Source organism: Panthera tigris, chromosome A1 (assembly GCF_018350195.1).
Source record: "Panthera tigris isolate Pti1 chromosome A1, P.tigris_Pti1_mat1.1, whole genome shotgun sequence".
Lineage (NCBI taxonomy): Eukaryota > Metazoa > Chordata > Mammalia > Carnivora > Felidae > Panthera > Panthera tigris.
Genome location: NC_056660.1, coordinates 232245001 through 232821716, shown reverse-complemented (window position 1 = coordinate 232821716; position 576716 = coordinate 232245001). Strand labels below are relative to the sequence as shown.

Sequence of the window (576716 nt, the reverse complement as noted above, 5' to 3'; positions counted from 1 at the left end):
CACGAAATTGGGAAGAACGGTGATGGGGTGTCTCAGCCAGCACCCACCACACAAGCCCGGGCGCAACTGTCCTCGACCCCATGCACCATCGTCACCTCCCCTCCCCGGGCTGCCTGCTTCCTGCTGCCACAAGTCACCGCTTTCCCCACGGTCTCTCCTGCTGGCTTCCCGACTTCCTCCATCATCGACCTGCCCATCTCCTGAGCGAAATTCCTGCTGTTGTACACGTTTAGGGTGGTTCTCATTTTCCGGGGCGGACCCTGACAAACACAGCAAAAATAATTCCCCAAGGGAAAGAAGAAACAACGGGACTGACAATGGGCTCTAAGGAATGCACTTCTTGACAGGCTGTATCATTTCTCCCATTTTAAAAACGAGGAAAGATCCTAATGGAAGTATGTGACTTGTCCAAAGTCACATGAGCGGGGAGTGATGGGGCAGGCGACGGAGCACGGGGTTTCCTTTTTTCAGTAATGGAGAAAATGTTTCGAGATCCATGCATGGGGGCAGGGGGAAGAGACGGAAGTGTGGCAAGAAAACGACAGGAAATTAGGGTGCCTGGGTGGCTTAGCTGGTTAAGCGTCTGACTCTTGGTTTCGGCTCAGGTCATGATCTCACGGTCTTGTGAGTTCAAGTCCCGCATCGGGCTCTGCTCTGGGAGCACAAAGCCTACTTGGGATTCTCTGTCTCCCTCTCTCTCTGCCCCTCCCTCTCTTGCACTGTCTCTGTCTCAAAATAAATAAATAAAGGTATTAAAAATTTTTTAAGAACAACAACAGGAAATGGGAAGGAAAGGGAAATAATAATCGAGGGCAGAGTTTAATCATGCTTCAGATCTCACTCTTTCTGCTGATACAACCTGGCACCTACCTACAACCTACCTGGAGGTAGGCGCCACTTGTAGAGATGAACAGAGACAGCGGTTCTCCTGCCCAAAGCCACACAGCTGCCATGTGACTGAGCTAGCAGGGAGGTTGGCTCTTCCCTGATTCCCGTCACAGCCTGGATTCTGCCCTTCATGCAGATTCGTCTCTCTGACTTGTAGACCCGTTGAAATACAGACTTACGTGTAAGAAGGTTTCCCTGCAGCAACTTTTGTTTCTCATCCGTGTGGCCATTGGGACTTTCTGTGGGGCCCTGTAGCAATTCGCCCCTGCCATGGGGCTATATGCGTTCTTTAACTCATCTGGTGACTCTATCTTGAATGCACTGAACTGGTCTTGGAACACCGCAGCGAACAAGGCAGCTCAAGTCCGAAGTCTCCCTGGGTTCAACGATCTTAGACTAATGTCAGATGCTGGATGCCAAGGGTCACTTGGGATCTTCAATGCCATCATACTTGTTTGCTGGCACATTGTTTAGCAAAAAAATGCTACTTCACTGGCTTGATTAAATTCGATCAAGAATTTTCTTATTTATTTGTTCCTTTGTGGTGCATAAGGCAGAAAGCCATGACCTTCATACTGTGGGTTTTTGAAGCCGTGTGTATCAGGTGTAATTGCTGAGTGCAAAGCTGTGCCTATTTACTGTATACAACTCAGTCAGTTTGGGGATAGGTGTAGGCCCGTGAAGCCATCACCGCCATCGGGGCCACAAATATATCCATCGCCTCCCCACGCTTCCTCCCACCCTCCTTGTTCAAATATTTTTAGTGCGTGGTAAGAAGCATTACCTCTACCGTCTGAGAAAACTTTAAGGGTGTAATACAGCAGTGTTATCTAAAGGCACCACGCTGTATGGTAGTTGGTCACAGAATATGTGATATAAAGGAATTCTAGGGGCGCCTGGGCGGCTCAGTCGGTTAAGCATCTGACTTCTGTTCAGGTCATGATATCCCAGTTCGTTGGTTCGAACCCTGCACTGGGTTCTGTGCTGACAGCTTGTTTGGAACCTGGAGCCTGCATCCAATTCTGTGTCTCCCTCTCTCTCTGCCCCTCCCCTGCCTGTGCTCTGTCTCTCTCTCTCTCTTTCTCTGTCTCTGTCTCTCTCAAAAATGAATAAAAACATTAAAAAAAATTTTTTTAAAGAGTTAAGCAGAACCCCTCCCCCATTCTGCTTCATTTTGTGATTTCAACAAGAAACTGATTTTGTTGATATTCTTTTATATTTTTATTGCACATCAAGTAAAAAAGAAGCAATGTTTGGACATGAGATGAAGCAGAAAACACAGATGAAACAGTGAATGATCCAGGCGATGGATAAGGGCACAACTATTATTCCAGATCAAACAAATCCGCAAGAACACACACCCATGGAGAGGTTAATTGATAAGATCAATGAAAAGCTCCGCAGGCATAAGAAACAATGAACCATGGAGAGCATTACAATGGCATTGCCGTAGACGTTTCTTTTGAAACATCCACGCAATTTTTGAAGGAACAGAATTCATCTGCCTTTTTACATGCTGGGATAGAAGAAAGATGACTGTGGGAAGTCTAGAAATATCAGCTCAAATGGTATGTACTGGGGAGAATCTTTGTCTACCCAAGTCCCTGCAGACCTTTGTCTCTTAAGATTTCTAGTTAGAAACGGCAAAGCAGGAGGAACCCCTCTTCCTCGGACAGATAGACTCCCACAGCCGTGTGCCTGCGAATACAGAATTGTAACACTGCGTGTGTGAGCTGAAGGAATGTAATTTGTAATTGTTACCATCGTGATTTATTGCAACACCGTCTGTTAACTTACCTAAGATGAAAGATGTGGAACTAACTGAACTGTACGATGTCACCTAAATTTGTGAGACTCGGTCATTTTCAGATTAGGCGCATGGTGGTGGCAAGTAAAGGAAACTTCCAGAACTCCAGTCAGGATGGCCTCCTTTTAGAACAGGGCCGGGGGCAGAAGTCACTCCCAGCTGTCCGCAGGTCAGGTCTGACTTCCAAACACGTTTCACTTTCGTTTATCCCAGTTGGTTGTTATAGAACATATGTGCTAACAAATATCAGTAGTATTCCCACAAAAAATCTGGGTATTTATCTCCTTTTGGAAAACAAGATCTGACCTCGGGTGTTCTCACCTTTCTATGTGATTGTCACTGGCTTAAGCCCAACAGGGTCATTCTGCTGTGGTCCCCAAACTGTCCCTTTGTTAGTCACTCCACCGCCTGCTCCTGTACGAACAAGTTTGTGATCGTTTGTGTGGAGATGGGATGTCAGCTCCACACGTTCAAAAACTTCAGCAAAATTCATAAAAGGCTGGATCAAGCATCACACGCCCATATCTCAGTATCCAAAGAGCCTACCGGGTAAATAAAATGCCTGTTTGTTAACTTACCATGGGAAGTACTGACCAAATTGTTTTTATCAAGGGATCTGTGTGTTCTCTCCCGAGCACACGTGTCCGTAAGAGAATCAAGCTGATGATGTTTGGGGAGCCCGAAATTGAGGCAAATAAGAGGTTGGATCATCTTAAAGACACGCTGTCATACAAGCGATGACAGCTGCCTCCTGGTGCCATATGCTCAGGAAGTGGATTTCAGGATGCCTGAGCACCACCAAGATCTATGAAGATGGCTCTTAAAGGGTGGGTGGGCCACTGCCCTTCTGTCCCCAACCACCACTGTCACCAACACACATCCACACTTTAATGAGAGCACCTCTTTGTTTGGACAGATCATCCCATTTGAGCAGGGTGTCTGTGTGCGGGGCGGGGGTCCACGTCTAACCCCCCTATCGATCATTCTCTCCCAAACTGCATCCGGCTCTATTGCTGTGTCAATGAAGGGGACCTCTGGAAACAGAAGTACTTGGGCCGTCCAAAAGACGCCCCTGGAGCTGCCCTCAAAATTGAAAAATTGCTCAGAAAATGCCGACTCTAGCATATGACATGACGAGCCCTGCTTCCATAGGAGTTCCTGGGAACTATATCCTACATCATTTAAATCCCTCAGTATCTCTTATTCTATACTACCATAAGTTAATTGAGCACTTTACTCACTTTATTTCAAATGAGTTTTGAAAATTAATATGAATTAGAAAAGTAGATGTTGAATGTTTTGCTTAAGATTTCTTTTAATTTTTTAAAATTTTTTAAATGTTTATTTATTTTTGAGAGAGAGAGAGAGAGACAGAATGTGAGTGGGGGAGGAGCAGAGAGAGAGGGAAACACAGAATCCAAAGCAGGTTCCAGGCCCTGAGCTGCCAGCACAGACCCCGATGCGGGTTTTGAACCCACGAACCGTGAGATCGTGACCTGAGCCACCCAGGTGCCCCTTAAGATTTCTTTTCTAATGAAAGCGTCTTTTTATTGTCCCGCTTTTTAGAAAGAGGAAACAGATTACCTTTTGAGGTCAAACTGAGAACTCTTATCCCAAACATACATGGTATCCAAAATATAAGTGACTGAAAAGAAGATATCCCCTTACATTTCACCAGGGAATGTCAAGTAAGAGCCAAAGAACACGTGGTTGAAAAAACACCAGAAACAGCAGGGTTTCCAACAGCTACATGTTTCTTCACCAGTGGGACTTGGAAATTGGAGGAAAAATGCAACAGCGTATCTCCAACTGCCTTCTCTGGTTTCTTCCTGGCCATTATTTTGGTTTATTTAACATTGCTTTAAAAAAAACAAAAAACTTCCAGGAACAGAGACGTGGAGGCTGTCTGTTCTAAAAGCCATCCTCTTTTCAGCTGCTATGCTCCAGACATGTATTTTCCTTAAGGGTATCCTTAGCATTTTTGCTAAAATTCCAAGAGATGCCGAGAAAAGCAACATGTACTTTAAGTAAGCATGCTGAAAACTATTTGTTCACCTAAGAGTCAGTTTAAGCAAATGATCTGTGTTACTATTAGAAACTGCATTCTATTCTGCCACTCTATGCATTTGCACATACGGATTCTTCCAGACGTGTTTAAAGTGAAGCACATCTTACGGAAACCCTTTGTGAAGCTGGTGTTTTACTTAGAGATGTTCATAAATCAACACCTAGAATCATCGGCTGGATCAAGTGCTTTGGGTTTTTTTTTTTTTTAATTTTTTTTAAAATTTTTTAAAACATTTTATTTATTTTTGAGACAGGGAGAGATAGAGCATGAACAGGGGAGGGTCAGAGAGAGGGAGACACAGAATCTGAAACAGGCTCCAGGCTCTGAGCTGTCAGCACAGAGCCCGACGCGGGGCTCGAACTCACAGACCGCGAGATCATGACCTGAGCTGAAGTCGGCCGCCCAACCGACTGAGCCACCCAGGTGCCCCTGCTTTGGCTTTTTAGAAAAAGACTTGCGGTGATACAAGTTAGGGATTCCATCCTGCTGTGTCTGCATGTGATAGAATCGGGGGGGCCTTAGGCTTTGAGTAAATTTCCAACTTTGGGTTATCGTTCAATAAGACTGAGGAATGTCTGAATTATTTCGTGCATTCAGAAAACAAAGTATGTTAAGCATGTCAGCTACTGCTGGGATTGAGGAAGGTAATTCTCTATAAGTATTGGATCTCAACGAAATATATACCAGACATGGATGTCGATAAGATGAGTTTGGTTTTCAGGTTGAAACCCCTGCTATCGGAAATTCCCTGCTATCCGCCCCTACTTTGTCCTATACAGCGATGCCTGTACTACGGTTCAGCTTAGTATATAAGGTGAAACTTCCATTTGAGCTCATTTCAATCCATTTCTAAAGTGATCCACCAACTACTCTGTCACTTCTAAAGGGGGGGGGGGTGGGGATGCCCTGGGAGTGTCAGGATAAAGTGGGTCTATCGAGGGAAAGGAGAAGAAGTGTGTTTTCTCTCTGAGAGTGCAAATAAGCCAGGTGAGCCTGAGCAACAGAGGAGGGTCCTTGGGTGGAGACAGAACCACATCCCCCTTCTTCTTTCTGTTAACCTTGCACATCACTGCCGGAGCAAAGGGGCATCTGTGGTCATCTGAGAGATCAGTCATGTGTGTAGACCCCTGGCGTGTGCATAGCCTCATATGGTAGGAGAGCAGCACCCAGAGAACGGCTGGGAGCAATCCCCAATGTCCCCGTGGCCAAGACATATGATGGGGTTGAGTGGGAGAGAACTGGGAAGTGGCCAATAGATGACAGCTGTCTCCAGAGGGATGTACAAGGTGGGAAACGGGGGACGTTGTCACTGGATTTTAACTTATATAATCCCCCCTTCTCACATCAACCATGGGTGGGAAGTCAGTCACTCTGCCGTCTTCTTGGGGGACATTCATGGATTTGATCTTGAGGAGATAATATGACATACCCAAGAGGGAAGTGGGAGTATGATGGTTCACGCAGTGGGACCAGCAGGAACTGGGAGAAGTACCTGACCTGCTGTCACTGCGTGGGTTCTTTCCATCGTGTCTTTCTTCATTTTCTCTTTCCTTCTCATGTCTTGTCTTCCTTCCACTAACGACAACCAAGAAAAAAAAAAAGCTAACAACTTTATACATATATAATTCAGGATTTTTTTTTGAAAAAATAGATAATTAGAAACACAGACTTTGTCACCAAGAAAATCAGTGATAATTATCTTTAAGTTACTGATTTTTATCATAGTTAAGAGTTTGGGGTTTGCAGAGGGGCGCCTGGGTGGCTCAGTCGGTTAAGCATCCGACTTTTGATCTCGGCTCAGGTCACGATCTCACGTTTGTGAAATGGAGCCCTGCGTTGGGCTCTGCACTCACAGCGCAGAGCCTGCTTGGGATTCTCTCTCTCTCAGGGTCTCTCTGCTCTCTCTCTCAAAATAAATAAATAAGCATTTCAATAAAAAAGAGGATGGGGCATGGACTCAGAAAGATTTGAGTGTGATTCTTAACTCCGTCATGCACAGACTAAGACCACAGAAAAATCACTCCTCCTCCTCTCCTTCGTTTCCCTCTCCCCCGTCCTCCACCCCTCCTCCTCCTTCTGGTGAGAACACTTTACTTCCATCTTTTAGCAAATCTCGATTATATAGTGTTATCAACTCTAGTCATTGTTAGTGGAAACATATTGTTAGTGGAAATGTAGAACCATATAGCCTTTTGGAAAATAGTCTGGTCGTGTCTTAAGAAGTTAAATATAAATTTACCATGTGACCTAGTACTTTGACTCCTAGTGACCCACCCAAAAGTGATGAAAACATTATGTCCACACAAAGACTTCCATGATAATGTTTATAGCAACATCATTTATAATAAGCAAAATGTAGGCAAACCCCAAAGTTCATTAACTAGGGAATGGATAAATAAAATTCATCCATGCAATTGAATAATATTCAGTAATAAAAGGAAACAAAAATACTTACACATGCTGCGACATGGATGAACCTTACAAACACGACACCGAATAAAGGAAGCCAGGCACAAAAGACCACATATTGTATGAATATTTGTTTTCTTTTTTTCTTTTTAAAACTTTTTATTTTTTTAATTTTTTTTTTGCTTTTTTTAAAATAGAATTTATTGTCAAATTGGTTTCCATACAACACCCAGTGCTCATCCCAACAAGTGCCCTCCTCAATGCCCATCACCCACTTTCCCCTCTCCCCCACCCCTATCTACCCTCCGTTTGTTCTCAATATTTAAGAGTCTCGTATGGTTTGCCTCCCTCCCTCTGTGTAACTTTTTTTCCCCTTCCCCTCTCCCATGGTCTTCTGTTAGGTTTCTCAAGCTCCACACTAGAGTCAAAACATATGGTATCTGTCTTTCTCTGACTGACTTATTTCACTTAGCATAATACCCTCCAGTTCCACCCACGTTGCTGCAAATGGCCAGATTTCATTCTTTCTCATTGCCAAGTAGTACTCCATTATATATAGAAACCACATCTTCTTTACCCATTCATCAGTTGCTGGACATTTAGGCTCTTTCTATAATTTGGCTGTTGTTGAAAGCGCTGTTATAAACATTGGGGTACAAGTGCCCTTATACATCAGCACTCTTGCATCCCTCGGGTAAATTCCAGGGGCGCCTGGGTGGCTCAGTCAGTTAAGCATCTGACTCTGGATTTCGGCACAGGTCATGATCTCATGGTCGTGAGTTATAGCCCTGCACTGGGCTCTGTGCTGATAACACAGATCCCGCTTGGGATTCTCTCATTCTCTCTGCCCGTCCCCTGCATGCGCTCTCTCTGCCTCTCAAAATAAATAAATAAAAACTTGTTAAAATATATTTAAAAAGTTAAAAAGTCAATGAAATATCCAGAAAAGGAAAATCTACAGGGACAGAAAGTGCTTTGTTGATTGCCAAAGGTGGGAGGCAGGAATGGAGGTTAACTACAAACACACGCGAGGGAGCTAGTCAGAGGGATGAGAATTTTCTAAAACTGGCTTATGCTCCCAGTTGTACACCTTGGCAAATTTGCTGAAAGTCATGAACTATATATTAAAAGCAGGTGACTTTTATGGTCTGTAAATTACAACTCGATAGAACTGTTTTAAAAAGTCCATGCAGTCAGTTGAGACTTAAATCCTATGAGCAAATTCAGTGCAAAGATTAAAAGACTGAAAATCAAAATTTTAAAGTTCATTTATTTATTTTGAGAGAGACAGCATGAGTGGGGGAGGGGCAGAGAGAGAGGGAGACAGAATCCCAAGCAGGCTCCGCCCCGTCAGCATAGAGCCCGAACCCATGATACCGTGAGATGGTGACCTGAGCTGAAACCAAGAGTCGGATGCTTAGCCGACTGAGCCACCCAGGTGCCCCTAAAAATCAAGTTTTTTTAATAAGCCAGTAAAGACCAATTAGAACATTTAGTGGAGAAAAAAGGCGCCAATCTCAAGAGCAACATGTGCTCTCTGCTTTAGTCTCCTCACCTACAAATGGAGATGATAGTGTCAGCCTCTTACAGACGTGAGGATTAAATTAAGTAAAATTTTCAAAGCGTGAAGAACAATGTCTGCCTGTAATGTTATTAAGTGTTCGTATTCATGCACTATATATATATACACATATATATGTGTATTTATTATAACATTCTTTTAAGTGAAAAATTAGAAATAACATTTCTTAATTTAAGAATTATTATATAAGTAATGCCATTACTGTGAGTACTATATAGTTTTTTTAAATGAACGACGTAGATCCGTACACTTTACCCTGAGAAAGAGCTCCAAAATCCGCTATTAATCGAAAACGAATTACGAAACAATAAAAATAGGATGGTTTCATTTAAGTTAAAAACATATTGCGTGTGAAACAAAGAAAAAAAGCACCAAACCAAGAAACAGACTCTTCACTACAGAGAACGCACTCATGGTCACCAGAGGGGAGGTCGGCGGGGGGAGGGGTGCGACAGGCGACGGGGATTGCGTGCACTTACCTTGAGGAGCACTGGGTGGTGTATAGAATTGTTGAATCAGGGGTGCCTGGGTGGCTCCGTCAGTTAGGCGTCCAACTTCAGCTCAGGTCGTGATCTCACCGTTCGTGAGTTCGAGCCCCGCGTCCGCCTTTGTGCTGACAACTCAGAGCCTGGAGCCTGCTTGGGATTCTGTGTCTCCCTCTCTCTCGGCCCCTCCCCCACTCACACTCTGTCTCTCTCTCCTTCAAAAATAAATAAGCATTAAAAAAAAAAATTTTAGAATTGCTGAGTCATTATAGTGTACACCTGAAACTCATATAACACTATATGTTAGCCATACTGGAATTTTAAAAAAACATGCGGCATGGGTACACATGGGTATAAAGCAGTGAAATAATAGGTTCTGAAATGATATGAACTAATCTGGATTGTTGGGGAAGAGCGGGAGGGGGGGCTCTAACTTTTTGTTTTGCATGTCTGTGTTGAGTGACTCTTTCAACCTAAGAATATCTTCAACAGCTTGCATATGATCCGACTAGAGATTGAAACAAACGGGCCATCCCACCCATCTCAATGAGGAGAATGCCACGGCCCAATGGGCCTTTCATAAAGCACCACACAGCACAGCATAAGGGCCTCACATCAGATGTGTCCAGTAGGTGAACACATCTTTTAAAAATGTTTTGAGTGATTGCTTGTGCACTTCCAGGAGTTGACAAAGGGACGTGCTAAGAAGTCTTGCCTCACAGATCAACTTCAGAGCCACAAAGAACAGATGTAAAACGTATAAGAGGAAACCTTAAGGTACAGAGGTGTTTGTCGTTTTTGTACTACCCAAATTGTGTCAAAGCATTCGTTCCCGATGCTGTCATGAAGATGACTTTTGTTCAGAAATCGGAATGTGCGATTCATACTGGGAGAACATGGCCATCAATAACTTGTTTTCCATACAGCGTTGTCCAGAGTTAAAATAGAATCTTCTCGCTCATATACTGGGTGGTCTGGAGAAAGGAAACTCTAAGAGATACGCAGATATAAACAAAAGCTCAGCTTCCATTTCTCTGGCCATGATCTAATTTGAAATGTTCAGAGTGGTAGAACTCCCATTCCTCCTGCTGAGAGCCTTTCTATTAATCAAATATTTCCTATAATCAGGAAACATTTCCTGAAACCCAGTCTGAATTTTTATCTTTCCTATGGCATTACGTAATTTGGTTAACTGTATTATCCTGTTAGCAGATCAAAAACGATATTTATCTGGTTACCCGTTTTGCTGTTGTGGCACAGTGAGCATGTGGACCTGTGGCGAATGGGGAACGAAGTGGCCATCATTTTCTTTTATTTCCTAGATAGAAACAGAGAATCAGATCAATAGAGAGCACAGCGCGGCGTGATGATGCATCACAGCACAACTGTCACCATCAAGATCTATGCATGAAGGGGAAACACATCTGCCTACAAAGATTCCACCTCAACACGCAAACTATTTTGGCTATTTACTCCCGTTTGCCTGACTTCCTCCTGCCGGCTGTTAGCAGCTGCTCTCAGGGAAGAACCAAGAGGGAGAATTGTTAAGAATCGGTCTTAGGATTCTGCAATTAATACCAAAAATTAGTCATCCCCTATTGCTTTCATATAATACTAATCTGAAGTTTGCTCAGACAGGAGTGAAATGTTTGCCTCTGGAAAGGCAGAGATAAGCTACAGTTCTCGTTATGGTACAGGAAAGCCAAAGGCCCACGATCAGGAGGCACATGGGCTGTTTCTGTGACAGGTGCCCGCAGCAACTATTTTCCAATGGATGGATGATAGAAATGGGAGATGGGAAAATCAATACTTTGGGCCAATACTGATCACAGTTCATTAAGAACGCAAGCTTGGGACAAGGGAAGGGGAAATCTGCCTTGCCCCTAAAGTCTCCGCATCAAGATCTCCCTCAGCTCCTACCTTCTCTCCCGAGTCACTGAGTCTCCATGCCCGTGACACATCAATAACTGGAAAGGTAGCATCACGTAATGTGCGTCCGGGCATATTTCTCTTGATGAAACGAAGTCAAACTGAGAAATCTTAAAAACCCAAGGTGCTCCGCAAGGCCGCAAGGACACTGCTATTTCACACCCACCGTCCACCTTACTTCTCCACATTGAGACAAGCCTCTTTTCTTGAAATAGGAATCACTAAGGGACAAAGATTTGTTTTAAAATACTCATAGTAGGATTTAGTGGGAATACATTGATTTCAGTCTACCCATCATCTTGAATGTTAAGGGCTAGGTGAGTGTCATAAGAATAATGTTGAGTGCATTTCATGAAAATCGCATTGAGTGCATTTTTAAAACTAGTTGAATACGTGTTCTTTTTATCTTATTGATTCACAAATGCAGAGAACATGACTTAGCTCATGGTATGAGAGGAGTCAAAAACAAGGCTAACCGTAGGGTGGGCAGAACTCTATCAGAATCCATTTCTGAGTTCCGAGGGGGGGGAAATAGAGAATCCGGGATTGCGGTATCATCGAGAGTGTTGTTTGTAAAAACCAAAGGTCGGCAGTCCCAGCGGATGATGCAGTAGAGAGTTTTGCTGACCTGTTAAAGGAGTGTTAATAGTTGCATCAGAGATTTTGTCTGCTAAAGGCTAAATCTTAAAAGGAAAGCCCAGGGCAATTTTGTATTTCCCTTTGTAATCAGCATTAAAGGCATTTTAAAGTATTAAGTCTGGGGAGCTTCAGTTAAAGCTCAAGTCCCTCTAATCTCCTCCCCGCCCACCTCCCAATGTCTTCTTCCAGTAGTAAGGATAATTCCTTTTAAATTAATTTTTCCCTGGGTACCATTTCCTTCCCTGATAACGATGCATGCTGCTCAGTGGGCTCTTAGACTTCGGAACATTTTAATCTAAGAAAGGTAAAAGGTAAAACCAGCTCCGCCCAATGGGGAAATCTGATCATGCAGTGCGGGGAAGACAGCTCTCTTGAGTTATGCTCTAGGGCCAAACTCACCAATGTGGACCCTTCTTCCACATCTAGCCAGGGTATTTCTGGAACCCTGAGAGGTGTGACCCCACTTTGGGGAAGACTGAGGGTCTGCTCCAGTGGAACTTCCCTGGGAGAGCCACTCAGCACCAGGTGACACATCGATCCCGGAGCCACCAGGGGGTTCTCCAGAATGGTCAGGGTGCCTAAGGGAACAGAACAACACCCTTTGAGGGATCCCAGCCCTGGGTTTGGAGGAACCGCCCTCTCAGAGCTCTCAGGTGGCTCATAGGGCGATGTGCCCAAGTCCTGTCTCCCGTGGTCTAATTTCCCCTCTGTGACACTTTTCCTGGGGTCCTAGAATCTTAAATGAAATCTTTTCAGCCAGGAAATCATATAGGCCGTGCAGTACCTTTTCAGAGCAGATATTTCTAAATCTTTTCTCCACAGCATATAAGCCTTCCATCTTCCAGGGATTATTCCTGGGGTTTCTAGTTCTCTGATCTCTTGGTGTCATCTATAACCAGTGAAGCATTTTCTAAAGTCATCTTGCCCAACCCAATTTTTAATTTTTCTTAGGAAAGAAATCAGGATCACCTGATCAGACAAATGGAAGTTTCATCCATGTCTTACGAAGAAAGGGTGTCAACCTTTTAAAAGAAAACGTTGAAGACCCTACCAACAAAGACCAACACTGTGCCTTACAAAAGCCGGCCAGAATCACTGTCTCTCTAGGCATGAACAACTTTGTGTAGTTAGACATTCTCTTTTTCTCCTGGTCATTGCCCCCTGGATCTTCTATCTGCTGCCCATCCAACCTTTCGACTCCTTTCAGGTGGTAGCAAAAGTCAGCTGTGTTCACAAAAATACGACACACGTCTCCACCAAAATCATTTCTAACTTAGCCATCACAGCTCTCAGAACACTCCGAACGTGACAAAGCCTAGCCCAACCTGATGATTTTGGAAAACCCAATTAAAAAATAAACTGTTCTAGAGAAATAGGAAATGTACTCAGTGAAAACAAATTCAGTTCTTTTGCTGGTAAAAATAAAAAGATTCGTGGCATATCAAAATACCACTTGTTCCCGAGATTGTTATGTCTGCGTGGTCGAATATTGGGCTGACACCTTCTGCAAAGTGTAATTGCCTCCACACTTTCTATTTGGTATCGGGTTTCCTGTTTGTCTTATCAAGGCAGTAAAGTACACCATGTATTCTCCTCCCCAGGCATATCTCATTTCACCAGCTAATTGTCAAGATTTGGGAAAAGGTCAACCGAGCTTATCTAAACACCAACTAGAAATAAAAATTATTTGAATGATTTCTTTTCTGAAAGATAACATTAAATCAAAATACATTCTAATTATAAAATATCTTAGTCTGCCCAATAATCTTGCCCAAGGAATTCACATTTCAACAATAATATTAATGTACTCATGATGTTTTTATTAATGTTTTACAGATTAGAAAGTATGTGTATATACGGGATCTTACTTACTTTTAAAACAGCATTTTAAAACTAGCATTTGGAGATCGGTAATATTATTGTTCTTGTTTTCGTACAGATGACAGAATTGTGGTTCAATGTACATAGTTGAGTCACAGACATAGAGCTAACGTGGTGAAACAAAGTTTCTGTTCTACCACATTGCCCATCCTGAGTTCTTAGACTGAAGAATGATAGTTCATGGACTTATTATTAGGGGTAAACACAAGAGAAACAGATGGGCTTTCGATCTTGTATCTGAAGCTGGACCGCTCCCTTTTCTTTCCAGACTGAAGCAGGATTACATCATGACCTACGCATCAGGAGCTGATGCACAGCACTGAATGATGACCCAAGTACACGGGAAGCCCGGAGGTGCCATCCTCCCTCTGTATAGTTTCATGGCACACACCAGACCAAGAAGCCAACCAGTGGTACACGCGATCTCTAGGGGACAAGGGAGATTCTTAACTTTGTCTTCGTTGCTGAAGGTTTAACAGATACAGAATTTGGAGGAATTCAACGCTGAGATTAGAGACAGTCATCTTTATACATTTTCCGAACAACGTGATTCTTCTGCTCATGAAGCTGCATGTGGCAGAGGGCAAGATATTCCGATCGGACCTGGGGTTGGTAAGCCAGGGCACAGGGCTTCCACCTTGGTTCAATCACAAAAGGACATGGCTTGTTCACACTTGGTCCCAGTTCCAGGTACATGTTGGCCTGATCCTGGGGATAAAAACAGCAATCTCTCCTTAGAGTTTAAGTTCTATGAGTTCAGGGATTTCTTTTTTCCATTTTGTTCACTGCTGTTTCCTTATTGAATATAAAAGCACCTGGTATAAGACAGGGGCTGAGTCTGCAGGATTTGGTTGGAGTAAATATATATATATATATATATATATATATATATACACACGCATATACATATACAAAATCTTGCCTAAGGAATTCGCATCTCAACAATAATGTTAATGTACTCACGACATTCTTATTAATGTATATCTATACATTATAATAATATAATAATCATAAAATAATCATGTGTTTATTATAATAATAAATTGTATTAATTATAGTAATAATTATGTCAATGATTATTAATTATAGTAAATAATAAATATATAAAGTATAATATATATTTATATATATACCAGTTAATATTTGCTAAGATCTGGTGATCCTAATTTTATTTATTTATTTGTAATATTTACTTTTGAGAGAGAGACAGGGAGAGATAGAGCACGAGTGGGGGAGGGGCAGAGAGAGAGGGAGACACAGAATCCGAAGCAGGCTTCAGGCTCTGAGCTGTCAGCACAGAGCCTGACGTGGGGCTCGTACTCATGAGCTGTGAGATCATGACCTGAGCCAAAGTCAGACAACCGACTGAGCCACCCAGGCGCCCCTGACCACCCTAATTGTACGGGGCTTGTGTGGTAGAGATTTATCATTGCCATTCGTACTAATTCTCCCCATTCCTCCCTGATAATAAAACCCTTCAGTGTTATCTGGGTGCGTGGCTATTTAGAAGAAAGACTGCATTTCTCCCTTTCCCTGGTAGCTAGGCATGGCCATGCGGCCAGGTTCTGAATAGTGGGCAGAAGGGGAATGTCCTGTCCAAGTCCAGGCAGGTACAGCTTCCTCCTTCCTGCTGACCAGGATGTGTGTGAGACGGCTGGCATGCCAGAGGCCATGGCGGAGAGCTGCAGGTTGGGGAGAGAAGAGCAGGTCCACACATGGAGTCTGGGGTCCTGACAACCAAAGGGCTACACCAGCCCCAGTATGCTTACCTCTGAGTTCTTTTACACCATAAGTAAATAAGCCGATCTTGAATAAGCTGCTGTTTTATTCTGTTTTTAAGTTTTATGTATTTATTTGGAAGGAGAGAGGAGGAGGGGCAGAGAGAGAGGGAGAGAGAACATCCCAAGCAGGCTCTGAGCTGTCAGCACAGAGCCTGACGCGGGGCTCGAACCTACAAACTGTGAGATCACGACTTGAGCCAAAATCAAGAGTGGGATGCTTAACTGACTGAGCCACCCAGGCACCCCCTATTTTGGGGTTTTAGCACTCACAGTCAAAAGGAATCCTAGTGGATCCAGATGGATTGCATTACGTATTAGCGATAGAGAAATAAACACGTCTTTCCAAAATACATTTATAAAGTTATCTAACAGGTGGGTTAACACAGCATTTTATTTTGTTGATATATTGTCAGTTTTGCGTTTCCTGAAAATAAACCATATGACGTGTTGCTCATGCTTGTCATCAATGTCCATGTGTCCCTAAGAAACCCGGTCGCTCAACTATGTTGCATGGTGGAGAGCATCAGCAGAACGCTTCTGTGCATTTTCTTCTTCTTGTCCTTCTCAATCTGATTTCTGCATCAGAGCTTTACTCTTTGAAGTATATTCAGAAAACCAGCTTGATGCATTTTCAGAGGCAGGGCCAAAGCATCAGGCCAAAGCTACAGGGTAATTATTTTTCCATTAACCTGATGTGCTTCCTATGAGCCAACTAAACCCTACCCACAACTGCAAGTACCACCCCGACCCTAGTGATCCCCTATTCTTCTGTTTCTCACCTTTTTTTTAAGTTGATTTATTTATTTTGAGAGAGAGAGAGAGAGAACATGAGCATGAGCAGGGGAAGGGCAGAGAGACAGAGGAAGAGAGAGAATCCGTGCTGTCTGTGCCGAGCCTGACGCGGGGCTCGACCCCACAAACCATGAGATCATGACCTGAGCCAACATCAAGAATCAGACGCTCAGCCAACTGAGCCACCCAGGCGCCCCCCTCACCCTTTTGCTAAACAATGCTTACTCTATCTACTTTATGATAATTCTTAAGGCCAATATTGTAATTGAAATTAATTTCATTTTATTTAAGAAAAAATTCCGCAAAAAATACAGTTTTCACGATTAGTGCCAATCTTGATATGTTTCCTCCAATCCCAATGGGGTTGGTTGCCGTCACCACCTTTCGTTGAGAACGACCACTCTCTTCTTGATATGTTCCATTGTATCTTGGACAGACTGTAGGTTTTTCAAGCTCAGCATTTTCCCAATTTGAAGCCATCACCTTCATCCTCCCCATCCTCCCCGTGCTACACTGGCCCCTCCTCCTCTTTTCCTCACGCAATGAATCTAATAGTCTCAGTGACCTGAGTCAGAAACATGGGAGTTTTTCAAGACTCTCTGCTCCACATTCCCTTGGTCACCAGCTCATCAATGCCAATTCGCCTGGCTCATTTTCCATTCTTTCAGCGACTTCCTTATTTAATTCCGGAACACTTTTCGCCTCAACTCTGCTTCCGATCTCAGCCCACTTCAGGTTATTCTCCAGGCTGCCGTCACAGACTTCTGTCTCCAGTGGAAGCCTGGAGAGATCACCCACTCTGAAGTCCCGTGCTGAGCAAGTCTGAGCAGAGGACCTGGCCACTGCCTGGTTCTTTGGCGGCATTTACCTTCCTTGTACATCCTACACTTCTGTCTTATGGCAGTGTGCAGCTGGGGCCATCTGAAGCATGGGCCTCTAGCTTGTAGCTGCATTCATATGCTTGTTTGTATGTGGACAGCCTTCAGAACTCAGCAGAATAGCAAAGTCCACAACATTCTCTTGACCCCGAACCCTGGCTAACTGTCAAGCATTAACCCGTGGAATCTATTCAGCCAGTGTGCGAGCCGAGACTACCCTTTCTCTCCATGTCCAGCATCAAGTATGGAAAGTCACATCCGGCGGGTTCTTACAAGTTAGTTGCTTGAGCGAGTGTGTAAACCTCCATTTGAACCATCCATGCTCCTCAAGAGAGAGCCATGGGCGATAAGAATAGGTTTTGTTTCTCTCCGTTCTCTACTTATTTTTCCTCCTAGTGGTCAGTGCAGGTAGACTAACTCATTTCTGGAGAGTATCTTCCTTTCTTAAACAGATAGTTCCTTCAAGTTCTACCTGACCTTTTTTTCCTCCAAAACGTGGAACAAAGGCAACGCCACCTCTAAATCATGTTCTTTTACATCTTGATTTTATTTTATTTTTAGAGCTTCTGGCTTTGTGTACTCACACACAATTCACAGATGGTTAAAAATGGAACATGACAGAATTTCTCTCTTATGGGCCAACCATGCTTGCATGGCACAAATTATTTTAACAGTTGATCGAGTACTTAAAGGGAAAAATAGAGCATGACTAACGCTGTATTGACAAGAAAGTTAACGGGAATAAGACAGGAGTTTATACTACAGATTTACTGTGTGTGAGACACCGTGTGGGGTTCACAAATGTTGAATTCAATATTCATAGACAACCTGTGAAGTAGTTATTATTACTATAGCCTGACAACCAAACACAAAAAGATTCAGAGAGATATACGACCATGAAAACAAGCTCACTCTTTCCAGGAATATCCCAGACCAAGCGTACCATCAGAACCTGTGGGAATCCCTCACATTAAGCCTTAGTGCGTGCTTGAGATCGTAAATGTTTGTGAACATGTTTTTCTTTAACTTCACTAGCGAATTCACTTGGTTACATTTAATCACATAGCCTTTTTAAAAATAAACTTTAGGGTTGCCTGGGTGGCTCAGGCCGGTTAAGCATTCAAACTTCGGCCCAGGTCATGATCTCGCGGTTTGTGAGTTCGAGCCCCGTGTTGGGCTCTGTGCTGACAGCTCGGAGCCTGAAGCCTGCTTTGGATTCTGTGTCTCCCTCTCTCTCTCTATTCCTCCCCCTCTCATGGTCTCTCTCTGTCTCTCAAAAATAAATAAAAGTTAAAATAAATTTTTAAATAAAAATAAACTTTTTATTTCAAAAGAGTTTTAGATTTACAACAGAATTATGAGGGTACAGAGGAGAATTCTCATATACCCTACACGGCATTTCCTTTAGTATTAACATCTTACCTTAGTGAGGTACACGCGTCACAATGAACATTGATACGTTCTCATTAACTGAAGTCCATACTTTATTTGTATTTATTCATATTTCCTTAGTTTTCACCTGATGTGCCTTTTCCATCTGGGATGCATTCCGGGATCCCACATTACGTGGGTCGTCGTGTCTGCTTAGGCTCCTCTCCGTCATGACCGTTTCTTAGACTTCCCTTGACTTGATGACCGTGACTGTCCTGGTCCAGTATTTTGTAGAATGTTCCTCAGTTGGTATTTGATGTTTTTCCGTGGCTTTTCCATCAGTGAGACACAAGGATGGAACCGAGCATGAGATGGGCATCTCGGATATCCCCAGTGCCCGTGCTCTCCTATACTGAGGGGGTTACGTGGACTCTTCCAGAAAGGCATACAGAACATAATGAGAGACACGTACTGTACCAGGGACTGTTGTAGCTCCCATTAGTGGAGACACGTTTCAGGTAGAGCCTGAGCAAGGGGTGCAGACAGACACCAGCCTTTTCCTTTCAGATACGTTAAGACAACAAGACACGCCCGGCAATCAACGCGGTAACTCCTCCCAGCTCTTATCAATCCAAACGTGCCCTCAGACTTTTAAGAACTTTCTTTTCCCATTGCTTGCTGCATGCCTTTAATGCTATTGAACTTCAGTGGCTGGTTACTGAGGCAGAGAACTCTTTGAACGTTTCCACTGTTCTCAGCGTTAGGCGCTTCACGATGTTTAAGCGCTGACGATCGCCTTTCAGATTTGGGATCTTCAGAGATGAGTGCTGCTAAGGATAAAGCTGAACTAAATGTTAAGAGACTCTGGCAGTGAGCTTAGGACGCCCTGCCTGACCTGAGGGTTCGTGGGGCTCTATGAATTAAATGCTAGAACTCAAGGAAGAAGTAGACAGGTGTCGCACGTGCTAACAAAACAAACGCTAACCTGCTAAATGATACAGAGCTGGCTTTCAGCAAAGGGTTGCTGACGGAGTTGGACAAAAAGGGAAGAGACGCTGCAGTGGCAATATGATGACAACAATAGTAACTAATAAGGAGAAGGCGAACACCTATTGAAAATGTGCCATGCCCCAGGTTCTGGGCCAAGCGCTTTCCAAGCGTGCTGTTATTTGATCCTCATGAACATGGCGTGTGGCAGGCACATAATTGTTCCTGTTTTAAGGTGGGGAAGTGAAGGCTCACAGATGTGACTTGCCAGAGGTCACACAGACTGTAATGAGTGAAGCTGAGAGTTGCTTTCCTTCCCAGAACAACATTGCTTACTTTCCTGACAAGAGCAGGACACTTCTTCAGAGAGGCTAGGGGCAAGATATGGTCCTTGGGAGACCTCACAGCGCAGAGGTGAACACTTCCTTCCAGCTCCAAATGTAGGGGCCGCACAGTTAGCCAAAAGTGGCTCCAAGATTTTGTTCAGGTTCCAACATCACCATCCCAAGACCCAACTGACCTGCCTTACACAGATCGCGTGCGTCCCACCCCCAAATCCTGGAGGATTCTCTGCATGCAGAGTTTTGGAATTTAACTGTTCTCGATTTTTGTGAAAGACAAACACAACTTCTCCTAGCACTCCATCCTTAGCTGAGTGTCTGTCGTCCGGCCCATTTTAAAGTCTGATGTAAGATGATCAGATGTCTGGCAGGTCAGCCCGAGGCTTTGAAGGATCAGAATCCTTCATGTCTGAGACTATAACACAACCCACAATTGCTCGTCACCCAGAACACTGTATTTGCCGCTTCCTGCTTGCTTAGCATAAACTGTTGGCTAGTTTCCACTTCCCGCTAGGGTTGATAATATTATTAATCTTGCTGCTCTGTCTTATGTGGAATATAAGTGGTGGTAATTCTTACTACTATCAAAACACTAAATTGATGAGCTGGTTGACTAAAGGCAGCCCCCACCCCACATAACTCAGATAGCTGTGACAGGTGGGCTATGAGATACACACACACACACGCACGCACGCACACGTCTGTGATGTCCCCAAGCACACTTAAAAACATTATGCAAATTTTAATAGCCAGTGCAATGATTTGTAATAAATTTGGCAAAACAAGACGCTTTTTGTGCATCTAAAACCTGGCATCAACACAAGAGGAAAGTTTGCTCTCTTGAGATTCAGTAGAGAGATTCAATGTCACAAAATCATTCCAGAAATTTTAAAATGATTTCTTTTTATACGATGCCAAAAAGTACCACCCTTTAAAATCTTATAAGGACGCCTGGGTGGCTCAGGCGGTTAAGCATCCAACTTGAGCTCAGGTCTTACAGTTTGTGGGTTCAAGCCACGCATCGGGCTCTGTGTTGACATCTCAGAGCCTGGAGCCTGCTTCGGATTCTGTGTCTTGTCTCCCTCTCTCTCTGCCCCTCCCCTGCTCTCTCTCTCTCTGTCTCAAAAATAAATCCTTCCTATAAAGTTTCATCCTGATATTCCTATACATTGTTTTAAATGTCACAGACATTTATTGTCTGGACAATAGTTGGAGCCTGAAATTATGTTTCTTTTGAGGCACCACCTGATCACCTTTGGCGTTCTTTAGATCTCCTTCATGTGCACATTTTGGCCATGTTTTACTATCCTTAAGAGGCTGATGTAAGTTGGTGCTTAGTTTTACAATTCTGGGTTCGTAAAGATTGAACCTGGGCTTCCTTTCTCAGAACATAGATCAGCTAGTTTGGTCTTTTTCTTTCTGGCCTCATCCACCCTCTTAACGCCCTGGCCCTCCAGAGAAGCCCTATGATGGACGTGGACGTGGGATGATATACCATAAGCCAGCGTGAGGTGTGTGCTCTATTCCTACGGTAGCTGCACACACACACACGCGCGTGCGCACGCTTGAATCAACCTGCATTAAATGATTTAAAATCCAAAATTGTATTGGATTTAACTACACATATTTCTCTTTTTCTGTGCTTCTGAGTATAATCAGATACAGTGATCTGTTAAAGGTGGAAACCCTTGACAAAGTGGAGGGAGAGGGAGAAAAACAAGTAACAGCAAAGCCAGCGTTGTAAAGTCAGCAGAGGCAGAGGGGTCCAGGGTGCGAGTAGAGGGTGGCCCTACGCAGAAGCAGGGGGGAAAGAAGAACACGGACTGCCTTCAGGGAGTTCAGCTTATCTGGTGATGGGAGATGGAGATCTCTCCTTTTATTCTGTTTTCTCAGTGAGATAAGAAACGGCCATCAGCTGAGAGGAAGCAGAGAAGTTGGCATCGAGGCCTGAGCCAATGTCTCTGGGAGTGTGAAAACAATTTGCAAAGGAAATACTGTGTGACTTCTGGGCAGCACTAAGGCTCTATTTACAATTCATGGTCATAAATTAAAAAGCAAGAGCAGTTTTTCTCAATCCACAACCAGGTCTTCAGGCGCAGACACAAAGTACACGGAGAATTGGATTTAACCAGTGTTGGGGCCCCGGCAGGCAAACATGGGAGGAATGACAAGGAGGTACCGTGGGATCCAAGTCCTGGGAGGAGGATGCAGAAATGCGGACCCCCAAAAAGGTCAAACCAAAGCCGGAGGACCCAGTGCTGTCAGAGCCTGTTAGAATTGGGTCCAATGTAGGGTTGCCAGGTTTAGCACATGAGAATACAGGATGCAAGTTAATTTGAATTTCAGAATAAAATGCATGATATTTTAGTATGATTGTCCCGGCAAATGTTGTACGGACGCATTTGTTTTTAACAGTCATCTGAAGTTGCGTGTCTAACATTCAAATTTAACTGGGAATCCTCTATTGGATCTGAAGACCCTCGTCCAAGAGAGAGGGAGCGCGGAGGTCACTGTGTGAGACCGGAAGGCTTTATGGAGAGCATACGCAGTGATGTGAGGACAGGCTCTCAAGGGGAAGGGACAGGGGATGGCGTGGCCATGGGGGAGAGGCTTAGGAGGGTGCTGGCAGCTGCCAAGGAACTGGAAGTCCACGGCTGGGAATTCATGGAGAGGAAGACTGAGAGGACTCAAAAAAGAGTCACTGCTTATTATTTGTTCTTTAAAAGCAACGGTTATGGGGCACCTGGGTGGCTCCGTCAGTTAATCGACTTCGGCTCAGGTCATGATCTCGAGGACCGTGAGTTCGAGCCCCGCGTGGGGCTCTGTGCTGACTGCTCAGAACCTGGAGCCTGCCTCGGATTCTGTGTCTCCCTCTCTCTCTGCCCTCCCCCCCCCCCCCCCGCTCATGCTTTGTCTCTCTCTGTCTCAAAAATAAATCAAAACATTAAAAAAAATTTTTTTAAAGCACCGGTTATGATTAAACAGCTTTTATAACATATTGTTGCTGTAGATAGTTTTGTTTTCTGGTACCTTAGATGCCATGCTGTCACAGACAGCAATCAGGGTTTATGTTCTTTTTGTTTGTTTAAGTTTACTTATTTACTTTGACAGAGAGAGCTGGGGAGGGGAGTTCTAAGCAGGTATCACCATCAGGCAGTTTGCTCAGAAGAAACTCATGTTTCACTATTCCTGGCCCCTTGGCTTTAATTAAACAAAAGCATTTAGGATTCAACCCCTATAATAGGTACAGAAGTCCCTGCGGCCACTGCCCCCATGGAGCTCAAAGCTCCAATTTGGGATACAGACATAACCACAGAAGAGGCACCTGTGACCCTGGGTGGGGTGTGGTTATAGTCATTTCAATGTTGGTGATTATTGGGTTGAATAACCACTTAGGAAAATAAATGGAAACCTCATGCGATCTAATGAGGGGAGGAGGGCCTCTGGTCTTGAGGAGGCGGGTCTCTGGTCTTGAAGGGGCGGGTCTCTGGTCTTGAGGGGGAGGGCCTCTGGTCTTGAGGGGGAGGGCCTCTGGTCTTGAGGGGGCGGGTCTCTGGTCTTGAGGGGGAGGGCCTCTGGTCTTGAGGGGGCGGGTCTCTGGTCTTGAGGGGGAGGGCCTCCGGCCCTCAGTGTCCTTTGCTAACCTGAAATTGTCGCCACTGGCAGACGCTTTGTGGATGAAAGCTGAGAATTCCAATCTCTCCTTTTATCTCGTCAGTAGCTGGATCTGACTTTCAGGCGAGGTTCTGCCCAGAAGCCTGACCCAAAACGCACGGGGGAAACACAAGTCTTTGTCCCGCAGCCCCTGCACGCGCAGCACGTGTCACTGGTCTTCAGGGCAGCCTGGGGCATCAGGAAGCATCCGTGTTCCCAGGTAGACGAGAATCGGCAGCTTCAAGCGGTACCGTTCCCCCAGGCCACACAGGGATTTCGGCTCAGGTCTCTCTGGATCAGAATCCAGCGTGAAGAGTGGGTCTTGGCCCCGCAGCCGCTCACCGCCCTCTGCGCCCAGCTCTCCGACGCTGCGCGCACCGCCAGCCCACCCCTGGGAGTCGTCTCGGGGCCTCGTCCCAGGCCCTGCATCCGTCTGCCTAGCTGATGGAGACACAGGGGCCAGCCCAGGACAAGGGTCGGACTTGATCCCTCTGCAGCGGTCCCGGGGGCGGGGTTCTTGCGCACCCCTCCCTCCCCAGACGCAGATGGAACCTCACTAGGGCCACGGATCCTCGGATCCTCGACCCTGGGAGGACAGGACGGCTCAGAGCCCCACTCCCCCAAGTTTTTCTCATCAGAGAACAGAGGAAGCATGCTTTTTAGGGCAAAACAGCGAGATTTATTGGAGTAAATGCCTGAAAGACAGCAGGGAGGGAAAAGGGGGAATGAAAAACAAAACGGCCAAAGCCAGGTCCCTCTCCCCAGCCCTATTTTAGATCCGAGTTACTTATTAAGGAGCCCTGTTCCTGTAAGCGGGGGTCCTGCCCACCTCGTTGGCTCTTTGCTCCCTGGGCCTCAGACCTGGGGTGGGGTGGGGGGGGGGGGTCTGACCGTGGCTGACAGACCTCCCAGGAGCCTGCCCGGCTTCCTGTTCCAGATGGGATTTCTGGGACTAAGTGTCCTTTTCCTGACAAACACTAAGTTATTTGATCTTCACTCTCTGCATGGAACTGCCATTTCTGAAGCAAAATAAATCACTTGAAATTGGCTTTGACCAGTAAGCTGGAACCAAGCTGTGGTTCTGTCTTCCCTCTTTGGAGCCGAAGTGCACTATAATTAAGGCCATTATCAGCCACTTGGGTTGGGGTGGGGGGCACATTTAACAAGTGGTGAGTGAAGTGGCTGAAATTTCAGAACTGCTCCCCCAGCAGAGGGAAGCTGGGCAAGTCAGCACCTTTTCAAAGGATGTTTTATTAACCCTTTCCTCCAGAACATTCAAGACAAGTTTTGTTCCCCCCTCTTCTCCCCCCCCCCCCCCGGGAACCATAGTTGGCTTTCATTGATTTTAGAAGTTGTGAATACATCCACTTTCCAAAATCAGCACTTAGGCTTTACTGAATTTTACACAGAAATCGTCTGGAAATCAAGTACCAAGTTTCCATTTTTAATAGAAGTGATAGTTATGACAAGAGAATGTGACTTGGCCTCTGGTGACAGGGCATAGGTCCATCCGCAGGACATACGCCCCGGTCACCGTTGTCTCTGCGCAGCTACAGTCGATGTTTTCAGTAAGGTTGAGTGGGCAGGGTCAGTTAACACTGCTCAATTCCACACACTGCAGAGATTCAGGAACTTGACCATGGTGTTCGGAAATCACAAGAAATGAAACACAGATGCAAGGGGCTGGGGAAAAAAGGCAGCCCCAGGGCCACCCGATCTGTGGAGCTGGAGGAATGACTTATCTTGGCAGGTCGGCTACCACTTACTAAACGCGATCAAGACCATAAAATTCCCCTTTCCTTTTCTTTAGTTTTTTTTTTTTTTTTTAATTTAATGTTTATTTATTTTTGAGAGACGGAGCACGAGTGGGGAGGGGCAGAGAGAGAGGGAGACACAGAATCCGAAGGCTCCAGGCTCCGAGCTGTCAGCGCAGAGCCCGACCTGGGGCTCAAACTCACCCATCACGAGATCATGACCTGAGCCAAGTCAGACGCTTAACCGACTGAACCACCCAGGTGCCCCCCACTTTCCTTTTCGATAATGGGCCCGAGATTTACCATTTGGAAAGATAATCATATTTCATCCTAGTTTTCTAGTACTCTGATTGCGTTAGGCAATCACATGGGAGGGAAATTTGTTCCATATTTAGATACGCATTTCCCTGGCAAAGTTTTGAGTGGCTGTCTGTGGTATAAAATGAGCCGTGTACTGGAGAGCCTGGGTGGCTCAGTCAGTTGGGCCTCCGGCTTTGGTTGTGATCTCACGGCTTGTGAGTTTGAGCCCCGCGTCGGGCTCTGTGCCGACAGCTCAGAGCCCAGAGCCTGCTTCGGATTCTGTGTCACCCTCTCTCTCTGTCCCTCCTGTGCTTGCACTCTGTCTCTCTCTCTCTCTCTCTCTCTCAAAAATAAATAAAAATTAAAAAAAATTAAAAGAAAAAAAGCGAGCCATGCATTGAAAGGGGCAGCCCAGGACCATGCACATGTGATTGTGACACACAGGCGTCAGTTTCCAGGAAACCCAGGAAATGCACGACGGAGTCACAGACCTGGCCCATTTGAACTCGGAGGGTGCAGAGGCGCCCCTCGAATTTTTCTGCCCGACAGGGAGGGTGGTAGTAAACGAGGGGTTTGTGTCTGTGTCACTTGCCCTCCGTATCACACTGCGAAGCTGGAAGGAAATTGTGTTCAGCCCGTGCTCTTCCAGAGCCGGGTCACCGGAGTGGTGATCCCCGGAAGCGCGGTGCAGATCTAAACAGGAGCATTTTCTAAACAGAGCTCCTCGGCCGCTGTCAACATGTCAGCATACGGTTCCATTTTCTACGTGCACCCACCTCGCACAGACTGACCACCCCCCAGAGATCGCGTTTGGGACTCCAGCTGCCTCCAGGGTCCCCTGCGACTCTTATGTCTAAGGCAACGAGCTTTAGAGCCCGGGGCTCCAGCCCGGCATGAATGACCGCTGTGTCAATCAACCACCACCTCCTCCCTCGAGTGACTGCCTGTCCGTCCCTCCTGGGAAAGCTGAATCGCCTCCCTCCACTCTCCCTGGCTTTAGGTATTGGACTGGGCCCTCTGCTCCTCTTCGTGGCAATAGTAGGAAAAACGGGAGCTTTTTCTTGGTCTGATTTCCAACCTCATCCACTGCTGCCCAGCTGTATGATCATAAACAAATCTCTCAGCTTCTCTGGGACTCAGTTACTCATTTTGTGAGATGGACGTAATAATAGTGACCTCCTAGGGAACCGTAAGAACTCAGTGGGATAACATACGCAAAGTGCACGGTCGCGGGAGGACGCGGGTGCCCGTAAGCTCCCTTCCCCAGTTTCTATTCCCGTGTCCAGATCGGCTGCTGGGGCTGCTGTAACAAATTGCCACCATCCCGGTGGCTCGGAACAACACAAACTGATTCTCTCTCGGTGTTGATGCTGTAAGTCCAAAGGCAAGGTGTTCACAGAGCCATGCCCTCCCTGGAGACCCCAGGGAAGAATCCCTCCTTGCTCTTTGAGCTTCTGGCCTCACCCGACCTGTGGCTGCGTCCCTCCAACCCACCCCTGCCTCCGCCTCCACCGACCTTCCCTGTGTCTATCTATTGTCTTCCCCATCTTTTTAGAAGGCCACCAGCCGTCAGATTTGGGACCCCAACCAGTGCGGCAGAACCTCACCTTAATTTCACGAATTACCTCTTCAAAGACCTCATGTCCAAATAAGATCACATCCTGAGGTCCCGGCTAGGAATGAATCTTGGGGAAGACGCTGTGCAAACCACTGTAACACTGTAAATTTCTACAAGTGTTTTCGAAGGATAAGACTTTAACTTTCCTTGAAATTTCCCAAACACGTTCAAAGCAGGTGTATTTTATAAACACCTACCAAAATGCTTGATTTTTTGTTTTTGCGAAACTTAAGACGTATTCAATTTGACATTTTCATTATTATTAAGGTGCAGTGGCCCAGTGTCGTTTTTGATGGCACACAACGTGTTTTCACGATTTCTGCAGTCCAGCTGCCTTGTTGGACAGGTTTCCACGGAGTGCGGATGCCGTTGTCAGGTTACAAATCTGCAGGGAGGTTTTTGAGACAATTCAAGCCCTGTGATCTCCTAGATGCTACCATCACTTTCAAAAAATACGTCGTGTTCAAACTGTGTTCCAGGAACAAAAGATCAAAAGTTTGTCGTTCCTGGGTTTTACTACAAGATCTACTCCTTAAAAATAAAATTCTGGAAAAAATTCAGCGGCTAAACCACTATTTCAATAACTAAGCAAATTCAGTATGTGTCACTATCTTTATAAAATGTTTAAAACTCTTAATAAGAAGGTTAGAGTGGGAGAGAGCCAAAGCATAAGAGACTCTTAAAAACTGAGAACAAACTAAGGGCTGATGGGGGGTGGGAGGGAGGGGAGGGTGGGTGATGGGTATTGAGGAGGGCACCTGTTGGGATGAGCACTGGGTGTTGTATGGAAACCAATTTGACAATAAATTTCATATATTTAAAAAATAAATAAAATAAATAAAACCCTTAATAAGAAGTATTAAATATCAGAGTCCTAGAATCTTAAGAATCAAGGGATCCCAGCGATATTGACTCCCACCTTCTCAGCTTATACTTGAGAAAACTGATGTTCTGAAGGATTAAGTGGTGAGTCTCACAAGGACATACAGCTAGTTAGTTGCAGAAGCCACATTAGGGTTCGACCTTCATGGGTGAGCTCCTCCCTCCATACCAATATCAGATCTGTAGGTGGGATTTTTAGAGACTCCTTCTAGATGGTATCATTGTCTCGGAAGGCTCTCCCAGCTGCGGGTGAGCGGGCCAGGTTTCCTGCTTTCATTGTCACTTGGTGGCTCCAATTTTTAACAGATACACTTGGATATAAAAATTTTCAGAAACCGTTTGGCTTATTTAATGACGATTTTTGTGTAGTCATAACACAGATCCATGCAGCACCATCAAGAGAGACTTAATACCATATTAAAATATTTCTTGAGCCCTGCTCTAGGATGGAAATTCTGATATTTGTTGGAAAAACAAAGATGAAAAAGATCTAGAATACTCCCTCCAAGATTCATAGTCATGGCTTATAAGCTAGTCATTAAAACACTGTATACTGAATTTAATAAGATAAGCAGGAACTTTTATAATGTTAGCAGACAGGGGAAATGTCAAGAAAGGCTTCACGTATTATCAGAGGAAGACACGTAATTGTGGGAAGTATGAAAATAAATGTTAGATTATGAAAGCAGCAGGCACGCTGAGTTCCCAGAAGGCTTCCCTTGTCCACAGCTCATTAAACGGATTCATTCAAAAGGCTTTGTTTGGCTCTTATTCCGGTCTAGGCACCGTGCGACACAAGGCATAAGACAAATGAGTCATCGTGTCTGCCATCAGATGGAGTGGATTATTCTATCCTAAGACTTAGAATTTGATTGGCTTCAAAGAATTTATAATCCAACTCCACTCATTAGCCAGCCAGAATGAAGAGATCGCCACCCGAGTTTCCATTTGGGGCCTGTCCACGGGATAGGGGGCCCATGGGAAGTAAATCTGTCGTACGGGTGAGTGAGCCTTTGAAAGGGGTCTCTGGGCACATGATTCAGGAGACCAAGACCCTTGCCATATTTGCAAGCTGATGACTTTGGAAACACCGATTTTTCTTAAATTTGCTCCAGGGCTAATGGAGACATACAAAGACCCAAATCCTAAAGAGTTATTTAAGAGCAGAGACTAAAATGAGGTGTAGTAGATAAACCATTGTCCAGTTCACCAATGCACTGGTCTTCTATTGCTGTACAAGCACACGCTTAGTAGCCCCAAACAGCACACATTTATTAACTTTTTTCCTTTGGCGGAAACAATAGGGAAATTACCTAGTGACTTGTTCTAAGGGACAGATGTCTGCCAAACGTGTGCCAGCATCGACACAATTCAATTACCCACAGCAATGACACTGAATATACACAGAACCACTCTCCTAGCCCATAATTCAAGTTCATTAACTTGCTTAATATTCTAGATATTCACTGCACAATACAATGCCTATAGTTAGCAATGCTTCTGTGGTGCCCTTAAAAATTTTTAACAGGATAGTTTCCATGTGAACTGTTCACACACACACACACACACACACCACAAAGGGACACAAGGAAACTTTTGGAGGCGATACATGTTTATTACCTTGGTTGTGGTGATGCTATCACAGGTGTATGCATTTGCCCAAACTCATCAAATTGCATATTTTAAATAGGTGCAGTTTTTGTATGTAAATTAGAACTCGGTAAAGTTGTTTCTTAAGAAGCTTGCCATTCTTATAATTCTAAGCTCGTTTAACTTCTGCTATCGAATATGCTTATGTTTTGATCTTTTCTTCGGCACCATCCTCTCTAATCTATGCTTTCATCTGTTTGGCTGCAGTGACATCTCAGTAACGCCTTCCACACCTTCCTTCCCCAAAAGGTTAGAAACCTCACTCATTTCCATGTGGTTTTGCACATGAGCATTTCTTCCGAGAAAACCACCAATGTGAATTCAAATGAGAAGAAACTAAGACGCTCACTGGGGTCCACTAAAGCCTGTTTCAAGCCTCTCCAACACCTTGATGATTTCTGATGGGATACCGAAATTGGCTGTCATGAGATGTAGCTGTACCATAAAGCTCTTATCCACTCTGGCCCCAGAGTCCTTGTGTTCAAATCCTGCCCCACCAGAGACCAGCTGTGTGACTTCAAGTTACCCACACTCCCAGGCTGAGCACATGACAAACCCAGGTTGGTGCCATCATTTCTTCTGCAGCTGTAACAACAAAGGATGCGTGAGGTGGTAAGGCAAATGTAGTTACCTTTCTGGAAGCAAAGGCGTTTTCAACGGTACTACTGGAGGTATTCTCAGCTTCAAAAACACATCACATCTAGGAGCCTGTGTTCTTTAGTACTTTGGGGATAACGGATTACTCTTCTCTTTCTTCAGATCATGGCTTCAAAGTCTTGATTGGCTCTGGGGGCCATTTATAGACACACTGAGAGGACGATCACAAGTTACCGCTGAAGATTACTGACATGAGAAAAGAGAAGACACAAAGTAGCTCCTGTAAAACCCAGGTGTGGAGCTCATGTCACTCTTTTCATCTGTATAATGGGATGAGAAAACAGTACTTACCTTATAGAATGCTCGTGAGGATCAAGTGATCAAGAAACGTCGAACTCACACCTCGACTCAGAGTATCTGCTCTTGAAATGTTAGCTCTGTTATTGTCAACATCCTCATCCTCAGCGTCATCCTTATGCTTATGGTGCCATCATCACCACCACCTTCACCCTCATCACCAACATCATCACAACCCTCACCATCACCTCATCATCATGACCACCACCACCACCATCATCACGATCTCCTCTAGCCTTTGTCAGGCTTTCTTTCTGACTCCAAACGTGTTCTCCTTTTTTCCAGGGAGCCCCACCTTTACCCTTCTTCTCTACGACACCACACAATTCCCACCCCTCTGACTGCTGTTCAGAGCCCCTCCACCAGCACCTCTGGCATCGCCTCTGCATGGTGATCACCCAGAAGAGTCATTTTGGCCTTTTGTCCTCCTGTTTCTTCTCATTCTTTCTCTAACAATTGTATTCATCATAAAATTCCCATGAGCTCATTTATTAAGAGTATATATTTTCAACCTGTTCCCTTTTTCACTTTCCAGTAGGAGATTCACTTTGGATATCCTGCATATAGAAAAACATATTTCAGATAGACTTTGGTATTATTTCTCCAAACTAAAGTTTTCAGCTGGATTCACTGATTTCTTTTCATCAAGAAATATAAGACGTAAGGTAAGTGGTCACAGTGGAAAGGAACCAGACAATTCTGGGAAGCCTTGTCAGGAAGCTATAGACCCATCCCTACCACTGAGGACTGTTGTCTTATCCCATGGAGGAGGTGATGTGATGGGAGAAGACAGAATCCCTGAGTCAAACAAGACTCATGGGGCTAGTGGAGCAGACTAGGGTTTATGATCCTATCCCGGAGCCATGCCTCTTTAAGGCTGGCAACAGGGGTACCAGCAGACGAACTTTGTAAAGACTGGGAGTGGGTTGAGAGACGGAAGGCTGATGTTTCGTCTCCTCTTGGTCTGCAGTTCAGTGGTGGTGGACCAGACGGCACCCCCAACTCTTGGCTGACACAGGCGTGATTGGGTTTCCCTTGGGTCAGGTGGACCTGGGGGGAAACGGACCGCCTTAGACTGTCTTTCCGGTACTCCAGCAAGAGGACCATTTGTAGGAGGTCAGTGAAACCAGAACCAGGGGTCACCGGAAGAAGGCCAGTCAATGTCCCACATCAGGGAAGTGTAGAGCGGGGCCTCTTGTCGTCTCTGGAAACAAATCACACCATGCCACAGGAGGGCAAGCAGGCAGATGCTGGCATAAAGATGGCCTCAGTGGCAGTCTGGGTTTCCCAGAGAAGCAGCGAGCCCAGGAGAACACCACTTCCCTGTCTTCCCTCCCTCTTTTTAGTCTCAGCCTGGGGAAGGAGGAGGAGGGATCATCCCACATGACATCCTTTCACCCTAAGCTTCTGGTGTTTGGAATGTAGCACAGATAATGGTCTGCTCGGGCTGTTAGCACAACGTACCACAGACTGAAATTTATGTCCCATTGTCTGCAGGCTGGAAGTGCAGGCTCAGGCTGCCAGAGGGGTCAGTTTCTCCAGAGTCCTCTCTCCTTGGCTTGCAGATGGCCGCTTTCTCACTATGCCTTTTCTCTGTGCAGGAGCATCCCTGGTGCCTCTTCCCCTTCTTATAAGGCCACGAGTCCTACCGGATTGAGACTCCACCTTTCTGACCTCAGTTGACCGTAATTATCTCTTTAAAGACCCTGCCTCCAAATACAGTCATATTGAGGGTTAGGATGCCAATATATGACTTTGGGGGGGGACACAATTCAGCCCATCGCATCACCTAAAGACCCATCATAGGTTCATGGAGAGTCTTTAGAGGAATCGTGATAACACTGACTAATGGCAGGGCGTCGGGAAGGGGCCTCATCCCAACTCCCAGACCTAAGTCCCAGCACTGTTGTCAACTAGCGTCATGTTCCCCTTCCTCTAACTCATCCAAAAATATTCTGAACTTCTTTCCATTTATTTTCTTTGCGTGAGGATGGGACTGTGCCCGCCGATTTTGTTCAATCGGGAGCAAGCTTCAGAGGGGTGGGTGTGGCCATGGGCAATGGCAGGGGGTTGGAACAGGTGCTGGGGATGTCATTAGTGGTCACGTGATTTGCCTGAATACATAATATCCCCCATGCCCTGTTTCCTCCCTAAGCTGATGTGTGGATATGTTTCATTGTCTAATCAGATATGAGAGGGCATTGTGGTGTTCCTTTTTTTTCTGTAACTGATAAGCTCTTGAATCTGTCTATAAAGCCTACCGGTTTCCTGTTTTTAACTTGTCCATTTTTGCCCAGAAGGAAGAGGTATCTAAAACTCTTGGGAAAGGATCCCTCTGTATTCAAGGAGTTAAATATTCTCTCTTCAAATAAAATCTCTGCAAGAGAAAGTGATGCTAGTACAGCAGTGAGCCTTTCAAGTTGTGACGCCCACAAGAAAGGACCAAGGCAAGGCCGCTGGGCTCTGTGAATGCCATGGAGTCTTGGAAAGACCCCAAGGGAGCCCTGGAGCCCACAAATCGGTGAACTTTGTTTGCCGCTGTTCCCTACACTTTATGTATGATGCATCTCAGGGAGAGGAGTGTGGCATTGTAACGTGAGGCTGACAAACCCAAAGAGATGAAGGCAGATGACTATAAAAGTCGAATCTCTCTCTGGCAGTACCCCTGCCACAACTAGGACTACAACGCTCTCTAACGCCATGACCCTTGTGTCCTGCAGGATGTGACGCTGTCTCTGGGCCCTCATGCAGGTCTTTTCTGCAGCCCAGATCCACCATTCTGGTCCTAAAGAGCTGTGGGCACATGTTCTGCCTTATCCTTCCGTGCTCTGGCCATTTCCTTAACCTGAAGCGTTTTCGTGCCCCTTCCTCGCCATCACTTGTTTCCTCCACGACCTCAGAGACCTGTTCCAGATGGCCTCCCCATCCCCGCTGACTGAGGTGGAAACCTTCCCTCCTGCTCCGACGGCCGCTCTTCTCTCCCCGCAGCTGACACCCCCTGGCTGACTTGTCTGTGATCTCTCGTGAGCTGAGAGCTGTCACAGGCAGGGCATGTCACGCCCGTACATCCTCAGCACCTGGCAGAACCTTGGGCCTATGGAGAGCACTCAGTTAGTGGCCAGGAGACCATGTATCAGAGAGGCATCCTTGGAATTTAATGACTAAACTCGTCCTTCGTCATACGGAAGAAGTAAGATCTATAACCTGGTTTACGCTGAGCTGGACAATGAGAGCATTTGTGACATAATCTGCTCTTCATACGTCGAAACCCCCTCAAGGAAGTCACTTTGCTCATTCTCCTGGACGGGAGCAGACATCAAGTGACAGGAGGTGTGTCAAGGATGCAAAGGAGAGCAAAGTGTCCCTTGGCCGGGTCGTGGTAGGTCCACCGGTGAGCAATTAGGAGAGAGCTCACTGAAGTGCGATACTCTGTGGGAATGAGCTTTATATCCATGAACACATCCTGGCTTCTTCTATTTTACAGCTGCACATGCTACTGAGACTGGGTGTCATTGTTTCCTCTAATTATAGAATTTCTATATAAATAGAGCTCAGCTGGTAGTTCAATTTGAGTTATAATGCTGGAATTTTTAACATGACTGTAGGAGTCTGGTACCAAAAAAATGTTTAGACTATTTCAGTGGAAATGCAGATATCAGAGGGATAAGTTCGTATTAAAATATTGACAAGTGGCTTTCTTGTCTAAGTGCAATCTTCTCAGGGAAAGGACAAAAGATGTCCGGGGTGTCTTTTTGTTGTCTTACCTGCATGTGTTCTAAGCTTCAGGACACGCTAATGTATCACTGGGAAGGATGATATCTGGCCTTGTCCCCTCCGTAATTGACCATCCAAATACACACGGGTCCAGCATAGCAAGAAGACCAACACCGGGAGACAGAAGCCACGGTCTCTTCATTGTTGGCTTACACGAGGGAACTGGCCCTAGCCCCCATCTAAAAAGTAGGATAATTTAATTAGGAACAATCTTTTTTAACTCTCAGATTTGAGTTCTCTCTCTTTATTTGGCTGGGACCAGACATTTCCTTCTCATGCATATGCTGGTGTTCACTTGCACAAAACAGATACTTAAAAAAAAAAAAAAAAGCAAACCTAATTTTGAAAGCCAGAGTTGGAACACCCTCAAAACTGCCGCAGCGCACCAAAATGAAAGCAGAGCTCCCCACGGCCTGGTTCCGGAAGTCACCGGCTGAAGCCCCCTCCAGCGGATCTTCTGGCAAGCTAGCCACCATGCTGTTGCGGGGGATCTTTGACTTTTATTTTTAAATTGTGAACTGTTTCAAGTATGAAACATAAAAGGCACCTACACACCCAAGCACTCAGGTTTCATAGGTCTTAAAGTTTGCAAGGTCTTAAAGTTTACAACGTTACTGGTAGAGCCCTATGAGTTTTCGTAGAAGAAATAAATTGATAAAGATCCATTAATAATCCTGTGCTTCCAAACGACATGCATTTCTCTCTAGAGGTTGACATATATCATCTCCGCATATTTTTATCATATAGTCTATGAGTAATATATATTATATATGAACATATATATATAGGCCTGCATTTATATCTATGATAATACTTGCGATTATATACACAAGTCTTCTATAATCTTGTCTTTCATCAACTGGATACTTTTTTTTGAAGTATAATTAACATACAATAAATATTATATTAGTTTTAAGTGTACAACATTGATTCAACAATATGAGTTTGATACTCTTGAAGAGCAATGGTCAGTTTTGTTTTTAGAGAGCTTCCTTTGATTTGATTTGATTTGTTTGTTTCAGAAATGCTCACCAATTTGGTCAGAAACCAAATTACTAACTGGTGTGAAGTATTTGATTTTCTCTTTTTTTCCTGGTTTCTTAAGGTGGAAGCTTAAGATTTGGGACCTTCCTTCCTTTCTAATATGAATAGTTTTTACTACCAATCTCCCTGTAAGCTCTGCTTTAGCTGCATCCTACAAATTTTGAGATATGATGTGTTCATAATTTTTATTACATTTGAAATATTTTTACTCTGCATTTCCTCTTTGATTCATGGTTTATGAGGTATGCTATTTAATTTCCAAATATTTACAGATTCTCCAGATAGCTTTCTGTTATTAATTTCTTTTCTTTTTTCTTTTCTTTTTTTTTTTTTTTTTACTTAAGAAGACACTTCGTGTGCTTTTGTTCTTTTAAATTTGTTAAAACTTACTTATGGCCCAGAGTGCAGTTATCTTGATAAATGATCCATGTGCACTTAAAAACATAAAATTTCTTCAGCTGTTGTGTGAGGAAACATCAATTTAGCGAAGTCGTTCGTTTGGGTCTCCTGTATCTTCACTGATTGAGTGCCGGTTTTTTCTCTTCAGTACAGAGAGGGGAGTATTAACGACCTCAGCTCTAATTATAGATCTATTTCTCCAGTTCCATCAGTTTTGTTTCATATATTTTGAAATCCTTTTGTTAGGCGCATACACATTTATTGTTGTCATCCTCTTCTTAGGGAATCAATCCCTTTACCATAGTGTAATGTCCTCTTTAACCCCAATAATAGTCTTTGTTTGGAAATTTACTTTGTATTAAATAAATATAGCTACTCCAGCTTTTTGTTTGTATGGCACATCTTTTCCCATACGGTTACTTTTTCTCTAGCTTTATATTTACAGTTAGTTTCTTGTATACAGCACATAGATGGGTCTGATTTTTACCCAATCTCACAGTATTTTCACTTTGTGTGTTTAGACCATGCACATGAATGTAAGGATTGGTATTTTGGATTTAAACACACCATGTTGTTAGTAGTTTTCTACTCAGTTCATCTTTTCTTTGTGCCCTTATTCATCTTTTCCTGTCTTCTCCTGGATTATTTCCATTTTGATTCCATTTTGATTTCTATTTCTGATTATATAAACCTCTTTAAAAAATTCTCTGGAAACAACAGACATTGGCGAGGATTTAGGGAAAGGGGAACCGTTTTTGCACTGCTGCTGGGAAAGCAAACTCGTGCGGCCACTCTGGAAAACAGGATGGAGTTTCCCTAAAAAAATTAAAAATAGAACTACCTTATGACCCAGCAATTGCACTACTAGGTATTTATCCAGAGGATACAAATATGCTGATTCAATGTGGCACATGCACCCCAGTTTATAGTAACACTATTAACAATAACCAAATTTTGGAAAGAATCCAAATGTCCACCGACTGATGAATGGATCAAGAAGATGTGGTGTATGTAGACGATGGAATATTACTCAGCGATCAAAAAGAATAAAATCTTGCCATTTGCAACAAGGTGGATGGGACTGGAGGGCATTGTGCTAAATGATGTAAGTCAGTCAGAGAAAGATAAATACATGATTTCACTCATATATGGGATTTAAGATACACAACAAATGAACATAGGGGAAGGGAAGGAAAAATAAGATAACAGAGATAAGATAAAAACAGAGAGGAAGGAAAACCCTAAAACACTCTTAAAGACAGAGAACAAACTGAGGGTTGCTGGTGGCGGGGAGGTGGGTGGGGGGATGGGCTAGATGGGGGATGGACATTAAGGAGGGCACTTGTTGGGGTGAGCACTGGGTGTCGTATGTAAGAGATGAATCACTGGGTTCTATTCTTGAAACCAATACTACACAGTATATTAACTAACTTGAATTTAAATAAATAGCTTTTTTAAAGGTAGCCATAGGGAGAAAAACAATAAAATCAGATCTCTATCTCACACAATCATGACAAAAACAAATTCTAGATGGAAAAAAAGATCTAATTGTAACTATGACACGAAAAATGTGAGAGCTCTGATTCCTACCTGGAGATGTAAAAAGCTGGAAAAAAATGTCACTCATATTTTTACAATGTAAACTTCACGTTGAGTTGTACCCGTCAGAGAGCGAAGGTCACAGAGCAGGCAAATAACCCCAAATTTGCAGAAAGACCAGTGCCTAGGGGAAGAGATGAGACTCTGCTATTTGTTGATATGGGGCAGAAGCAGCTGGACCCTGGTAAGCAGAATTCTGCTAGAATTTTCCATAAATTGGTGAAGGCCCAGTGTAGGCAGCCCGAGGGAAGCAGATGATTGAGGTAGGAGGGGTTTTTTTAATCACACACCCCTACCAGCTGCTAGGGGAGAACTGAGGAGTCCCCAGAAAGCTCATCAGAAACTCCATCCACCCCCTTCAGGTCTCAAGCATCAGTTAGAAGTACTCATGAAAGGGGCGCCTGGGTGGCTCAGTCGGCTAAGTGTCCAACTTTGGCTCAGGTCATAATCTCGCCGTTTAGAGTTCCAGCCCTACGTCGGGCTCTGTGCCGACAGCTCGGAGCCCGGAGCCTGCTTCGGATTCTGTGTCTCCCTCTCTCTCTCTCTGCCCCTCCCCTGCTCTCTCTCTCCCTCTCTCTCAAAAATAAACATTAAAAAAAAGTACTTATGAAATATTGCGGAGAAAGATCCAAGAGATTCTGCCAGAGAAAAGGAAGAGTGAAAGCTGAATATGGGTCAGACATGAGGAGAAACCTCTATAAAACCAGCCCCCCATCCAAAACACAAGGTATTGCTACAAGAATTTGAAGCCTGCGGTTCCCTGAAGGTAATGATCATAACGACCTCAAACCCACTCAACTCCTAAGAAAACCAAGGGTCAAACAACCTGAGACCTGGGTCACTGAGCCATGGCGCACAAGCCAGGTCCAGCCCACTGCCCACTTGGTGAAGGAAACTTCTGGGGACACAGCCACACCCACTTGTTTCCTTATCCTTGGGGGCTGCGTTCAAGCCACAATGGCAGAGTTGCAGAGAACTTGTGGCTCATGAGTCTTAATATACTTGTCACTTGGCCCTTTACATAGAATGTTTCCTGACCTTTTGACTAGATTAACCCAAAACCGCACCAGAAAGAAGGAGCAAAGGGAAAGACGTGCCCATGTCGGAGCCTAAAACTATTTCCTCGTTTCTACTGTGGGAATCTTCCACCAAAATCTACAAGGTATAAACAACAGAGAGGGAGGGAGAGAGGGAGAGAGAGAGAGAGAGGGAGAGAGGGAGAGAGGAGAGAACAACACGTTCTCAAGAAACAAAACAATAAACAAAACTCAGCTGTGATCCACATGTTGTGCCTGATGGGGAACCTACGATAACAATTCGCAGCAGGTCGATGTTGGAGTCTCTGATGGAAAAGGTGTAGGACACGAAAGCAGTATCCGCAGAGAGATGGAAACTGTAGGAAAAAGTCAGATAGAAATGTTAGAAATGAAAAATTCGGTAGTGGAAATGCAGGGTGCTCTCGTGGGCTCATCGTGTAGCCGAGGAAAGGAGCAGAGTCCTTGACAATGTACCGCGCAGAGTCACCTGGCGGAAATGCAAAGGAGAGACTGCAGGATAAAAAGATATTCTGACACCTGGGAAAAAATATCAAATAGGGGCGCCTGGGTGGCTCAGTCACTTCAGCGTCTGGCTCTTGAGCTTGGCCCAGGTCATGATCTCATGGTTTGTGAGATGTAGCCCTGTGTCGGGCTCTTCACTGACAGCACAGAGCCTGCTTGGAATTCTCTCTCTCTCGTGCTCTCGCTCTCTCTGTCCCTCCCCCACTTGCTCTCTCTGTCTCTCTCAAAATAAATCAATGTACTTAAAAAGAAAATTTAAAAATATATTAAATAGTTGAGCATATGTGTTGTTGGAATCCCCAAAGAAGAGAAAAAAGTGCACCACAAAATTCTATGAAATAATGACAGCATTTTCCAAAAGGATTTGCAAATCCCCAACCCCAGATCAATGAAACCCAAAAACATTAAGCAAAATGTATACTAAAAACAAAAACAAACGAACACAAAACAGAGACGAATTTTATTCTGACTGTCAAAAACAAAAGACAAAAAAACAATCATGAGGTGAGCCAGATTAAAAAAAAAGGCATTTAATAAAGGGGAACAATGGTAATAATTTTAGTAGAATTCCAATCAGACTCCATGCAAGTAAAAACATAATGCACTGACAAATTTAAAATTCTGAAAAAAAAAAAGAAAATCTGTCAATTCAGCGTTTAATACTCTGAAATATAAAATACTCAGAAATATAAAATAAATAAAAGCTTTTTCAGACAAATGAAAACTGAGGGGATTCATGGTCAGCAGACGTACTCTACAAGAAATGTTAAAATTGGGGCACCTGGCTGGCTCAGTTGGTAGAACACGTGACACTCAATCTCAAGGTCATGAGTTCTAGCGAGCCCCAATGGGTGTAGAGATTACTTAGAAATAAAATCTTAAAAAAAAAAAAAAGAAAGAAATGTGAAAGCATTCTCTTGAAGGCAAAAGGAATATAATACCAGCCAGAAACTTGAGTCTACAAAATGAAAAAGAGAGTGAAAAAAATGTAATAAATAAAAGTAACTTAAAGCTCATTGTCTTAATCTTTTAAATCACTCTGCATGATAATTAACTGTGTGAAACAAAATATCGTAACGCTTCGTAGTCTGTTTATGTAAAATTCGACTGTATGGCAATAACATTGCAAATAAGAGGGATGAATTTGACATACACAATTGTAAGGTTCTGACATATGAAGAGGTATAATATGAATTGCATATAAGTTCTGATTCAGTGACCATCTACATTTTAAACCTCGGACAATCACCAGGAAAATTTTCTTAGCTTTGTTTACTCCAGTATAGTTAACACACAGTGTTATATTAGTTTCAGGAGTACAATATCATAATTCAACAATTGCATACGTCACCCAGTGATCATGACAAGGGCACGCCTTAATCCCCATCACCTAATACCCCCATCCCCCAGCTCCACTCCCTCCCTCCCATAACCATCAGTTTGTTCTCTATAGTTAAGAGTCTGTTTCTTGGTTTCTCTCTCCCTCTTTATTTTTCTTTGCTCGTTTGTTTTCTTTCTTAAATTTCACATATGAGTGAAATCATATGATAGTTGTCTTGCTCTGACTGACTAATTTCACTTAGCATAACACACTCTAGTTCCATCCACATTGGTGCAGGTGGCAAGATTTCATTCTTTTTGATTGCCGAGTAATATTCCATTGTATATATACCATATCTTCTTTATTCATCAGTCGATGGAAATTTGGGCTCTTTCCATGATTTGGCTATTGTTGAAAGTGCTGCTATAAACATTGGGGTACAAGTGCCCCTCTGCATCAGCACTCCTGGATCCCTTGGGTAAATTCCTAGCAGTGCTATTGCTGGGTCATAGGGTAGTTCTATTTTTAATTTTTGAGGAACCTCCACATTGTTTTCCAGAACGGCTGCACCAGTGTGCATTCCCACCAACGGTGCCAGAGGGATCCCCTTTCTCTGCATCCTCTCCAACATCTGTTGTTTCCTGAGGTGTTAATTTTAGTCATTCTGACAGGTGTGATGTGATATTTCATCGTGGTTTTGATTTGTATTTCCCTGATGATGACTGATATTGAGCATCTTTTCATGGGTCTTTCTGCCATCTGGAGGTCTTCTTTGGATAAGTGTCTATTGTTAACTTTTTTTAGCACAGTTTTTTCTTTTTTAAAAAAAATTGGGTCTTTTTAATGGTTTTTATAACGTACCGTCACCTTCTTAATGACTTGAAGCCTATTTACCTAAAAATGTTTCAATTTGGTATTTTGCATGTCAGGTCCCCCTGGTGTGTTCACCTGGGTGTATTTTCCAGAGGATTTTCATAGAGGTGTTTGCCGTGTGTGTTTCTAAATTTTGAAATGGTACCGATTCTGCACGTCAATCCACAAATCCTCAATGGGGAAAGAAACCCTCCATTTACTTTTGGCATTCCATTTGATTCTTCCAGATGGCTCAGCAGGATCACTGGCCTAGGACCAATTTTTATATTAATCCCTGTAATTAGATTTTCCCTCACCTCATGTGTACGGTAAATCTGGACTCCGCAGCGAGGCAAATTCTGGTCCGGAGGTTTCTTTGCTCTTAGAAGACATTTCCCAGAGGCAAGGCAGGCCTGAGCATCCCCCATCTGGGCAGACAGGACGCGCCATCCCTCCGCCTCGGGCCAACAGCTCCCCTGCATCGCTGGGTTCATGCCTGGGCTTTCAACCCGCTTCCCCCCACTCCCTGGGCCCCGGGCACCAGGACCGCTGCCCAGCCAGCCTCTCAGCCACACGAGGTACCCGGCACTCTATGTCGGCAGCTCTTTTTTGGAGACTCAACCTCGTTTAAAAACCAGAAATGCACAAATGTATTACTTTGGTAAATCTTAAAAAAAAGAAAAAATAGTATCTCTAAAATGTTTCTGCCCCGACTCGGTGATACTAGGGACACCCCCTGGGAGACTATTCACCACGTCTTCAGCCTCTGTCTGTCTCCCCATCAACCCGCCGAGGGCACTTCTGACCCCTGAGAATCTTCTGGACCCATGAGCACGCGCCACAGCTTCACAGGCCGCTCCCCTCCCTGTAGCCTGGCGCACGCGCCTGGGCATGTATGAAGTTGGAGTGCGAATCTGAAGTTATGTCGCCCCCCTCCCCGCGCCCCGGTGCACACTCAGTACATCCCTGCTTCCTCAGCTCTCGTCCCAACAAAGTAGGATTTACATGTCTCCCCATACGGATAAAGATATGTTTCCAAGGCAACTCTCTGCCCGAGACGGGGTTTTCTGGGGGACCCTCTTCCCCCCTCTTACCCAGCCCCCCATATTCTGGCTGCACTGCACCCCCATCCCGCCTGAGGCTGGCTGGTCTTGGGGAGCACGCAGCATTACTGCAGGAAGACTGCAACCCCAGAGCGACAGTTAGGAGATGCGAGTTCCAGTCCTGCCGTCTCAGTAAGTCACAGCGCAACCTTACACAGCCCCCGGGTAACTCTTGGCTTCTGCCAAAACCCCTCACCCACAAACTCACACTGTAATCCTCTGTTCATGAGCCATCCTTGTGCATTGTGGAAAGAATTCAACGTTGTACCTGGAGCCAACAGGACAGGGCTCAAACTGGTGCTTCCAGACTGGAACCCATGTGACTCTGACAGGCCAGGTCCAGTGAGTATAGGACTAAACAGAGGCGGGTTTCAAGGTGGGGTGTGTGGGGGAGAAGCAAGGGGCTATCTCTGAGATGTCTGGGAACCTCCAGAATGACACATACCCATTCCAGGAGGAGAAGCCCTGGAGAAGGTGGTGCCCAGGTGTGGTCTTGGTGGGTGAGGCATCCACGGAGTCAGGTATGAGCCAAGCTGGAACAACAGAGGGAACACACATCCCAAATCTGTCTAGGACAGAAATTGCCTGCTGGGAGCTCACTTTTGCATTAAACCTGTAGATCAGTTTTGGGATCTGAGAACTGAAGTCTTTCTTATGTGCAATGTCTCAATCCATGAACACAATGGATCTCTATTTCCTTAAGCTTTCTTCGATTTCCTTCATCAGCACTTTGCAGATTTAAGCATGAAGATCCTGTATGTAAGTGTCTCTTATTAATTCCTTTTTTTTAAGTAGGTTTCACATCCAGCACAGAGCCCAACGTGGGGCTTGAACTCATGACCCTCACGTCAAGACCCGAGCTGAGCTGCACAATCAGAGGCTTAACTGACTGAGCCACCCAGGCTCCCCATTAATTACTTTTTTGGGGAAACAAAATCGGCCGCTTCTTGGAAACAGTCATCCCAGTTCTATCAATTCTAAAATTATTAAATCAAAGCTGTAACAAGATATCAAAGCATCGATTCTCTAGCTTGAATGTTCACAGTGATTAGTACTTGTCCTAGGTGCTAGCCCTTAGGCTGTACGATCAGAAAATTTTGAGCTATGAGTCCTACAACTGTATGTCTGTCTGTCTACCTGCCTGCTTTCATCCATCACCTACTTGCCAATCCATCGTCTCTGCATACCATTGCCATCCCTCCACCATACATCTACCTATCCATTTATTGATCTATCCATTTCCCCGTCATCTATCGATCTTTAACTTCCATCTTCAAGGCGCTTTACTCAGCAGCTCGGGATGAAGGAAGGTATAATTTGCCTTTCATTTATTTGTCTTCTCTCTTATTATTCTGCTTTCCTCACCCTTTAGGCCTCATCTGAATTATTAGTATGCACGTTCTTCAAAAAATACACACTTGGCTGGAAACTAAAGGTCATTCACCTCCACATTTTGACAGCAGGGACCTTAGCGAAGTCAGTGTTTGTGCTCTTTGAGTTCCTAGGAAGACCTGTCCAGTGACTGAACACTTCTACCGTGCTCAAGATTAATGAACACAGTAGAAATGACATTTTAATTCAAATATTTAGACATTCACAGGGCCTTCATTTCATAAGTGACCCACTCAGATGAGATACTATTATCTTAAGCAACATAAGATTAATTGGAAATAAGAGAGACTGACTATAATTCAGGATTAAAAAATATTCATGTGATTCCAATGATTTCTTTTATAATTCACGCTAATGCAAATTCCAGAAGATAAATGTATCTATAACCCTTGTTGTGGCCAGTAGTGGACAGGATATGACTTTTAAGATCTAAAATAAATTTAAATTTAAAATGAATTAAGTTTCTATTATCACAGCCACCTCTCTTAAGCCTCCTGATACTTTAGGAAACGGACTGAATTCTGGAAGAAAAAAAAAGCAGTTGCTCAAGATACATTTTGTGTGTGTGTGTGTGTGTGTGTGTGTGTTCAGGCTAAAAGCTAGACTACCTTTAACTGAGAGATATACAGAGCCTTATTTTCCCAGAGAAGTCAGATCTATTTTGATGCCTTCTAATTTGAAAATAGGATGTTATAATATATTATAAACCAGTAACTTCATTATTCAGACATTGCACACACTCTTCTAGATTTCTTAATTACAAACTTATGACCACGTATCAACCAAGCACTCACAGTATGAGATGACCCTTTTCAGTAAAGAAACTTACCCTAGAGCTGTATCCACCCTAGAGCACAAGCTTTGGAATGGAACCAAGAGAGAATATGGGTAGGAAGAGTAGGGAGGACCGTTTCTATGGGCTGACATCGTGATTCCCAGTGGAACCAAGAGAGAATATGGGTAGGAAGAGTAGGGAGGACCGTTTCTATGGGCTGACATCGTGATTCCCAGTGGAACCAAGAGAGAATATGGGTAGGAAGAGTAGGGAGGACCGTTTCTATGGGCTGACATCGTGATTCCCAGTGGAACCAAGAGAGAATATGGGTAGGAAGAGTAGGGAGGACCGTTTCTATGGGCTGACATCGTGATTCCCAGTGGAACCAAGAGAGAATATGGGTAGGAAGAGTAGGGAGGACCGTTTCTATGGGCTGACATCGTGATTCCCTTAGGGCCAGTATGGTGCCATTAACTTCGGCTAGCCAACCTCCAGCATCAGTTGTACACCTGATGGAAGGTACTAAATTCATGTCTGTTGAGCAGAGCGAGCCTGGATGGGTGGAAAAAAGCAGTCATTAGGGTCAGGCGGACATACACAAATGTCTGTACAAACAAAACAGAAGTCGCCAGGTACCAAAAGACAAGGAGATGAAAATGGCAGAGTATTCGTGGAAGGCAGAAACAACAAACGATCAATGATGGTTAGGAAGAGGTGGATGAAAGGAGTTTCATTCTTATCTAATTTTGAATGTGTTCTGGAAGATAAAACAATAGGCCCTGGGAACCTTGGATGGAAGGAGTAAGAAAAAGAAAGCTTTCCAGTGACTCTGGCTGAGATGAAGTCATCCGAGGGCCAAGAGCCAGGAGAACCAAGCCATGAAGAGAGACAGTAAGGAAAGGCACCGGGATTCGGCAACTCAGAGATGTAATCTCCAGAGAGAAGTGATGGACAAAATTAATCTGCCAGCAGAAGTTATCTGTATTTACCTCGGTGTGTGTTTCTTGAACACCACTGCATGCCAATGCCTGGGTGGAGAAAGGAAGCATTGTGTTCTGCCTACTGGGTTCCTGGGTCACACAGGTTGGTGGGAGAGGTAGCATAGCACATGACTAAGAAAGAACCAGAAGCCACAGAAGGTGACAATGGGGGGCTCTCAATAGGGTCACATAAAGTTGCTGAATTCTTTGCAGGTGGGAGTGGTGAGATGTAATGTATACTTTTAAACATTCACCACAATGGATCGGGGAAGGGTAAGAATGGAAAGGGTTACCCAGGATGCTCATGGCAATTTGGGCAGGACAGGAAAGAGGGGTAGACAATAAGAATCTTGGTACAGAAGGTGTATTCTGGAGATAACCAGCAGGTCTTAGTAAAGTATGGGAGAAGATAGGGGTGGCTTTTGAGTGTGGAGCCTGAGAAGCTAGGGGTGCCATTTGCAGAGGAGGAAAAGTCTAGAAAAGGAGCAATGTGGGGCAAGAGAAAAGAGCAACATGAACAGTTAAGACCTGAAGTCAGGACTGTTTCGAGTCCTTGACATGTGTCTTCTTCCCACAACTTCACTGCCATTTCCATTCTACAAAAGAGAAAATGGAGGTCAAACGTGGATAAGCGATTTGCCCAAGATCACGCTGCCGGTGAACATCAGAGTCAGGGGCCAACCCAGAAAGTCTGACTGTGTCTCAGGAGATGATGGCTTGGAGGTGTATGTGGAACACGGCTGTGGAGAGGTCAACTCAGCACTCAGATATGGGTCCGGAGCTCAGAAATTATCTTCAGGGGAGGTAGGCAATTGGAATCTCTCATATATGGCGAGTATTTGTTAAGGAATGAATGAGAGCTGAGTCCCTACGGTAGGTGTTGTTGAGACTTCTTTCCATAAGCAAAAGAAATGAAATATAAGATGCATCTCCAGGGTTTCAGGGAAGGCGTTTAAGGGCAATTCGCAGCAACAGTACCCCTGGCCAGATGCAGGGTGTTATGGAGCCTGAACCCATAGGCTGCAGAGCACGGGGGTGGACGGGGCTCCCTGGCTCTGGGGGTGAGGCCGAAGGAGAGACGGTGGGCCCTGTTGGGCATCAGCCAGCACAGTTAGGGGATGCAGGAACATCCTGTCACAGAGGCCTGATGGGGCATCTCCAATAGAGTGGCCACTCTACAAACACAAGCACAGGCCAGACAGTCATAAATAAACATGAGGAACATCTCACCTTACATTGTGAGTAAGACATGTGAGGGCATAAGTAAGAGACATGGTGCATCGCATCAAAGCTGCTTCCTGTTTTCAGAGGATGGACCCAGTGCTCACGTTCTCTCTCTCTCTCTCTCTCTCTCTCTCCCTCCGCCTCCATCACACACTGTTATCACCGGCAGAAAGAAGCAGGATGTAAGTCACAATCTCCCTTTATCAGGCACTTCACATTATTCAAATACTGACTTCATGACAGAATTTTGTGACAATCTTTATTCATTGGCAGATTGCTTAGAAATGTCCGCCCACAGGATAGGAAAAAAAAAAAAATGGAATAAAGTGAAAGACTGGAGACCCTTTGGTTCATGTCAGGGGTGTTTCTCCTTTATTTAGATTTCTTTTGAGGATCTGGTCAAACTCCATAAATAGCCTCCATTGAAAAGTGCCTGTGCACACACATGTACACACACACACACACACACACACACACACACACACCATCCCCCTGGAGTCACAAACCCATTGGAAATCCACTCACGGACGTCCTAGGGGCCCATACGCTCAGAGAAGGATCCTGGATGAGTTCCCCATCAATATGTAGGTGGAGATGTTATGGGAGGTTACAAAAGATTACCTGGTGTCATTAGAATAGCATTCAGGGGCGCCTGGGTGGCGCAGTCGGTTAAGCGTCCGACTTCAGCCAGGTCACGATCTCGCGGTCCGTGAGTTCGAGCCCCGCGTCAGGCTCTGGGCTGATGGCTTAGAGCCTGGAGCCTGTTTCCAATTCTGTGTCTCCCTCTCTCTCTGCCCCTCCCCCGTTCATGCTCTGTCTCTCTCTGTCCCAAAAATAAATTTAAAAAAAGTTGAAAAAAAAATTAAAAAAAAAAAAAAAAAAGAATAGCATTCAGATGATTCCTAGCATTTGTGCTGGGTTACGTTTATAATACATTTAGAAATATACTTACGAGAGGAGGCATACTCACTTTATGGAGGTTCAGTGAAAAAATCCAGACTTATTCACCTCCCATGTCACTGAAGAAACATGAAAACGTAGTCAATCTTGGAATTTGTTGTATTTTAACTATCAATTCAAATGCAACATCTGATAAAATGATAAAATACATCAAATACCGTGACACATAAGGAAGCCTATCATTTTCTGTAAAACTAGGTGTGGTCAGTCTTTCTACAGTGAAATCCTTGTTATGAATTCTTCATTTCAAGTACAAAATGTTCTCTGACATATTTCAGATTATGCATGTATGATTCTTATTTGTCTGTTATTCTCGTCAAGTAAGATTATATAAGTTAAATCAGTCAGTGTTCATTTGTTGTTGTGGTTACAAGGAATAGCAACCTGATTTACTCTGATGAGAACAAAAAATAAAGTGAAGACAAACAAAAAAATGAAGTCAAGGAGCTGAATTGTCAGGTGCCAGCCTGGGCAGATCTGGGCCTCCCACACCTCCCTCAGAGCCTGGCCACTTTGTGTGTTAGCCCTAGGTTCTCAGACCCACATGTGGGCTCCTAGAAGCTACAAGTTGATGACTTTATGTCATTGTTTCTTCTTGCCATCCCAGCAGAAAAATAGAGACTGTTTTCTAGAAAGTTCCACAAAAGTCTAGAAGGAGGCTCTTTTCTTGAGTAGAACCTCATTCATTTGGCACAACTGGCTAGGGGAACGTGCTGCTTGGATTGGTCAACCCAAATATCAAGTCCACCCTTTCCTGAGTCACCTCCAAATCTCAGAGTTAAAAGGTGGTCCCACCTTGACCTCGTGGAATGAGCTTGAAGATGCCTGGCAGGTACCAACAGCAGCCTTTCCCCTGACTTGGGGGCTAGCCCAAGCCTCCATGACCATAGCCACTGCTTCCTGTTAATGGGCGTCTACCAGCCCTTCGACTGCTCTCTGCCCTGCCCGGGGTTTCCAGTCTGCCAGAGGCGACAGATGTGAGCAGATTATCAAACAAGGTCGAAGGTGCCACAGGGGCATATGCACACTTAGAGATGTGCCCACGCACGAGCCCCTCGCAAAGACCTGTCTGGGCGGGGACTCAGGATGAGCAGAGGAACTTTGCCCCTCACTGCTCCCCTCACGCTGCCTCGTCGCCCCAGTCTTGCCAGCTGAGCCCTGTCTTCTGTGTCTTCACATGAGGTGACCTTGCAGACTCCTAAGGCTTTGAAGGCACCAGGAGCCTATTTATATGATATATTTACACAAACAGGAAACACTTTTATATTATCAAACTTAAGAGCATTCAAACAAATTCAATCTGAAATTCCATTTCAAAGTGTACTTAAGACGTTCTGACAATTGTTTTTAAAAGCTACAACTATTCTTGATGGAAACTTCTACTGGGGCAAGACACAAATGCTAACTTATCGTCATGTCCCCACAGAAGAAGAGGAAAATCAGTTGCTCGCAGACTTAATTACAGCAGAGTGGAGGAGAAGGGATGTTTTTTGAAATACTGGGAATAAAAAAAAATACCTAACAGAATACCTTATTCTCTTGCAGAGGTACCTGGGGGGTCCTGCATAGGTGGCCCTGTGTCCCGAAGGAAGACTGGGATCGAGCTGTATGTTAGGTATGGCAGGTTAATAATGAGTTTTCTCTCCCCCACCAGCACGGGCACTGGGCCACAGCGACCACCTGGGCACTGCACTGTGGAGCCCCCAGGGCTGTGCTCTGTAATGCCCCCCCCCCCCGGCTCACCATCTCTTGCCCTGCAGGTGCTGAGGTCCCACATCCTCCTCTTGAGCTGACAGGTGACACTCGCTCTCAGCCTCCCCGGCAGCTCAGCCTCAGCTAAGTGGGATCGGCTCTGGCCACCAGAATCTCCCTGGAACTAACGGAATCCGATTTTAGGGGTGACCACAGCCTCGTCCGTGCCCCGCAGTCTTTTTTCTCTCTCTCACTGTTTGCATGGCCGGAAGTCACGAAATCCACAATTACAAGGAGCGGCGTTGGCCAGTTGGCTGAATTATGGTAGATGAGGCTGCCTGACCCGGGCCGACCGCGGCAGGAGCAAAGTTGTGCCACACTCTGGAGCCTTGGATTGTTTTTCCCCTGCAACATTGCCCATCCTATCATGACCAAGGCAACGGTAGGGTGATGCTTCCAACGTCCCCCTGTGAGCCTCTGCTACAGTCTTCAATGTATTAGGGCATCCCCGCTGTTACATTTCCCTGCGGTGGCAGGTCTTAGTCACGCCCGTGTTGTCATATGGCAACATTGTATTATCCCATCAGCAGATACCAAGCACTGATTACACTGTCCTATGATAAGATGTCACAGTACGTAACTAGCACCCAGCGCAATCTTCAGTAGCTCTGTGCTGCTCCTCTGGTTTGTGATTCTAAAAATACCTGAAGAAGTTCCTTTAATTCTTACCACCAAAAGCTGCTGAAAGAGGGAAGCCAATAAAACTGCTGGCAGAATCATCAATAATATTCATTCACCCATTCGTTCACTCAACAAACATTTGAGCTTCCATCAGACGCATATCAAGAGCCCAGATAAAAAGTATGCCAACAACACAGGCACATTGTCTGCCCTGAAGGAATCCAGGTAGCTTCGTGGGGATGACCGCCACTTAAAATGATCATCAGCGTGAAATAAAATAGCAGTGCCAGCTATAAGTCATTTGGGGGAAGGCAGAGAAGTATTGTAGTCAGGAGGGGGCGGATGCAGGAGCGTAAGAGAGTTTCTTGGAGGACACGTTCTGAGCTGACAGTCTTTGGCCAGGGTGGGTAAGCGCGACCAGGCAAATGAGGGGCATCTCAGGAAAGGGGAGCGGAAGGAGGTCCACCGAGTTGGCAGGAGTTTGGGACAGACAGACAGACGGGTGCAAACCGGAAGGTGTTGAACGTGCTGGGTTGTAAAGTTCCTGCGAGGGAGACAAGGTGTGGCTGGGAAGGTAACCCAGGGTCAGATCAAAGAGAAGGTGGGTCAGGAGTCTGATAATTTCTGTCCTCCAAGCAAAATGAAGGGAGGGTTTTCCAGATGTTACACAGACTGCTTTGCCAGCGCTGAAGGCAGGGAGGCAGGCGTGGGGCCGAGCATCTAGGGCCAGGGGGCTGGAGAGCAGGCAGGTTGGAAAATGCCAGGGGAGGGACATCTGCAGGAATTGTAGCTCAAAGGAGGCGAGGAGGGTTGTGTGCCTCCCAGCGCTCTTGATACAAAAGATTAATTGTTTTCTGCTAATAAAAGGAGTACGAACTTATCACACAGAATCCGGAAAGTAACGAAGTACAAAGGAGAGCAGAAAAGTCATGGAGGGGCACAGTGTCACTAGAGCCACCACAAAGAGCAGGCAGTGATTGCTTCAAACATCCGTGAGCACAGGGGTCGCCCCTGGGGTGATCTGCAATAACCTGTGCAACCGTCCTCCACCAACGGTTACTGTCTGTTCCTAACCGTGCGTCCCCTTAGCTCAACAGCCTGAGCCCTAACAACCTCCCAGCTGCTGGTGGGTAAGACCCCGAGCGCTTTTAGCAGGACCTGCTCTTTAGCAAACGATCTTTAATAATAAGCCAGGTCGAGGGATATCCTACAAAGTATTTTATTTTATTGAGGTACAAGATTCAGACTCTGCTGTGTGCCGCCACCAGCCTGAGAATTATCGCTCACTGTTAATTATTCCTCTTATTGCATCTCAGACGCAAAAAATTGTCGAAGTGACTTACGGTTTATAATTAGAAGCTCTAACATCCCCCTGGGGCCCTCTCCTCAACGTGGAATTATTCCTATAACAGTGTCAGTGGGTGGTTATGTTGGCCTTCTCTCTGGAAACTACTTTTCCACTTACAGAACCATGCAGATTTAATGGGAAGAATCCCCAAAGACCGGGCTCTGTTAATTAAATGAAATGAAACCATCTTATACCAGGACTGGTGGGCATTCACTCACAGACTGTTTGAGGGAGACAAGAATGAGAAGAATCGGCAATCGGCTGCATTTTCAAATCTAAAATTAAAAGGATTAGAAAAAATACGTTTTAATGCCCCTAATGTAAGTCTTGGGGATTTTTCTGAAGTTGTACTTGTCGAAAACAAAAATTAGCTTGCGGTACTAGAAGTGACCGCTCCCTACGTGTTATAAAAATGTGTATTTCTAGTTTAAAAAATGGGCACAGACCAAGGCGACACTGTATTAGCGCGTGGCCGATTTCCCCAAAACAGGAAAGAAAAATGGCATCTCAGAAAGCAGTGCCGTCTTGTGACAGACCTCAAAGGGGAGAGAGTGGTTCACCTGTCAGAATGAAGGTAATGAAGAAGCCACAGCTCAGAGAAAATTATGCCCATTCACACTAGTATGTGTTTGATCTGTTTCCTTAGTCCTGTGACACTTGACATTTTCACTTGTCAGTATTCGGACTTTGACAAACAACCTCATGAAGCAAATTCTGTGAAGAATGGAATTTTTGTGCTTATAAAACCCGGAAAAGAATGGCGTTCGTGTCATTTTCTTTTACTTGGCTTCAGATTTCAAAATGAAGTCTTTTTTTTTTTTATTTTTATTTTTAATGTTTATTTATTTTTGAGACAGAGAGAGACAGAGCACGAATGGGGGAGGGGCAGAGAGAGAGGGAGACACAGAATCGAAGCAGGCTCCAGGCTCTGAGCCGTCAGCCCAGAGCCTGACACGGGGCTCGAGCTCACGAACCGTGAGATCGTGACCTGAGCTGAAGTCGGACGCTCAACCGACTGAGCCGCCCAGGCGCCCCCAAAAATGAAGTCTTTTTAAAAGGCTTTACTGCTTAGAATTTGGTCTCCTTCGGCACTTGGGTCAAGAGACCCATCCTTGTCTGTCCGGAGCTCCTCCCAACAAGTAGGAGGGCTTAATTTTTTCAAGTCTTCTGGCATAGGTTAGAACTATATCAGAGGGTATGTCCTAGCAAACATAGTGGGAATTTTTTTAATGCGTATTTATTTATTTGAGAGAGAGAGAGAGAGAGAGCGGAAGAGGGGCAGAGAGACAGGGAGAGAGAGAATCCCAAGCGGATACGGCCTTGGTAGTGTACAGCCTAACACGGGGCTCGATTTCACAAACCGTGAGATCCTGACCTGAGTCGAAAGCAAGCGTTAGATGCTTACCCGACTGAGCCACCCAAGTGCCCCAAACACAGTGTTTTCAATAATTAGAATAATAACAATAATACAAGTTAAAGGGAGGTCTATGAAACCCACAATATTCTGCCTCTAAAAATGTAAGCTATTTGATTTTTACCAGTTCAGTTTGAATCTTCCAAGTTATTGAGCAAAGACTTGTGGCTGCTTAATTTTTGTTTCACATGAAGCAGGCCCGACTTCGAGACGTCTGCTCAAATCCCACTTTCACAGAAGAAATAACAAAGATTACAGAAGCCATCTGGATCCATGAACCAGGATAGAGGATTACAACCCATCTTCCAGGAAGGTTAATTCTCAACATGATAAAAGGCTTTGTGGAACATATTAACGTAAGAAGCCTAGTTTCTCTCTGTATCTGGGGTAAAATAAGAGGAAAATGGGAGTGAAAGCATGGTTTGTGGCAGATGATGATTTAATTTCAGCAGATGAGAGGAGGGAAGGTAGAACTATGTAGCAACCAGCGGCCGTATCTCCTCATCTTTTCCATCAAGGAGCACAACAGAACAGGGCAAATAAGGCTAAGGGGCAAGAAGTCCTGGGGCAGGAGGAAAGAAGTTACCTCCCTTCTCTGCATGACTGAAAGATACGCATGTGAACTCAGAAGCTCCCATTCTTCAGAAACCACAGGGAATGTGGAGTTCTGCAGTGCTGGAGAGGAGGAAGTACGGTCCCACAATTTAGTGGAGAAAAATCCCAGACTCCTGCCAACTAGGAACCAGAAACAAGATTTCCCACAATCAATTCCAGAAGGTTTAATTAAAATGACAAAACTTGGCATGGCACCTTAAAAGGGCTCATGACAAAGAAATCCCATGTTTTCTTGGAAGAGTCATCCTGCTGACATGAAAGGTAGATGCCACAGGCATCACTTACCTGGATTTTCTGAGAGTGTGGACAAGATCCAGAAGTAGACACAGGTTCAAAGCTCATGGCAAGTGTGATGAAATCAGGAAGAAGACACTGTTGATTCACACGTACAAAGACGCTTGGGTTCTGTGCTTCCCACCCCCGCTCTCCTCCCACACCCCCACCCCCAGCAAAGAAAAATAGTAAGAAATAAACACGAAACTAAGATGTGAACTTCCTTCCCCCTCTTGGGTAAGGCTGCATGGTCCCCACTAGCCAATAAGGTTGATGGGGCCCTTGAAATATGCCTGGTCCAAACTGAGATGTGCTGTGTGTAAAATCCACGCCAGACTTCAGAGACTTAGTGTGAAGAAAGCAACTGATACCCTATTCATTTTAAAATTTTGATTGTATGTGGATATGGTAATATTTTAGATGTATTGGGCCAAAAATATATTATTGGTATTAATTTTACTGATTCTTTTGTTTCCGAATGTGGTTACTAGAAAATGTGAAATTACAACCACGGTTCATGTTTTCTTCCCAATGGGCACACTGGTTGAAGAGTTCCTGAGACTTTTTTTAAATTTCTTTTTTAATGTTTATTTATTTTTGAGAGACAGAGCATGAGCAGGAGAGGAGCAGAGAGAGAGGGAGACACAATCCAAAGCAGGCCCTAGGCTCTGAACTGCCAGCACAGAGCCTGATGCAGGGCTTGAACCCACGAACTGTGAGATCACGACCTGAGCCAAAGTCGAAAGCTTAACCGACTGAGCCCCCCAGATGCCCCAAAGAGTTTCTGACACTTTTAGGGAAGAGAGGTCAGCCTCTGCCCACCCTGCAGTGACCTCTTCATTGTGTTAAAAGTGTCCGATTGGCTATGGTTATAAATTGTATTTTACTTTGAAGATCTGTTTGTTCAACAAATTTTTGTTGTTTTTATACAATTCCGGATTTTAAAAAATATCTCCAAATTAAAAAAAAATTATTTTGTAAAGTTTTCGTGAGACATGAATGACCTCCACAGGACACTGTAACTTTGAGGATGAAGAAATTTGGCACTTTTTCAATGCCATACTCCCGAAGGTAACTGCCATTCTGACTTCTGTAAACACCAATTCTCTCTGAGTTTTTGTCTTGCATTGATTTTGTTTGCTTTGTTTTGCTTTTGCTTCATATAAATGGAATCGTTGAGTATGCGATGTTATACATGTGATTTTTTTCACTCAAGTAATATATTTGAGAAATTTCCATATTTTTCACTTACCAGTAGTTAATATTTTTTCATTATGTAATATTCCATTGTGGATTAATTTTTTCCACTCTCCTGTTGGGGAATTATGTCAGGTTTTTCCATTTTTTGACTGATATGTAAGAGCCGCCATGAACATTTCAGTAAATGTCTTTTAGAATATACTTACATTCATATATATATTTAAGAGTAGAATTTCTAGGTCAATGAATGTTAATATCATTATTAATGGAAACTGCCAGATGGGGTTTTCCAAAGAGCTTGGGTATTTCCCACTTCCAAGGGCATTAGTGGGACTCATGTCTGCGAGATCCTTGCCAACGCTTATCTTTGCGATCGTGGCCTTCTGGGGTGTGGGGTTGTGACCCTGTGACTTGAGTTTGCATTTCCCTACTGAGTATTGAAGCCAAACACTTTTTTTTCTTTATTGATTTATTCCATCACGTATGTTGATATCCTTTATTCTGTGGTTTAGATCTGGCAAATTTTTGTTAAAATTAAGCTTTTGAATTTTTGGATACTGCTGAAAATATTGTCTGATGTTTAAAATATTTATATTTTGGGGGGCACCTGGGTGGCTCAGTCGGTTGAGTGACCAAATCTTGATTTCAGCTCAGGTCATGATCTCATGGTTGGGGGATTGAGCCATGCATCGGGCTACATGCTGAGCACGGCACCTGCTTGGGATTCTCTCTCTCTCTCTCTCTCTCTCTGTCTCTCTCTCTCTGTCTCTCTTCCTTTTTTTATGAGAGCTTTTATTATAATTAGATATTAAATTCCATCAACTTATTTTTCTATATCTATTGAGATTAATTTACAGATCATCTCCCTTATCTGTCCATGGGGTGAATTACACTGATTAGATTTCAAATGTGAAACCAACCTGCTATTCATAGAATAAACCCTGCTTGATCTTGAAGTGTTACCCATTTAATTTATCCTTAGATTTGGTTTGTTAACATTTTATTAAAAATTTTTGCATCTGTTCCCAAGATATTGATCTATAATGTTCTTTACTTGTAATGTTCTTGTCAGATTTGACGAGGAAGGTTAATTTTGCATTACGAAATAAGTTGGGAATTGGTTCATATTTTCTTTCTAAACGTTTTTTAAATTAAAGAAGCAGTGTGGACATAGGAATATACAATTTTACATTCTTTTCATGATGGTTTTGAAGAAAGACTATAAACCAACTAGACGTAATTAATTTCCATAGAACAATAAGAACACAACAGAATACACACTCTTCTCAATTGAACATGAGAACTTAAAAAGGTAGGCCATATTACTGACTATAAATCAAGTCTCAATAAATTTTATAAGATCAAAGTCACATAAAATATGTTCTTTGACCACAACAGAAATAAATTAATAACATAAGGATTGATGGACATTTTTTGAACATATTTAAAATCCCAATAACATATTCTAAGGTAGTTCAAAGAAGTCAAAAGGGAAATTGGAATGTATTTTAGTCTGAATGAAAAGAAAAATGTAATATGCCAAAATCTGTGAGATGCCACTAAAGTAGCATTAGAAGAAAATAAATAAGGTCGCGAATCAATAATCTCAGCTTCCACCTTAAGAAAGTAGAAGAACAAATTGAATGTGAGCTAGCTGACTAATGTAGATGGAAGTGAAAATCAATGAAATGGGGGAAAAAATCCAGAAAAAAATCAAATGAAACCAAAGGTGGTTCTTTGAAAAGATTAATAAAGTTGATCAACCTCTACCCAGACAGATGAGGAGGAGGAGAGAAAAGGAAAGAGACAGAGAGAATGCAAAAACAAATGACCAATATCAGAAACCAGGAAGTTGACATCATAACAGGTTCTACAGACATGGAAAACGAAAGAATGAACACCTTAAGCTTATAACTTCATCAACTTAGATAAAATAAGCAAATTTCTTGGAAGATAAACTTCAGAAATTTACTTGAGAAGAAAAAGTACTCTGAACAGCTTTATATCTTTTGAAGAAATCGAATTTGTCTTTGAAACCATGCCCCCCCCCCCCAAATCCTAACCCTGATGGCTTCACAAGTGAAATCTACCTAACATTTAGAAAGTGTGGAAAATCTTATGGAAGCTACAGGTAAAGTTACTAGAACTACTATGTGAATTCAGCAAGGCAGCAGACTAGAAAACAATGAATGCACAAAAAACAATAGTATTTCTATATACTAGCAACAAAAAATAGAAATTAAATTAAAAATACCATTTACAGTTGTGTCACAAGTACAAAATGCCTGGGCATAAATCTGAGAAAAGTAGTTTAAGACTAGTCCTGTGAAGACTACCATGTGTTGTTGACAGAAGGTAAGGAAATTCTAAGTAGGAGGAGAGATCCAGCTCAGGCAGGAGGGCATTCTGCTGGGGTTCCCAGAGCTGAGGAAGGAAAAGCAAGTGACCGTGGCAGGCAATAACACACAGCAAGTGTGTTTTTTTACTGTGCCCTGCCGGGCAGGGCTGCATGGAGCCATCCTCAGGCTTAATGTCGCAAGGACCACCATCCAGATGGGGCGGGACATCAGCCTGGAGGATAAGGGACCAGCTTACTCCTCTAGATGATGTCACCCAGCAACACAGTAGGGATGTGTTGGGTCAGAGAGCTCTGGGTCAGAGAGCTCAGAAGGGTCCTAGTTGCTCGGGGTCTGACAAGCAGGAGACTCTTCTCCTCAATGGCCAACAGATGCTGGCGAGGTTTTATTCCATATGCAAAGCAGACAGGCTCTAAGTGGCTTCTTTGCCATTTGGGTCTCTTTTTAAACAATAGGCTGTGTAAACTTTTGAGTTTGGTGCTGGCGGGCTTTTGAGCTAACAGGTCTCAGCCTGCAGCGAAGAAAATAAACAACCTAGAGGCTTGCTTGGGCTATTTTAAAAATAATAGGCTGTGTGAAATTTTGAGTTTGGTGCCGGAGGGTTTTTGAGCTAACAGGTCTCAGCCTGCAGGGAAGAAATAAACAACCCAGGGGCCCGTACCCAGAGGTCATTTTTTGCTCGTTTATGTAACAGACTCACCGTGATGAAGATGTCTCTTCTCCACAGTTATTCTGTAGATTTGTCACAATCCCTATCAAACTTCCAAAAGGTTTATTGTGGAAAATGTCAAGCTGACTAGAAAACCCATATGGAAATACAAGCACTTAGTAAAGTTGTAACTAACGCGGAGAAAAGAAGAAAATTACAGGACTTGAACCTCCAGGCTTCAAGTAATTAATTAATGTTGGTAATCAATAAAGGTTTTTTTTCAGCTTTTGTTTTTAAAAATGCTTAATGTCTATGCTATTTTTGACAGTGGGGAGGAGCAGAGAGAGAAAGACAGGGAGAGAGAGAATCCCAAGCAGGTTCTGCGCTGTCAGCACAGAGCCTGACACAGGGCTTAATCTCCCAAACCATGAGATCATGACCTGAGCTGGAATCAAGAGTCAGAAGCTTAACCGACTGAGCCACCCAGGTGCCCCCTTTGTATTGTTATTTTAGTGGATACCTTAGAGGTGACAATATTCACCCTTAACTCCTCCTGTCTTCCTTTTTTCTTTGTCTTTTTCCAAATGCTTTTGAGTGTAATTGACATACAATGTTATATTAGTTTCAGGCGTACAATGTAGTGACTGTACATCATCATGACTTTAGTGAGCTACTATTTTATCTTTCAATGACAATGGAAAGACCTCACAGCAATTTAAATAACGTCTCATGCACTTAGGATAAGCAGTGTTATATATATATGATTTTTACGTGTGTTTTAAATCTCAGAGTCATACTGTTGTGATTTTAGCTGTAATACATTTTCTTACTTTTATGGAGACGTGTTTACATGTTCTTGTGTTCCTTGTTCCTTTCTGAGATCCTGGGCTTCTGTATCGTGCATGGTGCTAGGAGGATCTCTTTTACTGTTCCTTACAGGGTCAGCCTGCTGGTGACCACGTCTCTCAGCTTTGACGTCTCTGGTGGTGTCTTTACTTCGCCTTCACGTCTGAGGATACTTGCTCAAGGGACAGAAGCGTAGAGGCCTTTTTCTTAAGCTTTAAAGCTGCTTTCTGATTTCCACAGTCTCCTATGTAGAAAAGGTATCCATCCTTCTGATTCTTGTTTCCTTGGGAGTGATGTGGATGCTCCTCTAACTCCTTTTAAGGTTTTCCCTTTAGTTTTGCCTTTTATCTGCTTGTCCAGAATGTGCCTTGCGGAAGTTTCCCCCGCATTCACTTTCCCTGGGTTTTTCTGAGATCCTCAAATACAGGCATTGAAGCCTTTCAACAGTTTTATATAACTCTCGTCTTTATCTCTTCAAAGACCACTTCGGCCCCACTCTTCCTGTTCTCTTTTTCTGGGATTCCAATCCTGTAAGTGTCCTTAAGATGTGGTTATAGGACATTGGAAATGTATGTGTTTTCTTTCAACCATGGTGGGAAAAATGGCCAGTCACAATATCATACTCTCTAGCCAAAAATAGAAACCCTTTCACATAAAACTGAAATAGGCTGTTATCTTACTGACTTCTGCAATACCTTAGCTGAGCAGAGCAGATTAGCTAATCTCTTTCAAATGCCAACCTTTAGGGTTTTTTAATGGCACTTTGAGAAAATTTCTGTTTCTATCAGCAGAATGATATCTATCTATTCTGGAATGTATTGGAAGAAACCAGAAGTAAACCTCTTCGGGCATATTTAGAATTTTTGCACTGCTCAAACCATTGCAAAAAGACGTCAAAATTCTCAGAAGAAAACACAATATTGTTAATTATAAGTGTCATGGTCATGGGATTGGTGTGATAGTAATGTATTTTAATAGCATAAACTTATCAAACAATAGGATATATTTTTGATGCAACTTGAATGCTGTAAAATGAGAACAAACATCTCAAATAAGCTCTGCTTATGTTATTTTTAGAGATATCATGGTGTCTCTTTTCTTTGTAGCAAATAGTCCATTTTGTCATTGTTATTGAACGTCCTTAGACAAAACCTCGTCTGTAAACAGAACATTCAAGCAACACTATCAAAGCAGGAAAATAATATATATTGCAAAATACCATTGTCTGGAAATAATACTGTCAAGACTTGTCCATTTCTCTCTGTATTTTAATGCGTCTTTCCCTGTAATTATCAGTTGCTTTCATAGGCAGGGAAAATAGCCAGGTTTTTTTTCCTGGTCAATTTAGTAGTTGTTTTTCCCCTTAATCATATATAAAGATGGTAGTTCTATGATATAAAAGCTAAGACTCAAAAGTTCTCTTTACTTTAAATTATTACTTTTGTGGAGTACCTGGGTGGCTCAGTCAGTGAAGCCTCTGACTCTTGATTTTGGCTCAGGTCACGATCTCATCGTTGGTGAGTTCAAGCCCATGTCGAGTTTAGCACTGACAGTGTGGAGCCTGCTTGGGATTCTCTCTCTCTCTCTCTCTCTCTCTCTCTGCCCCTCCCCCACTCTCTGTCTGTCTCTAAATAAACTTAAAAAAAGAATTTTAAAATTATTACTTTTGAGTTATTGGTATGATTAGGTTGTTGTGTGTCTTTACCACAGTGAAAACCCTTTCAACTGTGCAGGTCAAATATAGTTTGTAGGAATAGTGGTGATTTCAGTCATATGATTTCAGAAGTAGATATTGAATACCAGATAAGAAAGTTCTACAAATGTGATAACTTTAAAGAACAACATTTATGATTTGCTTCTTCTTTCATTACTAATGCAATATACTTTTAAAAATTTTTAATAACGATTTCAGGAATAGAATTTAGTGACTCATCACTTACATACAACACCCAGTGCTCATCCTAACAAGTGCCCTCCTCATTGCCCATCACCCATTTAACCCATCCCCCCAGCCAACACCCCACCAGCAACCCTCAGTTTGTTCTCTGTATTTAAGCTTCTAATGCAAGAAAGTCGGAGAACATAGAGAAATATAAAGAAAAAATATATATAATATAAAGGAAATATAAAATATAAATATAAGGGTGCCTGGGTGGCTCCATGGGTTAAGCGTTTGACTTTGGCTCAGGTCGTGATCTCAAGGTTTGTGAGTTCGAGCCCCGTGTTGGGCTCTGTGCTGACAGCTCAGAGCCTGGAGCCTGCTTTGGATTCTGTGTCTCCCTCTCTCTGCCCCTCCCCTGCTCACACTCTGTCTCTCTCTCAAAAATAAATAAAGATTAAAAAAAATTTAAATATAAATATAAAACAGAAATCCTATGTAATGCCACCATCCAAAGATAATCTCTCTTAACATTGTGGTATGCAGCTTTGGACAGGATACAAGCTGTGGACACAAATGAACACACTTTCTTGAATCTCTAAAAGAAGGAAAGACGGGACAGCTGTCTCTACCTCTTTGAGGGGGAAGAAAGCGTTCCGGAGAATGAACAGGTTTTACGGGGTTATATACTTTTTTTTGCATCTTGTAAAAGATCAAGAGATCATAGATTAACACACAGGGCAGAATCATGAGTTTTAACATCAAGGAACACAGGGAGTAGAGCACTGATAGGTATCTTCAGGACAGAATTATTTTCCTTCAGGCTACTCATTCACAAAGCAGATGTACAAGCGCGTGCATGGTGAGCTGTAAATCAGGGTTTTGGTTTAAATGAAGCTTATGTACAGGCAGGCTGACTTAAGAAGAAATCTAAGATGGCTTCCCTTGTATATCAGGCCTTTAGAGAGGTTTTTTTTTCTCATCAAAGCACAGTTACAAACATGTTTTTGAGGTCAAACTCTACAAGCTACCTTGTAGTTGCTGTTTCCTCAGTTTGCAATTTATTGGGAGTATTTTCCCACATCAACGAGTCTTTTCCTTATAATATTTGCAATGACTATTTTGAAATTTGTCTTATGTGCGTAGCCCATTGGTTTAACCAAATTTCTTATTTAGGGACCTCAAATTTTTCTTATGATGGTATCACACATTTGACATTTATCCTCTGTTTACATCCCGAAGCTAAAACAGTCGATGAGAGAAAGTTCATAGTACATTTTGAACAATTGAACATAACACAGTCTCCTTTTTCAAAATTCTTAACAGCAATCATAACAAAGACTGAAAAAAAAAAACTAATAAAAATCCAGTTTTAACATCTAAACCGGTGGTTCTCATCAGGGACAATTTCGATTTCCAGGGGGCCTTTGGCAAGGATGGAGACCACTTCTGATTGTCACAAGAACGAGGAGGCTAACGCATCTGGGAGAGAGAGGCCACGGATGCTTCTAACCATCCACAATGCACAGGACAGACCCCCACAGCCCAGGACGATTTCATCCGGAATGCCAATAGGCTGGGAGACCAAACCTTGTCCACATCCACACAGAGCCGTTTACAACCTCACGGTGGCATGGAACTTCTGTCACAGCTGTGCATGAGAAGTCCCAGCTGCTGGAAACCCCCCACCGATCTCTTCTGCCCAGATCGGCATGAGTTGGGGGAGGGGGAGGGTAGTTCATGGGGGTGGTGAAGGGGCTGGATTCCTGAAAGGGAAGATATGCCCAGGGAAGCAGCTTATCAAACCGGGGCGAGAGACCCACTTCCTGCAGGAGCTTCCCCTGAGTAGATACCGTGGGAGCCAAGTCCTTCCCCAGCACCACACCCGCAAGGAAAATGAGATTAAAAAAAAAACAAACCAAAGTCCATCTTCTTTCAACTGTGGTTGTGACTGAGGCCCAGCAAGATTCCATTACCACGGCTCTTGAACTTGCCGTGCAGTTACAATCTCCGTCACATAGCACCGTATCTGCTCAAAACAGCCCGGATTCCCCAAGTGGAGGTATCCTAACCAAGACTTTAAAGACCGCAATTTCATGCAAATGCTCCCGCTTTCTTCCCCCCGGCTCGCTGGCTCTCCAACACGTTTCATTTTATTCTCAACATTCACATTTTCTCAGCTGCAAGGATTTTTGGAGCAGCTAATAACTTCCCGTTATTGCTTCCCTTCCAGTTTAAGGCTCCACACGGAACCAGAATAATCACTTTCAGATGCAAATGAGATCTTCTCTCTTAGGCTTAAAACACACAGACTGCTCCTGTGGAATAACAACCGAGAATCTGTGCGTGGCCTGCCAGCCCCTGGTGGCCCTGCTCTCTGCACCCCTCCCGCCCCCCATCCTCGGGTGGGGTCCTGCTGTTTTCCCTGCAGACTTCCGCCGCTCAGGTCCTCCGGCACCTCCTCTAAAGGTCGTGCCGCCCTTTCCTGCCCCAGGACGTCCACACACATTACTGGTCCCAATACGTTTGCTTCGCCACTCACTTAAGTCCTGCCCTTCCTTCTTCAGAGAAGGTGTCCCTGACACGCTGTCCACCCGGTTATGGATCTTTGTCACGACGCTCACACGGCAGATTTCATTTCCGCGGGGCAGAGACCTGTATTTGCAGGACACACATATCAGAATGATGAGAAGCGTTCATGCAGTTTGTAACGCGAAGGCCTCTCGGCTGGTTCCGGATAAAATGATCTGCAAAACCCACAGCTGTCCACCAAGAATTTGTCTGCGTTCTCAGCACGCTAGAGCGGTTAATTTTGAACTGGTATTTTGTAGCTTTTCAAATTTTTTTAATATTTTTAGCAAAAGTATAACTAAGCAAAAAAAAAAAGTTATAATAGTCTTAATTAATAATTTAATTTAATTAATAATTGAATAATATAATAATTGATTTAAAAGAATTAAACAGGGAGTACATATCACGGAGAACCACCAAATGTCAACACCTTCAGGTTGTTCGGCTTTATTCCTGTATTGATTTAGAGAATCAGAAAATAATCTATTTAGATTCATTAAATACCAGCTTAGTAACAACACCTCACACGTTGTACTTTAATATTGTTCTTGTGACGTTTTGAGTTTGGCACCAGAGGGCTTTTGGGCTAACTGGTCCCAGTCTATCATGAAGAAGTAAACAATACAGGGACAATATATAGAAGCTGTCTTATCTCATTTATTTACAAAAGCTGTAAATACGTCTGTGCTCTGTTTTCTTGCCTTAGCGTCTTTAAAAGAGAGAAAATTATATATAGTAGTAATTATAATAATGTACCGTCAGGCTTATAATACCTACAGATGTAATATATTTACTACTAACAGCACACAGAAAAAGGGAAGAAGATATTTGTGTGTGTGTGCACGTATATACACGTTAGTATAAACTTATAAATTAGTATAAATCTGAAACAGGTTCTGATAAGTAAGTCTTAGAGCAATTACCAAGAAAATAATTCAAAAAAATATAGTAAAAAAAATCATGAAAGAAATTAAATTATTGCCCTAAAAATATTCACTTAACTCAAAAGAAAGCAGTAAAGGAGGAACAGAGAAACAATAGCAACAAAGCCTTGACATAGAGAAAACAAAAAGAAAATGGCAAACATAAACCAACAATATTAATAACATTAAGTGTGAAAGTACAAAACAATCCAAGCAAAAGGCAGAGATTGTCATCTTATACCGGATTAAAAATTAAGGCTCTAGGGTGCCTGGGAGGCTCCGTCAGTTAAGCATCCAACCTCAGCTCAGGTCATGATCTCGCAGTTCATGGGTTGGAGCCCCACATCGGGCTCTGTGCTGACAGCTCGGAGCCTGGAGCCTGCTTCAGATTCTGTGTCTCCCTCTCTCTGTCTGCTCTCCCCCACTCACACTCTGTCTCTCCCAAAAATAAATAGACATAAAATTTTTTTTTTTTTAATAAAGCCCAGCTAACTGTATGCTGTCTATAGGAGATACACTTTCATTCAAAGATGCCAATAGGCTTAAAAAAAATGAATAAAGATATCTTATGCAAATAGCAACCATAAAAAATCCAGAGTATCAAAAAAAATAAACATTAAAGCAAAAAAAAAAAGTTGCTAGAGATAAAGAAGGAAATTTTATAGTAATAAATGAATCAAATCCATCAGTAAGATATAACCATGGTAAACAGGTGCACATAACAGCAAAGCTGCCCGAATACATAAAGCAAAATATGGCAAATTTGAGGGGAGAAATAGACAATTCAACAATAAGAGTTGGAAGCTTTAATATCTCACTTTTAATGATGGGCAGAAAAATCCACTGTAAATCAAATGAATCTAACCAACATGTCTAGAACATTCCACCTAAGCACAGAAAAATACACATTTCCTCAAAGGCACATGAAAAATTCTCCAGGATAGACCATTTTTAAACCATAGGGCAAATTAAATAAAGTTACGTGATTAATGTCATCCAAAGTGTATTCTCCAACCAATAACAGAAAAATATTGGGGAAATTTATATTTACATGGAAATTTAAACAACACACAATTAAATAACCAATAGATCAAAGAAAAAAATTACAGGATAAATTAGGAAATATTGTCATAGGAATGAAGCAAAGACACCACCCACCAAAGGCATGGAGTGCGGCTAATGCAGGGCTTAGAGAGAAATTTACAGCTGGAAACCTCTATATTTTAGAAAAGAAGAAAGACCTCAAATCAAGTACAAATATTCCACTTTAGGACACCAGAAAAAGAAGAGAAATTATACCTGAGAAAGCAACAGGAAGGAAATCTTAAAGATTAGACTGCAAATGAGTGAAATAGAGAAAGTAACGATAAACAAAATCGAGAAAAGAAAAAGTCGGTTCTTTGAAAAGCATCAACAAATGGATAAGCCTTTAGTTAGACGGACCAGGAAAAAAAGAGAGAGAGAAGACTCCAATGTTAAACTCAGGAATGAAAAAATGAAGAAGGGGCAATCTTTTCTGACTTGCAGCAAAAAAAAAGATTTGGAAGGAAACAGGCAGGTTACTGGAAACACACAAAGTACCAAAACTGACCGGGTTTTGAGTGTAGGTAGATCTACAGAAAGAGGTTGAGGTAACAATTCTCTAGCACCATGTTTTCCAAAGCTCGGTCACTCGCTTCCGGTGCCTCTTTTTTACTTCATTGTTTTGGTTTTGAAATTGAATCTCTTGCTTCCTTAACTGTAGGTTTCAATGAACTGTTACGTCACAACACAAAACAGAAAGCCGATATCATCTGTCACCTATAGACAGTGCATGTAAAAATAAGTACAACAGAAGTCAGATTAAATTCTTTCAAATGCCCTTGCCTGCTGGAGACAGAGCCCACCCCTCTCAGCGCCAAAGGGGAAGGATCTGGACTCACCAGCTTTCCTTGACAATCTGTTCCAGCCAGTTTCTGGGACCTGCGGGTTGGGGTCTGTCAAGATAATATGGCTGCTTCCTTTTCAACCACACAACTTGAAGAAAAGAGCTCAGGTGAGACAGGGCTCTTCCCTGAAAGGTTAGACATGATTGGAAGGTAAATCCGATGATGTCCATTGGAAAAACCAAACATCCTACAGATAAAACATTGAGCCATGATCGTTCTTCGTTCGGTCATCCCTCTGCTTCTTTGTGGTGTCCCCACCTCCATAAATTCTGAGTCTAGACATAGGTAGCTCAGTCATGGCGGTTGCTGTTTGACTTGGCAGATTTAAAGCAATTAAAAAATTTTTTTAATGTTTATTTTTGAAGAGGAGAAAGACAGAGCATGAGCGGGGCAGGGGCAGGGAGACAGGGAGACACAGAATCCGAAGCAGGTTCCGGGCTCTGAGCTGTCAGCACAGAACCCGACGTGGGGTTCATACCCACAGACCGCGAGATCATGACCTGAGCCGAAGTCAGATGCTCAACCGACTGAGCCACCCGGGCGCCCCAATTGACTTGGCAGATTTAAAGGCAGAGGCTGCTCTTGCTGGGTAGCTGAGAACAGAACTGGTCGGTCCCAGCTGAGCCAAAAGCCGAAGATCTTGTCTGTCTCCTACTGATGCAATTAGATATGAATAATGAAGGCAGGAAGAAAGGCGTAGAGGAAAAGAGATGTGCTTTGTGTATTCGTCTCGTAAAATCACATTCATTGATAACTCAAAGTAGCGCGTTAGTGAGGACACTCTAAAAGAATAGTAGGCCAATCTGATGGCAAAGTAGGAGCCAAAGCGAAGACTGAAGTTCCTCCTGAGCTTCACAGGCAGCTTCCTCTAAGGCAGCCTTATTTTCTGTCCAGCTGATGGGTTCCAAGTCACCGGGTGGTACCTATGCAAGGTAAAAAAGCCTCTGCTACATTTCTAACAGTTCTACATGGTTAAAAGCTGAGTTCCCTTCGTTCATATTCTGGTATGGGTTGACCTGTGTCTCCGCAAAAGATATGTTGATTTCCTAATCTCTGGAATATGATGAATACGGCCACGTTTGGAAACAGGGTCTTTGTCGACGAAAGCAAGTTAAGATGATGGTCCATTCAGGTGGACTCCTAACCAAAATGATTGATGGTCTTAGAAGAAGAGGGGAATTTAGACACACACACACACACACACACATGCACGCACACACACACACATACAGGAAAATACCATGTGAAGACACACATACACGCACAGGGAAGACAGCCTTGGAAAGACGCCAGGAGAGACTGGGGGATGTCGTCACAAGCCAAGGAAGCCTTGATACCAGAACCAGAAAAGGTAAGGGATGATCGTCCCCGGGAGCCTCCAAAGGGAACCAGCCCCTTCGCAATACCTTGACATTGCATTTCTTGCCTCCAGAAGTGAGAGAGGGTAACTTTCTATTTTAAGAATCATCTGAAAAAACTGTTCTAAACTGCCCAATTTGTGATATGTCTTCTTCCATCTTTTTGCTTTCAACCTATTTATATCTTTCCAGAAGTTTGCTAGTCATTTCAAGTACAAAATTCTAAATCTTCTTTGGCCGATCTTAATCTTTTTTTTTTTTTTTCATGTGAAGGACAAGTATGTCCTAAAAGTCAAAATATCTAAATGTAAGTAAGGTCAAAGTATGTACTCCCCAAGTTTCTGCTTATCCCTTATCTCTTTTACTCGCTAAAATTCCCTTAGAAGGCAGAAACAGACAGAAGAATGAAACTGGACCTCTTTCTTACACCATACACAAAATTAAATTCAAAATGGATGAAAGACTTAAATGTAAGACAGGAAGCCATCAAAATCTTGAGGAGAAAAAGAGAGTAGCCTCTTTGACATCAGCTGTAGCCACTTCTTACTAGATACATCTCCTAAGGTAAGGGAAACAAAAGCAAAACTAAACTTTTGGGATATCATCAAAGCACAAACCTTCTGTGCAGTGAAGGAAGCAATCAACAAAATTAAAAGCCAACCTTCGGAATGGGAGTTATCTGCAAATAATATATCTGATAAAGAGTTAGCATCCAAAATATGTAGAGAACTTATAAAACTCAACACCAAAAAAACAAGTAATCTAATTCAAAATGGGCAGAAGACTTAAGTAGACATTTCTCCAAGGAAGACACACAGATGGCTAATAGGACATAGGAAAAGATGCTCAACATCACTTACCTTCAGGGAAATACAAATCAAAACTACAATGAGCGATCACCTGTCAGAGTGGCTCAAATTGACAACTGGGGAAACAACAGACTTTGGCGAGGGCGCAGAGAAAGAGAAACGCTCTCGCTCTGTCGGTGGGAATGCAGACTGGTGCAGCTACTCTGGAAAAACGGTATGGAGGTTCCTCAAAAAGTTAAAAATAGAACTACTCTATGATCCAGCAATCGCACTACTAGATATTTATCCAAAGGATACAAAAATACTGATTCGAAGGGGCACATGCACCCCAGTGTTTATAGCAGTGCTATCAACAATAGCCAAACTGTGGAGAGAGCCCACATGTCCACCAACTGATGGATAGATAAGGAAGACATGGTATATATATGCAATGGAATGTTACTAAGCCATAAAAAAGAATAATATCTTGCCATTTGCAACAGCATGGGTGGAGCTCGAAAGTATTATGCTAAGGGAAGTAAGTCAATCAGAGAAAGACAAATACCACACGATTTCCCTCATATGTAGAATTAAGGAAGCGAAACAGATGAACACGGGGTGGGGGAAGAGAGAGGCAAACCAAAAAAACAGATTCTTAAATATAGAGAAGAGACTGATGGCTGTCCATCATCAGAGGGAAGGTGGGCAGGGGATGGGCCAAAGGCATGATGGGTATTAAAGACAGCACTTGGTGTGATGAACACTGAGTGTTGTATGTAAGTGATGAATCACCAAATTTTACTCCTGAAACCAATATTACAGTGTATGTTCACTAACTGGAATTTAAATAAAAACCTGAAAAAAGGGAAAAAAAAAGACACAAAGAAAGGGGCTTTCCACACCAAGATGGAGTTTCTCCTACTCCAGGTTTTAAAGAAATGATTGCATTTTTTAAAAATCCCAAACTACGATGGAACACAAGAAAGGATCCACTGCCTCTAAAAACTATGAAAGCTCCTTGAAAGGTATAAAACAGACATGAATTGTTTTGAAATATTGACGACTCCTTTGTGTATATTACCTCCTCAAGACTCTGAGGAGGTAGTAAGAGTAGCCTTCAAATTCCTCCCCTGAGATCGGTCAGATATTTTCAATGCAGCCTTCATTTATGTCAGTTTTTCTTATCTCAGAAACACGTTATTCTGTATACCCACACATGTCACTTGACTCTACAGCTGGCCTCACCAAGTGGGATGTGCATTGACATAATTGCTTTCCCTGTTAAGTCACGTTTTCTTTTCTCTCCCGTTCACTGCCTGGAGACCCGGGTCAAAGACAAATGGTAGGTTTCTGCACATTCAAAGACTCGATCTAGGGAGGCTTCCCACCAGCTCCAGGGAAAAGTTGGCATTTATTGACTCCCAAACTTTCAAAACAATAGACAGGGTTTAGAAGATCTATAAAGAAAAAAAATTAAAATTCCAACCTTTAGGGGCACCTAGGTAGCTCAGAAGGTTGACCTTCTGACTCTTGATTTCAGCTCAGGTCATGATCCTAGGGTGGTGAGGGAGAACTCTGAGTCAGGCTCTGCACTGAGTGTGGAGTCTGCTTAAAACTGTCTCTGTCTCTGTCCCTCTCCCCCCGCCTCCACTTCTCCCCCACGGGCACGTATGTGTGTATTTGTGCTCTCCCTCTCTCAAAACAAAACAAAACAAACAAACAAAAACCCCAACTTTTAATGAATAGAAAACAAAAATTATCTTCATAGCTTTCTCTCATATCAGTGACTTGGGAATAAATCCTATTCTGTATCTGTAGACAATTTTTAATTGAACAAGAATATCTAATTGCCCCTGATTTCAGGAATAACTAAAAAAAAAAAAAAAAAAGATTTTCCAGGTGGGGTAAAACAAGTGAAACCAAAAAAAAAATGATTCAAAAACTCTTGGAAAGATAATTAATTTGTTTATATTCCTAACATTATATTCCTCTAATTGTATCTATGCTGTATTTACAATTCATTGCTACCCTATTATAGAGATTTTTCCCCCTTGTGATGTGTTTTCACTTGCATCTCAATTGTTAAAATGTAGACTATTTTTTCTGGATTAGCCCTCTTTTTTTGACCTTATGATTGTTCTTGTGAAGGGTTTGTTCAGCACAGAAAGAGACTTTGTTCTCAAACAGGTGAAAATTGAAGCTTGAAATCTACACATCATTAGTAACTTCACATCCCATAAAACTGTTCTTTGCACCAATATACCGATGAATGGTTCAGCTCACGTTAATTGCAGGATAGTGCTAAAAGAGCCCAGTAAAATCAGGGAATTTTCTGGAGGAGACGGGAAGGTAGGTTTACCCGCAGAGAAGTCATAGTTCGCAGGCAATTATTTGCTGGGGGAATAAGGCTACAAGAAAGTATTGCAAAGACCAAGGTGTCATGGCTGATAGGCTAAAAGGGCAGACGAGATGTCACAATGCACCTGCAGTTTCCCCAGAGCGCATGTAATCGCCGATCGGTCATCAACGTGACGCGCTTTGCAGAACCCGTGCAGACTGAAGAGCGTGGCAGCCGTCTGAAGAGTGTACGTTTTGGAGGCGGAAGGAGATGCATCTCTGTATACTCTCCTTCGCTCCCTTTGCCCTAATTTCTCACACTCTGGTGAGCACGCTCTACTGGCACTGGCACAGGAAATGGGCCTGTAGACACTTGACGGACTCAGGGAACTGAGGCTGCTAAAGGGGGGTTCGTTTTCCTTCCCTCTCTGAACGTGGGGAGGCGATATCCGTGCGCCTCCGTGTTGGGACTAATAGAGAAGATGGGCTCTTCCCGTCGCACGCCAGATCGTCAGGCCTGCAGGATGTTCCCCAACAACTGATTTCGGAGAACTTGCTTTTCTCCTGCAATTAGTTGAGGTGTTTTGCACCAAAGGAGCATTCTTGCTATTGATTTTTTTTTTTTTAATTTCAAAAAAGGAGCCAAGAAGAATGGTGGGTAGGCAGTTATTTGTCCCAGTTGAGCCAAAGTAGGTAGGAAGGAAAGCTTGTTCTTGTTTATAGACAATTTTATTGACTTGTTCTAATAGAAGGAATGTATAACCAGAGAAGTATAGGTTCACAGAGAGAGAGAAAGGGTAGCAAAGGGTCATACCAGCTGTTCTGTTATCTCAGGACATATCCACATTTACGCCAAACGGATGGGAGTTCACCCTATTTTTAAAGACACTGATGGAAAGGAAAAGATTCTACCATTTTCCATTTTAATGTATTAATGTAGTATCTGGTCACTCTCAAATACATTTCTATCCCCCCAACCTTGATATACAGATATATATATATGTATATGTATCTGTGTGTGTATACACACACACACACACACACACACAGATACATATACAGGTATATATATACACACAGATATATAATATGAATAAAATAAATATATAAATATATAGTATATATGTACTGTATCTGATGTACATATATATGTACAGATAGATATATTTATATATAATATTAATAAAATAAATATATAAATATATTTGGTATACATATATATTGTGCATATGAAGTATATCATATATATCAGATAGATAATAGACACATGGATAGATAGATACAGATGAGAGAGAGGGAGAGAGATAATGTACTAAGTGCACATCACTATTCCCACAGTCTTTTCTTCTTAAGGCTAAATTATTCCCTTCTCCCGGAATCTGCCTTTTCCCCCCTAGTTCCCCCCCCATTAGGGGGGAAACTAATCCATGAATAGTTTTTAGATTTCTTCACCAAAATCTTTCCAGTCCTTCTTGTCTTTCTTAAGTTGCAAAATACCGATTCACTTCCACGTCTCAAAATCTGAGTACATAGATATGATCCTATGACTCCATAATAGTAACGCGAGAATAGCGTTTGGAATATATTCTGTACATGTGACTCCACAACAGTAATGTGAGAATAGTATTTGGAATATATTCTGTATTGTCATGAGGAAAGCTCATTGTGGTTTCCATTCCCGAAGGCCCTGTTTGTGGCTAGCCTGATCCTGATCTCTCTTTTCAAAAGTACTGCCTTACTCCCAGGCATTTGTCTGCTCTCTTCATGCCAAATCATTTCTTTCTGTGCTTAAATGAGTCCATACCCATAAAGTCCTTGTGAGAGGGAGGGCATGTGATGAGTGGATGTAGATTCTATAAATCATCATTGTGTTTGGGTATAGTAATCTCACCACATTTCAGTATGTGGTTTTCATTCTTATTTTATCCTTCAGTGACTTAGTCCTTGATGGCCAATCTCTATTATCCCCCCTCCATGCACAAGGGAACTCACAAAATAGGTAAGTTACTTGCATTATTTATAATATATCTTCAGGAAGCATCCAAGTTAAAGATCCCTAGAAATCTCATTAAATTTCTTACACAACTCTTCAACCAACTGTACATTTATCCAGTTTTGTTGTTATCGCTGTATTAGAGTTTAGAACATTCTGTGTTGTGGAAATAGAGGCACTGATTCCAAACTATGCATGATTAGTTTTTGATAACAGAATATACATTATTCATGAAATATTTTGCTTAAAATTATAGACACCTCAAAGAAAATAAAATTAATATTTAATAACCGAATTGATTTTCAAATAAACGTGGTACATTTGTGACATTTCACTTGACAATTTTTTAATTTCGGAGGAAGTCTTAGAGCTATTCATTGGAGGAGACTTAATTGCTAATTTACTCTTGGCTACTCAATCACCTTTGCTTTATAATTGGATATTTTTAATATCATTTATGCAAGAATGAGGGCTTAATATATATTTATCCACCAGTTACTTTCTGAATGCACTAACTGGAAGCTTTTTTCTTCTCTTAGGAATAAAATATTTTTTTTATATAAACACAATTTATAATGTTGATAGAGTACCAGACATAATTTCCTCAACTATTTTTAACTAATCGAAACCAATCGTGCTGAGTCATTAATACAATTTCGGTTGCTTCTGAAGATATTTGTCACTTCAATTCACATATCACTCATACACTAACAAGTTCAGTTATATTGGTGGAGAGAATGCCTACCGCTGTTATTATCATCTTGCAAGCTTTCTTTGGATGCACGTCATCTAACACAGCACAGATTCTGAGGACGTCACTGTAGCAAGTCTATGAAATGAGGGGTATTTCTCCAGCCACAGTGAGCTCAAGGTGAGCCCTACTCTTCACTGTAACTGCTGGAAGTCTCTCCAAGGTCCTGTGACCCCAGCTCCCATTTGTGCAGCCTGGGAGAATCAGAGCAGGGCAGAGTTTCTTGTAAGTGGCTTCCGAATGACGAGGGACAGTCTTGTGACAGATACTCAAACTCAGAACTTTTTTCTCTACTAGGTCTACTAGAATTGGCAGTGCTAATTACTCAGTGGCAATGAGAACTGGTGTGCGCTAAATACTAGCAGAGCCAACTGCTTATTTTAAGTCTGAAAAGAGCATAATTTGAGACTGGATGGTGAAGAATGCAGCCCAGTGACTGTGCACCTGCCCTATCACGTCGAAATGGACACCCTGGTGCAACGTGGGGTGACACACCTGTCGGTGAGAAGTTCGGGTGAGCGATGGCAGAATAAGAGGAGCACTGAGACGCGGGAAAGTCTACTCTGTGACAGGTGACACAGAAGCACGGTGTTGGCAGAGCGCAAAGACAACAGTACAGGAGGACCGTCAAGGCAAAACGAAGGGCTGGGCAGGGTCATCAGATGGAAAGTAGCCAGCACTGTCCAGGGTCATCACAGTCCAAGGGGTAGAAAGTGCCATCATAGGTGCCCCGTATGAGTCACAATTGGTGATGAGACAGAAAAAGGCCAACCACCAAGAATGGGACCAGGCCCAGCTTTGCAGAAACTGAAACACTAGCAAGAAATCCTATGCTGGCCATTTGGCAATTTTCCTCCAATTAACGATTGTTCATCAAGCCTGCTTCATGGCCTCAGAATGTCGGTTGTCTTCTGAAAAGGGCACCGAAAAAGTTTCTGTCTGTGGCCCTAAAGATAATACTGGGAAAGAAAGAGTGAATATGGTCCCGAGTGGTCCCCCACATAATTACACAGCTCATCCTCACCACCTATTTGGGAAACAGGAAACAGTATTATTCACAGGTCACAGTTGAGGAAACGGAGGCACAGGAAGCACAAGTAACTCACCTGCATTTACACACAGAGCCGAGTGCAAGAACCCATGTGGATTTGGATTCAACTGGTAAGACCACTGGCTTTCCCTCAGGTGAAGAGTGATTTATCCGCTCAGCAACAGTCACTCAGGCCCTTCTAGGCTCTGCTGCCCAGAGACCCAGTGACGAACAAGACAAACCCAACCCCTTTCCAGGCTCTCATTCTGATAGAACAGTCAGGCAAGTGCCAGACCCACTCTGTTGCCAGGGCTGGATGGTTATATTTGTGCTTAAGGCTATGGTCATTCAATTAGCATTAGTTCATTGCATGTTGTAAATTCAGTTGCTCAAATGTGATTCTTGATATTGGCATTATTGCACACACTCAAGAACCCCTTAAGAAGTTAAGAAGGAGTTCCTGAAGGAATGAGCCTAATTAGCTGCAGTCAAGACAGCGGTGCGGAGATCTGGCAAGTCAGGTGAGCAGGTAGCAGCCAGTCCCTGACCGAGTGATGTAGACTGTGACGCACAAAATTAGTTTCCATTGCACGTGTCCCGTGCTACTAAAGCTTTCGCACGGAGGGGGCTGCTTTACTCCTCTTCGATCTTGAATCTCTGTGTTTGCAGCAGCTGCCTACGGTCATACAGAAGTCTGTGCATGCTCGGGTGCTCACGTGGGAAAAAACCTGAGACACTGTAGACGTGACGCTGGCTGGCATGACTTTGTGAGCACTACTCTTTATGTGAGACAGGGAGGGTGGTGATGGAAATACCGCTGGGGGGAAGGCAGCCAGTAACACAGAAAGGCAACCAGAATCCAAAAGCAGAGGTTTCTATGATGTTGACAGCCGGCTTCAAAAAAGCAGCTTGTCTCCTAGAAGATACCATCATTATTAAAGGTAGCCCTGCACGGACTTTAGACTCCATTGTGTTTCTCTCCTTGTTGACCTCTGACATCGTCATCGGTACGTCCCTTGGATGCAAAGAAAAGATGAATGAATTGATCAGTCTGACAGTTGCATTTCCACCTGCCATCGTGCACATCAGAAAAGATCCTTTGCTCCTCGTAGATAGAAACTGACAGTAAATAATGGCCGTGATAAAACAAATTAATCATGTTGGGATGATCTGCGGAGGAAAACAGAAAGACTAGGGCAGAAGTGGAGTGCACAGGTCGGGCTCTGATGCCCCTTTAAAGAGGGTGTGAGGGAGCGTGGTTTGAGAAGGTGGTATTTGAGCAAAGACCGGAAGGAAGCGTGGGAGGGAGCCAGGTGGATGTCTGGGAAGCGAAGGACAGGACAAGGGAATGGTCTGTGCCAACATCTGAGAGAACGTGGGCCTGATTTGAGAGATCGGCGAGAAGCCAGTGAGGCTGGTGTGGAGTGAGGCAGGGGGGAATGGGTGGAGCCAGATTGCTGTAGGTGGTCCCACCACACGGGGGCCACCCCATCCCTCAGGGGTCACTCCATCCCTCTGGGGGACATTCTAAGGGCTTAGCTGCTGTTCCCAATGGCCCGTGAAACTATTGGTGGGACGTCGGGGAGGAGCGAGGTCTGACACATCTTATACAAGGATCCCAGAGTGTGTCGAAAACAGAATTGGGGCGGGGGAGGGAGGGTGATGTGGGAAGACTAGTTAGGAGACAATTTCAACTGGAAATTTCCAGGTCACTGAAAAACGTTACCATTATTAAGCACTCTCGTAGAATTCGGTGTTCCAAATTTATGTATTCAAATACTAAACAAAACCTGAATAGCGCACCAATGAGAGTTACCCGGTGATTTCAGAACTGTGTCTATCCTACCGGCGCCCACCCCCTGCGCAGAACCTTCCCTGACCTCCCTGGAATTGATGCTTCAGTCCCACAAAAGGTAGGTCTCGATACCTCATTGCATGTGTAATGACCCTCAGCCTCGGAGGCTTTCAGCCTCTCCTTCTCCAAATCCCTTCTTTCAATATGATTTTCTTTCCCCAGGTCTTTGATCCTCATCCCCCCTGACAATCTGTTGTTTGCAATCCCGCTGATAGATCATGGAAAGAATATAGTGAGAAACCTTTACAAGAGGGAGGAAGAGTTTGCTCTAGTGTCCTGACTGACATAACTGTCAAACTCCCAGCCTGTGATGGGGTGGATTAGGGCTGCAGTGATCTTCCCTAAGAACTATAGCAGCCATTGAGCTGGGCTGGAGAAGGTCATTTAAATCCACTCATCTCCACCCGCTCATTTTTGCAAAACAAAAATTCTGACTGTGAATCTGGAAATCTAATCAGTCTCCCCAGACTAACAGCGTAAAATAGGTTCTTGATGAAAGATTTAATAGGCTATTTAAAAACCTACGAGTCCTGTTCATTCCTATATTTGTCTTTCTTTCCCTTCGGAAGCATTTCTTGTTGTTCTTCTGCTTTATTGAATGTGTACTAAAGTGATCTTAACCTCAAATCTCTTAAAACCTAAATAAGCTGTGATTTTACTATTATAAATGATTATTCATAGCTTTTACCTACTCTGCCTAGATTGTATGCCTGACCACGTGTACACAATTCTCCTTTGGCCATTAAGAAACGTTTCAAATGAGTTCAAACAATTCATCTGGTCAAAGACTTGGAAGGTTGATGTGATGAACAATCAACCTCTATACGTCTTCCCTGGAAATAAAATGCAGATGTTCTGCCATGAAACCTCCTTAATGGATGAGATACTTCTGGAAAAAAGAACATTAAACTGAATTCAAGAGGTGGACTACTAATCTGAGCGTTTGTCCATTGGGTCGTCTTCCCCTCCCTACTTGACATTTGGAAATGTGCCAGGGTAGCACTGGAAAACACTAGAAGTGGGTGAGTGGATTTTGGTCCCCTGGATCATCAGATGTTGAATGCCCTGCACAATAAACCATCTCGCTCAAAGTGCACTGAGATGGCCTCCATTCTGCTGAGGACCAGGGACAGCTAGAGTAGTAGTCAATCTGTTTTCAGTAGGAGATTGGATTTGTACTCTCATTACTAGTCATTAGTTGTTCAATTATGAGAATTCCTTGTGACTTTTATCATCACTGGTTATGAGCGATAATTTGGGAAAAATTCCCAAGCTCTACAGAAGACATCTTTTATTCTATTCCAGTGTGATGTTTTATACCTCTATTACTGCAACATCTGTTTCCATTTTCACTCTTTCAATCCATCTGGTATATGTCCTAATGATCTTTGGATTCTGTAATTTTTATAGTACTCTCTAGCTTAAAAACCTTGATGGCTACCTGTTTCAGAGCCAAATTTCTTTGCCTGGCTTTCAAAGCATTCAAGAAAATAGATCCTCCCACCCAGCCTCATATTCATTGTATACTCTTCCCAAAGATGAATCAGCCACTCAGCCGAAGCAGACTCCTTGCTAGCTTATAAATATCCCTCTCTTCCTGATCTCTTGCCTTGATGATGCCTCTTTCCCTATTATGTGAACTATCCTTTCTCTCTCCCTGCTTTTCAAATTATGCCACTCTTTCATGAGCTAATTCTATTCTTCCTCTTTAAGTCAGTATGTGAAATGCTTCAGAGCCTGACCTGTGAAAACAGACGATCTGAGATAAAATCTAAGCCTTACCTCTTGCTGCAAATTACTTAATCTTTTTGAGGCTCGGTTTTTTTATCTGTAACATGGAGGTAATATTTCTATCTCACAATACCATTAAGGTCATTAAATGAAATGCCTACAAGTTATTTAGCATAGTACCTGGTATGCGGTGTGTTCCTAGACCACAACTCGGTGAGCATCCATCTGGGATAATTAATATTAATTAATAACTGCTAGTTCATTGGTCTCCTTTAGAATTTATAATTTCTGTCTAACAAATTGGTAAATGATTGTATATCACTGATACCGTTGTTCAATCTACCAGTGGGGTAACCCAACTAGACAATGACCCTTTGAGGGGAAAGAAAATGTTTATACCTCTCCTGTATCTCCATAGATCTGGGATGATGGTCACGCTGATGAGGCTAAATAAATAGAAATTCGTCACTTCATTATTCAGTCAGCCAACTGCACCAGCCACTTTTCCAACATTGGGAGAAGACTGATGAGTAAATGCATTCCCTACCCTCAGGAGCTCACGGAGAATAGAGGAAACAGACATATAACGCACGGGTATAAAAGAAAGGGACAGTGTGGTGACAGAGATAGTTATTTCTTGAGTATTTCTCTAAATAAATAATGTTAAGTCTTATAAGCATATTTTATTCATATTAGAGCCAAATGGATGACTCCTTATGTCAATGGTGTGCTGGTAAATGATTAACAACCGGCCCTTGGGGGAAACAAAAAATAGCTTTGGTTTGTAGTATTGGCCAATTTCTATGCTGTAAATACTCCGCCATTGCCAGTTTCAAGCAACCATCATGATATTGCTGACCGTGGAGTTGCAAAGAGATGCACAGCATCATATATAGCATATGCATATACACGTAGTATCTATGGCCACTATATATATATATATATATATATATATATATATATATATCTACAGAGAGTAGATGCAAATAACCTCAAGAGGGTAGAAATAGGAAAATACAGTAAAATAATTAAGGGGTAATGAGTTTTGAATATTTATTTTCAGTATATGCATTACAGTTGATTAACTCATGCACAGTTTACTCGTGTGATTGATTAAATTATGTCTATATAATTTAATTTTAATAATGGCTGTGTTTAACGATTGAAAATTTTAATCACCAATTCTCGTGAACTTCTATGAGCTGGCATACCACTGTTTATATTCCATTTCCAACTCTTAAAGCTAGGGGGAAAGTTAGCATTTTGTTATTGGCTAGGAAGTTGAATTTTCACAAAGTCCATTTTATTTTTTAATTTTTTTTTCCAATATATGAAATTTATTGTCAAATTGGTTTCCATACAACACCCAGTGCTCATCCCAAACAAAGTCCATTTTAGACTACACTTGGACGCCCAAATATCTGTTTTCAGTGGCTTTTATAAATATGGAACAGGTTTGAGGATAGAGAGTTCTATTTTTCTTCTCAATTGCTGGTGAACATTTCCAAACATACACATAAAATTGGGTAATAAACCTCCACGTTTCTGTCACCCACCTGAACTATTTCAGGTCATTTTAGGATCATCTGTGTGGTCTCCATGTATGACTCCCTCACCACCACATTATGCCATTTTTGCATTTATGTTCCCCCTACAGTATTCCCCATCCCTGCAATAATTTGAAGAAAATGTATCAGTTCGTGTCTAAATAGGTCAGAATGTACCTAAGATTTATGGACTTCTTCTCTTTAACATGAGTACTGTATTCATATAGTAGTCATTTAAAAAAATGACACTTAAAAAATTGCAAATTGCAATGTTTTGATATCATCAAGGTTCTTTAGTCAATACTCAAAACTCTATGTCATAAATGTCACAAATCTTCTTTACATTTTTTACCATTTGTTTGAATTTGGGTGCAACCACACGTTACAATTGTTGATAAAATCTCTTATGTCTCTTTTAACAAGTGGGGTTTTCTCTGCAGACCATTTTTCCCTTATAGCATATTTGCGAAAGAAGTAAGATCGGTTGGTCCTGTAGAGGTTTCCACGGACTGAATTTTACTGCTTGCATCCACATGGTGTTATTTTCATGTTATGCTGTGCTCTGTGTGTCATTCACACAGATAATGGAATCTAGATGAACTTGATCAGATCTGAGTTCAATTTTTAAGGCAAGAGTGGTGTCGTGGACCTCTGTGTGGAGGCTCATGGGATCTGATTCTCTCCTCCTGTGATGTTAGCTGCTGTCGATGCTCACTGACTAGATTCACTTCCTGGGGACTACAAAATGGCTGTATTTTAATTTCTATCATACCTTATTTATATATTAACTGGAATACTTCTATAAATAAAAACTTCTCTTTGTCCACTATTTGGTAAGCCAATGGTACCATTGACCCAGGAAAAAAGAGTGAATGTTTGTTTTGTTTGTTTCTTCCCCTTAACTTACCTGTTTTCAGAAGACATTGGTCACTAGCATCTCAGTAGCTACCAATTCCTACTAAGGAAAGACTTCTACAACTTTCCACCGAGATTTGCACAGTGGCAAAATCATTTAGCTCAATACGTATTCATACACCTACCTCAGCATAGAGACCAGCAGTCCTTTCTAAATGACATGACGGGGGCACATTTTAGAAAATCTTTTCTGCTTTATAGGCTGATCGTCCCCATGACATTACTGTTTCCAGCATGATGAACAGCACAGAATTTTATCAGATGTGGCCTTGGAGATTACCTCATCCATATGCCTCATTCATTGTAAACTCAGAAAGATAAGCCAATTGAAACTGAGCCACCTGCCCAGAATGACCCTAACAATTGGTACCAGGCCTGATTCCAGAATTCTTGTTTCCTATTCCAGGAATCTGCCTGAGAGGATGGTTCTATCAGGAATGTGGTTGAAATCACTAGTAAGTACAAGGAAACAAATCTGACTATCACAGATTGTCCTCACATTAAAAATAAGGCATCATTCAAAAGCTCATTCCAAATCAGACATCTTGGAACTCAAAGCATTTTCCCAAAGTAGCTCAGATTTCACTGCTGTTTACAACCCAGACTAGACTGGCAAATGGTACTTAACTGTAATTTAATACAAATACAGAGCCCTGCGTGTGCAGCACCATTAACAACTGCTCCCTTATAGAAATCGATGAATACAGAAACATTATTTAAAATCTTCTACCATGCTGTAGGCACTTTCTACGTGTGTCTTCATTTGGTTTCCACAATAATCCCGAGAGATAGGTCATGTCAGTCCCATCCTGTGGAAGACAATTTGAGGGTCAGAAAAACAAGCTCAAAGATGCACAGTAAGAGGTGGAGTTTGGTTTGGAGACCAGGGGACCAGTAGCGGGATGTTTCCCGGCCACCTAGGGCTTCCGAATTAAGAGCCATCTGCTTGGCTACCATCTCAGTGGTAGGAAGGAGGAGTCTCCCTCACTGCCAAGTCACTGATAGTAATTCCACTGAATCATTGGATGTTTTGACAAAGATTGGTGGGGGCGAGAAGGGGCTTTTGACTCAAAACTGACTCGGGACTCGTTGACAAAGCTGCACGTGATCCAACTGAGAAAAAGGTCCCAAGCTACGGAAGGTGGTTATCAGCAAAGCAAGGGAGGGTTCGGATTCTCATTTCACAGGAAGCTGATTGCCGACTGTGGTGGGAAGAGTTTGATGGCTCCCAGTGGTCCTGGCCTCCTTGCCTCCTTGCCTCCTGATGCCCATGCACTGGAGTGACGCCCGCCCAGTGAAGGTGAGCAGGTCATACTGGCTCACTTCTTATGGCAGGACGATGGGATAACATTTCCAAAATCAGATTATAAAAAGCATGTGGTTTCTGGGGGCCTGGGTAGCTCAGTCGGTTGAGCGTCAGACTTTGACTCAGGTCATGATCTCATTTCGTGAGTTTAAGCCCTCCATGGGGCTCTCTGCTGTGAGCACAGAGCCAGATTCAGATCCTCTGTCCCCCTCTGTCTCTCCCCCTCCCCTGCTGGCCCTCTCTCAAAAATAAATGAACAGAAAAAAAAATTTTTTTTAAAGCATGAGGCTTCTATATCTGATGTGGTTTCGCTCATTCTCAGATCACCCATGCTGGATGAAACTGACACCATGTCATAAGAGCAGCCTGTGAAGAAGCCAACAGAGGTGATGAAGTACAGAGGACTCAGTCCACAGCCTGGGAGAAGCTAAAGTTTGTTCACACCCACGTGAGTGTCTTAGAAGACGGTCCTTCAGCCCTAGTCAGGTCTTGAGACGACTGGAGCTTTGGCTGACATCTTAACTCCAACCTAATGAGAGACTTGAGAAACAGAACTACCCACCTGGCTACGCTACCCCTTGAATTCCCGGTCACAGAAACTGAGATAATAAATGCTTGTTTAAGTTGCTAACTTCTGGAGTAATTTGTAAACAGCAACACACAACTAATTCAGTGTCAATCTTAAACCAAGGAATGTCTGTTTTTTATTAACACATTTTGGGTATATGTTTGTAGTCATTTTATTTAGAAATGTTACTGGCTTTTTGTTGTTGTTTGTTTTACACCTTAAATAAGTTGAGAGCCTTTTTTTTTTTTCTAGTTACAACCTTTTATCCCTGAAAAATATCAAAGTCAAAAACAGCGTATAAAAGGGCGCCTGGGTGGCTCATTTGGTTAAGCGTCCGACTCTTTATTTCTGCTCAGGTCATGATCTCACGGGTGTGGGACTGAGCCCTGTGTCGGGCTCTGCACCGGGTGTGGAGCCTGCTTGGGATTCTCTCTCTCCCTCTCCCTCTGCCCCTCCCCTGCTCCCACTTTCTCTCTCTCTCTCTCTCAAAAAAAAAAAAAAGCATATATAAAAAAAATATCTCTGTGGTTGTCAACTGGGGAAGATTTTTGTCCCTCAAGAGACATTGGGCAATGACCTCTCTGGAGACACTGTTGGAGCTTGTTACTAGAATCTAGTGGGTAGAGGGTAGGGAGGCTACTAAACATCCTGCAGTCTACAGCATAGCCACTCACGCCAAAGAATTACCCAACCGAAAATGCCAACAGATGTTGAGAAATCTTAATATGTAACCACTGAGATACATCTATTCAGAAAATGATTACGTTTACAAAATTGAAGCTTTATGATAGTACGTTGAAACCATAGGAGATTAATATGTATTTCCTACAATTTTTTCATTTCTTCCCTCCCTATTAGCAGTTTTTGTCAAACTAAAATTAAAATCTTTTAGTTCCATAAAAGGAATCTTCTTTCCACGAACATAAATGACATTGGTTTTAATATGTAAAACAGTGGATAATATTTTGGTACATTCAAGTTGTTAATTGTTCGTGTTATCAGGAACATGTAGGCTGTTGTTTTGGAAAAGTCGTTGTTTGCCATTAAACCCGGAACATCACGGATCACAAAACTCAACACTGACTGATAAAAATAACACTCGGTACCCTCAGTGTGTGGGTGACTCTAGAGTAAATTGAGAACAGATATTTATAGGGAGCCTACAGATGAGACACATTTATAATCGGTAAATGGCTCCCATCATCCTTTCCTAAATGATGGATTGCCCTCAAGGATCAAGGATGCAGTCAGAGCAGGAGGAAGGTGGAGAATTTGCGCATTTCCTCATGACTCTTACAACCGTGAAACACATCCTCACAAATGCCGGGTGAACGAGGCTGTTGGGGTAAAAGCCCTGTGAAATCCATGGTGGAGGGGTTTACTCCCTTAGGAAGAGGCTTTCAGAGATCTAAGCAAGTCGAATACGGAGAACAGATTATCTTAGAAAAATAAATGAATACGGTACCGTTATCGAAACAGACAGGCATCTCAGATCCCAGGAAGAGCTGAAAGTAACAAAATTAAAAACACTATTTCTATCTGAGGTGTGATTTCCTGCAAGCATACCGAATTTTCCTTTGCCTGAAGCAGTGGCAACATCACAGAGCATCTGTAATGTCCCAGATAAGGATGTGGAGGGGACCGGTGGTGATCTACCGTAAAGAAAAGGGTAGCATAGGGCAGGGCTTGTGTTGGCAAACTACAGATCTGAGTTTAAGTCTTAGCTCTGGCTCACCTAGCTGGTGAAATTAGGTTGAAAGTGAAGATTAAATTAGAGACAGCGTTACAAGGGAGTGCTCAAGCATAGGAGAAGTTCAAAATCTATTAGCTATTATTATTACAAATTTAAAAATCCAATGGGGGCACCCGGGTGGCTCAGTGGGTTGAGCGGCTGACTTCGGCTCAGGTCATGATCTCATGGTTTGTGAGTTTGAGCCCCATATCAAACCCCACATCAGGCTCTGCTTGGGATCCTCTGTCCCCGTCTCTCTCTGCCCCTCCCCTGCAGGCCCTCTCTCTCTCTCTCTCTCTCAAAAATAAAATAAACCATTTTAAAAATAATTAAAAAAATAAACATCTGACGCATAATCTCATAGTCATTCCCTTAATAGCCTCCCCCATTGAAACAGCCACTATCCCACACGCAGCCCACAGCAATTTGGTGCATCCTGGATTCTGTTCCTGGGGTTGGACTGGTGTCAGCCTTGAAGTAGGCGGAGGTCATGACGAGCTCAGACCCAGTGATGGAAGTCTGCTGAAGGACACTCGGCCTCTTTGCTGAATGTAATGTGATGACCGCACCAGCACCCCTACAGGCCCACAAACAGATTCACTCTCCCTTTTTCACAGCGTGGCTTTTCTAAGATGATGTTTTTTACCAAAAAATATATGTGCATCCTTTTTAATACTGTAAGTCACACTATATATACATATGCAAAGATATTAGAGTCTACAGCTTATCTCACATACCAATGCCATTTTATACGAAAAATCAAAAAAGATTAGAAAGAAGATAATAAGGATACTGTGGCATGTGATATCTGAACATATTAAATACAAAAATAAACTACGTCAACTCTCCAGCTACAGACAGATAATAAATGTATGAAAGGGAAAAAAGCTACAATTTATTTTTAATTAAAGGGAGAATTCTTATTCCATTATTGCTCTTGCCTTGCACAGACATCACGCATATAACCACCCGACACTATCACTACAGGGGAAAGAAAGCTCTGTATTATTTTGTCCTCTTCCATTTCCTGCCTTGTTTTCAAAGGACGTTTCATAACAGAGGAACTAACCAACAAAGCCAAAGTGAGTGGGGAAAAATATGTGTTTGCGTATCGTGTGTTATACGAGATGATGCTTTTGGATGGTACAAACTAAAACCTGTGACATCACACCTACGCCTTGGGTATTTGTGCTTAGATTTCTAAGGTGTGAGCTTACACTAACAGCCTAGACCGGATCGTTCGCCTTTGGTTTAGCTGGGTTCACCAGTCTTTTATTTCTGCCTCCTGTAATTAATTGTATGCTTATGCTGATGGACCCTATGGTCACAGGAAAGCGCTTGGATTATTTGCTAAACAATGGTGGCACATTTTCTATGACAAAAAAGTGTCTTGAAAATCTGAAATGAAATCTAAGCCATCTTCACATCAGTGCTCTAGATTTTTCCCAGAAATAGAAGGGGTTTAGCAAAGAATGAGCTGCTCTGAGATTTAAATTCTGCCCTCCAATATTTTACATGAGTTATTATTGGCTTTCTTGTCTTTATATTTGGCTCTCTTTTCTATGTAAGCCTTTATTTTTCTAAAAGCTTACACGCAAAGCAGTATTCGTGGACATGACCATGTTGTGTGTCATAAAACTATTACCGTTCTAGTTATCCTGAATAACGGACAAAACATTAGGCATGTTATTTTCGCCATTACGTTCCTCTCTGAAGTTTGATCAGAACACTAGGGGAAACAATTGAGTAAGAAAGCTTGAGAAAACAGTAGAAATCGTCCCATTACAGACAACAGCACTGTGGTGTCGAGTGGCCAATAAACTTCCACCGCTGGCAACAAATACTTTCCTATACAAGAGGAAGGCTGTTGAAGTAATCGGGCTGGGTTGGAAATTTTTAAAGGTGCATGAGAAAAATGTCACCATCTTTTCATGGATGAAGTATAAAATATTGCAGGCATTTAGTGAACCTTTATTGAGTAGGTCAGTTACTTTTCCGTGTCAATAGTGAGAGTGATACCAATTCCGGGCGTTCGATTTTGGGGACCAGATTTAACTGCAAGATTATCACACTCGTTGCGGATAACCCAGATTCCGAAACATAATTAGGGTCGATGTGTATTTGCACGAGGATAGGTCGTGTATCTGCACATAAATGAACCCGATCTCATTCCGTGTCCTGGGATTAGAGCAACTGCATTGGATCCAAGGTGTGAACGTGAGGTGGCTGAGTTTCCAAGCACAAATCATCAGATTATCTGTGCCTCTGAGTAGAGGCTGGCCGAGCAGTTGTCACAGAGAACACAGGTTTTCTGATTTTGCTCCATTTTTATTCTCTGCGGAATTCTTATTTTCTTGCCAACCCTGTGGTTCAATCTGAACCACTTTTTTAATAAGATTTTTATGTATTTATTTTGAGACAGAGAGGGAGAGAGAGAGAGCATGAGTAGGAGAGGGGCACAGAGAGAGGGAGAGAGAGAAACCCAAGCAAATTCCGTGCTCAGCATGGAACCTGACGCAGGGCTCGATCTCCTGACTGTGAGATCATGACCTGAGCTGAGATCAGGAGTCAGACTCTTATCCGACTGAGCCCCCCTGGTGCCCCTAAGAGACTTTTTTCGTAAAATACCTAGACCAGTGGGAGACTGAGACTGAGGAAGAGCCACGTGTCAGCATCTGAAGCCAGAGAGATGGTGAGACTCATGGAGTCCTCTTAATACTCAGCATAGTGCCCAGGGAAAAAGCGCGGGGGGCTAGGGCTGAGGAAGCCTCAACACCTCCTGAGCGATCCAGTGCTGTGTAGGGGTTACTGTATGAATACACCAAAGATGGCCCCGGCATTGTTTACCTCACAGCAGGCTACAACCATTAGCTCGCAGCCCACTGGCACCAAAGTCAAATTTCACACATCCAATTGCTTTCAAGAGACCCCAGATAGGCAGATTTGTAGCTATTTAGAGCCTGGTTGCTTTGCAAACCCCGTGAAACTGCACCCAACATCTACCACCTGTAGATGAGATGAGTCCTGTGGCTATAAGAGACCCAAACCAACATTTCCCTCAGAGCTCCCTGACCCAGAGACACCCCCCCCACCGCCCCGACCTAGCTGCTGCCAGCATCATCTGGACATCAAACGCCCACTCTCCATGTCCCCTCTGCCCCCGGAAGTTCCTCATCCTCTGTCTTTTCCGGCCAGTGGCCTGTGCAGCTGTCTCTGGAAGTTTTCCAGCTGGGAGGACTTCTGTCACGCAGTCCTATCCAAATGGCCCTCAGTCACGCTGGTCGTGCAATATTGTCATCTCGTGGTCCTGCATTTTCTTTTCCTCGGTCAGCCCTGAAATTCTCAGAGTCACCACAGGGACCAATAAAATATGCAGCCAAGAGAGGAGCAGAGCTTGATCTAGAAATATGGCGCACGTGGCAGGACCTCGCCATTGGACCAAAGTCCAGCCACCAGGGAGCAGGCGCGGAAGCAGACCCTCCCGGGCATGCTGGTGTGGAGGACAAACAGTCCTCCGAGCGCACCCAGAAAAGCCCATGCTGGGAGGTGATGACCCAATCCTATGCTGGGAGGCGATGACCTCCACCCTACGCCGGCACCTATCAAACCACCCCCCTCACCACGCCGGGGTCTAGACAGACTTGTGTGAAGTGCTGGGGAGGTGAAATGCCTGCATTTGTCCACACTTGGTCCACTAAGATGAAGTTGTGACTGTTGCTGGAAGAGAAGGCTCAGGTAAAAATTAATCCAGTTATAATAAATTACGTACAGAAAGGCGTTATGTCGTTTGCTCAGCTGAGTTGATGACGAGGTAAAATTTTACGTACTAGATCTGCCGCATAGTTTGATCTAATTAAAAAGAACTTTTGGGCCGTCGGGGTGGCTCAGTTGGTTAAGCGTCTGTCTCCTGATACCACCTCAGGTCACGATCTCACGGTTCATGAGTTCACGTCCTGAGTCAGGTTCCACACTGTGAGGGCGGGGCCTGCTGGGGATTCTCTCTCTCTCTCTCTCTCTCTCTCTCTGCCCATCCCCCACTTGCACTCTCTCTTTCTCCCTCTCTCTCTCTTAAAATAAATAAAGAAGCCTAAAAACTTTTTTTGTTGCCTCCCCACATGCTGGGCTGAGGCAACCTGTAGACCATCGCTTCCAACGGACTTCCATCTCTTGGCCCAACAGACCCTTCCGTATGAGTAATGGTTACCATTTTTCTTGTGTAGAGAATTGGGCTAAAAATATCAAAGATTCAATAAAATAAGTTGACAATAAGTTATTTTAATAAAACCCATTGGCTGAATTCATCTCTATTAAAGATTTCCCAAAATATTCACTGTCGTTCAAAAAATAATAAGTAAAACAGCACGAGAGAGAGGAACCCATCATGAAGTTTACGAACCTTTGAATTCACGGCCCTCACTCGCAAAGGCCTCATTCAAATATCTGGGATGGACCCTAGCAATTTCACACTAACAATCTCATGCTCTTTATCTTAAGGAAAAAGATCCTTTTTTCCAACCCCCCCAAACTTGTATGTTCCCCAAATGGCATATTGCCACCGACGTTGGGATATTATCAGGTGGAGCTGTGGTTCTACATCATGTAAGACTGATTTTAGAAGAAATGGCCCCAGGTAGCCACTTCTGTGTTTGGTGTCCAGAAGCCTCAGAAGGCTTGGAACCTGAGACCATACTAGACTTGGAGGATGGAGAGACCAGACGACACCCAGGACTCCTTCAAGCTAAGATAAAATGATGGCTGAAAATCCTGCGCTGTTTGGAAAGCTAGAGTACTTACCTGGCTTCTTTGGGTTAACGTATTAGTTGTATATGCTACATGTGTGCAGGGGAGTCAGCGTATAACGATGGCCTTCCAAATCTACTCAAAATTTAGCTGCATGTGGGCAATCACTCAACTTTCGAGCTTTAAGTTTTTCATCTAAGAAACAGGGATAGTAAGAATCTCCATCCTAAAGCTGCAGTAAGGATTAAAGGAGACAGCATATGCACATAGCCTAGAGTCGACCTTGTGCCCCCATCCAGTGGAACATGCCTCAGGAATAAAAAGGGACAAACTACTCATCACACAACCACGTGGCTGAATCTCAGTTGCATCACGTTAGGTGAAGAGAGTCGCAATCAGAAAGCTCCATACTGGATGATTTCATTTCTATGACGTGCTGGAACAACATAGAGGGAGAAGCTAGGTCGGCTGCTGCCTACACAGGGGGCCCTCGTGGGGTGAAAGAACTATTCTATATCTTAAACATGGTGGTAGTTACACGATTGCAAGCTTTTCTTAAAAATTCATGAGATTGTACACCTAAAGGAGTGAATTTTATTCCATGCACTACGTATTAGGTATAGTTATGCAAATCATACTTCAAAGAACCTCACCCAAACAAAGAAACAAAAAAAAACACAAGCAAACAAACAAACAAAAGAAACCTGTTGGAATGCACTAGAGAGGAGGCCAGGCAGAGACGGCCTGAGGCATCTCTGTTCCCACAGCTCTGTTCCCTACAGCACAGCTGGGTCCTGCCACGCCCTGCCCCGGAGCTCCTGCTTAGAAGCTGCCAGAACCCCCTGATCTGCTTCGGTGGGATGGGGTCTGAGAGTAGCCCATCCAAGTATCATAATCCTCCTGGTGGGAACATGGGGCTGGGGAGAGTTTCAAGGTCACTTACCATGATGTGTCACCTCCCTGACCATTTCCCTGACTTCAGCCACATGAGGGAAGAGAGCATTCTCAGGTCCATGGTGCCATGCCTAGCCGCAGGCACAAAGTCTACACTCAAGTAATTGTTAAAGTGAAAGATTCCACGAGACCTATTGTCCTGAGGGTCAGATAGTGGCCAGGAGATCACGAATGAGGCGCACCTCTTAGTGTGAATGGGGACATCCCTCGCCTGGCTAGCTATTGATTTGGAAGAGGTGCTTTTAATTCTAAGGGATATTTAAAAGAAGGTCATGCCCCTCTTTGGGGGGATGACGACGTGTCAATGTAGTTCATCTTTGGTACAATAGGCACCGACCTAGTGAGGGACTTGATAACGGGGGAGGCTCTGGGCGAGGAGGTGGTGGTGGGAAATCTCTGCGCCTCCCTCTCAATTTTGTTGTACATCTAAAATTGCTCTAAAAAAATAAAGTCTCGGGGTGCCTGGTTGGCTCGATCGATAGAACATGTGACTCTTGATCTCAGAGCTGTGAGTTCAAGCCCCACATTGGGTGTGGAGCCTACTTGAAAAAAAAGAAAATGGAACAAAAACGAAGCCTTAATTTTTTAAAAAAAAAAGGACATAGTGATCCAAGTCTCTAGAAGGAGTTAGCTCTGATCTGCGACTTGCTTCCTCACAGGTCTGATTTTAAGGGAGGGTTCTTCCTCATCCAAAGAGCTGCAGGCACCCGTGTCTGGTCTGTATTTGTCTCGACAACGTGCCGTGTGTAGAATCCTTACGAAGAGACTCAGAGCATGTATCTTACGCAGCAGCTCTTGAGAACTGTTCTTAGTGAGCTGGAGTCATATGAATGGAGAAAAAACACACTTCAGTGAAAGAGACAGGAAGTCATCTACAAAATTAAGCTTCACTTGTTTGGCAGAATTGTGCATGTTTCCAAAGCAGCCATGGTTTTGTGGTGGGTTCATCACTCACTAAGAATGATGTCAGGCACCTGATATGCGTGCAGCAGGGGCTGAACAAGGCTACGTACGAATTTCCTTCTTTTGGTGCAAGAATTGGATTAATCATCATTTTTGCCTCATGACTCACTCTCATCATTAGCCATACATGGTTTGCTTTTTTTCCTCTGTTTAGTTAATGAACATATATTTGGTTAGTTTAGCGATGCGATCAACACCCACAATTCAACACCCCCCCCAAAGAAGCTAAGACTTTAACTATAATCTTTATTTAACATCCACAGACCCCCCAGTTTTCCCCACACAGGATAACTGCACCCTGAATCCTGTGTTTAATCTCCCCTTGATTACCTTATAGTAGTTTTATTGCTATTTTACATATTCCTAATGTGTCTCTCTCTATATATTTAATTTTAGCTCTTTTTCTCTTTTTCCCTCTTCCCAAAAAGGTATGCTTTGTGTAACCTTTGGGTCCTTCCTTTTTTTTTTTTTTAATTCTATATCATGTGGCGAACATTCTTTGATATTGTTGCAAGCAGCTGTGGCTCATTCATTCTGACGCATGAATTGTTCCATGAACCGTGATGTGTCCCACTGTGAACAGTTTCTCCGTCCATTCTTCTGTTGACATTTTCATGCATATCTTGTCTTGTACATGTGCCTGGTGTTCCTGTGGGCAATGGAATTGCGTGTGCTGGGATATCCGGTATGTGACTATTCCACTTCAGAGATAATGCCGTGCTATTTTCCGAAACATTTACACCAAGATACACCTTGCACCCTCAGTGGGTGAGAGATCTTATAGATCCACATTCCCCTCAGCACTTGGTATTTCCAGATTTTAAAATTATTGCCAACCAAATGGAGGTAAAATGGCATCCTACTATGGTCTTGATTTGCATTTTCCTGGCCATTCATGACGTTTAACCTCTCTTCATCTGTTTCTTCCTCTATCGGTTGATTTCCTTCCCTCCTTCCCTCCCTCCTTCCTTTGTTCCTTCCTTCCATCCTTCCCTCCCTCCTTCTTTCTCTTCTGTCCTCTCCTCTCCTCCCCTCCCTTCCCCTCCACTCCCTCCCCTCCCCTCCTCTTCTCTCCTCTTCTTTCCTTTTCCATGGATTTGCTTCTTTATGTATTTTTGGCACTAAGCTTTGTCAATCGTTGGTCGCAAATTTCCTCCCCCTACGTGTAACTTGTATTTCCCCTTCCTTTAAGATGTTTTCTCATTAATAAACTTGATTAATTTCAATACTGCCCATACACGTTACGTTTATTCAGCACAACAAGATATCGTGATCGTGATTCATTTAAAAAGACTTGAAGAATTGACGTAACCTGCCCAAGGTCACATAGCCAGTTCATCGAAGAGCTAGGTTTTGAGCTCAGGTCTGACTCCAGAGACAGTGCTTTTTACTACAAGATCAATTTTTTCCATACTGATGAGGTTATGTTTTTTTCCCATCCAAGAGGTCAAAACTTTTAGAAGCATATTTAGAAAGCCAAGAGTTTTTAAATGTATACATGTAACAAATCTCAGAGCTTTACAGGTGAAAGGGGTCTTGTAGCTTTAGCACGTCACACAGGTTCCAAGTAGAAATACCGAGACCTACACAGGCGAACAACTGTCCCAAGACCACGCGTCTAATTAGAGTCAGAACCATAACTGGAGCCTGGTGCCTTCACCCCCCTCCCCACTTCCCCTATCTCACAATACATGAGGCTATTGGCACAGCCCTAGATATTTAAAATTTCTGTGTCCTTTGTGTACAGCTGCCCCCAGCAGGCTCCAAGCCAAGGTGGGTGATGGTCCGGTGAGGCCAGAGCAAAGACCTGGAGACAGCGATCGAGCCGCACGTTTACTGGGTACAGAGAGTCCAAGAGCCGCCGGCCGGACAGAGCCTCCACCGCTGGGATCCAGGTACAGGGAGCTTTTATAGCACAGCAGGCTAGCCTGGGAACTCTCAGTGGCCCTTCCCCTCCTCGTGCGACCAGTGTTCCAAGGACATCAAGTCCTGCCACCCGGACAGCCTTCGATACTAAAGAGACACTCCCGTTGCCCACCCCCCCCTACCCAGGAGCCCCTGGCCTTGAACACCCAACAACATGTTCTTCTGCACATTCTGCTTAACGGGAGTGTAGAGGGAGGACCGGATCGTCACATTCTCAAGAAGGGGATTAACAGGGGCATTCGGGGTGTGTTTGCACAAACCAGCTTTCCAGCCTGTACCGTATGCTTTGAAATCGATCTCCATGCCAAAAAAAAGTTACATTAAACCATTTGCATGAGACCGCTTCAGCTAGCTGCACTCACCATCATTAACGAGTCTCCTGTGTGGAAAAGTGACCAGAAGTACTCTGGCTTCCTAGAAGTTAGAAAGTGCATTCTATCAAGAGGGCATTCCTGGGGCACCTGCATGGCTCAATCGGTTGGGCATCCGACTCTTGATTTCAGCTCGGGTGGTGGGATCGAGTCCTGCGGCAGGAATGTGAACCGGCTTAAGATTCTCCCTCTCTCTCTCTGCCCCTTCCCCCCATCTCTGTCTCTCTCTAGAAAATAAATAAATAAATAAATAAATAAATAAATAAAAGTAAAAAACTTAAGGGGTACCTCGGTGGATCCATCAGTTAGACGTCCTACTCTTGATTTTGGCTCGGATCATGGGATCGAGCCCCACATCGGGCTCTGCACTGAGTGCAGACTGAGTCCCTCTTGTGCTCTCTCTCCAAATAAATAAACATTTAGAAAACTAAATCAATAAAAACTTAATTTAAAAAAAAATTAGGAAAATTAAAAAAAAGAGGGCATTCCTGACTTTGAGCAGCCCTCATAGCAGGAAGCATTAAATTGGCCATGAGTTTATTTATGAAGAGCTTCCTGTTGACAGCTCCGTAGACAACTTCTAGGAGAAATACCCCAGCATCTTTAAACCAGCCTCTTGTCATCTGCCAAGACCCCCGCCCAAGGTCAGCACATCGACAGGAGCACTCCTCCCTCTGGGGACCTGCTGAGTCTGTGGCGAGCCTTCTAAAGAAAGGTTGGTGTGCCTGTCTTCCACCAAGCTATTCGTGGAGAGGCCTGGAGATGCCCATCCTCATTCAGCTGTAACGATAACTACTTACGTTTCGCCACAGGTGCACGAATGAATGTGCCCCGGTGCCTTCACGCAAGGCCCGTGCTTCTCTGGATCGGCCTTCTCTGTGCAAAGAAGTACGCGTGTGCACCAAGAATGACACAGCTTTCAGTCTTCTGGAAGTCACTGCTGAGCAGCTCTCTGCTTGTGCTCTGGTTAGCGTCTGGTTGCCGACAGTACTACCCCCTCTGATGGGGTGAAGTCAAAGGGATGGAATACAGGGAAGGGCGCGCTGACAAAATCATCAGGGAGGCGGGAGAAGCAGCTCCTCGTGGGGGCTCCCGGAGGCGCCTCTTGGGCACCACACTGTCCTCTTCTGGAGTCAATCAAGGAATAGTTTGCATTGCTGCCCATTGAAGAACTTCACTGCTTCCGCTCAAATCGGGATCACTCCTGTTCCCGCTGCTGCAGCATCTGGAAGCCCCAGAAGCCACCTGCAGACCCCGGCAGTACAGCTGGATTTCCAGGCCACAGGTCCGTGTGTCACCTGTCACCATCTAACCCCTACGGGCAGGGAGCCAGCACCCTGCCTTCCCCCACAGAACTCAGTTCCAGTTTGAAGTCTCCCACCAGGGCATCAAACGGGCAGAACTGAAGAACAAAGTCACCAAGAAAATGGAGTCCTGAGTGCAGGTTTCAGTGTTACTCTGGACGGGCGCCGAAAACCGGTCCTCAGCATCCAGACCAGCTGTGACCCACGTGGTTGGAAACACCCCCAGCTGCACTTGGGGATTTCTTCTCTAAGGACGCGGGGTCCTGTTCCAAGGGGTGAAAGGCACACACGTGACTTCTGACCACCTTGCCCTTGACTCTCCTGAAGTACTCCTGTTCATGCAAATGTAGAATATATTTGGGGCGCCTGGCTGGCTCAGTGGGTGAAGCATCCGACTTTGGCTCAGGCCAAGATCTCACGGGTCGTGAGTTTGAGCCCCGTGTCTGGCTCAGCACCGACAGCTCGGAGCCTGGAGTCCGCTTCGGATTCTGTGTGTGCGTGTGTCTCTCTCTGCTCCTCCCCTGCTTGCTCTCTCTCTCTCTCTCTCTCAAAAATAAATAAAGTTACAGAGGGAGGGAGCCAAACCATAAGAGACTCTTAAAAACTGAGAACAAACTGAGGGTGGATGGGGGGTGGGAGGGAGGGGAGGGTGGATGATGGGCACTGAGGGGGGCAACTTTTGGGATGAGCACTGGGTGTTGTATGGAAACCAATTGGACAATAAATTTTATACAAAAAATAATAATAATAAAAATAAATAAATAAACATTAAAAGTGTTTGGAATATATGCAAATAAAGCAACCTTTCCACTAAATCATTATAATGGATATGATTTTAAATCATTCCATTTGAATCCTCTCTGCCTCCTGCCCCCTCATTCTCTTAACTGTATTTTACTTTGCTGAGGTCACTATACTTTTGTGGCAGAAAGCACCATAATTTTACACATGTGTATTTTACTTGCACGTTGTCCATAAAAGTAAAAGCTGTAACATGTAGCTTATTTCTGTTCCAATTTTCCAGAATGGAAAATGTTTTCTGCTTCTACTTGTCTTAAAAGCTTTCTTTACTCTTTCCTCCACTGCCTCCGGTTGCGATCCTAGGTCTTTCCATACAAAAGGTTTTTTTGTGTGTGTTATTTTACTGTAGAGAATATTTTTCAGACTCCCATTCCTCTGAAAGTTTCACATTTAGTTTGAATCTGAGACTTGGTGGTGTTTCATTCTGTCCCTTATAAGCCCAATATGCGGTCTTGGGATTTATTGCCTTTTCTTTGGTGGGAGAAACAAGAGGCAATTTGCTCACTGTTTGAAGCCATTTTTCTTCATTTCTGCAGGGGAGCTCACAGCCCAGTGCGCGCCCTCTCTGCTGGGCTGCAGGGTTCCCAACCCCTTTGCGGCCGGCAGTCTCTGGGCGGCCCCGCCCTGGACTCGGGTTGCCCTGGAATGAGTTACCGCTGATGGGGCAAAAGCACCTTGAGATTATGGGGCTGATAAATCTCGATGGCCTCATTACGAAGCACCATGTGGGCTCATCTTCAAAGTTACTGAGCCTGGTTTCCTGCAGGCTTCACGTGCTTCTTCGAAAGCTGGACGGAGAACGGGCCCAGAGCATTGTTGCACCTTATTTCGAGGTTCTCTACCTGGGGGGTTAATCAGATAGCACCGGGGGAGGTGGAAGACTGAGGAGATCAAGGCAGGTGCCGGGTGGGGAGGGGGCGGGGGACGGGACTGAGAATCTAGGAGTTGGAATTGCGTAATTCTTGCTGCCACTGATTTTGTAGGACTTTGCGTGAATTGTCTGATGTGCGTTCATGCTCAGGCTAAATGTATAGAATATAGTATTAAATATAGCTTTAACCCATTAACATTCTATTAACTCTGTCACACCCCGTCTGTTCCTGTCTTCCTCTCTGCCTCCTGCCCCCTCATTCTCTGAACTAAATTTCACTTTCCAATCCATGTTTTTTTTTCTTTTTTTTACTTTTAGCCTCAGATGCTGAGTTCACCTCCTGCGTCCTGGGAGAACGAAGGACACTCTTTTTCAAATTGACCGTAACCCGTGGCATTCAGTTTGATTAAAATGCATTCAGTCCGATTAGCCATTCTCTCGGACACATTTACCGCCTGAAATCTCTCTTGGCAGAGCTGAGTTTGTGTGTTTCCCCTTGTTTCTTCTGGCTTTTGGCCAGAGGCTTGTCCTGCCTTTCCTCCTCAGCCTGCAAATGTCTTCAGAGAGGTGACCTGTTTCCTTTCTCTATGAGACCCTAAGCAGGGAGCGGGACCCAGTGCTTCATCGACACTAGGCACTTAATAACTGCTGGCAGGATCAATTCTTGCAGTCATGGGTGACGAGGAGTTGTGTCTGGCAGAGCACAGGGTTCGGAATCAGCAGCGGCTGGCCCTCACGGTTAGAAGAAAATCTGCTCTCTCTGGCCTGCGGGTCTGCCCGGGCTGGAGCGCCAAGGGCTTCATGGAAAAGTCACCTGATACCCAGTCGCATCAGCTACAGATCCAGATTCGGCTCCCGACTTAGCAAGCCCAGCAGAAAAAGCACTTTCCGCCTCCAGTATCCGTCGAGCAACCATGGGAGAATTCTAACTGGCCCTGGCGAGGTCCTTCACCCCTCTGGATGACGCACCCTTGTCAAGGTGACGGGTTGAAGAGACCGGGAGCCGGGGTTCCAGGCCTCCGGGTAGTCCTCACAGCAGAGCCTGACAAACCTTCAGCTGGACCCCCCAGGTGGGGGATGGGGAGGTCTTCCAGAGGAGTGGAGCTGGGGCCAAACAAACCTCAGCAGCAACCACATTCCTCATTCTAGAACTCCATGCTGTCTGTGGTCTGAAGCCCCCTTTCTTCAGAGCCCCTGACCTGAGCTGTCTGTTCCGATCAGAGGAGTCTCTCCTGGGGGATCCTTCCTCATCAGGCCCCCGTGCTCCCATCACCCCTCCACCCCCGTGCTTTTGCTCATTTGCCCCCCTGCTCAGTATCCAAATCTGACCTGGACCCAAGGCCCCAGTCAAAACACGCCTCTGCCAAGACCCTGTTAGAAGAGCAAACTCTGCTTTCCATGTTGGAAGTTACCAAATGGCCTCTCTTTTGCCAACTTGGTTTGTCACAGTGGAACACGCGGACCTAAAGCACGCGGAAGTGCAACAGCCCTGAAGTCCCAGGTGGAAGGAAAAAACACAACTGAGCCCTGGAGCCATGGGTGTGGCCCTCGCTATACCAGTCAACTGAGCAACTGAGCGTTGGCTTTGAGCCTACTTCCTGGGCCCGAGACCAAAATTCAGAACCGCTTCTGTTTCCAGAAGGACCTAAATTCTTTTATCAAATTAATTTTGATTTTTCTTTTTTGAAAGAGTTGTGGGTTTTTTTACATAATTCGTTCTTTCCTTGATTTATGTCTTTCACTGTTTAGCAAATGTCCACTGGGTAGGTAGCACTAAGTCAGGGATTCTGGCCCCAAATCGGAGAGAGAAAGCCACCGTTTCAATCCTTGAGATGTTAAATTAAGGAAGGGCTAATTAAATAACCTAAATTTTTTAAATTATTATTATTTTTAAAAATCCTACTTTGTACTAAAGCTGGGCAAAGCAGGAAGCTAGTCTCCTGGGGTGCCTGGGTGGCTCAGGTCATGATCTCACTGATCGTGGGTTTGAGCCCCTTGTCGGGCTCTGTGCTGACAGCTCAGAGCCTGGAGCCCGCTTCGGATTCTGTGTCTCCCTCTCTCTTCTCCTCCCCCACTCATGCTCTCTCTCTCTCTCTCTCTCTCAAAAATAAATAAACATTAAAAAAAAATTTGAAGAAACTAGTCTCCTGGCATGTAAAATTATAAGTGGAAACAGAGTGGGAGTAAGCAAAAATATGCTGCAAATCCACACTGATTCAATCTGGTTCGGTGATCAAACCCCGTACAAATAAGCCCCCAAGTCACTGATGGTGCAGTTGTCCCTGGCTGTGATTTCAGGCCAGTGCCGGGAAAGACTGCCAGTGGCCCTACAGCTGCAAAAAGCAAAAAACACCTTTTGTCTTAGCCTCTCAGACACTGGAGCCCTTGTCTGCTAGAGCTCTTCATGATGAGTTGTTGCTTTGGAGAAGGGATAATAAGCTTTGAATGAAATGTTGTATCTTTGGAACATCTTATGCGTGTGACATTTGCTTGTCCTGAAGGCAACACCCAGGTGAGCTGTCTTGTCGTCCTGGAGCCCGCAGACCCATTGGGGCCACTTGCCATCTGTCTTAAAAAATACAGAAAGAGCCAGGAGTGCGTGGAAGGCTGAATGATGGCCTCAAAGATATCCGGGTCTTAAGCCCTGGGTCCTGTGAATGTCACTGTCCATGGCAAACTGGCCTTTGCAGGTATGATCAAGGATCTTGAGATACGAAGATGATTCTGGGCTGTCTAGGTGGGCTGAAAGGCAATCACAAATGTCTTTGTAAAAAGCAGGCAGAAAGATATTTGACTACAGAACAGAAAAAAGCAACGTAGAGACATTGGAAGCCGGGGAAGAAAGGCAGATGATGTGGGGCCATGAGCCAGGGAATGAGAACGGCCTCTGTAAGACAGAAAATGCCAGAAATGGGTGAGCCTGGGTGGCTTAGTCGGTAGGCATCCGACTTCAGCTCAGGTCATGATCTCACAGTTCGTGGGTTCGAGTCCCGCGTCGGGCTCTGTGCTGACAGCTCGGAGCCTGAAGCCTGCTTCAGATTGTGTGTCTCCCTCTCTCTCTGCTCCTCCCCCATTCACACTGTGTTTCTCTCTCAAAAATAAACTAACGTTAAGAAAGAAAGAAAGAAAGAAAGAAAGAAAGAAAGAGAGAGAGAAAGAAAGAAGAAAGAGAGAAAGAAAGAAAGAAAGAAAGAAAAAATGCCAGAAATGGATTCTCCCCTAGAGCCTCCAGAAGGAATCAGCCCAACTGACCCCTTGACTTTAGCCCCATGAGACTCCTTTTGGATTTTGACCTCCAGAGCTTTAAGAGAATAAATGTGTATTGTTTTAAGCCACCAAGTCTGCGGTAATTTGGTATAGCGGCTGTAAGAAACGAATACAGGGAGTTCACATAAGAGGCAGCGACCCCTCCCTCCCCCCACCCCCAGGGAAAGGGGATCAGAAAATATTACCGGAAAATGAGCTTCAACTCATGACAAGGTTTTGGTGGCCAGAGAAATCATTTACAGTTAAGAATCTGTCCTTCTAAGGAGAGAGTTGGTAGGATCTATACCAGGACGGGGCCTTTTTTAAACGAAGATGTCTGCTTTTTCAGTTTCCAGCGTCAGTATCAGGGAAGAATTCTACACTTACAGAGCTAAACATCTCAGAGTCGTTCTGCCATCTGGGATGTCTTTCCACCGTTCCGTGAGACAGGCGTTATAATCATCCAGTAGCAATAACGAAACTGAGGCCACAAATAGGCACAGAACTTCCCGAGGTCACAGGTGTAGTGGACCCAGCTGCCTAGTGCCATCCAGACTCCTCTTTGGCAATGACTTTCCCCAGCTCCTGGGCATACTGCCAAGCAGACAGCTCTCCATCGTTAATCCTCTTTGGGGATTGCCTGGGCTGAAAAAATGCCTCCTGGCAAGGGCAGCCACATCCCTTGAGAGAGCAAATTCATGCCTCTCTCTGCCCAACTCAGGGCAACCTGAAGAATCACCCCATCTTTACAGCCTCCCCCAGGGTCTGCCAAGGACCTTCTCAGGACCACACCACAGCGGAACTTCTCCCTCTGGCCAGTTCTGCCTCCTCCCTGCCCCTCTCACAGATGTCAATACCCAAAACGATCCTTAATGAAAATCCGACGCACAAACTTCCATCTCAGAGTCCTTTCCCAAGAGAACCCAGGCTACCAACGTTTGCTGCGTGAATCATTAACTTGGGACTCTGCTCCAACACCTGTACCCTTTCTGCCTTAATCTAGCGCTCCCTGGTGAAACACAATACATACATCTATGGCCCAGAATCTTCATCTTCTATGCAGAGTGCGAAAGAGAAGCAGGGGACAGAAAGCCTGGGCTGGAGAGGAAATCTGCCAATGAGAGTTCCTCTGGAAAACGGGGACCACATCTTCCAGTTCCCCTCCCTGCTGATGAACGTGTGTTACTTGGACCCAGGCTGTACAGCTTATATTCAAGTAACGCTGAATAGACACCACGTGCTCTCGGGACAGGACCGCTCATCATTCCCGTAACTACTCAATCCACCTGCTGGTGAAGAATGAGATGGGGTACCACAGCTCAGTCACCGGTGGCAGCAACTGATCCAAGAATCATCCATCAGGAAAGAGTGGCCTCTTGGAGCTGACAGCGCATTTTTTTTTAGGAGCTGGAAGATGGCCCCGAAGCCATTTACATGTAAAGACGTGCGGCTTCTAATTCTGGGTTTGGTTGACCAGTGCGCCAAAGGATTGCTTTCAAAGACGCAAAACTTCCACCCAGCACTTAACCAAGCATGACCTATATTAGCAGTATTTTCCAAAAAGCTGGGGCAGGACTTTCTCTTACTCCACTGAAGATGATTAGCTCTCGAAGGACCAGAGTGACCTCATTACAAACCGCCCCAACCTGTATGACTGTTGCGTGGTATAGGGACAGCTGATAACGAAGGTGTCTTGCCTTGGCTTAGCCATAGGAAACGAAATGCGTTCTACATTAAAAAAAAAAACAAAAAAACACAAAAAACACACACTAGAGGGCTGCATGTTGTCTTACTGGAATACCAAGGTGTGCTGGACATTTTTGAACTGGAGTTTCATACATACCTACCTAGCATCTCTCTCTAAACTCCGCCACCACTGCCCCCTCCCCCAATACCTTTAAAGGTACCAGAAAACTAACAACAAGACGAGAAACCTCACAGCACTGATAATGCAGACAGTCTAATGGCCAAATCTTTGGGATGTCGCATTAGCTTCACAGCAGCCTGAGGCTTCGCTCCGTGACGCAGAGAATGCCTTTCTAGGCTTTTCTAACCTTGGAGCCATTTGTCGCTTCTGCCACCTGCACCCACCAGGAGATGTCACAGGCTCTACTCCTTGCAGGCGACTGGAGTGAGCAATCTGGCAGAAGGCGAGGAGGAGAAGCCCAGAGGCAAGGGCAGGGGGCAGGAGTGGTGACAGGAACACAGCTTTTGTGAGCTGATCAGACACAGCCTGTTGGAGCAGGACCCTCAGGCATGACAGCTTTGAGTCGCAAATCACAGTGTCTCTCATGTAGACAGAAAGAAAGGCCAAGTGTACCCTGTCTGTTAGTAAATACTGACTCTTGCCTACAGAATTAAGTGAGGCCCATGAAAAAGTGCCACGTGAAGAAGATTCCCTCTGAAATTGGCACACGGCAGTGTCCAGAAGAACCTCTCAAATAATATCAACCTCCCAAGTAGAAGGTCAAGGTGTAGGTAGCCGGTGATCCCAGAGACAACCGCAAAACAAATGAAATACAGACAATAATGTCAAAGATATAATATGAATCACACCGAGATAAATAACCCAAAGTTTTAAATGGGCAATGAACTTAAATAGACATTTCATATACAAATGACCTGTAAGCACATGAAGATTCTCGGCACGATTAGTCATGGGGGAAATACAAGTCAAAACCACAAGGAGATACCATTACACCCATCAGGATGGCTGTGCTCCAAAAGGCAGCTAATGACAAGTGTTGGCGAGGATGTGGAGAAATGCGAACCCTCACGCCTTGCTTGTAGGAACCTATAAAGGGGCAGCCACTGTGGAAACCAGTCTGGCAGCTCCTCAACATGTGAAACACGGAGTCTCTACACGAGCCGGCATTTCACCCCTAATTCGATGTTCGAGAGAAATGAAAACAGATGCCCGCATAAAAACGTGTACATGAATGTTCAGAGCAATATTATTCACAGGAGCTAAAAAGGAGAAACGAAACCATCCAATGTCCTTGAGCTGATACAGGAATAAGCAAAATATGGAATATCCATAAAGCAAAATCTTATTTGGCGACACAAAGGAACAAAGTACCGATATGCGCCACAGTTTGGATGAACCTTGGGAACACTATCGTAAGCAAAGGACCGGTCACAAAAGTCGGAAAGACTGTACCTATTACAAGAGTCTGTTGATAGGAAATGTCCAGAGCAGACAAATCTGTAGAGACAGGAAGTACATTAGTGGCTTCTTAGGGCTGAGGAGCCGGGGGATGATTGGGGTGGGAACAAGATTTCGTTGGAGTGATAAAAACATGCTCAAATTAGATCATGGTCATGGTTGCACAACTCAGTGAATACGCTAAAGAAAACATCAAATTGTACATTACGAACAGGTGAATTGTGTGGTATGTGAATTACATCTCAACATTCAGTTAACTGTGAGTGGCAGGGGTGGGGGGCAGTAAGAGAGAGAGATTTCTAAACTGGAAAAGGTCGGGGGCGCCTGGGTGGCTCAGTCGGTTGAGCATCCGACTTCAGCTCAGGTCACGATCTCGCGGTCCGTGGGTTCGAGCCCCACGTCGGGCTCTGGGCTGATGGCTCAGAGCCTGAAGCCCGCTTCCGATTCTGTGTCTCCCTCTCTCTCTGCCCCTCCCCCATTCATGCTCTGTCTCTCTCTCTGTCTCAAAAATAAATAAACGTTAAAAAAAAAAAATTTAAACTGGAAAAGGTCTATGTATGCATAAAGGGGACCACAGCATTCCAGAGAAAAACATGAAGAAAAGATATATGTCTTGACAGATTCTGCATTATTCCTTTGGATTATAAAAGATGAAGAAAACACCCTACAAGGGATTTTCCGGGGCTGGGGGAGGGGCGCGGGAGTCACCAGAGTGACCTCAGGTCCTGCCTCTAAAAACTACAATATATAATAAATGTGTTATATGCATTATGTAGCTAGAGAAAAGGGATTGTTAGCATATCTTTTGCATTCTTCTTATTTTACTAAAATTACTTGTTGACTGCTTTCAAGTCAAAGTGTATTTATCTACAACACATGAGTATTTTAGGTTAAAAACTACTGTTTTCATGAAAGCAGTTTGGGTTTATCAGAGGTCAGAAAGCGAAGATAAGCAAACAGGAGAGACCGTCTCTCAAAGATGGAACTGTGTCTCACCCTAGTCCAGCCGAGTGCCTGATATCTTGCCAGAACCTGCTTTATAATTCACAAGGCCCAGAGCAAAATGAAAATGCAGGGACCCTTGCTCAAACTCAAGAGTTTGAAGACAGTGACTGCAGAGCGTTAAATCAAGCATGAGGGCCCTGTGGCCTGCGGACATCACCTAGTAAGCGTTTAATACATACTGGCATGCTGAATCAGTGCTAGATAACTTCTAGAAAAAGTTAATTCACGTATCCTTTATTCCTACTGTCGAAATTAACAGTCACTATAATAAAAGTGTGTTCTATTTAGCTATTTTCTTCCTGTTTCCTCTCTCTCTCTCTCTCTCTCTCTCTCTTTTTTTTTTTTTTTAAGTAGGCTTCATTCACACTCAATGGGGTGCCCAGGGTGGAGCTTGAATTCATGACCCTGAGATTAAGACCTGAGCCGAGATCAAGAGTCAGATGCTCAACTGACCGAGCCATCCAGGCACTCCCCTGTGTCCCCTCTTTTAAAGTAAAACTTTCGTTTAATTAAAAAGTCCAAGGGAGCCTGGGTGGCACAGTCGGTTGAGCGTCCAACCCTTGATCTCGGCTCAGGTCATGATCTCACAGTTCGTGGGTTTGAGCCTTACATCGAGCTTTGTGCTGACGGCATGGAGCCTGCTTGGGATTCTGTCTCTCCTCTCTGCCCCTTCCCCACTTGTTCTCTCCCCCCTCCCCATCAAAATAAATAAACTTAAAAACTAGATTTAGAAAGCCCAAGGTAATTAGAACGAATGATGGCCCAAATTTATCTTCACGCAGATGTTTTTCCTGAATTACCGTTTATTAGGATTCTGATATGCGGGATGACCTAACCGACAGAAGGCGCCATCTGCAACGGTGAGCACTAGATAGGGTGCCTGGCATCCCTCCTAGAACGTAAGCTCCTTGCAGGGGCACCCAACCCCATCTCCTACCTCAAGGTGTCTCTGGGACCAGTAGCCCGCCTGACTCACAGAGAAGCTCGTGTAATACTTACCAGATGAAACACGATTCATCAGCTGCAACATGAAAAGAGCAAACAGATAAACCAAAACGTTTGATGTTACCAGCTGCCACGCGGAAAACCCTAGTTTACGACGTGAGGTCAGATTATGGCGTGAAATGTGGGAAGAGCCCTGGTGCACAGGGAGCCTCACGTGATCAACCATTTATCATCTATTCTACAGTATGAAATGTTCATAACTGTCGAGTCTATAGAGACAGAAAACAAATAACTGGTTGCCTGGGGAAGGAAAGAGAGGGGAGGGAAGGGGAATGGGGGAAACCCAGGTTTCAGACCTGACTTCACCCCAGCTGTCTGCTCGGGCTTCGGTTTTCCTGCCAGTAAACTCAATGTCTAGGGTCATCGCTGACCCACCGATGCTTCCAGGGTCCAGAATCCCCTCTCTCACCCCTTCCCGTGGAAAGCTAGAGTAGATACGTGCCCACTCAAAACAGAATGGCCTAGAAGATGCAGCTTTGCCAAGAGGTCAAGCGCACTCTCTCTCACATAGACAGAACTTTGTTCCATTCTTTGCCTCCTCAATACCAATAATGATGTTGTACAATAGTGTTGACATACAAATGCAGGGGAGGAAAGACTTCCAGCATTGGATTTTTTAAAAAGTAATTACGGTGGACTAATTATACAAATTCTAGTAAGGATCAAAAGTGTTCAATGCCTTAATTCTTCTCTTCTCTGCGTGTGTCGATTGGTACCAGCGATAATTGCATCCAGGTGTTCTGAATGCCACAGTCAAGTGTTGCCCTAGAAGGCAGGCCAAAAACAGATAGGAACACGTCAAAATATGAAGTTGGTCGGGATAGAATCAACTGATCATCTTCTGTTGTTACCGTGTGACACGAGGCTTCCTTCAGTCTGGAGGGTTCTTTAGTGTTAATAAGTAAATACTGTTTTCTTTTCTCAAGGTGGTGTTGAGGTTTCCAAAAAAAATTAGGTTATAATTTTGTGGCTCTTGATAAGAATGCATTGGAGTTAGAAAAAACTAAACTCAGCCAGAACCGGGAGAAAGAGTCACCAGAAAATAGTATTTTCATTTCACAGAGCTAATAGGAAGTCGTTCATTTTGTTTGTAGATTTCTATCCCCTACCTCAGCGGTGACAGGTCTGTAAGCCAAACATTCGGGGTCCCTATTAGTGGCTGAATCGTGTCCCTCAAAAGGATACCTTCAAGACTCAGTGCCAGTACCTGCGAACGTGACAGTTTGGGGGAATAGGGTCTTTGCGGATGTAATCAAATCCAGATGAGGCCATTAGAGTGGCTCGAACCCAATATGACCGGGGTCCTTAGAAGAGGTATTGGAGAGACAGACGCACAGGGGAGAAGTGGGGGCAGAGCCTGGAGCGCGTGGCTACAAGCCAAGGAATCCAGGGTTCGTTGGCAAAGCAGAGCCTGGAGAGAGGTGCGGAATGGAATGTCCCTAGAGCCTTCAGAGACAGCATGACTCCGTTAACACCCAGACTTTGGACTTCCTGCTCCCAGAACTAGAAGCGAATACATTTTTATTATAAGCCACCCACTTGGTGATCCTTTGGTAGAACAGCCCTAGGAAACTAGTATCATTTCTGGTTCCCGTTCAGAGGAAAAAGCAAGTGTGGGGTAAAGTCTAAATAACATTTAGCCGAATCATTTTGGGGGGATTTCAGATGACAACAGTGCCTCCCATTTATTGACCACCTTCTGCCCAGAACTGCATTGTTTCGTGCAACCGTCAAGAAGACAACTAGGTTGTAAAGTAACCAAAAGTGCTTGTCTGGGGCCCTAGGGATTGCAACTGGGAGACACAGAATCTACCAAAATCTAAAGTATGCGCTGAATTGTGAATCGGGATCCTAGTGGTGGGGGGAGGGGGGCAGGCTTATAAAGGCGAAAACCACAAGGTCACAGAAGTTCTTTTGGAAAAATTGTAATGGGTGCTAACACAGCTAAACTCACTAACACACCACGGGCTGTTTAGCTACCAGGTGTTACATTATCTCTGTTTCAGTCCTAAGTAGAAGGATTTGTTCCAGGAGGTGATAGAGTTGCAACAGACGAGTTGCAACAGACAAGTTGCAACTGACCATAGTCAAAAGTTCCTGGTGTTCCGAGAATTGAAACAGAAGTGCAGAGGCCCTACGACCTCAATATCCTCCAGATTTTGAAGGGCTCTCAGCAATGCTTGCTTTATTTTGAAATCTGTCAGTGCGTGTGCAACCCCAGGGGCTTTCAGTGTTACCATGTGTGGAGGGCGTAGGTAGAGGCTGAGACCTGACCTGGCTTGCCTGTGATAATCCTACTCTTAAATGGTGACATCCAGTCCCAGACCAAAACTATATGACCATACAGATCTTCGATTTATGATGGGTTATGTTCTGATGAATCAAAATGCATTCAATATGGACTTCCAGGGACGATGGCAGAGTAGGAGGACCCTCGGCTCACCTCGTCCCACGGTTACAACTGGATTAACACCCACCTCAGTGTAAGTAACCCGGAACGTGATCCAAAGCCTGGCAGAACAGACTCTCCCAGCTCAATGTAGAGAAGAGGCCACATCGACGAAGGTAGGAAGGGTGGAGACGCCATCAGGAGCTAAAGCGACCCTGGGGACATTCCTCAGGAGGGAGGGACGTGGCTGGCATGGGAAGGGGGAGGAACAGACCCCCACACCAGGCACCACAGGCACAGGGGACCCGGAAGGGAAAGACGAATCTCCATAACACTTGGCTTTGAAACCAAGAAGGGCCTACCTTCGTGAGTTCTAGTGGGGCTTAGCGCGTGGAGCTTCAAAAATCAACAGGCTCAGCTCTGGGAGACCCAGGAAGGCGACAGGAAATGGAATCCCCGTCTTTAAAGAGACGCACAGCAAACAGCCTGCTGATCTGAGATACAACATAGACGAAGCGGTTTGAACAATGCCTGGGGTGTACAGGAAGGAGATTTATTTACTAATCTCACAGCAAGTGCTGGAGATACAGGGATCTTTAGGAGACTTCTCCAAGAAGAGAAGAGCAGGGTGCCGCTTCCCTCCCGCCACCCCCAGCGAAACACAGACACGTGCAGGAGCCAGCAGAGGGCCAGCGCTCTCCCCCTAGGGTGCTAAGGGCACACCCCACCCTGTGTTCTTCTGCAGACCTGCCCCCTCCAGTGGGCCGGAGCCCATCCAGAACAAGGCCACGAGCCCGACAGTGATCTCCAAAGTGACCCCTGCCCCAAGGACAGGGAAAGAAACCCACACACATCAGTCTGACTGTGGCTCTGCGGGCTGGGCGCAGACATCCTCTAACACAAAGGCTATTTTACAGCCGAGTGTTGACGATCTCATGTCATCTATCGAAAGTGACAGACAGAATGGTTGTTGACCCTCAAAAATTGTGTGGCCGACCGGGAGCTACGGCCGCTGCCCAGCAACACTAGAGAGGATCAGACCGCGTATCGCTGGCCTGGGGAAAAAAATCCAAATTCCCAAATTTGAGGAGTGGTTTCTACTGGATGCTGTTGCTTCCGCACCATTGTAAAGTCGAAAAATCTTAGGTCGAGCTATCTGACGTTTGGGGACCATCTGTGTAAGTGTTTCCCTTTGAGTAAAATGGCGGTCACTCTTAGAATTTTGTAGGGTGATAAGGTAAGATGGGGGTATGAGTCAGACCTTCTTCCGCAAGCCAGTTTGGTTGAGTTATCACATGTTAGCCCAAAGAGTGGGCTTGGACGAAGTGAGCGCCGTGTAATGACTGGCTACTGATATGACCTGTGCTATCTCATTTTCGTCCTAATTACCCTTCCTACTGCTTCTCTGTGCTCCTAAAGTCACAGTTAAGTGGGCGCCCAAAGCTCTGCTTTAACCCGAAGCCCACCCCTCTGTTTCGGCCCCTCTGGAGGCGGCAGTGGGATGCTCTGTGGTTAAGCTTTACAGCCTAAGAGACAATTAATGAAAATAATAGATTTTCCTTTGTAGCACAACATGACTAACTTCAGTGGGATTTCTATGCCACTGAATACATGGCCGAAAAATAAGGACTCATAAACCTAACTGAAAGTTTATTTCACTTGAAAATAAAATCAACAACGCTTAATGTGACTTGAATTTCAAATGAAGTCATAATTGCTTTTTGCTGAGATTGCTGTAGTCACTTCATGCCCTGCACCAGCACTGAGCAAATAAATCTAAGATTGTAAGCTTTGGGATTAAGAAAGGGCTTTCCTCTGAGCCAGACAATTGTACAAACGATCCATATGATGGCAACCAATGAAACAAAACAGACAGGAGCCCAGGCTCAGGAGCTGGTCTGTCTCAGATCCAAATGTTTACCATTGGGTCTGGGATCTTGGACAATTCACTGACCCTCCCTGGGCATGTTTCCTACTCTCTAAAACGAGGATGATAACAGTAACTCCATTGGGTTGTTGGGCAGATGGGGTGAGTTAATACATTTAAAGTGGTTAGAACAGGGCCTGGCAGGTACTCAGGAGTCAATAAGCGTTGAAACTACTGTTATTATTCAGATTATTAATTTTTTTCCAAATGCCTATTCTTATACACCCATTCTTCCCTGTGTTCTCCATAAGAGAGAGGATTGAGGTATGAACGGGGTCAGTCTCTACGGAGAGCCCAGTTGTCTCTTCAGCTCATCCATACCCACCTGCTCAAGCCTCCAGCCCTTGTGCCCGCATGGGCCAAAGAAGAGAACAGGAGAGGCGTAGACTTCTCCATTCCTACTTTCTCAGGAAAGTACACCTTGTCCAGGGCTGGAGCCACAGAGCTTCTCTGAGCTCTGTGCTGAGTAATTAAATTGAGGGCTCTTAGCACAAAAGTCCAGAACTGGGCAGCCAAAGACAAAGAAGAAGAAGAAGAAGAAGAAGAAGAAGAAGAAGAAGAAGAATGAGGGGGAGGGGGAGGGGGAGGAGGAGGAGGAAGAGAAGGAGAAGAAGAAGAAAAAGAATGAGGGGGAGGAGGATTAGCTGGTGCATCCCTTCAATTAACTACGTAATGCAGAGTCTTTAGGGAAACCTATCCTTAGGTATCCTTAAGGAGTGCTTTTTCCATTTACCAAAAAAGAATATAAAACGTACCCTAGGGGCAGCTGGGTGGCTCAGTCGGTTGAGTGTCTGACTTCAGCTCGAGTCATGATCTCACAGTTGGTGAGTTTGAGCCCCATGTCGGGCTCTGTGCTGACAGCTCAGAGCCTGGAGCCTGCTTCGGATTCTGTGTCTCCCTCTCTCTGCCCCTCCCCCACTCATGCTCTGTCTCTCTCTGTCTCTCAAAAATGAATAAACATAAAAAAAAAATTAAAAAAAAAACGTACACTAAAAGTTCTTCCTCAAATACAAAGTGTTCCCAGTGCCTTTGATGCAGGAGTTAATGAAGCATTCGTTTAGGCGGCGGAGGCACACGCTAAGGAAACAGGTCTAAGGAAGGGGGTCAATCTTTATTGATCACTACCAATGCGGGGCGTTTCATGCAGTTACTCTTACTTGCCTACTCCGTCAACCTAGTATGGTAGGTTTCTTACCCATTTTCAGGGCAGGGCAGGGATGATCAGAGCAGTCAGATAATTTTGGCCCCTACCCCACAGCAAAGCAGAAATGCCGGGTTGCTGTCCCGCTGTCCTGAGTGTGCCTCCGGGACCTGTGGTCTCCGGGAAGCCCTGTCCCACAGGGCTCCTCCCTGCACAGCTGGAGCCCCATCCTCCGGGAGCAGGTCTTTTGCATAATCCTTTTGCGTGTCATTTACCTTACCTCTCTTCAAATTGCATCACATTAACAGCCTTTGAGTCTCTGGAATTCCAAGCAGACCTTTCCTCCAGCAGCTCCTCCGTGTCTGGGGCAGCTCCTGCATCCCTGGAGCCAAGTTTCAACGTCTTTCTCCTACTGTGCGATCAAAATTCTCTGCACATCTTATGAGCCTGTTGAGTCTTCTCGCTGAAGCCTGTGGAGCTGGGAAAGGAGTGGGTAAAGCGAATGTGAGTCTAGCCGGGTTTTCTTCTGAAGCAGTGCGGTGATTGACTCGTCTATTCTGATTTACCCTTAATTGTAGTCCTGCATTGCCTTTTTAAATGTTAGACAAGAAGCAGCTAACACTACCTGCTTTCTTTTTTGGGGGGGGGGGACCTGGGTTCCTTAGAGCCACCTCCTTCCCCACCAAGGAGTCAGATTTCACCCCTCCCTGGGCTGCCTCCCGAAGCTTGGAGGGTGGGCAGGCTGCTTTGCTCTCTGTGCTGATGCTGTATCACGTTAGAAGCTTCATTTTTCCTTTCTGGCATAAGAAGGCCTAAGGGAAAGAATGAAATCTGGCCTTTGGTAGCAACGTGGATGGAACTGGAGAGTGTTAGGCTAAGTGAAATAAGTCAGACAGAGAAAGACAGGTACCATATGTTTTCACTCTTATGTGGAGCCTGAGAAACTTACCAGAAGACCATGGGGGAGGGGAAGGGGGGAAAAAGTTAGAGAGGGAGGGAGCCAAACCATAAGAGACTCTTAAAAACTGAGAATAAACTGAGGGTTGATTGGGGGGGGGGGTGGGTGATGGGCACTGAGGAGGGCACTTGTTGGGATGAGCAGTGGGGGTTGTATGGAAACCAATTTGACAACAAATTTCATATTAAAAAAAAAAAAGAAGGCCTAAGATTGAAACCGAATATCTAATTATGTTGGAGGAGGAAATAGACATTCATTTATTAAATATCTTCCTGCAGACCTCCTGTATACACGTTCTGTTTAATGAAGCAGAGGGCACCCGGGTCCACCGCCATCGTCACAGAGATTATAGAGATAAGATTTCAGGGCCAGCAGGATCAGGAGGCAGCAGTTAGGAAGCAGTTTTGTTCCAGTCTGGTTGCGCTCTGGTGATGTTAGAATAACAATGTCGTTGAGGGCTCACGCCGGCCACTTGCAGACCGGCCCCAGCGAATGCAGCTGGGAGGTTCATCAGAGAAACGGAAGGCCTGAGCGAACTCCACAAAGTAATTGCAAGGCACTAAAGATATTTACAATTTCTACCCCCCTCTGCCCTGCCCCACCTCCAAGTTTTAGGATCAAAGCTGAGGCATCTGCACTTCAGGAAAAGAAGGGCTGGGGTAGGGCCAAGCTGAGGGGGAACGGAAGATTCCAGATGATCATCAGAGCAAAGGAAGGGCTGAGCAGTGAATTGCGGGGTTGTCTTAATTCTGATTTTCTGAATTTGGATTGCACTGGAGGCTGTGATCAGTTAGGAGCTGTTGGCATCTCCTTTAACCGAACCTCAGGCTGCCCTAGTGAGGACAGTTCATTCATTGTTATGTAACGATTCTCAAGGAAAACTCTGCCTGGTTGCTCAGTTAATTGATACCCTTAAAGCCCCGCAGGAACCACCGTGGGCGACCGTGTGGCTGCTTCTAAATGGGAAGAATAGAAAATTACTCAGGGGATTACTTTTTTTGCTTCTCTCTTGTTTATGAGTTAAGAGAAAAGGGGAGTTTTAGGGGTTTTGGAATGCAAGAACTACGTGTAACTAAATAATGTGTTATTTGGGACGGGTTTACTCTGCAGTTGTATTTATTATTGAATGAAATTCTTTCCTGTATGTTTTGAGCCTCGGTGTGTGGGATCAGAGACAAGGATTATTGTTATCATTATCATAAAAGTGTCGAGAATACCCTTGAACTTATCGTGGTTACAAAAGTACTAAAGTACACTCATTCTGGGTGACGTTAATGGGCCTGGGCACTCATTGTGGGCCCTTGAAAACACATTCAAACTTTCATATACTTCTTTCAAGAAACTCGGTGTTAACACCGAAAAGGCACCACCAGGCATTCCAACAGAAACCACCGGCTGGTGAGACATTCAGAGCTTTGCACACGGCCTCAGGTGAGAGAGAAGAGGTCCTTCATGGCATCTATTTTAAGAATCTAGAAGAGCCGTAAACCCATCTATTCACTTGACACGGTGGGTTAGCTTTGAGAAGATGATGTCGTGAAGGCTGGGCTTTGTTAAATTGGTCAGTTACAGTTCATGTGTGACCCACAGCCCATGTACAACTGACCAAAGATTTAGGGCCAGCGTTGAACAAGGGCAACCCTTTTTTTCTACTTTAGTGGGAAGGCAAGCCAAAATGGCACATCTCAAGGAAATCGATGAAAAACAGAGGTGGATTTTTTTTTTCTAGTTGAAATATTTGTTGAGACAATTGTGCATTCAAAGCATCCTGCCTACCCTTTAACATCCAGCTCCCCTAACAATGGTAACATCTTGGAAAACTGTAATGCAATAGCACAACCAGGATATTAACATCAGTACGATCTGCCAGTCTTACTGTGATTTCCCAGTTTTACGTATTTGTCTATGTGTGTGTTTAGCTCTATACAATTTTACCACCTGTATATCCACCACCACAATCTAGATACAGAACAATTCTGGATGCGTCCTCTTTCTCTTTCAAAACCACACTCATCTTTTTGCCAACCCCACCTCAGCCTTCCTTCCACCTCCGTCCCTAAGCCTTGGCAACCACCAATATGCTCTGCATTTGTAAATTTTTATTATTTCAAAAATGGCATGTGAATGGAATCACGGAGTATGTAAGCTTTTGTTTGTTTTTTTCCACTCCATAAAATTCCTTGGAAATTCATCCAAGCTGTTGGGTATATCTGTGGTTTGTTCCTTCCAGTTGCTGAGCGGCGGTCCACAGTATGGATGTACCAGAGTTTGTTTAGCAGTTATCTATCGAGGGACAGCTGGGTTGGTTCCAGTTTGGGGCCATTACGAATAAGGTCATGACGAACATCTGTGTATAGTTTTTGATGTGAATGTAAATTGTCATTTCTTTGGAATACATGCCCACAGGTGCAGTCCCTGGGCTCTATTATATTGGCATGTTTGGTTTCATAAGAAGCTGTTACACTGCTTTCCAGAATGGCTGTACCGTTTTCCGCCCCCACAAGGAATGTGTGAGCGGTCCAGTTTATTTACATTCTTGCCAACGTTTGATGTTGTCTCTGTATTTTCTTTCAGGTGTGCTAATAGTTGTGTAGTGTTAGTTAGCTCTGTGTTGCTTTCATTTGGGTTTTTCTGATGGGCTCATGATGTTGAACATCTTTCTAGGTGCTCATCTGCCTTCTGTATATCCCATTTGGCAGAGGTATACGGCTATCTTACCCATATTCTATTTGGACTGTGTGATTTGTTTTCACTGTTGAGTTTGAGAGTTCTTTATATATTCTGGGTACTAGTCCTTTGTGAGATATGCGGTTTGCAAGTATTTTCTCTGAGTCTGTGGCTTGTCTTTTCACCCTCTTCATATGGTCTTTCTCAGAGAATAAGTTTTTAATTTTGATAAAGTCTAATTTGGCACTTTTTCTTTTTACAGATTGTGTTTTGGCAGTGAGTCTATGAACTTGCCTAGATCCCAAAGTTTTCCTCCTACAGTTTTTGTCCTAAAGTTTTATAGCTTCAGGGTTTCCATTTAAGCCCATGACTCATTTTGAGTTAATTTTGGTATAAGGAGTAAGACTTAGTGAACGTTCCATTTTTGCCCACACCTGTTCAATCTTCTGTCAACATTGGTCAAAAAGGCCAGCTCTCATTTCCCCTTCATTGAATTGTTTACACACTTTGCCGAAGAGTCAGTTGAGCATGTGTGCATGTGTCTCTTTCTGGGTTCTATATTCTGTTCCATCAATCTGTGAAAAGAAAATTTTAAAAATTATTTTAGGGCTTAAAAAATCCACACGGTTTTGTTATTTGTTTTGGACTTTTGAATAAGCAAACTCTGCACTTTTAATTTCTCACAAATAGTACTTGCTATATGAGTTTAAAAATAAAGACACACAGGGGCACCCGGGTGGCTCAGTCAGTTAAGTGTCCGAGTTCAGCTCAGGTCATGATCTCACAGTCTGTGAGTTCGAGCCCCCCGTTGTGCTCTGTGCTGACAGCTCAGAGCCCGGAGCCTGCTTCAGATTCTGTGACTCCTTCTCTCTCTGCCTCTCCGCCTCTGACACTCTGTCTCTCTCTCAAAAATAACTAAACATTAAAAAAAAACATTAAAAAAATAAAGACACACATACATACCTCTCTCTAGATATATACAGACATACATGTAAACACATGTATACTCAGGTAAGTGATATATACAAATAGACCTACATTGTGTGTCTATTTGTATTCTAAATGGATAAAATTCCTAAATTCCTTGGTATAAATTACTGAGAGTAAAAACTCATCCATCATAAGCTATTAATTACAAGTTTATGATTTGCCATGGTTAGAAATAAATTTTCCGACATTATTTTTAGAGTAACAAAATCTAAGTTAGATGTAATTTATTCTACCTGTACACAACATCAATGTCATCAATTTGCTCTGTTGCTATTTTTTTTAAATTATTTTCTACTATCTTAAGATTCATGGTTAGCAGTTTGGGTATAAATCTTCTTAACTATGTAATTATGCATATACGAAACTTAACCAGAGCACCTGTTACTCATATTTTATGTCAAAGGAATAGAGTTTTCTTTTCTTTTTTCAAAATCAAGCTGAACCACACAACCGGATAGCAAGCTGATGCTAAGCAGTGTTGTGCTGAAAATCACGATACTGTTTATGGTAATAAGATATAAGGACCTAGATACACACACACACACACACACACACACACACACAGATACACAATTTCTTTGAAGAAAGAAAATTGTTGGTGCAACATATACTGACACTTCAAAGGCTACAAATAACAGGACAATATTGCCCCTGAGAATTGAATTTGTGACATTAATACGTATGGTGTAGAGATTATCTCAGCACCCAATTCCCTTACACGATGGAATATATTTCAAGTCAAAGTAGAATTCTGAGTAAATTTTTAAACGTGAAGGACAAACATAACCAATTTAACGTCCTTGAGTTATTAGCCTGGGGATTCCAAAAAGTGAATGAAGCTTGTAGCTTATCAGCATTTCCAAAGGAACGAAAACCTAAAAGGCAAACACAAATTATGTGTGTAGATATATAATGTAGACGTATATAGTGTGTAGATATGTATGTGTGTGTGTGTGTGTGTGTGTATCTATACATATGGGGGGAGCAGAGAAGACAGAGAGAGGAAGACAGAGATTAATGCATCAAATGTTTATGGGTTGATGCCACTGGACATTAATTTCATCCGAATAGCATTCCATTTCCTGATGTTCTAACATCATGCTCATGAAACAACTTCCCGTTTCTTTTCATTTCCCCTACTCCGTCTCCATCTGGGAGAGCATGTCCCCACCTGCTAACGTAACTGGAAGTTCGTTGGCCATTTCAGTTCCCACTTTAGTCAGTAGCCTAGGCTTCTGGTCCACATGTCAATCCCTTCTGAAGGCTGTGTAATTATTGGTACTCTCCAACCCTGAGTACATGTGCAAAAATCCATTTCTGCCCCTGCAAAGCTGAGGGTCAGACCCTGGGCTCTGGCCGTGCTCCAAGGTTGGCCACCCGGGGAGACCTGCCCTGACATGAACTCATCTCTGTCCACTGGTGATCATCTCATCTCGTGGATTATAGTCACTGCCACAGGGCATATACTCAGAAGCAGAGGCAAAAAGGAAAGACTGTCACAAGAGCCCAAATTCTCCAGTAGCCTCCAAAGGATGTACAGACTTACGCATTCATACACCTGACCTTTACCTCATGTGGTCCGTTTCATCTTGACTATTTATTTGTTCTTCTGCAAAAAAATAAGATAAAATAAAATAATTAAAAAACCAAAAACCCATCACAGGAAAAGCTGGCAGACTTTTTGGGACTTCTTGGCCCATATCGTTTTGCACTGGTCATACTGCTCGGACTGAATTGAATCCGCTGCACTGATTCCTGCCAAGTAGCTATGTCTTTGACAGATTCCCAACTATTGTACCTTCATCTACAAGTGCTTCTTTACTAAAGTTATATTTGTACTTGATACCGTTTTTTAAAGTTTTCCTTCTTGTCTGACTTGTTAGAGAACGTGGCAGGTCCTTTTCTGGCGTCATTCTTTATTGTTAAAGCGAAGCCCGTGGCTCTGCCATTCAAAGTGTGGTCCACAGATTGCTGGCATCCATGAAGCATCCATACCCCACCCATGAGATAAGTATGGGACGTGAGAGGACGTGTTTGCAAAGTTTTATAGCAATTTGACATTACCGTGGCATCCATGAGCGTGATTTTGTATTTCACAAAAGCATCCGTCTGTGATCAATGGGAAATAAAAATTTCGGCTTTGGCCCACAGATAGTTAAGAAGCATGGTTTTATGAAACTATTTTTAAATTAATTATTTTAAGACTTTCTCAAACAGGTTTGTAATTCTTCTGCACAAAGGTCTAAACATACAAATTAAATGTTAATTTAATTTTCAAAAATTTTTATCCAGTAAAATCCCCTTTGATTTGAACTATCAATATGTAGATGTTTGGATCAAAATGATGATAAAGACACCAGGGGCTTCAAATGAAAAGTCCTCTTTGTCCTGATGGTAGTTAAATGTTACTATATAATACATTCATTTCTTTTCATCAGTACTGCTGAGTAACCACGTTTGGATAGAGGTGTTGTATTACCTTCTAGGAATTGGTTCTCTCCTTGGAGTAGAAGCGGTGAAAGAGACAGGAATATATCTAGTATCTAATACTACATGTTTTCCTAAATACTGTATTTTTTATAAATCATCTTTATTATTTTGTTCATTTTCAGATTAGGACTAAAAAGTCACTAGAGATTTATGTTTGGGAGAGTTGTAAAAGGTTAATAAAATGGGGGTGGCTCAGTCGGTTAAGCATCCGACTTCGGCTCAGCTCATGACCTCATAGTTGGCAAGTTCAGGTTTCGCGTCCGGCTCTGTGCTGACAGCTCGGAGCCTGGAGCCCGCTTCAGATTCTGTCTCCATCTCTCTGTCCCTCCCCTGCTGACACTCTGTCTCTCTCTCTCTCTCTCAAATATAAAAAATAAAACGTAAAAAAGTTTAAAAAAGGTTAATAAAATGTTATTCTTATGTAATGAAAATCAATTCAACGAGAATGCCGTGAACTCCCCAGTGTACCAAAGATTTATACAAATGTTGGGAGAAATTCAAAAGAAATAGATGAGATTATCCTCCTCTGGAAACTTCTTATAAAAGAAGCCAGATGCAAATTAAGGGGCCCACCCAACAATAAAGAAGAACAAGGATATGTTAAGCATAGGCACCAATGTTGAAGGAGTGGCTTTTGGCGAAGGTGGTTCTGAAGGAGCCCGGCTTCAGAAGTCCGCTTAGTCGGAACGTTCAGCCTGGCTTTAAAAGCACCTGCAGGATTTGAGTTGGCAAAGACAGAGCAGTTGACAAGGGTCCAAAATGGATTTTGGAAGCGGGAGATGAGCCGAGGCTGGAGTTTGGAGAGTCGAAGGATGCCTAGTGGAATAAGAGACCAGTCTGATTAGAACGGAAGGTGAATCAAGTCACAAAAGAGAGATTGGATGGTTGTCAGATGTGTTTAATGAATACGTGCACGTCAGGAGTGGAGGCTTGTCACTTTGAGCCAAAAAACCTGGTGGGAAACCCTTTTGGCAGGCGAGCAGCCTAATAAAGGCAGTAAGTAATACACCCTGTGCTTGCCTTTCTCGCTCAGATCTTCAGATGCAGGAGATTTAAATTCTAAAGCTGTTGAGCATGAGTTAGGAGTCACTGTTAAAGTTCCATTTCTAAATTTAAATCACCCTGGGGCAGGATATGAAAATGATCGTCAGAACTCTTGGGACATATTTGATCTCTGGCAAAAGCAGTCAACTCTGTAATTATCATTGCCACATTGTATGATTTAGAGTTAAAGGGATGTATGGTTGACATTAATACCAAAAGAAGAAAAAATCCCAAACAAACAAGAAACGGGAAAGGAATGGAAAGAGAAAATAGTTTGGAAGTGAACAGATACGTCTCATGGAGATATGTCTGGATATGTCTAATGGAGAGTTTCACCCCCAATAGGGATCCTGAGCTGCTTGCCAAAGAATCTGAGCACAGACTTATTGGAGACGACTCAGAATTGTACCGCTCAGATAAGACAGTGTCCAGTGTATGTTCTGTGTCATCTGTTTTTTTTTCTTAATAAGGAATGATGGGGAAAAAGCCCTTGCGTTACTCTAGGAAAGATACCGCAACGATCTCTGATATTTTGCTGCGTATGTTGGTATCATAGATTTCACGTATGAAGTTTTTCATCGTGCTGGCTTTGTTTCCTGTGTAAATTTCATCATGAAGCTAAGATAGGAATTCGTTCACCTTATAGAAAATAGGAAACAAGTTATCATGACAAATATGGGCAACTTTTAAAATAGAAACATTTCGACTCAGACATAAGCGTTAAGGGATTTAGTCTGGGTTCTTAGCAGTTTACTAAAATGTCACTGTGCCGTCCAAAACGTTCACAAATTTCCCAATACCCCTGGGGAGCTATCAGCTGTAGATGTGACTACATTACTTTGTGGATGTAGAAATTATCCTTCAGAGTAAGAATTTATCCACATCATTGAAACCGAAGCTAAGAGAGCTCCCGGGACCAAGACTCTGCCCAGGAGCGGTCACTTCTTTGAAAAGTCATGCGAGGGTATCTGCGGGGAGGAAGAATTGCTTGCTGCTGCTGAATGACACGGAGAGGTCGGGGGACCAGGCACCACTCCAGCCACCGTGTGAGAGAGGAGGCTTGGGGGCAGAGGGCGGCCACTCACCTCATACTTGAAGAAGTAAGAACCCCCGTTTCAACTGTTGATCCATTGCAATGTGTGTTAAAGAGATGGTTGAGCCACCCCAGGTTAATGATCGCTTCTTAAACCATTTTCATCAGAATAAGCATGCACTGCATTTTACTGCATTCTAGAATGCGCACGCCTTTAGCGGTGGAACGCGATGCCTCCTGTAGACAGCTTGGCGTCCTGAGACACTGGCCACAGAGTTGCCCCTGTTACAATACCGCTGTGTATATTCAACCTTTCTGCACAGACTCTGTTCCCTGTGCAACGGAAAAGGGTTTTTAATATCTCTAAGCATCTGTTGGGTGTTTTCTCTAGAAAAAAAGAAAAAGAAAAAGAGCAAATTTCACACTTCCTCCTCAAATTCCTCCTTAAATCATACAGTTTGTCTGCGGAACACTACATAATCCTTGCTATTGCCTTCTACCTGCTTTTAGCCCAGGCAACTTTGAACACGCTGCTTTTGTGCTTGTAGATCCTACTAACGAAGCAGTTTGGGGACAGTGTTAATAAAAGAAGCGGTAAAGGTTAAGTGTATTCACTTCTCCTTTTTTTATGATTATTTTTAATGTTCACTTATTTTTGAGAGACAGAGACAGAGCACAGGCGAAAGAGGGGCAGAAAGAGAGAGGGAGACACAGAATCGGAAGCAGGCTCCAGGCTCTGAGCTGTCAGCACAGGGGCTCATGCGGGGCTCGAACTCATGGACTATGAGATCGTGACCTGAGCCAAAGTCGACGCTCAACTGACGGGGCCACCCGGGTGCCCCTACGTCCCTGCTAATATTTCCCATGTTTGTGGCAAAGATTCTGTATGCTTCAGTTAACGAAAATACTTTCAGTTAGATAACCCCACGGCAAGACCGTCAAGTATAAGGACAACACTGGGGGAGGCTTTGCACTTCCCCTGTCACTGTTTAAATAAGGTTTGTAGGGGCGCCTGGGTGGCTCAGTCGGTTAAACGTGAGACTTCAGCTCAGGTCATGATCTCACTGATCGTGGGTTCGAGCCCCGCGTCGGGCTCTGTGCTGACAGCTCGGAGCCTGGAGCCCGCTTCGGATTCTGCGTCTCCCTCTCTTTGCCCCTCCCCTGCTTGCACTCTGTCTCTCTGTCTCTTGAAAATAAATAAATGTTAAAAAAAAATTAAAAATAAATAAATAAGGTTTGTACTATAGCAAGCTATTCTCTCACTTAATGGGGGCCCGAACAAATCATCAACTGATTAACTACTGTTAAGCCTAGTCTCTTCTGCCTCATGGTAACTACAGTACAACACAAGAGGCAGGAAGAAGGTGCCCTCCGAGGACCCAGCTCATCGTGTAGGCATTTGGGGGGCGCTCCGTCTTTCTCTTCCCTTCCTACCCTCTTCGTACCCTGGCATCTATAGAAGTCCCAGCAGTGGCGTCGTCTAAGACACTTGAAGGTCTCCCACATAAAATAAAGAGAAAACAGCAATGTGCGTCCGTTATCTCAGTAGGGGGCGGGTAGTTTGTGTGTTTGTTTCAATGATGCGAACATGTCATTCTTACTTTATCTGTAAATGTCGAAAAGACATTGTGCTAGGTAAGAAATCAAGGCTAAGCGTCCTTTCTAGTCGGATTTCCTGAAACGGATTCCCAGAAAAGCTTCCAAGAGCAAAAGAAAAGAAAAGCATGAAAAGACGTCATTTGATAGACGTGACACGGTAGTGGTTATTGGGAAATAAAATAAGCATGAAAAAAACCTTCGGCCTGTCATTTCAAAGTCAAGGGTAGGGGCACCTGGGTGACTCAGTCGGTTGAGCATCGACTTCGGCTCAGGCCATGATCCCGTGGTCTGTGAGTTCGAGCCCCGCGTCGGGCTCTGTGCTGACAGCTCAGAGCCCGGAGCCGGCTTCTGATTCTGTGTCTCCCTCTCTCTCTGCCCTTCCCCTGCTCATGCTCTGTCTCTCTGTGTCTCTCAATAATAAATAAACATTAAAAAACATTTTTTTTAATTTCTAAAAAAAGTCAAGGGTAAAGTCAGTGCCTCATAAATCATGCAGATCCACAAGCATGCCTTATTTTGGCAACAAAAGAGTTCTACCAAAAATGAAGGTACTAACAAGTACCACCATCACTGGGGTAGCGACTCTCATACATCTTCTGTTTCTCTATTATTTCTTCCTAGCAACTTACAATCAAACTAAATTCTTCCTATGAACTTGAGTGAGTAGTTTGGCTTGAAGGGAGAAAAGGTATTAAATTGCTTTGTAACACATAGCTTCTGTGGTCAGCCTCTAGCTTAGCAAATTATCATGCACCATAGACTTAAAAGGATGGAAGTCTCAACAGATTTAATACACTTTCTGTTTTCATTCCTATTTGGTAAAATATGCTGGAACTTTTAGAGACCTAACTTGAGTCAGAACCAAGAAAGGTAGTTAAGCTTATGTTTTCAGAGACCTAAAGAGAAAAAAAGATATGAAAATTGGAAGGTAGCCTTCAATAAAAATAAGAATAATGTAGGTGTTGCTAGGATATAGTCATAGGAGAGTAGGTGTATGCATGGAATCCAGGAATCCAGAGCCAGTGGTGACAGGCAGAAAAATGGTTTCTCAAAGATGTCTACGTCCTTGGTCCCATAACCTGGGAATAAGTTAGCTTACTTGGCAAAAGGACTTAGCAGATATGGCTGAGGTAAGCATATTGAGATGGGAACTTTATCCTGAATGGTGTATGTGGATCCAATGTAGCCACAAGGTCTTTTAATAGGGGGCCATGTTGTCAAAATGAGAGGGGGAGATTTCAAGATGATAGGGTGGTGAGGAAGAGCCACGAATCAGGAAAGACAGGTGGTTTCTAAGAGCTGGAATAGATAAGGGAGTGGACTTTCATCCAGAGCCTTCCGAGGGGTGCAGCCTGCGAATGCATTGGTGTCATCCCATGAGACCCGTGTCACACTTCTGACCTCTGGAACTGCAGGATAATATATTTGTGTTGTCTTAAGCTACCCAGTTTGTGGTAATTTGTCACAGCAGCCATGGGAACCCAATACAGCAGTCAATGTCAAAACACACAACGTCTGGAAAACAAATTGTTTGCTTGACTATCTTTGTTGAGAAAATAGGCTTTTCATTAAATAGCCAAAGAAAGGGACTTGTGGAAAAATTCCTGTATGGAATTGTCTCTTGGTGACACGTCCCAAACTTACCTTAGACGGAGAAGAGACCGGTGCAGAATCGTGTGATGAGGGCAGGGAGCCGCCATGTTGCTGCTGAGGGAGCACGCATGGGGCCAAGTGGATGTCAACATCACCCCTGCAGTTACACACAAAAAGGACAGTAGTGAACCTTGGCCTCTGGGAAGAAGACCTTCATGATTTTATGTGCTGAGAGTTCTTCTTCTGCTGATAACACCTGGTTTCTCTCGAGACCACCTCAGTCTCATCTTCCTGTCCATGTGACCCAGACCTGAGACAACTGGCACCTTGCATGGGCCCTGGTCACCATGCCTGGTGCAGGTATGGTGTGGGACCCACCCAGCAGACCATTCAGGCTGATTGCCACACTTTTATTTGTGCCCTTTCCTTGTTGTTGGACCGCTAATAAGACAGTGCAGTGGAGTGAATATTTGTGTCTCCTCAAAAGTGTTATCTTGAAATCCTAATCCCAGTGTAATGGTACTCAGAGGTGGGGCCTTTGGGAGACGATGAGGTCATGAGAGTGGGGCCTTCAGGAATGGGATTTGGCCCTTACGGAAGTGGCTCCAGAGAGCCAGCCTGCCCCCTCCACCATGTGAGGACACAAGGGGGGGGGGTCTGCATCCCGGAAGAGGAACCCCACCCGACCATGCCGGCGGGCCAATCTTGGATTTCCAGCCTCCGGAACTGTGGCAAATACATTTCTGCTGTTTATATAAGCCACCCCGTCTGTGGCACTTTGTTATAGTGGTGCAAGTGGATGAGGACAGGTGGACCGTAGGCCTGGAGCTGGAGGCATCCATCCACCCTTAACGACATCATTAAGGTAGAGGCTGAGCACTTCTGGCAATGAAGCAAGTGCCAGGGAAAGCAGAGCAGGAAGGGAAGAGAGTAAGACTGAGGTGAACCTGGTGATGTCATCTGAGCCTCTGGGCCCCATCCTGGCAGACCCTTGGACTTCACCTCTGTGGGCTAAGACACCTCCTATTCAGGTTTTGCTTGCGACCCATACCCCTCCCCAGGAAGGAAGCCATACGCGTTTTCTGGTTTCCAGTTACGCACACACAACTGCACACACCACTTCGGCCAGAATGGGCACTCGTGCCTGCAAAGGGGCCATTCGAGAAGACGAGATAAAATAAAAGCGCCTAAAAGAGCAAAGATCACCAGCAGCTCTCTAAACAAAGTCATGACGTGACGGCTCTGGTATTAAGAGGATGAGGGTAAACCAAGTGATGAGTTTCGAAGAGATCCAGGCCTACCGTCAACTTCCAAGAAGGCAGAGACACCTCGGCTAAGAGCCTGGCAGTGACGACCGTAGGTGTAACTAAACTCTTACATAACGTCAAGGAACTCTCTTACAGATCCAAGAAGTGGTTTCTGTCTCGTTTCCAATTCTCCGAGGTGCTCCGGATTCTAGAGAGGACAGGGTATCCTTATCCTCATCTGGCAGACGAGGAAGTTGATGTTTGGAGCTGTCGCACGTCCAGGTTATTGATCTGGGGCTGTGGGATCTTTAGCCTTCGTACCTGGACCCTCCTGCCTGACCCCAAACGTCTTTCCCGGACCCAAAGTTGGACTCTAAACAGGTGACGTGGTTTATATCACAACTCATTCCATCTGAGTGATTTTTTGATTTTTGTGATGTAGGTGTTCACTAGGGCTCCTCTGGAAATATTTAGACACTAAAGTTACTCTGAGGAGGAAATGTCTTTGCAATCAATATTTAGAAAGATGCAGTGCAGAAACAAATGAAAGGTCTTCTGTTCAGTGTCTCCTTATTCAATAAGTGCTGAATTGTTAAGTCAATAGGAGACGTGGCTTGTTTCAAAATGGGAAGGAAGGACATTCAGTTTGCTTCATACCTACCTCGCCGGGGACACAGCGCGTGGACCAGACTAAAAGCAAGACCCATCAAAACCATCCTGGCGTTATCCACTGTGGCTCCGGAGTGGGTTGACCTGGCTTCCCCACCTGCTTCCTGCCGGGATTCCTGTGTTGATGGAGGGTTTAAGTACAGAAACTCCTTGCTGACCTGAATACTGACAATGTGGACCATGCAGGCTCTGCAAGACGTGAGGGAAGCTCAATTTAGAAAGGCTTTGGGAAAGGAGGTAAATTTCAGTCGTGTTTGCAACAGACATAAAGCATGACCCAAATTCATTAATGTAACAGTGAATGAGCTTCAATCATGAACTTCAATTATTTTCTCTGGAGAATGGGGGCAATGATGCCTTTCCCATTATCCCCCTCCCAGACGTTTGCTTTGAGTGCACGGTATTTCATAACCTGAAAAGAATTGAGTGAAGTTAGTGCCATCGGTGGTGTTGATATTTTTATGAGATGGTGTATCAAGGCAGCAGAGAGAACCGAATGAGCAAAAATGCCATCTGTCCCCTGCACTGGGGGCACGGTCCTGCACTGGGGGGACAGCACACCTTGTAGGCAGAGGGCATGGCAGTCAAGTATGCATGTAAAGAAACCTTTGTAACAAGAAGAATAAAATGTACGGAAATTGATTAAAGTCTTGGATTATTTTCCTGGCCGGACTTAGAATGATTTATGCATTTTCTGAAGTTTCCCCGTCTGATTATGGTGAGGAGAATAAAGTCATTAAAGCAATTGCCATGTTAATAGACACGAGATTGAAACCTGAAAACGCTGCAGGCTGGAGAAGTCCGTCTTCTGTCACACAGGGTAGTTTTCACTTCTGCCTCTAGGTTTCCAAAGGAATATGAATTGGTAATCAGCACGTTTCATATTCATCATGCAATCAAAATGCATATTTGAACGAAGGCCTCATTTAATAAACCATGAAAATATTCATGACAGTTGTGGTGTAATTAGGGTATGCAGTTTTCATATTTTTATTGAGGTATAATTACTTGTAGCAAAATGCGCGGATCTTAAGTGCGCTCGCTGATGAGTGTTTAAAAATGTACATATCCACGGAGCCGACATCCAATCAAGGCAGAGCGTTGCCTTCACCCTAGAAAGTTTCTTCGTGTCCCTCAACAGTGTGTTCCCCTCCCGCACCCAGAGCTGGGTTATATTCCCGCAGATCAGCCCTTGAACTTTATAACAGTGGGAGCATAGAGAACATACCCATGTCTGGCTTCCTTCGCTAGGCATATTGTTTTTGCTATTCATCCATACGTGTGCATCCGTAGTTCATTTCTTTACAGTGCTGAGTAATATTCCGTTGTATGAATATACTTCTCCTTGTTTACTCATTCTCCTGTTGATGGGCATTTGAGTTGTTCAAATTTCTGGCTACCATGAATTAAAGCTACAGAAAAACACTATGATACAGATGTGTGTGTGGGCATATGTTTTCATTTCTGCTGGAAACTTATCTTCAGGTGGAACTAGTGGATCATAAGGTAGCTGGACACTCAATTTTAGGAGAAACAGCCAGTTTTCCGTACTGGTTGTACCGTGGTCCGTTCCCACCAGGATGCGTGAGATATCTAGTCTCTCTCGGCCTTCTCCAGCATTTGGTGTTGAAAGTCGGGTAAATTTAAACCACTCTAATGATGTCTGGTAGTGTCTTATTCTGGTATTAATTTGCATTTCCCTGATAACTAATGGTGTTAAAAGACATCTTTTCTCGTCTCTTTAGCAATGCTTGTGTCCTCCTTTGTGAGCTATCTACCTAAGTCTTTTGACAAATTTTTTTGACAATTTTTAATTGGGTTGCTTGTCTTTTGTTTTCGATATGTACAAATTCTTTATATAATTTGGGTTCAAGTCTTTGAATATATATATATATATACATATTTATATATACTGTGAATATTTCTCCTAGACTCTAATTTGTCTTTTTCATTTTTAACAGTCTTTTGAAGAGTAGAAATCTTTTATTTTGATGGTCTAGTTTACCTTTTTTTTTTTTTTTTTTTGGCTTCCTGTTAGAGTTCACGCTTTTGCAATCTCTCTAAGAAATATTTCTTACACAGGTCAGAAAGATATCTGCCCCCTTTTCTTGTAGAAGCTTTGTAGTTTCAGCTTTTTGTAATGTTTATTTTTCGAGGGAGAGAGGGAACACAAGCGGGGCAGGGGCAGAGGGAGGGGGACAGAGGATCCAACGTGGGTTCTGCGCTGACAGCAGTGAGCCCAATGTGGGGCTTGAACCCGCGAACTGGGAGATCATGACCTGAGCCGAAGGTGGATGCTCAACCGCCTGAGCCACCCAAGTGCCCCTATAATTTTAGCTTTTAAATTTTGTCTGGAATTCATCAATGCCTGTCAAACTTCATGTTAGATATGGGTCAAGCTTAAGTTTTTTATGAACGGATATATAGTTGCGCTGGCATCATTTGTTACACAGGCCTTCCTTTCTGCATTGAAATACGTTGGTACATTTGTCAAAATTAATTTTGCTGCATATACGCAGATAGGGACTTGATTCAGTTCATTAGATCTGTCCATCCTTACACCCGAATCACACTGTCTTGACCATAGGGTGGCTTATAGGAAGTCTTAAAATAAGGAAAGCATGTCCCCCAAATTTATTCCTCTTTTTCAAGGTTGCCCTGAGTATTCTGAATTCTTTAGCTTTCCACATCAAATTGGTATTTGGTATTATCTCAAAAAAACAAAAAAGCCTGCTGGGATTGTTAAGCGATGCATGTTAAAAGTTCCTCTTCCCTATGCATATATTCCAAGCAGTTACAACAAAGTGGTGGGTTAACCCAGTTCCCCAAGTATGCTAGGGACAGAACTGCCCTCTTACCCCTGCAAAATCTTTGTGATAGGTCGGCAAGGTCAAAACTTTTCTTCTTTCTTTAAAAATTTTTAATGTTTATTATTGATTTTTGAGAGAGAAAGAGAGACAGAGCATGAGCGGGGGAGGGTTAGAGAGAGAGAGGAAGACACAGAATCCGAAGCAGGCTCCAGGCCCTGAGCTGTCAGCACAGAGCCTGATGCGGGGCTTGAACCCACGAACCATGAGATCATGACCCGAGCCGAAGTTGGACTCTCAACCAGCTGAGCCACCCAGGCGCCCCAAGGTCAAAAGTTGTCTTAATTCGAAATTGAAGGGTTAACATCATTAAGATGGTGAGTTAGGTTGCTTCTGACTTCCGCCCCTCACCAGGAGACCAACTAGCATCTATCCAGAAACAAGACACCATTGAGAAAATGCCGGATCCTGGGGGGTGAGGCTGGAGCACCCCTTGGAGCACAGAAACCGAGAAGAACCAATGAAAAGGGTAAGAGCAGCAGGTACATTCTGACCACATCGTCCCTCCCCCGACCAGCACTGCAAGGCACCCAGAGGGCTCCCCAGGCCTATGGTTTCTCCAGAAAGACCATACTGTAAGGTCTCACTTATATCCGGAATCTAACAAAACAGAACTCCTAGAAAATTGACCTTGAAGGAATTTTTTGAGTTTGGGTGCAGTAAGAAAGAAGACTAGGCACAATTATCAAAGAAATCTATTCAGATATCCCTCCCTTTTTCAGCTGAATATCTATATGAGGCCAGGTTTTCTTTGTCTATTTCAACCGAAATGACCTATCCGGATCAGATTGAACACAGAAGCAGATGAAAAACCAACAGATATTCTCATCTGCTTCTCTCTCTGTGACGATAGATTATTATCATGAAATAATTGTTCACTTCTTCCTAAGGAATCTTATTTTTTAATGCATAGAAAACTTGAAAAAAGTAAACCAGCTTGCATGCAGATCGGTTGCCGCGAAATGAATTTCACTCTTACGTACAACGACGGCTCTACCTTTTCATTTGGGATCACCGTCCTGCACAAAATGCTTTCCTGTTTCCAGACTCAGATCTTCAAAGTTCTGTGCTTCATGCATCAAAAAAGCTTTAAAAATGCTCTTCGCATTCCATACAATCCAACTGCAACTTTTTTCTAAAAAGGAAAATCTAAGCTATAATAGTTATTCCCCCGCAAAAATGGTCGTGACCCTCTGGTGTATAAATATATTGTGAGTTCGTGTTCCATGTGCTTTGAAAGGCTGCCATTTTTCAGGACGAACAGGCACCTTCTCACATAATCATGAGTAAGGAAGGCCTGTAACTTTGGACCCAGGACACGGATAAAATGCAATGACATATCTGATGCACCCACCGGAAAACAGTACCAAGAAGAAAGAGACAAACTCGGGAAGGCTCTCCTATAAAACTACCTGTATCAGGATGAGGGCAATGGAATCCCACAGGACTGAGTGGTGAGGACAGGGCCTCAGAATCCCAGGCTCTGGGGGAACCGGTGATGTAGCTGTCACAGGTGGAAATTGTCATCTTGTCCTCAGGTGACGCCCACGGTGATGGGCATCCGCCAGTCCACGAGGCAGCTGGCTCCATAGGTTACAGCTTTCACCGGCAAACTTGACTTCCTGGAACTAACTTTAAATCTCCTTTTCCGCAGCCTCCACTGCCTTTCCCTTACATTAAAAAGGAGCCAAGCAAATGGCATGTTCTAGAGTCCACTTCCTATGAGCTGACCCCGGAGCAAAGCGGGATGCTGCATATGAGAGATCATTCCTGGGTCAGCCACAGTCAAAACGGGAAAAATCCATTAACCTATTTTCAGTGATAATGGACTCAGAATAGTCCTCTTGTCTTTGGAAGAGTAGAAATGTAATGTGTCCTTCTAAATTAGAGTGCTGGCTTCTCAACAAACTAAGAGTTCACGCCCCCTCCCTCTCTGGTTCGGTTGAGGGAGACATTGGAATAAAACCAACAATTCGATCATGCCTACATCAGTCGCATTGGATAATTCCTGCGGCTGCCGGTAGTTTGACCTCAAAAGGAACATTCTTCTGCAGAAGGATGCAGGAAGTGCTTAGAGCTTGCTGGATGTCATTCAGGAGTGGAGATGTTCCTTCCCAACGCCTCAGATCCCCCCCTTACTCACTTATATAATGTTTAGAGATTGCCAGACACGGAAGTAAATATATACGGGCCCAGATGGCCTTCAGGAAGACACAGCGTAGTGAAGCAGGAAGAGAGAGAGATTTACTGGCAGAAACACACTCTGAAAGTCCTCTGGCGCTTACTAAAGAAGCTGTGCTGAATCCCTTACTCTTCCTTCCTTCAAGCACAAGTACATATAAGATGGCTTATGTCACAGGGTCCCTGCTGTTCTCCAACCAATAGTTGTTGGGAGCCAGGGTGTGCCAATTGCTCAGGGAGTCCCAGAGGACAGAGCAGCGGACAAGAATTAGTGAGTACAAATAAATACGATGCCTCACAACACGCGCACAGGGTTTCCAAGGGTGCCAGGCGCTGCTCCAAGCACTTACGAATATTACTCCATTCAATCCTTGCAATTACTCTCGCAGGGACATATTGTGGCAGAGAGAGTCAGGAACATGCCCAGAGCTATACATCCAGTAAGAGACGGAGGCTACAGTCTACGAGAGTGGCCTTTCAAGTTTCTTTTATTTATCTCCAACGCAAAATCAGAAATACTTCGACATCGCAACTCAGCAGACACTCGTGCGTGTGTGTGCGCGCACACACGCACACGCACAGAACAAGGGATGGTTTCACAATACTTACTTTTACCAAGTGTCATGCATTCTTGAACTTTCTGTCCTCTTCCGGTGCCTTCTGATTTTGCTAAAACTTTCTGCCACCATTCACCGAACTGAGTCATGAGTCCCACCCTCCTAGGTCATAGGCTTGCAGCTGAAAATCCGTGGGTTCCTGGCGGGGGCCTGGGAGGATATCAAAGGCACCATCGCAAGGTAATCGTAAGCTTTCCGGTGTGGCGTGGAAACTCCAAGGAGGAAGAGAGGCCCTCTGTCCTGAGGACCACGCGGCCAGAGGTAAAAGCCCGGAAGAGCTTTCTCGGGGGTGTGGAGAGCCTGTGTTCAGGCTCTGGAGCAGGCAGGAACTTGGCCCAGTGAGGAAAGCAGGAGAAGGCTCGTGTGTTGTGAGGCAGGAGACGCCTCACAGCACCTGCTTTGAGGCTATGATGAGGGTGACAGAGGAGACAGAGGCTGTGACAGAGCAAAATCCTGGTAAATGTGTTGGCATCGGTGGGGACAGAAATGCATCGATGGGAGGACCAAGGCAGAAGCCACCCTGAGGGGTGAGCTACAGAAACAAATCACCAGGGAAGGACGTGCAGAAGGGCGAAGATGAGGCACAGAAATGATCTAACTTGACCTTGCACTTCATTCTGTGCGGCATGAGCCATGGTTGGGGAGTCCCGTGGGCCTCAAGTGCTGTGGTGGCTGCCGTTGGGGCCCCTTCCCAGCTGTGATGATGGCTCACAGCCGCCATCATTTCTGCAGTATTGCTCTCAGCAGGATGGGAACTGCCTTGCTCTGAGGTCACACGTCCCTTACCCTGGCAAGTAGCAGCTGTCAGCAGCCTGTGGCCAACTGCCACCATGTATCAAAGGCTGGCCTCCTGGCCTAAAATGGGATAGCTGTGTGGTGTAGTTGATGGACCCAGCTGAATCTACTCCGAGTCGGGATCCCTTCCTTACCTACCTTTCTCTCCTTGTCTTATCCTGCTTTCCCTCACCCCCTCCCCTGAGAGCTCTCTCATTAAATCACTCTCCCAAGAACAACCTGTCTTAGACTTCGCTTCTAGGAAACCGGACTTCAAACATGCATGATAAACAGACACGATTGGTGAGGCTAGACAGGAAAGTGGCCTAACGTTATGGACGGATACCATGTGGAACTTAATTAATATGCAATTTCTTTACCTGAACTTCACGTTGTGGCCAGTACTGACCTTTGAGTTGTTACTGACCTAGGAAATCGCTATGACCATTCTAGGGATGCCAGAAACACCCTCTCTGTTCCCATGTGCCTTCTGCACAAACTCCTTCCCCTCGCCCCGGAATCGGCAATTCGCCATAGCGCAGGGCCTTCCTCGGCACCAATGCCTAGCTGGTTGGTCTCCATCCAACCTGAGGCACGCTGATTTTCTCTCAAGACCTCCCACGAAGGGACTTAGAAATGACACGATGTCATTTCAGGGCTGGGTGGCTAAGTCTGAATCAGGTACAAGTGGATCAGAGGAGGAAGGCCAAATGCACAGCAGAGAGGAAGATGGCCACAGAGATGCAGAGTGAAGCAGGCTTGTGTTGGCAATGACCCCAGAAAGGGAACGATGCAGTGGTTCCTGGTCCCCGACGCATCTGCCAAACTTGCACTTACTCGCCTGCTGGGCTTTAGGGATCTGCTTGGCTTTAACCATCCAAGAGATGAGCTGCCTTTTTTAAACCAATTCTTGAATATGAGTGACAATGAGAATCAAGATAACCGTGATACTTCATTAATAAAGGCAGTATAACGTATACATACAGCTGGCCCCGAACAATGCAGGGGTTGGGGCACTGACCCCCTGCAAGGCTGAAAATCTATATAGAACTTTTAAGTCTCCCACAACTTAACTACCAATAGCCTACTGTTGGCTGGAAGCCTTACCAATAACATGAATGGTTGATTAACACATATTTTGTATGTTAAATGCATTATACACCGTATTCTTACAACAAAAAGTAAGCTAGAGAAAAGAAAATAGTATAAAGAAAATAATAAGGAAGAGAAAATACATCTGCAGGACTGTAATGTATTTAGTTAAAGAAAAACAGAAAGAAAGAAAGAAAGAAATCAACTGTGTATACGTGACCCGTGCCGTTCAAACCTGTGTGAAGGGTAAACCGTGGTCGAAGATTAAATTGATTTAATATATCAGCTCATGTTGAGATAGTTACATGGACATCAACATTGCTTCCTGTATCCAAACTGCAAAAGTCATGGAGTTGACTTACTCAAGAATATATTGTTTAAATATCTACATATTCTCTTGGGGTAAGAGATTAGGGACAATAATCCTATGACTTCTTTATTACCTAACTCAGTGTATTGAAGGGTCAACTATTTGATTCTTAGCTCAACAGGGATGAATGGGGTCAAGCCATGTGATCCGTTACCTTAATCCTAGAATGAATAATCTATTCATCCCGAGTCAGGTTGCTGATACAGTGCAAATACAGTCAAGTGTCCCTACTGCAGCCAAGACTTAATTGACTGCAGAGAAATAGTCAGCGACCACAGGTATTTATAGGTAAAATATTTCTCCCTGCATACTTACAAAGAACAGAGAAAGGGGAAAACTGTCAGAGTGGCAAGGTCTTGCACGATTAAATAAAATTCAAATGTTCAGCCCCTGCTTCTGGAGGAGCTCAGAATAAAGTTATTTGCATCGTATTCCTTGCTGGGTCTTTTTATCCTATATCAAATGGAGGTGCGTCCCCCAGGGGAGAGTCCGACAATTCATCTTGATACGTTTCAGATCCCAGAGGGCTTCGCTGAATTTTTATTTAAAAAAAGGTTTAGAGAACTGAAAGAACATGATTCCTGACTTATTCATTCCCTCCTAGCTGGTGGAGAACAGGTTTAATTTCTGTTGACAGTTGGGGATAAATTACATTCAGAGGTAAGTATTTTATGCAGCACAATCCCCTATCTTTCAGAACTAGAGATGTCCCCAGCAGAGTCGCAAAGGTCTGCTAACAGGCGATGTATGTCCGTAGTTAATTCCTAAACCAAATCTTAATTCCTCGAGAATGGTTATCAGGTGTTTCGTGAGCTATGTCCAAAAATGACCTATTTCTCGTTAATTCACAGTGAACACTTAGAGCGCGGTACCCTGGTATGTCAATGGGATGGCTGTATTTGCAAAAATAATGAGAGTATTCTCATTATTGTTTCTAGTCCTTGACTTAGTTTCAGTTATTTAGTTGTTTTCAGGATTTAAAAAGTCATTATAAAAGGAGTACATAGTCTTTTTAGAAAATGCAGAAGGGAAGGAGGTGCAATGATAAGGAAATAAAAAGTCCTCTGTGATTCTGCCACGCACAGTTTATTGGTGGTAATGTATTTGCTCGTGTATTCACTTTAAAATTTTGGAATAATTCGCTTAAAATTGTAGAATAATTTCCCAATGTTATATTTTGAGTGAAAACATGATCATTAGGGGTGGTATATCTTTTGAGTACCCTATCTCATCTTACCTTTATGGATACTGAATAACCTTGAAATACCGCATTTTTTCCTTTTTTTCTTCCTTCCTTCTTCCCTCCCTCCTTTCTTTCTTTCTTTCTTTCTTTCTTTCTTTCTTTCTTTCTTTCTCTCTTTCTTTCCTTCCTTCCTTCCTTCCTTCCTTCCTTCCTTCCTTCCTTCCTTCCTTCCCTCTCATCCATCCTTCTATCCATCCATCTATCCATCCATCCATCCATCCATGTATCTATCTAAAATCTATTAATAATCTGCTTGTTGTCTTTGGGCTAATAAATAAAATACCATAACAAAATATAACAAAAAATACAATAACAAGATACTATAGGCTGGGGGCTTATAAACAACAGGAATCTGTCTCCCACAGTTATGGAAGCTGGGATATCCGGGATCAAGGCACCCCAGAGTCAGTGTCTAATGAGAACCCGACTTCTGATTCTTAGCTGGCTGTCTTCTCGCTGTGACCTCACACGGTCAAAGAGGTTAGGAAGCGCTCTGGGGTCTTTTACAAGGGCACTAATTCCATTCACGAAGGCCTCACCCTCATGGCCTAATCTCTTCCTAAAGGCCCCACCTCCAGATACCCTCACATTAGGTTTCAACATATGAATAGGGCAGGGGGTGGGGAGCAGCGGGATTTGGGGGCATAGTCTGTAGCATTTAACATAGACTTTGAATATATTTCCTCCAGCTTGTCATTTGCCTTTTAATGTATACTACGATTTTAATGGTACCTATGTTTAAATTTAGAGTTGTTTCATGTCTTCTTTTGTGACTTCTTTCGTTTGGTTTTATACTTTGAAATCACATGAATGATAAAATGTCCATAGATACTTTGATTTGGTTAATATATTTTTTTTTATTTTATTTAAGGAAAGTGATACCAACTAGTGGTAAAAATCTCAAGCACTGTAGACACATGTAGACACGTGTCGCAGGGGAGAGTTAACGTCCTGTCTCCCCCTGCACAACCCTGCCCCGAGCTTTGAACACCCATTCTGCAAACATCACGGCACTCAACAGTTCGTACCCTCCAAGGATTTTCTTTTAGCGTACAGCCTTCTCGTAATCTCATTTTCCTTTCTATTGTGTTTATTGTAAGTTAGCAAGCTTGACTGAAAATGCTAGAATAAGGCAACTGGATCCTACTCTCTCTGTCCAGGAAGCAATCTCAAGCACTCGTAGATTTTCAAAGGTCCTTTAACAATGTCAAGCTTGCGTCAGAAACTTGTCCTGGTTTCCATTTCACCGTAGCTTTGTCTTGTGTTTTAGATCTCCATGAACATGCATTTCCAAATTACCCCGTTATCTAATTCACTTATATTTATGCACTGGTATTATTCTGGTCTTTGAGAGTTCAGTCAAAAAGAAAGCATTTTCACATCTAGTTATTTATACACATGGGATCATACAATACTTCGTGTATACACGGAGTATCATACATGCATGCTTCTCTGCAACTTGCATTTATACTTTGTATCTTTAACATTTCCCTATATAAGTAGATCTGTATTATTCTTTTTAAAGGCCATCCACCATTCCATTAAAAGTAACTATGTTTCATTAGTTAATTCATTAGTTTCCTGTTGGTAGGCATTTAGATTTTCTCTGTTTTTTAATATTGCAAAAGTGCTATTACTAACATCTTTACATGCATGTGTTGATGTATACTCAAATATCTATAGGAAATAGTTTTATAAGTACTACATGTAAATGTTAAATGTTGATAGGTATTATCAAGTTATCCTTCCAAAAAGTTCATTCTGATTCATGATTTTCTGCCAAAAGTTCATGAGAGCTCTTTTTCTCTCTCATTCTCTTTAATGCTGTTTATTATAAACTTAAAATATTTGCACAGGTAATTGCTGAAAAATGGTGCCATAGTATTGCAAGAATTTGTACTTATTTTGAGTAATAACTGTGATATTAAGTGGTAATTAAATATTTTAGCCTCATGTAATGTCCTGCCTTTCTTTATTCTTTGCCCATTTTTATTAGGTACTTTGTCTTTTTGTTGTCAACATGAGAGAGATTTTTTTAATCAGAAATTTCTATTATTATTAGCATTTTATCTCTTTTCTTTTGACTCGGTATATCATGTCTTTTTTTCCCTCATAGAAATGACAAGTTCTTTTTTTTAAAAAAAAGTTAAGTTTATTTATGTGTGTGTGTGCGTGTGTGTGAGAGAGAGAAAGAGACAGGGAGAGAGAGAAAATCCCAACCAGGCTTCATATTGTCAGTGCAGAGCCCGATTCAGGGCTTGAACCCTGAGATCCTGACTTGAGCTGAAATCAAGAGTTGGACGCTTAACAGACTGAGCCACCCAGGTGCCCCAAAATGACAAGTTCTATACAGTCAAAATATCAGTCATTTCCATTAGGGATTGTGGGTTTCTCTTCCTGCCTAGATACGAATGTCGAACACAAACCTTTCAGCTCTTCACATTCTCCCGACCATCTTTTTCCTTCTAGAGGCGTCTCCTGCCTTCACCACCAACTTTGCTGCACTCCCTGAGGCTCCCTGAATCCATGCTAAGGCGCTGAAATGCCACATCGCAAGGCATGGACCCGGCTTTCTGGAGATGGTCCCTGATGGACTAGGTAACACTACCTGGGGGCGTGGGGCATGGGAAAAAGGAGACGGGAGGAAACTTCTCTGAGATTCCCTCAGCACCACTTCCTTCCCTCTGTGGATACCTCTGAGATCTGATTCTTCCTTAGAGCCAGTTCAGGGGCCACATCTGCACAGCTGCCTGCCGTGCCCCCTCCCCGCTCACTGGGAGGCAGTGACATCGGGTAATGCGTGGCCTGCATGACTGCCCTGCCTTCCTCCCCCCTCCTCTCTCTCTCCTGACCCTCTGCACAGCATCCGGCTCTTGGTAGAAAATCCGGGCAAAGGCATTTGACATCAGAGATTGTTCCAGATAATAGCTCCCAGATGTAAGGCGGTTCCCAGACCCAGAGTGCACTGATTGGAGGAGACAAAGTATCTGACGGTGGCACCGGGGCCCATTTGTCTACAATTACAGTGCAATGTCCCACCAGCAAGACACAGAGACTACTGGTGAGCTCTGTGTTGCCATCATCCCTCCGGAGAACCGGCCAAGACTTGTTGGCAGATTGATTACATTAGATCCCTTCTGCCTTGGAGGGAAAATGGTTTCTTCTTGAAACTGTACCGAAGAAGTCTCTTGTTCCGAGGGTACACACCTCCTGGGAAGGCTCTTCTCTCTGTTTGTGGAAAACGTCAATGAAAAACATTGACCAAAGGAGTAGAAAACATTAATACATTAATAGTGTAGTTCATGTGGACAGGAGGTACTAAAAATATAGCTGGTGAGAGGGCCAAATATTTAACGATTCTAAAAAAAAAATATTTAAGGATTCTATACTTCCTTATTTTATAAATATTGTAACAGAGAAATTCATTTTACACAACCAGTAGGATTCTACAGAAGAAAACAGAAAAAGATCAAAATGCTACTTGTTCAAATATCAAAAACTGTGCTGATTTTGAGTAGCTATGTCGTGGTGTGTATATTATGTAATTCAAGGCCAAGGATATCTTCACTGAGCAGAAACAGTAAGTCTTTGCCCCTCCCTTGTCTCCTAGGCTACCTGACCCCAACGTGGCGCATCTGTTCCCAGCAGCCACCGGTTCGGCTCAGGTCATGATCTCAAAGTCCTTGAGTTCGAGCCCCGCGTCGGGCTCTGTGCGGACCGCTTGGAGCCTGGAGCCTGCTTCGGATTCTTTGTCTCCCTCTCTCTCTGCCCTTCCCTCCCTCACACTCTGTCTCTCTCTGTCTCAAAAATAAATTAAAAAACATTAATTAAAAGAAAAAAGAAAGGATTTGGGCTGCCTTTTATGACTAACATGTCAAATTAGAGAGGAATAAACATATTCTGTAAATGTGAGGTGCTAAAAGCATCTTTGGATGCTAGCCTAGGAGACCCCGCTTCTTATCGTAAGTTCTCTCTCTTCAATTCCAGGATGATGCTTTTCCCGCTGGCTGTGAAGACACTGCCCAAGGCCGCGCAGTCACACGGTCAGTAGAAGTCTATGTTTGCTTCACTCCAGAGCCCTTGATCTTCTCCTATCATCCTTCTTCTCCAAGGTAGCGGTACCCGACCTCAGCAAGCTCCCGCTGTCCTCGCCACAGCCTCCATATTGCCCCCCGAGGGACAGCGCGCAGGATTCTCCTTCCCCCGAGCTGCTCACTTGCAGCCCTCCTGCTGGGACCGTTTCTTCCCGTCTCGGCGACACGCTCACCGTTAGTTTTGTCACCTTCGATTTCAGTCCGGCACAGCTCTCCCGGGATATCTGTCCTCCCTCCCTTCCTTTCTCTTTCCCGTTCTTCTTCATGACTGTACTTTTCCGAAAGAGGCAATCAGCCCCAACAGTGACAAACTCTAAGAATGGTGTTACCGATAACACTCTTACGTTGACGATGATTCCCAAACCAGGCTGATGTCCCTGGAGGGCTCTTGTCCAGAGTATCCAGGAAATGCTTCAAACCTCGGGGGAACTTTTCCAGAAGACGAGCTTTGGGGTAAGGCAAGTGACAACAACTTCCTGGGGGGCAGAGAAACAAAGAAGGGAGAAGGAAGGAAAACAAATGCACAGCTGCGAGCTCGTGTCTCTCTTGCACTGTCTCTGCCACACTCTTACTGCTCATTGCCTGACTCCTTTCCTCACCACCACCCCCCCACCTTCCACCAGCCACCATCACCACCTTACATTCTTGCAAAATTTCCTTCTTTCCCCAGCTTTCAGCTGCATGCAAGTTCTCCTCAGCGATAATGGTACGTACATGCACTTCAGACACAAAAACACTAGCCCAGCCATGTTCAGCCACGAAGACCACAGTTCAGCCCTATTGGGAAGGGGAACCCTTCAAATACCTTGCAGAAAATCTAGCTAGCAAAGGGTCACTGATGGTCATTGTTTCTTGGACTGGCATGGCTGCAGTGACTGGATGCCCCATCTGCCCCAGTCACTTTCCCGTCTCACTCATCTCTGTGGTGTCTCCGTCTCTCCTCAGTGGCAACGTTGCAGAAGCCCGTAAGGAATCGTTTTCTTTTCCATCATTCTGGGGCTGACGCAGTCAACAATAACGAAGTGATGGCAGAGCCCCACCGCTGCGGTACCAATTTCACGAAGGCACCGAGAGTGAATCACGATGCACGTTTTGAATCGTATCTGACTGGTGGCTCTGTTATTCCGAGCGCCGTGCTAATAAGGCAGGTTTGGTTTCGATGCGTTCCGTTTTTACATCTTCATAACTTCCTAAGTCCCAAGCAGTCTTGTCAAATATGTATTATCTTTTCATAAAAGGAAAATGAAAAAGTGTTACTGAATTTGCCGTAGAAAGGACAAGTCCCAGTAATGGCACGACCCGTGATGGTTTTGCATATAGAGACGCTGTTCATTTTCCAACATGCAGTGATCTTTTTATTGCCTTACTTGGACGCTCTCGAGGTTTCTCTGTGTTTTTCCTAAGTTAGGTTATAAAATTGGAGACACCCCTCCAGGAAGGTTAATTATGATCGTTTTCGTGGTTGTGGACTATATGCTCACCTTGGAGGTGTCTAAATCATCCAAGTGAACGGAGTGATTATCATGGGCTGTACGTGTATACTCAGATGATTTAGAAAATGCTGTTTAAACACTCATAGCTGGGGCACCGTTGTGGCTCGGTCGGTTAAGCGTCTGACTGGCTCAGGTCATGATCTCACGGTTTGTGAGTTCAAGCCCCGCGTCGGGCTCTGTGCTGTCAGCGCAGAGCACTCTTTGGATCCTTTGTCCCCTCATCTCTCTGCCTGTCTTCTGCTCTCTCTCTCAAAAATAAATAAACATAAAAACATCAAAAAAAAAAAAAACCCCACAGCCGTTATATGATCGATTGGTCCTTCAAATTCCAAACTTTTATCAAATAACAAATCATATTCCTTGAAGACAAAGGTCGGGAATATATTTCCTATACGATTTAGGTTGACATAATCAAATGCATGTGCACATACACACAACAAGAATTATGGCGCAAGGTGCAGGAAGGGTACATAAATCCCAGAATAATTAACGCCCCCGCGCTCACACGGACCTTTCTGGACAGGTCTCTAATGAAAACAACCATCAAAGACTATTTAAAAAACTCATGACAACCCTGTACCTCCTCTCAGGGATGAGTGGGGAAGGTCACTTCCGCACGTGGTTACTCTTCCAAGGAAGTAGCATGAATGGACAGGGCGCTGATCGTTATTCAAGTTTACCCCACGTTTATATTCCACCTGAGAATCAGCGGGCATCTTGGGTCACAGGGGCACACTCAGGCCAGGATGGGTTGCTTCTCGGAGCTAGCTGTGCCTGACGTTCATGTGAAAAGACGTTTTTCCACTCGTCTCTCTCGCTGACGTAGGTTTCTGGAGATTTCAAGGGAAAAAAACTCTGAAAAGAAGACAATCCCTATTTTCAGGAATCTACGATCTTGGGGAGGCCACTTTACTGATTTTAAGAGGTGGGGAACAGGCATGGCAAGAAAAGACAACAAATGAGAAAGTGGGAGAAATAATCTATAGGACTTAGGATTTAATTACTTGAATTACGCACTTCTGAAAGAGACCAATGACTTCATTGTTTAGAAATAAATTTTTTTAATGTTTATTTATTTTTGAGAGAAGGAGAGAGACAGAGTGCCAGTGGGGGAGGGGCAGAGAGAGACGGAGATGCAGAATCCGAAGCAGGCTCCGGGCTCCGAGCTGTCAGCACAGAGTCCAATGCGGGCCTCGAGAACATGACCTGAGCCAAAGTCGGATGCTTAACCACCTGAGAGCCACACAGGTGCCCCGACTTCACTATTTGAATGTACTTATACTTGAGGCCATTACCTAGCTCAACTAAATTAAATATTTACTTTTGCATGAGGTGTGTTGAATGAATATTTAATATCGTAGCGAGTTTATTACTGAAAATTGTTATGATTTTTCATTTTGATCACTGATGTTTCAGTGTCATATATATTACATTTTCCCTCATTTATTTTGGTATCTCTGAATATAAGAAAAAATTTTTTTTTAATTTTCACATGTTGTATATTAAATGAAACATTTTAGAAGTTCCTGTTCTTAACACTGGTTGTATTATTACTTCCCTACCCATTTTATAACTTGACTTCAGATCAGAGTTTTTAACCCAAAGTTAAAATGCCATACTATACCTACCATTCTCAAAGTACAAATATTTATAAAGCATAGGGGGGAGAAAAGTACCGAAAACTTCAAATGAACACATCCCCTAAAATGTGATTTTTTACATTAGATATATATCACTGCAAAATTGAGCAGTCCTTCGAGTAATGTATTAATCACATGTATTTTTTGTTTTGGCATAATTTGATGGGGATCTATTTCTATATAAGTATTCCAACCTACAAAATACTTCTTTTTTTCCACATACAGGTCTGAAGCATGGAATGCAATGAGATTCGATCGATGTACACGCCTATCCAGGCAGAGAACATTTCCATCACCTCCCAAACAGATCTCTTATTAGCGGTTTGACTCCCATCCGGTTAATTCCCATCCCTCTTGGACAACTGCTGTTTTGATTTGGGTCACCAAGACCTTACCCATTCTTCAGCTTCAGTAAATGGAATCATGCAGACTGTACTGTTTCCGTGTCCGGTTTCTTTTGCTCATGGTTCTTGAGATCCATTCATACCATTGTTTGTGCCCGTGATTCCTGTTTGTTTTCGTTAGTTGGAGAATAGTGATTCCATTGTATAAATATACCATGAGCTTTTATTAATTACCCAGTCGACGGACAGATGGGTCTTTTCCAGTGTGTGCTGATTATTGGAAAAGCTATTATAAACATTCTTGTTCAAGGTTGTTTTCAGGGTTTCCTTTTTCTTCGTTAAACTCCTGTGAGTGGGATTGTTGGATCATAAGCTTGGTAGACAGTGAAATTTATCAGGAACTGCTAAACTGTTTTTCCAAAGTAACATTTCACATGGATGAAGGCTTCAGTCGCCCCACGGCGCTCAGGCTTTGGTGTTCGCCTCTGCTTGGAACCATCGGAGCGGTGTGCAATGTCCTCTCATTGTGGATGAAATTTTGATCTCACTGAACATCTTTTCAGGTGCGTAATGGTCATTTTTATATCTTCTTTGTAAAGCAGCTGTTCAGGTCTTTTGCGCATTCTTCTTTGGGTTGTTTTCTCTTTTTATTAAGCTATAAGAATTCTTTGTAAATTCTGGATCTAAGACCTTTCTCAAATGTACATAGTGTATATATTTTATCCTATTCTGTGGTTTGCTTTTTTTTTTTAGTAGTGACTTTCGATGCATAGAACTGTTTTGAAATAATACACAATTTGTCCATGTTTTATTTTTAGTGTTTACTTATTTATTTTTGAGTTGGAGGTGAAGAGAGAGAGCAGAGGAGGGGCATAGAGCTGGAAGAGACAGAATCCCAGGCAGGTTTCACTCTGTCAGTTCATAGCCCAACACACGGCTTGATCTCATGGTGAGATCATGACCTGAGCCAAAATCAAGATTCAGATGCTTAATTAACTGAGCCACCCAGCCACCCCCAATATTTTCTCTTCATGTGGAGTACTTTTGTGACCTAAAAATGGTTGCCTTCACAAAAGTCCTGAATATACGCTCCCGTCTTTTACCCTAACAGGTGTAGGGTACTGATTTCTGTGTGTGATTTGTTACGTGCTCCTGGTGAAATGAATCTTTTAATATTAAAAAATGCCCTTCATCCTTTCTAGTAATACTCCTTAAATTCTACTTTTTGTGATTTTTTTTTTAATGTCTAGTTATTATTGAGAGACAGAGAGACACAGAGCATGAGCGGGGGAGGGGCAGAGAGAGAGGGAGACACAGAATCCGGCACAGAGCCTGAAGCGGGGCTCAAACTCACAAACTGCAAGATCATGACCTGAGCCAAAGTCATTCCCCTAACCACCTGAGCCCCCCAGGCGCCCCTACCTTTTGTGATTTGAATATAATTACACCAGCTTCCTTATTCTTACTTTGGTACATATTTTTGCATCTTTATACATTTCACCTGAGACTTCATATTTAAAGTGAGTTTTCTTTGTTCAATATATAGCTGGATCTTACATTTTTTAATCTGAGCTTCCAATCTCTGCCTTTAAAAGGCAATGGAGTGTTTAATCTGTTTACATTTAAGGCAATTGTTGATATGGTTGTGAATAGTTCTACCGCTTTGAAATGTATTTTTGATTTGTTTCATCTGGTTTTTATTCCAGTGTTCCTCTCTTCCTGTCCTTCTTTACTGTTAGAATTAGAATTACAATCCAATATGTCTACTGGTTTTTTACTTATACTTTGCATTTTTTTGGTAATTATTCTAGGACTTAAAATATACACTGTTATTTATCACTTTCTATTTAAACCTAGTATTTCTTCACATAGAATATTAAAGCTTACAAGGTATAACTTCACCTACCCACTTATTTTTAGTGGTTTCATAATTTATTTTACCCACCTATTTTTTGCTGTTAGTATAAATTTTATGAAGCATCTACAAGCAGACCCTGACAATACTGTGTTATGTATTATCTTTTTATAAAAGGAAAATGAAAAAGTGTTACTGAATTTGCCATAGAAAGGACAAGTCCCAGTAATTGCGTGACTAATGATGAATTTACGTATAGAGACACTGTTCATTTTCCAGTGAACATATTGTGGGTTCAATTCTAGACCGCTGCAATAATAATATAGTGAGTCAAATGAATGTTTTTGTTATAGATATATTTTTAATTAAAATTACATTTATACGATACTGTAGTCTCTTAAATGTGCCATAACATTATCTCTTAAAAGACAATGTACATACCTTAATTTAAAAATAGTTTAGGGGTGCCTGGGTGGCTCAGTCAGTTAAGTGTGTTGACTCTTGATATCCGCTCAGGTCATGATCTCACGGTTTGTGAATTTCAGCCCCGAGTCGGGCTCTGTGCTGACTACACGGAACCTGCTTGGGATTCTCTCTCTCTCAAAATAAATCAATAAACTTTTTTACAAATACCGATAGAATAGTTGATGACTTTATTCCTATAAAACGTTAATCATCACTTGGGCTTGTAGTAAGCTGCCATCTCCCATTGTAGATCACCATAGCAAATATTTTAATGATGAAAAAGCTTGAAATATTGTGAAAAATGAGACCGAGACACGAAATGAGTGACTGCTATTGGAAAAAGGGCTCTGATAGACTTGCTCGAGGCAGGGTGGCACACACCTTCCATTTGTAAAAAACCCAGTATCTGTGAAGCCCAGTTAAGCAGGCACAATTAAGTGAGAAATGCCTGCCCTACAAATCTCATGTTATAGTGTAGCTGCTTTTGCTTTAAATAATTAGGGTTTTTTAGATAAGTTAAGATTTGAATTTCCATCTGATATCACTTTTCTTCAGCCTGAATAATTTCCATTATCAGGTCTCCTGGCAATTAATTTTTTTAGATCTTATGTAATGTAAAAGCATTTCAAGTTTGCATTTTCCTTTGTACAGAGTTCTCAGTTAATATGTGTGTGTGTGTATGTGTCTGTGTCTGTGAGTGTGTGGGTCTGTGTGCATCTGTGTTTGTGTGTCTGTGTGTGCCTATGTGTGTGCCCATGTGTGTGTGTGGGTCTGTGTGCATGTGTGTGTGTGTGCACGTGTGGGTCTGTGCATCTTTGTGTCCCTTTGTGTGTATGTGTGTGTGTGTGTGTGTGTGCGCACGCGCACATGTATTGGGCTGTGTGTGTGTCTGTGTGTGCCTGTATGTGTGCCTGTGCGTGTCTGTGTGTGTATATGTGTGTGCCTGTGCGTGTGTCTGTGTGTGTCTGTGTGTGTGTCTGTGTGCCTGTGTGTGTGTGTTGTTCTACTTTAAAGACATCATCCTATTATCTTCTGACCTCTAATTATTTCTTACAAGAAGTCAATCATAACCCATGCTATTATTTCGCAAGTTATTTATATTGTATTCATTCTTTAAATCTTTTTCCTTTTTTAGTTTGGATCTCTATTGTCCTATCTCAAATTCAGTGACCCTTTTTCTTCCATCTGCAATATAATGTTAAGTCCATTCCATTAATTTTTGTTCAAATGCCTTACTTCTCGGTTCTGGAATTTCCAGTGAATTCTTTTTCATAGTTTCGATTCCTTGCTAAAACTCCCGACTGTTTACTTGTCATGACCACATCTACCTTTATATGTTTGAAGATATTTATAATAGCTATTTTAGAGGCACAGTCTGCTAAATATAACATCTGGAAAATATCAATTTCTATTGGCTGCTTTTTCTCTTGATTATAGGTCACATTTTCTTGTTTTGAACGCCTGCTAATTTTTAAATTTTGGGTTGACTATTTTAAGTGACACATAGTAGATATTGTGGACTGCGTTATCTTCCTCTAATAAGAGTTGATTTTGGGTGGCACCTGGGTGGTTCAGTCGGTTCAGCATCTAACTCTTGCTTTTGGCTCAGGTCATGATCTCCTCCCTGAGCAGGGAGCCTGCTTGGGATTCTCTCTCCCCCTCTCTCCCTGCCCCTCTGCTGATCACGTGGGCATGTGCTGTCTCTCTCCCAAAGTAAATAAATAAACATTTTAAGAAAAAGATTTGACTTTTGTTTCAGGAGGCAGTTATCAGCCAATACCTTTCACAATCAGCAGGCTTTTTTTATGTTTATTTTATTTTTGAGAGATAGAAACATGGTGTGAGTGGCGGGGGGGGGGAGGAGGAGGTGGGGTGGGGGGGGAGGAGGTGGCGGGGGGAAGGAGGTGGCGGGGGGAAGGAGGTGGCGGGGGGAAGGAGGTGGCGGGGGGAAGGAGGTGGCGGGGGGAAGGAGGTGGGGTGGGGGCAGAGAGAGAGGGAGACACCGAATCCGAAGCAGGCTCCGGGCTCCGAGCTGTCAGCACAGAGCCCCAGGCAGGGTTCGAACTCATGAACTGTGAAATCACAGCCTGAGCCGAAGTCAGACGCTTAACCCACTGAGCCACCCAGGCGCCCCTAACAATCAGCAGGCTTTATGTGTTAGCTCCTAAGAGTTTCAGCTTCTACCTTAGTCATAAGGAGAATCCTTTTGACCTTCTACCCTAGAGCAGGGGCCCTTTGGGGGGAGTCCCTCTAGCATGGTGGAACTCACACTCCAAAGTTGATTTTTCCCGAGATGAGCGGCAGTCACATTTTCTGCTCCGCTCTCTCAGTGATTCATGTTGCCTTATGCCGCCTCCATGCGCGGGCAGTGCAGGGTTCAGGGAAGCATCGGTGGATATTTATACGCAGATTTGGGACCTCTGCTTCTCCGGGTCCCTCCTTTTCCGCATCTCGTCCACCTGTCACTGTTCCAGCAGATCCCAAACTCATCTTCTGATGCCTCAAGTCAGTGAGACTGTGGCTTCCCCGTGCCAGTTCCATCTGCCAGAGCACATGCTGTGGGGGCGCCTGCAGGTGAAAACTTGGACCAACATGACCCTGCTCAGTGCGCTTCCTTCTGGGAGGAGATAGGTCAGCTCCCTAGTTCATGCCTGCTGGTCGCTTTCCAGCATGTTCACATGGTTGTGTGTGCTTGTGTGTGTGTGTGTGTGTGCGCACACACATATCTTCTGAGTCGCTCATTACTATCTGCAGAGGCTTGTTGCAACAAAGCCATTCTTCTTTGTAAAAATCAGAACTGTCAGACTACTATTTTAAGACATAATTCAAGATAGTGTCAATGAACCTTTACCGTTTCTTAGATTCGTGTTCAGTACATACCAAGCAGATAGTAAAAACTGATTTAAATGCAATTTTAAAATAAGTATATATTTCAGAGCGCCTGGGTGGTTCAGGCGGTTGAACGACCGACTCTTGGTTTCAGGTCATGATCTCCTGGTCGTGGGTCGAGCCCCTCATCAGGCTCTGCACGGAGCACAGAGTCTGCTTAAGATTCTCTCTCCCCCTCCCTCTGCCCCCTTCCCTGCTTGTGTTGTCTCTCTCTCTCAAGAAAAATTTTAAAAATAAAATAAATGCATATATTTAAAATCATTAAATATTTCCCTGATGATCAGAGATGTTGAGCATCTTTTCATGTGTCTGGAGCTGGAGAGTATCATGCTAAGCAAAATAAGTCATTCAGAGGGACAAATACCATATGATTTTACTCCTATGTGAAATTTAAGAAATAAAACAAACAAGCAAAGGGGAAAATAAAGAGAGAGAGAGACAAACCAAGAAACACACTCTTAACTATAGAGGACAAACTGATGGTGGTGGTGGTGGGGGGGAGATGAATGAAACAGGTGATGGGGATTCAGGAGGGCACTTGTGATGAGCACCGGGTGAGGCGTGGAAGTCTTGAATCACTATATTCTGCTCCTGAAACTCATATGAAACTGCATGTTAACTGTCTGAAATTTAAATAAAAACTTGTAAAAAATTGTTAAATGGATTTAATCACATGGCAATAATTGTTTAAAATTGTTTTAATTAACCTCACACTAAAATTGGTATCCAGGTAATAATTCTTGTCAGTAATGATATTGGCCTAAATTATTATTATTTTTGGAAAACAAGATAATAGGATTTTTTTTTATGAGGATCCAGCCCCCAAATATACTGTAAGTAGTGTTGATTCTTACCCTTTACAATATTCTGTATTTTCATTCAGATTTAGCTCAGGATTTTTTTTTTTTTTAATTCAAGTTAACATACAGCGTAGTCCTGTTTTCGGGAGTAGAACCTGGTGAGTCATCACTTACATACGACACCCAGTGCTCATCCCAACAAGTGATCCTTAATCCTTAGGTTGATTGGGAAGGCTGCCAACAGAGAAAATCTAATTCATGAATAAAAAAATAAACTATTGGTAAGCATCTCATGGTGTCATTAATTTGGTCATAATTGAATCAAATAATTTTCCCCAAGTTTTTGGTGTGTGTGTGTGAGATAAGAGGCAGGGGTGTTTGGCTGGCTCAGTCGGTTAAGTGTCCAACTTCGGCTTAGGTCATGATCTCACGGTTTGTGAGTTCAAGCCCGCATTGGGCTCTGTGCTGACAGCTCAGAGACTGGAGCCTGCTTCGGATTCTGTGTCTCCCTCTCTCTCTGTCCCTCCCCTGTTCTCTCTCTGTCAAAAATAAATAAACTCTAAAGAAAATTTAAAGAAAGAACATGCAAATTTTATGATAGTATAAAATGTGTGTGATCACTAATATTTATCTTTTAAACATCATTTGTGTCTTGATTCTATAAACTTTCAGATAAGGTGAAAACAGATGCCTCACATTCTCTAAAACAATTCTTATCGACGCTTGGAGAGTGTTTACTTTTGAAACAGTTTCACAGTGTTACGTCCATTATACCAAAATAATGAAAAAATACCATGAAAATGCATCAAGTGTTGTTGGTAGCTAAAATGCATGGTAAGATTTAGATATTTGCCATGTGTGAATTTTCTAAGGTAAATGGTAATAAAACTACATCTGCTGTTGTCTTTGACCATTCTGGACTCCAAAGCATAATAGGGCATTAAATGTATGGTATCATACTTACAATTTTAATATAAGTACCACTTTCATAAAATAACGTGATACTTTTATTGTTGACCTATTTGTGGTGCTTGTGCTTATTAGGGAGTGTTTCATGTGATCAAAACATGAAAATCAAGTAATCAGAAGTCATCTTGTTCAACTTATAATAAACCTTCACATACCTTGTGCTGCAAAATTAACCAACTCGCTAAACAATCTGTTACATTTAAAATGACTTGCATATGGGAGAAGTCCTGCCTTATATCAAACCCAAATTTATCTGTCATTAACTTTTGTTTACTGTTTTTAATTTTACCCCATCAAAGTGTCTCAAACATGCTGCTTTCACATATTAGTCCAGAGTTCAGGGTCAGTTCCTAATAGACACTCATTATTTGAATAAATGATAGAATCACAAGCCTGAAAATATTTTTAAATAGCTCTTTAATTTTGTAAATAATAAACCAAGACATTTGTATTCTCAGGCCCCTCCCCAGACCATGTGTCATTGTAGCCTCAGGGGGTGAGGACTAAGAGCAAAGAAGCATTGATTGTTTTCTACTCTTAAAGCTGACCTTCTTTTTTTTTTTTAATATGAAATTTATTGTCATATTGGTTTCCATAAACACCCAGTGCTCATCCCAACAGGTGCCCTCCTCCGTGCCCATCACCCCCCCTCCCCTCCCTCCCACCCCTCATGAACCCTCAGTTTATTCTCAGTTTTTAAGAATCTCTTATGGTTTGGCTCCCTCCCTCTCTAACTTTTTTTTCCCTTCCCCTCCCCCACGGTCTTCTGTGAAGTTTCTCAGAGTCCACATAGGAGTGAAAATATATGGTATCTGTCTTTCTCTGTATGACTTATTTCACTTAGCATAACACGCTCCAGTTCCATCCACGTTGCTACAAAAGGCCATATTTCATTCATTCTCAATGCCAAGTAGTAGTTGACCTTCTTGACTTCTTTAGCAAGGCAGTAATTGTAAAAAGGCAGGCTTTGCCAAAAGAGAAAAGATTGTGTATTTCCCTATGTCCTTTCGCATGGACACAGTAACTTGCCGATTTCTCCAATACTTTGCCCTTCTTCCTTGCCAACTCAACAAACGTTGATTTCATTGGGGCATCTGGTCAGCACACACTTTGAGAAGGTATGCTCCGGGAGTGAATCACAATGGATTTTACCACTGACCCCACTGCTTCCTGCGATTGGTGTGAAAGTAAGTATGTGGCTCTGTTCCTGACAACAATGTAAGGAGAATTCTGCTGGGTCTGCAAGGAACAGATTTCCAACTTATGGAACAGATTTCCAACTCATGGAGCCACCCCCCGACTCCAGACTTCTGAAGGGGTGAGGAAACTATCTTGATGGAAGTAGAAAGCCCAAATCAACAGTACTAGGCAGGTAAGCGAGGGGAGAGCAGGTTCAGCTTTCGAACAACCTCCCAGCCCTCAAGTTACGTGGCAGGGGCGGGACTCCCTGCATGTGTCTGAATGTCAGGGGGCTGAGGGGAGAGCCGGCCATCTGGCATGGGACTACCAGGGTCCCAGGCCAAGTCATCCAGCCAGGGGACATGGAAACGAGTCAGGGAGAGACGACAGAAGTCCTGGTCATTCCGCCATCCCACCAGACCCTACCCGGGCTGACTGCCAGTGACACACTCCATCAGCAAACACTAGTGGAGTGCCCAGGGTGGGCAGGCCTAAGCAGTCACTAGCGTAGTGAACGGGATGACAGAAGTCTTCGCATGGAGCCATGGTCTCTCCTGCCTCTGGCATAATTCACCTCCCCTCGTGCCACTTGACATTTGGGGAAGGGCAGGGCAGGTCCTGAAAATGGGGCTGGTATGTAACAAGTGGTCCTGGGAGCTGGGGTTACACAAAGGGGCCTTCAGCTAAGGAATGAGACAGGTGACTGCCTCACACTCAACAGGCTTGCTCTCCTCTCTGCCCCGCAGGGATAGATCCTGTAAGAAAGCTCCGAGTATTTACAGGAAAACAGAGAAGCGAGATTCTCTGCACAGTTGAGTACAGGGGCAGCAATTGTGTGACTGTGTGTGCCCAGGTGAGGCTTTTCTTTCCAAGCAGCCCCCACAGCCAGGTAGGTAGCATTGTGATTTAGGTACCCTCTGATCCTACTTTCTCAAGGCCACTTCTAAAATTCTGCTTCAAGAGCTAAATAACCACTTACAATAACCAAGTCTAGATTTCCTGTGTGCTCATCAATCATTTAAAATTAGCTAGGGGCTCCTGGATGGCTCAGTCGGTGGAGCATCCGACTTCAGCTCAGGTCATGATCTCACGGTTTGTGGGTTCGAGCCCCGCGTCGGGCTCTGTGCTGACAGCTTGGAGCCTGGAACCTGCTCCGGATTCTGTGCCTTCCTCTCTGCCCCTTCCCTGCTTGCTCTCTGTCTCTGTCTCTCTCAAAAATAACAAACATTAAAAAAAAAAATAGGTAAATAAAATAAAATTAGCTCTATTTTAATTAGTTTTAGCGTTTGTCTCCACTATTATCGAATTGAAATTATATCCCACCTATTTCCAAAAGAGTTGGTATTCACTTTTTCATTAGGCACTATTTGAAATGTAACAACCAGAGGACTGTCACTAATCCCGTAATCCCTCTTGGGAAGTGGGTGGGTTTTCACTCAATCATCCATCAAGAAACAGAAAAGCTTCCAGGTGGTTAAGAGAAAGAGGGCAACTCAAGGAATTACAGGATTACATATGTAATTACTACAGTAAAAAAAAAAAAAAAAAAAAGTAAACAAGATGATGAGTGTGAATCATCCCGCTGTCTGAACAGCTTAAGCACATGTGGTCCCTTCCCTAAAGGTCTTACATTACAAAGTGTGCTCGTGTGAGAATTTGTTTATGAATCCTGGGCCAATGATCAAAAAGAAGATAAACAAACACAAGTAATCATCCTTTGAATGTTTAATAAAAAAATGGTAAACATCCCTACAGTTTATTATCCAACAATCGCGAGGCTAACAGATTGAGTGGAACCAGGAGCCAGTCCCCACATCTGCTTTGGCTTGTGTTGGTGGTATTTGGTGAGAAATACAGCCTCCCGGTGGTTCGGTATTTCCTCATGCAAATCTCTGTGGTGGTTGGCTTTTTTCATACCCAGAGCCCATGCTTAAACTTTGGGCTCTGTAAGGAGTGTGAGTACCAGCTGAAGTCCAAAGATCATTTTATAAGTTCCATTTGGTACTTTTATTTAGGTGTAATTCGCTGAAACACTGAATGGAGCCCCAAAGAAGGAAAATGCTGAAAATTGTTTGGGTAAAGAATACTTCACTCACGGCAAGAATATAAAAGGTAAAGAAGGTAAAGAAGACCAGGGGATATCTTTCTACACCATCAACATAGCATTAGCAAAAGGGATCTATACTTACATTTGTAAACTTTTGTCCAGAACCAACATAATTTAGTGTTTGCAAATTTAGAAAGACCAAATATAGGGGCACCTGGGTGGCTCAGTCGGTGAAGCTTCCGACTTCAGCTCAGGTCATGATCTCACAGTTTGTGGGTCCAAGCCCCTCATCGGGCTCTGTGCTGATGGCTCAGAGCCTGGAGCCTGCTTTGGTTTCTGTGTCTCCTTCTCTCTCTGCCCCTCCCCCACTGTGCTCTGTGTCTCTTTCTCTCTAAGATGAATAAACATTAAAAATTAAAAAAAAAAAAAAAAGAGGGATGCCTAGGTGGCTCAGTTGGTTAACCATCCAACTCTTGATTTTGGTTCAGGTCACGATCTCGCGGTTTGTGGGTTGGAGCCCTGTGTCGGGCTCTGTGCTGACAGCTCAGAGCCTGGAGCCTATTTCAGATTCTGTGTCTCCTTCTCTCTCTCTGCCCCTCCCCCACTCGCACTCTGTGTGTGTGTGTGTGTGTGTGTGTGTGTGTGTGTTTGTGTGTCTCAAAAATAAATAAACATTTAAAAAAATTTTAAATTTAAAAAGACCAAATATAATTTTGCCTCCATGTAAGAAAAACAGGAATACCTAATTGCAAACTGTATGTCTTAAGAATAGACACATTGCACTTTACTGAAACAATATAAAGCAATTTGAATCAACATCGAGCTACCTCCAAGCCTGATATTTATTTTTTATAGTTTAGTCCAGATATTGTAATATTAGTATCCTTAAAATTTCGAAGTATGTTTGTTAAAAAGATGAACCTTCCATTTGTTGTCTCTTGAGGAAAATATATTTAGAAGCAAAGAGCAACTTTACCACAGCAGGGAAGGCAGATTTTTTTTTCATGTATTAGTTATTAGACTGTAATGCAGTAATGAGGGTCTAGGTTTAAGATTGCCTTTTTATTCCTTTAGCCTGCTGAGCATGAAAATGTCTTCAATGCTTCCCAGTAACAATGTAAATACAGCCTGTCCAGATAGAGTTGGCAGGTAAGCTGTATCTGGCCATTTGGAGGTTATTTAATCAAAGGCAATTGGCCCCATGAACCCAGCAACCTCCCCCCTCAATGGCCCAGGGCACCACCTGGCATTGATGTGGAAGCTGACAAAGGAGCATTTCTGGTGACTCCTGTGCAAAAGAAAGCAGATTCTGGGCCCTTCCGCAAGGCTTCACTGGTTCTTCCTTTGAAATATCATTTGTTGCATGACAGTATTTTCTTTATCTAACTAGTTTCGGTATTAAACTGTACTCACTTATCTATGTATTTATATGTGTTATTTACAAAAAACAAAAACAAAAACAAAAACAAAAAAAACAACCACTTCACAGAGCTAGAACAAGCAATTCTAAAATTTGTATGGAACCAGAAAAGACCCCAAATAGCCAAAGCGATCTTGAAAAAGAAAACCAAAGCTGGAGGCATCACAATCCCGACCTCAAGCTGTATTACAAAGCTGTCATCATCAAGACAGTACGGTATTGGCACAAGAACAGACACTCCGATCAATGGAACAGAACAGAGAACCCAGAAACAGACCTACAAACGTATGGCCAACTAATGTCTGACAAAGCAGGAAAGAGTATCCAATGGAATAAAGACTGTCTTTAGCAAATGGTGCTGGGAAAACTGGACAGCGACATGCAGAAGAATGAACCTGGACTATTTTCTTACACCAAACACAAAAACAAACTCAAAATGGATGAAAGACCTAAACATAAGCTAGGAAACCATCAAAATCCTACAGGAGAAAACAGGCAACAACCTCTTTGAGTTTGGCTGCAGCAACTTCTTACTTGATATGTCTCTGGAGGCAAGGGAAACAAAAGTAAAGATGAACTATTACGACCTCGTCAAGATAAAAAGCTTCTGCACAGTGAAGGAAATGGTCGATAAAACCAAAAGGCAACCAACGGAATGGGAGAAGATATTTGCAAATGACATATCGGATAAAGGGTTAGTATCCAAAATCTATAAAGAGCTTCTTAAACTCAACATCCAAAAACAAATAATCCAGTGAAGAAATGGGCAAAAGACATGAATAGACACTTCTCCAAAGAAGACATCCAGATGGCCAACCGACACATGAAAAAATGCTCCACATCACTCATCATCAGGGAAATACAAATCAACACCATAGCGAGATACCACCTCACACCTGTCAGGATGGCTAACACGAACAGGAAACAACAGATGTTGGAGAGGATGCAGAGAAAGGGGAGCCCTCTTGCACTGCTGGTGGGAATGTAAACCGGTGCAGCCACTCTGGAAAACAGTATGGAGGTTCCTCAAAAATTAAAAAAATAAAATAAAATAAATAGAGCTACCCTATGACCCAGCAATTGCACCACTAGGTATGTACCCAAGGGATACAAAAATGTTGATCTGAAGGGGCACAGGCACCATGATGTTTATAGCAGCACTTTCAACAGTAACCAAATTATGGAAAGAACTCAAATATCCGTTAACTGATGAATGGATAAAGAAGAGCTGTTACACACACACACACACACACACACACACACACACACACACACACTGGAATATTACTCAGCAATCAAAAAGATGAAATCTTACCATTTGCAACAATGTGGATGGAACTAGAGTGTATTATGCTAAGTGAAATAGTCAGAGAAAGACAAACATAATATGATTTTACTCATATGTGGCATTTAAGAAACAAAACAGATGAACATAGGGGAAAGGGAGGAAAAATAAAATACAAACAGAGAGGCAAACCATAAAAAGAAACTTAAAAACGTTTCTTTATTTCTTATTTATTTTCTTTATTTCTTTTATTTATTTCTTTATTTATTTCTTATTTCTTATTTCTCTTTCTTTCTTTCTTTCTTTCTTTCTTTCTTTCTTTCTTTCTTCGGGGCAAGGTCTTTATAGAGAAAACGAGGAAGCAGAGCAAAGCAGTGAGTTGATTGGCGGTGGCCTTATTTGGGAAAGCCTGGTTGACTGCGATTGGTGGTTGGAATGTTTCACTGTCTCAGATTCTAGCGCGCAGTGACCCGGGTGTCGGTTTTGGTTTGCTTCGATGGGCCACCAAGTTTGAGAACCACCCCAGTCTCAGGGCCTCCGCATTCAAATACTGCAGAGGGGAGGGGCGCCATTCAGGACCGAAGGAGAAGGGAGAAGTAGGTGGCACCTCCGGGCAGGTCTCTATTTGTACCCTAAATCAGGAGGTCAGCAGAGTTAAGAGTTAAGAGTTCGAGAGTTAAGCAGGGCTGCTGCGAGCAAACCCTGGCATTCTAGGCAGGAGGCGATTTTCTTGCATAGATGGCACAGAGCAGGCCCAATTTCTCCTCCAGGTGGAACGCTTGGGGTATGGATCCGAGCAGCCAACAAGGCAGGCTAGACATTCGGAAGCCCTGAGGCAAGAGAGTGGGGCTGTGGAGAAGGGGGAGGCTCCAGAAAAACGGAGATGAAGTTGCAGGAGGGATGGTTATTTGGACGTGGGCAGGTGACAGAGTCAGGAGTGGATGACAAGTCCGTGTTTCTGTAGCTCCGTCAGATGGCCACGGAGGGAGGGGGTTTGGTGGGCAGGATTTTGAGTTCGGTTTGAGACCTGTCACCTGGGACCAGAGGACCATTTGGGAGGGAAGTGCCTAATGACCTAGACACGAAGATATTTGCACGTGACACATGCCCCCCGTCCCCCCCAACACTCAGGGTCCTGCTTAAAAATATTTACTTGGGGTTCTTTTTGAAATTTTCCACTTAAGAGCAAAACTTCCTTAATTTGTAATAGGGAATCTATAACTTAGTCCACATCATGAGGGTCATAGTATTTGGGGTTAAATTTAGAAGTATTTTTACTTTTTAAAAAATGCTAGCAATAACAAGCAACATCCAACAAGCGAAACAACCCTCTTCTGAGCTGTTAACCTTCATCTTCCTTGGCCCAGTTCTGGCATTCATGCTTGGCTGTTAGAGTGACCACTGGAGATGACCCATTTCACTCTGTCCTACTCTGCCTTCTTGCTATCCAGTTCTCAACCATGGCTGAGGTATAGAAAGGATGAGATTTTAGGTGGACATTTCAGCAGTCCCGTCTTCATTGCCTAGTATTATTTTGCCTCTCACGTGTAACTAGGCACTATACTACTGATTGCCCTTGTCTCTTGAGAAAGCCAACCCCAAATGGTACTTTCTCCAGACACTCTCTTCTCCCGGACGTATTTATTCACTGGTTGTTTCTTCAGTGTTTTATCTCATATATGCTCTTACCCTTTTCTCTATTGGGCAAGTGGAATTGGTAGCAATAGGTGATGCATACTGCTCAGAAATCTTAACCATTTTGGAGTTGAAGACATTGTGAGGTTAAAAAAAAAATGTACAGAGTGCCAATAGCAAACATTTATATACATTTAACCTCTTCAGGGCTTGGGCAACATTTCTATCAACTCAGGTTCTGATTAAAGTAACCTATTTGTAGCATTATTTGTCAACTGTACTCTTTCGAAAAGAATGATCCAGTCAATCATTCATTCATCTAGCACATATTTATTAAGTACTTATTATGTGTTTTGCAAATTTCAGGTAAGGGAGATATAACAGTGAAGAAAAGACACTAAGCCTCCTGCTCTTAATGAATTTACCTTCTCCAGAGGGAAGACAGGTCATATTAATACAGAAAGACTCGTGTCTATCCACTAAATTGCCACGGCACAGCATGGAAATGCTCTCATTCTTGGCTTTCAATCTAAGGAAATAGTACTTGGCTATCAAATGCTTAAGTACCACTTAACTAACCTCTTTTGGGCACAGTTCATTTGTTTTTATTGAATTTAAGTGATTTTTCCACCTTGATGTAAAAAAGTTGATTAAAATCCATCCCATTATCTAGCTCAGGATAGTATAAACATATTAGAAAGATCCTTAGGGTAGTTGCCACACCCTTCTTCCTTTACAGATACATCGACTGAAGCTCAGAGATGTTTATGACTCTTTGAAGATACACAGTTGATGTCAGAGATAAGGCAAAAATCTTGCACCTTGAGAAAGTTATTATAAGAATATTGATGATTATTACAACCGTGTGGGATAACACAAGCAGTGAGTTTGATTTATTTTCAAATTTAAATGTAAAATGGTGAATCCAACAGTAGTAGAGTGGCTTAAAATCTTAAGCTAAGTCATCTCATCTGAATTGAGTGAATTCAGAATTGGGCAAAAAATATTCGTGAACTATTTCATAGCATTTTCATAGACCATTTCTTGTCCCTCAAAGTCATTATCTATCAGTTTTGGAGGACGATTAAATTATCCTTTCGGTGACTATTTTAAGGGACACCTAAAAGGGTATAAAAAGAAAAGTCAATGTATCTAAGTGAGCCACTTAGGCTTGCTAAATATGCGCCCTTTTCCTGTACCTCCCTAGGCAACAAATCCTGAGCACACATCTCCGTGCAGTGAATCATTGCTTTTTAGATCACATTCTCTGAGCAAGAACAGAGAAATCGATATCTCTCACAAGATTATAGACGTGCTGGAAGCTGATTAGTCATTAACCTGTTCTCACTCCTCCCTGTGTTCTTGAAGGGAGTCACAGTGTCTCTCAGGGGATTTTGAAAAAACAAAACAAAACACTGGTAACAAACTTTGGGATGGAAGCAGGAATTTGTGAAGGGTCTGTTCCAAAACACTGGCGCCATCTTCTCATATGTTCAGGGCCGTAAATCCCAATAAATCACCTGAAATCAGATTTTGAAGATGATTCTCTGAAATATTTATTACAATTGTGTCACTTGAGAAATAACTTCTCAAATATGCCAAGGAAGCAGGATCTTCAAAGACCTGTAGAGATCATGCCTCACTCGACGGGCACGAAAATGAATATATTAATGTCACATTCAGCCACTTTGCCGAGGCTCCAAGAACTGAACTGCAAACAAGTTCCTCAGTGAGCTGCAAGAATTAATGAGACTTCCAGGAGCCATAAGCTGGCTTGGGTGGTGTGGTTTCTGTATTCACAGACTCTGGTTCAATAAAAATGTAAATGTTATCTGGGTACACAAAACATATTTCACTGGTGATAATGAATCTGTTGACATACTGTTCCTACTTTATTATATAAATTTTAGTGATGTATTTGCCAGGGAGAAACGAATACACAGGGAAATACTCTGTGCACAGCTCTACAATATGCTCCGGGTTGGCACATGTCTGTGTCTGTCCTTGGCAGTTTGCTCGCCTGCCTCTATTGAATCAATCAGAGCACTGTGACATTGGGCAGAGGACAACGGTGTCCTTATTGACTGAGCTAATCTAAGTGGATTTGGAATAGGGACTAGAAGATGAGTTATTTTTAAAGCAAAAGCCATTGATTCAAAAGCCTGCCATGCAGCCTGATTACTTAACAGATTTATAAAGCTTCAGGTGTGTCCGTGTGGATGTGAAAGATGACCAGACGAGGAGGGGTGGGCGGCCTGCAGTGGCCCAGGCAGAGGATCCTGCCTGCTGGTCTGCAAGCCTGCACCCGGCAGGCAAAGATGGAGGGCCGTTCGGTGTCACCAGCCAGCCAGACCTGCCCCCGGACTTAAAATGAACAGGCGTGACCTCTCCTTCCAAGAATTTCAAGATGGTGACAGCACAACCTTAAAGCAAGTGTGTCCCCCCCCCCCCCCCCACTCCCGTGCAACTGCACACACGCCCTTATAACGCCTGTCCTGCCTGCTGGGTTCCGGGGGTGGAGGGCTGCCCTCTAGCGTTCCAAAAGAGCATTTTTCCTAATGCTGTTTCCTTTTTCACTTCCTCAGCCCCAGTTGGAGCTTGGACAGTTCATTTCTTGGCGCACTTTGTCACGAATAAATGGAGATGGGGTAAATTATGGGAGGACCCTTTACTGTCCATACCTCAGCGGTGGCGTAGCAGCCCTGCTTCCCACAGATGGGAAATGACCCCGAGGACGCCCTGGGATCCTTTTCTTGCCCGAGCCTACCCTTCGTGCTCCTCCCGGCTTTGTGCTAAAGGGCATTTTTCGTTCCGCGCCATCCCTGGCTTACTTTGCTTTCTTCTTTTCTTTCAAACTCGGAACTGTTGCGAACTTTGAAAAAGGCGCTCTTGATGCAATAGGTTCTAAAACACTTAGGGAATAACTAATAATTGTACAGGTTCACATTTTATTTTGTCTTAAATACAAAGCAATGACCGAGGTCGCCATACAAATAAGCACCAAAACAAAACAAAAAAACCTCAGGGAAGTCTCACATACTTTTGGAAGTACATTGGAGATTCCCAGAAGGGATGCAGGAGGGCCCGGTCCTTTTTGTTTTTATTCCCCTTTCTGAACATCTGGCACACGGTAGGCACAAAAATAAATATTTCTTGAATAATTTAATGGAAACAAATGAATGACAAAAACACGGCAGAAGGGTCAAGTGCAAAATCTTCTCCATGCAGAGTCTCTCTGATTATATTTTACCATTGCATTTAGCAAAATCCCCTCAAAGTCTTAGAACAACTCCCCTTTACCATATGGAGAATATACACACGGTGCAGATACTGGTGGTTAAAAATACCCCACTCCCACCCTAGAAGAAAAAAGAAAATAATGGAACAGTTGCTTTTCTCTCATAATCTCTCAGCTCTTTTTGCCCATAAACCTAAATGACAGATTATTTACTTTTTCTTCTTTCTTGAGTGGGTGAAGGAAGATGTTTATCAATACAAGGGGTGAGGAAGCACCAAGAATTGGGGAGGTGAATAATTAGTATGTTGTGCCAACAGCACGAGACTGTTAAGTGCACAACTCTGCCGGACTCGGAGACCTCAGCCCAGAGGGAGGCAAAGAGAATCCACACAACAGAAACTGTGTAACCTGTCCCTCCACCGAGTCTCCTTAGGAGATGTCCGGGTCTGGCTATTTATAACTCCCCTTTTTCAGTACAGTCATTACGACTTGCTCCCAGAACCACCGTAAACCTAAAATTCACCGCCCAAAAGAAAGGATCAAGCCCAGTGGGTGGGTTTGGCTGATACTGGAATTGCCAGGGTTAAGTGGTCTATACAGTCCGGGTGATTTAAAAAAAAAATTTTTTTTTTTAACGTTTATTTATTTTTGGGACAGAGAGAGACAGAGCACGAACGGGGGAGGGGCAGAGAGAGAGAGGGAGACACAGAATCGGAAGCAGGCTCCAGGCTCCGAGCCATCAGCCCAGAGTCTGACGCGGGGCTCGAACTCATGGACCGCGAGATCGTGACCTGAGCTGAAGTCGGGCGCTCAACCGACTGAGCCACCCAGGCGCCCCTTGTCCGGGTGATTTTACAGCGGGGGGGGGGGGGGCAGACAAGGCAGGGTGGGGGCGATAGACAACTAAGTCGACATGGAATAGTTTTATTCTTCCGCTGGGGCGGGAGGATATCAGCCTTGTGACCAACAGGAGACCTTCAGCGGGGACCTTCTCCATCCACGGTCTCCTCCGTTTCTCCTGCTCTCCACGTCTCGGGCAGGAGGGAAGGCCCGGACCAGGTGAAGGCTGGTGGGGCAGGACCCCGGACCGAGGATGGGGCGTTCGGGACACGCCCCTGAGCCCAGCCCCTCTTCTCCGCCCCTCCCCGTCCCCCGCCCCCTCGCCAGCCCAGCCCTGCGGCCGCCGGGGTAGAGCTGAGCTAGTCGCGGCCTTAGCCCCCCCCCCCCCCCCCCCCCCGCCCCGGGCGGAGCGGGCGTGCTGCTAAGAACACGTATTCCCGGCCTCCAGAAGGCTCGCAGCTACCCAGTTCGCCCCGGCCCTGCTGGGGAAGGGGGACGGGACCATGCGGGCGGGCAGCGGGGCAGGGAGGGAAGGTTCCCGAGGGTAGGCGAAGCCAGGTGTCGTCTCCTGGAAGAGACTACGAGCGCTTAGGAATGAGCCCCTCTTCGCTGTTTGCTGGCGGCGTGACCGAGGAGGGTCGCCGTGCCTCGGAATCCTTAGGCTTTGGGAGGAGGTGGGATTTTCGGGTCTTTGCGCCGGACAACACTCGAATAGGAGGAAACCTCCAGAAGGGTGGAATCCTTCGGGGAGCCCCGGGGAGCTCCTCTGTCCTTCGGGGCGAGGGCCAGAGGTCACGACTCCCAGGCGTGCGGGGAGGGTACACGGCTCCCGCCAGCGTCTGCCCCCACGTGGCTCCGGCGCGGTCTCTGGCGCCTCCCCAGGTGGCTGTCCCCGAGGAGGGGGCGATCCCGGAGCGGACCCCGCCCGCGCCAGCGCCCGGCAATCCGGGCGCGCCCTGGCTGCCATCCCCGCCAGGCACAAGGGGCTCGGGGGGGGGGGGGGCGGTGCAGGTCAGAGGGCGCCCCCGGAACCTCCGATAAGGAACCCTTTGGCCCAGTGGGCACCCCCCAAAGTGTGACAAGCCGACCGTGCAGGGCGCAAGTGAGGCTGCCCACCCAAGGACGTGGCGGGGTGCAGCACTCGGTCACACCCGCCTCGCTCCTCCATTGCGCATCTGGGGCAGTTCTCCGCTAAGGGGACTCCTCGCGCCCCAGGCCCTCTCCTCCCCCCCGCCCGGAAGTCCCCTGCCCTCCGCCAGAGGGGGAAGGAGCGTGGGCACCCCACCCTCGCCGCGCGGGGAGCAGGAGGGTGGGAACCCCCTACCCACTAAGGGGGGGAAGGGAGAACCCCTCCTCGGCGCTCCCAGATGGTGAAATGGAGAAGTTCCAGCTGTCCTCGGGGTCGGGGGTACGAAGGGATGGGAGGTGTCCCCCGGCCTCGCGCTGAGCTCGTGCAGAAGAGCGCGGGAGCACCCCCGCCCGCAGCCCACTGGGAGGCCGGGGGGGGGGCCTCCCGCCGCGCCGCGAGCTCGTGGGGGGCGGGGGGAGGTTGGGCGCCCCCGCAGCCTCGGAGCGAGGTGGGACGCGTGTGTGGGGGCGGGCAGCGGGAACCCCGGGCCGCGCTCCGGTAGCGGGGCGGGGGTGGGCCCCGCCGAGGCCGGGCGTGGGCGGGCGGGAGGAGGGGACGTCCCGGCCGGCGCGCGGCCGGCGCCCCCCTCCCCTCCCCCTCGGGCCGCCCCCAGCGCGTGGCTCGGCCGTCGGGGGGCGGCGGCGGTGGGCGGAGGCCGGGCCGCGCGCGCCGCGCGGTTGGTGGGGGGTGGGGGGGGGAGGAGAGGGGCGGGCCGAGGGCCCCGGTCGCACCCGCCCCCTCCCGCGCGGTGGCGGCAGCGGCGGCGCCGGGAGCTGCCCCTGAGGCCGCCGCCCGGCCCCCGCCCGCGCGTCAGCGCCCAGCCCGGGGCGCCGAGCTCCGCCCGCGCCGGAGGCCCCTGCGCGCAGCTCGGAGCGCGGCAGCCGGGCCGGCCGAGGCGGCGCGGGGGTGGGACGCGGGCGGCGCAGCCCCGGCCGGGCGCGCTCGGCGGGCGCCCCGCGAGCCGGCCCGATGTGGCGGGAGGCGATGCGGCGCCGCCGCTACCTGCGGGACCGCGCCGAGGCGGCGGCTGCGGCGGCGGCGGCGGCGGCGGGCGGCGGCGACGGGCTGCAGCGGTCCCGGGACTGGCTGTACGAGTCCTACTACTGCATGAGCCAGCAGCACCCGCTCATCGTCTTCCTGCTGCTCATCGTCATGGGCGCCTGCCTCGCCCTGCTCGCCGTCTTCTTCGCGCTCCGGCTGGTGAGTGGCCTCCCCGCGCGACCTGCCCCGGCGCCGTCCCGGTCCCGGAGCCCGGAGCCCGGAGCCCGGAGGCGGACCCGGCCCGGACGAGCCGCGCGTCCCGCCCGGGGGCTGGCCCCTCGGCCCGCGGCTCCCGGCCCGGCTCGCGGTTGGGGGGGGGGGGTGCCGCGGGCGAGAGAAAAGTTTCCGTGGCAGGTGGGGCCCCAGATAAAGTTGCCGGGGTGCTCCCCGGGGTGGACGGGCAGGGCGTGTGCTCCCCCCCGGCCCCGCGCACCCGCTGGCCCGGCCCGCTGCGCTTTCAGCCGGCGCCGCGGCCGCAACATCTGCCCGAGACGCGACCCCTCCGGCCGCTGCCCGAGGCCGTGCACGGGTCCCCGGAGCCGGCGTTTTAGTTGGGAGTGCACGTTAACTCTCCGAAACCTGCCCTGGGAAAGGGGTTAATGGCGAGGGAAATGGGGGGGGGGGGGAAAGCATAGGATTATGCATCTCTGCCCTTGTATCTATTTAGTCCCATAGACAGAACGAGATGGGGTGTTGACCTGTTGTGAGTCTTCACGCTTTGAGTCTGTAAGTAGCAAGCACCCACGGACCGTTGATTTCCTGTTTCTAGGGAGGTTTTTCATCGTGTCGACTCTTTCGTGCAGGTTTTGAAAGTGGGTTTCATCACCAGGAGCATCGGTGCAACTCAACAGCTGATGTCAGTTTTGCCAATTTATGTTTTTCAGGCAGGAATCCTTGGCTCGCTCCCTGGAGCGGTGAGGGAAAATCTGTAGATGGCGGTAAACTTCCTGTTACCGATCATTCTGGTTGTGTGGTTCAAACTTTTGCACTGCCTGTGATTCTGTATGTATGTGCAGACTGCCAGGCATCGATTATCCAGTGGGGTATTTTGGGTCAGCGGTTGATCTGGAGATGTCTCTACTGAATGACTTTTGTGTGTGTGTGTGTGTAGCTTAGAATAGAAGTATGCACGTGCATTCTGGTCCGCGAGCAAAGAAATAAATGGACGTTTGCCTGTATTTCACCAACTGTGTAAAATAGCTGTCCTTCCTACTTGCCAATTGGTTTCTGATATCCTGAGCCAGATGGCACTCAGTTATTATGCATGGGAAAAACTTGTTATCATCATAGGGTTCTTTTAAAAGTAAAGTTTTCTTTCTCCCCATGTTTCTCGAGAAGTGCTGTCTCCTGATGGAATTCGGTAAGAGTCCGAAATAGAATGTAGGGGATCCGGATGCCCCAGATCACACACTGGTTCTTCTGTCATAAAATCCGAAGCGGAGAGCGCCTTTTGGTTCTGTTTTCTGGGTGTGACTTCAGCGCTGTCCTCATACCCACGGCAGCAGCCCCGGATGCCCCCTGGAATGGGCATGGCATCTCTGTGTCTCTTCACCACTTTCAGGACTGGCACCAGGCTCTCTAAAAGCATCTTTTGTTCATTCCTGCACTTGCAGGGAAGAAAGCACGTCAGCTTTCCTCTGGAAATCTCTTCTGCTAGGACGTCGCTGCTTGTGATTCTGTTGAATCTGTAATTCAAACCCTTCTGGCTCGTTCTCTTCTAAATGGAAAAGGAGGAGCAGGTGATGGCCTATTTATAGCACCATTAATATAGTTAAAGACAAGTGTGAAGTTCATGTCTCCCCTACACACACAGCACTTTGTTTTCTAAGATACAGGTCTCGAATTTCTTAAACCCCACTGATACAGATGTTCTTGCCTGGGCTTTTCTGAGGTTCAGCATCGTCCAGCTGTGACACCCTTCTCTGAGTTGTTTTTGAGCTCTCCGTTAGTCTCTATACACCTCCTTTGTGTTCCATATCACATGGTGCGAGTGGTATCCTTTTCACAGTTTATCCAGGCGTCTTTACCTTTCCTTGGGAAATCCACCATTTCCACACTTTCCTGGCGTTCAGCTAAAGCGTTTAAAGCACAGAGTAAGCACTTCCCGGGCCGTGGCTGTGGCCTAACATGATGCCCAGAGGCAGCGAAATGGACTGTTCCTTGCTGTACCTGGTCTGTGGACTGACTACTGTATGAATCTTTCAAGGTGAAGAGCTCTGCAGAAACGTTCCAGAATCAGGGAGTATGAATGGTTTTGGTGGAAAGGCTCCCTTCAGGTGGGGACTGGGGCTGCAGGGCCCAGCGGGAGGTGGGAACCCCCGCAAGCCATAGGCAGTATCCTTCCATACTAGACGTTAGGGACGACTGGGTCAGTTCTGAGCTCCAGACGGCTCGTTTCTCTTTTGCTTTTAGTAATATCATAAACAGCAGTTCCGCTTTCCGGAGAATGTTCTCTGTTCACACAATGATGGAGCATTGAAAGACAGGCCGGTGTTCACGCAGAGCTGTGTTCACACCGAGTGGGGTGAGTTCATTTCTCAGACTGACCAGAGCTTGGCTGCTGAGCGATCTACCTCTGGGGGATGGAAATAGCCGCCTGGGGCCAGCCCAGGTTTCCACCTTCGAGCGCTTTACAAGAATAGCTGGGCTCTGATGTAATTCAGGAGCTCGGCACATCTATTTTTGCTGCCTGAAATCTTGGACAGATTTCTTCTTTCCCATGAATCTGCCTGATTTTGGTTTCTATTAGACTTTCATCAGTTCTTGTAGTAGAAAAAGTCTGGCAGTCTTCTTCATGCACATCCAGTAGCCTCCTAGAACATTTGGATCACAAAATGATCTTAGCATCATCCAAGTACGTAGTGATGTTTTGCTATATGGACTTGCCTTTGTACGAAGTGATTTGACATGATTCACAAATCAGTTTCACTTAATTTCAACTTATGATCAATCAGTCCATGAAACTGCATGAAGTTAAAGTAGTTCTTGAAGTATTTTTAAACTTTTATTTTTAATGTTTATTCATTTTTGAGAGAGAGAGGGAGGGAGGGAGACACAGAATCAGAAGCGGGCTCCAGGCTCCAAGCTGTCAGCACAGAGCCCGATGCGGGGCTTGAACCCAGGAACCATGAGATCATGACCTGAGCTGAAGTCAGACGCCCAAATGACGGAGCCATCCAGCTGCCCTGAATTTTTATTACATTGTAAAAATAAATTCTGAATTGAAACTTCGCCATCTTGCTTAGTTATTTTCTACATAGGAAGCCATTAAATAGGTTTTATCCCATATTCGCTAGGAATTCTCTAGACATAGAATAAATAGGACGCCTGATAGCATGTCTTGAATTTTAATAATTTGTTTAATAATTTGAAAGATATTTTCTGTTGCTTTTCAAGGGTGTTGTACTGAGAGCACAGGGCATGATGGGCGAAGTAAACTTGACACCTGGCATCGGAAAATAATGGAACTCATGAGATCAGACTTTAAGTTCTGAGTCTTATGATGTCACTTCATTTTCCAGGACTGGCTCTCATTACTACATGCGTGGAACCGACTATCAGAATTAAATCCTCTCTGACTTACCACGTCCAAAATCAGCAAGCTTTTTTTTTTTTTTTTTCGAAATTGGCCTGTCATTGTTAGCAAAGTTGACATAATTTTTTTAGTTTGTCAAAATACCAGCTGGCTGCAACCAGATTTGTTTTAGCTAAAATTCATGATGAGAAATAGTTAATATTTCAACTGGAATGGAAAACTTTTATTCCCATACATTTTAAATAGATATTGCAACAAAATAGATTTTTTTATTTTGCTATGAGATGGAAACCCATGCAGGTATACATGCTTTTATTAAATATGTAATATGCATGATTTCGACTGAGAATATGATCTTCTTCCTTTTTCGTGATTTGGTGAGCTAAATCTTTCAAACAATAACCGTAAGTACTTGCCATTCCAAATCAGTTTTCCAGGGAAAATTGGGTATTTTTTCTAAGGACAGATATATCAGTGTTTTGTTTTTTTTTTCTTTATTTATACAACGGAGAAACACACACAGAAACCCAGTCATTGTACAGGAAGATTGGCTTTATTATTCCAGACGGTATTTCAGCGCCCCCAGTGGGTGGTAGGATGTCAGTGGGGACACACTCAATCCTTCACCCTTGTCTTGGGGGGTGAAGGCTGGAGAAGGCAGATAAATATGTCTGGCCTCTTCTTTCAGGAACAGGAAAAGTATGTACTTCCTCTGGTCCCATAATTCTGGGGGTGCATGGGACTAGAGCTTGTTCTTGGGAATCAGAGTAGAGGTATCTCAAGATATACCTTCCCGTGAATTTCTTTGCATTCAGGAAACTCTTTCTTGGCAGGTGTTTGTAATGGCAACCAGCCTTTCACGAAGTCATTCCCGTTATAACTTAACTGTGGCATCAACAAAAGATGAGGAAAAACCATAATTTTCTGCAGGAAAGGTGGTTGCAATTTAGAAGGCTGACAAGGAAGGATTTGGAAGCATCCTTGGGATCTCAAAAGTGCACGATTCAATATATGCACAGGACCTAGTCTTCTCCTTTTGAAAAAGGGCAGAGAAAGTAAAGTGATGGTTAAGAGCATCTTTCTGCGCGGGCCTTTTGGCTTCGTGCCTTTCCATCTCTATGACCTTCGGCAAATTATTTAACCTCTCTGTGCCTCCGTTTTCTTGTTTGTAAAATAGAACGGTACCTGCCTTCTAAGGCGATGGTCCAAATTAGTGCTTGTGAAGCAGTCAGAGTAATGCCTGGCCCAGAACATGCCCCCCAGGAAGTACTGTCAGGAGAGTCTTCTGTCGTTGCATTTCTATTGTTGCTATGGAGGAACGTGTCACATGGCATTAAAGCTGGAAGGCACTCTTGGAGAATGAGGACAGAGACCCAAAGCAGTGCGCTCGTTTCTTTCAGGTCCCACAGGGGCAGGGCGGGGGCCAGATGCAGGGCATTCGACTCTTCCTGGGGGAGCTTTCCTGGAGGCCACTGCAGATCGGAGATTCCCGGCTCCGGTCCAGACACAATCGCGGGTTTCCTGTTGAAATTTCCTACTGATGTGAATGTCCTCAGCCCTCATTTTCTGGAATGGAGTTACATGTCAATTCTTTTCTCTTTTGATGTTAAAACACATCTTGGTAGAGCTGCTTCCTGACTTTGAGCTCGTTGAGGTGGGCATCATTTATTTTCAGTATGCCCAGTATTCCCAGTGTCTTCCCCATTAAGCCGAGGACCCATTTGTGGCTGTGCTTTTGTTGTCTGAGAAATCTCTGGCATAAATACCGTGGCATGTAGAATCATTCCTGTTGAACTATTTGCGAAGTTTCCTCTTACCGATATTTTTAAATCATTCTATTTAAAAGGTAATAACACTGTGAGAGCTGATATATTACTCTGTTACAGGTGTTTTATGGTGGTATTAATCACTTTGATATGTTGATCAGTAATTGCTAGTGATAGTCTAAACTGGGTGTCTGTGAATAATCCGCTCACACAGCAGTCCTTTCTATAACTTGATATTGGCTTCGGCACAATTTACTGGACTTCACTCATTCTCCTTCCACCTGCAAAGCTCCTGAACTGTGTGAAAGCATTTTCACTACCACATTACTGTCATCTGATGTTCAGCATAGTGTTGTGAGCTTGTCTCGTCTCCTCGACAAATCGGGATGAAACAGAGCTCCGCTTGGGGCATTTCACACAGCCCTGGCCCTGGCCCAGGCGTGTTATTAACACGTGTGTAATTGATGGCGTAGGTCTGCTTTCCTTAGAAGCTGGCCTTTCCATCAGGAGCCTACTGGTTAACACGACAAAACTTTGCTGATAGCCCTGGATCGGGGTCTGTTTTGCCACTTGGTGTGTGCCCCTGAGAAATTAATTTACCTGCCATCGCCTCAGCTACTGTTTCATCTGTGAAATAACACAGATAGCACAACCAGGCTCGGGGAGCTCTGTTGGGAATGAAGAAGGCTAGATCATATGAACATTTAGCACAGCGCCAGGCACATATTGCACCCAAGCCCCACAATGACCTCACTGTTACTCGTATATTTGTGCCACAGAGGGTTTTCCTTGTCAAGGCATCCTGTAGGTGACATGTATTCCCGGCTGGAAACTAAATGGATAATAGGATTTTTAAGTCTGGGCATGAAAGAGCAGGGGATATGTTTCTCTTTATGTGATACATCTTGTGCATAAACTTCGAGTTATTTAAAAAAAGATAGTTGGTGATCCAAAGATAGTTTAGTGAAAAGTCACATTTTGACATAAGTGTTTCATTTTCCAGCCCTAAAATTCATGCCCAATGGACACTCCTGTGGCTTTTCCTATTTCTCGGTTTTGTTAGCTTTGGATAATGGTATATAAAGTAAGATATTTATGATGTGATTTCTTGGTATCATATCAGGAAATTGACAGACCCCTGGAAATTCTGGCTGCAACCACCAGGTGTGTTTGGGAGGAGAGAAAAGGATGGTTGGGTTAGCTCACGTGTGCGTCCATTTGACCAAGTTGAGGTGTGGCTGATGTTGCTTTGATGCTCGCTTTGTATAAGGATACAATAAAAAAAGAATCACAAGGAGAAAACTTCATGGGTCTAGCCGTTCCTAGTAATGTTATAAATAATGTTTTTGTTCCTTCTTTTTACCTGGGCTTACACTTCTGACCCAGAAGCCACATAGTCAGTTGAGAGAGTGATGGAAACGGTAATGGGAACCTTTACCTGAAAAACCATCGTAAGTAACTTTGCCAACTACCTTTCCGACTTTGCTCCAGTTTCCAGAACAATGGTGCCAAGAAAGAGTAGGAATAGAGACCTGGGTCTAGGCTGTTAGGGATACCTAAGGCCAGTTATATCTTAGAGTCCAACCAAATCTCTTAAAAAAAAAACTTGGTGCTTGAAATGGAAATTTTCAATTAACACAATTAAAATATATTGGATGAATAATTTATTGTATTTGAAACATACAGACATAAGGTACGATAGCTTCTTTTTATTTATTTTTATGTTTAAAAAATTTTTTTAACGTTTTATTTATTTTTGAGACAGAGAGAGGCAGAGCATGAATGGGGGAGGGGCAGAGAGAGAGGGAGACACAGAATTGGAAGCAGGCTCCAGGCTCTGGGCCATCAGCCCAGAGCCCGACACAGGGCTTGAACTCACCGACTGCGAGATCATGACCTGAGCTGAAGTCGGACGCCCAACCGACTGAGCCACCCAGGCGCCCCTATTTTTATGTTTTTTAAATGTTTGTTTATTTTTGAGAGAGTGACAGCATGAGTGGGGGAGGGGCAGAGAGCGAGGGAGACACAGAGTCTGAAGCAGGCTCCAGGCTCCGAGCTGTCAGCACAGAGCCCGACGTGGGACTTGAATCCATAAACCACGAGATCATGACCTGAGCCAAAGTCAGACATTTACCCAACTGAGCCACCCAAGTACCCCAATAGCTCCTTTTTAGAACACTGAAATTACTGAGATTTCCCAAGATGGTTATTGCGGGTGAAAATCCTATGAACAAATCAAGTCTCTGTGGCCAGCCACTTAGAGGAGGTTCCTGGTGGAGAATATGGGGGACCAGTACTTTGGAATGGGGGCCTTGATTGCAAGGTCTTAGAAGTAGAACTTCTACCTGTTTCATTAATGTCCTTTACTGTCCCTCAGACATGATGGTGTTGGGACATTACAGCTAGAACGAGCCAGATCTCAAAGGTGCTGGCTCTCATTTCTACGTTCTTATCCCCGAGGCTGACGTGTGTGTGTGTGTGTGTGTGTGTGTGTGTGTGTGTGTTTAATGTATTCTTGAGAGACAGAGACAGAGCATGACCGGGGGAGGGGCAGAGTGAGAAAGGGACACAGAATTGGAAGCAGGCTCCAGGCTCTGAGCTGTCAGCACAGAGCCCGATGTGGGGCTCGAACCCACAAGCTGTGAGATCAGACCTGAGCTGAAGTTGGACACTAACCAACCGAGCCACCCTGGTGTCCCTCGTTTTATTTTAGAGCAGAGGAAGAGAGAGAGACTCTTAAGCAGGCTCCACACGGAGCGGGAGCCCGATGTGGTGCCCTGTTGCATGACCCTGGGATCATGACCTGAGCTGAAATCAAGAGTTGGATGCTCAACCACAGAACCACCCAGTCACCCCTATTTTTTTAAGCTGTAAAAAAATTAAGGGCAAAGTAGGTGAGCCTTCAAGCAACTAGTGATCTGTGGACATTATAAAGGAAACAACATTTTAGACTAGTTCGTTACTAGAACCAGTAATGATGTTAAAAATTCAGAGAATAAAGAGATCAGGTGAGTACAAATGAAAGACACAGTAGTTTCAGACATATGGTGGATCAGATGTCTAATCCTTTCTCATCATTGGCTTGTAGTTAATTCAAGCATTTAACAGCCATGTTCTTCACAGTTAGTCTGTAGGTGCACGGAATGGGATTTATCATTTGACCAATTTGATCAATTTTCGATTTTTAAGCACAGTTCTCATTGATACCTATCTGACTTCCTTATTTACATTGAAGTAAACACTCATGAACCCAGTCGAAACCAGAATAGTCTGTATGGCACTCCTGTCCCAATCCCCTGCTGAGCCTCAAACGTAAACTTTATATTGAACTTTTTGTCATCGTTCTCTTGCTTTTCTTTTTATTCATTTTATCATGTATGTATGTGCATCTGTATATATTATTATAGGCATATGGTGTGAGGTAGTGATTGAGATCAGTTACATTTTTTTTCTTGTGGTGAATGAAATTTTCCTAATCACTTTTAGCTGTTTCTTTCCCCACGTCTGTCTTTCCTACATCAAAATTCCATATGTGAGTGGTTTGTTATGAGTTCTCTATTCTGTTCCACTGGTTGAGTTTTGTTTTGTTTTGTTTTTAGCTTTGTATTCCTGCACGTACACACACCCGCTATAATTGGTAAAGCTTTGTAATAAGTATTTAGATTAAACAGGTAGTAGCATTCAGCTCCTTTAAAAGTTTCTTGACCTTTTTTTTCTTCTCTATAAACTTTATAGTCACCTTATGTCAACCTCATATGGTTGAGTATGAAAAAACTCAACTGAGATTTTGTTAGTGTCATCTTGAATCTCTTGATTCATTGATGAGATATTTTATGATATTAAGCTTTTCTATCCATGAACATTGGAGCATCTCTCCATTCATTTGTGTGCTTTGGTGAAGTGTCACAGTTTTATAGATGTTATTCTGTAACTTGTTGTCTTACTTTGTTAACTAATAACTGAACTGCAGATTCTTTCAGGTTTCCTACGTAGAGAATCCTATCACCTGAAATAATAAGAGTTCTATTTTTCTGTTTTCTAGTATGAAGGTCTTAAATTTCTGTTTCTTATGTTATTGTGCTGGCTAAGAATTCTAATATTATCTTGACAGAATTGGTGATTGTGAGTATTCTTGCCTTTTTCCTAATTTTAAAGAGAGCTCCTTCATAATTTATTTAGGAGGATATTGGTTTTGTAGATTTCCTTTGAGATTCCCTCTTGTTATGCTTTATGCAAAAAGCTTAAATGTGATGGGTGTTGAATTTTACTAAGTGACTACGTATGCTTTTTAAGTTGTTTTTTAGTCTGTCAATGTAATGAATAATAATTATAGGTTTTCTAATATCAAACGATTTTCATATACCTGAGACGAACTCAATTTTCATGGTATCTCTTATCAAATGTTGGATGTCATGTGCTAAGAGTTTGATTAAGAGTTTTACAATATTTTTTTTTTTTTGGTGAAGTGAATTTGAAATATTCTTTTATGAAACTTTGTTTGTTTGTTTGTTTGTTTAAAGTGGGCTCCACACCCAATGTGGGGCTTGAACTCATGACCCCAAGATCAAGAGTCACATGTTCTACCAATGGAGCCAGTCAGGCCCCCCCCACCCCCCCTTTTTTTTAAGTTAAAGAGAGCATGCCTTCCTTTTCAGTTTTCTATAAGATTTTAAGGTTTTTGGAATGTTGGGATGAGTTGGATAGAATTTGTCTGGAAAACCACCCGGGCTTGTCACTTTCTTTATAGGAAAATTTAGAAACTTCCATTTCAGTATCTTGGGTATTAAAAGGATTGTTAGTATTTCTAATTTTATTTCTTGAGTCAGTTTTAATAAGATATTTCAAGGAATTTTTGCCTTTCATCCAAATTCTCACATTTAATGGCACGTAGATAATACTTGTGTCTCATTTTAACACTTTACATGTATTCTGCCTTTGGTTTTTATTTATAGTATTACTGTTCTCTTTGACCTTTTAAAATCTTGTCCGTTGTCTGTTTTGTTTTCACTTTCCCAAGAACTATCTTTTGTCTCTGTTGGGCTTCAAGGGAAGGACAACACAAGCAATGCTAAATCTCCAGGCAGGTGGTTCTAGGGTCTCTGGCCCAGGAGCTGCGAATTGAGTCATCTTTTGACCCAGACTCTTTCCCTGGAAACAGCCCCTTGTCTTCTGTTTTCTGTGACCTCTGAACCTTCTCTTTGGGGTATTCTTCCTTGTCGGTCACCTTCTTGAACACATCTGGGTTGACCGTTTGGGGAATGTTCCCCACATGGGGACTGAGCAGTTTCCTCAGCCTATCTTCCGTCATAGATGGAGAACCCAGAGTTTCCGTTAAGTCTACAACAGCCGTAGTGCAGGCTGGTATTGCTTTTGGAATCCCAGATCTCTCAAAGCTTACTCAACTTCTTACCTATTTAATGTCAGTCATCTGTAGGTGTCTGCGGTCATCATAGTTATTTTGAAGATCGACTCGTTAGATTTGCTGTATGTCTCTGCCTTCTTACCCCATCTCTCTTTCCCTCCCTCTTCTCTCTCTTACTCACTGTCCACTCCTCCTTCTTTCTCTCTCTTTGAGCCTGTTTGAGTAGTGCACTCTGGTCCTCTTTTCCATGAGGCCATTTTGTCCAGTTGAAAGGATTTTCTGGCACCATGCTCCTTGGACTTCACTCTGACACACCTTAATCCATTGTCGAAAGTGGTCTTGCTTTGCCCCCACGAGGCTGAGTTTTAATCCCTTCTCACCCCAGAACCAAGTTGAATCATTTACTGGTTGGGACTGAGAAGCATTTTCCTCTTCCAGTCTGACAGATCCATACAGTTCTGGAATGTGTTGCTTCCGCATTCGTCTTCCTGATAGCCAACCTGTTATCTCCTGATCTTGTGTTTGCCTCATGATACCTTAGTAGATGCAGCCAACAGCAGCAAAGCCATGGTTGTAACATTTCGTTTAATGACCTCTTCGGGAGTAGGGTCAACAAACTCTGGCCCACTGCCTATTTTTTAAATAAAGTTTTATTGAATATAGCCGGACCCTCACTCGCGTATGATCTACAGCTGTGTTGAAGGTACATCAGCAGAGTTAAATAACGTGACTGAGACCGTGTGGCCCAATTAAAGCCTATAAAATACTGATGATCTAGCTCCTTGTGCAGACAGTTCACTGAGCCCTGCTCTGGACTTAGAATTCTGTCAGGGCATCTTTCCCCCTCCAAGATAAATGAGAAGATATTTTGACAAATGGTGGACCTTGGCTAACTTGGTTGCCATTTTCCAGTCTCAATAACTGGGTTCTTCCGTCTCCTGCTGCTTGGCAGCTGTCAGTGCCACACAAGTTAGGTGTTGTCAGACCAGCCCCCTATAGCGTTGTACCAGTTTTTGTTTTCAGTAAAGACGGGATGGGTCGTGATGAGTTAACAAGAAAACCCCAAATGTGGCCTAACATACCAGAGGTTTAGTTCGTGCGCACACATCCTGGCCAGGAGGGAGGTTCTGCTCAGCTTAGTGACTCCGAACGCTCGGCCACAGGTGTCTTCCCCGTGACAGGTGCTTTTGTCGTCATCGTGCCATAGAAGGGGGAAGTGCTGCGGGGCCTCAGACGGGCATTTGCATGGCTCTGCCCAGAGGACAAACCTAGGGTTCTACTCTCGTTTCATTGGCCAAAACATGGTTACTTCTCACTTCAGAGGAGGTCAGAAAGTGCTTCCCAGAAGGAACCCAGAAGAAAGGGTTTCTTTCTTACCTTCCCACCATACCTTCCTTCTGCTTTCTCTGGGTTTCTTTTGTCGTTTGCTTTGTTTTTATAATTTCTGAAGGGGGAAACAAAGTTCATTAGTTTTCAGCCTTTTCTTTAAATGGAAGGCTTGGTCCCCAAAGGGAGCATTAGGGACTCAGCACAGAAGTCGCTAACCAGTTGGAGGTGCAAGGAGATCCAAGGACCTGAGGGCCTGCATCTGTGGAGGAGAGCCTCTCAGGGGGGTTCCCGAGAGCTGTCACCTTCGCCGCCTCTGTGAGTGCACAGCCAGAGAGCTGGTGCGGGGCCGTGGAGAGCCAGGGTGGGCTGGGGCCCGCCAGCTTGTCCCCATGTGTCCCCGCCCACATCTGTCCGGTGCGCCACCCTTCCTGGGGGGCTGCCCTCCTGTGGCCAGCTCTTCCCTGGGAACGTTCGGGAAAGGGGGTTCTGGGAAGGAGCATCCATCAATTGGATGACAGAACAACCCAGCATAGTCGGCTGCTTGTTTCCTGGGTCTTGTGTATACCATGCTCGCTGTTTGACTTCTACATAAAGAAAATAGCACGATCGTGCTTCCGCCTGATGGGATGCAGCCCTTCTTTGTACAACTGAAAACACACCAACGTTCTCCCTCAAGGAGGATCTCAAGGGTTATTTTATCCACCTTAGTGATGTTCATTTGTCAGCTAAGGAGCAGTGTCCTTTAAAAATCACTTTCCTTGCCTACTTGGATATAAAAGCTATTAATACACTCTTAATACATCTCATGTGTCATAGGGAAGAGAAGAAAAAGAGTTACTTCATGTGCACACACGCACAGGCACGAATACATTTACACCAAGCCACGGGAGAAATATTTATAACCGCTGCCATCCCGGGTTCCACAGCAGATCACAGGGATGTCACTGGTATTCTAACGTCCTTCTACCGTCCATTCCATATTCAAGCATCTTCTTATCTGGTCCTAGTTCCTCAGTGGATGGGGTGACACAAATAGTCCCTTTACCTGGTAGTTTGCAAATAGATAATATTTGTTGTTAGAAGTTTCCGTGAACTTTTATCACAGGATACAGGAGCACAAGAGACACCCTACAACCTGCATTGTGTCGGACCCTTCCTTTCCCTGCCTACGTCGTGTATGAGCAACCCAGTTTTTCTTGAGGGCGTCCACCTGTCACCCCAACCAGTACTAAAAGCTCTTCTCTACCCACGGGCCCAGTGCCAACAGTAGCCTGGCGTGGCCGGGTAGCAGTTTGTCTCCGGTGTAATGGAAATATTGTTGAGTTCCTCAGAAGAGGTGTCCTCCTTCGGCAACTGAGCCCTCTGCGTTGGAACAGCCTAAATTTACAGGAATGGAGTTAAGACGTTTTCTTAGAGGGTCATTCATAGGACATCCGCTCCTGTTTCCACCCATTGATTCCCAGACCTGTGGATCTTGGTGGTGGCAGAGCCCGTGCCGTGCTCTGGTGGCTGTTTCAAAGCATGTTTTTGCCCTGGAGGGTATCTCCCAGCCTACAAGGTGGTGCCCCCACGCCGGCACCCTGGGCCTTTAGGAGCTCTTTCCCCCCCTTCAGTCAAGGAAGCTGCTTCTGGGGTGATGAGGAACAGGGTAAGACCAGCGAATTCCAAGAGCATAAGCTCATCGTCACACATCATTTGCTGTAAAATGAATGCTTCTGTCAAAAGCAAGGCTCTGTGAAATACCTTGTGAGTGACCACGGCATTGGGAAAGTCCATATATGGTGGTTTGGGTGGAAGCATGATGGACAGGAAAGCAAAGCCCTAGCCAGAGTAGGTTCAATTCGAGTGAAAACATGCCTTATGTCCGTTGTAATCAACCTGCCACAGACAGCTGGCTCGTACTCCCGAGAATGACACACGTAAGGGGCTCAGTCACAGTGCTTCGATTCTCTCCTTTTCGGTGGCCTTAGTATATTCTGCAGAACCAGACATAATCCAGATGTCTGGATTTTTACTTCCTCTGGCAGTAGGTCTTAGGGAACTCTCTGTGAGGACATGGGTACAGATCGAGAAAGACAGGGTAGGCGGTGTGGGGGGAGCAGAACCTATGAGTACCTGTGACATTTGCTCATGCAACTTGTGTCTTCACGGTCTGTCTGAGCCCTGGCTCATGTGGCTCACCTCCATTTGCTGATGGGATGCCAGCTTCATGCCTGGTGGGTCACACAACAGTCCCATCGGCATGGGCACATTAGATTGCAAGGAGACTTGGTGATGGTCCGTGGTTGGCATTCAGTCCCTTTTGGGGTTGGTAATTAGCGAACCCCTGTTTCTCAAAAAGAGAATACTTATTTGCAGAATCACTAAGAATTCTTCATAAAGCACTGGTTTGTGTGGAGAAGTAGACGCTTTCCGGGAAATACGTGAAGACAAACTTGGCTAGTCATCTAGGGGACCACCAAGATGGAGGAACTCAGTGGAAAGGTTTCTGGGAATCTGTTCCTTCTGCATAGCTACTGCCTCTGTGCTTCTGCGGCCAAGAGTCTGCTGGACCACTGTTCACCAGTGGCCAGAAGTTGCTAGAAGTGCTTTCCGAGCTGTTTACTCTATGGTAAATTCTTGTTTAAAATAAAATAATTTATTTGTAAATGTTTGCATTTTTGCTTTCATTATGAGAAAACACTGCTGGTTTCTTGGCGATGTAAGGTTGACTGTTATTTTTTGCTCAATACCTGTCTTCACTGTCTTGCACTCTTGAAATTTTTGTTCCCGTGTTGTCGTTCTTCGTGGGTGATCCTTCCTTCTCTTTGAACACTGTTAGGACTTTTTCTTTATCTCCGATCTTTTGCATGTTTACCGTCATGCATTTATGTTTGTATTTCTTTGTGCCTAACTGGCTGGACTTGTAGATTCATGGTTTTTCATTAGTACTGGACATCCCTAACTGATCCATCTTTAGAGACTTTATCTCCTCAAGTCTCTTTATTTTGTAACTTGGGAACTCCAGTCAGACATGTTAATGCCTCCTTATTCATCTTATTCTAGTCTGTGTGTCTTAGGTTTTTTAAATCATTTTTATCTCTAACATTATAAAGGAATATTTATATTTTGGTGCATTGCACATAAACTCTTTGGTTAATCTTCCAGTTCACCGATTTTCTTTTTAACTATTTCTTTTTTCTGTTTTTGTTTCCATATTTTTTTCTGTTTCAACTGTTGAGCTTTAATTTTTTTTTTCATGTTTTATTTATTTCTGAGAGAGAGACAGACAGAAAGAGTACGAGTGAGGAGGGGCAGAGAGAGAGGGAAACACAGAATCCACGAAGCAGGCTCCAGGGTCTGAGCTGTCAGCACAGAGCCCGACGCGGGGCTTGAACTCACAAACCGCGAGATCATGACCTGAGCGAACGTCAGACGCTTATCCAACTGAGCCACCCAGGTGCCCTGAACTATTGAGCTTTTATTTACATGATTCTGTTGATCAGTTTTACAAGTGCCATTTTCTGTGTGTTTGCCCCTGATTTCTTTTGTATGATCATCCTTGGAAGCGTATCCCCTGTTCCTTTAAACATGTCATATACAGCTAGTCTGTGTTGTCTGGCTGTCATTTTCCATGTCTGCAGTCCTTGCGAATCTAAACCATTTGTTATTTCTGTGGACCCATGTTATTTAGTGATTGGTCATTTTTGGCGATTTTTGTTTTAAGATGTCGATTGACTTTAATTGGTTGGAATATTGCGGTTGTAAGTGGGGAAGCTTTTCCCTGAGAGCCACTGGCTTCTCTTTCCAAGATCGCTGGAATGTGCCCCAGTTGAGGTTTACTCAGTCTCCCTTTGTCTGCGCTTGTAGTCCTGTGGATCTACACACTGTTGAGGCATCTCAGCCCCTGGGCATCTCCATGCACCTGCTGCCTGCAGGACCAAGCTAGTTTTTGCTCCTTCCAGCTGCCTCTGGCTCCTTGCCTTTGTGGGCTAGGCTTCCTGTCTACGTGCCCCCCTCTGCCGAGGGCTCAACACTCTTGTTTGTTTGTTTGTTTGTTTGTTTGTTTGTTTTTAAATTTTTTTTTCAACGTTTTTTTATTTATTTTTGGGACAGAGAGAGACAGAGCATGAACGGGGGAGGGTCGGAGAGAGAGGGAGACACAGAATCGGAAACAGGCTCCAGGCTCCGAGCCATCAGCCCAGAGCCTGACGCGGGGCTCGAACTCACGGACCGCGAGATCGTGACCTGGCTGAAGTCGGACGCTTAACCGACTGCGCCACCCAGGCGCCCCTGTTTGTTTGTTTTAATAGGGGTGAGTAGGGGAGTGGCCTGGAGACCTTGTCTACTGCTTGTGAGACTAGCGATCCTTCAGGAATACTTTGTACTTGGGGTCTAGTTGTAGAAGGGAAAGTTCTTTAAAGTTTGATGCCTCATGTGGACCGTTGCCCATTAAAATACACTTATCTCATGTCATTTTTTGTTTGTTTTGTTTATTTATTTATTTTGAGAGAGAGAGAGAGAGAGAGAGAGCGCACACACTGGTGGGGGAGGGACAGAGAGAGTGGGAGAGAGAGAATCCTAAGCAGGCTCTGCACCAGCAGTGCAGAGTCTGACATGGGGCTCGATCCCAGGAACTCTGAGACCACAACCTGAACTGAAACCAAGAGTTGGATGCTTAACTGACTTAACTCCTAGGCGCCCCTCATGTATTTATTTCTTAGCATGTGAGTGAGAACACTAGCCTGTGTAATAGGAACTGGGAATAAGTAAATATGGTCAAGCCTTTAGGCTATGTATTTTTGTGTGACTGTAACAAGTCACTTAATTACAAGTAGTGGATGATACATCTTTCTAAGAAGGCGTAAACACCTTTGTCTTATGCATTCTTAATTATTTAAAAACTATTTGTGTGTTATTAATTATTCATCATGACAAATTGATGAAGGTTTGGGTATGGGAAAGCTTCCAGAAGTGTTCAGAATTACTTTTGCATTTTACACTTAGACCTGTGCTATGACCCATTTTGAGTTAATTTTTGTGAGAAGTCTAAAGTATGTGTCTAGATTTTTTTTTTTTTTTTGCATGTGGTTGTCTAGTTCTAAGATGTTTTGCTGACAAGACTGTTGTCGCTCTGTCAAATTGTTTTTGTTCCCTTTGTCCTGATCCTTTGACTATGTTTAGTTGGGTCTGTTCCATTCTGTCAATCTCTCTGTTTATTCTTCTGGCAGTACCACTCCTGCCTTGGTCACTGTAGTTTTACAGCAAGACCGGAAGTCAAGTAGGGTCAGTCCTCCTAATTTTTTCCCGTCCTTCCACATGTGTTGGCCATTCTAGGTGCTGTGCCTGCCCATGTAAGCTTTAGAATCAATGTGTTGATATCTACAAAATAACTTGCTGGGATTTTTATTGGGATTGCATTGACTCTATAGGTTAATTCAGAAAGAATCGACATCTCGGCAATATTGTCTTCCTATCCATGAACATGGAATATCTCTCTGTTTTTTTGAGATCTGCTCTGATTTAGTTCACCATGGTTTTGTAGAATTGTTTAATCAGAATTTTTGTTTATTCCTTTCATACCTCATGATAAAATGGAGTATAACTGTATCTGTGGGAAAGTGAAAAGTATATTTTCTACTATATCGCACGTACGTATATATTTAATACACGAGTGAATGAATGATAGTATGTATCTGCTCACATACACCTGTAGTCAGATATATATCACAGCTAAAAGCAAATTTATTTTTGCCTCATGACCACACTTCAAAGTAATTTTTCATGATAAAATGTTATTTAGAATGTAAAGTGGGCATCACTCCAGTAATGAGCAGTCAGACTAGCCTTGGTGAGAGAGCATTGCGATTTGAAGGAGAAAGGGCATGATGATCATCATGGTAACAATTTTGTTATTTATGGTGCACCTGTATGTACTGAATGCCCCTCAGCCATGCAGTATCCATGTTGCTTTTACGTGGAGAAACAGGTTTAGGGAAGCTCGCGCTCACCTTGAGTCGCACAGAAGTAAGTGGGGATGGGTTCCTACCCTCTGTCTGTTGGACTTCAAAACACTTTTTTTTTTTATAGAAAAGCAGTGTTTTGCATGAGACTGTCCTTTACCATGTGAATGAAAAATAGTACTGTTTAACAAAAAAGTGAAAGATGCGAGAACAAAAACACACATAATCTGTTGCCCTATGGAAAAGCCTCTAAGAGACAAAAGAGCTGTCACATAATACATAAAAGCGATGAGTATTTAATAGACCTCTCAATTAGGAGCCCTCCAAAATTACCAGAAAATGCATTGAAAATGAAAGGATAAAGTGTTAGAAGGGAATGAGCTAGGGGAGCCTATTACCATTACATAGATGATACCATGCTCGAGATCTCCCTATGAAAAGGCATTTTAGTACATTTCATTGTAAGGTACTTTTTAAAATGTTTTAAAAGGCATTTGAGTACGTTTTAGTAGTAATAAGGGCATTTTCATACATTTCATTTAGTTTGTGTTGTGAATTTTTTTTTTACCTATATAAGGCATGTTTTAAAGGCATTTTATTACTAATAAAGGCATTTTCATACATTTCACTTAGTTTGTGTTGTATGGTGAATTTAATTTAGATCGACAGTGTTTTTAATGTTTTAGTTCACTTTATCTTAAGCTAGGTTGTTTGTCTTCTACTCTGCATTTTGAAAACTGAAGTGGCTCTGAAGAAAACAGCCACGGGGTGTGCCTCTGTGACTTTGTTCATCATCCTGTCTGCTGGGAATGGCCCAGGGGAGGGAGGAGAGCCTCGTGGTCCAAGCACTGAGGGCATTTCTGCGTTTCATTTACTTCCCCTCCGAGAGGCCCCTGATGCCAGCAGAGATGCTGGGGAGGAATATAGTCCCTAAACTTATACATCCTTTAATGAAAGCTCTACTGTGTTTTCCTTGATGCCCTGTAAAAGATCCTATTTTGTAGAGAAGTCCATATTAAAGCTTGTTTGGAGTTTGAGTTCAGAAGGCAAGTGCAGAATAATTGCTGACTGTCCCCTTTAGGGAAGAGCAGGATTCTTCCGCGGGCTCAGGTCGGGTGGTGGTTAGGGCCACCGGCCTCATGAGCAGCAACTGGTGGGCCATCAAAAGCTGTTGGCCCACTGGGAGCCCGGCTCACCCAGCTGAGGCTGGGGGATGCCTTATGATGCTGGAGGTCCTCCTCTGCTACGCGGGATCCAGCCGGTCCTGCCGGGCGTGTGCCCACAGGCTCAACACCAGCCCCTTAGGGTCTGGGGCATTTGACTTAGGAGCCTTGGGAATCCCCTTCCTCTCTAAAATGTACTAAAAATTATAGTTTGCAACTGTGTTAGCATGAACATCTATGTAACCTTTGACCCTAAGAGCTTGTGTGTGTGTGTGTGTGTGTGTGTGTGTGTGTGTGTGTGTGTGTTTGTGTGTGTGTGTTTTGATTTTAGAAGAAATTAAAACACATTTGTGGACCCTTAAAAAGTATCATAGGACCGAGGCGCTGCGTCTACTATGCCTAACGGAGAGGTCACCGTGCAGCCCAGACAAGGCACTTCTCAGTGATTGAGACCCTGAAATTAAAAAAAAAGTTAGAGACTCCAACATTTAAAACCCGAAACAGTGTTGAGTCTGACTGTATGTACTGTGCCCACCATGGTAGGATGTTGGGTCTTTGTTTTGTGTACAGTTAGATCTTTCTTTTCTTTTTCTTTTTATATGTTTTATTTAATTTTGAGAGAGAGAAAGCGCACGCAAGTGGGGGAGGGGCAGAGAGAGAGAGAGAGAGAGAGAGACAGAGGATCCAAACAGACTCCATGATGACAGCAGTGAGCCTGACGCAGGGCTCAGACTCATGAATTGTGAGATCATGATCTGAGCCGAAGTAGGACATTCAACCGCCTGGGCCACCCAGGCGGCCCACGGTTGTTCGATCCTTTCAAAGAGAAGTGCAGGGAAGCACAGGTGATGAAGATCTCCCCCCCCCCCCCCCTTCCCGTTCCTCTGTTCCTGTACTTAGTAATTTTCACTTTACCGTCACGCGTATTTTCACATCATCTCCAGTCTTTCTGGAGAAACGAAGCCCATAAAGTCAACGATTATTGCTCCGCTACTGGGTCAATGAAATAACTGAACCGTCATACGAGGCAAACAGCTGTCCTGGTTATTTACAAGTTAGCGTTGTGTCCACAGTTCAGCTCACTGTGGGAGGTTTACAATAAAATAAGTTTTCGTGGCTCCGTGTGTGCAGCGGTCGTAATCTCAAGTTGGGTGTCCTCAGAGGACATGCTGTCGTGTCCATGTGCACATTTATTTGTGGTGTCTGAGCGTGGGGAGCGCCCGCACCTGCGGCACATCTGGTGCCCTTGGCAGTGGTCGGAAAGTGTCTGAGGTTGTGAGTACAGCTCAGGCACTCCATCACGGGCATGAACGGCGACGGAGGGAGAGAATAAGAACGTGCGTCTGATCCTCTTCTGCTAGTTCTCGGGGCCTCATGTTTCTCACCTGTGGAATAGTGCAGACACCATGCCCCAAATAGGGGTGTCGTAAATATTAAAGAGGTTCACGTACGAATGAGCGCTTAGCACAGGAACGTGTATCGATTGGTATTTGTTGTGATTGTTCTTGGTGTTGTCTTGGATCGTGGAACACGAGTAACGGTGGGAGAGAAAGGGAAATGAAGTCAAATGGGGGAGGGCCCAGCGCCCCTTCTTTGCTCTCGATGTTCCTCTGGAGTCTGTGTGTGATTTGGCCCATGTGCTCTGCTTCCCCATGGTTTCACATTGGGATAAGGCCATCTCCGGGGTGACGCCAGAGTCTGCCAACAGGATGGGGTGGACCCCGTGGGGACCAGAAAAGACGAAAGGCTCACCAGGCTCTAGCGTTTGAAAGAACTGTCCCCAAAGTCCCAGGTGTTACTATATACCCTTTACTATTCTGAAGCCTCAGTGAACGTTCTTAGGGTCCTGGCCATGCAGGTTCTTTGATGGAAGGTTCTTTGGGTGCTTTAGGGGCTCAACATGTTTGGATGAGGGTTAAAGACCTTAGCTGGGTTCCAGCCCACAGGGAATGCCGTTCATGGCCATGTTCAGGCAGCGCTTTGCCGAAGCCAACGCCTGAATCGTGCGGCCGTAACCGAAGGAAACACTACGTCTATCACGTTGTGCTGAAATCCTATAGAATGGGAATAGTACGCCTTTCGTGTGTGTGGCTAGAAACACATAGATAGAAAATGAGCATTAGTGTGCAAAAGTGGATTTCAAAAAATGCATTAGGAAGAGGCTAATGCTATATGCTCATTTTCTGTTTGCTACGAGAACGCGAGAGAAGTGGGGCGGGAAGCCTGCAAAATGGCACCTACTTGTAAGTACTTCCTGCTCTCTCATCTGCTATAGTTAGGCCTTTCTGACCCTTTCCTATTAACCTGTGATCCCTTTAAAACATTAATTGCCATGCATTAAAATAAAAGCCCATCACTCTAGAGACTCAGGCAGTTTTTAGATTTTTAAATAAAACATTTCAAACCCATTTGGAAGCCTTCATTTTCTGAGGCCGGGGTATTTCTGATTCTCTGCTTCAGGCAGTGAAGTTGGTTGTCTTATTTTTTATCCTGATAGTAAATATTCTTACATTTACGTTGGCATAAAATCCACTTCTCCATTTATCAGGGAAAATCTAAATGCAACGGCATAGCCGGTTTGCATAATTTACATATACAGTACTGGGTTATTTCTGTAGGGAAACGTCGTTATTGAATGGGAAGTTTAAATTCCTCAGAAGTTCCAACCATTCTGCTTCTGGAATGACTTATTTTTATTTATTTATTTATTTATAATATAATTAATTGTCAAATTGGTTTCCATACAACACCCAGTGCTCATCCCAACAAGTACCCTCCTCAGTGCCCATCAGCCACCTTCCCCTCTCCCCACCTCCCATCAACCCTCGGTTTGTTCTCTGTATTTAAGAGCCTCTTATGGTTTGCCTCCCTCCCTCTCTGTAACTTTTTTTTCCCCCTTTCCCCTCCCCCATGGCCTTCTGTTAAGTTTCTCAAGATCCACATATGAGTGAAAACATATGGTATCTGTCTTTCTCTGACTTACTTCAGTCAGCATAATACCCTCCAGTTCCATCCACATTGCTGCAAATGGCCAGATTTCATTCTTTCTCATTGCCAAGTACTATCCCATTGTATATATAAACCACATCTTTATCCATTCGTTAGTCGATGGACATTTAGGCTCTTTCCATAATTTGGCTATTGTTGAAAGTGCTGCCAGAAACATTGGGGTACAAGTGCCCCTCTGCATCAGCACTCCTGGATCCCTTGGGTAAATTCCTAGCAGTGCCGTTGCTGGGTCGTAGGGTAGTTCTATTTTTAATTTTTTGAAGAGCCTCCACACTGTCTTCCAGAGCAGCTGTAGCAGTTTGCATTCCCATCGACGTGGTGGAGAAGTAGGGGGATCCGTGCTTCCCTGCATCTCTCATACTGAAATCATTTTTAAAACCCGATGTATTTTGACACTGATTAATGCGGACAACATTTGAGGACACGAACCCTTGGCATCCCGGTATTTCTAAACCATACCTTTGCGATGTTTTTCTTCCTCTTAGGAAGTCGAAGACCATGTGGCGTTTTTAATAACAGTCCCAACTGCCCTGGCGATCTTCTTTGCGATATTCATCCTCGTGTGCATCGAGTCCGTGTTTAAGAAGCTGCTACGCCTTTTCTCTTTGGTGATATGGATGTGTCTGGTGGCCATGGGGTACTTGTTCATGTGCTTTGGAGGCACCGTCTCCCCCTGGGACCAGGTAAGCCGTTAAAATATTTTCTGTGTTTTCTTTATATGCTCTGATTGATGACACACGAGTCCTGTAAACTTGGCCCTAAACTGTAAACAGGAGACCCGTGGCTGGGAAGAAAGCCGTTTGAAATAGCCAGTCTTCGTGGTGCCCCGTGGGTGAAGTCACTCAGTGCCCGTTTTGACTTACCAGACCTGCCAGCAGCCAGGGTGCAGGCCTGGGTCTCACCTCATCATTTGTTCTATAGACGGCTGGGTCCGGATTGACTTCTCATACTGCGTTTAGCTGCATAGTCTCCCTGGTCCGTGAGGTTTTTTGTTATTCCAGGATCCCTCTGGGATCGGAGCCTTACCTGAACTCTCCAGCACTGGTTGTTGAAGTTGTACTCTTTCTCAGTTATTAGAGCTTTCTCCTTGCAGACATACTTCTGTGACCCTGATTTTCTATCACCCTGATTCCCTCATATCAGTAGGATTGCTTCATACACCTGTTGGGAAACCCATGGTTTTTCATGTTGACCTTGGGGAGGCTCTTAGTGTAGAAAATGGCTACATCTGAAGGATGTTGGCTCTTTGGGACTTCCCTCCTATTGTGCTGCTGTGTGGGTGTGTCCCCTGGATTGCCTGAGTAAGCGGGATGTTGTCTAGGGTGCAGGGCTGGGCTGCAGAAATGATATATGAGTTGCCAGCTTCAAGCTCGTAATTGAAGCCACGGGGTCCTGTAGCCATCCAGGAAGAGTGTGCATTGAGCACTGAGAGTGCTGTCACAGAGCTGATGGGGACCCAAGACCTGGGGGGCAGGGCGGGAGGAACAAGAACCAGAAACGAATAGAGGAGAAGGCATTAGGAGGCCAGGACCAGTGAGGGAGAATTACAGGAGAGGCCAGAGAAGAGAGATTCGAGACGGCAGCGGACAAGAGCGCTCAAGTGGCGGACCCAGAGACAGTGTTGCTGGTGTGCTGTAGTTGGAGAGAGCCCTGGATGAGCTCCCCAAAGGGGAGGTTTCCAGTGGGTTCCGTCAGGAGGTTTGGTTGTTTCGTGGCCTCTGCCAAGCCACCATCCCCTTTTGGCCTCGGTTTCTCTTGCAAAGGGGAGGCTCTCCGGTCTCTGGTCTCTCTGCTCCAAAGGATGCTATTGTTGTGGACAGCTCCCCTGGCCAGTCTCCCCGTCCCTGTCCCCTTCAGGCTCTTTGCAGGGCTGGGTGTGTAGCCCCAGGCTCCCAGCTCCTTCCCCGCCCCGGGTCCCCCCTCTGTGCACACACCACACTCTGGCCTCACCCCAGCACCTTCCAGGGCACACGCCGTCCCTCCTACCTTCACCGTGCGCACGTGGGACAGGAGGAGGCCACTGGCCAGGCGCACTGCTCATGGGCCTGTGGTACCCACCTGGCGGTCTCTGCCTGCACCATTGTCACCTTGTTTGCAACGTGGCTTTATAAGAGCCTTGCTGTCGGGAAGGGCCTGTCTTTGTTCTCCTGTTCTCCTTTTGTCCAGAATTCTCTGAGCTTACTTTTCCGTATCATGTCCAGGGAAAACTCCAGATGAGATCTGAATTTCAACTATGCAATTTCTTAGTTTTTGCTTTAAATGATGTAAAACATCTAGGAGATAATAAAAGGATATTATTTAAGATCCAGAGGTTTGCTGTTGTGTTGCATTGACTCTTTCCGTGGAATGATGTGGAATGTTCATCCAATAATTACGGTTTTCTTTTATGTCTGAAGACTTTTTTGTTCCTTCATGAAGTCAGTGGTCATTTTATTTAGACTTGTTCTGGGGTGCTTAAATTTTTTTTTGTTTTATAAAAGGGATTTTTTTTCTTCTTTTGTTTTTTTTTTTAGTTTTTTTAAAAGTTTATTTATTTTGAGAGAGACCGAGACCATGTGAGCAGGGGAGGGGCAGAGAGCGAGGGAGAGAGAAAGAATCCCAAGCAGGCTCCATGCTGCCAGTGCAGAGCCTGACACGGGGCTCAGACTCACAAACCTGTGAGATCGTGACCTGAGCCGAAACTAAGAGTTGGATGCTGAACGGACCGAGCCACCCAGGTGCCCCGAAGGGATCTTTTTTTTTTTTTTCTTCTTTCCCTAATTACCTTTTCTATTTGGTTAATGTTGGTGCGTAAGAATACTATTTTTTTTAATGCCTACCTGTATCCAGCAATCTGGGTGAACTCTTATTAGCTCTGTTAGTTTACCTGAAGGTCTCAGTTTGTCTATATAGACAGCGTCACCGTCTGACGATAATTTAAGAAACAATTTTCTCCTTCCTTTCAAGTCCTGAATTCAGTCTATTCACGTGTGCTGTGTTTTCTGATTGTATTAGCCAGGACTTGCCGTGCAGAATAACACTATGCAAGTGGCCTCAAGTCTACGCCCAGCGTAACCGGAACACCTGTAGTGTCAGCGGTGACATAATGTGTGCTTTGTTTTTATTATCAGTTTTCCTAGAACCAGTTAATCAGGACGAGGGCCTCCCACCTGTCGGGAATGCTCCCTCCAGGTGTTGCGTGACCCCTGTGTCACCTTCATTAACCTTGCTGCCCTCAGAGCAGCCGTCCGCAACCTCCGGGGGCCCCCCACGTGCTCCACCCCTCGCTCAGCATGCTGCAGTTTTTCCAGTGCCTCACCGTCCCCCCCCCTTCGAGGATGTAGACTCCTGGCGGGGGGGATGTGTTGTGTCTTCGCGCCTAGGAGAGCCCTCGGCCGAGAGCAGGCTGCTCGCTCGGCTTTCTTGGCGGATTTTTTTTTTTTTTTTTGTAGGCGCTCGTTCTCTTTTTACCTGTCTTTTGGTCTTACAACATTCGTTTCTGTTTCATCGCTACAATCCCTGTTTTGCATGCTTTCCTGCGTGACCTCACTTATCCCCAGGTTGCTCCCTGAGGTGGTCACTGACACATTGCTGTTTTACGAGTGTGGACGTAAGACACGGGGCGAGAAGGACCTCGCTCGCGCCCAGGCGGCCGGTGGATGAAGCAGCACACTAGACCATGGGGGGCCTCGCTCTAGAGGCTGCCTCTATTTCGTGATACCATGCTTCTCTGCTGGGAGCGATCTCACCCCCAGGGGGTGATCGTCCACGTCTACAGACATGTCTGATTGTCCCACCCTGGATGGGGGACGCTGCGGTCCCCTGATGGGTAGAAGCCAGAGATAGAGCTCAACATCCTACAGTATGCACTGCAGCAGCCACCAGAAAAAAAAGATCGGGTCCCAAATGTCCGGGGTGCTGGGGCCGAGAAGCCCTGTATTATAGGATACGGTGCCTCAGTGGTGCTTTTAGAGAACCAGCTCTCAAACCCTCAGGAAGCAGAGTTGTGGCCACGAGTTGTCTGTTTTGATGAGGCACAAAGAGCGATTTTGCAGCGTGTGGGGAAGAACCAGCAGGTAGAAGGGTGGCCAGCTCGGAGGAGGGTCGGGAGCGTGGCCTGGAAGGAATCCCTGGGGAATCGAGGAAACTGGAAAAGAGGCGGGGGGGGGGGTCAGTTTGTGCTCAGCGCCTGGACAGCGCACAGAGCCTCTCTCGGCCTTGGGTATTTGACTCTGGCACCAGCCGGCCCCTCCTGACGTCCCTGTCCACCTGCCAGCACCCCCCCCCGGCCCCCCTGCTGACATTTGTTCCACGCGGCTGCCTCCTGGATGGAAAGGGTTTAAAAGTGATATTTTCTCGATGGTTCCAGCAACTCCGGGTGGAGTCGGTGGTAAATTGCAGAGTTTGGGGCTCTGGCTGCCTAGTGGGACGCTGGCATTTGAGATCGAAGTCCTATCGATGTGCTGCGTCTGTGCCCTGACTGTCCCGTCCATGCGATGACAGAGAGGCCAGGAGACCAGTACTGTTCCTGTTTCCGTTCTTGTTTTCCTGAATGGTTCTAAAAAGATACTTGAACAGCTTTGCAGGGAATGTTCGTAGAGGCTTATCTAAGGTATTTGCTTTCTCTGTTAGGTCAAGTCAGTGGGATAACTTTTATTATTTTTTTTAATAAACCAGTGGCTGTGTGTACGGGATATTGGGTTCCCTCTTCTGCACACGCACATGCAGTGACAGCATAGCAGTGGTGTCTGTGTGAGAGCTTCTAGAGCGCGGGCCCTTCCTGGGAGGGTGAGCCCTACAGGAAGAGGCTTGACGAGGTTCACAAATTGTGTCTCCCAGCTCTGGGGCCAGAGGTCAGAAATCAAGGTCTGGGCAAAGCCGTTCTCCCTCCGAAGGCTCTAGGGGAGGATCCTTCCTGCGCCTTCCAGCTACTTGTGGTTTCTGGCAATCCTTGGCATTCCTTAGCTTGTAGACGTACCACTGCAGTCACACGTCGTTCTCATCTGTGTCTCGTCTCTTCTTGCAAGGACACCCATCATACTGGATTTAGAGCCTGTTCTGATGATCGCATCACATATGCAGAGACTCCATTTCCAAATAAGATCACGTTCACCGGTCCTGGGGGTGAGGGCTTGAACATAGCCTCTTTGAGGGACACGGTTAAACTCACGAGAGCTGTGATTTCACTGGAAGACATACCGTTCCCTAAGTGGATCGCGAGGAGCCACTTGGACCTCCTGTGACATGATGCTCTAACGACCGCTCTCCCTTCTGAGATTTTGATAACTGCTCTTGATGTCGAGCTTCACTTAAACCGCAAATCCACCGTGCAGTTAAATGCGTGCCGTGGAGGTTTTGGCGCTTTTTAAAACCAGACGCATTCCGGAATGTGAACATCCTGTTGAAATAAAATCACACTCATGAATCCAGAGAGAAGATAACCTGATGATTGCACTGCTACGTAGACAGACGCCATCACGAGCGGATGCTGGTGCATAAGGGAACCTCGCCGTGCCTCTGCCGGTCTGAATAACGCGAGTGAATCTTTCGGGCTCCTGCTTTAGTGATGTGACACCCAGGGAGTTTTGCCTGGTACGTTTTTGTAATGCTCTGGGTTACTTGGTGAAGCCCAAGCTTTTAGACGATGTTTTATTTAATGAGTTTCTAGCAACAAGGAATGCATTTCATCTCAGCAGATAGCTCCTGACTTAGGACCCTCTGTCTGAGATGAGAATACTGTTCAGAAGGCGGCAGGCAGGGCAGGACAGCAGTGGTCCCGATGGCTGGCACTTAGCATACGGATGCTGGGTTGGCCAAGTGAAGACAAGAAAGCTGAGATTTCTTTGCATTTGTCTCCAGTTTTCTGCTTCCTTCATACCCGCAGCTCATTGAATAGAGTTGAGGGAACGCTTCCACTCCTGACAACCTCCTTTCACCTTGGCAGGGAGACCACGCTCAAGTTGTCGTATAGGTTTGTTAAGGTACCGCCAAATTGAAAGGCTAGCATTTTGCTCCCGGAAGAAGACACTTCCTTGGTCGCATTACCTGAAAGGATGCCAGACGTTCCCCAAGTGCCTGTATGTTTCCTTACAAAAGTAGGACGTCAGTGTGCAAACATCCTTTTTTTGTTTTTCTGATTGAAAGCAGAAGAAAATGAGAGAAGATAGAGGCTTCTTTCTCATAGGCTGTGAAACGGTACAGCATCAGTCTGCTTTTCCTTTAGGGCAGTCGCCGGGAATGCCGCTACAGAATTTGTTTATCATCGGAAGAACCTAGTGGCCTGTGAATGGAGAGAGAAATCCAGCTTGGAGAGACCGCCCCTCGGTATCCGGGGCACCCGTCTCTAAGCCTTTGTGCACAAGGGGGTTTCTCAAGGGGCATTTTGGGTAACACTTTATGACTGTGAAAAAGGATACACCTGAGAAAAATTAAAAAGCAATGCAGATACTTACTTCATTTAGCAAGAGAGATGAGGGGCGTTTAAACCTTGCATTCTGGCTGCTTTAACGGCAAAGATAATACTGACAAAATGTGAATGTTAAGGAAGCACAGTGCAGCTGGACCCAGCCTGGAGTGTAGTGATTTTGAGACCCTGCCCATTTCTGGCAGTTCAGTGGAGGTGGCCTTTCTGTATTCCCCCTACTGTTAGTTCCCAGCCAGAGCGAGGGGAAAGTCATACTGGCTGTGCAGTGAGCTGGGAATTTACGGCCACCCTTCCGGGGGTTTCCCAGCCCTCACCTTGCCCCAGTAGACAGTCTGCTGGTGTTTCCGGAACAGTCCCTCTCTGCTTCCTCCTCTTTTCCTCCTTCTGTGCGTTTCTGTAGAGGAGCCCAGGCCCTGGCCCTGGGGACGGGCATCTTAATTAAACTCCTGTCTGGGAATGAAACAGGCGCTGCCATACTCACCCCTGCACTTGTGCAGTATCTCCCCCACCCCACACTCATATCGGTGTACATTTTAAAGACCGGGTGGCCTTGGAAACGTCTTTGTTTGCTGGTCGGGTCTTCATGGGTAGTAGAGTTGTCACATACGTAGGGATCACAGTGCAGATACTTGCGGACGTACTGAACGCGTACACGTAAGCGGCCTGTCTGCTGGCCTGCTCCACCATCACGGCGATAGAAAACACGTCTGCTATCCCTGTTCTCCCCTCCGCCAGGCGGTGTTCAGTGACTTTATGTACACAACTTACCTGATCTCTGCTACCCTCTAGGGTATACTTACTTCAGTACTAGTATTCAGTATACTTACACAAGTACCATTATTACTTGGAATTTGCAAGTGAGAAAACGAAAGCCCAGAGAGGTTAAGCCACCTTCCCAAAGTCACACAGCTGGGAAGACAGACGGAATTTGAACACGGCATTCTGGCACCATGATCACCGTGTATCATCTCCACATCATCACCATGTGATTCTTGTCATGGAAAATGTGGGGTGTGACGGGGCGCCTGGGTGGCTTGGTTAAGCGTCCGACTTTGGCTGGGGTCATGATCTCGCGGTTTGTGGGTTTGAGCCCCTGTCAGGCTCTGTGCTGACAGCTCAGAGCCTGGAGCCTGCTTCGGATTCTCTGTCTCCCTCCCTCTCTCTGTCCCTCCCCCACTCACGCTCTGTCTCTCTCTCCTTCAAAAATAAATAAGCATTAAAAATTGAAAAAAAGAAAATGTGGGGTGTTTCCTGTGATGCTTCAGTGAATGACAGATTATTAGGAGGAGGAAGGGACATATTTGGGAATTCTGGATTGTTCTATCTGAGCTGCTTTTAGGTTAGATGTCATTTGGAAAAACTTCAAAGAGAGGGAGCTGTTACTTAAAGATGCCATAAAATTGATCATACCATGGGTTCATATTGTCAGCAGATATTCCCAGTTGAAGGGAATATGATTTTCATTCCTCAGATGAATCCCCAAGAGAAATGGGACATATTTGACTCAAGAAACAAATGTCCATGTATATATTAGTCATTATTGTTTGGGAAATAATGATAGCTTTTTTAAAAGTTTATTTTTTGAGAGAGAGAGAAAATGCAAGCAAGGGAGGGGCAGAGAGAGAGAGGGAGGAGAGAGAATCCCAAGCAGGCTCTGCACTGGGAGCGCAGAGCCAGACGCGAGGTTCAAACCCATGAACTGGGAGATCATGACCTGAGTGGAAGTCAGATGCTTAACCGACTGAGCCACCCAGGCGCCCCATTAATGATTGCTTTTATACTGAAGCTAACATCACTTCCTTACAAATAGATTCCTTTTCATTTCGCTTCTTTCTGCTGGTTTTCTCATCTGGTCCTTTCTTAGCTCCTATACACCTGCAGCAAGGCCGTATCTTTCCCATAGGAAAAACCCACCAGACTCAGAGCGTCCCGGGTGGGCGTTTGCCAGGAGGCCAACTCAGGGCTCAGTGTGCATTCCAGCCGGGTTCAGCCTTTCCCCGCGCTGCCCTGGATCTGGGTGCCACCTGTGACCTTGTTTGTAGGCTGTGTAGGATGGCTCTCGTGTTCCGGGAGGTGGGTGCCGTCACGAGGATGCTGGTGTTTGCAGCCCTCGGGGCATCTGGAGGCACCACCTGGAGAAGCCCACGTGAAGTTGAAGGAAGTCATGACTGCAGTCTGGAATCTGCAGTGTTTTCTTGGAAGAGCTGCAACTTTACAAGGGAGGAAAAATGTTCTGTAGACTTCCAAAACGTCTGTTACGGACTCCGCTTCGGTGGGGACACTTTGGATGGTGGCTGGGCTAGGGCTCACTGCCTTCAGTGCTTGTGAAGGACTTTATGCAAGGTTGTGTTTGTAATGGAATTCTAGCTACTTTGTGCTTGTAATGAAGGGGGGTGCGGTTCTGTCCAAAGAAACGTGGAAGCCGGTGGATAAGACAGCGTCAGGTCGGGACGGTGTGTGTGCGCCCATGCGTGCGTGCAGGGAAGCTGCCGGCGGGAAGGGCGGTGAATTCTAGACCCCAGGCTGGAGCAGCAGCGAGTTCTTGGGAAAAAATAAATGCAGACTTTAAATTATCCCATTAAGAGTTGCTAAGCAACACCTCACTTAGCTTCCCCAGTATCCCGTGTTTCATGTCGCCTTTTCTCAGCAGCAGCTAATATCATCGTCACCCAGCTCAAGGGAAGGAGCAACGTATATATCCCCCCCCAGATCAAATAAGGAGGTTTACACGGAGACTTCACAGTAAACTTTGAGATTTGGGGTAAACAAAAATTGGAGACAACAGGTGAATACTGTATTTTACATCATCACCATGATATTTTTCTTTTCTTTCTGTATTTGCAGAGCTTCATATATATGTTATATATAACATGTATAGTATGATGTTATATATAACGTATATATGTATAACATACATAACATATATATTATATATGTAACATATAATATATATGTATAACATATGTATAACATGTATACGTATAACATATTATGTATAACATATAATATATATGTAACATAATATATATAGCATACATATCCATATATATACACATATATGTATATGTACATATATAGTATATATACATATATAATATGTAACATATAACAATATATTATATATTATATAAATATAATATAAAATGTATTATATATGTAACATATTATATATGTATATATAGCATACATATGCATATATATACACATATACGTATATGTACGTATATATGTATATGTATACATATATAATATGTAACATATATAACAATATAACAATATATATTATATATTATATAAATATAACATATAATATATTATATATCTATATCTGTATCTTTATTATATATAGACACATATATCTCTGTCGAATGTAATTTTCTCATTTGTGCGATGGATTAGGGTATTAACCGATACTCCAAGTTTTAATGAACTCACATATGTCATGTCTGTTGTGCCACCAGCTCCTTCAGGCCGGGCCTTTATGCGTCTCTCTGTGGCCAAGCCCCAGCCCAGTGCACAGAGTGGTGGACACCGAGGGGCAGGCAGGGTACTGATCATGCTGGGAAGGGTCGATCCGGTGTTGGGTGAGGAGCAGGGGGAGAGGAGACGAAGCGGAGGGCCCGGTGCTGCCTAAAGATGGTCCGTTTAACACTCTGTGTGGCCACACGGAGCCTTCCTTCTGGGTACTCTAGTCCACAGGTTTCTGCCCCCGGCTAGGGATTTTAGTAAGAATCAAACATTTCTTGGAGAATATAGGTGTCTCTTGGGTTCGGATCATTTACTTTTTAGACTTTATGGCCCAAGAATGGGGTTTATAATAATTTCTGCCATCTCGGCTTCACCACCACAAAAACAAGCATCTCTCTCTGCTCTTGGGACATGCCCAGACCCCCCAGATGAGACCCAGAGCTGCCTGGACTGCTGTCAGCCTCCAGGAAGCTCCTGGGAGTTGTGGCTCCTTGCGACTGCTGCAAAGCCTGTGACCCGGTGCAACGATAGTGCTGGGAAGTAACAGAGGCGTTTAGGACAGAAGACGTTCACCAGGAAGGGGGCGCTGACTTCGGCTCCCGGGTGAACGTGCGGCTCTGTGGTATTTGCTGCCCGGTGCTGTTACGAGTGTCTAAGGGCCGCCGGACCAAAGTACCTCAGATTGAATGACTGGGGACAATAGAAATGCGCTGCCCCGCAGTTCTAGAGGCCACAGATCCAGAATCGAGGTGTGGCAGGGCCACGCTCCCTCCGCAGTTGTAGGAGAATCCTTCTTTGCCTCTTGCTAGCTTCTCGTGCTGCCCTGGCGATCACTGGCGTCTCGGACTGCAGTTACGTGACCACCCTCTCTGCCTTTGTCCTCCTGTGGTGCTCTCCCTGCATCTGTCCGTCTTCCCATGGCTGCTTTCTTGTGGGGACATCAGTCATACTGGGGGACCGCCTATGCGTGTGTGAGCTATTCTTAACTAATTACAACTGCAGTGACCCTGTTTCCAAATAGGCCCATGTTTGGAGGTATTGGGGTTAGGACTTTCCATATCTGTTTTTTTCCTTTTTCTTCTCTCTCTCTCTCTTTCTCTCTCTGTCTTTGGCACGGGCACACAGTTTAACCCATAATAAGTGTGAGGGAACTGAGAAGATAATAGGAGCTGTAGGAGCCTTATTTCTACTTTCTCATGTACCTGGGCATGTTCAAAGGCCCGGTGGACATAGAACACACATCTGTACCTTGTCGGCACCTGTATCTGCTACACGTTACATGGGCCCTGTACAAACTGCAGTTGTTAAGAATTTCAAAACACTGCTAGGAGTTTACCCAAGGGATCCAGGAGTGCTGATGCATAGAGGCACTTGTACCCCAATGTTTGTAGCAGCACTTTCAACAGTAGCCAAATTATGGAAAGAGCCTAAATGTCCATCAACTGATGAGTGGGTAAAGAAATTGTGGTTTATACACTTTCTTACACCATTCACAAAAATGAACTCAAAAGGGATAAAGGACCTGAATGTGAGACAGGAAACCATCAAAACCCTAGAGGAGAAAGCAGGAAAAAACCTCTCTGACCTCAGCCGCAGCAATTTCTTACTTGACACGTCTCCAAAGGCAAGGGAATTAAAAGCAAGAATGAACTATTGGAACTTCACGAAGATAAAAAACTTCTGCACTGCAAAGGAAACAGTCAGCAAAACTAAAAGGCAACCAATGGAATGGGAAAAGATATTTGCAAATGACATTGGATAAACGGCTAGTATCCAAAACCTATAAAGAACTCACCAAACTCCACACCCGAAAAACAAATAATCCAGTGAAGAAATGGGCAGAAGACATGAACAGACACTTTTCCAAAGAAGACATCCAGGTGGCCAACAGATACATGAAACAATGCTCAACATCACTCCTCGTCAGGGAAATACAAATGAAAACCACACTGAGATACCACCTCACGCCAGTCAGAGTGGCTAAAATGAACAAATCAGGAGACTATAGATGCTGGCGAGGATGTGGAGAAACGGGAACCCTCTCGCACTGCTGGTGGGAATGCAAACTGGTGCAGCCGCTCTGGAAAACAGTGTGGAGGTTCCTCAAAAAATTAAAAATAGATCTACCCTATGACCCAGCAATAGCACTGCTGGGAATTTGCCCAAGGGATACAGGAGTGCTGATGCATAGGGGCACTTGTACCCCAGTGTTTATAGCGGCACTTTCAACAATAGCCAAATTACGGAAAGAGCCTAAATGTCCATCAATTGACGAATGGATAAAGAAGTTGTGGTTTATATATATAATGGAATACTACTTAGCAATGAGAAAGAATGAAATCTGACCTTTTGTAGCAACGTGGATGGAACTGGAGAGTGTGATGCTAAGTGAAATAAGTCATCCAGAGAAAGACAGATACCATATGTTTTCACTCTTATGTGGATCCTGAGAAACTTAACAGAAGACCATGGGGGAGGGGAAGGGAAAAAAAAAGTTAGGGAGGGAGGCAAACTGTAAGAGACTCTTAAAAACTGAGAACAAACTGAGGGTTGATGGGGGGTGGGAGATGCGCATTGAGGAGGGCACCTGTTGGACCATAAATTTCATATTTAAAAAAAAATAAAAATAAGCAAAGAATTTCAAAACAGTGTCACCAGAGCAGCAAATCCAGCGCGGGTCCTGTGTGGCCGCACGGGTGGCCCCAGGCAGCAGCACACGTGTGCCCTCAACCCCCAGGCCAGGGAGCTGGGAGGCGGAGGGAGGGGTAAGGCCCTTTGTTCTTTCCGCACCAAGGCTTTGCTTCAGGGGCGGGGGGGGGGTGAATGCCTGGGGGACAGGAGCATCCACCGAGTGGGGAGTGGTCCACACCCCCGAGCGAGTCAGTGAAGAAAGAAGGTGGGACAAATTAGGAAAGATGTTGGAAGGGTTGCTCGTCTCTGCTGGGGGGAAAATCGCCCCAAACAGAAAACTGTCCTAAGCTGAGGGTGAAGTCTTTTTGCCAACTAAACGTTCCAGCTCTGCCACACATGATTTATGACTGCTCGCGTCTGCTTGTTTAAATTCAGCTTTTAGTTTAACGAGCAGCTTTAGTTCCTGGGCTTCTGTTAACATATACCACTCTCTCAGAGTACAAGTCGTGTTACGTTGATTTCGTAATGAGCTGGTTTTAGCAATTTCGCCGTCTGATAAGTTCAAAGCTGAGATTAACGAGCGTCCTTTAAACATCCTCGGTGTGATAATTCTACTCCAAAGAGGAAGGCATTTCGGATGTCCGCTTCCAAACATGGTGAAGTAAGAGAGACTCGGTTTACCCTCCCACCTTAAAAAACTGCAAAATTGGGACAAAGTAACACGGAACGTCGGCAAAGGGATGCTACAGGGACGTGAACTTTATGGGAAGGGAAACAATGGTGGGGTGGGGGGGGGGTAGTTTCCTATGATTTCTTCAGCTTCCTGCCTCGAGAGAGACTCCAGAGATTTGTAGCTGGTCCTGTGAAGTCTCCACCTGAGCACCAATTAGCACAGTCCATGGGAGGAACCCACAACGTTCAAGAAAGAACCTTCAGGAAAGAGCAGTTGAACTAATTCCTGGTATGGGACCCAGAAGAGCAGGTGGCAGTGACAGAGGAACATTCCTAACGGGAAGAGAGTCACTTCGTCAAGACCTGGTAGCTTCAAATGCCTGTGTACCTGATAAGAGATTGAAAATACACGAGGTGAAAATCCACAGTCTCACTCAAAGATTACAACTCTCTTCAAAACTGATGGGACAGAAGAAAGTCAACAAAGATATAGGAGATTTTAAAAGTGCTGCCAAACCGTTCGATTTGATGGGTGTTTATGGACTACCCCACCCAGCAACGCAGAGCATGTGTTCTTTCAAATGCACGTGGAACATTTCTCAAGGTAGACCATATTCTTGACTGTAAACGTCCCCTTGAACATGAAAGGATTACCCTCATAGAAAATATGTCCTTTGACCCTCATGGACTTTAATTAGGAATCAGTAACCCAAAGAAATCTGGAAAACCAGTCAGTAATTGGAAATTCAACAACACATTTCTAAATAGCCAGGAAGTCCCAGAAAGGGGATCAGACAGTATGCTGAACTGGATGAATGAGGAGTTGGTGCCTACCTCCTGGGGGGGGGGGGTGCATCCTGAATGGGGCTTAGAGAGAATTTATAGCATTGAATAGTTTCTATTAGAAAGACGAAGGGCTCAAACCAGTAACTTAGGCTTCCACCTTCAGAAACTAGAAAAGGTTGTACAGATTAGAAGAAGGAAATTAAACAAAGGAGCAGAAAACATTGACATTGTAAACAGAAAAACTAAATAGAGGACATCAATGAGTCTAAAAGCGGTTCTTTGAGATGGTCAGTAATGTTGAAACTCAGTAGGCAATCAGAAATAATGAAATAAGATGAAATTTCCAATATTAGAATTGCAAGAGGGATAGTTACTATAGGTTCTACAGTCTTTAACAGGTAAAGAAATATGAACAGCTTTATGCCAACAAATCCCACAATCTAGATGAAATGGAAAAATTCCTTGGAAAACAAACTAACAGAGTTCATTTAAGAAGGAATAGGTAGCCTGAATAGTCCTATATGTATAAAATAATTTGAATATGTAATTAAGTATCTTCCCACAAAGAAAACTCAGGTTGAAATGTCCTTCGTGGTGAGTTCTTACCAAAATTTTAGGATAAAGTAATCCCAGTACAACACAAATTGTTCCACCAAATGGAAGAGGGAACATTTCCCAGCTCATGTCATGAGGCCACCATTATTCTGATCCCTAAACCAAAGGCATTACAAGGAGAGAAAAACACGGACCAAAATTGTCAATGAAAAATAAGAATAAAAAAACATAACGTGTTAATATGTTTTCTGTATAAAATATAACATGACCAAATGGAGCTTATCTCAAGAATTCAAAGTTCGTTTTACGTTAAAAAAGTCAGTTGATGTGATTCATCGCATTAACGGATCGTTTCAGTAAACGCACTGTATGTCATCATTTGGGAGACGCGGAGGAGGCATTTGACACAACTCGACACCCCTTCACGTGGAGTGGGGAGGAACCACCTCAAACTGATTAAAGGCAGTTGTGAAAAAGTGTACCGTCGTTCCTGATAGTGAAAGACTGAATGCTGTCCCCCGCGATCCGGAGTGAGGTCGGTTTGATCACAGCCACCATGTCTCTTCCATGCTGTACAGACACCCTCGCTAGTGAAAATGGCAAGATAAGAAACAAAAGACATGCAGACTAAGAAATGAGAGTGGAATGGCTTTGTCTGTCTGTGCACCGCCTACTATGGTAACCACAAGCACAAGTTGCTACGTCAGTATTTTGAATCAAGAGGTACTCCAAATGGAAGCACTTAATTTTTTTTTAATATTTATATATTTATTTTGAGAGAAAGAGAGTGTGAGCAGGGGAGAGGCACAGATCGGGAGAGAGAGAATCCCAAGCAGGCTCCACGATGTCAGCACAGAGCCCCATGTGGGGCTCGATCCCGCAAATCAGGACCTGAGCCAAACACAGAGTCAGACACTTAACCTACTGAGGCGCCCAGGTGGACCTGTACACACTTTTGAAGACGAAGTATGAGGAAGAGAATGTAAACGATTTCATTCGTAATTAAAAAAAATCACTACATGATAAAATAATACGGCCTAGGTACGTTACAATGAAATTTACCTACTTGGAATGTGACTGCTAAAAAATTTAATACTCGCCATGTGACCTGCATTGTATTTGCATGGAATAATACTGGTCTATATCGAAAATCCTATGGAACCTAAAAACACCGCTAGCACTAGGACATGGCTTTAGTGAGGTTACAACTTACAAGAAATACGTTCTATTCCTGTATATTAGAACCTTCCAATCAGCAACTGAAAAAAAAAATACCATTTAATATAGCATCAGAGATACAAAATACTTAGGAATAAACCTGAATAAATGTGTGTAACTTTCACACGGAAAACTGTAAGATGTCGTTGTCAGAAGTTAACAAAACGAATCCTGGGAGAGAGACAGATTCTGTTCGTGAATCCAAACGCTCTATGTTCGGTTGACAGTTCTGCCCAGATTTATCCTCTGTGGATTCAGTGCCGTTTCAACGAAAATCCCGGCAAGCTTTTTTGTAGGGAGTAAGAAATAGATTCTAAAATGTGTATGGACGTGCAAAACACCCAGGGACGCGAAAACAAATTTGAGAAAGCCGAACGTGGCGATGCTATCCCACCGGATTCAGGATTTCTCATGAAATAAAACGACAGTAATCAGCATGGTGTGATGTTCGTATGAAAATAGACACCTAGGCCAGTGGGATTCAACAGACTGTCCAGAAATAGCCCCACACTTATATGGACTGTTTCTTTTTCACTGTGTTCCGGGCCAGTTCATTGGGGGGAAGTATAAGCTTTTGACGGTAGGTGCTGAAAATACCGGATATCCATATGCAAAAAATAAACTTCCACCCTTCGCTCACATAGTCCCCCCAAATTAACTGAAAATAGGTCACGGACTTAAAAGTTAGTTCTAACACTATGACACTAATAGAAATAAAACGTTTCCATGTTTCCATGTCCATGTTTTTATTTCTGGTAGAAATAAAACATTTCCATCTTCCGAAGATCTTGGTACCCTTGGGCTAGAAAGCTGTTTCTTAAGTAGAAAGCACCAAAAATTGTGACCTGTTTAAGGGAAAAACCCATCAGTAGGATTTGGTCAAAATTAAGCTCTCTTACTGTTGAAAGGGACTGTGAAGAAAGTGGAAATTCATGCCGCAGAAAACCAACTATAAGACACAGATACACCTGACAAAGGACCTGTACTTTGGGTGTATAACAGAGTCTTACAACCCAGTTTTACTTCTTTTTTGTTTTTAAAGTAATTCTACACCCAATGTGGGGCTTGAACTCACAACCCTGAGATTCAGAGTCACATGTTCCACCAACTGAGCCAGCCAGGCACCCTGCTAATTTTACCTTAACAAAGGTGTGAAAAGGGTGTGTGAGCTGTTTTATTGATGCAGAGATCTTGTGACTCGCCAAACACATGTAGCAGGTCTGGGATGGAACCCGCTGCTCTTTTCCCGCCTTCCTTCCAGCCTTCCTTCCATTCTGATGTGCTGGCCGTGTCCCCTCCTTGCCTTTATAATGGCAGGAGAAGAAAGTCACTGAGGCGTTCTTAGAGAATGGCAGGCAATATTTCCATTTTTATCAAGTCTAAGGAGGAGGTGATTCCTTGAGCACAAAGATTTATTGCCTCTTAAACTTTTTAAAAGATGGGCAAATCCCTTGCAGAGTCATTTGAAATTCAATTTCTGTTCAGCCTGTTTTTTAAAGGGGTATTTTTCATTGAACATGATACACACTCACGCACTTGCAAAAGGCCTAGATCATAATCTGTATTTTCTGTAATGCTCTTGATATGCAAAAATCACTTTTATTACTCTTTTTACCTCCTGATGGGCGGTGTAGCCAAAGAACCGAATGTTCTGAGAAGCATAAAAACACAGATGCATTACTCTAAAAATTATGAAACAATGAAAAATAATTGCCACTTTTTGTAGACAAACTCATTTTCTTGTAGAAGGGAAGTAAATGGGGGGGGGTGTATTATAATAAAGTAAAAAAAAATAACCAAATCTAACTTTGTCGTATTGGCCCAGGTGTGGGCAAACAGACCAAGGGGACAGAGGGAGAGCTCACAAAGACCCCGTCTTGTGGAGCAGAGGGGAGTTAGCATAGGGTCAGACAGGGTGGACTGTTTGGCAGGTGGAAAACTGCCCGCGTGAAACAGATGAACGAAAGAAAGAAATCAATTACCTTATGGAAAACAACAGATCCTACTGCATTCCATGTAAAAATCGGAATTCTAGGTGGATTAAAATCTCAGTGAGGAAAGCAAATCCTTAAGGTTTTCATAAACACGTAGAGGGAAAGCTCTTTGTAACGTCGTCGTAGAGGGCCCATGCAACCAGCCATGAGAAGCACAAAGCAAACAGACAAAAACCCGGAACACGTTACAAAAGGAGAGGGATGAAGAAACAGAAGGAAAGACCCATCCCCATTACCGTTATTTCTCTGTGGATGAGCTACAGTGAATCCTCTGTGCGTGCACAAGGAGGCGTGTGGGCAAGTCAGTGGGGAACTGGATAAATCCATTACAGGATTGTCCTTCAGTGAAGTGTTAAATAAGAACCAAATGAATAAAACAGATCTACGTATATCAACACCGATAAATCTTGAAAGCGTGGCGTCGAATGAAACAGGAAGTTTTGGGATCACGCTGATAATCTGTGTGTCTGTGTTTTGAATATGCAGAAGTACAGCCCTTAGATGAAAACACAGAGGAGACGGGCGCCTGGGCGGCTCGGTCAGCTGAGCGTCAGACTTCGACTCAGGTCACGATCTCGCGGTTTGTGGGTTCGAGCCCCGCGTCGGGCTCTGGGTTGACGGCTCAGAGCCTGGAGTCTGCTTCAGATTCTGGGTCTCCCTCTCTCTCTACCCCTCCCCAGCTTGCGCTCTGTCTCTCTCTCTCTCTCTCTCTCTCAGTCTCTCTAAAATATAAGTAAACGTTAAAAAAAATAAAAGAAAACATGGAGGACAAAGAGTAACCTACTGATCTTAGCCTCCTGGGATTTTCTGGGGAAGAAGGAAAGAGAATGTGAAAGGGAGATTCTAGGTCTAACGTCCTCAGTGTCTGTGTGCTTGTTACATACGCACGCAAAAGTAGAGCCTCCAAAGCCAGTTGAGAGCACTGTGTGGTGTATGAGGTGCCTTTATGGGGTGGCTGTCCTATTATTTCTTGTACTTTTAAAACTGCTGGTTTTACTGGTTTTGGTGTTTTGTTTTTTACCTTTTATAGTAAACTTTTAAAAGTAAAAAGAAGTCAGATATACTGAATATAACTTTGCCTTTGACCTGCGTTTGCCGGCTAGCTTTTATCTTGCCTCTAGGCTGAGGGCTGCCCCCCCCCACTGTTGCCTCGCCCCACAGCCTCCCTTGTGATGTTGACCATCCTGAAAAATAAGCCCTCCTTCCCCCCACTCCCTGAATTTGTGTTCCTGTTACTCGTTATAATCAGAAGTGTTCTATTACTGAAACTTAAATATATAGCACTCTACAACTGCCAAGGAATGTGATACCGAATGATGGTGGGATTTGGTCCCTGGGATCTGCATTCCCAGTCAGATGTTCAAAGGTTATGATGACTTAGACTAAATAACTAAAAGGTGACATCATTAAATTTACTTGGAATAATTACTTGGGGGATTAATGGCCATAATCCTTAAATCCTATAAAGCAGTTGTTATTATAATTAAATATCAGTTCTTTTTGTTGGATCCCATCTGTTCTAAAACAAATAAGCAATAACCCGAAACCCTAAGCCAAACAAACCAAACTACTGAAAACAATACAATGAGAATGATCAAAATAAAGGCATCTGGGCCTTGAGACTTCACGCAAGCATGCTACGGGATGTGACATGCTGTATTTTTTGACTTTTTTCCTACTGACCCATATGATGGCAATTATATCATTAGCATGGAAAAGTTAAATAAGATAATTGTAGACTGATTAAAATCCTGCCACTCTCTTCCTTTGGTTGTCTTTTTTGCGTGTCTTCTTTTGAAGTATGTGCTCTGTGATAAAAATAATAAAGTATGTGCTATAGTTTAACCACACACACTCGGTGTGGAGCTCAAGGGACTTGGTCAACATGCACGGCTTTGTATTCTGTGTCAGCTTCGTGCCGCACACGTCTTTGAGGAAGATGAAACTCAGAATCTAGACAGGGTAGTTGATAACTTCTTTCCTTGCTGGAAATGCAAAGTCCCCAAAGCTAAGTATGGGATAGAGGGAAGCTGCATGCTTTAAGGGTGTGCACGGGCTCTGAGGGCTGTCTTATCAACTAAAAGTGGAAACATGCTTTTATAATTTGGAGGGCATCTATCTGCTGGCGCCTGGTGTGGCCTCTGTAAGCCTCAGTCTGATCATTTGTGAACTTCACAGTGAGGGGAGAGCACAGAGACCCTGGGCCTCATGGGGTGGAGATAGGGTCCTATAAAATGTAATCAATATTGTGATTGTATAAAGAGCTGATCGTTCCAGCCGAGAGTTCTTGGGTGTCTGTCTCGTGGGAGGTCTGCCTCGTCCAAAATCTCTTCTGTTTCTTTGTAGGATGATCTTGTTATGGGGAATTCACTTTCACCCAAAACGCCAGTTTATGATCTTGTTGTTACTCAGAGAATGTGTCTGTCTGCTAGGCAACGACCTTGTAGGGTGTCGGGTTACCTGGGAACCCTGGTCACTTGTGTATGTGGTGAAGATCAGACCCAGGTGGGTTATGGCTCTCCTTGGGTATTTGCACAATGGGGTCACTGCTTTTGGCAGGTTAGGCTGGGCAAATGTCTTGGGCTCTGCACTGGGAGAGCTTAGGGGATCAGTGTCAACGTCTGGCTAATACTCAAGTGAGCCAGTTTAAGGTCCCCTCCGTAAAATGTGGTCCAGTGAAAAGGATGAACGTTTTTGCAATAAGAGCGTTTCCCCTCCATTGGAGGAAAACTTAGGCTTGCTGCGGCTGCCATCTTTTCTGGATGCCCCTTCGCTCATTATTTCACACATGTCCTAGTGTGGGAAACTGTCTTTTTGTCGCATGACACGATTGGAATCTCCAGCAAGACCCGGAGTCTGGAAGGATGCTCGTGTCTAACCACTGGGAACGGTCCCATTGCAGATAAGCTGTTACTTAATTAAAATTAAGAATAACTTTTCCTCAAGAGTCCAAAAAGATTTCTAGCTGATTCCAGTTGGAAGAAAAAAGAGCCCCAGGAGTAGCTGGAGAATGTGGCACCTGCTAAGGAAACAGCTAAGGTTTCCTTCTCGTTTTTAGTACAGGAGATTGTGCCTGTGTGGTCAGCGGTGGGGACAGTACCTTCCAGAACACGTAGCCAAGCATGGCTCCAGCTTCACTCGTAACGCTGAGGTGCTGATATCCAGCACAGTTAAACAGAGACCTTGGACACCTAGAACAGGTAGATGGGCACAGTATCCTCAGTTTGGCAGGTATTTTTTCCCCCAACAAGTAATAGAGTGGCTTAGTAATGGTGGCTTTCTGTAGATAAAGGCCGCAGTTAAAATTTTAGAAGCTCCTGGAAATCCCTGTGCTTTCTACTGTTCCTCGATTCGGTTCAACAAGTAGTTGTTTGTTGTAGCTTATGCTTGTTGTGGCGGGTGCCTGCTTCTGGACCGCGGAGTTCGAGCGTAGGGTACAGAAGAGACCAGCACGCCTTGCCTCAGGGAGCTTACGGTCCAGAGGCGCAAAGTGTAGGCACAATATGCCGCACATCCCTAAGTTACAGACTTTGTTAGGCATGGCTAATGCGACCTGGAAGGGAGAATGACAGGAGGCGGGGAGCGTGCTGGCGGATTTGCAGGGATCAGCGGGATGGTGAGGGGCCGTCCCCCACGGACGGCCGCCATGGACATGGCCTGAGGGGTCAGCCTGGTGGTTTGATGAGAGCACGCAGGCCGGCAACACCCAGACCCCAAGTCTGGCTTTGCCACTTGCTGGCCGTGAATGGCTTAATTTCTTTGAGCCTCAGTTTCTTCGTGTGCCAAATGGGTATATAGTGACACCTGACAGGTCACTTTCCAGATCTGATGAGTGATGAAGCCTCTAGTGCTGCAGCTAGCTGTCACGGAGGGAGAACCAGTCGAAGGTTCTAGTGGGAGCAGCACTGTGGAGTCTGCAGTATGAGCTCCTGCCCCTGGGGGTGGGGCCTGGCCCCCCCACTCTTCAGCACCACTGGGAGCTCCCAGGTGGGAGAGGGGACTGCAGGCAGCTCCACCGGGGGCAATGGAAGGGGGGTCATGTTTTCATTGTCTCTTTTCCAGCTCCTTCAATGCCACCAAATATACTACTGCCCGGAGACCGTGAGCGTATTTCTCTGTTGTTGGTCCGACCACACGGAGTTGTGAAGAGATCGTGGCCTTTCGGTAGAGTTTCTTGTATATCATGCTTTTTTGTTTGCCTTTTACAAGGAACGGCAGACACTGACTTCAAATGCTCACCTACACACGCGAATCGACATATATATTCTATATCTTGAAACCTCATTAATATGAGATATTCTTGATTAAAAGGCTAATCATTCATTGGACTCCCACAACATTAAATGAAGCAGTTATGTCTGCTATTAACGGGCAGGTGTCACCAGGCACATGAGGTCAGTCTGGTTGTAAGGGAGGCTGCAAGGCGGGGGGGCGGGGGGGCGGTGCGTGGTGCTTCGTGTCCTGGGGACGGGGAGGGGGTGGCGGAGAAGCCAAGACCGGCTGCGGGGTTCTGCACTGGGGCAGACACAAACAGGAAGAACTCAGGAGGGCGCGAAGGAGTGTGGTGCCGTCCAGGTGTCCAGGTGAGATGCCTGAGAGTCAGACGAGACTTTGGAACCAGAGAGAAAGGCAGGCGTCAAGGCAGGGATGTGAGCCTCATCGTGGCAGAACGCAGAGCTGTGGGTAGAATGGCGGGGGGACCCAGAAACAGTGGCCCAGACTGCGACCCCCTCCCAGCGAGGGCCAGAGACGCGAGGGGAATCAGAGTGTGGTGACCTCCGGGTCTCGGATAGAGGAGAACAGAGATGGTGCACAGATGTCCAGAACTGTCAGGATCGAAGCTTTGCACCTTTGAGTGATTCCCCGATCGCACACGGTGAGGCCGTTCCGGAGACGTGGTGCCTGTAGATAACACTACTGAGCGTGCACGTTCCGAAACCGTGTGTTGAGTGTTCCTTGCACAGAAAAGGGGGTGCAGGAGGAGACTTAGAGGCGGTGAACACGTTCATGATCTCGGTTGTGGTGACACTTTCACAGGTGGCTGCGTATCTCCAAATGCACCAAATTGCATGCGTTAAAAATGTCCGGGTTTTTTGGTGTAAATGAATCCAGTTTCTTTTTCTTTCTCTCTTTTTTCTTTTTACGAGAGAAAGGACCGAGGAAAGCCTGCTTAGTGTAGGCTGTGCAAAATTGGAAGCGAAATGGGCAGAGTGTCTGTCTGCCCAGTGAACGTGAGGTTTCTACTGTGTTGCTTTTCTATTTACTGAAAAACAAGCCCCGGTATAGAGATTGCACTACAGTCATTCAGTGAAGGAGGTTCTTGATTTTCCTTCACAGGAAGATAGAGGATTCATTGAAGAAACGTACCTTGTGGGAGCAGCTTTTGTGATTATGCTCCAAAGTGGTTAATTACAGAAGCTTTCTAAGTACTTCTCTTTTCCTAAGGTGCTTTTTAAATCTTTTCATTTAGCTTTTGAGAGTCCACGCAAGGATTTTAAAAGAGGAGTTATTATCGGAGCCCGTTTCAACCTGAACACCTTGGACCTGGTCCTTGCTGTGTGTGCAGATAGCATTCTTGGTGTCCTTGTGTCCTGTCCGGCGTGCCTTCCAAGGCTTGTCCCAGACACCGCGCTGTCGGGGTAAAAGGGGACGTGTCGTCACAACGTGTAGCCTCAGCTCCATCCATGACGAGCGGCGCTTCCCTGAGAGAAATTTCTTAAACGGAGATAGAAAGGAATCTAGGAAGTTAGAGATGTGTTTCCAAGTGTCAAAGCAAAAACAAAACAGAATTTAAGAGGGAAAAAAAATCAACACGTAATAACTAAAATCTGCCAGATGAGCCGGAAAGCCAGAAGTTTTGTCCCAGAAGCCTGGGAAGGAGAGGCGAGCCCGCTCAGGGCTGGGCGTAGAGCCCCCTGGAATTATCACAGCCCTTCCATGGGCAGACGGTGCTGCCACCACGTGACAGATGAGGGGCTAGATCGCAGGGACCCCTCCCGGGGCTGCCTGCTGGGGACGGAGCCTCGGGACCTGGGCAGGGCCCTCTGCTTTTGGAGGCTGTGAGCCCAGCCAGGGTCTGGGTGAGGGTGTGGAGGGCAGGACGTTTCTGGAGGCACAATTCTGTTGGGAGAGGGGGTTCAGATGTCCTGGACAAAGATCAAGTGGCTAAGGCCTACACACACCTTGACTTCTCGCAAGAGCTTCTGGGGCGTGGAGGGGAGGCTTCCAGCGACGTCACTGACAGTGGTTTCGTGGACTGGTGGTTGGGAGACAAGGCAGGGGGCTGAAATCACTGGGCCTTGTTGCTACTTGCTTTCAAATGGCTGAACTTCCTGAATGACCTCAAATAATTGTTTACTTGTACGGACACATACATGTATTCGTATATAATACAGAGCTTTAAAATACCAGCATTAATACTGATTTTATCTGTATATAAAGATCGCTTTTGGTATCCCCCCCCTTTTATGCCTCCAATTGCTTTCTCGTCTGGTCTAACCCATTCGTGACCGTGTTTCATAGTAGCTATAACAATTTGCACCTGGGCCACGTTTCTTACTAAAGTAGGAATGTCTCCAGAGTTTCCTCACTGAGTAAGATCCCAGCATTTGGACTAAGACTTTTATTTACATAATTACATTTAAGGTTAAGTAAGTATCTATCCATTCCTTTTTTTTACTCCATGTTTTTATAAAAAAAAAACAACAACTCATTGTTGACTTGTGTTAAGTGCCTTTTTGACATCTTAAAAAACGGATTCTATAGATCTTTTTTTTTTTTTCAGTTTATATATTTATTTTGAGAGAGAGCCTGGGGGAGGGGCAGAGAGAGGGAGACAGAGAATCCTAAGCAGGTTCTGCGCTCTCAGCAGAGAGCCCGACACGGGGCTTGAACTCAGGTACTGAGAGAGCATGACCTGAGCCGAAATCAAGAGTCAGATGCTTAACTGCCTGAGCCACTTAGGCGCCCTGGATTCTCTAGATCTTTTAATGTAATCACTTACATTTTAGGATTTTGATTGCTCATCGTAGTCTCTGGCATTATACACTGCAGCGTTTGTCTGCTTTTAAATAACTTTTGTCCCAAATTCCACCACGTCTGGCACTGAAATTGTCCCCCAGATTAAATGTACTGCTTTTTCCAGGCATACCTTTTCATAGCCTTTTATTTTTAATCTCTCTGGGATATTTTATGAGTTTCTTTTATATAGAATGGAGCCTTTATGTATCGGTTTCTAGCACGAAATAGCCTATAATAGGTTAGCGCCACCCGCATTGTCGTGTTCAATAGTTTGGGTCTCAGTTCTGCCAAATAGACGCGCACACGTGAACCCAGGGACTTGTGTGTGTGCTGCACGTACACACAGTCTTTCCCAGGTGGTCTGTTTGCCTTTTCTTTCCTTCTCTCTCTCTCTCTCCTTTATCTTTTTATTTTTGGGGGGAGGGGGATGGTTTCTCTAAGCCCTCAATTGATTTTATTTTGCCTTGTTACCTTTTTTTATCTTAAGTTTATTTATTTTGAGAGAGATAGACAGTGCACGTTGGAGGGGCAGAAGGAGAGAGAGAGAATCCCAAGCAGGCTCCATGCTGTCAGCACAGCGCCAGATGCGGGGCTCGAACTCATGAACCCTGGGATCACGCCCTGAGCCGAAACGAAGAGTCAGACGCTTAACCTGAGCCAGGCAAGCGCCCCTGGTGTTTACTTTATGGCGTCCTTTGTTTGCCTTTTCTTCTGCTGGTAGAAATTTCGACTCCAGCAGACCTGCAGCGGAGAGAAGTAGGGGGGCTCACCATCCTGCAGAGCGGGGGCCAGCGTGCCCACCGGAGGAGGCGCAGGGAGTGCGGAGCCCACAGATAAAAGGCTCCCCGTGGCCAAGGTTTAAGGTGCTCTTACGGAACTAGAGCTGGAGCCAAATGTCCTGCACTTACGGTTGACTACAAGGGGTGGCTGCGGGCTCAATAAAGAGCAAAGCGCCCTAGAGGGCCCGGGACAGAGCTGGAGGGCCTGGGAAGGGAGCAGGTGCCAGGCGCAGAATGCCTGCGGCTTCCGAAGTGTTTCTGGAGGGCCTGGGGCTCCCACAGAAGGGAGGTGGGAGGCTGAGGGGCTTTCCTGAGCCCCCACAGATGTGGAGATCAGAGGTGAGCCCCGAAGCGGCCTGTCAGCCCTGCTGGGGGCAGAGGTACCCTCCTGAAGCCCCGCTGCCCACACGGATCCTCTCTTGCACACATCCTCTGTCCTGCCTCGGAATATCTGGAACATCCGAGACCTCTAGGTGCTGAGATAGGGCCAGGGCCTCTGGTCACTGTTGCCCACGGCTGCAGGGCTCAGTCTCCACGGGGATTTAAGAATCGTGTCCTCCCTGCCTCAAAGGCAGTATCATGAGAATAAAGGGAAGATTGGGGGGGCCCCACACGGGCCCCACTCCGGCGGCGATGTCCGTTCTCCCTCCTGGTTCAGGGTTACCAGCACACCTGGTGTCTCCCAGGCTGGACTTCTTCTCCCCCACGTGTGCTTTAGTTTTCTCCAGGGCCTTGACCTGCCTCAGGTCTGGGCGTTGAGCAGATTCATTCATTATTGATTGTCGTCTTCTCAGCTTCAGAAACTCCCCAAACAGATCGGCTTCACGCACGCTTCCGTTCCACAAACATCCAAACTCTCTTTCATTTTAAAATGTTGCCCCACAAGACAGGCTGAGAAACAAAGCCCTCTTTCTTCTTAGAACGAGCACTTAGAACGAGCAGGACTCCAGCAGTGTGGTATTAGAAGCCCCACCAAAAACAGGAACAGCAAACAGGTGCTGGGTCCGCCCAGGCTGTGCTGCTGAACACGAGCAAGCAACACAACGAATAAAAACAAAATGGAAAATCCTTAGCCCCCTGGCGAGATACGTGATAGTTAACTGACTCTAGGAACAGGGAGGCGATCGACTTTCCACTTTGGAAGGAGCCACTGGAGGCAGAGTATTTAGTTTTCAATTCCTGTTAGAAACCAGTTTGCACGTATTTCAAAATCGGTGGGATAAATTTGCCGCTGGTTCCTACTTTGCTGCCTGGTTCCTGTAAGTTTCCATCCATCACTTGCATACATGGCTCAGGTGTCTGTTCGCAGGATCTGGCAGAAGGCTCCTGTCAGACAGGTGTTGAGTCGTGCTGTGCGGGAAAATAGCACCGCATTACCGAAGTTGTGATGGAATAAAAGTGCATTCCCATGCGATGAAAAAAAAGAAATTCACGGCTAAATCCACCTTGAGGAGCTGCCCCCGTGCCTGTGTCAGAAGTTTCTGTTGGACGTTTTCCTCCGCACTGACCTGTTCTTGAGCTCATGTTCTGTCCTTGGTTTGGTAACCTGCCTTTTCCACATGTACTTAAAATTGTTCATCGGCATTAATTTAAACTCCTGCGCGGTTTACCTCTTGTTAGATGTTTGGGCTGCTTGAAATTTTCTCGCTATTATGATCATACTGTGATAACTGCCCCTGGTCCTTATGCAGAGAGCTGTTGCTGTGCTTTTTATAGTCGTTTCTTGGGATAGATTGCAAAATGTGAAAGTCCCGGTCCAAAAGAGTATTTGTAAGGTTCTAGACTATACTTCCAAACAGTTTTGCTGAGAAGATTTAACATGTTATTCCCCACTTGGGAGATAGGGTTCATTCTTTTTTTTTTTAATTTTTTAAAAATTTATTTTAGAGAGAGGACAGGGGAGAGGCGGGGGGAGGGGGGGCAGAGGATCTGAAGTGGGCTCTGTGCTGACAGCAGAGAGCCCTGCATGGGGCTCGAACCCACAAACCATGAGATCATGACCTGAGCCGAAGTCGGACGCTTAACTGACTGAGCCACCCAGGCGCCCCTCTTTTTTTTTTTTTTTTTATTAAACCACAAGAACTTTAACCTTACTTGCCATCTTTCCTAGGCTCTTGTTTGCGCGATGGATAACGTCATGAGTATTCATTTGAGGTTAAGACACATGAGTAAACTTAGTGACTGCAGACGTGTTTACACTGTTATCTCTGCTGACTGCTGACGTTCGGTGGTACTGTTAGCAAAGAGGGGCTCCACCTGTCCCGCCCTGTGTGAGAGAGACCGGGATCCAAAAGTCCATCCGAGAAGTTCATGATTATGTGCTCTTCCACACAGCTGATGGAGAGGTCCTTGCCCTGTGCACGTTCGAGGGAGAAGCCTCCGCTAAATGCGAGGATACCACTCGTTACGTGGGATGAAGATGATATAAATTCCCATTTAATTTAAAAACGTAATCACAAGTCTATGTGATACATACATTTTGTGAGTCATTGCGTTATGGAGATCAGGAGCCGCACTGATACAGTGGCCCCCTTGCTGGTGGATGGACTTCCGTATTGGAAGCCGGAGGGAGCACCTGTGAGGGAGAGAGGAGGGGCTGTCTGTATTCAGTTGGCCCCTTCAGTTTAAACATCATCTAGGATTCTGTGTTTGGGTGTGTACGTATATTCATTTCTGTTTGTTTCTCTTCAGTTCCAGTTGCATGGCCCTTCGTGCACTCCATGATTTGCACTTTTTATTTCCACGTGTGTCCTACATAATGCAACATTAAAGGCCGCCAGGAAAATACTGATGCATCTTTAAAGCTTTACTTTAGTGTCTGTCAGCCATTTTCAAGTGTCTCCCCAAAATGCTTGTTTAAGAGTACCCGCTTACCTTGAGCAATAGATTCATTTGTGCCCTGGGTTAGGATAACCAAAAGCCCATGTAATTTCCTTTTCATCATAAACACCCAAAAGAAAATATATCCAGACACTACTCCAAAAGAATTTGGTAGATTTGATGGCGTGAACACAGCCATTAGTATTAAAGTTTCCCTTTCCTGGGCAGTCTAAGGCTCTGATGTGTTAGATTGTACTTGAAATGGACCCAAGTTCGTTTTTCAAGCTTATGAGAGAAAAGGAAAACACTAGGTAATTTAAAGATTTTTTTTTAATCCTTATTTATTTTTGAGAGAGACAGAGACAGAGTGAGAGCGGGGGGAGGGGCAGAGAGAGGGAGACCCAGAATCTGAAGCAGGCTCCAGGCGCTAAGCTGTCAGCACAAAGCCTGACGCACGGACCGTGAGATCATGACCTGAGCCGAAGTCGGACGCTTAACTGACAGAGCCACCCAGGCACCCCAACACTAGGTAATTTAAGTTTGACTTGTAAAGTATTGGAATTTGTTGAGTGCCTTATAAATCGTCATCGCTTTTCCTCATCTGTATAACTGACCACAAGTGTTTGCTTTTATAAAAGGAAAAAAAAAAAGATTCTTAATAAAGAGAATTGAAAAGCTAATAAAAAAAAAGCTAAAAAATATTACATATAATGTTCTATGTAATATCAAGCATGTTTTATAAAGTATATATAATATATAGTTAACTTGTAAAACTAGCTTTATATAACTACATAAAGCATGTTTTATAAATTAATACATAAATTAAAAAGCATCTATCTTGGATACTGTATTATATAATGTTTGTGTTATATAGAACGTGAATACATATAATTATACAGTAGTATTTATAACGTTTATAATATTATAATTATATACTGTTACATAATTGTATTGCAATAATAGTATGTACATATTATATTTAATATTTAAGTTATATAAATGATTAAGAAAATTTTAGTAGAAGTAAAATTTAAGGTAAATAATACTTCTGTGTGCTACTCCCATCCTCAACAAATGGGGGCTTGAAATAAATAGTTTATAGTTTCTGTGGAAGGAACGGTACCCCCTTGCAGTCACATAGCCTTTGCTTTGAACATACTCTATTTACGGTGTATAAAATAATGAAATTCAGACTTGCCTTGACTGGAGTATTAATCACTAGGTTAAAATTAAAACAATTCAAAAATGTTTATTTTTTTAAGCAAGTCACTTTTCTAACTTGTAAATTCTGATACCGATTTGAATGAAATTAATTTCCCTTGAAGAGTTGTATGTCTTTAGGGATTCACTGTATGCTAATGATCTCTTACATGCATAGATTGAAAGAGGCTGTGTGGAAATGGTTTAATGTGCCTGGAGAAAGTCAGGCATTTTTGCCCGTAAAACTCAGAGCTTCAGAGAATGCAAATATATTTAACTTATTGAAGTAAGACATTCAAAATGAAAGTGCATACACCTCATAAACCATGGATGGCATTGGCAACATGAATAATATCTGAAATATTATTGTAATCAGGCTCAAAGAAATAGTCTGCTTGCTGTGACTTTCAACATTTAAACATTAATATATACGGAAACACAGTTTATTCCTGCTCTAATTTTAGATGTGACTCGTATTCTCACACTGTAGGAAAAAAGCCTTAGCTTTCAATACAACCATAAGTTGTTGCATTGTAGGTAATTGAAGAAATGTCCGTGGTCCTGGGTGGGAGAATCTGTTGTTTTCTCTTCTAATCTTCATTTTGCCCAGCATGTCTAAATAATAAATATAATTCCCTTTCTGTTTATGTTGAAATCTGATGGGACTCCGTAGTCTAATTGGATTTCTAAAAGAGATGTGTTTGTTCTTTTATTTTCTTTAATTTTTTAAATTAAGAGTCCATAATTAGGAGGGTTTTAAAAAAATTTTTTTAATGGTTATTTATTTTTTTTATTTAAAAAAAAATTTTTTTTTTTAACGTTTATTTTTTTTTGAGACAGAGAGAGACAGAGCATGAACAGGGGAGGGGCAGAGAGAGAGGGAGACACAGAATCTGAAACAGGCTCCAGGCTCTGAGCTGTCAGCACAGAGCCTGACGCGGGGCTTGAACTCACGGACCGCGAGATCGTGACCTGAGCCGAAGTCGGCCGCTTAACCGACTGAGCCACCCAGGCGCCCCTAACGGTTATTTATTTTGAGAGAGAGAGACAGAGTGCCACTGGGGGAGGGGCAGAAAGCGAGGGAGACACAGAATCTGAAACAGGCTCCGGTTCTGAGCTGTCAGCACAGAGCCCGACGCGGGGCTCGAACTCACACGCTGTGGGATCGTGACCTGAGCCAGAGTCGGATACTCAACCGACCGAGCCACCCAGGCGCCCCGTGTGTTTATTCTTTTAATTTAGTAATATGAGTGTTCTGAGGGGGAACCTTTTATTTGCAACGTACTTGGTCGTGTGGAACGGTGATCTCATTGTGTGGTACCCACGCCGGAAACATTAGCAAAACCTGGGGACTTGGACAATGCAGATTCTCAACCCCCCCCTCCCAGAACAACTGAACCAGGAGCTCCACGGGGAGCCCCAGCAACCTGTGCTTCACAGGCTCTCCAGGCGGTTCTCCCCCTACAGCTGGAGAACCACGGATGTGGAATTTTTTTCACGGAACGTTCCTACTTGAAATGAACTTTACTCCTCTCCTACATCGAGGCTTCCTAATGTTAGGAAATAGGTGGTACTTGAGGATTTGGATGAAGAGCTGGCATATCGGTTAGCTTTGGTCATGTGACAGACCACCCCAGAATTTAGTGGCCTAAAACAGCCCTATGGTCTCAAGGGGGTCGTTCTTCTGGTCTCGGCTGGGCTCCCTGATGTGTCTGTGGTTGGCTGCTCGTCGGCTGGGGCCTGGGTGTTTTGGGATGCCCTCCACCGTGGTGCCCTACCTGTCCTCTTCACGATCTTCCTTTCTCCAGCAAGCTGCTGTGGGCTCGTTCACAGAGGTCCTCGGGAAAGGGCAGGAGTGTGACCTCAGAGTCAGCTCAACACCCCTTCTACCCTTTGTTCTTGACCACCCAGACCCAAGGCCAGCCATGCTTCGAGGGCTGGAGGAAAAGGCCTCACCTCTTTAGGGAAGAAGATGCGAGGTCACACCCAAAAGGAGAGGAGGCAGGGAGGGAATAACAACATACAGGTATCCCACCCTGCCCCGTGCATCCCCAGGGCTCCGGATCCAGCCAGAAGACACGTTGGCTAAGGAATTGTGCCCCTCCTCCCTGTAGTCCATTCGCATCAAAGCCTTCTGCTTGTTCTCTGAAGCTGCCAAGTAGGACACAGTGGATTATGGAGAACAGAGGCGTTCATGGTCACCTGGTCGTCCCTGTGATCAGTGAGAATAGTGTGCTTGCAAAAGCGAGAACATTTTTGAAAAGCAAAGTAGAAACAAGCACATTTCCTATGTGATTTCTAGAATGGACTTTGCCTGATGACGGCCTGAACGCTCTGACAGTCCCACTGGCCTCACACGTGGCCGATAATGCCCTCAGGCTGACGATGGCGATAGTCACGGGTAGACTTTTAACAACATACAGTGCTCTGGTATTGTTCTGGCGCTGTTTCCGTTTTGAGAGTGTTTGTGCTAAGGAAAAGGGCAGGAAAACAGAGTGTGTGGTGATTAATGGCCTTTGGACCAAAATGTAATATGGTCCTTTATCCCATTGATAATAAGTGAACTAGTTTTGAATAGTTCATGTTGTATTTTACATTATTAATGGTGGTAATAAACTGTCTTGTACATTAATATATAATGAGGAAGGAATATATACTTGCACTTTCAGATCATTTGCTACTGTGGAATTAAAGCAGTGATCAACAAACTATGGTCAGATGTATTTAGGACAGACTTTATATTTTTATTTATTTATTTATTATTATATTTTTTAACGTTTATTTTTCTTTTTGAGACAGAGAGAGACAGAGCATGAACGGGGGAGGGGCAGAGAGAGAGGGAGACACAGAATCGAAGCAGGCTCCAGGCTCTGAGCCGTCAGCCCAGAGCCCGACGCGGGGCTCGAACTCACGAACCGCGAGATCGTGACCTGAGCCGAAGTCAGACGCTTAACTGACTGAGCCACCCAGGCGCCCCAGGACATACTTTATATTTTTAGAGACATACCCCTCTGATCTTTTCCTGTGCATGTGTAGGGAAAAGGAGCCACCCGTTCTGTGGTGTTGCCAACCTGCTTGGCACATCAGCTCTCTCGCTTACAGGCTCCCGTTGATTCCAGCTAGCACATGTTAAATGACTTTTCTGTCTCTGCTGTTGCTCTCTAAAATAACTGTCAGAAAAAGTCGGTGCCCTGAGGGAGCTGGATGAGATACTATGTGGATCATTCTATTATCCGGTAATTACAAAACAATCACAGAACTCTAGGTATTATGGCAAAGACTGGTCACCTAACCCTGGCTGGTCCACAGAGCAGAGAAAATAATAGGTCATCTGGGAAAGAGTTAGGTGGGATTGATTTTGACATAGCCTGGAAAGAGGTGTTCAGATTGAGCGAATTAGGGCAGGCTGAGGGCGGGGCCATGATGATGAGGGTGTGGCCAAAGTAGGACCGCCAGGGGTTGGCCAAAATCGCTTTGAGTAGGTGTCCGTCAGCCATTGCCACGATGATGCTGAAGCACACGTTATCCCAAGCTCAGTGGCTTAAATCATGAAGATGATGTTTTTCCCTCAGGCCTTGGGTTGGCTGGGTTTTGGCTTATGTCAGCCGGCCTGACTCCAGGCTGCAGGTGGGCTCACACCTGCACATACATCTAGAATCTTCATGGATCAGGAGCTGCTCGGCATTTTCTCATGGCAGATCCTCAGAGCACGGGGACCAAGCTAAATATTCAAGCACTCTTAAGGCCACTGCCACCATCATGTCCATTGGCCACAACAAATCATGCGACCAAGTCCAACACCAGTGGGGCCGGAAGTGTCTTCTGCCCACAGCGGAGATGTGACAGAGGCCACGTTGGCCGAACCACAGATCACACTGATCCAAGTAGAGCAGGGAGAATCCGGGGTTCCGGGAAGCTCATGTTTATTCTCATAGATGTACGATGTTCATGCCAAGCTTAATGCCATTTCTCTCTCCAGTTGTTTACTTTAAACCCTCAGCTCGTTGGAGACACGCTTGCCATTTATTTATTTTTTTTCTGGCGATTTATTTATTTTTTTCTTTTTTTCTGGTGTAATTAGCCTCCAAGCAGGTGGTATTTTTTTAGCAACAGCAATTCTGAAATGGCTACATTTTTTTCTAAGAATAGTCTTGGCAACTTCCTAGTTGGGATTACCCCCTGTTCTTGATTTGACCTCCAAATTGAATGGGCTACAGATACTGTTGTATTTACTTGGGAATGTAAATTAAAAATAAATTTGAAACATGGCACATAACATTAACAGCTTCCGTCACTTCAGTGCATTGTCCTTAGCAACTTAAGAGGAAATTGTTTCTTTGCAGAGATGATGGTATAATTCCATTCTATCTGCAGGGCTAAAATTATAATTAGCACAATTGGTAAGAAGGAACCCTTTATATACAGTGCTAACAATGCTGGAAGTATTTACTTGGTCCTTTTACTATAAAATGTAAACCATGTTAACTACAAAACTACAAGAATTTTGTTCTTTTTAGCTTAAAAATACAAACACTTAGCATTATCAAAATTAAGGCTTTTGAGTTACACTCTTTAGAAGTTTATACTTACCAGTGTCCTTCAACCCTGCTATTAATTAAGTAATAACGATTAACATTTTCTTAAGCGCGTCATCAAAATGAAGGTGTCGAGAAGGACAACAGTGAATCTACATATAGATTCACTTGGGGTTGATTTTTTTTTCCTTTTTTTTTTTTTTAATTTTTTAACGTTTATTTATTTTTGAGACAGAGAGAAACAGAGCATGAATGGGGGAGGGGCAGAGAGAGAGGGAGACACAGAATCGGAAGCAGGCTCCAGGCTCTGAGCCATCAGCCCAGAGCCCGACGCGGGGCTCGAACTCACGGACCGCGAGATCGTGACCTGAGCTGAAGTCGGACGCTTAACCGACTGAGCCACCCAGGTGCCCCTTTTTTTTCCTTTTGTACATTAAATGTGTTACTCTCACCCAGATTAAATTTTTTTGTTGTTGTTGTTGCTGTTGTGGACATGGCATCCTATTCATGAGTATGTATTTCTTATGCGATTGTGTAGTAATTATTACAGTGTCCCTCGTCTCTTCTTCCTGAAAAGGGGGATGGAGAGGAGATCCCAGCCAGAAGCAATGCTGGTGGATTCCACATGCATCTGGCATCTGGCGACAGGCGTTTTATGAGTTGTCTCCAGGTCTCCCCTCTGTCAGCGAACATTCGGTTCCACTGCCTTGAGGAGGAGAAACCATCCTGAACAGCAGGTTCCTACAGGTTCCTACAGGTTCCTACAGGAGGGGGTTTGTTTCTGTCACACCTCGGACAAGCCCTCACCTAGGAGTCCGGGGTTGGAAAGGGCCCTTACTGATGCCGAAGGAGATGTGGCTCCTGATTGCCAGCACATTCTCAGGCAGCCACTCCACCCTGGGCCACTGCAGTGCCCCCAGCTGGGACGAAGGTGCCCTTCCTGCTTTGCAGAGAGTCTTGCTGGAGATGAAGGCTTAGCATCCACGCTACCACTCGATAGCCACAGCTGCTCAACGTCACTGATCATCATGGAGATGCGAGTCAGAGCCTCGAGGAGATATCCCCTCCCCCCCATTAGAATGGCCTTCACCAAAAAAAAAAAACAAGAGCTGGCAGGTGCCGGCCTGGGTGTGCAGGAAAGAGGGCCGTCGTGCCCGGCTGGTGGGAATGCAGACAGGTGCGGCCGCCGTGGAAGACAGTAGGGAGGCCCCTGAAGAAGTTAAAAATAAAAATATTACTACTGGATGATCCAATCATTTTACTTCTGGGTATATATCCAGAGGAAACGAAAACGACATCAGGATCTCAAAACCATCTGACTGCCATGTTCATTACAGCATTAATCACAGTAGCCGAGGAAGCAGCTTAGGTGCCCATCTGTGGCTGAATGAATGAAGATGTGATTGTGGGCACACAGAACGTATGTGTGTGGAGTCGTGTACTGCACACCGTGGAGTATTATCAGCCACTGAGAAGGGAGGAAATCCTGCCGTTTGCGACATGGATGGACCTTGAGGGCATTATGCTAAGTGAGATAAGTCAGAGAAGGACACATACTGCGTGGTATCCCTTATGTCTGAATCTAAACAGTCTTTAAGAAAGTCAAATTCTTAGGAACAGAGAGTAGAAAAGTAGTTGTCAGGGCCTGGGAGGTGGTGGGGAAACAGAGAGAGACGTTAAAGGCTACAAACTTTGCGCTCTAAGATGAATAAGGTGGGAGGGTCTCGAGTAAAACAGGAGGACTGTAATTGATAACACCGTAGTGCATAACTGAAATGTACTAAGAGAATAGAACTTAAACTTTCTCATCCAAAAAAAAAAAAAAAAAAAGGTTAAATATGTGAGGTGATGGATTTGTTTATTCACTAGGTGAGGGGAACTCTTTTGCAATGCATACGGACATCAAGTTGCAGTGTGCACTTTAAATATTTTAAATTTAATGTCGGTTTCACCGTAATGAGCCTGGGGAATAAAACAAAACAAGGACACATATTGGGAGAAACCGTATACTTCTGCCTGCCTCTCACTGGCCAAATGACTGATGTACCTAAAAGGAAAGCGGATAATGTAGTCCTCTGGCTGGGTTAGCCAAGAATTGCCCCCGCCCCTGGGTGGCAATACATCAAATAGCAACCTTTTGGTTAACATTCATTGTAGCGTAATAACTCAGCGCAATATTTTGCCTTCCTGTAGCTTTTATTTATCTTATAAGATGCCTTGAAGCCATGATTCTGTTTTTGCATATGTGCTGCCTTTGGCACGTCTTAGGATAAGATGTAGCTTCCAAGCTAATCACATCTTGTTTTTAAAAAGAGCTGGGAATTTAGTCTGAATTATTCGTTTGTGTGTAGCTCTGTGTGGGATAATTACACCTGGGTTTTCCAAAAATTTCCTCTCCGTCTTGGAGTGGGGATTTGCTAGGTAAATCTTGGAGCTGATCTTTGTCGTGCCTTCATGTAAGTAATGAATGCTGGTGATGCTGTCCAAAGGTGGCTTAAAGAATGTTTCAGTGTTGTGTCTGAATTCACACTGGAAACATTATTCGATTGCTAGTAATTAAAAAAAAAGTGATTTCTACAACGGTCTTATAGTTTAGCATCTATGATGTGAGAGCAGAGTAAGTGGAAATCGTTATTCTTCGATATTTGGAGCACTACCAGAATCTCCTGGAGAAGGAAACGCAGGGCATTGCCTACGTAAGGTTTGGACTATGAAGAAGCTGGGATGGATACTTCCACTTCTGCTTGGCGGGTCATGGCTTCTGCACATTTGATGGTAGTTTGTTGCTTCTCTTGTAAATAGAACACGCTAATAGACGGACCGGCAGGGGACTGTCTACAAGATGCTGCCTGAGTATTCGATTAGGGCTAATGTGTTTTAATTAACAGCAGCCTAAGAACTGAACACCGCATCTCAGTGCCTCTAACGTTATTATTTTCAAGCAGCAGTAGTTGAATAACACTTGGAAGAGACTCATGAATCTCTCAGGCTAATTAATGGGAATGTTTAAAAAGTACTGGCAGATGAAAGTAACAAACATGTCAGTCCCCAAATTGTGTTTTTCGGCTCCTGATTGATAGTACGAGATCAGTCGCCAAGTTTTAATTTCTTGATTAAATGGCGTGCCCCGTATTGCTGTTTTAGTCACATTGACGGAAGTTAAGAACTAATGTATTTGACACTTCATGCCTCTCATAGGAAATATTGTCGCTCAATATTAAAAAAAATGCGGGTTGTCAAATGTAGCAAGAAAAACTCAAATTATTTGACATTCCGTTTCAACGGCAACTTATGACTATAATAGTAACTGAAGGCAGTTCTCACCAAGAATACCTAAAAATTATGAAGTGCCTTGAAGCATCAAATTGCTGAAATTATATTCTGGGTGGTTTTAATATTTGCTTTGCTCTCATTTTAGTTGTTTTTAGTGTCAGGGCGGGCCCTTGTGGCGTAAAGGACAGCATTCTCCATTTGACTCCTTAGTGTGGGACGGGGATTAGAACACAGAATGTTAAATGGATGTTTGTGTACCTGTGGCCAGCTCACTGGAGCTTTGGAACCCGCCAAGGGGCTGCTGCAGTGGCCCAGGTGATGGGGGGACAGGGGCAGGTGGGGACTTGCCCTGCGGTGTGCGGTAGGTCTGGGGAGAGAGGTGGGTTGTGGAGGTGTGTCAGAGGGGAGCACAGCACTGGGCTTTGTGACAGCCAGGCAAGGTTGGGATGCCCATGGATTTGAGATGAAAACTCAGTTTTCTTTTGAGTTCGCTTGTGTCTACCTTAAAGTCAGTAAAAGCAGTGTGTTTTAATAACAAAAAAAATATTTGAATAAACATGCTTATGTACTCTGGCTTTTGAAACCCAGTACTTATGTTTATTACCTGCTGCGTGCCAGGTTTTGGTTTCCCCTATCCTATGGACTGCCTAAATCCTTCTTTTTTTTTTTTAAAAAAATTATGTTTTATTTATTGGTTTTGCGAGAGACAGAGACCGCGTGAGTAAGGGAGGGGCAGAGAGAAAGAGAGAGAGGGAGAGAGACAATCCCAAGCAGGCTCTGCAGTGTCAGCACAGAGCCCCATGTGGGGCTCAAACCCACAAAGCCGTGAGATCATGTCCCGAACTGAAACCAAGAGTCAGACGTTTTACCAACTGAGCCACCCACGTGCCCCCCAAAGCCTTCCAAGTCTTGATTCTGTCATCACATCCCCACTCATCCTGTCCCTCCATTCTGTGAGGATTTGTTCAGCGTGTGGTGCATTGCAACGGGGACATTGAGGAGAGCGATTACGCCGTGGGGTGTGTGGTGGGCACCATTCTGCGTGCACGCCTTTGTCCTGTGAAGTGTTTGTTACCACGCCTCCCCCATTTTACGGTTGAGGGGGCTGAGGCCCCAAAAAGGTTGTGTAACATTCCCAGTATCAACGGCTCTTTGTTGATGGGTCCCGTATACAGACCCAAAGCTATATCCGAGTCCGGTCCCAGAACTCTGGGGTTTCAACCTGAAGCTATACCGTCGCCCTCCATCCATCACATGGATGACTGGGAGTTGGGAGCACAATGCAGAAAGAACGCGCACAGCCTGGAAAGGGAATGAGCTAAGCATGTAAACCTCTTTTTTTAGCATAGTAGATAAAGGAAAATTCTTTATACCCTTCCCCCCCACCTCCCCAATCTGCGGGGATTCAAAGGAGGAAGGGACCATATTAGGTTGAAGGACTAAGAATGTTCCGTGGAGACAGTGCTTTCAAAGGCAGGATGGGATTACAGGAAGGAAGGGTCGATGGAGGAAGTGACAGCAACGGCAAAGCTACAGAGAAACACAGAACAGAGGAGGGGGTCCCACATTCTCCATTTTGGCTGCTCTTCTTTGATGTGTCCCACATGACACCAAAATAAATTTGTATTTTACTTGGCAGACAAAGGAAAGCCATTGGAGATTTTAAGTAGAGAAGTGACACGCTGGGACAAGTTTTTAGGAAGTCCCGCCAGATCTCCCTTAATTTTGTTGGATTTTTCTACATGGTGCCGCTGACTTCCTGAAAACGCCCTCTGTATCGTGGTGCTGCTGTCTGCCCCGGGATGAAGCAGGCTGTTGGAGGGCCGAGGCTGGGTCACTGAAGCGTGCCTTCCTCTGCAGCAGGAGGGACCTAGGACAGAGAGGGCCAGGTCACTCAGCAGGGGGCACTGATCGGAGGGGCGGTGGGCTGCTGTGAAGCTGTATATGAGAAGATGTGACTTTGCGTGTGACATGACTGAGTCCCAGTGACCATATCCAAGTGCCCGGAGTAGATGATGTGAGCAGGAGGTGCTGGGTGTAAGAACCGGGGGAGTCTCTAGCTGACGGTACTAATTACATCTGGAATCCCGCATAGCCCTTCAGACGGCCGTAGGGTACCCCCAAGTTGGATTTCCCCTCTTTCCCCTGAGAGGCACCTTCCTTTAGTACAGTCTTCATCTGCCGTGTGACACCCCCCCCCCCCCCCCCCCCCCCCCCCCGCCGCCAGCCGCTGGGATCAGGCGCCTCGGAGTCCGGCCTGCCAGGCCTTTTTCTCTCTCTGCCGCTTCAAGCCAGTCAGCTCCGCATTACAGAATTCCAGAACCCAGCTACTTTGGTATCCAAAGAAGTCACCTTCTCCGGGCCGCCTGCTTCCTTTCTGCTGTCCCCCAAAGCCCTCCTCTTGGCCACTCTCCCAATGTGTCCTTCCTTAGGGCAAGCCACTGGTACAGGCGCTGCAGAAAGGGGACAAATTATGTTGGGGACAAAGTCCGTGAGAATCGGACACCTACGGTTTTTCAGGTGGGAGCTACAGCCATCCCATTTTTAAGAGTCTCATGCTCTACTGACTGAGCTAGCCGGGCAAGGACTGCCATCCCGTTTTTATTAGCACGTTTTTCTTTTTGGTTGAGGTGTAACTCGCATGCTGCAAAGTGCGCGAATGTTAGGACGACAGCTTAACAGGGTCGTGAAATTTTACGCGGGTGTGTATGTAGATACCGATCTGTAGATAACGTACCAATTCAGCATATGGTAGGAAAGCGGCTCTCTCTTCCTCTTAGTTTGGGATGTGTTTGGTGGTGCTGGCCACCAGCTCTTCCCACAGAGTTTCCTTGAAGGGAGGGCATCACGTCTTCATGGCTTTTCTGCCGTGGTTATTGGAAGGACTACCTAATTCTGGGCGAGAAGGTCCTGGGCCCCTGGACAGTCCCCACTGATGCTTCACTGCAGAACATCTTAGCAGTGAAACAGCTATTTTCTAGCCTTGCAAATTGCCCCCAAATATGAGTTTTTGCCTTTTAAAAATAGCTTCTCCGCCTCTGTGAACTAAGAACCTTGTTATGAACAATAGTAGTGGGACATTTTAAGGCGACATTCTTTGTAATTAGTGATATTGGACAAACGTGTAACTGTGACTGCTTTGAGTGTTCATCTCAGCCTGATTTTATTTTTTTCGGAGTAGAGTCATCAAGATAATATGCCTTTGAGGTTTTTGTTTTTGTTTTTCAGATGTAACTTCACGGGGTGGCCTGTATGAGATCATTTTTATTTTTCTTAAAATGATCTTACACTTGTTTGTACAGAGCAAGTAATATTTAGGGAGCATTTTCTACCTGCCCAGTGCCTCCTCAGTCCCTGACATACATTAACTTACTCAGCTCAGCAGCTCTAACGAGAAAGGTTATGTCATCGTCCCCTCTTTACAGGTGAAGCTGGGGCATGGAGTTATTACAGCTTGCCAAGGTCACAGCCAGCAGGTGCCGGAGGCTGCGCCCCTAACCACTGTACTGACCTCTCGTTGCTCAGGGAAAACACCAGCATTGGAGAAAGCTGCAGACTGGCTGCTAGAACCCATCATTTCAGGAGGCTGATGAATATAACTTTAACGCCTGGCGTTTCTCTTAATCCCATGTCCTCGGTGAAGACGGTACATAATAGCGTCCACATCCTGTGGAGCTGAGTCAGGGCCAACCGTGTTTAAGGAATGGAAAATACTAACAACGGGCGGCACCTGCAGGGTGGCATCTGCGTGCCCTCCCCGCCCCGGAGAGCATGTGCGCTCCGCTCCTCCCCACGGCCACCCTGTGGGGCAGGGACTGGTTTGGAGGTGAGGACACTGAGGCAGAGAGAGCTGAAGTAAGTTGTGCACAGGCCAGCCAGTTAGGATTAGCATCCGGCGGCTCACCTAGATAGCGACTTTGAGCTTTGCTCTCAGCTCCTGAGCTGTATTGCCTCAAGAAACAAAACCAAACCAAAGGGGCACCTGAGTGGCTCAGTTAAGCGTCCGACTTCGGCTCAGGACGTGGTCCCACTGTTCGTGAGTTTGAGCCCCGCGTCGGGCTCTGCACCGGTGGCGTGGAGCCTGCTTGGGGGTTTCTCTCTCTCTCTCTCCCTCCCTCTCTCTCCCTCCCTCTTTCTCTCTCTCTGCCCCTTCCCCACTTGTGCTCTCTCTCTCTCTCTCTCTCTGAAAATTATAAATAAACTTTAAAAAATTATAAAAGAAGGCAACAGGCTTTCTGGGAAGCAGAACTCTTAGATCCCAATAACCCTGGAACAGTCCGTCAGCCAGACTTTATTTTTGCCCAGGCCCCCTCGCCTCTACTTCCCGGAAGTCACCTTACCCTGTGTCACTGAGCCGTCAGGAAACTTGGTTGTTACATCTGCCATCGGTGGCCATGGAGAAGCGTCATCACGCTGTCATAGATGGGTGAGCCGTTCTGTGTGTAAATGGAGGTCCCCCTAACTTCGAAGGACTGCGTGGGAGTTTATCCAAACCAGGATCCTCAGACTTCTGCCCTCAGTAGAGAATTCTGTGATTCAGCAGTGTTTCCTGATAAATGAACTTTGTTTCCTCTGGAGAAGAAAGAAATCATTTATGGGCTGTTTCTACCAAAAATATGTTGACTTTCCAAAAGAACAGTTTCATCCTTACATCTTACTGGATTAAAAACTCCTTGAGACAACGGCCTTATTCATCGAGCTTTAATCACTCAGAGAGCTTATGGTTAAATAAGTCGTTCCCTCGTGGGTATCTCCTTAATGATGTTTCCCATGCACATGGGAAGCAGTATTTCTAAAACTTTGTCTTGGGTGGCGCCTGGCTGGCTCAGATGGTTAGCACCTGACTCTTGATTTCGGCTTAGGTCATGATCTCGAGGTTCGTGAGATTGAGCCCTGAGTTGGGCTCCACGCTGAGTAGTTGGGCTCCTCCCTGTCTCGGCCCCTCCCCTACTCATGCTTGTGGACATATGCACTCTCTCTCTCTCTCTCTCTTCAAAAAAAAAAAAGAATAAAACATTGCCTTGATATTATAGGTTAAAGGACAGGGCTAATCATTAATGGATAATAATGAACATGGATTAGCTAAAATACTGCTTCTTTATGAGGATAAAAAAAAAAACCCACTACTGCTGTGTAAACCATAATTCTATAAAAGGAGCAGTTGGATGAACTTCCCATTTCTTAATATATGATGAAAATATCCATGGGTGATCCTTGTGTGGCGGTGATCATTGTAACAATTATGATTGAAATACCATCTCGAGGGGCGCCTGGGGGGCTCAGTCGGTCGAGCGTCCGACTCCGGCTCAGGTCATGATCTCACAGCTCGTGAGTTCAAGCCCCGCGTCGGGCTCTGTGCTGATAGCTCAGAGCCTAGAGCCTGCTTCTGCTTCTGTGTCTCCCTCTCTCTCTGCCCCTAACAGAGAGAGGGCATTCTGTCTCTGTCTCTCTCAAAAATAAATAAACATTAAAAAAAAAAAAAAGAAATAGCATCTCGGTTTCATCAGAGATAGACCTGAACTTAAATACACGCACATCAGTCAGCAGCCTTTTGAACAGTGTACTGGGGAAGGATTGGCTGTTGAGCAGATAGGATGATACCAGGATCAGAAAGGGGGACAGGGCGTGAGAGATTTATGGGAAACAGTGTATGAAGACCCAAATTAACTCCTCCTTGCCAGGCTCCATCTGAGGACAGGGAGGCAGTGGGCACTTGCCAGGTCAGGGCATACTAGAGGACAGGTGCTTTGTAGGAGAAGGAATGCGTTCTTAAATAATTTTGCCAGATTTCATACCAATTTGACAACCAAATGATCGATAAAATATATTCATCTGTATAGCCTTTGCGAGGATGATTTTGCAACTGCTTTTCGGATTGTATGCAGTCTTAGTATTTTTCTTTCTTTGCTGTTATAAAATTTGCCTCTTTTGTAAAATGCCAATAACAAAAGACTGTTCATTGAAGAAAGACGAGGTCAACAGGACGGTAGGTGGAAAGCTGTTGGTCTGAATCTGTGTCCTGTTGCTGAGCTAAAGAGCTGTTTATCTGCCAAATCTAGAACTTTGCATAAAAATCAAGGACCCAGGAGCTATGAATTCAGACTCTGTTGCAGAAACTCTTATTACTGTGTGAGCTAAGGCCAGACATTCAAACTCCTCATGTTTTAAACAAATTCATCTGAAACCCAATGCTTAAATAAATAACACCTTCAAAAGAATGTTTGGACATTTCATGTCCAGGAAAGGTTATGTAAGTTTAAACGGCCTTGTAATTAAGTGTCAGAGCAAAGTCAACCCACAGTATTGGAATATGCCATATGGTCAGAAAGTGTTGAATATGCCGTATTGTCCCCACCACATAAAGGCAGAAACGTGGGCAAACCCGCCTTCTTCTAGGTTTCCCTGTACCAGTCAGACAGGCCCAACGAGTGGTCATTTTTATGACTTAATTTTCATTTTCTGGGAATTTTAATAAGTAGCATTAATTTATTTCTCGATTACAAGAGTAATCTATGACTTTTTTTTTTTTTGCAGAGATATTAGAACCCACACAAAAGACAGAGATTAAAAAAAAAGTTAGCCAACCACCCATTCATAACTGCTGTTAACTTTTGAGATCAAGATTCTAGCTTTATACTTAATACGTGTGCCTGTGCACTTTTTACGCAGAAACAAAGATGTGATCATAACATTCTTATAGCCTTAGCTCTGTTTATAATAGGTGATAGTCTTAAGGATATTCGCTTATCAACAGTGGTTGCTTACTGTTCCTTCCTGGGTGTTCTAACTTACCTTTCCCTTATTGTGGATCCTCGGAAGGGGCCTGGTGTTTTGCTGTCACAACCCTGACGGATCGGGTCGCACAGTGAAACCCTCTAAGTGCTATTTCTAGGAGAAAGAGCGTGTACATAATTTAAGCTTTGACTTCAGTTTCATTTCTCCTACGCAGTTCAAATCCTTTCTCATTATTCTATGCATATGTGTTTTCTTTTCCTGTTCATTTCAGTGTATTCTTCCTGAATCACTTGAGAAGTACTTTGTTCCTGAATTCCTTTATAAGCTTTATTGACATTGCATGACATCTACCCATTCATTTGGGAACAACAGATTCACAATAATAACCATTCTTGCATAAGAACACGATGGGGCTTTTTATTGATTTTGTTCACTTTTACGCTGACCCTTGGTAAGGCTTCACAGTTTTCTCCACATACACCCTGAATATTTACATTCTGTCTATTTCCGGATGCATTTTATTCTTGAAATTTTCATGAGGAAGTTTTACTCAAATTTTCTATATTGTTCTCTCCCTCTCTCTTTCTCTCTGTAAGTGACGGGCCCATTTCATGCTGTTTATTTATTTTTTCAGTATTCGTTTGCCTATTTGGTTGGTGTTCTACACACAAAGATGCTTCTTCGTGTAGTTTCCGATAGTTGTGACTTTTTCATCTCACGGCTTTGGCTACACCTTGGAGAACCGTATAAATAACACAACAGCTTGTGATGTTAGTGCCTTGCGGTAACATTAGTGCACCCACCTCTAGAATTTCATTGACTGCGATGAGGGCGTGGCTGTTGATTGCAGTGACGCGTAGCGATCCTTTGGTGTGTTGTTTTCTCTCTGATGTTGGCTCCCTTTTGGTTTCCGCATGCCCCTCCGTCTCTTACTTTCTGCATCTTGCTCCTTTTCAAAATTGTCATCCATTGTTTCGTAGACCGCATATTTTCACGAATTGTCCTGAAAGCACAAAGCAGGTGTATGGTCTACCATGGCAATACGGCATTTTTCCTTCCTTTTTTTTTTTTTTTTTTTGTTCTTAATTGGCCATCTCAGCATTATTGTGAGAATATTATCAAGGAGAAAGTGATTCTCTGGAAGGAGATCAACCATAATTAGCTATATTTTGGCTTCTGTGGTGTAGAGCCAACTTCATCTTGCATTTCAGAGCGACGGTCTTTAAAGTGCACATCTCCTGGGGCGCCTGGGTGGCTCAGTCAGTTGGGCATCCGACTGCAGCTCAGGTCACGATCTCACAGTTTGTGAGTTCAAGCCCCGTGTTAGGCTCTGTGCTGCAAGCTCAGAGCCCGGAGCCTGCTTTGGATTCTGTGTCTCCTTCTCTCTCTGTCCCTCCCATGTTCACACTCTGTCTCTCTCTGTCTCTCAATAATAAATACACGGTAAAAAATTAAAAAAAATCAAAAAGCGTGCATGTCCTAGGGGCACCTGGATGGCTCAGTTGGTTAAGTATCCAGCTCTTTGCTTCAGCTCAGGTCAGCGATCTCATGGTTCATGAGTTTGAGCCCCGCGTCAAGCTCTGCGCTGACAGTGTGGAGCCTGCTTGGGATTCGCTCTGTCACCCTCTCTCTCTGGCCCTCCCCCACTCACTCGCTGTGTCTCTCTCAAAATAAATAAATAAACTTAAACACAAATAAAATACACACATCCTAAATGTGCTATCGAGTCAATTACTGAGCAAAGTTATTCTCTCAGGTAATTGTATCTTCAGCATGTTCTTGAACTTCTTGTTGACATGTTGCATTACCAAGAGCCAAAAGTATTTGAGGAGATAAATGTGATTTAGTGCTCAGACATTTGCCATATGTCCTCTTAATAATAAGCACGGTGTCGGGGGTGCCTGGCTGGCTCAGTCAGTAGAACGTGCCACTCTTGATCTCAGGGTCGTGAGTTTGAGCCCCACGTTGGGGGCAGGGTTCAGTTAAATTTTTTTTTTAAAGGCGTGTGTGTGTGTGGGGGGGGGTGTGTGTGCATGAGAGAGAGAGAGAGAGAGAGAGAGAATATGGCATTTCTTAACAGTAGGGTCTTCAGTTGGCTGTGTCACCTTTCTCCCTTTATCTTCTGGATAATTTTTACAAGTTACATAATTATTTCTGTATCTTCTATATTTTTGTAACTGACTTCTCGTTTCGTGTTTTTATGATTTAGATTCATTCAAATTTTCGAGGTTTGTTTTATAGACCAGAGCGTGTTCTACGGTGATGATGTTCCGTGAGTTACTGAAAAGAATGCATTTCCCACCTTTGCTGAATGGAATGTCCTATAAAAAATTAGAATATGTTGATTGATGGATTTTTTTTAGATCTTGCCCTCGTTACTGATTTTCTCTCTACTATATTAATTACCAAGAGGGAAGTTGAATTTTTCAGCGACAGTTTGGGTTCAACTGCTTTGATAAAGGTAAATCATTTTTGATTCACATATTTTGAGGCTGTGTTGCTAAGTACATGCATATGACAGTTTATTTCTTAATGTTTATTTTTGAGAGAGAGAGCACATGAGCAGGTGGGGGAGGGGCAGAGACAGAGGGGACAGAGGATTCCAAGCAGGCCTCCACACTGAGAGTGGAGAGCCCAACGTGGGGCTCAAATTCATAACTATGAGATCATGTCCTGAGTTGAAGTTGTTTCCTCAACCGACTGAGCTGCCCAGGTGCCCCTGCATTTTACAGTTTCTTATGCCTTCTTTGTGAATTAATCCATTATCATATGCAGTGTCCTTTCCTAATCTTGGTACTATCCCTCATTCTGAAGTATGCTTTGTCTGCTAAAATAAAACCAGTCTAGATTTTTCCAGTTGGAGTTCATATGGTACCCCTTTTTCTGTTTTTCTCACCTTAAGTCCGTCTGTGTCTTTGTTTTTAACTTGAATTCCTTGTAGACCGAGCAATGTTGGTTATTACTTTGTTATCCAAGATGACTATCTGTTTTTTTAACGGGTGTGTTTAACTGCTTACTTTCTACATAATTATTGATAAGGTCGGATTAAAGACTGCAACCTTGCAAGCTGTTTTCTATTTGTTCCATCTGTTCTTTTGCCATTAAAAATCATTAATCTGCCTGCTTTTTTGCTTGAGTATTTTATTTATACCTTCTCCAATTTTTTTATTTATACCTCCTGTAATTTTTTTAAAAAAATTTTTAATGTTTATTTTTGAGAGAGAGACAGAGTGTGAGCAGGGGAGGAGGGGCAGAGAGAGAGGGAGACACAGAATCCGAAGCAGGCTCCAGGCTCTGAGCCGTCAGCACAGAGCCCGACGCGGGGCTTGAACCCACAAACTATGAGATCATGACCTGAGCCAAAGTCGGTCGCTTAACTAACTGAGCCACCCAGGTGCCCCATATACCTCCTGTATTTTTTTAGTGGGTGTCTTTAATTGAAGTTTACCTTTAAATAATATTATGCCACTTCACATGTACTAAGAGCCCTGTAACAGTTTATTGTTAAGGTCCCTCCCATTTTTCATGCTATTGCTTTCATTTATCGCATTCTTAGCTGCAAATTCAGTCTATTGCTACTCTTTTTCCTTGACATTATATTTTAGAATGATTTTTTTAACAAAGGAAAGAATGGTTTTTACATTTACCTTTATTTTAATCGTTTCTGGAATTTTTGCTCTGTTTGTGTAGATCCAAGTTTCTGTAGTGCAGATCTGTGGGTAATAAGCCCTCTAATTTTAATCTGTTTGAAAAAAAAAAAGGTGTCTATAATTCTTCTTCACTTTTAGAGACATTTTCTCTGAGTATAGATTCCAGTTTGACAGTTTTTATTTCTTTCAACAATTTAAAATGCCAATCCATTGTTTTCTATGTTACATAGTTTCTAGGTAGGCGTTGGCTGTAATTCTTTTCTTTGTTCCTTCCTTTGTAATGTATTTTTACTTTCCTGGGAAGCCTTTCAGATTTTCTCTTTGTTTTTGGATCTCAGCAGTTTGATAATAATATGTCAAGATTTCTTTTTCTTTTTCTTTTTTTTGTATTTATCCTGAGGTCCTTGGATCAGTGGTTTGATATGTTCCTTTAATTGTGGAAAAATCTTCAACCATTATTTCTTACGTCCCATTCTGTCCTCTCCTTTAGGCTCTTATGATACACGTTAGTGGCTGTTTGCTATTGTTTTACCGCTCGGAGATGCGCTAGCCTATTCAGTCCCCACCTTTCTTCTCCTAGTGTTCCCGTTTGGTTAATTTCTACAACCTGTCTTCAGTGTCACTGACACCTACCTAAGTTGTGTTGAGTCCACCAATGACTCCTCCATCTGTCAGAGGCTTCCTTCCTGTCTGTCTTTGTATTTTAATTTCTAGGATTTCCCTTTTACTCTTTCTTACGACGCCTCCCCCACTACTGAAACCCTCTGTGTTCACGTGTGTTGTCTTTCTTGTCCAGTGTTTAATACGTTAATTGCGGCCATTTTAAGCTCCTTTTCTGGATCACGTGTGTATGTGGATTTTTGGCTTGCTTTGTCTCCTGCTGATGCGTTTTCCCGTGGATTGTCACGTGCCCCACAATCTTTGACCGAATGTTAGACTTCTAAGTTGGACAGTAGAAAGGGAGATAGTTACAACTTAGGCCTAGCAATGGGCAGGCCTCTCCTTCCGCTAGACGGTCGGTGTGGAGGGTTGACTCGTTCTTGTCAGGAGTTCTGGGTTTGGGTTTTGGCTTGCGGCCTTCCCGCACCACTGCTTTTCATTCTTTTCCTCATCCTCAGGCTGTGGTCTGGTTTGGTGGAGGGCTTTTTCCAATGTTCTTGTTCTACCCTCAGCTTTAGGCCTTTCCTGTGTGCCCCGTACCCCAGCAGCGTCTCTCGTTTCACGCCTACCCCTCTCCCCGTATGATTAGTTATTACTCAGTACTCAGCCTGATGATGGGATCAGAGGAGAGGAGCTGTGCTGTCCCGGGCCTGCCTCCCTATTAGGCAGGCTCTGTGTCCAGGGCCCTGTGCTTCCCCATGATCAGCAGAGTTCTTGTGATCTGGAATGCATTCATGGCCTCCCCACCCCCGCCAAAGAATAGAGGACTCTTTACAAAAATTTACTTATGCTTCACTTATGCTCTAGGGGTGACAAGAAATGCTGCCTTATCTCCGTGGCTTGAGGCTTTTGTACTGTAGGGAGAAGGGCAGGGCTGGGCTTTCTGCCATTTCAACAGTGGTGGCCCTTCTCTCTTCTGAGCATGCACCGTCGAAGGAGGCTTCTCCCACCTTCCTGCCCCACTCCCAGGCTTTTCCAGGAACGCTTGGGGGAAGCCTCTGGGAAGAGCCGGGGAATGGGCCCACACCCGCCTCGTGTCTCAGCCCCCAGGTTCTGCCCTCTCACACTAGCCCGCACTCGCCCTCAGCAATTCGTCAAATGTTCCAGCTGACCTCTTCTTACCTGCCCACTTGGTGGTCCTGTCTTCATTTGGTCCAGCACGGGTGTGTGAGGGGGTGCCGGCTCCCATCCGTCCACCCCTCAGGGGCACCCATCTTTCCTGCGACGTCAGGCTAGGTCATTGCCATGTGACGTCCACTCCCTGGTGAGCTCAAGGAAGGTCAGGAGTTTCTGCTTTTCTCCAGTGATGGGCTGGGCACGATGCTCTTGACCGATGGCGGCGTGCGAGGCGGAAGCCAGAAGTGCCCACTTGCACTCTGTGAATTTATGCATTCCTCCGCGCATCGAGCAAAGCCTCCCTGAGTACCGCAGGCCAGGCACAGAGCTCCGTGACGAAGGTACCGCAGATGACCAGGACAGACCTAGCTGTCTCCAGGGTCCTCACAACCCAGGAAGGAGGCAGACGATACATATTAGAAAGTAAAGAAATAATGAAATGAAGGAAAACATTGGCAGGCTTGCTATGAATGATTTTAGCAGGATGCTATGATAGGGGTCACAGAGTGGGGTCTGACATAGGGGGACATAGCGGGTGGTGACCTCTTTGAAGAGAGGAAATGGAAGCTGAAACCCCAAGTCAGAAGAGGAGCCAGACTAGTTGAGAGTTTAGTTGGGGCAGGTTGGGGTAGGGGTTTGGGCGAAAGTGTCCGAGGCAGGGAAGTTATCAATGAACCCCGGGGTGGGGAGTACGGCAGGATCCGACAAAAGGGCCCCAAGTCTGCACGGGGAGGCCTCCAGAGGGAGGCGGGAGGCGGGGGTGGCGTTGACCCTACAGGTCACCGCGGGAAGAAGCGGATTGTCCTCTCAGCACCCTGGGGAGCGGCTGGGGGATTGTAAAAGTTGACTGTGCCAACCAGAGTCCCTGCAGAAAACAGATGGGCACACCCACATGGGGTGACTGGGAAGCAGCTAATGAAGGTACTGTTCAGAGGTCTGGGCCAGCATAAGAGAAGCCAGCCTGGGAGGGTGAAGGTCAAGGTCACCTACAACCGGGAGCTGTTACCACCGGAGCCTGAAATGGGAAGGAGGGAGCAGGAGCCCTAGAGCCCGGTCATACGGGTTCCAGGAGAGTCTCTAGGGAGCCCTGGCTTCTACTGGAGGGGGGCTGGCCTTCAGTGACCCAGCGGGGTGTGCTCTCCCACTTCCTGTCTGTGCCTCCAATGGGCAAACACAACAGGAAGCCAAAATATCCACTTCTCAAACACCAGCCTTCCAGGCACGTGGGAGTATGGACAAGGACGGAGAATGGATGTGGAAAAGAGAACACAGTGTGCAGCGGCGAGAGGGATGGGAATGCAGTTTGCCTTTTCCAGAGGTCTCTGCACCTGTGGCGGGGCGTGGAGGAAGGGGCAGATGTGTGGTGAGGGATCAGAGGGGTGAGCACCTCCCAGCGGCTGCAGGAGGGATGTGGGTGTGCGGGCGGTGGTGGCAGAGGAGACCCGGCAGGGTCGGGGTGTGTTTTTCAGTGACGCAGATCGAGGGTGACTTACAGGCTTTTGTAACGGGGTGGAAGCCAGCCCTCTTCCGAAGTGGGCAAGACCGTGGTGGGTCCAGGTTTGTGGGAAGAATCCAGAGTCGTGTTCCGGAGATCTTAAGTCTGAGGCAGCACTGAGACAGCCACATGGAGGGTCACTCGAAGTCCTGAATCTTCTGCTGTGTCTGCGTTCTCCTAACGGATCTTCTGTATGTAGATAACGTGTCTAATGAGAACATACTTTTGAAGTTCGTTATCTTCACTTTTTTTTTTTGAGAAAGAGAGTGTGCACAAGTCGGGGAGGGGCAGAGCAGGCTCCACGCCTGGCATGGAGCCCGACGTGGAGCTCGACCCCATGGCCCTGGGATCATGACTTGACCCAAAATCAAGACTCAGACGCTTAACTGAATGAGCCACCCAGACCCCCATTGCCTTCACTCTTTACTGCCCCCTGGTAACAGCAAAGAGGAGCTGTGCTCTGTGCTGTATGAAAAGAGGAGAAGATATTTGCCAGATAAACCTGGTCAGAGGCTAATACCCCAAATGTACAAGGACTCAGGAACTTCAGTGGCCACAACCCACAAACGATCCCATTCAAAAAGGTGGGCAGAGGAAATGAACAGACATTTTTCTTTTTCTTTTTTTTAAAAAAATTTTTTTTTAAGTTCATTTATTTTTGAGACAGAGAGAGACAGAGCATGAACGGGGGAGGGTCAGAGAGAGAGGGAGACACAGAATCCGAAGCAGGCTCCAGGCTCTGAGCCATCAGCCCAGAGCCCGACGCGGGGCTCGAACTCACGGACCGCGAGATCGTGACCTGAGCCGAAGTCGGACGCTTAACCGACTGAGCCACCCAGGCGCCCCTGAACAGACATTTTTCTAAGAAGACATACAGAAGGCCAACAGGTGCATGAAAAGATGCTCAACGTCACTCCTCATTAGGGAAATGCAAATCAAAACCTAGAGGGTATAATGCTAAATAAAATAACCCAGAGAAAGGCGAATACCATTTGATTTCACTTATATGTGGAATCTAAACCAAAAAAAAAAAAATAAATAAATCTAAACCACACAAAAAAACAGACCCATAAATACAGAGAACACACTGATGGTTGCCAGAGGGGAGGGGTGGGGGGAATGAGTGAAATGGACCAAGAGAAGAGGGAGATACAGGCTGCTTCTGGTTGTGAAATGAATAAATCACGGGGGCAGAAGGCCCATCATAGGAAAGAGCGTAGGCGCACAGTAGGACGGTAGTAGTGTTGGGTGGTGACAGACGGTAACCACACTTGTGGTGAGCACAACATATACACTGGTCACATCACTATGTTGCACACTTGGAACTGATGTAACGTTGTGCCTCACCTCTACTTCCATTAAAACAAAAACAAACACCATGACCTATCATCTTACACCTGTTAGAAAGGCTCTCCTCTAAAAGACAAGAAATCACAAGTGTTGGCGGGGGTGTGGGGAAAAGGGAACCCTCGTGCACCGTGGGTGGGAATGTGAATTGGCGCAGCCTCTGTGGAAAACAGTACGGAGTAGACTCCGAAATTAAAAACACGTACCGTATAAGCCAGCCATCCCACTTCTGGGTCTGTATCCAAAGGAAAGGAAATCGCAATCTCGAAAGATATCTGCCCTCCCATGTTCATTGCAGTGTTAGCCACAATTGTCAAAGCTACGGAAACAACCTGTAAGTGTCCACCTGCGGATGTGTGTGTGTGTGTCACACACACACACACACACACACACACACACACACACACAATGGAATATCATTTAGTCAGTAGAAACAAGGAACTCCTGTCATTTGTGACACTGTGGTTGGATCATGAAGGCATGTGCTAAGGGAGAGAAGCCAGACACAGAAAGACAGATACCATATGATCTTACTTACACGTGGAATCTAAAAAACACCCAGACTCCTAGAGCACAGACTGGTAGTTGCCGGGGGCTGGAGGCAGGGGAAATGGGGAGATGTTGGCCGAAGAGCAGAAACTTGTAGTTACGAGATGAATAAATTCCGGAGATCTGACATACAGCGTGATACACTTAAGAGTGCCGTGTACTCGGTGGGTTGGGGAGTGAATGGATCTTATTTGGTCTCTTGGCTATTGTACGTCCTGTCGCAATAAACACAGAGGCGCATGTATCCAAAAAAAAAAAAATCTTACGTGTTCTCACCCCAGAAAAGACGTCGTAACCACCTGAGGCGACGGGGGTTAGCGAACTCTCCTGGGGCAGTCATCGCCCAGAACAGGAGGGTAACCACACCAACACATACACCTTAAACTTCTACGATGTTATATGGCAAGCGTATCTCAATAAAGCTGGGAAGAAAGAGATTCCATGGCTTCCTTTCTCTTACACTTGAAGTATCACTATGACATCAGGAAATTTAAAATAACTTCGGGGGGCACCTGGGTGGCTCATTCGGTTAAGTGTCCAACTTCGGCTCAGGTCATGAGCTCGCGCTTTGTGGGTTCGAGCCCCGCGTCGGGCTCTGTGCTGACGGCTCGGAGCCTGGAGCCTGCCTCTGATTCTGTGTCTCCTCTCTCTGCCCCTCCCCTGCTCATGCTTGCTCACACTGTCTCTCTCTCTGTCTCATAAATAGACATTAAAAAACAATAAAAAAAATAAAAGATTAAAAAAACACATTAAAAAATTACTTTGTGAAAACCACAAAATTTTAGCTCTGCAAATCATTTCTCCAGATGCAGTTTCTCTGGCAAAGTGTGTTCTGCATTTGACATTATGTCCTGTTCTTAAGTTTATCCCCACTTCTGTCTCCATTTCCTCGAGGATAATGGGTTATAAAAAGCAATAAGATATGTTTGCAGTAAAGGCTATGTTTCTTGCAGAGAAGGCTCCATGAAAAGAGACAGTGAAGCCAGGAGGCATTGGATATTGAGTTGTTTTTTTCAGAAAACTAGAAAGTGGATATCGAATTGTTTTTCAGAAAACTGAAAAGTGATTTGATATCCTTAAACCCAGCCGAATTTCTCCTATGTCATGCCCTCCTGATATGCTTTAGAGTATTAGCCGCATGATTCTGGAACGTTCAGTTTTAAAGAAATAGGTATTTGAAAGGATGCATTTGTTCAGGCCGCTTTTGCTGAATTGTCAGTGTGGAGTGGGAGTATTCTGCAAATAGAGGCTCTCTTCTGTGGTTCTCCTTCTACGTGCTGTAGTTACACCATACAGGTGCCAGAAAATCCTCGTCTTCATGGCAAGATTGTCACCTTGCAGGCAGGAAGGTCATTCCCTGCTTTGACCCAGCAGGTCAGCCTTGTGCGAGTGACAGCGTGGGCTGTGTATAAAGGCACAGGTATTTTCTGTTGATGGAGGTGTTAGAAATTTAATCTGCTCTGATCTCCAGTGTATAGGTTTTGTGTTTTTAGATAAAAGCCCTTTGCCTAAAGCATTGTTTGAGGCCAAGTCGGAACTAAGGGCCTTGTATTGCACAGCCGAACCCGGTCTCTGTGTGGAGCTGACCGGCCTGTATGTAGATGGACCCTGTCGTCTTTACTGTGCTTCTGATCTTCTCTCATGGCTCTTACTGACCTTACAGTGATTTCAGTGACACACCGAAATGGTTTAGTTACATCCGTCATGTGCATGTAGGTCGGCAAGCAGCGATTTGCTTTCTGTGAATGGACCCTGATGTTAATTTCAGGACGTTCACTTTGCCTTAATCAGCCTTTTACCCTGCAAGGCGCATGGGCGATTAAAAATAGCGGAAGGAATTTCGTGACTCACTGATTGAATGAATGAATGAATGAATGTACAATACTGGCTGGTACAAGCGGTGTGATGTGGCCGTACGGGGTTCCTGTAACTTTTTATATGTTGGCTTTCTCGGCATGGCCAGCCCGGGACCTGCCCCTCTCCTCCTGGGAGGGGCTAACCTACTAGTAGTAACGTGTGAGCAGTGAACAGTCGTGAACAGTAGTGAACCTGTGAACGCCTCCAGGTGAGAAAGGCTGTCTTGTTGGTGGGCTCAGTGTCTCAACAGTTGGGCTCACGCAGGCCTGCTTGACTGATGAGGAGACGATTAACAAGGATCCTGTTCTCCCAGAGTAGAGAGCTTTAAACCAACCTATAACTGATACTAACACGGCTATTGGCCGACATGTACAACTGGAGTGGCATCGAGGAAATGGGAGAATATTTCTGCTCTTCCCTTTGGTTTCTTACACGTGCACCCCTACGTGTGTGTGTTTACGCCTATATGCGTGTGTGTATATGATCGTAATGATCACAGAATGTATTTGGACACACTAGGCACTCAAATATTTGTTGAGTGAATGGCACGTCTTTGCTGCTTAATAAATGTTTATTGAACTGTTTTAAAGAAATGGAAGCATTTGATACGGTTTGATTGTTTCGTCATCTAATATTTTACGGTAAGGTAAGGCTAATCTTCGAAGGCAAACAGAGCCACCTCTGTTTGCACAGCATTATCGAACGTAATATGCTCTGATAATGTTATTTTACGGGAGGAATCCCCAGCTTGAAATACATGTCCTTTCAAAAGTATATTTATTTTGCACCGATGACACATTGAATAAACCGAAGGGATAGAAAACGTTGAGTCACGTTGGGGGTTACAGGGAAACACGGGGCTTTCTGTATCACCACAGCTACACACAGGACACTGGGCAACACTCTGCCATCTACTGCAAGAGGGCGGATGGTTTTCCATTTTAACTTGATATTTTAGGGTGTCGTTTATGTAAGTAAGATGCTGCTTGATTTTATGATTGTGTGAGCTTACGGAAATGAGTATTTGCATTTTACTTTGTAGACTAATGTTCCAAAAATATAGAATCGTCAGGATTTGGATGGTTAAAACTTAGCAGGGGGGCACTTGGGTGGCTCAGTCCGTTGAGTGTCCGCCTCTGGATTTGGTTCCTAGTTCACACGATCAAGCCCCGTGTCAGCGTGGGGCCTACTTGGGATTCGCTCTCTCCCTCTCTCACATCAAATAAACAAACACTTGGGGGAAAAAAACCTTAGCAGAAACCACGGTGAAATTTATGATGTGTTTTTGGTAATATCCTTGGAATCTGAAATAGGTCATTATATTGTACGCTTAGTTCATGAATACGTTCCTTGTGTTAATGCTTTTAGGGATCCAAAGTCAGCATGAGGACGTTCGGAGCAAAGGTACACCCTTGTGCAAGGGGGCATACTTGAAAGGGTGACAAGATTTGTAAATAAAGCCTGAGGTCTCGGATACACTGGATTGGCTCGGACTTTCTGGTTTACGATTTTAGCTACACTTCAGGGAACCTGTTCCATCCATAAGATTCAACTTGTTTATTTCTAGGATGGTACAATTACTATAGGAATCTAGTTTTAAGTTAAAAGAGTCATGACTTAAGGGAATTTTTATGGTTCTTCACCTGTCCATATGTATATTTCCCCTTCTGATTTAGAAATGGTATAAGACTTCAACTTTTAAACTGGAGCCTGTGATTGAAGAATGTGTAACTTATTCAGCTGCTCAGATAATACTCTGGCTTTTTGGTGATCGACAACTACAACACATTTCAAGAAAGAATGCGTCCCATCTTAGAAAAACCAATTGCATTTTGTTTTAGGTTATGCTTATTTGGAGTACTGAAAACATTTTGTGTCATGAATGTCATGCAAAAATGGAATAGGGCCTTCCACTATTTAAGGTAATGGGGTTTGAATGCTCCTTTACAGTGGGGAGGTTCTGTAATGCTTCCTACATGACTGCAGTTCTGAGGTATGTGGAGCCCAGGGAGGTGACCCAAGACGGGTGAGGGGGTGTCAGGCAGAAGGTCCCAGAAGGCAGCAGCAAGCAGGTATTTCAGACTTGGCTGCTTCTGCCGGCCCCGCCCGCTACCTCAAGCTCCAACACCAAGGACGCGTCTCCTTGTTCCTTCTCTCCCTCTCCCTCCCTCCTGCTTCGTCTTTAACACGGGGAATCCTGAGCAACATGCAAACCACAATTCAGGCGTCCTTCACTCCGGTAAGCCCCACTGATCTGAAGTGTTCTTACTCTTAGCTAATAATAACAGTTGCCATTTATATATAACCGGACAGCTTACCAGTAGTCTTACACAGAACTTATTGATCATTACGACGTTAGTAGGGCAGATTTTATCTTTCATAAGTGCGGAAACCCAGGTTTTAAAAAGTTGAATGATATTCCTGTAAGGCCTCCTTAGCCACTCTTCACCCATCTGTTCGTGTATGAAATATTCTTCCACTTGACAAGATGTAATTTGAACTCAGTTAAGATTTCCTCGACTTGCAGTCCACGTATATGCTACTGAACTGAAAACATGATGGTCAATAATGCTTTGGGGAGTCTTGCAAGTGACCAGGTGAAAAATAAATATACCGCTTTCAAGGTTTACGTGTGATCTAATAACACCCCCACTTAGAAAATGTAGTAGAGAGAAATAATCCAGTGTGCAAGATCTACAACACTACAGAGTTTTCTTTTTTTTTGTTTTTAATGTGTATTTATTTTTGAAAGAGAGAGAGAGAGACACACAGACAGCACCAGCGAGGAAGGGGCGGGGAGAGAGAGGGAGACAGAGAATCAGAAGCAGGCTCCAGGCTCCGAGCGGTCAGCACAGAGCCCGACGCGGGGCTCGAACTCCTGGATTGCGAGATCGTGAGCTGAGCCAAAGTTGGACACTCAACCCGCTGAGCCACCCAGGCGACCCTACAAAGTTTTCAAAGGAATAAAGTCGCTGACAACCTTTGTTGTGCTGGACCTTTGCCAAGAAAATCATGCAGTTGTTTCCGGATTGACCTCCAGAAGGCACGTGCCTGAAGTACTGTGAATAAATGGAGAGCGGCAGCACCCTGCTGGGGAGGGACTGGGACCCTACACTCCCCCTTGCGCTTCCCGGAAGGTAACTGCTTCAGAGAACTGTTGCAAGCCTTCCCTCTTCTCCGTCCTGATGGTCACTCTGAGCTGATAAACATCTCCTATCCCACTGGCACGTTCTCAGCAATCTGGAGAGCTTCCTCACCATTTCCACCTCTCTACACCCCTGTCCTGGGCCTTCCTGCCCGTCATGGCCTTTAATCTGACAGCAGGTCTGTTGTCTTGGGCCTGCCCTTCCTCCTGGCCAGCTTCCAGGTCTCCCCGCTATCCAAGGGTGTGAATTTCTTCCTTCTCTGCTACCTCCTGACGTCTCTCTCCCTACTGGATCTCCATCAGCACGCCAATGTGCTATTTATTACATCTTACAAAGCAACATTCTTGACCCTATTTTCCATGGGCGACCACCGTGTTCCTCTCTTTCCATTTCTAACAACACTCCTTGAAAGCATTCATTGCCTTTGCTCTCTGATCACAGCTTTCCCTGGACCCCACACTCCTCCAGAGCGGATGAGACTAGGGAACAAGTAAGAGTAGCCAAAGGGGAGCTCAGGTCCCAGGATCAGCCCATTTGGAGGAAACTGTTCTTGTCAAGGTCACCTGGCCAAGGTCACTGTAATGTCCATGTTGCTAAATCCAACTGTTAGTTGTCAGCCTGCTTTTTACCAGTTCTACACACTGGACCCCTTTCTCCCTCTGAATCTTAGTACATGTGGCTACACACACATTCAGAAAGAATTTTTTTTAAGCAGAATCCATGTCTGCCATGGAGACCAATGTGGGGCTTGAGCTCAAGACCCTGAGATAAGACCTGACCTGAGATCAAGAGTCACACACTTAATAGACAGCCACCCAGGCGCCCCTCCAAAGTTTTATAAGTCTAAAAAGCAAGCACAGAGACATGATAAACAATTGTGAAAATGGACTGTTGGTTGAGGAAATACTGGAAACGTACCCGAGAAGCAAAAGACTTACGTTCTTGAAATATAGAGAGCTTTTTCACATCAATAAAAAGAGATCAAAAACCCCAAAGAAGAACCGACAGAGACAGGAATGTAAAATGCACAGCACCAATACAAGTGAAAGAACTAAGCTCCGTCTCACCAATAATAAATACATTCAAACTAGCGTGTCAAGGGTATGACACTTGCCAAGCGGAAAGAATAGCAAACACAAAACAGGTCTCCTTCTGTGCTGCTGCCGGAGTGTAGGCCATGGCTCATCCTTGGAAGGGATTTTTCTCCAAGTCTTACCATGTGCATCTCCTTCAACATATCACCTCCACATCTGATGAACTGTCTGCAAATGTGGAAAAGATGGCACTTGATCTTCACAGAGGCACAAGGAAATCGTAGGTTCAGAAATATCTACTGGTACCGGGCCCTGGGTGCCTCGATCAGTTAAGCGTCCGACTTTGGTTCAGGTCACGGTCTCATGGTTTGTGAGTTCGAGTCCTGCGTCGGGCTGTGTGCTGACAGCTCAGAGCCTGGAGCCTGCTTTGGATTCTGTGTCTCTCTGTCTCTCTCTCTGCCCCTCCTCTGCTCGCACTCTGTCTGTCTCTCTCAAAAATAAATCAACATTAAAAAATTTTTTTTTAAATCTACTGGTACCTAAGTAAAAGTTATGAAATGAAGGTTTATTAATGTCCTAATTGTGATAGGTCATCACAAAATTAAAGTAGAATCCCAATTCTGTTCTTAATTTATCTTAAAAAAAAGATAGAAGGATAAATATCTAGATAATAAATAAAAGGAATGACCAATGGGTATAGAGATACGTACATTGACTTACCCTCGTTTGAATCTTCTGTGTTTGTTTTAATGAGCATCTATTACTATGAATAAAAATGATAAATTTTTAAAAAATATTATTTTGGGGGCACCTGGGTGGCTCAGTCGGTTGAGTGTCCGACTTTGGCTCAGGTCAGGATCTCACGGTCCATGACTTCGAGCCCCACATCCGGCTCTGTGCTGACAGCTCAGAGCCTGGAGCCTGCTTCGGATTCTGTGTCTCCCTCCCTCTCTGCCCCTCCCCCACTCACAGTCTGTCTCTGTCTCTCAAAAATTAATAAAGGTCAAAAAAATTTTTTTTTAATGTAGCATTTTTATTTATGAAAGGAATTATATAATCTATGGTGAAAATAACTGATTTTTTTTTCATGAAGAACACATAAGACTGAGAGAAATCTGATGAGCTACTCTAGCCACGTTGTCTCTGGGAGCAGCTGCACATCAGAGTCTGCACCCCCAGGTGTGTCCATTCATAATGGGGCTTTTATAAATTTTAAAGATTTTTAAATTTAAAAAACTCTAAAGAAATATTGTAAAAGCCTAAGTATATATATGCGTGCGCGCGCACACACACACACACACGTACACATACACGGGTGTACACACTTCTGTGTGATCCCTGGGTCCCCAGTGCCAACCTGGAGAGGGACGTTTAGATGCTAGATACCCAGGATTCTCCCAGGAGGGCAAACTTAAAACATCCTAAATGTGCTGCATTCTTGAGTAGCTTTTGTTCTTTCTGTCCAAGTGGCGTAGGGTAATGTTCACTCTTCGAGACCAGCTGTACAAACCTGAGCTGTTGCCTGGTGACTTAAGACGGGCAGCGGACAGATACAGAGGTGGCCAGGTAGACCGGGAGCATTCGATTGCCCTTCTGTTATCCTTGATTTCGGGGCTTTCTGATTGATCTTTGAAGACAGGCTTAACATTTCATTTAATCGGGGTGGGGGGGTGGTGAATACTTTGAAGAATGGAGTGGTAAAATTTGTCATTCTTAGTGGGAAGGGATATTACTTCCAAGAGAAGGAAAGAGAGAAGGAAATCTGCTACGTGATTGGAGGTTCATTATTACTTTGAGAGTAAGTAGGCGTTCTCATAGACTAGAATACACGTAATTGATAGGAGCTTTCTTCCCCTTACAACAGGTAGGAGTTGTGTGATACGAACAGCTTCTGTGAGAGCTGTCCTTGTATTCTGTTAATGCCACCGTTCACGTCTTTCAGAAGGTCTTTTCTCTGTTATTAGATGGAATTATTTTCAAATGGGAATATGTAACTGTTCACAGTTTACAGCAAGCGGACTTTGGTCTGTCCCCCGCCACACCAGTAGGGTGAATGGGAAGCTGCAAGTAGAGATAGGCATATGTGTACATTTAAAGCATCCTTTTGGGGGTGGGATTGCATGACAAATGGCTAAGTGTCTTAAATCTCTGTGGTCTAAGTTACCTCAAGTAACCATTCCAAAGGCAGACCTGAACAGGTCTGCCGGGGAAGTGCCTTCATATAGATTGACAGAGGGCAGCTGAGGGTTTTCCTCAGTTTATCAACAAATTACATCTCTTTAATAAGTAGAACTCTATAATGTTCAAGATGTATTGTCACATATCCGTGTTCGCTGTGGAAATAATCCAATCCGAAAAGGTATTTTGTATTTTGTTACCTACTCTCTTCCATTTATCCTTGTTTTTGTAGGAAGACCTAGAAACTAATAAAAACAGTAATTACATAAAACTGATGTGTGGTGTATCTCATAAGCGAGCAGATTAGTTCAGTGTTATTTGTACTTTATCGGTTTGGTTCTTCTTCTTTTTGTGCATCATACGCAGAAAAATGTTTCAGTAATTTCGGCATATAGTTTAAAAAATAGCCTATTGATATCTAGGACTAAAACACATATTGAAATCACTGCTTTATATACCCCGATACCCCCAACGGTGTTGTTGACATCCTAACTTTTAAAATTAACTGTCTGTATTAATCATTTTTATCTTTCTGTGATGATTACCGATTGCCATTTGGGATAATTTAGAACGTTCTTTATATAAACACAAACATCATTGTTTTGTTTTCTCCGTCGATCCATTCAGCCCATCTGTGGAGAGCGGTTCCTATGCTTGCACCTGGTGGCCCTCTGCTTCTCTAATGCTCCGGAGGTGATGCTGCTGCCAGTGGGGCTCCAGGGGTCAAGGTCGGTGGGTCAAGCGTGCAGGAAGTTGAGTGGGGTGGCTCCTGAGATTGACACCCATGAGAGAAGGGAAGGAAGCAGGTTGGACTGTGGGAGGTCGACTGTACTGAGGCCGCGGCTCGTCCTGCACGGACCTCGGAGGTCGGAGTGGAGGGTGGGGTGGTCCATTGGAGTCACCCACCTAAGCTGGGCGGTAGGACTGGCCTGATACCAGTGCCAGCCGGCCACTGAGCTGCTCAGCTGCACCTGGGCGGCCCTGGGCAGGCGGCTCTGAAGGGGATCCACGATGGATCGTGGGGATCCACGAAGCCACAGCCCTGAGGGGATCTGGGTTCGTAGTGCGGCAACCAGCGCAGTTGGGGTTCTGCCCTGGACCGGCAGGTTGCGTTTTTTTTCTGTGATCCTGCCGACTTGCTCAGGACGGAGGCCAGAGGTCCTCAAGTCTGTACCCTTGTCCCTTTCTTTTCTGTGACTACCTAAGCTCAGATCCTCTTTATTTCTCCGATGGAAATGCTACCCAGGCTTCCGCCTGTCTTCCGCTCGGCCCCTGCAGCCCAGTTTGCCGGGGCGGGGTGTTCTTTCTAAAGCCACTTGGGATAGTGTCACCCGCCTACTGGGAGCCCCTGATGCAGTCTAGACTTCTGGCCTAAGCGTATGAATCCACAGGTGCTCTCTGTCCCAACCTCACGCTTTCCACCCCTCTGGCCACCCCTCTGTGTTGGGGCTCTTCTCGTAATGTTTTTCCTGCTGTTCAAGACTGAGACAGGTGCCTCTCACACAGGCCTGGATGTCACCGTCGCTAACCCATCCTGGTGAGCAAGTCCTGGATCCCGTGTCCAAGGACTCCTCCAGGCCTGGCGGATGGTGTGGGCTCAGAAGGCAAAGAAAGGTGCGGCGGACAATCTCGATTTCATTTTAGGAATTACCTGAGCACAGAGATGCTATGAGGCTCCGTTGTAAAGTTACAATAAGCACGTGGGAAGCACTTTTATATGTTTCCAGCGAAGTCTGAATTACCTGGAAAGCTACTGAGGCGTCAAGGAGCAGAACTCGACACAGTGTTACAAACAACACAAAGAAAGAAACAGACTTCATTTTGATGAGTTGTATCGGTAGCTTTGACTACATTTTAGGCAGTGAGAGAAGATAATGGATGGACGTGTTGACTCTGTCCTTCAAACCATGCTTTTCAGGGAGAACGCTGGGCCCAGGGCCGTACTGTTGATGCGCACGAGCCGAGCCTTCCTCCAAACCTACGGTGCCATTAATCACTCCTGCGCCGCCTGAGGCTCACGTGCACGCCATTCGGGGAAATGTCTAGCTGGTTCTCTGCTGTCACTTCCTTTTTACTGTTTCTCGCTCAAACCTTCCTACCCCTCAAATATATAAACCTTCCTGCCCCCAAACAAAACTCAGGCAAACCTGTGTTTTATTTTTTGGGTAGACATTTTTAGTCTGGTCTCGTCTGTGAGCTGTATTTAGGCGCATACACATATGTGTGAGTCCCCGTTGCCCTGGCATCACACCTGTATAATGTTAAACAAATGTGCTCTGATTAAAAGGAGTTATGTTGACTTTGTGGGAACGTCTGCCTCTTGTTCATCATGTGCTAGGAAGCTCACATTCTCTTGTTTGGAAAAATCTAGTGTATTTCCATGAACTCTTAAGGTAGGATAAGGTAAGTGTTTTTGGAAATTGATACTATCACAGCCCTTAGTACCTGAAATTCTGTTTTGTCCCTAAGAATTTAGCTAAACACATTGACAAAGGAGGATGGTTACTTTTAAGTGAAAGAGCTTAAACTGGATATATTTATGATTAAAACAAAAAACAAAAAACTCCTAAGTAGGATAATGTCTGTGGGTAATAAAAAGGTTCTTACGTAGTAGTTTGTTTTGAGTACAATTAGTCCCATTTTAAGTAAACCCAGAAAAGTCCTACTGTGCCTTTTCAATATTTCTGGAATCTGAAGATTTTGACAGTCTTACTTAAAAATAGCTCACGAAATAGTTATTACTTCTTCATCTTAGGGATACGCTCAGAGGCTGTTTCAGTGAATTATTTTAACCAGTCACTGGAGAGTTTTCATTCACTCAGAAAAAAAAAAAGCAAAATTGCATAAGAGATGACTGAGCTCATCAGAACAGTTTTCTCTCCAACTCCCAAAAGGTGCGTTCACTCTCTGTTGGGGTAACCCATGGGGAATGCTGGGGGTACTGCAAAGACCGTGAAGGATGCTTGTCGCTCAAAGACAGAATCCAAGGTTAAAGCACAGATGGGATGTTTGAAATCCTAAAATGATAGAACTATCCAGTCTGTCTCACTAGACTTTTTTTTTTTTTTAATTAATTATTTATTTATTTATTTATTTTTGAGAGTGTGCCGGCAGGGAAGGGGCCCCTGTCTCACTAGACTTTTATGACTTTTCATTAAATGTATGATTTCGAGTGCAAACAAAATGCAAAGGAACATGCTTTAAAAAAGAAGAAATAGGGGCACCTGGGCAGGTCAGTTGGTTGTAAGTGTTGGACTATTAATTTCAACTCGGGTCATGATCTCAGAGTCATGGTATTGAGTCCCATGTCAGAGTCCACGCTGAGTGTGGGGTCCGCTTAATATTCTCTCTCTCTCTCTCTCTCTCTCTCTCTCTCTCTCTCCCTCTCTCTTTTTCTTTCTCTCTCTCTGTCTCTTTCTCCCTCTGTCCCTCTCCCCTGCTCTCTCTCTTTCAAATAAATAAAAAATAAAAATAAATTTAAAAAAATTAAATCACTAAACTATAGATGATGATTTAACTTAAAAATAACTTTTTCAGGGGCACCTGGGTGGCTCAGTCAGTTAAGCTTCAGATTTCGGCTCAGGTCATGATCTCGTGGTTCATGCGTTCAAGCCCTGCCTACAGCCCACTTCGGATCATCTGTTCCCCCTCTCTCTCTCTCCGCCCTTCCCTCGCTTGCTCTCTCTCAAAAATAATAAACATTAAATAAAGTTACTTTTTCAGTGCATTTATACACTGATGCACTGAAAAATTGATTGGCCGATCAATGGGGTGGGCGGATGAGGTAGGTGGGTCAGTAGGGAGATGGTGGATATGCAGGCACATTGATGATAGGTGATAGATGACGGCTGGTTTAGTGGGTTGCTCTTACAACCCTGAAGGCAGCACACAACCATAATCCCCACCCCAAATCATCAAGACACGTACAGGACTGAGGAGTGGTCCTGGACACCATATAATCACACCCTTTTTGCCCAGTTGGTTTTCTTTCCGTATTTGTATTTCAGCAGTATGGTTTGACTTGAACTGATGAGATAGCCTGTTTAAAATGGTGAGTAGTGTATGATTACTCCTGCTGATGATTCGTTTAATTTCCTCGGTTTCAAAACTCCCGTCAGAGGTGATGAGGGGGGAGATAGAAAAACTATTTTCCCTCCTTGTCCTCTTTGTAGCCCCTTTAATACCGCCTTTCAGTGCTTAGCAATATGCAAATATTAGGAAATTCAAAGTAGTAGTCTGTGCCCATCTATACTGAAAAATCTTAAAATCTAAGTGAAATCGATGGAGTTTTAATAAAACATATATTTCCTCAATGGAATTAAGGTATCGTCAGATCATCGTTCGAGAAATCTGGAAAAACAGAACGTATTTTTAAGAAGGTGCTAATGTCAAGGCTGTAGTGTGTAGGATTGGATGGTTTCTGTAATGTTTAACGTATTGCAAACTAGGAAAAGAAGAGCTTTCCGATTCATTTTTATGATTTTGGCACCGTCCTCGCATTCTAACCTTAAAGATAACACAAAAATAGTACTACCGACACCTCTCACGGCTGTAGATACAAAATCTTAGGAAAAATACTGGCAAATTGCGTCCAATAGTATGTTAAAATTATCATAATAATAGTGGCTAACACCATTACCTAGATGGTACTGTGTGCCAGGTACTATTTTAAGTTCTTGTGTTATCTTATTAACTAGAACCTAAGCTGATAATGTCTTTTTCTATTTTGCTAATTGGCGTAATCACAGAACCTAGAACTGTGCCTGGCATAAAACAGGAACCCATTAAATTTGTTGAGTAAACGAATTAATAATTTTCACAACGACAATATGCAGTTGGTACTGTCAATAGTCCCTTTCTCTATACAAGGGTATAACGGGCCTATAGAGATGAAGGAATTTGCCAAGGTCACACATTCCATGCACAACTGTTGTTTCTTTTCTCTTTTCTTTTCTTTTCTTTTCTTTTCTTTTCTTTTCTTTTCTTTTGAATCTAAGGAAGGTTTGACATTAGAAAATCTAATAATATTGTTTAATATTTTAACCCATCAACAAAATTTTTGATATTTGTTCAAAAACAATTCAATTCCAATTCTTCGGGGGAGGAACTCTAAGTAAAATGAAAATCAAAAGGAAATTTCCTTAATATTTTATAAAAATAACTGAAGCTCTGCCTCCGGATTCTTATGGGTATAACATTCAGGAATTCCCATTAAGATGAACAACAGGGGCGCCTGGGTGGCTCAGTCGGTAAAGCGGCCGACTTCGGCTCAGGTCATGATCTCGCGGTCTGTGAGTTCGAGCCCCGCGTCAGGCTCTGTGCTGACAGCTCAGAGCCTGGAGCCTGCTTCCGATGCTCTCTCTGACCCTCCCCCGTTCATGCTCTGTCTCTCTCTGTCTCAAAAATAAACAAACATTAAAAAAAAAAAAGATGAACAACGAAGGATTTATGTTGTCAGTTGTGTGGGAAAACATTGTACTTAACCAAGCTTTCACTGAATACGGGAAAAAATTCAAGTATACGTATAGGATAGGATAAAGAAAAGTGATCGTTGTTTGTGTTTTTTTTTAACTTTTTTTCATGTTTATTTATTTTTGAGAGAGAGAGAGACAGAGACAGAGCATGAGTGGGGGAGGGGCAGAGAGAGAGGGAGACACAGAATGTGAAGCAGGCTCCAGGCTCTGAGCTGTCAGCACAGAGCCCGACCCGGGGCTTGGGCCCATGAACCGTGAGATCATGACCTGAGCCGAAGTCGGATCTTAACCAACTGAGCCGCCCCGGTGCCCCTATTTGTGGTTTTTATACATTGACCTCGATATATAATAGGTGAGTGACTGAGGACAGGTTACTCAAATTCTCTATGCTTTAACATTTAATCTCTCAGTTAAGACTGTTAGTGCCACATATTTCACAAATGTGTTGTTAAAGCAAATTGGATAGTGCATGGAAGGTGCCTCTTTTACAGTGACTGGCAAACAGTAAGCACTCAGTACATGTTACTCAGTTTTATTATTACTTCCTGAGAAACCAAAGAGATGCAGTTGAAACCCATTAGCATTAATGGAGAGACTCCATTAGAGGTACAAGTTCATGTGTAAAGCTTGAGTGCTTTCCAATACACAAGTAAAAAAAGTTACCGAATATAATGAGACAACACTATTTACATTAACACTAGTATATCTAGGAATATATTATATTAACGCATTAGCAATAATATGCCTAGGGACAAACATAAGGAGAAATCTCTTGGAAGAAGACTATAAAACTTTAAGGAGTATCATAAGAGAAGATACTAATTCATCAAGAGGTAGCATATTCTCAAATATGAAGATTCAGTGTTCTAAAAGAAAAAAAAATGTCAAGTATCCCTAATCCTTACTCTCACCCCAAATGCACAAATAAGTGTGTAGAAATTAATGGTGTGTCACTGATTTTAATAGGGCCTTTGGGGCACCTGGGTGGCTCAGCTGGTTAAGTGGCCGGCTCTTGATTTCGACTCAGGTCATGATCTTGCGGTTTGTGAGTTTAAGCCCTGTTTTGGGCTCTGGGTTGTCAGTGGGGAGCCTGCTTGGGATTCTCTCTCTCTGCCCCTCCCCTGCTTATGCTCGCGCGCTCTCGCTCTCTCTCTCTCTCTCTCAAAATAGGTAAATAAACTTAACAAATAATTAATATGGTCTTCCATATACAAACAGGAATAACCAGAGAAGTTATATAAAAAGGATCTGGAGATGGTTACTTGAATTTTTGTGATGCTGGAATGTGTGAAAGTTATAATAATTAAAAGATTAAGCCTCTGGAATAAAAATAGACAGATGGATATAACAGAAATAGTCACAAGTATATATGTGTCATTTCACATCAGTGGGAAATGAATTGAGCCTTCAGAAAAAGTGTTAGCTAATCATTTGGGGATGAAAACAGGAAATTACAATTTCTGGTGTCAGTGTTCTCATTTAGAACACTGGCCACATGATCTAAATTTCTCCACATGTCCCTCCCATAATATTCTCATCAATAAGGAGAGCAAATGAAACCATTCATAACGTATCCCAAAAGTGTAAATTTCTCCTACAAACAAAAATTCACAACTGCCTATGTAATTTGTTTGGTGGGACTTTCATATATCAACTACCCGCAGAGACAGGTACGGGAGCCAGGAGGAAAGCAGGAGAGGTTGGTGGCAGCCCAGAGATGGGGGTGGGGGAAATACATACAATCATCCTCAGAGAGAGAAACACTCTCTCATGCCTGGTTTGAACCTTGAGGGATCAAAACACTGACTTGCGGAGAATTTAAAGAGACAATTTGAAAGCTCATAGGAGCAGGGGTAGCATTTATGGAGAGAAGGATGGGGTATTCCTTGGATGCAAAGTGATGGAAGTGAAAAAATGAAAGTAGAAATTAAAGTCCTACAGAAACCAGGGAATGAGAAATCAGAACCCTTTTACTCTGGTAGTGAGAACACTTAAGATCTGTTCTCTTAGCAACTTCCATGTATATAATACGATGTAGTATTGACTGTAGTCACCATGCTGTACAGGAGATGCCCAGATCTTATTCGTCTTAAAAGCCTCTACCCTTTGAGCACCATTTCCCTATCCTCCCCACCAATCCCCTGCCTCTGGTAACCGCCATTCCAGTCTCTGTTTCGATGGGTTTGGCTTTTTTTAGCTTCTCTGAAAAAGTGAGATCATACTGTATCTGTCTTATATGTCATGTATGTCTTATGTTAGGACTTATTTCTTTGGCATATTGCCCTCATGTTGTTGCAAATGGCAGTATTTACTTGTTTCTCATGGCTGAATAATATTCCATTATGCACACGCACACACACGTGCGCACACACACACACACACACACACACTGTTGACAAACACTTAGGTTGTTTCCAGATCTTGGCTATTGTGAATAATGTTACAATGAACATGGGAGTGCAGATATCGCTTCAAAATCCTTTCTTCATTTCTTTTGGATATGTACCCAGAAGGGGGCTTGCTATATCATGTAGTACTTCTATTTTTAGTTTTTTTTGATGAATCTTCATTCTGTTTTCCATAGTGGCTGCACCAATTAACATCCCCACCAACAGTACACAAGAGCTGTAAGTATTAGCTGATGGTATGGTGGTAACCATTTTGTAATATAGAAGTATATCAAATTACCATACTGTACATCGTAAACTTACACAGTGTTATATGGCAATTGTATCTCCATAGAGCTATAAAAAATAAAATACTTTATGAGTTAAAAAAAATAAGAACCCACTCATTTCCCTCCCAAGGAGCCATTGATCAAAGAAAGTGTATTATATCAAAAGAAAAAGGTACCCTTCATTCCTGCCTACATACGTGTGGAGTATTGTTTGCCCAGGGATTTAAAAAACACTTCTAATGAGCAACATCTATACAAAGCTTCTCAAAGAAGTCAGAAAATGAGAATGGAGAACCCCCCCTCCCCAAAACAAACCATAAAACCAAAAAAGGAAAAATGTAACACATCACTTCAAGCTAATTCATATTCTTAAAACACTTACAGATAATTAAAACAATTTCAAATTAGAAATTCAGAAACTCAGAACAAAAATGGATAATAACAGCAGAGAGCTACAAAACGAGAATTGACTTATCCCAGAAAAAAAGAATTTGAAGAAAAGGACAAAGGTTTAGAGGGCATAATAGATTTAATACAAATATAAAGGAGTTGAGAATGGTCATTATCCAAGAGAACCAAGATGAAATGAAGAAATAAAAAAGATTAGAGAGGCCAGGCATAAAATACAGGCAGAAAAGTTGTAACATGCGTATAACTGCAATCCCTAAAGACATAAGCAATGTGATGACATAGACCCGATATTTAAAAACTAAAGAATCTGGGGGAAGTTAATGAAGACATCAGAGGGCCCACCATGTACCTGAGAAAATTGACCTAAATTGGTCAATGCCACTATGTTTCTGAGACGTCTCCTAGATTTTAAAGATCAAAACACAGCCTCAGGGTTTCTGTACAAACATATCCATCACTTATAAAAAAGAAAATTGGATTGACACCAGAATTCACTATGTTGACATACCAAGCAAGACTGCAACGGAGCAGTAATTTATGAAATTCAAGGATATATTTTAAATGAGCTTGTAGTTTTATACCCAGCCAAACTGTCATTCAAGAACCAAAAACCTAAATAATCCTGTACTCATGAATCCTTCCCAAGGAACCGTCTAGAGCAGTACCCCTCTGTGTTGTTTCATGGCGAGGTAAGGAGCCATTCCAGAAAGCAGATCAATGCACCACTTGCTTATGTGAAGAAATCATATTTACAAAACAACAGAAAAAGTTTGGCTGAGCTTAACAAGGTCCTTAGTGAAATAACTTAATTCTGGCACACTTTCTTATTTTATATTGCACTAGTTGCCACTCCCTAGACTATAATTTTCATGGCACTCTGTTAAAGGACAAGATTTATTTAGGAGAGGGTGACTGGGGCACATAGGCAACAGGACTGATGATATGTACTGAGGATGTTGAATTTTGCATAGTAGCCATGACCTCTGGAAGCACAGGTGAACACACACAGTGTTTGCTAGGACATCTGCATTCTGTAAAACAACAATAACAAGACAACTTCATCTGTTCCCAAACTTTATGGATAGTCTGTAGAACTAAGAGTAACCTGAAAGGGAAGACAAATAGGGAACAGCAGTCTACGTAAATGTTGTCTTTTCTGAACAGATACAATACATCTTAAAAGTGGGTTGGATATTGAGCCGATGAAGCTCTCACACTCTCCTTTCGGTGGTGTAACTTGTTTCTACCGCTTGGGAAACAGCAAGTGAGGGTCTCGTACAGTTCAACACATGCATAACTCACTACTCAGCCGTTAGTTCCACTCAGTTTATTTTAGAAAATATATAAACGTATTCATCAGGAGATATGCAGAAGAATGATTTTAACAGCCCTTGGTGGTAATAGCCTAAAACTGGAAGGAAACAACCGTCATGTCCACTAGGAGGAAGAGGATTAGCCAATTACGGTATATTTACACAGTGATCTATCTGCTAGACAACAAGGAGAATTCGGGAACCACAGTGATTATACTCGACAGTATGGATGAATCCTACCAATGTGGTGTTGGCCAGGAAGAGCCAAATATAAAAGGATATATGCAGTAGGAGTCCATTCATATACAGATTAAAGAGAGCCAGAATTAAACTATGGCATTTGGAGTCAAGATCATGGTTAGTTTTGTGGATGCAGTTGCTGGGCGGGGGAGGGGAGACACAAACACAGGTTTCTTGGATGTCTGCCATTCGGTTTCTTGTTCTGGGTTCTGATTATATAACATTGTCTGCTTTGTGAAATCCATTATGCTGTGCAATTAGGAATTTTGCACTCCTGTGTGGATGTCACTCTTTAATGAAAGGTTCACCAATTGGGAAGAAAGAGAAAAAAGGGAAAATAAAATGAATCCTTGATTGTTCCTTAGGTTAATAAAAGAGAATCAAGGGACATAATTTAAAGGTGACAAAGCAAATAACACCTAACCCAGTAAGGAAAAGAAGGACTAGGGCTGTGTGTGTGTGTGTGTGTGTGTGTGTGTGTGTGTGTGTGTGTGTAGCAGCTAGCACTTAAACAAAAATACAAACCTTTGTAAGTACAAAGAAATATAATGAAAAAGCAAAGAAAAATGTCCATATAAATAGAGAACTCCAGTAAATGTAATATACACAGTAAGATTAACATAAACTGTTTGACCACATTATAACCTAGCAGTCATGTCATTGAATACAAATGGGCTTAACCTACTTACATTTTTGAAAAACATTGGCTCACAAAATAAAACACAACTCCGTGCTTTTTACAAGAGACACACTTCCAACAGTTCAGAAGGCTGAAGGCTGAGAGCTCTGTTGCTCTCTCCTGCTGTGTCCCTGTGATGTGCCTGTCACTGTGGGGTATTGTCCTTGTTATGCACTTACTTGCTCCATGAAGAGGTTCAAAGCTTATCCTTATATTTCCTGCCCCAGTGCTAGAATCGGCCATTTCTCCAAACGGCAACAGTTGGAACACCTAAATAGATCAAAGTAGTATTGGATTATAATTTGCAATATAAAGTAAACATACATAAATCCACACTCCTTTAAAACAATGATTTAATGCATAAAGAAATGGGGAAGGGTAGTCACCTCTCCCGTGCAGGTGAATTTCACACCATTTATGTAAATATTCTGCTTTCAAGGAAGAAGAGCCTACTCCTCACCCTTCAGGTGTTAGCTGCCCGAAGTAGTTTCTTGCCAGAGGGCAGTGTGGGGAGGTTGGGGAGGAGAGTGGTTTTGCGGTGGAGAAGCCTGATAGACATGACCTTGGCCACGTGGTCAAGGTCAACATCAACCAGTAAGCCATGTGGATGGCACCTGCCTGTGATATGATGTGATGGGAATGACAGTCCACCTCTGTGGTCTCCTTCCCAACACACATAACCCCAGCAAAATCATGAGAAGACACCAGACAAGTTTCAGCCAAGGGACAGTCTGTAAAATGCCTTATTAGTAGTTGTCAAAACCGTCAAGCTCGTCAGAAACCAGAAAAAGTCTCAGTAACTGCCCCCCGAAAAGGGACATAGGAATGTAATATGGGATCCTGGAACGGAAGGGGGACAGACACTAGGTGAAAACTGAGACAATCTGAGTGAACTCTGAGTTTTAGTTGGCAGTGTTATAAGAATATTGGTCTATTAAGTGGAACAGATGCTTACCAATCTATTATAAGATGCTAATTAGGAGAAACTGGGTGTGAGCTGTATGGGAACTCTGTACTATGTTTTCTGTAAATATAAAACTGTCCTAAAAAAATAGATGATTAAAAAGTTTACAAAGGGAAAGAGGCAGAGGTAACACTAATTAATGGCAAAGAGTGAAAGAGGGAGGGGATGTTATTATGGTAAGAGACCAGATTGGATAAGAAAAGAACCATCTGCATGAAGCAAAAGCTCGTCATTCAGGCAAAGGACACGCAAGGAGACATAGACAAACAGACTTAAAATAAGATCAAACCAGGGGCCGCCCGGGTGGCTCAGTCAGTTGAGCATCCGACTTTGGTTCAGGTCATGATCTCATGGTTGGTGAGATCCAGCCCAGTGTTGGGCTCTGTGCTGACAGCCTGCAGTCTGCTTCGTATTGTCCTCCTCTCTTTCTGCCCCCACGTCTCTCAATCAAAACATGAACAAACATTAAAAAAGTAAAACAATATCCAAACCAAATAATCGGTGAAGTAGATCCTTAGAGTTCTAAATTAAATGCGACCCCCTATAATAGAGATTTATCTTCGTCTGAAGTGGGTTCATCCATGAAAATTCTCTGGGTGTTCCTTTATCTATTGTTTTGAATATTGTTCCTAAAAGTATGTATTCAAAAGTTAACTTAAATTGGAAAGGCAGAAAAAAATCAAACTCTGAAATTAACCTCAGGACATACCATATTGATAGCTACACAGAAAGGCAAATTAATACCAGCACCTTTTTTTTTTAATGTTTATTTTTGTGAGAGAGCGTGAGCAGGGGAGAGGCACAGAGAGAGAAGGACAGAGGATCCAAAGCGGGCTCCGCACTGATGGAGGAGAGCTGACACAGGGCTCGAACTCACGAACCAGGAGATCATGACCTGAGGTGAGGTCGGACGCTTAACTGACTAAGCCTCCCAGGTGCCCCAATACAGTAGCTTCTAAAACAGTTCTACGGCGGTATAATCTTTACAGAAAATTTCTAAGAACAGAAAGACCAGAAATACATCCTGGACCATACTTGGCTTGTTTTTTGGCAATTGTACAGATACAATGATTCTAAAGATTGCGTTAAGAGTATGTATCGAGGGAGGGGAAAAAACATATTGATATGTTAGAGACTAGGGTTACTGCTGGAGAAGGGAGACACACATATGAATTGAGCAGTGAGGAAGGATGATGCGGTCGTGGGTTCAAATTGGAGGGATCCCCATGAACTTGTGACTTATAAGATATATTTACATGTGTATTTCCTAGCTGTGCTTACAGAGAGTGACCAGAAAAAAAATGGATTAATAGTCATAGCTGGTACCCAGTCCCTCATTCCTAAGTACCGTTTCCCTTCAGGAGCCCGAGATCCTTGGAGAAATTCTAGATCCTAGGTCTGAGGTGGAAGGATATTTGAAAATTATCAACACGTGCTTAATTAATAAGTAAATACATTTTTCTGAAGTAAGCAGTCTAAGTTGAGAGAGCTGAGTAGTTGGAATGGTAACATTTAAGAAATTTACTTTTAAGGAATTTTACTTTTAGGTTGTTCTTTTAGAAAACTTTCAACATCTTTTTATAAATTTTTGATTCACATGTAATAGCCCGTTTCAAATAATTTTTTTTTTTTTTAAAGTGAGCGTCTCCATTTTCTTCCCTTATGGGACTTCCTGCTGGGGGTCTTGGTGTGATGTTCTGTTCGGTGCTTGTATCGGCTTCCATGTGAGGAAAGGCATGTACGAGCTAATGTCACAGTTGGCTGGTTCCTTGGAGGTCCTGACCATCCGTACACGCAGAGTGGAAACTCAGTGGAAACACTTAAGCATGTACAACAATCTCAAACAATCAGCAACTCTGGGCTATCAAATGACGCTATTATGCAACAGAAGAAATTCACTCATTGAGGTATCAATGCTTTTTGGTCAGAATCATGGATCTTTTTGAATGTAAGCTAAAATGCTGTGTTTTTCAATAATCTGATCGGGTTTGAGAAGAAATTGAGTAGTGTTGAGGTAGAACAAAAATTCAAGAAAATTCTTAGGAAACAAAGTGGCTGGTGAGAGACTTTGAGGGATGATGGTGATATCCGAGCAGATGTTTACGCCCCCTCATCCAGAGATGATGAGGTCTGTTTCCCTTTCATCCAGGGACAAAACAACTTGATATTCTCCTCCAAAAGAAAAACAAAATGGTACCATCCAAAAGACTGTGGGCCTCGCAGGCAGGCTCTAGATTTCTAGGCCAAGCAAGGTTGAAAGTGGGCTCAAAACAGAACAGGTCCAATCTCAACAGTAGTCTTGGATTGCACCCCTAGCTCTCAGGATTGGTCCTCTGGCTTGAAGATGCCCAGAGCAGGGGAGAGGCATGGGACATCAGTCATAGTGTTGTAACATTTTGACCTCATGCTTACTGATAGCCTAAGCCAGGCACAGAGAGTCCCTTCCTACATTGGGGGGCACCCTTCACTGGGTGGGACACAGCTTCAGCATGGTGGATGCACCCAGGAGAAGAAGCTAGGCATAGCCACACTTGTAACTGTTCCCTGGAGACAGGACCAGGCTGCTGGAGGAACGAAAAGCCCCTCTCTGGTTCCTGATGTACATGTGATCACAGAACAGAGGCTAAATCTACATTTCTTGATGGCCAGCGATGATAATTAGAAGAACTCCCCAAACTGTCATTCATGCTCAGGACCACCCACAGCTCATTGGAGTTGAACTGCCCTCCTTCTTCCTGATCACACTACGCAGTTTACTTTGTGGCCATCCCCAAATTAGTTCCCACCAGAGCTCCAGGGGTGAGGCCAGGCAGAAGCCCCTGCCCAGGGCATTCTTGTCAACCCTCCCTCGGGACAGAGAGGGAAGAACGGACCTATCGTCTCACGCTGCCTCTCGCACCTCAATGACCTAGAGTTCCCACGGCTGCCTGGCCAGGGCACGGGCTTCGGGCAGCCTCCCCTGCATCACTGTCTCTTCTGACTCCGGTCTCATTCTTTGCCCTCCAGGGCTGACGCGGTTCTCAGAAATCAACTGGAGAGGCTAAAGATACAGGAAACTGAGTTTGGAGGCCATGCACGTATACTCTCGTTAGAGACCGTTCAGGGGAGTGCTCGTGTCTTATGGATTCGTAGTTTTACAGTTCCTCTTCCGCTGTGATTCACCCATTCATTTCTCTAGCAGCTTCTTAGAAGCTTTGCAGTAAAAGAGTCAGTGACCCTGGTTTTCAATGGGCTTTTACCAACACGTGGCAATACATTTCGTGCTTGGCACCGTGGAAATGATGCAGCGTATTTGGAGGTCAGTAAGCCGGAATCATTTTATGTGAATAATCTGCGTCATGTCCAGGCTTTGCTCTCATGGCCCTTCTCCCTGGAGGATTCTTCTCCAGGATAAAGCCGTCCTTTTTCTGGGCTTCCTGGCACTCCCTGAGTATCATCTATAAGCACCTGTCCCCGCTGGTCAGGGAAGCCAGTTTATCTGGGGCCTGTGGAGCCAGACTCCACTCTCTTTGCTCTCTGCCGTATCCCCTGCGGAGGACAAAGCCGGACACACAGTAGGTGCTTGGTCAGCATTGCTTAATGAGCGAGTAAATACCATGACACCTGATCCCGTTGGTTCCCTTCTGTACCCAGAGTATTTGTGTTTTGGTTTCCCCTGGGTTCGTGACATTGTCATAAGTGCTTTTCCTTGTTCTTAAAATTCTCCTCCTGAGATTTTAAAAGCATCTGAGAAGTGTGCAGTTAGTTGTGGAATACAGAACTTAGTTACGACAACACGGATGGCTCTTGCGGGCGGTATGCTAAGTGCAGTAGGTCTGACGGAGGAAGGCAAAGACTGTATGATTTCACTCAGATGTGAAATCTAAACAAAACAAACTCTGAAGCACAGAGGACAGCCGGTGGTTGCCAGAGAGGCGGTGGATGGGGTGGGGAGGAGGCGTGAAGTAGGGGAGGGAGATCGAGAGGGACAGACGTCCAGTTATAAAATAAATACGTCACAGAGATGCAAAGTACAACATCAGGAGTACAGTGGGTAATATTGTAATAACGTTGGTGACAGATGGTAGTCACACTTACCTGAGTGATGAACGGAATTGTTGAATCAACACGTCGCACACCTGATACGACATTGTTTGTCAAGGGGCATCTGGGTGGCTCAGTCAGTTGAGCATCTGACCCTTGGTCTCAGCTCAGGTCATGATCGCACTGTTCGTGAACTCGAGCCCTGCGTCGGTCGGGCTCTGCATTGACAGTGCGGAGCCTGCTTGGGATCCCCTCTCTCTCTCCCTCTCTGCCCCTCCCTTGCTCTCTCTCTGTCTCAAAATAAATAAATAAACTTAAAACAAAAAAGCCATTGTATGTCAGTTATACTTCGATATTACCAATTTAAAAATTGCGTGCAAAATAGTAATTAAAATGCGTCGCAAAAGACGCACACATAAGCCAACAAGCGAACAGTCGACAACGAGAAACCAGTCGTTTACATACATACACCTCTTTTAATCTTCCTGGTGGTTGCTAATACATGTGAACTTTAAAGGTTTTAAGTAATCTCTACCTTAAGAAATTCAAAGAGATACTTTTAAGTCTCACAACCCCGAGATCAAGAGTCACATGCTCTACTGACTGAGCCAGCCACGCGCCCCAGTCCACACGAACTTTGAAGCTAGACGGCCTTACTGCTCAAGTCCTATCAATTTAGTGACCACGCGGAAGCTGAAGGCTGAGCTCAGAGGCCAGCGGGGGGAGTGTGGCAGTGCGGGCTGTGGTGCCAGCCCTCCAGCGTTTCACCCCACATGACAGGGTGGACCTGGGAAAGGGGCCGCCTGTCTCCGTGGCCTCGGTTTCCTTCTCCCTTAAACAGCGCTGCGTCATAGGGCTCTCACGAGTTATGTGGTCTCTTTGATGATTATCAACATGCAGACCAAGGGGCAGCATGGTTCCAGCCCCGAGAAGCCCAGCCAAGCAGTGGAAGAAAGACAAACCTTGAAGGTCAGTAGTAAATTGAACCCGTTTAGACAAAGGCGGCGATGGTGTCTCAAGGAGCGAGCACAGCACGAGGGAAACTACAGACATTTTAGAAGAGCAGCGTGAACACGCATTGACTTGGCCCGTGTGTGCCCTTCAAGGGCATTTGTAAACCACGAGAGAGTCCCTGGAAGGCAAGCTGAGCCAAAGTTGGGGCTGTGCCCTTGCCGTAGATGTGCTGTCATGTGATGGTCTGGCTCAGGTCCCTTAGCTCCTGGGCTGGCGAGCACCATCCGGTAGGTTTCTGGAGGCAGTTTCGGCCTCGGCATTCTGACTTCATGCCCTTCACCTCGCCGTGCGTCTTCATGGTGCTCCAGGTGTGCTGTGTGTCTAGGGGCACCTGTTAGACGGAGGGACCCCGCCATTAGGTGACAGCGCTGAAGTCAGTTATGAACCAGCAACGGAAAAATGCAGCTAAAATGGGCCCAAACACGAAGCTCAAATAGGAAATTGCGCAGAATCTAGAATCACGTATCTCTTCTAATTAGAAGCCGTTGCGTGTGTCTTAACATAGGCATGTTCGAAGGGATAGAACCGTGAACACGTGCGGAGTGTGCACGTCCCCATTTTTGTTTACCGAGCGCCGCTCTTGAGACCGTGCTGCCTCTGTGGTTGGGAATTTACATGTACTCATTAATATTTAGGTAGTGATAGTGGGATTAGCACTTTAGAAATAAATATCATACGTACGGTACTTTCTTGCCCTTGCAGTGACGTTAGTGATACGGAGCCTGTGAGGATGTCTGGTTTGCTCCCGGTTTGCATGACAGCGGGGGTGGGATCATGTTTCTTTCAATAGCCTGGTACCTACCGTGAAAGTGTGAGTGCCGTAGGCTCAAAACGTAGTAACCCTGAGGTTTTAAAGGGATACTGAGGAAGACCACATCCTGCGCAAGCCTTAGGGCCCCAGGTAAATGGGACAGGACGGTTGGTACAGTAGAACGGGAGAACACGAGGGACCCGGGTGAGCGTCTTGCTGGTGAGCTGGAATTGGGTACTGTGGCAGGAAGTTGTGTAATCCAAGAACTGAAAGCCCCGCGGAGCCAACGCAAACACTAAAATAATTCATTTTTACAGCTCAAGGAGATGCATTCTTCCTTTTGAGATTTTCCTCTTTGAGAATGAGAAAAAGAAAAAAAAAAAGGGCAGACAAAGGCATTTCGAATTTGGTGGGTCTTTTTGTATTAAGAGCCCATTGTATACCCACACTCCTCCACTGAATGTTGATTTATGTAGATGTTGACTCACAAGTTTAAACCAGAGTCCCCAAACAGTATTTGTTTTTAGATGAATAGTTCACTTATTTTCTCTGCGTGAGTTTTTCTCCTCTGAAGCACTGGCCTTTCAAATGAAATAAATATAATGTTTCAAAAGGATGTAGGCATGAATATTCATAAAGACCAAAACAGTGAACATAAATAAAAGCACTTTTATATAACATCTAAATTTTTTTTTTTTATGAGGACCTTACTTTGTGGAAATTTTTTTTGCACTTCTGAGAGGATATTCAAAGTGATTTTCCAGGACACTGTTTCTTCAACATAGTCTACCTGTTTTCACATAGTTTCATACGTATTTCCCTTTACGTACGTAGAAATCAGGTGGCTCTGGCTTACGGCACAATCCATTCACCATAGAGTCAGCCTCGTATGGTGTTAAGCCTTCAGTAAAATATCTAAGCAACTAGAGGAGTGTCAAAAAATAAAGCAAAATAAGATCAGAGTAAGTACCGGGAAAACATGGCTTGTTCATATGCGGAGTAGGGCTGAATATTCTTAGGTGTTTCTATAGATGTGCCTGTGATTTAAAGGTTAAGAACACATGAGGCGCCTGGGTGGCTCAGTTGGTTAAGCGTCTAACCCTTGATGTCAGCTCAGGTCACGTTCTCACGTTTCTTGGGTTCGAGCCCTGCTTTGGGCTCTGTGCTGACAGCGCGGAGCCTGCTTGGGATTTTCTCTCTCTCTCTCTCTCTCTCTCTCTCTCTGCTCTTCCTCCTCCCTCCCCCCCTTCTCTCTCTCAAAATAAATAAATTTAAAAGAAAAAACACATGGAAAACTTGTGTGATTATATGCTGGGAACCCAAGCAGTGAAGATCTCCTCATCCCACTTCCTTCAGGGATGGAGGTAAGAGTGGAAGAACTGAAAGAAAAAGATAAACACAAATTAAGGCTGCGGTTACTTTTGCCCGAACAGCTCGTTTGAAAGGAGCCGGCGTGCCGTCATATTTGATTGATTAACTCAGTTTCGGGGTTGTCAGGGTATCTTATTTTAAGTGATCCCTGGGATTACTGACAGAAGGCACAGAAGTCTGTGTTACAGCTCTGGCTACCTCGGCCTGTGACTGTCTTTGAACTTGACTGCGGAATAAATGCTGAGTTAATGGCAGCGTACTGTATAATCTAAATGTGAACGGTAATGAGAGTGAAGTTACTATTATCTGAACGGTAATGCGGGATGAGAAGTTCTTCACACGGAGGGTGGGATTGTAGCATTCAGTTTCGCTCAAAGAAGGGGCCGCTGAGAGACGACCGTGTCCTTGGAGTCACTTGTGAAAATCTAAGGTCAGAAAGGAGAAAGCGGTTTATCACATTCAGAAAAAAAAAATAATAATTAAAAAAAAACCCACCAAAGAACATATTATTTTCTCCTAATCGTGTAAGTAGAAAAAAATCAGTGGATGTATTCTAACAAACATTTTGCCTGATTGCTTCCAAATGAACTTGCTGGTTTTTTTCTTTGCATTTGATGAGAGAAATAATTTTTACAAAAAGGGACTCCGGTGTTGGAACAAGCTGTTTTGAGTAGGGCAGATGGATTCTGAAGGTTCTTTTTATTTTGAATAACACGTGCTCCATTAACCTTCAGGGATTATGGTGGAATAATGTTTTTTGTTTTTAGCTTTAGCAGAAGATTATGGCTTGTTTTTATGCTGCTTTAGGACTTTGGGCAAAATACTTAACCCTTCAGCACCTTGATTTTCCTAATTGTAAAATAAGAAAATACCTGTGAATAAATCTCGTCATGTGTATTGAGCTAGGCAACATACCCATTTCAGGTTGGATGATGATCTTTCTGTCTACTCAGAGATATTTCTGGCAAACATCCCCACTTTTTCTCATTTCTTCTGCTCTTTCTAAAGACTTTATCACATGGTTTGGAAACCTTGTGGAACCTGGGCATTTTGGTGAATGGCTCTCTTAGAAGCCATACTTATTTTGCCAACGAGTTACCATTTTGCTGAAACGGCCACAACTCCTGGGAGTCCCAAAGGAAATGACCTGTATCTTAGGTTTTCATTACCGTAGCAAATCACTTCTGATGGCGGATGGCTACATTAGGTTTCTGCTCTGAACGCTGAATAGCAAGCAACCTCTAAATCTAAGTGGCTTATAGAATAATGGCATATTTCCTATTTCATCCTAACCAGTCCGTGGGTTGGCTGACTTTGTCTGGACCCTACCGTGCCAAACAGATAGGATAGATTCTAGACTTTGAGTTGGGTCCAGATCCTGCTCCGTATGTCTTCAGTCCAGACCCATTTGAGAGATGTGTCCTTCTGGACCATGGCCTCCTCATTGTGGAAGACCAAAACACCAAGGGGGCTGGCATAAATGTAAATTGAGGCTTCCTAGAAAGTGGCAGGCTGTCGGCCCATATTCTGTTGCTTAAAGGAAGTCACATGGCCAAGTCCAAAGTCAATCAGATGAGGAGGTATACTGCCGCTGATCTCCATGGCCAGGTCAAGGAGAGAGGAAGAATTGTGGACAGATACTGTATTCTGCCACCTCTGGTATGTTAGGAAACCCTGTCTAACTGAGGAGCATTCAAGAATGCTTTGTGTTCTCATTTTTGTCTTGGCCAAGTAATCATTATCCAAAACAAATCTTTAAAAAATGTGAATAGATGCTCTGGGAAAGAGGAATGTAAGGGGAAACACTACACTATTTTTTTCGGCCCAAGGAGCACAACTTAAATGCTTTCACAATGAAGATGGTAGTCCACATTCATACGTGGTGGTTTGCTGATTGCTGGTGGGAAGTTTACCGATTTTTAACTCTAAACTCACCAGAGTTACAGACGGACTCTGCCGTCACTATGTGACTATGAGGTGGGGAAGGAGATAAGGGAAGTAAATGGATACGTTTGGAAATTGGCCTTCATTCCAAGCCATTTCAAGTGTCTTCTCTGTCATAGCTAATAAAATGCCTTATATATTGTACAGTTAAAAAAAATGCTAGGGGATGCATGAATACGAATGATGAGTGAAGAGGTGAAAATGGCACACAGAGATAGGTGGATACCCAGAACCAGACCAGGAGTCAGGAGGAAGAGAAGGACCGAGGAAAGGAAACCACGTCAGGGTTCCCAACAGACGGAAGGCTGGGCGGACAGTCAGCTGCCTTTGTTCCCTGAGGAGGTAGGGGTTTTTACATCCTACTGTTCTTTTTTTCAAGCTTTTTAAAATTTATGATCTCCCTCCTACTTCCTTTAAATGAAAAGAGGCACAGGGAGAGCTACTGTTTCTCCTCTGGTTCCATCGGTCTCCCTGACTCTGAATAACATTTCAGAGGAATATGAGAGGTATGCGGTGATTCATGATTTCATCATTACTCTCTGCAGCCCCAGCTCTGTCAAAGAACATAGTCTTTTGCCTAATAACATAGGCATTTGAAGAACTGTTTTCGTATTTTATCCTGATGGGGTTGATACTTGGGAAATCTTGGCTGAAGCTAACTGTGGAGGAGGTAGAAACGCTTTTCTATTATTAAGTCATCAAGGTGTCCCCAAGTTTTATTCTGAATTCTGGCCATAAAGGAGGTTTGGGAATAGTATAAAGTTCATTTCCCAGGATTTCTAAGTATGTTTTTCATGGTAAGAAAGATGGGGTTCTACTTGAACTTTTCAAGGGTTGACTGAGAGATACTCTCCGGTGACTCTGGGACAACTCCGTTTTCTCCTGTGACACGAGGGCTTCCCGTCAGCAGAGTGGAGTAGGGACCACACAGGGGAAGGTGTGTGATGTGGATCTGGGCCTTTTTGCTTGTTTAGTGGAAATGACACTGGAAATAAATATATGTATTTTTTAAATCCTGGTCTTCGTTTTAAAATCAAATTGGTATCTGTCTTTATCTGACTTCACTCAGCATAATACCCTCCAGTTCCATCCACGTTGCTGCAGCTGGGCAGATTTCTTTTTTTTTTTTTTTTTTTTTTTTTTTTTTGTTTTCTCTTACCCGCCCCGCCCCCTGCCCGCCCTCGCCCCCCACCCCCCACCCCTCCCCCCCAGATCACTCCAGCTTGCTGCTGCACGTGAAGCAGTTCGTGTCGGACCTGCGGAGCCTGAGCTGTCAGATCGGCGTCCTGCACGGCAACGGTGAGGGGGCGGGGCGCCCGCCGGCTCGCCCGCCCCCCGCCCTCCCCCTCCCCGGGCCCCGCCTCAGCGCCCCCACCCTCCCCTGCGCCGCAGGCTCCTGGGCAGATTTCATTCTTTCTCATTGCCAAGTAGTATTCCGTTGTATATATAAACCGAATGTTCTTTATCCATTCACCAGTTGATGGACATTTAGGCTGTTTCTATAATTTGGCTATTGTTGAAAGCACTTCTATAAACATTGGGGTACAAGTGCCCCTCTGCATCAGCACTCCTGGATCCCTTGGGTAAATTCCTAACAGTGCTATTGCTGGGTCATAGGGTAGTTCTATTTTTAATTTTTTGAGGAACCTCCACACTGTATTTTCACTCATATGTGGATCTTGAGAAACTTAACAGAAGACCATGGGGGAGGGGAAGGGGGGAAGAAAGTTATAAGCAGAGAGGGAGGGAGGCAAACCATAAGAGACTCTTAAGTACAGAGTGCAAACTGAGGGTGGATGGGGGGCTGGGGGAGGGGAAACTGGGGGATGGGCACTGAGGAGGGCACTTGGGATGAGCACTGGGTGTTATGGAAACCAATTTGACAATTAATTCTATTAAAAAAAATAAAATTGGCATGGAGGACTCAAGAAATAAAATCTGGTAACCAGGTCAAAGACAAGAAATTATTCATCGCAGTTCACTGATTTGTTGATTAACTCAGTAGGTGTTTAGCACCAGACTTTGACCATACATTTCCCTTGTCCCATGGGTCTTTCTGGTTCGAATATTGCAAATTCCCTGCAGTGATGGCCACCAGAGGACGAGTGACTGACCATTGAACCCAATGACAGCCTTTCGTGGATCAGCGTGGGTCCCACGCACATCACCCCGGAACAGGATTACAGTAGAGAGTCAAATCCATCCATGCAGGGCGGGGCCCAAGAGCATGTATTTCTGACAAGCTCCCGGGTGAGCTGGGGCCCAGGTGCGAGGCGTACCCGTGGTGTACCAGGCGTAGGAGCTCCACAACGGAAAGGACAGTTCAAGGTCATTGTTGGTCCAGGGAGCACCGGGAAGTGCCGAGGAAGCCTGTGTCCCCTGTGCCGCATGGACCCTGAGCCCACATATCCACCCAGCCAGAGGTCATCAGACACTTACAGGATTGACGGTGGGAAGTGGGTTTCGTTTTTGTTACTTGCTTCGAAGTGGTTTCAATTATTTACAGCTTGTGTGGGTCTTTGAATGAAGAGTATGTGGCCGTGATGTCTGCTAGTCTCCCGTATCTTTGTCACCCGTCAGGGCTGGAGGTGAGCTGGGCCGAAAACCAGAGGTGTCCAGCGACCCGCCAGGTGGCGGTGGGATTGATGCACGTCCGGGGAGTGCCCTTGGGTTAACACCTCCCCGAGCACACGCCTCTCGTCGTCGGTCAGCCGCCTCGGGCTTCCCTGCTCGCAGCTTTCGTGTGTCACTGCACCCGCCGTGTTGCATCCCTTCCTTCTGCAAGTATCTGTGGAGGTCTTTTATGTGACGGGTCTTGTGCTCAGGTGCAGGGAAGCACCCATATGCAGCCCTTGTCCCTGTGAGCCTGCATTTACATGGGGGAGGCGGAAAAGAAGGATTAGAAAACTATCAAAGTAAATGCTCCGATTCCAATAATGATACGAAGAACTGAAAGCGAGGTGATTCGCTAGGGCATGAATGGGGTGATATTGTCAGTAGGGGGATCAGTGGATTCTCTCTGGGGAGGTGGTGTTTGAATTGGGGAGCTGCGAATGACAGGAAGAAGCCAGCCAAGGGAGGGTGGAGGAAGAACACTAGGGGCAGAAGAACAGAACGTGCAAAGGCCCTGAGGTTCAGGGACCAGCGAGAAGGCCAGTGTGGAGGGACTGTGGATGTGGGTGATGGGAGTTGGTGAGAGAGGCTATTGGAGGTGTCAGTCAGGCCAGAACATGAGGAACCCTCGCTGGCATGGATGAGGACTTTGCATGTTTTATATCCTCGGTGTTACAGAAAGCCCGTGGCGGGATAGACACCGAGAGGGAGTGGCGTGGCCGGTCTTAACATGTTAAAAGGTCACTTTGATTACCGTGACATGTTACCTGATGGCTCCATCATAGCCCAGGAGTATCATTCCTGTTTTGTGGGGAAGACACTTAAGGTCTGATTTCGTAGCAACTTGGACGCGCGTGATACTGAGTTGCTGCTTAATCACCATACTGTGCTTTCAATCCCCGAACTTCTAACTGCAAGTTCGTAACCCCTTGAAGATTTCCCCACGGACCTGCCATCCTAACCACTGTTCTACTCTTCCTATGAGGGTGGCTTTTTTAAAATTTTAGATTCTACATCTACGTGGTGCCCTACGTATCAGCAAATCATCAGTGCCCTTCTCTTTCGGACTTATCTCACTTAGCATGATGCCTTCAGGGTCCATCCATGTTGTTGCACAGGGCGGGGTTTCTCTCCTTCTCATGACTGAAAAATACTCCACTGTGTGTATGTATCTCTTACCTTCATGCATGTATCTACTGATGGACGCTCAGATTGTTCCGTCTCTTGGTGTTGTGAATAACGCTGCAGGGAACTCGGGAGTTTTCAACATCCTGTTTTCATTTCATTTGGATATGTACCTAGAAGTGGTAACTGTATTGCAGTGTGTGAAAGTATCGTGTTGTACACCTTAAGCGCACACATCATATGTAAATTGTGTCTCAATTTTAAAAGAAACCCTTGAACTTCTGTGTGGGAAATTCATTCTAGAGGACACTAGTGTAGGCGGATGCTTTTGCAAGAATCCAGAGGTGATCATATGAGTTGGACTAGAGGTGTAGCCCCAGGTGGAAAGGGGTAGGCGGATTCAGGATGTCTTCTAAGGATGAAGAGAACGAGGAAGAGAAAATTATTAACAATAGTTCCTAGGTTGGGGACTAGAAGTTTCATTAAGTGAGATGGGAGAGAATGTGAGGACAAAGGTTGGAGGTTGGACAGATCAAATCTGTGTAATGAGAATTGCTCCCCTGTACTTGAGCCTCTTCTGATGATCTAGAGTCTCTGTAATGCTTTCCTGTAAATAGTATTAATGACGATTTGGCTGTTGTGTTTGTGTAATCTACTGTGGTGCATAAGCATGAAATTCAGAATTAGATCTTAGGACTGAGACAGTGTGCTCAGCCTATAGACCCGTGTAAAGTCTTGTGAGGCCCTGGGAAGCCAGAGTGGTTGAAAAGAGAATGGAACCTGAGACAGTTCCAGAAGCATCTGGAAGCATCCATGACATTGTGTTGAATTCAACCTCAGTCAGAGATCTAGACTTCCTCTGTGGAGCAGACAGTCCTTCCCTTGACTCGTACTTGTGGGAAAGCCTATGTCTCTAAGCGGAGGAGAGGTGGCTTCTTAACTGATACCAGAGCTGAGGTCTGATGGGATTTTAGTGGGGTGGCATATGTGGATTCCCCAAAGTCTGTATATGGATACACATGCACACACACACAGGGATTACATATATGTACGTATATGTGTATGTGTATATGTATATAATGTGCATGTGTTTCTCTGTATGTGTATATGCACACACATATAGAGATATAGGTCCAGATGTGCAAGTGCATACCCTCCCCACCGGGAGGACCTGGGAAGGAAAAAGGGGAAAGGGGAAGAAGATAAACCTAAAAAGAGTAATCATAAAGAGCCACTCACAGAAGCCTGGACATACACTGATGTCTTAGCAGTAAACATTGGTATGACTGAGGGCCCCCAATTAAAGAAAAGGCTGTTTGCACAGTTGTGATATTTGTACTAAGAAATGGAACAGTGACTCCCGTCCTTATAGAAAGTATGATCGATAACAGAAAAGAAAATACTAATCAAAATGAAAAGATAAGTATCATTTTGCATCTCAACAAAAGAGCAAAGGGAGAGAGAGGCAGACCAAGAAACAGACTCTTAACCAGAGGGGAGGTGGGCGGCAGGGGTGGGGGGAGGTGGGTGAGACAGGTGGGGGGGGGATTAAGGAGCGCACTCGTCGTGACGAGCACCGGGTGTTGTATGGAATGTTGAATCACTAAATTCTACACCTAAGACTGATACTAGACTGTATGTTAACTCTACTGGAATTGAAACAAAAACTTAAGAGGAAAGTTAAAGCACACTTCTGGCTAAATATCTTGCTAGTTGTTTCCAGACAAAAATGTAAATTCTCCTAAATAGTAAGTGGCATAGATATTCTCAAAGCCAGCAATCCTTTGAGGTGGAAGGGTACCATTCAGAAAGAAAAGTTTCGTTCATATTTAGAATGTACTTCCAGAATGCTCAGTTAGATCGATACAGTCAAGAATTCCCTCTTTCCCTTGGGAAATTTTGCGAAACTTTGGCATTTGTAGTCGTATTCTAAAACAACAAGCGACCGCGTTAAAAGAACTACAATTCATGCTCCAGTCAAGCAGGTATGATTCCTATGGCTTTTAGTGAAATCTCTGTCTTTGAAAATTAAGCTAGTACTTTCAACACTGTGCTATTTTTGATTTCTCCGAGATTTGTGGGAGAGAACAATTCGAGGAGCTCGTCTTCTGATTATAAAATACGTATGTTCACTGGGATGTTATTTCTCTTAGCACTATTAGCATAAAAGAGTAGAAAATGTTTCTCAGATGGCGTATCCTCAACAGAACCATGGCGATTTACATAAGTAATCCTGATTATCTTCCTGATCGTGCTTGCTTGTGTGTGCTCGGGGAAGGGGGGTTAGACAGCAGAGCTGCGTGAGGACAGTAACGCTGGGGTACCATTTGGATGGAAAAACTGGAAGCTCCATCTTTGAAGCTACTGTTGACACGTCTGGGAACGTTCTGCTTGCCATTGAACTCTGAAACAAATGTGAACCACACTCTGAAAATCCACGGACTTTGCACCAGGGACCTGGGTAGTCAAAGACCAGATCTATGTAGAGTCAGGTTAGGACCATTTCTGTGTCTTTCTAACCGTTGCTTAAGTGGTACCTCAGCTCTTCTCCATGTTTGCAACAATTTTTCCGTTTAAAAAAGTAAAAAAAAATCATTTGTATGAAATGATTTGTGATTCATTCATAAACTGTAAATAACTGTGAAGTTTATTCTTTATCCTCCACGTGGAAATGGCGTATGAGATGTAAAATGGAGGGAAAGGAGTTGAAATCGAAAGTCTGGTCTGATCTACGGCATGATCTTGATACTATGGTTTGAATTGTGTCCCCCAAAAGAGCAGAGATGCTTAAAAGTGTAACAGTGAGCAGAGACCCGAGTGCAGAGAGGAAGTCAGGCAGGGGAGTCATGGGCAGAGCACCCAGGAATGAGCATTCCGGGCAGACCCCAGAAACAGCCCTGGAGGCCAGATGGAGGGAAGGAGTGAGTGGGTGGAGTAAAGGGGAGGTGGCCCCAGGAGGCCACATCTGGGGACTGGTGGCCATTGGCAGGACCTGTACTCTGAACGAGATGGGGGCAGCTGGAGAGTGTGGGTGGAGAGACAATAAAAGTCTGTCCTTGAAGTGGCTCTAGAAAGAGGTGAAAAGCCAGTCTGGGGAGTCTTGACCTCCAGCCCATGTAGTTTCCACTTTCTTCTGTGACCATGAGGGCCCTTGAAGAGAAGAGTTCTGAGCACAGGGGTTAGCCAGAGGAAAGGTTCATCCAAGGAAGGAACTAACTGGACCTGTGTCTTCAGCATCACGAATCTAGCAACTGTATGTTGGCTGGATTAGGGAAAGGAGAATGTTGGAGAAAGGGAGATCCATGAGAATATTACCACAGCAGTTGGATAAGGGGCGCCTAACTTGCCATGAATGATCAGCAGTAAGGAAATGCTAGTGCAAGGAAAATCTGGTGCATCCGTTACTATGGAATATTTTGTAGTTGGTAAAAAGTAAATCATATATTCACATCTCCAGACTTGGAAAGATGCCCATGATGTATAATTCAGTGCTAAAAGCAAATTGCAAAGTAATGCATATAAAGGAATCTAATCTATCCATAAGTAAAACTCGTGTGTGTGTGTGTGTGTGTGTGTGTGTGTGTGTGTGTGTGTGTCTGTGTTGTATGAGCTTGGTGTCAGTCAGGACCACCCAAGCTGTGCTTGGGGTCCCAGGGGCTTACTGCCACAAGGATTATGGCAGGTTCAAATGAACACAGGTCCGTGTGGGTCAGCTGAGGGAATCTGCCCCTCACTTGACACGAAGCTTGGGAGGAGGTCCAACATCATGTTTCCATGATTGCCAGGGAGGGGAGGGGGCTTGGTAAGTTGTGCAGTAATTTCTACCCAAAAGATAACATATGTCTTCTTCCCACACTTTATTTGTCAAAGCAAGTCATATGGCTTCCTCTGACTTAAAAGAAAATGCTCACTGCATTGGTACTATGTTCCCAGAAGGAAGGGAGTTAGAAATATTTGGTGATGAGTCCTAATGATTACCAGAAGCATGGAGAATGGGGTGGGACAGGCAAAAACGAGGAAGGATATGCACTCTGGCTCCCTTGTCGGGGGATGGGGAGGAGGAAGAGAAAAGTATGGAAGCGTATTTAACAGATGGGACGTAAGGGTGGAGAAGCGCAGACAAACAGATGCGAGACTCTGGGGTCCTAAAGTAAGAAGGCATTGTTTTCGAGTGTGGACGTGAAGAATTGTCAACGGCGAGGCTTAAAAGTTTGCACCTGGGTTGTTGGGGACAAAGACGTCGTGGGCAGGATTGCGTTACCCTGCAAGAGGAATAGGTTTAAGAACATAACAAAGAAGCTCTTAACTTGGTTTGAAACTTACAGCGCTTGAGGTTCAAGTAGCCCAGAGAGAAAGATGTGGATGTCTCACAAAAGGCAAATGGCGGCCTAAGGTCAGGGAAACACTTCAGTCGGGTGTTTTTGGGAGGAGTTCCACCTCTTCCGGTGTCACGCTGATCCAGGTGTCTGTGCAGGGTCTCAGTAATCACACCAGTGGCTCCCCTTTCTTCAGCCTCTGGACAGAGATACAGTCAGGGAGGGTCTCAGTCATGGAAATGTCCCCATGGGAACATGGAAACCCCAGTGCTTGCATTCGCCTTTTTGGAGCTTTTAACCCACATGTTCTTTCGATGTGCCAAATCCATTTTGGTTTTACATATGGCCCTAGTTGAAGTTGCTTTGGAAAGAAGGCTGAAAAGAAAAATAGAGCCCTCTGGAAGCAATAGGAAGTGAAGGCTGTTCCCTATGTGGGGCTTGCAGCCACACTTGACTTTCTTCTTCCTCGTCCAGCCTGTGGAAGGCTCCCTGGGCACCTCGTGCTGTTCCTGAAATGCTGCCACTAAAATTCAAAGTTGATTTAATACAACTTGCTTAATTGACCTTTAAAAAAATTCATTTTGTCATCTAAAAATGAACACTTAACAGGAGTAATTGTATTTGGAAAACAATGTCTCTTCTCCATTTGGTTAATGCAGATAAGCTTTCCATGTGCTTCCTTTTCAAAGCTCAAAATGTCTGCTGCACTGTAAAATAATTGAAATAATGTTAGAGTTTTAAAGCTGTCCAAAATTAAGCTGTTCAAAAGTTACGGTAATTTCAAAGAACTGCAGGTTTTTGTATTAGAGGAAAACTGTAGTTGTTTAAGAGAGGCTCTTTTTTGTCATTGTCAATTCTAATACTTGAAATAACCATTTTTTAATGTTTATTTTTGAGAGAGAGAGAGAGAGAAAGAGAGAGAGAGAGAGAAAGCAAGTGTGAGCAGGGGAGGGGGCAGAGAGAGGGAGAGAGAGAAGCCCAAGCAGGTTCTGCACTGCAGCACAGAGCCCGATGCAGGGGCTCAAACCCAAGAACTGTGAGATCATGACTTGAGCTAAAGTCCAACACTCAACTGACTGAGCCACCCAGGTGCCCCTGAAAATAATCATTTAATGCCTCTTGTAGGAAATAGGATTTTTCATTAATGCCGTGTGTAGAAATAAGAGTGTCTGGATTAAAAATAGTTCCTGTAAATTTGGTGGGTAGTAGAGATTCCGAAGTAAATTTAATATTCTCAATAAGCCATGACCATGCACAATTATCTATTTACTTTTGAGAGAGAGAGAGTGAGCACGGGGGAGGGATACACACACACACACACACACACACACACACACACACAGAGAGAGAGAGAGAGAGAGAGAGAGAGAGAGAGAGAGAGAGAGAATCTCAAGCAGGCTCTGCATGTCAGTACAGAGCCTGACATGGGGCTCAAACTCCTGAACTGTGAGATCATGACCTGAGCCAAAGTCAAGAGTTAGACGCTTAACCGACTGAGTCACCCAGGCTCCCCTCTAACTGACAGTTTTGTTAAATGTTCATTGTTGTGTGTTACCATTTATCATAAACCACCCGTCTGTAAACACAAATTGAAAGTTAAGCGTATAGAAATGAAGGAAATATGAGCAAATCTTGAAACATTAGCAATTTCGTAATGATCATTAAAAATCGGTCCTACTTACTGAAAGAGTTCAGCATCTGAGCCAAGATGTCGGGCACTTCCTGTGATTGTCTTCGCAGGAGGGGAAAGAGCTGGTGTCTTTCCACGTCAGACTTGCAAGAATGTCTTGTATGCATGTGTGTCTTCTGTTAGACCTTCAGCTTCATGGGATTTCTATCAGGGGAAAGATAGGGGATTTCTGTCAGGGGAAAGATTTCTATCAGGGGAAAGATTTCTATCAGGGGAAAAATCCCATGAATCCCAGCTTCATGGGATTTCTATCAGGGGAAAGTTTGTCTTGGTCAAACTCTTTACCGAGAACACATAGAAGAATTAAACCCGTGGATTGCTATTTGGGCTTTGACACTGACTGGTTGGGAGATATTGGCCAAGTTCCCCGTTTCTCTGGGTCAGTGATACCCCTTTTGGAAAGCAGGATGCAACTATTGAAGAGTGGAGAAGGCACTTGTACACTGAGTGCTCCTTAAATGCATGTGCTGGTTCTTAGCAGTTTTGAAATCTGATTTGGGGCTCTAAGAAATCACTCTGTATATTCTCTTCTTGGGAAGTGGAGGCAGGGGACTGCCCCAGTCTGCTTGGGTCGATTGGCTCCTAGCTCAGAAAGGTCCCTCCGAAGAAACGCCTGGTTTCTTTCCATTAATGCTAGGTGTTTTGGTACATAAACTGTCTAACATATTTTTTTCCCATTCCATATATGGAATAGAAAGTGTAGAATGCTGTATAATAATACCTGAATGAAAAGCATCTTCACAGTCTTTTTAAGGAGGTAAAATAAAAAAGTATTTACCAGCAAAATAGTATGGCCATGGTGATCCTTTTGCCCATATGTTTTGGCCTGAAGTCCATTATGACTAGACTGAATTAGGAGGAGTGGGCATAGAACAGATGGGCCATACCCAACCAAAGCTCCCTAAGGGGGATTCCTGGATTCGTTTTCACACTCCTGGTAGGATTCTTCTTGGCTGTTATTCTGAGACACTTGAACTTGCAGGATCTTAGGGAAGATGACCCAGGGACTTCACCCCAGTGTCTCGCTGGAGTGGGGCTGGGTACCCCTTCTCTCCGGATACATCAGCTGTAAAGTGACGGCTGATACACGTGACTTTCGAGTGCCTGAGAGCCAGGATTCTGCATCTGTCCTCCACCTCCAGAACCTCAGAGAAGCTTCATACGTGCTTGTCCAATGAGCAGGTGTTTGGGAGAAAAGGGAGGGGCGTGTTTGAGAGGTCCAAATTTCTTTGTAGGTTGCGCCCCTGATCTTCCATATGCCCTTTTGTCTGTGATGCTTGTACCCGTGGAGCTTATACCGCAGACCCCTGGACAGTGAAATGGTGACCATTACTTTTTGATCATGACCTGTGGTGCGGCTCCCCTTGTTCATGCGGGAAGGGGGCCCAGTGTCCTTGCAGCCCTTGCTGTCTTCAGACCCACCGTGAGCAGCGCTGGTGCCCAGGTCCTTCTCGCGAACACACATCCTGACTCCCCGCAGAAGAGCTGGCATGGTGTCTCCCTGTCTTTCCAGCTGTGCTGGGGTTTGGGGTTCCTTATGCAACACGGGTCACTCTGCACGCAGGACGAGCTCTTTCCTTACTTAGCTTCCCTTTTGTTCTTGAGTGAAGAGCTGTGGGGCGGAGCTCTCCCAATGCCTCTCTTCTGCTTCCCTGACCTTGGCTCTTTCCCCCCTTGATTTATCACCTTTTCACTCCCCCTCAGTGTTCTTCTGTCTCTGCCGCTTTTTGACGAAAACAGCCTTTTCGGTTACCTACTAAGCCATTCCCTTTTCCATTCCGAATCTTTCTGTAAGCTCTCCTATGGCTTTTCTTTCTCACTGAGGTGATGTTCACATAACGTCAATTAGCCATTTTAAAAGGAAGAGTTTGGTGGCATTTAGTACATTCACGGTGTTGTGTGACCATCGCCTCCATCCCGTCCCAGAAAGTCTGTCATCACCCCAAAGGGGACCTCTGCGCCTACCAGGTGGTGACTTCCCCTACCCTCTTTTCCAGCCCCTGGTAGCCACCAGTTTGCTGCCTGTCTCTGTTCATTTATCTATTCTAGACAGTCCGTACAAATGGAACCTTACAGTATGTGGGCTTTTGCCTTCGCTGCGTTCTCTTAGCATAATGCTCTTGGGGTTCATCTGTGTTAAAACATGTTATCTCAGTACGTCATTGCTTTTTCTGGCCGACTAGTATCCCGTTGCGTGGATGTGCCACAGGCCGTGTATCCGTTCATCCACTGGGGGACATTTGTGTGGTTTCCACCTTTTGCCTGTTGTGAATCGTGCTATTGCAAACACGTGTGTGCATGTATTTGTTTGAATGCCTGTTTTCAGTTCTTTAAGATACATACTTAAGAACGGGATCACTGGGTCCTAAGGTGGTTCTGGGCTTAACTTTTGGAGAACCTGCCAAGTGGTTTTGATAACAGCTGAACCACCTCCGAGCTGTTTCAATTTGTTACACGTCCACACCACTCGATCCTCTTGCATCAGCAACCCCAGATGAAACCCGACCACCCTCCAGGGATCTCCCGACACAGTTGGAGACATAGCTCAGGAACCCAGATGTGTGTTTGGAAGCACAGATACTAAACCCGACGAGTTTGGGACCAGCTTGCATCCAGATCCAGAGAGTGCTCAGAGTTACCTAATGTCTGCAGTAGTCTGGGGATGAAAGTTGGAAATCTTCAAATCTTGAAAAAGAATAATTTTTTTCTTCCCCCTCACAAGAGTTAGTCCTTTATTGTAATCCATTGGGTTTGTTTGAATGTGCTGTCTTATTTTCTCATAATACTACTCTCTAAATGGGTGCGGTTCGGGGCGCCTGGGTGGCTCAGTCGGTCGAGCATCTGACTTCGGCTCAGGTCCCGATCTCGCGGTTCGTGGGTCCGAGCCCCGCGTCGGGCTCTGTGCTGACAGCTCAGAGCCTGGAAGCTGCTTCGGAGTCTGTGTCTCCCTCTCTCTGTGCCCCTCCCCAACTTGTGCTTAGTCTCTGTCTCTTTCAGAAATAAGTAAATATTAAAGAAGAAAAACACAAAACTACACGGGTGCAGTTCGCGGCGTTTTGTGCAGCCTTTCGTGGGCAAGGGAGAGAAGCACTGGGGCCGGGCGCTCTTGCTGACTCTCCCTGTTCTTCTCCCGTAGGTGTCCTTCTTCCTCTTCATTATCTTCGTGGTATACACCATGCTCCCCTTCAACATGCGAGACGCCATCATCGCCAGCGTGCTCACGGCCTCCTCCCACACCGTCGTGCTGAGCATCTGCCTGTCCGCAACGCCCGGGGCCAAGGAGCACCTGGTCTGGCAGGTGGGTGACCAGTGCCCCCAACCCCCACCTCTGGGTGCCAGGGGTGCCGTGCACCTGTTCGGGGTGCGACTGGGCTACCCGGCAGGTGCCCGAGGTGGCTCTGTGTTGCTAGTGGGGAGCCAGCCACACCCCACCTCCAGCAGCGGCATCAGCACGTAGCAGTCAGCAACAGCGAGCGTTGCGGACGGCCGCTCCATTTTGCTGGTTGCTGGATGGTCGGATGACTGTGGTTGCTTCAAAGCTGTTCCTGCTATGCGTTGGAATTCAGCACCCTGTTTTTAGAGTGAAAATAACTTACACAGTTAAATTCATAGTTCTCCCCCACCTTCATATCCGATAAAGCCCTCTCTTTACAGAGGGGGAAAGATCTCCATTTCCTGATCTTCTGGCAGGTCCGTGGGCATTAAAAAAAAAAAATAATAAATCTTTCAAATGCTACGACAGCAAATTTAGCTTTGCTAGTAAATGGCATTTCGAAGAAGCCGTTGTGTTTAATTAGTTAAAAGCATTTGAAAAGTGACTTGATTTCCTGCTATGCACATCCATAAACATGAGGGTCAGTGGTTTGGAGTTGTCCCTAAGTATCTTGTTTTTACTTGAAACAGGTATGTTCAATTACGCTCTGTTAGAATCAAATTTAAGAAATGCAGCCATGGTGTAAAAACTCAGAGGGTGAGAGAACTGGTTAGGAACAGCACTGCCATTGAAAGTGGGGGGTTTAGACACGGATCACACGAGCCCTGGGGGTCTGAGAAACCCGTTTGTCGTTCACTCGGTGGAATGTTTTATTTGGAAACTTGACATAGAGCTGGAGGCTTATCCTTGGGTGTCTGGAAATCCCGCTTAGCTGGAAAGCTTTCTGGGGATCCCTTTTCTCAACATTCGTCTCCTAGAGCTCCTGTGAAGCCCGGCATTCAGTCGGAGCGGTCTGAAAGACAGCCTTTGCTGGCACCGGGTGAGCGTCAGAACCCTGGCCCCGATTCTGCACGGTGGGCTCCAGGTTCCCGCTGACTGGTTCAGACGTGGAGCAAAGCCACGTGCCCGCACGCATTCCCTGCCACTGGCCCGAGTAGCCGGCACCACCCGAGGCCCAGATGGCGACCCGTCAGTAACGGATCAAAGGAAGGAACGAAGGTGGTGTTTTGTTAAAAGAAGAAACAATGCAGCTGTGCCTGGGAAGAGGCGGGGGAAATGTTCCTTTTTGTACGGGCTCTGCCCCAGCTTTTACTTCCTTGCGCCGCATGTCAGAGCCTCCCTTGAAGATATTTATGGGATGTGTCTCCTCTCTCCCATAAATTCCATTTTTCCAGTCTCCCTGGAGTGGGGCTTGGGGGGGGATGGGTCTGTTTCTGCAGTAGGAACGGGTATGTGATCAGCTGAGCCAGCTGACATTATGACAGTCACTGCGGGAAAGCCCTCATCACACAGACATGGGGGCACTCAAGCCTGTTTTCAGGGCTTACAACACTTTCCTGGTTTTAGGTTACCCTAGAACACATCCGCTGAACATTTTGTACCTATCTCTTTGGCCCCTTCATGAATAAATACAGTGTCTGCTGGGGCAGATGTAATAGAAAAAATATCTTGGAAAGGAGGATTAAGATACATGCCTGTAAGGATCAAATGGGTTTAAAAAAAAAAGCGGGGCGGGGGGGAATAAATGGTTTGTCAAGAATCTGATGTATTCTAGGTCACTACGTACTGTAGTGAGTTTGCTTTTCTTTCAGAGCATTTTTATTTTCTTCTGCAAGTTCAAAAAATTGGGAAAGAATGTAATCTTAAACATTCACTTACTCAATTTTCCAAACACACAAAGAAAAATAATTTTTATCAGTGGACAGCCAGAGATAGGATAATTCTGGAAGAGCAAAAAAGAATAAAAGTTTTTCATTCCAAATGATTCCATGTAAGAGTAACATTGAAAGGAAGCAGAAGAACAGAACGTCAGTTTTCCTTTTCTTCAGAAGTAATTTCACAATGATTCCGAGGGCAGGGAAAGGCAGGATACACTGACAGATTGAAAATGGAAGGTCCGTTGGTAAATGTCAAAGTCATGAGGAAAAGACATTTAAGCACCTTTGGCCACTGCTGGACATGTGACCTACAAATAGCACTGCTTTGTGATGGGAGAAAAACACTTCATTGATAACTGTTTATGAAAAGTGTACATAAATTAGGATGATACACATTAGGTGGTTATACTGCCATGGTATAATTGTTTAATGCAAAATTACTGAAAGGCTGTCAGTTTCATATGAAGAAAGAGGTTGGCTGATGAGTGGTGATCAGTGTCCCCCTACCTTATAAACCGCTGAAGACAGAGTGCGTTTTGTTTAGCGTGGATCCGTATTAATGTTTGTTTGGGGATACCTGGGCGGCTCAGTTGGTTGAGCATCCGACTCTTGATTTTGGCCCAGGTCATGATGTCATGGTTCATGGGAATGAGCCCTGTGTTGGGCTTGGTGCTCCGCATGGAGCCTGCTTGAGATTCTTCCCGCCCCCACCCCACACTTCCTGTGCCCCTCTCCCCCACTCATGCTTTCTCTCTCTCTAAAAAAAATAAAGAAAGAAAAGAAAAGAATGTTTCACTTTATTTTTGGAACATTGGCAATCCACTGATAGCATGTAATGCTTCTCTGTTAACCAAGATGTCGACCTCATAGAAAACCCTATTCCGTTCCACGTTGATTAACAGAGTTCATTGTTCTTGGCACATTTATTTTCCCAGCATTTATCTTAAAGTAGAATTCAGTCTCAGGCTACAATATGTTACCCAACTGAGGGAATTTAGTTAATCACTGAAAGTGATGAATGAGCATTTCTAGTACATTTAAATATAAAGTATAATCCCTAACTTTTTTTTTTAACTTTTATTTTGAAACAATCACAGACCTACCAATAAATTCGAAATCTAATACAGAGAATTTTTTTTCCTAATCCACCAAAAGATAAGTTACCAGTCTGAGGTCTCATTGCTCCTAAATGCTTTATTTATTATTATTATTTTTAATGTTTATTTATTTTGAGAGAGAGAACGAGCCGGGGGCGGGGGGGCAGAGGGAGAGGGAGATACAGAATCCGAAGCAGGTTCCAGGCTCTGAGCTGTCAACACAGAGCCCGACACGGGGCTTGAAATCACGAACCATAAGATCATGGCCTGAGCTCAAGTCGGAGCCGCTAAATGCTTTAGACAGTATCTCGTACGATGCCATTGCACTTAACCATGATGCAACTATCAAAATTGGGAAATTCACATGGCTCTGCTGTTGTGATTCAGATTCATCCGGCTTTCCCAACAACGTCCTTTACGGAAAAGGGCCCAGATCAGAGTTCTGCAACGTTGCCGTGTGTTCTCTAATCTCCTTGGTGTCTTTCAATCTGCAGCAACCCCTTAGTCCTCCCGTGGCTTCCGTGATCTTGACACTTTTGAGGATGGCATGCCAGCTATTTTATCAAATGGTCTTCAGGTTGACTTTGTCTGATGTTTCATCATGAAGGGATTCAGGTGATGCATCTTTGGCAGGAAACACAGAGGTGATGGTGCCTTCTCATCACGGTCTCTCAGGGTCTCATCATTTATGTTGGTCTTTCGTCTGATGGCCGTCTGCCAGGCTTTACCGCTTTGGCATTACTCTTCTCTTCTTTGTAATTAAGGCATATTTTGTGGGGAGGTACTTTGAAACCGGGCAGATATCCTGGTTTATTCACTTATTGATGTCTAGACCGTCTTGTGTTTCCCTGTTCTATACAGAGGGTTATAAGCCCACTTACATGAGCCCACAAGTCTGGGCTCAGACTTGTCCAGTGGGCGCCCCTTCAGGCTGGCTTCTGCACCTTTGGTGATGGTCCCCATCACTCTTTGAGCACTTCGTTGCTTTCTGGCACAACAAGATGTTTCAGGCTCATCTCATGCTTTCCCTGCCCTGGCCCTAAAATCTGCCATCTCTCCAAGGAGCCCTGTTCTTCCTGGTGAAGAGTGGCACTTAGCAAGATCTAGGCTTGTAGGTCTTCTCATTCCCATTGGGTTGTCACTACTCCAAGACAAGGGGCACACGCATTTACATCTACATCAACTTTTATATATACCTACATATTAGACACCATGACTTCACACTGGTCTTTCCAGCCTGCCACGAGTTTCATGCCAGTGTTCTCCCTTTCTCTTATGATTCCATGGCCAATAGTGAAAAAAGTTCAGTTGCAATGATTCTTAACGTATTTACTTACTGAATCAATGCCGGTGTGTAACCAGTCTCCTATCTCAGTCGCCACCCCTACCCCCACACAGGTGTCTTCTCACTTGGCCCAAATTCCCCTCCCCTAACACCTGTCCCCCTCCCCTGGCTCAGGCTATGACACCACGTCCATCTGAGGGTGTCCCCTCCCCCAACCGGGGCTGTGTCCTCTGTGTCGTCCCCATTGTAGAGGCTCCTGGAACCCACCCCAGCTTTATCACCTTAGGCGAATTCAGCTTCCCTGGTCCCCTCTAGATGCAGATGTTCCTTGCTCTGCCTGATGGCTGGGGACTGAGTTATTCAGGAGAGAAGGAGACTGACAAGAAGGGCAGGAGGAGAGAGGATGGGGCAAGGGAATGGAAGAAAAAGAACACTTTTTGAACAGAGTTTATTTGTGGAAGAGGAAGAAGTTTTTTTCCAGCTGCTCTCTGATCCATTTTGTACTGTGCTAGTCGCTCAGCTTTTCCTGTAATTACTTCATCTTTGTTTTCCTAACTGGGTGTCAAAGAGCAGTTTTTCTGATATCTGGGATGACCCTCAAATATCAGGAAACTTAAAAAGCAGTTTTACATTGTTGATGTAAGAAGAATGCATTATTTCATTTTTTTTCTTTTAATGTTTATTTATTTGAGAGAGAGAGAGAGCAGGTGAGGGGCAGAGAGAGAGGGAGACACAGAATCCGAAGCAGGCTCCAGGCTCTGAGCCGTCAGCACAGAGCCTGACACGGGGCTCAAACTACGAACCGTGAGATCATGACCTGTGCCAAAGTCAGATGCTTAACCTACTGAACCACTCAGGTGCCCCAAGGATGAATTATTTTATTTATCTATCAGAAATTTAGTGTGAGCCCCAAAAGTCCTTAGCATTGCATGGTTAACTAGAAAACAAGAAGGTTCCTTGTATCAGTAAGGTAGCACACATTTGAGTAAAAATCCTCTGAGAGCAGCAAGGTAGGTGTCTTCTTTGCTTATGGCTGTATCCAGGCAAAGGGAGACTGAGGTTAGGAAAACAGCATGACACATCACCACTTGTGCTGTGGTGCTGCGTCCTGCTTCTGCCCACGGGTGAGGGTGGCCGGCCTGGGGACAAGATTGGACAGCGGGGCAGGAAGCTTGCCTTCCTGACGGGGGAAGGGAGTCCATCACTCAAGCGTTGGTCCAGCCTACAGCCTGTGTATCTGATTAGATACACTTGTGTTCTCTTCTCTGTTGGCCACACTTCTGTAGGTCAACATCACTGCCGGCAGTCTACCGACCCCCCCCCCCCCGCCAGGAATTGCCAAATAGTCCTGTTTCTATGCCACGATTACATTTTATATTTGAAACTTACTTACTTTTCTTAAATGTTCCTTTCCTTGGTATTCACACCACATTCTGGATTTTCATTTTGTGTATCATTTATTTTCCCAGGAGACAAGGATTAATTGAATACAGATTTACTTACACAAGCCAGTTATTTGGGAACCCATATTTATTAGAGAAGATAAGCGAAGGAGTGGTTATTGGTTTTCTCTTCTAACAGGATTACTCCTGTTTCTGATAAATGGTAGAGGATTCCTGTATGCGGTGGATACTTTGCCGTATTTAAGATACACTTTGAAAAATTTTAGTTTGGACCTAAAGTAGAAGATACAGTCTGTCACGCATGGCAAGAACATAATCGGTAGTCATGAAGATTTGTTACATAACTGATTCTTCTGCAGTATAATTCAGGAACTGTATATTGGAGTCTGGAATTAAATTGCATTTAGGATCTAATCTGAGAAGCTCAAAAGGAAAACAGCAGGTTACCAGCTGCCGGGACTCTGGCTCTGGGGGAGACTAATTGTTGGGAATTTGGACGTCTCTTCCTACTGTCTTGTCTTCGGAGAAGCGCAGGATGTTAGTACTTTCCACAAGAGGGAAGAAAGGACACTGAACCACTGTTCCTTTTGTGTAGCATCTAGCTATTGATGGAGGGGGATCTATATCCTGTTTTAGCAAACTATCAGTTATGGGGTCTAACGACATTATAATTTGGAAGGAATGGGGGTAAGCCTGGAAAAGAGGTAAAAATAGGAAAGTGTCTGATGTGACTGAATCCTAAGGCAGATCTAAGGCACTGCACATGTCTGCTCTCCTCGTTCCTGTTCCTTCCTTGTCCCCCCAGCCCGGCAGGAATCCCCGCCCCACCTTTAAATGGCAGGAGCTCAACACCATCACCCACCAGGGAGACTTTGGTGGAGCAAGTGACCAACAGCAACACTATTAACGCTTTGCTGCAGGGCATCCTATCTACCGCTTGGAGAATGTTCTGGCACTTTCCTACAGTGAAACGGCAAGAATGCTCGACACAGAACTTTCCTGTTGGTAGTTAATCATTTTACTGTCATGGTGGAATGAGACCTCGGTTTATTTTTCAGCATTTGTGAGGCTGTTTAGAAGAGGGGACAGAAGGGACAGAGGTGAAAGGAAGCCCTGTTAGACCATGAGTTTTTGTCTTGGAGATTTGATCAAAGGCGCATGAAACAAAGAGGGTTTCCTGAGAAATGAACAATGCTGATCAGTCACCCTTCATCAGTCTCTATATCCTCTTCTGGGTTCTGTCATCAAAACTGTGTCCCCTCTGTTCATTCAAACCACTGGATTCATATCAAATACGATACATTATAGATCGATTACAGGTTGGCTGAGTGGCACACTCACTGGTTGACATCTGGACACGTGATTGTCCTCACGTGTTCACCTACCCACACAGCCACATTCCACAGTACACCGGGATCTGAGGCTCTGTCCTTTCCAAGTGTTTATTTTTGAGGATAGTTTGTGAAAGATACTGATTCTAATCATATATTAATCCATCCGTAATTGCTCTTTATTCTTTTATATTTATTTTTGAGATAGAGAAACATAGAACATGAGTGAGAGAGGGCCAGAGAGAGAGGGAGACACAGAATCGGAAGCAGGCTCCAGGCTCTGAGCTGTCAGCACAGAGCCCAACCTGGGGCCCAAACCCATGAACCGTGAGATCATGACCTGAGCCGAAGTCGGACACCCAATTGACAGAGCCACCCAGAGCCCCCTGTAATTGCTCCTTAAAATTCCTAGAAGACAATGAGAAAATCAGCCCCCTGATGGGGACACAGGACTTCTAACTTGTACTTGCAGGATGAATAATGAATTTGCTGAATTGTATGAACTTGAGAGAAAAATGTATCTACAGCTTAACTTGAGCAAGAATTTTGCTCTGGTTCTAAGTGACCTCTTTGAAGAGTAGACAGAAACTCAGTGATTTGGTGCAGTAGAGAGAGGATGTGTGCGTAATTACTGGGAGACACTGCAAGGAAAGATGGACCTGGAAATGTGGCTACTTACCCAGTAGTGTGGGAATGGTAATGATAGTTTCTTCCTAGCCACAGACATGGGTAAATGAGATGATAAATGAAAATGACTTACCTGGGCCAGGTGCATGGTTAGCGCCAAGAAACGTCAGGTAATAATAATAATGGCTGCTTGGTATTATACTTAAAACATTTCGTTTTGTTTGTGGAGTGCGTTGGGGACTGGGCAGGCCCCGAACAGAGGGAGGGGATGTACTTTCTGTCTTTACAACAATAATCCCAGCATGCCTTTTGTGAGAATGATGTGCATCAGTTTTTGCCTTTCCTAGGAGATGTGAGATCCTGCTGGCCAGACGCTGGGTTAATCATTTTTGATACCCTTCTCAAGCAGCTCATGAGTGTTTTGACATGGCGGAGTGTGGGATGGTGGACAGAGCAAGGACTTTGGCCTCAGATGGGCTCTGGGTTTGGATTCCATTTCTCCCACTTTCTAGCTGTGTGTGGTAGACATGGGGGTGGACCACCCCTCAGAGAAAGATTTGCTGCCCAGCTCTTGGGGAGTTGTTGGCTCTTAGATTCTTTAAGGCTGCCTCAGCTTCACAGAGCTGCCAGCTCAAGGTTCTGTCTCTTCAAGGATGGCCCACATCCATGGCTGATTGAGGTGGGCCTATAGAGTCTCTCTAGCCTGGTCTGATTCAGGGCAATTCCGGTGGGCCATTGCAGCTCTGGAGTTTCTGTAGGTTTGTCTGAAGTTCTCAGACCTTCATCACAGCTCAGCTTCTCCCTGTGCTTCATCTGGCTTCCTTTCTTCCCCGCGGGCATTGATCCGAAGGGAACTCCCTAGTACCCACTGAACTGTGTCTCAGAATGTGCTTCCTGGAGAACCAGACTGCAACGCTACATGAGCTTGGACTAATTCTTTAGTTTACTCAGTTTTCTCAGCTGTAAAATGGCAGCAGGAACACCTACTTCCCTAGACGGTTGCTGGCCTTGGTGCTGATTCAATGAACTAGTATATATGAAAAACCAGTTATCCGGCAGGGCTGGTCCCTAACCTTCAATGAATAGTGGAAAACAACAGCAGCATTTATTCATTTTGCTGAGTTTAAATGACTTTTACAGAAGCTAAGAGAAAGGGGAAATAAAAATATTTGGGGGAGTATGGCAATAATCACAGTCCCAAATGACCTATGGAGTTTTGAGTAGGGCAGGGGTTGGGTTGCACCTCCTCAGGGCACAGGTCTGGTCTGCTTGACCATCCTGCGGTGTGCCCACCAGACTTGAGGCAGTGAGCTTCATCCTCACGAGGTCCTAGAAGCCCACACTGCACTAGTAACTGGAGTTTAGAAGGTTTGTTAATACCCGAGGATCTGAGCCCCTGTAGGTTAATGGAATGCCTGGTTTTGGAACCCCCTGAGATACAGCTCATCCCTTGTCAACAATGAGAGGGAGAAGTGCAAAAGGAGTCATTTATAGTATTAACTTATAGCAGGACATCTTGAGCTTCTGTGCCATCCTTCTCTGTAATGTCTTGTTCCCTGGAGGAGCCCACTCTTGTTCTCTAACCAACCTCGGGGGCTACAGTTTGCCCCACTCAGTAGCAGCTACATGGTACAAGGTGGATCTGGCCATCCCGTGTATCAGTTTTGTGGTCATAGACACACACACACCTGTACAGGGCTGTCGCTATGTATCACTCCTCCCACTCCCCGCTGAGATACTGTATTGGTTCCCCAGGGCTGCTGTAACAAATTACCACCAACGTGGGTGCTGAAAACAAGAGCACTTTCTAAACTGTGAAATTTATTCTCTCACAGAAATCAAAACCAAGGTGTTGGCAGAGCTGGATCCCTCTGGAGGCTCCGAGGGAGAGTGCGTTCGTGCCTTTCTCCAGCTTCTGCTTGTTGCTGGCACTCCTTGGCATTCTTTGGTGTGGGTGGGGCTTCAAAACTCTATGTGTCTGTCTTTACATGGCCTCCTTCTCTTTGTGTCTTTGCACCTCCTCCCCTTCTGTCCCTTACAGACAGAGACACTGGTCATTGTCTTTAGAGCCCTGCTGTGAAGTCAGGATGATCTCATGCAGCATCCTTAACTTGATTACATCTGCAAAGACCCTTATTTCAAACAGGGTCATATGCTGTGGTTCCCAACAGTGGGGGAGCTTTTGGGGCTTCTCTCGAACTCACTAGAGATACCAGCTCCCACCGTTGGACTGTGGTCCCCTCTCCCATCATGGATTGCTACAGACCCTCCAAGTAGTCTCTGAGCCGGTGTCTGTGGGGTTCCCTTTCTCTTGTCTGCTCAGGTACAAGTAAGCTCTGTGGTGCACAATATAGGAAGATACCTCATTAAAAGATTTTTATGGTGAGGAACCTGGGTGGCGCAGTCAGTTAAGCATCTGACTCAGGTCATGATCTCATGGTTTGTGAGTTAGAGCCCCACGTTGGGCTATTTGCCAACAGCTCAGAGCCTGGAGCCTGCTTTGGATTCTATGTCTCACTCTCTCTCTGTCCCTCCCCTGCTTGCGCTCTGTCTCTCTCACTCTCAAAGTAATAAATATTAAAATTTTTTAAAAAGATATTTATGGTAACACATAGGGAAATAAAGCAGGACTAGGAGAATTTAAAGTGAGGAAACATCAGAGAATTCCACCCTAGTTTAAACAAAACAGAGGGCAATCACCAAGGATTCCTGAGGAATGGTTGCAGGTAGACAAGTCAACATCTGCCATTGGCTCAATGGCCCATTTTTAAAAATAGGTGCTGTGGTCACATTTTTTAAGAGGTTGACAGAAGGGTTTCAAAAGGTTTTCAGTAAATATGCTTCTTCTGATGACTTGTGAATTCTTTCATTGTTTATAGTCACTTTTCACTTGATCTGAGGTTTTTCAGACATATAATCACATCCTTTTCAAGTGAATTTCCATTTTCTGAGTTTTCATTTTCTTTCCAATTGTTTTGCCTAATTGTACTTCCATAAAAAATTCACATTAAGGTGGTGGTAGTAGACATAGTTACCTGTTGTATTTTGTTTTGTTTTGTTTTTATTTAGTAGGATTGATGTTTTTCCTTTAAGCAATATGTTGGCTTTCGGGTTAAGTAGGTTTTATAACTTGAGGGAGGTGACTGTTCCTATTTGGAGAAGTTTTATTTTCTTTTTCTTCTTTGTTTTTCTTTAAAGAATGGATCTTGAATGTATTAAGAGACAGTTTCTGTCACCCGTGGGCAGGATATTATGATTTTTTCCCTTGTGTAATATCGGACATTCTTGAATTTTGGGAATTAACTCAGTAGGTCATATTGTCTTTTTTTTTTTTTAATCTAATTTGATGCTTTATTCCTTTGGCCAATAACTTAGGAAAGATTTTGCATCTGTTTTGACCATAATTAAGAGCAAACAGGCAGCCCTAGCCTCGGGCCACAGACGGTTCTGAGGGCTCCCCTCCATTGTGAGCACCCTTCCATCTCAAATGTTCCTATAGATTAGACCACATTAGGCCAGATACCGTGCCCTTACTTTGCTATGCACATTCTTCTGTTTGATTTACTTTCTCTTGTGGGATTGGTTTCTGTCAGAGATATTTTCTCATAAATGCAGTCTCTTCCATCCAAGGTTTCAGCGATTTTCCGTGTTGGATAATCTCTTTTCATGGTTTCAATTACCTCTGTAATTGTGTTTGTTTCTACTCCTCCCCGGTTACTTTCTTATTCTTGGGACTTGTCCTTTCTCCGTTAATTCCTGATTCATCTAGCTAATGTTTTGTTTATTTTCATTTCTCCAGAGAATGAGTTGTGGATAAATTTATTCGATTAGTTTGGGGGTGTTTTTTAGTTCGGTTTTTTTCTTTATTCATTTCTTCCAGTAGTTTTTATTGGCTTTGTTTTGTTTTTGCTTTTCTTTTTCTTTTCTATTCCTAACTTCTTGTGTTGCCCTCTTGTTTCTTTATGGAAGTGCTCACCTGCTATAAATGTCCCTCTAAAACCTGCTTCAGCTCCATGCCTTCTGTGTGCCATCATCGTTATTTTCTAGATAATCTTGCTGATTGACTTAATTTTTTGACACAGAGAAACTTCAGTGTCCCCCCCCACACCGGGGGATAGAGGGTTTTTCCTTTCTGTTTCTAGTAGTAATTCTGGTTTTGGGGTTTTATTTTGTTGTTTGCTTGTTTGTTTCTGTTTTGGTTTTGGTTTCTTGGGTTTTGTTTGTTTTTGCATTGAGATTAGAGAATTGTTCAGGTTATTTCTGCTTTTTGAAATGTATTGAAGTCACTGTTTGGTAATCTAATGATACTCTGAAGGCTTCTTTTCTTTTCCTTTATAGCAGAAATAATCTTTCTTCCTAGATGCCCACTGGACCCCCTTATTTTTGAAATCTAGCGACTCCACTGTAATTTGAAGTTTTATTGATACTTTCGACTTAGTTTTCCATTTTCCAGATTTCTTTTTTTTTTGAAAAAAATTTTAATGTTTATTTATTTTTGAGAGAGAGAGAGAGAGAGAGCAGGGGAGGGGCAGAGAGAGAGGGAGATTTTCCATTTTCCAGATTTCTTTTTTTTTTTGAAAAAAATTTTAATGTTTATTTATTTTTGAGAGAGACAGAGAGAGAGAAAGCAGGGGAGGGGCAGAGAGAGAGGGAGACAGAGAATCTGAAGCAGGCTCCAGGCTCCAAGCGGTCAGCACAGAGCCCGAAGCAGGGCTCGAACCCACAAACCGTGAGATCATGACCTGAGCCAAAGTCGGATGCTCAACCGACTGAGACACCCAGGCGCCCCCAGAACTCTTTTAATGTGAACGCTGTTATCATGAATGCTGATCGTTCTTGGGGGCACGTGGTGGGCTCAATCAGTAGAGCATGTGACTCTCCCACCTCAGGGTCGTCAGTTCGAGCCCCACGTTGGGTGCAGAGAGTACTTCAAAATACAATCTTACGAAAAGCAAAAAAAGAATGCTGATCGTTGTCATGGCCAACACTAGAAGGCACTGAGCACGGGTCGAGGTGGATCACCGCACGGAGCCTGTGGAGGGAGATGCTGATAGATGCTGATAGAACCCCCACACCTCGAAGCTGGGGTGCCTCCCATAATGTGCCCGGCGGGGCCTGCCTTCTGGAGGCCGGCCTCCTGAACACACCGCGTGCGGGAGGCTCCTGCCAACATTCCCACAGTTGCGAACCAAGGACTTGGCCTTTCCACGTCTGGGCGGGCCCCTCTCTACTTCCCGTCCGGCACCAGCAGCCTCCTCTGTGAGGGGCCCATCGTGGCATCTTTCCTCGGCCTCCTGCCGCTGAGCCCCACTTGCCTGTGGTCGCCCTCACGCCCACATGGAGTCTGGGGGTTCCGTTGATCTTCTGATTTTGTTGAAAATAGAAACTGTACATGCATTTCCCTTGCTTTTTGGTGTCCTGGATAATTTCTAGGAAAGGAAGAAATGTTATCTTTGTGGGTCAAAGTGGAACTATTTAGTGTTCCACCTTTTCTTTGGTTTCTTAAAATTTCACCTTCTATGCCATGTCTGAGCCTTAGATTCTAGATCAAGGTGGTAACCAAAGATAGGAAGGAGAAGAAGCAAAGGAAAGATAAAGAGACTAATGAGAGTTTTATTATCACATAGAATGTTTTTCTAAGATTCCTGGCCATGAGTTGTATTAGTCAGCTCAGGCTGCTCTAACAAAATGCCAAAGACAGTGTGGTTTCAGCAACACATACTTATTTTCTCACAGTTCTGGATGCTGGAAGTCTGAGGTCAGGGGGCCAGTATGTTTGGATTCTGGGAAGAACTCTGTTCCTGGCTTGTGTATAGCTACCTTTTTGCTGTGTTCTCCCATGGGAAGGAGAGGGAGAGAGAGGGAGAGAATGAGAGAGAATGAGGGGGGGAAGAGAGAGAGAGACAGAGAAAGAGGAAGGGAGAGAGATTGAGGAAGACAGGGAGGGAGGGAGAGAGAGGGGGAGGGAGTGGGAATGAGAGAGGGAAGGAGAGAAAGCGGGGGGAGAGAGGGAGAGAGAGATCCAGGAAAGCCTCCTTGTGTGCTACAGGAGCAAAATAGAAGTTAAATGAAGTTAAATTCTTTTGTAAAATACTTTTTGCTGAATCCCCCAGAAGAACAACAACAAAAAAATGCGTTTTGCCTTTTCAAAGACAGCATGTGATGCGTAATGGAAAGAGCTTTAATTTTGGAGTCAGAAGGACTTGAGCTCAAATCCCAGTTGTGCATGAATTGGTTGTAGGAATTTTAGCAAGTGATTTAGCTCCTCTGACCATCTGTTTACTTATCTGTAAAAGAGGGCCAGTGACACAGTGGACTGAGGATTAGGGGTCGGGTGTACGTAATTCCTGAGTGCCTGGCCCACATCAGGTGTCCAGTAAATGGCAGCCATTCATTAGCTGGTGGCTTTCTGGGTCTTTGCTTTCTGTCGCTTATTTTTTGTTAGTTTTCAGTAACGCACATATAATGAACTTCTATTTATTTTATTTTTTTTAATGATTATTTATTTTTGAGAGAGACAGAGACAGAATGTGAGTGGGTTAGGGGCAGAGAGAGAGGGAGACACAGAATCCGAAGCAGGCTCCAGGCTCTGAGCTGTCGGCACAGAGCCCAACGCGGGGCTCAAACTCACGAGCTTTGAGATCATGACCTGAGCTGAAGTCAGACGCTCAACCAACTGAGCCACCCAGGCGCCCCTGCATAATCAACTTTTAAAGTTAGGAGAGAACTTCCCAAGGTGTAAAATTGTGAAAACACTTTACATCCAGCAAAATATGCCATGGTGATTTTCTAGAACAGCTAATGGACGAATCATGTAAACCTTAAGGGGATCCAGGGAAACACTACATCAGTTACTTCAACAGTTACATGTCCCAAACTGTAGAGAATTATGATGTGGTATGGGACGTGCATAGAAAAAGTAGTTTCCAAAACTAATTTCTTTAACAATAATAATAGCTTTAATTAAATGGTATCGTTCTCACCCATCAGGTTATAATTGTAATCTGCTCTTGTCAATTTAGATAACTTACTAAATTCACATCAATTGCAGGTTCGTTGCTCTATCTAGAGACATATTTTGAATAAGTGCCACGTTCCGGGACTTTCTAAGCGCTACCAAAAGGACTCGATTTAAAACAGTAGCAATAAAACAAGCTTCAGGCACCTTAGCATCTATTCGGAGACTTGTAAGTAACACTGACATCCAGAAGCGTGGACTCATAATCATTTACAAAGGGAGACGATTGCTTCCGCTGTTTCTCCACTAAATAGTCCACCACAGTGCGGACATCCACAGTGCCGGGTTGCGCATCGAGAATGTGGAGGGTGCTTTGACGTGATGCCACATCTCGTCAGTCGTTCAACTGTGAGATTGTCAGCGGGGCTTACGGGTGAGACCGTGAGCCCTGAAGAAGGGCTTGGGTTAATCCAGAACAGGGGTTCACGGTCTTCTTCTGGGAAGAACCACAGAGTAAATATTTTCAGATTTTCGGGCCATCTGGTGTCAGTGGCAACGGCTCAACTCTGTTTGCCATAGTGCACGAACTCCTGCGAACAACACGAGCAAATGGATGTGGCTGTGTTCCAATAAAACTTTATTTACAGCACCAGGCACTGGGCCAGACTTGTCCTAGAATAATAACTAGAAATCTAGTTTTCCCTCTAATAATGTATCCCCCCACAAAACCCTTTAATGTCCTCTGTTAAAATTCTTTTAACCGAATGCAACGTGTTATTTCTCAGAAATTTATGCAACTTCCAGAGCGGCCCTTTCTCTTAGAAATACAGCTCCCTTCTTGTTCAGTGAGCCTCAGAAGACACCCCACGGAGAGTCCTTGGTGAATGTGAGGTTAATTTGCATTTAATTGATCTCGGTGTCTCTACTCTAGTGGTAAGACTCAGGATTTTCATCCTTTTCCCATGTCTGATTTCCGCGGTGCCCTGGGTATGCCTCAGCATTGCTGGATTTTAAGCGGATGCTTCAGATTTCCTGTAACGCTGTCACATTTTCCCACACTGTGTAACTGGCTGGGAAATTGAGGCACACGTGCCATTACGTTCTTCGGCTCGTGGGGGACTGCTGCGTCCCAAAGACGACAATGAAAATACTCCAGGACGTGCCAGTCAACACTTCTTGCCCTGGCTGGGACGGTTTTACAAAGACACGGAGCTGTTGGTGAAAGAAGACTGAATATTTTACTAAAGGGTCGTTGATTCCTAACCCTCCTGCTTGCGCTCCTAACTCGAGTTCTCTCTCTTCTGTAGTCCCAGTTGAGGGAGGGATTAAGGGAAGATCAGAACCTTCTTAGGAGAAAAGGCACTTAAGGATGTTCATCCTGTCCGTTGCGGTCCTCCGGGCACTCTGCTTACTCAGCTGTCAGGGTTCACTCTCTTTTTCGAGAATTCCCCCTAACGCTGCATTTTGCGTACGGTTGCCTGTTTGTAGTCAGCTCTCCTGACCAGTGTGCGTGATACAGTTACATAAGCGTCAGTTATGTGATCCTTTTCATTGGCAGCTCTTTTCGTTTCTCTTTGCGTGGACTATCTACCAAGCGATTCTCCGCAATTTCAGCTTCCGGTCTGGTCCACCTCTCGGGGTCTTGGAATGCCTTTGAGATACTTTGTTTAGAACCTCTGAAAACGTAGCCTTACAGGGTTTTCATGGTCTGCCCAAAGCTGGCATCTAAAAATAAAATTTTAGCTGACTGGCAGCATGAGAAGTGCCCAGATCAGCAGATGGTGTGAAATGCAAGAGTCGTAAAATGAAAATATATTCAGGAAAATACAAGACCTTCCCATTTGCCAAAGGTCTGGTGGGAACACGTGCTCTTGGTAGACGCGATGGGCTGTTCGGCTGGGGGATGCTGGAGGCAGAGGTGTCTGTGTCAGCGGGGCTCTTGAGGTCCTGCCTGCTGTCTTCAGGGCAAGAGAGAGAAACGTGGCTGGGAAGGCAGTGCCAGCCGGAGGGGTCGTCCCCGACGGAGCGGGCAGATCCTCTGTGCACAGGATCCTGGGTCCGTGTGAAAGGAAGTCTTCGGATGCACCTCGTCGAGGGCACCGGCTCTCCGTGTCCCGCATTTTAAATCAAAGTCTTGCGTGGTGCAGAGGTGGTGCTGAGGGCGTCCCCACGCAGTGTCGATGACGGGAGTCTACAGGAGGTACTGAATGTGATGCAAGTGGAATGAAAGCCCAGTGCAATCTTGTCCAGTTAGAACATTGGGATTAGATTTACTTTGAATGGATGAAAGGCAAGAGGTGAGCCACGTAAACCCCGACGGAAGCAGCAGGACGTAACAGAGTTCCTCGAAGACTTCTAAGGAGTCTAGTTGGCTGCAGGTCGCATGGAGGCTGTGTCACTAAAGGGGAATTATCTGCTCTCCCAGGCAAGACCATGCGATGCAGATCCACAGAAAGCAAAAGGAGATCAGGAAATCAACAGAACCACCCCCATGTTTACGTCTTTTGTTAAGACATGCATTTCCAGAAAACAGACAAATATGGTATAAATCCCTCCCTTATCCTAAGATTGTTACTTTAAGCTCGGTTAGAAGTGTATCAAATCGATTCATCTTTGCAGAGAACCAGATCTACTGTGTCTTGATTTTCTCTATCATTTTCCTCATTTTTTAAAAGAGGGAAATGTATTTATTTATTTTGAGAGAGACGAAGACAGCACAAGTCGGGGAGGGGCAGAGAGAGAGGGAGACTGAGAATCCCAAGCAGGCTCCGTGCTCCCAGAGCAGAGCCCAGTGTGGGGCTCAGACCCACAAAGCTGTGAGATCATGACCTGAGCTGAAACCAAGAGTCAGATGCTTAACCGACAGAGCCATGCAGGTGCCCCTAATATTTTCCTCATTTTAATCTCAATTTCTGTTTTAATTTTATCTCCTTCCTTCTGCTTGCTTTATGTTGAATTTGCTCTTTTTTTCCTCTCCTTTCCCTAGATGAAAGCTTGTTACTGATATTAGATCTACTTCTTTTCTAAAACAGGCACGTTTGATGCAACCAATTTGCCTCTAAGCACTGCTTTGGCTGCATCTCACAAATTCTGATAGGTGGATTTTTTATTTTCACTTTGTTCAGGATATTTTGCAATTTCCCTTGAGATTTCTTATTTGACCGAAAGGTTATCTCTAAGTATACTGTTTAATTTCCAAATATTTGGGGGCTCTTCCAGCCATTTTCCTGCTACTGATTTCTAGTTTCATTCTTTCATGGCCTGAGAACACACTTTGTATAATTTCTGTTCTTCCAAATTTGTCCAGGTTGGTTTTAGGTCCAGAATGTGGTCTATCATGGCGAATTTTCCATGAATTTTTGAGAAGAGTGTATTCTGATCTTGTGAGATGGAGTGTTGTATAAATGTCAGCTAGGTCAAGTTGATGGATCGTGCTGTTCAGGTCCTTTATACCCTTACTGATTTCCTACCTGCTTAATCTATCAGTTCCTGAGAGAGGAATATGAAGTCACCAACTACAATCATGGATTTGCCTGTTTTATCAGTTCTGTCAATTTTTGCCCATGTATTTTGCCCTCTGTTGTTAGGTGTGTACACATTTAGGATTATTTTCAATTTGTTTTTAATGTTTATTTATTTTTGAGACAGAGAGAGACAGAGCATGAACGGGGGAGGGGCAGAGAGAGAGGGAGACACAGAATCTGAAACAGGCTCCAGGCTCTGAGCGGTCAGCATGGAGCCCGACGCGGGGCTCGAACTCACGGACCGCGAGATCATGACCTGAGCCGAAGTCGGAGGCTTAACCGACTGAGCCACCCAGGCGCCCCTTTCTTCTTTTTTTTTAAAAAAATTTTTTTTTTACACATTTAGGATTATTATGAGTTCTTAGAGAATTGACCTTTTTCCATTATGTAATGTCGCTGTTTATCTTTGATCATGGTCCCTGTTCTGCAGTCTGCTTTATCAAAATTAATATGGCTGTGATGGCCTTTTTTTTTTTTTTTTTTTTGGTGTTAAGAGGTGTTTCAGTCAGCGTCTTCCACGAAAACAGAACTGGCAGTATATGTATTTATATACATTGTGTTCATACCAACAGAGTTACTGAATGCTCTCACACATGTGAGACCTACTAGGTTTTAGGAGAACAGCTCCCTGTTCTCTCAAAACCAACCGAGAGATACACTCGTGACTCTGAACCAGAGACAAAAGTATCTCCATTAGACCTGAGAGCAAAGGAGTTTGCTAGCGCTTTGCTGACCCTTTTCCATATGCCTCACCAGTGTTGACCTTTGTCTATGACCAGGAGCCGCCGTCAACACTCACATTCCCTGTGGCAGGAAGATACTACAGGGCCAGTGAGGACTAGCCAAGGTGAGCAGGCAGCATTGGTTTCCTATGGCTGCTGTACAAGTTACCGCAGCTTTTGTGGCTTAGAATAACACAGATTTGTTCTTATGGGGCCTGAGGCCCAAAGTATGAAATTGGTTTCCTTGGGGGTTAAATCAAGGAATGGCCAGGGTGGTTCCTGTGGAAGGGTCTGTAGGTGAATCCATTTCCTGCCTTCCTTGTTCCTCATCATTCCAGCCTCTTCCTTCCAAAGGCACGTCTCCTATCACTTCTCTGATCCGTCTTCCTTCACCTTATAAAAAGCCCTGCTTGGTGGGTCTACCTCACGGGGTCCATCCAGAGTAGCCTCCCACCCCCAGGTCCTCAACTGAATCAATCTGCAAAGCCCCTTTTACCATGCATTTGCAGCTTCAGATGTCTTGGGTGGGGCATTGTCCAGCCCACCACAGAGGCCTTACCTTCTCCAGTCCCACCGGCCACACTGCTCTGCTCTACAAGAAGGAGTGAGTAAAGTAAGGGGAGAGAGACAGGGAGCGTCCAGAGAAGCCCCTATGCATGGAGACAAGAGAAGAGGTCATCATGCAGAAATGAAAAACAAATGACAACCAGGGGAAACCCAGGTGTCGTGACCTGAGACAGAGTCCCATAGAGAGAACACAGGTGATCCCTGACTGTTTGATGAACACGGGTGATCCCTGACTGTTTGATGCTCTATATCACAGGGACTGACCCAGCAAGAGGTGTCCCAGGCTTTAGAGTCTGGCTGGCTCCAGCTGGGTGCAGGCCACCCTGGCACTTGCAGAAGTTTGGGTGACATAGGAAGAGAGAACCAGTAATACGTTTTCCCTTCTTTGTAACCTCATAGTTGCTTCTCTTCTCTGGTGCCAGCTCCTGATGGACAGGCCCAGTTTGGTTCTGCATAGTAACCTCTAGACTCTGCTAACATGACCTCTACCCCTTTTTCTCCAGCCTGGGGTCAAAGGTTAGGGATGGTGTGCTTCTTCTCTCTCTAATGTGTGGGTTACCTCTGCTTGTCCAACTTTGCCTCTCAGTTTTCCAGCTCGGTGTGTGTAGTAGTTAGCTACAGCTGCATAACAAATTTCCCCAAAACTTAGTGACTCGGAACAACATTTATCACCTGTCTCACAGTTTATGTGGGCCAGGGATCTGGGCACAGGTTAGCTGGACTCTCTGACTCTTCTAGGCTGTGGTTGAGGTGTTGGCTGGGACATTACATCTTAAGGCTTTCCTGGCAATGGACCCAAGCTCACTCAGTGGTCATTGGCACTGTTTAATCCCTTGTAGACTGTCAGTCTGACAGCCTCAGTTTCTCATGAGCTATTGGCTGGTGGCCTCACTCAGTTCCTTGCTACTTGGCTCTTTCCATAGGCAGCTACGATATGGCTGCTAGCTTCTTCAGAGCAAGTGAGGGATAGGGCAACAAAGTACCAGCAACAGAGAAACTAAGAGCAAGACAAAGCCACAGTCTTTGTAACCTCATCCTGGAAGTGCCATCTGACCCATCGCTTTTGCCCGTTGGGTCCAGCTCACACCCAAGGGGGAGGGGGTACCACAGGGGCGTGAGCACCAGCAGGAGGGGAACATTGGGGGCCACCCATGCAGCTGGTTGCCGCAGACACACGCCCCGCCTCTAGGTGTACTGCCACGTGTTTTTCTGAACCATACTCATTTAGCCACCGAGTTCAGGCTCCACTGAAGTTTTCTAGAAACACCTTGGCTGGACCTACCCCTCCCTCAATTCCTTCTGGGTCCTCGGTCTTGGTTTCAGTTGTCACGCCTGGAGAAAACCCGACTCCGCAAGCCAGATAGTCAGTGATTCCGTGTCCTAACCCTCTGACGCCGTTGCCATAGTCTCTATGCACGTTTCCTTTTTCACTTGTTCATTGTCTACTGCCTGCTCAGCCTTGAGCTCCATGGGGTCACGAGGTTGGGGTTTGCTTTTGCACCGTGCAACTTTGGCGCCCTCCCAAGCGGTAGCAAACTTCGGGCTCTGCTGTGGAGAAGCTGCCTGTCAGTGGGAGGCGCTCCCGTGGGAGGGGCTGAGGGTGGCATGCCTGGAGGCGGGTAAAAACAGGACCCAGAGCTGAGGCCCCCCGGCTTCCGTTTTCTCATCAAGTGTGCCTTCCGCCGAGACTTAGGTTAGGAACTCTGCTGGGTCCTCCATGAGTTCGTATTCTAGTGGAGAAGACAGACACCGGGGTGATGGAGGTCCGGTGACTTCTGGGCTATTTGGGCTGAGTGTGGTGCTGGGTGGTAGGAGTGGGGGCGCCCTGACTCCGTGCAGAGGGAGGCCGTGAAGGTTTACCGGGGCAGACTCCGGTTCGGATCCTGTATCGGCATCTCCCCCGTGGGAGGGCGCGTGCCGGCAGGTCCGTGTGCCCAGGGAGAGCCAGAGCCTGCAGGGTGCCCCCGGTTCTACAGCCTCATCAGGAAGCTGTTCCCTAGGATGCTCTGACAGTCCTCCAGAACCCGACAGCATCCCAGCTTGCCTGCGGTTCCCTCATGGTCAGTGGGACCCCTGGCTTCCTCCACCCTGGTCAGCTGGCTCTTCAGCCGTCTCCCTCATAGATGCCACCTAGCATTTTGCACGGAGCAGGTGTGTCAGCTGGTGCTGACCTGCCTTCTGCCTTCAGTTGCCCTTGCTTTTGAAAATTCACTGGCTCCTGTCCTCGCCCTCCCCCAACAGACCCCCCTGCTGGAGGACTGCAGGTGGCATTTCTTATTGAAGGGCCTTTCGGACCCTCACCGGAGTCACTGATGAAGCCCTTGGAAGTGGTGAACTCGTGACCTTTGTGACGGGGACGGCACGAGCAAGCTTCTCCATCTTCCTAACTTCCACGGAGGGAGGTTTCATGAAGTCCAGGCCCCTCCCTGTGGGAGCCGCGTGCGGCTGAAATGAAGCTGGCATCGGTTTGACCGATGCCCGCCTGTCTCCTGGCTGGGAGGGGCAGCAAGGAACAGCATTTGCGGGACCGTTTTCGTCGTCTCGTCGGGCGCCAGGTTCAAACACATACCATACCACCTTCAGCATGCAGCAAGGTAATATTTCTAAGTTAGGAAGACAGTTTTGCCAGGAAAGTTCAAGCATTAGCTACTCAGGTTTTCTAGAAGAATGATTTCTTCATATATTAATTTTTGTGTCAGTATACAGAGAGGAAAAAAACCAGTGTTATCTACTCATAATGAATCTGCTCTGTAAAATATGTTTATATTATATATATTTTAAATTATATACATACATATATATATACACGTATATATATACACATACATATACGTATACATGTATATATACGTATACGTATATATACATGTGCATACGTATATGTATGTGTATATATATATATATATATATATATATATATATATACACACACACACATATATATATATATAAAGGCCAGTAGTTAAAGTTTGGGTGGGAGAATACAATCCCATGTGGAAATAGTTATGGCCAGCACGAGGCGTGGCGGCCGTGGACTTGGTTTAGGAAGCTGGCGGAGCACCTATACCCGGACCCCTATGCCGCTTGAGCTGAGTGTCTGTCTGCATAGACTGCTTTAGCTCTGGTCTTGCACCGGCGGCCCCTGATTATCCTGTGCCTTTAAGAGCACGCTACTAGACTGGTAGTTTTTGCCAGTTTGCTTTAATACTTCTTAATAGCAGCAGCTCTGAAATATTTCTTCAGGCTCAGGCACTTTAATCATTGAAATATGTTGAAAGCGCAGTCAGGTCAACACTGTGCCCAGACTTCAGGCCCTAAAGAAACTTCCTGGCAGCTCGCCTAGAATCCCAGAGCCATCTGTGATTTGCATTTAAATGAGCTTTTGTGAAATTAAAAATAAACATGGGACCATAATATTTACTTGTCCGCCTTTGTTGCCTGCCCTGGGAGGAGAGGGAGCAGGGCTGATTGCATGCATGTGTGCTGGGGGCCTAGGCTGGCGCAGTTCACTCTACATCTGCAGGCAGCAGCCCATAATTACAGGTGGTGGCTTTGTAGGCAAGGATGATAATACTGGGAAAAAAAAAAAAAGAAAATTTCTAAAGGAATTCATAAAGCCCGTGGTGTTACATAACAGCGATGGGCTCTGCCCTCTGGGGATTATTTTGTAATTCCTACAAAGGATCACAAATGTTACGACCCGGTGTGTTAGTCAGGCTAGGTGAGGTTATGCTGTCGTAACAAACGATCCTGAAATCCCGACGACGTCCGGCAGAGTCGGGCTTCTTTGCTCACGTTGCGTTTAGGTCCTGGATGACTGGCTGCACTTCTCTGAGCTTCCTCTTCCTCCGGATCGCAGGCTGAGGGAGCATTCCCACGCGGAACGTTGCCGGGCCCGCAGCAAATGGCGGCGAAGATGGCAGAGTCCTGTATTGGCCCTCCGAGCTTCTGTTCAGAAGTGGCTCACGTCACTTTCCCTGCGAAGTGTTGGGCCAAATTTTACGTTAGTGGCGAGGAGAAATGGAACCTTCATGACAGGAGGGGCATCGCAGATCACAAGACCGAGTTTGAAGACAGTGAAACAAAATGGAAAGCAATTTTCTCACCAGATGGTGCAGTGAATATCTAGAAACAACTGTACGTTCTCCCACACTTGGGTCTCATACCCAGAGGTGTCTGCTTTCCAAAGACGATTCCATTTTTAAGCACACATTCATTTGTTTCTGGATCTTTGCTCCGTCACCTCTGGAATCTGAAACCTGAGCTCTGTCCTTGTGGTTATGACTCTTGACCACATTTGGAGTAGCCTGATTTTTAAGTGACCAGCACTCGTTGCCCCTCCGAAGGCCCTCAGAGCTGCCTGGCTGTTTTGGCTTCACAGTTTTCATTGTGCAGGAGTGTTTGGTAGAGTGGCTGGCAGGAGGCTAGGGCCGTGTAGCCCCGTGACATGCAGAGACCCGTGTCTCTCCAGCTAACTCTGCAGGGTCCCGAACAGACCTGAACTTCCAGTGAGCTCCTGCTTCTCGTACATCTACTTGGAGCCCCTCCAGCTCTCTTTCCTTCATGGATTTCCCCTTTGGGACTTTGAAATGCCCTCATCCAGTGGCAGACCATTGGCTACTATTCCGTTTTCCTGGGACTCTAGAAACTTTTTGCAGGTAGAACCCTAGAGGTCCTGCCTTGACATTCCTGAGTTCCCAAAGCGAGAATGCAGATTAATCCCTACCCACAGTGGTGCTCTCTGAAATTGTATCAGATTGAGTGGTTATCTTTCCTATCTTTCCCTTAAATGGCAACTAAGCACTATTTGACCATTAAAACTATAACCAAACCTTTGTTTCTGAAATTGACCAAGGGTTGATTGCTGTTTAAGTTCGAAAACAACATATCTCAGTTTTCTTACGAAATGCCCTTATTGTTGAGAAAACGAACCACTAACAGTCTGCTGAATCTCAAACTCCCTGTCCCCAGTTGCATCACTCACTAACAAACATGACACTGGTGTGAGTGTGGCTGGGAAACGTTAGATGTGACCCTTGTTCTACAGAAGGTCTCATTGGCAGTGATTTCCATCCACATTTGTGACATTGGAGAGAGAATTGCATTAAATGATCAACTACTTGGAATAAACCTTTCTTCTTTCGACATCTGTCAGCTCGTTGATGACTAAGTCCCTTGGTACGACCGCAGGATGTGTCTGCATCAGTCTTTGCCATCAACCTGATTCCCTTGACTGTCGGCCGTCCTGGAGTGCTGTTGCCCCGAGCCTGGCACCCTCGCATCTGGTCTTCTGCACCCAGGCTCCATACACTCCCCTGCCCCCCACGCCTTGCGTCCCTGTGTCACTTTCCTGAGACAGCACATGCTGCAGCCTTCCCAGACCCATGATTGCCACCTGCACTAGCACTCACATGACACCCCTCTGCCACCGTGATGTGCCCAAAATTTCCCCAGCTTCCTTGCCACTCAGTCCATGGAACGCTATGGTTGATTCTCGACAGTATTCTCTTTTCTCGCTCCCACTGTCCCCTGTGCCCACAGAATTCCTGTTTGTCTTTGACAATTCAGCTCTAGAGTCACCTACTTGGAGATATAGTTCTGGACTCCCCACAGGTAGAATTAGTTGTGTGTTTATTTTTTTCTGAACCTGCAGACACCCTCAATTCCAGAACCTTCTGGAGAGTTCTTCTTCAAGGGTCAGTCTTCACTGTAGCACGTTTTGCTCTCTCAGGGGCTCTAAACATCTTCTTTGGGACTGGGGAAGCAGAGGAAGGAAAACTGCTCTGCGTTCATGGCAGTTACGACGCGGGACCCTTCAACAGACACTCACGGTTCTTCTCCATGCTCCCTGCACTCGCACGATCCTTCTTGCAAAATCAGTATCACTGCCCCTTTGAAGCATTGGCAAACAGATGCAGAGAGTTGCAATGACCGAACTTCACGAACAGGAAGCGTCGGAGTCTGTGTTCTCCACTTGCGTCATGCTGTCTCTTGATAGGTCCAGGCTTCCACATAAAGATGCACAAAGGAAAAATGAAATGAAATGAAATGAAATGAAATGAAATGAAATGAAATGAAATGAAATGAAATGAAAGTAAAATATAAAATAAAATAAAATACTAAAAAATTAAAAATAACAAAAATAAAGATGCAGAAAGCCACGTGTTTGGAGGTAATAATTTCTGGTTTCCCTCTAAGAGGACAGGAATAACAAGGCTTTTTCATGTGTTCTACCACTCAAAGCATTTAAGAAAGCCCGCAGGGTGCCAGGTGTGACGAAACTCCCAGAGGCTCTGTGATCCCGGAGAGTCACCAGCACTGGTGTTTGAACATGGGTACCGTAGGTCTTCTTATCAGCTCTGGAACATCATAGTTTGGGAGGAAACTTATCGCAACAGATGTTGGAAACTGTAGAATGTTCCGTTGCATACCAGTACATGTGTACCTCTGAGGGTTCGGGATGTAATTATTATTTTTTTTTTTTAATTTTTTTTAACGTTTATTTATTTTTTTGAGACAGAGAGAGACAGAGCATGAATGGGGGAGGGTCAGAGAGAGGGAGACACAGAATCTGAAACAGGCTCCGGGCTCTGAGCTGTCAGCACAGGGGCCCGATGCGGGGCTCGAACTCACGGACCGCGAGATCATGACCTGAGCCGAAGTCGGCGCTCAACCGACTGAGCCACCCAGGCGCCCCTCGGGATGTAATTATTATGTAACTACTTAAAAAGAGTTGGGGAGCCCCCCTGGGATCAAGGCATCCCAGATCCCCTGGAAAGCCATTCCCTGGGGGTGCTTTGTCTAAAATTATGCCTGTTATCTTTTTTTTACTTTTCTGGATTAGGTCTGTGAGAGATGCTTTATTGATGTTTTGGTTTCTTTTTAATTGTTTAATTTTTTTAAATTTATTTTTGAGAGAGAGAGAGGCTGTATATGAGCAGGGGAAGGGCAGAGAGAGAGAGAGGGAGACAGAGGATCCAAGTGGGCTCTGTGCCGACAGCAGCAAGCCCGATGTGGGACTTGAGCTCAAGAACTGTGAGATCGTGACCCGAGCCAAAGTCGGACGCTCAGCCGACTGAGTCACCCTGGTGCCCCATCTCTGTACTTAATTGTATTACCTGAGCAATCTGTTGGCCGAAGTAATGAAATCCGTATGGAGCTGGACCATTTAATTAAAGTGTTCCTATCAATGGCTTAGTGAGAATCCTGTAGATTTAATAGAGCTATTGGTTCGAAGAAGCGATACATTTGTGGTAATTGCTTCCATAAGGAGAGCATCCTGTAAGGCTGAGAAGGGGCTATTGTTCATGAAGCCAGCTGAAACGCTGCTATAAACCTCTTCAAATAAACCGACTTGTTAAGGCAGAGAAAAACAAACTTCTCCCCTTAATCCGCATTTTAATTACATTGTTTTTAAAAATCCTTCTGGAAAGAAGAGTCTGGACTCCGAGTCTTTCATCAGTGAAAAGCAGTATTTTGATGGTGACAGACACCCTTCCTACATCCTTGCACGTGCCAGGACTAACAAGCATGCATCTGTATTCGTCGTAAACCTTTGCTTTTTTTTCTTTCGAAGGTAATAAAATCACCCAAATACAACCTTTAAGAATGTTAGCCACAGGTGGATCTGTTCTGTCTCCCCTGCTTGGAATTCTTGGAACATAATACAGTTCAGTCCCCTGAGAAGTATATCTTGAACTTATCTTGTACCTCCTTCCAGTCCCCAGAAATGCCTTTTGGATCTGGTCATTCAGATTAGACGGTGGAAAGGCGCATCCCTGCATGGGTTCTCTTTTATGATATTTTCTCGCTTACCGTCTTGAACTGTACACTTACCGGAAGAGATGAACTTTTAGGAGATCTCAGAAATTAAGACATTTAAAAGAGAAGTTACCGATTTTTCCCTGTAGTAGCTCACTTACACTGAATATTTTTAACCAGTATGTAGTCTTTTTAATTACTTTTATTAAAATAGGTTATCTCTTCTTGTTTTTTAATGGGAGGAGAGACTGTAGTCCAGCTTAACCCTACCCCTGAAGAAAAGGGCCAATATGGTGCTGGTCAAGCCCTGGCCTTTGGCCACTCGATGCCTCCACTTTCTCGGAATCTAGTTAGAAGGCCAGGGTGCCCCAAAGGGTCCTTGTCACAAGGTGAGCAGCCCCTGTAACCTGTGCTCTAAGACTTCAGATGAGCTTTATTGAGGTAAAGCTCACATACAGTAAGAGGCACCATTTCAAATGTATATATTTTGATGAGTTTTGACAAGTCTCTGATCGTACAGAGTGAACACGTGCCCCCAGTGAGTTTCAAAGATGGTGGATCACCCCTGAAATGCAGTCGGGCTCTCTCCTTGCCTTCTGATGGACTGTTCTTTGGGTTTGAGCATCTGTTGTGAAGGCTCAGCTTGCATTAGGAAAGCTCGAGGTCTTACCGTCAGGCTTTCCAGAAAGGAGAAAGGAAGAAAAGGAAGGAAAAAGTGGCCAGACTACAAAACAGTAGCTCATCTGACTTCTTGCCTCTCTCTGGTCTAAAAATAAAACTTAACTCAGTTGAGCCTGGACACATTTCAGGAGGCATTAAAGACACGCAGCACGTGCCTCCAGATAGCCGAGGGCAGCTTGGTGAGCATGAACGCAGAGCCAGGGAGCGCAGAGCGGTCGTTAGCTGTGCTGTAGACAGGCACGTGGTGGGGCCGGCTCCGTGTCGCATGGGCACCTGTGTTGACAATGACCAGTGGATGCGCTTTTCCCGGCCAGCACGTGGCTCGCTCCCCGGACCCGCCGTAGGGTTTCAGAGCGCTGTCACTGACAGTGTTAACTTGCAGAGAACAGACATGGGGACAGCAGTGTGACCCTCCATTTCTTTCTCAAAAGGTGGGGAAAGAAAATGTGGGGAAATAGTAAAAATGGTAAGATGTGACAAATGTTGTCTTCTTGCTGGTGTTCCCATAAGCATGCCTCCAGGGCATAAACCATAAAAAACACGGAGGCCTGGGGCACCTGGGTGGCTCAGTCAGTTAAGTGTCCGACTTAGGCTCAGGTCATGATCTCCCGGTTCGTGGGTTCGAGGCCCCGCGTCGGGCTCTGTGCTGACAGCTCAGAGCCTGGAGCCTGCTTCAAATTCTGTGTCTCCCTCTCTCTCTCTGCCCGTCCCTGGCTTGTGCTCTGTCTGTCTCTCTCTCTCTCTCTCTCTCTCTCAAAAATAAATAAACATTAAAGAGTTTTTAAAAACAAAATATTTTTAAAAAGTTAAAAAAAAAAAAGGAAACATGGAGGCCTTGGAAGTCAGCAAGCAAAAACAAGTCACGTGTATCAGGAAACAAAAAGGATCAGTTTTAATAGTTAGACTTATGTCTAACTTGCTTATTAGTTATTTCAGTGCTAGAACTAATTATGCCAAGGGTATCTATAAAAAAAGAAAATGATTAGTCAAATTTCAAATATGCTTAAATTTACATTTTTCTCTTTAGAATTAAAAATAAATAAAGGGATTTGCCATTTTTTTTTTTTTAGCAAAAGCGTTAATTCATCTGAGCACGTTCGTTCTGCCTGAGAGAACATGAGTTCCAATGGCATTCTGAAGAGGGAACATATTTTTGCATTTTAACTCTAATGAAGGCAATATGCTATTCTTAATAAAGTCATGGTTATTTGGGGATCGGAAATACAGATTTGATTATAATTATAATCACCAAATGTTTACTTTCTGTAAATAAGGATCTGGGTGGGGTTTGCATTTACACATGTGCATTTCCATATTGTGGTTCTTTTGAACAAATCTATGTACGAAGCTCTTCGTGAGCTCAAAGAACCTTCACATTTGATCCTTCAGATGTGTCAGCTGGATAGCCAGACCAACTTCTCTGATCACTGAGTTTTTGAGAGTCCCAGAAAAGAGGGTGTTGGGTCAAACCCACCTTCATTTTGCCACTCAAGGCTTCCTCACGTATCGGACTCTGGCTAGACAGTCACGCCTAATGTGGGTTCATGATCGATTTCCTGGGGTCTAAGGAATCTTCTCAAGTTCTGTGAAGAATTTGAGTTTATATTCAGGTGTTTCAGCAGTTCCTACCAGAGAGGCAAAGGGTTCCCAAAATGCAAAGAGCCCAGGACTATTTCCTGCTGCTTCCCAACCTGGTCCTCTCTGCTTCCCGGGTGTGGTCCTAGTTCTGTGTCCCCCACGCCACTGCGACAGAAGGAGGTGGCCTTTTGTAATCCATTCAGCCTCAGATGGACACCAAAACATGGAAGACAGGAAACACGTGTCCCCAGTACGTGGATGGAAAACCAGGCCCCTCTGAAGGGACATGGGTGTCCACTGTATCTGCCTTTCACCTTTCTGCACTTGTGCTGTTTGAAAAAATACGTCTTCCAAGCTCGTGTCCAACTCATTGCTATGTGATGGCCCCGTTGAATCCTCCTGTGGTCTCTTGAAAGTTTGTCATATAGCGGAGGGCTTACGCGCCTTGGAGTCTGAGCCTTTCAGTTAAGAAATATTTGTTGAATGCCTACTACATATTCCAATGATGGCCTCAAGTGCCTGTTCTATTAAAAGTTATGAAAATTTAAGTAGCACTTGATATTCAGCTTGTTTGTGTTTGGGGGTCGGCGTGCCTTCTTGGCAAATGGTTCAGACCTTTCACTTTTGAGTTGATAAAAGTCGGTTTATTATGTCATTTCATTTCCATATATTCAGATAGAAAACATACAGTATTTGGTACCTGTCGTATATTATGGGGATTCATTTAAACATAATTTTATATATGTACAGACAAACAAGCATTTTGAATTTAAATACATAGGAAGTTAATTTAAAAGATGTTCTTAAAATAGGAGGGTTAGATACTTTCCAAGCGTGCGTAATTTATTTCAGTAACACTATTTCTAGCACTGTAGCCGGCGTTTGTATCTTATAAAAAGCATGTACAATTTTCATATGAGACTTAGTTTTAAATTTTAATTTAATTCAGGAGAATCCTAATCCCCTACTTCTGCACGTGCGCACACACACACACACACACACACACGCACAAACACATAGTTCTTTGATGACCAAATTATTTGGCAACAAAGTTCAAAGTAATGGAACCAATTCTTTGGATTGTGTCAGTGTCATGATTCAGAACTACACTAACACGGTAGCCACAGACCATGTGTGGCTGTTCACAGTTACATATAAGTTACATACAAAAAGCCAGCTCCCCAGCCACATGTGCCACATTTCATGTGTTTAAGAAGCATTTGTAGCTGGTGGTTCCCATCCTGGACAGCTCAGAAAAAGAATGCAATTTATTTAACCAGCTTCCTAAAGCTGTTCCGATAAGTTGCAATATTTTGGTATTATCTATAACGCTACGGTGGACAACTCCATACATACAGTGTTACACATATGTATCCTATCTCTTTCAGGTACAATAATTTGCTCATCAGTAGGTGAGCGATTAGAGACAAGCGATGTGTCTGGAAGTCTTCCAACAGAAATAAATAAAGTAGTTAGAGATCCCCAGCATCACGGGACCTATATTCTAGAAAATCAACAATGAACAAAACAAAAAATGAACGAATGGTTGGAAGAATGAATAATACATTCATGAATCCCTTTGCATTGAAATCATTTTTTTAATAGACACGTATTACTTGAGCTCTTATTATGGTTATAAAGATGTGCTACTGTGTGTCAAGCCTGAATTGTAGCTTGCGAGGACTTCTGTCATACAGGTTTTCACATTCCGTGCTTCAGTGTTTTCTCCAGCTTTATTGAGATATAGTTGACATACGGCATCCTTGTAATCTTAAGTTGTGCGGCATAAGGGTTTGGTTTGCAAATATCGTGAAATGATGACCATGGTAACTTTAGTTTATCTCCATCGTCTCACATAGATCAGAGAAAAAGGAAAGGAGTATTTTTCCCTTGTGATGGGAACTCCTAGCACCTACTCGGTCTCATGGCCGGAAGCTTGTACCTTGTGACCACCTTCCTCCAGTTTCCCCTGCCCCCACCTCCTGTGTCTTCCGACTACAAATCGAATCTCTTTTTCTTTTTTTAAAGTAATTTTTTTTAAACATTTATTTATTTTTGAGACAGAGAGAGACAGAGCACGAACGGGGGAGGGGCAGAGAGAGAGGGAGACACAGGGTCTCCGAAACAGGCTCCAGGCTCTGAGACATCAGCCCAGAGCCCGAAGCGGGGCTTGAACTCACGGACCGCGAGATCATGACCTGAGCTGAAGTCAGACGCTTAACCGACTGAGCCACCCAGGCGCCCCTCGAATCTTTTTTTCTGTGAGTTTTGTTTTGTTTTGTTTTTTTCAGTTATTCTTTTATTTTTAGATGCCACATAGAAGTGAGATCATACAATATTTGTCTTTGTCTGTCTGACTTCTTTCACTTAGCATAACACCCCCTAGGCCCATCCATGTTGTCACAAATGGCAGGATTTTCTTCTTTTTTTTTTTTTTAATGAATGAACAATATTTCTGTGTGTGTGTGTATAATATTTTTTCTAATGCTTACTTTTGAGAGAGAGAGACAGAGACAGAGACAGAAACAGAGTGTGAGTGGAGGAGGGGCAGAGAGAGAGGGAGGCACAGAATCGGAAGCAGGCTCCAGGCTCCGAGCTGTCAGCACAGGGCCCGACGCGGGGCTCGAACCCACTAGCTGTGCGATCATGACCTGAGCTGAAGTTGGATGCTTAACCGACTGAGGCACCCAAGCACCCCTATAATCTTTTTTTAATCTATTTATCATCCATTGACAGGCAGTTGGGTTGATTCCAGTTGTAAATAATGCTGTAGTGATAACGGGGGTGCCGATATCTCTTCGACATAGTGTCTTCATTTCCTTCGGATATGTTCCCAGAAGTGGGATCGCTGGATCATGGGGTAGTTCTATTTTTAATTTTTTGAGGAACCTCTGTTTTCCATAGTGGCTCAACCAACTTACATTCCCACCAGCAGTTATACTACAGTTTTAAATCTTTTCCTTTGTGGCTCATGTTTTTTGTGAGAACTTTAGACCCAAAAAGCGCCAACTAAAAAAGGAAGTTTGACAATTTTAGAACATTAAAATTTTAAATTTCAGTGATGCAAAGACAACTTTAAAAGATGAAGACACAGGACCAGGAGAAGATGTTTGCAATGAATAGAGCTAATAGAAATTCTGTCTCCTGTGGAGCCCCTGGGTGGCTCAGTCAGTTAAGCATCCAACTCTTGATTTCAGTTCAGGTCATGAACTCACGGTTCATGAGTTCGAGCCCTATGTCAGGCTAAGCACTAAGAGCGTGGAGCCTGCTTGGGATTTTCTCCCTTCTTCTCTGTCTGCCCCTCCACTGCTCACGTGCAGTACTCTCTCTCTCTCTCTCTCTCTCAAAATAAATTTAAAGAAAAAAAAAAGAAATTCTGTCTTCTATAAAGCATGAAGTATACATATCCCATACAGAAACAAAGAGATCTGATACTCCGGCTCCCTAGTCATTAGAAGACTGTAGATTATTTCGAGGGGTTTCCATTTTACAGCCATGGGACTGGCAACTATAAGGTGGGCATACCTGAATCGGAATTGTAGAAGGAAGGAGGCCGGCACTCTGCTGCTGGGAGAAAAAAATAGAATAATTACTTTAGGAAGTTATAATCATGCAAACCTTTGAAGCAGAAATGCCACTTTCTTGATCTACCTGGAGAGATTTCAGTGAGTGTTCCCAAGGAGACAGTTTCCAGAATATTCATTTCAGCATCCTTTGTAGTGGTTAACAATTGAAAGCAACTAATAAGTGTCCAAATTAGAAAAATGAATATTTAGCTTATAGTGTATTCAGACAGAAGAATATTTTTTTTTTTTTTGAGAGAGAGAGGGAGACAGAATGAGCAGGGAAGAGAGACAGGGAGAGAGGGAGAGGGAGAATCTTAAGCAGGCTCCATGCTGAGCATGGAACCTGACGTGGGGCTCGATCCCACAACCCAGGGATCATGACGTAAGTCGAAATCAAGAGTTGGATGCTCAACTGACTGAGCCACCCAGGCGCCCCCAGAGAGAATATTAATCAGAAATTAATGAAATGAATTGGATGTAGATGTCCTAGCAGAGGTAGACATCTAAAACATCACACCAAGTGAGAAATAGCACACCGATGAATCCTGGGCATGTGGTAAGATGCAATTTTGTAGGGTTAAAACATGTGGAACAATACTGCGTGTTGTTCAGGGTATTAGATATGGTAAAAGTGTAGAAAAGGACTGGAAGCCAGTTGCTTCTGTGAAGAGAGGAAGGGTCTTTCCTACAGCTGTGGATGGCAGCTCACAGGTATTCACTATGTTATTTTTTTCCGTACTTTTCTGCCTTCGAAATGTTTCCATTTTTCAAAAGCAATCACACACGGCGAACAAACAATTTCTAGTGCAGGGGGAAAAGGCGGTTTTAAAAAGTCTTTCTCTCTTATCCATCCCGACCTAACTGGGTTTCTTTTCATGGTGTCAAGCCTTTAGACACAAGTGTGCCTTTCAAGTGTGTCATTCACATGTAAGTTTCAACGTTACCTTTCGAAACGTATGGCCTTGAGCCTTCTGAAAGCACTTGAATGAAAGTTATTCAAATACGCTTCTCCTGCAGAACAATGGTGGGAAAAAGTTTGCCCGAATTCACTAATGTTTTTCCTAATATTTAACTTCAGCCTTTATTTATTCTGTTTTTAAAAATATATGAGCATTTTGTTTCTATTATCGTTTTTTTGCTCCCGTTGATTTCTAACAGCGCGTAAGGAACAGTCGACATCGAGACTAAACTTGGCCTGAAAACACATACTTGGCCTCCTTCTGAAGTTAGATACTGTGTAGCAATTCTCTTTAGCTTTCCCAACGAGCTGTAACAGACGTATTTGAAGTTACAATATGAATGTCTGAGGTGTAAAGGCAAATAATAAGTATCTCTCTTTCAGAACTGTTGGAATGTATAAAGAATAGAATACCCTGACTTGCTTAATCTTTCCACATGGTTATTGTAACATAATGGGGATGCGGCAGGTTCAGACAGGACACATGCTGTATGTGTGGGAGCCAGCAAAACACAGGGTGCTGTGCTGGGCTCCCCGTGCCCTGTTGGAAGAAACCTGACATGCTGTCGCCGTGACCCCATCACAGCCGCCTTTGCTATCGCCCCTCCGTCCCCACTAGTGACGCAGTTTCTCCAAAATGCCAGTTTTGATTAGGTCTGTGCTGATTTCGATTCTCTGCAACACCAAGCCTGGCACCCAAGAATATCATATTGCACATTTACCAAAATATTTGTGTGATGTTTTCCCTGTACGTAAGATCGTGTTGTTTTGATTACAGAGACCTTGTACATGTCTTGTTAATTTCTGGCTGTTTTGTATAGTTTTAAAGTCTACGAGTGATTTTATAATTTTTAAAAAAATTATACTTTCCAACTAACTATCCCTGGTATAGAGGGAAAACTCTCAGTTTTGGTATTTGTAGCTTCTAACAGGCCAACTATAACTGAACAGACTCACTATATTTTTTTGTTTGTTTTTTTTTTCCATATGGATGATCATGTCTGTGATGAATGATAACTTGTAATTATAATTTTTAATAATTTCAATATTTATCTCTCATCTTATTTTTACTATTATTATTATTTTATTCAATGACATTAAACTCCTGGGAAGGCATTAACTAATGGGGAGGGTGGACATTCTTTGTGTTTTCTTATTTTATTGGACAGGCCTATCCTGCTTACCTTCAGCACGATCCTTGTGGTATTTTATTTACTGCGATAATTCATTGTTTAAGGCTGCTGTTGTGCTCAATGACGAAGAGAAAATTTGTTAGTCTTTTCTGTTTCACTTAATGAGTTTAGATAAGTAATTCCTTTGGCTCAATCCTATGCAGAACGAACACACACACACATGCGCGCGCACACACACACACACACACACACACAAACAAACACACAGCTTTAAATCACAGATAAACAAACTGATTACACTGATGAAAACATGTTTCAAAATAGCAAAGCTGGTTCACTTAAAACCTAAAAATCTCAAGCTTTAAATTTTTATAAAAACGTCCCTTTCCTTACCTTCTATGTATGTTTACGAACTGTCTTCTCCCCTTGTCCTGGAATCCGTCGATAAGCCCTTGGACTTCCTGTTTGTATTTTCCAGAACCACCCTTATGGGGCAACATCAGATTCTCTATCCAGCTAAGAAGAAGGCTGAGCCGTTCTCGTTCAGTATATTGCCTTCTACTTTGATCTTACCTGCTTCAATTCCAGCTCTCAGATTTAAGCAGCTTATTTTGCTGTCCTGCAGATTGTTTTCAATGGACCGTATCGGTCTTACTCTCTTTCCTGACATTTTTAGGGAGAAATTTAACCTTTGATCTTGCCACATTTGAAATTTATTCATAAAAGATGTGATCCGTGATATTTATTTTCAAACAGCAAAGGTTAAATGGAATTAGCAAATCGTACCACTTAAATGAGAACCAGTATGAACTAGATAAATATTGATGAATGCCGTTCCATAAATGTCCTCGGCCTTTATGACTGACGGAAATGAGCCGTCCTCCACAGTTCTCCAGGGGGCAGGGACATAGAACTTCATAGACTGTAAACACAAAATAAAACATGCAGGTGAGACCTAACGATGAGCATGCCCCATAAAAGCGGGTGTCCACTTTTACCCCAGAGCATCCCCGAGTCAGAGGGGAGGCTGCCTTCAAAGCCTTTAGATTCAGGACACTTTCCCATGTGGATCAGTTCCAAAGTCACACATGTTTTTGAAATCTCCTGTTTGATTCTTAAAATCAAAATGTGGAAACTGCCCATGTTGCAATCCTCTTGATGGAATATTCATAGCTGTCTTAATATATGGAGGCTTTCTTAAATCCATAGATATGAAATAGAATGGCTCTTGTATAACTTTATCTAATCCAGACAGAAGGCAACATGTCCCTTGTGAGGGTGCGCCTTGGGTCAGCTGGAAAGCCACAATGCAGGGGCTGTATACATGAGATGGGGAACTTTACAGCTTCTCGAAGAATTCAGTGCTGCCTTCGGGAGTGCCTGGCCTTCATTTCCGTATTATATCTTAAAACATATTGCACATTACTCTCCCCACGTTCTAAGGTTTGGGGGACTGAGGACCCTTGTTTATTCAACTTCGAATCCCCACAGTGCCTTACCCGTTATGACAGTAAGTGTTGATGGGCTGAGTAAATAATCAGGGGGGCAGGGTGTTAGGATAGATTTGGGCAAAGGCTCCTCTTGCTTCTATCACAAGCACCACCCATAGAGAAATAGGGTTTGTTTGCTTTGAAATTGCACATTCAGATGAACTGATCCCATGTGCTGTGTATGGCCATATTCCTATTTGATCTGAGGATGAATTAAACAGATTAATTTTTAAAAGATTAATTCTGCAGAAGATAGTCTTTCTTTGTGAGCATGTTTAAGATGTTCTTTATTGCCTGAAAGTAGTAGCTTTGGTTACTTACCACTTTTTTTTCCAAAAACGGCTTAATAGGGTTATGCCTTGTGCCGTTTCTTCCTGAGTCAAGAACCATGCTAGCAATGCAGCATAAATACACATTTACAGACGAGGTAAAGGAGTTAATGGACTGAAGATTCCCTTCTTATTGTCATGAGACGGTATTATAATAGGAGGAAGATGCCCATAGAGAACTTCCAGGAATATTCACTGTAATTTAAGTGGAAACAACACTGATAGCACACCCACCGGGTTTCCGGCTTGCCTGGCACGGTTGAAGTCCTCTTGATGTTGGCTCGTGTACTCTGCATGGCAGGCCTGGGAGGCACCGAGGGGGTGACCCGATTTGCCCAAGGCCACGCGGCTGGCAGGTGGTGGAGTTGGGAGTCCAGCCTGTGCAGTGTGTTCTGAGTCCGTGGTCTTCATGGCGGCACCGTGCTTCCTCTGCAGCTGTGAGTCACCCTCTGACGTGGGACATTATTTCTGTGCAGTGACGGACGGCTTTCCTGCACCTGACATGTTCACTGAGCCACGATGCCTGCCCAGGGCCTTGGGAAGATACATTCTAAGTCACGTAGGTTGGACTTCTACACACCGCTGCCACCCAGCACAGCTCAGATAATTCAGAGTGGAGAGCATCCCAAAGGAAATGCAGAGTTTCATTCTGTTAGTGAAGACCTACAGAAACAAAGCCTGATCGTATGCAGGACCATTTCGAAGAGATATTGAACTGATATCACAAATGATGGTGAGTTCAGGACGGCGCAGTACTGAATAAAGTCGCCTCTGAATTTTAGGGTGAATTTCCTAGCGGCCATTCCTGTCGGCAAACCACCACTTTATTCACCCCTCCCGGGTGATGAAGATAAACACAGAAGCAGGTGCACGTGAACCGGCTTGTGACACAGCGCACGGAGAATACACATGTGTGTGCATGTTGTGTTCACCTGCATGGCTCACTCGTGGACCAAAAGAAAAGCATCCCCTCGCCTCCTGCCTGGTTCCTCTGTGGCTGGTCTTTGGCATTCGGAAGTTAACTGTGAATTCGCTCGGTATCACTCAGGAGACTTTCAAAGCGCACAGAAATGACACTCCGCGTGACTCATTAAAACGTTTATCAAAAGTGCTTTCAGTTTCTTTACAAAGCTAGAGAAATACACGCAGAACGGAGGAGTTTTCAAAAGACGTGTCTTTCTCGTGTGCTGAAATAGCTACAGAGCCTAGGGCTCTCTGGTAGGATCAATTCCGTGTGGAATTATTTAATATCAACAGGGAAATGCAGAATGCCTGGGTAAAATCTATTCTGAGCTGCTTATTTTCTCCAGCGTAAGTTTGCTTCTCAAGTTTTGAAAAGAGAAACTTCCCTTCCAAAAAACAAAAGTTATGCTCACACAGTTGTTTGAGCTACCAAAAAAATAAATAAATAAAATAAATCAGGATAGTGATCTGCCTTCTTAGCACAGAGTTCAGGGGGCACCTGGATATATGTGTATACACACACACACACACACACACACACACACACAGACATATATATGCCTGGAGATAGATAGATAGATAGATATAGATATATACATAGATATAGATTTATCTATATATATATGTATATCTATATATGTATATCTATATCTGTATGTATATGTATATGTGTATCTATATCTATATATATCTATATCTATATCTGTATCTATATTTATATCCATATGTTTAAAACAACACAGACCAGCGTTTCCCAACTGTCTCTACACACCTGAGTCTTCCAGGATGCTCCCCACAGAAGAATGGTCTTGTGTCCATATGCTTCTGGGGGATGAATACATAGTGTCTATTCACCTGTGAAACCTCGTCACCCATCGACCATTAATGGGTCTACAGCACTGAGTCTGGAGCAGCCCAGATTTTTTTCCCAAATGCATTTAACCACAGAAACTTTTTCCACATAACAAATGCTAACGCCCTAGTTCTCAGAGACATGCTCTGAGGAACCTAACCCAGCTTTCTCCAAATAAGAGAAAAAAATACATCTAGAAAGTTCTTATGTCTCCAAGAATGAGTAGAAAGCATCCTGCAAGGAGGTTTTTCTCCTGGAGTAAGGGAAGCACGTGCCCGAGCGTGAAGGAGAATTTGGGGTCAGCAAGGAAGTCGGCCCGGGTGGGTCAGCACATTCGGCAAGCAGCTGGAAACCAGCAGTACGAGGAGAGGATGCTGCCCAATGAGCCACTGAACACCCCAACCTCCATTTTCTTCTTACTAAGTGACTTTGCAGAAATGAAGTCCACGTTGCAGACGTGACATCTGCAGTGTCCCAGAGCCTCAGTGTGGCATGGGAAGCCTACAGCTGGAGGGACCGGTCTCCCTAATCAGGGGCTAAATGAATCCTGCATCGTGGGACCTCAGACCCCTCGATGGCAAATTGCGAGAATTGTCACTGCACGACCTCATCCAATGTTCTAAAATTTTGCCAGTGGAGTTGCAAAGTATCAACATTTAGACGTTTCCAAGTATAACAGTATTTTTGGTCTTGGAAAAAATACTAAGATGGCGAAGTCTGCAATAACTTTTAATTACGTTTAGTGTGTCAAGAACATGTTGATCAGACTCCTGTTCCTTTTTTTTAAAATTTTTTTTCTTAATGTTTTTATTTTTGAGACAGAGAGAGACAGAGCATGAGTAGGGAAGGGGCAGAGAGAGAGGGAGACACAGAATCGGAAGCAGGCTCCGGTCTCTGAGCCATCAGCACAGAGCCCGACGCGGGGCTCGAACTCACAGACTGTGAGATCATGACCTGAGCCGAAGTCGGACGCTCAACCACCCAGGCGCCCCTCCTGTTACTTTTTTGATACGTTTTGTGTTTAAATAATTTCAGACTCATTGGGGCGCCTGGGTGGCTCAGTTGGTTGAGTGTCCGACTTTGGCTCAGGTCGTGATCTTGTGGTCAGTGAGTTCGAGCCCCACGTCGGGCTCTGTGCTGACAGCTCAGAGCCTGGAGCCTGCTTCGGATTCTGGGTCTCCCTCTCTCTCTCTCTATCCCTCCCCCTTTCATGTTCTGTCTCTCTTTGTCTCAAAAATAAACAAACATTAAAAAAAATAATTTCAGACTCACTAACAATAGTGTGACTTACCATTTATGTTTGTGAGGGTTTTTTCCACCGGGTATCCATTCATCTGTTGCCACGGTGCTGTCCTAGGCATCCCGGTGGTGTGCAGATAAGGGTTTACAGTTGTGTTTTTTATTGCTGCAGCCTTTGATTCTTAAAAGTTTTGCTAGTGTGTTGACTTCTGGGTAGTTAGTGGTTGCTTTTATGTTCCTCTGAATTGTTCCCTTAGAACCAATAGGATTGTCTCACAAAACTCTTCCCTGGGTTCTGTTGCTTCAAGCATGACAAGTTTGTCTGCAGTGGATTTTGGCATTTCCTTACATTTTTTTCCTAAAGTGATAGGAAAAGTGTCTTTGCTCCCTTAATTGCCAAAGAAAAAGATGCTGTCTTCAAAGATTGCCTACTTCTTTATACTCTGTATTGTGTAAATTTGGAACTTCATGCCTTTTAAAGGTGTGGTTTTGTTAATGAGCTTAGTTCTTCATGCCGTTTGGATATTATTCAAACTCCACTGGTCGTGATCTTCTCTGGTGCATCCTAATTCCTTATTAACTCTTCTTTGTACGGAAAGAAGTATTTAATGTTTATGCAATTGCTTCATTTCTATATTAGCCAGTACCCAGTTTCTACTTTGGCGAGAATCTATGAAATATAATTCAGTCTGTCAGATGGCAGAGACATAAAGAAAAATCTGATCTGGACCCGACTCAGAAACCCTGGTTGTGTAAGTTTTTAATAAAGGAGGACCTGTCGTCTTTCTTTTTATCCACCTTACCCATCATAATTGATTCTATTGATTTAAGAGAGAACAATATTCTGGATATTGTTTTTAAGATTTTGTGATCTGTTTTTTTAAACTGTTTCACTTCTTTTTTTTTAAAAAAATTATTTATTTATTTTGGGGGCAGAGAGAGAGAGGGAGACAGAGAATCATAAGCAGGCTCTGTGCTGTCAGTGCAGAGCCTGACAAGGGACTCGATCTCGTGAACTGTGAGATCAGGACCTGAGCCAAAATCAAGAGTCGGATGCTTAATCGACTGAGCCACCCAGGCGCCCCGAAACAATTTCACTTCTCCTACACGTGGCACTTACTGCGGCTTGTGACAGGAGCTCGGGTCCTGGTGATGTTTTCCTGTTTCGGTGTGTGTTCCTCTGGTGCTATCCTTCCATCAGTGATTTGTCCCCAGACCATTCTGGCAGTGTCCCTTTGTAACCCGGCTCTGACCTGTGACCCGCCAGTCTCTCAGTCTCGATGTGGTTTCATCACAACGGAGCCCTTTAACTCTACAGAGTAATTTTTAAAGCAGTGAAAGGGCTATTATCCTTAGGGCTGGGGCAGAGTTGTTGAGTGGGCTTCCTTTTTTCTTTCAGGTTATGGAAAGGATGTCATCTGACTGCCTGGCCTCACTTCCAGAGGGTTCTGTAGGTTTTAGGGGGGATTTCCCTTTGGGAATGGAGACAGGGTCTAAGATGGGTGGTCTTGATTCATGACCATGGTTGTAGCTAGTAAGGGGGGAGAATTCCTCACCAGAACCACCTGTGTTTCATGCTATTGCCAAAGCTGACATTTTTCCCTTCTTGGAAATGAAAGAGGGGACTTTCGGGTTTTCCAGTTATGTCAGAGCACACTCACCAACTCTCTTCCCAGAAAAATTCATGACGTAGGTGGACTTTTACTTAATTCTGTTCAACTTACAACTGTTCTAGAAAATGGTTTTTTCCTGCTGCGTGACTTCTGTGTGTGTGTGTGTGTGTGTGTGTGTGTGTGTGTGTGTAGAGAATATATTTTTCTTTAGTTTGTCAGCCATGATGTAATGGACCAGGATGAGACTCACTTCACATCTGTAGATTTCCCATCCTTTCCAGTGAAATTGGGGTAATAAAACGTGCAGTGTGTATTCACGGGCTGTTTGTCAGCTAGGCTAGTGGTGGTGATAGAGCTTTGACTGTCATGCGCTACTGAAATAGAAGCTATTTTGCATGAAGAGGCTGGGTCTGCTTAGTAGCTGCAGAGAAAAGTGCATCGCTCAGGGGCCACATGGTGGGGGGGGGCAGGCATGGGAACAAAAGACCCCTGTTGGATGTGATGAGGCCGGGTAGCCCTGGAGAGAGAGCTCCTTAATGCTTAGGGTGGGTGGGGAAGGCCCCAAGGAAGAGGGCGTCACAGAACGGAGTGGCCGAGGCGACCCCAGACATCAGCCCAGAGATCTTAGAGTGCAGATACGTTTGGGGGGTCTACACCCCTAGCAGTGGCATGACCTGGCTTGGGGGTTTGGGGAGATCTTACAGAGGGTACTTGTAACGGGCCTGGGCCATGGCATTAAAAACACATATCGTCTATGATAAACTCCTTGGCGTTCACCAGACAGGCACTACAAAGTTGATTAATTTTAAACAATGGAAGGACGCAACCCAAGATTCCTGGAAGACATACCTAAGCGTCTGTCACCCAGACACTCCACAGCTTCCGCCCTGGTGATTCACGAGCTTCTTCAGCTCCTGGGCTACTCCGCTCAGCTGCTTTACGAATACTCTTCCTTTCTTCGGTCACTAAGCTGCTTGGGATAGATGGTTTTGGAAGCTTGGCTTTTTGTATCCTGTTTACCTAACATCCTGCCTAATTACTCCACCAAACTACTGGCTCTAAGGTGGCTTTGCTTTCCCAGATGGGGAGTCCATAGTGGGAATGGTAACGTGCTCAGATTTGGGAAGAAAAGAAAGATGGGCTCAGAAGCAGATTGACACTTACAAAGACCCAAGCAAAGTTACTGAGAATGAAATCTTTTAATTTAGCGGTTTTAGTCCTCTGTTCGTGGAAGTGTAGAAGGGCTCATTGGAAGATGAAGGATTTTCAATAGGCAAAGATCAGTAGACCCACTAATAATCTTACAAGTGTGAGGAGCCATGGATGTGTTCAAAACACACTGTCTTATTGATTTTATAAAAGAGATGAATTAAGTGATTCGCTTAAGGTCATACCACCTTTTTATCCCTCGTAGCTACAAACCATCTGCTTTCTGCTTGAGCAATTCATATAAGCTTTTCCCTAAAGGTCACATTCCAAACCGGATCGAATTTGTGATTCAAGTGAGAGGCTGTGACCAGGATGTCTGGCGGCCATACATTTTTCAGGAACCAAATGAAAACACAGAGAAACAGGGATCAAAACCGGCTCGTTCCTTGACTCTTTGACCGGAACGACTGAACTGTCGTTTACATATCATTGTAAGAACCTCAGATAGACCAGCTAAAATATCTTCACGTTCTGTAATTTTGTTGTAACGAATACACTTTAACATCAGCATTTCTTTGTAGATAACATTTGACGTAACCACGGCAGTTTAGACTTCTGTAAGACGAGACGGAGCCGAGGCTCCCTCCTAATTCGGTATGTCAGGAGCAGGTGAATCAGTGCTTTGTTAGGTTTCATACGTGAGTAGCAACAGTTGAAGGTGAGCCAAAAATGAGGGTGAGATAAACAAGAAATGCCGAAGCAAGAGAAAATAGAGAACCAGCAAATAGCTTTCTTTGCAAGTTAAGGAGAAGCCAAGGCATTAGAGAAAGAAATCTTGTGACCGGGAGTAGAAAATAAAGTCACAAAGGGATATATAAATATTTTTAGTCCCACGCTATAGAATTTTACCGTCTCTTCTAGCATGTAGCTTTCTGGAAACTTCCTTTTAAATTTCAATATATTGGTCATAATTCAAATATTGTATTGTTTCAGCTTAGTTTCAGGGGAATACTGCAGTTAATGTTATTTATTTTATATCTAAAAATTGTGACATAAGAGGACAGTAGACCTCTGTCCTAGACTGTTGTGAGTGTTCTTTCATTATTCAGCCCTTGGTCCTCGTCTCACAGGCCCCAGAAACACTTGCCTTGTCCATGCAATGATTGTTGATTCTACCAGAAATATTCTTAGCTGATATGTCACTGGGGATTTACTGTAAAACTGAGAAGCAGTAAATTGGAATTTGGAAGATCTACTCTACTGTATGAATCATTTTCTTTTATGGAATCTAAATCTTAGGTTTAGTAATTGCTTTGGAAAGTAATTTTGCTCAGCATTTTCTTCACTATAATTAAAACTAATGACTCTTTTTTTTTCTTCTCCCTGGTTTTTTTAACCAAATGAGAACAGATTCCACCCCCTTCCTTTTTTAATTGATCTCTAAATTTTCCGGGAAACACGTGTGCTGTGGGAGCTGCGTGAAGTGGCCATTTGACTTATGGCCAAATTGGTTTCAGCTCACTCAGGAGCCCGCGATGTGAAGAAAATCTATTTCTCGCAATTAGTAAAGGTGGGCATTATAAAAAACCTTTTTAGGTCCGCGTCACTGCCAGCCTTTCACTCGAAAAGTCTCTCCACAAAGGATGTCCTGGAACTTCTCCTGGAAAAGGAGGCCCCGTGCCAGTCTCATGACACCGTGTCAGGAACAGAAAACGGCAGAGGCGAGCGGAGCCCTGGGAGAAGTTCCAGAGGTGGTACTCCTTTGAGAGGAAAAATTTGAAATGGCTCTCTTTTAGACAAGAAAACCAGCAAGTTGAGGTGATTTCAGTGAAAAAGAAAGCGGGACTTGGAGTATTTTTGACAAAACGTTTTTTAAAAGTACAACTAGACTAGCAATTAGAAAAATAAAATTAACCTGAAATTATAAATGCCATTCTGAAGTAAAACATATTAATTATTAGCTTAAACTTCAAACTAAAAAGTTTAACTTCACATTAAAAACGGACTCGGCCGGCTCAGTCGGTAGAGCATGTGACTCTTGACCTTGAGATTCTGAGTTCGAGCCCCACACTGGGTGTAGGGTGTATTTAAAAAAAAAAAAAAAAGTTGAGTCTTACTTAATTATAAAACCTCTCTTTCAGTCTGCCTTAATATCATCTATTTATTTCCCACGACTTCCCATCATTACATTTTTTTCAGAAGTGTTTACCATTACTTCTCCAAGGTTGGTTGTAAGGGCTGTTTTTAAAAGCCTTTGATCATTCTCACATCTGTGACATCATGATTAGTATCTGTCGGTTTTACTTTTACTTGTGAGTTGAGATTTCCCTGAACGTTTTATTTTTATTTAAGATTGTTTTTAATGATCGTTCATTTTTTGAGAGAGAGCCTGCGCATGTGCACCTGAGTGGGGGAGGGGCAGAGAGAGAGGGAGACACAGCATCTGAAGCAGGCTCCAGGCTCCGAGCTGTCAGCACAGAGCCCCATGCGGGACTGAACCCATGAACTGCAGGATCGTGACCCGAGCCAAAGTCGGATGCTTAACCGACTGAACCACCCAGGCACCCCGAGATTTTCCTGAACCTTAATAGACTGAGAAATTTTAGATTGATTCCTAGACATTTAGAGTGTTACATCGTGGGATTCTGGGTCTTGTTTGAATCCTAGGGGAAATATTGATTGCTTGTTTTAACAAACAACTGACCCAGGTAGTTCCAAGCTGTAGGTTTGTAAGTTTTTATGTAGCTTGTTCTCCTGGATTAAGGATTGTATTGATCCGTGTTGTGGGCCGAATTATGCCTTCCCACCCCCAGATTCAGATGGTTAAGTCCTAAGCCCCAGTGCCTCAGTTATGTGACTGTATTCGGAGGTCGGGTCTTTAAAGGGATAATTAAATGAGGCCATACGTGTGAGGCTTAATCCAGTATGACTGGCACGATGGGTGCCCTTATACTAGAAAAAGAGATTAGGATACAGACACACGCAGGAAAGACCATGTGAAGGCACCAGAAGAAGGAGGGCATGTACAAGCCTAAGGAGGAAGAGTCGAGAAGGAACCATCTCCACCAACACTTTGATCTCAGACTTCCATCCTCAAGAACTGAGAGAAACTCAATTTGTTACATAAGCCACCATCTGTAGTAGTTATTATGGCAGCCCGAGCAGACTGATACATTCGGATTGGATTTTATCTTTTTGGTCATTATTTGAAGAGTGAAACTTTTTTTTTTTTTTTTGAAAATCCACCTTATGAAATTAGTAACGTGACATTAAAGAAAGGGATATAATTAACATGCAAACTCATGTTCACATAAGGTACAAGAAAATGTGTAGTGCGTCTTCCGAGGAGGGTGTCAGGAGGTTTGGACTCACGGGAGCGACAAATAATCCCCTCTTTCCCATATTGTAGGGGAAATGGATACAGGGCTCTAAAAAGAGACCTGCAAAGGAAAAGACTTGAATATTTAACTGCATGACTTTTTCATTTCTTTCCATAAAAGTTATCCTAAGCAATAATGTAAATCATGTAGAAAAACTGGGAAAACATTTGCAGCATCTGTGGTTCAGAGTTGATATTTTTTTAATGGATAAAGGAATGTTTTTAAAGGAATTCAAAAAATAGTAATAGGCCAGCGGTGGGGGTGGACCACAGGCTATGGATGCAGAGCAGTTCACACACACACACACACACACACACACACACACACACACTCACACACACACACGCACCCCAGACGTGACTATCATTCACAATGTTAAGTTAAAGCATCCTCGAGCAAAAGGGCAAAGCTTTCAAATACATGTAAAACTTAGGTTGATAGAACCTTCTCAAAGGAGCCTCCTCCTCCATTGCTTGTGACGTTTCAGTAGCTGTTGTATCTAGAGGGCAGTCTGTTCCAATATAGCAACAATGCCCTTTGACCTCTCGGTGACGCTTGTCCTCATGTATTCTAAGGAAATACCAATGAAGTCGTGCCTGGATGGCTCTGTTGGTTAAGCACCTGACTCTTGATTTCGGCTCAGGTCATGTTCCCGGGGTCATGGGATCGAGCCCCGTGTCGGGCCCTGTGCTGACAGCTCGGGGCCTGGAGCCTGCTTCTTGTTCTGTGTCTCCCTCTCTCTGCCCCTTCCCTGCTCATGCTTTGCCCCTCTCTGTCTCTCAAAAATAAGTAAACATTAAAAAAGTGTCAGAATTGTAGGAATAATACAATTCTATTTTTGTAAAAAAAAAAAATGTTAACGCATGAACACAAACCATGAGAGGGATACGTATCCACATACTGAAATGGATTATTTTGGATTATCAGTATTTGGATTATAGGTGATTTTCAATGTTTTTTTTTCTGTATTGTCTTTCCCACATTCTAAAATAAACCTATAATGTTTTTAAAAACTCAGTATAATTTATTTAAACACAAGAAATATGTTCCAGAAACAGTAGTGATATGATTGCTTTGATTTTCCAAAGCTGCAGCATTTTTAAAACATGCAGTGCTTTTGCAGCCAGTTTTTAGTAATGTCTTGCTTTTACTTTGTTGATTTCACTGAAGATTATCTTTTTTTTCAAATATTCCTAAAATTTAGGTCTTCCCAGAGTTAGACTAATACATACTCTGTTGCTATGCATACCCTTGATAAAGCCTTTCATTTTATATTTACTCTTTTGGAATGGGACTAACTTCTATCCAGTTATGGATCAGTTAAGAAAGTTAAATTTCAGCTGTACTTTTGCAATCAAATATGTCCATGGGCCACTTTTACCAAAATAATTCTGTTTTAAAACGAATGCAAAAAAAAATCTATTATATTACAAATAATCAAGTTTATTGGAAAAGAAAATTGATATTTTTAAAATGAGTTATCCTTAAAACAGCATTGTTGTTTATCAAGAATTAAGAAATAGTGAACCTGTTTATGAGAGAGAGAGAGAGAGAGAGAGAGAGTGTGTGTGTGTCTATTTCTGGCAAGTGGAATTATTCTTTTCTACTTACTAAAGCAACAAGGAAGTATTGTTTAGACTGAAATCTGTTGAAATTGATCCTCCGGGTATAGCGTTCTGGGCTTAGACTTCTTTCTCCAGCAATCTGCGGGTCTGAGCACAGACTCACAGACTCAGCCTTCCCTTCCCAGACCCCAGTGGAGGGGACCGAACATGTTTTCTTTCTGGCTCCCTGTGCTGTACAAGGTCCTCCCAGGGGGCGGGGGGCGGTAACAGACCTGTCACAGGGCCACCACGGATGGCACTGGGCAAGCCTGCAGCCCCAGTGGATGCCTCTTGGGGGAGGGGTGGTGGCTGGGGACCATGCCCACGTCACCCCAGAGGCTCTCCCGCGGGTTAAAGTGCAGAGACAGGCCCATCAATTACCCAGGGCAGAGGCCTGCTGTTCTCCCTCTTGCACTGCTTTTCCAGCTTTGCCTTTGGCATCAAGACAGTGACGTGCCGGCTGGTGTAGGTGACACAGGCTCACAGAAAGGAAGGAATCCGCTCAGGATGCCCTGCGTAATTCTTGTAAGACAGGCCACGAACTTTGGAGGTTCTTGGATAAATAAAAACAACACCTCCCAGCGTTGAGCTCCCGCTACCTGCCAGACGCCACAGAAAGCAATGTTATCCAACTTATTACTTTACTTTAAATGCACGAACGGCCGTGTTCCTGTTTTACAGAATATGAAGCGGAGATTCCGATAGTTAAAGCAACTTGCTAAAGGTCGTACAGTTTGTAGACAACACATGGCACCGTTTTATCCCCATGCACGCCCATCGGCCTCATCGTTAAAAGGTGTCTCAACCAGGGCTTCATTCTAAGTACATCCCCAAATATTAAACAAATGTTGCTTAACAAGTAGACTGCAAACCCCTCTGAAGTTGGCAGACGATTTTCAGGAACGTCTGTGTCGCAGGTGTGGTTTACCTGAATAGATTTATCTTTAATGAAAATGTAAACTTTTAGGGGCGCCTGGGTGGCTGAGTCAGTTGAGCGACCGACTGTAGCTCAGGTCATGATCTCGCGATCCGTGAGTTCGAGCCCCGAGTCGGGCTCTGTGCTGACAGCTCGGAGCCTGGAGCCTGTTTCAGATTCTGTGTCTCCCTCTCTCTCTGCCCCTCCCCCACTCGTGCTCTGTCTGTCTGTCTGTCTCTCTCTCTGTCTCTCAAAAGTAAATAAACATTATGGGGTGCCTGGGTGGCTCAATCAGTTAAGCCTCAACTTCGGCTCAGGTCACGATCTCGTGGTCTGTGAGTTCGAGCCCCGCGTCGGGCTCTGTGCTGACAGCTTGGAGCCTGGAGCCTGCTTCGGGTTCTGTGTCTCCCTCTCTCTCTACCCCTCCCCCAGCTCATGCTGTATCTCTCTCTGTCTCAGAAATAAATAAACGTTAAAAAAAATTAAAAAGGAAATGTAAACTTTTAGTATCCCGGCATCCCTGTGTGTGTCTTAATTAAGAGGTTCCCACATTTCTGGAGACCTCATTTCTTTCTCATGAATTTGTGCTGAAAGTTATTCTTTTTTCTCCCGAGTTCGTGATGGGGTGCTGTTACTCTGTTTTTCACAGACTGTCTGATATTCCCGACATAGTCTCTGCCAGCCACCGAAATGGGACTGTTAATGTGTTCCAGGGTGGCCAGGGAAATCCAGTCTAAGCAGGTCACATCTTAAATCTTTTTTTTTATTATTATTTTTATTTTCTATGTTTTTGAGAGAGACAGAGACAGCGCGTGAGTAGGGGAGGGTCAGAGACAGAGGGAGACACAAAATCCCAAGCAGGCTCTAGGCTCTGAGCTTTCAGCACAGAGCCAGATGTAGGGCTCGAACTCGCAAACCACAAGATCATGACCTGAGCTGAAGTCAGACACTTAACCCACTGAGCCACCCAGGCACCCTGTGAAGAGGTCACATCTTAGAGCCCGCCTTTGGGTGAGAGCGATTGCATTACATTAAAGCAAACAGAGCATTTTAGTTATAATTTAGTATCAGGCAGAAGCCCAAAGAATGCAAGATAGTCTTTAAAGCATGTAGAAGACGTTAAAGTGGATTGATCCTGTATTTGGAGTATTTCAACACAGTTTTACCTTCCATCGGACTTGGAAGTAACATGCATCTGTATGGTCTTGATGTGCATGTGCCTGGCACACAGGCGTTTTCTAAAAGGAAGGGGGGTTTGTGATTTGCACTCAAGGAACAAAACAAGGTGGTGATGAATGTGGCTCTGTGGGGTGGAGCCAGCAGCCAGCTGGGAAGTGTTGAGCCCTGCTCCAGTCTCAAAGGACACCCGGAGAAAGTTCTGAGAAGTCATCCTGGGTGTTATAAATACCCTTGAGGAGTGCTGTTTTCCCCTGGACTACTTTCTTATAACTGCAGCATTAAGATCCTCAACTACTACTAGTAAATTAATTGAAACAAAATCCGGAAAATTTAAGGGACAAAATTTGCTCCTAGAACAGAAGGAACAGGGAAGCTTTCAGAATCTTTGACTCCAGTGGACCAGAGAAAAGGAAAGTGTGTAAAGACGTTTGGGAAATGCTGGTGTGTGTGTGTGTGTGTGTGTGTGTGTGTGTGTGTGTGTGTGTGTGTGTGTGTTTGTATGTGTCCAGGTGCCCCCTGAACTCCGTGCTAAGAAAGCAGATCACTGTCATGAGTTATTTATTTATTGATTGATTGATTGATTGTAGCTCAAACCACTGTGTGAGCATACGCTTTTATTTTTTGGAAGGGAAGTTTCTCTCTTCAAAACTTGAGAAGCAAACTTATGCTGGAGAAAACAAGCAGCTCAGAATAGATTTTACCCAGGCATTCTGCATTTCCCTGTTGATATTAAATAAAGTGGGTGCCACACGGAATTGATCCTACCAGAGCGCCCTAGGCTCTGTAGCTATTTCAGCACACGAGAAGGACACGAGTGTCTTTTGAAGACTCCTCCGTTCTGCTCTGCCTGTATTTCTCCAGCTTTGCAAAGAAACTTACATTTTGACTATTGTAACAGGAGTAACAGAGAATTCAAGTCCCGGCTGATCTGGAGAGGGAGGGGGCCAGAGAGAAGTTAGCTGTTACCGCTGGGCAGGGGGTGGGCGGGAGCACAGCACAGGTGTGTGTCTCTTGGCGGAACCTTCCGTGTTCTCGAAAAGCCATTGTACAACGTGTGTTCCCTCCAGCTATCTGCAAAACCTTGCTCTGTGCGTCCTGCGACCCTGGACTGTTTATACCAACATAGTATGCAGCGATCAGAGATGCCGGCAGTGAGAATGCCTGTGGTGCGGACCGGTTGGCATTTTGTTTCTTGGCCCTTGACCTATCTGAGAGCACCCGGAGAAGTTTCTGCGGCGCGAAGCCTCCGAAGTGTTCGCTCGTGTGCTGATGGAGGGCCAGTGGCCACCGTGCAGGAGAATTCTGGGATGAGCCGGGCGCTATGTAGAAAGTTACATAAATACAGCATTGAGGTCTCCCCAGCATAAACACTTGGTTCTTCATCCTCCCCCTTCCCATGCGCCGAAATATCTTTTACCTGCTCCGACTTGCTGCCTGGGTATTTTTTAAAAGAGAAATTCTTCTCTTCGGCACGATTTTTTTTTTTCTTTTTGCTTTGTTGTTGTTTGGTGCTTTTGCAATGAACGTATTGTTTGTTTATGTGATTTCTCGAAAGTAATGGAGTATTTGGGGACCGTGGGCAGCTATGTTATGTTCAGAGCTTGCTTTCACCCGAGTCTGTGGCGTAATTGGTCTTCATGCTGGGGGACTCTCCTTCCTGTCTGGGTTTGCGTTTGAACAGGGAGCCACCCCGGGGCCTGCCCTCCCAGCCTCCCATTTCCTTGCCTCCCCCGTGCTCCAGCAGGGCCGAGCTCCCTGGAAGCGTCCAGCGGAAGGCAGTACACAGCCAGCCACTCTGGGTCCCCATGTGCTCTTCCCTGGTGGACCAGCAGGGGTGTGGAGACACAGGGACACGAGCAAGTCAAGACCCCTCATAGCTGGTACAGACACATTTCCTCTCGAGTTGGGAAAGTCATTGACTTTGGCTCTAAGGATACGCCCTTGGAATGGCAAACCTTAGGAGAGTTAGTTAACCTCTGTGCCTCAGTTTTCCTCACCTTTACAGTGGGCTGTGGAGTTTTACGTTCGTTTATGGCACAGCAGCTCCTCTCAGGCAAATCACCCCCGAGATAACACTACAAAATCTGGATAAAATATAAATCCAAACTACCCGAAAGCATTGGAGAAAGGCTGAAAAGAAGCAGAACCGGATAGGAGTCAGCACTTGGATGAAAAGAACAGCTCCTGGAGGGATTTTCTGCTCTTCTGGATTTGGGGCCCTGGGGGAAAGCCTCAGTCAGCCCCAGGAGGGAGAGATGAATCCAGAAACAAGTCTGCAGTCTTCGTGGACTGGGCCACCAGTAAGAGACTTCAGCCACTCTGCAGTGTTGCCGCAGTACAGCTGCTGGAACAGGAGGAGACAGGTCACAGAGGGGGAGCCCCAGTACTGGAGGTGAACCCCACAGACCTCAGGCAGACCCCTGAACAATACAACGACAGGACAGCGTCCTAGGACACAGCGGAGGACAAGGGACGAAGCAGAGGTGGCCCTGCTGTTCCCCGTGGGGCATTTGGTTCTTAGGGGCCATCAGGTGGAAAAGGTAGGGACGCGTCTTGCAATCTCTAGCAGTCACTCAAGTGGTGATGCACACGGACGGAGCTGAGAAGCCAGTGGATGCGTCTAAACAGAATCAAAAGAACAAAAGACCGAAAACAGTTGACCCAGAGCAAAATGGAAAGGAGGCCAGGAGGAACACAAAAACAGATGAAACGGACGTAAAACATCTAGTAAAGTAGCAGATCTAATCCAGCCACGTCAATAACTACGTTAACATGAATGGGCGATACGATACCGCATGATACATTTGAACGTTGCTGGGAGGGTGGATCTTAAAAATTACCATCACAAGGAGAGTTTTTTGGCAACTACGTGAGGGGAGGGATGGTAACAGCTGACTGTGGTAATCCTTTTGCAGTACACAAATATCAGGTCATTATGTTGTACACAAGACTAATACAGGGCTATATGTCAATCACACCTCAACTGAAAGAAAAGAAAAAGGGAAAAGAAAAGGCAAGGCGAGGCGTAATGGTCAGGCAGCGGCGGGGGCCGTCTCAGTGTCTCCGTCAGCCGCCTCTGGCTCCCTGTGCCGTCTTCGCTCAGCAGTGTGCTCGGGAGCTATGGCTCCCTCTCCAGCTCCAGGTGAACTCTGACCGGTTCCAGACAACCGCCGTGGTCTGTTTTCCTTTCTGGGGGACTGGTCTGGGAATGCGCACAGGACCCAACCCTAGAACCTGAGGAAAGCTTGCAGAGGGGCTTTGTCACTGGCAGAAAAGATTACTAAAGGGATCGTTCATTGTTAATAGAAGTGATTTGAGGGGCGCCTGGGTGACTCAGTGGGTTAAGCGTCCGATTTCAGCACAGGTCATGATCTCGTGGTCCGTGGGTTCGAGCCCCACGGCGGGCTCTGTGCTGACAGCTCGGGGCCTGGAGCCCGCTTTGGGTTCTGTGTCTCCCTCGTTCTCTGTCCCTCCTCACTCAGGCTCTGTTTCTCTCTCTCTCAAAAAAAAAAATAATGATAAGATAATAAACATTAAAAACAATGTGGAAATGATTTGAGATGCTGTAGCCACTTTGGAAGACAGGGGGCAGTGTGTTACAAAGCAACTGTAATCTCACTGCGTAATCCAGTAACTGTGCTCCTGGGCATTTATCCAATGAATTTAAAAACATATCTACATGAAAACCTGTACATGCATGCTTATAGCAGCTTTGTCCATAATTAACAGAAGTTGGAAGCAAGCAAGATACCAGCAACTGAATGGAAAACAGAACTGTGGTACATCCACATGAGGGAATACTATTCGGCGATACAAAAGATGGGCTATCGAGTCATGGAAAGACATGAAGGAACCTTAAAAACAATGATAATAATAAACAAAAATAGAGGACGGGAAAAACCTTTCTAATAAGGGTGACTCAGAGTAGAATTGATGGCCTCCTCAGGTACATGAAAACAAAACTATATGGACTAAATATACTAAGAGGATGTTATTATTGGAATTGATAAAAACCAAGACCCAGGAATATGCTGTTTGCAAGAGATGCACTTTATAGAGAGTGATAGCTGGGCTGAAGATAAAAGGATGTGAGGGATATGCTACACAAACACCCTAAAGTTGCAGTGGCCGCCCCAAGATCCCATTCAGGACCCAGAGAATTACTAGACTTGTCACAATCTGATGGTGCCTTCGTTAGGACAGAACTGTTGTGGATATATATGTGCTACAAATAACTGAAAATGGAACTGATAGAATGAAAAAGAACAAGAGGGGTGCCTGGGTGGCTCTGCCGGCTAAGGGTCCGACTTCGACTCAGGTCTCAGGATCTCGTAGTTTGTGGGTTTGAGCCCCGCGTCGGGCTCTGTGCTGACAGCTCGGAGCCTGGAGCCAGCTTTGGATACTGTGTCTTCCTCTCTGCCCTTCCCCTGCTCATGCTCCCTCTGTCTCTCTCTCAAAACTAAACATTAAAAAAATAATAAAATAAAAAAGAAGAATGAAAAAGAGTAAGAGACAAATCCTCTTTGAACGAATTGGTGGTAATTAGGGGGAAAATGACACCAATCTTACACAAACCATTTAAAAAAATAGAAATGGAAAGAACACCTCTCAATCCATTCTATGAGGCCAGTATAATTCCGGATACCAAAATTTAACAAAGATATTCAAAAGAAGGAAAGTGACTGACCCCTATTCCTAACTAATTTATATGCAAAATCCTTACCAAAATCTTAGCAAATCAAATCCACCAATATATACAAAGGACAGTCTATCTTGACTATATTGTCTTTTCCCAAGAATGTAGGGTCAGTTTCACATGTGTCAATTAATCAATTTATTCCCCCACACTTAGAGAATAAAGGAGAACAACTATATGAATATGGCAGTGAATGGAAAAGCATTCAGTTAAATTGCAACACCTTCTATGATAAAGACTCTCAACAATTTAGAAAAGAAGGAAACACTTTCAGACCAATAAAAGGCTGTATATGAAAAACACTCAGCTAACACCTTATTCAGTGGCCACACGTTAAGCACTTTTCCTCTAAGATCTGGAACAAGGCATTTCTATTCAATTTTTTGTTTTAATTTTTTTAATGTTTATTTATTTTTGAGACAGAGACAGAGCGTGAATAGGGGAGAAGCAGAGAGAGAGGGAGACACAGAATCCGAAACAGGTCCAGGCTCTGAGCTGTAAGCACAGTGCCCGACGCAGGGTTCGAACCCACGAAACATGAGATCATGACATGAGCCAAAGTCAGATGCCCCACCGACCGAGCCCCCCAGGTGCCCCCTTCTATTCAGTATTTTACTGCGGGTCATACAAGTGAGATGAGGCAAGAAAAAGAAATACGAGGCATAAAACATAGAAAGTAGCAAGTAAAACTGTCTCCTTTCACAGAGGACCAATTATTTACACAGAAAACCCTCGGGAATCCCGTAAACAACCACCAGAACTAATAGGCAAGCATAGCAAGTTTGAGGGGTGCAGAGCCTCTCAACAAAAATCGGTGGTATTTTTCTATACTGGGAGGAAAAAAATGAAAAATAAAAGTAAAGGAAAACCAAAGTAAAAATAGAATTCCCTTCACAGCTACATATGCAAACAAAATGTTTCATCCTACATTTAAGAAAGACCGGTGAGATCTCTACATTTAAAATTACACCGTTGCCAGAAGACGTGTCAAAGAGACCAGAGTAAGCGGAGCAGTGTATTGTGTTCATGCGTCAGGAGCCTCAAAATTATTAAGATGTAAATTTTCTCAAGATTGTCGTCTGTATACGGTCAGTCCCGACGACAAACCCAACTGGCTTTCCGTAGAAATTTATCAACTTACTATAAAATTTATACTGAAGCGCAAAAGACTTAGGATATTCCTAAGTCCTCTGGAAAATGATCGTGTAAAAGTAGAACAAAGTTAAGCTGCTCAGTTTGATTGGCTTTAGTCGTCAGGATGGGTGTTGCTGGCCTAAGGATCAAACAGTGGGTCAGTGGGACAGCAGCCCAGAGTTCATAACAGACCCAGCTAACGTGCTCATCGGATTTGGGGGCAGAGATGCGAAAGTAATCTCATTCGTAGATGAAAATCTTCAAAATGATATTGAAACAATCGAATATACGTGAGAAGCCCAAAAGTAAAAGCAAAAGTCCTCTATCTCTGCCTCTTATCATAAAGAAGTTAAATCCAAATGGATCATCTATTCGTAGCTAAATGTAAAAACCAAACTGTAAAACTCCTAGCTGAAAACACGGAAGAACATCTTTGTTGGGGCTAATGCAGACAGTGGGTTTCTCATGCAGGACACAGAAGAGAAGAATCTTAAGAGAAGCAAATTTTGCTCATCAGAAACGCTGGGTAGAACATGAATAAGGTAAGCCACAGATAGGGAAACCTATTTGCCAGACACAAGTCTGACAAAAACCTTTTATCCAGAATATACGAAGAAACTCCTACAGTTCAACAATATGAAGAAAAACAACCCTGTCAAAAATGAGACAAGATCTGAACAGACGTTTCACAAAGGTTGACATATAAATGCCCCGTAAGTACTTAAAAAGGGTCTCCAGTTCAATTAATCAATTAATTAATTAATGAATTAAAACCACAATGAGATGATGAAAAACTGTAACGAGAGCCCACCCACAAACCAAAATCGCTTAATTTAAAAGAATGACACCAGCATTTATTGGCAGGATTGTCCTAGGTGCCCAACATCTACTCTCTGCTATCACTGTGTCTTTTTCCTCTTGTAAGTGGAGTGCACACACATTATTCATTGCATTGTTTCCTAAACACCTTTCAGTCTAGTAGCTGTCGCATAGCGCAATATACGTAAAGACAGGCTTTCTATAGTAAGTGAGGAAATGCGGACCTCGTTTTGAGAGAAAAATACTATATTGATGCTGTGTTAGATGAGAATAAGCTTGTCCCCAGATTCAGACACCTCAGTTTATATGTTTCCTGTTTCAAGACCAATAGATATGATTATGATTATATTTGGAAGGAAAACAATGCATTGGTTTTATTATTTTATTTTATTTTATTTTACTTTATTTTATTTTGTTTTATTTTATTTTAGTGGCAAAACAGCATCATAGATTTGGACTAATCCGTGACAAGGTGATAGAGGCAGTTCAGGGGTCAAGGAAAAAAGTGCCACCAAGTTAGTGATGTGGAAATGCGAACCCGAATTGGAATTTTAAAAAGCAGGCCGTGTCAAAGTGTTCGATGCATGTGCAGACCTGCCCCGGTGCCACCTTCTTTCACACTCACAGTGCTTCCCCACCCTGTCTTCCTGCCCAGGGTCTCCTCAGCACAGGCACATATCTGTGCCAGGCGGTTGTAAGTGTTTTCATGAATTCTGACCAATGTGACAGAAAGAAAATGTACAGTTAATTAAATTTCATCACGTTGGCTATAGGGCTTCCTTTCGGCATAGAATGCAACGAATCAAATGAGCAGGCGACAGGAGCCTTGGGGGCTGTGCTTCCCCGGGGGTATGTTAAGGTGGCTAACTGGCTGTCTTTAATTTGCCCAGACATGTTCGAGATAATCTGTATGTAAGACCGTCAGAGAAAGGCCTGCAGCCAGGTAGCCTCATGGGTCTGCAGGCTGTAGTAGGTGATCTGTTATCATAACGTGCATGTGAATGAAGAGTCATGTTGAAATGAGATGGTGGGCACATGAAAGGAAACGTGATCTGAGCTTATACCTGGATGCGTACAGAGGCTCTGTGTCCATCCAGAGCCACATCCATATCTGCATCCATCTGGCTCTCTGCAGGGAGAGAAGTGATAGATGGATGAATAGCTTGATCAGATAGGAAGGAAGGAAGGAGGGAGGGGAGACAGGGAGGGAGGGGATGGATGGATAGCCCCATGCACACATACATAGACAGAGAGAGGTCCAGATACAGGCCACTTCACCCCTGGGCTTCTGGGTGAAAAGTTGGAGGCTCAGAAGTGAAGGAGCTACCCAGGATTACATAATCCATGGCAGGTGGAATTAGGATCCAAACCCTTGCCTGCAGAGGCACAGAGCCCTCTCTTTCAGCTTCGACATGACATTATTCACATGACTAACTTTATTTCATCCCCTGGGACTCAACTCACCTGCTGCGGGACGTCTCAGCTCGTGCTGCCTCCTGCCCAGGTGGGCGTCCCTGCTCCCAGCGATGGCCCCGTAAATTGCCTGGAACTCAACTTCGGCAACCCTGGGCAGTATCTCGGATTTGATGTCTTCCTGTGGTTTCTTCCCTGCTGTGTTGTGAGGTCCTGAAATGGCACGTACTGGTTTCTTTTTAACTTAATCATTTTAGTCTCGATTTTATTTTGTATTTTCATTTATGTCGAATGTACTTTCATTTATGTCATTTCTTAGAAATGTGATAAACATTCATAGTAACAAACAAAAATAAAAGCTGAAGCAAAGAAAATGAAGAGTCTTTCCCACCCCCACCTCATCTTCTCGTCCAGTGTCCACTGTTAACAGGTTCCCTGCACCTGCCAGGAAAGGGGTGGAGGTCATCTGAGCACCCCTCGAGTCTCACTTTGGGCCAGGTGCCCAGCTGTCAAAAGCCTGCCTGCATGACTGCATGGACGTGGCCTGTCCTCTTGAATTAAGAACAGAATTAGAGTCAGTATTCAGAATGACGACAACCAACTGGAAAATATGATTCCATTATATGTTCTGGACAAGTAGGGGAGAGAAAGGAGAAGAGCACACAAAAGGGAATGTAAGTGTGGGGACCCAGAGGAAGGATGGATTAGGAATTGAACATCCAAGTGCCCGTTGAATCGCTCCCCCCGCCTGTGCCCCACCTGTGCAACGGCCTTGACATACAGCAGTCTTATTAAATTGTTCCGATGATACTGGCCAGTGCAATTAGTCACAGTGATGAAAATAGCCTATAAATTTAGAGAAATTTAGAGAAAAAGTGGAATTTTAAAATTATTCTTCTGTATCTATTATTTATTACAAATAATGCATTGTTACCAGAAAAACCCAAGAGAATCAGGAGAAGTGACTAAAATCAATGCAAAAGCTAATAAGACTTTGCTTATTTCAGTCTGAAAAATGTATTAGAAGTGATTCTATTGGAAAGGTTTAAAAATGTACAATTTCTCCAAATAAAGTCATAAGAAAAATAGGAGACATTTGGAAAAATTAAAATTCATTCCTGAGAGACATAAAAAGTCCATATAAATAGGGCGTGGGGGCATATTTGGGTGGAAACAGTGAATATTACGACAATGCCAATCCCTACCAAATTCATTTATGCTGTTAACACAACAATTGACATCCCAACAGACGCTTTTTGGTAATTGTATAGTGTGTGAGGTTACCACAATACCTCAACCTGGGTGGCTTGAATGACCGCAGTTTAACTTCTCGGAGTCCTGGAGACTAAGAGTCTGCGATCAGGGTTCCAGTCTGGTTGAGCCCTGGAACTTGTCTCCAGGCTACCTCATGGCCTTTCCTTGCACATTGGGAGAGAAGACCAACTTCCTGGCATCTCTTGTTATAGGGGCATCAGACCGGGACTCAGCCTTCTTGATGTCAGTTAAAATTTTCATTACCCGCAAAGGCTCTGTCTTGAAATACCATCATCACTCTGGAGGTTAGAGCATCACCATAGGGATTAAGGGGAGGGGTTACAAGCATTCAGTCCATAACAGGTATTTGTATTTTATGTGGAAAAAGAAACAAGAAATAATACCTAATAAAATTTGCTTCGTCAGTTATGGGTTTAGAATCAGTAGACAGATCAATGGAATATTACCCTTATTGGCAGATCACAGGCCAGACGATACTTATTTTTGGCTCTGTGGGCGAAAGTGGCCATAGATTACATATAAACAAATGAACATGCTTTGCTTCAGTAAAACTTTATGGACACGGAAAATTAAAATTCATATAATTTTATGTATCGCCAGGTATCTTTTTTTTTTTTTTTTCAACGTTTTTTATTTATTTTTGGGACAGAGAGAGACAGAGCATGAACGGGGGAGGGGCAGAGAGAGAGGGAGACACAGAATCGGAAACAGGCTCCAGGCTCCGAGCCATCAGCCCAGAGCCTGACGCGGGGCTCGAACTCACAGACCGCGAGATCGTGACCCGGCTGAAGTCGGACGCTTAACCGACTGCGCCACCCAGGCGCCCCTGTATCGCCAGGTATCTTAACCGCTTGTTCTTGTGTTCATTTTTTCCAATCATTTAAAGATGTAAAAAATCCTTCATAGCTCCAGAGCTATGCGAAAACAAACTGTAGACCTGATTTGGCCTGTGGCCCATAAATTTGCTAATCCCCCTGGAAGAGAAAAAGGGAGCCCTGTAACAGATTCTAACACACATAAAGAATTAAGATGTTACAAAAGCGGCATCACCAACCAGTGAATGAGATAAAGGCTATTCAGTAAATAGTGTGAGAAATTGGCTACACAGCAGAGGGAAAAAAAAACCATGGTTGACCCTCATCCAACAACAACCAGATGAATTACAAATGAAGAATTAAGTGTAAAAAAAAAAGTCATTAACATTAAGGAAAATTTTAAGTGGGTAGTTTTAAGTGAGTGATTTTGTAGTGAGAAATCCTTTCTAAGCCTCAAAGAGGCTCCTCCTGGGAGTCTGTCCTGCCTTCCTTGCTGTTCCCTTTCAGTTGTGTTCCCGAAGCTCGAGCACCTGAGAAAGGTTTTCATCTCGCCCCTCCCGGGGACCGCCGGAAGCTTCCATGATGTCACATAGACATACATGATGTCACATACACATACATGATGTCACAAATACGTTAAAACCATCAAAGGAAGTTTGCACTGGCCCAGCAGGGTTAAATGGGTTCTTTCACAACCGATTCCAGAAGTTTCCTCGGTCATGTAACTGTTCCTCCCTTCCCTACACCTGTGGCGCTCAGACACAGTTGGCTCGCAGACTTTGTGGCCGGCACGGATAAGCCTGGCCGGAATATTTAGACTCCATCGATGAAAATCAAAATCAAAGCTGACCGGAACTGTTGGAAATGAGACGAAAAGGGAATGAGGCATTTTGGGTGGGGGAGGGTCACTGTTTCAGCTAAGTGTGAAGGACAAAAGGGTAATGATGTAAAAGAGAGGCCTGAGAAAGATAAATTGGGGACACTTGCAAAAAATGATAGAAGAGTAGAGATCATTAATTGATACCGGAAGTCTTTGAGTTCTGCCATTTAATTTCCTTTTCTCAGAAAATGATGGTAATGATTCTTGCCAGATGCACCAGGGAATAGTAGCAATTCGGGACATACCGTTGCAAAATCAGGTTGCATTTAATCCGTGGCCATCTTTTTAAAAACTTTTGGATTTAAAAATAGTCGTATAGTTCTGTAAGCCATTCTAGAATCTTTATGTTCTCTTCATTCAAAGGCATACTGAAAAGATTGGGAATTTTGTGTTGGGTTGGATTTGGGAAAACAGCAAGTTCACTCGAGAGTATAGGAAGCAAGATTTTCCTCTCTGAAGATAGTTTACTGGTTCAAGAAAGTGTTGCCTGCCTTCCATCATCAGAAAAAGTGAAATACGGGCACCTGGGTGGCTCAGTCAGTTGAGCACCTGACTTTGGCTCAGGTCATGATCACACAGTTCGTGGGCTCGAGCCCCGCGTCGGGCTCTGTGCTGACAGCTCGGAGCCTGGAGCCTGCTTCGGATTCTGTGTCTCCCTCTCTTTGCCCCTCCCCTGCTTGCACTCTGTCTCTCATGCAAAAATAAATAAACATAAAAAAATTAAAAGTAAAAGGTGAAATACGTAAAGTTATTTGACAGGGCCATAATATAGTTCAATATTACTACCGAAAGTAATGTATGTTACAGTATGGACAGAAGCCCAGAGGAACTTGCAGGATAGACGTGGTGATGTTACTATATATGGAAAAAACTTCGGGGTGTTTTCACTTCTAGGCACTTAAACAGTTTTAATTAATTTTTTTGTTAATTCATCTCAATTAATTTTATGTTCAGTACTCTTATTAGGTTTATTTCTATAATTTCAATATTGATTTTTTTCATATTTTTACACTGGTGATGCAACAAGCATTCACATTGAAAACAAATGGTTGCTGTTTAAATCTGTGGTCCCTTTTTAATTTTAAAGGGAATTCGGTTTTATTGTGGTTTCATTGCCATCTTCAAAAATTACAGGAGGAGGTAAATCTTTTTAGCTTTTGAAGATATTCATGGTTATTGGCCATTTGGATTTCCTCATCTTCGAAGTAGCTTTTTAAATCTTTTTTTCCCTACAGGGTTATTTGTCCTCTTTCTTTTCAATTTGCAAAAGTCGTATCTATAGCAGGGAGATTAAGCTTTTATTTTTTTAGATGAGCTGCAGGTACATTTACCCAAGCCTATCCTTTGTCTTTGTTGATAGTGGCTTTGACTATCCATTTAAAATTGTGGGTTTTCAAACACGACGCTTTTCCATTGTTGCCTCCAGGGCTGAGTCTTGTTTAAAAGGCTTTCTCTGTTCCCAGTATTTTATAAAAGTTTTCACAAATGTTTATTAATATGATTTTGTTTTAATTCAGATACAATTCATCTGGAAATCATTTTAAAAGATTATGAGAAAAGACTCTGGAAAAGTCTGCCAACTGGAAGTTGATGTCTTTTGGGTAAATTAAAAATAAGATCCTATAGTTAAAAAAAAAAAAGATTAAAAATAAGATCCTGTAGTAAAAAAAAAAAAAAGATTTGTCATTAGTAATTGATAAACTAATGGAAGAATAGGGTCACACAGATGTCTCACAAACTATATGAAAATAAGGCATAATTTTACTGAAAGACAGAAAACAAAATCAGAGGAAAGGGGAGGGAGGCAGGACTCTGAGTGGACAGGCTTGGGTTTCCTGCAGTGGCCGCTGTCCCCCCACTTACCATGCAGATGGTGTACTTTTCCTACGCAGGGTCTGTCTCTTCCTGGAACCAGAAAAAATATAATGCAAAAATTTTTTTTAAAAATTTAAAATCTGGAGAGCTTCCAAAAAAAAACCAACCCTATAAAATAAGTAAAATTTTCAGCAAGAACCCACTTACTTGTTTTTGTAACATCTGTGAAGTCTGCGTTGGGATTACACAGAGACCAGCAGATCAGGGAGCTGAATAGAGATTCCCATGGTAAATGCAAAATAGAGGAACATCATGAAGCAAGGGGCCCTGGAATGAAGTAAATTTGAACAGAAATCCTGGGCTTCATCAGGGATCAGGCAACTTCAAGAAAATCCTACCTTAATTACGTACGACGCTGAACTCACCACCACACAAAGGCCCCTCTATAAAATAGTAGCAAAAATATAGCTTATTTTCTTTAGAAAGTTGAACTTAATGAAAAAGAGAGCTCCTCCTGGTGCTTTATGATTTACCATGTTACGTAAGAAAGAATGCATAGCTTGAGGGTTTATTTACACAGATTTCCTGGTTCGATATTTTTGGCCCCAAGCCTTTTCTATCTGGGAGATGATGAATAGGTGAATTGCGACTCATTCGGGGGTAAGTTTGGGGACCAGGAGCAGCGCCCAGAGCGTCAGGGAGAGCTGTGGAGCAGCTGGCCCTGTCCCGCTGGGATGAGTCTGTGCATTCACTTATTACATCCTGGGGCAGCATTCATTTTGAACCTGCCTGTTACTCATAAAACCAAAGGCTTGTAACTCATACACGAGAGAGTCGATTTTATCAGCGATATATCTACTGTCCTTTTCTTAACGTGTGCAGCCCTGTTAACCAAGTCCAGATCTGACGAGGGTTCTGTGGGGCGGGGGAGGGTTGGAATTGAGTTGCCTGGACCATGGACCTGAATATACAGAAGGGAAACCAAGTCCAAGAGGCAGTAATGGCCTGGGAACCTCAAGGCAGAGAGATGCTCTGGGACAGGAAGGCACAAAGCATCCTGGATTCCAGAAACCTGAGCTGCCTGCTGTCAGCGGGGAAATTCCTGAGTTGTATTACTCTGGGGAAGATGCAAAGTTGCATTAAAAACTATGAGGTGGGGCACCTGGGTGGCTCAGTCGGTTGAGCACCCGACTTTGGCTCAGGTCATGATCTCATGGTTCGTGGGTTCGAGCCGCGTGTCGGGCTCTGTGCTGACAGCTCCGAGCCTGGAGCCTGCTTCAGATTCTGTGGCTCCCTCTCTCTCTGCCCCTCCCCCACTCGCGCTCTGTCTCTCTCTCTCTGTGTCCCTCTCAAAAGTAAATAAACATTAAAAAAGTTGAAAAAAAGAAAGATAAAACCTATGAGGTACATCAGTGAAAAATGTGCTTGAGTGTCCAGAACACTCACTGAGAGGTATTAGATTGACGTCTTTTGATACAAAAGTGCCACTCTAAGATTTGGTGTTAGCAATAAAATACTGTGACAGATATTCCACAGACAATGCTCTTTCTGTCAGCAGTTTCTGCCAAGAAGTTTTGGAATATCCTCAGAAGCTACTTTTTATATGTAGAAGTTTCCAATATTGAGCGCTTGAGTATCCAGACCAAAGACGTTTCTTATCTCGTGAGCTCAGTTGAGTGTTACTTCAAGTTAAAGTAGCCCATGAGCGGGGACTGCAACTCAAGAAAGGGAGCGTGGCTTGCCAGGGGTTTGGATAGAGTCAGTTGTCGGCCTGACCTTGGCCAGGATTCCCCTCATCTGCACGGGGAAGGCCTGAGTGAGGGAGTCTGGGTTGCATCTTCCTGTGCTCACCCCAGGGAGTGTGTTTGCTCTTCTCTTCCTCCCTGGGGCTGTGGGTCACCAGTGAGGACGGAGTGGAGCAGAGGCAGAGGATGGGGTGAGTAAAGAAAAGGAAAGCTGTTAAAACGGACTCAAAAAGAAGAGCGTAGCATTGCGAGTCTTAGGGAATACTGAAACAGACATCATCTGTTCAGGATACCCATGCAACATAGGTTGATTCATTACTCTCAGGCACTTCTTCTAGAAACTGGGGAAAGCAGGGAACACAAATGATAAAACCCCTGCCTTTATGACATTAGCATCCTGATGGGGAAGATGAGATAGAAGTAAACACTATACACACACACACACACACACACACACACACATGCACACATATATGGGAATATGTTGGAAAAAACTGGAATATGTTGCTCATTTATCATTGATAAAGTCATGTGAGTGAGATCTGAGTATGTGGACATCTGGTGCAAGAAAGGTCTAGGTGCAAGGAAGCCAGTGTGCAGGAGCAGAGCACACAAGCCATGGCACTGAAGAGGTGGAGGTTGGCCACGCGTGGCTGGGGCAGCGATGATAAGGGCATTGACTTTGGCCGGATTGATTTGAGAAGCCAGCAGAGCTTCATGAGGAAATGACAGACATAGCCCGACTTTCATTTATTCGGGGTGGGTGGCTGCTATGCTGAGAGGAGATGGGCAGACGGGGAGCGGAGCTGTGAGGTTAGTTTAGACGCCACCGCTGCGGCAAGAGGGGTGCTGGCTTAGTCTGGGCACCAGCGGTGGGAGTGATAGAGGCAGTGATGTGGGATGTGTGCTGCAGGCTGACCAGTCTACATATTCCATCATCAGACGTGGGTGGAGCAGGAAAGAGGAGGCAGAACATAGGACTCCAGTGTTTGGGGACGTTGGGCAGACAGATACCTCGCCAACCTTTGGAAGTAAAGCAAGAGGAGAAACTCAAATGGCATGAAGGAGAAGCTTCCTGGAGGAGGAACCTCCTGGGGGAGGAGCCTCATGAGGGAGCAGCCTCCTGGGGGAGGAGCTTTGTGGGGGTGGAGCCTCATGAGGGAGCAGCCTCCTGGGGGAGGAGCTTTGTGGGGGTGGAGCCTCATGAGGGAACAGCCTCCTGGGGGAGGAGCCTCACAAGGGAGAGGCCTCCTGGGGAAGGAGCATAATGGAGGAGGAATCCTGGAGCCTTTCTAGTTTTTATAATGATAATCAATATTTTGCTTCAATGCCCGGGCCTTTCTCTGTGAGGAGCCAGGAGCCCTCGTGTGCATCCCTCTGTCAGGGCACTTCCCTTCTTTGTACTCTGCAGTCTATAATTAATTTTTGACTTAATTACTAAGTTTATGAATCTGCTGCCCTTGTCCCCAGCCAGAATGTAAATCTCCACGGGAACATTTGTCTGTCTTGTCCTCAAAATGTCGGCTGAATAAATGACCCAGTGAACAGAACTTCACCAGGAGGGTGGAATTTTCTGTATTTGGGAAGCATTCACCCCAAAGAATCTGTTTAACATTATTTAAAAAAACAATCCAAAGCTTTTATAAGAAGAGCTGGTCCCTTTACCGTCCGCCATCAAGATCATGAACGCTTTTTAATAGCAGGAGGAAAGACGAGGTGGAAGGAAGAATGGAGCCCCAAGGCCTGGCTCTATGGACTGAATCCAGAGCCTGCTTCTCTAAGCCAATTATTTGAGACATTGGTATAAAATTCTAAATTGGTTTGCCTTTTTCCCCTCTCCCTTTTAATGTGTTCTCTTTGTCCTTCAAGGCAAAGTGCTTTGCAAGGGATAGTGGTTTTGTTCATTATCTAATTATAATTGGCCCTTTATAATGAGCACGTTGCGGCAGGCGCCCAAACAGCCGCTCACACCCAGTGCCAGCTCTCCGAAAGGAAGTAGGCGTGGCCGAGAAAAGAACAGTGTTGTTATTAAAGCGTGGTCAGTGCTGGCTTCGCTTTATTATTATTATTATTAAACAGTACATTCCTTATAGACCGTTTGCACTGCGAATTTTCAAGCATTTATTAAGAATTTACATACTAATATTTTAAGGAGCCATCTCCCCATAGGTTTGTATTCACATTATTTATGGTGATTCCCTAAGCCCCAGAAATATTTGGGAGCATTTAAGTCAGCTTTTTCCAAACATACACAAAGTGTTTTCAGTCCCTGGCTTTGTGAGAAATGGTGTGAACCCTCAAGGAAAGAGCAATCTGTTATTCTCTTTTCTCCCACGGATCTTCTTGTTGGAGATAAAAATTCCTCTCTACTGTTCAGAAACAAAAGTAGCAGTGTTTGACATCTCCTGAGCTCTGGATGTCTCTAAGTGACAAACAACAGAATTTTAAATACTAGCAAATGATGTCGGCATACCAGAATTTTATGTGATGATGTTTGTTTGTTTTTTTAATTTTTTTTTTAACGTTTATTTTTGAGAGAGTGTGAGCGGGGGAGGGGCAGAGAGAGAGGGAGACACAAGATCCGAAGCAGGCTCCAGGCTCTGAGTTGTCAGCACAGAGCCCGACACGGGGCTCGAACCCATGAGCCGTGAGATCGTGACCTGAGTCATGATGCTGAAACGACTGAGCCACCCAGGTGCCCCATGTGGTGATGTTTTGGAAATCATCCTTTTTCCTTGTTTTCAGGGCCTGCTGACCATACTCTCTCCAGGGGCCTTCTCTGCAAGGGCCCAGCCTCTCCTGTGAGTGGGGGTCAGAGCGAACCCTACGTCTACCAGCACTGGCTGACCCGAGAACCCCCTTTGGCATCCATGTATCTTCCTCATAGGGGAGCGTGTGTGTGTGTGTGTGTGTGTGTGAGTGTAGTCACCAGAAAATTCTCGATAGATGTTATTCTTCAGTCATGTATTCCTTTACTTACTATTGAGGCATTTCTGTTTTCTCCCCTCGTCATCCTTTTGTGGTTGGGAAGGTAGATCTCATAGTGTCTTTGGCCAGAAATAGAAAGTAATTCTTTCCGTGTCCATTTCTCAGGTGGGTAACCAGAGGCACAAAATAACAACCTTGCATGGGATCCCTTTCCATGATAATCAAATGTTCTGTCATGTGATTTAGCCCCTGTGTGGGGGCACTGTTACCCAAGTCAGCACAGAAGCTCATTCTGGTAAATAGCTGCCTTCTTCCTCGCTGGTCACGTGGTGGGTCCTTGTAATACTGACCCATTTACCTGAGTGGGTAGCTTACTGAAACTCACCAAAAGAGCTAGGTTTTTTTACTTGAGAACGTGTGAACCACAAAAAATCAAAACCATTTTCCTAAAATGTCATTGTGTGCTTTCCGCGTCTGCAGTGGCTGGGCTGTCCAGCCTGCAGCCCGGCCTCCTGGGCTCCCAGGGGACTGGGGTAAGTGACCCCCTCCTCCCCACACGCTCGACTGTAGAATAGGGAGCTCTGTTGGTGAAAGCACCGTGATACACATTGGGCTACCTGTGCCCCCATGAATCGGCACTCCCGAAAGGGCCCAGTGTCCACCAGCTGACGAATGGATGAAGACGCGGTTTATACATACAACGGAATACTACTTGGCAATGAGAGAGAACGAAATCCTGCCATCTGCAACAACGTGGATGGAACTTGAGGGTATTATGCTGAGTGAAATAAGTCAGGCAGAGAAAGACAGGTATCATACGTTGTCACCCATATGTGGAACTTGAGAAACTTAACAAAAGACCACGGGGGCAGGGAAGGAGAAAAAATAGTTTCAAACAGAGAGGGAGGCAAACCATAAGAGACCCTTCGATACAGAGAACAAACTGAAGATTGATGGGGGAAAGGGCTAAATGGGTGATGGGCATTGAGGAGGTGGGAAAAATAAAAAATTCTATTTTTTAAAAAATGGGGAATTCTACAGGTGCCTGTGGGGCTCAGTCAGTTGAGCATCCAACTCTTGATTTCAGCTCAGGCTTGATCTCATGGTCATAGGATCAAGCCCAAGGTGGAGCCTGCTTAGGATTCTCTCTCTCCCTCTGCCTCTCCCGCCCCTGTCTCAAGTGAAAATAATGATCAAATAAAATGGGAGGCTGTAGAAGCCAGGTTGTACTTGAAACAGGACCGGGCCCAGGGGAAGAGTTGCATACACCCCAGTGAGTATTGCAGCCCCTGTTACTATTATGGTTGTGGTTGTTGTTCTTAACTGGTACTCACAGAATTAAGTGTCCCAGACGATGTGTTCCTGAGGTTATGCCTCTACTCAGTCCGCCAATTGGAGTCTTTGTTATTTTTCTAAAAGGAGTCTCACTTTTGCTCCAAACTGGGGGGTTAAGCTGGGCTACATACACACAATAGACAAGGTTCACCTAAGCGAGGAAAGCGAGGTAAAGGCGAAGCAAGTGAAAGCCGCTCGAGTGTGTTTCTGAGCTCCTCCTGGAAGAGCGAGCCCAGCAGATGTTTTCTTAGGTGGGAGCTACGCAGAAGTGAATCCAGAAATCTCTACAGATCTTGATTCTTTTTAACTGTCTAAAGGTTAGGGAGACAGTATGAGGCTTTTGGTGTTTCTTTCTTTCCTCGATCAACTGCTATTTTTGCTGTGTGCCTGAAGGCAAGGGAGAAAGAGGCGGGGCCACGGTAAGGCTGGGCTGAGGTTTGGGCTGGATTCAAAGCCAACGTTGAGGCAGCTTCTGGGGAAGGTGCACAGAGCCCTCTTTGAGAAGCCGGTGCCCTCCGGCCGCAGGCCGGGAGCCCCTTTGCCATCAGGAGGTTTCAGAGCTGAGGTGAGTAGCTCACAGGCCATCAGCAGCCTGAATCCTTGTCCCCGAGGCCTCCTGCCTTCAACTCTTTGGGGCCCTGATTTGTTTTCCTTCGGGAGCAGTGAAGCAGCAATGAAATATGCAATAGAAGCGTGGAGCCGGAATAGACCATTCATTCATTCGTTCGCTCTCAGTGACTTACTCAGTGATCATTTGTGAAATACCTCTTGTGCTTGGTGGTAGAAAGATTCCCTGCTCTAAACCGTGAAGTCTGACGAAGGGGAGATCCTTGGAAGTAGGCAGTCACGCCCCAGGACGAGTCCCGGGACAGATTCAGCACAAGGTATGCTCGTAGTACAGAGTGGCAAAGAGGCCACCTACATCTGGGGCTGGTCTGGGAGCTGGGAGCCTTCCTGCTGCCCGGGCAGAGTCACGGGGACACTTAGGCCCTGACCAGGCCGAACTCTAGAAAGGAGAAGTGGCTGAGAAGAGGGAGAGAAAAGAGTGTGGTGCAGAGACAGGACACTGAGGCTAGTGGCTGGAACCAGGGTGCCCTCACCTCGGCAAGCAGGGTGGCTCCGGTGTGGGCCATGAGTGTAAATGGGATCCTAGAGGACTAGCGTCAAGGACATCCTGTGCTATTTTAGGAAACACGTACTTGATCTGGTAAGCCAGTGTTTCCTGAAGTATGGCGCTCAGACTGCCATAATGTAGTCACCCAGGCAAATGCCTGGGATATGTCTCAAGCTGATCAGCGTTTTCTGAAAGCAACTCCTACAGTTTTGTATTTCAGATATGCATCCTTGGTGTTCCTTATGGATCCTCATGTGAGGTTTGCAGACAGAGCTGTAGGTGAGGCAGGCTGGCTCCGGAGGGTTTAAGCAGCGGGCTGCCTGATGCAGGGGCTAGAGATTTGAGTTGTGTGCTAATTGGCACTCCATAGGCTGGCACTTCCCTCGCCCCAGAGCTCAAGGGACTTGTCGAGCAAACAGCAGAGCTGCGAGCCATTTCCTGAGGAGCCTCTGTTCCATCGTCCTCTTTCTGTTCCAGTGATCATGGACGCCTGCATTAGGATGACGCCCACGTCTGCCCAGGTCCCCACCACTCTGCTGATCCACAGGGGACCCAGAGCTTGCGGGAAAAACGGGCAGTTGATGTGTGAGCCACTGCGATCTGGGAGTGCCTGCTGCCCCGTAGCATTGCCCGCCCACCTGCGACTCTGTCCTGGCTTCTTCCAGATGCAAAAGAATGGGGACTGCCCTGGGGCGCCTGGGTGGCTCAGTCGGTTGAGCGCCTGACTTCAGCTCAGGTCATGATCTTGCAGTTCGTGAGTTTGGGCCCCGCGTCGGGCTCTGTGCTGACAGCTCAGAGCCTGGAGCCTGCTTTGAATTCTGGGTCTCCCTCTCTCTCTGCCCCTCCCGTACTTGTGCGCGCGCTCTCTCTCTCTCTCTCTCTCTCTCTCTCTCTGTCAAGAATAAATAAACATTAAAAAAATTAAAAAAAAAAAAGAATGGGGACTGCCCTACTGGGGCGGGGGGAGTTGGAGTTTGTGGAAGGGTCCAGAGTTGATTGAGAAACAGAGCAGAAGAAGCAGGCGTGGAGGGGAGGGGAGGAAGAGCAGAGATGCAAAAGACATTAAAGGAGCGAAACTGTCAGAATGTAGTGAATATCAGATGTGAGGGGCAAAGTACGCATTGAGAAAGAGTGTCCTCTTGCTCCTTTTGGGTGGTCAGGTAGTGGGAGGCGACACCAAATTGCCACCAAATTCTTAGAGAGATGGGGGCAGGATAATGAGGGAAGGGAGACAGGGAATTTCTTTTCACTATATCCTAGAAGGTGCCTGAGGGTCCCCCAGGTGGAGACGTGTGCCAGGAAGCTGGCTGTAATTGCCTGAACTCTGGAAGGTGGTTCTGGGCTGGAAACAGATTCATCCGGGAGATGTTGCCCTTAGGGGATTGTGCCCACCCTGAGAGCCGATGCGGTCACTTCGTTTGAATCTCGTGAGCATGAACACAAGACCCTGGGGAGCACCGAGACATAAGGAGCTCAGGGGAGCCAAGGGCTCTTGAGGAAAGGTCGGGGCTAGAGATGATAAGCATAAGAGGACAACACGGAAAGATATTTGCAAATAGGAGGCAGTAATTAAAAGTACCTCAGAAAGCCTCAGAAAAAAATCACGTGCTATGAAATTGAAGAATGCTCCTGGGATTTGGCATTTGGGGAATCATCACCGACTTTATAAAGGAACTTCGTTTGCGGGAGGTGTATGAATGAGGAGCATATCGTCAGCGAGCAAACGAGCATCACAAGGAGCGCTGGGCTAGTCGGTTAAAAAGCGGTTGCTGTGCCAAGGTCCCGAAGGTGCATCCAAGTTTGAGACTCACTTATCTTTCAAGAGACTTGCTGGAGATAAAGAGGAAAGTGGTGGGTCAGAGCTAGAGACGTGCAGGCATCCCGTCAGTGACAGAATCAATGGCACACACCCAAGGGCGGTGGCTGCAGTGAGGCCCCAGCAGGACGCCTGGAGGAGGGTTTTGGGTCAAGGCGGAGAGGTTATCCTTGAACCTGAGGGATGGCTCCCACTAGAAAAGCCTTGTAGAGGGGCGCCTGGGTGGCTCAGTCGGTTGAGCGTCCGACTTCGGCTCAGGTCATGATCTCACGGTCCGTGAGTTCGAGCCCCGCGTCGGGCTCTGGGCTGACAGCTCAGAGCCCGGGGCCTGCTTCGGAGTCTGTGTCTCCCTCTCTCTCTGCCTCTCCCCTGCTCACGCTCTGTCTCTCTCTGTCTCAAAAATAAATAAAAACATTAAAAAAATTAAAAAAAAGAAAAGAAAAGCCTTGTAGACATGGTGTAGGTATAGAGCTCAGAGGTTATGTGTGGGGGCAGTGAAGGAGGCCTCCGTTTTCTCGGAGTAGAAAAACAGGACTGCCTTGAAAGCAAGGGCTTAGTGGGAAGGAGACCAAGAGAATGGCAGAGGTTTGAGGTGGTCTTGAGGGGACAGAAGTGGGAGTTAAGCTGTATTTAGACTCCTTTCTATTGGTGCCAAGATTGGAGACCATGAGTTTGTAGTGGTTCAGACTCCAGTCCGTGTGGAATCCTCTTGAATTGTGTGCCTGGCATAGGATGGACGCGATAGAGGACGTCAACCTCATTACTGCAGGGCACAGCCCATGTGGTACCAGGGGACTGGTGAGGAGGAACTTCAGATCACGTGAGGTGAGTTCTGGCTGTCCAGAGAAGGAAGCCGTGCCGCCAGCCAGACTGATAGGTTAGTGCCAGGAGTGAGGCACCTGCGATGGGTCAAGGTGAGGCTGTAGGCAGTTGGAGGGCAAGGAGGGACAGGCAGCGAGTTTGAGATGTTTGAGATGGATTGGTTCACACGACCAGAAAGTTCAAGGTGATGGCCACAGTGATGGGGGTGAAGGTCACTGGTCTAAGTTCATGTGTCTAAGAATTGTTGATAGGTCATGTCTATGAATATTGAAATATCTTGGAGTCACGAATAAAGTTGATACTGTGAAGGTCTCTAAGCCAGGCCCCGATGGCTTCAGTGAATGATGAAGGAGTTGAAATCCAGACAGCTGGCCGTCCCGCCTTTCCCAAGCCGAAGGAAGGAGCCACATGGTCAGTCTTTGCACAGAATCCAAGACCAGAGCCCCTTCACAGTCCTACCAGCTCCTTAAGCCAGTTCATTTTCCTTCTTACAGTGTTTCCTTTTAGGACACTGTAAAAGTAAGTCATTAATAGTTCAATTTTAAACTAATACCACAACGAATTAAGAAATTGGAGGGGCGTCTGGGTGGCTCAGTCAGGTAATCAGCCAACTCTTGATTTCAGCTGAAGTCATGATCCTGGGGGGTCATGGGATTGAGCCCCAAGTCGGGCTCTGTGCTGAGTGTGTAGCCTGCTTAAGATTCTCTTTCTCTGTCTCTCTCTGCCCTTCTCCCCTACTTGTGCGCACACTCTGTCTTTATCTCAGAAAAAAAAAAAAAAAAGGAAGGAAGGAAGAAAAGGAAGGAAGGAAGGAAGAAATGGAAAAATAGCTGTGGCGGAGATTCCTAACAGGCCTTCTGCATCACCCCTGCCTGCGCTCTAGGCCCCGGTGCTGAGAAAACTCAAGTCAGAGGCGTAGTCAGAGTGTGTAGGCTCTAAACTTCACATAGGAAGGACGCTTTTGCACGGACTCTGTCCCAGACTCTTCACCTTCAGTCACGCTTATGGCTAAAATAAAGCCCCCTAAGACAGGCTCAGCTTTGAGCTTGATATTCTCACCAACACAGCCTTCCTCCCAGGGACAAGCATTCATTCAACAAGGGAGACCGTCCGCGAGATTCCCCGAGAGAGAAACCTCACATCCCTTGTCTTTGTTTCTTCCAGGCATGTGCTCTGCACTCTCTGTATCGGCTCCAAGGCTCCCCTCCCCGCTCCCTTCCTTCCATGGGTCTCTTCCTCACTTCTGTCCCCTCTATGTCCTCAGCAGGACGTATGGAGTGTGCATCACCGTATGAACTACCTAAGGTGGCTAAGACTTAAACTTGATTGGTTCTCTCACAGATCAGGAAGCTAGCATAGTCCAAAATCAAGGTGTCAGCAGAGCCAAGTTCCCTCCAAAAGCTCTCCGGAGAACCTTCTTCTCTTCTCTCCCCAGCTTCTGGCGGCCCCAGGTGTTTCTTGGCTGTGGTGGTATCACTCCGATCTCTGCCTCATCTTTACTTGGCTTCCCCTACGTCTTCTCTTTTTTGCAATGTCCTTTGTCACTGATTTGGGACTCACCCCAATCCCGGATGATCTCATCTTTGTTGCGCAACCTAATTACACTGCAAAGATGTAATTTCGGAGGGACGTACCATTCAAAGCACTACAGCCAGAAAATGGTACCTGAGCAAAATCTGTTTGCATGTTTTCCCGTTGTGCGTTCATTCTACCCTCCTAACCATGGCGTCCGCTCCAGGAGGGAAAGAATGTGTCGTCTGCCTCCAGCTGGTATATAGTCGGGATTACTTCCTGTTTGGCCCGATTGGCTCCTCTCAGTGTGCGGACTCCATGCTTGGAGCAGCCTCCTTCCGACCCTGTAATACTTAGCTCAAGGCTCGCCTTCCAGAATTCGCCTTTTCTCGCTTCTGTACATCATCTGGTCCGCCTCTCCGACTCAAATCTTTCTTGACATCATGGTCTCCATAAAGAGGTTAATTTTTCTCAGACTGGTCTGAATGCCTTCTCTTATTGGTTTGCCAGCCTATTTAGGGTACATTCCACACATAGCTTTCGTGTGTGGTCTCAACTCATGCATTTACTTTACAGCAAACACTCTCAGAAAACTACACGTAACAGAAGCTTATGCTACAACACAGGGAAAGCTGTGTTTGCTAACTCAATCGGGCTGTCCCAACCATATGAGTCAGCCTCACATTTGGCTGCATGAAACGGAAAATCAAACTACGGAGGCTGAAACAAACAGAAATTTATTTGCCCGAAATAAAAAGAAATCCAAAGGTGGAGGGCCTCTGACCTTGGTGCAGCAGATCCATGAAATCGGGGCTGCTGTTTCCAGAGTCCCCTGGCTTTTCTGTCGCCGTCATATGGAGGCTGCTGCAGATCCGGCCATTTCATCTACATTCAAAGCAAGTAGGAGTAGGAAAGCGAACGTTTCCCATGAACTGTGTCTGCTCCTTTTTAGTAAGAAATTAAAAGCCAACACAGAGAATCTTCCTCTTCTGAAGCTGATTTGACTCACATCTGGTTCCGCTCCCAGCGACATAGGAACCTGGTGAAGCAAGTGTGTGGGTTTCCAGCCTTTGTGGGTACCTAGGGAAAGGGGTGGGAAAGGCCTTGACTAGCTAATCACCAGTGTTTGCTACTCCTCCAAGAGCTTATGTCACCCCACCTGTCCTGGTTCTTACGGGTCCCCACCACACCACCTGATGTTGTCGTCTTGCCTGATGATTGACAGGAATAGCTATTAACTTAGTAGGCAGTAATTAACTCCAAAGTACATAATTACCAGACTGCAGGACTTTTCCCTGTTTAGAATGTGCCGTTGCGGCCACCGCCACTGACAGAAAGCTCCGGTGCAGTTGTGTTGAAGCTACTGTTAAGCCTGAAGAAGACTGTCGTTCAGGCAGAGAATGCGCCGTGTTTATGGGCGTGCCCACAGATGTTTTAGTACAGGTGTTAATAGAGCGTGTGAAGAACATCACAGGTTGTGGGACGGACCCTGCTGTCATCACATCACCCAGAATTCTCTTCTCTTGGGCTGTTCCCCCGTGGGCCCGAACCTAATGGTGATGTGGGGGGAAAATGGAGGAGAAACCTGAAAATGTAATGACTTCTGCAGAGAATGATTTGTGTTCCTTGGTTAGTTCATCAATCATCAACGCAGTATTTAAAGCAATTTAATATTTATATAATTTGATTCCATTTAAGATATCATTTATAAGATATATCATTTTAATATTTATATAATTTGATTCAATTTAAAGTATCATTTATAGATAGTTTCACATTAAAATCTAAATTTGGCCAATGACCATTTACTTTTTTTTTTAAAGTTTATTTTATTTTATTTTATTTATTTTGAGAGAGACAGCACGAGCAGGGGAAGGGCAGAGAGGGAGAGAGAGAGAGAATCCCAGGCAGGCTCTGCACCGTCCACGGGGAGCCCGATGCGGGGCTTGAACTCACGAACTGTGAGATCATGACTTGAGCTGAAATCAAGAATTGGATGCTTAACCCACTGAGCCACCCAGGTGCCCCCCCTGCCCCACGCCAGTCAGGGACCATTGAAATGCAGCATTTTTTTTATTACTGAAGCTCCCACCTGGAAGCATTCTTTTCTCATTGTTATTGAGGTATAGTTGACATACTATGTCATATCCATTTCAAGTGTACAACATGCCGATTCCACAATTCTGCACCTCACTCGTATATTCTATGCATTACCCATCCCCCCGCCTCCCGCCTCCTATCTGTGACCCATCAGTTTGTTCTCTGTTTTAAAGTGTCTGGTTTGACCTTTGTTTTGTTTATTTTGATCTTTAGTTTCTACATAGAAGTGAAATCATATATTTGTCTTCCTCTGTCTTAATAATTTAGCATAATGCCCTCGTGGTCCATCCACGTGGTTGCAAATGGCAAGGTTGCGTGTTTGCAGGCTCTGAAGTATAATCCCCTTATCCATCCAAACTATCGGATTTGCTCTCCAAACACCATCAGACCTGGGATGCCGATACTCACTGACAAAAGAACAAGAGAATGACATCTAAGTTCAGAAGGCTGGTTTAGTAACTGGTTTTAACTTTAACTGGTTTTCCGCTTGTCTTAGAAACTACCGAATGTTTGCTAGCTTTCAAAATGGAACTTACAGGTGCAGTACGGGTAGGGGCTCTGCAGTCCTGGACGAGTGCATTCAAAATACTCCTTTGGAAGTTACAGGGAAGCCCGTCCTCCCGAGAATATTTCCCTGACGTCACGCTAGGCACATAGTGTTTTCCATCCCTTCCCCTGGCCTTAGTTCAGCTGTTCCTGTGGGTCTCCTGAAATCCCACTGGTCCGTCCCGATGTGAGTATCTGAGGTTGGTCTTGGCTCAGCTCATTAACCTCCTCCCGTCTCTCTCCCCTGACCGAACCCCAGCGCTCAGCCTCAGCTGTATCCAGGCTCGTGTTCTTACCCTCCAAAGACAGGGTTATCTCGCTCCAGGTCGGCGCCGGGCCCCCCTGAATGAGGGGAAGGGTGTCTTTCCTTTGGTTTAAACAATTACACTACACCTCACATTTTTAGTTTGAATAGCAAAGCCCACCTCCTGGGAGGGAGGAAGCACATCCTCATTAACATTAGCCATCATTCCATCCATTATGTTCTCAGCTCTTCTCTCCACGTGAATTGTTTCTGTTCTGGCAGTATTCGAGGTTAGTCATCTTCTACTTATCCATCCTCAGTTTCTCCTTTCGCGATGCACAACGTATTCCTCTGGGGAAATTATTGTAAAACAATAATAACTCACAGACTCTCCAGGCATGGGTCCTGGGCATGTCCATATCTTTTTACAATGCCAGGTGACTCTAACGCACAGCCAGTATCAGAACCTTCTTCAGTGAGCTCTTGTTTGGAAAGCACTTTGGTGAAGCCTTATCTTGCCTTTTCCATTCCTAGAGACAAATCAGAAGAGGTCTTTGTATGGCAGTTACAATTGCAGTGGGCTTTCAAACGGAAGTCTTCAGTTCCCTAAACGGAGCATAGTTGGTGCCTGAAATTTGCATGTGTATGCGATCATGATGTTTTCATTAGATTCACCGTAGTTCTAAAAGATGGCAAAAGTCACTTACAGAATCGGGTGTGATTTATGGGCATTACCAGCTGGGAAATAGTTGGTTAAGAATGTATTTAAATCTGTGGCTGATGGAGTCAGGGATAAGTTGATCTTAATTTGAAGAATGATGTTATCAGTCAGAAGATGTGTCTCCTGGGGAGGCCCGCCTACAAAGGTACAGTATGTCCACCTGGGAGCATGCACCCCTCCGGGGAGTAGCCCTCCGTCTGGAGAGCTCCGAAGTGTAATCTTGTTAGTAAATCAAACTTTGCCAAACTTAGGAGGCAGACTTGCTCTAACGAAAGTGAAAACGGATGATGTTTAAACCCAGGGAGTTCATTTCCTAATTTGTCATTAGCGGATGACTGTTGGGTAGACCAGATAGTTGTTTCAAACTACCTCCCACCTTCTGCCTCTGTAGCAAGAAACTGCCTTATCCAGAGGTCACCCGTGAGCACGGAGATAGCACAGGTGACGTTTAAGGCAATGTCGCTTGACTCTTCTCCATTGTAACTCTCCCGAAGAGCCATTTTAGATATTTTTTCCCAACTAACGGAAAACTTACTACCACAGGAATACTGCATATCTATTTAAGTGACACATGCATGTCCGTCTATTATGCATTTAAAAAAGTAATTTTCTTGCCTTTCCCCATGAAGCAGTGTTCTCCTTGAGGGTGCTATGGCCCCCGGTGAGAATGCATCAGTTTCTGCAATCCTTAGGTATGCACTCCATTGGGAAGATGCACCAGCGAGGTGGGCCAGGTACTAGAATCAGCTGACAAGAGGCCATCTGTTCTGGACGGCACTGTTTTCACCAGAGACTGGCCTTTTTCTGTGCTTCCAGAATTAAAATCTTCGCCACCCACTCAACCCCCTCTTTTTAACACATATCTTTTCTTTAGATGTTTTCGTTTACCCAACAGATCAGAGGCAAATCTGGTCACCCTAGGAGAGTTTCACTCTCTTTCAGGTGACAACACACATGCTGCATTTTTTCTTTCCAGATTAGCTCTGAGAGGACAATTCTGGGTCCAAGTTCTTCATGCCTGTCCAGATACCATTTGCATGGATTTGCTGAACATTAGGTGTATGTCGAAGCAGAAGCCTGGTATTAGGGATAACATCTTCCAAAGCGATTACAAAGTTTTATCTCCAAATACGAAAGGCAGAAAAAGAAGTTTGATCTGAAGCCAAAATTCATATTTAAATGTAAGCTCCATGAGGGGAAGGATTTTTGTCCTTTTTCTCAAAATTACAGCCCCTGCACCTTGAACACTAGTAGTCCCTCAATAATATCTGTTGAATGAAGGGACATATTTGTATTCAGTATTTGAATTATGATCTCTTCAATTCTGATGTGGTGAAGCATGTGGATATAAGGGATTATATTCATTCATTCAAAGAATATTCACCAAATACACATCATGATAGACCCTTTACGAATTACCCAATATATACATAAGGGAAGAAAGAAAGAAAGAAAGAAAGAGAGAGGAAGGGAGGGAGGGAGGGAGGGAGGAAGGAAGGAAGGAAGAAAGGGAAAGAAAGAAAGAAAGAAAGAAAGAAAGAAAGAAAGAAAGAAAGAAAGAAAGAAAAGAAAGAAGAAAGAAAATGAAAGAATAAAGAAAAGAAAAAAGAAAGAGGGTGTCCCTGCCCTCGTGGACTGCAGAGAAGAGTAAGACACACGGGCAATAAGCAGATGGATAAATACAAATGATTACCTTTCTTGGGCAAAGTAATCTTGGAGGAAATCGCTGGGCATAGCGCTGGTGAGTAACGGGGAGACAATCAGAGAACATGCCAGAGAGGAGCTCACATAGAAGCCACAGGTCAGAAGGATGGTCCCACATGGGAAGAGGGGCAAGAAGGGGCTTTCTCAGGCCAAGCAAGCTGTGTGTGCAAAGGCCGTGGGCCTGCCAAGACACACAAGTTGGAGGACCCCAAAGGAGGGTGTGGTACCTGGAGCGGAGTGGGGGTAACACATCAATAGAAGTTGAAGATGCATTGGGGCAGGTTGTAGATGGAGTTTTGCGCAGACATTAAAGTGGAGATGCTTTGAGTGCTGACCTCACGAGCGAGATCGGGGCTAGAGGTCTGCCATTGGGGGTTGGTGCCATGTAGGTGGGGTTGAAGAAGCCAGGTGCATGGATGACCCTGTGAGGGAGAAATTGGGGACCCAGATGGAGCCCTGGAGAGTGCCACATCTGAGTCAGAGTGGGGGAGTCTGTGGGTCAGGCGGATACCAGGGAGCGTGGAGCTCAGGAAGCCCAGAGACATGGGGACTCTGGGCTGGAGAAAGTGACCAGCTGCTGGTGATGCGGGTGAGGGAGGGACTGGAAGGGGCCAGTGACTTTGACAAGAGTGGCATCTTGGAGTTGCTACATAGTTAGAAGTGGACTATGGAGAGTCAGGAATCAAAGAAGTAGAAAGAGCTCAAGTAGACAAGCCTTTAAGAGTTGGCCACAAAGGGAGAATGAGAAATGGAGAAGAAGGACGGGTTGTGTGAGGTAAGAGAGGGGACTGTGCAGTCAGAAGCACCCTTGGCTGCTGTTGGGAGAGATTGATGACACGGAGGAAGTTGGGAATGAGCTAGAGCCTGGAATCCCCACTGCCTGGAGACCATTGATAACCCAGGTGATGGTCCAGGTCTGTGTGGTTTTCCTGAGCTCAGAGGCTAAAAACTGTTTTGCTTGCATTTTGTGGAATTTGGTTGTCATCGAAACAAAGCCATTTCTTAATGCGTATTCTTAAAATCAAATTGTTTTCACCCGTTCCATTTCTATTGCCATGTGGTCCCGATGCCTGGCACTTAATTTTCCTCCTCGATGTCTTTCAGTGCAGTGATTGGCTGTAGAAATTCTCGAGCTGTGAAAGGTATGCCCTGTAGCAAGCCCAGCATGTTAATTTCCCTGATAGGAAAACAACACAGGACCACCTGACCACGGGAAGCTCCACGCTGCCTGTCTCTTCTCCTTTTAGTGTGAAGGCCGATTCTCAGACTATTCTGTCTTTCTCAAACATTCGGTAAACTTTTTTGCTGCTTCTATTTAATATCATGCTGTAAATAGTCTTGTTCAAGCATAAAGAAAGGCATTGCAGTGTTTCTCGAATAGTCAAAATACATTGTGAGATACTGAATCTTGCTCTAATCGATGAAGGCCTGGCTTATTATACGTGATACAAAACAAAGGGAGAATCATAAATTGTCAACTAGGATTTCCATCCTTTATTTTGGTCATTAAAAAATTAGTACCTGTGGGGGTGCTTGGGTGGCTCAGTCAGGTAAGTGTCTTGACTCTTGATTTTGGCTCAGGTCATGATCTCTCAGTTGGTGAGTTCGAGCCCCACATCGGGCTCTGTGCTGACAATGTGAAGCCTGCTTGGGATTCTCTCTCTCTCTCTCTCTCTCTCTCTCTCTCTCTCTCTCCGTCTCCCTCCTTGTGTGTGCGCACTCTCTCTCTCTCTCTTTCTCTCAAATAAATGAACTTCAAAACAATTAGTGACTGTAGACACTACTCATCAAATCATTTTATTAACCATTAATGATTAATGATAAATGATAATCGTTAAAAATCATCTTGGTTTTTTAGCGGGCAAGTTTATTTATGTAATGTGCCCGCTGGAAAATGGAAGTGAAGATTTTTAACTTTTTCTACTTGTTCTTTGGAGTTCTAGTAGCCTTGGATGGGTTTATTTCCTCCCTGGCTTACAAAACTTCTTCACACCCTCAGGAAGCATGTTAATTCATCCCAGAAATGCATTTAGACTTGGAAACACTAGCATTTCAAAATATGATCATGACAGACCCAGAAGAGGGTCGGGGCTTTCTCTCTTACTTTTCTTGTAAGCTGAAAATGTGTGTGTGAAGCTTGCCGTCTGGAAACCTTTGTAAACCAGACTCATGGGGTAGAGAGCAGATCCCTGCTGTTTGTCACGGAGGCTTGGGGAGGAGGGACCTGCCATCGACAGTGACACATGAAGACGTTGTTCTTCTCCTTCTCTCACGACATGACATGTTTCCAGCTTTTACCCCAAACGATCTCCCTCTCATGTAGTTCCTGCATCAGTGAACGTGAGAACTAGGTACCCAAGCCAGAAACGTGCTCCTTCCTCCCTGCCCAGGCATCAGTCACAAAACTGACACAAAGAGGACTTTAAACCTATAAAAGTTACCTACTTTGAGCTGTATCTCCTAAAAATGTGCGCAATGATACATTCAGATTGGGTTTTTTTTTTAGGAGAAGCTAACACTATTGTGTAAGCTCCCAACAAATCTCCTATATTTTTGGTCTAACTAAGCATACCTTTTCAGAGCTTATGAAGGAGAAAATAAGCAGCAAGGGCATTGTAATTTTAATAACACTTCCAGTTGTATTTAACAAAATATCTATTTATTTTGTTGAGCCTGTGGGTCATCAGTGATGTGGTTTCCCAAACTGTGTGCCAAGGCACCCGCTGGGGTGCCTCCCGATATTTTAAATTTTCAAGGGAAACATAGCAACCCTCGGTATCTGGCAGACACGGTGCAAACCACAAACTCACGGTAGTTCATGGTTTCAACGTTAGATGACACTACATTCCTTTCATTTTAAAGCTGGGATTTGGGCAAGCATTGTGACGAAAATTCAAGAAATCAAGGCAGAACAGAGATTGCGAGTGGCAGTGCTGAATCGGAATCCAAGGCTTGTGAAGTTACGTGATGCTCAACCAGCTCAGTGGCTACTGAGGGCCCAGAGTAAGTCCCTGGGTCTTCTAAGAATGAAATAAAAACATTACATTTTATTTCAGTATCTACTTGGGGTTCCTTTCCCCAATAACTACTAGGTTGTGAGGTCATATACTCAACTCTTGTGGACCTTGCTACTTAACAAACAGTACTTTTGGATATTTCCTTTGGCCTAGGAAATGCTATGAAAGATTCATGAGCCACAAAGAGCATTGTGAAATAGGAAAATGTGGGAGCCTCTGCATTAGCGGTTTCAGTGGTTAAATTTTGTGTGCAAGGAAAATTTTGTAATCATGTTGGAAGAAGTGTGTTCGCTTTATCAGAAGTCTTCCTTCAGCCACAGCACTCTTCGCTTCTCATAAAGACAGCTAGCTGTGAGCCCCTGTGATGGTGGAGCCTGCGGTCCCCCCAGAGCCCGGCAGCTACCGCTGGAATCTCATTGCCCAGCTCATGACCAGCCTGCTTCTTAGCGCCTGTGTTTGTTTGTTTGTGCTGTTGACTTTTCTTGCTGGTTTGTTTTATTGAATTTATTCCAATGAAGTTGATTTCATGGGGAGGAGGTGTAAAATTTACTTGATCGTAAATGAATGCTCAGTAAAGGCTCCTTGAATGAGGTGGTTTACTGAATGGATCATCTCAGCTCCTGGTGACCCCTCATTGGCTTTGTGTGGCATCTCCTCCAAAGAACTATCAGCCCCAAATTTCTAAGGAATGCACGTTTTAACTTTTGAGTGGATTCTCTGGTAATTTATAAATAATATGACTTTAAAACTCCTATTATTGGTATCATTAATGAAACCTCTGAAGTTTAATTTGTAGTAGGAATTTTTTTTTCCTAGTCACAGAAGCCTTCAGTGTATGCATCCAGGAAGCTATCTCTTTTTTAAATGATTATTTATTTTTGAGAGAGAGAGAGAGAGAGTGAGAGAGAGCACACGAGTTGGGGAGGGGCAGAGAGAGAGAGGGAGGCACAGGATCCGAAGCAGGCTCCAGGCTCCGAGCTGTCAGCACAGAGCCCGACGCGGGGCTCGAACCCACCAACCGTGAGATCATGACTCGAGCTGAAGTTGGGCACCTAACTGACTGAGCCACCCATATCGTTTTTTTTAATTATAGTGTGACTTTGTGGAACATTTTTTGCCTTTACTAAAAAGGCCATTCCCCTTCAAAGTAGACCTTGTTAATCACAGTGCTCCTTGCTTCTCCTGTATTTGGAGTCTTGTTTTTGCAGGATTTTGCAACCCATTGCTTAGTCGTGAACACACCTATTGTTATCACGTTTAATTTCATGCCCAAGATTGGCCACGCCATCCCTGTGGTGCTGGGCCTCTACCCCCGGACCATTGTCCCTCTGTTGTCACATTACATTTGATACCTACGTTTTGGTCTGTTTACCTTAATAAGATGTCCTCTCGGCCAGTCATAATCAGAAGGGTACACTGTGCTTGGTTGGTTTAACTCTAAATTTACCTAGTATCGTGTAGGTTATAAACGGGATTTAAACATGCCACAGTGCGAACTGCACATAGACCATCAGTGCAGAAATAACCCCGCCAATAATATCCACCAAAGGCATGCCTCCCTTCTGGTACGCTGTGGTACTTGAAAGGAAATAGTTATCTCACACATGCACCACGAAGTAGGATGATCATTTCATCTAGAACTAAGCTGCATGGATTGACATGCCTCATAGCCTTGGTCACATTCGTTAGCCCAATCCAAACACCTGTTGGCTTTTAACTTTTCTAACGAGTGGATGTAGATCAAATATAGCACCTATAAAGTGGTGATGAATGAAGAGAATTTTTTATGGTGTTTAAACGAAGCCAGATTTCATGGGTTCAGGTTAATTAGATGATCTAAATTGATGAAAGTCCAAACTAACGTGTGTTAAGGTTTCTTCTTTGTTTTCACTTTTAAGTTCACTGGAATCGCCTAAATTAGGCAGATTGTGCTGTATTGCTTGGTAAAGATCCTTTGGAGAGCTGACTTAAGGCCAGTAAAATTTGGGCTTAATTAGTACACAATTACATGCTTCTAAACTTTTGAAAACCATTGGGATGTAGCACTTCAAATGTGTTCTGTTGTGCATGTGTCTTTACATATGGGAGAGAGAGTTTGGGAACATTCAGAGACCTGCAATTCATGGCCCCTTGGATGATCCAGGACCATTTGGTCCACTGAGTTTCTGAAATAAGCATAGTAGAACCTCATTGGGATAATTAACCTTTCAACCATTTGAACTCCCAAAGACCAAGGTGATAATGATTTCTATTGGATATTAGCAGAGGTATAAATTTCAGTTTATCATTGATTCGTTGATTAACAAACCATCAGGTGTAGTCATCCACACGTCACTGTGTGGTTTTAGGACCAGACAGACATGAGCCTTGTCATGAGGTGCTCTCAGAGTTGGAGGCAGATCTCTGTTGACACTGAAGGAAGCAGGGAGAGAAATGTCTGGTAGCATTGCTCTGGAGAAACAGCCAGCAGAATAGGTCACAATACAAAGGAAATGGGAGGCCCCCCTTTGGATGCCAGGAAAGTTCAGTGTGGGTTCTAATAGTGGCGGTTCCCTCCTTCTCATACAACTTACTTGTTTGGTCTTCTGTCTTGCCATAGTGGAGAGGAGCTAAGTGCGAAAGCTAATATTGTTCCATGCTCTTGAAGTCAATGGCAGAATAGACAAGAGAAGCGTCCTCCTCCATGGAAAGCAGAGTGAGCTGTAAATCTTGATGGAGGGAGGCTAGTGTAGTCTTTTCCTACAGAGTTCAGAACATTGGGAACTGTGTTTTGTTTCTTGTTTGTTCTTCTAAACTCTTAATTGAGCCAGCCCTCTCCCCATCGATTTCACATTTGTAGACCCTGAGCTGAGAAGCACAAGTTTGGCTTTCTGAGCAGTTAAGTCAGCACTCCTTTCTTGGGAAGCTGCATTCTTGATGACTTACACTCGTGGGAGGAACTTTCTGTGAAGGTCTTGAGTATCTTCTGGGCTTATCTCTTTTCTTTGGCTTGTAATGAGCTGGTGGCCCATGTGCTTCTGAGGCAAGCAATGGTCTCAAACATCCCCCCAGTTTTATCGACCTGTAGTATTGGACTTGAGCCCTATCTATATATGAGATTCTTTATCCTTCAGCCCAAATGTGGCTGGGAAAATAACACAATGTATGCTATTCAAGAAGACTTAATAATAACCGATGTAACATGAAAGAGAATAGACGCTAAGAGTCACAACCGGCAGCACTGTCTGTTTCCAGGGGTCATTTGCGCAGGAAATCAAATTGCATTTGCCCCCCCACCCCAGTTTTCAACTCCAGTCTTTAACTCCGAGCCCTATAATGCCCACCATTGAGGTGGTAGGTCTCTCAATTTTCGTTACACCTTTCTGTCTCAGTCTGCTTGGGCTGCCATGATAAAACACCACCAATGGGTCAGTGCAAACTACAGATATTTATTTCTCCATTTTGGAGGCTGGGGCATCCAGATCAAGGTGCCTGATGAGAATGGTCACCAAGATGGCACCTTCCCCCTGTGTCCTTATGAGGCAGAGAGAGAGGGGACTCTGGGGTCTTCCTGTCTTTGTAAAGACACTAATCCCATCAGGGGAGTTCCAACTTCATGACGTCCCCTAAACCCGAATTTCTCCCATGGGCCCCATCTCCAAACACCATCACATTGGGGGTTAGGGTTTCAACATATGAGTTGGGGGGACACAAGCATCCAGTCCACCACACTTCATTTCTGACTCTACTCCTATTCATTTGGAAGGATTTTAAATTAGATTTCTAACACATGACATCAGGATCACTGGATGTTATTAGCCAAAGCACAGTATTTCTGGTCAGCACTAAATGATAACAAGCAGAAATCCTGAGACCAGGGCCTATAGCAAATTTAATTCTTTGGGGGTCGCAGGGAATGCTAAGGAGGTGGCATTGGGATTCTCCGCAGCCATGTTTGAGAGCTCCGTTAAGGAAAATTCTACCCCATCATTTTCTTCCTCAAGCGAGAGCATTGTTTTATTTAAGCCAAATTTGATGCTTATGAGATGCAGTGAGCTTGCTGAATATTCATTTGCAGCTCTTTTCATCACGTTCTTGTATTCCTTTTATTTTCCTTTGACTTCTAATTGGTGTTTTTGCATATTTATGATCTGCTTTGCCTTAAGCTGATGACCTGTTTCAAATGCAATAATACCCTTTCTGCTTCGACCCCTTGCTGTTAATTCATGGAGAAGTCATGTCATTAAGTGGTGGTCACCCACTCATTCCCAGGAGCCTACCCTCAGCATTCGTGTGTGTGCCTTGCTGTCCTCTGTGGACGTTGTAGATTGCATCCCCTAACGTAAGATTAAGAGTGGGCATATCGAACTCTTTAGAATGCATTATATCTCAGAGTCACCAAGTTTCTGAGTGGTCATCTGAGCCACGTGGTAATTTCTCAGATGTTTAAAGACAGCGAACTCCACAGACTTAACTGTTCTCTTTCCGAGTGAGCTACCCCTTCAGAGCCTTTGCTCTTGGTCACATGATCCATTAGGAGGAACCTGACCCCCAGGTTACTTTCCTTTGAACATACACAGACATGCCAGCCCCACCAGCTAAAAGCTCCACAGACAGGTGGCCTCCAAAACACAGCCGCTTAAAATAACTTAGATGACGGAAGCGCTTTACAGCATAAGATACAGATGCTTTTCTAAAGGAAAAAACTAGGCGCTTCTTACAACGTAACACAACTCTTCAGAGATACCTTCCCCACACCCTCGTAGAGGGTGGGATCGTGCTGGATGAAGCTGTTTGACCCTTATGAATTGGGGCGGTGTGGCATTGCTCAGGGATCATCCGGAGAGCCTTGGCTGGCCTGGGGGCCTGCCCTCAAGTGTTCGAGTGTTTTAGACCGTTTCTTTGCCTATGAAACGAAATAACAACACATGTCCCTTCTCCTGCTTGTTTTATTTTCTGGATTTTTGCGAGGATGAAAAGTCGCAAGGTGTGTTTGGCTTGATCGGTTCTGAGTCGCTGAGCAGTGTCGCAGGACGACCCCCCTCATGTAACATGCAGGTGGGGAGTGGGGAGTGACGCAACCCGGCTTCTGCAGACTCTGGTGCAGGGGCCATGCTCCATGTCAAGGCCTGCTTTGACTCTTCAGGGTGAACTTGTGACGACTGTTTTCACCCTAAACAATTTGTTTTCTTCCAAGACGGCCCGTGGGAGGCCAAGTTCTCTCTCCTGCTTCCTGACAGATGTAAAAGTAGTTAAATGAAGGAACAGGATGAAAGAAGGCATCACGACGGTGTGATGTTATAAAACAAATCCAACATTGTGAAAATAGGGTTTTTTATCATGTGTTCTGCCTAAGAGGATTCTGGAAAATGAAATGCTGGGATATTATTTTTGAAAAGAAAATGTTCACTGCAGCTTGCCTTGGTGCTCCAGGTTTCATACGAAGTCATTACACGAATGCACCGTTTGGAACGAAAAACGCTTTAGGACATCGATCCCATTTGCAAATTTGTGTCGTTATTAAAATGCCAGGGCCAGCTCTATTAATCTGAAGGGTTCAGTATTTCAGGATGAAACCATGTATCAGAAAATTTAATTTGATTCATTTTTCCATCAGAAAAGTATCGTATTTTACTTGGCATTAACACCCTTAGTTGTTTATTTCTTAAGCATTTCCCTGTGCATAGCCAAATAGAAGTTGGTGAATGCATTCTTTCCAACGATCTACAGCCCAGGAAGCGTTCCAATTCTGTGTTATTTGAAGCGATGCGACATCCAGAACGCATGGCTTTTCCTTACGTTCCGTGACGATGCAGATTCGCCAACACACTGTGTCAGGCAGAGACCAGCGCTGGGAGAGCAGCCACACCGGTCTTTAGAGAGCCTCTTCCTTCCTCAGACAGACAGGCTCCCCTTGTAGAATGTTGGGGGAGCTTTCTAATCAGCAAGAAGTGTCTGCCTGGTGAGCCACACCGGCGATGGGCAGGGGCCCAGCAGGCCCGCAGGAAACCCAGGCTTCAGCCTACAACTGCAGTCTAGACGGGATCACTCGAATGCTGGAGTGAGCCGGGGGAATGGGTACCTGGCCCCGTGACAGTCGCGCAGGGTGGCTGTGCTGGCCTGCACCGGGTGTCACGGCGGAGGAGACAGCGGTTCCCAGATGGGCGGAGGTGGCCTGTTGCCCTCGTGTCCTCGTGTGTGGGAGGAAGAGACTGCAGTAATCAATGAGTTGTGACATTTGTGGCCAGTGGTTCCACTGAGACCAGGGCCTCCATGCAGCTGGCTGTTCAAAACGGAAGTTCAGTCGTCCTGCTGCTTCAAGTGGGAGCTGAGAGCTTGGGGTCGACTGGCCTGAGTAGGGTGGCCACGTCCCTCCTGAGGGGAGCACAGCCTCAGCCATGGGGAGGGGGTGGTGGCAGGGACCAGAGATCCCCCCCATCGCAGGGCCGCGGGGTGGGGCAGCCTTGCCATTGGACCAGAGCCCGCCCCCTGCCCTGCTCTGGGACCAGGAGAATGCAGAAGGGACAAACTGGATCCTCAGAAGAAAACAGGAGAAGGCAGGGCTCGCCATCCCGGTGGGTGGCATCAGTGTCATTAGAGCAGCGTCCCATTCGTGCATCCTGCTGAGGGCAGGGCTCCTGGGGACAGGTGATGGCATCATCCGGCTCCGTTGCTCACATTTGGTACTCATTTTGGAGGAACGGACTTCCTACAATGTTGACACTTTTGCTTGGAAGGCATTTTCTTAAGGAGAAAGAGGCCAATCCCTCGTAGATAATCACGAAGTTATTATTTCAGCGGCGCCTCTTAAGGAAAAGAGGTGGCAGTCTCGAATTCTGAGCGGCCTGGCTTGCGTCGGCTCCCCTCCGTGTCCGCATTCTTCGGTGCCTGGTCCTTCAAAGCGAATCCAGCAGGGACCAGCTTCGGAGAATCTTTAGCAAAGTAGACGGTCGTTGCGCAGGAGCAGGGCGCGGCGGGGCTGAATTATGGGCGCGCCACCGGGCAGGGCGCCGGGATTAACCCCGCCGGGGGACGCGTCCTCTTTCCTGGCACGCCAGGACATCCGCCGGCTCCGCCCCGTGCTCGCGGGATTGACACTGGCGGAGGTGACGTGCGCAAGCGCGGAGAGCCCCGTGCGGCCAGGCCGGCTTGGGAATGCCCGCGAGGACAGCCGCCCGCCCTCCCAGCCCCGCTCTGGGCCGCTGCTCACCCTTACACACACGTGACCAGCACACGTGCCTGTCGCTCAGATCACATGCCTGTCCTACGTTCACGGGGTGTATCGCACAGAGACGCACACGCGCGTGTCACGCAAAGCCACACGTCACGTGCGTGAATCGCGCGCGCGGCATGCACACGGGCGTCCCAGGCGCCGCCTGGGTCCTGTACCACACACACAGATACGTCACCCAAGTCACATGCAGACAGAGACACATACGTGTCGCATACATACGTCACACGTACCGGTCACACACGCCGCGCGCATGACACGCAGGTTGCACCCCCCTACTGCGTGCACACGCATGACAAGTGTACCGCCTGCGCACGTAGCACGCACACGCAGGTTAATACTCCACCCGCCCACGCCGCTGGAGGAAGAAGACCTGCGGATGTGTGACGGCACATTTCCGGGGCCGCGGTGAGAGCGCGGGTGGCTGTGGGAGCCGCCCGCCTCCAGGACTGTGAGGCTCGTGGGCCGGTGGGCTCCTGGGAGGCCCTTCTGGTCTGAGCTGCCCTTCCCCTGCTCCTGCTGCAGGGCGTCTGTTTATTCGCAGGGAGAAGCTCGTCAGATCGTTCTTCCCATTTCTAGTTCTGTCCTGCTGTCCCCTCTGTCCCCAGAACGGCTTCCCCAGGGCTTGCGGAGTCCCGCCTCCCACCCGTGTTCAGAACCTGCCGAGAGTGAGGAAGCCGTCAGGTGGACAGAGAACGGGACGTCCCCTTTGCTGCCGTTACCACTGTTGGCAGGTGCGGCCTCGGATCTGGGCCACAGGGTCCTGGCACCGCTCCCCTGAGTTGCCCCAGCAGGGGGACTCGTGGGTCCACCGGCTCCGTGGGCTGAGACGAGAGGGGGGTGAGAGAAGGCCCCTGGGAGGAGCGGAGACTTAGCCCATGGGGCCTGGATCCTTCTCTCAGCCTCTCTAGTCACGTGAGCAGTGGGACCCAGAAGCTCTCGGAGGAGAAAACAGGGCTTTTGGAAGCTGGCACCCTGCCTTTGTTGGTAGGGCCATTAGCACCCTATTTGGGGAGCCACGAGGCCGTGCGGAGGAGGGGGTGTTGGGCACCTTATCCAGCTGTGGCCGCCCATCCTCTGACAGACCTGCGGGTCTTGCCCTAAAGACGTAAGGGCGAAATCCGTGCTGATCCGTTTTGTATATCACTACCGCCTGCCCTGTGTCCGTAGTGTGTTGGATAAGAGCACACACTGGAAAGACAGTGTCCCACACTTTGGTGAGAATATAAGTGAATATATAGTGAATATAAGTGAGACTATAACTGGCGGGGTGGCTCAGCCTGTTGGGCAGCCGACTCTGGATTTCAGCTCAGGCCGTGACCTCAACGGTTCATGGGTTCGAGCCCTGCAATCGGCTCTGTGCTGACAGCGCAGAGCCTGCTTGGGATTCTGTCTCTCTCTCTCTCTCTCTCTCTCTCTCTCTCTTTCTGTCTGTCTCTGTCTTTCTTTCTCTCTGCCCCTCCCCTGCTCTGTCTCTCTCTCTCAGAATAAATCAAGTTAAAAAAAGAATATAAGTGGAATGTTCCCTCAGAGCAACTTCACAACATGTATTAAAAACTTAAAACCAGTCGTGGCTTCTGACTCCATGCGTTTTACGAATCGACCTAAGGGAAAGACGAAAGAAGCATGAGGCCAAAACGTTGTACGTGAGGGTGACCACTACAGAATTATGCAGATGCCAGGAATATTAAAGTAGATGTCGAACGGTATGGATATAACTGATGTATTGTGTAGTCATAGACCTGAATGGTAGCTAAGCATTCGAAACCCTGTTTCCACAGGATGCATGTGCGTTAGGAAAAAAAGCAAAAGTAAGACACTGCATTCAGAGTGAATTCGGTCCTTTTGGAACAAGATAGAGGTGTTGGCAAAGCAAAGTTTGGCCACAGTTTGAGAATGCAGAGGGTCATGGGGCGGGGACAGGGACATAACGGACAGCGAGGTGTGCTCCCTGGGCAGAACTGTCACACTGTTCTTTTTAGTTTTTCTTTATATTTTTCTGTCCCCCCCCCCCGCCCAGTTTTGGTGGACATGAATTTTTATCATCAAAAGACGAGAGACTTCTATGGTTTAAGAATCTGCCATATTCCTACCTCAACAGAGGATAATAGGGAATATCACTTATCCAGGCTCAGGGAGTACAGCGTTGGTGATCAGCAGCCTGGATCAGTCACCTATTAATTGAAATAATGCTGTGTAACAACCGCAAAATCTCAGCGGCACACAAAGTAGACTGTCGGCTGTCTGGTTGTCTCTGCTCCATGAGTCTTTTCTGGAACCAGTGTGTTAGCCAGGTTATGTTTTTTCTGATGAAGCACAAGAGAACCACTCAAAACATTGCGGGCCAGGGGCGCCTGGGTGGCTCAGTCGGTTGAGCGTCCGACTTCGGCTCGGGTCATGATCTCACAGTTTGTGGGTTCGAGCTCTACATCAGGCTCTGTGCTGGCAGCTCAGAGCCTGGAGGCTGCTTCGGATTCTGTGTCTCCCTCTCTCTCTGCTCCTCCCCTGTTCATGCTCTGTCTCTCTCTCAAAAATAAATAAACATTAAAAAAAATTTCTTTTTTAAAAAACATTGTGGGCCATCTGAGTCTGGGCTCTGACACCCAGTCACTCCTACTGAAATCACATGGCTGAGCTTAAAGACAAGGGAGCGACTGCAGCGTCATCTGTCCAAGGGCGTGGATCCAAGAAGGGGCTAGAATCCCTGAAGGTGAAGGCTATTTCTTTTAAGCAGATAAAAACGTTAGTTTGGAAACAAATAAAATGGACTCCCTGCCGAGCCCTCTCTTGCCGTTTCTAATGTGGATTTTGCCACTGTTGTGTTCAAGAGGTAGGAACGCTCGCCCTACTGAGAGGCTCTCTCTGTCTTCTTAGATCCTGGCCAACGTGATCATTTTCATCTGTGGGAACCTGGCGGGAGCGTACCACAAGCACCTTATGGAACTTGCTCTGCAGCAGACGTACCAGGACACGTGCAATTGCATCAAGTCCCGGATCAAGCTGGAATTTGAAAAGCGTCAGCAGGTAACGTGCGTGTTTCAGTCTCGCTTCCCCATTACTTGAGGCATGATTAGGAGGATGCTGTTAGGCTAATACTGTTAATACCGTTCACCCATCGTGGGGCATCAGAAAGAATCTGGAGCAGCCGACTGCCCGCGCCCAGCCTTGGGCTGGGTGCCTGGCGGAGTTAGAGACCAAAGAGCAGGGATGGCGTCTGTAGACCCAGCCCCGGTGACCTCAGGATCACCCACGTGTGAGCGTCCCATCAGCGGCCATCATCACACGGATGGGGAAACTCCAGTAGTCATTATCATCATCATCAATGACGCTTTGTCGAGACACTCACTTGAACGAAAACACAGGGCTCTGATGGCGTCTGCCCCAGGCGAAATCTGAGCCCCCTCCCTCCGCGCCGTCACAATGCTTCCTACAGTGCCTACCGTGTAGTCCACGCGGGAGGAAATAATCAAAGTCGTTCCTGAGGGAGGTCATGGGAGTTGAGGTGGAGGGTGCAGCAGGGAGCTCGCTGTCGTGACTGGGCCTGTCCCGGGGTGACCGTTGTGGGGGAGGTGTGGAAACGCACATCAGCAAAATACACAGGTTACGGCAAAGCATCGGAAGAATGAGAGAGGAAGACGAGTAGGAGGTGTGGCGAGCAAAGCCGTGTGTCATCAGGGACGGTGGAGAGCTGGTGAAACAGATAGGCTTTGGAGGGGAAACCATAAATACACAAGGGGCCCTGTATTTAATATGCTTAACTTCAGGTGGCGGCGGGGCATCACGTGACTGGCTTTGTTTTTCTTGGGTTTATGTATCTGTCACCAGGGACCCCAGTCCCCATGTCTAAAGGTGGTGGTTAGCAGGACTCTGTGAATACCCCACCTCACCTGTCAGAGAGCATTCATCACCGTGCCTGTGCTGGTAGCAGTCAGTATTTGGGGCATGGAAGATGTTTCACTATTATGTGTTCAATGGTACCGAGTTAGTCCATTCTATGAAATTATACCAAAATGTATCACGGTAGCAACAAAAACGTGTATTTGAGGGGCACCTGGGTGGCTCAGTCACTTGAGCATCTGACTCTTGATTTCAGCTTAGGTCATGACCAGGGTCGTGGGATCGAGCCCTACAGTGGGCTCCGTGCTGAGTACAGAACGTGCTTAAGATTCTCTCTCTCTCTCCCCCTCTGCCGCTCCCCCCCCCCGCAAAAAGCATCCTTTAGGTTTTGATGCTAGACTTTTGTGTATAGACTGATGAATAGTGATCAAATTCCTCTTTGAAAACAGCGGTTGATTTCACTTCATCCACTCAACAAAAATTGACTGAGCACCTAATTTGTGTCTGGCATGATTCTAGGCACCAGGATACGGCCATGAACATTGTATTCTCACTGGTATCACTAGCAAATCTCACAGTTAAATTTTAAAAAGCATTTTGTTACAACCCATATAGCAAAGGTTTCCAGTAACGAATGTTTAATTCTTTGATATCTATGTGTATCAAACTCCGGATTCAACATTAAGAGTTATAGACCGTTGTTAATTTGGGGCTGTTATCCGGTATATTTTCATATACTTGTGTCCAGTAACATTTTAAATCTGGGTTCTAGAAGATTCCACAGTTTCAACAGGCAGCACTTAGTGTTCATGATTGTTTTCTCTGTAGATTTCAAACATTTGAGGATAAATGGTTTCCTTTCCCAAATAGTAGCGACTCTATCAGTTTGGTTCTGACAGGCATATTTAACTTTCTTTTCCATCACCTCCAGAATCTACTTCAAAATCGCATGAAGGCTGAGGGAACTGAAATTCCAAGTAGACAGATTATGTAACCTAATATTTATAGTACCAGCTTTGGCAAAAGCAGTAAGTCAGGCTACTGACCTCATCTGCACTGCATACTTCTCTGAAGAGTCCCTGAACCCCCAGAACCAGGTGTCACTCTTGTCACGGTGATCTGTGGCCTCCGAGTAGTCCGGTGGCCACACTTGGACCTTACGTAGCTCAGGAATTAGAGCCATGACATCTTGTGTGTTGAGGCTTTATGGGACAATCATGAGAGGTACTATAAGGTATTATAAGGACATTTACTAGTTTTTTAAAAAGGGACCTTTTAGAGAAGAGGGACACTTTGAAAGAAGAGTAAGACCTTGTGCTAAAGATGCCTAATAAAATATAATTTGACACCACAAATGTGTTTTGCTATTGATGTTGGGAGTCAGCTCCCAGGGTCTGGTGCCCAGAATGCAGTACTTTTCTTGTTAGGGCTTTGGAAAATATGTTTCTAGAATTAGAGTGAATGCTTACACTTTTTTGAAACTGGCATGCAATTAAGTGGGAACAGAATCTTCTTTTAGTTAATAAAATCAGTAAGACGTGATCTGCCAGATATAAGGAAATACAAAAAAAAAAAAAAATTAGCCAACAGCAACCTGTATGTCCTTCATATAGAGGGTGAGTCTGGAGACCATGAGTCCTGGTACGGCCACAGACCAAATGACAGTCTGAGGGCACCACGTGTCCCTTCCTGCCCACCCTTTACCACAAACCACCTTTGCTTCATCCACAATCACCATGGCAAATGGCAGTACTCTTCAAAGTGCTTAATTCAATGATAGGGGTGGATGCTGAGCAAAAGAATTTGTTTCAGCATCTATTAGGACAATATAAATGCCATCCATTCGAATATTCTATATTGGCAGTTGCCTCAGTGGGAGTTGACACTCCCAGAGGCTGAGTGGCCGCCATCTTGGATAGTCACTGGGCCTGTTTCCCAGCTCACCCACGCTGACCTCGGGCCTTGGAGAGATAGGCCAGTGTCAGGTGAGCCCAGCAAGCCCCCCTCATGCAACCTGCTGGGGGCTGTAATAGCTGATGCTGTTGGGAGGTGTCTAGGAATTCTGAAACCTTTTCAGCATTGCTCAGCTCTTTACTTTCTTTCCTTCAAATGTTGTGATATTTTTCCTAGATGCAAATGAGATGAATTTTTAGAGACTAAAAACCATGTTTGAATAAAGTGACTATTTGTGCTATGAGATTGGGGGAGAGGAGAGAATGAAAAATGTTAGCAGAGATTTTTCTCAGAGTTATATTCTTGCCCTAAAAGTGCTCTCATATAGAAACACTGAAAATTATGATTTTTTCACTAGGTGGGAAATGTAAGGCGTTGCATTAGCACTGAGGCCACCTTTAGGCCTTTCGACTTTTTTCTCAAGACTCACATCCTGCAGGAAAAGCCTCAGCCATGTCTTGAGCACAGTTTCAGTGCAATAGAAGGTTCTTTATCAAACCTGAGAAAACAGCGGGTGTTTTTCCCTGGAGTATGTAATAGACTCTCAGGAATTGATAGGAGCCGGATTCAGAACAAAACAAGAATTTCTCTCCTAACCGCACGGGCAGTGGAAATGAATTTTGCCTCTGAAGTAGTAAAAACTGTATTTTCTTTTTTTTTTTTATAGAAAGAAAATAAACCCTCTTCAACTTCTATGTTGTCTTTGTTTTTTTTTTTTTTTTTTTAACGTTTTTTATTTATTTTGGGACAGAGAGAGAGACAAAGCATGAACGGGGGAGGGGCAGAGAGAGAGGGAGACACAGAATCGGAAACAGGCTCCAGGCTCCGAGCCGTCAGCCCAGAGCCCGACGCGGAGCTCGAACTCACGGACCGCGAGATCGTGACCTGGCTGAAGTCGGACGCTTAACCGACTGCGCCACCCAGGCGCCCCATGTTGTCTTTGTTTTAAAGTGGTGTAACTCAAAGCGTTTTTACATGGTCTGCCTTCATCTGGAACCACGCTATAGATTGAATATGACAGAATTACGCATTCTAGCAGAAAATACTAGTCAAGCGAGGTATGGACCCCTGATGAACCTAGATCTGTACCCCAGGTGGGGGTTTAGTGAACCAGTAGGCTTTCTGGCTCTCGTTGGGGGCAAAATTGGTTTTCTTCTCTGCAGACATCAGTGAAATGAATAACTGATCCTTTTGTGTTCATGGTTGAATAATGAATGTGCCCATCTTTATCCTAATATGATAGCAGGCCCCATTAGGGCATTGCTGAATGTATTGTGTAAGTCATTTAGGATGCCAGGAAAAAGTGTTGGAGATGTTTTAGATTTGGGCTGCTAGATTTGGCCCTTTTTCATGAGGGAAAGGAGACAAGAAGTAACTAATTTTTTTTTTTTTTTTTTGCGTCCTCATAATGTGCCTGGTAGTCTGTTTAGTACTTTGACATACCCATTCCCTAGCTGTGCTGTAACAAATTACCATAAACATAATGGCTTAAAATAGAACAAATTTATTCTCACACAGTTCCGGAGGTTAGAAGTCCAAAATCAGTCTCATGAGCTGAAGTCAAAGTATTGTCACGGCTGGCTTTAAGGGAGAGTCTGTTTCCTTGATTTTGAGTTTCTAGAGCCTGAGTGAATGCCGTGACTCCTAGCCCCTCCCTCCATGTTCAGTCTCAGCAGCGTAGAACCTTCCAGTGTCTCCACCTCCTTCTCCCTCTCCCCCTCTCCTCTCGAACTCTCTGCCCTCTGATTCTCCATGTACTTTCTTCCCTCCATCTGCTCTAAAGCCACTGCTTCCTTCTCATAAGAATAATCCAAGGTAGTCTATCCACCTCGGGGTCCTTAACTTAATCCCACTGCAAAGCTCTTGGTTTACCATGTAAGGTGACATAGTTAGGTTCTGAGGACTAGGATGGGGACCATCCTCTTTTCAGGGCCATTATCCAGCCTGCCGTCCTCTTTTTTATTTCTGTATCAACTCTCTGACCTAAGTCCTTTTTCCTATTTCAACCAGGTAAAGGAATTGTCCAAATTACTCATCCAAGTTCACTCGGCTACTCAGCGTGGCCTTTTCTGCCTTTCATGTTGGTTCTTTGCAAGTTCGTTTCAGCGATCTCTGAACATAGGTTAGCTAGAGATTTTCTGAGGCATGAAATACTTTTTTTTTTTTAATTAACTATGCCATTCATCATTACTAGTTAAATAAGAAAGCCTAAGATAATACCAAATGTGTGTCTGATGTGGTCACTAGGTAATGAGTTGCCGGGTTAAGTGAAGTGTCCTCCATGAGGGTGTCGGGTGTCAGGAAGTTCTATGGAAGGTCATTCACACCATGCAAGGAGCCACCGTGTGAAATCTGTCTGTGGCTTCATTTCCCTACTGTGGCAGAAGGGCTGAGAAGAGAGAGGGTGCGCTCTGGAGGCAGAGCTTCTGAATTGAGCTTTTTTTTTTCCTTGAGAGAGACAGAGAAAGAGAGAGGCAGAGAGCATTAGTGACAGAGTGGCAGAAAGAGGAAGAGAGAATCCCAAGCAGGCTCCGGACCATCAGCGCAGGGCACAACGCAGGGCTCACGAACCGTGAGATCATGAGCTGATCCGAGATCAAGAGTCCGATGCTCTACCAACGAAGCCACCCAGGCACCCCAAGGTTGTGTTACCTTAGCGTGATGCTGGTCGCATTTCTTAACTGCTCTCTTAGATTCTCTCACGGAGGTTCACGTGATCCCTTGCCCAATTTAACAAACGGTTTTCCCAGCCTCCACAATGGTGTCCTGTTAAGAAAGCGGTCAGTAGCCGGTCTGGCCATTGAACCCTGATGATGCAGGTGCACTTATATTAAACAGCAGAAATCAGCTGCCGCCCTGGCTGAGGCATTGAGCGTGAGGTTGGCGGGAGGGAGGGGTGGATGTGGCCGTGCCATCCCCGGAGTTACCTTCTCGTCCATTCTTCCTTGAGGCAAACAGAGTGAGCAGAGAAATGTTGGATAATTGGTGGATAATTACCCCGGACACTCTTCTACCAGCGTCTTCTCACCAAGTTCAGAAGTTTACTTTTTACCCCGGGGAATGGATGGTGTGAGTCAATCCCAACTCATATTACAGGACTTATTGTTTCCCTCAATTTCCTTCATCCTAATAGGAGCTTTTAGGCAGAGTCCAGGCTGAGGCATGTCAACCGCACATGCTTCTTGAGGGAACCAAATTGGGCAGAAAGAGCCCAACAGAAGTTCCAGCCAGTGAGACATTGTCACTGCCATTCCTGAAGAACTAAAGCAGTAAATTTTACTGTCAATGTTACCCAGGACCTTTGGGTAGTGTGGTGCATCCAGCAGCGACAGCAGAACGTGAGAACCCCACAACATCACACCCTGTGTACGGTCTGGTTCAGATATGCAGACCCTGCTCTGGCTTTTGCGTCATCAAAGATTATTAACTACGCTTTCCTCCCACCCGGGGGATGGGTGTCTACTTTTTTTCTATTTTATTAAATAATCCCTGTAGAGTTTCTATTTGGTGTCCCTTCCTTGATGAAGTCATAGCTTATATTGTTCTTGGTCACCACTTCTGTCCATTTTATCGAGTGATAGATTACACAACTTTCCCTCTGGCATCTCTCGCTCAAGGGAGAGGTCATAGCTCATACAGATGCTTATCACCGCCTTATTCTCATCGCTCATTAGTGAAAGCTGGAATCACGTAGAAGACCACACTTCCTCGTCACGTGAACGTTGGAAAAAATGGAAGAGTCACGGTTTCATGAAAGGGCTCTCCTCACCGTGTTTGCCGTTTGAATCGTCAGATTGCAGTTCAACAATTGGTTTAATGGTTTGCACCATATTGTATCATGTTGACGATTTAAATTCTCTTGAAGCTCAGGTGTTATGCCTTATTGAGAAATTCCGGGGCAAGGTATTCCAGGACGCTGCATTTCACCATGAGCCTTTTACCCAGTTCCTTTAAATGAGAAATGGAAATCGATTCCAGAAAAAAAAATATATCAGTGACCCTCAAATCGTTAAGCCTGAAATAATTTCTGATAAGTCCTTTAGTTCAAATGGTTGAAATCAGTACATATTTTCTAAGATGACAATGAAGGCCGTGTTGTGAATGTGTACTCTGGCTCCTTTAAGGAGAAAGCAATGATTACAGATCCAAGACTAAGGGGAAGGAGGAGGGATTCATAGGAATCCCTTCGAATGTCCATGCCTAATGAAGACTACCACTGCAGGGGGTTAGTAAATAGTAGCTCACAAAAATAGCACACTTTATTTGTTCACTCTTTAACAAGTCAGGCGTTCTGCTCTAAAGGAAAGAAACTAAGGGTTACAGCAATTCATTAAGCAGAGATCCTTTTAATGAATTGAATATATGCAAGTGTCTAGTTCTATCATGACAGTAGAAGAGCTACATGCTAAAGTAGAACTCTCCAGACGTTTCCTCTATGTAAGAAACGTGAGCCAAACTCCCAGCTAATATCTATGCAGAGTAAGCATCTCACCTGTCTTGTTGGGGACACACCTGGGAAAGAGTTCTGTTGCTTCAGATTATCACAAGCTAATCTCTGCTGATAATATAAAAGAAGCACAGAAAACAGAAGTTGCACCCTAAGCAGAGCATCTGGTTCTGATATTTTGGGCCTCTGGGAATTTTTAGTGTTTCATGGAGACCGCCTACTTTTTATACCCTGGGATGAAATATTTTGATGCTGGCAAGATTGTATAATAGGCAAAGAATAATCTAGTGGAAAGACTCAAGAAAGTTCTACCTCACTTGATATGAGTGAAATAAACCCAATCGAAAGGAATTCCAAAATCAGTCCTTCTGGTTCCATTATCCATTCTTCTGGTATTTGTCACATACAGGAGAAGATGTGCATTTATTCCAAAATCAAAGACAAAATGTCAAGTCTCTTATGATATTTTTCTTCCTGCAGATGAAACCACAGATGGGCCACTTAACTGTTAATAGAGGGAAAAGGCACTTTATGTCCATCAGCATGGGGCTGATTTAAGATGTTAAAGTTATTGAACCTCTGTGTTTAATAATTTGTTACCATGAGCCCAGTCATAGATAAAAAAAAACATGTCATGTGGCATTAGTGATGTGCTTATTGTATTGAGGCACCCATGGATGTTCATACCAAATTAACGCTTAGGACTTATGAGTTTTTTAATTTTGTTAATTGCATTTGTGTTTTCAAAAGGTGTTATTGTTTGGATTTTTTTTTTTTCTTTTAGGTTGTCTGGGTGTCCTCAGAGTTTTAGGAAATTTTGTTCTAGGGGGCGCCTGGGTGGCGCAGTCGGTTAAGCGTCCGACTTCAGCCAGGTCACGATCTCGCGGTCTGTGAGTTCGAGCCCCGCGTCGGGCTCTGGGCTGATGGCTCGGAGCCTGGAGCCTGTTTCCGATTCTGTGTCTCCCTCTCTCTCTGCCCCTCCCCAGTTCATGCTCTGTCTCTCTCTGTCCCAAAAATAAATAAAAAACGTTGAAAAAAAAATTAAAAAAAAAAAAAAAAAAGAAATTTTGTTCTAGGGCTTTTCTGGAAGATCCTTTAATCTGCTTATATGTTAGGAACCATTTGATATATGTAAGCTGCCAGATGTGAAAATTCCTCCCAGAGACCTGTGTTTTCCATAGATGTGAAAGCATGTACAACTATATGCTTTGCTCAGGAATGAAACCAGAGGAGCATTGGGGTAATGATATGCACATAAAGCCGTGCATAGACTATTAAGTTAAAATAATAGTTTTTACATATATACTCCCATTAAATACAGGATCATGAAGACTGTGGAAGGCACTAGCTCTCCTATCTATCGAAACGTCTACTTCACAATTTTATCTGTGATTGTATGTTATGTGCCAAGGGATTAACCCCAGAGAATAGAGTAATACCTGAGATTTATGGTCCCTTTTGTCTTTGGGCTTAAACACCAATGAAAGGAGACATGATAACTTACTAAATGCATAAATTTGATTAGAAGGTGCAAGTTACTGTGGCAAAGTGTAATGGAGAAGGCAGAGTGGCATATCGGAGCAGGCATCAGGGAGGCTTCTCTGGAGAGGTGACGTTTGGACTGAAATGGTATTGCAGAAGGATGCAGCCCTCTGATACTTTGATGAAAATGCTCTAAACAGAGGGGGCAGGTCTGCAGGGTCTTGAGTTAGAAACCAGATTGTCCTGTTTGAGGAACATCAAGGTCAGGGGGACAGTTGGGTAAGAGAAGAGAGTTGGAGACAGAGACGGGAGCCAGACCACACACTTGGCCTTGTAAAGTATGCTGAGGACTTGGAATTTTATTATACACTGAATGGGAAGGCACTGAGGAGTTTAAGTGAGGTAGTGAGATGAACTGGTAACATTCTTAAAAGGATCTCTCTGACTGCTGGTGGAGAATAGAGGAGGAAGGAGCGTTAGCAGAGGGACAAGTTTTGGGAGTAGTCCAGACTAGAGGTAAGAGTAGCTTAGGTCACAGTGGACAGATGCAGGGTGTATTTTGAAACTAAACTGGTAGGAATTACTGTTGAGTTAGGTGTTGGATGGGAGAAAGATAAAATAAGAAAGATTCAAAGCTTTGAACTTGAGCAGCTGGGTAATGGCTAGTGTGCCACTTATAAGATGTTAAAGTCTTTGGGAACAATATTTATTGCAGGTAGTGGTAGAGTTGAAATCAAGAGTTGAGTTTTGAACAGTTAATTTTTTTAATATGAAATTTATTGTCAAATTGGTTTCCATACAACACCCAGTGCTCATCCCAACAGGTGTCCTCCTCAATGCCCCTCACCCACTTTCCCCTCCCTCCCACCCCCCATCAACCCTCAGTTTATTCTCAGTTTTTAAGAGTAATTTTGAGATACCCATGATAATGTCCAAGGGGCAATGCCAGCCTATAGTTTTTACATGAGATCTGGATCTGAAAATGTAAATTTGGAAGTCATCAACATACATTGGTATGTTGATATACTATATATATATATATGTATATATATATATATATATAATATATACATATATATATATATTTTATATATTTTTTTAATTTTAATGTGTATTTATTATTGAGAGACAGAGTGTGAGTATGGGAGGGGCAAAGAGAGAGGGAGACACAGAATCTGAAGCAGACTCCAGGCTCTGAGCTATCATCACAGAGCCCGATGCGGGGCTCGAATGCACAGACTATAAGATCGTGACCTGAGCCAAAGTTGGACACTTAACTGACTGAGCCACCCAGGCACCCCAACATATATTGGTCTTTTTTTTTAAATTTTTTAAATGTTTATTTATTTTTTGAGACAGAGAGAGACAGAGCATGAACGGGGGAGGGTCAGAGAGAGAGGGAGACACAGAATCCAAAGCAGGCTCCAGGCTCTGAGCTGTCAGCACAGAGCCCGACGCGGGGCTCAAACTCACGGACCGTGAGATCGTGACCTGAGCCGATGTCGGACGCTTAACCGACTGAGCCACCCAGGCGCCCTTATATTGGTCTTTAAAAGACTAAATGAGATTTTCTAGGGAGAATGTGATCAGAAAATATTAAAATGACCCAAGGCCAACCCTGAAAACACACCAATGTTAGAGAAAGAACAGAAGGAGAGGACTCAGCCAAAGTCACTGAAAAAGATCACTCTTGTAGGAGAGAAGCCAGAGAATGTGGTTCAAGAGAAGTAAAGGGAGAAAGTTTAGGGGGGACCATGGTGAACTTAGCCAAGTGCTGAAAGAGAGTGTCAAAGAAGTGATCACCAGTCTTGGCAACATGTTCATGGGTGGCCTGGGCAGAGGGATGGAAATGACTGAGCTCAGGTAGGGAGAAAATAGAAGGTGAGGAAGTGCATGCATTGAGCATGGACAGCTCTTTTGACACATGCAGCTATAAAGGGGAGCCAGAAAGAGCCAAGCAGTTTGTTCGGGGAAGGTTTTCTTTACCCAAGATGGAGGCCAGTGTTGTATTATGTATCTTCTATGGCATCTCTGCGAAAACATTGTAATAATTTCTACTGTATTACATTATATGGTTTTCTCAATGTCTTTCTTTTATTCTGAATCATTGATTCCCAGGAAGTGAGGGGAAGAAGGATTGATTGATTTTTCCAGAAAGGCATTTGTGTTCCTAGATTACAATTCCTAACTAATCACAGTACTAGTCTATTGAGTATACGAACTCCTGTTCTGGTAACAGCTACTAGAAAGGTTTTAACTCCAATAGAAACAATGAAAAAGAGTTACTTAGTAGACAAATAATAATAACAACATGGAAACCATGAAAAGGAACAGAAAGACTGGGAAGACTGTAGGTAGAATAAAGACAATGAAGACAAAAACTCAGGCTTCAACTTGGGTTAACTACGTTTTAGAAACACATTAAAGTGAAACCGTGAGATTAAACATTAGAAGGAAAAGAGTTCCTCCTCTTAGCCAATAAAAGAAAGAAAGAAAGAAAGAAAGAAAGAAAGAAAGAAAGAAAGAAAGAAAGAAAGAAAGAAGGAAAGAAAGAAAGAAAGAAAGAAAGAAAGAAAGAAAGAAAGAAAGAAAGAAAGAAAGAAAGAAAGAAAGAAAGAAAATCGCATATCCATGAATGTGTCATTATCACCATATTCCTGGGAGGATCACTGTCCAGGGCTTGAACATTTCAACGTTGGATAGTTTTCCTAAAAGTGTAATCTTCCTTATAAGAATGGAAAAAGCAAAGGTAGGCTTTCCACCTGGAGATAAAAATCATCAGCAACCAGTGGAATAGTTAAGAATTGAAAAGCAAAAAACAGGGAACAGTGAGAGGCAGCTCCGATCACCTCCTTTTGTCAAAACTGTGAAAGCCACCGCAGACACACTGTTTTCTCCCTGCTGTTCACTGTCTCCTGCCCATGACGATCAACCAGCAAATAATGCTTTGGCCTCAATGGAATTTTCTTGCTGTTTTCTTCCCCCCACCCCTGTCCTGTTTTAGGCACCTTTCTGGCTACATGTGTGCTAGATTCTCTAAGAAGTTAGGACTTCGGTCTTTTAAACAAGCTGTATAGAATCAAAACAGGAGTATTTAACCATTGACTGTGGAATAAGGTCAGACCAACCTGCTGGAGTCTGAGGCTTGGCAGGCCACGCCCAACATCTCAGCCCTGAAGGACATGACCATCTCTTGGACAAGGCTTAGTTACATATGTGGACCCTCACACTCCAAGACGGGCTCCACCGATTGGAGGACCAAACACAAATCACGCACATGAAACAGTGCATCATGTGAATGTGCCTCGTGAGTGTCTTAACCTGACCCTCTCCCAGTGTTCCTGCCTACAAATGAGTCCCTCGGGGTCAACATGTGGCAGCTGTCTGGGCAGCTGCCTGAGAGCTTACTGCCAGACTAAGTGACTCGGGTGCATTTCCCAGGGACATCATCATTATCCCTCTGAGAGGTCTACTTGGGGCCCATTCCTGCCATCCTGAAACTAGACTGTGAATTCTTTGGTGGAAAGGGCTGTCTGTTATTTTATTATTTTTCTTTATAGTCTTAGAACCTAGTGCAGTTGCCTGCATGGAGTAAGCAAGAACATGCACGCTTAAACACAGCTGATAAAAACACCGGTATAGTGTTCTCTCTCTCTCTCTCTTTCTCTGTCTCTCTGTCCCTCCCTCCCTCCCACTGTTCAGCTTTCATAATGCAATAATTAATTATATATGTACTCAGAGGTAATTAGTTTAACTGTGTTATTATCAGTGGTCCCAAAACCACGTCCTCCTACATTTTGGACTCGTTGTGATTTATAGCAACTCTGGACTCCGGAGTATTCTTACCTCCTCTTGATTCACACGTCCTGACTCTCTCCCTCTGTCTCTTCTGGATTCCTTGCACGTTAAGGGTGATCTCTGAGCACTTCATGTCCTATGACTGCTTTGAATGAACCCAGATGCTATCAGATGCGTCGTCCCATTATGAGGCTCAATTGTGTCATGTTGTCGTTCACATTAGATCTTCAAAAAAGTAACAAAGACAGACAGCAAAAATGTGCCATTCCTGTTCTCTGTGCCCACATTCCTCTCCCCAAAAGTCACTAGTGTGGTCTTGGCTGAAATATTTTTATGAACTTGGGTTCCATTAGCCTCATTGTCATGGAGGTGATCAATATAGCCTTCCGGGAAGGAGTGTACAGACAGAAGTTTTGCATGTGTCATAAACAATGCAATTTTTATGTCAAAGACAAAATACAAGCTTGAAATCACCCTAGCCTATTAATTCGATCCAGATCTGCTGAGGAACACGCATTTAAACTAGCCTTCAATGAAAAGTTCTGCTCATGGATACAATGTTGGTGACAGTTTGCAGGATAATGGATCTTTGGAACAGTGCTAGATTTGACATCAGTGAGTATAGCACTTAAGATAATTACTATCTCAGACCTTTGCTGGTGAATTTTATTAACAAGTTGGGGGGAAACTCTCTCGGGGGAATATTTCGGAGTGAGTGTTCCACAGGGTGGGTCAGTACACAGAGACACGTCCACCACGGATGATATGTTTTAAGAAGGGCAGGCAGAGCAAGGAACACTCAAAACTCGGGCCGTGAGGGGCGTCTGGGTGGCTCAGTCAGTTAAGGGGCCAACTTCAGCTCAGGTTATGATCTCGGGGTTCACGAGTTCAAGCCCCGCGTCGGGCTCTGTGCTGACAGCTCGGAGCCCAGGGCCTGCTTTGAATTCTGTCTCTCTCTCTCTCTCTCTCTCTCTCTCTCTCTCTGCCCTTCCCTGCTCAAGCTCTCTCTCTGTCTCAATAATAAATAAACGTTAAAAAAATTAAAAAAAAAAAAAAAAACTCGGGCCGTGAAGATGTGACACTTCCAAATGAGTGAGCTTTCTGAAAAGTTATGAGTGGGGTTTTGAATGCCTTATTGAAAAACGGAGGGGAATCCTTTCATTAAAGAGCAGAACTTCACCAGCTGATATAAAAGAACGTGAATGTGACAAATGCCACAGGAGAGAATTGACAGATCTCTCAAAGTTGCTGATGAATAATGGAAAGAAAGTTAAAACGTGCCTTTAAATAAGTTTGCTTTTTATACGCTTTCATGAAAAATGGTCCTGTCCTTTCCCACGGAAATCAGCATTTATAGCTACTGTCTTCTGCTTTCGGTGACATCACAGCTTTATTTCACTGGGAAATGGGCAGTACAAGCATGAAGCCTAGAAAAACAAAATCAAACAGATTATGCAAAAACAGAGAGAGAGACCTACTTGATGGCATTTTGTGGGTATTTTCTCTAGAGAATGATGACCTCAATCATTTCATCTCTTACTGTCTTTCTTTGCTGGGGGGATAGAGAATGACAGGCTGCGTTGTTTCTCAGTCTATAGCTCATAGAGTGGTCCAGCTGAGAATGGATTTGGAAAATTTGCTTTTCTGTTGCTTCAGAGGAAGTTCCGTGCTTGCTCCCTGCCCAGCCTTTCCTCATAGGAGCACCCTTGAGTAGAGGAATGAGGATTTGAAAATCAATGCTACCATGCATGCTTCCAGTGTCACGTATGTCCTGCAAAGCAGGACCTTAGGTCTGATCCTGCCTGCACACAATCCCAGGGAATTGCTGGGAGGCAGGTGCTGGGTGCGGGGAGAGGTGTGGGTCATCATCTGTCAGGGGTGTGGCTAAAGGATTCTGTGGCATGGGGAAGCAGACTGCCCTTAATCTCTGCCCCACGATTTTCAGTTCGGTGAAACTGCCCATAATGGATTGTACTCAAATTGGAGTTGGAAAAGAATGCAAATAAAAATACAGATTACCCGGCACCTTGGACTTAAAGAACAGTGTAGATGATGATAATGGGAGATGTGATTGTGCTGTTTTTCCTTGCTGTTGAGTTATGTTTCTGTGTTCTATTACACTGCAATGTTTCCTTTATCATATACTAATTCTTAGGCCAACTCTATGTTCTCCAGAAGTTTGTCTCTGCGCCCTGACATCATGGTTGTAATTGATATATTTTTCCATTACATTTTCTATCTTTCAGGATCACCACTACCCTCCCTTTTTATATGTTTTTAAATTAGATTGGTTTTTTTTTTTGACTGTTTACTTTCCTACATAGACTGTGCGAATATTGTTTTCATGTTCCTAAATATATTCCTTTAGCCTTCCCATTCAGAAATGTTGAATTTCCCTTTTTACAAAAATATACCCTTGAATCAATCAGCAAAGCTTTTAGGGTTTTCCCTGCAAAGTTCCCGCACAGTTTTCATAAATTGATTTTGAAATTTTTAGAGGTTTTGTGCTCTTATAAAGAAGTTACCTTCCTGTCCACATGAATTTTATGTGATTATAAACAGTATGCAGAGATACTGTTGAGATGTATGTTTTTCTTGTATCCAGACACTCGGGAAATTTCCTATCCACCATGACAGTGCCTTCTTCCCGAACCCATATGCAGCAGTCACCTGCAGGCCCCACACTCTTTTGTTTTTCTACCTTTAATTTTTCACACAGTCTGATGTCAAGAGCTTTCAAAGCCCTGCATGACATCATTCTGTTGGGCAGCCTTTTGGTGCCTGTATTCATAGGAAATGCCCATTGTATTGGTTTTTTTTTTATAATTAAATAAACAAACTTAAAAAATTGATTGGAGAAAGCTTCCTCTGGTTTCTTTAACATTTTTAAGCCATGTAATTGTGATTTTGGTTTTAAATCTAAACTTACTGGTTTTTAGAGAGAGAAATTGGAGACTAATTGCATTTGTTGTGATATCATGATACCATATACCTAGTATCTCTCATTCTGCTTCTTGACATTTAGTGTTTGTTCCTAATGTTTTTTAAAATAGTGTCATTGTGTTTTGAATTCCTTTTCCTTTTGAATATGATTTATCAGGAACCATTCTATTCTCTGTTCTTTTATTCTATCTCTAACATATCTTGTAAGCATTTTAGAATATCCACCAACATATTAGCACTGTAGTTATTACTTATCTAAATGGTCCCAGTAATGCATATCTGTTTCTTCTTTGCTAATAAATATTCCAGTTTCTCTTATTTTAAAAGTTAAAAATAACCTAAGAAACACGTTACCGATTCTTGCATATCTCACAATGAGTATTTATTCTTGCTTCCTTCCAGTTCACTGATCTTGAAAAAGTAGCAACTACTCTCGTTCCTCTTTCCTTCTTACCCACTTCCTAAATTGACTCTTCAGCTGCCATCAAAATTCATTGTTCAACACAAAACACTCGCTACATTTAAAGCCATTTTCCATCCTAGATTTCTGCGGTGCTGCCTTTTGCTGTTCCCCTTTTTGTCCGTTACGGAAAAATACTCTCGGAGGGAAAAACATAAACATTTCTCTTGGTTCCCATCCTCTGGTACCATTCAGGTTCTCCAGCTCTTTCCTCTCTGCGTCCTTTGATGGGCACTCTTTTTATTCCTACCACCAAACACACACATGTTCTTTTGGGTTCTGCACAGAGACACCTTTCCTCTGCGCTGTATTTGTGTTGGTCGGCGTTCGGCTCATCACACACTTTCAATCATCTGACGGCTCCCAGTGCACTCATTCTGCCCTCCACCTTTCCTTGGGTTCCAGACTCATTTTTCATTACCTATGAAAAATGTCGTGTCTAAACCCACCTTTCCCAAACCGCTCTTCTGTCATCCTCCCTACTTCTGTTGGTGACCCCGCCCCCCCCGCCTCACCCAACTCTACATCTCTCTCTGTTTTCTCCCCGGTATCCCCCATAACAGGTGCCCTGTTGTATAGTTTACATTGGCATTTCCACTGCTGCCTGCTTAGTTTATGTTGTCACTGTGTCGTGCCCTCATCAGATTCACGCCATACCTCGGTATTCTATTAATCCTCTCAAGGCACAGCTGGGACAGAGGTGAGCCTGGTTAATAGTGGCGTGCTTTCAACAGGGGTTCTCTGAACTGTTTGCTGAGAGGTAGTATTGTGTATTTGTTATACGCGGCTTTGGTTCTTCATCGTTTGGCTCTGAATCCTTGGACACCCCTTGATACTTGGGTGGCTTTGCAAAACGTATGTTAACCTTTCTGGCGCTCTGTTTCCTCATCTGCAAAATGATTGTCTTAGTCCATTCAGGTAGCTGAAACAAACTACCATGACCCGAGGGGCTTGTGAACAACAGAAATTCGTTGCTCATAGTTCTGGAGGCTGGAAGTTCAAGATCGGGGTGCAGCATGGTCAGGTCACCTCTCAAAGACCTCACCTCCTAATACCATCGCACTGCGGTTGGGATTTCAATACACGAATGCTGGTGGGGGACACCAACATTACGACCACAGCGATGCAGTAATGACATTACTTACCTCAGTAGAGATGTCGGGATGTCAAGCATTTTTATCATCACTCAAGAGGCATGTGCTCACCACATGTATATATGTCCATGTGTGTGCACTCGCCCAGTATGTATATTTAAACCTAAAATATATTTAAATCTAAAACATTTATAAAGACATATTTATATTTAGTTTAATATATAAAAATTTACATGGGGGCGCCTGGGTGGCTCACTCCGTTAAGCGTCCAGCTTCAGCTCAGCTCGTGATCTCAGAGTTTGTGGGTTCGAGCCCAGCGTCGGGCTCTGGCTGGCAGCTCAGAGCCTGGGGCCTGCTTCAGATTCTGTGTCTCCTTTGCTCTCTGCCCCTCCCTCACTCAGGCTCTGTCTCTCTCTCTCTGTCTCCTTCAAAAATAAATAAACACTAAAAAATTAAAAACAATAAATTATATATAAAATATGTATTTGTATTTAATATATATTTATACTTAGAACACACATACATATACGTACATGTGTGCGCATATATCCTGAATCCCTGTGGCCTAAAGAGAACGCCCAGAAAGTGGCTGCCGCTTCTGTCAGAGCAGAAGTACATCTGAGGCTCATTTGATGTGTACGAGCTTCACTGGGAAACTTGTAGGAGTGATCATAGAGGCACAGCCAGCACCTGCATGTTCAGAGTCCTTGGGAAAGAAAGAGCCTCGGAACCATAAAAGGCCAGGAGGTACTTTTGCAGGCAACAGACAGCGATGAAGGAAATGTCGAAAACAGAAAGCATCAAAGGCCACCCCAGTGAGGGTCAAGTTTGCGTAAGAGCTTTGGGAAGAAAGATGGTTCTCTTGGGTTACCTGGTGACCAGTGAACAGATCACATCCCTTACCTTCTCTCCAGTAATATCTCCGTACACATCTGCTCTCAAGTCATGATTTAGAGACCTTTCTTTCTATGAGGAATTGATAAGACGCTCGAGTTTTGAGGCCGAATCTTTGTTTATTCAACAGGCACTCCAAATATCCACATGGACTCCTTTCTGTGCTGCTGACAGTTTAGTACTAAGGATAAGGGGAGGAACCCCGAAAGCTTCTAGAATGGAAAAAAATAAATACCCTAGGTTAAGTGCGATGGGGTAAGAGTCGAATTTTTATTTCTCATGCGTGACACCAGAAGTTAAAAAAAAACGGTAGAGCAAAATCTTAAAAATACTTAAGAAAAGTATTTTGCACTTCAGTTTGTATACTGAGTCAAATCAGCATTCATCAGTGAGGTTAAAGTAAAGACTTTCAGGCCTGCGTGCACTCAGAAAATGCAACCCCACACCTGCACTGTGATATGGTGATTTTAGGATTTCCTCCAGTAAAACATACAAAAATGAATTCAAATAAAAGAGAGAAAAAGTTGGGGAGTAAGAGAAGCTTTGCGAGCCGAGAAACTGGTAAAGCTTAAGAGAGAAGACTAACTAATTATAGTTGCCAAATGTAAAAATAGAATTATTAATCAGACCAGCAAGAAGAACAAAACTCTAATATCTGAAAACTCAGATGATTTCAGCTTGGGAGTGTTTTGGTTGATGAATCCTTTATTGTCTAGAACGGATTACTTCTAGAGATCAACGTTAAACAAAAAGAAATGGTTTATCCCATTGCTTTCAGTCATGGTGCATATTTTTAATTTCAAACGACACTAAAGGAGAGAATTAGATTATTCATCAAAGCGCATCATGTGTTAAGTTTGCAAAACTCTCTTTTAATGGCAATTCAAAATTCAGCATGAAGGGAAAAAGACACGACTTGTGTAAGGACCAGCGATCCTAATTCTGTGGTTTAGTACCCTGAGTCCTCAAGTTTTCCTTCCAACCACATACAATAAAATCTGTTTAAGGACCAGGTACACAGTGCATATTACATTTAAGCTGTGAAAGTCAGAACTCCCTGAAGCACAGTATGCGTTTCTGTATCAGTGCTGTTTGCACTCATGCAACATCTTTCATGGGAGGGAACCGGGTTCTTTGTAAATGTCATAAATATCACATCCCATAGAATTATTTCATACTGTGGTGGTCTCGTCACAAATACAGAGGGCAAGGAATTCCCGAAGTCTCAGTAAAAGCTTATCCCGATGGGCCATGTCATCCAGCTTCCAGAAGCAAGACTCAAGAAGAGGTTTTATTTGGGAATTACTTGTTTTGGGAGCACTTGCCTTCCCTCCAGCGTCCCAGAGTCCTGATGCGTTCTGTCTGCAGCTTTGCCCTGTAAAAAGGTGCTGGAGGAACATTGGGTAAACTCAGGACAGGTCAGGACCTTCATTCGAACCAGAATTCCTTGCCTGGGCAGACCGTTCCGTCCTTTGGAACGTACGAATGTGCCTTTCAACTTCTGATATGAGGGAGCTCTGCCCGATCGTGTGTCCAACCCTGTACAGGTTTTCTTTTTGTTTTAATTGATTGGTTGGTGGGAGGGTCGATTGATTTTCCAGCTTCTCAGTTCCTTGGTTTCCTGGTCTGTGAAATGTGAGCAGTGGTGGCATCTGCCCCATAGGGTTGTTCTGGGGCCGGAGAAATGGTGTAGACGCTGAACTTCACAAGCTCCTGGTCTTCTCGGTTGTGAATTGGTGGTTTTGCACAGAGATTCATCTATCGTGTGAATACTCAGAAATGCCTTGGGTGTTATAAAAAATAGCCCCGATGTAAACTTTTGGAAATGGGTGGTGCTTTCAAAGCTACTTCCTAACGTTTCAGGAAATAACAAACACAGGAAAGTAAAACCCTCCGGTGTGTTGCTGGACATCTGGCCGCCTCCTTCCCTTCTCTTCTCTCTCCCCCATCACTGGCAAAATTTGGGAAATATGTAAAGACCCCCAAAGAGTCCTGTCTCCTAGTGAGTGCAGATCAAACTGTCCTTGACTTTTGATGTTTCCTGATGTTCTCTTTTTCTCTCTGCGTCAAAATATTTCAGACTTGAAATTCAAAGCCAAGGGACAAATAATCAGACCCTCTGCCTTCCTTCCCCTTCCCTTGAGGAGCCCAGGGGAAAGACACAATGCTGAGAGTGATTTCAGGGCTCTGGGCTGCAGTTACCTCACGAGTAAAAGGAGAGTTCTGGTCCTCAGTAGGTTTCCCGTCAGCCCCATGGTCCGTGACTTCACATTTTCCTATTGTTATTTTCAACCTCTCACCAAACCTTTAAAGAAAAACTCCATGACTGACCTTTTTCTTTTTTCTTCTTACTGCCCCTTCAATTCTGGCTGTGATTCTGAGGTGTTTCCCAGAAGCTTTCACTCATCCCTATCTCTTGACATTGGTTTCTGTCCTGCGAGCATGGTGTTCATTTCTCTTGGCACATCACTTCTCTTCTGCCTAATTATTTTCATGAATTGCAAATATTCATGCATACTCATCATATACTCATTTGCTTCGGAGCAAAGCATCAGGATAAAACACTTTCTTATGTGAGTAGTGCGGAAAAGTACTACGATGACATTTGGCTTAGAAATAGATCCTACCACTAATAGTATTCGTTGGTGGCCCAAGAGCATCAGTAGTCATTCTAGCGATTTTAGGTTTACAGGCACCCATGGAGGCATGCTTCCTAGCGATGGAAAAAAACAGTGTCTCCTCATAATTACAGAAAATCTTTGTCGAGTAAAACGCCAAAGGACGGAAAAAAAATGGGCTTACTGCGAGAATGGAAACTAGAGAGCAATATATAAAATAAACTAGTATCCAGTCATAAGACTCAGGAAAACTTAGTGACAGATGAATGAATTGGAACCATTTGTGTCACTTGATAGAACTTTGATGTGCAAAGAAAGTATTATTTTCAATTTGTGAGGCGAGCCATTGCGGCCATTGTAAGCAAAACGATTTCCTGTCAGGTTCTGGAAACCAGTGGAATTGGATAAAAGTCGTTCACTCCTAGCTATGGCTAACGCAAAAAAGGATGGCTCCAGAGATACGCTACTAGAACTTACTGGGCATAAAACTAGTCGAATAAATTTGAATGGTCTGTTGTAAATTACTTCTCTGGCTGAGAAAATGCTTTTGCCTTCGTGTCCTGAGTGTCACGCAAGTGGGATCTTAATATTTAGAGATCCCCTCTCACTGAAGGAACTGATTTGGCCTCTTATCAGGCATGATGATACCTTTGAAATACAGCAAGCAGGAGTGACATTATTTTCGTCTTTTGTGCCTCCTTTGGGTAACAACTGAGTAAAATGTTTTTGACTACAGATAATCGTGTTGACGCGGAATGAAACATCGATACAAAGACGATTTCCTTTGTTTGCCTTCTGATGTCGTAGAGGATGAAGCACGGGGTTTTGGGTTTCTTTCTGGATACCTGGTCAGTGAAGAGAAGTTTAGCAGTAGTCTCCGTGGGCTTCATCAAGCATGGCAGACGTAGCACGTTCTGAGAGTCAGAGGGATCTACGCGTAGCCTTTACTGAACTACGTGCTGTTACGCGCCTTCATGTGCTGAAGTGTGATGTGCGCTGCTTTGGTGTGAGGACCGTGCAGGAAGCCTTGCCTGGTGACAGCTCCAAACGCTTGTGTGTGCCCAGGCTTTTGTCTCCAGTCTGTTCTCCGTTACTCCCTGGGATTCTCACCCTTTCTCAGGGCTTTGAGAGTCTCCGTACGCTGAGGAACCACGGCTCTGCTCTCTCCCCTGAAATCCAGACTCAAAGTCCAACTGCCAAACCCTTGTTCCCATTGGAATGTTTGAAGAGCATCTCAACCGTAACATGGCCCAAACAGGGCCTCTGATTTTCCCCAAACCTGCTTTTCTCCCTTTTCGCTGTCAGCGAATGACACGCCATTCACCCAGTTTCTCAAGCTGGACTCTGCTTTTTCTCTGCCTCCTCATACCCATTAGCACCGTCAGCAAATGGTACTGGCTCTGCCTTCAAGTATACCCCAACCTAAGGACGCTCCACCTGCCCTTACTGCCCTCGCCACCACCCTTCTCCCTGGACAGAAGCGTTACCTGCGTTGTCCTTGCTCATGCCCTATCCGCCCACAGTCTGTTCACCACACTGCAACCACAATAAGCCTTAAAAAAAGTCTTATCATTTGGTGTTACTCCTCATCTTAACCCCAGGCAATAGAATCTAAAGTCCTTACCCTGATCTACATGGCCCCAAATGATCTGGCCTGACTGAGCCTCCAATTTTTCCACACTCCCCCCACCTTCCCACCTCACATTAAGAACATAGGGCCCTTCTACTTCTTCTCAAAAAGTTTGGGTGCATTTTGCAAAATGGCCTTGACATTCACCGTTTCCTTTGCTCCCGGCCTGCCTTCCCTTCAGTCTATACTGCAATGCCAGCCCCTGGTGATAACCCTGGGACTGTGCTATCTGATAATACAGCACAACCATGGTCGTTTATTCCCAATTACTTACCAATGTGCTACATCACTTCTCTTTTTCTCCTTTCTTTTTCTTTTTTTCTCTTTTGCTTTTTGTCATTACAGAAATAAGCAAAGTTCTTCTGTAAAGGACTGAATAGTAAATATTTTAGGCTTTGTGGGCCAAGAGGCAAAATCAAGCCAGTGTTCCTATCAGAACGCATATGTTACACACACACACACACACACACACACACTTACACACACACACACACACACACACACACACACACACACACACACACACGCTGTCACATACACTTTGCATTTAAAAATGTAAACACCATTCCCAACTTATGGGTTATCCCCAGATGAGTGGGAGATAAGATGTAGCCCAAGGACCATAGATTGCTGACCCCTGGTTATTACCACTTGATAGAAAATAAGCATCAGCATAGGAGGGAATTTGAAAATTTGGCTTATCACTGTGTTCCTTGCACTTAGAAGACAAAGATTTGTAGCAGTGATAACAAATAATGCTCAAAATGTTAAAGGATAACAAATAATGCTCAAAATGTTAAAGGAAATGTTAAAGTAAAAGAATATGTGATGGCCATATCTCATCAAAGAGAGAATAATATTACAGTGATAACAGTTACAAAAATAGCCCATGGAAATTCTGGAATCAGAAGTGCAGCAACTGAAATGAAATATTCACTAAAGTGGATCAACAGTTGATTTGAGCTGTTAGAAGAAAGAATCCGTAAACTCGACCGTAGATAACAGTGGATAAGCAGGCAAATTGACGAACAGAGAGACCAGGAATGGAGACAGATGAACACTGCTTCAGGGGAATGTAGGGTACCGTTAAGTGCACCAACATCAGGCTATTGGGAGTCCAGGGGAGAGGGCAGAGAGTGAGAGAAGGAAAAACTTCAAAGAAACAATGAAGATCATTTCCCCAAATTCAAGAATAGAAAAATCCAAGCGGGATGAGTGCAAAAATATACACACCTAGACACATTGCAGTAAAAATGTAGAAATCCAATCACAAAGAGAAAATCTTAGAAGCAGAAAGAGAAAAATGTCCCCTCACTTCTAGGAGAATCCTAATGAGGTTAACAGCTGACTTCTCATATGAAACAATGGAGGCCAGAAAGTAGTTGGATGGGATAGTCGATGTCCTGAGAGAAAAAAATACTTTCAACTAAGAAACCCGTGTTAAGATAAACAGAACAAGCTCTATAGGTGGATAGAGAACATGTATACATGTTCTTTTCTAAGTTTCTTTAAAAGACAGAATTGTATACGTTAATAAATATGCAAAGGTATTATTGAGGGTATGACATATGTAGATCGGATATGTACAGCACAATGTAATAGCATTACTTGTGTGCAATAATAGCACACAAAGGGGGAAGAATAAATAAAAATCAAGAATGCCCTCCTAAATTTCATGTAGAAATCCAAGTGATGCAGAGCAGCCAAAAAAGTGTTGAAAAAGGCAAACAAATTCAAGGACTATTTTTCCTGATTTCCAAACTTCCTGAAAAAATATAGTCATCAAGAAAGTGTGTTGCTGGTCTAAGGATAGAAATATACATCAGTTCAATAAAATCGAAAGCCCACAAATAAACCATCACGTTGATCAAATTGACGTTTGATGTGGGTTTGCCAAGATAATTCAATGAGTGAATAATCCTGCCTTCAATAAGTTGTGCTGCGACAGATGGAAATCCATGTGCGAAAGAATACAGCTGGACCTCTGCCTCACACCATATAAATATTACTCAGAACGGTTCAGTGATTTAAATGTAAATGCTAAAACTATAGGAGTTTTATAAGAAAATGTAGCCATAAATTCTCATGATGTGGTATTAAGCTGGATTTCTTAGGTATGATTGGAGGAAGTACAACAGAAAAAACAGATACATTGGACTTCACCGAAGTTGAAATCTTTTGTGCTTCAAAGGACAGCATCAAGAAAGTGGGAACGACGGCTCATAGAAGGAGAGAAAATATAAATATTTTCAAACCCTATATCTGAGAAAGGACTGGTATGGAGAATATATAAAGAATTCTTATAACTCAGTAATAAACAAGAAAATGCGTCAAAGGATTTCAATACACGTTTCCCCAGACAAGATATACAGATGGCCAAGATACACATAAAAAAGATGCTCGTCATTAGCAGTCTGGGAAACGCAAATCAAAACCACAATGAGAAAGCACTTCGCAGTCGCTAGGAGGACGATAATCATAAAGACAGAATATAAATGTTGAAAACGTGGATAAATTGAACTCCTCATACACTGGTGACGGGATTGTAAAATGAGGACACTGCTCTGGAAGACAGTCTGGCAATTCCTCAAAAGATTAAACATAGAGTTACCATATGAACCAGAAATTCTATTTTTAGGTGGCTACCCAAAAGAAACGAAAACATATGTCCACACACAAAAATTGCACATAAATGTCCGTGGCAGCACTATGCATTATTCATAATAGCTAAAAAGTGGTAACCACCCAAATTTCTAAACTCATTCTCCTAGGAATCTGCTATCTGCTTATTTCATCTCATTGGCGATGACACACTATGTGGTGTTGGAGAAGTGAAACCTTGCCTGACCCCATGTAGGAACTACTCTTAATCTATGTTTATACCTTGTTCTTTACTGACAACTGTCAATAAATATTTAAATTCTTTTAATGTTTATTTATATTTGAGAGTGCAAGAGAGAGAGAGCAGAGGAGGGGCAGAGAGAGAGAGAGAGGGAGACACAGGATCCGAAGCAGGCTCCAGGCTCTGAGCTGTTAGCACAGAGCCCGTCGCGGGGCTCAGACCGAAGGAACTGTGAGATCGTGACCTGAGCCGAAGTCGGACGCTTAACCAACTGAGCCACCCAGGCACCCCAATAAATACTAATATGTATCATTATCAGCATCATCAAAACACTGCCCTCAGGAACCACTCTTCTGTTGCCTAGCTCTCTGGGGTAGTTAGATGCCACACGGTTGCCTTTTTCCTTCTTTTGTCTCTACTTAAACAAAGGCAGCTTCTGCTCTTTGCGGGTGGCGTATCTGTAGCCGAGTCTCTGCTTTCCACCGGAGTGGTTTGAGAGCAGTGTTTTTACTTCCTCCAAGATAAGCTGTAACCTTCCCCCCATCTGCACATGTGTACGTGCATCCATGTGTACATATGGTCCCTCCTCACCCACCCTTTGCTTTTCTGTGCCTGAGTGTGCGGGCTCAGCGATAATAAATCTCCAGTCTCCAGAACAAAGGCCACCACAGAAGAGGCACGTATTAATCATTCCTTCTTATTTTCTGTATTTTCTGATGTTGTGACATCTGGGGCCTTGCCTGTCCCTGGGCAGACTGTCTCCTCAAGGCCAGCCGGTTGGTTCATAGAGATAGTAAAGCACTTGCCGGCTGGTTTACCTTCATATATAAACCTGCCCGTCCGAGGCCACACCCGGCCATATCCCCTGCTGGTCTGTCATACCCCAGGCCATTGTCCGCCTGCCCTAATCACTCTGGGTCCAGGTGCCAGACAACTAGGGACAGTCCCAGAGCTTTCTGTCATTATTCAAACTAGCCAGTCCTAAGCCTGCCTGCCCTGCCTCGCCTTGTCTTTCCCACGGAAACCACAAGAAAGACTCTTGTCCACGTTTCGTCTCTCTTTCCCTCTGCTTCTAACTGACCCCGGTGCTTCCCACATGGCCTTGCAAGGCATCTCATGGCTCTTACTTCTTGGGTGGAAGATGAAGACTTCTGCCTTCATGACAGTCGCTCTGTGTGTCCGTGTCTCACCACATCTGCTTTTCAAAAGCCCTCATTTTACATCTTAAAACAAGCCCACTATAAACTGACAGGTGTGGCTACCCTGAGTCTAAAGGTTGATCTTTGGCCGTTTGCACCAACTGAGAAAGAATGAAGTCAGGTTGATTACTTCAGAATCAGGATAATGATGCTGGGAAACACATTTTGGGGTAACCACGTAGTAGTGGGAAATAGATTCGGGTAGCACAGGTGCTCATCCGGAGACATGAAACCCAAAGACCGGCCTCAGTTGGGAGCTCACTGAGTCCGAGCGTCTCCAGACCTTCCCCTCCAGGCTCCTGCACCCCATGTGTCCCAGTGTTGCTGCTCTCGTTCTGAAGGAAATGATGTTTGGAGAGTGTGAAAAAAAGTTCTTTCTCTGAAGATAGTCAGTTGTTTAGAGCCTCCTGGAATAGGGGTCAGTATAAAAAGAAAACAGTCAAGGGGCGCCTGGGTGGCTCAGTCGGTTAAGCGATCACGATCAGCTCAGGTTCAGCTCAGGTCACGATCCCGCGGTCCGTGAGTTCGAGCCCCGCGTCGGGCTCTGGGCTGATGGCTCGGAGCCCGGAGCCTGCTTCCGATTCTGTGTCTCCCTCTCTCTCTGCCCCTCCCCCGTTCATGCTCTGTCTCTCTCTGTCTCAAAAATAAATAAAACATTAAAAAAAATTAAAAAAAAAAAAAAAGAAAACAGTCAAATGAGTCGTTTTCCCGCACCCTGATACAGCGGGATTGCACAAGGTGGTACAGTTCCAGAACCCCTTCCTGGGAGCAACATCAGTTTTCTGTGTCCACAGGAAGGTCGCCCAGGGACTGTTGTGTGCATGAAAAGAAATTGATGGCGGGGCGCCTGGGTGGCTCCGTCGGTTGCTCGGCTCAGGTCATGGTCTCCCGGTTCGTGGGCTCGAGCCCCGTGTTGGGCTCTGTGCTATCCGCGTGGAACCTGCTTGGGATTCGCTCTCTCCCTCTCTCTCTCTGCCCCTCCCCAGCTCGCATGCACTCTCTCCGTCTCTCTCTCAAAAATAAATACATATACTTGGAAAAGAAAACTGATGGAATGAACCACTAATGACGGTACCCGTCGTTAGCGACTCAGCCAAGAGGAGGCCTCAGAGTGTTAAGATCGTCCGGTGGTGTTGCAGCTTCCTTTTCATTCTGGGTCATGTAACCGCCTGGGTGACCGGTGGCAAGTACTCGGTCCGGGGGCCGGGGGTCATGATTTCAAACCCAGCGTCAGAGGGTTCTTCTTTAGAGCCATTTGGTGGGCGAGAATATAGAAGGAAGGATGTAAAAAATGCAGATCGTTTCATGAGACTTCCTCTTCTAGTAAATAAACTGCGTGTCTATTAATAACAATATCCTGCCATCTCCACTGCTTAAAAATCGGTTCGACTCACTGAGGTGTCCAGCCCTGAGCAGAAGACACACAAACATTTGTCACAGACGTAAAAACTGATCGATAGGAGCTATAAAAGGCAAAAGTTTTAAATCCTTCTCTGATTATAGCTGTGGGCACCTCCATTAGCTTCTCTATTAAGTAGTGACACGTATGAAAATATTGAGCCATTTACGTTATGGGAGAGAGAGGGAGGAAAAACAGAAAGAGACAGGCAGGATGAGAAGACTCATTAAAATTGCCATTTCTTTTTGCTGGATCAAAATCCAGCTTTCAAGTATTAACCGTAAAAATTTTTTTTGCCCTTGATCTTTTTAAGGTGTGCAGACATATAAACACTGTAAACAACCACACAGAAAAATATTTCCTTTCCCCATCCTTGAAGGTAGGATAACGTTGGAATATGCTACTCAAAACTTGACATGACATTTTCTGTGTAATTGTAATCCGTGTTAATGATGGAGGGGAGGCTTTGCATAATGCTGTGCAAAGTTCATCTGTCCTTTGTAATTCCTTTTATCAGATCGACCCTGTTGTCCACAGGAGGAACTCAGAGAGGTTGCGTGTCTGGGTTTTGGTGACAGTGACATGTGAAGGTGACCTTTTGACGTGGGTCATATGTTTTTTAAACATGCACATGTTAAATCAAGAGGGTGATGCTTGCAAAGTGTTCTTTTTACGTATCTTGGAATGACTGCTTTCCTTTCATTTCTAGGAAAAGATCCTCTCTCCCTCCAAGACTCACCCAGACCATGAAACACTGACTTTCACTATTACACAAGTTTTGCAGGGAACTTTGTAGGAAAAGCAATTAAATGTTACCCAGAGGCGAAATAAAAATGTAAAAACCAGAAACAAAAACAAAAATAAAGAAAAAAAAACAAACAAGCTAAAGGAGAAAAAGAGATTTTAGAATGGACAAAGAGAGTAATAACTTCCATGATTCCAGGTTTTTTCCATGTTCCTATGTGTTGGAACTGACATTGTAATTTCCTTGAGCCCAGGGGTGCTGTGGGGTGTAGACGGGGGAGGGTTCACATTCAAGTACAAAGTATTTGCAGGTCCATTAATGGGGTTTGTTTTTTTACACTAAGTATAATTACTAAGAAATTTGAATCTCAAAATATTTCCCTCTCTCTCTGTTGTCCCCCCCCCCCCACTTGATGACTCCCCTAACACAGGGCTGGAAAGTGGTGACTCAGGAACCGGCCAGCCTGGGTTTGGGTTTGGCCCACTTGTGAGATGTCAGGCAAGTTACTCTCTTTGGCCAACCTTCCAACAGACAAAAAAATGGGGATGATAATCACTCCATCCCATGTTGCAGCGTTTAGTGAGGATTAAATAAGAGGTATAAAGAGTTTATTCTTTTCCTAGCACACGCGGCTCAATAATTACTGGGTAGCTTATTATTCTATGGATATTCTGTACGTACCTTATTATTTAGAACACTGGAGATAATGCCATCAGAAATAGCTGCTGATTGATTCGAGCGAAAATGACCTTAATCCCCCACCCTGGAGGTGTATTATTTTCATTCGCTTAATAAGTGTAAAATGCCATGAGGATTCTTCCCTAACACAAGAAATATGAGGTCTCAAACATTGTAAATTCTTACCACCACTCAGGAAGCATAAATCTTGACTCCCGGGAGAGGAGCCAGCTTGTGGGGCAGCGCGGGAGGTCAGCGTGGGAGTTAAGTGTGAGAGGATGCTTGGAAATCCGGGGAGAGTTGTTGAGAAGGCAGTTGGGGCTGTAAGTCTGGAGTCCGGGGCTGTGGGCTGGGCTGGAGGTAGATTTGAGTGTAGCCGGCAGATGGAGAGCATTTAGGGCTCTCAGATTGGACCCAGACTTCAAGGGGCCCTGGCATTCAGAGGCCGTGAGAAAATGACAGGCCAGCGGAGGGCCTGGAGAAGGGACGGTCCCTGTATCGGGGGGGGAGCCAGGAGAGCATGGGTTCGGAAAGCCAGCTAAATGCAGGCATGCCTCGTGTCATTGTGCTGCGCTTTCTTGCATTTTTTTTTTTTTTTTTTTTTTTACAAATTGAAGGTTGGTGGCCTCCCTGTGACCAGCAAGCGTCTATCGGCGCCATTTTCCCAACAGTATTTCCTCACTTCGGGTCTCTGTGTCACATTTTCGTAATTCTCTCATTGCAAAACTTTTCGAACGTTGTCATTATTTCATGTGTTGTCGGTGATCGGCGCTTACAACTTGCTGAAACCTCAGGCGACGGTTAGCGTTTTTGAGCAACAGCGTATTTTTCCATCGAGGTATGCACCTTGTTTTTTTAGACACAGTGCTATTGCACACTCAAGACACTAGGGTATAGTGCAAGCATCACTTTCGTATGCAATGGGAGACCACAGAATTCACAGGACTCGCCTTAGTGTGATCCTCACTTTATCGCCGTGGTCTGGAACCGAACCCACGGCATCTCTGAGGCGTGCCTGTAAAAGAGTGTCAGGAGGGGGGAAGGAGTGTCCTGAACAGGAGCTCTTCCTACAGGACGGGGAGGGAGGGAGCCTCCTTGCTCCTGGTTCAGCAGAGACAGGAGGGAAGGCAGCGGGAAAGGCTGCATATTCTTTGGGGGAGTTTGCTGCATAAGAGAGCCAGGATGGAGAGAAGTTATCTTCCACGTGGGAGAAGGAGCAGCCGGTGTGTGCGCTGTTGAATGCTCCGGCGGAGAAGGAAATGGGTGTTGTGAGGGGCAGGCAGCTGGCTGGAGAGAAGCCGTGGGCTGTGGTGCCCACGTGGAGGGGCGGAGCTTCCCCGGGGGGCAGGACCCATCGTTCCTCCCTTACAGGTGGCAGGTGCAGTGCCTGGATGGAGATGCTCACACGTGGTTCTCCTTCCCACCTTTTATCAGAGCTGGGTCTGCTCCTGCCTTCTCATTTCCTGAGCTTATCATTTCCTCATTCTCTCTGATTTGCTCACTTTTGTGTCTCTAAATGCCCCACCTTGCTCACCTGCCACTCGCCCACACGGAGGGATTGCGAGATGTGGGTCGTCGGGGAGCGCTGCCGTCCCTGGAAATGGGAAGGTCAAGAGAAATGTCCTTGCCCAGACTCTAACGTCAACGGCGGGGATAAGGAACCCATGAAGCCTTCAGACACTGAGAAGTGAAGCCAGGCCTTGAGACATGGGAGTGTTCCAGTTAGGAAAAAAAGTACAGATGAGTACTGCTTACTGGCCTTTGTACATTTCTGAAACACGTGCTTGGGAGCTGTGAAGGGCGGAAACGTGGATGTTTCCATCGAGCTTTGGAAGTACGTACTTCGAGATCCCTGTTAGATATTGGACACAGATATCCAGAGACGCACCTCTGGGTTTGGGGATCGATACCTCCCATAGAATGTCCCTTGGCTGTTGTGAGAGCAGGAGCCTAAAATACGTGTTCTTTATGCCTCAGGGCCGGAGCCAGGGGGTTCATCAGTAACTGCAAATTGACCGTGTCACAGAGGGATCCTACGTTTGTGGCACACAATCGGGTTATGTTCCTTTGTCACTTATATTGCTATTTCTGAATGTTTTTAGAGCCAAATATCTGAACTGCAAGAAAGCACAAGTTTTGTTCTCAAAAGTAACTACATACTTTTTATGACCGTATTTGCCATGGATGAGCCACTGTGAAAACACAGAGCAAAGCCCCCACCACCTGCGTCCAGGCTCCATTTGGGAGAAAGCTTCCAGAGCTGGGCAGTCAGAGTCTAGAGGCTTCCCCACAGCCTGTGAGCTGTGTCTCATAGAAGAAGGATATTTGTGATGTTAATACGGGAGGTACCTGACCCATAAAAACGCTGTCCACAAACTGACTTAATATTTGTGAAACACTTCCTTAAATGTTTCTCAATGATGACATACCAGTGCTGTGCTCTTCAAATTTTCAGGCATGTTTGGAACGTGAATAATCAGTTGATTCAGTCACAGATGCTGGGAGAATTGGTTGCGGAAGAGAAGTTCCTTCACTAAATACCAGGATTGGACAAAAGGCCCACAGATGGATCTATGGTTACCAGTGTTTTTAGTCTTTCACATAAAAGTGAACCTGGGGTCCTCACTGGGTAGCCTGGCAAACATCCTTTCCCACCTCGGCCCCCTGGGGGACCAGTGTACTGACCTCCAGATGGCAGCGTTTGGTCCCTTCACAACGAAAGCAAGATGCCCGCCGGGGGAGGATAGGGTGGGTGGTGGGTAGTTGCCATTCGATGAGGCTAATTGAGCGTCTGCCTCCCCCACCAGGGATACTTGGTAGAGATGCACAGACCAGGGCAAAGTCTTCTGGAAGAATGGGAGGAGATGTGTGCTCATGAGCTGTCTTGAATGCTAATAGGGAGGCTTGAGCAGGGTTCGGTGCCTCACAGGATGGTTGAGAGTGGCCCAAGAAGGCACCGCCCATGCCTCCTCTGGATTCCCTGTGTGTGTGCTCTGCCCTCGCCCCACCCCCCCCAGCACACCCATGTGTGCACACACAGGTGTGCCTTCTTGATTCCCACCCCATAAGCCAAGTGCTCAATAGAGCTGTTCTCTTTTGTTCTTTCCTCCTAAGGGTTTACCTTACGTGGAGGGTTAATGACCTCAGTTCTTGAATCAAGGATCAAAACAAATGCCCACTTTGTGCCTCTGAAGTGACCCCTCAGATGAAAACATCTGGGCCAGGGTCACAGTACGCCTTCAGAGGTGCACGGTCCAGACCTTTGCTTTCATCTCTGCGTTGAGAATAGGATGCCAAAACTCCTTGCAAATAATTGTCCTGCCAAAGTCATAAGACCCTGCAGAGGGGACAGTTGTGACTGTGGCGTCGTGCCAGCCGTCAAGGCTGATAGAAGAAACCACGCGTTGGAAATAAGTGTCCATGGCGTTCAGGGCCCCAACCTCCAGGTGCTTTGATACGCTGCCTTCCTCAGAGTTTTCTCAGCATGGCGATTTCTGGTCCTGGCCAGCAAATGCACAGAGCCGGGAAACTCCTTGGCACCTTCCCTCGAAGCCAAGCACCGAATATCACTGCCTTTCCTGAACCCCAGACTGCGCTTCTGCCTTGGCCCTCTCGCTTCCCCGGAGTCTTCTCGTGAACACACAGCTTCCTATACCCCCGTCTTCTTGAGATTTTTTGCCTCTTGGGCTATGCTGTTCATTGGCATGGTCACTAAAAGTTTTCTCTGACAGGCTTGTTTCCCCTTTTCTGCAGTGAACAAAGGTGTATTCCCTGCGGCACTTGTGATGAGAACTCAAAGCCAGGCACACGGAATCATGAGGTGTTACCAATCCTGAGTCTGTTAGGGGTCTCCAGAGAAACAGAACGGACAGGGTATATGTGGACGCACAGAAGGGGATTTGTTTCAAGGAATTGGCTCACACAGTTATGGAGCCCGGCAAGTCCAAACTGTGCAGCGTGGGCCAGCAAGCTGGAGGCCATGGAAGAGCCAGTGAAGTTCAGGTCCAATGGCTTTCACCTGATCGGATGAGGCCCACCCACATTATGAAAGTAAACTGCTTTCCTCCAAGTCCACTGATTTAAACATAAATCTCATCGAGGGGCACCTGGGTGGCTCAGTTCGTTGAGCATCTGACTCTTGATTTCGGCTCAGGTCATGATGTCAGGATCGTGGGATGGAGTCCTGTGTCGGGCTCCGCACTGTGCGTTGAGCCTGCTTGAGATTCCCTCTCTTTCTCTGTCTCTTCCTGCCCCTCTCCTCCCCTTGCATTCTCTGCCTCTCTCTGAACTAACTAACTAAACTAACTAAATAACTAAGTAAATAAATGTAAATCTCATCCAAACCACGCCTTCACAGAAACATCCAGAGTAACATTTGACCACATATCTGGGCCCCGGGGCCCAGCCAACTTGACACCATTGGACTGAGTGTCTTTGGTCCTTGGGTTTAAACTGCTGAGATGTATTTCAGGCGAAGAATCCTTCGAAAACTAGCGCATCACTCAAGGTTCCGAGATGAAAGAAACAAGGAATGCCGTCGGCAGGCGCTTTGCGAGGGTTCACGGTCAGTACAGGTGCCGCTTTCCTTAGTCTTCAGCCGCTCCCTCCGTTCAGTTCAGTTCCCGTTAAATAACGTAGAATTATTTAGCTCTCTCCAATGCAGCGTAATTTAAGGTGAGACTTGGCACACACCCAGCGTCTCCTTTGTGTGGGCGAGAGTGTGTGTGCGCCAGGACGTTCTGCTCGAGAGCTTTGTGATACCCGATCGCTTGCCACAGCTTTTGGAATGGAAGGAGGAGCGGTCTGGTAAACCGATCCCCAAATCACTGTTGTTTCCCTTTCAACTTGCTGAAAAGTCTGGCGGTTTGTGTTGAAACCCGTGCTCTGTGGTTTCTAAGGGTGATACTTGCCAGTTGGTCCTCAAATAGCCGTGGCTTGTAACAGGACACTTGTGGGACCAGGACGTTGAGTTACTCACGGCGAATAATGCGTCCGCTACGAGCCAGCCCTACCCGCGTGATGGAACTTGCAGGAAACGGTTTCTTTAATCAATTGTCACAAAAGCAGAACTTTCCCGTGGGTACTTGGGGAAATGGCCCCGCAACACACAACTGCCCAGGCGTTCATAGAGCACCTTCATTCACCTGTGACCAGCTTTCCCAGCTGGTGTGTGAATTAACGGGCTATGGTGTGAGGACCAGACAGGTAAGCAGATATGGAAGGATGTATATGCGTGTGAACACTTCACTTCCATGACTGGTTTTCACTATACTTCTTTGCTTCTGTGCTCCCAGATCTAGGCTTCTCGGCTGAGGGTGATGTAGCTGTGGAGGCACGGGAGGGGGTTACAGGGAGAGTGGGGTGGGGTAAGACCCTCTGCGGTAGGTAAACCTCAACCATTAGGGCACCACTGACCTGCAGCCCCCAAGACAGAGCTCTCCCTTACCTCTGTGTCCTTCAGCCCTCTGTCTCCTTCCCTCTCCCCTTCCCTCATTTCCCACCAAGCTGGCTGACACTTTCAGTCTTAACTGAGGTGTCACCCCCCCAGGGAAGCCACCCCAAGAACAACATCGAGCAGCCTGCACTGAATGCCGACACCACTACCCGTGAAACCCTATGCTGACGTTGAACTCTCTGGGTCAGCCGTCTGCTTGCCAGCCATGCCCAGTGGCCCATGTGGGATATGAAGGGCCCATTCAACAGCTCTGCCTGAGATCCGAATGAACTGAGATAGAAACAAGTCAAGACAGATGGAGATCAGAATTCCACTTCTATTGTTGATGAAGTTCTCTTGGAAAACGTGGCTTGCGTCTGGCCCCAAATGGCGTTAGGTCAGTTAGCCCTGGTCACTGGTGGAAATGAACGAGCCGCCGAACCCCCTGCTGAAGATGCTCCCCAGGAAGATTTAGGGCATTGAGGAGCAGATAAGAAAACAGGCGTGCTGCTGGAAAGGACATGGGAAGGGAGGGCTGTAGTGAGCATGCACAGATCCTTCTCCAAAGGGGAGTGAGAAAGGCATGGACGGGACAAGGTCGTGATCTCTAGCTTTGCTCCTTGGGCAGGTGGGGTAGTCAGGGTTCTCCAGAGACACAGAACTGATGGGAGAGAGAAATTTATTTTAAGGAGTTTTCTTGTGCAGTCGTGGGGGCTACGCGCAAGTCCAAAGTCTGGAGGGCAGGCCAGCAGGATGGAGGTTCAGGTCAGAGTTGATGTTTCAGTCCTGAGTCCAGTGGCTGGAGGCTCAGGCAGAACTTCTGCATGGTGGTTTAGAGGCAAAATTCCTTCTTCTTTGGGAAACCTCAGTCTTTGTTCTTAAAGACTTAACACTGATTGCATGAGGCCCACCCACATGATGGAGGGCAATTTGCTGTACTTAAAATCAACACATTGTGAATGTTAATAACAACTTAAAAAAAAAAAAACCCTTATAACAACATCTGGATAGTGTTTGGCCAAACAACTGGCCACCTTGATCTTACCAAGTTGACATATGAATTAATCATCATAGCACAGAAGCAAGAGAAGGGGGCAGCGGGAAGTGGGGGAGGAAGGACTTCCTTCCACATGCTCTTAGAGGCAGAATTCAGTCTCTCCAACACCAAGCACCATAGATCCTCTATAAATATCCACTGCATGTGTGACTTTCCCCAAGTCCTAAAGTACTGGATTTCTTTCTTTCTTTCTGCTACTTGGGAGCAAACTGGTTTTAACTGCGTGTAATTAAGGGTAAAACCATGCACCTAGGTATGTGTATGTGTTTATTCATAAAATATATATGTTCATGTTTTATATACTTTATAAACACACATTAGAACTAAGGAGGAGAAAACAATGAAAATAAGATTTTAAATTACTTTTTAATAGTTCAAAAATACATTAGATTCTTACTTAATACATTTAATAAGAATATTGTGACGGAATGTGCTTTGTTGTTTAGGGAATTTTGGGTTAACACTTTCCAGTAGAACACTGTTGGGTACTGTAGTGAAGTTCAGTATATTCTGACGCTTAGTGTAACGGCCAAATGATTCAAAGGAAAGAATCCGTGACCAGGTCTTGAAATCATTACACTCATTTTTCAATTTCGTCCACACTTACCCAGAGACTTTTTGATGAAATTCAGCTGTAAACTCTCCATGTTTTCCTGATGTCAATCAGTTCTCCTTGCAGATCAACCAGAAGGCATTGCATTTTTAATTTTTTAGCAAATGGGTTCAAGATGTACTGAATCTTCATTTGGGAGATTTTAACTGAAGTTAAAAATTCCTTTCTAAGGAATGTACAAATGTACAAATATGAACGTTTGTATATTTTCGCAAAAAAAAGATTACATAAAAGAAGGTTTTAAATGTGTGTTTCTCCCATCACATGTGTTCTTATAAAAAATCATTTCTCCTTCATGGTTAAAATAAGCTTTACTTTTAAAGGACAAATTAATTGTGTGTGTGTTCACAAAAACATCCCTTAGCTAATACAGTATTGGAAGTTTTTTGATGTGACGGGCAAGATCAACAAATTTGCACTCCTATAATCGTAGCCAGAAATAAATAAGTAAATAACTCCTCTTTAAGTTTAATGACTTTTAACTAGAACACTACTGTGTGGGGTGAAAGTCCATCCTATTATGAAGTTTTATGCAGATTTCACTTTCTAAATTTTTGTTCATGTTTACTCATTTGAGAGAGAGAGAGAGAGAGCACACGTGGGGGAAAGGGCAGAGAGAGAGAGAGAGGGAGACACAGAGTCCGAAGCAGGCTCCAGGCTCTGAGCTGCCAGCACAGAGCCCGAAGTAGGGCTCGAACTCCCGAGCTGCAGGATTATGACCTGAGCTGAAGTCGGACGCTTAACCGACCGAGCCACCCAGGCGCCCTCAGATTTCACTTGCTGTAGAATTAACCACACAGAAAACATTCTAGAGCAGGTGCGTTGCCACAAGCCAGGATGTGCTCTGAGCTGACCCACCAGGGCGGGCACCAGCTCCCACGCTCTGCTCAGGAAGCCCTGTCTTCCCTCTGGTGCACCCTCTGTTGTGGGGGATAGCCCTGTGTCTGGCAGCCACCTGCAGAGGGTGTCATTGTCAGTCAAGAAATTCGGTTGCTGGCTACTGTTCTTACTTTTAATTTACAAAGAGAAGTAAATAGAGCCTTTCAGGTTTTCTTCACACCCCCTATGAGTCCCAAACCGTACCCCCAACCCAGAAATCACCAGGGTACCCTCATCATAGGGGGCATAGTATGTCTCTCTTTTCATCTATTTTGGCAAATGTTATTAATTAGTCATCTGAAGTAAGTGTTAGTAGAGGCAGCGTGACTAGAAGATGTCCAGCTGTGAGTGTCCCTGGAAGACGTCTCCTGGGCCTGAAATCTGTCTTCTGGAATAGGAGTTGGGGTGCAGCACCGGAGGATGAGAAAACCTGGTCAGGTGTCTCGGGCACATCATAAGCTGCATCCCACTTGTGTTCTCTGGCCCTGCCCCCCAGCCCACACGTCGCCACCGGTACAAAGCTCATATCCGCACCCATCGGTTTCCTTCCCAAGACCACCCGGGTCCTCTGGTCCCGGAGCCACATTTCTGACATAGTGTATGAGTTTCCTGCTGCTGCTGTAACAAGTCACTGCAAACTTCATGGCTTCACACAACACAAATTTGCCCTCTCTCGGGCCTGACGCTCAGAAGTCAAAAATGGGTTGGCACACCTTATTCCTTCTGGAGGCTCTGGGTGGGGCAGGGTATCTTTTTTTTTTTTTTTTTTTTTTCCCTTTCTCGTGTTTACAAAATGATGAAAGAAGACAATTACAAACACATTTTATTTAACACTTCATGAGACAGACGGTCTCTATTTGGAGAACTGCAAAATGGGGCAGAAGGCAGGCAGCTTTTCTGGGATAATGAATAAGGAACAAAGAGGAGGAAAACAGACCGTATCTGATGGGTGGGGGGGACAGTAGTCAACTTGTTTGGGGTAAGAAAGAACAAGGCAGGACGTACAGAGCTCAGAAGTGGCTTGGCATCTGGGGGCAGAAGTTGCCCACATCTGTGTGTGCTGTCATGGCACCCTGGGCAGGAGCGGCTCCATCCTGAGCCCAGAAATTGTTTACAAAACTAGCTTCCGCAGGCTGTCCACAGAACTTGGCACAGGGCCCCTCCATCTTCAAAGCCAGCAGTATACTACCCTCCCATCTCTCTGCACCCACGGTCACATCACCTTTCTCTGTCTTTGACCTTCTTTTCTCCCTTTTATGAGAGTCCTTGTGATAATAAAGATAATCTTCTCATCCCCAAAGCCTTATCTTAACCATATCTGCAGGGGCACCTGGGTGGCTCAGCCTGTTGAGCGTTTGACCCTTGATTTCGGTTCAGGTCGTGATCAGGTTCATGGGATCGAGCCCCATGCGGGGCTCTGCACTGACAACATGAAGCCTGCTTGGAATTCTCTCTCTCCCTCCCTCTCGCTCTGCCCCTCCCCGCTCATGCTTTCTCTCTCTCTCTCTCTCTCTCAAATTAATTACTTAAAAAAAAAAAGTAATCGTATCTGCAAAGTCCCTTTTGCTCTTCCCCAGTCCTGGGATTAGAATGTGGACGTTGCCAGGCGGCCACGTTCAGTCTACCACGCACAGCCTCACTGCCTCCGTGAACAACCATGGGCCAATTTGTAACGTAAAAGATGTTGGTCCAGCGCCCTCATATGCCAAAAACGGAAGAATATTGTAGATTTTAGGGAAACAGTGATGGGGTCAGAAGAAACATAGAACTCCTTAGGTTAGGGTATAGTCATTTTCTAATCAAGCAGATGTTCAGACCTTCGCAGTGATCCGTATTCTGGAAGCAAGAGGCTGCTGGCAGATACGCCTCTCCCATTCCAAGGACACAGGCAGAAATGCAGCTGAGATTCCTGCCTCCAGCTGTCGCAAGTGCACACAACAGCTGCTGCCCCTCCCCATGGCGTAGCTGCCGCCAGCCAGGCAGAAGCCCGGTCTCTCCCTCCCCAGCCCTGCCAGGAGACGGAAGCCCTCATGCCTCCGGTTCGCAGCTGTAGCGCTTTCTGTTGTATTTTTAATTCATGTGCTGGGGCCACGGTTGTTTCACTGGTGTTTCCCAGGGTTTGGAACACGTCCTATGTTAGGTCTAGAAGAGCTTCACCCAGAATGCTGTTCCCTCCTTGTCCAAACCTCCGGACCAGGAATGGTCTGCCCCACTTACCTGGATGGCGTCCCTCATGGATCCCCCTGACAGATGGCGCTTCCCAGTTGTTAGGTCTGAGTGAAGAGTCTCCCAGAAGATAATTTTTTTTTAATATAATTTATTGACAAATGGATCTCCATACCACACCCAGTGCTCATCCCAACAAGTGCCCTCCTCAATGCCCATCACCCACTTTACCCTCTCCCCCACCCCCATCAACCCTCAGTTTGTCCTCAGTATCCAAGAGCCTCTTTTGGTTTGCCTCCCTCCCTCTCTGTAACTTTTTCCCCCTCCCCCTCCCCCATGCTCTTCTGGTAAGTTTCCCAAGATCCACCTATGAGTGAAAACATACGGTATCTGTCTTTCTCTGACTGACTTATTTCACTTAGCATAATACCTTCCAGTTCCATCCGTGTTGCTGCAAATGGCATGATTTCATTCTTTCTCATTGCCAAGTAGTATTCCATGGTATATATAAACCACATCTTCTTATCCATTCATCAGTTGATGGACATTGGGCTCTTTCCATAATTTGGCTATTGTTGAAAGCGCTGCTGTAAACATTGGGGTACATGTGCCCCTGTGCATCAGCACTCCTGTGTCCTTGGGTAAATTCCTAGCAGTGCTACTGCTGGGTCATAGGGTAGATCTATTTTTAATTTTTTGAGGAACCTCCACATTGTTTTCCAGAGTGGCTGCACCAGTTTGCATTCCCACCAAGAGTGCAAGAGGGTTCCCATTTCTCCACATCCTCGCCGGCGTCTATAGCCTCCTGATTTGTTCATTTTAGCCACTCTAAACCAGCGTGAGGTGGTATCTCAGTGTGGTTTTGATTTGTATTTCCCTGAGGAGGAGAGATGTTGAGCATTGTTTCATATGTCTGTTGGCCACCTAGATGTCTTCTTTGTAAAAGTGTCTATTCATGTCTTTAGCCCACTTCTTCACTGGATTGTTTGTTTTTTGGGTGTGGAATTTGGTGAGGTCTTTATAGATTTTGGATACTAGCCCTTTATCCAATATGTCATTTGCAAATATCTTTTCCCATTCCATCGGTTGCCTTTTAGTTTTGTTGATTGTTTCCTTTGCAGTGCAGAAGCTTTTTATCTTCATGAGGTCCTAATAGTTCATTTTTGCTTTTAATTCCCTTGTCTTTGGAGATAATTTTTATTTCAGGGCATCTTAGATGTCAACAAGGATACAGCAAAATGCTCAGTACTCTTACCATGCTCAGAAACATAGTCATGAACTTAGGAAGAGAAGGAAAATCCGGAGAGCGGTTACAGTTTGCCCGGTTTGGGCAAACAGTGCCTTCAACTGTTTGAAGAGCAGTCTGCTGTCTCCCTCTCCACGTGGACCATGCTTCTTGAGATCTGCTGTGAAATTCAGGGCAATGACTCAGCAAATTCACGTAGTCAGTTTGAATCAGCAGAAGATAACCAAACAGGGGGCACCTGGGGGGCTTGTTCGGTTGATTTCAGCTCAGGCCACGATGTCACAGTTGGTAACTTCAAGCCCCATGTTGGGCTCTGCGCTGAGAGCACACAGCCTGCTAGGATTCTCTCTGACCCTCTCTTGCTCTCACTCCCTCTCTCTCTCTCTCTCAAAATAAATAAACTTAAAAAAAAAGATAACCAGTCTTTAGTATATTAATATATTAAACTGAGTTAAGTAGATGTTTGCAGTCTAATCAAATAATCCAGAAGAGTTAGAGTCTACAAATATGTCAATATGATAATCTCTTGGTATTTGTATCACTAGAATGACTACAATTACTACTAATAAGTATCTATTAAATGACTACAGTAGACAGCATTATGTACATACTTTCTAGATTGGTACAGATTTAGTTACCAAAAAAAGAAAAAAACAAGAATAAGAAGGAAATCCTATGCAACAACACTAACCCGTTGCCCGTATCTTCCACTGGGGCAAAGCATAGGTGGGCCTGTGAAAAGCACATTTCCCAGAGACCTCCGGTACTGTCACCATTCACTTCGAAGTGACAATTGGCTCATGTCTTTGGGTACTCTCCCTGTGCAGCACCTCACTTTTGGAATCTCTCGCCTCATTCTCAAGACACCAGTGCCCACCAGGAGACTTCAGGACTGTGACTTTTAACTGAGAGACTCTGAGGACCCCATGGCTGCTGCATTACTAGGCTGATGGGATCCCATGTGCAAGAACACATTGAGGATGTTCCTTCAGAGCCCTTAGAAAGGGGCTCATTTTTATGTGGCCAGTTTAATGGTCTTGAACGTTGAACACTGGTTCTTCTGCAAGACCAGTGGGAGTGCTCTGTAAGACACATGTGAGACTGGTGGAGGAACACTTTCGGGGGCAGAGCCAAATGCATCGGGTCAAGATTCTGGCAAGTGGGACTCTGAGGTCAAAGACAAAGGCCTGAGGCCAGGCACCCCTTACAAGGAGTTTTGCATATCCCAGAACTCTCTTAGAAGGAGATTTTGCTCTGTGCTATCTGGGAATTGCAAGAGGCATCTGAAGATGCTTAGCAAGTTGGGCTGGAAGGTGGTCATCCACAAGATGACTCTTTGGAGAGGCCCCTTTGTGAGTCTCTAATGCCTAAAGTAGCCTGTCCATCTCTTTGAGCATAGGCCAGCTAGAAGCTTCCAGATTCAGTGTGCCAATGCCCTATAAAGTAGAAATGTTCCTCAACATAACACTGGCAATTTCTGTTTATGGAGACTATCAAAATTGAGATTATAGGAACATTTCAGAAGCATCTCTTCATAAAACTTCTAATAAAAACATTTAATGGCAGGAGATGGGCCAAGATAGTCTAAGGGGTATACCACAAATCGTTCAATCTGAAAACAGGCAAGTTGGTTTTTTTTTTTTACTCACTGCTGAATTGAAAACTCATTTTTAAAAATTCTACTTCAATTGGAAAGAACTATTTCTGTTCTCCAATAAGACTTTTTCTTTCAAAGAGGGCTGATAAGAGAAAAGACTCTTTTTCAGTGATCAAAATGAGACACTGTGCTCGGGAGTACTGCCCTGCCATCTGTCCTTCCCCCCTCCCTTTGCTGCATTGAAATGGACTTGTGATCACAGGTGTCCCCTGGATGTCCTGGGTGTCTATCTGGAGGCTCCCCAAGCTGGCTTCCCAGATGATGGCTGAGCTTTTATCCCCAGCTGGGGCTGGCCTCTCCAGTTTGGATGTTCAGCGACCTGATTTGTCAGCATTCCACGTGTGAGCCCCCTTCCTGGGCGCTGACTTGCTTGCCTCAAGCATCAAAAGCAAAAGGCAGGTCGTTTATGGATTTATGCCAACAAGTCCCACTGTTGTGGGTCAGTTCATGCTCCACGTGTCGGAGGTCCGTTCTATTGTGTATTCATTATGCCCCAGGAGCAGGAATCGGAATGAGCTCTAGGGATCGCTGTGAGGACATTTCCAGTGCTCCCTTCATGTCCTTGTGGAGGTCCACACAGCCACAGTCTGGACACCTGTGGTCCCGAGCCTGCCTGGCCTCTCCCTGGACAGCCCAGAGAGACCATCGCCAGCTGCCTGTCCTCATGCCCTCTCCCTTGCACTTCCATTGCTGCCCAGCCGTGTTTCTGTTGCTCTCCACTGGGTTCTAACAAGCCATTCTGTGGCATATTACTCTCGAAGATGTCTGTTCTAGGTCTATTTGTGTTTGTTTTTTGGTAGAATTCCTAGAGAAAAATCTTCTAGCCCTTTTTCCAGGTTCCAGGAGGGAGAGGAACCACCTCTCCTTGTGCCCACGTGCTGCCTACACATCAAAGCTGCCATTCTCCAGGGCTGCCGGGAGGGTGGCAACTGCCTTTGTTTAGTGCCCACATCGCGCCCAAACTTTGCATGTTTTTATTAGTAACTTCAGTGGAAACATGCAGAGTAGGTGGAACTTCTGTTGTCGAGGACAGAGCTGAGACTCCTGGGCTGTGAAGTCCAAGATCGCACAGCAGCGTTCAGGGATGGGAATTGTAGCCCTCGCCGCCTGGGTCTACACGCCCCGCACTTTCGCCCATCCCACAGAGCCTGAGTGCTGGGGGTCCCCTGACCTTTCAGCTGCCTGCTCTGTTCTGTCCCACTGGGGATCATGTTCACTGGTTCCATTCCTCAGACTGGTCTCCCCTCCTGGGTCTCCTTTGTACCTTGGAATATAGCTCTAATAAAACACTCAGGCCCATCACTAGGATCTGGTTCATGCATGAGCACCTCTGCATAAACCAACAACTTCTCTGGGAGGATTGGTTTTGTAGAGGCAGTTCTGACATCAACTGGGATAATCACATATCCATGAAGACATGCGTGGAGGGAGGAAGAAAAGGCTACTGCCAGCCTAGATGTTTGATGCACATGGGCAAATAAACTGTCTTGCAAGCTGTCAAAAGGAGAAGCGTTCACTTCTCTGACTCCTAGGCTTTTGCATTTCCCTAATGAGGAAATGTGTGAACTCCAGCAAATCAAGTATGGTACAATGAACGGCAGGTACAGTGATTTACACAGCCGGAAAGGAGAAGCATCAGCCTTCGTCAGGCCGTGTTCCATCATCGGGTTCCAATATGTACAAGATGTTTTGGCAAGGGCCGTGTGGTCCACTGTCAGGCCATTCAGAAATCTTTGTCTTAGTGAAATCCCAGAACAGAAGAACCTGTGTTCTTGGTGACTATTCATCTGTTCCCAAACTCTACAAGACACTTCTTTTTTGAGAAACTATTTCTCAATATCTACTATGTGATTTATTAACTTCTCTTAAGACTTATAAACATGATAATATCTCTCTTCTAAAATAATAAGACCGCACGCCAAAGTCTTGTCCAGGAGGAGAGAGGCCAGGGGCGCCAGGGTGGCTCAGTTGATTGAGTGTCCAACGTCGGCTCAGGTCATGATCTCCCGGTTCGTGAGTTTGAGCCCCGCGTCGGGCTCTGTGCTGACAGCTCAGAGCCTGGAGCCTGCTTCAGGTTCTGTGTCTCCCTCTCTCTCCACCCCACCCCTACTTGTGCTCTGTCTTTCTGTATTTCAAAAATGAATAAACGTTAAAAAAAAAAAAAAAGAGGAGAGAGGCCACTTCCTTGACCTGCCTGGATACATACTGTACTGATGCAGGAAGGGCAATAAAATAACGGACTTAGATGTAATTTTGTATGATTACCTTCTGCGAACTAGAATTAACTAAAGGTTTGTTGCCTTTAACTAACCAAACTAGTTAAAACTAAAGTATTCCATAGGTGTAGGGGAGATTGAAAATGAACCCATTGCTTACTTACCACCCCCCGCTTCCTCCATTGGAAGTAAAATGTCTGAGTGTTAACCAGGTAGATGTGAGAAGGGCCAGCTACAGATGATACCAGAAATGCAGGATGCTGCCCTGTGATTGGTTTGAGTTCTGTAGATGGATGCCGCCCTCGTTGCTTGTGGCTGCCTGATGACGCCACTTCTCAATGAATCGTGCTCCTTCCCTGGAGGAAAAGAAAGTAAAATTAAACATATAGTGCCCTAGATTTCTCCACCAACAGCTCTAGTGAAAAATTTATGAAGATGAGATTCGGTACCTTTCCCATCATATGCCTGTTTCATTACTTAAAGCTGTCTAAAAACCATGGTGCAATAGTTGGTTTTATATGTCTACTCAGACCGTCATTCCTTGCTGTTTGGTCAAACATCCGTCTAGACTTTGCCATGTAAGTATTTTTAAGATATTCACATTTGAATCGGTAGACTTGGAGTAAAGCAGATCACCCTCCATAACATGGGTAGGCTTCTTGCAATCAGTTGAAGGCCTTAAGAAAAAAGAGTGTGGAGGCACTTGGGAGGCTTAGTTGATTGAGCAGCCAACTCTTGATTTCAGCTCAGGTCATGACCCCAGGGTCATGGGATCGAGCCCCGCATCAGGATCCACACTGATCATGGAGCCTGCTTGGGATTCTCTCCCTTTGCTTCTGCCTCTCTCCCACTCTCTCAATCTCTGACTCTCTCTTAAAAAAAAAAAAAAAAAGAATGAAGGAAGGAAGGAAGGAAGGAAGGAAGGAAGGAAGGAAGGAAGGAAGAAAAGCGAGGTCTCCTGAGGAGGAGGAAATTCTGCCAGCAGATTGCTTTCGGAATCAAGTTGCAACATCATTTCTTCCCTGGGTCTCCAGCCTACCCTGCAGAATTTGAACTTGCCAGCCCCCACAATCGGGTGACCCAGTTTTTTAAAGTAAATCTGATAGATAGATGATGACAATGAGGGACTGATTGCTTGACGATTGGTAGACAGAAATAGAGGTACATACAAAGGTCTGTAACGTTATGATAGATACATAGATAATACACATGCTGTTGATTCTGTTTTCTCTGGGGGATCTTGACTAATCCACAGCAGTGTGTGAGAAATTGCTGGAAACTGTAGAAGTGAAGAACAGTAAGCATACATTTGGAAATAATGATCCAGCAAACAAAGGTGTTTTCTAATCAGAGGGACAGAAAATCCGACATTGTAGTGCAGCAAAGAAGCCCATCACTCAGGGCCTTTCTTCCGTTTCACTGTCACCTGAGACCTGTGCGGCAGCGGAAGAAAAGCCAGATGCTCTGAAACGGGGGATGATCTCAACAGTGATAAGAGTTTGGATGTTTGTCGGTGGCCTGTTCAGTCTTCACTGATTTTGGAAGGCGAATCCATCCCAGCTCCACTGGTTTTCTAGAATACATTGTTGAAACCTATCTGAACCTAACTCAGGACCAGGAGGCAGGTTAAGTAGGGAACAGTGTGTCTCATAGTTTTTTGAGAGTCACCTGAACTAGTGGTAATGCTTCAAAGGAGACAATGAAAAAGAATTGGAAAGAACAAAGACAGGAAGAGCCAGAGGAATAGGTGATGTAGATGAGTCAAACCCCAATAGCACAAAAGCACTGTCACCTGCAGGCGATGCGAGCGTGGGTCATTTTCCACTACAATCTCCTCAGTCTGGCCGCCAGTGAGCACAAGTGGCTCACGCACAGTGCCTGGCCCGTGGTCGCCACTCAGGACACATGAGTTGTCGCCAGTACCATTTTTTCATTTACTGAACGTTCTGGTTTCCGATGTATTTATTTTAATTCAGTGCCTAGAATTTGAAAAACACTGGACAATTAACCTAAAGGTAGCCGTGTAGACGGGGAGGAAGAAGCAGCTAGCACTGGAGGTCCTGCAGGTTTCCGTCCAGTGTTGTGCCATCTGAACGATGGAGGCCTGTCACTTGTGAGAGATGGCCGTCCCCCGTCCTCCCCTTTCCAGCACACTCTTGCTTCTTTCTGACTCCCTGCTCCATGTGTATCCAATGTAAGAGGCTGTTGTAACTCAAGTAGGTGAGACTAAGCTGGCCTCTCAAAATAATATTCATCCTTTCAAGATTTATTGAGTGTGTATTGTGTTCTTATGTACAAGACGTGTTTTTTTTTTAAAGAATGATGAATTCTTTTTTGTGACAAAATATGCGTGGACTGAATGGTTTTATTAAACACCTGTACTATTATACTGTTATTTAGCTTTATATAGAAAGCAAAAGAGCATCTGGGTGGCTCAGTCGGTTAAGCGTCCAACCCTTGGTTTTAGCTCAGGTCATGATCTGACGGTGCATGAGTTCGATCCCCGTGTCGGGCTGTGGCCTGACAGCACAGAGCCTGCTTGAGATTCTCTCTCTCTTCCTCTCTCTCTGCCCCTCCCCCACTTGCTCTCTCTGCCCGTCTCAAAATAAACTTAAAAAAATTTATAATAGAAAGCAAAGACCTACGTCACATACAAAGAATGTATTTCTCAATGGTATATGAAACATGTACACACACACACATACACTCTCTCTCTCTAAAATAAACTCCACTTACTCCTTATCCACTATCCCATATTCTCTATAATAACGTCTCTTAACATTTGATCTGCAGTTAGTGTTTTGCTTTTTTTTAAAATTTCTTCCTGATCAGTCCTTATGTGATTTTCATAACTTAACTTTCAAGCATGGCTGATAAGACAATAAGCATGGGCGGAACTTTCCAAGGAGAACCTAAGTAATCAGGAACACTTTGATTCTTTAACAGCCTGCCCATTCTCATTTTGAATCCATTCTGTACCTCCTTAATTTCTAAATCAAACATTGGAAAACATTTTAAGTCATTTGGTCTTTGATGTGATGACACGATTTAAAAATTTGCTCCGTGTTAAGATGGAGGTGAAAAGGGGAGAAAGAGTTGACGCGTGTTTTTTACGTTGGTGTTATGTTGGACGTTTCGCTTTTACTTATTCTGGCAATTTTCCAAAGGTAGAGCATTACAGAACAAAACTCTACAACGTGAGTCTATTCAGTGGTTTTCCTACTTAAGGATCCACTCATAGGAGATGATGCTTGAGTGGGCATGGGACATTCAAGAGAAAATGGAGGAGGGTTTATGTTTAATATAAATTACACAACTGAGAAATAGTCCTCTCTATCAAAGTGCTGCCTCGAAAACTTCGTATTGTTCACAGTGCGTGTGGTGGAGACATCGTGACAGCATATGAATCAAACTAATTGTAACTCTTACTTGGTTATGAAAAAAAAATGACATGTGCGTTCTTCTAAATTAAGTCTTTCTCACACAAATTGCTGGTTGCCACTGTAAATCAAGCAACATGTGTTCTGAATTCTGACTCCTAGAGAATTAGCTATTGAGTGGGGAAATGAGATACTTTTGTTTGCAGCTAAACTCAAGTTGACTTTTTTTTTTCTTTATCTAAAAATAAATGTTATAGAACGATTGCTTCCCCAGCTTCCCTAGCAAAAGGAAGGCTGGGACTGGGCCGGCCCCTCCATTTTAGGGTGAGGAAAGCGAGACCCAGAGACGTTAGGAGGTGACCAGGAGTCCCATTCAAAGTAGTGGCCCTGACTCAGACATGAATTTTAGTTGTCTGGTTGGTGGGTAGTGACCTTGTTGCCCCAGAATTGTCTCGAATCATGCGGCGAGACAGCCACTGCATGGCAACCAGCCCCTTACATCCAGGATGTGGCCACATCCCCCCATAAGCCAATACCATCAAGACACGAGCAAATAGGGGAGCTGGGGTTTGCTTCCAGACTTCTGGACACCCGGCCCGTGCTCTGAGCCACTGCACTCTCCTTCTCAGCTGAGAACCTGCTAGTAACTTGGAAATACACACACACACACACACACACACACACACACACACTCTCTCTCTCTCTCTCACTCTCTCTCTCTCTCTCTCTCTCTCTAACTAAATTTAAAAAAAAATCTTAAAAAAAAAAAGAATCAAGGATACTTAAGTACCTAGAGGATGTAGGTTACCAAGGTGGGTACGAAGCCCAGAACAAGTCCCAGTGGCCTCATGGACACGTCTCGGGAACAACAGAGCATCCTTTAGGGTGTGGCCACTTCCCTGGTGTCTTCTCTCTGTGGCTTCACCCGTGAGCCTCTCTGGCTACGACGGACCGTCAGGCCACAGCCTTTTTCTCCTGCTCTCTGTCGCTGCTGGGCAGCCTCACTCTACACCAGTGGTTGAAACCGGGGACAATTCTGTTCCCTCCGAAGGGTACGTGGCAGTGCCTGGAGACATCGTCAGCTGTCACACACGGAGGATGCTACTGGCACATGGTGGACAGACGGCAGGGACGCTGCTGAACATCTTTCAGTGCACAGGGCAGTCCCACAACCGAAAGGATCGAGCTGCAGGTGTCAGTGCTGAGGGGGGAGAACGCCCCCCTTGGGCATCCCACTTTGTTGCCTGTCAGTTGCGTTGCATGCGCCTAATGTTTGGTTTCACCTAAAAACGTGAATAGAGAAAGTAGGCTGATAAAATCCCAATATACTTCTGGTTCTCTGGGGGGCAGTGGATCTCACAAGCCCTGGAGAATCAGCCTCTGGTATAGACAGAAGCGTAGGCAGGCTCTTCTGTGCCGAACGAAGAGACTTGCCAGCCTGCGTGGCGTGTGTCTGCTCAGATCCTCGGGGTTGGGGCGAGGCTGGAGAAGCAGAGCTGCAGAGGTGGGCCAGCCCAGGTGGCCGGACGACACCGTCTTCACGTGCTAGGGCTGCCGTCACAAAGCGCCGCGGCCTGGGCGGCTGAACCGGCACAAACACGTTTCCCCACTTCCAGAGGCTAGAAATCCAAGATCAAGGTTGCCCAGCATCGGTTTCTCCTGAGGCCTCTCTCCTTGGCTTGCCGATGCTGAGCCTTTTCCCGTGGCTTCCTCGCTGTGCGTGAGAGAGAGAACCTCCTCTTCTTAGAAAGACACCAGTCATGCCGGATTAGTGCCACTTAACCTCAATTTCACTTAACCCCTTCTTTAAAGACCCCATCTCTAAGTCCTGGGCACTGGAGGCTGTAGCTTCAACATGAATTTGGGGGGCACAGTTGAGCCCCTAACTGAAGACGTCCTTCGTCAGCAGCACAGAGAAAAAAGAGGTGGTGATGCACAGGCTTCCCTGCGCTGCCATGGATCCAAGAGCAGCCGGACGTCCCCCTGCTCGGTCTCTCTCAGGCTTCTCCGTGCTGCCCCTTCATCTCCGATGCTTCACTTGCTGCTTTTTTAAAAAACGTATGTATGTTGAGAGAGAAAGAGAAAGAGAGCGCGGGAGAGGCAGAGAGAAGGGAGAGAGTGAGCATCCCAAGCAGGCTCTGCACCGTCAGCACAGAGCCCAACACAAGGCTCGAACCCACGAACCACGAGATCATGACCTGAGCCAAAATCAAGGGTCCGAGGCTTAACCGGCTGAGCCCCCCCCCAGACGCCCCACTTGGTGCTTGTTTAAGTGTCTTCTCATGTCCTTAAATACTTCCCTGTCTCTTCTGTCCCCATCCTGTCCCCCACGTTGCCGTCTTCTCTGCGTCCCTGTCGCCCAGGTGCACCTAAACTATGCAGCAGGAATGACTCCTGGGCAGCTTCCCAGGCTTGCCACCTGGCACGGAGCCATCCCCTCCGTGGAGGTGTGGGATGCAAGCATCGCGGCCTCACGGGGAGGCAGGGGGGATTATAACATGGGGCGGAAGCAGCACACGACACCGAGCCTCCACCAGAGCGTGGAGCAGGGGCTGGCAGACTCTCTCCACGAAGGGCCAAGAAATCAACAGCTCGGGCGCCGTGCTCCACACCGTCTCTCTCTGTCAAAACCACTCAGCGCTGCCATCGCGGTGGGAACGCGGCCACAACGCACACACGGATGAGCGCACCCCCGTGCCAATACTTTACTAACGGGAACTGAAACTTTAATTTCACATAGATTTCGTGTGTCAGGAAGTATTTCCTTTTGGTGAAAAGAACCATTTAGCCACGTAGAAAACCTTCTCAGCTTCAGAGGGCTTTCCGAAGCAGATGGTGGGTGGATGTGACTTGGCCCTTAGGCTGCAGTTTGAGGACATCTGGTGTAGAGAAACTTCTCTTGGAAATCATACTTAGAGGCATAGCAGACACACCACAACTGTCGCTGACGACTGAAATGAGAACAATAGAGGGATATCCTTCCACCAAAGGGCACTGTTTTATTACTTCTGTGGTCTGTCTCAGATGTTACTCAACACGCTGGACTTTACAATAAAAGCCATAAAGTGGCTCTTCCTGGGGAGGGACAGAGAGAGAGAGAGACAGAGACAGAGAGTGTCCCAAGTAGGCACCATGCTGTCACCGCAGAGCCCAGTGTGGGGTAGATCCCGTGAACCATGAGACCATGGCCTGAGCCGGAACCAAGAGCTGGGCCCTTAACCGAGTGAGCCGCCCAGGCGCCCCGTGCACCCTTGATTCTTCACACCTCATCTGTCCCATGCAGGACGAGTTAGGAGGAAGGACCGCTCCCTGGATTCTTTCCATCCCTTGCAGGGACCCTAAGGTTATATCCGCATCTCCATACGTTGGTCTCCAACTGCCCCCGACTGTGGTATTGGATTGCCCCACTGTTCTCTCCTCCTTCCCGCTAGTATCAGTTATGGAGGTGGTGGGGATTTTTCCTAGGTTATTTAGGATCTAGAAGGAGCACCCTTTAAAGGAGATGGTACATCACACCGTTCCCACCATGCTGTGATCTCCGTGACTGTTAGTTTGCCCCTCTTCTGCTTTGTGCACACTAGTAGGAATTGGCTAGGCTTTGTCTCCTCCGTGAGACTACTTGGAAGGGTGGGCAGGGTTAAGATCCAAGCCTACCCCACCTCGTGCTCAGTTCTGGAATCTTTGCTTTCTCTTCTTGGCCGTTGGTTTTGGAGTTCATGATATGGAAACATGCCCTTTTTTGTGTGTCATTGCTGCAGTTGGTGAATTTTCTTTGTTACTTTTTATGAATGGTGGCCGATTTCATTCGGTAATGTGGGAGGGAAGTTCTGCCCTATGCTAGTTTTAACATGACACCTAAATTTGGCCCCTGTCTTATTCATCTACTTATAGGCATCAACAAATGCAATCCTAATTACTGATCATTTGATAAGTGTAATAAACATCTAGAATTGCAATGGATATGTAAATAAAATGCATCATCTGTGCTCATTCCGCTCCCCCCGCCCCTGCCAAAGTCATTTGGACCGTAACTGGGGACAACAATGTTAAGTGAGAGAGCTAGGGACTAATTAATGATAGTGGGCACAATCAGTAACCTATGAAATCCTAATTCAGACAAAAGAACAGTGCGTGTGGGTTTGTACTAGTCAAAGGAGACTTTGCCATCACTGAGGCTGATGTATACGGGTTTTCTGAGTGTCAGGCATTGTTCTAAGCCCTTTATAAACATTTGTTCCTTTAATCCTACAGCATCCCCATTCGGGAGGGGCTCTTCTCTTCCCATTTAGGATGAGGAACAAGGGCAGATCTTAAAGGAGAAGTAGGGACAAAAGAAAACACGGAGTGTAATAGGAGAGAGTGTGCAGGGGACCCTCAGCATACCCATCGCCCTGCAACGTTATGAATAAAATGGTAGCAAGTCGTGTAGGGGGACTGGATGGGATCACGAATATTTTGGACAAGTTTAGACTTGAAGGAGGGATAGGTGAGTTCACTAGGTAATTTCATATTGTTAGTACTGTTTTTGATGTCGCCTGGGTGCCATTAGAAGTTACAGCCGGCAGGTGCATAATCCTATGGATGAACCACTCAGCTGCAGCGGAATATTTGGAAGTATCTATTATTATGATCTTGTGGAAATCATTATTTCAAAAGTTAATAGATAATTCTGTTTCACTTTTTAAATGTATGGTACTTTTTAAATTTATTTTTTACTTTTGAGAGAGAGAGAGCGAGAGAGCACTCGTTTGCACTCCATGGCTAGAAAGAGGAAGAGAATCCCAAGCAGGCTCCATGCTCAGGGCAGAGCCCGAAGCGGGGCTCGATCTCGTGAACGATGCTCAGGGCAGAGCCCGAAGCGGGGCTCGATCTCGTGAACGATGCTCAGGGCAGAGCCCGAAGCGGGGCTCGATCTCGTGAACGATGTTCAGGGCAGAGCCCGAAGCGGGGCTCGATCTCGTGAATGATGCTCAGGGCAGAGCCTGAAGCGGGGCTCAGTCTCATGAACCATGAGATCATGACCTGAGCCGAAATCAAGAGTCAGGCATTTAACGGACTGGGCCAGCCAGGAGCCTCATAAATGCATGGGACTTTAAACCCCAGTTGTTGTTGTTTTTTCCCGTAGTTTTACAACATTAGAAAAAGCATGACTGAGAATCCAACATCTTATTTTATGTGAGTTTCTCAATTGTGAATCCACATTGAGTGAGAAGCTTAAAGTCTGTCAACTGAATTGAAAGTTTGGGTGCTTCTTTTACAGATATTCTGCCCAATCGTAATTGCATATATTATATGCAAAGAACATCTTGTTTGGGGTAGGGTGGTGTTGTGTGTTTTTATCAGCTACCAGAAAAGCATTTTCGTAAAATCACTGAACGTAGAACAGAACATGCACAGATACTTCAGTGGACCACTTCAGAGCGAATCAGGACATGTATCTGAATACCATTTCACTGATTTTTCTCCCTTTCAGAATTGGTTATTAAAAGAAATCTCCTCAATCCTATCCAATTTGTTTATTTTTATTTTCTTGACAAGAAGTCAACATTAATTTTTAAAACCCCCACTTTTTCTGAGCTAAATCCTACAAATGGATGTCTAAAACAATCTTAAAATAAATTGAAGGTGATTCACTGCATTTGTAGACAGCTGCTTAATTTCCATTGTCTGTCTTATTTGTTTCAAGGCATTTCTAAGAATTACTTGCTGAGGGTTGATTTGAGGTCAAAACCAAAACGGGAACATAGCGATTGAAATGAAGTGGCATTGCGCACCTGGGTGGTTTCAGTCGGGTAAGCGTCCTGTTCTTGATTTCAGCTCAGAATCTCACGGTCATGAGACCGAGCCTCGTGTCAGGCTCTGTGCTGAGCGCGGGGCCGGCTTGGAATTCTCTTTCTCCCTCTCTCCGCCCCTCCCCTGCTCACACTCTCTCTCTAAAATTTAAGGAAGGAAGGAAGGAAGGAAGGAAGGAAGGAAGGAAGGAAGGAAGGAAGGAAGGAAGGAAAAGGAAGGAAGGAAGGAAGGAAGGAAGGAAGGAAGGAAGGAAGGAAGGAAAAGAAAGGAAGGAAGGAAGGAAAAGAAAGGAAGGAAGGAAGGAAAAGAAAGGAAGGAAGGAAGGAAGGAAGGAAGGAAGGAAGGAAGGAAAGGAAGGAAGGAAGGAAGGAAGAAAAAGAAAGAAAGGAAGAAAGAAAGAAAGAAAGAAAGAAAGAAAGAAAGAAAGAAAGAAAGAAAGAAAGAAAGAAAAATGGAGTAGCATCAGGGCTCCTGTGTGGCTCAGTCAGTTAAACATCCAACTCTTAATGTGGACTCAGATCATGACCTCATGGTTCACAGGATCGAGCCCTGAGTCAGGCTGTGCACTGACAGCGAGAATACTGCTTGGGATGCTCTCTGTCTCCCTCTCTCTCCCTTCGCCTTGCTCGCGCTCACTCATGCTCCCTCCAAATAAATATGTAAACTTAAAAAAAACCCCGACTTCAGCTCGGGTTATGATCTCACGGTTTGTGAGTTCAAGCCCCATGTCGGGCTCTGTGCTGACAGCTCGGAGCCTGGAACCTGTTTCGGATTCTGTGTCTCCCTCTCTCTCTGCCCCTCCCCTGCTCACACTCTGTCTTTCTCTGTCCCTCAAAAATGAATAAAGGTGAAAAAAAGAAGTGAAATAGCATTCACCTCATTTCCTCACAGAGGGCCAGCCCTCCCAGGGCTTCCCCTCAGGCAGGAAAGTCCAGCCTGGAGCGAGTGTTTGCAGAAGAACGAGAAGAGACAGCAGTTGTGTGTAGAGCTGGACAGGAGGCATGTTCATGCAAAGTCAGGTTGGGATCCAAGATGGGGGAGGCATTGATCGAACCTGGGCTGTGGGGTTGCTCATGGCGAGGGCCTGTGGAATTGTTTAACCTCTAGATCCACGAACGTTGGCAGCCTCTGTCCTCCAGCTGTGTCCAATGAAAACCACCACCGTATTCCCCTCCACCCCCCATCCCTCGAATCAGGACAGGTTTGCCCCTCGTTTTTTCTAATAGAACATGGGGACGCCAGGCTGCGTGACTTCTGGAGCATGGGCCTTCTGAGGCCCAGAAGGTCCCTTCTCGTTTTTGGGGACTGCTGCTCTGAGATCACCATTAAGAAGCCAGCCCAGCCTGGGGCGCCTGGGTGGCTCAGTCAGTTGAGCATCTGACTTCGGCTCAGGTCATGATTTCGCGGTCTGTAAGTCCGAGCCCCACGTTGGGCTCTGTGCTGACCGCTCGGAGCCTGGAGCCTGCTTTGGATTCTGCGTCTCCCTCTCTCTCTGCCCCTCCCTCACTCATGTCCTGTCTCTTTCTCTACCAAAAATAAATAAATACATTTAAAAAAGAAGCCAGTCCAGCCTAACAGAGGATGAGTGGCCGAGTGGCCATGCGGAGGAGAGCCGAGGCCCAGGCACCTGCCAGCTGGGAACACGCTGGGCCTTCCTGCCAGCAGCCCTGCCGAGGAGCACAGGCTCGTGACTGGCCCACAGCGAAACCACAGAGGAACCGCCCAGCCAGTCCACAGGATCATGACGAGAAAAAAATGCAGCATTATTCTAAAGTTTTGGGGCAATTCATTTGGCGGCAATAGATAACTGAAATATATTCCTGATCCAAACCGGGCGTGAGCTCAGGTCAGCACGGACCCAGAAGCCGGTGAGGGTAACATGCTCTTTTCCTTGGAAACTGCTGCATAGGATCCAGTATTTTATCAGAGGCCACATGTCAGTTCAGTGCTCTTAAAAGTCTGTTCACTGTCTCACAAATACTTTCCTTGGCATGACGACGTTGAGAATTCCCAAACTTACATCTGCTGATGTTGTTATTCACGTTCGTCAATAAAGATTGTTGAATGTAACATAACCTCTCTTCTCATCAGCCGTGACTTTCATCCCCACGCCGACCTCAGTTTTTGTTTCCTGGCTGGAAGCCTGCCCTCTTTGCACTTTGGCAGGACTGCCTTTCATGCGTTATTCACCCCTCCTCTCTCTCCATGCCCCCCCCCCTCCTTCTGGGCGGTGCACCTTCTATCAAGTGCAGGAATCAGGGATGGGATGAGCCTTGGCCCAAGTAATTTACACGGGCAGCCGCCTTCTCCCTGCAGAATCATGACACGGCATGCTGCTCCCTCAGCTCTGGAAAGATCAGATCGCAGCACGTCTTAAGGAAATATAGATGAAAGAATATAACTGCCCTTCGTTCCCCACAACTGCCCTGGACATCTGTGTGTTCACACCAACCCCTGTGCGCAGTGACACAATCAGAAGGTAGCTGTGTATCTGTATCTGTAGGGGTGTAGACATCTGTAGGCATAGATCTACATACACGTTGGTTGCACACATGTATAATATACATATGTATATTTATTATGTTATATATATTGTATATACTCTCCCATCATTTCTTTTAGTGCAGAGAAGCACGGGTTTGTGTTTTTTTTTTTTTTCAATATATGAAGTTTATTGTCAAATTGGTTTCCATACAACACCGAGTGCTCATCCCAAAAGGTGCCCTCCTCAATACCCATCCCCCACCCTCCCCTCCCTCCCACCCCCCATCAACCCTCAGTTTGTTCTCAGTTTTTAAGAGGCTCTTATGCTTTGGCTCTCTCCCACTCTAACCTCTTTTTTTTTTTCCTTCCCCTCCCCCATGGGTTTCTGTTAAGTTTCTCAGGATCCACATAAAAGTCAACACATATGGTATCTGTCTTTCTCTGTATGGCTTATTTCACTTAGCATCACACTCTCCAGTTCCATCCATGTTGCTACAAAGGGCCATATTTTGTTCTTTCTCATTGCCATGTAGTACTCCATTGTGTATATAAACCACAATTTCTTTATCCATTCATCAGTTGATGGACATTTAGGCTCTTTCCATAATTTGGCTATTGTTGAGAGTGCTGCTATAAACATTGGGGTACAAGTGCCCCTAAAGCACGGGTTTTTAAAAATTACCAAAAAAAAAAAAATCACAATGTATTTCTCTTCTGCTGTCACGCTCAAGGATGTCTTTCTATTTCTTTCTGACACCTTCAGAAGAAATCTAGAAGGTGGAAACGACAGCAGAAATATACTCAGACACCTGTCAGGCTACCAGGACACCCGGAGCCCAAGGAGTTCGCCCGCTGCCCACTTTGCGAGTGACGGAGCTGAGGCCAGGCTGTTCTCCTCCCTGAAACCCCAGATCATTTCACGTACAGCTCAGAGGAAATCGGCGTTAGAGTATAACGAGATGTTAGTCGTCCATCCATGCCCTCCTTCCTGTATCTGACACGTGTTTATCGAGTGTCTACTGGGTGTCAGCTGTGTGTTCCGTATGAGGATATGATACTGAAGAGAACACAGTTTGGGCACACCGACACCCCCAGCCTCGGGCAGGAGGATCAACAGGTGATCCAGCCGAGTTTGAGGCTGGATGTTGGCCGTCAGAGCGGCACGTGACGCCTGACCCATTGGGGAGCGGTGAGCGCACGCAGGGTGCTCTCAGGGAGGAAGCGATGGAGGAGGTGTGCAATTCGAGGCTTGACTGAAGGATTGGCAGAGATGGCCCTAGTGAAGGAAGGGGGTGTGGACGGGAGCCTTGTGATGGAGCCAGGGATCCAGGTCACAGGGGAGTGTGCTCTCCAGGGAGGAGGTGAGTGCAGCGTGGGACCGGGGCTGTATGAAGTTCCATCCGGGCTCTGGAGACACAGGAGGAAGAAATCGTGGAGGTGGGGTTCACGGGGGTGTAGCATATCATGGAACAAACCGGACAGTCTGGACTTTGTCAGAAGAAACGCACAGAGCTGGGACTCACCTGATTTGGTTGCTTCCCGCTTTAGAAAAGTCCCTGCTACAGAAGAGAAAGTGTGATGGGGGGGACAGGAGGCAGGAAGCCCAGTTAGGAGGCGATCCACTCGTCACATGGGTGGCTGTGGTGGCCGAGAACGGGGTGGGGGGGGATAGCATTAGATCAAGGAAAAGGGGCAAGTTCTGTACATAGCGTGAAGGAAGGACGCTGCTTCAAGGGAGCAGGGAAAGAGTAACCAAGGACAAGAGCAGGTTTCTGCATGGTCGGTCGCCTTGTAACTGGACTAAGGTTACCAGGGGAGGGATAGTCCCAGAAGTGGAGGGGATGGTTTCTGTTTTGGAAGTAACTGCATTTATGTTCCCTGCACAGACCACCGTTTTTTCTCCCAATTCCCATTCCGTCCTTGCCAAGTAAGAGGATCTTTCTAGCAGGGCACATGCCACCCTGAATAAAGATAAGCCCCAGCATCCCTGAGAGGGGTGTCCAGCCTTACAACGACCTCTGGCCAATGGCGCGTGAGCAGAAGTCATGGTGTCCTTCCGAGGGACACCCTAGAGAGCTGTGCTCTTCGTGCTGGAAGGATGGGGCCGAGCAATTGAAGTGATGGACCACAGAGTCTAGAACGGGAAGGAATGGAAGGAAATGAAGGCCAGGGGCAGTAGGGGAAAAGTAGTCAGGTTAGAGGTCCGCAGGAAAAGCCTCACAATTCGGAGCAATGGTTCTCAACCAGGGGAGAGTTCCAGCCTCCTCCCCACTCCCCACGAGGGAGCATTTGGCAGTGGCTGGAGACAGGGAGGGGGGCTCTTCTGCTATTTCACGGAGCAGGAGCGACTAGAGTCTAGTCTCCGTCTGCAGGGTGAATGCTGTTAAGCATCCCATCGTGCACAGGACGTGCACAAACAGCCCCCACCGCCAAACGCTGTGCAGCCACAGTGCCAGTAAGGTACAGGTATATAGCGAAACTACAGGCCCTACCTGGAGGCGTTCGAATTCCTTCACCTGCACGCACGCACACATGCACACGCCATCTGTGCCCTCCGTGAGCCGATCAGAGCTCATCTGCCGGGCCAGGCTCAGCCCACAGGCGGCCAGTTTGCCTCTTCTGAACTTAAAACTTTGATAAGTTCTTAAGAACATATATGCTCAGAATCAATGAGTTAGGAAGCACACTAAGTCAAGGTGTCCTGCCACCTTACGTGTCCGATTTAAACCTGAGTTATCATCACAGGTAACTTGCAGTAAGATCTATCACAAGGTGTTTTTCTTAAATTTTTTTGACATTTATTCATTTTTGAGAGAGACAGACCATGAGCGGGGGAGGGGCAGAGGGAGAGAGGGAGAGAGAGAATCCCAAGCAGGCTCTGAGCTGTCAGCACACAACTCAGCCCAATGCGGGGCTTGAACCCATGAACCATGAGATCATGAGCTGAGCCAAAGTCAGACCCTTAACCGACTGAGCCACCCAGGCGCCCCTCAAGGTTTCTTAAATTATGGAATCCCCAAGCCATATTTTTGTCAGGTGTCTGTAAATAGGAGATCTCGAACAAGAGTCGCTGTTTTTAGCTAACATATGATGCGATTCTCTCGAAAGACAGGACTATTAGTGGACCCTAGTTGGGGGAGTCTCTGGGAGGAAATCTCCCAGTCTGTTGCTGGAAATGCCGAATGCATTCTCTAAAGACAAAGATAATGCTTAAAAACTACTGCTTTTATTATTAATAGCTTATTACTTATGTATTATTTATTATTAATAGTTATAATAAAAACTATTATTCCACAGCTCAGGTATATGATAAGTTAGCCGTCCAGCAAGCTGCAGCCAGAAGAATCTTTATTCTGGAGGCTGAACCACGGTCATTTCATTTGAGTTACTTTCCACAGAATTCTAGGATGTGACAGCCCTTCACCTTTTTGCTGGCAAGGATTTTGCTGGACGAATTGCTGCTCACATCTTTAAATTTTATCAGAGGAAGCTTAGGACATATCTTGATTAGCAGAATGAGAATGTACACAACTCTGTCGTCTCTCTTCCCTCATCTATTATTCTTTCCCTGAAAAGCTGATGTCGTGTGGAAATGATGGGCACATCTCTTGGTATGAAATGCATCAGTGCCCAAGGAGACAATCTGTGTTTGAGGGTGGGCACGATATTTAAAGAGTGTTGTCTGCAGGGTTGTGTCCTTGGAGGCTTTCCTCTGGAGGCTGGCATCAGGGTATTTTTTAAGACAAACAAGCAGAAATGTGAGTGCCGAGTTCCGTGCTGTAGAGTCCTTGGATCACCCCTCCAGCTCCTTAGGTTGCATCCACGGCAGAAAAAGTGAGTGCTCGTTTCGGGATTCAGTCATGTGTCCACAAGAGAAATGTCAAGCAGTTTCTTCCAGAATTCTCAGTTCCCTCCCTGTCCAAAGAAAACCTTTGATCTCAGCTGCAATGTGCTGTGTGCCCCAGCATTGCGCCGGGGACGCCTCTGGCAGGGGTCGGACTGAGTGGGTGGGAGGGAAGAGGCTGAGGGCTGTCGATGGTGTAGGAGACTGATGAGCCTTTGGGGTTTAAGACTCCACGTTCAGCCCAGTTAGGAAAAAGGTCCATTTCACCCCACTGAGGGAAAAGGGAATCAGTCACAACTCGAGACCCTGCCACGTGGATCAGTCCCCTCCCTGTCGCTAGCTGAAGCTGTTATTTATTCTTCTGCCTGCTTACGGATTGTCCCTTCTTCTCTGGGTGCAGTTTAGGAAACTGGCTAAGAACAGCTCAGACCATTGATGGCACCTCCGTGGGTTTAAGTCCTGACCCCATCACCCGTTTGCCGTTCAGTTTCCTCTTTGTAGAAATGGGGAATAACAATACCTCCTTTATTAGGTTTTGGGGAGAATTAAGTGAGATAATGCCTACGGATCACTTAGAACTGGGACTGGCATGTGGAAGGTGGCCGATACACCTCTGTGGAGTGGGGAAGGAATCTTGAATTAAGAGCACAGCAGCACGCGCATTCAAGTTGAGCAGTTCTGTGATGTCCTGGGAACACAAGGAGGAAGTTCCAATTCTCAGTGCCCCAAATGTGAATTTAGAGACCCGTTTTTTTAAAAAATAAATTTTTTAATGTTTATTTATTTTGGAGAGAGAAACCCTGAGTGTGAGTGGGGAAGGGGAAGAAAGAGAGGGAGACACAGAATCCGGAGCAGGCTCCAGGCTCCGAGCTGTCAGCACAGAGCCCGACGTGGGACTCGAACTCACGAACGGTGAGATCATGACCTGAGCCGAGATCAAGAGTCAGACACTCTACTGACTGAGCCACCCAGACGCCCCTCTCTTGCCTGCTCTTAACTGTCTCGTAAATCCGAGCATCCGGGCTTGTTAGAGAAGCATCCGGAGCCACCGAGGGATCAGACCAAGGGAACCTGAAGACTCACGTCTGTCAGGGAAGGAGCCTGCTGGGCACCCAGCAGACAGACTCCGATGGCCCTTCTTTCAGTACCTGTCCCAGATGATGCCACTGTGAAATGCCGCACGGCCAGCCTCCTCCAGAATGGGAGCACTCGGTGGGCCCACGCCAGCCCATCGCGTTCGTATTCGGTAAGAATGAAAACCTTGACAGGAGAGGATAGACAACAGCGCTTTGTGCGGAATATGGCACCTGCCCCCAAGGACAATGGGTCGATTCTCGTGACGTCAGCCTCCAGTTAGGAAAAGTCTTTCAGATGGGTCATCCCTGTTTTTTTCTCACGGCAACAGAAATGCGAATTAGACCTGAAACGTTGCACACGGGGTGGGGTGCCCGCACCCCGTAGAAGGCAGCCTGACGGTCACACCCCAGCCCCTCCGGCCCTGGCCAGCAGTGCGGGCTTTGAAGTCCGGAGGACCTGCCAGTGTGCCCCTCACGGCCACCTGGCCTCGCTGAGTCTGCTGGGGGAAGAGTCAGTGCTTCACAGATGCCCGGGACATTGCCGGCCCCCAGTGCAGAGGGAGACACAGTCATGGTGAGTCCCACGCCGGCTCTTGGAGTTCCGCTTAGAAGGAGCACACGTCCTGCTGTTCACGTTTGACCAGTCACACCGAGTCACATGGCCACGCCTGCAGTGAGTAGGGCAAGGGGAGAAAGGGCCGACGTATCCCGGAACAATTTCCTCTACTGCCGGTGCTGTGTGCCTACGACTGAGTTGTGTATCCAGTCGTCTGTGGTGGTTTCCTTGAGGGACTGCATCTGAACCTCAAATTATTCTGTTTCCCTCCTTGTCATCTTTCCTCACATTGACTCCAGTACGACTTCTTTTTATCTCTTGTTGTCACCTCCTCTTGTCGTTGGGATTATCAGCATCTCTGCCTCCCTTCTTCTCAGAAGAAATCTTTTGGCCACCTGTACGTCACAGGGCTTTTTCCCCCGCAAAATCCGGGAGATTGGTCGGTCTTTACCCATTTTCTCTACAGTGTTTTTCCACAACTAGCTTCACCTGTTTCAGGCCGGAGGGTATTCCTTGCTTGTGGGCAGATAATCTTGGAAAGGCAGATGAGACCAGAATGAACACCACTCTGGAGCATTCTACTTTTTGACTTTGTGTCGTGCGAGTGCGGAGGTCTGTTTGCGTTTTGAGATCTCCTTTGGGTGATTCAACACTGCCGGTGTTGAGTTGTGTTGTGCTCAGACCTCGTGGGTGCAGGGGCCTGACAGGTGCCCGGGACCCCTCCTGCCATCTTGCTCTGGGTGCTGTGTACTGTGGCCTGTCCTGCAGGCCGGTCGGGGGAAGAGAGCAGTGGCTCTTATTTTAGGACCTCCATATTCTCCCCTCCAAGGATTGAAGATGTTCCACCTTATCAGTGATTTTTTTCCCCAGCAGAGGCTCTAGTTTTGAGAATTGAACTGACAGTTGACGGTAAACAGTTCAAGGTTAAGAGTATCAATTTGCCATCAGCCATGACAGTAAGTATAGTCTATACTTGGACTTGATTGGCTTTGTTCTCTAACTTCTTTGAACGAGAGAGTCGTCACCAGATAGTGAAAATCTATTCTTCTACCGTCTGTTAATAATGATGCGCACTCTAAAAGCCTCTCAGTCTCCTCACTGAGCTCGCAGATCGAGTTGGTGGAAAGAGTGATCGGTGGCTGTGAAGCCAGAAGACACAAGTTCCATTTGGTCTGGACTCCCTAGTGAATACCCCCTCACTCTACCCCTGTGAACCACACCTATATCTAGTTTGCCCCCCCCCCCGCCTTTTTTTTTTGGTCAAAAATGTTTAAATTTAACTGAAATTGGATGTGACCAGGGTTTGTAAAATGAGGCAACAGTGTAAGTATGTCATGAAAGGACTTACCGTTTTGTGAAAGGAAATGGCGATTTGTTGAATATGTGTTGATTTTAACTCGCACGAAGCAGTCCCGTTTTCCTAGACTGTGAGATAAACAGGCTAGCTTTCCCTGTGCCCACAAACACTGGCCATTACATGCCACACCAGGACTTCTGTCTCTTCATTCTCCTCCTCCTCCGCATTGAAGTCTCTCTTCAAGAGCCAGCACACGCTCCGTCTCCTGTCCCCTTTGTCAAGATTCCAAGTGGTCACTCCTCTCTCATAGTCCCGCTGACAGTTTGTGCCACCATGTTGGGACTTGAGCACTTGGGTTCTTTCTTCCATGTGTTACCAATTGTTCAACTCCAAAACGCTGAGACGTAAATTCTAGAAAGGGTCTCCTGTGGTTCCATCAAGTGCTAGGAATCCACATGGACACAGAGACCGTCAGCTCACCTAGCTCAAGAGATAAATGTTTCAGACCGCCACACTAGGACTCAAAGGCTGGAGTGCTTTGGTTGAAGTGTTCTAGATAATGGCAGAAAAGGGTCAGGAACCAACCACTTTGGTGTTGTTTCTACTACAGAGCGCTGCTACTCTCTAAGTATGTTTGTAACTGAATTTTTTTTTAAGACAAAGAAAGACGAAGCGAGGCCATTAAAACAAGAAGAGTATTCAGTGTATCCTGAATAATTGACGTGACGCGGGATTTTTAAGGAAGGGCCTCAAAGAAACAAACTAAACTTAATAACAGGAAACAGCAACAGTAGTAGTTGTTACTAGACCTTAATTTGGGGGATGTGCCGTTGTTGTTCAAGGTTGGTGTCAGGGGAAGATGCTTATTTTCTGAGACCAGCAGACATGAAGCAGGCTGCAAGGGAAGATATGAACTGGGAAAGGTGTTGACATATCTTTATGTCCCTGGCAGGTGTTTTCCAAGTACCGTGTTTTTAGCATTTGTTCCTGAATGGACACGTTGTCCTTTCATGCTGCAGGACAGTGTTGAACGACATCATCTGTCTCCTAAGCACCACAGGGAACCCAGTGGCTGCTTAGGAATCTGGAATTTCCATTCTGATAGCTACTTTTTGTTGGGAGGAGAAACGTCTGTAACAATATCCCTTCTGTTCATTGCATTGGTTTGGCATCCTGATATAACTGAATTGCGCTTAAAATAAGCACAAAATAGAAGTAAGAATTTTGAAAGATAAGCGGTTTTTTTTTAAGTTTACCAAAGGAGAATGTCACTGTCTTTCTCCCCTTTGAAAAATTCAGCAGATTTAAATTTTTATTACATGCATGGCTTATTGAAGGCACAAGGCATCACATGCATTATAATATCTTAGCTCAAAATTTAAGTACACGCCTTCTTTGCTTAAATTGGATTTTCCTGTCAACCCAAATAATCTCCAGATGAGCATAAAAATAGAAAGGTATAATATCTCCTTTGTTTCATTATATTAGAAACACTTTGGAGCCCAGAGTGTCCTAAACTTTCATCAAGAATGCATTGAAATTTACTAACTCTGTATCTCTTCCATGAGGCATTTCAAAGGACAAATTATAGGGAAAAAAATTAATGAATAATAATCGGAGGTTTAATAAAAAGGATGTGTTGAAATGGACCCCTCATACCAACGCCAAGTTATTTATCGATAACCTTTGAATATGCCAGAATCAGTCACATTTTCTGCCCTTAAGACGGTCTTTACTAGGAAGAGAGAGAAGTAGCAATGCTATGCATCAGTCAGTCTAATGACAAGTTAAGTTTCCAAATGTCCCCTCCAAGAGTTTCTCCAGTGTGCCTGGAAGGACAGTGTAGCTAGGTTATATCCAGTGTTAAGCACTTACATTTGTATGTTGCTTTCACATAATTTGGGAGGGCATGTGGCTACATGAGCAAAATGCTGAAATATTAATGAAAATATTAATCTTGTCACATTATGAATTTAGTTGAAATTTATCATGTGTGTCATAATATTGGGCTTTTTTTTTTCTTCAAAGTATAGCATTTTATAAGGGAAAAAAAAGATAAAATTATCTAGGGGCGCCTGGGTGGCTCAGTCGGTTGAGCGTCCGACTTCGTCTCAGGTCATGATCTCGCGGTTCATGGCTTCCCACCTCACATTGGGCTCTGTGCTGACAGCTCGGAGCCCGGAGCCTGCTTCGGATGCTGTGTCTCCCTCTCTCTCTGCCCCTCCTATCTCACACTCTGTCTCTCTCTCAGAAATAAATAAACAAAAAAATTTTTTAAATAAAAAATAAAATGAAGGTATCTAGATTCACACATTTCACTACAGGCTTTTAGTTGAGGCTCACACTCGTGCCCAATGCTGTGATCACCAAGAGGACATGGGCAGACAGCAAAGCATGGACCCCATTCATGAGCTCTGATCAGAGGTTGTACAATCCACTGGCGGTACCAGAATTGCATGGTAGTGGGGAAGCCTTGGGTTCTTTTATCTGTCTGGTTGGCTGTTACTAAAATCTTAATTCCAGTCTAAATTCACATGGATTGTTGAACACTTATAAAAAGAAGAAGAAAATTTTGGCTTATACTATATATATATATATATATATATATATATATATATATATATATACACACACACAACACACACACACACACACACACACACACATCTTGTATTTTTGAAACTACCTATAAAAAGCCAGTCATCCGTCTACATTTGAGTCTAAAATAAAAATCATAATTTACATTTGGTCATTAAATGAAGCTATGGGCATGAAAGAGAATTACTATATTGGATTCTTCTTTTTTATTCATGGACTCTGTCCTTGAGGAAAGGCTTACCTCTGTGAGCTTTGGGGTTTAGTCTGTTCTTATTACAGAGTATATGAGAGAAGATGCTTGGAAGGTCTCAGTGAGGTTTACCCCCACGCAGACCCTAAGACAAGGACCTGGTTATAATCATTCATTTGGGAAGTGGTTGTAGGTAGCAGAGTGAGGGAGTGGACCAGGGAGGGAGGTCAGCTATTGGAAGGGGGCATTGGTGGCATCTGGGGCTCAACCCTGCTGGAGACCCTCAGAGGGAGGTGTGGATCATGCTCAGATCTTTCCACCCACTGGGGGGTGTGGGTGCGGAAGCTGGAGTGCTTATCCACCAGTTACTTCCTCATTGGTTGAGACACAGAAATGTAAGGAACAGTAGGCTGCAGATGGCCTCCAGGGAAGACAGAGTAGAACATGGGCAGGACAGCATTGGCTAAGAAGTGTGGTTAGAAACAAGTATCAACAGTGAGAAGGTCTACTGATTGTTTTAAATTCTACGGAAGACCGCACAGAATCCACACGTACACACAGGCCATCATCGTAAGATAGTAGAGCAGAACTCAATAAATTGAGCATTATGACCTGATAACTTTAAAAAAAAAATTTTTAACATTTATTTATTTTTGAGACAGACAGAGACAGAGTGCGAGCAGGGGAGGGGCAGAGAGAGAGGGAGACTCAGAACCCGAAGCAGGCTCCAGGCTCCGAGCTGTCGGCACAGAGCCCGATGCAGGGCTCGAACTCACGAACCGTGAGATCATGACCTAAACCGAAGTCAGCCGCCCAACCGACGGAGCCACCCAGGTGCTCCTGAGGTGGTAACTTTTGTTTTTTCATAGCCTTCAAGTCCCCCATCACCCATCACAAAGAATACACACTTGGTTCTAATGTAATTAAGCGAATCTCCAGACATGTCTGTGGACACACAGATTCCACTGGGATTTCATAAAAGATAGCCTAGGTCCAGATTTATAATCTGTTAAAATTGTTTTTGAGTTTATTTACTTATTTTGAGAGAAAGAGCATAGCAGAGGAGAGGCAGAGAGAAGGAGAGACAGAATCCCAAGCAGGCTGCGTGCTGTCAGTGCAGAGCCCGACGTGGGGCATAAACTCACGAACCTTGACGTCATGACCTGAGCTGAGATCAAGAGTTGGACGCTTAACCGACTGAGCCACCCAGGTGCCCCGATTTACAATCTGTTATATTGTACAAGCTAACATTCCTTCCTACTGTTTTAGAAGTTGACAAATGTACAGTCTGTGTCTGCTTGCTGTGATCATGACAGAGATTTGATGGCATCTTGGAACCACATGCCTCCCTTTGCTTCCACCCAGGGCTGCTCTGTTCATGTCTGTAGAGTATGAGCAGACAGGCCTCTTGATTATTTCTGATGGCCATTTCACGTGTCCCTCACTGGCCTTCCCCTATTTGTTGACATAGATTTTTAACATAATGACTCCTTTGTGAGTATCTATTTTCATGTCATTAGTAGTTGCCTGGGCTTCTGAGCTCCAAATGGCTCCTTTTTCTCTGGGGCTACCTGTTTCTTTACTCAACCAAAATATTACTTGCTTTTTTTATTCCTTTATTGAATTCAACATTTTGCAACCCTCTGGTGTTGTTTATCCTGGCCCCTGGCTGCCCGCTGAGATGCCTCACGCAGTCAGACATGGTTTCTGCTCTTGCAACGTTTTGCTTAGGTCCAGAATTTCTTCACTTTAAACTAACATGATGCTGCTGTATTGTTAGATCCTTAGGGAAAGTTGGGGAGTAACAGAAGGGAATTTGAGCTTAGGATAGGAATCGTATCAGAATGTAGTTTCAAGTGGTTATCAGTGCTCAGCCATTTCCCAACACGGGGGCACTTGGAATGTGCTCTTTTTCCTTGGGTGCAGCCTGTTCCTACGAAACTGGGGTCCCTCCTCACCCTACATGACCTGTCCAGTCCTTCCCTCCATTCCCTGGGCCCATAACCACAGTGTGAAAGTCTACCAGACAGGAGAACCCAAAGCAATCACTACCTTCTTTTGCAGAATAGTTAAGGTTTCCTTTGTGTGAGCATCAGTGATCTCGACTTTGCCTGGGCCTGGGAAAAATTTTTGTGATCAAGAAAGTCTTTAATATGAGCACTGACTACCTGGGTCCCCAGGTCCCCAGGTCCCCACGGTCATCACTGACAGTGAACAGAAGCTTCAAAATTAGATTTTTCTTTGATGTATCCCAGATAAAATGCATGGCAGGTCATTCATTCATTCAACAAATAACTACAGAGCAAATACTCCTTTCCAGGAATTCTTCTAAGAATTGAGCAATAAAGCAACATACGAGGTCTCCCTTCACTTACCTTTATGTCACCAGTCTCTGTGAATGGGAGGAACCACACTCAAGCATGCATCTCCAGTGTCCACAGCAAACACTATTACTTCCTCTCTCAAAAAAAATTTTTTTTTCTCTAAAATGTATGTGGACTTCTCCATCCTTTCCCCAAAGACTGAAGTATCTATGAAGTCTATCATTTTGGTATTAAGTTATACCAGCTTTCTTTTCATTAAGGTTTTCATGATTTATCTTTTTTTTTGTATATTTTCTTATTTTCTGAATTTCTGCATTCTTATATTTAAGGTGTACTACTGGAATAGTTAGAATTACATTTTGCCTTTTTTTTTTTAAATCCAGTCTGGACAGTATTAGTCAAGTAATTGGAATATTTAGTTCATTTATATTTCTTTTTATAAGAGAACAAATCTACACCTTTCTTTATTTACTTTTCAGTTCGTTTAAATCCTTGGAGGGTACAGCATCACACGGATTCTGTGACCAATGGCTTTAGCAGGAAGGTTGCTCCGGAATTTGGCACGAACCGTGCCAGTGTTTCCATGAGCATGAGTTACTTTTCCCCAGGTTTCTCTGCTTTTGTTCAGTTTGCCACCAGGAGTCACTGTGTTGTTCTTTGCTTTGTACATATCAGCACATCTCTTGCCTAGACTGAATTTCATTTCGAGCACAAACACCTTCAATTTTAAGAAGATTAGGGTGCCCCCTCTGGTTCTGGAGACCCCACTTACAGCCAGCAAAAATGGCTTTGGATCAGAGCCTTCCAGACATATTTGTCATTTCAGGAGTCCTGTTCCCAGCAGGTTCCAAGATGGCGGGAAAAGCTAGTTCGTTTACATTTAATGTAATTTCTGATATAACAGACCATTTTATGACTTATTTTCTGCTTGTTTCACCTGTTTTAAGTTTTCTTTGACTCTTCATTATGACTTATTTTGAATAAATAAGAATTCCTTTCTCATTTTTACTGTTAGCCTATTAGTCATACATTCTTTCACTGTTTGTGGCTAATGTGGAACTCGCATCCATTCTTCACTTACTGTCGTCTAGTATAAACTGCTACCTGTGCCACTTCCCATACAATCCTAGGACCTCAGAACATGTTAACTCCACTACTGCCATTTCACTTTTAGTGTTAATGCCATTGTGGATTTCATTCCTGTTACATTTTAGATGACCCGAGACATTATCCTCATTATTTTGCACAATTAATATTAATTTATATTTCCCAGATGTATATATGGACATTTAGCTTATTAAAAACTTTTGATTTCTCCATTTTATGAATTTAAATGGAATCATCAAGAAGAATTTAACAAAAGTAAGAACATAATTATTAAATAAAAGATGTCTTCTTAATCTCTTAAGTACCAATAAAATTCTCTTTGGCATGTCAGGGCCAGCACGTAGGTTATGACAGCTGTTAGCACTTTGCCCTCTACCTAACTGCCTCTTTTTGCAAGGAGATTGGTAACACTAATCAGATAGGGGCGGTGTTTTGACTCATTTTTTTCACATGAATAGCGGGTCCTCCTGGACTATTCGTTTCCCTTCTGTTTCCCAGATCTCAGGCATGCGGCTTCCTTCAAACACCAGCCTGTTCCTCTGGCCTCATCTGATGGCAAGGGTACTGTGGGTGGGCTCCCTGCTGGAGTATGAACAACATGATATCACGGATGTTGACTCCGTCTTCTTTGCGTCTACCATTAGAGCTTACCATGGGGTCTGGCACTTAATAGGCAATGATGGATGTTTTCTGAATGGGTGAATAAATTGATGAATGGCTGAACAAATGAGCAGCACTCAGTTATGCCAGTGTCTGGTGAAGCACTCTACCAGGCACTGAGATCCCCACCATAGGTGCCCACTCGGCCTCCTTCTGGCTTTGCACCTGTTTTTAACTGGAGCAGGCTGGGGGCGGGCTATAGTGGGGGTCTTCTCATGTGCATCAGGATGTACTCCTGGCCTTTCCTCTGCTCCTTCGGTGGATGTTCCCAGCAGCCACCAAAATGATGTGCCCTGGGGGATGGCCCAGAGAGGGACACCAACCCTGTAAACCTGGGAGCAAAGCCCAGCTTCCCCTGCCCTCCCCCACTATTTTTTCACCACTTTGTCCAAAGGAAAAAAAAAATTAAGAAAGAAACAAGAGACAGAAACTGTGCAAGATAGAGAAAAGATTTCATTCAACAAATGTTTTTTAAACCAACACCAAATATCAGTTGCCAAATGCACAATACGTAAAGAGTGTGGCATTTTCTACTATAAATTAATGTTTAAAATTATTAAGGATGAGCATAAACGTTCAAAGAATGCTCTTCTATGATACTTTCTTCCAAAAATATTGCATATTTTCGTTGAAGAGAGTGGGGAAAAAATGCCACTCTAACTACAACAAGTACATTTTCAAATAAGTGTAATATTATATGCTATTGTTTACTGTACTTAAAGACCAAAAACACAAGAAAGGCTCCTACTTGATCATTTCTGTGTGCTCCTCCCCCTGTAGTCTCTTGTACATGACATTTTACAGATGCTATTTCTGAATCCATCTTTATGATAGTTTAGAATCGCTAAAGGGGATTGGATGGTCATCACAGAGGAAATGAGATATTTGAAAATATTTGACTATCTCATTTAGGAAATGTGGAGTATTTGTTGACTTTCTGAAATGCAATAAAGCTTGTACTTTATCTCTCAAATGAACAGGCAGGCGAAAATGAGTGTTTTCTATCTCAGGCTGACCGTTGGTTTCTGGCATTTTTATATCATTTCTGCTTTACTACTTTAAAATCAAAGTAGATAAATAATACCCTTGGAGGAAATAACTTTGCCTTCCTTTATTCCCCACTCTGAAGAACACATACTCAGAACTCAATAAATAATACAACACACTCTGACCTTAGAAATTTTGATTTTTTTTCAACATGTATTTCTACACTCCATATGGTAACTTGTTGGACAGAGTCCTCGGATTGGCCCCACTGTAGATCGGCGGTGATTTCCAATATCACTGGGATGTTACCTTAATGATTTGAAATCTCTCGGTCTTTCTCCCACGCCTCGTTTCAGGAGCGTCTCCTGCTGTCTCTGTTGCCGGCTCACATAGCCATGGAGATGAAAGCTGAGATCATCCAGAGGCTGCAGGGCCCCAAAGCCGGCCAAATGGAAAACACAAACAACTTTCACAACCTGTATGTCAAGCGACATACCAATGTGAGGTATGTATGTCCCTCTGTCCCCGCTCCTCAGTGAGTCTGGGGAGCCATTCACCAGACGGGGGACATTTTCACCTGGGAGCTCGTGTCTTCCCAAGTCCTATCTCTGCTGAAACTGTTAACACGATTCCACCCACCCTTCTGCTGCCTCTTGGGTTCTTCACATGAAGAGAAGAAAATAGAATCTTCTTCATGGTATTAGATTGTGTTGTCCATCATGGCCCTGCTTTCTATGGCTGACCTTCCTTCCCAAGAGAGAGAGGTGGTTTCTGGAGTGCTTATTCTAGGAAGCTCATGGTCAGATCTCATGGCATCCCCAGAGCCCAGCACACTCAGCAGATTGAAGAGAGAAGGTAGGGTCAGTGGGCTCTTGATAGAAGAACCGATTCCTCAAGATGAGCTTGGCAGGGTCAGGGCCTCAGTGAAGCTAGCATTTCCTGTCCATCAGGAACGATGGGCTTCTGGGGTGTGACCAACCAGTGACCAGTATCACAGGGGACTGATAGGCACCTTAATTCATTGATGGTGAAAGTTCCTGCTTTCCAAGTCTCCCATAGTCTGTCCCGTCTCTTCCTGGGGAGCCATTCCTGAAATCACAGTACTTGGAAAACCAGCATGATACCGGCATAGGATTGAGGTCCAGAAGGAGAACCGTGAGAGGCCTCCTTCTCCCCTAGCTCCAGAGAGGAGCAGTGCAGGCTCTCACTTCAGCATGGGGAGGGGGTTTCCTCCCATGCTTCCCATCTCCCAACTGCAGGACACAACCCTTCCAGACATGGGTGCCCGGTCCCTCACTCCTCTCTGACTCCCCTCGCCCCCGTTCCTCATACAAAAAGCCTTTGGGCTTTGTCCTTACATCCATTCAACTATATTGCAGTGATGCTTTTTATTCTCACCAGGTTATCTCCATAAGTACCTCGTGCATCTGTTCTCATTCATTCATTCCACCTTCATGTTATCACCCACCCTGTTCAATAGTTCAAGAACAACAACCACAGACACATCTACAATTTGCTGGGCATTGACGAATTGCCTTTTGCTCTCAAGCCCAGACCCTTTCTGGTGCATGATGCTGGCTTCCAGTCTAGTGGCCTCAAGTCAATGATTTTTGAAGTTCATTATTAAGAAACATACTTAACTGTAATTGAAACACACAGCTAAGACAAATCTCAGTTTGACCTCAGAATTTAGGATAGGTGCGTAGAGCTAGTGTTGAACGTGGCCCAAGCATGCACAGAGCTAAGTGTATGATGAGAAATGCATCTGGGGACGGGAATCACAGAAAAAAGTTACATATCAGTAGGAACTAAGGAAGCATTGGATAAATGAAGAATCAGAGGTAAAAAAAATTTTTTTTAAGTCCTTAGCATTTTGAGAGATTAAAAAAAATAGATGTATTTCAAGAACATTCACACATGTTAAGGAGTAAGATTATTTAAAACACTGGCCTGCCTTCAGGTTTTTAAGTGTTTCACCTAAAGAATTAAAGGAAAAAACATTCTCACACTATCTAACAAGGTGTATTAACACTAGAAATTGCCCTTTCCAGACTTAGCTGTCCAAAAATCAGCAATGTCTCTCCTATCTCAGGAAATACTTCTAAGTCACACATGGAGTATTTAAAACATGTGAAGATAAATGCAGCTGTGTCTAAACAGGGTCCCAGAACATCTTTAAGTACCTGTGATACAATCCAGGAACAGAGAGACCTGTAAAAATGAGTGGCCATGCCACCAACCTCAGGCAGTTGATGAAGGCTCCCATGCTGTGTTAGTTAGCAGTTTCTACGTAACAGAGTATCCCCCAGACCTCGTGGTGTAAAACATCAATAGACACCATCTCACAGTTTCTGTTTGTCAGACTTTGAGAGCAACTTAGCCCGGTGGTTCTGCCTTACACTCTTTTGTGAGGATTCAGTCCTGCCGTTGGGCAGGCTGCTGGGGGCGGAGGGGATCTGCCTCCGAGGTGGCCCCTCAGATAATTTGCAGTTGATCCCAACTGTTGGCTGGAGGCCTCAGTTCCTCATCCCTGGGCCTGTTCATAGGTTGCTTGAGCGCTCTTACAACACGAAAGCTCACTTCCCCAGAGCAAGGGATCCAAGAGAGAGTCAGGGGGAAACTTTTATGTTCTAGCCTTTGGAAGCCATTTCTCGAATTTCTGCAGCATCCTTTTGATGACGCAGGTCACCCCTATGCGAGTCCCTGTGTGTGGGAGGGACAGTACAAGAATGTAAGTACCAGGAAGTGAGGCTCGCTGGCGCCATCTTGGAAGCTGACTACCACACTGTGGAGGCCAAGGGTCGGCGAAGCAGCTTGAGGAGGTGCCTTCAGAGATTGTCTGGGACACGTTTGCAGTGTTGGATTCCATTTAAATTTATAAAGGATAGTCGGGACGCTTAAGTAACTTAAATAAATAAAACTTAAAAAAAATGTAAAAGCGTACATAAATGGCACGGAGTACAAATTATTTTCATAAGAAATGTGAAAACGTATGGCTTTTTCATCCTGGACGGGCCAGACATAAGCAAAGAGGCAGACATGATATGTGGATATTACAGAGAGTCCAGGTGATACCGGAGGGTTTTTTAATTTTTTTAAATGAGAATTGTTCGTCTTGTCCACAGTAAAGATCAGTTAACTTTTAGTTCTGCTTCAGCCATTCATTCAACAAAATGTTTCTTCTCTGTTAATACATACTAGCTCTTTACTCCCTAATGATGATGATGATAATGTTAATAATAATGAGGAGGAGAGGAATTTATAGATATGAGGGTCGCGGCTATCCGTTGCTTCCCAAATCCTGAATCTCAAACTGCCAGCAGGAATTTTAGACTTCTTTCTCAGGCCCTTATACAAGCAAACAGAAGCATACTCCATTGATAATCTGAATCAGGCCAGTGTAATGAACTCTCAGGGCGAACATCTCATGAACCAGGGAGGGAGGGTGGGACTGGCCATGAAGGAATAAAGTCCGAATGGACTAGAATGGACAAAGTGTGCCATGTGACTTTTTCTTCTCCCATTTTAGTTATAAAAACTCAGCATCAAAGAAAACATTTTTAATGGGAAAGTTTGGCAAAATGTGTATGAATTTCCTATGTGGGGAGATGCCGTTTTTCTTGCAAAATATAAATGTAGATGTTAAATAAAGGTATATACTGTTTTAATGGACAAAAGTATCATTACTTCTTAACAAGTATGAACCTGCACACGCTGCCCCCCTTCCTCCCACAGTATCCTGTACGCAGACATCGTTGGCTTCACCCGGTTGGCCAGTGACTGCTCCCCAGGAGAACTGGTCCACATGCTGAACGAGCTCTTTGGAAAGTTCGATCAAATTGCAAAGGTGAGTGTTAGTGAGTCCCTTCCAGTTGGAGGCTTTATAAAATCTTGGCTCACTTTTTCTCTGGTCCCTTGTCAACCTTTGGCTTTTGCGTAAAGCACTATTTAGGAATGGTGTTTATATACATTCATTGGGTATACTTGCCATTGGGCCCTGATGAGCCTCGGCCCTTTCTTGGGGATGAGAAACGTTGTAGCACAGAATTAGCAGGTTTGCATCTATATTTAAAACTTCTGCTTATACAGAACTCAACACACATATAGTAAATGTGTTCAAGATGGTAAGATTTAAGATGCACATCCCTCTGCCCGGTGCTGTTCTAGGCTTCTCTTTTTAGGCATTTCGATGTCAGGAGTTGGAAACGTGATTGCCTCTCATCCAGTTGTAACCCGGCCAGTTGTAATTCATGTAGCCAGCACTCTGGAAGAACCCCTAGAATAAATAGGATGCCTGTTTTCCACCTAAGCCCTTTATTTACTGCTGTTTCACTCATATCCATTAACCCTTGTGCCCCTTGAACAGAAATGTAAGTTCACTATTTGCCATTCATTTGCTCGTGGATGGGAAATTTCACCGAGAGGAAATGGCGGCAGGTAATCTGGAATCCACACTACAACTCGTGTATCTGCTGGAACCATTAGGGTTCCTTGTGGGAAGAGCGATAAACACTTTTTTCTTCCTTGCTAGCCCTTTACTTCCATCTCATAACACATTACTGGTCAGCCTCATTCTCTCTTGGAATTGTTTCCAGCAAAAAAGACTTCATTATGCTTATTGAAATGAATTATTTATAGAGGGAAGACAGAATTGGTCCCAAATTTAGTTCGCTGCAAGATTCACCTCACTTTTAAACCGTACAGAACATTCCACCCAAGCTTCTTTGGAATAAATGTGGCGTGTTGATGTTCACAGAGTCACTCCTGGGTCAGGCTCCCCAGGAGATGCCTTATGCTGCCTGCCTGGGCATGGTGGATCTCCCTGGGGATTTTAAAAAATCAGAGTGTAGCACTGCTTTCTTCCTTTACCAAACCAAAGGAAAAAGTTGAGTTTTTTTGGATACTTTTTTTTTTTTTATAAACTTTTTTATGTTTACTCATTTTTCAGAGAGAGACACAGCACAAGCAGGGGAGGAACAGAGAGAGAGGGAGACACAGAATCCCAAGCAGGCTCCAGGCCCCGAGCTGTCCGCACAGAGCGCAGTGCGGGGCTCGAATCCATGAGATCATGACCTGAGCCAAAGTCGGACACTTAACCAGCCAAGACACCCAGGTGCCCCTGGATGCTCATTTTTTAGAAGATTGTTTAAAACATAAATAATGTCTTAAAAGTTTGAATTCATAAAAGATCATTTTTGTCACATTAGGAAGAAACATGCCAGTCTGGGTGGGTGATAACATTACTCCAGTGTTAACATGGCATTCTTCCTCTGTGCAAGTCTCAGTGTCAGTATCTCCCCTTTTTATAAGGACACCAATCATAGTGGATTAGTGGCCCACCCAACTCCTGTAATGCCTCCTCTTAATTAGTTTTATCTGTAATGAGGTCAAGTTCAGAGGTACCAGGTGTTAGAACTTCAACATACGAATTTAGGGAAGACAAAACTCATTGCTCATAACAGAAGTACTTACTGTGACTTCCTGTTCCTCTCTGATGATTTTAACAAAGGAATGTCCAGGCAATACCAGGGTACAGCCTAGGATGGCTTGGTGCATCCACTGTTGGTCACAGAGGGAGCATGTTTTGGGTACCAGTTCATGCCTCGTGGTTAAATAACTTGGAGGTGGCCAGCATCGTAAGCAAATGGCTCAATCAACTGAGTGAATTCTACATAAAGCACATAACTGAACTAAGGAACTCCAAATCATGGGTCATTGACTGTTACTTTTTAAAACATTTTAACCACTTTCTTGAGGTATAATTGACATACTACCAAAAACTATACATATTTAATATGTGACATGTAATGAGCCTGGGGATAAGCATACACCTGTGAAACCATCACCACAGTCTATGCCATTCACAACCCCACCACATACAAAAGTCTCCTTTTGCCCTCCTTATTTCTGATCGATGATGATGTGCTTAAAACACTTAACGTAAGTTCTGCCTTCTTAGCACAGGTTTAAGTTTACAGCCCAGTATCGTTAACTATAGACACCATGCTATACAGTAGATCCCTAGCACTTACTCATCTTATGTAACAAAACCTGTACCCTGGGCGCCTGGGTGGCTCGGTCGGTTGGGCGTCCGACTTCGGCTCAGGTCATGATCTCACGGTCTGTGGGTTCGAGCCCCGCATCGGGCTCTGGGCTGACAGCTCGGAGCCCGGAGCCTGCTTCGGATTCTGGGTCTCCCTCTCTCTCTGCCCCTACCCCGCTTGTGCGCTATCTCTTTCTCTCAAAAATGAATAAGTGGAAAAAAAAATTGACAAAAACTGCGTACCCTATGACTGACACCATCCTATTTTCTCCTTCCCCTCGGCCCGGCAACCACCTTTCTCCTCTCTACTTTTGTGAACTTGACTATCCTAGATCCCTCATACAAGTGAGATCATGCCCTATCTACCCTCTGGATATCCTAAATAAAGTCAGGCTTATTTCACTTAGCAAGATGAGTTAAAAGGCACATGAAAAGGACCAGACACAACGACTAATTTGGATTTATTCTTGGGATGCAAGGATGGTTCAACACACAAATCAATCAGCACGATAGACCACGTTAACAGAATGAAGGATAAAAATTACAGGATCATCTCAATAGATGCAGAAAATGCCCTTGATAAAATTAAACACCCTCTCATGATAAAAACTTAACTAGAGGCACCTGGGTGGCTCGGTCGGGATAAGCGTCTGACTCTTGACTTCAGCTCAGGACATGCTATCGTGGTTCGTGAGATTGAGCCACGCATCAGGCTCTGCACTGATAAGTGTGGAGCCTGCTTGGGATTCTCTCCCTCTCTCTCTCAGTCCCTCCCCAACTCATGCATGTTCTCCTTCTCTCAAACTAAATAAATAAACATTTTTTAAAAAAACCTCTTAACTAATAACGTATAGAAGAAACTCACCTCAACACAATAAAGCCACGTATGAAAGCCTGTGGCTAACTTTATACTCAATGGAGGAGAACTGATAGCTTTTCTTCCAAGATTGGGAACATGGCAAGGATGTCTGCTGTCACCACTTCTGTTCACCATAGTACCGGAAGTCCTGGCCAGACCAATTAGGCAAGAAAAAGAAATAAAAGGCACCCAAATCAGAAAGGAAGAAGTAAAATTATCTGTTCCCATTGTATGACCTTGTGTACAGGAAACCCTTAAATGTCCACAAAATCTGTTAGAGCTTATAGACGAGTTTGGTAAAGTTGCAGGATACAAAATCAGTGTACAAAAATGAGTTCCATTCCTTTATGCTGATAGTGAAGTGTCTGAGAAGGAAATGAAGAAAATAGTCCCGTTTACATTCGCATCAAAAAGAATAAAATACATAGGAATAAACTGAGCCAAGCAGGTGGGTGACCTGTACGCTGAAAACTATAAAACATGGAGGAAAAAAGAAATCTAAAATGACAGATAAATAGAATGACATTTCATGTTCAAGGGTTGGAAGAACTAATGTTGCTAAAACGTCCTTCCTACCCACAGCATCTCCAGATTCAACACAATTCCTATAAAAATCCCAGGGGCGTCTCTTACAGAAACAGGAAAACAATCTAAAATTCATATCGAACCACAAAAGACCCCAAAGAGCCAAAGCACTTTTAAGCAAGAAGAACAAAGCTGGAGGCATCACATTTCGTGTTTTCAAAATGTATTGTGAAGATACAGAATCCAAGCAGTAGGATACTGGCATTAAAAACAGACATACAGGGGGGCCTGGGTGGCTCAGTCGGTTGAGCATCTGACTTCAGCTCAGGTCATGATCTCACGCTTCGTGGGTTCGAGCCCCGCATCGGGCTCTGTGCTGGCAGCTCAGAGTCTGGAGCCTGCTTTGGATTCTGTGTCTCCCTCTCTCTCTGCCCCTCCCCTGCTTATGCTCTGTCTCTCTCTCCAAAAAAAAAAAAATTAAATAAATAAATAAATAAATAAATAAATAAGTCATTTAAAAAAAGATATGCAGCCCAATGGAAGAGAATCAAGAGCCCAGAAATAAATAAACAAACATATTTGATTAAACTTATCAAAGATAAGTTATATCATATATATATATATGTATATATATATATATATACATACATATATATATGTATATATATATGTAGTCAACTGAATATGCAGTCAACTGATCTTTGATAAGGATGCCAAGAATTCACTTTTATTAAACTTGGTGTTTTCAAGATTCAGGATACGTATTTAGGAATATGAGACAGAAGCCCTATTAATACATAATTGCTTGCCTTTTTATTACTTAATGATATTTGTAATCAGAAATTACCAAGCTCCATAGAAAAGTATGAAAATATGCCCTAACTTGTGCACTCTCTATCAGACAGGGAAAGAAATACGAAGAATCTTCAAGAAACCTAACACCTACTTGAGAACAAGAAAATGTTATGTTCATTTTTATTATTTCAGATTTGTTCAGTTTATATGTAAGCCTGTGTTAGTGTTACGAAAGAAAAAAAAAACTGTGTTTGGCGTATCTTTCGGTTTTTGCTTCTTTTTTCTTTCCTTTTCTCTTTTCCTTAGTGGTGAGTCTGTAAAGTAACTAGAAAAGTTAGAAATGCATGTAGGATTAATGCATATGAATGAAGTTAATCTCAATATCATAATATGAAAACAACTGAGGCATGAAAAATAACGAGTCCAACCTTGTATCAAAAGTTTAACCTGAGGTCAGAATTACATTTGAAATTACTTGGCCATGTTGGATGGTAACTTTTTGTATTGTGGAGATGTTTATCAGAAGCTATATTCTGCAGGTAAGAATCTACTTCAGTTTTCAAATAAATAAAGGGCACCTGGGTGGCTCAGTTGGCTAACTGTCTGACTTCGGCTCAGGGCATGATGTCACAGTTTGTGGGTTCGAGCCCCGCAATACGCTCTGTGCTAACTCAGAGCCTGGAGCCTGCTTCAAATTCTGTGTCTCCCTCTCTTTCTGCCTCTCTCTCTCTCTCCCTCTCAAAAATAAACATTACAAATTTAAAAATAAAATAAAATAATAAAATAAAATAAAATAAAATAAAATAAAATAAAATAAAAACCATGAGTATAGTAGGAAATGACGTGCGATTGTAATTCCAGTCAAGTTCCAGTCATCATTTACTTTCCTGGGAATATTTCACTTCACCATCAGTATTTGGGATGTTTGGACTGAAGAGAATGATCTTATTATACTCTTCTGCTGCTAAGTGTAAATCATTCCAGAGCATTCTCTCTGCTTTCCTTTCCTTCCCCTTTTCCTTCGTCTTCCTGCTTTGGCAAATGGCCATGGGGTGGCTCATTCTTGTTGGGTGATGAAGGGAAACCCAACCGCTGGTCACTTCTGTCCCCACAAACCCTGGTGACAGCCACGGCGTGTCAGTAGAAATAGCACCTGATGATACTCGGAAAGTCTAAACCAGATGTAAGCTCTGAGTGCAATTCTGTGATCTCTTCTTCCAGGAGAATGAGTGCATGAGAATAAAAATTTTGGGAGACTGCTACTACTGCGTGTCCGGACTCCCCATATCTCTCCCGAACCATGCCAAGAATTGTGTGAAAATGGGACTGGATATGTGTGAAGCCATAAAGTAAGTGTAATGCTCAGTAGGACCCTTTTTAACTGTTATAATACTCTCGAGTTAGAATGCTCACGACTGTTTCTGTTTTTCTCTCTACTGGGATTAAACACATTACTGTGCATTTAAATGTAAGTGCTCAGAGACTCAGTTATTGGTGTCTGAGTAACTGGGTCCAGAGTAAGACTTCTCCAAGTGTATTGTTACCACCAGCCTTAGCTGAGAGCAACACGAAGATAGATATCTATGGGCAGGGATGGTTTGGGTGGTTTCAAAAGTGACTTTTTTTTTTCATTTAAATATCTGCTCTGAGCTTAAGTCTGTGCTCTTATCGTGTGACAAAAATTTTCTTTTTTTTTTTTTTAAGTTTTTATTTAAATTCTGGCTAGTTAGGGGTTCCTGGGTAGCTCAGTTGGCTAAGTGTCTCACTTCGGCTCAGGTCATGATCTCACGGTTCGTGGGTTCGAGCCCCGCATCAGGCTCTGTGCTGACAGCTGGGAGCCTGGAGCCTGTTTCGGATTCTGTGTCTCCCTCTCTCTCTGCCCCTCCCCTGCTCGTGTTCTGTCATCCTGTCTCTCTCTCTCAATGATAAATAAACGTTAAAAATTTTTTAATAAAAAATTTAATAAAATACTCTGGTTAGTTAACATACAGTGTAATGTTAGTTTCAGGTATACAATGTAGTGATTCAAATACTTTTATATAAATAATTTCTGGCAAACAGTGTGGCTAAACTCAGGGTGTCAGGGAGAAAGTAGTTTTTATCACCAGACCACAATTAATATAAAAGTCTAGCCCAAAATTACTGGATCTAGTCAAAAATGCTCAGTTCTATTAATTTAATTTCAGTTTATAACCATAGTGTATGTTTTCATCATAATTTTAGAAAAAATTTACTTACATAGAATAATGTTATAGTGACAAATACCAGCTAAAAATGTGAGGTATAGAGTTAATTTTTTATACCAGTGCCATAATATGCTCTCATAATGCCTTTGGTAGAAGCCAGAATATTCTTCCAGATGGTAAAAGCTCTTGCTTGTTGTTTGTAGGATTGAAAGATTTTAGTTTATTGGGTTTTTTGATTGCCTATTTTGGTCGAGTGACTTTACCCCCTCCTCCACACATTTTCAGTCTAAACAGGACAGGAATTATGGTTGATGTTCCGTCTCCTTGCCCCAGAGTAAATGGGGCTTTCAGTGGGAAAGCACCAAGTCAAGCAGTCACGTGTTTGGCCATCGTATATACTAGTCATGTGATGAAATGGCCTGCAACGTTTGTGGGGGCTTTCCCAAGGCTCTCCAGGAATAAATACTGAAGCCCGCACTGCCTCCACTGAGTGTGGGAAGCCTCAGTTGTCCAGATCCCAAGCTTAGACCACTGTGGGCAGAACAGCGTTGGGAGACAGATGAATTAAGTGGAACTGAAGAAAGAACTGAAGAAGGATTAGTCTGCTTCCCACCCAAAATCCATCGTGTGGGAATCACCTTGTTCTTCCTGCTTCTTCCCATAAGTAACTCGTTTGTCTTCTCCGACATGAAAAATATTTTTACTTTGTGCCCATAGTAATTAACTATTTCGGACACCATTGGTCTAGACCATGTGAGTGAATCTAATCAGTAAAGCTAATAGGTTTTCTCAAATTTATAACCTGTCCCCAGAGGCAACCCCGGTGTTAGTTTTGAACACGGGATGAAATGGATTCTAATGAAGGAAAGCATTTTTTTCTGGATTTCTTTTTCCAGTTGATGTGGAAAGACTTTGTAAAGGACAAATATATTTATTGTGTGCATGAGTAATATATTGGATTAAACAACCCACCCTTTTACTAAAATTTTACTTCTGCTTTTGAAGCAACTGTTTTCCAGTTCTGCTATGTTTTCCTTACTCCAGCATGTTGAAGAGCTTCTCGGAGAAAGAATGTTTACATTCTGTGCATTCACATGTCACCAGTTCATCAGTAATTTTTTTCTGTTCTATTTTTTTATTGTGGTAAAATACACATAGCATAAATGTTGCCCTTTAACAAGTTGACATGTACAATTCCGTGGCATTAAGCACATTTAAAATGTGTGCAGCCATCACCACTATCTACTTCCAGGACTTTGTCGTCTCCCAAGCAGAAACTTCATACCCATTAAGCAAGAACTCCCCTTCCCCTCTCTTCCCAGCCCCTAGTAACTCCTTTTCTACTCTCTGTCTCTATGAATTTGCCTTTTCTAGATATTTTGTATGAGTGGAGTCACAATATTGATTGTTTAAGAGTATGGCTTATTTCACATAGTATCGCATTTTCAGGGTTCATCCACGTTGCGGAATGTGTCACTACTTCATTCCTTTTATGGTGGCACAAGATCCCATTGTATGTATATATCATGTTTTATTTATCCATCCGTCATAGATGCATAAGTACTATCTCATACATCCAGAATCTCAGTAATGTTAAAAGATTTGAGGAAACTTTCCAGAACTCTTGCTTATTAAACTAAATTTAAGCTTCAAATTAGGTGACGGTTGTGTGTCTCCGTGAGCTGCCACTCCTTGACCAAGAGCTTCCACATTGTCTCCCTGGTGTAGGTCATCTGTTCAGCTCATATGCATTTGACAAAATAATCAGTAATAGGTTATTTTGTTGCACTTACAATAAAGGGCAGGAAAAGAGAGGGCATCTCAGCGAATGTCAGGAATTATTTGTTCTTCTAAAATACAAGGGCAAATATTTCTGTTCCCACTTATTGAGCCATACGATGAGGATGAATGCAAGAATTCTAAGTTTTTAAGCTGGTGGACAGAAAGGGTACGCTTGAACATAGAATTCTGCCATATTATCTCAGGTTTTTCCTAGGAACCAGCAACATGGATCAAAGAACATTTGTCTGTATTTTTCCTCCGTGTTTGGACCTCCGCACCTGTTCAACACCTCATTCTCTATTAGCCAAGCACCACAGGGAAGCACGTCAGCTGTGGTTTGGAATCTTCCCAAGGCTTAGAGAGATTTTTTTTTTCCTGTCATGAAAGTGTAAACTGTTTTTAATAAAAAGAGTAATATGCAGAGCCCTGACTTTATAAGTGACTAGGGTTCCTCTGAAACGGAAGAGATTGTCTACTATAATTTTTTAAGTTTATTTATTTATTTTGAGACCAGGGGGCGGGGTACAGAGCATAAGCAGAGGAGGGGTAGAGAGAGGGAATCCCAGGCAGGCTCCATGCATGGGGCTGGAACTCACAAGCCATGAGATCATGACCTGAGCCAAAATCAAGTGTCTAACGCTAAATTGACTGAGCCATCCAGGCGCCCAGATTGTCTACTATTGCAAGCTTTAAGCAACTATTTCAGTATTTTTCTATAGATCACCCAGGTTGCATCCAAATCCATTAAAACATTTGGTCAGTCAATTCATTTGAACCCTTGATCAACCCATTTTTCTAAAAAAGACATAAAGGCCATGGAGATGGTTTTAAAGAGCCAAATCTTTCACTAGTCAGTTCTGTCAAAGTGGCCAACCACAGAGTGCGTCATCGAGCCTCTTATTCCCCCGTGACTTTCTGCTGACCATATTTGATAAACGGAAATGCCATGTGGTTGGAACTGTTCTGTCTCAATAACAGAAAATCTTAAGAACAATTACAGGTTCTACGACAAACTTTTCAGGATCATTATCTCCCAAAGACAGAAACACAGTAAATCCTTCAGAAATGGCCAGTAATTCATCAGTTACTAAACTTATACCAAGTGTCTACGTTGTACTAGACCCTGAATCCACTGATGGGTATACAAACCACTCAGACCAGGTCTGTGTCTCCATGGGGCTGATACTCTGAGAGCAGATGTGGACACAGACGGGGAGTTTCGACTATACTCAGAGAGGCTGGAGCACAGAGGTGGGGTTCCCACATCAACCCACAAGGAGAACGCAGAAGCCCTTCCCCGATGAGGTCGTGCCTAAGCTGCTCGTGGAAGGCCATGTGACATCTGCGCCCTGTCAGGAAAGAGAGGCTCAGGGCAGTGAGGAGCAGAACTCTCGAGGGACCACCTCGAGCAAAGGCCCAGAGCTACGGCCCATATGGTGCCCAGGCAGCCATACGCACCCATTGCTGATGGAGGATGGAGTGGGGGGGGGGACGCACTCTCCAATGTCATGGGGAGGCTCTGGCCCATCATGTGGACGGAAGAGTTTGGATGAATTGCTGGTACCGAATAGGTTGTGATCTGTTTTGTGAAACAGAATGGGATGATAGGGAAAGAGAAAGGGAAGGGAAGAGAGGGGAGGGAGGGGAAGGAACAGTTTCTTAGATTCTTCTTACGGGAAACCATTTCTTTTTATACTGCGGGTCCATTTCTTACCATTTTTAGCTTGTTCAAATGATGTCATTTTATCACTGAAGCATGATATCCCGGCCTACGTCATTTTGAGATGTTTATTTAGTGTAGCCCACACCTGGTGACCTTCTCTCTGCTGGGTTGCAATCAACGTCATTGCTTCCTTCCACGTCTCCTCTGGGGTAGTTCTCTCCATGTACCGGGCACCTCTCCATACTTGCAGTAATATTTTAATTGATAAATGTATTTAGCTGGCAGAAATAAACAAGCATTTCCAGCTGCTGTTAAAGGACGTTCTTCATTTGTCTCAGTAAAGGAGTTGCTAATAGGGTCCTAAAGTGTTTCTCAAATGATTTTTTTAAATTAGTTTTTTAAAAAATTTTAAATGTTTATTCAGTTTTTGAGAGAGAGAGAGAGAGAGAGAGAGAGAGAGAGAGAGCGCAGGGGAGGGGGCAGAGAGAAGGGAAAGCAGAATCTGAAGCAGGCTCCAGGCTCTGAGCTGTCAGCACAGAACCCGACGCACGGCTCGAACTTAGGAACCACAAGATCATGACCTGAGCCAAAGTGGAGGCTCAACCAACTGAGCCACCCAGGCACCCCTAAAGTTAGTTTCTTTTTAATGACACCTTATGCACCGTTAAAACTTTTATGGAGTTTTGTTGTTGTTAAAGAATGTGCACGATTGAAGCACTTTGAAGTCATGGTTAGTTTGTTAAGAAATTCCTCTTCAGGCTGAAGTCATTATTAGGCTTATTAAATAAGCCATATTGTCCCTTATCGACAGAAAATATTCATTGGAGGTGTACATTGTGCCGAGTGCTAGAATCCTATATGGCATCTCAGACCATTTCTGATAATACGAGGCAATGTCACACGATCCTAGGGTGAAAATTCGGAGCAGGTGTCCACACGTGACAGGTGCCTGATACACATATTTGTTGAAAAAGTAGAAGCTACAGCCAAAAGGTTACATTAGTGCTGACAGTCTGGCCTGATGTGGCTGGAGAGCCACAGCTTGGGAGCTTTTGGTGTAGTCTGGGAGTAACCAGGAAGAAAACGCCCTTTCTCTTGGCTCAGAGCTGCAATCTTCTGCCCCGGGAAGAAGTCAGGACTGTATTTCCAGCAGTCTGAGAAATTCTGAGTAATAAAATACCCAGAAAATTGCCCAAGAGTTACAGGAAGAAGACGATATCCCCGGATGGTGACGTTGCCTGCCTTCTCTTTAGGAAAGTGAGGGACGCCACCGGCGTGGATATCAACATGCGCGTCGGAGTGCATTCTGGGAACGTCCTCTGCGGCGTGATCGGTCTGCAGAAGTGGCAGTATGACGTGTGGTCACATGACGTTACCTTAGCCAATCACATGGAAGCCGGAGGGGTTCCTGGGTAAGGCCGGGCTGGATTTCTCTCTTCAGGCTGTGCGCATGATTAGAAATAAATGATCGGCAAGAGATTAACAAGGGATTGACTGCTCATGTCTGACGGCTTCCGTTGCCTCCGTTAGTAGCATGTTATTCCTGCCCTAGTGACCTCCTACGTTAATCCGATAAACTTGAACTCTCAAGTCTCGCTCAGTTCCACCACCCCATGACCCATGGTCAAAAGACTCTGGATATCAGATCCTGAATTATTTTTATTTGCAAATTCGTAAATAGTACCCAAAGGGAAAGATGTCTTGTAATGCAGTGCAATGGCATTTCTCTTGACCAATGACCTCTGAAACCAGTACTATTGAAATGAGGACGAGGTAGCAGCTACCTGTGGCTAGAAGAGCATGTTTCAGACGAGAGGATTTTGATGCAAGTGCAATAATTTGGAGAAGCGTGGGAAGCATGGAACTAAGTCACCCATACTTGTGTGTAGATCAGCATACTCCCGAGAATGCCTCTGGCATATGTTTCCAAAAATATCCTCACGCACAAAACTTCAATATGATCGAGTTTTATTGGCTGTAATTCACCACACCCACCGTGCAGGTTTCCGTAAATGCAGAGAAGCTCCAAATGTTAATATCTCATGACCTCTGTGAGCATCTATCCAGAGCCCCATTTCATAAAATATAAACCTTACAGTCAATTTTACCAAGAACATACAGCCTTATACAACCTTTCCTTCACTGGGGCGGAAGGGTGGGGGGAGAAGGTATGATTCCTGACATCACAAGTAAACGGAAAAATCTTCATGTGTATCCATGTTTATCTTGATTATGGTTTTAAATGGAATTTCAGACGTGTTCACATTTCTTCTGTCACCTTGGAACACTTGAATGGCGCTTATAAAGTGGAGGAAGGAGATGGTGACATCAGAGACCCATATTTAAAACAGCACCTGGTGAAAACCTACTTTGTAATCAACCCCAAGGTCAGTACTGTAAAGAGTCTATAATTAGCCTATGACTTCTGTGATTTAAAAGGGAAAAGGGCAAATTACTGATACAGGTAAGTGTTTTTAGTCGAGAATCAGTTTAATGTGCTACTAGTCTCTGCCTCTAAAATTACTGTAAATGCATGCGGCCATCTAATTATGGAACGTGTTTTATAATAAGTTAAAACATTAAAGAAACCATTGGGAAAAAAATGTTTGTGTGATGAGATTACTGTCTGTATGACAGGTTGTATGTGTTAGTCAGCGTTAGTCAATGTATAAGTTAGTCCACGATGCTCCTGAAAGTCCCTCAGTGTGCCCACCCTGGCAGTTGGGAAATTACATAAAGACAGAAGGTTTTGCTCAGGAATTCAGATGATAAAAATCTAATGAGATGAAGTAGGATGAACATATAAGAAGAAGGAAAGGAAGAAATTCCTAAAAGATTGGCAACTAAATGTCACAGGTGCGTTCGTGTGAGTACACGTATGTGCAGACAGGGTGAACTTGGATGCGATAAAATCCTCCGTTACCTGGAAGACCGTCCCAGCCACCCAGAAAGAAAGTTAGGAGCTGTCTCTTGCTCTGTTCACAAGTGTCAGGCCAGAGCAAGGGCTTGGAGCTCTCATTTCTCACAGCCCTTCTCAAATTCCTGCCAAAAGAGTGTCACTGCTATTTGCAGACTAAGAATCTGCAGCTCCTAGGGGTTATGTGACTTCTCTTATGTCACACAGCTGGTAGGTGCAATATATCAGCAAGAAACAAAATCAACAAGATCAAGTGTATGGATGTTCACTCGTGGTAACCTCCCTGAAACTCCGGGCTCCCCTTTGGGAAGACACTTGCAGCTAACTTGACGGTTGATTTGGAGACAGACGAGTGACAGTCAAGAAGACCTGTGGGGCGACAGGCAGAGGGAGGAATCAAATAAATAAATAAATAAATGTGTACAAAGAACATTGTGTTCAGGCAAAGAATACCAAAACACAGATGAGGAAGACCGTTTAGCATCATAAAACAGCCCCAATCTCTAACACCTGTCGCTTTAGGAAACCACAGTCACCAAGAAAAAGTTGAAACAGATCAGCCTATCTGGTTTAAGAATTTACTTTATAAAAAGGCCCATGAAAATGGCTTATTTTTTCCTAAGTTTAAATTACAGTTATCTTTTGCTATTTGGGGGAAAAAAAATCACTCAGCTCAAGCAGCTTGTAACACTGGGAACCAGTCACACTGAAGGAGTGAGGACAGAAGCCACGGGCAGTGAGGGGGTGATGTGGGAGGAATCGCTCAGTCGGGGCGAGGGGGCAGGAAGGAGAAGTTCTGCCCCTCTGGTATGCCAGGTGTAATGCTTTGTTTCTCACCCCAAGGGGGAGCGACGGAGTCCTCACCTCTTCAGACCTCGCCACACCCTCGATGGAGCCAAGATGAGGGCTTCCGTCCGCATGACCCGGTACCTGGAGTCCTGGGGAGCAGCCAAGCCCTTTGCACACCTGCATCACCGAGATAGCATGACCACGGAGAACGGCAAGATCAGCACCACGGTGAGCTCTCCCTGTGTTCCAGAGCGCAGGCGCGTGCCAGACCCAAGCTAGTTTCCTAAACCAGAAGGCTGGGCATCTCCTGTCAGAATAACTGGTCTGCAGTGAAACAAGCCTAACCCCTTCTCCTCCTTGAAGAGACCCCTTAGAAACAGCTGTCGAGGTGTGAATGAGTGCCAGGCTCACCTTGCTAAGGGTTTCAACCAGAGTGATTTTACATTATAACTCTGTAACCCAGGACCAGTTTGCTTACTTGTTATTTAACTCACTTATTAGCAACCAAATACAATTGAACTTTTTATGGTGGTATTTTGTTTGTTTGTTTGCTCTCAGGAAGTAAGAAAGCCTGCGCATCCTAATAAAAGAACAAATGAAGGCATCATGCCCTTGCGGTTTGAAACACAGCATCCAGACTGTCTTTTCATTGTGGAAATGTTCAAGCTGTGTCAGGGGCAGCGAACATACTATTGTTGTAGTTCCTTATTTATGTCACTCCCAACTTCTAATAGATAACAAAGTGCCAAAGCGCTTTATAACAGGGACACTCTCAATAAGATGGCTGAAATGCAGAGAGAAAATAGAAAGACCCACAAGGGACCAGAAAACGGAAAATGACGAAGCACTTAGAATAATCGCAATGACGTTTGATTTTAAAATGATCTGTGAGTAAAATTTCACATACGATGGAGTTAATTGTACCAGGGATGCAGTTGAGGCAGAAAAGAAACTGGAATGTTACATAACCCTCAGGTTGTTAGGCAGCCGCGAACTTTCCCCATCTGCCCTGTGCTCCCTACTCCCAGCAGCTCAGAGTGACAACACCCAAGGCCCCCAGATCCACGTACTTGTTTTGACTTGGTTATATCTTTCCTCTCAACTTCCTTGGTGTTTTTTCCCAACTAACAAGTAAACGTGATCTGACAGAAGATCACACCCATCGGTCAACCAGGGAAACTGCCAGGACAGGTCCAAGAGCAGTTTCCAGTCTGTTGGGAAGCAAGAGACCCTAAGTCGGAAACCAGGCAACCAACAAGATCATTTCCGCTGCTGCTGAGGTCGATGATGATGAAAATGAAATGGAGATGTCATTGGGAAGGAGATGTCTTTGTGGCGACTCTGGGGATGTCTCAGAGAAAGAGAGCAGTAAACTGGGGAGGAGGTGGAGAAGATCAATCCACTGGCCCCAACATAGTAATGAGTTGAAGTCTTCGGGGGGCAGAGAGGAGGCTGATGTGGCAGTTAGTTTCATCAACAGTAAGGAACAGAGGTCATCAAGGATGAGATGCACTGAGGTCATTGTGCGGAAACCATTCTAAGTGTAGTGAGAGGTCATCAGAGGATCTTCAGCAAGGAAAGGGCATGGCATAATTAATGCTTTGGAGTAATAGACCAAGAGTTCAGGGCACCAGGGGAGAGCGATGCCCTGTTATGCTAAGGTTTTAGTTGCGGAAGGAATGAGAAGCAAGTTCAGGGTCTACAGTTCACGATACAGCTTGGCTGTATCCCTTACCCACTTTGACAAAGACCCCATGGTCATTCTTATTAATACATTCCAGGGTCCAACAGTATCATTGCCAAAAGTTATTTCTTTTATCTAATCCCCTCTGCAGAACACCACTGACTCCCGATTCAACATTGGTAGAGCTGGTAAATAATGCATTATTTTACCTTATGTAATAAAACTTGGAGTTCAGTTATTTTTAAAAAATATATATATATACCGTACCTTTCCCTAGGCTACCTATGTTTCCTAATCTAATGCTGTAGATAAAGCAGCCAAGAAAAGTTTCTTTGGAGCCACTTGGAGCAGCTTTGTCTCAACTTTTATTTTAATTTCCACCACAAATGTATAAAAGGGGGTCTTCCGGGTTTTCGTAAGTCTACTGAACATTCGGCAGTGGGTCCCCCACTGATAAACCCTGACCAGTGTCTCTCTCCCAGTCCCTTTTCAGAAACTGCTGGCACACTCGGGTGTGGATTTCTTCTTTTCGATCAGTGAGTCATGCTGTTGCATAGTTCACCGAGGGCACCGTCTCTTGACAGCCCAGTTCGGGCACGACGCTTGACTGTACATTTTGTGGTGATGTGTGTGTTTTCAAGAACGTTTGAGTACCTGTCTGACGTCAGACTCCATTTTCACAGGATTGTAAGCTGTCTGCAGTAACTGTCACAGCAGTTGCCCGAGGCCCCTTGTGGGAAATCGTACCTGCAAATATCAGGATGTAAATTTTAAAGTTCCAGACAACAACTCTGATAGTTCTAACATCCAGAGTTTATAGATGACACCAACATTCCAAGTATAAACTGAGCTTTTAATCCTTTTCACATTCACAAAATCCTTTTCACATTTCACATTTCACATAAGCTATTCTTCTCCACAGGGGTAATTATTTGTTACCTAAATGATGCTTTCCATGATAAAAGAAGAAATAATGTTATAAATGATCATCACTGAAACATCATTCTTTAAAGCATGTTTTTGGAAACTAATAACTTTTTTTTTTTTTTTAAATAGGATGTGCCAATGGGTCAGCATAATTTTCAAAACCGTACCTTAAGGTATGTTATTTGTCCCACTTTTTGATATTTAAAGGCTTGGGTTTTTTTTTTAAATATTTCTGAAAGTAATTATCATCAATTAGAGTAACTCTGAAGGCCACTTCTAAAAAGAGCAGCTGCTTGTGAAAAGCTCGATTTGATTGTTTTCAGCTTCTAAAAATGTAATTATTAATGTGACATTACTAGGTGTAAAAGAGCGAAATGGAAAAAGGCACCTGGTAAATACCTTAGAACTTTAAATTGTTTTCCTTAAAAATGACTCTTCTTAACCTTAATATGTAGTAAAAAAAATGAATTTTCTTAAAATGAGTATGTTGCTTAAAATTACATTTTCGTATGTGTGGAATCTTGGAGATAAAAGCAAGAGAAATCCAACCTTTCTATAGTGAAAATAAGGCCTGCCCGACCTGCTCAAAAAAAAAAAGAAAAAAGGTTCACCCAAGTGTCCACAGGTCCCCTGTCGCCATCAACCACACAATCACAGTCACTAACTCTTTTTCATGTTCCTCTGGTTTTGGGGTTCAGTTTTTCACATCCGTGTTGGTTGGGGGAGTTAAATATTTCTTATTGAAGTCATTAGGATAATTCATGAAAAGCCCAAAACTTAAGTCAGCCTTTCTTTCCCCACAGAGAAGTGCATTTATTCTGTAGAAAATGCATTATATCCAAGTAAAATTAAACACAATTAGATAGTTTCCTGCCACCTCCTTGCAAACAGCGACCTTATTCCAGAATCATCTCTGTGACTTTATTTGTCGGAATGAGCTCTAATTTGTATTTTGGGGGAAGATTTGAAATTGTAATATTGAGATCTAATACTCAGAGTCCTATGTTATAAGGATCTTGGGTTCTTGGGCTTTTGAAGCATTCTTTAAGTGGCACGTGCCATATTAAAGAGAACTTGAGCTAATTTGGAAATATTATGGACCCCGTAAGATGCCCTGAGAAGGCGTGACTCATCAAGCCAGTAAGATGCTAGTGCATCAGCGAGGAACTGTCCACGGAAATTTCTTAGGCGTCTTCGCTTTAGAGTCCGTATTCCTTCTGTGATCTGTCTCGTCCTCCCTGCGGCTCTGCCTCAAGGGTCTGTTTACTGAAATCAAAGCAGGAAATCCCTCGTGCGGTGCCAATACGATGTGGGTGGGCAGTGGTTTCCGGGACGAGTGCTGTCTGGAAGACAATGATAATAAGCCATCATTTGGATCTGTACCAGGCATACGGAGAATCTAATTTCATCCCTACAGCGTGACTCCAGCATAGACGCTGCTATGCCATTACCATTTGAGAAGGGAGGAAGTAGAGGCGAGCGGGGTTAGGAGAATGCCCAGAGCTACACGGCTGGAAGAGGCGAGGCCCAGATTTGTGACCCCAAACTCTGCGCTCCCCACCGCTCTTCTATCACGCCTGCCCTGCTAGGAGCCTTTTCCATGTTGACTCCACTTTCCTCTGTGGTGGTTGGATCTTTGGTGGCCCCAGGGCCTCACAGAGAGCTTCACTTCCAAATCGGACTCAACTAGGCTGTCTTCACGTGTCCCGGCTTCCTGAAGTGGCCTATGTCATAAAATCTCTCTGTGCCTTCAGCCTGGCTACTGAGTCGGCATCACCTGGTGTTGAACATTATCTGAGCTCACACTCTATCCTCAGATGCAGTAGCCACGGCACGGACTGGGTCAGTTGGGGAAAGAGCTCAGAGGAAAGGATGGAGGGAAATTGGAAAGCAGGGAGGGGGGCAGTGACAGAACACAAGACTGGAGAGTCAGAAATGCCTGAAGTCTGGGAAACAAAGCCTTAGCTGGCAAACTAAGAGCTCCTGGTGGTAGATTCTCACCTCCAGGGGTATCCTATCATTTGCCATAGCAGAGATCACAGAATCACAGAGATAAGGAAACTATGTGTTAAGAATTATTATCCAGGTAACCAGTAAATACAGAGGATTGTGTAATAATATGCATTTATCGGCTACGTCATGTGCTACCTTTATAGCATTGAGTGCTGTACATTATGTAAACGAATCCTAAAACAGATCCACAGAGGCAGTGCTGTTGTTAGCCCCGGGCATAGCATTGAAGGGTGACGTTTTCCTGTGAGTCTCCAGGTACCTCCACTATTCTTCGATTCAGTGAGACTTTGTGATAAAGACCAGACACCAAATTGAAGTCCGCAAAGTCAAGCCTAAGCATAGCGCTGCTAAAAAGAAAACTGAAGGCAGCTCCTTGCCTGGAAGCGAGAATGAACCATCCTAGATGATTGCTAAGTATCTTGCTCTTTAAAAAAGAAGGGTAAAAATTAATTTGCCTTCTTCAACAGCTTAGAATCTGGCATGCTGAGACCTCTTCGTTTGCTCCTGTCTGGGGACAGATCGCCTCCTATCATTCTGCTCTTGGAGCAGAGATGCCCTGGGCCTGTTTAAAAAAGGCAGGACCTGAGGGCACCAACCCACAAACAGGGTTGGGTTGGGAAGGCCCATCCGTCTCGTCCATGATACTTTCATGAGATTTAATTACCCCTAGCCGTGACATTGAATACGTAACGCTATTCTTGTCTGAAATCAGAGGAGTTACTGTTCTTCCAGAATAGAAGGCCCATCCGATGAGTTTTTTAACCCACCAGAGCACAGAGAAGCCTAGTGCTGTCTCCACTTTGGACGAGGTGGCTTGATGATGCAGTGCACAGGCTGGGTCAGGCCAGTTTGGTGACGCTCCCCTGTGCTTTCACTCGGTACCGCAGCTGTTTAACTTTTAGAAAATAGGGATTATTTTGGTTTTCTCCTTTATATCATTCTTATGCTAATGGTCAGATTAACTCAGAGAACACATTCTTTTGACTTAATGTATTTACAAGGCATCCTTTATTATGGCTGAAGATTATTTTCTTCTTTTTTTTTTTTTTAAAGATTATTTTCTTCTAAGACCAAGTGAGTGTCTGCAGATATATGTGGGGTTTTCCCCGTGAACTGTGATTTGAATACTGAGAAAGATTTACATGCATACAATTAAGTTTTGATATGCCTCGAGGAAGACTGTACTTCTGCAAATTTTTGAAAACTGACCAAGGGAAACATGAACAAGGCATAGCTTTTTTTCTTTTTTTTTTCTTCAACCAGACCAGATTTTTACAGGGGAATTTCCAAAACCAGGGTGTTCTGTCATAAAATAAAGTTTACAAAGGCAACACGTCAAGGGCTAATGCATCTCCTAGGACAGAAAGTTCTTTTATCGTAAACACCAAGTACATATCTTTCAGCGTGGCTTTTTAACGCCTGGTATCGTTTCGCTGTAAGTGAATAGTGAGGCAACATTTATTGCACCAAAAAACTCTAGTCAGTTCGCTCAATCGGCAGAGTGGCTGAGTGTTAATAGAGTAAAGGCTGCTCATAGACTCTTGTTTCATTTTGCCTTTTTTTGAATTCAATGGGCAGAACGAAAGAGAGGTTTTGGCATCACAGAAAAATGGACTTAGTATTCGGTTTCATCATAATCTCTATCATAATATTTCCCTTTTCACGTAGAACCAAGTCGCAAAAGAAGAGATTTGAGGAAGAGTTAAATGAAAGGATGATTCAAGCAATTGATGGAATTAATGCACAAAAGTGAGTACTTCTCAACCTTAAATTATCACACGTTTTTTATTTCAAACCCTAGTATGTGGAAATCATGTCACGCCTTCCAAGAATTTTACCTGAAACTCTGTAATACTTACCATGACAAAGCCATTCCTTTAGAGGCTTTCATTTCACCTCAGTTGTCCTTAATAACAGCTTCCGTCAATTAGAAAAATTTTAATCCCTGCCTAAGAAATCCTCTCCAAGTAGATTACTGATAAATAACATGAGATGTAAACACAGAAAAATCGGAGCGAAATATGGTCAGTAAGTAAGATTTTTTAAAGACCGATAGGAATGCCCTATGGGAAAATCTGAGTTGGATTATGTGACTGTATCTATTGAAAATGCATTTATTCCGCTGAAAAATCAGGGACCGTGGAAGTACCTGCGTTCTCCGTTGTCGAAGAGAGGTTTTGAGCATTAGAATCTGAATTTGTGGCAGCAGTGGAAAGATGAAGGGTTCTTTGGGGGACAAAATGGCGTTCAGTCTGTGAAGTCTGTGAGTTGCCAGTGTAGTTTTAAATGGTCCAGGAGACAGATGCAGGGGAACCATGTAAAGAAGGTGGCACCTTTCGCAGCCTGGACACAATAACTACATTCATTGGCCTTGAAATTCTCCGTGGGTCCATGTGTCATGGCTGAATTCCTGGAGGGCAAAAGATGGGTGACAGTATGGTGCCTGGTACCCATTAGACGCTGAGTAAAAGCATTTTTAATTTAAATTGTAGCAAGCACATCCGTAGGTCCAAATGAAAAGACGTAATGGAAAACTTCCCACGATTTTTATCATGAAAGTTGAGTCATGAAAAGTACGAATGGTTTTCACCTAAACTCCCTGCTTCTAGAATTACGTTACACAGCTTTAAAAACTGTGCCTTTTCTAGATTGTTCCTTATAAGCATTCATTTTAGAATATTTACACAGCTTATGAAGGACTGTCATGAGTGTATATGTATGTGTACATAGGGTGTGTGTGTGTGTGTGTGTGTGTGTGTGTGTGTGTGTGTGATTGCAGAGATAATAAAGTTATCTTGATTGTACTAGAGCTATAATTCACATATGCTAATGTGTTCAATTAACACGTGTCTGGAGCCCCTCATTGTGCTCCAAATAGAGAAAGCCTCCCCCCCCCCCCCCAACCGTCTTGGAGCACTCAGGACACGCCAGCAATGCCCAGACAAATGCTCTGCTCTGCCTGGCACCAACAGCAGTATAAAAGTCAGCCTCAATTCTGCCCCAATCGAAACCTCAACACATCACGAACCGAGAAACATGATGACCTGGAATCTGGCAGCTAAAACCCAGGGTGGAGCCTGATGACGTGTGATATGGGTGGAAGGATATATTCGTTCAACCAGAGGAAACCGCACCTACTACTCTGTGACCCACCAGAAGAAAACACAACGTCGGAAGAAAGAGAACACCTTGTTCCTGACCACGTTTAGCCCATGACTGTAATCACAGTAATAATAGAAAACCCACGTCTAAAACGAGCCTCAGCATGTCTTCCCACAGGACCCGTACCTTCTTAAACTACCTTTGTGTCCACCTTTTAGAGTGTTCCTACTGAAGGAGTCATTAGGTAGTATAATCGTTGGCTTGGCTTTGTTTTTGTCGAGGTGGCCTTCGGATTGTCTGTTTGTACTGTATCATTTCGTATTCAAATACATGCGGAGCGACCGCCTTCATGTTTTAACGTAGGTTTATTCTAAGGTGATGTTTGATGTTGGTGTAACTGCTTGTGTTGTAATTTTCCCAACATATTTCAGAAGCGAAATAGGGAGAAATGTCCTGCTGTACTCAAAAGCCAAAAGGGAAGTGTTTAAATGGAAGCTGCTTTGCATATATTTTTTAACGAGACTCATTCCCATTCTGTTAGACCTTATTCATCACCTGCTCTCGTGCCTTCGTATGATGGTCTTCTGTCTTTGAACTTCCACTTGAGGATTCCACAGAGACCCCAGACTTGACGTACCATTCTGTCATTTTCGGCAGTGGGCAGGAAACCGTGATTTATATGCAGATTTTCATGTATTCATTCATTTACTCACTTATCAAGCATTTTGTTAAGGGCTGGGCAGTGTCAGCATGTGCTTGACATCCAGGACACAAGGCGCAGTGTCCCCTCGCAAAGCCCTAAGGGAGAGAAGTCACCGCACACGTGCTCAGGGCGGAGGTGCGAGAGATTTGACTTAGTCTGGAAGGCGAGGTGACAAGAAGAAAGCATGATTGATAGTTCTGCACGGAGGAGACTTGCCAGAAGCTTCTCTCAGAGCCTCATTGTGGGAAAAGGGAGGCCTCATGGTCAAAGGTGCCCAGGCCATCCCCTCTAGGGGCATTTTCTCTAGAGGACGTGGGCTTTCCTGTAAGACTAACTTTAATAAAGGGGCATTCATTCTATATGGTTATCTTGAGGATGGGACTGCCATGCCAGGTTCTCCCAAATTTGTTTTTTTTTTTCTTTTTTTTTTTTCTTTTTTTTTTAATGTTTATTCTTGAGAGAGAGAGACAGAGACAGAGAGAGACAGAGCACAAGCAAGGGAGGGGCAGAGAGAGAGGGAGACACAGAATCCAAAGCAGGCTTCAGGCTCCAAGCTGTCAGCACAGAGCCTGACGCGGGGCTCGAACTCACAGACTGTGAGATCACGACCTGAGCCGAAGTCGGACGCTTAACCCACTTAGGCCATTCAGGCGCCCCTTGGTTTTTTGGTTTTTGGGGGTTTTTTTTAAGCAAAAACAGAAAGAAGTAATGTGAAAAGTTCTAAGAGGGAAAGACCGTGGCCTTCGTGCTGAAGGAAACGAGCTGGAGGGTTCATGAAGAGCTTGTGCGCCAAGTTTAAATATGTGTGGTGGGCAGAGTTGATGTGCCGGCGTAGGACAGACAGACCAGAGCACCTCAGACCGCAGGGCTGAGGCAGGCTGGGCCCCCCACACTGAGACACCACCTGTCCAGCAGCATTTATCTCAGCCTGGGTTCTGTAGACCATCTTTCCCCAGTGCCACGGACCTTAGTACACCGTTCAGGCCACCGAAGCCTTCAGTTTCAATACTGCCTGGAGAGGTGTTGTAGTGACAGAGCACCACGGACGGCGGTGGGGGACTGAAACAGCAGACATTTACTGCTCACAGTTCTGGAGGCTGGAGGTCCAAGATCAGGGTGCCGGTGTGGTCGCGTTCTGGTGAGAGTTAACCCCTCGGTTTGCAGAAGGTTACCTTCTGGCTGTGTTCACATGGCCTCTTCCTGAGGCTGTGCAGGGAAAGAGAGAGAACTCTCTGATGTCTCTTTTTATAAGGACGTTAATTCTTTCCCATCAGGGCCCCACCCTTATTCAGGCCACGTTGATGGAACATTGATTACCTCCATAGAGGCCTCATCTCCAGATACAGCCGCACTTCAGGTTAGGCCTTCAACATGCAAATTGGGGGGAAATAGAAACCTCCAGTCATCACCGTAGGAAAGGGGTCCTCTCTCTATTTTATAGTGGCCTCTTTGCCGTGAGAACCTACATGCTTACGTGCCAGAAGAATTCTGGGTAAGGATGTACGTGTACTGAGTCCCCTCATTCAAGTCAGGATCTTGTTCAGGATCCTTGCTTGAATCTTTGCTTGAGCTGGGCCTAGCACAAAAAAAAAAAAAAAAAAAAAAAAAAACCTTGGTATAAATTAATTCAGAGGCACTTGGGGCGCCTGGGTGGCTCGGTTGAGCAGCCGACTCTTGATTTTGGCTCAGGTCGTGATCTCACAGTTTGTGAGCTTGAGTCCCAATTTGGGCTCTGCGCTGACAGTGTGGAGCCTGCTTGGGATTCTCTCTCTCTCCTTCTCTCTCTGTCTCTCTCTCTCAAAATAAATAAATAAACTTAAAAAATTTTTTTTTAAATAGAGACTCGCTCATTATATAGCCCAGGAGTGGGGTTGATTTTCTTCATCCCATAGGCCTCCTGGGTCAGGAACCATGTCAGGACCCCATAAGTAAAACACACATTCCCCCTCCCTTCCCTCTTTCCCCTTTCCCTTCCTCCCTCTTCCTTTCTTTTCCCTTCTTTGCCTCTCTTGTAGTTCCAGTTCCCAAAAATCATATTTGACCTTATCAGCCCCCACTAACCTTTCCTATTCCAAACATGCAAATCACACAAATGTCTGAGTGTCCGGCTCGTCAGTGAAGGGAGCTGAGGCCATCTCAGAGACCCTCTGACGGCAAAGCCTGCGAGAAGAATACACTCTCCTTCCTTCCGAGGAAAAGGTCAGAAGAACCCAGCACTCGTGGCTGACGAAACTCGGTGTTAAGTGTTAGGGACACAGGGAAGTGAGGCCTGGCCTGGAGCACTTCCCGTCCGCCCGCAGGACACAGGCAGGTAGGGGAAACCAGCCCTGGACCCGAGGCCCTGTTCATTCGGGAGCCGCTTTTACTTCTCTTGATATATTTCGCTCTTACTTTATTTCCAATCTGAGGTTGCCCAGAGGCACTTCGAAATTAGATTTTTCTCGCTCAATAAAGGAAAAAAAAAAGTATTTTGAATATGTTTCCTCCATACATTATTCATAGTTTGATATTCATAACGAGCACACGGTTCTGAAAATGAATGTGCTTAAAATGTATCTTCGATTTTATTTTCTGCTCTTTTTGCTGTTTAACTAACCTTTTATTTCTCCAGCCATTCTCCTTGAACGGAACAATACCATGCTTCTTGCAGCTGGTACGGTAATAAGAAATACCCAGAAAAGTCTGTTTCCCTGATAGCTAAAGCTTATGCCTTGAACCAAAAGGCATTTTTATGGTTCTCACTTTCAACGGCCATCATTTCTAGAACACATCACTGACCTCCGTGCCTCGCTGGGAAGTGCGCTGTCTGTAGCGTAGATCTGTGGGTGCGTCAGGCTCACGGCGGTGCACATGTGGTGCGAGGTTCTGGACGCAGGGCTGTCCCGGTAGACCTGGACGAATGTGCTGGTCTCCTGGGTTAACCAGTCGTTAGCCCCGATGGGAAGCGTCTGTGTACAGTTAGAGACACCCCCCCACCCCCGTCACCCAAAATCAGTAGGCGGCTGGACTTGCCGATTACAAGGCAAAGTGCAATCGTTGACTTGGCCTTCTTTCCTGGATCCTCAAATCCCTAGCCCCCAAACATACCTCAGGGAGTCGAAATCCGTAGGCCACAATGGATTGCCAAAGAACCACAGTGAGAAATTCATGTGAATCGATAAGTACTTGAACAGATACAACAGTTTTTGGAAACCTATGTAAAGCATAGTTTTATACCTAATATCCTCAAATATATATACTCTCTCTCCCTCTATATTGATATGTGGGTATAGATGTAGATATATGGTTATATGCACTTGTAGATATATGTACATATACGTTACATATACACACGTATGTACTCACTTGTAGATATATGCACATATACGTTATATATACACATGTATATACGCACTTGTAGATGTATGCACATATACATTATATATGCATTATGTATGCACACATATAATATATACACACATATCTATAATGCCTGTATACATAACTCAGCTTATTTTTTTATTAGAAAGGTATTTATTTAAGAAAACTAGGGAAGTAGGGGTGCCTGGGTGGCTCAGTCGGTTAAGCGTCCGACTTCGGCTCAGGTCACAATCTCACGGTCCGTGAGTTCGAGCCCCGCGTCAGGCTCTGTGCTGACAGCTCAGAGCCTGGAGCCTGTTTCAGATTCTGTGTCTCCCTCCCTCTCTGACCCTCCCCCATTCATGCTCTGTCTCTCTCTGTCTCAAAAATAAATAAACGTTAAAAAAAAAATTAAAAAAAAAAAAAAGAAAGAAAACTAGGGAAGTAGAAATGTAAATTCCTCCGTGTATGACCCAAACCAGCTGGTGATATATTTTGTTGGTATCGATTTCTAGATTTTTTTCTCGGCACATAGATTTCCATTTTTCCTTACATTCCTGTACTCGTGGATGTAAGAACGTGTATCTTCGTATTTCACTCAGCTTTGTTTCATCGAGTGTGCGTTTATTTTATTTCCAAGTGTGTGACCGTACCAGGCATGGATCACATGCCCGGCTTGCTTGGTGTCCCTGTTCCACTTGCAAGCGTGTAAAGCATCCTAGAGAAAAGTTTTGTCCTGAAGCTCTCTGTCTATGTCAACCGGCTTCTTGAAACCTGTTTCTAAAAGTCAATCCACGTGTCAGAATGCACACTTTCATATGATTTTTAGTTATTTTTCAACATCTGAGGGATATATATGTATTACACACGTGTTCGCATGGATATATATACTTGCATCTCCATATTATGCGAGTGGCCTGAACCGATCACTTAATGTATTAGTATTTTTGCCTATCTTTCAACACCACATTCAAACAAAACTTTTTTACTTTATGGAAATGAAAGACATGACCGTGAAAGTATTTTCAGTAAGTGTGAAAGAAGCAAGATCTTCCCTCCCGGAACTCAGAGGACACCCTAAATGGTTTTGATGCTCTCATGTATTGCTTGCTATAAACTAAGAAAAATGGTAGTTTTCTATGAACCGGATTTTCCAGGGATGAAACTACCATGTGATTTCAGTAAAATGTCAGGAAATAAATTTATCGATGTACTTGAATCTTTTTGATGGCCTATTTCCCTAGTTATTTAATTCGGGACCACGAGTTTCAGTTTGGTATGATGACTGTAATGGCCAGTTTTCCAAGGAGGGTCACTCCTAAAGAGGGGTGTCATATTTGCACATCCCCTTCTTCCTAGATTCCATATCCAGAGATCTGGCATCATGCGTTTTTTTTTAACTTCAGTTTTGGATGATTTACAATAAAGAAAGAAGGATGCCCGTTACTGTTTAAAAAGTAGTTTTTTAGCTCATTGGTTGGAGGGTTGGGTTAATGATGTTTGTCCTTTTTATTTACAGGCAGTGGCTCAAGTCTGAAGACATTCAGAGAATCTCGCTCCTGTTCTACAATAAAATACTAGAAAAAGAAGTAAGCTACTTTTTTATTCCCCCAGTCTTTTTTATCTGAAATGTGAGTTTTTAAAAATCCCTTCATGAAACTGTGCTCCTGTTTTCTGCACGAAGCACTGACATCACCTCGGACTATATCAGACCTTTTTACAGCCTTTTCTGTGTTGCTTCCATGCACAAGGTGTTGCACTGTGTGTCTTGTTACTGAGTTTCTGTCTGGCCGGGCACCCGGCTCAGCCCTGCAGGTGGCAGTGGGATCTTCAACGGGTGTGAGATACCGGGCTAAGGAGGAGACAGGAGCTAATGACTGGCTTTCTTAATGGCACATTTTCTTTTCTTTTCTTTTTTAAATGTTTGTTTTTGGAGAGAGAGACAGAGAGCAAGCAGGGAAGGGGCAGAGAGAGAGAGAGAGGGAGAGAGAGAGAAAGAATCTGTAGCAGGCTCCAGGCTCCGAGCTGTCAGCACAGAACCCGACAGGGGGCTCGAGCTCATAGACTGTGAGATCATGATCTGAGCCAAAGTCGGATGCTTAAGGAAATGAGCCACCCAGGTGCCCTTCAGTGGCACATTTTCTTAGAAAAGTTTTTAAAAGAAAATAAAACGCTTCCTGATAAATGCACAGCTTCTTTACACAAATCATTGAACAAAAATATGAGATTTACATTCAACATCTGTTTGGGAGAATTAGAAATGCCAAACTTTTAAGTGTTTGTTGCATCTAAATACTTTTGCCTTGTGACCCCTCCAGTAAGAGATATGATAGGCTCAAATAAAAAAGCCCCATGTATTTGGGCTTTACATGTTAGGCTTAACATGCATTTGCTAAAATGTATTAAGTAATTGCTACCCCCCCCAAAAAAACACCCCTCTTCTAGGTTGGTTTTATTGCATTTGCCTTTTGTTTTGTTTTGGTCTAGAGAAAGGAACAAGTTAGAGACAATTTTTATCATCCAGCTATATAATTACAGGCTTAGTTCAAACAAAAGCTACTGTATTAATGTCAGTGGTCGCCACACTGGTATTAAAATTTTGTTGAGAATATTCAGGTGATTGCTTTATGGATATTGAACAGAATAGCCACAATCCATCAGGGTTGGATTTTCTAGTTGCACCTAAACTTTCTTTTGTGTTAGCAGTCAGTAAGATCAATTGCCTGCTTCCAAGTCAACATACTGACTGCAGACAGCTTACCAAATTGATGTGTGACATAATTCATCATTACTATCGACCATTTTATCTTTGAATAACTTTAACAGATACTGATGGTTACTTATCGTTTAAATGTGAAATGATTCCTGCCTGATTCAAGTCCGTTTCCCTTATTAATACCACAAGGAAGTTCCAATTCATATCTTGACAGCCCAAAAGAAGGTGAAAGACAAGGGTGCAAGCGAGTGCAAAAATGTAATCACACTTACGCAATTATGTGAATATCGCTTCTTCACCAGCATGTAAATTATCCTATTAAGTGACAAGTAAAATATTCAAGTAAACAGAAGGCGATCGTCATCTTAAAACACAGTTCTTGCTGACATTCTCCCTGTGTGCCTATTTGTAGAAGCCAACGTTGAGGCAAATTGTAGATGCCATTGGGATGTAAGCTCCCTTCCTGTCCACCTCCCCCTAGCCTGCTCTTCTGGCCAGGAAGATGGGGTCAAAGGCAGTAAGACATAAAGCAAGAGAAACATCAGTAGACCACCCAGACACCCATCATCCCACACTGAAACCCCACAGCTCAACCCAAGGCACGTGTGCTCGAACTTCCCACGACTTGGGCACAGTCTATGCAGATACGGTGAATGCAACCTGCCGGTATTGCCAGGAGGTTTCAAGAGCGTGAGCACAAAAACTGCTCTTTCCTTTAATTTTATGAGAATACCCTCTTTTGTGAAGCAGTAGAGCCTGGTGGTTGGGACCCTGGGTTTGGGAGTCTGTCCCAATTTTTGCCATGTGCTGTGTCTCCCTGAGGATGTTAACTAGTCAGAGGGCGCCTGGGTGGTTCAGTCAGTTAAGTGGCCGACTTCGGCTCAGATCATGATCTCACAGTTCATGGGTTCGAGTCCCGCGTCGGGCTCTGTGCTGACAGCTCAGAGCCTGGAGCCTGCTTCCGATTCTGTGCCTCCCTCTCCCTCTGCCCCTCCCCAGCTCGCACTCTGTCTCTTGTCTCTCTCAAAACTAAAATAAAAAACGTTAAAAAAATTAAAAAAAAAAAAAAAGAATGTTAACCAGCCATTCTGGCCTGAAGTTCTTCACCCAAAAATAGGGACAATAATAGTTCATTCCTTAGGCGGTGGTAAGGATTAAATGAGTTGGTGCGTGTAACGCATTTAGAGTGCAGGTCACGCCATCGTCAGGGCTATATGTGACAGAGATCGCTACCACCATTATGAGTGCAGTGCTGGCTGGCTTTTCTCTGCATAACTCAAGCAGGGGGTCCCAGGCGGACAGCTACCCTGGTCAGTGTATGGTCGTGGATGTTACGGAAAGCCATGTGAACCCAGTCATTGCAGGAGAAGAGTCCATCGGCCAGGTGCACACAAGCAAAGGGAATGGTCATAGACCTAGAAGAAAACCCACCGGCCTTCTCTGTCTTGCAGATTTCCTCACTGGCTCTGAGTAGCATTGAGATAAATAATAAACATAAAACACTAAAATAAATAAAATGAGCAAACTGCATTTCCGCAGTACGCTTCAAAAGTAAAATATGTGGATAGTCGCCTGCTTTCCCCCATAGCTGTGGACATGAGACCCACAAGGGGACCCGGGCACCTGCACGCTCACAGTGATGCCACCAGTTCCCTCACTGGTCCCTGTGGTCAGGTGCTGTCTTTCCTTGCTGGTCAGTTTTTCTCATAAAAATCCTGGTGTTGGGGGGAGAAACGCTTTCACAGCCCAGCTGGAGGGAGGAAGCACTCATTGCCAGCGATGAACGGCTGTGTCCCTGGCTTGTTTCTCGGCACATCATAACTTAGGAGTCTGATACATGAAAACAGGTACAGGTAGGCTGCTGGCTGATTGTTTCAGCCCCTCCCAGAGAATGTCACTCATGGTTTCCTTCTTGTCCCCTCAGTACCGAGCCACCGCACTGCCAGCGTTCAAGTATTACGTGACCTGCGCGTGTCTCATATTGTTCTGCATTTTTATCGTGCAGATTCTGGTATTACCCAAGTAAGTACATGTGGTTCTCCCCTGGGACTCTCACTGGGTGCACCTTTCTACCGGAGCTACTTATACCAAAGGATAAGAGAGGATGCAGATTTCCAAACAGAGGGAATGTGGGGAGGGGGCAGTGAAGCTAAGTGGCTCCCGTGTGTCATGCTTAGTTACAATGAGACTGGATTTTCAAAATGGACATATCGATTCACTATTTATAGGGATTTAAAAAAATAAATTTAACCTTCTTACTTTGATTTCCGTATTAGTCTGGTGCCCAGTGTAAGACACGTAGCCCAAGAAACTTTACCCAGAAAGAGATAAATGTCTAGATGTTGTTTCTAATAAATAAATACCGTCGTTATGTTATAACTGTCGTTATATTAAAAGGACAGCACCCACTCTGAACACACTTTACGTACCTGTCCGTTCGGATTCTACCTTCTTCTTCCTGAAGTCCACCCTCTGCCACCCTTTCAGCTTGTTATAGGGTCACTGTCCAGCTCACCCCTCCCAGGAGACACCTGGGGACAGAGGGGAGAAACTGAGCAAGCCAGATTTCGCACTTTGGGGTGGACTTCTGGTCCCATCCGTTGGTGAAAATCCAGTCACCTGGGATTGCTAGATTGCCTTTCTCTCACACCTTCTTACTGAGTGCAACACGAGTCAACCAACTGTCTCTGAGGTGATGGATTCGTTCTCATTCTATGGTCTAAGAGAAAAGAAGAAAACAAAACTCTTGTCCGTTTGTCAATAATTGGGGATATAGAAACTTTTAAGACAAATCTGCTGCTGCTTATCGCAATTTTGTAAAAGCCAAAGCAACCGTTTTCAACCCAGTCTGACCTAGTTGCGTGTTTGCGTTCGACTTCAGCAGCGTTTGTGGGCAACTTGACTTGCCGAGACTGAACTGCATTTTGTCTCATCAGGGTGTTGCAGAAAGTAGAGAGAAACGATCCTCCTTTCCCCTCTGTACCCCAGAGGACGTTCTTCCGGGCTCTAAGCCAATACGAAGGCATTTATGGAAGTAATAACAAGTCACAGTATCACTCACACATGCACATTCCAAGCTGTCTGCCTCCTTTTAGAAGAGGTTCCTAGTGACTTTCCCTCCCTCCCCAACCCCCCATAAATTAGCGTTGAAATACAAGGGCCAAATGAGCGCTTCTTCTGGGCTTACAGAATCTTCCGTGAAAGTTCCCCACGTCAACACATCCGTTTCCCACTCCGAAGAAAAGGTAACAAATTAAGCTGCTTCTGAGCTCCAGGCCTGTGCTGCTTGGGAGAGAAAACGCAGCCTGCACACCCAAAGCCTACTGACTGATAGAGCCGAAGGGCATTAAAAAAGTATATAGGTGAAACAAATATTACCAAGGGAAGTGGGCTCTTATTTTTACTATTAAGTAGAAAAATTCTTTCATTTTTCTACATCTTCCTATTGGATGAGTACTTTTTATTTTTTCTATATCATAATTAAGACAGGGTTTATCACTCACTGGAAGGAATTAGGAGAAAGGAAAGTGACTAGGACGTTTTTTCTTTTTTAACCATCCGTTTTCGTACTATGCAAAGTAATTCTTTTTCATAGTATGCATTTGGGTTTTTTTCTTTATTTTTATTCAAGAATAACTAACATACGGTGTTCTATGAGTTTCAGGTGCACAACATAATGATTCAACAACTCTGTAATTACTCAGTGCCCATCACGCTAGGTGTACTCAATCCCCTTCCCCCATTTCGCCCATCCCCCGCTTTCCCCTGGACAGCCGCCGGTTTGTCCTTTGTATTTAAGTCTGGTTTTTTTTTGTCTGTTTTTTTCTTTGTTAGTTTGTTTTGTCTTTTAAATTCTACATAGGAGTAAAATCATATGGTATTTGTTTTTCTCTGACTGACTTATTTTACTTAGCCTCTAGCTCCATCCGTGTTGTGACAAACGGCAAGATTTTTTTATGCATGAATAACACTCCATTGTACATGTACCACATCTTTCTCCCTTCATCTACCGACGGACACTTGGGCGGCTTCTGTATCTTGGCTATTGTAGACAATGCTGCAGTAAACACAGGGCTGTGTACATCTTCTCAAATTAATTTGGTTTGTTCTCTTTGAGAAAAAGCAACCCCAGAGCCCTGTTGGCAATGCAAACTGGTGCAGCCACTCTGGCAAACAGTATGCAGGTTTCTCAAACAATTCAAAATAGATCTACCCTATGACCCAGCAATCCACTACTGGGACACTTTATTTTTTTAAAAAAAATTTTTTTTAACGTTTATTTATTTTTGAGACAGAGAGAGACAGAGCATGAACAGGGGAGGAGCAGAGAGAGAGGGAGACACAGAATCTGAAACAGGCTCCAGGCTCTGAGCTGTCAGCACAGAGCCCGACGCGGGGCTCGAACTCACGGACCGTGAGATCATGACCTGAGCTGAAGTCGGACGCTTAACCGACCGAGCCACCCAGGCGCCCCATTACTGGGACACTTTAAAAGATGATGCCAAAGAAGCCAGAAACTTCCAGGGACCAAGGAAAATAATTTGTGGGATTGCACTTTTCAGAGAGCATCGGGGAGATGTCTTCTGTCTCTGCTTTTCTTTTCTTACCTCTCTTCTGTTGTGCTGTATCTTTAAGAGGATCCACGGAAGTTCGTTGTCTCAGGCATCATCACCAATTATTAGTGGGTTTCTCTTGAGCAACAAGTTGGATTTTGAGCCGGAACATTTTGAAATCTGTGCTGGTTTGCACTTCCCTCTTTGTGTTGGCAGTTGGAGAGCTCAGGGTAGGTCCGCGGGCTCCACTGAGGGAGAGTGGAGACTGGAACTTTCTGTGGTTGTTTCGTATTACATTTATATTATATTATGTTTATGTTGTATTATAATGCCCTCTTATTTTCATGCTAGTGTCCTCATGTTTCTTTCTTTTTTCTTTTTAAACGATTCTTCTTGTGAAGTATTTCAAAGATACAGAAAAGTACAGAGCGTAAAACAATAAACACGCATGTGCACGCGATCCAGGCGGTACAAATTTGATCCTATGATATGTTTACTGTAGATAAGTTTCTGTGATCTTGAAGCTGTCATTGTTTGGGTATACTTCCTGTGAGCAGCATCGATTTTTATTTTGGTTTTTATTTATTCGATCTGATATTTTTTCGGTATTAATGTGATTTGATTCCACTTGTGTTTGATTTTATTGCTGATGTATGTGGACTCACTTCTGCCATCTTACATTTCAATTACCTTGCCTTTCTTGGTGTACTTCCCCACTTCCTAACTTCTAAAGGATTGATTCAGTTTTCTTTGTTCTGTTCTTTTCCTTTACTAGTTAATCTCTCTCTCTCTCTTCCTTGTGCACATGTGTCCTCTCTCTCTTCTCTCTCTGTCTCTCTCTCTCTCTCTCTCTATATATATATATATATACACACACACAGATATATACACACACATAGTTATATACAGCATACATATCTAAAATGTATGTACTTATGTAACCACATATGTATATAACTGTATGTATATAACATACAGTTTTCATTCAATATATTCTGAAGTCAATCATTGTATCTTGTACATAATTATTTCTTAGAGATTTTGTTCCAGATAATTATAGTCAGTATTGATTTAGATTTGCTCTTGTTCTTTACCAGCTTATTTCTTCATCAATTTTTTTTAGTTTATTTACTTATTTTGAGAGAGAAAGAGAGAGAGAGCAAAAGCAGGGAGGGGCAGAAAAAGAGGGAGAGAGAGAATCCCAAGCGGGCTCAGCACTATCAGAACAGAAATTGAGGCAGAGCTGGATTTCACAAACTGTGAGATCATGACCTGAGCTGAAATCAAGAGTCAGATGCTTAAGCAGCTGAGCCACCCAGGTGCCCCATCAATGCCTTTTTTTAATTACAGCATAATTAACATATGTCATATTAGCTTCAGGTGTACAATATAATCATTCAAAAATTATACACATTTGTCAGTGCTTATCTGGTGTACTCTTTTTTTTTTTTTTTAATGCTTATTTGAGAGGGAGAGAGAGAGCACGAATGGGTTAGGGGCAGAAAGGGAGGGACGCACAGAATCCAAAGCAGGCTCCGGGCTCTGAGCTGTCAGCACAGAGCCTGACACAGGGCTCAAACTCACAAACTGCAAGATCATAACCTGAGCTGAAGTCAAATGCTTAACCAACTGAGCCACCCAGGTGCCCCCTTTCCTGGTATACTCTTAAATCCCTTTATTTATTTCACCATCTTTTAAAAAGTTATTTCTTCAAGTGTCTCTTCTTGCTGATATATATCATTTATTACCTCTTTTATTAAGGTCTGTGGGTAGCATTAGCACCTACTTTTTTCTTTATATTAAAATATTTTTACCTACCTTTTTCACATTTGCTCTTCAATAGTAGTTTAACTGGGTATAAAATTCTAAGTTAACTCATTTTCCCTTACTATTATGATGATGATAGCACATCAATTTCAGCAGCTGTTGTTGCTAATGAAATGTTTTCTGTCAATCCCATTATATTCCTTTTTAGATAATTTGTCTTTACTCCATGTGTGCTTCCCAGCCCCCTGCAAACTTCACTATATTATTTCCCAATGTATATTTGTTCTTATTTACCTGAGTGACTAGGTGTGATTTTTCAATCTCAAGATTCATATTTCTACTTAGTTCTTGGAAGTTCTAACATTATCACCTTATGTATTCTTCTATCCTTACTTTTTCCTCCTGAAATCTTATTAATTGTATATTGTGTTATTATGTTTACTGGGTCTTAAAATTTTTCCTCCAAGTTTACACTTATTTCATTGTGCTGCAGTCATTCTGGCAATTTCCTCATCCACATCGCGTGTATAATTTCAATGATTATTTTATATCTAAGAAGTCTATTTGTTCTTTTTAAAATCTGAATTTCTTTGTAATTCTGTATTTTACTAAGGATTCCTTTTTTTTCTTTTCCTTTATTAGTATCATAAATATATTGCATGAAAATAGCACTTCCTTCATTCTGTTATGATGGTGTATAAATGCATGAATTCTGCTGTGTGATATATCTTTTGACTCATAGTGACATGCCTCCTTGGATTGTATGTAATTTTAACTGTGAGCTCACCAGCATCCAGGGTTTGGGTCCATGGTGATCTCATACTCTGAGTTGCAAAGGCATTATTACGATATGTTTTTCAGTCTCCACAAGCTGTCTCTGGGGTTCACTAGTTCAAGTCAAAGCATTTTGTTAAAGTAAGGTCAAGGTCCAAGGCCCTTCACTACACAAGGGGTTAGTGCATTTGACTAACCCCTTAGCATGGATCTCATTTCAGGATGACTCTGTTTCCACTCATCACCCTAGTTAGTCAACTTCCCTGAAAATTATCAGCCTGGTGGGCATAGTTTTTGTTTCTTATTTCTTGGTAGGATAGCACTTCATGGCTTCTGACTTTATTCAAGAGTTCAGTTCCAATTTCCCGTCAATAAAATGCCTGAGAGCATCCCTACTTTGCATAGCATAGACATTAAATCTCACACTCCAAGGCACGTATAAGCCCCTGGTTCCTCCTGGGCTGTTTTTCATCAATACCCCTACACACTCTGCTTTTAAATACTCTCTGTGTATTTAGTATTTTCTCTTCCTTGATAATGAGTTTATCTATCTAAAAATAATAATTTTGTTATACTTTATGAAGAATTTTCATTGGGATAATGATGCTTCTCACTTCTAATATGACCTCATTTATTTATTAATGCTCTGACCTCTTATTTTTTCTGTTTTATTTTGGGGAAACTACCTCATATTTTTTGAAAAAAAAGGACTAAAATAACTAATGAATGAAGGAATGAATGAGTGCATGAATAATTAACAGTAGAGGAATTTTTGACCTTGAAGGGATCAGTAAGGGGGAAGATTTGGCCTAAAAGAGGGCCTTGCCTTATGTCATCCCTCTTTGGCACGTAATCTTGAATCTGGCTCTAGTCTCAGAATTTAAATAGTTGTAATTAAATTATTAATTGGCTTCTCTTTTTTAGGCTGAGTCTCTCATTTCTGTCTGCCTTATATAATAACTTTATCAGAAATGTAAGCTGCTTTTCGAAGACCAAAAATGATCAAGCCTGAATTGTTTTTGCAATTTTTAGTAGTTTCATTAATCTTATCTTCCAAACTAAATACATTAAACCAGGCATAGGCAATTGTTACAATAAGAATGATTTTTTTCCTAATAAAGGTTAGTTAAATATCAGTGTGTTTCATTAGCCCAAGTTAAATTAAGAATAGTGGTATTTTACTTAAGCAAAATTAGTAGCAAAATTATAAACTTAAATATGTGAGATCTATTATTTCTATTGAGATTCTTTGATAATTATTCCATGACTCATTTCAGTAATCAGTGCTCATTAATTCTTTAATACTCATTTCAAAAGAGTCACTTTCATTTTGGTTTTATCTCCAAGAAGGAAAAGAAAAATTGGAGGAAGTTTAATGGTAGAATCATTCATGTCCATTGAAAGTAGATTTTATTTTCAGGCGCCTGGGTGGCTCCGTTGGTTGAGCAGCCAACTCTTGATTTTGGCTCAGGTCCTGATCCCAAGATCATGAGATTGAGCCCTTTGTGACACTTCACACTGAGTGTGATGCCTGCTTGGGATCCTCTCCCTCTCCCCACCCCCCCCCCCCCACATGCTCTTTCAAAAAAAAAGTGAACTTTTTCTTTGGTGGTTTCAAATATTAGATACTATGACACCAAACTCCTCCCCATGAGTGGGTATGAATCTTAGAGGAATGAAAGGAAGGGGGAGAAAGGGGGGATACACAGAGAAGGAAGAAGGAGGGAAGGAAGGAAGGAAGGAAGGAAGGAAGGAAGGAAGGAAGGAAGGAAGGAAGGAAAAATGGAAGTAAGGAAGAAAGGAAGGAAGGGAGGGAGGAAGGAAGAGGAAAGAGGGGAAGGGGAGGGAGATCATTCTCACGGTCCAAGATAAATGAACCCTATGGCTTTTACGGAGATGAACGATACCCAGCTGCGGATTCAGGTCATCTGAAAGTAAGAAAATACCCACAGTGAGTAGCTTGAATGTGAGTTAGCAGTTTAATTTCTTCCCCATTAATAAAAAGGCCAGAGGCAGTATGGTGCTCTGTCCTTTGGGTTCTTTGGGGGGCCTGGATCCCTCCAGCACACATTCCTACTTTCATTAGACTTGGTTCCTCATCTTCATTCTCTAAGATGGCAACACACATTCTGAGCAACCTGATGGAGGAACAGACTCAGAAGCAGAGGGCAGAAAACACTCATTACTGCCCTCTCTTGAGGAAACTTCCCAGCAGCTACCTCATGACCCTTTGGTTTATAACCCAAGGCAGATCTTAATCACATGCTCAAACCTGGCTCCAAGGGGAGCTAGAATTTGTAGCCTTCAGTGTGTACAACAGAGGGCCTGTCTAAAAATTGTTACCATCGTGAAAAAAATGGAATTCATGAAAACCTCTGTTCTCTCCAGGAATGAAAACAGATTTGTGTTGCAGTTAGCTGAATGCCACTGGTGTGGTAAGAAACGAGCGATAACAATAAAAGTGGAACCGAGCGTGTTTTCACTCAATAAAACAGGCCATGTACCTTTACTTCATGCCTATTCTGAGCATTTGTTATAGAAATAGAAATTCACAACAGAAGCACACACGCAGCCGAACATTTGTGGAATCATTCAGCAGGAGATTTTGAGCTGTCACATACCAAGCACAGTGAGAGATGCTAGGAAAGCATCAGGAGCCCCCGAAATGCCTTTTCTCTCATATAACTTACATTTTATTAGGACATATGACAATAATGTAATAAACAAATACATATACAATAATTCAGTGGTGATATGCTTTTAAGAAAAATAAGACACAGTAGAACACTACGGAGCAGTGGAAGGTGATATTTCCATTTCTTTTTATGTTTTTATTTTACTTTTGAGAGAGAGAGTGCCAGCAGGGGAGGGACAGAGAGAGAGACACAGAATCTGAAGCAGGCTCCAGGCCCTGAGCTGTTGGCACAGAGCCTGACATGGGGCTCGAACTCACGAACCGTGAGATCATGGCCTGAGTTGAAGTTGGACACTTAACTGACTGAGCCACTCAGGCACCCTGGAAGGTGGTATTTCAGATGAGGGTGATCAGGGAAAGCATCACTGATTAAATAACATTAAAGCAGAGGCCCGAGTGAATTGAAATGGGAATTCTGTGGATATCTGGCAGAATGTTCTAGATGATAGGAGCCACAGTGTGTTCAAGGAGGAGAGTGAGCCAGGTGAGCACTGTGGAGGATGGGGTCAGAGGAGCAGTGTGAAGACAGGTGTTGGCTCTCACAGGCTACTGGGAGAACATTAGGTATAATGCGCCAGGAAGCCCTGGAAGGTTCTCAGCCGAGGATGTGATCTGGCTACATTTAGAAGCATTGTTTTTGCTGCGCTACAGGGGAGGGGGGCTGGAAGTAGGAAGCCCAGTTAAGATGACGGTTGGTACTGGAGTAGCAGTGCAGGTGGTAAAAAGTGGTCAAATTCTGGAGTATCTCATGAAGAGTGATGGAGACAAGTCTTGCCATTGGATGAGATGTGGAGAATAAGAGAAAGCGGAGTTCTGTGAGATTTTTGTTTTGGTGTTGGTTTTGGTTTTTGGCCTGAGCAATTGGGAAAATGGGGTTGCCATTTACAGGGAGGAAGCATCCTGGGGAAGGAGCAGGTCAGGGAGAGACGTGAATCAAGGGCTCAGTTCTGGGCATCAAAGACATGTGTGTGCATCTTAGACAAGTGATGGAGCTTCACGGAGGGAGGGAATGTGCGAGTCCTGGAGGGTTCATGGAGGAGCTAGGGTTGAAGTCATAATTCGGAAAACCCAGCGCATACGTAATATTTAAATCCCTTGGTTAGGATGGGCTCACGTAAGAAATGAGTGTAGAAAGAGAAGACGGACCTTCTGGGGAATAGTATGTCTTAAACTTCAAATCTTCACCCCTTCTTGTCGCTGTGATGTAGAAGTTTTTGCTCTGCCAAAAACAACGCCGCCTCCCGTTTCCCACATCATACGACTTGAAGCGGCCAGAACATCTCAAAGTTGCTGCAAAGTCCTATCATCAGAGAAAGGCTACTGTGATCTGTAATGGTGATGAATATTTCAGTGTCTTTTCTCCTTTTCATTTTTTTTTTACCAAATTCCCTTTCATTTTGAAGTTCTGTCACCTATCACTTAAAAGAGAGAGAGATAAAGGGATGTGTATTACTTCATGCTAACTTATAGTTAGAAGAAAAGCCTTCTTTCCTGAGTTCTTTCCTTGCCGAACCCCACGTAACAGGTGCAAACAGGGCACTGATGGGAGAATCCACATCATTTTTGCGGGGAGGAGTGAGGGCAACAAGGGAGGAGGGACATGAAAGTCATCCCATTAAATGGAATTCAAGGTGAAGATACCATTATTTACTTATAGAAATAGTTTACAATTCATATAACTTTTAGATATTGGGGGACATATATATATTCCTGCTGGATTTTTCCTGTCTGCAAATGTGTTTCCTCATCCGTGTCACGACCACCTGCGAGCAATACACCGACTAGAAAAAAACCAGAAAGGAAAAAGGACCTTGTCTCAAATCAGCCTTTTCCATATATGGTCACAATACACTTGATTAAAGTGCCAAAGTCAAGAATTATCACTAAAAAAGCATAGTTCTTTTTGCCTTGTGACAGGGAAGAGTCAAGTTTGCTTTTCAGGGAGCATATAAATCATTTATGCTTGTGCATTAAAGAGAAACAGCTAAGCGAAATTAGTCAGAGAAAGACAGATATCATCTGACTTCACTCATATGAGGACTTTAAGATACAAAACAGATGAACACAAGGGAAGGGAAGCAAAAATAATGTAAAAACAGGGAGGGAGACAAAACATACGAGACTCTTAAATATGGAGGACAAACTGAGGCTTCCTGGAGGGGTTGTGGGAGGGGGGAGGGGCTGAATGGGTCACAGGCCTTAAGGAATCGACTGCTGAAATCATAGTTGCACTGTATGCTAACTAACTTCGATGCAAATTAAAAAAAATAAATTAAATAAAAATTTTTTAAAAAAGAAATCATCAAAAAAAGAATAAATCAGTCATCCAAAGTAAAAAAAAAAAAAAAAGAAACCGCTTTGCAACTAGAATGTTAAAGTTGATTATGTGACACAAACATCTTGGTATGTTTAATGAGTTTGAACATGGTTTTGAAAGAGTGGGCAGGATAAATGATTATAATTAAGAGCTTTTGGCCAGCCATTACTTTGTCTCATGGGATTTCTTGTTCCCTGGGATGACAGGTGCTTCCATCTGAACACAAATGCCAGTGTGCTGTGAACTTGAACACTGGACAGCCACAGGTCTGAGCCACTCTGAGTCTGAGTCTCGGGCTGTGACATCGTGTTCTCTGTACCAGACCATATCATCTACAAATTCAGACAACCTCTTCCTTTCCAATGTGATGCCCTTTATTTCATTTTCTTGCCTAACTTCCCTGACTGGAAGCCTCAGGGTAATTTCAATAGAAGTAGTCATAGCACAGATATATTCCTGTTCATGATCTTAGGAGGAAAACATTCAGCAATTCATCATTAAGTATGATGTCATCTGTGGGTTTTTCACAGTTGCCTTAATCAAGATAAAGGAAATCCCCTTTTAATGTTAGTTTGTTGAGAGTTTTTATAACAAAAGGGTTTCAGATTTTGTCTAACGCTTTTCTATAGCTACTGAGACGATCGTGTGGGGTTCTTGTCCTTTATTAATGTAGTGTATTATATTGATTGATTTTCAGATATTACACCGACCTTGCATTACTCAGGTAAATCCCTCTCGGTCATGTTATAGAATCCTTTTTTATATGTGACTAGCTTCAGTTTGCCGATATTTTGCCAATGTTCTTGTATCTATACTTCTAAGAGATACCAGTCTGCGTTTTGTTTCCTTGTGAGATAGCTTTCTCCGATATTGGCTCCAAGGTGATACTGACCCGATAGAATGAGAACATGTTCCATCCTTTTCACTTTCCGGAAGCGTTTGTGGAAACGACAGTAAAAACCCTTCTGTACGTGTTTTGTAGAAACCACCAGTGAAGCCATCTGGGCATGCACTTTTCTTTGCAAGTAAATTTTGGTTTGGGTTTTGTTCCAATTACTGATTCCATCTCTCTACTCCGATAGGCCTATTCAGAATTTCTGTTTTCTTCTTGAGTCATGGTTGGTAGTTCATGTCCTAACGTACTCTTAAGAATGCTCGTTCCTGCTTTAATGGTGATCTGTCATCCATTTCACCAATGCAAAAACAGAGACTCGATAGTGTTAGCACGACTCTCTTCCTTTATCAGCAGCCCGCTGTCTGTGGGAATTCTGACATTTGAGAAAGAGCAAAGTAGTGGTCGTCGGATGCATCCAGAAAAAAAAATGCCACCAGCTCTTCTTTGAGGTTCTTCGCTGTATCAGGTGGGGGACTATAAAACGCGAGAGTCCATTTCAATGCTCCTGTGGTTCCTTCAGGCTCACGTCACTATGTCTGTTCGAATGTCCAGACTCTCTATCACCTGTCTTCATAGCAAACTAATTACTCCTAAAACCGAAATTGAAATGCATCGAAAAAACAAGAGCCTCGAAAAGTCATTGTAGTGTAGGAATCTTTTATTTCAACTTTGATTCACAAGTAGGTTAACCCATAACAGTCACTGGCTCTGTTGAGATATGTGTTGACTAGAGGCCGGTACAATCCATAATAACTTATCCATTCCTGAGGAAATTCAGATATGCCATAACCAATGGAAAAATGTAAATATTTCTCCATACTTCTAGTAAAAACTGAACAATGGGGAGTTTTTTTCCCCCCAAAGGAAAAAGGAAGAAATTTGGAGAAGTAACTGACTCCAGTCCTTCCTGTGTTTCCATTTAACCACTAATGAGGTAGTACCCAGAAAAAAGGTTAGTTAATGGCTTTGAGTCCACTACAGAACAGAAATTGCCTAAGGTGTTTCCACAAGGTAATTTAATAAAGTGAAACCCTTACAGAATGAGAGAAGGGCTGAGAAACCAAACAGGAGAGGGTATAACAGCGACGAGGAAGCTGCCATCGTTGGGTTTGGAAGGACACAGGAGGAGGTGGCTTGCCAGAAATGCAGGCTCCCGGACCTTCCTGCAGGGGCTAGAACCACACCAGGCCTTCGTGGGACCAGGGCGGGATGGGCTGTCTGCCAGGGACCCGAGACCTCCTGGGAGGCAGGAGTTGCGGGCTGTTGAGAAAATGGTTGCTAAATAGAGAGTAAGAAAGGGAACCCCCCAGGCTTCTTGCTTCCCCCAGCAGCCTCCAGGCTCCGCCAGTACTTCCCGTTGGCCAAACCTAGTTAGAAACAGTTGGCAGAGAATCTGGGGAATGGAATTTTGAGGAGATGGAACGGAAAGGCATTAGAAGACAAATAGGAAATTGCCGGTATACTTAGTGACAAATTGCCCCAAGTTGATTGAAATATGTTAACCTTCAAAGGCAAGAACTTTGGCCAACGGCAAGCAGAATACATAGAAAGCAAACCACAGGTGATACATTAAGGTCAAACTGCTAAAGCCAAAGAGAAAATGGGGGGGGGGACTACCTTCAATACAGCCAGAGGAAAAAGACATTGTAGCTAGAGATGGATGAGGGGAATGATGACCGACTCCTGATTAGAACCACTGGTATAAATATGGCCAATGCTGAATCCAGTATTCAGTGAAGCTATTCTTGTTTTAAAAATGAGATGAAATAAAGACATTTTGCAAGTGAAAGAAAGCTAAAGGAGTTCAGCAAACCTACAGTGTAAGAAATGCTAACAGAAGTTCTTTGGGCTGACCTGAAATGATGCCAGGAGCAAACTTGAATCTGCAGGACGAGATGCACGGCATTCGATGTGCTTAAACATGTGAGAGAGTATCAAAGACTGTATGCTGATATTCTGTGAATGTTTCTAAAAGACAACTAACTGGTTATTCAATACAGCGGGGAGAGAGAGGGAATCTCAAGCAGGCTCCATACTGTCACTGCAGAGCTCGATGTGGGGCTTGAACCCATGAACTATGAGATCACTACCTGAGCTGAAGTCCAATGCTTAAGCGACTGAGCCACCCAGATGCCCCTGATACATGTGATTTTAAGCTGCACGTGGACCACGGCCAGAACACATACTAGGCCATAGAAGCATCTCGACAAATTTGTAAAGATTGAAATACATTTGAAAAGATAAAAAATCTTTCAGTATGATGTCCAACCACACTAAAATCAGGTTAGAAATAAAAAGTGTATATCAAAAATATCCACCAATCTGGGTGCCTCGGTGGCTCAGTTGATTAACTGCCAGACCTTAGCTCGGGTCATGATCTCACGGTTCGTGGGTTCAAGCCCCACGTCGGGCTCTGTGCGGAGGCTCAGAGCCTGGAGCCTGCTTCGGATTCTGTGTCTCCCTCTCTCTCTGCCCCTCCCCTGCTCATGCTCTGTCTCTCTCTCTCGCTCTCAAAAATAAATAAACATTTAAAAAGTAAATAAATAAAAATAAAAACTAAAATATCCACAAATATTTCAGCATTAGATTTTATGCTTTTGAAGAACCTATGAGTCAAATGAAAAAATCATAAGAGAAATTAGAAAATGTTTTGAATATCAAAAAAAAACCATGCCAAGATATGGGGATGTAGTTTAAAGCAATAATTTAGAGAGGAATCTGTAGTTTTCAAATACTTACATTAGAAAAGAAGAAAGGGCTAAAATTTGTTGTCTAAGTTTCTGACTTAGGAAGCCATAAAGAGATGAGCACATCAAGTAGAAGGGAAAAGATGTTCAAGAAGGAAGAAGAAATCCATAATAGAAAATAACCAATACAGAAAATTAAGAAAGCCAAAAGTTGATTCTTTGAAAAAGTTTAAAAATTCCTAAGCCACTAGCAAGACTGATCAAGAAAGAGAGATCATCACAGAACGCACAAATTAATGACATAAGGAATAAAAGGGGATTCACCACAGATCCTACAGACATTAACAGATATGGAATATTATGTAATAGATATAATATTATAATATTATATAATAGATATGGAATATTACAAATTACTCAAGGCCAAAAAGGTTCACAACTTAATAAAATGGGAAAATTGCTTGAAAAGCTACCCTACCGGGGCGCCTGGGTGGCTCAGTCGGTTAAGCCTCCGACTTCAGCTCAGGTCACGATCTCGCGGTTCGTGAGTTCGAGCCCCATGTCGAGCTTTGTGCTGATGGCTCAGAGCCTGGAGCCTGTTTCGGATTCTGTGTCTCCCTCTCTCTCTGCCCCTCCCCCGTTCATGCTCTGTCTCTCTCTGTCTAAAAAATAAATAAACGTTAAAAAAAATTAAAAAAAAAAAAAAAGAAAAGCTACCCTACCAAAACTGACACATAATTGGATAGAAAGTTTTAATAGGGGTATATCTATTAAATTTATTAATATTTTAAATCTTAGATTAGAAGAAGATTGATACTCTGTTGACTTTTTTGTGAATTCCACCGAACATTTCGAGAAACTAAGGTGGAACAAGCGGTCAAATCTTAACCAATTTTAATAACTGAGTGGATAAAAATGTCCTATTCATGGAAAGAGGCTCAAAGATTGAGGCTAAAACAAAAGGTCACCTGTGTACCAGGTACAGGAGATCTCACTAAAATTAAAAGACAAGACAGTTTGGAAATAAAGGATGGAAAACAGCTATTCTGAGAAACAGCTTAGAGGAAAAAGAAAGCTGCAGGAATAAAAATTTCTGATGATATGGAATCAAGTGGAAGGCATTCAGCCTGAGAAAAAGAAAGACTTTTACAATGGTATAGTCACCAAGAAGAGTTAATAATCATAAATCTTCATGCACTCCAACACCTCTTCGAAATAAATAAAGAGATGCGATTAAAGTGTTCAGATATATTGACAAACCCACAATCCTAGCCAGAAATATTAATACATTCTAAAATTGACAGACCAAATTGAGCCATTAAGTCAACCCACTGGGGATTTGACTAACTCATCCGGCTCTGACAATAGATGTATTTAGGGAACATGTTTTGTTTCCAGCATAAAGGAAATATGTGTCATTTTCAGAAATCCATAAGATATAATAGGAGTAGATCATATTCATCACACCCTAGGAGAAAAATAAATTGTCAAAGTGGAAATAAAAGAGACCACTCTCTCCGATCAAATCTAATGAAATTAGAAATAACAGGGACAGGCTAAAAATAATCTCCTTGTGGAATTTGTAAATCACACTTTGGAATTATTCCTGTTTTAAAAGGAAATGGAAATTGAAAGTACAGACTTTTTAGAGAAGAAAGAAGATGAGTAACTATAAATCAAAAGCTATAGGACTTGGCTAAAGCAGTATTTATAGGAATATTTATGTACTTCAGTGCATTTATTATAAAATACAAAAAAATGGCAATAAGTGACAATCAAGAAAGAGACAGTATAAGTTTGCATGAAGAAGGAGGAAGCAATTTTTAAAACTTAAATCAGAAACTATGTAGAAAACTGTCAGAAAGCATAGACCTTCATAATAAGCCAAAAGCTCATTCACTGAGATCAACAGACATGCAACACTTCAAAACTCTGATCTAGAGAGGGGAAAAAAATAACATTAAGGACAAGAAAAAAATGCTTCAAATATGGAGGCTTGTAAAATTAAAAGAATATTATGTAGAATATTTTACCTTTGAAAATTTAAATGGAATGGGTAATTTTCCAGGAAAATTATCAAAATTGACTCAAGACCTAGAACCAGGAAACAAGGCAGGAATGTGACGTGTCTACCCCTAAAATCGAACCTGGGTCAGGAGTACAATTGAACAGACATTACTCCTAACCACACCGCTTAATAGACGTGTAACTTTAGGCAAGCTCTTTAACCTCTCTGGGCCTCAATTTCTCCTTGGTAAAATGGGGTAATAATAGTAACTAGTACTCATGATCATTGTGAGGGTTAAGTGAACTCTACATATAAAGCCTTTAGAACAGCACTTGGTACAGAATAAATAATCTCTCCTCACATCATCGCCGTGTTGTATCATCACCACCACCACCATCATCACCATTACCATCATCGCCGTCACTATCATCAGACGGTTTTATCGTAGATATTTACCAACCCTTCCATAAAAGATCATTTATCTGTTATCTGAAGTTTCAGACCCAAGAAAGAGATGTTATGTGCCTGAACTCAGCCTCGTGAAGCTGACATTACCTTGACGGCAGAAAGGAACGAGGCAGCACAGAATCTAAGAAAACTCCTCAGAGCTCTCCTATAAAAATGGATGAGAAAGATGGCAAACAAATTCAGCAGATGAGTTACTGTGCTGTCCGTCAGTCACAAGACTGCTGAGAGGTGTTGGCTGTTGCACGTTCCCCTCCCTCCACGCCGCCCGGCTGAGCGGGAAGCTCTGAGATCGCGTGTTGGGGACATGAGAGACCCGTGGCTTCCAACCGGGGACTGGGTGATGTCTGAAAGCAGGACGCTCTAGGTAGGGGAGGTTAGGATGTATGGTGCTTACCTCTGCTACCCTGTAAGCAGCTCAAAACAGGTGTGACACCTTACTTGTCTTTGCATCGTCGCAGCCTAGCATGGGACTCGGTGTATTTGCTGTGCTACCCCCTCTAGCGGAGACCTAACGTGCCTCGTGAAACGTGCACCGACGTCACACCATCGGGCCAGGTATTCGAAAGCACTGCGGATCCTTCTAGAAGATAACTCTGTGCCCGGTGCGTCATCGTTGTCAGGCGCAGGTTTTGGTTTGACGTCTGACTTTTGTCGCTCTTCCTTGATGTGTGATCGTCTCACGATAGAGTAGGTGTTGGAGAACGTGAGCTGAGTGGGGCCTTCCCATGGCGATGGCATCAGGGGATTTATATAGTTCACCGGTTACTTGCTCCCTTTCCTTCCCCACGGACTCACCGTCGCATGGTCGCTGGGATTTCAGCGTGTGGCTGGTTTGCATCTGAGGCTTCCGCGCAGCTAATCGACATTCAGCATCTTGCCGCTGCGTTCTCTGTGCCGGTCCTGTCTCCCCAGTGTCTCTAGCCAACCTCATTGGCGGGAGGTTCCATCGCAGTCTGACGCATACACCACCTGACCTCTCCTCTGATGTCTCATTTGAATCGCACCTTTAATTCTTCATTGTGGTTCAGCTCCTTTGGTACCCCTTAACGCTTCTGTCCTTGGAATAAATGAAGTTGTAGGAGGCTCGGAACTTTCGAGCCATTTAAAGGATGTCTCAGAGAGGTGTACGATTCATATAAATGCTTTTATCTACCCGTAATGTGTCGGTAGCAGAATTGTGACTTAATTTTTCACGTGATCACGGGAAGTTTGCGTGTTCGTCCGCTTGTGCAAGAATGTGAAGGCCATGGCCCCTGGCATCTTCGGGGAACCTCGGTAATCGTATAGCTGCATCAGTTTGGAAGGGAGTTGAATCTGGTTGGATTGTATTGGGGAAGACAAGCCTGTTTCCTCAGTGAGCAGGCGTAAGGATGGGTCTTGAGATCTTGCAGGGCATCTGATGAGACTTCTCTAGAAGCAGCAGCAGCCAAGACATCAGTGGCAGGCAAGAGACGACATGCGGGCAGAAAAGTACCAGGTGCAAAGGAGAGTTGTAAAAAGATTGTTTTCCTTTCCTAAGGAACCGGTGCTTACTTTGATGAATCATCAAGTTGATCAGACATAATTGTGGACACGCTTTTCTTTCTTTTTTTAAAAAAAAATTTTTAATGTTTATTTCTTTTGGGGGCGCCTGGGTGGCTCAGTCGGCTAAGCGTCTGACTTCGCTCAGGTCATGATCTTGCAGCTCGTGGGTTCAAGCCCCATGTCGGGCTCTGTGCTGACAGAGCAGAGCCTGGAGCCTGTTTCCGATTCTGTGTCTCCCTCTCTCTCTGCCCCTCCCCCACTCATGCTCTGTCTCTCTCTCTCTCTCTCTGTCTCAAAAATAAACACTAAAAAAAAAAATGTTTGTTTATTTTTGAAAGAGAGAGAGAGAGAGACAGAGCACAAGCCAGGGAGGGGCAGAGAGAGAGGGAGACACAGAATCCGAAGCAGGCTCCAGGCTCCGAGCTGTCAGCACAGAGCCCGATGCGGGGCTCAAACTCATGAACCGCGAGATGATGACCTGAGCTGAAGTCTGGCCCTCAGCCGACTGAGCCACACAGGCGCCCCGTAGACATGCTTTTCTATAGACACATTTTTGGTTTGTTTTAGCTCCGTTTTCATTTTTCACAAAATGAGTGAGGAATGAAGGCCCCATGAAATTAAGTCCTAATTACGCCACAAATATTACTGATGGCTTTCCAGAGTAACGGGAACTACTCCCACACTAACCTGTTCCTCTTTGTCTCCTGGTAGGACGTCCATTCTCGGGATCTCCTTTGGAGCCGCATTTCTCTTGCTTGCCTGTATCCTTTTCGTCTGCTTTGCTGGACAGCTTTTGGTAGGTACTTCACATATGGACCTGATTTTTAAAACTGTGTTCATTGAAGGCAAACTGATTTCTGGCTTGAAACACCGGGCTTGTTGATTTAACATTTCAAGGGATACGGATCCCAGTGAAGACTCAAGCACCCTTCATGCCAGCAGCCCAGAATATAAACTGAGGCAGCTCATGTGCAATCAAGACACTGAGCTGAAGATTATTTGAAACATTGGATGTCACACCATCAAATTATATCCATGTTTATTTATTTCTGTTGCCATTTTCCATTATGTCCTCTGAGTTTTCAGAGTATTTTAGAGCAGCCACTCCTAGTATAATAGGAGGCTTTTCGTGTGCAGGGGAATTAAAATGTAAACCAGATACTTCTTTTATATCCACTTCCAAGATATAAAAGTTGGGGACATATGAAAACAGCAAATGCAAAAATATATTTTGTTTGTGTTTTAATTAACAGTGTTCATTCATAGTGTTAGTTAATGACTTAAACCAACCATTGCAAGCTTGGATGGGTCAAGTGCTAGTTCAGGATGTAAGAATCAAATCTAAGTGTATTCTTGAGTCGAAAGCAAGTGGCCCCATGAGAGCCTCAGAAAGCCAGTAATGAGATAGAAATCCAAAAAAGGTAGTCAGTGTTTTATCTTGTTCATTGGAGATGTGTGGAAACAAGAGAGGCCCCCTCTGAGCCAGATTTTGAGCATCGGGTCCATTCTCGTCTAATGTGTTGGAACCTTTTAGCTAAAAAGTGTAAAGATCTTAAAGTTCGTCTCTGCCTCTCAACAGTGGACACTGCACGATGTCTGCTGGGGACCGTTGCAAACTTATGTGGGGGGTGTTTGCTATATCATAGTTGAGGTGTTTTGAATTGGATTGGAAACTTCCAGAAGTGGCACTATGGTTCCTGATTTCCTGGAATGCACACAGAGCATCTCAGATTTCTTTAAAATCACCTGAAGGCTATAGGTTGTAACTACTGCCCCCTGGGAATCCTTGTCAAGTTTCTAAAGTGCTTCAATATACCAAAAAGCCTGATTATCCACATTCAGATTTTCCTTAGGTGGAAAAGCACACGGGCCCCGCCCTCTGACTTCCTGGCCCCCATAAGGCTTCTGCAGCCCACTTCTCAGGTTTTCAGAATAGGAACTATCATTTGTGGTCCCACTGGAAATCCAAACCTTGTTCTAATTAAAGCAACTTCTATCATTGTGCCTAAGTAGCCACATTAGTCATTTTCTGTTCCTAAGGAATCCAGTCTTCAGGGTGGGGGGGTGGGGTGTGGAACACAGTGTATATTTAAGGTTTCAAGCTGACTTTTTCTTAGACTAAATTGCTATAGAAAAGAAACAGAAGCGGAGGCTGGAGAAAGTATCTCCAGAGCAACTTTGCTGCCTTTGCGAGAATGCTTTTGGTCTTATGTAATGTCTGTCCTCTCAGGTTCGGTATAACCCACCCAACCTTTCATGGCTCCTGGCCCCTCCCAGACCCAGCCTGTGGTCCCTCGAGGTCTTCAGGATCCCACACCCACCTTCCCAGGAGCATCATGAAACCCTGACACCCCCCACACCAGATGCTAGGGAGTCCGTAACTCGTGTGTTGTCTTAAAGAGAAAATCTCATTCATCAGTTGATGGACATTTAGGCTCTTTCCATAATTTGGCTATTGTTGAGAGTGCTGCTGTAAACATTGGGGTACGAGTGCCCCTATGCATCAGCACTCTTGTATCCCTTGGGTAAATTCCTAGCAGTGCTATTGCTGGGTCATAGGGTAGGTCTATTTTTAATTTTTTGAGGAACGTTCACGCTGTTTTCCAGAGCAGCCACACCAGTTTGCATTCCCACCAACAGTGCAAGAGGGTTCCCGTTTCTCCACATCCTCTCCAGCATCTAGAGTCTCCTGATTTGTTCATTTTGGCCACTCTGACTAGCGTGAGGTGATATCTGAGTGTGGTTTTGATTTGTATTTCCCTGATGAGGAGCGATGTTGAGCATCTTTTCATGTGCCTGTTGGCCATCCGGATGTCTTCTTTGGAAAAGTGTCTGTTCATGTCTTCTGCCCATTTCTTCACTGGATTATTTGTTTTTCGGGTGTGGAGTTTGGTGAGTTCTTTATAGATTTTGGATACTACCCCTTTGTCCGATATGTCATTTGCAAATATCTTTTCCCACTCCTTTTATTGCCTTTTATTTTGTTCACTGTTTCCTTTGCAGTGCAGAAGCTTTTTATCTTCATGAGGTCCCAATAGTTCATTTTTGCTTTTAATTCCCTTGCCTTTGGAGATGTGTGGATAAAGAAATTGTGGTTTATATACACAATGGAATACTACTTGGCAAAGAGAAAGAATGAGATCAACGTGGATGGAACTGGAGAGGGTTACGCTACATGAAATAAGTCATCCAGGGAAAGATAGGTACCATATGTTTTCACTCTTGTGTGGATCCTGAGAAACTTAACAGCAGACCATGGAGGAGGGGAAGGAAAAAAAAAGTTAGAGAGGAAGGGAGCCAAACCATAAGAGACTCATAAAAACTGAGAATAAACTGAGGGTTGATGAGGGGTGGGGGGGGAGGGGGGGTGATGGGCATTGAGGAGGGCACCAGTTGGGACGAGCACTGGGTGTTGTATGGAAACCAATTTGACAATAAATTTCATATTAAAAAAGAGAGAGAGAGAAAAGCTCAGTGCTGGGAATGAACTGGTGCCTACCTCCTTTTCAAAGGAAGCCTGTATTTTGCCAAAGTGGTCAGGGAGACTAGGCTTGAGGACGTCTGTTCTTTCTGAACTTGAGTTAGATCAGTGAATGAGTCCCCCACCCCCACCCCCACCAGTGGTCAGCTGTAATCCTTGATCCAGAGGGAATCCAGATAAAATCAAGAAGGAATTCTTCTCATTCCCATAAGAGGTTCTTTGTACTGTGTAAACTATTCTGTAAGGGCTTTTTTCTCACCATCAATATCAAAGAAATTAAGGCAACCCAGGAAAGCTTTCAGCGTGCTTTCTATTCGGCCCTCCCCATTCAGCCCAAAGCTGTGTGTGTCACAAATATTTCCTAGTGGTCATGGAGAGGTATGACATCCTCACTGCTCATTCTCTGGCCTCTTGAAAGCCTACCAGTTCTCTGAGGTGTTAGTATGATTTGCATTTATTTTTGGATTAAGTACTGAGTTTGTGAAAGAAATGTTAATATCCTTAATATCTTTCTATGAACATACATTGACCTTTGGAAAACTTAAATGCCAGAGGCAATACTGATGCTTATACTACAGGGAAAAAATTTCTAAAAAATATTACTGGTATTGAACTCTCTGTATGAAGAATTAGAGTAAAATACTTTTATAAAGGAGGTTGAGCAAAGGTAAGCCTGACTGATCTTTTTCCTCCAAGAGCTCTACCTTTGTTACCCTGTCTTACACAGGAAATATAACACATGTAGCTATACTGACTGGTCATTGTGCAGCTGGGTTTGATAAAAAGGTAGAAGAAAGTGGGTGATGGGCATTGAGGAGGGCATCTGTTGGGATGAGCACTGGGTGTTGTATGGAAACCAATTTGACAATAAATTTCATATAAAAAAAAAAAAGGTAGAGACATAGCCTGTGGTCCCTCGGGGCTAAAAAAATGGCCAAAGAATAAGAGTGATAATGAAACGCATTTTTTCCTTCTGAAAAATGAGACAGATATTTGTTCAGTGGCACAGTCTGAGGAAAATGTCAGGGAATTTATATGTTCTCACCGTTACTGCTAACGAGAAGCCCAGAGCACGGCTGTCTGTCCCTCACTCCCACCCTCCCTTGCCCTAGCCGCTCCCCCTAGTGCGTCGTCCCCCCACCGCCATGTTGCCCTGCCACTGCTTACCTTCTAGAAAGTTTCTCAGAAACCCCACCAGCCCCTGCAGTGGGCTCTTCTTTGAGCGCCGTGGGACTTAGGATCTGTGCCCCATAATTTAGCACTTGATTGTTTAACAACTTATTTGGCTCCTCCTCCTCCTCTCTCTCTCTCTCTCTCTCTCTCTCTCTCTCTGATGAGTGTAACTGTTGTCTCCCTTACATAGAGTAGTTTTTTTTTGAGATGAGACTTGTTTCCTACATTTGCTTTCTGTCTCCCAGGGAATCCAGCAGAGTTCCGCCCACTGAAACACTTTGATAAGCGGGCACTAAGTCAGCACTCGTGGACTCATGTCCTGTCCGTGCGGTTCCTTTCCACCATGTCCGCTCATCCAGCTCCATGTGGTCCCCTCCCAGCCTCCCCAATACCACTGGGACAGTTAGGCGTCCCCACATGTCCCGGTAATCTTCCCTTCCCCAGATGCCCTGGCGTGGGGACGGGTTCTGCATGTGCGTGGCTGTGGGAAGCATGGGTGGGTGGCCATCACCTTGCCACGCTGAAAGGCCTCACACGCACCATGATTCCTTGACTCTGATGTGCTTTGGGCTCTCTCCACGGTTGGAAATAATCTCCTAACCTTCCCAGACCCAATCTACAGAGCCGCCCCCCCCATGTCACTACCAGCATTCCTCGCGCCTGCCGGGCAGGCTGCCCATTTCATAATATCATTTGTGATCTTAGATGGAGAGATCACCAGTGAATCCGCTTCAAGCCTGTTTTGTTCACTGTAGTACTTCAGGCACTTGAAATACAAGATAAATATTTAACATCCGTGGGCTGGAAGGAGTGTTGGGCGGCACCCAAATGCTCAGAAAACGTCTTGCCCTCATCCTCACCCCGATCGACTTCTTCTGAGTGCGCGGCTCTGAATTCAGCCACGGTCGCCCATCCCCGCTGCCAGCGAGGTCCCTCCTGGGTCCTCACCTGTCGGGTCTCCGCATGAGACCTTCATAGCATTTCAGAACTGTAAAACTTGAGAGCAGACAGGGAACCCAGAGATGACTTTGTCTGGCCTCACGTCTCGTGGGTGAGAGACACAGAACTGTGGAGGTGGCCTGTGCTCCCACCATGGCAAGCTTCCGCGCCCAGTCATTTCGAGGAAGAGTTTTCCTCCACAAAAAGTAATGCGGAAGCACACATCAGCAGATCTCTTGAGGACAGAAATGAAGACTTTGAAACAGGACCACGAGTGCGATAACTGTAAGACCAGCAGAAGTTTCCTGTCCTTGGGTAAGAACCCTCAGAATCAGTGTAGACAGCCTCTGACAGGCAGGACCCCCATCAGTAGCTACATGTCCAGTCTCATCACAGTTTACAAATAATAAATATTACCTTCCGTTAAAATTGACGACTTGGTCTGTTAGGCATTGCGTGTATTCTGGCTCATTTATCCTCACAAGAGCCCTTGGAGGGAACGGCCATTCTACAGTTAGTACAACAGACCCTCACAGATGTTACACAGATTGCTCTGTGGTGGAGAGCAAGTAGGAGTCAGAATCAGAATTGGAGTCGATGCTTAGAACCCTTACAATTAATTGGAAGGTGTGCGGAGAGAGTCCCTGGCAAACAAGCTCCCGGCACTAGGCAGGCATGTCCACGGTCATGGCCATGGCAGGCGTGGCACTGAGGTTGCCTTGCAGTGCTAAGCATCCACTGGTCAAAATCACATTGGTAGGGACGCCCGGGGGGCTCAGTCGGTTGAGCGTCCGACTTCAGCTGTGGTCATGATCTCGCGGTTCATGAGTTCAAGCCCCATGCCGGGCTCTGTGCTGACAGCTCGGAGCCTGGATCCTGCTTCAGATTCTGTGTCCCCCTCTCTCTGCCCCTTCCCCGCTCATGCTCTGTCTCTCTCTGTCTCTCAAAGATGAATAAACATTAAAAAAAAAATTTTTTTTAATCACATTGGTAATTCACGGTAACCTCGCAGTGAACCTCATTCGTATTTTCCTCTGGTCTAGTTTCCGATATACATTATCCGGCTGTTGGCCCAGTTCATTTAAAACTGGAGTCTGGGAAAAGTACAGCTCCATCTTAAAAAACATTTGGTAAAATGGGGGGGGGGGGGGGGAAACGTTAATTTACGAGTGGATTTAGACTCTAACATATTCTAGTATGAAAGTACCTTTAATAATAATACTTTCCATAATACATGAGAGCCCTTCGAATATGGAAACATATTATTTTATCTGATAACCAAAACAGTCCAGTTTAAGTAGAAACTAAAATGTAGAATAAGAGATTCAAGTTTACATTTTCATTACAATCAACAATAAAAGGAATAATACTTGTCATTGTCATAATACTAATAATAGTAAGTACACGTTTACTGCCAAATTTAACACGAAACTACCTGAGTGGACTTATAATTTTGTAATAAATACAAGAGAGTGACTGTAACCAAAAATGCCACCAAAAAAAAAAAAAAAACCCAAAAAACAAAACAGATGAAAAAACCACCCTCAAAAGCATCTTTTAGAACAAGCGTGCCAGATATAGTAAAGGAAAACGCTAGAGTGTGTCAGAAGAAATTTTTCTCTCAATGTGGTTGTGTTGTGCTTTGCGTAGCAAAGATAATATGATGCCATCCCACCAACCTTGTTCCCAGCGGAAATGAAGCACAAACATAAAGTCCATCCTGTGGAAGGAAAGTAGGTCACACACTGGCTGATAGAAAAGCTTTCTACCCAAAGGAGTGTTTTACCCTTGAAGTCTATTTTCTCCAATGTCAATAGAACTCTGCCAGCTTTCTTGTAGTTAGTATTTTCCCAGCATCCTTTCCTTCCATCTTTTTATTCAGCTTTTCCTTGTCCGTAAGTGGGTTTTAGATGTTGTGTCTCTGGTAAACAACATCCAGGTGCATGTTACTTTCTCTGATCTGGCAGTTTCTCTCTTTTACCTGACAAGTATAATGCATTTACGTGTATTATAATTACTACTACCATCTCATTTTGCTTTTATTTTTTTAAATCCATCATGTGTGTTCTCTGCCTGTACTTATTTTTCCTCTTCTCCTGCATTATCTTGGATCCATGGAATTTATTTATTCTCCTTTATTCCCTCTAGTGACTTGGAAGTCCTCTATCCTGGTATTTTGTTTTTCCTGGTTAACTTAAAATGTGTAATGTACACGAGACTAACAGAGCTCGTTAATATCTCCACCTTGTTGTTGAAGAATATTGTACTCTGCATCTGAATTCCATTCTGGAATAAAGAAGATGGAATAAGATGATCAGATTCTTGAAATTAGAAACTCAGTAGTTATGCTGAAAAGAGTAAAGCAAGAGCCGAGTAAATAACCTACAAAACAGCATAGAAAGATAAAGAGGGCAGGCCACATTTTTCTAAATTTAAACTACTGTTGTCATTCACTGCTATCGTTATTCTTGTCGTGTACCCATTTTACACCATTCTTCCTGAACACCATCCCTTCCTCCGGGATTCCATCTCCATATTCCCAAAGGATTGTTCCTTTTCTAATCTTTTCAGTGAGAGCCTGTGCATAATGTCCGCAACTCTTGTATTTAAAAAAAAAAAAAACAGTTGGTTTTCTCCTCATTGAATAATGGTTTATGATAAGCTGTCTAATATTTTGAAAATATGAATCCATATTTTCCTGTAGTTGATGGACCGCGGAGAAATCTATAGTCAAATTACTGTTTCTTAGAAGGCGACACGTCTTCTCTCTGGTTGTCTTCGTGGGACTCGCTCCGTATCTGTCCTGGGCCATAGCTCCCTTGTGCTTAGGTAAAGGTGTACTCTCATCTTCCTGTCTGGGACTCAGTGGGTCGCCTCGGCCACAGAACTCGTGTTTTGCTCCAGGCCTGCAAAGCTGTTGCTCCGTAGCTCCTTGTATTTTGCCTCTTTCCTGGTCTTTGGTTCTGTTTTTCTCAAACTTTCATTACAAGTATGTTGCATCTTTTCATTGTACCTTCTGTGCCTGAACATCCCATTCATGTGTTTCACCGCTGTATTTCTGCGCTGTTTGATGGGGCGTTTCCTCAGGGCTGTCCCACCCCCTAGCACAGCTACTAAATTTTCCATTATCTGCATTTGCAACTCCTGAGAGTCTTTGTGGCTCCTTTTTTCTCATAAGTGCTCATTCGTTGTGTAGTCTGATCCATCTTCTAATTTCTTTGGGCTTATTCTGCAGGCTACTGCAGATTGATAGCATACCTACAGGTCCTGTGCTGCTAATTCTACGTTTTGTTGTGTCTGTTGATTCTTCCTCATATGGCCCTGTGTCCTGTGTAGTTCATAATTTCTTTTTTATCGTGAGGTCATGTTCAGAGGGAATTATCCTTTAGCAAAAAGGGTACTTCTGCAGGAACCCCAAGGACTCTCTCTGGTCTTTGACCCAATTGATAGCCCCTCGATTTGGGATTCCCATGATGAAGCATAGAGTGTAATTTCAAATTCATCGCCCGTATTTAGAGATGGGATTTATCACTGGAAGTGTATTGATACTTCCCTCAACTAGTACATGGAGTTTTCTAGACTTTACATGGAGGGAAGAGCATTCTGAGGCTTCTGGGATTTTTTGTTCCTTTTGTTTTTATTGAAGTATAATTAACATATACCATACAACATGTTGTGTTAGTTTTAGGTACTATATAATGACTCAACAGTTCTGTACAGTAATTCCACTACTGAGTATTTACCCAAAGAAAATGAAAACACTAATTCAAAAAGATACATGCACACCCTGAGGCTCCTGATTTTAGTCAGGGGTCTTGGCCTCAGCTGCCCCACCCTTGGCAAGCTCAAGGCAACCCCTTTTTTCCTCCTGCGGGCATCAACCCCTAGGTGTTACAGCTTCTGTCCAGTCCTAGGACACTCCTAGGCCAACCCCACAGCCTCAGCCCCTCTAGCACTGAGCTGCTTCTTTGCTTCTGGCCCCTGGAAATTTCTCTTTGGGTCCATTGTTAAGATAAAGAATGTATTGAACAAGCATCCATCGAGTCCCTGCTCTTTGCTCAACACTGTGCTGCTTTGGGGATACAAAGGCAGGTGTGGTGTGGTTCCCATCTGCAGCCAGCTCTCCATGTGGCCAGAGACAAACACGAACAGCGTCAAAGAGAACACAAGGTGGCTAGCCCGTGAGTGCCACACGGTGGATGGATGGCTGAGGAAAGTGGTTCACCCAGGGCATAGCAAGAAAAATGTTGATTTTATAAAGTATGATTGACTGAAATCAAGCAGCCTTTCTGTGGGAAACTCACGTACAATTAATCAAAGTATACACGGCAGTCTCTGTAACACTAAATGTTACAAGTAATTATTCCTGCAGCTGGTGGCCGCCATTCAAAAAGACAGTCGTTGGCCAATTAAAACACCAAAGTAGGTGTTCCTCTAGACAAATACACGAAAGCACACGGGTGTATGATAAACTTCACTTTTTCAGGCAAGATTCTAAGATGAGTTTTCTTTTTCTAATAATAAAAATTTGCTACTCCCCATTATAATGTATTTGTAACTTTTCTAAATGTTTTTTTCATTTTATTAAACCTTTAGAGCATCATCCACTTCTTTTCATGTAACTGATTTTATTTTTTTAAAGGACACCGATGAAATTGTTCATGTGATCTGCTCTTATAATTGTTACGTTCAATTAGGAGAAATTTTAAAGTGAGAGGTTACCAGTTGTTTCCAGTGCAAGAGGATCAGAGTGGAGAGGGAGGAAGAAGGAAGAGGGGGGTATATTTTTTTCCTGTGTTTTTCTCTAGGTTTATTTATTTTGAGAGAGAGAGAAAACACAAGTGGAGGAGGGGCAGAGAGAGGGAGAGAGAGTATCCCAAGCAGGCTCTGCACGGTCAGCACGGAGCCGGACACGGGGCTTGAACTCATGAACCATGAGATCATGACCTGAGTGGAAGTCGGATGCTTAACTGACTCAGCCACCCAGGTGCCCCTCCTGTTTTGTTTTGTTTTGTTTTGTTTTAATCCAAACATATTATGAACACATTATTTTTCTGGGGAGAACCGTCTGCCTATACTGAGAGAAGAACGTCGATATTCATCCCATAGGCCTTCTAGCAAACTGCACTGGCCATTGTCCCCAGCACCAACGCCATGATGGGGTTTCCATATGAATTGACATTCTTCCTCCTTTCACATCTCCCGCGACAGTTGGTGCCAGTTCCACACTCACCGGTGGGCGTGTGTGGCATTAACAGTCAAGCACATTTCTGGAAGGCTCACAGTGAGCTCACTGTAAGCAGGAGGCCACCGTGTATGCAGTGGGATTCACTGGTGGTCAACAAAGGGAGGACGCAGATTTGACGGAAGTTATTCCAGTCCTTAAACCAGAGATCAAACCGGGGTAAAACTGGGCTCTGAAGGGCGCCTTCTGAATTAATGCCAAAATACTGTGGGAGATGATATCATTTATAATGTTTCATTAACAATGGTGTCAATTTTGACACACTTAGGGTTCTGTACTTGAATAGTTAACCCAAAACAGGCACACTGAGCTCCGTTATCATGTCAGGAACGAAGTCGTGCTTTTTATTCAGAGCTATAGTCGCGTCAGTGGTCTCCTTTCCCGATCCTTCTACCTCAAGAACATCGTCTCTTTTCTCCTCCGCCCCGCCATCGGCATCCTCTGCTCCCCGAACATCTTCACTCTCCTCTCCCTCCTCTCTCTACACATCAGCTCAGGGCACACGTCCCTGTCACCGGCTGTTTCCTGGTCCTTGCCACCAGCAATATTTTTCAATTTCCATATTTCTGAACAGTTTTCTGGTGGCCTCTACCTGGTGACAGGAATGAAGAAAGAAGGAGGCTGCTTGGAGGAAAAACCATAGTGGAAAGGGGGGGGGAGTGAGGTTTTATTGTTCGTATAGATGCAGAGCAAAGAGACACTTAGTCATTAAACGTCTCTGAGAATTATTATGTTTTCTTCGTAAGCGTAACAAGAGGAGCTAACACCTGGGAGTCCTGCCCCTGGTGCCTTGTTATGTAGCTCATTTAACGTCCTACAAGACCAAGGAACCAGGTATTATTATTGTCCCCATTTTAGAGCTGGGGAGGCTGAGGCCAGAGAGGATAGTTCACCTGCAGAAAGTCTCTCGACTCTGGGGGTTTGCTCCTGGGCTCCTGGGCTGATTCTTACTGTCCTAACCACCTCTCATCCTGTCTTGCAGAATCCCATTCCATTGCTGTATCAGCATTTAACATACTGCAGAGCTTCTGTTTCTAAGACTGAAGCAGAAAGACTCTGAAAGAGGTAGAGAAATAAAGGTGCTGTCTATTCGTGCTACTGAGGATTCTCTGTTACACGGTTTATCGATGTTACACCAGCTTTGCCATTATATTAACTTAGTGGTTCGAGTCAGAAAGGTACAGTCTATTGGCCATTTTTAAAAATTTTTGAAATCAGGGCGCCTGGGTGACTCAGTCAAGCGCCCGACTTCGGCTCAGGTCATGATCTCACAGTTCGTGGGTTTGAGCCCCACGTCAGGCTCTGTGCTGACAGCTCGGAGCCTGGAGCCTGCTTCGGGTTCTGTGTCTCCCTCTCTCTCTGCCCCTCCCCTGCTGGTGCTCTGTCTCTTTCTCCCTCTGTCAAAAATAAACATTAAAATTTTTTTTAATTTTTGAAATCATAACCTTTTTCTAGTGTTTTCAGGACATGTTAGCCATAGGGCCACAGCCCCTTTCTCATGAAGGTTAAAGTGGAGATCCCTAGAGACCGTTTTGTACAGCTTGACAGGTCAGGTGACATCTGTCGATCCCAGCAGCGCCTGGCACAGGCAGTTTGTTACCCACGCCTTAGAACTCTCCCCGCCTCCATCCTGCCGCCACCTGGACGAAGGTCTGAATTACAGTGGCCCCTCTGGAAAGGTGGCCTTAAGGATGAGGCGAGCTCAACCCCTAAAGTCCCACAGAGCAGAGTCTGGCCCCCAGCAGATGATGAGGGAACATTGGCTGCCATCCCATAAATACCTCAGTTCCTTCTTGTATCAAAAGCATTTCTCCCAACACGCACACTCACTGCCGCATTATTCGCAGTAGCCAGAAGTCAGAGGCAACGCAGTGACCATCCACAGATGAGCGGATAAATAAAAGGTGGTATGTGCCTAGAATGGAACGTTATTCAGCCTTCCAAAAACAAGGAAATCTGGTCACCCGTGACAACGTGGATGAACCTGGAGATAATGCTGAGTGAAATAAGCCAGTCACAAAAAGACAAATGCTGCATGCTTCCGCCTTTAGCAGGTGCCCAGAGTAGTCAAACTTTTAGAGACAGAAAGTAAGATGGTGGTCGCCGGAGGCAAGGGGAAGGAGAGAGGGGAGTTCTTTAGTGGCTATAGACTCCAGTTGTGCGAGATGAAAAGTTACAGAGATGTACTACGCAACACCGTGAATATAGTTAACGCCGCTGACCCGTGTGCTGAAACATGGGTAAGAGGGAAAAGGTTACGTTAGGTAATTTTTAGCACCATCAAAACTTTGGAAAAGAGGGTCTCCATGTGGAAAGTCCCCAGAGGGCAGGATAAGGTAAAGCCATCATGAGGACACATGCCTGAGAACAGTGGGTGTTGCCTTTGGAGGTAAGGACATCAATTTGCTTGGTAGCCAACTGGATCATGACTAGTTACCTGCCGATCTGTCTCCCATGTGAATGGGCTGAATTGTGATCATTGTTTTATCGTGGCTGTGACCTGAGACCTGCCACATTCCCCAGAGTGGTTTAATCAACTGACATAGTTTTCTTTTATCAGAGGGTTTTTTTTTTCATCTTTATTTAATTTTAAGAGAGAGAGAGAGAGGGAGGGAGAGCACGAGCAGGGTTGGGGTGCAGAGAGAGAGGGGGACACAGAATCCGAAGCAGGCTCCAGGCTCTGAGCTGTCAGTACAGAGCCTGACGTGGGACTCTGACTCGTGAACTGGGAGATCGTGACCTGAGCTGAAGTCAGACGCTTCACCAACGGAGCCACCCAGGCGCCCTGAGTTTTTTGTTTGGGTTGTTTTTAAACGTAATTTCAGGACATACAAGCACATTCTGAATTTATCGCAGAAACTTAACTAATTTGTTCTTTATTTGTCACCATGATGCTCACATAGTTTGAGGAAGGTTTGTGACCTGGTATGGGCCCCCAGAGGAGACCAGCGCCTCCTTGTTTGTTCTGGGAAGAGTACCGATGCCTTTTGTGGTGTTAAACATCATGAAGAAACGTGACGCGTTTCCTTTCCTGTCTCCTCCCAGCAATGCAGCAAGAAGGCCTCTGCCTCTCTCCTGTGGCTGCTGAAGTCGTCCAGCATCATCGCGGACCGGCCCTGGCCGCGGGTCTCCCTCACGGTCCTCACCACCGCCATCATCCTGACCATGGCCGTGTTCAACATGGTGAGTCAGGGCTCCCGCCAGGCACGGCCTTCTTTGCCTCCGATGCCTGACTCGGTGGGACTTTCAGACCTTGACCGGGGCTCCGTGCTGACACCAGTTACTGCCTATTAAATTCAACATCTGTCCACCCTCAGCATCACTAAGGCCAAGGGTGCTTTCTGCAGGCGCCACCGGGAGAGGGTGGTGCCTTCCAGCAGCTTCCCACGGCCCTGCTGGCTACAGAAAGGACACTGACTGTCAGTGGGGTAATCACCGAGGGATGACAGAACCATCTAGATACAGAGAGTGCAGTGGGAGAGGTTATCCTGCTCTGGAGTCTACCCGGCCTGATCGCAACACTGGCCCCCCGCTTGTCCGGCTGTGCGATTTTAGAGGGTTTCCATGCAACTTTCACAGGCTCCATTTCCACTTCTCGAAAATGAGTTCTGACACTGCCCCGCCGGGGCAAGTGAGCTGGCGTTCCTCCTGATGTGGGGCCGGGGGCGAGCGGCCGAGAAAGAATTCTTGAGACATTTTTGGTACAAAGGGGTGCTTTCATTATAGCATGGGGACAGGCCCCGTGGGCAGGGAGAGCTGCACTTGTGTTTGTGAAGAGTGACTGATTAAATACTCTTTAGTTAGTGGGGCTGGGGAGAGCGTAAGTCTCCGTGGAATTTGGAAACAAGGCTTCCGGGACATTGAGGGGCTAGCTGCTATTATAAGGTAAGGTTATTTACTACTGCCTAGTAAAACATTAGTCCTGAGACCCTCCAGATGTCTATCAGTGGGCCATACGTTTGGAAGGTAATTGCTAACGTGTATCTTGGCAGAGGAGGGGGGGTTAGGGTGATCAGAGTGAAGGTACCCTCACCAGAGCAGAGCTATTGTGGTAAAACACTGAGGGAAGTCCTTGCGGGAGCTGTAGGAGGGTTCCAATCTGTATGCCCCAGGAATCCTACCTGGAAACTCAAGTCACAGCAAAGTCCCACCCTTGTCTCTTTTTCTCCCGTCACTATCACGCTTAGGACAGAACCGGGTGCTTTGTACATATTCAACCAGTGGTCGCTCTCACTATATCGATGGTACCGTGACTCGTATGTCCCTTAAAACAGACACGTAGGTAATCCACACCCATGGCGATGCATCCTTCTTATTCTGACATCGTCACCAGCAACCATGAGGCATTAAGATACCTCGTATTTGGGCTATTTTACTAGCTGTTGGAACTACAGGGCATACGTACAGCCCTCGCCTTCCAGAAAGCAGAAAATCAGGCTGAGGAAGCACACCAGGTATAGTAAATAATAAAGACATAGTTTTTGGGGCTTAGCATCCCTTTGGCATAAAAATATCTGTTGGGCATAACCACGTGCCTGCCGTGTTACTAAATGCTGGGAGCCTAAACACTGTGACCCGCCTTCGGGAGCTCACGGTGCCGTCCCCGAGACCGACAGCTGGCTAAGCCCATGTGAATCGGAGACTCCACCAGCGAGGCGTGTGGAGAGGTGTCAAGGAGGGAGGTCAAGGCCGGCTGGACTGAACCCTAGCAGATGGGCAGGCGGGCTCACCAGAGGGGAAGGAACGGTGAGCAGGAAGGAAGACGCTGGGCATCTGGGACATTTATTTACGTGACGTGGTAGCGAAGGGGCTGAGGCTGAAGGGGACCTTGGGCATTTCCTTGACATCAGTTCTGCCATCATGCTGCAGAACAGGCCACTGGCTCCTTCTGACGCATGCGGGGGTTCAGGGGAAGCTGATGCCAGCGGGAGGCCAGCCGGGGACCTCTTCATCTGCTTCCCTCTGCCTAGAAGTCCATCTTAAGGCATCCTGGAAAGGGGGTGCCAGGGAGAAGCCACAGCTGACCCTCCGCCCTCCGGCTTCCTGATGGGCGTGCGGATTCTGGGGCGTCCTCCCACGTCGCCCGCTGGAGGACGGGCACGCTGGCTCGCCCCGCCTCACCGGACCACATGCCCCAAGTCCCTCCAGGAGCTCCCCTGAGAGAGGGCGTGCGGCCAGGCCCTAATGGCAGCCTCCCCAGACACAGACCGGTGCAGTAGGCCACCGTGACCACTCCTTCCTCCGGCCGCCCGCTCGGCCACAGAGGTCAGCTCAGAAAGGAGGCTGCTCCTAGTTGCCTCTTGCAGGCAGTTAAAAGTCGTGGTGCCTGTGGGCGGGGGCTCAGCAGTGATCCCACACGGCCAGCTGGCTTCCCTGAGCCCCGCTGGCCGTTGGTCTGGCGTCCCTGTGTGGAGTTGCCTTGATGTGTCTGGTTCACCGTGGGGACTCCACCGTCCTGGGCCACCTCCCTCTTCTCTGTCAAATTAGCCACCGACCCTGAGCTCATCTCCCCTCGTCCTGCATTCACAGCCTCCGAGGCCCATGTCCTGCAGAGACTGTGAGACCCCCTTTGGGGTGGGGTGGGGCCTCACCTTCTAGGTCTCAGGCACACCTCGGCCATGACATCATTTATTTCCAACACGGACTTAATCAAGGCTGAGTGGGGATCGGCTGGAAAACAGGGCTGTGTCTGGACGGGTAATTCCCTCAAGAGCCGTCCTGCTCTAGAAGAAACTTAGGCACAAGGAGAGACTGCCATCAGTCAGCCTGGGTCCCTTGCTCATGAGGGACCCAGGCAGGTTGAGCAGAGGCTTTCTGTGTGACGACCCAAAGGAATTTATACTGTGGCCCCAGAGCCGTCATCGGAGCGGGAACAGCCACAGGGTAGGGACCGTGACATGAGGTACAGAAGACTGAGACAAGAGGGGCTTTTCTGGGAGAGGCGTTCTGCAAATGTGTGACCAGCCATTAGAATACCTGACCTTCCCGCACGAGTCTGTCCGACGTACTTTGGATAGTGTAAGGGCGTGACAGTGTTCCTAGGGGAGGAAGATGGACAGAGAGGCCCAGGGCAGTGGTGAGAGCGTGTACAAACGAGCACGTTTCCTAAGATGGGTTCCTCATGCTCGGCTTTGTAACACGCATTTTTGCAAGAGCCCTGTCGCTCGAAGGTCCAGCTCTCCAGAGGCACACACCAACAAGTTCCCAGAAGATTCTGGTAAATGCAAGCTGCAGGGGCCAGCTGGGTCAGGGGTGGACGCCACCGTGAAGGGATAGGGCGCAGAACACATTTGAAGGACAACAGGTGCGCTAGGTAGGGTTCTGAGGTGCACGCACAGACGGTGGTGTTCAGCTCCCTTAACGGAAAGCCCTATGATTCAGCCTCGTCATCTGTCCAGAGCACTTTCGCTCCAGAGCTGGGCACGGGCAGCATGCACAAAACACACTCCGGAGCGTCCTGCATTGGCCAACAGCGCCACGTACAAGGTACAGAACGAGACCTTTAAATGACGTCCACACATTTGACGGTGAGACCTTCCCCTCCACCCAGCACATTTCAGGAAAGCACCTTCAGTAGTTACTAAGCGTAAGAATGAATGAAGGGGGAAGCATGCAGTCCGTTAAAAGAGAAACCATTTCTTTTGGGGAAGTCCAGTTTGGCCTCATAAAACCAGGATTTATCACCTAACTTAAAAAAATTTTTTTGAATGTTTGTTTATTTTTGAAAGAGAGAGAGAGAGCGAGCATGAGCTGGGGGGGAGGGGCAGAGAGAGAAGGAGACACAGAACCCGAAGCAGGTTCCAGGCTCTGAGCTGTTGACACAGAGCCCGACAAGGGGCTCGAACTCACGGACCGTGAGATCATGACCTGAGCCGAAGTCAGATGCTCAACCGACTGAGCCACCCAGGCGCCCCTCACCTAATTTTTTCAAGGCAGAACCTCCCTGGGAAACATCTGATTGCATTTCATAGAGAATATTTAATGTGACTGACGGGCAGTTCGGTCACTGTATAAGTGTTTGAGGAGCTGAATGTGTTAGGTTTTGTTGTTTTTTTTTTTTTGGTTTTTTGGCAATAACCGGGCTTCCTTTGGAGAAGAAACACATCCTCACATCAGGAATACCTCTCCCAGGGCTGTTTTCCCTTCTCACCAAGAAAGGAATCTGTTTTCAGCTGCTGTCGACAGGTCTGTAGGACACACGTGAGCAGTGTGACAGATGACCCTGAAGAAAGACACAAAATAAGGCTTCTCCGCACGAGCTGAGCCGCCTCCTACAGCAGCAGAGGCTGTGGGCAGGGAATAAGCCGGATTACGTTTTTCTGTCCATCATTTTCATTGATATCTGCTGCTGTGAAATGAGTGGTCTTTTTCCTGCCGATGCTCCCCTCGTATTTATTTCAAAGAAACATCATAAGACAGTATGAAAGCCAGCATTAGGTAGAGAAAGGAAATCATTTTCCCTGGCAGTAAAGCTTGCTTATGATTTTTAAAAAAATTTTGAATGTTCATTTATTTTTGAGAGAGAGTATGTGAGCAGGGGAGGGGCAGAGAGAGAGGGAGACACAGAATCCGAAACAGGCTCCAGGCGCTGGGCTGTCAGCACAGAGCCCGACGCGGGGCTCGAACTCACGGACCGTGAGATCATGACCTGAGCCGAAGTCAGACGCTTAACCGACCAAGCCACCCAGGCGCCCCGAAAATTTCATTTTCTGTCCGAAAACGTTTCCTCTGAAAGCCATAGTCTCGCCCGGGTCCTGTCACAAAGCAGGGCTTTTTCAAATACAGGGTTTGAGGTGTGCTCCGTTTACTTTCCAGCTCGCTGTTGAGAATCGTGTATGAGACGCTCAAACAAGAAGCTGCCATTGTTTCCCTGGCCTTTTGCCCACGTCCTCCCGTGACTGCTCCCATCACCGTACGGTCTCTTGTGGGAAACTTCCCAGAGAATGTTATGAATCGTGAGGCTTTCGTGAAACGTGAGGACAGGGAGTGAGCGTGGTGAACTGTGGGGCCACTCAGACCTCCCGTTGGGACCAAATGACCAGCGAGGATGGCATCAGGCACAAAACGCGATTTGAAATGTGATGTTCGCAACTTAATATCATCGGACAAACACAATCCTGAAACGTTTCGAACTGCCCGGGAAACGTGACGTTCGGAAATAAAGCTGGAAATATGAAGCGTCCGTTAGCATTTTATCAGGATATCCTTTCCCCAGTTACGACAAAAGTCGTAGAACGTGAAAATGGGTCCAGAGAGGAGCTCCCCAAATAATTATGGTGCCGGGAGTTCATTCTCAAGAGACAGTTGTGGCAGCTTAGCCTGGAAGGGAGAGGGACGAGGGGTTAGTAACTCCAGGGAGTTTGACTGGCTGTGATTTAGGGTTGACCTCAGTTTCCCTTTTTTTTTTTTTTTTATGTTTTTATTTATTTTTGACACAGAGAGAGACAGAGCAGGAGCAGGGGAGGGGCAGAGAGAGAGGGAGACACAGAATCTGAAACGTGCTCCAGGCTCTGAGCTGTCAGCACAGAGCCCGACGTGGGGCTCGAACTCACGGACCGTGACATCATGACCTGAGCTGAAGTCGGACGCTTAACTGACTGAGCCACCCAGGCGCCCCTGAGTTTCCATTTTAAAGGGACTGAAGGGACGCCTGGGTGGCTCAGTCGGTGGAGCATCTGAGTCTTGGTTTCAGTTCCGGTCGTGATCTTGACGTCATGAGATTGAGCCCCACGTCAGGCTCTAAGCTCAGCATGGAGCCCGCTGGAGGTTCTCTTTCTCTCCCTCTGCCTCTCTCTCCCACTTGTGTGCTCTCTCTCTCTCTCTCAAAATAAAAATAAGTAAAATTAAAAAAAAAAAAAGAATTTAAAGTGACCGAGAAGGCGTAAATCAATGCCAAATTGCTGTGTGAGGTCACGGACCCAAACGAGGGGCTTCTTGATTTCAGGGGTAGTTAGTAAATACTAGAAAAAGGGAGCAGAGGGGGTTAAGGAAGCAGGGTTAGGGATAGTGACTGAAGTTCTCTCTTGTTTTTTTGAGTTCAAATCGTCCTAGTTATTGGATAGCCTCCTCACAAGACAGAGTTTTTGCACAGGATATATTCTACTCTTGGTGCAGCAAGAATGTACTTTTTCTCTACATGGTGATGCAATCCAGAAGTTTTTGTTAATATTTAACAGGCGCTTAAGACTAATAACCTACCAAACTAAACAGTCTCCTTTTATTTGTCATTTTTTGATTCTTTAATATTTAAATCAGCTATATTTGGGGTCTGTCAAATTGACATCGGTAAAACTTTGGAGCCCAGCACTTGCCAAGTAATTGGGTGATTTGTTTTTTCCTGATACAATATTCTTTCCCAAAGAATTAGCACATTTGTAAGTCAACCAGGGGGTGCAGCATTTTTAATAAATCCTTTAGCGGCACGTAAAGAAATCAACATTTCTTTGATATTTAAATCAGCATTTTGCTACATGTTCTCACATGATACAATGGGAAGAAACACTGTGTCTAGTATCTTTCTTGGCATCCTAGAGGAACGTTCCTCAGAATAAGCTAAGTAAAGGCCTTATGTGCTGAAGTCAGTTCGTGTTGGTATTTGACACCTGCCATCAAAGCAAATAAATCAGTAGGAGCAAACAAAAGCAATTATACGGGGCGCCTGGGGGGTTTAGTCGGTTAAGTGTCTGACTTCTGCTCAAGTAGTTTGTAAGTTCGAGCCCCGCACAGGGCTCTGTGCTGACTGCTCAGAGCCTGGAGCCTGCTTCAGATTCTGTGTCTCCCTCTCTCTCTGCCCCTCCCCCGCTCATGCTCTGTCTCTCTGTGTCTCTCAAAAGTAAACATTGAAAGAAAAAATTTTAAAACATGGCAAACAAAAGCAATTATAGAAGCTATGCAGGAGGGTTTTACTTTTATTTTTTTGTAATTTTTATTTAAACTCAAGTTGGCAAACATACAGTGTAGTCTTGGCTTCAGGAGTAGAATTTAGTGATTCGTCACTTGGATATGACACCCAGTGCTCATCACTCACAACAAGTGCCCTCCCTAATGCCCGTCACCCATCTAGCCCATCCCCCCCACCCACCGCCCCTCCAGCAACCCTCAGTTTGTTCTCTGTATTTATGTCTTACAGTTTGCCTCCCTCTCTCTATGTCTTATTTCATTTTTCTTTCCCTTCCTCTGTGTTTGTCTGTTGTGTTTCTTAAGTTCCACACGTAAGTGAAATCATGCATTTGTCTTTCTCTGACTTATTTCACTTAGCCTAATACCTTCTGGTTCCATCCACATTGTTGCAAATGGCAAAATTTCTTTCTGATCGCTGAGTGATATTTCAGTGTGTGTGTGTGTGTGTGTGTGTGTGTGTCCCCGCCTTTTCTTTATCCACCCATCAGCCAATGGACATTTAGCCCTTGAATACGTATCGCTAGCCCCACGCAGAACACACAGTCCAGGTTTTGGATGAGATGCCTTTCTTTCAGGGAAGGGTACCTGGCCGGAGTGATCCTCTGGTTCACCTTCAACTGCCCACTTCCCTGGCCCTCAGCCATGGCACGGAAAAGTGGCTGGTCTGTGGCCACCTCGGTAGTGTGTGCTTCAGGGGCGCCCGGGTGGCTCAGTCGGTTAAGCATCCGACTTCTGCTCAGGTCATGATCTCGTGGTGTGTGAGTTTGAGCCCCACGTTGGGCTCTTTGATGTTGGCACGGAGCCTGCTTCGGATTCTGTGTCTCCCTCTCTCTCTGCCCCTCCCCTACTCACACTTTGTCTGTCTCTCCCTGTCTCAAAAATAAATAAACGTTAAAAAATAACATGCTGCAGCTTCTCCGGGAAAGAGACAGAGAGAAAAAGAAAAACAGAAACGCAGAGAAAGAGAAACAGAAAAACCGGGGGAAAAAATGAGAGAATGAGAGAGACAGAGACTGAATTTCTTCTACCTCGCCAACTGGTTGGCACTTTCCTTCTGGGTGCCGATACAGGGGACCATGGCTGAAGAGCTAGTTTTCTCAGGATTACTTATTTTTTCCAGAGCGAGGACCCCTTTCCAGCAGTCCTTACTCAGAGCGTTCACCCCTCTCCACATTGTACCCCTCGTGATCCTGAACTGCCAAGCGCTCACAAATAATACATACAAATGCTGATGCCAAGTAGTGCATTTTGCCCACACAATTAATTTCTTAAAGTCAAAAACTCCATTGACCCAGTTCATGTTTGAAGCAAGAAGGTGGAGACACTGAAAAAAAACAACCTGAAGGTTCTGCTTTCTCGGTAGAGTTGAGTGTCTGTGTGTGAGGTGATGTCACCCTCAGATGTGATTCCGACCAAGCCCTCTGCCCTGTGCTTTGTACATTTCTAATTTAACATCGCACAGAAGTGTTTCTGTTTTCGTTAATATTGTCTTACCGTTCTGGAATCCACGACAAGTGTGGAGCGCAACAATAAATAGTTATTTACTTATTTAATGGAAATTCTCAAAGCTTCAAACAGCAGAAGACGGAGCTATTCGCATTTGAAAGACAGACGCCAGATTGCCCACGTAATCCTGCTTATGGTGCAAAAGGAATGCAGTCATTAATAATGCAGCACCCCCCCGCTGCCTCTCTAATCTCTGGTGCACTAATTCACTGAAAAAACATTTTCTTTGCAGTTTTTCCTGAGCGACCCAGAGGAAGCCATGCCTCCGACTGCCAACACATCAAACACAAGTCTTTCTGCCTTAAACAATCAGGCAGTGATTCTGCGAGCACAGAATTTGTTTTTCCTCCCGGTAAGAGCATTTCACTCATTATTACTGCTCTGGTTGTCTTGCTCTAAGCTGTGAGCCCATTTAACGTGATGGCCTCCACTTTCTGATCTGCTGTAGATTTCACTTCTCCTCCTTGGTGTGGATACTTGAGTTAAGTCCCGACCAGCCAAAATCTGCCAGCCAGGCTGACGGACGCCGATTAGACACACTTACGGTGCAAACTTACAGTGTCCTTTTGGTGCTCTCACAGATGTCTCTGCTTTTATTCTCTTAGTGCTACATTCGATAGCATGTATCTCAGCGTTTGACGTTGCGTTGTATGTCACTGAAGTTCTGGGTTCATTGCGGATGGGTTTTGCCAGTAGTCCCGGTGGAATAGTGTTGGCTTCCTTGCTGATGATGGGGACTGCCTCTCGTATTTCTGCCTCTCCCTTGGCTGTAGACGCTGCCCACTGGTTATATCCTCAAATAATCCTTGCCGACTGACTCATTTTAACCATCCTCCAGAGAAGGGCCAAGATTCAAATTTCAAAACCGGCTAATATGTCGGTCTCTTCGGTGGAAAGGGTTAAGTCGGTTATTTACTATTTAGTAACTTCATTTCATAAATCATTAATGCAAAAGAAGTTTTGATAGTCTCCTCTCGCTTAATCATCTAAAGTAGATTATTCCCACCTGGTTTCTGTCCCATAGAGTCACATTTCGAGAGTGCTAAAGGAACTATTTTGGAGACTGAAATTGGTGATTTAGTGTGTATACTTTAAAGATTTTTGGCCAGTTTTTTAGACTCCATTAGCTGTGGTAATAAAGCAGATTCCTTTCCTCGTTCTTCTTTTGCTGATTTGTTCCCTTGATATTTGGCTTGGATCCTTTTTCCCATTTCCTGTCTTCAGTGCCTGGGAAGCTTCCAGCTCTCTGTACAGAATTGGGGTGTCTGGTGGTGTTTTTGAGAGGGTTTCTGAGGCAAGCTGACCAAGGTCCCTAATAATGTCCCCATGGGCATGGGAAGAAAGCCTGCCATAAATCTGTCCCTCGTCCAAGGGGCCCTGGTTCTCATTTTAAGCATTATCATGAGCTCCCGTGAGTGCTAGACAACATCTTTTCTGTTTTAGTTACATGAAAAGTGAGAGACAGGAGGCATGGCAAGGGTTTATTGGCTGTGATCTCACTGTGGGCAATTTGAAGCCGCCTTCTGTAGAGAAAGATTTACGTGAACTGCGGTCTGGCCCTCCCTCCTTGAAAGAATGGCACTGGCATGCACAGAGGTACCAGGCCACTGGCAGAGGGACAGAGCGTCCCAGGCAGCATTCACAGGGCACTTCAGCCATTTGCAATGAACGTACATTTGCATAAAAACAAAGGATAGCTGGCAAAGCTTTTTTTTTTTTTTTTTTAAATCTCTCCACCCGGTATTTGTGGATGCAACAACCCACTGTTTGTCACTAAAAGCAGTAAGGTCATCATTCGGAGTCTCATTAGGTAAGTTGGTATGACTTATTTTCAAAAGAAGCATAAACCGTTAGAAACCCAAAATGGGGAGAGTAACATTTATTCAGCCTTAAAAGATTCGAAAAAATTAAAAAAAAAAAAAACACGAAAAAATACACAATAGACTCTTTAAAATGTAGGTAGAATTTTGTCAACAAGCCACTGTTGTTCCAGTAACAAGTCATCAGAAAGAGATTATGATGAGCTCTGCCAGGGATCCCCCATGTGCTCAAACACTGCACAGAAAGTGCAGTGTTAGAGTTATTAAGAGTCCCAGAAGGGCCTGAGAACATCCTGGCTTCCCCCTTCACAGACGGAAGGGAACATCAGAGAGCCATGCACAACTTCCACGTGATTCCTCTCAGACCCCATCGTCCGTGATATCTGAGCTCGACGAGGGAGTGGGCAGGACTGTCCACACTCATGTCCACATTCACGGCTTCTTGTTACATCAAGAAGATGTAACGCTTCTCGACCGTAATCTGTAATAGTCATCAGCTCAGGTCACGATCTCACAGTTCGTGGGTTCGAGTCCCACGTCGGGCTCTGTGTTGACAGCTCGGAGCCTGGAGCCTGCTTCAGATTCTGTGTCTCCCTGCTCATGCTCTGTCTCTCTCTCTCTCAAAAATAAAATAAGCATTAAAAAATTAATAAAAAAAAAAGAAATTAATCTTAGAGGCATCAACACTAAGCAACAAAGGTGTTCATCAAAGTGTTTATGTAACTCCAAGAACAAAGAAAGTAAAGAACCTACGAGTTAGAATAAACTTAATGGTTTAAATAAATTCTGCTATTCTGGGGCGCCTGGGTGGCTCAGTAGGTTGAGCTTCTGACTTCGGCTCAGGTCATGATCTCGCGGCCTGTGAGTTCGAGCCTCATGTCAGGATCTGTGCTGATGGCTCAGAGCCTGGAGCCGCTTCAGATTCTGTGTCTTTCTCTCTCTCTCTCTCTGTCTCTCTCTCTCGGCCCCTCCCCTGCTCACACTCTGTCTCTCTCTGTCTCTCAAAAATAAATAAATAAATAAACATTAAATAAATAAATAAATTCATTCTGCTATTTAGTTATATCTAGCCATGACAAAGATATTGTAGCCAAATATTTAATGACATAGAAATATATATTCACAATAAATTATTAATTGAAAAGTGTCACTTAAAAACATCCCAAATATTCCCCAATTTTCGAAAATGTCAGTATCAGTATTGAGTAGTATTAAAATATCAGGAATAAGTAGCACACCCCCCACAAAAAAAGGATGGAAAAATATACCCAAACGAATTAATAGCGGCTCAAGTTCGTGGTTGGAGATTATAGGAGACCCTTAGTTTTATACGAGTCCTTTGTATATTCCCTAAGTTTTAACACCAGATGTATTATTCCTGTAGTAGGGGGGGGGAAGAAGTCATTTTAAAATATCCAACAAAATCTACCACAAAGGATTTTTGCCATGGAGGCAGTTCATACTACATCTGTATTTATATCATTATATCTGAAAAGCTTCCCTGTGAGTTTGCTATTACTGGAATTCTCATTTTCTGTGTGAGGAAACTGAGGCCAAAGAGACCTAACTGAATTATCCAAGATGATAGCCGCTGTTCCCTTGGCGCAAAAATGCAAATTGAAAAAAAAATGCAAATTGATTTCATCAGTTAGCTATATCAAACATGTTAATAACCATATTAACTAATTTTAACTCTGTTCACCTAATCTTAATGGATATTAACAAATGATGTTTAGTAATTAAAGTAATAGTAATGATTTTCAATATGAATAAAGAATATACACATTAACTAATAACATATCAACTACATCGAAACTATGCGGAAATCAGGTCAGTAGTAATTACATCCTAATGGAAGTCCGTTCGGGAGCCTACCACCAGGACTCTTGCCCAGTCGGTGTTCTCCCCGGCGGCTTCGTTATGTGGTGGAGACAGCCGATCTCCAGAACGCCTGGCCTGGCCCTCTCAGGTTATCCCCCTCATTCACACGCCCCCCTTCCGCTGTCTGCAGGCTGCCAGCCTACCTTTAATTAACTCCCAGACCACATTGTGCATGACCTCCAGACGGTCTAGAAAGTAAATAGTAAATGACTAAATGCCGCTTGCCACTGACGTACGTTTTTCAGTAGATACTCTTGAAATAGGAAAACTTTTTAAAAGCCTAAGCACGAATTTTAAAATGTGAAACCAGGGGCACCTGGGTGGCTCAGTCCATTGAGCATCCGACTTGGCTCAGGTCATGATCTCACAGTTCGTGGGTTCGAGCCCCGCGTCAGGCTCTGTGCCGACAGCTCGGAGCCTGGATCCTGCTTCGGATTCTGTGTTGCCCTCTCTCCGGCCCTCTCCCCGGTTGGCACCCCCCCCCTTCTCTCTCTGTCTCGAAAATAAATAAAACATAAAATAAAATAAAATAAAATAAAATAAAATAAAATAAAATAAAATAAGTGAATCCATAGGCTGTATTTGTATAGGTGTTGGCACTTACTTCAAAGGAGGGGTGCTACAGAAATCCTGTGTGACCCTGTGTCCCCCCACCAGGTGCACGTGCATACACTGATACTCACGGTGACACATTTGTTGACGACGTTCATCCTGAGGTCTCCCGCATCATTTCACTAGCAGCATCGTGGCTGGAACTGAGAGCTTCCCCCACAGCCGGCCCCCAAGGCAATGTCATGGCCTTCGAGGAGCGGTTCTAGACTACTCTCCACTACTCACTGAGAGACCACTGGGTTGTAAACCAGGGCCTCTCAGACTTTGTGGGGAAGGCCCCTGCTTTCACTTGTTTAGTTTTTTTTAAACTGCCAACCCATCGTGGAGGGTAACTTTCAAAATGAACAGTGAAATAGCAGAAAAATGAACTAACGCAAGGAGACATGAGACACAGAAGCCTGTTATCTTGTCGGATTCGGTGGGATGAGGCTCCCCGTGAAGCTGCTGTACACGGTCCCTGAGCAGCCCTCCCTGGGGAATTTGCTGAGCTGCCTGCTCTGGGTTCTTTGTCCCCAGGCCTGAGGCGCCTCCTGGCCCTGAGCCCTCACGCCTGCCCTCTGAGCTGGGGACTTAGTCACCAGGCTAAGGGAATGGTGGCAGAACTCCATGTAACTCAGGGCTGGTTTAGGAGCACACGCCCCTCCCCTACCTCCTGTTTTGGGAGAAACTGAGCCAGGTCTCCCTGCCTCGATTCTGTGTTTCCACTCGGCCAGCCCCAACAGTCCTATCAGGACACCTTTCTTTCCTCTGTTCCTCCCCCCATTCTCTGCTGCGGGGAGAGTGGGGTCAGCCTAGTGGGGAACCCCCCCTCGGGGAGGTAATCTGGCCATGGAAATTCTGCTTACAGCCCTCCGTGTCCCGTAAAATGCTGCCACCTGTAAGGCCGCCTTGCTCAGGAAAGCTTCACCTCCTAAAGGGTGACCCAGTGGCTGTGTGATCCAGGGCGGTGGCTGGTCTTCCTCGGGAAGCTGAAATGCCAGGTCTGAGTCCTGATGAGTACGGATCTGTATTAGCCCTTGTGTGGCCGCCTCGCTGCCAAACCTCCCTCTCGCAGAGAAGGAAGTGCTTTGTGTGACCAGGGCGGCTGGCTTCTCGACTTCTCTTCCCCAAGAGCAGGATGGATGAGCTAATATCGCTGGCCTTCCGTGGCTTATTCCATATGATGGAAATGACAGACCGGGCTAGTTTTTCAAGACAGGGTCTGTCAAACATCAGTCGGATCTATGCTTCATTATACCATGAAACTTTACTGAGTGCTGCTTCTGTTCCAGAAATGCCGGTAGCAGCCAACCCTGGTTCCTGAGGACACGGCCGTGTCACAGGTAGAGGCCCCCTGGGCCTGGCGACCGTGTCCACTTACCACATCCCTCCTGGCTGGCAGGGCTCTGGGCCGCAAGCTTTGCTTGTTCTTTTCAGTGACTTAAAAGGAGGATATGAGGGGCACCTGGGCGGCTCAGTCGGTCGGGTGTCTGACCCTTGGTTTCGGCTCTGGTCGTGATCTCACGGTTCGTGGGATCGAGCCCACATCGGGCTCTGCGCTGACAGTGTGGAGCCTGCTTGGGATTCTCTCTCTCCCTCTCTCTGCCTCTCGCCCGCTTCTGCTCTCTCTCTCTCTCTCTCTCAAAATAAGTAAACATTCAAAAAAAAAAAAAAAAACCAGAGGGCATTCTTCCCCTCATTTTATAGATGGAGACATGCTCCACAACCAGGTTGGGTCACTGGGGACCCCGCTAATGAGTGAGCAAAGCAAGATTGGCTGGGGCTGTCGCATCTCGATGATGTCCCGTAGGGCAAATGGCGAGGGAGCACCACGGTAGGGCACGCGTGTCACTGTTTCCTGGGGACGACAGGGACTGCAACGTGCTGGCTTTTTTCCACACGCCTGGCTCTTCCCATTCCCTCGTGTTCCCTGCCTACTTCAGGGACTCTGTGACTCACCCCGGCCAAAGCTTTTAGTTTGTCAAATCCTCTCTGCTTTGGACCTGCAGTTTCTCCTTTAATAAAATGCCGAGGCTTTCTTATGCTTTTAACAGAACCCCCGGTAATGATTTATATCTTCATAAATTAAGAATTGAAAGGCCGAAAGAGATTCTAAGTACTATAGCTTTTAAAATCGATACCTGTGTACAGAGTCACTTGTTTTCATCTTCGAGAAGCAAATGACATTTGCGAGTCATGACCTGCCTTCAGTGTAGATCGTTAAGAATTATTTCTATTGGCAATACGCACGATTGTTCTCATTGGGCATGCTTCACTGGGTCAGCAAGCCACGGAATGAGTAATTCTTTTCTAAAGCACACATTTTCGGGCGTGTACCCCGGGGTCAGAAAACAGAAAAGGGCATCTGTTTTTCACAGCCAGTTCGGAAGTTGCGTGCGTGAGCTTGGGGGTTGGTGGTGACCCCCAGTGTGAATTCCTATTCCAGCATTTCGCAGAAGAGATCCTAAACGTTCATCTGATATGTTTCCCTGTTCCAGTACTTTATCTACAGCTGCATTCTGGGACTGATTTCCTGCTCGGTTTTCCTGCGGGTGAATTACGAGTTGAAAATGCTGATCATGATGGCGGCGTTGATAGGCTACAACACCATCCTTCTCCACACTCACGCCCACGTCCTGGACGACTACAGCCAGGTCTTATTTGAGAGGTAACCTGCGCCCTCTTCCTTCTCCGCGGTGGTTTCACGGGACGTTGATGACGTGAGTGTGTGTTGAGTAAACACAGACTAGCGGTATCCTTGCCATTGATAGTCATTGTGTGGGCTTTTCTTTGAAATTGTGGTGCAGAAAATTGATGTGTGTCTTCACTATAGATTATATACAATATCTATCATCATGTACCCTTAGGAGGTTTAGGGAGGTGATTACTGCCCCAATCTGTACTGTATTGATAACAATAACCTAGGGTTTCTCTTCCTCAGCATTATAAAACTTCGGAGCGAGTAAGTTTCTGTTGTGTCGGGCGGTGGGAGGACTGCCCTCGGCATTATAGGGTATGTCGCGGCATCCCTGGCCCCTACCCGCCAGATGCCACTCACAGCCACCCGCCCCGAGTCATGACCACAAAAAATGTCTCCAGACGTTGCCAAATGTGCCCTGCGGGGCAGAGTGGACCCCAGTTCAAAACAGAGGAATCCACATACACCGGAAAAGTAAGTGGATACTTTCACAAGTTACAGAGTTCAACATCTTACGGGAGATTTCCTAAAATACCCTGGTGTGGAAGGAGGTACTGGCAGCTGGCGATTCTCTGTTCTATGAAGAGATTGATTTGCAGGAAGAGGTAGACCTATGATATAATCCGGTCCCGGATACGATCAGACGATATGATGTGAAAGCATCGGGTCCCGAGTTCGGAAATATTGGAAATGGTCCTCAAGCCCCTCTTTGGGTTTATGAAAGGTCTCCTGCCATCAAATCACTTCCATAAGCTTAGAATACCTGTTCCCTGCTTGAAAAAAAAAAATGGAATCATTATGATACTGTCCATCATACATCTTGATAGCAAAACTTTTTACATCAAGTGTTGGATTTATTTCTAGACCCGCCAGGCTTCCAGTTTTTTTCTGTAGGCGTGTTGCATAATCCTCCGTAAAATATCTATAAATTTCTTTTAATGTAAAATAAATGCCTTAAATATTTTCCTAGATGTGTGGCTCCAGAAAGATGGCTTGTGTTGACAGCATATGGCCACTTACTTCTCCATCAGAGGTTCAGTGTCAAGGACAGTGGGCCCCCCACTGCGTGCACGTTTCTTGCCAGTAAGAACTTTCAGAAACACAGTGGCAGTGCATTCTCTTCACGTAATTTAATTTCCATCGTCTTCCACACCATGAAGCTTTAATAATCTGTAATCAAGCTGAAGAGTAGTCGAGTTGCAAAAATGCATAATGGTATTAAGGAAGGTTTATGATTCCTTAGCAAGGAGGAGAATGAAATCAGAAGTTAATTTTCCAATAAGTTCTCAGAGTCACCAAGCAAACATGCTTGAATATTTCTCTGCCACATCCAGGGAGCCTGCCTCAAATCCCTATGTAAATGTGGCGTTACCGATTTCTATGCGCAGCAGATAAGGCCACTGAATTTCCCTTTATTAAGTTTGAGGCTCCTGAACATGCGACACATCTGAAGACAAAGAAGCAATTAGATCAGCGGCTTTCTGATGGAGAGAGAATTACTCCTGGGGACCTGAGACAGACACACGATCTCGGGTCAGAACCGAGCAGCACTAGAGGAGTTACTTGGTTGAAGAAAAGTTTTTACTTCCCGAGCCCTTTCATTTCATTCAAGATCTTTTGTGTGTATTCTTCTGGTCGTGTCTTCATAAGAACCTTACAATCAGAGAGGGCTGCCCTGAGAAGCCTCCAGAACCTGCCTCCACTCCGAAGGAAGACAGCGTCCTGCCAGGAGGAGGGACGCACCTGCCTCCCCGTCCTCCTCCTGCCCGTACAGGTCTGGCCCGTCCAGACCTGCCTCCCCGTCCTCTTCCTGCCCATACAGTTCTGGCCTGTCCAGACCCGCTTCCTGCACGAGCTGCCCCAGCACCCCCCAAGCATTCCTCCACCAAAAGGTGACTGTTCTTGGCAGGATAGCAGAACACCTTGAAATCAACAAATTTTCTCAATATCGGTTTAAAACTAATCCCAAATGAGGGGCCCCCAGGTGCCTCGGTCAGTTAAGCATCTGATTCCTGAGATCGAGCCCCCCATCAGGCTCTCTCTCTTCCTCAAAAATAAATAAACATTAAAAACATTTTTAAACATATTAAAACAAACAAACAAACAAACGAGAGACTCCTAAGACCAAGACTCTCTCCATTTCCCTCCTGATTTCTTCAGCCTCAGTGTGTTTGAGAGAACCCTAAACCCCTCCCGGAGCCAAAACCCACCAATTAATATGTGTTCTTTGTTCGAGAGAGTTCAAGAGGTTTCCCCATCAAACACCTGACCCAGGTTTCCTCATCCTTCGCCTTGATGGTGTAGACGCTGGTACACCTCCTTTCTGTTAAGACACTGGGATCCTCAGAAAAACAAAAGCCCCCTGATCTGGGACAGGACCTGGAGATGGAACATCCCTAAATCCCAAAGCCAGTGGCTCCCTTCAAGGAGGGAGCTCGTTCCCAGGAGTGCCACACCGCACTCCCAGTCCTGACAGAGCTCATCCGTGCCACTGAAGATGTGCTTGGCCCCGTCCCTTTTCTGACTTATTTCTGGTCTTTGCATCGTTGGTCTCCCTTTTCACTCTTGGCTTCCTGGTCCTTGCCCTGGTCTTCTTTCTGGAATGTGTGCTCTGCTGTGATAGTCAGTGCCCTTGGGGCCCACCTTGGCCCCTGGACTGGACCCCTTGTCAACACTGAGCATTCCTAGCAGACCTACTCCAGACTTCTGCTTTCACCGTGGGTGTTCCTGCAGACCGAGCGGCCCTGTCACCCTGCAAAGCTGGGGAATGTCTCCCCTAGAGGAAGCAGATGGGGCTCTGTCATCTGCTGCCCTCTTTTCTTTAAGGCAGGTAACAGACACTCTAGAATCGAGGAAGGAGCAGGTCTGAACTGAGTACCACTCTGATAACCACAGTGCCTGTAACTGTGCCTGCCCTCTAGTAAGTAGGTGCTAAGAAATATCTGTTAGATAAATGAATAACAGCAGGTAGACTCCTTAATAACCAGAAAGGCCCAAATACTGGCTGTAATGAAAAGTCTCACCTCACCTGCTTCCCTGAAGACAGAGGCTCATGGAAGATGTGTCTTTTCAGGAACAGGATCGGTTTTTGTTTGTACTCTTACATTTCAAGGGCAAGTTTGGAGAGGGCATCTCTGTTTATAAGGCAGCGTTAGGCCACTTTCTGAATACACATTTGGACCGTATTGTCGTCCTCTATGTGAGTTCACCGTGACCCATGTTTCGGGGGCCTTTTCGGAACCAAATTTGACATTGATAATGGACAAGCCAAAAGGATGTTACAAGCCAACAGGGACGTTTTTACAACAGGGTTAGCGAAGAAAACGGGAGAAGTATGCACCAGAAAAACTCCAGCTCAACGAATAATTCAGGAAGTGACATCAAAGATATTCCGGCAGATTCACGAGTGTGGAAAGCCTACTCTAAAGGAGAAAAGAGACTACTTTGAGTGTGCCACTGAAAGTTCATTAAACAGAGGCCAGCGATGCCCCAATACTTACCATTACCTGCTCTTAATGCGATTCTGGGAAGTCACGTCATGGTGGAAGAAGCCCGGGTGTTTCTGGTATATTCAGAAGGTCCAGGAGAAGCCGTTTCCTAATTCTCTGGCATTTACGACATCCCCCGTTTTTCCGTGAGTACAGGATGTTTTGCCGAACCAGTCAGTGGCCATTCCGGTTCCTACCCGTGATGCTGTCTCCCAGAGCCCTTGGCCGGCACCACGGAGGACACCAAGTGCTCTTGGCAGTGACGGTGATGCTGATGAGCGTCGATGTTGCTGGAAGATGTTCTTGTTTCGAAGACACTTTCCCTTCCCTTGTCAAGGTCTTGCCACAGAGTCCACAAGACACTGTCAGATTTTTCCTGGGAGTTTTTTTCTTGCAGAACTGAAAAGTCTCAAGGGATGAGTGTTATCGTTTCCTATGGACCCGGCCATTATGCTAATCCACCTGAATATAGGAAACGTGCGTTTAATTCTGAAAATGCGGGGGTGGGGAGCTTGAACAGGACGGTGGCTGGTGGGGTGGATAACAAGGAACCAGCTCTGTTTGGGCGCTCAGCTGAATATGACAAATCCTTTGTGGACAGCGTATACGTGAGGCGTGTAAGTAAGCAGCGATGCCCAGTGTCCAGCCTCGTCCGCAAGCTCTGGATTGTTGTTGGTAGAAATGTCTGCATAATTTTAACTTCCTTAAAGTTCTGCGTCAAGCATGGTGGTGGAGATGCTCAGACACATGTCACCGGGAGCTACGCGTTAAGCACCTTCAGTGTGACGTTGTTCCGCTTTCTCTGTTTTTCCTGTGTCTCATTCAAGACACAGAATTCGAGATGACGCGACAGATTTTGACAGTGTCCCAACGTGGGATCAGCCGAGGGTGAGCTCACTGCAGCGTTAATCACGATCAGCAGAAAGGCAGGACGGCACCGCACGTCCACCCTGTGGTCGAGGGCCTGGGGGTGTCCCCAAGCACCTGAAATTCCTCTCAGGTCTCCTCTTTTAAATTAAAAATGTATTCCAGATTTACATTCTAACCCATCACGTATCCAAGTTAATGTTGAAAAGTTTTGAAATTACTTTCGAAGTTAACATCTCAGCTTCTCGTCCCCTGCCCAGTTTCCCCTCTCTGTATCTCCAGAAAGTAAGAAACACACGTTTCTGCGTGGCTGGATCCGCGCCACCCCCCCGCCCCCCGCCCTCTGCAGTGGGTTGGGGGGTCAGAGAAGCTGGTGGTGGGTCGTCCGAGCTGCCCGACGTAAAAGCAAGTTGTCTGAGGGCTACTCAATTCCACCAAACTTTCTCTTCTTTCTTCTAGAAAAAGCAACCACCAGTGAGCTACTGTGTTATTTAATCTAGAAAAGAAAATGCCCTGGGAGGTGGATCCACCTGCAGGAGAGTACTTGATTTTTGGGCTGTTCTGTTTGATTTTGGAGTGGGGGGCGGGGAGGAGATTTCCCGGAGCCTGTGCCCAGACACTGTGCAGAACGCATCTTAATCATCACTCCGTCAGCCTCTGATGCTAAGGCCACGCACAGCCCTGCGTCTCACTGCACTGATCGGCCAGTCGCCTCCCGCCTACGATCACCTTTACGAAACGAAACCACGACCGCATTCGTCAAGTGCATTATCACATCCATAGCAGAGGGCCAGCGCCGCTCTCAGCCCCGCCTTTGTCCTCTCTCCTGACCTGCAGCTGTCCCCTGGGCGCATTTCCCGGCGAGAGCTTGTGCCTTAGTGTGGTAGGCTGTTCCAGCCCCAGAATGTCTTGCTTGGCATTTATGAACAATACAATGAGAAAAAGTTAAAAAAAAAAAAAAAGGCCGGGGTGCCTGGGTGGCTCAGCCAGTTGAGCGACCGGCTCTTGATTTCGACTCAGGTCACGATCTCTCGGTCCGTGGGATGGAGTCCTGTGTTGGGCTCTGTTCCGACAGCGTGGAGCCTGCTTGGGATTCTCGCTCTTCCTCTCTGTCTCTGCCCCTCCCCTCCTTGCACGTTGTCTCTGTCAAAATAAATAAATAACCTTAAAAAAAGATACTCTGAGAAAGCATAGGCTCGGGGCCCTCTGTCCTTGGGTGACATTGGGCCACCCGCCCTGGAGGACTGCTGCGGGTTCCAGGGGATCCGTGTCCAGCCAGGAGAGGAAAGTGTCTAGAAAGGAAGCCCCTGGGGTTTCAAACCAGCACGGTTATGTGTCCCCTCACTCACGTGTTTTTAAAACACACTTCTATTGAACACCCGCTGTATGCCGGGCCTCACTGCTGGAGCCTGAGCTCACGGAGACGAAGAAAGTACAGTTTCTACCGTCAAGAAGATCACAAAGTCTCTCTGAGAAGATCGCGTCTCACGGGAAGGCTCGCGGGAGACTTGTCTGTCGGGGTTAAGTTCATGCCGCACGCCTAGAAAAGGAGAGAGCGTGTCGGCCGGCTTGTGTTAGGGCCCAGCGTTGACTCACGTCGGGAAGACGTTGAAGAACTATGAGGACTCCCAAGCGCAGGAGACAGGTGACTCCAGCATCACGGCAGAACAACGTGTCTCTCGTCTTGGCCCCTCCCCCAACCTCTGTAACGGTGATTTGGCGTCTGTGCAGGGACAAAAGTGCCCTTGTAGGAGCTGAGGGATTCAGCAGCGTATGCCAAAGGGTCCGAGAGGCATCTCATGCCCCCACGCGTCAGGTGATAGGCGTACAGACCCCAGGCGTTCACGCCGCCGTGGCCGTGAACCGGCTCGAGCCCCTCTGGGACGTGGTCCGGGAGCCCCTGGAGAACACTCAGCCAGTCACCCACAGACGACGGAGCCTTTGTGCGAGTCCGGTTTCCAGAGCGGAAGTCCCAGCATGCTTCTGGGAAAACCTTGCAAGTCTGAATGCACTGAAGTAGCTAAGAGGACCGGCCAGACTCTACTCCCCGCCTCCCCCAGGGTGGCACAGCCGAGGCCCATGCGAGCAAGCCCCCGCTGCTGCCGCCGTGCCAGATGCTGCCAGGGAGCCTCCCTCCTGGCCCCGTGCACGGTGCTGAGTCCTGAGCTGCGTGACGGGGACGGTGAGCGGCCGGGGGACAGACGGGGACTCTCGACGGGCCCGACGGGGATGCGGATCCCACTAGCTGCATCGAGGCATCCGTCGGGAAGCCCGCCCCGGGGGACACTGGGAACACCTCGCCCGTGGACCCCCCGCAGCAGGCCCGCCGGCTCCCCGCTGGGCTCCACGCACCGCCCTCGCACCCCGACCCCGCAGCCGGCTCCCCGCCCGCGCTCCCAGTGGTGGAGGAGACTGCCAACTTGGACAGAAAGCCGGCGCGGATCTGAGGACCAGGGAGAGACGGACGACAGACTCGAACTTGAGCAAGGTTTGTCAGAGCAAACCGAAGGAGGCCGTCAGTACTCTGCCCGGTGCACGGCCAGGCGGAGAGATGGCTCGCAGCTTGAGAACTGGGCCACGGGAGGGGGCAAGGGTCGTGCAGCAGCCGTGACCACAGCCAGTCTCAGGAAGCCCCAAGCTGTTTCTGTCCCAGGGGCCGTTCATAAGGACTCCAGGAGGGGACTGCCCTTTCGGGTGTGAAGAGAGCCGTGCAAACCTTCAAGGAACAGAAAACCTCAAAGAAGAAGGGAGCAGAGGAAGTAGCGAACAGCCAGAGAACCCTTGGTGAGGGGGCACGAGTAAGTCCTTGCCAACCAACACTACTCTCGGTGCAGATGGACTGAATTGTCCACCCAAAAGGCAAGCCTGGCTGCAGGATTAAAAAAACGTCAGCACCAGGGGCGCCTGGGTGGCCCCGTGGGTTAAACGACCGACCCATGGTTTCCACTCAGGTCGCGATCTGACCGTTCGTGAGATCGAGCCCCACGTCGGACTTTGCGCTGACAGCATGAAGCCTACTCGGGATTCTTTCTCCCTCCCTCTGTCTCCCTCCTCTCCCCTGCTTGTGGGTATGTGCACTCTCTCCCTGCCTCTCAAAACAAATAAATAAATATTTTTAAAACACAGGTTTTTTTTGTTTTTTAAAGAAACAACAGGTGTTGGTGAGGATGTGGAAAAAGGGGAACCCTCAGGCACTGTTGGTGGGAATGCAAACTGGTGCAGCCGCTCTGGAACTACCTGGAAGTTTAAAATAGAACTACCCTATAATCCTGAGTTCCTTTAGGTACTTTTCTTCTTAAGATAATAGAGGCCTGTTTCCGCTAGGGAAACATAAAGCTTTTAAATGGGAAATCATGGTTAAGTCTCTGTGCCTGGACTGCTCTCTCTCCTGAGATTGAAGAATGTCCTTTGTACGTCACCTGAACCGTTGGCCTGTAGGTTAGAGCTGGTCCACCAGGCAATTCCTCAAAAATTCCAATTTTTTAGGGTTCTTTGTTCTTTTGTCTTCTGAAAACTTGAGGGCCAGAATGATCGCTCCATTAACAGCCTCAGGGTGAGGGCCAGCTGTAAATTAGTGTGTGGCCCCAGGCTCGTTTGGGCATCTGAGTCTCTAGGGCCCAGTTTTTAGGTGTGAAAGGAACCATATCCTGTCACATTTTTGCTAGAACTGTCCCTGAGTTAGAAACTTTCTCAGTTCTGTCAGTGCTGTGACCCATACCTCATCACTCTGGGATAGCACAGCGGGACAACAGCAAGTCCAAAGTGGATTGCCACCTTAATACTTAAAGAACAGAGAGAGAGAAGGAGGCCTCCCACCCAGCCAGCTGCCATTTTTACTTAAATGACCAACACGATGGTTATAGGTTATAGGTGGAATTGCGTCCCTCAAAGAAGACATGGTGAAGTCCTAACCTCGGCCACCTCACAACATGACCTTACTTGGAGTAGGGTTGTTGCAGATTATTTCGTTGAATGAAGTCCTACTGGAGTGGGATGGGCCCTAATCCAGCATGGCTGGTGTCCTTATAAGAAGATGGCCATCTTGATGGCTCAGTCGGTTAAGCATCTGACTCTGGCTCATGTCATGATCTTGTGCTTTGTGGGTTTGAGCCCTGCATCGGGCTCCATGCTGATGGCTCGGAGCCTGGAGCCTGCTTCGGATTCTGTGTCTCCCCCTGTCTCTGCCCCTTCCCAACTCATGCTCTGTCTCTATCTCAAAAATGAACATTAAAAAAAATCTTTTTTTTAATATGACCGTGTGAAAACACAGACTCATTGAGAGAACGTCATTTGTTGGTGGAGGCAGACGCTGAAATGATGCGGTGGTGAGCCAAGGAACACCAGGGATTGGCGAGCACCAGAATGAGGCGAGGAAGGACGTCCCTATGGGCCTCAGAGGGAGCACTGTCCTGCCAACACCTTGACTGCAGACAGACATCTGGCTTCCAGAACTGTGAAGTGATCAACTTCCATTGTTTTGAGCCACCCAGCTTACAGTACCTTGTTTTTAGAAGCTCTAGGAACCTGATGGAACGTGATGATCAACACAATTGACTGGACTAGCTCCCGGGATTCCATTCTACCTATTCTGGATGCTCCCTCCGTGCTACACACTCCCCTTCCTCCCAGCCTCTCCCACATGCACACAAAGAGCAAGGTAACCCAAGAATGCATCTGTGGATGGACAGATTTCTCATTCAGACTGCAGGAGCCATATGGCACTCACCCATGCATGGTCCACACGGGAGACAAGGGCTCCTGTAGGAATCAGCCATTCTTTTTGGCTGGATGAATAAAAGACATTTTTGAGAAGCCTAAATGAAATCCATGAAAACACAGTGCAATCCTTCTTAGGTGGCAGAGAGGGTCAGGAGGGAGAAAGGCATTCGTGTGCCCACAGGTCTGTTCTACATGCTGATGCGTCTTGCTACTTCTGAGGCCCATTCAGTCCCATCCAGCAACCACTTGTCTTGTCTCCCCTTGTCCTTCTCCCTCGAGGCCCCCACCCCTCCCATCGCTCTTCCCCACTAAGGCTCCAGAGCTGGGAGACGGTGGAACAGAGCATTTCTACCCCCTAAACCAATGTTCACATGCATTCACGTGAGGAGTCCCAGATAGGATCGCTTGCCTGTATTTTCTGTGTGATTAACTGGAAACCCAGCCAGGCCCCAGACTGCATACAGAGGGCCCTACCTCCCCGTTTCCATCCCTGAGAGGGACCTGAGCTGGCTCTGCATGGTTGGGACATCTGGTCCCTTAGCCGGGCATGCAAGGGGGGACCTGAGTTCCGATTGGCCGCATGGATGAACGTGCAGCAAGGTCCGGCCCCGGGAGTTAACGTTTGACTCTTTGTTTGGGAGTTCCGGGGGCGGGGTGAAGTCCTAACCCCCGCTACCTCACAACATGACCTTACGTGAAACAGGATTGGGGCAGGGGTCCTCAGACCCCTAGAATTATAAAAGAATGGAAGGTTTGTGAAGCAACACGAACATTTAAAACCCGCCTGCACATCTGAGAGCACTCGCTGCGTTGTACCGCTTTTGCTAACTGGCAATATGGTGTCACTAGAGTCAATATAGAAAAATAAGGGTTTAATATTCATTGCAGCCGACGTTGATAAACATCTGCTCTCCTCAGCCACTGCAGCTGCGCTTTTAGACACAGCTGTCACAGGCTCGTGAAGGAGCAACTTCATTTCTTAGGATCCGTTCTGGGGAAACAGGGATGTGGCACCTTCCTGTTTACTGGAGAAACCGGCGACAGCCTCACGCCTTACGGCTGACGAGCTCACCTGCTTGCAGCCCGGCCGGTTCAGCAAGGAGGAATGAGCCCCTCATGCAAGCCCAGCCTTTCTGGAGAGTTCTCTGAGGTCCTGAGCCCTTCGGCCCCCGAGACTGGCTATTCTGCCTCTTCCTGTCTGCAAGGAATCGAGGTTTCCCTCGCACGTGGATCTTGCCTTCTGTTAATGATAATTCACCAACCTCCATTTTCTTATCTTTTTCACGACCTCTCTAGCCCCGACCCTCACTAAAACTCATGGGTACCACTTACTAAGTGCCTCCCACGCATCAGGCTCTGTGCCAGGTTATCAGTGGTTGGCATAGTGACCAAAACAGCCTGGAAGATGGGTATTGTTACCCGCTCTGGCTGATGGTAAGAGTGAGGTTTGGAGGGGTCAATCCTACGTGCCACAAATCAACAGGGTAGGGGAGGGAGGGACACTCCAGTCCGACCTGGGTTGTCTTCCTCCAAAGCCCACCTGAGCTCTTTTGCTACCACGTGGATTCCTCACATGTCATCAGAGGGTTCATTCCTTGAACCGTCCGTAGAGAGATGGGAAAATCTTAAAGCAAGCTCAACCCACAAACAGAAGGTGATGGCGTGGTGCTTACTTAATTTAATTAAACATGACCTATGCTGCTTATGTGGTATGTCTCCATCCATAATCAGCTTTTTAAGTCCTATCACGTGTGGGAGATGGTCATCTGTCTGCTAGGCGGGACTCCCCGGGGATGACAGGAGATAGCTCCTTCCCTGCTGGATTAGCCAGGGTTCTCCAGAGAAACGGCACCAGTAGGATATTGGTATATGATATATGTAATATACATATATCAAGCAAGAGGTTTATCATAAGGAACTGGCTCCCGTGGCTACGGAGGCTGGCGAGTCCAAAATCTGCATGGCGAATGTCCCAGTTGGAGCCTGAGGGCCAGAAGCTGCTGTAGAGCCAGGAAGAGCCAGTGTTTCAGATCAGAGGCAGTCGGGCAAGAGAGAATTCTGTCTCACTCAGGGGCAGGTCAGCACTTTCTTCTAGTTAAGCCTTCAGCTGATTGGATGAGGCCGACCCGAATTACGCAGGGCTTCACTCAGCTCACTGCTTCAAATGTGAACCTCATCCAAAAAACACTCTCACAGAAACACCCAGAGTGACAGTTGACTAAAATGTCTGGGCATCGCGTGCCCACCACGCATGCCAACTCCATATGCGGGGTGATGGTTTTCGGAAATGTTGTGGTGAGGACACGGACGGGGATCGATGACTGACGTCTACCTGGACCCGAGAAGAAACGGGGCAGTGGACCAAGAATTGCCATCTGTGATACAAACCCATACAAAAGAGAACATAAGACCGAGCGCCTACCAAAGAAGTCATGAGCAACTATATAATTTGCAGGTGAGGGTAGCTGGTGGAATGAAGTGCCCTGCTTCGCTTTTCTCCCTCCCACGATTGTTAATTTCTAGAAGACGGTCTCTTTCTGAGAGTGGTAACTTCAAAAGTCGGTATCCTATGTCAGATTATCCATATGGATCTCAGAAGTGTAAAGAAAATACTACGATGCACGTTCCTCTGTTCTTTTATGTTTGTTAGAGTTTGGTAGAAAGTAACACATCTATGTTAATTTGGGAGGATCTTTTACTGAGCTTTCAAAATAGGGATTATTTTGTTTTGCTGCAATCTGGGCTTGGAGATGTATTTGAAAGGTGTGTGTTTGGCTGGACTAGAACATGCAGTGGAGGTTCTCGAGTTGGTTGATATACAAATTCTAAGTGCCGTATGTATGTTGTTTTGTATTGTTTTTGTCTGTCTGTCTGTTTGTTCTCCAATAGACCAGGCATTTGGAAAGACCTGAAGACCATGGGCTCAGTGTCTCTCTTTATATTTTTCATCACACTGCTTGTTCTGGGTAGACAGGTAAGACATCTGCTTTTTCACATAACTTCCCCCAAGTTCCGTGTCAATAATACGTTGCTCGTACGTTGACTGTACCTCAATTTCAAAAAAAGAAACAACAGAGTCTATTCAGTAATAATAATGAAAATACTTTGCTGATGTGCACTGTAGCTGCTTTCATGCGAACAAATGCTGATGTGTCACAATCATTTTATCACCAGAGAGAAACGTGTGTGTGCGTGCGTAAATATAGACAAAAGGACAGAGGTCTCTCATTTTTTTGTTTTTTTTCTGCAAGAGGCAAACTTGGTGAATGGTAGAGATGGGAATCCATGTCCTGGTAAATCTCAAAATAACGTTGTAGGTTTTGGAAGCCTACAAAGGTGATCCCTCCATAGCTGACGCTATTTGTAAAACTGTCCCCTCGTCTGGGATTTTATTTGCATTTCAGAATGGATGGCCTGTTTCTTTTTCTTAGAAGTGGGTATGAATACCTTTGACGTCACCTGAAATCATTCCTAGAAATACGGTCCTCTGTTCAAAAATTGTATTTTGTCATGAGAATGAAACTGTGCCTCCTTGCACTCCCCACTCCTTCTGGTCTCCAAAGAGAGGCTGTGGGTGCAGGATTTTCAAGGATGATATTCTTTCTCTAGCTGCACACGAGCACGATTGCCCAAAGGATATAGACTCATTGCATGCCAGGCACTCTGCCTTCACCAAAGTTTGCTTGGAATTCTTTGATGGATGGTGTAAAACAAAGGAACAATATATAGAGAAATAACCAACTAAGATGCAAAGCCAATTTAATCATCGACACGGCACTAAACAGTGAAACCGTAGGAAGTTGTTAACAGTCACACAGTGAGAGCAGAGGCCGGATCTGTGGCTGCCAGTCGAGTGGCCTGGAAACGCTGTCCTCTTCCAAGGAGCACCCACGGCATGCTTCCCTGAGTGCTACAGTGCATCCCACCCCAGTCTCCCAGGAGCTGAATTGTTGTCCTGATGCAGAGCTCTCGAAGACCCCTGCCTCCCTTCCATCCCACCCCACCTCCATCCCTGGCACAGCTTCGTTCTGCATCCTTTGGCTTGTAGCTTTGACAGTCTGCACGTTCCGATTAACCCATTGAACCGTGTCCTGTTCTTTCTTCCTGGTTCCATTTGTTTCCTGCCACCTGGCTTTCTCCTCCATCGACCTGCTTTCTGTTCTCACTCATAGAGAAAAGGCATGTCCACTCTCAGGAAACCCTATTAGAAGTGAAAAATGGGAACGAAATGGGCTTCCTTGCGTAATATCCCCTAGCTGATCATTCCTCCGGAAACATGGCCGCCCCCTCTGTGGGGTCCCCTGTTTCCCCATTTTGTCCCAAGGATGTTCTGTCTGCACTTTCTCCTACTGTAGTCACAGATTGCTTCACAGCAGTGTATCTTAAGGACCAAGAATCAAATTGAATTCTCCCGACTCTTTATTGATCACTGAGATGATAAACATGCCTCTATGTAGATGTTGTCACATCCAGCGGCTGCCCGTTGATCTGTTACTCTTTGGCATAAGATGAACAATAGGAAGTGTTCAGTATTATTTCCGGGCATTAATTTAACACAATAGGGATGACTCCAGTCTTACACGCATTCAGTTCTTTTATTGTCACTACTGTGACAATAAGTACTGTCCACCCTTAGAGTTACTGCTCCCTACAGGAGTGATGGCGTGACGATCGTTCTTTGACAGCTCGCACCGAGAATGCGCCAGGGTGAGCCGGGATCATTCAGTCAGTGATCTACTAAGGTCCCAAGTCTGTTGGGCTAACAAGAACTTCGAAGCCTGTGACATAGTGCTTCTGCATAGTCTTCTAAAAATACAAGTATGTCATAAACAAATGTCTGATGTTTAAAATAAGGTTTTTAAGTTTCATAAATGTGCATGGCCTCAGGGCTACTTGTGCCCGAGGTGGTTTATTTAAGCAACAGGACAGACATTTAGCCACTTATTTGCATTGTCATTTGTCCCGATGACTCCCCAGGCCCATGACCATGGTTTTTGAAACGATAGTGATGTGTTTGCTCTCTGAGCAAGTTAGCATGCTAAATATTGTTCTGGGGATCTAAGACACCTTCCTGAAACCATAGCCCGTGTCCCGGACAAGAGCTGTGCGTGGTACTACTCTCTGTGCTGAAATACAGGCTGTGATAGGGATGCCAGCCTGAGCTTAAGGGCCTCTTTTGAAAACGGAAGATTCTCTGTACTTGTCCCGAGTTTAAACGACCACACGCTGCCATTGAGGGTCTGCATTCTAGGTGGGCTTGTTCAGGACATGGATCCAGACAGGTGGTAGCCTGGTGGCCCGAGAGGTAGGCTGAGGTCACTGTGTGCGAGGCTTCAGATCGGAACTTGGGAGTGTGGGAAATCACACGCTGCCCACACCCCTGTCCGTGTAGAAAGAGGTCAGCCCCTCCAGTTCCCCGGCTTGTTTTCAGAACTGCATGAATAAGAACTGCCCTCGAGGCCGTGTTGGGTGTGAAACACAACAGTGAGGCTCCCAGAGATGGCCTGGGTGCCTCTTGCAGGCTCTCCCTGTCCTCTCTCGTCATTGCCAGAGCAGGTGAAGAGCGAATCTGCCCCTCTGCATACTGTCGAGTAGCCCTAGACGGACTCGGCGAGATGGGTGAGGGTGTAGGGACGGAGGTTCAGCAGGTTTACTTGAAGTGCCACCCAGAGTCTCGGAGGCAGTGTCTTCCCCTGACCCTCCGCCGCATCCTCCACATGGCCTCCCCCTGCGTGTCTGTGCCAGATCCCCCTCTTTCTCTTAGAAGGACATAGTCACTGGGCTCACGGGCCACCCTAAATGCAGCAGGATCTCATCCTGAGGTCCTTAAGTCAATTACACCTGCAGAGCCTATTTCCAGAGAAGGTCACAGTCATATTGCAGGTGAGGACTTGGAACTGTCTTTCTGGGGGACACCACTGAATCCATTCGACTGGCTTGGGATGGAAACATCGGTCTTCCTTTGGGGGCCTCCCCATGAGTTTCCAATGAGCTTGTCCTTCAGGAGAGGGTCCTGCAGCAGACGGCACTGGGGAGGTGGGATGCAGAGACTTGGCAAAATGTCACTTTCGGGCCAGCTGAGATGGTCCCAAAGTGCTCTGATTCCTTTAGTGGGAGCCTTACCAGGTGTTTCCTGTGATGCGGTGGCATCACTCAGGCGACCTGAGCCACCTCTAGTACGGCTCACGGAAGCCCCGCCAGACCCGTGCGCTGGGCTTGCTGCCTGCCCTGTGCCGCTCCTGGGCTTCTCCTCGTTTCACTTTGTCCGTCTCGAGGGTGTATCCGTGTCTCTCTGATGCCACCGTCATGGACTGCTGAGTAATCTTTGAGTTTAAAACCGGCCACACCACTGGTGTACCCCCCAAAACCCGAATAATCTGTTGTCCAAGTGGGAGCCCTTTTCCAGCAAGGGCAGAGTATGATTTCTGTAGGTTACAGAATGTGGCAGATTTGGCGTTAATGTAAAAAATTTAATATAAACAAACATTAAAAATACCTCTTCTGAAATCTTTTTTAAAAATGTCTCTATATGAAGTAAAAATAAATTTCACACCGGAGGAGGAGGAGGAATAATTTTTGAGCATATCGCACATGGCTTGAATCGAGTCTCGTTGATGAATGATCATTGTCTTTCAGGTTCCAAAATGTGAATTTTTTTAAATTGCCATCTGTGCATAAGAGGCTGTGTGTGTGTGTGTGTGTGTGTGTGCGCACATGCGAGTGTATGTGTGTGCATGCACGTGTGCACTTGTGTGTCTGTGTGTAAGAGGCTCTGTGCACATACGTGTGTGTGTGCATGTGTGTGCATGCGGGTGTATGTGTGTGCCTGTATGTATGGACACATGCGTCCATGCGTGGCACTGTGCACACGTGTGTATGTGTGTGCCCGTGTACTGCATCAGTATAAATAACCAAACCAATAAAACAGACAAACTTCCAGCATTTATTTCTTCTTTGCACGTTTTCATCAGGAAGTTAGTCTCTGTGCTGAAATACGCCTCGTCCGTTAGGCCCTTCTGTTACAGGAAGATTCTTTCAAGGGCTGTTCCACCATAGTAAATTCTTGACATCACAGGAGACCCAACGTGATGCCAAAATCAAAGACACCTTGGCCAGTAAACAGGCCTCTCTGTTTCTACAATGTCAATTAAAACAGTTTTTAAGAAACTGTTTTAAGAAAACATTAAATTGTGCAACATCATAAAGCACGAATGCGTGTTTCTAGCAGCAGGCACCGTCTTAATTAAATGAGACCAGAACGAACGTTTGGGTAAACAGAATGTCATTCTCTTAGGACAATGCAATCCCAGATGAAAAAGTACAAAATTTTCAATGAATTCCTAATTACAGAATTTGTGGTAGGGGAAAACTGATTTCTAGATAATACAGGCAAAGTGCCATGCCTGAGCACGATTATTTTTTGAATGCAAATTATCAAACAGTGCCCTCTTTCTACTAATGTATTTCCCGTTTTTCATTTTTTCATTGTTTATGTTCTATTATGCCTCTTCTCAAAAGATAATTCAAGACACCTTTTATTAACGTAACTTTGCCAGAAGCGCCCGTGTCACTTACATGCCTGTTTCCCTGTTCCTGAGGCTGGTGCTTTCCCGCACCTGCTTCTTTGCAGATCCGGGTGAGGGGTCGGGTGACAGACATTTGCGGGGAGCAGCGGGCTCCATAGGGTGGGTGGCAGTTCTGTGTGGGGGTTCTGTTTTCAGTTTTGTTTTTGTTCTTTTTATTTTCTCTTTAAAACCTCCGCTCTCTGGCAGGACGAGATGCCTATTGTTTCTTTACCTCTGTGTCCTCTTGTAACAGAATGAATATTACTGTAGGTTAGACTTCTTGTGGAAGAACAAGTTCAAAAAAGAGCGGGAGGAGATAGAAACCATGGAGAACTTGAACCGCGTGCTGCTGGAGAACGTGCTGCCCGCGCACGTGGCCGAACATTTCCTGGCCCGGAGCCTGAAGAACGAGGTGGGGCACGCTGGGGCAGTGGGCAGGGGCAGGGCGAGGAGGTCCCGGCTGGGGGGGCCTGGGGGGCCTGGGAGCCTTCAAACGCCTCAGTGCCCCTGGTGTCCACTGTTGGCCTGAATTGGTCTGTTCTTCAAAGATAATGATTGGCCAACTGGGAATAGTGAGTTCGAATCACCTCCGAACGTGTTAGTTGAGTGTTGATTCATCATTCCTGGCTTTCCTTCCCCAATCTCGTGACACTCTCAGGGTGCCATGTGAGGCCCTGGGCTTCCAAACAAGTCACAAAAGTGGCCTCTCCATGGTGTGAAGGGCCGCCTGCCTTACCGGCACACCATAGAGACTGAATCAAGGGGCACCATTAAGGCATGCATACCACACGTCCACTGTTTCGTTGCCTGTAAAGGGCCTTGGAATTTCAAAGATGGGAGATGGACAGAGCTTAGAAGTTGTCCATACAAGATCAGGTCACAGACCAAAGTCTGCTCTCTTGAGGATGCAAATGGGGATTTCTTGGAGCGTCTAAAGGAACGGATATTTAACTAGAATTGGAAAGACGGGAGTGCCGTTTTAGCGTAGAAACGGCTTATGAAATGAGACATCATGAAATTTCTTTCATATTCCTAACTTACGGTGAGTCAGCAGATGTGTCTACAGTGAGAAACACGTATCTGAGCTCTCACTGTGAGCAGAGGCCTGTGTTTGCCATCGCGGACACAGAGAAGCTCAACCTTGATGACACTAGAGTACAAACGATCTCAAGTGACAAGGCCTGAAGCGATATTTTCCTGTAGCATGTTTTTGCGGGGGGGGGGGTGTATTTTCACTTGGACTGGGCCCCCAGAGGGAGTGACTCGGGGCCCACTGCCTGGTGATTGTCCCTGCCAGGTCTCAAAGTCCCCAACCTTCTATCATAAGAGAAGAAGTAGAAAATACCGCAGAGCAAGCTTTCAAGAGGTCACATCCCATCTCTGCCAGTTACAGCTAAGTGGCCTTCAGCACAGCACCTAAGCTCTCAAGTGCCTCAGTTTCTTCATCTGTAAAATGGGGGCAGTAATAATAACTCGCATCGTAAGCACAGAGTGAGCACCAAGTAGCACATTTAATGTTGACATTGGCTAGAAAGCACCAGGGAGGGGGTGAGGGGCTGGGCATCGCCCCCTCCTCTTACTGGAAGCGTGCTGGGTGCGGCAGGCCGCCTGGGGTCCCGCCAGGAGGTCTGGTTGGCTGTGGAGCCCACCTTTCTGTTTCTTCCACTCTTCTCTGAAGTCCGTACATCTTCAGCAGCCGGTCTGCCCACTGGCCACGGATAACGAAATCACTGCGCTTGTTAAGAAGGAGCATCTGCCCCCGGTAGCGACGTAAGAGCATCTTTCTGTCTGTGTGCCTGGCTGTCAGTTCGGCTCATAAATTCAGCGTGTGCCTACTGTCGCCCCTGCCCTGTGGCCACGCTGGTGCCGGGCCTGGACACAGAGATGAACGGGACAGGGGTGGCCCCATCGCCCAGAGGGGGACTGCATCCCCTTGTCTCCAAGCGCACTCGCGGCGTATCTGCGGGAGCCCAGACAGGCCGCCACTGTGAGGAGGTAGCTTCTGAAACTGGAAAGAAGGAGCTAGAAAGTAGCTGGGGGATGGATGCTGGGGAGGGCGGGGGAGTGGAGGAGTGAGAATATTCTGGCCGGGGGAGTGCCTAGTTCAAGCCCTGACAAAGCCAGTGGGATTAGCCCTGCCCCCTTGCAGACCCTTCCTGATGTCTCCCGAGGTCTCCCCGGACTTGGGGGAATCAGTGGATTCTCTCTGTTCTTCCCCGTCGGTCTGACTTATTCTAAGCGAATGCCGGAACCCAGTTCCCTCTTGGAAAATGGTAAGGAATGGCAGGATGGGTCAGGAGCAGAAACCTAGCTGGGGATAGTGTGGGCTTGACTCTCCCGTCCACACCTAGGCTCTGTCACGTGGACTTGGCCTGCTCCGTCCCTGGGCTGAGCCCAGTCTCTCCGCTCATAACAGGGAAAGAGCGGTGCCTGGCTTGGCAAGCTGCCTTGAGGGGGTGGGGAGTGGGACGCCTACACGTCGCTTCCCCCGAGCGTCCCTCCAGGTGAGGGGGGCATTTGACATCCCCGGACACGGAGTCCCACGTCCACACAGGTGGGGTCCAGCCGGCAGGGAGGTGCCCGTGCCGCAGCTGACGGTGACTCATCTGCGTCCTGAGTGGCCCCCTGCCACGTGCCACGTCGCTGAGCACAACTCTCACGTGCTCCCAAGAGAGGGGTGACCTGTCCCTTCGAGTCTCATCAGAGCTGCCATTTTAAGAACTGGACGCACACAGGGCCCCCTGTAGCCTTCACCACCCAGATGGGCTCCCTGGGGAAGCGCTGTAGTGGGGGGGGGGGTGGCCTAGTGGGTGGGAGTCCGGGCTGTGGTGCTCCCTCTCTGCCCGGGCAGTTGGGGGCGGGGGGGCTCTTTGGCGACAATGTAGGAATCGGCACAGGTAGATGGGACCGGTCCTGTGCTTTCTCTCCTCCTCTGTCAGCTAAAGAAGGCAGGTTCCTCGTTGCAGGGGGCGGGTCCCCTCGCTGGGCAGTCTATCCCCGCGTGTGCTCGGAACCTGTTGGGCCCCGAAGTAATCCCGGGCTCCCAGCGGCAGCTCGTGAGGACGGCCTGTCCCCGCCTGCAGGAGACAGCGCCTCGCCCCAGGCAGCCTGCAGGCCCGGAGGAAAAGGGACACTTGCTCCAGTTCCAGAGCCGTTCGAACTCCCAGCCGCAGCCAGGTGCCACAGCAGCCACGTTAGGGGTCTTCGGGTTTTCACTCAGGGCCCCACGGTCCCCACGCACCATTAGATGTGTTCTCTCGCACTGCTGATTGTGCTCAGGAGGGTAAAGTGCCACACGCATCTGAAATCGGGGGCTTCGGACCAGGGGGACAGTCCTTGAAATGACCGCTTCGTTCTGCTCCGCTGCGGGCCGCAGGCTTCTCCGTATGTAGTCAGACAACAGACAACTGCCCCGGGTGGTAGCTTTCCATAGTTCACTGCCAGCCTTCGTCTGTTGGGTTAAATACAGGGGGGCGGGAGGGGGGTGCAGCTCTAAGTCTCGCGGATTAAACAATTTCAGGGACCCCCACGGGGCGCTGCGCCGTCAGGGCGGCCGGGAGAGGCAGCCCACTGGGCAGGGAGGGTTATGCTGTGCAGTTGCTGGAGATCAAAGAGGGGGTGTAGGAGATTCTGCTGGCTGCGATCCTCGTGGGGAAAATCCTGAATGCAAAACAGCTCGCGGCGCAGGGCTGAACAAGAAAGAGAATCGCTAACCGGCCGTCTAACGAGCGCCCCGCCGTGATTCTCAGTAAGGGATCGTTAGGTTTGGGGGGGGGGGCGGGTTTCCCAAAGACTCCTAACAAGGTTACTATAAGGAGACTCATTGGAGCGCATGAACTGTAGCAAACTCCTGGCCCGTCCTTCTGCTCTCTCCACCTTCTCCTGTCCCCATCTGACCCCTCTGTCCTCGACTGACTGTCCTCGGGGGACAAGCCATTCCCCAACCAGCCATGTATAATCCCGGCCTCATCGTCCCAGGCCAGCCAGGCGGATGGTGTTCAGCCTCCTGCGGCTACACAGTAATGGCATGTGTGCTGTTCAGGATCGCGGATAACGTCAAGGACCTCCGGGGTCAGGGCCAAGGACTTGTCCCCTGCGTGAGCCCTCTCGCACCCCGAGGCTTCCTGGGGAGGAGATTCGGCCGTTGTGAGAAATGCAGTCCCCTGGAGGGGGGCCTCTTCTGCTGGGTCCCAGAGCATGGCTGACACTGGGGACCGAGAGAGAGCCCCGCGCCCACGAGCAAGGCCTCCCGAAGGGATCCCTGCCGCGCGGGCTCCGTGTGGCTTTCCTGGGCCCCGGGCCAGCTCTCCTCCACCTGCCAGGCCCCGCTTGGTGGCCGAGCTCAGAGGTTCGGCCCCAGCCCTGGCACTTCTCAGGCCTCCATCCTCTCAGAGGCTGTTACCAAAGGTGAGAGCAGCAACTCACGCGAAGCTTCACAGCGATGCCTGGCCGGCAGTTCAGCACTCCATCTTAGTTATCTTTTAAGCAAATATCCCGGATGTATGCAAAACTGAAGAGTCACTGCCCACTGGAACTTATTCATAGCTTCAAGGAAGCCTTCTTCCCCCCCCCCCCCCCTTTATGGGGCCTGAAGAGGGCAAACCTCCATGGAACCCCTTTGCCCTCAGACCAGCCGCTGTGCCTTCCCGGCTCCTCCTCTGGGGGGAGGGCTGAGCACCCACGCCATCGGAATGCAGATACCCGGGTTACTTTCAGAGCTTGGGGCCGACAGGAGCAAGCCTTTCAGTCCCACCATCAACATGACCAACGCACAGTTTTCTGGAACAGTCCTTGGGAACAGGACACACGACCTAAGCCGGGACCGATGTTAACAAAGAGCCTTCCTTCACTCTTTGGTTCTCCAGGCCACCACGTGGATGTTCAGAGGAAATGACTTTCTTTTCAGAAGCAAAGCGTGATTGAGTTACAATCACATCCCCTAAAAGCTCTGACTTCAACGAAAACCTGTGTGCGGGCAGAGCCCTTATGGGTGCCGCGGGTGCCTCTTCCTTCCCTCGGGGCATTCGCTTCGCTTAGAACTTCTGCAGTTTTCTCCCTCAGCTGCTGAGGGTTCTTGGCCAGACGCAGGCGACAGGCCATCCCAGCTCAGGGAGAGAGCTCTGCGCTCCTGGGCCGGAGCCCTTGAAACCGCCCTATTGTAGCGGGAGCTTTCGAGATGCCTCTTGAGCAGACATCGAAGCCAGCTTTCATCGCTTGTTGAAAGGCTACATTTCGTCACTGCAGTCTACCCTTGGCCGAGTCGCCAGGTGGCGAGAATGACGTGTGATTCTGAGCCAGGCGGCCGCGTTGCTGGCGAACTGAGGCTCGATCAGAACAGGACACAGGTGTCGCTGTGGGTGTGCGGGCATTCACCAGGAGGGCGCACCGTACCCGCCTTCCCAGCCGTGAGCCCCACCGCCACCGCCTCCAGGCAGACCCTCTGCCCTGATCCCCGTAGCCAGGCTGGCATGCCCCCAGCACCTCCGGAGATGCCTTCGTGCTTTCGAATTACTCCAGTGCCCTGAGTAAATGAGGAATCCGATGACCGCTGGGAAGAGGATGCTAAATGGTGAAGCACATAGTCCGTTGGGGGGAAATGTGGGAGGTGGGAAGGCCCTCCTTTGCCGCAGAATGGACCCGTAGGAGAGAGCACGGATGTGGAAGTTTGGAAACTGAGTGCGCGTGGCAGTTCTGAGCACTTTCCAGGGCATGCCAAGCGGACCTAAAGTGAATTTCGGCCTTTGCCACAGACAGGAGCTCCCATGTTCCACAGGGGGCGCTAACCGCTTGCTTTACAAGTGCTTTGCTGGAAACCTGATTGCTTGATTCTCCCCCCTTCCCTCGCAGGGGGCGTAGGAATGGGCAGGGGACTGGGGGCTGGAAGAGGGATGCTGGACAGGACGTAGCGAGACGTAAGCCCCCCGGGGATCTTCCCTTCACCTCCAGCCTTGTGAATGGGTCAGAACCTACTCAGCCTGACATGTGTGCCCTGTGCTTGTGTCGCTGAGTGGTCCCGGGGAAACACCTGCCTCTGGGGGACACGGGTGACAGGCGGGTCCCTGATAAGTGGAAAATGCAGACGGAAGGGGCTGGTGGAAGTGTCTGAGCCAAGAGAGTTGGGGCTGCGGGTGGGCAATGTAATGGGACTGTCGGGGCTTGGGAGAGCAGAGGTTGATGAACGTCGTTCGGGGACCGAGCGGGAGAAAGGCAGTTGGCATGGGGTCGTTGGCGATGGCCGTTGTACAAAGCCACCTGGAGGGTGGACAAGCCCCAGCAGAGAAGCTACAACAATAGCCCGAGAGCCCGGGGCAGAGATGGTCACAAGCAGAAGGGAGCGTATCATGCACAGCAAGGGAACCTCGGGCAGGGTGTCCAGGGATGGAAGAGGCGACAGGGAGTCTTCCAGCCACCGATGGCGATGACCACCCGGTGTGAGTGCCCAGGGAGCATGACGCAGTCAGCGGAGCGCCTTCCTCCTCCATCACACACTTCTGTCCCTGTCCTGCACCCCTGGAGGTTTGGAAAGCCTGGCTGAGGAAGTTGGGGAGGGTGGAAGTAGAAGTGTGAGTAGAGAGTGTGGAAGCCAGGCGTGCCCTCTCCCCCACGCTGCAGACCCCTCCCTGTGGGCCCGTGCTGGGGAAGGGGAAGAGCCCCACGTCCAGCTGGGTCCTGAGCTTTGACCGCGTGTTGAGCCAGGCGCGTTAATTATCGACAGGAGGACCCGAGAATGACAGGAAGAGTCATGGGGTTGTCCCAAGTCTTCATCCACGGGCGGGTTGGGTTGGAGAGGAGCTGGTCTCACTCAGCAAACTAAAAGGGACAGCGGGCACAGAGATGCGGTGGCTTTCTGAGCGTGTTTTCGTTACTTGAGCTTCTTTGGTAGAGTGGTGACGTGCGAACAAGCGTTGAAAGGACACGTGAGCTCATTTCCAACTCCAAAGCGCAGTGATCCCTTCGGGCAACAGTGTGCCCAACAAGAGTCATCCACTCTAGACCTTGAACTCCAGGCTCTCCTGGGAGTCTGCCCACGTGCCCTACCCCCATACCCAGATCCTCTGGAAATACGAGCTAAGGTCAGACCACCAGCCAGTCGGCTTGTGGTCCACTCTGGCCCCAAGACCAACCCGAAGACCTGAGTTTGGGGTATGGTTCTAAGCCTTGCACGTTTCCCTGGCTCCAGAGAATTTATGAAGCTTCCCATTGGTGAAGTTTCCCTGTTTCTCAGGAGTAGCCCTTGAGCCTGAATCAGGGACTGGGTGGGGGGGCAGAGCTCCTCACTCATCCTTGCTGTTTCAACGAAGGTCCCAGGAAACTGATCTAGAGAGAGAGTGGGTGAGCAGTTTGCAGCCAGCCCCCAGCAGCACTCACCACCTGCAAAGGGCCTGACCAGGGTTCCAGAGATTAGTCCTGGCCCCTAGGCCCGCTGGGAGCCCTGGTGCATCATCCGACTCCCCCAACCTTCTACTTTGTCATTCAGCCTGTGACTCCTAACCGAGGCTGCCTAGCAGAATAACCCATGGCCCTTTTCAAAAATGATGCGCAGGCTTGGAGCTCACCCCCGGGCCGGAAAACCCACCGGTGACTGTCCCATGCATTCCTGTTTGTGGACAGTGGAATGAGATAACACATCAGACCCCTTCCAATACATAGACCTTATTTTATTGGACCCCAACACAGTGCAGTTCAAATGGACCCTCATCCGAACTGCAAGTCGGTCCAGTCTGGCAATTTCATCGTCTCCCACTCCTGTACACCCTTAAGGACCCCCACGGAAAGGAGAGAGGTAAAGCGACATGACCTGCACGTGGGGCGAGGCCCCCACCGCCCCTGAATCTGGGCAGCACGGCCTGCGGTCATCAGGAGATCCAGGTTCAAGGGTAAAGTGTAGCACCTGTAAGAGGGAACTCTGCATCAGACTTGGTAACTGCGACCTTGGGCAAGTAGTGTAACTGCCCTCTGCCTCGGTCTCCGCATCCGTACGTTGAAGTACGAGTGCCGGCCTCATAGGATCGTCGTCGGGGGCAAGTTACTTCCTGTGGAGTGTTGACAGCTGCCCCCGTCAGGCAGCAGGCACTGAGTCAGTGCTGACCGCTCCCGAGCTTATTTTTATCATCGTACCCCAGACGGTCACTCTGGCCAGTATCCACAGACAGTAGGGACATGCAAGGTTCAGAAAACATTTCCTTGTCTTGCCAGATATGCTCCTTTTCCTTAAGAACAGGGAAGTCAGTGGGCCACCACGTGGGTGGCTCAGTCGGTTGAGCGTCCAACTCTTGATTTTAGCTCAAGTCATGATCTCACGGTTCCTGAGTTCAACATGATCTCACGATTCCTGAGTTCAAGCCCTGCACTGGGCTCTGTGCTGGCAGCTTGGGACTCTCTTTCTCTCTCTCTCTCTCTCTCTCTCTCTCTCTCTCTGCCCCTACTCTCCTCTCAAAAATAAATGCATAAACTTAAAAAAAAAAAGAATAGGGAAGTCTATGAAGTTTATACTTCTCTTATAAAACTGGCGTCGTTAACTAGCAGGGGCTTCTAGGGGGTTGTCTCCCGGTAAACCCTGACTCCCCGGCTTAGCATTGCCAGGCCCTACAACTTGACAGTCATCTGTGTCGCAGGTTGTCTTCCCAGGATATGAATGTTCACAGCAGCAGCTTCTCGGACAAAGAACAGGTCTGCGTGGTGAGCCAGCGCAACCATGTTGAGAGCAGGGTGGAAAAGAAAACCCTTGGTTCTGTCGTTCACGTGTTTTATAGAGATTGTGAGGCCGTAGCAGAAGGCATTACGGGTGGCTGGCCCTGAGAATGGGAAGCTGACTTGAGGCTAGCTTTTCCAGGAAGTGGTTGTGACCGTCCATGGGCCGCCATTGGCCTGCTGTGCTTGTGAGGAGACCTCAGTGGGGAAGAACGGCTCCTTGGAGAGGCCACCAAACCTGGGAGTTACGGTGCTGTCGAAGTGCGCTCTCCCAGTGGGGGGATTCGTCTGGTGCCTCAGAGAGCAGAGCTCACTACAACGTTCATGCAGAGTGGATTGCCTCACCCTGCCAGGCGCACAGGAAGAGCCAGTGACTTGCGTTCTTCCATCCACGTTGAGGGCGGCCATCTTGTTTGACAGAACTCTCCTCATATTTCCCGGCGGAGGGAGCGTTTCCCTGTGCCCACCGTGGCGCCTGGCCTTCCTGCCCATGTCATGCCACCTGAGGGCCCTGATGAGCCAGCGCCAGTGGGGGGACAGGTCCTCACACCCAGGACCAGCCTCTCTGCCCACATAACAACCCTTCCTTTCTCAAACCTTCACTGAACTTCAAAGTTTCACTGTGTGTTGAAAAAAACTATGGAAACGCCTTAAAATTGTATTTAGAAGACATTGTAATTTTATTCATGTCTATGGATGCAGAAGTATGAGCCTCTTTGTATTTAACAGCAAAAGCCTATCTTGAATAAACAGAGTTGGCGTTTGATTCGATGTGGATAAGTAACCCAGGGAGTGTCGTCGGTTCTTTCTGGGGTAATTAAGGGGTAACTTGAGGAGCTCCTCTCAGGAGACACTGAAGAAAAACAGGCATAAAGACCTCAGTGCAAAGGATGTAGCCATGACGATGTAGTCATTTTAGGCATTTTAGTATAGTAGTTTGGGAGATCGTTTTGTTGGCCTTCAGTTGCTTACAGGACATTTCTTTCTGAAGCCAGAAGTCTGCGATCTCTTGTAATCGTCGAAGGCAACGATGGCAGAGAAGTTTTGCCGGAAGGACACCTCCTACTGGCTGCCAGTGGCAGTGGGAACACTGTGTTGAGGGCTCAGCCTGCATCCTGCTCCTTAGAAGCCCTCACCTGCCGTCATGGCCGGCGTCCGGAATGGGCCAGGGGCTGGTTTGGGGCACATGCAGGGGGGCACCGGGTGATTTCTTCACCAGTCCCCACAGAAAGAAACACTTGTCTTAAGAGCATGTTTGTTGTTGTTTTGGGGCGCCTGGGTGGCTCAGTCGGTTAAGCGGCCGACTTCGGCTCAGGTCACGATCTCGCGGTCCGTGAGTTCGAGCCCCGCGTCGGGCTCTGGGCTGATGGCTCAGAGCCTGGAGCCTGCTTCGGATTCTGTGTCTCCCTCTCTCTGACCCTCCCCCGTTCATGCTCTGTCTCTCTCTGTCTCAAAAATAAATAAACGTTAAAAAAAAATTAAAAAAAAAAAGTTTAAAAAAAAAAAAGAGCATGTTTGTTTACAAGGTTCCCTAGTGCTCAGCTCTCGCTTTCCTCCCGGGCAGGAGTTGTACCACCAGTCCTACGACTGTGTCTGTGTCATGTTTGCTTCCATTCCGGATTTCAAGGAATTCTACACAGAATCGGATGTGAACAAGGAGGGCTTGGAATGCCTTCGGCTCCTGAACGAGATCATCGCTGACTTTGATGATGTAGGTACCCGAGAGTTACCTCTGACAGGCCAGGGTGGCCCCCGTCCCACACTTCGGCATTCTGGTGGCCATCCCGTCTGAAGTTAGTCCGATCCTGTGGCGTGTCTTAATGCACGTCTCCTGGTGTAATTATTGGTGGCTGGACGAAAATTAAAGCCTTTTGCTCTGTTATGGTCCTTGACGAATTTTGGAGAAATGATATATTTTATTTGTGAGGTAGTGTGTTCCCTAAGAACCAGTACCAAAATCGGTATCAAGAAAATGTCTTTCCAGTCTGCTGGCGGATTTTCTCAAAAGGCTTGAACTCCAAGGAAAATACTTGCTTATCGGTTGATACAAAAAGAAATAATGAATGTATTTATCATAGTAGATGACTGGCATGTCTATCTCGGCATACTCCAAGGTCAGATATCAACTTGAACTGTGCAGGGATGATACGCTCTATTATTGAAAAAGCAATATGGATGAGGGATAATATATTTGAGAAGGGACACGGTATATGTTTCGTAATTTGAAATACGTATCATTTTTCAATTTTCAATATTCTGCCTACATGGAGAATAATGTGTTTTGTTTGCTGATAAGAACAAACACACCAGTGGTTTTAAGGATGTTGCTGCTACATCGTTCTTATAAATATCAAGCAAAATATAGCAAAATTGACATCCATGAACAGAGGTTCATCGGGATTCATGGAACTTCGAAATACCATGACGAAATTATTTGTGTAACGTGATGTTTGCAGGCCAAGCTTCTAAATGTCGTGTGTGACCTGTGCATTTCTCTGTTATCACCATTGTCAGCATGAGATTGACTCAAGACTTAGGGCGAAGTAATGACAACTAGCGCCTCCCATGGTTATGCCAGGTTCCTGGTGAGAAACAGTGGCCTATTGGCTACAGCTGCCCCTCAGTGAAATAAATGCTCGCCAGTACGGGTGGGTGAGTGGCAGGGCTATTTTGGGTTGGATTGGCTCATGGATATGAGGTGCAGGCATTTGCTAATCTGCCTTAGACCCTCTGACATGGAATCTTGAAAGAATCCCTTCTGAAAGCAGGAGTGCCGACAAAAGGTCAGGAAGATGTCCACAGCCTTCAGTTGGTGCCTTTGGCCTCATGAGCAGATAAAGAACCTTCCAGAGTCTCCTTCCCTTCCTCTCTCACCCCTTTGTTCTCTTTCCTATAGCTTCTGCTCTTACTTTTACATATTCTCCATCCCAACCCAAGTCCGAATGTACTTGGCCGGGGAGGAGGCAGTGGGAGCTGGTCACTGGTACCAGAAACTGGGACAAGAAGTATTAGGGTCAGAGCTGATGGGGAGAGCCATCCTAGATAATTATTCCCTTTACATCTAGAGCTCAGAGGCAAAAGCCAATTCTCGGCACTATAAGTGGTCATAAATCACCCTCACCATGCAGGGAAGACCTCCCTCACTGAATCATACTTTTGTGTTTGGCCTTTTAAACACAGAGATGGGAAATTTATCTGAGACTGTTATCACTCGCATCATAATTTATCCCGGTTCCTTCCCTAGCAGATTAAAAGGTAATTCATGCTAATTGGAAGCATATCATTATGCTTTATGCATATGTATAAAGCGTTCTTTCTCAGCAAAGCCCGAGGTCGCAAATGTGAATAAGCAGCAGTTGGAATCGTTCATATTCCTGTTGCCGTGAACTAGAACTGGAGAATGTCTTTAGACACCGCACCCAACTGAGTAACTGAACACTTGTCATTGCTCCACAGCTGCTGTCCAAGCCGAAATTCAGTGGAGTTGAAAAGATCAAGACCATCGGCAGCACGTATATGGCCGCGACCGGTCTGAGCGCCGTGCCCAGCCAGGAGCATACCCAGGTACGGACGTGTCGGCCGCACAGCAGCACGTTGAGCCTTGGTTCCACCCACGGATCATCCCTGGAGCCAGAACGGCCACACGCTAACTCATAAACTGTACTGTGTGTACAACCAAAGCCTCGGTGATTAAGATCCTGTGAAAAAAGATGAGAAATCCAGAGGCTTCTGAGGGTCCGGTCACAGTAGTCCTTTCTCCGGTCAACAGGGATAGGAAAAAAAAAAAAAAAAAAAAAACCACAAAAAAAGATCTGGTCGCTGCTTGAGTCCAGATAAATATACAGGAAAGTAGATTGGAGTGGTTTATTTTAAGATGGCTTTAAAAGATGGCTCCTGGTCTTTTGATTAAAAACAGTGTGGCCAAGGGGCACCTGGGTAGCTCAGTTGGTCTAGTGTCCAATTCTTGGTTTCAGTTCAGGTCATGATCTCACTGTTGGTGAGTTCAAGCCCCGCATGGGGCTCTGTGCTGATAGCTCAGAGCCTGGAGCCTGCCTGAGATTCTCTCTCTCTCTCTCTCTCTCTCTCTCGCTCTCTCTCTCTCTCTCTCTGTCTCTGTCCCACCTCTGCTCTGGCTCTCAAAATAAATAAATATTTACAAAAATTTTAAATAAGTAAAATAAATAAAAACAACGTGTCAGGGCACCTGGGTGGCTCAGTCAGTTGAGCATCTGACTTCGGCTCAGGTCATGATCTCACGGTTCATGGGTTCGAGCCCCGCGTCAGGCTCTGTGCTGACAGCGTGGAGCCTGCTTGGGATTCCGTCTCCCTGTCTCTCTGCCCCTCCCCCACTTGTGCTCTCTCTCAAAATAAATACACAGTAAAAAAAAAAAAAAGAACCAATGTGGTTAAAAACCAAGCTGACCACTTGGAAATTTGGTTGAAAAGGTGGCTTGGGCAAAATTGAGTTATCTTCAATTAACTGTAGTTTTGAGAGGGTTTTCTGTTATGTTGTGTTTTGTTTCTGTGTGTATGTATGTGTCTGTGGGTGCGTGGATACGCTTGTGTAGACTGTGGTTCAATAAACAAGACCCCCTCCTTCCTTTGAGGACAGCGGGCTCCCTGACGGCACCGGCACAGATTTGCTGTGAGGCAGGGGTGGGTGCATCTGAGGAACAGAACTTACCAGAGCACAGCTTGCTGTAGGCAGGCCGACTCCCCCCCAAGAAAGGAAGGGCTGAGCCCGGAGCCGCTGCGCCCTCTCCCGCGCCTCCCACAGACCGGATGGAGTGAGAGAGGGACGGAGGGACAGCGGCATGCTAAGCAGAGCTTCTGCTCTTTTCCTCAGTATTCATGGGCCGAGACTAGAAGGCGAGCCATCTGACTCAAAGTTAACGCTAGCAGTTTTCCGGGGGAATGGGTAACACGTACCCTATTTGCTCTTCTCCTTGGGTTTTTGCTCCCAGGTTATTATTTTGCAACGGGTGGGCGTTACCTGAGTAATGAGGAAAAGTACAATGGCAGCAAAAGAAACTTCAGAAGAACCTTATCTTGGGTTCTGAGCAGTATCCTTCCAAGCCATCTTGGTGCCCAAGGCAAAAGGAAGAATGCGTCGCCCTGTATAAATGGCAGTGTATATTTCTAGTGGTTGATTTTTACTGACAGAATATTAAAGTGCTGACAAAACTTTTGGGAAATTGGAGTATATGAGTATGGAAATGTAGAACACCATTTTAATACCAATTAGTACCTTAATTATACCAACAACAGAACTAATGATAATTTTATCTTCCTGGCTTTATGGAAGCAAACTTATACCTTTTTAACACCTTTAGTGTCGTGGGAAAAGTTAACCATTAAAAGAAAAGAACATGAAATCTTGTATGTAGCCCTTTTGCCTCAGCCTCTAAGGCGTTCAGCAAGGCGCTGTCGGAACTTCGCTGTCTCAGTCAGCGAGGGGGCCACCATAACAGAACACCACAGGTTCAGTGGCTCAGAGACCAGACATTTATTTTCCCCCCGTTCTGGAAGCTGAATGTCCCAGATCAAGTTTCTGCAGGATACATCTCTTCCTGCTTGTAGATGGCCCCCTTCGTACTGTGCCCTCACATGGTAGGAAGGAAGGAAGGAAGGAAGGAAGGAAGGAAGGAAGGAAGGAAGGAAGGAAGGGGAAAGGAAAGGAAAGGAAAGGAAAGGAAAGGAAAGGAAAGGAAAGGAAAGGAAAGGAAAGGAAAAAAAATGAAAGGAAAAGGAAGGAAGGAAAGAAGGAAGGAAGAGAGAGAGAAAAGGAAAAGAAGGAAAGAAAAACAGGAAAGGAAAAGGAAGGAAGGAAAGAAGGAAGAGAGAAAAGGAAAGGAAGGAAATAAAAAAAGGAAAGGAAAAGCAAGGAAGGAAAGAAGGAAGGAAGAGAGAAAAGGAAAGGAAAGGAAAGGAAAAAGGAAAGGAAAAGGAAGGAAAGAAGGAAAAAAGGAAGGAAGGAAGAGAAAAAGAAAGAAAGAAAGAAAGAAAGAAAGAAAGAAAGAAAGAAAGAAAGAAAGAAAGAAAGAAAGATCTTAGTGGGGAGGTTTTAAGACTTCAAGATAGGAATTTGGGTTGGGACACAATTCACATACTTACCTTCATTTAAAATCTTGATACGTTCCTTCTGGATTTTTCTGCATTAATTTTTATTTTTAAAATAGGCATTAGGATGTCATTTATCATGACTCTTGAGCTTTTTGATGCCTCCTTAAATTCTTTGCCTGAGGGGGGCACCTCACTCACCTCCTGTCATCCGGGCCCTGATTCTGAGGCCTCTCCAGCTGATCTCCTCTCTCGGAGTCATTTAGGGCACTTGGCCTGATCACGCCCAGTCCAGACCTTAGCTCACCGGTAGCCACTTTCTGATCCCTTGTGCGGCTCAGCGCGGAGATTCTCAGAGGCGTCGCTGGTGTAGACCCACTCAGCATTCAGCGTGTGGGGTGGGCGCATCCTCCCCCGTCCCGTAAAGCCTGACGCGTCTGCCTGTCTTCCCTGACTCTGCCTCCTCCAGACCCCGGCCCTGCAGCCCACGTCTCTCCTTTCCCTCGGGCACACCCTGTGGACTGATCGCCCGCATCCACCGCCTTTATCTTTCCTCTTCCCCTCCCCCCAACCCCTCCCCCCCAATACCAACAACAGAAATCCCACTCTTGAAGACCAGGAAGCACTTCCACATTCCAGAACCCCAGCCAGGTTGTGTACTCCTCCCGCTCGTTCTTGAAGTCCTGCCTGCGGCGTCCGGTAGAGCTGACGGCCCCCTTCGCCCAGAAGTCCCCTTGTCTGTCACCTGCCCGTGGTCCATCCCTTTGGGACACTGTCCGTGCTCTTGCCCCGACAGCTGCTCTCAGTCAGGGGTCTCCATCCATCCCCTCTGCGGATTCAGCCCCTGCCCAAACCGTCACCTGCCACCCTGATCGTGGGGCCGGACCTACCATTCCAGCTTTCCAGGGACAGCCAGTTCTAACCCCCTCATCTTCTTCCCGTCCCCCTCCTCCCAAAACGGGGCCCCAGCCATCCCCTGTGTCTCTGAGGATGGTGCTGGAGAGCCCCATCTCCACTAGTTCTCCAAGTCGTTCCACGCATACTGAAGACACCATCCACACGGGCAAAGCTCCGGCTTTCACGGAAGCTTGTCCTGCGCCCTGACCTGAGGAACTGTGCCTCCTCTGGCCTCCTGTGTCTAGAGCCCATTTCCCTGCCTCCCATGGGCAGCGTATCATTTTCAGCTTTCTTGCAAAGGTGCGTTTCTTATCCACCATCCGGATCGTAGGGCCCTGTCGTAGGCGGCGTCCCCAAAACCCCCAGCAGGGGGCGGTGTGCATGGCGACTACTCCGGCTCGTTGGCAGAGGACGGAGAAGGTGCCCACCTAACCTCCCAGAACAGTGGGTGGCTCCCTTCCCTGTTTCGCACACCTGCCACTCCCGATCCAAACCCTCTCCTTCTTCCCCCTGACGTTTCTGAACACTCGCAAAATGCCTCCTGAGTCTACTTTTGACAAGCCTGAGAGATCCCCCCTCCCAACCATCCGTGTTACAGATGGAGAAGGAGAAACTGAGGCACAGCAGTGAAGTAACTTGCCCAAGGTCACGGAGAGAACAAGCAGCGACAGATTTGGGCTGCCAACCCTGGGGCAGGGCTCCCCTGCTGGTCCAGAGCTCTGCTGCTGCCTCGTGGGCTCCTTCACCACCCCTCCCGCGCCACGTTCACGTCTGTGCCCGTCACTCACTGCTGCTTCCTGCCTCACTTTAGCCCCCCTCTCCTGTCCCACCTGCCCCATCCCTCCTGCCTTCATCAACCGCACCTGCCAGACTGGCCTTCTTAGCCACCCTTGGGCTGCTTCCCAACTTCTTACCGGTCACCCCTGTCGATAAGCTAGAGTGGAAAAGAACGTGAGTCTCAAGTAAGACCACTCATGACTTAGCGCAGTAGCTAAGCTTTCTGCGCTCCCGTGTCCTTACATAATGGGGAGTGTGCCCATTTCATAAGGCCATTGAGAAGACTGCATTAATGTGCAAAATACTCCTTGGCCACAGTAGGTAATAAAAATGCTAAAAGCCATAGTAATACAGTGGTGACTTGTACACTGTTTTGCATATTGTTACTATCGCGCCCTCCAGCAGAACAGCTACGAGGGTTTCGGACATAAATGCAATATGATATGTCGTCATGTCCGTGCAGAGAATGTACTCCATATGAGCTATTTCTATTTCGGGCATTAATTAGATCTTGGTAAGGTCATCCTAGAAATATTTTGAAGGGCAGTGAAAGTCTGCTACAGGGAAAGCACATTACGTTTGATTGGGGTGGGGGGATAACACTTGATAAATATCAATGTAGATATTTGAAATGAACATGTCTTCTGCCTTCTGTAACCCACCTGTAACCTACCTACTTGTTTTCCTCATTGTAAGCCAAAAAACCTTGCTACGTATTGTTTGGCCAAATATTTAGTTTGGCAACAAGAGACATTCGATTTGCAAACTATATTGGGTTCATCAAGGATTAATGTGCTTTCGTTAAATCCCAAAAGAGGCAGAGTTATCTGGGTAAAAGCCTTTTGAAATCGAGCTCTTACATGTAAGACTAGAAAACCTCCTCATTTTCTACTTGGGGGGCAGCATAACTTCTCCATTGGGAAAACGGATGCATAGCAGCCTGTCAACACCTGCTCAGAGTAGGGCTGACCGCCTTTGGATTTTTTAAATGAAATGGTACATTCTGATTTTAAGCTGAAAGGCAACGTGACAAAATGGTCGGTTGAATTATGCATCACAACTGATTGTTTTTAAAAGAAGCAGGCATTTGTCAAGAAACGAAACGTCAGACTGAGAACAGGCTGGCGTGCTAACCCCACTCGTGATTCCGTGAACACGCGCCTGACAAGTAGGCGTCCAGGGACGGAAGTCAGCAGCCGGCACCCCGCCCCCACCTGCCAGGACCTCACCTGCTTGCAGGACGCCCGGGTGCAAAGCCTCCTGCTTGTTCCAGGCCACGGCCTTTGCACGGTAAACCCTGACAGCAAATTGTGGTCCCAAGTATGTTTTTCTTGACTTACAGAGTCCTTTTTTTTTTAGAAAAAGGACATTTCATCAAAAAATTATCATTTCCGGCTTCTCCTGAAAACTGGTAGATTATCTACCTGATCTTCATCCCCGATGACAGTGTCCATCAGCTGGAACGTAGAAGCAGCTGCTTCATTTAGACTTGAGCGTGTTCTCAGTTTGCCACACTCCCCACGACTCCCTATTGCCCCATTCCCTCTGCGGCACTCCAGAGCCTCGCCTCCTCGACCTCCGAGGGGCTCTGTGGTTTATGAAGACCATCCTTCGTGGCCTAGTCAATGACCAGGGTTTCTCTGGCCGTAGCCATTATATAAATGCTTCTGATCTTTTTCAGAGAAACATCACTGACAGCTTAAATAGGTTGAAACAAAAACACAAGATTGAAAACTTTGCATTCAGATTCTCGCTTGGATTATATTGTTGCTGTGATAAACCAAACCACGAGCTCTCATTCACAATCTCAAGTAGATGGATACCCATTGCTGGCACCACTTTGACAAGAAATAATTTGTTGCTCCAGAAAATACAGGGGAGGGAAGGAGCAGAGAAGCAGGAGGAGGCAGGGAGGTTTTATTCTTCACCCTGGAATGAGCACTGGTGCTTTTCAAAATTTTAGAAAGCATTTGTATTCTTAGTCTCTTGTTAGTCCATTTAATTATTTGTTGTAAGTAAAAACTACTTGATTTTACAATCATTTAAAAACGAATTTAGTATTTTTATTTATTATATGCCAACAAATTCAGCAGCGGACCCAGAGTGGCAGGTTGAGGGTAGTTACTAAGCACTACCCTTGGCTTCATCTGGTTCTCACCCAGTTCACCCCATAGAGACACCGTTGCGGAGGGCGCCAGCGTGTCTCCTTTATTTGGCTCCCCCCATCCCCCCGATGAGTTCCCAGGCTCCATATGATCAGCCCGTGAGATGCCTACACTCGCGCATCCAGCGTATTAGCAAAACTGAGTTGCCAACAAAGCAAAGAAAAAACGTTTCCCATCCACATCCAGCGACTCAGGTTAATGGCTCCGTCTCAGGCTCGGCTGTTCTAGGTTTTACTGAGCTCGTGGGACATCCAGCAGGTGTTTCCTTTCCCCACTGTGGCAAGCGTTCCCCGAAGTTTACAGTCCGGGAAAGGCATGTGTGCAAACGATTCCAATGTCGGGTGACGTGGAGAGTGTCTGGGAAAACCGGAGACAGTCTCGGTCAGCCCAGGCTGCCCTAGCAACCGCCAATAGACTGGGTGACAACATACCTTTACTTCTCACAGCTCCAACGGCTGGTATGTCCAAAACCAAAGCACCAGCAGGTGAGATGTCTGGCGAGGACCCTCTTGCTGGTTTTCCGGTGGCTGTCTTCTCGCTGTGTGTCACCTGGCGGAAGGCACAGAGAGGAAGCCAGCTGTCCCCAGCCCCTCCTAGTGAGGGCGCTAATCCCATTCACAAGGACTCCCCCCACATGACCTAACCCGAGGCCCCACCTCCTAATCCATCACCCTGGGGATTAGGCTTCAACATGGGAATTTCTCAGGGGTGCAAACGTCCATCCACAGCAAGGGGTCTCTGCCAGGTTGACTACGGGAGAATCGGGGAGTCGCTCTGAGACCCTCTGCTGCCGGGCTCCTGGTAGCTAAAGCACACTTTGAGACTAATAACCATAGTTCCCTTTACTGGAGAAAGTAGAAAACAGTTCGGGTCTCTGCTGAAATGAAAAGCGTCACCCGATGCTGTGTATTTCTGTAGAAACACCAAAGCTACCGTGATGTGTTGTAAGCAGAGTGAAATCTCTTCCTGCTTTCGTGCTACTAACAGGAAGCTGCAAACCGAAAGAAACTAAACCACTGATCTTCACTATATCCACTGAGAGTCTCAAAGACACTGGAAATGGCAAACTTTTAGGTCATCGTCAAAGCCGGGCATCCCCGTAGGATGCCCAGTGTGTTCGAAGGGAGAAGGTTCTGAACGAGGGCGTGAGACAGTTTCTGACATTTTCCTCCTTGATGTTTTTCACGTCAGAGTGACCTGCTTCTCTAAACCATCATGAAAGAAACTAAATAAATCCTGAGCCCCAAGGATATAGGCTGCATCCATCTAACAAATTCATTTCACCTTACCCACAACCCTGAGAGATAGGCAGTTTTTGTCCCGTTACAGACCAGGAAACTGATGCCCAGAGAAGTTGAGTGACTCAGCCAAGGCCACACAGCTAACAGTTATAGAACCTGGGGCTGGACCTAGTTTTGCCTGATTCCAAAGCACCGACAGTTAATTCGGGAACTTCCTACGTTCGGACAAGTGGTGGTCAGGATGTAAACCGTGGTCCTGGGGAAAATAAAGGAAGAGGTGAATGGCAGAAGCGTGCCCATGCGAGGCGGACGTGGGAGCTGAGGGGCCGCGGTGGAGGGGGCGTAGAAGGCCAGGCTCGCCAGCATCTCGGGTTTCCGACTTAGGGATCTGCCGCTGATGATGCCATCGGCAAAGCAGGAGAGTCAAGAAGAAAAGCTGTCTCGTAGGACATGGAATACTAACGTTAGTTTTGGATGCACCGTCCGTGCTCGAAGATACCGAGTACGGTTTCAGCCGTCCACGGGGGTGGCGGACAGTTCCAGAACCATTCGTGACGACTTCCCGGTGATAGCTCTCCGTCAGCTGAGTATCTCTTAGGCTCATCATCCAACCCACCTGCCACCATTTGCCGTCAAGGCTATCAAGGAAACTGCTTACCTGTTTGTCCACAGGTTTGTGCATATTTTGCGTAAATCTACCCCAAGGAAGCTCACGAAACTGAGTGCAGTGCAAAATGTTTTAAAGTGGAAGGAAACGCAAAGATAAGATGCGAAGATTCGAGGCTGACACATAAAATGCCAACGGCACGGTTCCCACCGCGTTCTAGATGCGCACGGGGTGGGGGGCAAGTCGACGGCGCTGCTACGACAGGGCCCCGGACTCAGACTCCTGGCAGGGAAGCCTGGTTGTGCGGCTCCCACCCGTTAGGAAGCATCCGGGGCCTCCCTTGCCCCATCTGCATGGTGGGGACGAAGACAGAAAGTCCCTCATGGGACTCAGCGTGAGGATTAAATACCTTCAGGCACACACTGCTGCTATGTAGCCTTCGAGAATTCCCAGCAGCCGGCACAAGGTCAGCGTTCCAGTGTCCGTACGGACGATCTTACTGTCACTCCTCCATTAGTATATTTGAAAACCGGGCCACGTCAGGTACGGACCCTCATAACCATGACAGTGGGTCTGAGTGACCCGTGTGCTTGGCAACTAACTTTCTCATGGAAAATGGTTTAAAACGTGATTGGGGGGGGGGGGGGTGCTTGCTAGAACATCCCCTAATGTGCATTTTAGTAAAATACTTTCTCTGTAAAGTGAGGTGGGTGGAAAACAGTGAATGTGAGTTGAGTAAGTCTAGACAGGTCCACAGATGGCCTAGCAGTCAGGCCATTTTCCATAAATCCTTCTTCGTGCCTCGGGGTTTGGGTTCACACTGGGACGTTGTGAGTCCCAGGGGTGTCCTCTGACGGGTTCCGGACACTCGAGTGTCTCCCCAGGTGTGAGCCGATCTTCAGGCCGTGCCAGTCGGCTCACCGGGGCGACAGCGGACGTTCCCTTCAGAGAAGGGACAGACCTCAGGGGATCTCCCAGGGGCCTCAAGTGGGAGAACAGCTCCTGGGCAGCGGTTGTAAACCTTCAGCATCAGATAGATGCCACCACCGCAGGGGCACAGTGAATGTTTGCTGGGGGGACGAAGAGAAGGGAGGAGAGAAGAGAGGTCAAGGAAGGAGGCAAGGTGTACGTCAGTTTCAGCCTAAAAAAATTCGGTGTTTACCAGACAGGCACTTGGGTTACAAAACAACCTCAGTAAAGACGCATTTACTTAAGCAGGGTTCCTTGCTGGTGGAACTTCCAAAGCAAACGGCTCGCAAGATGTGTTCCGGGGCGCTCAGTGTGTCTATTGCCATGTCACTGGAAGTCGGTTAAATATTTGGAGACGTCTCACAGAAATCACTTGGGTCGTGGGAGAAAGAGCTGCTTTATACTGTCATCAAATATTTATCAAAAGCTCAGTTATAAAGACTTCTTGAAACGAACTGAGCTCTTCTTGAGACCGAGCATAACTTTTTCCAGGGTTTACTAAGCCCGAACAAGTTACGGACGTTGGATTTAAGCCCCACTCCCAGAACTCAATCTCTTCATTCATCACGGAGGTCGAGTAAAACCTCCAGCTTACGCCCGCTGCATGAAAACAGATGGGTGATCATTTATCAGGGGAGGAAGCTGGTTTGTCTTACCGTGGTTCAGGAGAAAGCAAACCATTTCCCCCCCTGTGGCAAATCTGTCCCCCTTGCTGGAACAGTCGTGATGTTCACTACACAGGATTCTGCCTGTTGATTTAAGAGTTCGTGCTTCCAGTTTATTTTTTTTTAGTTTATTTTGTTTTAGAGAGAGAGAGTGTGTGTGTCTAAGTGTGAGAGAGAGAGAGAGAGAGAGAGAGAGAGAGAGCGCGCAGGGGAGGGGCAGAGACAGAGGGAGATAAGAGAGAATCCCAAGCAGGCTCCACACTGTCAGCGCAGAGCCCAAAGCCAGGCTTGGACCCACGAACCATGAGATCATGACCTGAGCTGAAACCGAGTCCGACACTTAACCAACTGAGCCCCCCAGGCACCCCTGTGCTTCCTGTTTAGGAGCAAGATGTTTCCAACGGACTGGAGGCATGAACTTCCCAATCACGCGGTCCCCGTGGGTCACGAGACCAGAAACATTAGCGCGCTCTGATAGAAGAGCAGAACCGTTGTCAAGCAATGACTCTGCGGCGCATCTGGATGGCTCAGTTGTTGAGCGTCCGACTCTTGATTTCAGCTCAAGTCACGGTCCCAGGGCTGTGGGATCGAGCCCCGTGTCGGGCTTTGCACGGAGACTGCTTGAGATTCTCTGTCTGTCTCCCTCTGCCTTTCTTCCCCACTCATTCTCTCTACCCCCCTCTCTCTCAAATTAAAACAAAAAACTGTAATAAAAAAAAAAAAAAAAGAAATGATGGCATTTTCACCGACGTTACCTGGCAGTGTGTTCCATAGTTCCAGTTGTTTAAATTGTGTGGATTTTCTCTCGCAATTTTTAAGTTGAGGATTTGTGGAAACAATAGCGTTTCATCGGTCTTTCTCTGGAATGATAGGATTTCTCCAAGGAGAGGAAGGACGTTCTCAGTGACTCCTCTGCTCATGTTTATGTTATTTAGTGCAGTGATCTCAGCGGCCAGCTGCTTGCCCCTCGGGGCCATTGGGCAGTGTCTGGGGACATTCTTTCTTGTCAGTCCTGGAAGGGGGCATCTCTCGGAGGAGGCCAGGGGTGCCACTCGGCATCCTGCAGGGCACAGGACGCGGCCCCGGGACAAAGAATGATCCGACTCAGGTGTCATCAGTGTTTACATCGAGAGACTTGCCTGGTGCTACCCTTCCTGACTCCTTCGGGGAATAACCCCATTGTCATTTTCCTTTCTCCTTTGGCCGTTACCTTGGTTTTCTCCATCCCCCTGTCACCTTCAGGGTGCAGGACACATCCCCTGTCTCCACTGTCCTCCTCCCTCATCCCTCCTGAAACCCTCAGAGCTGGTTGCTGGTTTCACCCTCCATGGTGAATGCGCCCCATGGTCACCACGTCCCTCCCCTTTCACCGTCTTGAGAGCTCTCTCTCTCTCTCTCTCTTGAGTTTGCTCTGCTGGGGCCCCCTGCGGGATCAGACACTTGAGCTCCACAAAGGGCCACCCCTCCTGCTCTTCTCTCAAGTATTTCTAGCGTCCTTACTGATTTTGTTTCCTCCCCCAGCCGGCTGAGGCTGCTCCCCGTCTTCCCGCTTGAATACCCTGTGTCCTCTTCTGAGCCTTCCCCCACTTCAGTGGGTGTGTCAGTGCCACCCCCCCCCCCGCCCCTGGTGTATGTTTCCCAAATGAGCATCAGTCAGCAATGACCTTCCACCAGAGCTCAGCAAGGCTCTCCCTTCCTCCTACGCACTTCCTCTAGGCTACCCGACCGGCGATCTAAATGCAGTCTCTCAATAAACACGTATCAGGTGCCTCTCCTGGGCCAGACACTTTCATATTGTGGAGACGCAGATTAATAGAACATAGTCTCTGCCCTTGGGGAGCTCACAGACGAGTGAGGGAAATAAAAGACCGCACTGATTCTAAACCACAAGCCACAGATGCAGGCCAGGGCTGGGACTGCATTTCACGCCCCTTCTTGGTGTGCCCAGTCGTTAAATATTGGGGCAGCGGGAACCTTTCAGACATGTAAACACCTTTTATGAGTTATACGCATATAATAGTAAAGAATCTGTGTTTATAAAATAACCCCAAATAGAAATTTTACAAAGGTGACTTTCAAAAGGAAATACAAATATAATAGGTGTTACAAATTAATAGTAAATATAAATTAGTAACAGAAATAGCAATAGAAATAGCAATAGAAATAGCAATAGAAATAGAAATTAGTAGTAAATGGGAATACAGATTCCCACTTACCTTCACTGGGAGCCTTGAACTGGTCTTTTCCTCCAGCTCTATGTGTTTGATAACTATTTCTCAAGGGGCAATAAATCCCCAGGGACAGTAAAGGCAGGAAATCGTTACCCCCCTGTATCTGCTGGCTCTGACTGCTGTAACGGCACCACAGCCTGGATGGCTTAAACAACAGAAACTTCTGGAGACTAGAGGTCAGAGATCAAGTGCAGACGGGGTTGGTGTCTCCTGAGCCTCTGTCCTCGCTTCCTAGACACCATCTTTCCCCTGCTTCTTGGCGTCGCCTTCTCTGTGTGTCTTAATCTCCTCTTTCTAGAAGGGCACCAAGTCATGCTGGATTCGTCACTAATCCCTCATTGGATCCTAATCTCTTATTTAATGATAGCCATGAGAAGCTGCAAAGCAAATACTGAGGATTTGGAGGTTATGAATTTGGGGGAATGGGGGAGACACCTAACACCCTTGCCCTAAAAGGGAAGATGGGGTGTTTCCAGAACCGAGGTGAGCCGTGTGGCAGGTGTGGAGTAGGGAAGGGGAGGAAAGGACCCCGACCTCTCTGCCCTGCTCTCCCTGACTTTCCCTGGCCCTCCCATTAGCCAGTCCAGCAGGGGGCCAGAGGTCACCCTCGGAGCCAGAGGCCAGCGGAGAACGGGGGAGACAGGTATGCAGGGCTAGCGGAGAACCAGGAGCCAGCCCCTCCTCGAAGTGTCTTCTGCCGGCAGTTTCTGGGTTAAGACGACATAGGTCCCATTCCGTGTCTTCCAGTGTCTCAGGTCTCCCCGCGGCCATAAGAATGAACCGGGACACAGGGTCCCCTTGGGAGGATGGGTAATCCTCACACACGCCTGTCTGCCGGGCATTGCGGCCCTTGACCTCAAGCATTGCTGTCTGCCTGGAGCCCAGGTCTGTGACCCAAGGGACCGTTTCCCTGCCGGTTGACCTCTAACCCCACGTGCGTGTGTTTGTTTCCTCTCAGGAGCCCGAGAGGCAGTACATGCATATCGGCACCATGGTGGAGTTTGCCTTTGCCCTGGTGGGGAAGCTGGACGCTATCAACAAACACTCCTTCAACGACTTCAAGCTGCGAGTGGGTACGTTGTGTGAAGAGCGCCGGCTTCCGGGGGAGCGCACGGCGTAAGGAACAGGCGCACCGGAAGTGTTGTGTGAAGGGATCTGACTTCCGGGGGGGGGGGCGGAAGGGCACAGGCGCACCGGGGCCGTCGGCCATCTTGCCACGCCGGACTAGAGTCATGGCGGTTGTGTCTCGAGTGCCGGAGGACTGAATTTGGGGGAGCAGGGGGTGGACAGGCTCAGGGAAGTTAGGAGCCTCTGAGGCACTTCAGTGCAAAGTAGAAAACAAAACCCCCTTTGGTTGGACCCAGGCTGCGAGCACTATGTCTAGCAAGTGGACCGTGAGCTGGCTTTCAGTCCCACGGCCGCCTCCTTCCTGCCAGGGCCCCTCCGCCAGGCACGGTGTGCGCGGCCTTAGACCATCCCGAGGAGCCGTTGACTGCAAACCACGGTATTATTTCAGGATCAGCTGCCAGTGAAATTAGCATGGGCTGGAAGATGCATCCAGACTTCGGAGATCCAAAAATGTAAAAAAAAAAAAAAAAAAAAAAAGTTTTAAGGCAGCTTAGAACTGTTGAAATAGTCACACACTCCTAGGCTCACAACCTCCAAACGACCCAAACGTACGTCCCAGGTTCTGAAATAGCTATAGCTTTTCTGATTGAAGATTCAGCCCTGAGAGAAAAGGCCAGCTTCCTTTAAGTTTTAAAATTTTTCTATCTCAAGAATAAACATTAACAAAATTAAATTGTCTAGTAGGCTCTTCCCTGTAAGCTGGTCCATGAGCATGTTTCGTGCTTACTTGCCTTTTACAAACGTCTGTAAAAATAAAAAGTGTGTTTTACGTGCTCGGCTTAGCACGCGGCTGTCTTGCCATATTTGTGGTTATGGCCATTTGTGATTGGTAAGAGCTGCTTTGACCATTTTATGTTCCTCTTGGCAACACATTTTGCTTCTTCTGAAAGCAAGTACGCATAAGAGGAGCTCTTTTAACAAATTCCATTTGAATGGCTTTTCCCTGCTTTTGGATACAGATTTCAACTTAAAAAAAAAAAAATCCCGATAAATGGCGAGCGATTTTCTTCCTTTGCTCTGCCTATGTTCTGAATTTTAAAACCCAGAAATATTTTATATCTCTTATAATGTGGCCTCTTGACTGCTTGTATATTCTGTTCATTGTTAGCACCTGGACACGTTTTGCTTTATACTTTCTCACCTCCGTGCACAATGGGCCTCACCTTATACCCAGGTGAGAAGGGGCAGGCCGGTGGGAGGCTTCCCCCAGCCTGCTGACCGCATCGAACATGCAGGTGTCCCCTAGATCCTCGAGCTTCTTTATTGTTTTGACAGCCTAGAAAGTGAGCTCCTCGACCTTTCAAACTACCCTCAAAAAAAAAAAAATTTTTTTTTTTTTTATTCCACGTTAGAATGATCTGCTCGATTAGTAATACTAACGCATTCAAACCAAAATACTACCGCTCTTTACTGCAAGGTGAAATAGAGATCGGTGTTTGCTGATCACATGTGTTACTTCCCCAAACATCACAGCTTTCTTGGTCTGGACCTTAACGGTATTTCCCAGATTAATGCGAGCAATTGAATGGGCCTTCTTCGAGAAGAATTTGAGTGTTTACACTGATGACTGAATAACTAATAACGTCTATACAGTCACCCCACATGGCAGCTCTTTCAGGTTTCTGAGGAAGCTCAAGGTCTCGCGGGCCTCTGGGGCTGCCTTTCCCCACCCCTCGGCCTCTCTCTCAGGGGTCTGCCTGCCCTGCTGCACTTGGGTGTGTGGCGCCATCCAGTGGCAGTTCATGGTAGGAACTTGGAAGAGTAATACTTCAAAAAAAAAAAAAAATTAGATGATACAAATAAGAAATGCTGAATTCACTCTTAACGTCCTCTTCTGCATGTCAAGCTGCAGAATCAGTCGGTCAGCGGGAACCAAAATCTGAGCACATTCCTGCGCTAAGTGGAGATTGACCCCGTGCCAGCAGTCAGCAGCCCAGGCTCTCCCCACTGCCTACCCCGCCAGGCACTGACCCAGCAGGATTCAGCAGCCCGGAGGAAAGCTGACGGCAGAGGGGGCTTGAGGGCACCAGCCAGCAGCCGGCGGCTGGACCAAATTCTTTGGGGTGTCTAAAGCACAGTGTGGGCTTTATTGAGCACTCCGCAAAAGCAAAGCAGAATTTCTTTTTTGCCTCTTGCGTACCTTCAGAGGTTTTGTGGAATGCCGTTTATACCGTTTCCTGCCTACCTCTCCATTGCAAAGAGGAAGTTTTGCCTCGGGTCTCTAACAAGCCGTAGTGCACTAAGCAGTACAGCAGTGGGAGAAGGGATCTCAAAAACACCCTCATTAATCAGTACAAGTTGACTCCTGCAGCAAGGCAGGAGTCCTAGATCTAGGCGAGAACACACACCTAGGGCATAATCAACCGAAGTCAATAACTCTGTTTCTATTTCCGTGGCCTTCCTCCGCACCACTGCCGGGATAACTATGGGTCTGTGTGTTTGAACTGAGATCCTGGGGCAAGGACTCATCCTACCTGGTGCAGGGGGTTTGGGAGAGAATCCCAGGCCTCTCTGATTAGAGAAGTTGATCAGACTTCTAAGGAGACGGCAGGTGCCGTCTCCATGTCTCGGGCAGTGTGAAGGCTCACGCTGAGCTCAGGTGTCAGCACGTGTAACCGTGGGGTTATAATCGCAGCTACAGAGAGGACAATCAGAGCAATGGCCTCCTCTGTTAGTGGTGGGCCGGGCTGCCTGATTATCTGGGCAGTCACATGGGCAAGCCAGGGGGCAGCAGGGCTGGAGAGTGGGGCCTCCTGAGTTGCCCCAGCAACCTTTTGATGGCTGTCCCTGGAGAATCACAGTTTGTGAGGAGGTTTATGCCAGAGGCTGGGTTGTCCTCAATCTGATGAGTGCAGAGCTGTAAAGAGCCCAGCTCAAGGGGGACAAGAACCCAAGCAAAAGAGACGTCCCCCCACTTGTGCGGAGACGGCCTGTGGGTTGCACCTGCTCCCCGGGGGCGAGCCTGTCTACCCCAGGACCCGTCCAAACGTGACGCTCTTGGGGGCCTCTCCCAGGAGAATTTCCTCAAATCTGAACTCCGTCAAAATCTCTATATTGCCCACACTAGGACCTGTTATTGTTCTAAAGTTGGCCTGGATAGACTCCCTCACTAGCACGGTGTGCGTTGAGAGAGCCCTTTGAAGGTGCTTTAGCAATGGAAATCAGAGGCACAAACATGGTCCTCTGGAATCCAGTAAACTTGGCATTGGGACATTATCAAAGGCAACAACCTGAAAGGTGGGAAGAAGCCTCGTGCGCGGGAAGCGCATGGCAGCATCCTTACCAGCAGGGCCAGGGAGCTGGCTGCCACTGCCATCTGCTGCCTGTCTGATGGCGCCCTCTCCTGCTTTCTTGCCTGAATCCAGAGGTGGTGATAACAGTACCCACCGCACAAGGCTGTTGTGAGCATCCCCAGAGTTTTACAGTGCGCAGCAGGTAGAAAATGCCACACTGGTGTGGGGGCAAGTGGCGGATTCAGCGAGATGTTGGTATGATCCCAGAAGTCCATCAGTGACCAAACTGCCAGTAAATGTGGTATATCCATTCAGTGTAGCTGTTTGAAACAGAAAGGTGTATATTTCAAAAATTAACATTAACCACAAAACTGCTGGAGAACAGTGATCATCTCTTATCTAGGATTATGTAGCAACATAGAAGACTCAGTCGGGTGACCAACTTTGGCTCAGGTCGTGATCTCACAGCTCATGAGTTTGAGCCCTGCGGTGAGTTCAAGCCCCAGTTTGGATCCTCTGTCTGCCTCTCTCTCTGCCCCTCTTCCTCCCCTTCTCTCTCTCTCTCTCTCTCTCTCTCTCTCTCTCTCTCTCTCTCTCTCTCTCTCCCCAAATCAAAGATCTTTTAAAAGAAAAACTTAAGAAAACTATTATAATGTTTTGGTTTTTTAAATTTTCTTAATGTTTATTTTCTTGAGAGAGGGAGACAGCGCAAGCTGGGGAGGGACAGAGAGAGGGAGACACAGAATCCAAAGCAGGCTCTAGGCTCTGAGCTATCAGCACAGAGCCCGACGCAGGGCTCAAACCCACAAACCATGAGATCATGACCTGAGCCGAAGTCGGACGCTCAACCGACTGAACCACCCAGGTGTCCTGATACAATGTTTGGCTTTTTTAAAAGCATAGCCAACTTTATGTTATTATGGAATAAAAATGATATCTGGGTACCTACGTATGAATCAAGACCAAGAAGAGAAACAAATTATTTTTCTTTGTTTTAGAATTCCGTGAGTTGGGCTAATGTTGGCTGCATATTGATGATTCAGAAATACTCTTGTACATCTTTTCTGTTGAAGACGGTCGCTGTAACTTGAGTCTTCTTGCCCGGTTCTGATGCATTGCAGGTATTAACCATGGGCCTGTAATAGCCGGTGTGATTGGAGCTCAGAAGCCACAATACGATATCTGGGGCAACACCGTGAATGTGGCCAGCAGGATGGACAGCACCGGCGTGCTGGACAAAATACAGGTAATCTAGTCTGCTCCGTCATCATGGGCCAGGTCTGTCCTCTCGGAAGTCATAAATGAGCATCATCATAATGACAATGATGTATTAGAACAAAGGATCTTGGTAGTTACTTCAATGGTGAAAAGAACCTGAAATTGACATAAGTCTTTTTTATTGGGGAAATGGTCATCTGTTTCTGCACTCGCCTTTAACAATAATTGAGGAACGTAATAATGTAAAGGTTGTAGCTTTGGAGGAAGTCAACGATGGCCAACGAGCAGCATGGCAGTCTGACACCTGAGCGAGTCAAGGCTGGCCCCTTCTCTCCTCTTCCACCTCCTGGCACCAGAACCTCGAAGGGAGCCCTGCAAGGGAGAGGGATTGTACAACCAAAGCCAGACAGAGCCCCCAGACTTCCCGTCCCAGAGGCTGAGTTGGAAGGAGGCAGAAAGGAGCCGACTGGGGAAAGACGAGGGACGAGATTCAGGGTGATATGAGATGGCAACGCCAAATGGGGCCAGCATGGGATTTGGATATGGAGAATGACCGGACAGCACTGGAATCCACGCAGGGGAGGTTGCTCGGGCAGAATGCCACACACCTGGAAGGAGAGACCGACCTCTCCTAATGAGAAGAACGTGTGCACGTGTGTGTCTCTGCAGACGTTTCTATTCGCCACTCCCTCAAAACGCAGCGATTCCCCATTTCACCCCAGATTCCACGCTTCACTTCTGGAAGATAAATTCCTGCCAAGTGGCAAATTTGTGTGAAAACCACTGGACGCAAATAATAAGCTTTTTTCTCCCCCCCCCCCCTTTATGGAGAATTCGACAAGTCCCTGTTCTGTGTGCCTTGGCTTGGCCCCTGTCCTCAAGTAACCTTGCCTCCTAACATTCTGATGGAGATTCAGAGTTCTTTTCTGAAATTCTGCCCAAGACACCAGCTCCAGTGCTATCAAAAGCGGGCTTCTCATTAAACTTCTGCCTACTTGCTTTTCACACTCTTCACCTGCCTCTGCTTCTGTGAACCTTCTATCGCATATCTTTAATTTTTGTATGGAACGGGGCCTATATCTCACCTTCTTCCCACCGGATGACTAGTCAGCAGTTGCCGAAAGTAAGCAACAGAGAACGGGGAGAGGTGGCAGGCGATGTGGGGCGGAGAGGAACGTCTGGGGCTTCCCAGTCAGACCCAGACGTTGCCAGGGGAAAAGAGTCGGCTGGCTGTGCTCACGAGAGCCAGCCCAGACAGAGCTCTCACCAGAAACGGGGCTGGAGCGGTCGTCACGGTGTGTGGAGATGGCCTCGATGCCCACCACGAGAGGCGCGTTCTACCACCTTGGCACCTCGCTGACCCGTGCCATGATGGCACCACGGCCTCGAGGGCTTTCTGCCTGCGTGTCATTAGCTGTTCCTGATGCCCCGGGGATGCTCCAGCGATCCTGGACAGCGTGGGGTCTTGTGTCTGGTGTGGGGAGAGGGTGCTCCTATCAAGGACACACGTTCCCAACCTGCAGGCCAACCTAGGAACCCCCCCCCCCCCCGCCTTCCCACACCTGGAACATTCAGAAGACATGTTTCACGACTCTCCAAGTGGTTTTCAAGCATTTGGGATACGTATCAAAACCCATTTAAGAGAGGCTGTTCGGAGAGAGCGCTCCCTCCTGGAGGTCGTAAATCCCCTGCAGGTCAGTGTTTGAAATGAGCTGGAGCTCGCGTGTCTCCGTCTCCAGGAGGATATTGGGCCTCATAAAACTCCAGGTGATTTAGGGCTGAGCAGCGCCCCCTGGAGGGTCTCTGTGCACCCGGAGCCTGGAGGAGAAGCCCCTCCGCGTGTGTTCACTCAGCTCAGCCGCCGGGAGGTTTGTGTCCAGCAGGTTCCTCCTCCTGAGGCCGCGGTTCACTCCGTCTCCAGTAGCTTCGCATTTCCACTTACGTGCAAGGAAAGTAGTGAGACGCCAGGAAGAATCAGAAACGATGCTGAGATCGTTAAAAGCTTCTCCCGGGCCTGAGGAACAGGTCCTTTTGATTAAAGAGCATCCACGCCCACCACGCTTTCCAGCCTGGGAGCTCACAGAACACTGGAGAAAGCCCGCGTGTCACCCAGCCAGGCCGCCCCCGGGCTTGGAGCCATACTGGCCGCTGTTCGTCGGGGAGACAGCTCCCTCCTCCTTGCGTCACGGTAACTGTGTGGTTGGTGTTCCAGATTCCAAGGGAGAGCTCACAAATGCCTGTGGTGATACTTCACACCAGTAAACACCTTGACTGCAGAATTAACCCCCGAGGCTCCGACAGATGTGTTTGTTTTCTGCGGCAGGTCGGAAATCAGATGCCTCTGGAATTCTCTAATTCTGATTATGCCTGAGAACTCTCATCATGAGACCCTGTCTGTAATCTGAGTTCCCGGCTCTGTCCGTAGTCCTTCGGTTCTTCCCCAGGATCCAGAGTCCTTCCTGTGCCCCTGGCTTCACCTCCCAGCTACACTTGTCCTTCCCCAGGACTTGGGCTCAAGCTAGCAAAGGACAGGACATGAACATACGGCACCTGTGACCCTCTTTTCTTGCTCTGGTCACAAGGGTCCCGAGGACCCACACATTGGCTAGGGGCTGGCCACACATTGGCTAGGGGCTGGCACCTGTGCTAGGGGCTGGCCACGGAGTCAAAGTACAGGGAGACAGGGTGGTTTTTCCAGCTCTTTCCAAAAGCCTGCCCTTGAGATCTTTATATGGCACCCTTCACCCTTGCTTCTGGGGGCCTCTGGATATCTTCCTGGATTCTCGTAAGCACAGCCCTCCTATTTCTGCCTCTGCACCATGGCAGTGTCTGCCCTTGCCACCTCTCTCAGCCGCCAGGCTCAAGGAGGCTGGCTCACCGCTGTGGCCACTGCCCCCACCACTGCATGGTCCCCCGACGGCACCCACCCCAAAAGCAAAATCGTGTGATACCATTGCTGTGCTGTTCACAAGCCTGCACAGCATGTGGGTGCCACCCACACGGCCACGGTGGTCGGGTCCCACGGGTGCCATGTTCATCCCCTGATGCAAGGGGAGGAAATCCCTCCTCCTCCCCCTCCTCCCCCTCCTCCTCCTCTGCTTTCTCCCCTGCTTTCAGAGCAGCATTACCAGGGGTTTCTGGAAAAACCAGCTCCTCCCTCTCTGCTCAAAAGCCAGATATCTCCCAGGAGGCCTGGCTGGGGACCGTGTTCCTGACATGGGGGTCTGCCCTCACTTCTGAAGCTGAGGCCTCTATCGGTAGCCTAGTCTGTTCTTACCTCACCCATTCTCTGCTTGAGAAAGCGTCTTCAGCAGGAGGCTTCACCAGCACTCAAGCAGATAAATGCCACGCAGACCTGAGCTGTCATCCCCAGACCTGGCCCCCCGAGGAGAGCACGGCGCACGCTCAGGCTGAGATGGGGCAGGACTCGGTACAACCCTTCTCCCCTAAGAGAGAGGGGCCGTCCTACCCGGGAAATTCCTCTGCCATCTGACACAGCCGGACCCGAGGCGATTAGGCAGTGGGGGTCCTGGCTTCCTGGGGCAGCGGCGGGAATCATGACGACAGGCTGCAAGAGAGGGGCCCGGCCGTGGTCACCTTCTGTGTCAGCTCGGTGAAGGGAGGAAGCTTGAGAAGACCTGACTCAGCGTGTCATGCCCCTGCTAAGGCTGGCGCAGACCCCTACTGTCCTTTTAGTTTTGTTCTCGAGCATTCGCCGAAGCAGGGGGCCATTTGCGGGAGCTGACGGTGCTTCTCAGGGTGTCTTCTCCCATCTGAATTAAAATCCATTATTCACATTCATGATTTTGTGAAATGACATTCATGACAGTTTGTAACATCCCACTACAGTATATTTTGATTTACTTTCCCTCTTCCGGGTCTCTCTCTCTCTCTCTCTCTCTCTCTTTTAGTTTATTTATTTTGAGAGAGAGAGCGGGAGGGAGCAGGGTAGGGACAAAGAGAGAGGGAGAGCGAGAATCCTAAGCAGGGTCCTCACTGTCAGCACAGAACCTGGCACGGGGCTCAGTCTCACGAGCCGTGAGATCATGACCTGAGCCAGTATCAAGAGTTGGACGCTTAGCCGACTGAGCCACCCAGGTGCCCCTTTGCAGGTCTCTTATATGTGAATACGTAACCTTCACGTAGCTGAAGTCATAGCGTGGGTCTGGGCTTCAATTTTTCCTTTGGGGGTGAACAGATCCTGCCTTATTTCCTGGTCTCGGCCACGATAGGGATCATGACAGCATCATGGTTTACACCGCCCTGGAGATCACTTGACTTTTTAGGTGGTTTAGAGTCTGTCACCGTTGCAGCATGAAATTACGCGTTGTCCCTAAAAGGCTTTTCTTCTCCTGCGTGAGTCTGTTTTCTTCGAATTTCTTAGGAGTGGAATGAAAGGGCCAGAGAGCATGAGTGTCTTTTGGCTCCTGATCTTGGCGGTCAAACGACCTTCCGGAGGCTGTGTTTCGTAGGCACTGACCACTCCTTCGTCTGTCCATGTGCTTCTAGGTCACTGAGGAGACAAGCCTCATCCTCCAGACCCTGGGGTACACGTGCACGTGTCGAGGAATAATCAACGTGAAAGGCAAGGGGGAGCTGAAGACGTACTTTGTAAACACGGAAATGTCAAGGTCCCTTTCCCAGAGCAACGTGGCATCCTGAGGGGTTGCCTTCACTTCGGCAAGAAGACTGTACTTTCGGGAAGGTACAATGCACTTTCTGACTGCGAGCTTTGTCTCTCGTTTTTGGTGTGCGTGCTCTGTTGTGTCCTATGGAGCCTTTTCAGACTCGTTCCTCTGACCTGGTGGCATACCGTTTGGTGTCTGACGTGTCCCAAGATCGCTCTGCCACTTGCACTGTGCTTACTCCTAAGCAGAAGGAAAAGGAGTGTGTGTTATGGGAGAAATGCGCTCAGAGAATTCACAAAGATGACAGAGGTGAAATAAACAAAAATTCTTAAGGCAATAAAACTAGGGGGTGTATATTATCTTCCAGTGCATGTTTTTGTTTTTTTTTTTCTCCTGGAAAATATGGTAGCTGGCCAACCGCATCCGCTAGTCTGATATTACAACACACAGTATTTGTGAATAATTGATTCCGTCGCCCCACATGGAAGTTGACTGTGTTCACCCAGTGTATCTCATCGCCGGCGGCCATCCACGGGACCCACGGTCCTGTCGCCTTGCTCTGTCGTGTCTCGGGCCAGAGGCGTGCAGCCACCCATCACCAGAATTAGTCCTCATAACCTAGGACCAGTTTTGTACCAAACGCGTCCGATGTTTTGATGCCATTGTCTTTTGTAAGGTTGATTCATTAAAAGTTTTACGTACTTTGGTTTATAGTCTGTATCTTTTCCCCCCTTTCTTCCTTCTCCTGCGGTTTGCTCCACAGCCGAGGTTGGCTTTCCATTCTCCTGACGGTTGTTTCAGAAAGCACGCCCCACGAGCAGCGATTGGGAGATCCTTGGGTAATTCAGATCAGGACAAGGCTTGTGAGGTAGACACTTGATTCTGCCACTCTCTGGAAATGCTCCGAGCGCCCTGTGGCATCTCTAGAGGATATCTTCTAGGGAAAATGTTGCGTGTGTTTTTTTTATTTTTTTAAGGTTATTATTTATTTATTTATTTATTTGGAGAAAGAGAATGCAGGCAAGGGAGGGGCAGAGAGAGGGGGAGAGAGAGAATCCCAAGCAGGTTCAGCGCTGTGAGCACAGAGCCTGATGTGGGGCTCGAACTCACCAGCCGTGAGATCACGACCTGAGTTGAAATCAAGAGTCGTGCACTTAACCGCACACGCCAGCCAGGTGGGGCACCCTTGGCTTCTGTTCATAGCTCAAGGCAGGCGTGTGTGAGAACCGGAGGACCCCGATCTACCAGGAGCACCTTGTTCTTGGCAACTCAGACCCGAAGCACCGGGCCCTCGTTGGATTCCTAACTGACCGTTTTCTGGCCGTGCGACTTTGACCACGTCGCTTAATTTCTCTTAGGGGTATTTCCTCATGGGTAGCTTAGGGGATCAGGTGTGACTGAGAGAGCTAATGACCATGCGAGAGCCTGGCAGGTGCCCAGGGCTTTCTCTTGCCGGTGCCATCCTGCCAGGACTCAGGCTCACGTAAAAGCACTTCTCGAAACTCCTAACTGGCCTTCCTCGCCGAAGTGGGAATACAGCATGATGTGTTCCACGGTCTGCCTCAGTCAGGCAGTGTTGGAGATCCCCAGAAAGGTGACCGGAAGAGGAAACGTAGTATAGGGACGTTTGTTTTTGCTGTCATGGAAACGTGGCCTAGGAGGCCTGGGGTCTCACTGACTTCAGACCAGCCTCCTGTGTCATTTGTAATAATGGTCATCAGCTGCCCCTTGTGGGCCCCTCCTTAGAGCCTGCAGCACCCATCCCAGGGCACGTCACCTCCCCTTAGTGGACACGCACAGTTGGGTGATTTGCCAAGCGCCCTCAAGCGTGGCTTTCTGCACCCACCAGGGATATGCTGAATTTGGTGAAAAGAAGTCAAAAGGACAGTTGTTTCTTTCCCCCGGAACTGTGTTGCTAGTCTTAACCAAACAGTATACTTTTCTTTTTTTTTAAATGTTTATTTAGTTTTGAGAGAGCACAAGCAGGGGAGGGGCGGAGAGAGAGGGGGACGGGGGATCCGAAGCAGGCTCCGGGCTCCGAGCGGTCAGCACAGAGCCCGACACGGGGCTGGAACTCACAAGCCGAGAGATCATGACCTGAGCCGAAGCCGGACGCTCAACCAGCTGAGCCACCCAGGCGCCCCCCAAACAGTACACGTTTTAAAGCAAGCAGAGTCATTATCAGAGTCTATCTTGCAGAGGTCTGCACACGTGCGATCTCTCCGAGTGTGGTCCCCAACCAGCAGCGGCAACACCTCATTTACAGGCCCCAACCCGAGCCTGCCAAGGCAGAGGCCCTGGCCGTGGGGCTCAGCACATGCACCGTGCTTGGATAACAAGCCGTCCAGGCGATTCGGGTCCCCGGCCTGAGTGCCCCTGTGCTTTACAAATGAGGAAACCGGTGCAGCGAGGTCCAGGGGCTTGGCTTGTTCGGAGTCTCCCAGGGATCAGAGCCCAAGACGAGCCTAGAATGCAAACCCGCCTGCTCCCTACATCTGAAAGTGTGCCTCCCGGTCAAGGCCCCATAAGCTCCGGGACTGCACATACTCCTGTGGGCGAACCACGCAGACGAGAGGGCTGCAGCTCACTTAGCCGGCCCAGCGACCTTGGTAGCAAGCAAGCGTCTCTGCTCAAAGCTCTCCCTAACCATCCGTTCTTGCAGAAAGCCCTCTCAATACATTTAATTTTCCCTTGATGCCTGATAAACGAGATCTTCTGAAACCTTCTCCAATTCAGGCCCTGCTTGTTGAAAGTGGAAGGTTCAGGGAGTAGGATCTGGCTTAAAGTAACCAGAAGTAATGTAGTTTGACACTGATTTATTGTGGTCACGTTCAGATGAAGGCATTTCTTAGAGATGCCTGGTGTTTCTTGGCTGCCAAAGCTGAAGAAAGAGTAGTTTGTAAAAGTTTCCCTACTCCAAAATTTATATATTTTCTATTATATTATTACATATGTGGCTTACTGTACCCAAAGGCATTCCAAATAAACTATTCCTCGTTGTTTG

The 576716-nt window shown here is 45.3% G+C and overlaps 1 protein-coding gene, 3 long non-coding RNA genes and 1 pseudogene across 11 annotated transcripts; 3 read left to right on the top strand and 2 right to left on the bottom strand.

The window, feature by feature from the left end:
- The first annotated feature begins 74275 nt into the window (after positions 1-74275).
- On the top strand, positions 74276-78467 carry LOC122231912. The gene is made up of 3 exons (XR_006209206.1): positions 74276-74396; positions 76095-76178; positions 78270-78467. It is a non-coding gene; the product is annotated as an uncharacterized LOC122231912 (long non-coding RNA).
- Positions 78468-80718: 2251 nt separating this feature from the next.
- LOC122231915 lies at positions 80719-82202 on the top strand. The gene is made up of 3 exons (XR_006209209.1): positions 80719-80768; positions 81501-81613; positions 81942-82202. It is a non-coding gene; the product is annotated as an uncharacterized LOC122231915 (long non-coding RNA).
- A 79251-nt stretch (positions 82203-161453) lies between these two features.
- On the top strand, positions 161454-574418 carry ADCY2 (adenylate cyclase 2). Of its 8 annotated transcripts, XM_042997717.1 has the most exons (25): positions 161454-161684; positions 184117-184314; positions 278494-278655; positions 370890-371039; positions 441955-442103; positions 445334-445445; positions 451042-451169; positions 456705-456863; positions 457706-457838; positions 459212-459385; positions 461898-461941; positions 465450-465530; positions 472445-472514; positions 475566-475663; positions 494041-494125; positions 507213-507350; positions 515806-515925; positions 522364-522533; positions 534527-534611; positions 539456-539614; positions 549458-549604; positions 551350-551457; positions 564464-564578; positions 568988-569112; positions 573594-574418. In XM_042997717.1, the coding sequence occupies exons 1-25, from the start codon at positions 161454-161456 to the stop codon at positions 573744-573746; spliced, it is 3294 nt and encodes a 1097-aa protein (XP_042853651.1). In that variant the 3' UTR covers positions 573747-574418. The 8 variants fall into 8 exon arrangements, 7 of the variants coding, with proteins under 7 accessions (XP_042853651.1, XP_042853669.1, XP_042853654.1 ...); XM_042997735.1 differs by lacking the exon at positions 456705-456863; XM_042997720.1 differs by lacking the exon at positions 534527-534611 and having other exon boundaries at positions 539473-539614.
- Positions 439329-439656, bottom strand: LOC107180415 (annotated as a pseudogene).
- LOC122241498 lies at positions 569247-571265 on the bottom strand. Its single transcript, XR_006221663.1, has 2 exons — positions 570352-571265; positions 569247-569456 (listed from the first exon to the last, which is right to left on the bottom strand). It is a non-coding gene; the product is annotated as an uncharacterized LOC122241498 (long non-coding RNA).
- Positions 574419-576716: the final 2298 nt, after the last annotated feature.

Excerpts from the sequence above, each read along its gene's own strand:
- ADCY2 (XM_042997717.1), top strand. The coding sequence starts at position 161,454 with ATGTGGCGGGAGGCGATGCGGCGCCGCCGCTACCTGCGGGACCGCGCC. Across the intron at positions 459,386-461,897 it reads ACGGCAAGATCAGCACCACG|GATGTGCCAATGGGTCAGCA; the intron begins GTGAGCTCTCCC and ends TTTTTTAAATAG. Across the intron at positions 569,113-573,593 it reads GCGTGCTGGACAAAATACAG|GTCACTGAGGAGACAAGCCT; the intron begins GTAATCTAGTCT and ends ATGTGCTTCTAG.